This window comes from Schistocerca americana, chromosome 3 (assembly GCF_021461395.2).
Source record: "Schistocerca americana isolate TAMUIC-IGC-003095 chromosome 3, iqSchAmer2.1, whole genome shotgun sequence".
Lineage (NCBI taxonomy): Eukaryota > Metazoa > Arthropoda > Insecta > Orthoptera > Acrididae > Schistocerca > Schistocerca americana.
This window is the reverse complement of record NC_060121.1, coordinates 863,470,515-864,047,230: the sequence shown is the minus strand read 5'-3', so window position 1 is coordinate 864,047,230 and position 576,716 is coordinate 863,470,515. Positions and strand designations below refer to the sequence as shown.

Sequence of the window (576,716 nt, the reverse complement as noted above, 5' to 3'; positions counted from 1 at the left end):
ATCCAAACGCAACGCTCTGTCTCTGCAAATCTCTATGCACATCACGTCTGGACAGACAGATAGTTGGTGCAGACAAGAAATTTGCGTAGATACCAGATGTAATCAAATCTAGAAATTTGGATTGGAGGTTTGAGCAAAGAAGCTCAAATCATTGAGCACCAACCACTTTTGGGCAGACAAATCGTATTGTGTGGACAGGGGATCGCCGCAGATCTGGTGTGCGAAACATGCTGGAGTCAGCTTTTTATTCAATCTACTGTTTCTTGTATGTGTGTCCAAAGTGAATTTCAAAATAGTAGATAGACGTCAGCTCTCTAAAGTCTATTCGCCGAGAGCTGGGACGAAACATAAACAGTGTCACGTGAGCGACTACGCTCGTTTCCATAGAAATCATTCGGCGTTCACGTGATACGTAGGGGGGTGGAAAATCCTTGGCGCACGCTTTGTAGCTGGCGGCGTTCGGCTGGCTGCCGAGCTGTCGCAGAGGACCGTGAGAAACCTGGGCAACAATGTACGAAATAAATTTAACAATAATATTAAAATAATGTTAAACTGAGTTCATTCTGTCGAAGCAGATTTATTTTCATTCAGGTTGCTAACAAAACGCTCCATTCAAACACAATTAATTGTTAATTTTAATAACATTACCAGTAATAATAATGACAAAGGACGAAACAAGGTTCACTCTGTTGAACTTGAACTGTTTTCATTGAGGTTTATAACAAACCGCTACTCTCTCTCCTTTATAATGCAGTCTGATTTCCACATTTGAGTTTCCACTTTTTCTTCGACATGGAGGACGCACTTTTACTGCGACATGGAGGACGCACTTGTTCCAATCCTCTGCAGTCACTGTTCTTATTCTGAGAACAGTTTTCCCTGCATTCTTCGCCATTACATCTATTGTGTATTCGTTGTGCGCTGTTCTGTGATTTTTAACTATATCTAAAAGTTCTTTCTTCAACATACCGTCTTCGAAATCGATGTTTTTAGATTTTAGCCACTTTGATATTTCGTGCTAATTGGAATTCGCATTGGGAACTTTTCCTTTTCTGCGAGAATGGTACGGCGCGTTATAAAGAACAATAACTGCATTTCCCTGAAGCCGAGGAAGAACATCTTGAAATCACTTCTCGAAGGTTTCGGCGCACATCTCCCTTACCTGATGGGCCCTTGCTTTCGGTGGATAATCCAGACAGAAACGCTTCTGTTGAGGAATTTATAGTGTCATCTACCCAGACGTAACTTCGGGTATGTCCTGCGTTCATCCACGTCTCGTCCAAATAGTAAATGGGTCTGCCTTCATCTCTCAACCGTTTAATGGTTCGAAGATAACACCGCCTCCATAAAATGATGTCATCCCTGTCTATTAGCATGCTATCGCGCCCACGCTGGACATATTTGAAATTCATGTCTCTCAATAACTTATAAAATGCAGTTCTCGGAAAATTGCCCAGATCTGCATCTTCGTTCACGACTGTAAGCACTTTGTCAATTGTTGGCAATTCGTTACGAAATAAAAAATTCGTGTACTTTCCTTTGTATCGCATTTCTATCGAAGTCATCAACACAAGTTTCTGTCATAATTTTCTTTTCTTGGGACGCCGTTGAGCGCCCATAAGCCCCAACACACACCTTTCTTGGGAGACTTCAAAGAGTGTGTGGCCTTGTACTCACTTATCACACGATACACTGAAGAACGTCCAAAACCTGTAGCTGCAGCTGTTTTCGAAACAATATCACTCATCGACTGCTCTGGATGTAACAGTTCCGTTTTATACACATTAAGCACCATGTTATTCTCAGAAGAACTTAATGATTTCTTCTTTGCTCGCTTATTTGGTGGACTCAGAACTGACAAGTCGACCTCGCTCGCTGAATCCGTGGATGACTTAATGAGGACAGCCGTATGTGATGCTAATGAAATAAGTGAATATATAAAATAAGAAACCATGCGATGCTATTGGATGCGCACATAAACAGTGAATGCTCAGCGTGACTACAAACACATATACTTACTTTAATAATCAACAACTAGTCTTTCAAGCGTCTTTACAGATGAACTTAAGATATCCTGAAATCGCCGCTGTACAACACCCACCAACGAGCTCACACCTGCAACTGAGGCGGCCACACTGACAGCGCCGCGCCTGCAAACCGCACAATGCATCGCTCATAAAGGACAAACGGTTGCACCCATCGCATTCGAACAAACTACAAAATTAAATTCAAACATTTCTGAAACTTTTCTCGCTTAGACTCCCACAAAAAAATTTAAAGGGGAAATGTTTGTCGCTTAACATATTTCGGATGATGATTTGGTAAAAGTTCTGCACCAGACGTGAGATTTTAATTTATTACTTCACTATTACTGACTCTGTTGGGCAGAAAATTTGCAGACGCAATCAACATATAGTACTGAAGGCAATTATAAAATTATTTTGCTGTGCGACACACAGTTTAGGAGATATGGCGTGATAAATATACAGTAACGCAAAAAACAACTTTTCCTGAAAGCTTAAATATTTCTAGAATATTTCGCTTTTTCAGTGACAATAAATTTTAATGCAATGTAAAAAAAGGTGTCGGAAGGTAGTTCTCGGATCACTTTATCATGTTCAGGTGCCAAATTATAAAAAACACGCCCCTGCCTTGTACACCACGCGACGGCAGTGCTGTGGTCACGCGCCTTGCCGTGTTTACAGTACGTCTCTTGTTTCGGTGAATGAAGTATAGAACGTTCCGTTGCTGAATTTATCGAAACGTATAGGCGTCACACCCATTTGCTGAAAATTAAGAGCAAGGAATACACGGACCGAGATAAGCAGGAACTGCTTGTAATTCCTTAACAGAGAAGTAACGACCCGTTGGCCGTATAGAAAACCGGGAAATGATAGTAATAAAATTAAATCGCTGCGAACTGTATACTGTAAAGAGCTAAGAAACATAGCGAAATCCATACGTTCATTCCATCAAAAGTGACACTAGCATGTGGATGAAGTAACCGAAATTCTGAGTTCTGCTTGCTTTACTCTTGGAAATCTCGCTCATTATGTTGACCTGCAAACCAGACTGCTAGTATGCTTTTCCTATGCTCTAATCTTATTTGACAATATAGCAAAAACAAGTAGATCCTATTTATTCTAAAGAAGAATACAGTCAGAATATTGTTTTAACTCTAACGATACCAGCGGATTATCCACAACGCTCATTACCAAGTGCGGGGGGAATCGAACAAAATTCGATATTTGTTGTTGACTTAACATTAACAACATATTTTTAAATGCAATGATGAGCGAGTAAGGTCTAAAACCTAAGAATATCTTTTAGCACACTCTTAACAATATCAGTACAGTTTCACTAACGTTAATTTCGTTAACTGTTACTGACTTTTACTCACAACATACTTTCATAGGGATAGTGATGTGTGAGTAACGTCCTGAACACAAAATATTGAATATGACATTCAGTGGAAAGTGACATCTGCTCTCAAAACTTAAAGTTTTAAGTTTCATTTACATGAAATCTGATAGAAAAATTATTTAAAAACAATAAACATTTTTTTCCAAGTTTTCAAATATAAAATTATTGACTACATTACAATACTTTTAAAATCTCCTCCTGATACTGTGGGGGGGTGGGGATTTGAACGTGGCAGATCTTGCAACAGTGCCTTCAGGAACAGTTTGTTTTGCACTTGTTTTACTTCCTAATACACTGTAAGACAAAGAAAGATGCCCACGAAAGAATTATGTGCATTTGATGGATATCGGTAGATGTAATGTACAGACAAATATATCATTACAATTTAAGAAAACTTGAATGATTTATTAAAGAGAAAGAGCTTCACAAACTGAGCAAGTCAGTAACATGTTGATCCACCTCTGGCCCTTATGCAAGCAGTTATTCGGCTTGATATAATTGTTGGATGTCATCCTGAGGGATATCGTACCAAATTCTGTCGAACTGCAGAGTTAGATTGTCAAAATCCAGAGCCAGATGGGAGCCCTGCCAAACACTCTCAATTGGGGAGAGATCTAATGACCTTGTTGGCCAAGGTAGAGTTTAGCAAGCACAAGACAAGCAATAGCAAGTTTGGCCGTGCGCAGATGGGCATTATCTTGCTGACATGTAAACCCAGAGTGGCTTAACATTTAGTGCATCAGAATAGGGGAAGAATATCTTCGACGTGCCGCTGTGCCAAGGACGACAACCAAAGGGGTCCCGCTAGAAAATAAAATGACACCCAAGGCCATCACTCCAGGTTGTCCGGCCATGTGGCGGGCGGCAATTAGGTTCGTATTTCACCACTGCCTCGGGCGTCTCCAGGCTCATCTTTGCTGGTCATTGGGGCGCAGTTCGAAGTAGGACTCATCATTGAAAATAGTTTTACTCCAGTCAATTATTTTCCAGGCTGAAGACGCGTCTGGAGACGTTCTGGACAGTGGTGGAATACCAACTTGATTGTCTCTTGCCATATGGCCTGACAATCAAGAATGATGGTCTGGGGTGGTATTAGATTTCTTAGCAGGACTCCTTTGGTCGTCATCCGTGGCATCTTTACAGCACAGCGTATGTCGGCGATATTCTATGCCCCATTTCGTTGCCCTTCATGGTAAGCTATTCTGAGGTTACATTTCAGCAAGATAATGCCCGCCCACAAATGGCGAGAGTTTCTGCTGCTTGCCTTCGGGCTTACCAAGCCCTATCTTGGCCAGCAATGTCACCGTATCTCTCCACTACTGAAAACGTTTGTAGCACTATGGGCAGGGCTCTCCAACCAGTCCGAGATTTTGACAATCTAACTCTCCAATAGGACAGATTTTACACGATTTCCCTAAGAAGGACATCCTACATCTCGCGTTATTGACTTACTAAATTCATGAAGTTCTTTCTCTTGAGTAAATCAGCCAATTTTGCCCAAATTGTTATCATTTGTTAGTCTGTACATGTACAGAGCATCTACCGATTTCCGTCCCATTCGTATGATGCTTTCGAGGTGAGTCCTTTTTTTGTGGTTACAACAAGAATGAATCAGATGTGAATGGTAAAATTCACTACCTCAATACTACATGTAATACTTTCCATATAGAATATGAACCCCTTTTGTTCCAAAAGTCTATAACATATTGGTGGTAGAGCTCAGGAAGGAAATTGAAAATCCGGACTCAGAAACAAAGAAAAATATAGCTCACAGGCCACGACTTTAATTGCTAAGAATATATTGTGGTGTTTCGGATATGTCTAAAACTGTGGAAATATTATCGTGACATGTCAGGATTAATATATTATAGAATTGAAACATTATATTTGTCTTCATTAAATCCTCACACAGAACAGCGTAAATAGCTTCGCATATGTTGCGTAAGATTTCACTTAATGTTTGTTTTCAAACTGCAGCAGAAAATTCTAGGTCCTTGTAGTTTCTTCCTGTTGCCAAGAATCATAACGTCACCGTCAGCCGCTCGTATAGAGAAACTGCTCTCATCATGCAAGTATTTTTCAGTACCGGTAATATAAGAGAAGCTGTGAATTCATTTGATAATTATATGTTTCCAGATGAATCCCGCCTGTTGTCAGGTTCTCCCTGCAATTCGCGAAGTAAACTCATGCGCGAAAACTGCCATCGCTTGAATAGCCACTGTTGATCAGTCTTTCTGGTTTCCTTTACTTTACTTTACTTTTCTTTTAAAAAAGTTGCGAACAAAACCCATAATAGAATTTCTTCCATTTCTGAATAAATAAAACAGTTAAGCTCTTTAGGTAACGAGAACATAGTTGCCTGCCACTGAAATTTATTTTCTAGACCGGCAGATGGAGGGAGAGCAATACACACACCACATTGGCAGCGATTTTTTTGGATGCATAGGCATTTGCGCAGGTATCTGCGCAGATAGTTCGTTACGTGTGGAGGGCCTTTATTACAACGAAAATTTTCAAACCAGTAAGAACCAGTTAGGAAAATCTCAGGCTTAGTACTGAGTATTTTGCTTCGCTCTATTAATATAAGCCTATTGTTTCTGCGTCAACGCTTATCATACATAAATCTCCACTGCTGAGGAACGTACCACGCTACCTCCTCAGTCAACTGCTTCGTTGTTACTGCTTGTCATATGATTCATTATCACAGTGCCTTCTGAAGCAATTTTCTGTTATTTTTGTAATTATAATATATAGTAAAATTCAGAGTATTCAGCTGCTCAAAATGTTCCTTAAGTATAATATGTGGTGCTGACTGACAATCATCCCACAGATAACATACCTCTTTTGTATGACACATTTCTACCACAGTTTCACACCATAAATGGACAATTTCTCTTACAATGATTTGTTGTAAAACAAAAACTCAGCACTGCACGAAAGTAATAATAATGTCAGTGATTATACCGTTGAAAGAACGTACTGGTATTCTACTCTGAAACAGAGTTCGTTTAAAACGCATGAAGCATGTTGCCATTGATAAGAACATACCTTTGCAAAAAATGGTTCAAATGGCTCTGAGCACTATGGGACTTACCTTCTGAGGTCATCAGTCCCCTAGAACTTAGAATTACTTAAACCTAACTAACCTAAGGACATCACACACATCCATGCCCGAGGCAGGATTCGAACCGGTGGTCACACGGTTTCAGACTGTAGCGCCTAGAACCGCTCGGCCACCTCGGCCGGCGTATCTTTGCAATATGTGCAAATGAGATATACTACCTACAATCAGTTTGCAAGTACTCGTTTCGTATGGAGACGAAAAAGAGGTTTGATTTCAAATAGCACCTGCCTGTTTCCTGTTTGAGATCGTTAGAAAAGAAACTATCTTGCTGTTCACGAATATGAGTAAAAACATATTCTGTACTGTTGCACAACACAATATTGCCCTCATTTCACAATTAGTTGGTTCATTCTGAAGATAAGAATGATGAAGCACAAGCTGTTATTGGGACAAGTTGGGAAAGGAAATCGGCTGTACCCTTTCAAATAGACTACTTCGGGATCCACCTTAAGTTGTTTAGATCGTCCTGATCCAAGAACAGATATATCGATGCCCGTATCAAACTCATCACTTTCTTGTTCGAAAGTCACTGAGACTGCACAAGCTGCATTGTAAGTGATAAAAAGTAAATTGGCAGTGTCTTACGTATCACATGTGCAGTTTTCGAGTGATGTAGGTGAAACATATATTGAAAGTTCGGTTAGATAGTAACGTTGAACGTTCTATCACAAAATCTACATAAATTTCACACGTTTCTCTAATTTTGGAGTTCATGCTTTCTCAATTGCAAAACAATGCACGCATCACAAATATGTTGTACATGGAAAGTGGTGACTACTAAACAATTATGTTACAAACTGCAAATATAATAAGTTTGAAATTGACTATGGCACAGTTAATGGTTACGACAATAGCTTGAATACAGCCTAAAGTTCACCATTCCGATATTTAGGTCAACAATGCAGCAACACAAGTAGGCCTACAGGAGAGTGTTAGTTTACTAACAAGGACATGAAACTTCAGGGCCTGGATTTTTGTGACATTCATCACCTGCAAAATTACCACTAAAATGACCTGAAAATAATGTTAAAAGTGAAATAAAAGTATGTAAAATGAGTTATAAAATGATTTTAAAGTCATGAAAAACTTAAATTAGAAAAAGGATAATTACTTTTAAATCATTACGTTATTCTCCAAGAAAGCTCATACTTTGAAGACGTACGAAAATTGTTCTGAAACCATCTTACAGCTGTTACACTGCATGACAGTTAGCATATAGGGGTTCTCAAAAGTGAGGGGAGAAAAAATGGTTCAAATGGCTCTGAGCACTATGGGACTTAACAGCTGTGGTCATCAGTCCCCTAGAACTTTGAACTACTTAAACCTAACTAACCTATCACACACATCCATGCCCGAGGCAGGATTCGAACCTGCGACCGTAGCAGTCGCGCGGTTCCGGACTGCGCGCCTAGAACCGCGAGACCACCGCGGTCGGCAAAGTGAGGGAACATCTGTTGTTGGGCAACATGTTAGTAGTTATTTTCCTTTAGTTTCAAATACGAGTCTAAAAAATCGGCACATAATTATTGATGTCTCGTAAACGGTACAAAATATACTTTTGTTTCAGTGGCTATGCCTGAGACAAGTTAAAAGTGACACAACAGTGAAAAAAAAACATATGAATTTTACCATGGGGAAAGGATAAAGCGAACGACTAATAATGGTATGGTTGCAGATAAAATACGCTTAATTATTACAGCGGTATAACCAGATACCCATTTGTTCAGGCTTAAAGCTCAGAGCACATGAGTGCGCTGCTACTTTGTACATGCAGTGAAGTGGAGGGAGTGTTGACATCAGCATGTGGGGAAATGGTAGTTGGCGATCATGATGTTCTTGGGGGCCTTAATGGTCAGAAAATCCTCAGTCAGAAAACCGGTCATAATCACTGCTGAATCAGTAGGAAGTTTGTAACTTTGAGTGAAATGTCTGGTGATAAAGCCATTGTTGACTTCACATTCCACACGCTTCCCTTCAGCCATGGGGAAGTTGTCAAAAGGCTTGACTGGGATGTTGTCCCACAGGAACTGCTGTACGTCGACTTTTACCACGAATGTTCCGTTGGTGTTCAGAGTGGGCGATGCGCCATCAGTTTCTGCAATGATGTTCTTGTTGGTGTCGATCTGCACGACCTCCAAGTCATTGGTATGAGTGGCCATTGCACAAGATCCATGTAGCTTTTTTAATACCGTTGTCAGCCACGGTGGTATGCTTCCCATGGAACAACCTATCAAAGATACTGGAATCCAATTTGATGACTTTTTGTGGCGCTTGCAGTGCAGGTCAGATGGCATCATTCTGTATGTAACATGAAGAAGTCACTGTCTGACAGTGCTTTATGAACAAAAACTTTTTTGCGGGCCGTGCGCCTGTTGTGGTGGCATTCTGAGCCATGTAATGTGCTTTTAACTCGTTTTACAGGAATAGAGGGCTCCATGGTCTCAAGTGGTTATATGGGTATCGCCTAATTTGTGGTCAGGGTGTGTGGCTCACATTATAGAACCTAAGCTAGGGAGGCACGGAGCACTTTTTTTGTAAGTGTAGCGTACACTTAGCAGCACCCAACGTAATGACTTCGTCCAGTGACTAGTGACCAATGAGCGCAGCCTTAAGTGTAAGGTTCCAGCGCTTCACTAATCCATTGCTTTGTGGGTGATAATCCATTATGTGATAACACCGTATGTCACAAGGGCTACACAGTTCCTTAAACACTACTGATTCGATCTTTCAGATATCAGGAAGCTGAAGTGTGACATCCATGCATCAAAAGCTACTCTTGCCGTCATTTCCACTGTTATGTCCTTCAGCGGCATAGCTTCCACCCAGCATGTCACATGACTGATGACGGACAGTATGTTATGAAAGCCCTCAAACTCTGAAAGTGGTCCTACCAGATCGAGAGGGATGTGTTGAAGCTGACCTTTTAGAATCTCGTAGAGGTCGAGTGGTAGCTGTGCATGTCGACGTCCACGAACTGAACGTCATTTTATACGTAAGCTAGTTGTGCTGTAAATGAGGTCCGTAATTTGTTCTTCATGCAGCTGTGCCTCTGCTAATTTGTCATAGTGGAAATGCACGGAAAGAGCATTTATTCATGATAGATAGTCTGCTACAATTTTGTCCACTAAACTGAAGTGTCTGACAACTATTGTAAAGTGTGCTGTGTAGTCCAGATAGCAGAACCATCAGGGGCAGGCATTTTTGATGTGTTGCATACAGAGCCTGCCCAAGGCCAGTAGTCTTTGTAAGTGATGAGAAGGAGGAAGGAGATTAGTGTTTAACGTCTCGTCGACAACGAGGTCATTAGAGACGGAGCACATGCTCGGATTAGGGAAGGATGGAGAAGGTTATCAGCAGTGCCCTTTCAAAGGAACCATCCTGGTATTTGCCTGAAGCGATTTAGGGAAATCACGGAAAACCTAAATCAGGATGGCCGGACGTGGGTTTGAACCGTCGACCTCCTGAATGCGAGTCCAGTGTGCTAACCACTGCGCCACCTCTCTCGGTGTAAGTGATGAGAGGTCAGACCTCAACGTCATCTTTACATTGATGGACCATCTCATTTACCACCAACAACTCTATCAAACACTGACTATATGCGTTGAGAACCTGTCAGTTTGAGAGAAAAGAATCACAGGAGTTGTTGTATGCCCGCCATTTCCTGCTGCAGCACTGCTTCGATACCATAGTCGCCCAGTCGTGACCGTCAGTTGTGTGTAAAATAGTGGGTGGGTTAATGTCATAGCATGTGCGAGACAGTCCTTAATTTTGTCGAAAATGTGCTAGACTCGTGAAGTCCACTCCATCTTATGTTTTCCAGTTGTGTTCTTTTTGTTAGTACTTCAGTCAGTGATGCCAGTATGGTGGCTGCATTAGGAATATGTCAACAGAAGAAGTTAATCATGCTGAGAAAACATGGAAGCCCTGATACCGAGGTAGTTGCTAAAGAAACTCACAGGTCTGATCGTTGTGTCATAGGTCTAATGCCTGCGGTATTAACTAAGTAGCTGAAGTACACTATTTCAGGTTGGCGAAGCTGGCACTTACCTTCATAGTTGATGACAATGGAGTCCTTAAGAGTATCAAGAACTTGTTTGAGATGTTCTTCGTGCTCTTCCAGTGAAGCAGAGAAAATTACAATGTCATTCAAACACGCATAGCAGAAGAGAAATTTAAATAGAGTACCATCTATGAATCGTTGCCATGTCTGAGTCACGTTTGTGAGGCCATAAGGCATGTACAGAATTTCGTATAGCCCAGAGGGTGTCACAATGATTGTCTTTTGAATGTCCTCCAGATTCATTGGAATCTGCAGGTATGCTCTTTTGAGGTACAACACGCTGAACACTGGAGCACCTGTTAAATTGAGCGTGAAATCTTACATGTTAGGAATCGATTAACTATCAAGGATCGTGCGGGAGTTTAAGGGCCAGTAGTCATCACATAACCTAACTATACCGTCTTTCATGAGTGCTAGTTTTGACAGGCGAATTCCGTAGACTATCAAAAAGGTCTCACAATGCCAGTGTTTAATAGTTTGTCAATGTCTCTTTTGGCCGTGTGAAATTCATCCAGGACTAGCTTCCACGTCCTGTATTGAGTGGGTGGCTTGGGGTGGTGGTTGTCGTCTAGACAGTACTGTTTCGTATAACACTCTGAGGAAGTTCCATTTGTGGATACATGGCAGGAGGGACAACACACTCAGTTAATGCAGATGGAACATGGACAAGGTGCACCATACTAACCTGGGTTGCATGTGGTACTGGTGTTTCCATGCATACTGTCATCATAGGTGCCCCACAGGACGACACTCTGAAAGCATTGCCTCACTGCAGTCGTCGAATCAGGAAGTTGGTGTTCTTCTGTCATAATGTTATCCAAGTTTGTCCATCACCACACGATTTTTTTGTCTTTTAATGCCGTTTTCCTCACATAGGCGTAAAATCTCTAATCTTATGTCAAGGTAGTGCTGATTGAGCTTTTATTGTTCTGACACCAAGTCTTTCAGATATCACTGGCACTGTTAACGTGAGTCGTTATGTTAATTGGTTTTTGAGAAGGTGTTTGGTTGGTTGGTTGGTGGTTTTAAAAGAGGGGGGTGGGGGGGGGGGGGACGGACCAAACTGATAGGTCATCGGTCCCTTGTTCCGAATAAAACAATGTCACAAGGATGAGAATAAAACAAGCGAGACTGACAACACAAAACGGAGAGAAAGGAAAAACCACAAGAACAACGACGGAAGGGCAACAAACACATAAATGGAAAAAAAAAGGAGAGAAGAAAACCACAGAAACGCAAGAAACACGTAGAAGAGATTAAAACGACAAAACAAATTACCATGGCTGGCTGACCATGAGAATAAAAGGAGAACCCAGCCACTATGCAACACATTAAAACGTCCACCATAAAAGCACTAGGGCGGAGGACACAGAGGGACAAAGGACATACGCTAAAACTTAGATCAAATGATAAAACCCACCCTCGATAATAAAACGTAAAACTAAATCAGCCGATGAGGCATTGTCAGAAAAAATTTGCGGCAACAAGTCCGGTAACCGAAGATTTTGTCACAGGGCGGTCAACGTGGGACAGTGCACCAGAATATGGACCACCGTCAATTGGGCGCCTTACCGACACTGAGGCGGGTCTTCACAGCACAGGAGGTAGCCGTGGGTCACCCAAGTGTGGCCAATGCAGAGCGAGCAGAGAACCACAGAGTCCCTGCGAGAGGCCCGCATGAAGGGCTGCCACACATTCATAGTCTCCTTAATGGCATACAGTTTGTTGTGGTTACTGAGACCATGCCATTCCGTCTCCCAAAGCCGAAAAATCTGGCAGCGTAAAAACGAACGAAGATAAGTTATTGGAATGCCGATCTCCGAAAGCAGTTTTCGTGTAGCCTATCTGGCCAGCCTGTCAGCAAGTTCGTTGCCTGGGATTCAGAGGTGTCCGGGATCCACACAAACACCACTAAACCACTGGACCGTTCCAGGGCATAGATGGATTCCTGGATGGTCGCTACCAAAGGATGACGAGGATAGAACTGCTCGATAGCTTGTAGGCTGCTCAAGGAGTCAGTACACAGAAGAAACGACTCCCCAGAGCATGAACGGATGTGCTCAAGAGCACGAGATATAGCCACCAGCTCTGCAGTGAAAACATTGCAGCCATCAGGCAAGGAATGCTGTTAAATATGTCCTCCATGGACATACGCGAAGCCGATCTGATCATTAGCCATCGAGCCGTCGGTGTAAACCACTCCATGGCCTTGGTACATGTCAAGAAACGAGAGCAAGTGACAGGGGAGAGCCGCAGGGTGAACTGAGTCCTTTGGACCATGTGAAACGTCCAGGAGAAGCTGCAGCTTAGGTGTACACCATAGAGGAGTATGCGAAGGGACCTCGAGTATAGGTGGTACAGGTAAGGACTCTAGTCTAGATATAAGAGATCGGATGTGAACTGCAATCGTAAGCCCTGACCTGGGACGCTGATGCGGGAGATGAACCGCCGTGGGTGGGAAAAGGAGACGGTAATTGAGATGCGCAGGAGAACTACGAACGTGTGCAACGTAACTGGCGAGCAGTTGTGCACGCCTGATCTGCAATGGAGGGACTCCAGCCTCCGTCAGGACGCTGATCACTGGACTCGTCCTAAAGCTCCCATCACTAGTCGAACGCCACAGTGGTGCACTGGGTCGAGTAAACGCAACGCTGAGGGCGCCACCAAACCATAAACCAGACTCCCATAGTCAAGGTAGGATTGAACAAGGACCCTGTAGAGCTGCAGCAGCGTAGAGCGATCTGCACCCCTGATGGTGTTGCTCAGCAATGGAGGGCATTGAGGTGCTTCCTGACGAAGGTGAGGAAGCAAAATCAATCGGGCGTCTACATCTACATCTACGTGATTACTCTCCTATTCACAATAAAGTGCCTGGGAGAGGGTTCAATGAACCATCTTCAAGCTGTCTCTCTATTATTATTATTATTATTATTATTATTATTACTACCGTTCCACTCTCGAACGGCACGCGAGAAAAACGAGCACTTAAATTTTTCTGTGCGAGCCCTGATTTCTCTTATTTTATCGTGATGATCATTTCTCTCTATGTAGGTGGGTGCCAACAGAATGTTTTCTCAATCGGAGGAGAAAACTGGTGATTGAAATTTCGTGAGAAGATACCGTCGCAACGAAAAACGCTTTTGTTTTAATGATTGCCTCTCCAATTCACGTATCATGTCTGTGACACTATCTCCCCCATTTCGCGATAATGCAAAACGAGCTGCCCTTCTTTGTAGTTTTTCGATGTCATCCGTCAGTCCCACCTGACGCGGATCCCACACCGCACAGCAATACTCCAGAATAGGGCAGATAAGCGTGGTGTAAGCAATCTCTTTAGTAAACCTGTTGCACCTTCTAAGTGTTCTGCCAATGAATAGCAGTCTTTGGTTTGCTCTACCCACAATATTATCTATGTGATCGTTCCAGTTTAGGTTATTTCTAATTGTAATCCCTAAGTATTTAGTTGAACTTACAGCCTTCAGATTTGTGTGACTTACCACGTAATCGAAATTTAGCTGATTTCTTTTAGTACTCATGTGAATAACTTCACACTTTTCCTTGTTCAAGATCAATTGCCACTTTTCACACCATACAGATATCTTATCTAAATCATTTCGCAAGTCGTTCTGATCATCTGATGACTTTACAAGACGGTAAATGATAGCATTATCTGCAAACAATCTAAGACGCCTACTCAGATTGTCTCCTATGTCGTTAATATAGATAGGAACAATAGAGGGCCTATAACACGTCCTTGGGGAACGCCGGATATTACTTCTATTTTATTGGATGACTTTCCGTCTATTACTACGAACTGTGACCTTTCTGACAGGAAATCACGAATCCAGTCGCACAACTGAGGCGATACTCCGTAGGCACGCAATTTGGTTAGAAGACGCTTGTGATGAACGGTGTCGAAAGCCTTCCGGAAATCTAAAAATATAGTATCAATTTGACATCCCCTGTCGATACCACTTATTACTTCATGAGTATAAAGAGCTAGTTGTGTTTCGCAAGAACGATATTTTCTGAAACCGTGCTGACTATGTGTCAATAAATCGTTTTCTTCGAGATACTTCATAATGTTCGAATACAGTATATGTTCCAAAAGCCTACTGCAAATCGACGTTAGTGATATAGGCCTGTAATTCAGCGGAATAGCAGTCCTAAAAATCGATATGTCTCCACTACAGGGAGGGGATCGTCATTAAGGTAAAGTTCTGGTTCCGGATGTATGGTACGCCGCCGACAAAAGTGCATAACACACGACTTTGTGGCCGAAAACTGTAAGCCATGGGCTAGAGCCCATGACTACGCCTTGTGGATGGCTCCCTTTAGGCGCCGCTCAGCAACATCAGTAATGGTGGTGCAGTACGAAATGTAGAAGTCGCCTGCATATAGAGAGGGTGAGACGCACGGCTCCACAGCTGCTGCTAGACTGTTAATGGCCGCTAAAAATAGAGATATACTCAATACTCAATACAGAGGGGGGGGGGGGGGGGGGGGGGACTATTGGAGGCATCAACTTGGACACGAAAAGAACGAAGTGACAGGAAATTCTGGATAAAAGTCGGGATCGGGCTTCGGAGACCCCACTAGTATAATGTGTCAAGGATATGATGTCGCCACGTGGTGTCGTACGCTTTTCGTTAATCAAAAAAGACAGCAACAAGGTGTTGGCGTCTCGAAAAGGCTGTTGGGATGGCAGACTCGAGAGACACAAGATTATCAGTGATAGAGCGACCCAGGCGGAAATCGCCCTGGCACAGAGCCAGTATGCCACGTGATTCCAGGACCCAGCCGAACTGCCGATACACCGTATGTTCCAACAGCTTACAAAGAACGTTGGTGAGGTTATGGGCCGATAGCTATCCACATAAAGCGGGTTTTTGCCAGGTTTGAGCACTTGTATGATGGTGCTCTCCCGCCATTGCGACGGAAAGACGCCATCGTACCAGATGCAGTTGAAGATCACAAGGAGATGTGGCTTGTAGTCAGAAGAGAGATGTTTAATCATCTGACTGTGGATCCGATCTGGCCCAGGAGCTGTGTCGGGGCAATGTTCAAGTGCACTGAGGAGCTCTCACTCTATAAATGGGGCGTTATAGGGTTCACTGTGGCGTGTAATGAACGAGAGGACTTTCCCTTCCATCCGCCGTTTGAGAGTGCGAAAGGCTGGGTGGTAATTCTCTGACACAGAAGCGCGAGCATAGTGCTCAGCAAAGCGCTCGGCAATCGCGTTTGCGTCGGCAGATAACACGCCATTTATTTTAACACCGGGAACACCAGCTGGGGTGTGGAACCCAAAGACTCGTTTGATCTTTACCCAGACTTGGGAAGGTGACATATGGCACCCAATGGTCGAGACATATCTCTCCCAACACTCCTGTTTCCGTCGTTTGATAAGCTGGCAAATGTGGGCACAGAGCCGTTTAAAGGCTATGAGGTGCTCCAGGGAAGGGTGCCGCTTAAGCCGCCGTAGCGCTCGCTGAAGCTCCTTAATTGCCTCGGCAGCTTCCAGCGGCCACCAAGGCAGTCTTTTCCCGGGGACACCCCAAAGAACGAGGGATCGTTTTAGTTACCTTCTCAACCACTACTTCGATGTTACCATGTGGGGGAGATTCAACCGTGACAGCAGAGGTGAAGGCTTCCCAGTCTGCCTTTTTTAAAGCCCATCTGGTCAGGCGTCTGTGGGCCTGACGCTGGGGCAGTGACAGGAAGATGTGGAAGTAGTCACTACCACACAGGTCGTCATGAACTCTCCAGTGGATAGATGGGAGAAGGTCAGGACCGCAAACCGAGAGATCAATGGCCGAATATGTGCATTGTGCCACACCAAAATGCTTGGGGGGCACCTGTATTTAAGAGGCAGAGGTCGAGTTGTAGAGATGTTACGGTAAATTTTCGAAATCTCTGCCTCGGCCAGTAAGCATGGTGCCACCCCACAAGGGGTTATGAGTGTTAAAATCTCCCAAAAGTAGGAAAGGTTTAGGGAGTTCATCAATCAGTGCAGCCAAGGCGTTCAGGGGTACTGCACCATCTGGAGGAAGATATACGTTGCAGACAGTTATTTACTGTGTCGTCCTTATCCTCACAGCCACAGCTTCAACATGGGTTTGAAGGGGCACAAGTTCACTGCATACTGAGTTCGGGACATAGACACAAACTCCACCTGACACTCTATTATAGTCACTATGGTTCATGTAATATCCCCTATAGTTGTTGAGGGCAGGAGCCTGCAGTTCCAGGAACCACGTTTCCTGAAGGGCAGTGCAGAAAGCAGGCGTAAAGCTTAATAGTTGCCGTAGCTCAGCCAGGTGGTGGAAAAAACCGCCACCATTCCACTGGAGGATGACGTTATCGTGCGGTTGGGAAGGCATGAAGCGCTCAAGGAGACAGGTTATGCCTCAGGGTCACCTGCTGCCACCGATTGAGTATTTGTAGCCATATCTATGGTGGATGAGGCATCAGTGAGAGCCAGGTCTGCAGGGGACGCTAAGATCTCCACCGCATCCTCAGATGCAGAACTGATAGGGGGTGGTGGTGTTGTGGCTATCAGAGGGTCCTATTTCTTGGCAGACTCCTTCTTAGTTTGCTTGCTCTCTCGCTTCTCTTTAAGCGTTTGCTACGAAGATTTCTCCAAAGCAGCTTCGGCCACAGAGGAAGGCCGTGAAGCTCTTTGTGCAGCAGTTTTTGGCTCCTTGAGCCACTGACAAGTGTCCGCCATGGCATTAGTGGAGGCCTGGGAGAGAGGGCGAGAGGGCTCCAAAGGGACCCCTTCCACATCAGAGGGGCTGGAGGAGGCCATTGCTTCTCTGGCATGGGGGAGGGGACCGATGTCCCCTGCACTTGGGGGGGGGGGCTTGCTCCTGAAGTAGGTGCTTTGGGAGCAACAGAAGAAAATTTGCCCCCTACCACCAAGGGGCGGATGTATTCTGGTAGCCTGGAAGGCCCACTGTTCGTGGCACAGAGTGAGAAACCACTAGTACCTGGGACTGCAATGGTGATGTAGCTGCAGCATATGTTAAGGTCAACTGAATGGGGTGCAATCTTTTAAATTTACGTTTAGCCTCTGTGTAAGTCAACTGGTCTAGGGTCTTGTACTCTATGATTTTCCGCTCCTTTTGGTGTACTGGGCTGTCTGATGAGCAGGGGGAGTGGTGCTCTCCACAGCTGATACAAGTGGGAGGTGGCGCACATGGAGTATCTGGTTGCAGTGGACGTCTGCAGTCTCGACATGTGGCGCTGGAAGTGCAGCAGGAATATATGAGCTCGAACTTCCAGCACTTAAGGCACCGCAGAGGAGGAGGGGCGTATGGTTTAACGCCACAGCAGTAAACCATCACCTTGACCTTTTCAGGCAGTGAATCACCCTCAAAGGCCAAGATAAAGGCACCAGTAGCAACCCTGGTGTCTTTGGGTCCCCGGTAAACGCGCTGGATGAAATGAATACCCCGCCATTCTAAACTGGCGCGTATCTCGTCATCAGACTGCAAGAGGTGATCGCGATTGAAAATGATCTCCTGGACCATGTTGAGGCTTTAATGGGGTATGATGGAAACAGAGATTTCACCCAGCTTGTCACAGGCGAGTAACGCTCGGGATTGTCTGAATCAAGACTGCGCCGTTTCACATCTTGGACAGTGCTGTCACTTCTCCAAACTTATCCTCAACGTGTTCAACGAAAATCTGAGGCTTAGTAGGTAGATAGGAGTCCCTATCAGTTCTGCTACAGATTAAAAACAGGCGAATATGGCTCTCTCCATTCTGTAGCCCTACATTCCTCCCATGGCGAAGCGAAGGAGGGAAACGATTTAGGGTCATATCTCTCGACATTATATTCTTAGAGACTGCTGGTGCCGTACGGTCACCAGCAAGAGATGACTTAGTGCACTTGATTGTGGGTCATCCGCCCTGATGCCACTCACTCCGATCAGGGGCTCTTCCCACGGGTGCCACCCAGCCACAGCAAAGGCCAATTGGCATTGCCGGGAGCTCTGATGCCCCAGGAAGACAGGCATCTACCCCTTGGCATACGTGGGGAGTTGGCAGCTCAGACAACAGCAGTGTGATCCCTGTGTGGTCAGAGGGCTACCACAAAATGGTTGCATGACGGCCCCACCACAAAGGAATGGCTACCAAGCGGTATATTGGGAGCCGAGAAATACTGTCGTGCGGCGAAAGAGGACAGGAGACAACGAAAGAAGATGCCATACCCCAGAAAGTGTCCTCGCCCAAATAGTTGAATCGCAGGTGGAGATGCAAAGCCATGACAAGAGGTTCAGGAGATCGAATCTGAGGGCACTATGTATAACTCGTGCACCACGTCCTTCACCATATGGACTGCACTTCTGTAGAATTTTGAAAGTGGCAGGTCAAACCATAAAATGGGACTTGAACTTATAGGGCCGAAAAGCGAGAGACTCTTTTTAGTCGCCTCTTACGACAGGCAGGAATACCTCAGGACTATCTAACCCCCCCCCCCCCCCCCCCCCCCCCGAGTTTCTAGAAGACTACCATGACGGAGGCACAAAGCTAATGACGCTGGGAGCAGAGCACTCACTGTCCTGATGCTGGAGCGTACCACCTAATATATCCTAAGAGAGGTATAAGTAGTGGAGAAAATCAACCCCAAGCACCAGTGTTCTGAAGTCTATGATGAAGAATTTCCACAAAATCTAAGGTGTAGCTGAATATTTGATATGTTACTTATTTGAATAATTAATAGAATATGGCCCAATTTTTAATTAAGGCTGAAATAATTAAGAATTTATTTTTTCTGTGTAAATAAATCTGTAAAGCAAACAAAAAAGTCAGGATTTAATGTAAGGAATGTATTTTTTATTGCTGTTCTGCTAACGAATGTTCCAGAGAAACGTTTATCTATCGAAACTGTGAAGTAAGTTGAAGGCAGTCGCCGTAATTTGTTTTTGGATTATATAAAAGCAGGAGCTGTGAGCTCTCTCTCTCGTTTGTTTTCGGTGGCTGTTTCGCAAATTTAAGTGTCACTCCTTAACGTTTGGCAAATAATTACGCTAATTTAATTTCAAAAGCCATGGTTTATTTAACACCGTTCTTTCCTTTTTCATTAATTCCACATATCAAATTATTATGCTACATTTTAGAAATTTTTCAGGCTGCAGCGAAGGGGAGTTGCCTACGAGTTGTTTGGTGGCCACAGGCGAAAGTTACTAGTCTTCAAACCTCAATAACGTTATCAAACTTTTATTTCAGCGTCCCTGAGATATCTTTTACCAATCTTTTCTATCAGTATCCGGGCAAAGTAATTAAGCAAACTGCGTAATTTTTAGATCGGTCACTGGCCTCTAAACAGTGCCATCGGTCAACGTTCTCGTCGGTCTGATGGGATTTGATGCTGGTTGGCGGAATATATAATTTCATCATCCACAAGTAAAAATTTTCTATGCACCATTATATCATTTTAGAAGCTTGTCGCCAGTAAAAGCAATAAATTTAATATTACATTTTTTTTAATAACAGTAATATTAAATGTTCCTAGACAGGAATATTGGACTCATTTGGCACCTGGATATGAATGGCAAGTATGTTTATAATCGATGGTAAGTGTTCGGGAGGTGAGGTACTCACTTCTGAATCCGTATAAGTGAGGACATATTGGTTTCGAATATTGTCAGGGAAGTAGGGTCTGCCACTCCAAGGATATGGGGCATGCAGGATGTTTTGCTGACAGGTCTTGGAGCTAAGCGCCTTGAACTGCTGTTATAGTCTGGTGCGCCTATTGTGGACTGTGCTTCCCATGTTCATGGCTGCAACCTGGCCTACAGTTTGGCACTGTGTCGCCAAACTGTACGTGAAATCAGCAGGGCCATGGTCTTGATTTGATTTTGACAGGGAAGCTAAAACAGCTTAGGTGTAACCCACCACTACCCACACCAAAACCGAGTTTATTGTGCGGTATCGCTCCCTGTATATATACAAAGCCAACCAATGGCCTTAAATAGCGCAAGGAGTCCCTTTACCAGTGTTTTGATAGACACAATTTCTTTAGATCTAGTTGACTCGAAGATTCTGTATCTTTTGCACTCCAATGCCATGTATTCGAAGATTAGGTGTGATACAGTTTCTTCACCTCATCACAGATCCTACATTTAGGGTCTTCATCCGTTATATTCATTTTGTGTAGGTGTTTTTTGAAATTCCCATGGCCATTCATCAGTCCAATCATGAGTTTGATCTCTTTTCTGTTCAGTCCCAGGATTACAGAGCTTCTTTTAAAACATGGCTTGGGAATTACCGTACCATGTTTTTGTTTATGGACCACGGTCCAATATTCTACATGCTATTTCCTAAGCCAGTTCTGTAGTTCTAGTTTGGTCATAGCCTTGGTGATTGTCAGTACAGGTTCCAGTCCAATAAATGGAGTCGTTGCCCCCATTCTGGCCAATCTGTCGGCTTGTTCATTGCCACAGATCCCTGAGTGGCCAGGGACCCACACTAGGTTTACCCTATTGCTTCCCTCAAGCTCCACCAGAGCACAGTGGCATTCTGCAACAATCTTAGATCTCATTGCAGGAGCTGCCAGTGATTTCATGGCTGCCTGGCTGTCTGAGTAGATGTAGATGCTATGGTTCTTGTAGCACACATGCCCTGATTGCAGTAATTTCAGCTTGGAATACTGAGGCCAGTTTTCCTAGAGAGATGATGCCCTCCAGTCTTGGCTGAACCCTGTACACCCCTGCCCCAACGCCTTGGTCTGATTTCGACCCATTGGTGAACCAAACAATGTCCACTGTATGGTGTCGAACTGTTTTTTCCCACTGCTCCCTGCTTCCAATTATTATATTGTAAGGCTCGTTGAAGCAGTTGGGAATTATTATATAGTTGGCCGGCATTTCCCCACCCATTCCTATATTTACCTCAGTCACTTTCTTAGTGTGTGATTCTGGATGTCCTGATGAGATCCAGTTTTTACCAGTTTTAAGTCTGTATGCCCCAGCTGCTGCCTCGATCTTAACCCAAAGGTGTAGTGGAAGCATGTCCGGCACGGCTTCCATCCCAGTGGTTGGTGTGCAGCTAATTCCGCCTGTTATGGCTAAGCAGGCCAGTCTATGCACCTTAACAAGCTCCTTAGCTGTAACCCACTGTTCTACCTTCTTCCATCACACTACGGCCCCATAGGAAATCCTAGGTCTAACCACCATAGTGCATATCCAGACCCCAGTTTTTACCACAAGCCCTTCTGGTACTCTCTACTTTTCGCCTTGGAGCAGATGCTCTTAAGGCGAGGGGTCCGTGTTAGTTTTTCATCCAAGGTTATCCCTAGATATTTCACTATTCCCTTCACAAGTAGAGCTTCATCGAAGAGGTTTAGATTCCAACATGAGTGTTGTAATGCCTCTTTGTGAATGGCACCACGCCAGTCTTTCTAGAATTAACCCTTAGATCCTGTTTAATGCACCAGTCTTGCACAATGTCCAATCCTTGTGCCATATTTCTAACTGTGTTAGTAACTTTGCCGAGAATTACTATGACAAGGTCATCTGTGCATCTTTGGCAAAAGCATTGCTTGGAATTTAGTTCCTCAATGAGTTCATTCACCACTAGATTCCACAGTAAAGGGGACAGAACTCCTTGTGGATGGTGTTAATTACCATCTTTTCATTCATCATGGTAGCCTCTACCTTCCTTCCACTAAGCATGGCCCTCGTCCACTTACATATAGTGGCCTGCCCTTACCATGGAATCGAAGGTCGTTCGTTATCCAGGAAGATGCAGAGGACTATTTCTTGGATGTGAAATGCTTTCTCCACCCTCCCAACTTGTTGATGGAGAGCTGTCTCACATGATTTACCTGGTCGATATGCGTGTTGGATTGACTGTAAAGGGGCCCTAATTAGTCTCCTCTCCCCAACGTATGCATTAACCTGTTTTTCCAATGTTTTGAGAATGAAGGAAGGCAGACTGATTGGACTCATATCCTTGGCCTTGGTATGATCAATTCTCCCTGTCTTTGGAATGAAGACAACCTCCACTGCCCTCCAAGCATTGGGAATGATTCCTGCTGCTAGACTAACCCTGAGTAACCTGCATAGGAGTCTTATGAGACTCTCTCCTGCTTGTTGCATGAGTGCTGGGTTCCTTATCGAGGTTTTAATTTCTGATAAGCTTAAGTTAAAGTCCTTCCTATATGTCGCCCAGTCTGTTTTCCTGGGATTCCTATAGGTCACAGTTTGTCTGATTCCCATTTCAACCTTGAATTTAATGCACAAGTGGCGCAATGACGATGGCTCTAACGCCACATGCCATTGTTTGACATAGCTCCCCATCATCATGGAACCAAAAGTTATATCAAGTACTTCTTTCCTTATGCTATTACTGAATGTAGGTTCATTGTCCCTATTCAGGACCTCCAAGTTATTAGCTACAGTAGAAGAAATTCAAGAAGGTACTGATCTCTACTGTTGGTGACCCCGCTGCCCCACACTAGGTTATGGGCATTGGCGTCACATCCCCCCAACAGTTGGTCACCTTGCCATTGGCAAGCTTCTACCAGTCTTCTCACCTCCAAAGGAGGAGGAGAACTATCTTCGTAAGGAAGGTATGCTGAGGCTAAAACAATTTCCCTCATGATACCTTCCTCACATTGCTACATTCTGATGGTCACTAGGTCCCTAGAGCATGAATCCATCATTGGCATGAAATAAATTCCATTTCTTACATAGATGCATGTTCTAGAGTTTCTTAGCTTACCTCCAGTGCCACCGAGGCCTGATACACTCCCTTTATATAAGTAGGGTTCTTGTATCACAGCCACGTCCACTTCCTGCCTCCCCAGGCAGTGGCTCAGGGCAGCAGAGGCCCCTTTACTGTACTGCAGATTAATCTGCTGCACCTCCAGTCTCCATCTGGCTACCATCATTGTCTTTGAGGTCTTTGATAACATGCAAGAACCCTAAAAACAAAGTCAGGCCTTGCTCTCATATAGTCTTCAGGGACTTCTCTCCGACCTCCACCATCAGGATTCGTCCTTCTGATACAACCTTCTGGTTGATCAGTCTTCTGTCGAGACTTTTGGGTTCTGGACCCCTATTTTCACGAATAATGTCTTAGGGGAGACACCTGTAAGCATCTTTGGTACCCATATTGATACCTTTGCTGTCTTAAGAAGCTCTGCTGCCATCTTGACCAGCAGCTTAACGTCTTCCCATAGGGATATCATGGGCACCTTGTCCTTAAGCCATTCCACCATTTGCACCCCCTCACAGACAAAAATGAGGGCATCACGATCTAGATAGACCCTCCTGAAGTTGGGTCCTGCACCAGCGTCCCCCACCAACCAGTCTTTTCAAAGAGGGCCATCTGTACAAGTTCCTCCTGCTGTGAGGTAATGGCTACCAGTGGATAGCTTTTCTGGGTAACTGCCATCTTAAAAACCGAGACTGCAGTACTATAGGTCTGTTTCCCTATTTCTTGCCTCGGTTTTTTCTGGGCTCACTTATCCTCTTGCTGCCTGTCTTCGACGTGGGGGTCTGCATATCCCCTTCAACCTGAGACAGTTTTTTCTTGGGGGTCTTAGGTTCAAGCCCTTTTAATTTCCTCCACTTGTCTTTAGGAAGCCATTCTTTCCCTTCCCTGAGTAGCTTCCTTCTCTGGACCACAGACAAGGCTTCAATCTTGATCTGGTCCAGCTTCTCTGTTACAGTTCCCACTTCTGGCTCAAGTCTAGACCCTGATTCAGTAATGGGAATGACTTCCACTGCTCCTGACCCCAACGTTTCGGTGTCGGAGATCTCAGTTTGCCACTCAGTTTGTTTCAATTTATTTTCTTTAGTCGTGTCAATCGTAGTCCCACGAGATCTGGGAATCTACCTGGTCCACGTGGAAAATAAGGAACGATCGGTAGCGACATGGAAAATACTGTGAAAATCTGATGAAGCTTTGCACAGATGCGTTGGGCACTTTCTCTAGTACGCCTATCGATCGCATCATGTCGCTCTTTTCAGTTCTGAGCTCACAGTGAGAATGTAAAGATGGCTAGAAATTAGCGTCTCCTGCCAAATATGAGAGCCTGGATAAAGGTTTCTCCTGAAGCTATGCAATCCACATAACATAATTGTCATGCAGTTCGTTCTACACGACAATTATCTGCTGCACTCTGTAGGGGCAATGAAGATGTTCCTGCAGCGTTTTCGGTGGGAAGTGTTTGATCACCCACAATACAACCTGTAATTGGCTACCCCTGAGGTTCATCTCTGCTCAAATGAACCGCTGGCTATGAGGACAATATTTTGACACAGACAACGAGCTGCAATCCAGAGCAGAAAATTGTCAAAAAACACTGGCGGCTGTCTTCTATAACGAGGGAATTGAAAAGTTGGAACAACGCTGCAACAGATGTCTAAGTCTGGGCTGCGACTGTGTAGAGAAGAAGCTGGAAGGTGTAGCTAACAGTTGCAAACTAAACAGTTTTGATTTTCATTGTGGTTTCCATTTAGCGACATATCGTTCCTTAATTTCCGAATAGCCCTCGTAAGTTTGGAAACGAGGCAGCTGCAAGGTGTTTCATATGACACCCTTTCTGTTATAATGTTGCTCCCACAGCTGTTTGGCTTGCATCCACTGTAAGTGCCAAGGATGCATTCAATCTTGGGTTCCCAGAATCTTGTCTGTGCTAGACATCTCTTGAGGTTCTAGAAAGCTACTTTGGTGCCCATAGTCAACGGCACCTTACGATTCCCTGTAGTGTTCTTGCTAGTGAATAATGTTGTGAGCAGTTGCTGGATGGAGGCTAAGTGAGGCAGGTGTCATCAATAGTAGTTCAGCATGTCTAAGAGTCAGCAGAGACCATTGAAAGCTTTGGGAAGAGGCACCTGTCATACTGCTTTGACATGCTCTGGCAATACTGACAATCCTGCTGGGGAGACCAAGTACCCCATGAATTTAACCTTGCATTTTCCCAATACGCACCTTGCTACATTAATAATTATTCCACATTCTTGTAGGTGGCTGAAAAGCTGTCACAGGTGTAATGTGTGTTGTTCTATTGTATCTGAAAATACGAGGATTTCATCCATGTAGCAAATAACAGAATATATTCTCTGACAGCTTCGTCCATGAACCACTGCCAGGTTTGTGTGGCCTTCCTGAGACCAAATGTCATCCAATGGTACTCATACAAGCCGAATGGTGTTGTTACTGCTGCTTTCTTGATTTCAGCTGGCGCCATGGGAATTTGTGAATGTGCTTTGGTGCTGTCTATTGCACTAAATATTTTTGCATTACTAATAGTGCTGTTAAAATCCCTTATATTGAGTACAGAACAGCATACTGGAATTGTGCATCTGTTAAGAACTGTAGTTTTGGTTCATGAAGATTTTTCTCTGCATCTGTTTTCCTTTGGTTTGCTGCTAGCAGCATCTACATGCTGATGGGGTCCAAACGATTAATAGTTGCGATATTTCACCTTTGGGCATCAACAATGCACACCGCTACCTGCAACGATTACACGACAATGTCTACGAAGATTACGAAAAGGTCCAACGACATCTGGCATTTAACTCAAGAAGTATTACAAAACATAAGCGCAGTGTGGAGCGGGGGTCGGGGGAAAGGCGGGCATGGATTACGTTTATAGACACTATCAGCACAGTTAAGGGATAAAAATGCACTTTAGAGACCAGTAGGAGAAAATGGCGAGCAGATAACAATGACCCCAAAACTTCTAAATCACGTTTGGGGAAAATGTTTTGCACCTATGACATGAAAACATGCGGGAGCCCTTGCAATAACATAATTAAAAATTATGGATTCATGAACAACGTATAAGCTTAATAAGGCGAAAAGGATTTCTTGGACATTACTCACGAGAACTTTTCTTTGTAATTTAATGCACTCTGCGTATTTCTTGGGTGAAATGTGGTCACATCGTTTTCAAATGGGGTGCTCTTCACGGCGCAGTTGTTTTAGTGTTATTCTTGTCATATCTCTGAGAAGTTTAAATATCATGTACATGAGAAACTCACGACAAGGGCACACTGTTTCGGTTTGTGTAGTGATATGCGCTACAGGTGTAGACCTCCGAAAATACACATTCTTACATCCTATGTTGCAACATAATTCGGAACAAGTGACTAATTCCCTCACTCTCATGTGAAATATGTTTCGGAACCTGTGTTTGACTGTGCGCGGGACTCGTTCTTTTGCGGTCAGTAGATTTAGTTTTTGGTTCTTTTTTTCTGTTTTGGAACATGAACTTGCTGATTCAAAACGTGATACGATACATCAAGACTAATTTCTGAATTCTTCATTTCTAGCTATTTAGCCGTGTTCAAAATGGAAACAACCCCGGCAAAAGCACTGACTTGGAAAACAGATTAAAAGAGATTTTACGACAGCAGTTTCCAAAGGCGAAAAGTATTGATGTAGTTGATATTTCGGGTATGGTAACTACTAGCTTCCACAGCCTTCACGATTAAGTATTAATGTACTTTGTGGAGTAAATATTGGTACTTTTGTCTAAGCATGTGCACGTTTTATACAAACCTAAATATTGCTGCAGTACCACGCGTTTACTCTAGAAATCAAGCCTGATTCAACAGTTTTACAATTAATGTTACATTTAGATTTGACAGTGTTTAGTTGGAATAATCTGTAAAATATTTCAGTTACGTAAGGACCCGACATGGTTTCCATTATTGATGTGACTCAGTCCCTGTAGAAGAAGATTTCTGCATCATATATTTAAAGTCAAATCCGCGGTAAACATTATATGTTTGAAGATGCCTCTCATTGTGTAGACTACGTAGTATGTATCTTTTGCATATATATAAAAAAACAGTAACTAACACCAAAATCCACTAAACATTTGTGCAGTACATTCATTTGCACACATGTTACGTAGAGCACACACATTCTGGCAGCACTGATGCTGATGATTCTGTCACAATACTGTGGGGATTCTGCATACTATCCCACAAATGACTGTTACAAAAGTCGAAGATACCACTGTGCTTAAAGGTGGCCTCACCTGTGAATAGAACGGATGACACAAATCCCAGAATCTTGGTTGCCCAATGAAGAAACCAGTGACAAAACTGCTCCTGATGTGGAAAGTCTGTTGCTAACAAGTCCTGCACACGAAAGTGATAAGGGTAGTAACAATCGCCATGGAGAATATTCCCCGCGGTCGTCTGGCTTACCCTGTACTGGCAGGCAAACTGTGTTACTGACATGGCAGTCACTTTCCACAATGTTAATCACATTTTCCTCCAAGATTCGTGTCCGAACATTTCGGGTATGTCCTTAATGATTTCCTGCTTTCTGAAAACCCTGTCTCAGACAAATGGCAAAACACTATTGCAAACATTGAATGCTGTGGTTGTTGACGCCAGGGATAGGCCTCCTGATACAACCTTGCTGCTCATTGCCATTTGCTTTTCCGTAAGTAAACATCATGTCGGCAAGCACTCGATTAGAATACGAAACCATTGTGTACAATACTGTATCAAATCCACTACAAGGTGAGTCAGCAAGAGTAGTGAATCGGACACAACATTACCAATTACTATGGCAGGAGAGGGTGCTAGGGCATGACATATGAAGAACAGTGCCACCCTCTAGGAGGAAATCACTCATACTGTAACTGTGGCTGCATGGTGCAGCATATATTAGACTGCAGTCTCTATAGCAAAGTATGACTGAATGAATGATCCGTACCACAGAAACCATGCATTTCCAGACACAAGTTCATTAGACGTTTTTTATTCTCTAAACTCTCATTAATCAATTCTGAAAGTTTTTACATGTTGGTAAAAATTGCCCTGTATATAGTCTGTTGTTAATTTATTATATATTCTCATATGAAATATGGGTCATTTGTCACATACTTGAGGATCTCTTGAGCAGAGCAAATTACTTCACTTTTCATCATTCTCAAAACACTACTTTTAAATTTATTTACTGCTGCTATGTAGGCATTTTCAGATAATTTGTTGAAGCAGACAAGACCAAGATATTTGTAATTCTTATGGGTCTTTGACAGTCTAGTATATGGCATATTAATAATATGTTCCCTTCTTGTGTTATAGCCATGGATTGTCCCCCTTAGGTCAAACTTACTTAGATTCTCTTCATAATAGACAAGGCAGTTGTAGACATATAGGCTAGACACTGTCATTATCCACATCTATACTCTGCAAACCACTGTGAAGTGCAGCCTGTACATACGATCAGAATTTCTTTGGGTTGTGTGAAAGATCATTTGACAATATTCTGCTACAGTAGTCACTGAAGGCATCACATAGTGCACACTTGACATCCAAAATTGTTTCATTCAGCATCTCTATCTATAGCCCTATGGTTTTACATCTATTATGCAGCAGTCTCTGTTTCTTTTAAAAGTTTCTTTGCAGTGACTGTATACCATGAAGGTTCCCTCCTGTTATGAACACTCTGTTGGGTACATATCTATAAGATATATGGTAAACTATTCCTTTACACTTGAGCCATAGCTCCTCTGCATGCTCCTGTCCTGTGCTGAAAGTTTGTTTCCTCCTTGAGATATGACACTGCTGATTTTGTATCTAGTTTATTACACATGTGTATATTTCTGCTTGTTTAAGTTACCCTTTGAACTTTGGTAATGAGTTACTGACACCAGTTTGAATGTGAACATCCTCAAAGAGGTCAGGTCTATTTGTGCCATTAGATCCAATATATTTCCATCATGAGTGGGGTTCCTATCTCTGTTCTAGGTGGTGGTTTTGTGGTGGTTGTTGTTGTTGTTGTTGTTGTTGTTGTTTCAGTTGCCTGAGACTGCAATCGCGCGTGTCTGTGTGTGTGTGTGTGTGTGTGTGTGTGTGTGAGAGAGAGAGAGAGAGAGAGAGAGAGAGAGAGAGAGAGAGAGAGAGAGTGTGTGTGTGTGCGCGTGTAAGTGTCTATTGCTGATGAAGGCCTTAATGGCTGAAAGCTTTAATTGTGAGTCTTTTTGTTGTGCCTATCTGTGACTCAGCATCTCCACTATATGGTGAGTAGCAACTTTTCTTCTCATATATTGTTACATTCCATCCTGGATTTTCCATTGTTTGTTCCAGGTAGTTTTCATAGAAGGCATTTAGTAATGTTTCACAGTATGTCTTATTACACTCACTATTAACAAAATTGTAATTTCTCATTTCTTGTTGGATGATAAGTCTCCACCGATCATTACAGTATAATTGGAAACTTGCGTACATATGAACTGAGATTTTCTCTAAAGGTTTTGGCTACAACAGGTGAGTCTAGTGCACAATAGAAGGATCCAGTTATCATTTTATTCCTATCCCTGATACTTAAGTCTTGCACAAACGATCTCAGGTGTGGTTCAGTTTGTCTCTCAGTGGATTTGAGTGTTTTCTCCACTGCAGCAAATACACCATCTACATTTCCCATTTGTGTAGCCATTCAAAACACATGTAAATTTTCCCCATAAATCTCATTGATATCAATTTCAGGTTTCAGCAAGCTTTCTGTACCGAGTATTATGTGAGCTTCACTGCTTTTCAGGAGCACTTTAGACTGTGGCACTTTATTGTGACTGCTTTGGCAGTTAACCATTAGGATTTTAATACTCTCACCTCTGGTAGCCATTTCTGCCGATCATACACTGACACTTTTAGGGTTCCTGCAGGTATCGTTACGTGGATTGGATGGAGAGTCATGTAATCTAACAAACCCTTGTGTGCATCCCACACATAGTAAGGCTCAGATGTGTAGTGCACACCTGACCCATTTAGGGGAACCCTACAGTTCTGACACCTATGGCACAAGTCCAGGAAGTCACAGTCTGACTTGTTACAGAACCTTTGAAGCTTCTGGTTCAGTCCTTCCACTCAACTCAGAACCAAGGGGCCACGATCAGTTTTGGGGACAAGGCTGCAAACTGTGAGCTTCGTTGAAACTCAACGCGCATGGCTGGTCTTCTCAGTCTGATCTGCCAGTCATTGGAATGACCCAAGAATGACCTTAGAGCCCAGACAACAGGTATCATCTGTTCCAACGTGTGCCACAATTTGAAATTGTGTGCACCATGTTCCCTCAGTGGCTGCTGGCATAGCCTCTTTAACATGTTACATTAGACCCCCAGGCATACACATTGAGTGCATCTAGTGTCCATTCCTATCCCTTGCTGCCATTTCCCTAAGGGGTACCATCATTTGCCTAACATTTTGCATTTGCCTCCTCTTATTTTTCTGTTAAAATAATCTTGACATGATTCACATGGGCTAACTCCTGCAATGTACCTTACAGTTTTCTTATGCCATTTCAACACAGAATATCCCCATAATAGTATCCCATAACTCTGGTGGGAATGGAAGAATGCAAGATATGCATATAATAGTTCTTTACTGACACTGCCTCTCAGTTTGTGCAGCAGATAGATGATAGATGCTAGTCTGCCACATAATTTTCCTGTGTGGGTACTCAGCTGAGCTTCTGGTCCACATGAAATCGTTATAATTTGACTGTTTTGTTATTATGACTGAGAGCATTCAGACTGAATAAAATGTTTTCGGTTTTAATGTCATTCTTCTGCAGTATGTTTGCCTCACACCAAGTAGTGCATCTCTGCATTGCTACTGCCATGCTGTGTTTTGGACTTTCAAAATTGGTATCACACAGGATGAGATTTGTGTCATCTGCATGTAGCAGAGCAGATCCCCCAGGTATAGCCTTTACAATTGGAAGACATTCTGACTTTTGGTTATTTGGTTTAACTAACCATTTTCTATTGTCTAAGCAAGACTGCATTAAGTATAGAGCATTCTCTCTCAGTCCATATTGGTAGAGTTTTTTATGAGAATATTGTGGGAGACCATGTCGAAAGGTTTTCTGAGCTGCAATAGTGTTGCACTGATAATATACTATGCTCAAAACAATTGTATATTTTTGCTACTATGCTCTATAGTGCTTTGACTGTAGAAAGCCTGGACCTGAAATCATACTATGAGGTGATAAGTATATCGTTAGAGTCAAACATTGACTCGTCTGTTTATCCATGAAATATTTTATTACTTTTTATATTATGGGTCTAAGTGATATACGTTTAGCAAAAAACAAACAATGGAAAATCCAGGATGGAATGTAACAATACCAGAGAAGGAAAGTTGCTACTCACCATATAGCGGAGTACACACACACACACACACACACGCAAACGTAACTTGCACACACGTCTGCAGTCTCAGAGAGCTGAAACCACCAGTGTGGCTAATATATTAAATATATTAAATTTCTTAGAAAGTTTAGGCCTATATTGCGGAGATGCTATATCTCCTTTCTTACATGTCGGTTTAACTACTGATATTTTTGAACATTCAAGATAAATACCTTCATTTACAATTTTTGTCCTAGAGCAAGCTTGATCCTCCATTTGCAGAGCCCTTCCAACTCATACTTCAAGCTAACATCTCTTTCTACCTTGGACTCCCAGTCTCCACAGGCCTTCCATCCTGTCTAGTCTCATTCCCATACCCCTAAAGTGGTTTTCTGTTTTGAAGCTGAACTACAATCTCCAACACTTTGTTCATGTGTGCATCTGGTGCTCATTGCTTATTTTACATGGTACGTAATGGTCTTTCTTCATCGTACTATGAAGACAGTTAATCATAACTCCTAATATATCAGACAGAATATTTGGAAGATCAAGATGTGCCAGGATCCTGCAGGTGCACATTCATGTTCAGTTTCCTTACTCCTTGTGAAAATGTATGGCACACTGTATGTGTTACATGGCTAGATTCAGAAGACTGAAAATTCATGTTAACAGCATATATTTATTGTAAATAGGCCTCACTGCTTTCACTCTGTTAATAAATTTTATTCTTTGACAAATAAAATCGTAGTCAGTTAAATACTATGCAAATAATATTATATAAACAGCAACTACATAGTACAACTGAGGAAACAATAGCTCATTCTTCAAAGAAGCAGCTGTTTTGCTGTAGCCAGAGTTTCCACAAAGTAGCGTGTAGCTGTTTAGTGTGCAGAATTCATTTCTAACACATGGTTCTCAGTATTAATGTGTGCCTTGGCTCATTCCACATCAGTGCTTTCTTATGATCGGATCTACAGTACGAGTTGGCATAAAATGATCCCTGACAGCTAGCAGTGCTGTTACCAGCTTTTAGCTCTGTACTGCCAAACAAGAACAATTGTTTTCTGTCTGGCGATGTCAGAACTATAGTTTTGCCATACAGAAATTTACAAAACTGCATTACATGATTGGTTGAGGTTGGCACATGAAGTTGCCATGCCCAGCCCAGTGCAATCTGAGACGTCTTCTTATGCTGACACTTGACTGTACAGAATATAATGAATGAATGAAATTGTATTCTTGTGTAGATTTTCAGTTCATGAAACAGGTAACCAAAGATCAGAGATGTTTAATACAATGATCAGATAGTTGGTTTATGGTACAAAGTAAATTTGTAATGAGTGAGAACCCTAAGAAAAAAAAGAAATAAAACAATAGCAATGTATAGCTTTTGTGTTATCTATGTTTTAGGTGGTTGTGGAGCAATGTTTGAAATTTCTGTGGAGGCTCCAGAGTTTAAAGGTCTTAATACAGTCAAACAGCATCGCTTAGTAAACAATGTAAGTTTACAAGTACATAGACTCTCTACATGATAGCATCTGAATACAGGATTGGTATTAATGTACTTTTATGTTTTCTAGGCCCTCAAGGAACAAATTAAGGAAATGCATGGATTGAGAATTCATACATCAGTCCCATCTTAGTGAGTGCAAAGCAAATATATGAGAAATGTGACTGCAATATTTTGACTGCAGAGGATGTTTTATCTGTGATTTTTTTGTTGTTGACAGGTTGTGTGATTGGATGTTTTATCCTAACATTGTTATGTAAATAAACTTATTGTCACACTTTTTAGTTATTTGTCTTATATTATTGTGTTCTGTTAGATTAGAAATTCATCATCTGAATCATGTCTGGTCTTATTACTAGTTGAAATGCAATGCTGAATCCATCTGTAATTAATACATATTACAGACTTTCCTTCTTGCAGAGTTTCATTGCTAAAAACAAAATAATTCCTTTTAAAGGTTAAACCCTGGTTGCCTCATTGCTGAAAAGTTTGTCAAAAATTAAAATTTGTGGACATGTCAGAGTTGGCCAGTTTGCCTTAGAGGCTATTTTGAAGTAATTCTTTCCTTGTCATCCTGTCTGGTAAAGTGCCCCCTGACCTGGGGTTCATGGTGACTTTAGTGTAACTCTCCCCATTTCCTAAACATAGACAGTCCTTTCCCTTCATCCTTCCCCATCAACCTTTCAGCCAGAAGGAGGAGCTACTGGCTCCAAAAGCTTGCACATTTCCATAAAATTTAGATTTGTTTTCTCCTAGAGAGATAAAACAAAAGTACTCATCAAACGGTTGCAGAGAAATATAATTATATTCAATTATATAATTGGATATGTAAAAATACTTACGCACCAAGTAGTAACAGGAGAAATACAGAGTGATAATAATTGAAGTTAAACTTTCAAACCGCTGTAGAAATAACACCACTGGTCAGAATGGCGTCAAATTGTAGCAGAATATTATTGGAGAAGGGAGGAAACATATGGCAGAAGAAAAATAAATAGTTACAAACTGTAGCAATAGATGGTGCTGCAAGCACCATGATTTAATAGTGGTCAACCACAAATGACAAATGAACCATAAAACAATGTCTAAGGTGTATGTTTGACATTAAACAAACCATACTACTCAGTGTGCATGGGTGTACAGGTGTGGTACTGTTAGTTACATGAGCCCATCCACCACAGCAAGGTCGTATCACATTGGATGGGAAAAGTTGGTTTTTAATTGTCCTAAGGCCAAAAACCGCATATAAAGCATCACTCGCATCAGTTTTTAACTGTCCTGAGGCAAAAAACTGCATAAAAAGCATCAATCAAAATCAAATTGGGTTATTAATTTCCACGTGACTGGCACAAAACATGTTCAATATGCTGTCCACCATTTTTTGCAACAAGTTGAAATTGAGAAACAGCATGTTCCACAACTGATCGATGTGTTTCCAGGGTCACATTCAGAATGAGTTCGGCAATGCTTGCCTTCAGTGTAGCTAAGTTTGCAATCAGAACACTGAACACATCTTTCAGATAGCCCCACAGCCAGAAGTCAGACTGATTAAGATCAGGTGATCAGGACGGCCAGGCTGTGGGGAACTGGCAGGTGATAATTCTAACAGTTCCAAAATGGCGCTTCAGCAGCTGCTTAAGTGGATTTGCAATGTGCGGTGGTGAGCAGTCTTGCATAAAAATGATCCCATCCACGCTGTTGGAGAGCTGGAATGACGTGGTTGTGAAAAACACACTCGTAGCACTTACCAGTGACGGTACAGGTAACAGGACTGGAAGCACCTGTCTCTTCGAAAAAATATGGCCCTATGATAAATGATGCTGTAAACCCGCACCACACAGTGACCTTTTCAGGATGAAATGGTACTGGTTGATTTGCGTGTGAATTTTTCATAGCCCATATTCGACAGATCTGCATATTGAAATATCCTGTCAGATGGAAGTGGGCTTCATCTGTCCACAAAATCTTCCATGGCCAATCATTGTCCACTTTCATGCGAGCAAGAAATTCTGAAGCAAAGGTGCCGGCAGGTCAACAGGAAGCAACTGGTGTAAATGGGTAATTATGAATGGATAGCAAAGAAGGATGTTTTGTAGGATTTTACGCACCGTTCTCACAGGTAGGTCCAATGTTCGGGCAATTTCCCGTTCACTACACATTTGCACACCACCACTTATCTCCTCCTGCATTGCTGTGACCACTGCTTCCACTGATGTCGAATCAATTTGTTTCCTCCCTCTATCAGGTTGCACACCAAAAGAACCTGTCTTTTCGAATTTCCGAATCATTTTCTTCAGACCCATGGCAGTCATCAGACCAACGCCTTTTTTCAAACCCTTCAGTGTCCAGAACTTCTGCAGAGCGATGTGTGCACGGTCATCATTCTTGTATTACATCTTTACAAGCAGAGCGCAATCCTGCATTGAGACAGTCTTGACGAATGTCGCACACACGGAAGGAGGAAAAACCATGTACTCACCATGTACCCTACTTCAATGGGTCGTGCGCATGACAGGTGTTTTTGTTTACGTATTCTGACACATACAGCACCATCTATTGATCAATTTTCACCCTATTTTTTATCTTCTGCCATACGTTTTCCCCCTTCTCCAATAATATTCCATTGCAATTTGACGTTATTCTGACCAGTGGTGATATTTCAACAGTGTTCTGAAAGATTAACGTTAATTATAATCACCCTGTATAATTGGATAGAGGGGGAAAAAGATCTGCTTACCAAGAGGTGGCAGGAGAAAACACACAGTGAGGTGAAGGAAATGTGCAAGTATTGGAGCCGTTGGTACCTTTTTCTGGCAGAAGGGTTGTAGTGGAAGGAAGAGGGATGAAACAAAAGGACTTGTGAGGAAATGAGAGTTACAGGAAGTCATCCCAACCCCTAAGTCAGGGAAGACTTACCAGACAGAATGAGAAGGAAAGACTTCCTAAAATCATGCTGTGAAATGAGGTTCATTCTGTCTGACGGAATGGCACCACATCCCCTACCCCAGTCTCTGCAGTATCCTTGTCAGACCCTGTGCTCCTTGTGCATCCATTTCCCTACCCTATGGCTCCTACCCCTGTGACCATTCCCACTGAAAGACTTGCTCTATGTATCGTAGTACCATCACTGGCATAACATATATTACCAGAGGCAGAGCCACCTGTGAAATGGCAAATGTCTTGTACCAGCCTTTTGCATTGGTATGACTACCACCTAGTTATCAGTTAGGATGAGTGGGTGTAGACAGAGGTTGTTTACTGGCTACACACAGTATCTTGTCACAGAGTATTCTCTAAAATGTGACAGTCATAACCTCTGTGCCCATTTCACCACACGTGCCATCTGGATTCTCCTCTCGGACACCGGTTTCTCAGTACTAAGCAAGTGGAAACTGTCGTTCTCACCACCGATCAGGCCTTAATTCATTTTAATTTCTTTCTTCTCAACCTTTACTTTTAATAACTATCCCCTTCTTTGGTTCCTTTTAGTTTTTTATAATTTTTATTTATAATCTGATCTATTTATTTTTTCCCCACCCTCAACCTCACACACCTGCCACATACGGGGTGTTCAAGAAGTCTCTCCGCAGTGCCGTGTGATTGTTAGCTGCACATGCTGTATGATTGTTCGCCTGCCTGGGTTACTTCCCTTCAAGTGGACTCTCCCCACATTCCACTATTTCATTTATCTCAGTAAAAATGAATAGGTATTCAGTAAATTAATAACTTGTATTTCACCGAGTTTCATTTTTATATATTCACTGCAGCATACGGCATGTGCGGCTGACAATCATACGGCACTGCGGAGAGACTTTTTGAGCACCCTGTATAATGCAATTAGCTTACATGACGTTATGTCATTAATCTCTCTCTATTTCTTATTATTTTTCACCTTTAAGCTCTCTGGTTTTCAAATCTCATCTGGTGCAGTCCCTAACATCAGTGTTTCCTTCTCATCCCATCCAGTCAGTCTCCCTTGACTTGGGGGTTCTGGGTGACTTTTCCATAACTCCCCATTTCCACAACCACACCAGTCCTTTTCCTTCATCCCCCATTCCTAACCCTTCAACCTTTCTGCCAGAAGAAGGAGCTACTGGCTCCAAAAACTTGCACATTGGTTTTTTTGTGCTGCCATTTGGTGAATAGATTTTGTTTATCTATCCAGTTATATTTACAAAAATTGATTATTTTGTTCAGTTATAATATATGATGCAATTGTGCTATTTAGTCAAGTCAGCTACAGAACTGATGACTGGATAATGACAAGAGGTCTGTCATACATATGATTTCAAAGTATTCAAGACGTGTGTGTACTTTATTTTTCTTGCTTACTTAATTTTAAATAAAGTTCATATTTTATAAAAGCAAAGAAATCACACCAATAAAATATTACGTGATTGAAATTCAGTACTGTAATATTTAGCAGTTGTACACATGATGCTGATCAGCCAGAACATCATGACCACCAACCTACTATCAATATAAACCCATGCAGGTGATAACAGCACCACATGACGAGGAATGACTGCCAGTCAGACACACCCATAGTGCATTATCCATGTGGAGAATGGTGAAGGTACGTGATCTGAGTTTCACCTACCAAGGCCTCATTGCTTCCATGCCAAGGCACACTGTGGCTATTATTCGTGCCAAAGGTGGACATAAAGGCTGTTAGGTAGATGGTCATATAATGTTCTGGCTGATCAGTGTACAATGATCGGGTTTAGATCGGGCAGGTTGTGGGGCTAGCATATCAATTGGAACGTAGATTGTGATTGGCCTGAGGCTTGAGACAAGCATTTCGGAAATTTGCATGACTTGTGGGTGTCTGAGTAGTGCTGTGGTGAGTGTTTTCAACATATGGCAAAACCAAGGTGAAAGTATGTCCAGACGTCATGGGGTTGGGTGGCCATCACTCATCGGCTGGGCAAACTGGTAAAACAGGACAGGTGGTGAACTACGGTGGAACTGGCATCAGACTTTAATGCTGGGCAGAATACAAGTGTGTCTGAACACACAGTGTACCAAACACACCAAATAGTAGCCTCTGCAACCGGCCCATGCAAGTGTCAATGTTAACACCATGAATTGGCAACTACAGCTGAACTGGGCATGTGACCATCGGCACTGGACATTGGCACAGTGTTAGTGTTGCATAGTCTGATGAATACCAATACCTTCTTTATCATGGCGATGGGGAGGACACAAATCTGTCCTCTTCCAGGGGAACAGCTCCTTGTCACCTATACCACAGGACAGAAAAGCTGGTGGCGGCTCCATTGTGCATCCATGGGGCCAGTGGAGCTTGTGCAAGGAACTATGATGGCCAAGGTGTCTTGCACACAGGTAGCAGACCATGTAACACCCCTTCATGACTCCCATGTTTCCAGACAGCTGTGGCATTTTTTAACAAGATAATGCACCATGTCACAAGGCCAGGAGTGGTTAGATAAATGCAGTGGTGAGTTCCAATTGATGTGCTGGCTTCACGACATCTGAACCCGATCGAACACATCTTGGATTTGACAGAATGTGGTGTCAGAGCAAATTTGCCCACTCCCCAGAATTAGGTGACTTGTGTGCGCAGAAGTGGTGCCATCTCTTTGCAGCAACCTACCAAGGCCTCATTGCTTCAATGCCATGATGCACCGTGGCTGTTATCCTTGCCAAATGTTGGACATATTGGCTGTTAGGTAGGTGGTCATATAATGTTCTGGTCGATCAGTGTACAATGATTCAAGTTAGTAGCAAGGGATCCGCAATATCCTTTCTTTCAGGAGTGCTAATTCTGCAAGGTTCGCAGGAGAGCTTCTGTAAAGTTTGGAAGGTAGGAGACAAGGTACTGGCGGAATTAAAGCTGTGAGGATGGGGCGTGAGTCGTGCTTGGGTAGCTCAGTCGGTAGAGCACTTGCCCGCGAAAGGCAAAGGTCCCCGAGTTCGATTCTCGGTCCGGCACACAGTTTTAATCTGCCAGGAAGTTTCATTATCTCAGCTGTTTAACTGAATGAACTTCATATGATTTTGTATATGATGTGTTATGTTTCAGGCTAAAATATATAAAAGGAAATCAATTTCTTAATACTCTGTACGTACAGTTAAAATTACTCTTCTTTTAGAAATATTTGAAATTAGAAATTCTGGCATATTTAAAATTCATATTATTAATTGCACAATCTAACACTAATTATTAAATTTATTTCTGGATTCTTTTCCAAAAAATGATATATTTTAGTGAAAATTCTTCTTTGGTCAAGAAAGTTTGTAAACTCTTTGGAATATTGTGTATACCGTAGAACGTTAGGGAGTATTGGGCATGCCTCTGATGGAAGTAGATGAATTTCTAATCTTGTCAACAACAATGTGAATTTGTTCTGAAAGTGGAGCATGTGAAGTCAGTGTGATATAGAAGAATGGGATAAAATAAAAGCAATATACAGGCAAATCTTCATTAGTTATTCAGTCATCAGGAACCTACAACGTTAAATCAAAATTACAGCCACCAGAATGTACCACTAGACACAAAAATTGGAGCCAATAACACAAACAACAGCGAGATAATGAAGATGCTTTTGAAAATAATGAAGAGACTAAGACAGAGAATTTTAATAGTGAAGTGCAGGAGGGTAAGATTACAATGCGTAATGTGTAAAAGAGAAATGAGGAAGTCAGGTAAGTAATGTGAGTACTTTATTACTAAACAAAACAGCCAAATAAGTGATTGCAGCCAGCTAGATGATGTATTTAATAATCACTTTCTAGAAGCAGCTTAGAAGATTGGCATGAACAGTATTAGGAATAAAGCAATAGAGTACCTGCTAGAAGCAATACCACGTACATACAGGCAAACTGCAATTGCCCCATGCTCTGTTTAATAAATTAAGAATGTAATTAATTTCCCAAAACAAAGAAAGACTCATACAGTTGATAAAATCTCAAGTTACGTATCAGATTCAGTCAAATATGCAATTCATCACTACCACTAAGGGACATTTTCATACAGACTAAAATATGCTATCATCAAACCACTTTCCAAGAAAGGAAGTAAGACTGATATTAACAATTATAGGCCAGTGTCACTAATTAGTAGATTCTGAAAGCTAGTGGAAAGAATTACATGTACATGAAACAGACACATCACTCTCAAATTAAGATACTTACTCAATCTGGATTTCAAAAGGTTCTCTCCAGAGAATATGCTATTTTTTACATCACAAATCAGATTATATCAAATTTAAATGAGCAAATATTGCCAATTGGTGTTTTCTGAGGCTTGTTAAAAACATTTACTTGTGCGGTTCACAGTTTTCTGCTAGAGAAGCTCAAATATTGTGGTACCATATGTCTAACTAAAAGGATGCAGAGTGGGGACTTGGCCTGTACATAGTAAACAGAAATCTTTTGCAGACTGGAACTATGCAAAATGCTGTCACTGAAGCTACTATCATCACAGATCCAGCAGCAGGAGAGGTCTCTCATACCGTGTATACCAAATGATTCAAGAAACTTCACTCCCAGTCAAAGTTTCATTGGCTATAACAATAAACAAGATTCAAGTTTTCAAAAGCGGCGGGGTGGGGAGGGGAGTGAGGAATGAACATAGAGAGGGGGCAGAAGGAGAGCGACAGAGAGCAGGGAGGAGATCAGGACTTATATCCAATTCCCATACATATTTAGCAATTGCAAAGCATTGTGAGGTTCACTAGGGCTGTATGTAAATGACTTGCACATGTCCTGTATCAAAGAAATCACAAATAGTTCTGCAACGGCTCCGGTATAGCTGTGGAGAAACAAGGGTGAAACATAACAGTGCATATTGGGGGTTTGTAGATGGTTTGAGAGATGTGTGACATGGGGAAGCTGCAGACAAATCATTGATAAATATAAAACAGTTCTTTATTATTTTATTCAGCTTGGATAGTCATTCAGATACACTTTCATCTCTGGCACAGTTTGGCATAATATTCTGGCATTGTAGCTGGAGGCAAGATAGATGTGGTGTGTCGTTAACACCAGGTGCTGGAAATGTGGCTCACTCTACTTGGGATGCCGGGGTCAAGAGCAGTGGCAACACATTACGTGTGGCCCTTTGTGGCATGAGCAGTTGCCAGTGTCAGCAGGCATTGTACTAGGCTGCAGTATTGCTCAGAGTCTAAATCTGAACTGATAGCTAGAGGTCAGCGGTGATGCCAAGTAATCCCGTAGAGGCGACAGCAGAGTTTTGAATACCAGGTCAGTCAGGCAAAGGTCCATGGATCACGGCCCATCAGTGCCAGAGGCAGTGGTGACATATTTATAGTGCAGACTTCAAGGCCACCGTTGACACAGACTGGACATGGACACAGCTACATTGCACAGCTGATCAAATGATGACAAGCTGGTTCAGGTAGGTTTAAATACACCTGACATTATGATAGTGGCTGCGTTTTTATGTCGTATCAAACAATTTGGAACAGGGTGATGACTAGTGGGGATGTCGCTACCAGCAGTAAGTTGAACTGTAGTAATTTCCTGAAGACTAGCCCAGTCATCAGCAGGTGGAAGTCTGATGAGATGGAGGCAGTTGCTTCTGATCATCATACAGTTCAGCGACCAGCATCAGCACCAGTTGGCCGTGGCCATGGTCGAGGCCAATTATAATTATGGGCTCTGTCCTCTGCTCCAAATACTTTCTCAGTTTTATTCCCTTACAGCTCTTCTCCAACAATGCTTGTACTGTTATCAAGACTAATGAAGAAATTTCAGCACTTGAAAAGGTAAGTAATATTTTCTTTAATACTAATAACTGTTTCTTTGTAAATGAACTGTCGCTGAATTTATATAAAACGCAGTACATTTTAATTCAGTACTGCATGAAGCCTGATGGCACCATCATAAATAATACATGAGGGTAAATCCATAAGTGAAACTAGAATATTCTTAAGTCTCAGGTATATAAGTCCCCCCATGAACCATGCACCTTGCCGTTGGCGGGGAGGCTTGTGTGCCTCAGCGATACAGATAGCCGTACCGTAGGTGCAACCACAAGGAAGGGTATCTGTTGAGAGGCCCGACAAACGTGTGGTTCCTGAAGAGGGGCAACAGCCTTTTCAGTAGTTGCAGGGGCAACAGTCTGGATGATTGACTGATCTGGCCTTGTAACACTAACCAAAACGGCCTTGCTGTGCTGGTACTGCGAACGGCTGAAAGCAAGGGAAACTACAGCTGTAATTTTTCCCGAGGGCATGCAGCTTTACTTTATGGTTAAATGATGATGGCGTCCTCTTGAGTAAAATAGTCCCCCATTCGGATCTCCGGGTGGGGACTACTCAAGAGGACGTCATTATCAGGAGAAAGAAAACTGGCGTTCTACAGATCGGAATGTGGAATGTCAGATCCCTTAATCGGGCAGGTAGGTTAGAAAATTTAAAAAGTGAAATGGATAGGTTAAAGTTAGATATAGTAGGAATTATTGAAGTTCGGTGGCAGGAGGAACAAGACTTCTGGTCAGGTGAATACACGGTTATAAATACAAAATCAAATAGGGGTAATGCAGGAGTAGGTTTAACAACGAATAAAAAAAAAATAGGAGTGCGGGTAAGCTACTACAAACAGCATAGTGAACGTATTATTGTGGCCAAGATAGACACAAAGCCCACGCCTACTACAGTAGTACAAGTTTATATGCAACTAGCTCTGCAGATGATGAAGAAATTGAAGAAATGTATGATGAGATAAAAGAAATTATTCAGGTAGTGAAGGGAGACGAAAATTTAATAGTCATGTGTGACTGGAATTCGAGAGTAGGAAAAGTGAGAGAAGGAAACATAGTAGGTGAATATGGATTGGGGGTAAGAAATGAAAGAGGAAGCAGACTGGTAGAATTTTGCACAGTGCATAACTTAATCATAGCTAACACTTGATTCAAGAATCATAAAAGAAGGTTATATATATGGAAGAATCCTGGAGGTACTAGAAGGTTATCAGATAGATTATATAATGGTAAGACAGAGATATAGGAACCAGGTTTTAAATTGCAAGACATTTCCAGGGGCAGATGTGGACTCTGACCACAATCTATTGGTTATGAACTGTAGATTAAAACTGAAGAAATTGAGGTGGGAATTTAAGGAGATGGGACCTGGATAAACTGACTAAATGAGAGGTTGTACAGAGTTTCAGGGACAGCATAAGGGAACAATTGACAGGAATGGGGGAAAGAAATACAGTAGAAGAAGAATGGGTAGCTCTGAGGGATGAAGTAGTGAAGGCAGCAGAGGATCAAGTAGGTAAAAAGACAAGGGCTAGTAGAAATCCTTGGGTAACAGAAGAAATATTGAATTTAATTGATGAAAGGAGAAAATATAAAAACACAGTAAATGAAGCAGGCAAAAAGGAATACAAACGTCTCAAAAATGAGGTTGACAGGAAGTGCAAAATGGCTAAGCAAGCATGGCTAGAGGACAAACGTAAGGATGTAGAGGCTTATCTCACTAGGGGTAATATAGATACTGCCTACAGGAAAATTAAAGAGACCTTTGGAAAAAAGTCACTAGACATGGCCTGCACCTCAACAGGTATGGGAAGGGGAGGTTAGCAAAGCTTATAGGTGACAGCATAGGTGGGGTTGGTGGGATCACTTCCTGCAGTAGTGGGTGTTAGAGCTGCATCTTTTTTAGATTGAAGTCAGCTTATAGGTATTCCTGCTTAAGGGAAGTCTCTCTAACAGAGGAACCACTTTTGACAAAGCTTAGGTATCCAAGTAATGAGGGAATTAGTATATTTAATCAAAATATACAAGGTATTAGAGATAAAGTTAGTGAATTGCTTATAGATTTTGACTCTTCAATTATTGGTATATCTGAACACTTCTTAAATAAGGAGATAATTCAGAGGCTTCCTTTACCTGGATACAGGTTGGCTGGCAGCTTTTCAAGGAGCTCTTTGCAGTGTGGGGGAGTAGCCATGTATGTGAAAAACGGCATCCCATTTGAGTCAATTGATGTTTCAAAGTACTGCACTGAAAAGGTGTTTGAATGTTGTGCAGGTGTGGTTAAATTTAATGGAGCTAAACTTCTAACTGTTGTTATTTATAGATCCCCAGACTCCAATTTCACAACATTTTTGCTAAAGCTAGAGGAGGTTCTTGGTTCACTTTATAGGAAATCCAAAAAGTTAGTTATATGTGGTGACTTCAATATTAATTGTATAAGAGATTGTGCAACGAAGAGGATGCTGGTAGACCTCCTTAATTCATGTAATCTTATGCAAACTGTATTCTTTCCAATGAGAGTGCAAGGGAACAGTAGAACAACCATAGACAACATTTTTGTTCATTCCTCATTACTAGAAGGGCATTCCGTTAGCAAAAAGGTGAATGGCCTTTCAGATCATGATGCACAAATTTTACCTCTAAAAGATTTTTATGCTGCAACTGTTTAGGAAAGCTGACCCAGTTGCTGTAGAGACCTTTGTAAACCTTATCAAGGAACAAGAGTGGAAAGATGTTTATAGTGCTGATACAGTAGACGATAAATATAATGCTTTCCTCAAGACATTTCTCGTGCTCTTTGAAAGTTGCTTTCCGTTAGAATGTTCAAAACAAGGTACTAGCACAAACAGGCAGCCTGGGTGGCTGACTAGAGGGGTAAGAATATCTTGTAGAACAAAGTGGCAATTATATCAAAACGTTAGAAACAGTCAGAATCTAAATGCAGCAGCCCATTACAAACAGTATTGTAAGGTGCTTAAAAATGTTATTAGGAAGGCAAAAAGTATGTGGTATGCAGATAGAATAGCTAAGTCTCAGGATAAAATTAAAACCATATGGTCAGTCGTAAAGGAAGTGGCTGGTCTGCAGAGACAGGTCGAGGATATAGAATCAGTGCGGAGTAGGAATGACCGTGTTACTGATAAGTCGCATATACATACAGTATTTAATAATCACTTTCTGAATATAGCAGGTGAACTAAATAGAAACCTAGTCCCAACATGGAATCATATAGCGCTCTTAGAAAAAAGTGTTCCGAGACTGTTACCTGAAATGCTCCTCCATGATACTGACAAGAGGGAGATTGAGTTAATAATTAAATCACTAAAGACCAAGAGCTCTCATGGATATAACGGGGTATCTAGCAGAATACTGAAGTATTGTTCTATGTATGTTAGCCCAGTACTTAACCATATCTGTAACTTTTCCTTTAGAAGTGGTCGGTTTCCTGACCGATTAAAGTACTCTGTAGTGAAGCCACTTTATAAAAAGGGAGACAGGGATAATATTGACAATTATAGACCTATTCCTATGCCATCGGTGTTTGCTAAAGTTATCGAGAAGGTTGTATATACAAGGTTACTGGAGCATTTAAATTCACATAATTTGCTGTCAAATGTTCAGTTTGGTTTTAGAAATGGTTTAACAACTGAAAATGCTATATTCTCTTTTCTCTGTGAGGTTTTGGACAGATTAAATAAAAGGTTGTGAACGCTAGGTGTTGTCTTTGATTTAACAAAGGCTTTTGACTGTATTGGCCACAAAATATTACTGCAGAAGTTGGACCATTATGGAGTAAGGGGAGTAGCTTACAATTGGTTCGCCTCTTACTTTAAGAACAGAAAGCAGAAGGTAATTCTCCGCAATATTGAGAGTGGTAGTGATGTTCAGTCCCAATGGGGCACTGTTAAGTGGGGCGTTCCCCAAGGGTCGGTGCTGGGGCTACTGCTCCAACCAGTGTGCTGCATTCTATGTGAGCATGACAACCAACAACCTGTCTGTCTGTACGATGGCCTTCGAAAAACTGTGGCCAAGAAACAACTGGACCACCCTGTTGCTGAGCACGCTGCCAAATATGACATTCTTCATTTCAATGACTGCTTCATAGCCTGTGCTGTATGGATCCTTACCCCCAACACCAACTTTTCTGCACTGCGCAAGTGCGATCTTTCCCTGCAATATATCTTATGTTCACATAACCCTCCTGGCCTCAGCCTTCATTAGCCTTTATCCTCATCCATCCAGCTTTCCTGTTCCCATTCCAGCACTATATAGACCTCATTCCACCATCACACCCAGTCTTTTCACTTCTCTCCTTTTCCACTACCCCCCCCCCCCTTTCCCCATCTCTGCCTTGCTTTCCGTCTAACCTCCCGACAGAAAATAGCTTCCCTACACTCTCTCCACCCCTACCCTGCTACCCCTTTCCCTCCCCACCTCAGCTTCCTCCTTACCCCCACCCAGTCACCACTCCCATCACGCACTGGTGCTGCTGCTCGCAGTGTGGCTACAGTTGCCTGAGACTGCAGTCATGTGTGTGTGAGTTGCGTTTATGTTAGTGTGTGTACGTGTGTGTCTGTCGCCTATTTTTTATGATGGCCTTATGGGCCGAAAGCTTTATTTGTGACAGTCTTTTTGTTGTGCCTATCTGTGACTCAGCATCTCCTCTGTATGGTGAGTGGCAACTTTCGTTTTCATGATATTGTTTGAACACTTACCGTTTGATATAACAAATTTAATAAATATTGAAATTAGCTTGAGACACAAACTCAAGTCATATCTCTTTGATAACTCATCATACTCCACAAAAGAATTTCTGAATGTAAAATAATACATTTGTGAGTGTGTGTGCGTGGGGAGAGGGGGGGGGGGGGCTGCTTCATACCTGTTACTTCACACACTTCCTTCTCCCAACTGACTTTTCTGCCACATCCCCTATACCATAGGCATCATCCTGATGTACTGTTTATCTTCCTCTTATGCTCTGTTTTTATGAGTAAAGTTTTCAGTATTTTGGATTCCTGGAAAACTGACAAGATTGGTGAAAATTGCAGAAATAGCTTTCATGTGCTTGAGATAAACTGATTTTGAATAATTCCTCTCCAACTTGAGTGACTGTACGTAAAAATAATGGGTGTCCATGGTTGCATAGTTTTTGTGGAACACATACTATCCTCACATCTTTAAAAAAGGACATCATTATGTCTGCAAAATAATTTATAGAATGAAGTACTAAGCATCCTTTACAAACATATTTGATGTCAATTTCATTTTGAAGTTCAGAGTCTGTCTACATAAATGAAAATATAACTGCACATTTTCATATAACCCAAACAACTGAAGCAAATAACATAAAAATAGCATAAGATAATAATAACATAAAAAATCTTTTTATTGAGCACTCTAATTCCCCTATTTTGCAAAACAGATTTACAGACAAATTTTTCTGTTGTTGCCACTGAATTTGAGAAAGTTATGCTAAAATTTTTATTGCCTGGAAAATGAAATATTGTGCAGTGATTGGTTTTTATGTTATTCAAATATACCGTTTAAATTGTGCCCTCCTCCCCCCACTCCCAGTTGACATGCTCAGTACATTTGACAAAAAACAGTGGTGGGAAGCAAGTTGTAGTACATCTGAGTGGAAAGGTGTGAGTTTCCAGTTTATTACTGCCATAAAATACTTTTAAATACTTGAGATGGAATGCAATTGTGTGTGTATGTGCACCCATGCACAATGTTAGAGATACAACACTGTTAATGGTGTACAGGTCAGTTATAAGAGATTATCACATATTTATTGCTTTTGTCATCTTTATTGAAAAAAAATCATGAAACTTTACAGCATTTGTTTCATTGTTCATCCTAACCAACCATTGTAACTGCCATAATTAATATAACCAGGCCATCCTCCATATGTTCCATAACCATTATAGCCACCAAAACCTCCCCAGCCTCCGAGTCCACCATAGCTGTCTAAACCTCCGGTTCCACTATTGGAACCCCATCCTCCTCCATAGGAACCCCAATTCCCGAGGCCGCTACTACTCCAACCATAGCCTCGTCTGGAGAAGAGGGATGGGTGGATGTAACCGTTCCAGCCCCTGAAGCCAATATAATGTGTTTCTGCTGGTGTGAGCTCCTTTCCTTTGTCATTTGTGTCAGGGGCCACTACAGTTGTTGCAGTAGGAACAGGGGCCGAAAGTGCAGCTTTTAAGATCATGGTACAGAACACAAACAGCTGAAACACATAAAACAAGTTTTTTTAAACGTCGGTGTATACACCTGTTGCACAAAATAACAACAAAGGTGAAAAAAATTTGCAAATTTAATAGTTTTTGTCACTGATTTTATAATAAGTAGAAAAGGAGAACAATAGTAAAATCTATATAATTGGGAAGATAAAAATTAAGATTAGTAGGTACACAGGTGTTCTTCATGCCATGTTCTGTGACGGAAAAAAAAAAAAAAAAAAAAAATTTAAAAGCTAAAACAGATGCACATACTGTAGTACTTAAATTACTGTCTGACAGTGAAACAATTACCATTCTTAAAATGTAATGAGTGACATCAATGATAGAGTGGCTTCATTTCATATTGCAATACAAGTTTTTGTAATCAGTGATGATGTCTGAGTGACAAACCCGTTTTTTCTCTAATTACTATGAAGTTCAGGTATACAGAAATGTGGCATACACAATGGCGCAGTGACTTGTATTTTTTCTCGCTTGGCTCCTGAAAACTAGGGGAAGGTAAACTGGCTGAAAAATCAGGCATTTTTTAAAAAAATCAGGCATTAAATATGAGGGTTGTACCAAAAGTAAGTTCCCATATTTTTCACAAATAGAAGACATTGGTTGTTGTTATTAATTTATACATAGTTGAAAAGCTTACACTTTTATCTATTTTCCAACTAGTCTCCATTTGTTTCGACAAGCGTTTGAAGGTGGTGCTCCAGATTTTGTATTCCTAAGTCAAGGAAGTCTCCTACCAACCTGATGAGGAAGAATGTGACCTCTTATTGGACTTCATCGTCACTCTTGAAGTGTTTGCCACCTAAGCGTTCCTTTAGCTGGGGGAAGAGATGATAACTGCAGGGGGCTCAGTCCAGGCTGTATAGGGGATGGGGCATAACAGTCCATTCAAATTTCTTCAAAAGCTCCTGTGTTTGATGAGCGACGTGGGGTCGAGCATTGTCGTGAAGAAGCACTACTCCCTGTGTCAGTTGTCGTCTCCAGCGATTCTGGGTTGCTCACCAGAGTTTGGTCAATGTTGAGTTTATTGTCATCCTAGGTTGCATGAAATCGATGAGGAGTACCCCCTTCTGATCCCAAAACACACTTGCCATAACCTTTCCTGCCAACTGCTTTTATTTTAATTTCTTTAGTGGCAGTGAACTGGAGTGATGTCGCTGACGAGTTGTTTGTTTCCGAGTGTGTAATGAAACCAGAGTGACGCCACTGACGAGTTGTTTGTTTTGGGGGGTGTAAAGAAACACCCACGTTTCATCTCCCATGATGACAGAGTCGAACAACTTCTCCTTGTTGCCTCCCCCCTCACGTTGTTGAAGAAACTTGCGAGCACAATGAAGGCGTTGCTCCTTGTGCCCGTGAGTCGGCATCCAGGGGACCCAGCGAGCACATACCTTGTGATAATCCAACGTTTCTGTTAAAAGTTTTTTTCCATTGTGCCATGGGAAGCTTCAGGAATGCATTCAACAAGTTCACGGACAATGACCCTCCAATCTTTGAGCAGCTCACTGTTGATCTTCTGGACAATTGCATCTGAAACTGGCGGTCTTCCACTCTGTTCTTCATTGTGAACTTCCATGCTACCCTCACCAAAAGCCCTGCACCATTTGCGGACATGCTGAATGGACATGCACTCTTCACCATAAACCTCAGTCAGTTGCTGATGAATCTCCATGGACAGTAACTTCCTTGCCTGGAGAAACCGGAGTACTGTTCGAACCTCACCCTTGGCGGGAGCAGCGATCAATACTTCCATCTCTGAGGGCTGCCAAGCCAACACTGAGCACATAGCAAATCGTGGATGGCGAAATTATGCTAGAAGTGGAGCAATTTCTTTCGCATAATCTTTATAGAATCTTATAGGTATATCACCTGATCCTGGCGCCTTTCGACTACTAAGCGATTGTAGCTGCTTTTCAGTTACGCGATCTGTTATCTCAATATCTGCCATTTCGACGTTCGCACGACGGTTGAAATGAGGGACAGTGTTACGATCTTCCACGGCGAAACAACTTCGGAAGACCGAACTCAGTATTTCGGCTTTCTCTCTGTTATATTCCGTTTCGGTGCCAGTGTGGTCGCTGAGAGAATGAATAGATGATTTTGACCCACTTACTGATTTTACATACGACCAAAATCTCTTAGTGTTTTTACTCAGGTCGGTTGACAACGTCTTACTTTCGAAATCATTGAACGCTTCTCTCATTGTTCTCCTTACGCTCATTTTCGCTTCGTTCAGCTTTTGTTTGTCAGCTAGGTTTGTACTTCTCTTGAATCTGATATGAAGTGTTCTTTGTTTTCGTAGCGCTTTTCTAACACGACTGTTAAACAATGGTTGATCTTTCCCATCCATTAAAACCTTACTCGCAACATACTTGTCCAGGGTATATTGAACAATGCCTTTGAATTTTTTCCATTTCTTCTCCACATCAATATTTGATTTGACGCTGACTGCTGAGATATTATGAAATTTGGATCCTGTTACCCTTGCTGAGCAAATATATCTCCCTACCTTTCTTAAAATTCCTTGCAGGATCCGTCGTCATATATGCTGACACAGCCTTATGATCACTGATACCTTCCTTTTCGTTAACTGATTCGATAAGTTCAGATCTGTTTGTTGCCAGAAGGTCTAAGATGTCACCCTCATGAGTTGGTTCTCTAACTGTCTGTTCAAGGTAATTTTCGGATAAGACATCCAGAACAATGCCACACAAATCCCCGTCTCTGGCACCATTTTTGATGGTATAACACTCCCAGTCTATACCTGGCAGGTCACCTCCAATTACAAAGGCATGATCAGGAGAATTACTAATGATATTCTGCAAGTTCTGTCTGAAGCGCCCTACAACTACAGATTCTGACCCAGGTGGTCTATAAAAGCATCCGATCACCACTTTTGACCGTTCTTTGATACTCAATTTCACTCAGATTAATTCACATTCGGAATCCGTGATAGCCTCGCTAGATTTTATAGATTTTTTTTACTGCAATAAACACGCCTACACCATTGGCAACCAACCTATCCTTACGATAAATATTCGAATCAGAACTTAGTATTTCGTTGTCATTGACGTCTGGTTTCAACCAGCTTTCTGTTCGCAATACTATCTGTGCATTATAACCTTCAGTGAGCGATACTAATTTTGGGACCTGTCCTTGGATGCTCTTGTAGTTTACTAAAATCATATTAATATTTTGTGTCTCTGATCTGCGAGGACCAACATCCTCTGAGGTCGCTGTGGCTGATTTAACAGACAAATCGTCTTTGATCCCGAGAGATGAGTTCTCTAACCTAAAAAAGCCCGATGTGCACGCCACACGTACTCCGCTCCCCTATTAGCCGCTTCTTGCGTGTAGTGCACGCTAGACCTACTAAGCCTTAGTAACTAAGGGGAACCCTGCAATTCTGCACCCTATAGCGGATGTCGAAAAATTCGCATCCGATACCGTCGCAGAGTCGTCTGAGCCTCTGGTTTAGACCTTCCACTGTGCTCCAAACCAGAGCAACGCGATCAACTCTGGGTATGATGCTACAAATAGACAGCTTAGCCTGTACCCCAATACGTTGCTAGTTGCCTTCAACAAATCAGCCAGCCACCGAAAGGAGCCGAGGATGGCCTCAGAACCCAAGTGGCAGGCATCATTCGTGCCGACATGTGCCACTACATGCAGCCAGTTGCACCCAGTGTACTCGATAGCCGCCGGCAGGGCCTCCTCCACATCATGGATGAGACCTCCCAGCAAACATACCGAATGCACACTGGAATTCTTTCCCACCTTGCTGCTATCTCCCTGAGGGGCTCCATCACCCGCCTAACATTGGAGCTCCAAATGACAAGCATACCCACCCTCTCTACTTCTCCGGACTGGACAGGAAAATCGACCACTGGCCCAACAGGAGAGGCATCCCGTGCTGGCTCAGAGTTATCATCAACGCAGAGGAGAACCTCGTACATGTTGCTAAGACGTAGGGAGCCAGCCGCGCGGCCTGCTCCCTCTTTCGCCTTCTGCCCCATGACACGCGAACCCACCACTCTCTGCCACCCACTCTGGAGAATGAAGCTGTTCCTGAGCGCCATTGACGCTAATATATGTTTCGCTCACATTTTCAATGGTAGGAGAATTAAGTTGGGGCAGTATTCTTGGGTTTTGCTTTGTAAAGAATGTTTGAAAAGACAGTTAAGCATTTCTGCTTCTGTTTTGCTACTCTCAATTTCAGTTCCTGTTTCGTCCTTGAGTGGCTGGTCACTAACTTTGGTGCCAGCCTTTACATACAATCAGAATGTCTTCGTGTTTTGCGATAGATCTTTCGACAGTACTCGTCTACGGTAGTCGTTGAAGGTAGCACACATTGCTCTCTTGACAGCCAAACGCATTTTATTCGTCATATCGCTATCTGTAGCCCTACGCTTTGTTTTATGACCACTATGCAGCAGTCTATCTTTCTTTAAAACTTTCTTTACAGGGCCTATACCATGGAGGATCCCTCCCATCATGATCTGTTCTACTGTGTAAATATCTATCCAGGGCATGGACAACTGTTCTTTCAAACTCGAGTTCGTCTGCATGCCCCTGTTCTGATTTAAAGGTTTCAAATTCCTCGTCGGCATATGACACTGCTGCTTTTTTGTCTGGTTTGCTGAACATATAGATCTTTCTTCTTATTTTAGCTGCCCTTCGTACTGTACAACCGCGGGAGGGAGAGGTTGTAGCGTCACGCTTCTGACGTCTGTGTTAAGGTGGCCCAGCATTAGTGTACGTTTACACCGCCTGCGATGCGATGCGACGCGACGCGACGCGATGCGAAGCATAATGGCCAAAGCAATGCAATACGATGGAGCGTTCACATTGCACACGATACAGCGCGCGCGCGCGCGATCTGGCCAGCAATTGAGCAGTCTCGGCACGATGTCGTGTTTCCTCGACCCAGTAAATTCTTTTTTATTAGAAAACAGTGCTCTGAGAATTCAACGCAGTCGTGAATGGGTGCATGAAATCAACAAGGAGAGGAGGGCTTTAGGAGAATTTCATCATTTGTACAGTGACTTGAGAAAAGATGAGGATAAATTTTGGAGTTATCCAGAATGAGTACAGAGACATTTGATTATATAGTGCCGTCTGTTTCAAATAGATTACAGAAGCAAAACACAAATTTCAGAATGGCTATTACCCCTGAAAAAGTTATGATCACCATTAGGTAAGTACAATATTAAGTTTACAGCAATCATTTTATTATGAAAAATTTACAAATTGTGATAGATTCAAACTTTCTTTTAATAAATTTTGACATAGTTGACAATGAGAAGTAAAATACATCACAGTTCACTCACTTAAGTATCAAAGTTTTCAGAATTTTGGTGGCTTGAAATAACAATGTCATCAGGTTCATTTTCAGAAATGACTATTTCATTCTGCGGATTTCCAGCAATTACGATTTCAACTGGATTGTCAGGTGCATAGGGTGACATCAACGAATGTGCAGTGGAAGTGGTTGATTGTTCCAATGCTTCCAAAAGAACCTGCTGAATTTTTATCCTGGCTCTCAACTGAGCTGCTGGTGATAGTTTTCGCATTGCTGGCAGCAAACTCACTACAAAATGATAGTTGTCATCTTGCGTTTCTGATTTCGACATTTGTTGCTCAATTAGCTTCAACTCTTGCTTCTCTATATTTAGAAACTCAGAATTTGTCGATTTCGTGGATCTCTTGATTTGGTTTGTGTGTAGGGTGGGTGAGGGAGGAGGCATCGAAACGCTACCCTCTGAACTTACAGACAGTCTTGAAGACCTGGCTTGGTTGGTTTCATCAGGTGAAACACTCTGTTTCTCTGTAAGAGCTGGTGAAAATGGTACGTCGTCGTGTGCGTCGTCGTGTTGCGATGCTGTTCTTTTACTGTGATGAACATCAGTCTTGGTCTTCCGTGGCGTCATTATGTCAGTCAGGAATGTCATTAGCTCGTACAACGGCCACTTGGATTGGAAATGCGGCATGCCACCTTCGCCTGAAAATATAGACGTGAAATTCCAAAGTGACAGAGCAAACAGTAGTGCTTCAAGAAGAGCGGGAGTGTCAGAGAGGCCTTCAAAAACTACAGGGTGTTTCAAAAATGACCGGTATATTTGAAACGGCGATAAAAACTCAACGAGCAGCGATAGAAATACACCGTTTGTTGCAATATGCTTGGGACAACAGTACATTTTCAGGCAGACAAACTTTCGAAATTACAGTAGTTACAATTTTCAACAACAGATGGCGCTGCGGTCTGGGAAACTCTATAGTACGATATTTTCCACATATCCACCATGCGTAGCAATAATATGGCGTAGTCTCTGAATGAAATTACCCGAAACCTTTGACAACGTGTCTGGCGGAATGGCTTCACATGCAGATGAGATGTACTGCTTCAGCTGTTCAATTGTTTCTGGATTCTGGCGGTACACCTGGTCTTTCAAGTGTCCCCACAGAAAGAAGTCACAGGGGTTCATGTCTGGCGAATAGGGAGGCCAATCCACGCCGCCTCCTGTATGTTTCGGATAGCCCAAAGCAATCACACGATCATCGAAATATTCATTCAGGAAATTAAAGACGTCGGCCGTGCGATGTGGCCGGGCACCATCTTGCATAAACCACGAGGTGTTCGCAGTGTCGTCTAAGGCAGTTTGTACCGCCACAAATTCACGAAGACTGTCCAGATAGCGTGATGCAGTAATCGTTTCGAATCTGAAAAATGGGCCAATGATTCCTTTGGAAGAAATGGCGGCCCAGACCAGTACTTTTTGAGGATGCAGGGACGATGGGACTGCAACATGGGGCTTTTCGGTTCCCCATATGCGCCAGTTCTGTTTATTGACGAAGCCGTCCAGGTAAAAATAAGATTCGTCAGTAAACCAAATGCTGCCCACATGCATATCGCCATCATCAATGCTGTGCACTATATCGTTAGCGAATGTCTCTCGTGCAGCAATGGTAGCGGCGCTGAGGGGTTGCCGCGTTTGAATTTTGTATGGATAGAGGTGTAAACTCTGGCGCATGAGACGATACGTGGACGTTGGCGTCATTTGGACCGCAGCTGCAACACGGCGAACGGAAACCCGAGGCCGCTGTTGGATCACCTGCTGCACTAACTGCGCGTTGCCGCCATACGCGGTCGCCCTACCTTTCCAGCACGTTCATCCGTCACGTTCCCAGTCCGTTGAAATTTTTCAAACAGATCCTTTATTGTATCGCTTTTCGGTCCTTTGGTTACATTGAACCTCCGTTGAAAACTTCGTCTTGTTGCAACAACACTGTGTTCTAGGCGGTGGAATTCCAACACCAGAAAAATCCTCTGTTCTAAGGAATAAACCATGTTGTCTACAGCACACTTGCACGTTGTGAACAGCACACGCTTACAGCAGAAAGACGACGTACAGAATGGCGCACCCACAGACTGCGTTGTCTTCTATATCTTTCACATCACTTGCAGCGCCATCTGTTGTTGAAAATTGTAACTACTGTAATTTCGAAAGTTTGTCCGCCTGAAAATGTACTGTTGTCCCAAGCATATTGCAACAAACGGTGTATTTCTATCGCTGCTCGTTTAGTTTTTATTGCCGTTTCAAATATACCGGTCATTTTTGAAACACCCTGTATGTCAACAATCATTAACGCAATTATATTTCATGTCGAAATTATCAAATACTGTAACTATTGTGAACGTCATTTCATTATCAAAATACTGTAATAGTATCTATACACAATTAAAATTAGAAAATAAACGAAGTTGTTTGTGTTACTTATTTCTTGGAGTCTTGTAGCTATTTATTTTCCTTTTTTGTACTTACTGTCTATTCCACAATCTTCAGCTATTTCCTTCCATGCTTGTCGAACAAAATCCCTATTGTGGTAATATTTATTTTTCTGCTCCCACAACACGGAGCGTTCACGCACACTGTTAATTAGTCTTTCGATGTCCATTGCAAGCAAGCAATTACTTCAGACGCAAGCGCAAACAAGCAATCGCTCCAAACACTCGCGCGAAACGCAAACTCGGTTGCGACTACAGCGGAGTCATCGCATCGCACCGCATCACATCGCTCGGCCCAGCCTGCAGTCTAAACGGGAACCGCTCTGTTGCCACTGTTAAACCAAGCCTGCCCATTGTCACGCGATTTCAGCGCTTCATCGCTCCGCTCGGCTCGGCATCGCATCGCGGGCAGTGTAAATTTAGCCTTAAGGAATTATCAGGTGGGCGTCCAGGGCTGATGTTGTATGAGAGAGCAGGAGACTGCATCAAATAAAGATAATACATTTCAGTGTAGAGGACGCAAGGGCGCGCCTAAGGTGGAAGTTACCAGGTGTCGGCCCGTCTAGTATGTCGAACAAACTAAATGAAGTGGGCCACAGGAGGGGAGGCGGTTTATGTTAAGTTCTGTTGGTGGCCGGTCATGGGACGCAGAGCCACACGCATAATCTGCCTCCCACACATGCTATTGCCAAACACCGATGGCGTGAATTTGCTAGCAGACTTCAGCAGAAGGCTCAGGGCATCTCTAACCAGCAGCAACTGGACGGAACTGCCTCAGTTCTGAAAGGCAGGCAACTTGTGTCACATAGGCAGAGCCGAAGTTACTCTGGGAGAAAACTTGTAAAGATTTTACTGTGGCTTTTGAAATAAAATTTTTACACCAATACTTTAAAATATTCCTTGAGTGGCTGCCACCTTGTACATTACTTCGGTATCCATTGTTGCTGTAACTGCCTCGTGGCCACTGAGACCAGTTTCGATGTGGACATTTTCAAAGGGGTCAGGTCAGTAAGGTTTATAAATTGTGATAAATGTGAAATATATCATTTTAAACCTTATAGTACTACAGCCACAGTTCTCAAAATGTCAGCTTTCGACAGCATAGCGATGTGCGGTAAATTTGTTTGACATTAGATGTAATATATTCCCATCATGAGTGGGGTTCCGAACTATCTGAGCTAGGTAGTTTTCAGAGAAGGCATTTAGTAATGTTCCACAGCATGTCTCGTCACGCTCACCACCAACAAAACTGTAATCGTCCCAGAAGTCTCCTCTGATAATTAGAATATAATTAAGGAATGTACGTACAAGCGAACTGAAATTTTTTCTAAATTTTTCGGTTACATCAGGAGGTGGGTCCGGTGGTCGATAGAAAGATCCAGTTATAATTTTATTCCCACCCTTGATACTGAGTCTTGCCCAAACAAACTCGCAAGCAGCTTCAGTTCCTATATCTGAGTTTCTTGTCTACTGTAATAAATGCATCACCTCCGTTTCCCATTAGCCAGTCCTTTCGGTATACACTTAAATCTTCACCAAAAATCTCGCCACTATCAATTTCGATTTTAACGAGCTTTCTGTCGGTCTCCGGTAGCTGAGTGGTCAGGGCGACAGAATGTCAATCCCAAAGGCCCGGGTTGGATTCCCGGCTGGGTCGGAGATTTTCTCCGCTCAGGGACTGGGTGTTGTGTTGTCCTAATCATCATCATTTCATCCCCATCGAAGCGCAAGTCGCCTAAGTGGCGTCAAATCGAAAGACTTGCACCCAGCGAACGGTCTACCCGACGGGAGGCCCTAGTCAGACAACATTTATTCATTCATTCACCAGCTTTTTGTATTTACTATTAGTATTTTTGAGCCTCATTGCTTTTTAGGAGCGCTTCAGTTCTGGCACTTTGTTGCGAATGCTTCGGCAGTTGCCATTAGCATATTGTCTCATCTGTGGGCGGTGTTTCTTTGGATATTACACTGATAATTCAAGGCTTTCTATAGCTATTGTTATCTGGATTGGATGGATAGTCTGTTATCTGTAACTGCTTTGCTTTTGAGAGCTGACATTTAGAATCGGAAAATTAAACAGAATCACGTCCTTCATAATCCAACTCAAAGTGCATTTAACAACGTTTTATTGCACTATAAAATGATTTTTTAGTGGTAATTTACTTCGTACCTTCATCTTGTATGATCGTAGGTCTGGTCCGGAATTTTTTAGGGAGTAGTCTACTGTGGGTAAGAAACGTAAAAAATAACAATATTTAATTTTATGTAACATAAAGTTAAAAATCAAGTTGAAGTTTGTCACATACTGAGGTCTATGGTTCTAACAAACATAAGTTTCTAAATCAATGCAGTCAAAAGATAAGGCATGTTTTTGACACTCGCAAACACACTCATCAAAACCTTTAGGGTATTTCCCCTTGCCGTAGAATCATGAAATTTGCCAAGAAAAAAGGTTTCACAGTACAAGTAAAGGGAAAATCTGAAATTGTTAATCTGAAAAAAAGGATTTCTTCTGCCATCTTCACCAAAAATCTCGCCACTATCAATTTCGATTTTAACGAGCTTTCTGTGGGTCTCCGGTAGCTGAGTGGTCAGGGCGACAGAATGTCAATCCTAAAATTAAAAATTCTCGAATGTCTTGGATCCATGACCGATATCTTGTCAGTATCAATGTCGATAACAGGCAAAAATCATCGAGATTCTCGATTCCCAGGATGGATGAACTGTCAGTATACGTAGTTCAATTTGTATGAAACTCTCGGTGCGCGAATCCTACTCGCTCCTGGCCAGGCTAATCTGATTGTTCAATGTTAAAAATTCCTATGGGTTTTCAGAAGGCACACACATTCATTCATGTACAAGCTAGGAAATGTCATTATTTTAAATTCTTTAAATATTTCCCCGCGTGGCTCTATGCAGAATTCCTTTCATTTTTCTGTCATCCCTCCTTTGAAGTTTGAAAGTTTGTTTTGCCATACCTATATTTCCTCAGAATATCACATCATATCTGAACGAGTTGTTCATACAAGCGAAATAGGCACACAACAATGATTCAGCACTGCAACAGCTCTGAAGCATTCTTAGCACATAGCATTTACATAGTTTTTTATTCAAACTTCTCCCAGCTCAGCTGTTCAGTGACCCAATGTCCAGAAATTTTGTGTATGAAGCTTGTGCAACAACATAGTTCCGTAACTCAGCATTTATGCTGCTTCAAGCTTTACTTCTATTATTATGGAAATTCATCCGTACCGTTTTTTCCTTATTCATGACCAAAGCGTTATTCCTAAAATTTTCGTGCCTCATTTATTGTCTGACATGCTTTCTGCTGTAGATCATCTTAAGTGCATTCTTTTATAAAAATGCTTTTGTCGTCGGCAAACATCACTGTGTGTGCGCCCTTCAGATGGTTTGGGAAATCATTTCTATGTACCAGGAACAACAGTACGCCTAACACGAATTATTAGACACCGTTGATTTATATCGCCTTGTAAGCTGTTGTAAACACTGCATGCTGCCTTTTGGTAGTCTGTGAACATAACTGTATAATAAAGAAATTTTGTCAGCGACTCTTTTTTTTTCACATTTTTACAAGCTGTGGGGCACCTTCTTAAAGTATTAAGTTGAGAAATGGAATGAAAACTATACTAGCTGCAAAGGCTATTTTTGTTACTGTATATTCTGTATACAAGGGCGAAGGAAAACAACCTGCTCATATCATCTGAGCCGGCTAAGGGATGCTGAATAGAGCAAACGTTTTCAGGTAACCGTTAGGTCGGAAATCTACCCTTGGGGAACTATGGCCATAAAGCGACAATCAATCAGCTACGAGCACATGTACATGCGTGCGTTTAAACTGACATGACCCGACTGATATCTGTTATGCTGATGAGCGCAGTTACTAGTTAAATTAGCGAAGATAATGGTTTCAGCTGAACAGTCAAACCTAGGCGAACTTTGAATTCCTATTCGTGACTGGTTACGTTTGACAAGAATTTTCTGTGATGTTAAATCAATTAGCTAAAAGTATCGTAATGCTGCTAATGTGTTAAGTTATTAAGTTGTACGACAGGAACAGCCTGGAGTAAGATAGCCGACATACGGTAATGAAAGGTGTAATGTTTTCAATAATGAAATCTAAAGACCACGAATGAACTTTTATTTTAACAAGTACAGCAAATCCATAACTTTCAACTATGAAAAAGAAAACGGAAATTCAATTTTAAACGCTCTATTTTCTCAAGTCATATTTTTAACAGCAAATGCTCAAAATTCTTGTCTCCACCATTGCTACAAAGCTGAAATCGTCGAAGAAATGACTGGTGCATCCTGTAAAAAAATTCATGACAGGTATGTACCCAGTAGAACAGTTCATGACGGGAGAGATCCTCCGTGGTATATAGTGACTGTAAAGAGAAACTATCGAAACAAGAATACTGCGAACACGTATCAAACAAAGCATAGGCTATGCATAGAGAGATGCTGAATGAAACACGTTTGGTAGTCAAGAGAGCAATGCATGAAGCCTTCAATCACTACATATTGTCGAAAAATCTTTCACAAAACCCAAAGAAATTCTGGTCGTATGTGGCACTAAAGTTAGTGTCACTCATGGACAAGACAAGAACTGAAATTGAGAGTGGCAAAGCAAAAGCAGAAATGATTAAATATGTTCTCAACTGTTCATTTACAAAGGAAAACCCAGGAGTATTTCCCCAATTTAATCGTCGTACCACTGGATAGATGACAGAAATGCAGTGGTATTGAGAAACAGTTGAAATCCTTAAAACTGAACAAAGCCCAGGGCCCGATTTAATCCTATTGGACTGTACACCCAATTTGTAGCTGAGGTAGCCCTTCGAACAAAAACACGTGCCCAGTAGCTAGAAGAAAGCACGTGTCACTCATGTCTACAAGGAGGATAGCAGAAGCGATCCACAGAACTGCCATCCAATATCCCTGACTTCCAATTGTTGTAGAATCTTAGAACATAGTCTGAGATCAAACATAATGAGGCATCTCGAGCAAAAAGACCTCCTCATGCCAACAAGCAAGGATTTCGAAAATATACATCATGTGAAGCCCACTCACATTTTTCTTTCATGACATACCGAAAGCCATGGATCATGTTGGTCAGATAGATGCAGTATTTCTCAGTTTCCGAGAAGCGTTCGACGCTGTACCACACCTACGCTTATTATCAAAAGTACGATCAGACGAAATTTGTGATTGGGCTGAGTATCTCTTGGTTGGGAGGACGCAGCATGTCATCTTGGATGGAAAGTCGTCAAAAGGTGTACTAGGAACTTCGGGTGTGCCACAGTAAAGTGTAGTGGGTCCCTTGCTGTTCACCTTGTATACCAATGACCTTGCGAACAACATTAATAGAAACCTCAGACTTTTTGCAGACGACACAGTTGCCTACCATTCAGTTCAGTCTGAACGATGCTCCAAAAATATTCAGACCTTGATAAGATTTTAAAGATTGGCAACAAATTGTGCACTTCGCAATACGAAAAAACCTAAGATCCTATGAACACAATATCAGTGAGCCACAGTTGGAATAGGTAACCCCATACAAAAACCATGGAGTATCAAATGGTAGGGATACGAAATGGAACGATCACATAGGCTCAGTTGTGAGTAAAGCAGGTTGTAGACTTCCGTTTATTGGCAGAATACTAGGGAAATGCGGTTAATTTACAAAGGCGATTGCTTATAGATCACTGTCATAGAATGTCGCCCACGTTTGTGAGATCGTACCAAATAGAACTAACGGGGGATGTTGAACATATACTGAGAAGGGCAGCACGAATGGTCACAGATTTGTATGATTCGCAGGGGAGTGAAGAAAGAACAGAGGATGTAAACTGTTCTGAGATAGTTTTTGTTGTGTCCATCCTTGTGGCTGGAGGTCTGGGGGACTGCGACTGTACACTACTGAAAGAAAATGAAACGCCTACAGTCGTCCTTAAGATGTTATTTATTGTGTTGCTACCAGTTTCGGTGCTTCAATGCACCATCTTCAGGCCTTAGTTGATGCTAAAGGGGTTGTCACGTTCCATATCTAAGATGCATCAATGGCCAACATAACCGGTTAACGCTGACAACATGTAACTATGATGTCGTCTCCACAATCATCAACTGTCAAGTCCTGAGAAAGTTCACTAAGAAAGTTTCGAGAACCCGCTTTAAATGCTGAGTCTAGGAATATACTATAACCATCTAGGTATGGCTCGCATAGGGGTGTGAGGACAAAATTAGATTATCAGACTAATTACAGCACGCCAAGAGGCATTTATACAACCATCCTTCCTGCTCTCCTTTTGTGAATGGAACGGCAAAAAGCACTAATAACTGGCATAATGTAACGTACCCTCTGCCATGTCCCTCACAGTGGTTCGAGAGTGTAGATGATTTTCGCGGCCTCAAACACATTCATTTACCAGACAAACTTTTGGGCGCTCGTCGTTTTCTTGCTGCTGTTTTACTGCCGTGGGTCAGCAGCAATGCATTTTCGAGCTGTGGTTACCGGGTATCTGGAAAATTATGCTTGATTCGACGTTCATGTACTGCCATTACTTTATTATGAGGTTGTTTTGATGCGAAAACGTCTATTCACTCATCGATCAAGCATTGTTGTGTGCCAAAATACCGCTAGGATTGAATCGCTACTGGACTAACAATGCCTAAACAGTGTTTCACACTCCCCCTGCCCGCAACGAATAAATCATTCTGTACGTATTTGTCACGCACTACTTGTTTTGCCCGTTCCGTCATCGCACCAATGCAGGCGCATGAGCGCAATTCTTACTAATTAGCCTCTTGTAAAGTTGTAAACTGATGGAGTGTGAAAACATTTTCACCCAAGACATCGATTCAAGTCTCATTGTGAAGAGTTTTCGGAGGCGTACTAGGACCCAAAGCGATATAATAAAAATATACGCCGAAATATAAGTGAATATCGATATTAAATTGAAAATTACGAAATAATGTAAAATGTCTTCTCTCGTAGCTCGTAATATCTTAAGAATTATTGAAAAATTAAAAAAAAAACCAAGTTACAGGAAAGCGTGCTTCGAAAGGAATCCAAAAGGCTAAGACGTCCAGCGACGAGGGAACGCGAGAGCTATGTTAGTGTCGAAAATGGAATGCAAAAAACGTCGCAAAGCAATTACGTAGCTGGACATACAACGGCTAGCGACTGTCTAAACTTGTAGTTTATCTTTTCTGTAACCAATATAGTAGACTGTGTAATCATTCTATTAATGAGGTGGACGATTTAATTAGATGATTTCATCCCGAGGTTTTCACGAAAAATCTACGCTGTTGACCCGAACTGCACTCACAGAAATTTTTTCTCTACCTTGTATGCCACCGGACTGTGTACCACACGACAAAATTTCGCTCTGGCGTCTGCAAATATTCGAAAAGGAGCTTACATTTCGTATCACACAGTAGGAAGCCGTTACGTTTTACAGAGAACTGATGTGTAAGTGTGCTTGTTACTCACTGTGACGTCCATGCTTGCTGTTGAATTTGTCCGGGACCGCTGGACTTATGCGTAGGTCGCCGACCTCCGTGCACTTATATACACCCGACGACCGCAGCGAGTTCAACCACCTCCAGCCTGGAAGGTCAAGGCCGAAGAGAGAGTGGACAAGACTTCATTCCGGAAGCCGCCCGATGCTTACGAGTGGCCCTCCTTGGTCCCTCCATCACTTAAATTCTCGTTTATCTCCTTTCGACATTAACATATATTACAGTTACGCCTCAGCTCTCTACGCAACGAAGCATGATCTGCTGTCACTCTTAACACTTAAAGTTGGAAGTGTGAGGACAGTTAGGCTGGATGCATATGCAGCGGATTTTCTTCTGCCGCAGAGAATTGACTGTCACTGCTCACGGAAATCTAGCGTTTACACACGTAGCGGTAAAATCTCTGTCGCCTTTGTACAAGTCAGCCAATTATTGACAGTGTACTTTCACCATCAAACGAGTTCTCATAATTTAACTTTGTTATTTAAATTATTTATTGCTTTTAAGCGTCCAGTGTTGTTTGAAATGAACAAAGAGCAAATTCAAGGTTTATTGGTATTACGTCGGCGAATGAAAAGGAAAAGAAAAAAAAATCGACTAGTTTCGGTGCAACCAATTAATAAATAAGAGGACAGGCAAGAGCATTCTACACTCTGTTTGATGGATTGGGACAGGATGACACGAAATTCTTCAATTACTTCAGACTGTTGGCGATTTCCTTTGAGAGACTCCATGGGCGGTTGGAACATACCATTCAGCATGAAAATAGCAAAATGAGGGATATTACTCAGTCTGTAGAAATACTGGCACTAACGCTGAGCTAAACACGACAATATTTTCAGACTAGTTTTAAAGGTAAATGTATCTACAGTTAGTGCAGAGTCTGTATTTGACAGTGTCTGTATAGTTGGATGCAATGAAATGTGCATCAGACGTGCATCTGTATAGTTGGATGCAAATATGCTTCAGACGTGCATATCTGAAGCACATTTGCACCCAACTATAGAGACACTGTCAAATAAAGACACTGCACTAATTGTATTTCATGTCAAAGTAAGCCAAACTGACGAGACAAGCATTCTCCCCCAAAGGCGGGAATCACACGAATGGTACGAGAGTACTATTGGACGTAAACACTATGACATACGGAAGTCTGGATGGGTCCGGGAGATGTGTACGGATAGCTGAACTGCCGGCACGGTAGCTCAGCGTGTTAGGTCAGAGGGCTGCGTGCTCTCTGTAATAGAAAAACTGAGTCAAGGCGTCAACGATCAACTTGAACGGATGTCTTGTGACGTCCGTCCAGACCAAACGCAACAAACTATATCGAACAAATTGAAGAAAAAAAAAAGTGGTTAAGATGACCGCACGCGATAAGCGGTAAATCCGGGTTCGAGTCCCAGTCCAGTTCAAATTTTTATGAGACTATAATAAACTATTCAGCTGATGATATATCGTATTCGCAGCTTGCGAATACATTTCATTCGTAACAGTGTTTATTGATACAGTTCTGCAAAAACAGAAAATACCAATATTACTGTATCTTTATGTACGAGGATAAGTCAATTATTATTCGCAAAGTAGTTATAAAATTTTATTGTAATCAAATAGGAAACTTACAAGAACATCATTTTTCGACTTAGTCTCCTTGCGTTTCAACGCACTTGGTCCATCGTACAAAGCTTCCTGATGCCCTCGTAAAAGACGGTTCTCGGTTGAGCTGCGAACCAGGAATGCACCGCTTCTTTCACTGCTTTGTCTGAGGCAAATCGACGGCCCCTTAATGCCTGTTTGAGTGCACCAAACAAGTGATAGAAGGGGTAATATCAGAACTACATGGATGATAATTCAGTACTTCAAATTTGGGTTTATGGAGCGTTTCATCAGTGTGGGCAGCAGTATGCGGACGGGCATTGTCGTGCAACACCTTTTGACAGCTATCGTCGGTGTTTGCTTCGAATTGCAGGCTTTAGCCTGGCAGTAAGCATTTCACTGTAACGTACACTGTTTATTGTTGTGCCCCTTTCCCCATAATGTTCCAGTACTGGACCTTGAGCGTCCCAAAAAACCATAAGCATCAGTTTTCCTGTGGACGGTTCGGTCTTGAACTTTTTCTTGCACGGCGAATTTGGATGTTTCCATTCCATACTCTGCCGTTTACTCTCCGGCTCGTAATGATGGAGCCATGTTTCGTCACCAGTAATGATCCTGTCTAAGAAGTTGTCCCCTTCGTTACCATAGCGAACCAAATGTTTTTTGCAGATGTCCAAGCGCGTTCGTTTATGCAACTGTGTGAGTTGTTTTGGGACCCATCTTGCACAAACTTTATGAAACCCAAGTCTGTTGTGGTTGATTTATAGGCAGAAGTAATTTGCAGACGATGTGTCACTTCGTCAATAGTTAATCGTATGTTCAAGAGAATCATTTCACGTGAACGCTTGGAATTTTTCAATCCATTCCTAGAGACTCCGTTGTGGCAAAACACTGTTCCCGTACTGTACCGAACGTCTTCGATGAATTTCGGCCCCTGATACGCCTCCCGACCACAAAAAAACGGATCACTGAACGTTGCTCTTCTTTGGTGCAAATAGACAGTGGAGCAACCATGATTAACAGCACGGCGAAACTAACCTAGCAGCTTGAAAATTGCAAAGATACAACAATAAACAAAGCATGCGTCATCAACGTAAAACGACAGTACTATCACAATAAACAAAAATATAACTAAATTGCGTGTAGTAATTGACTTACCCTCGTACACAATGTAAATTATAAACTGACGTTCATTGTGATAAATGAACTGTAAGAATTTCCTGAAGCACTTCTTTCACAGCCTTCCTTGTCTACATACTCAGCAAAATGTTTTTTAGTATCCAGATGTTGTAGCTTTTTTTTCATTCAGTCCTTTATGTGTTCAAAGAGTGAACCGCCAGTTCGCTTAGGGCAAAAACTGGGTGAGTCGTAAAGTGGGGGATGCGGAGGCTGTGAGGGATGTAAATTTAGAATGTTGAATGTTGGACGAGTTTGTCTTTGTTGGGATGCGCGAGTAAACAGTGCATTTTGAGCTGGGACTGAGGGAGTCGTCCATAGGGGAGGACAGCTTACGTCAGTTGAAGTCATCCGATTCTCCCCGAAAGTAACTGCGTACTACCTTCTACGGGCTACAGCAGGGCTGGCCAAACGCCACTCATAACGTAAAAGAATTTGTGAAGAGTGCAAAGCAACAGACCTCATTTTATTCGAAAGTAGCGGATGCCCTGACCAATAACAGGTAATGTTGGTGTAGTTGGAATTATTAGTCTGGAATATATTTAATTTTTCTTTGCCTATGACGCTAAATGGTCTGTGAGGCTGACGAGCGGTTTGAAATGCAATCGTCAATTAAAATTGCGCGATGGCGGTGTGTCTAAGAAGACGACATCTCCGACACAGTCATGGGCACGCAAAAGAAGTAGTAAGTGTCTAATTTGTTTCATGTTTGATGTTGGTCACATGTTGACTAGAACTGAGTGAGAACAGGAAAGCCGGATTGATTTGTCTGTAATCCATTGATTGGAGATCTATCTGCACAAAAATTACATTAATGGAAATATATTATTAAGCTTGAGAGCACCAAACTTATACAGGACTTGGATTTTATGATAAGCCAGCTTCACAGTTCACGTCGTGATAAAGAAGGATAAGAATTGCAGAGCATTTTTCTACATCGTCACAAATTACTGTGAAGTGCATGGCAAATATAATTTTCCATTGACCCACATGTTAAGAATTTCTTTTAGTTTCACGCTTTGAGCCCGCATCTCGTGGTCGTGCGGTAGCGTTCTCGCTTCCCACGCCCGGGTTCCCGGGTTCGATTCCCGGCGGGGTCAGGGATTTTCTCTGCCTCGTGATGGCTGGGTGTTGTGTGATGTCCTTAGGTTAGTTAGGTTTAAGTAGTTCTAAGTTCTAGGGGACTGATGACCTTAGATGTTAAGTCCCACAGTGCTCAGAGCCCATTTCACGCTTTGGTGGAGCGCTGGAATAGTGACTGCTTAAATACATTTATGTGCATCGTAATTAAGGTATGTCCACATGATGCCTCTTTCGTCGTGAGCAATCGCAGACGCACGGGATAACGGGCCAAGCACAAAAATTTGTGGAAAAAACGCATGTACGCAAGGGCATTCTCGTGTCCACACGTTGCCTCCCTCCGCAAGCAGTCTGCTAAGGATCCCCTTATTTGTTTCGAAATTTGTGCTCCGATTATTGTGACGAAATGGCGACGGAGAAAGAAAACACATAAACAACAGTAGGTACAAAGTACCTAAATAAAGAAGGTAAGAGAAATATAAGGCGAAACGTTTGTCTGCAAATTTCAGGAGGAGGTCATAGCGAGATTTTAGATTTAGACTTTCTACATGGGAAACTGCAGCGATAAGTCTGACAATAACATTTCGTTAGCTACGAACCGGCGGCTTCTATGCCATTTTGAACTATTTATTTGGCATTTCAGAACAAACCATTTCAGTGATTATTCCTGAAAATGAGAAATACTTAAAGGAGGTTCGTAGTAATTATGTGCAGTTTAATTAACTTCCAATGCATCATTTGTATTTTATGCGAAAGTTGTTTACAAAACTTTAATCATGAAGGATATATGTAGATTAGGCCTAAACTCTTCGGATTCGACAAAGGTGTGAATCTCATAGACGCCAAAATCCACAAGAATGGAACTAATGTCCTTCATTCGCCATAGCATGAATATTCGTCCACAGTTTTCATCCTGTTGTTATTGTTGTCGCTATGGTCTTCAGTCCAAGTTTGATACGGCTTTCCATGCTATTCTATCTGTGCGAGCCTGTTCATCTCCGAGTTGCTACTGCAACCTACGAGGATCGTTCAAAAAAGTAATGCCCCACATAAAAAAAAAAAGCCATTAATATACATAGACAAACGTCCTTGTTGGTGCTTCACATTTGATGTTTGTTCTGGGCCCCGGTGAAGTTTCGAACCGTTCTGGCAGATGGCAGAACCGTAATATAGCGTCAAAATGGCGTCTACTGCAGTCTGGAACCGCAAGACCGCTACGGTCGCAGGTTCGAATCCTGCCTCGGGCATGGATGTTTGTGATGTCCTTAGGTTAGTTAGGATTAACTAGTTCTAAGTTCTAGGGGACTAATGACCTCAGCAGTTGAGTCCCATAGTGCTCAGAGCCATTTTTTTTTTGGCGTCTACCAACGGCTCACGTTGCAAGCAGCGTGCTGTTATTGAATCCTTGTGTGCAGAAAAAGTACCGTTGTGAACATCCATAAACGTTTGTGTGCAGTGTATGGCGATGCTGCAATTGATAGGAGTGCAGTTGGGGGATGGGTAAGGAAAGTTACGGCCTCAGCAAAAGCAGAAACAGAGCTCCATGATCACCATGCTTGGGACGTCCTGTCACAGCCACTGCTCCAGACATGCTGAATCGTGCGGATGCCATTATTCGTGCCGACTGGTGCATCCCAACTCGAGAATAATGATTGGCTCTACAGTTGTCAGTCAGCATTGGAAGTGTGTCTGCAGTGTTCGAGACTCTCGGATATTCAAAGAGGTGTTCACGATCGGTTCGGCGAATGCTCACAGCGGACCACAAGATTCAAAGAAAGGACATTTCATCTGAATTGTTGGAGCTTAAAGATTCTCTATGGAGAACACACTTTGAAGATAGTGAGAGTGCCAGTCATGCAGTGAAAACATGTCTACGCCTACAGGACAAGAGCTTTTACCAACAGGAAATACAAGCTCTTCCACAACCCTGGCGTATGGTCATAGAATGTGATGGAGACTATGTAGAAAAATAGGACATGGACAAGACATGTTGATATATGATGTCACCAAATTCTGGCTCTTAACAATAAATATGTTATGAGAAAAAAATGTGGGGAATTACCTACTGATTACTGTATTCATCTTTTGGTCTCCCTCTACGACTTTAACCCACCACACTTCCCTCCAGTACCTACTGGTGATCCCCCTCAGAACGTGTCCTACCAACTGATGCCTTCTTCTAGTCAAGTTGTGCCACAAATTCCTCTTCTCCTCAATTCTATTCAGTACCTCCTCATTGGTTATGTGATCTACCCATCTAATCTTCATCATTCTTCTGTAGCACCACATTTCGAAAGCTTCTATTCTCTTCTTGTCCAAACTATTTATAGTCCACGTTTCACTTCCATACATGGCTACACTCCACACAAATACTTTCAGAAACGACTTCCTGACACTTGAATCTATACGCAATGTTAACAAATTTCTCTTCTTCAGAAACACTTTTCTTGCCTTCGCCAGTCTTCATTTTATATCCTCTTTAGCTCGACCATCATCAGTTATTTTGCTGCCCAAGTAGCTAAACTCATCTACAACTTTAAGTGTCTCATTCTAATTCCCACTGCATCACCTGATTTAATTCGACTACATTCCATTATCCTAGTCTTGCTTTTGTTGATGTTCATCTTATATCCTCGTTTCAAGACACTGTCCATTCCGTTCACCTGCTCTTCCCTGTCCTTCGCTGTCTCTGATAGAATTACAATGTTGGGCGCTGATGACCACGCTGTTTAGCGCCCGAAAACCTCAAACCACACACACACACACACACACACACACACACACACACACAGAATTACAATGTCATCGGCAAACCTCAAAATTTTTATTTCTTCTCCCTGGACTTTAATTCCTACTCCAAATTTTTCTTTGTTTCCTTTACTGCTTGCTCGACATACAGATACAATAACAATCGGGGATAGGATACAACTCTGTCTCTCTCCCTTCTCAACCTGTACTTCCATTTCCTGCCCTTCGAGTCTTATAACTGTCATCTGGTTTCCGTACAAATTGTAACTAGCCTTTCGCACCCTTTTTTTGACCCCTGCCAACTTTAGAATTTGAAAGAGAATACTCCAGTCAACACTGTCAAAAGCTTTCTCTTAGTCTACAAATGCTGTAAACGTTGATTTGCCTTTGCTGAACCTATCTTCTATTGGAAGTCTTAGGGCCAGTATTGCCTCTCATGTTCCTACATTTCTCTGGAATTCAAACCGATCTTCCCCGAGATCGGATTCTACCAGTTTTTCCATTCGTCTGTAAAGAAGTTGTGTTAGTATTTTGCAATCGTAACTTCTTAAACTAATAGTTCGGTAATTTGCACACCTGTCAGCACTTGCTACCTTTGGAATTGGTGTTATTATTTTCTTCTTGAAGTCCAAGGTTATTCCACCTGTCTCATACATCTTGCTCTTCATCTACGTCATCTTCCATTTCCATAACATTCTCCTCTAGAACATCTTCCTTGTATAGACCTTCTACGAGGATTGGAACTTACATAGTGGCTACTATTTATTCACAACTGATACAAAAGAGTTACTTGTTTGCACCTATTACTCCCCTTCAAAGTAGTCACCAGCGTTGTGTAGAACCTATTGCCAGCGATGTGCCAGCTGAAGTGGCCGTGCGGTTAAAGGCGCTGCAGTCTGGAACCGCAAGACCGCTACGGTCGCAGGTTTGAATCCTGCCTCGGGCATGGATGTTTGTGATGTCCTTAGGTTAGTTAGGTTTAACTAGTTCTAAGTTCTATGGGACTAATGACCTCAGCAGTTGAGTCCCATAGTGCTCAGAGCCATTTGAACCATTTTTGCCAGCGATGTGAAAGGCGTAGTATACTGTTAGCAGAGCCTGTTGTGTTGATGATGTGAATGGAGCGATCTACTGCCTGTCGAATATCTGGAACAGTTCTGAAGCGAATGCCACGAAGTGGTTCCTTCATCTTCGGAATCAAATCAAAGTCACAATGACTTAAGTATGGGGAGTATGATGGATGGTACAGTACTTCCCAGTCCCATTGACCAAACAGCGCAGCCACAGCTTGCGCTGTATGCGCCCGCGCATTGTTGAGCACAATGATGGGTGGGTTGTGCAGAAAGTGTTGCCACTTCTTTCATGAAGTTGGTCGCAGGTGATGCTCCAAAAACGAACATTAATGCTGTGCATTGACAGTCTGCTGTGGAGGAACGTAATGCGTTAGTATAACACCATCACAGTCATACACGAGAATCAGCATAACTTTCACCATACTGGGGCTCTGACGCACTTTTGACTTTCGCGGCGACCCACAATGACGCCATTCGTTGGATTGGCGTTTCAGTTTTGACTCATACGATGTGGCCCATGTCTCATCTAGTGTTACGATACGCCATAAGAAAGCCTCTCCTTCGTGCTCATAGCGCTCCAAGTGCATCTGAGCAGCGTCGTAATGCATCCATTTCTGTATTTCCATCAAGTCATGCGGAACCCATCGTGCAGCAATTTTTCGCATGCCCAGGCGTTCCTTCAGGATGCGAAGCACAGTTGTATGCGCTAATCCGATTTCGTGGGTGAGCTCACGAATCATATGGCGTAAATCACTGTCCACTAATGCGGCAACAGCATGCACTTCTTCTTCAGAGATGCTAGGACGACCTACGTTGAAGGTTTTTACCCAACGTGCCACTGTTTTGCAAGACAAAGCCGATTCCCTGCATGCCTCTTGAAGACCTTGATGACACTGTCGTGCTGTACGACCTCTGGCACATTCAATCTTTATCCGTTGTTCCTGTTTCGAAAACATAGTGACACCGTTACGTTAGACCGCTCGCTCACAAGTGACTGTTTCCTTCAATTGTGCGCACGCCGGTGACGCCGGACGGGCGAGTCCATTTGCTCGGAGGTAAGGTAGGTACGTCAACTACGTGTGCTTTCAGCGACAATAGCAGATTCCATTGCATAGTGCCTCCACAGTAGTGTTGCCACTATTTAAGTTCCAACCTACGTATATACTCCTTCCACCTTTCTGCTTTCCATTCTTTGGTTAGGACTGGTTTTCCATCTGAGCTCATACAGGTGGTTCCCTTTTCTCCAAAGGAGTCTTTAATTTTCCTGAAGGCGGTATGTATGATATATGCTTCTACATCCGTACATTTGTTCTCTAGGTATTCCTGCTTAGCCATTTTCCACTTTCTGTCGATCTCATTTTGTAGACATTTGTATTCCCTTTTGGCTGCTTCATTTACTGCAATTTTATACGTTCTCTTTTCATAAATTAAATTCAATAACTTTTGTGTTACCGAAGGATTTCTACTACACCTCGTCTTTTTATCTACTTTATCTTCTGTTGCCTTCAGTATTTCATCTCTCAAAGCTACCCATTCTTCTTCAACTGTGTTCCTTTCCGCTGTTCTTGTCAATTGTTCCCTAATGCACCCTCTGAAACTCTTTTCAACCTCTGGTTCCTTCAGTTTATCCAGGTACCATCTTCTTAAATTCCTACCTTTTTGAAGTTTCATCAGTTTTAATCTATAGTTCATAAGCAATAAATTGTGGCCAGAGTCTACATCTGCCCCTGGTAAAGTCTTACAATTTAAAATCTGGTCCCTAAATCTCTGTCTAACCATTATATAATCAATCTAAAACCTTCTGGTGTCTCCAGGTCTCTTCCACGTACACTATCTTCTTTCATGATTCTTAAACCAAGTGTTAGTTATGTTTAAATTATGCTCTGTGAGAATTCTACCAGGCCGCTTCCTCTTTCATTCCTTTCTCCCAGTCCATACTCAATTACTCACCTACTATTTTTCTTTCTCTTCATTTTCCTACTATGGAATTCCAGTCCTCCATGACTATTCAATTTTCGTCTCCCTTAACTATCTGAATAATTTATTTTATCTCATCATACATTTCTTCAATTTCTTCATCAGCTACAGAGCTAGCTGGCTTACAAACTCGTAATACTGTGGTGGGTGTGGGCTTCATGTTTGTCAAATTCTTCATCCTGTACACTTCGTGAAACGAAAAACTGTAGTAACCTGTGACTACAGTGTAAATGGGTCACAACTGAAGTCAGTCTGCTCATACAAATTCCCTTGTGTAACAATCATCCTACACTTTTCATAAAATTCTGGCTTATTCTTCTCTGTTTCCCTACTTCGAAACTCAAGGTATCTTATTCTTTGCAGCAGGCCTAATATGTTCGGAGGCATTTCATCTATTACTTGACGCTCAGGGCATCACGCCTCAAATTTTTGTTCAAATAATCTTTAGAAGTGCCATTCCAATCGTCTTGTCTTTGTAATTATCTATAAATTTAAGCGCGCATTATTGCACATAAATCGCTTCACAGTATAACCTCAAAATACTACACAATGAAACACACAGGGGCCCCAACTATCTGTCCTGCTAAAAATCGCAAAAGATTCATGCCGAATGTGGAAAGTAATGCGCTTAACGCATGACTTGCGTTTCCAGGAAAGCACGCATCCACAACGCGCATGCGTAGTTGCGCTGTTGGAAATTTACGCTCATGCACTTAGAAAGATATCATGTGGACGCACGTTAGTCTAATCTTGCCTTTGCAATCGCTTAACACTGGATTCGTCACTTACCACTGTTTCTTAAAACATTGCAAGTCGGCTCTCACGAATAGCGACTATCTATCAGTTTAGGTTATTCAGCAATCCCACGATGCTCTGTAGTAAGTCAAACAGACCAGTCACGCTTCTCTCCTTTGTGTACTTTCAGTATGTTAGTCATATGTGGTAGGGTTCTCGCGCACTCGAACAATGAATGTTCTAGGATGGGATCACTAGTGTTTTGAAAGTATTCTTCTGTGTAGACTGCGTTGATGCCGTGTGATCATTCCACTTCTATACTCACAAATTGTTACATCAGGGAATTTGTATGAGCAGACCGACTTCAGCTGTGACCCACTGACATTGTAGCCACAGGTTACCGGTACTACAGTTTTTCGTTGCGCGAAAAGCACAATCTTATTTGTGAACTTTAAAAACAATTTGTAAGTCCTAGCACCACTTTAAATTCTTATCAAGACCTGACTGGATATTTGTGCAGTTTTTTTCAGGTAGTATTTCACTGTCAGCAACTCTGCAAGAAGTCTGAAACGTTGTCTGTCAGGTCATTAATACAAAACAAGAACAGTAAGGGTCTCAACACATTTCTCTGGGGCACACCTGAAGTTGTTTCTACGTCTGTTGATGGCTCTCCAGTATAACATTCTATGTCCTCGCTACTAACAAGGGAACCTCCCCATCGCACCCCCCTCAGATTTACTTATAAGTTGGCACAGTGGATAGGCCTTGAAAAACTGAACACAGATCAATCGAGAAAACAGGAAGAAGTTGTGTGGAACTATGAAAAAAAATAAGCAAAATATACAAACTGAGTAGTCCATGCGCAAGATAGGCAACAAAAAGGATAGTGTGAGCTCAGGAGCGCCATGGTCCCGTGGTTAGAGTGAGCAGCTGTGGAACAAGAGGTCCTTGCTTCAAGTCTTCCCTCGAGTGAAAAGTTTGCGTTCTATATTTTCGCAAAGATATGATCTGTCCGTTCGTTCATTGACATCTCTGTTCACTGTAATAAGTTTAGTGTCTGTGTTTTGAGACCGCACCGCAAAACCATGCGATTAGTAGACGAAAGCACGTGCCTCTCCAAAGGGAACAGAAACCTTTGGTCGAAAGGTCATAGGTCAACCGATTCCTCCACAGGAAATACGACACTGGTGACGGCTTGTGCGTCACGTGACAGGAATATGTTGTCGGCCCACCTAGCTTGTACACTTGGCGAATGGGTAAAAAGATTCTTCTGCCTTGCCCGATTTAGGTTTTCTTGTGGATGTGATAATCACTCCCAAAAAAGTGATGAAAACATAAGAGTTTCTCACATAAACTGCAACAAATGAATGCAACAGTTTCACAGTCGCACAGTTTTCCCTGTGCTCTGTTAAAACATATGTTTTTTAACGTTTTCAAATTTTTCCATGTGTAGACCGTCAAATCTGAACCAAGCAAATCTGAACATGTCCTGGAATTTTGGAGGGCAAAGTTGATTATGTGTGAGTGCCTGAACTTTGATAATTGTCTGAAAATAATAAATTAAACTTTTCTCTAGAGAGAGGACTTGAAGCAAGGACCTCTCCTTCCGCAGCTGCTCACGCTAACCACGAGACCACGGCACTCTTGGGCTCACATTATCCTTAATGTGCGTATGTTCCACATGGACTACTCAGTTTATATATTTTGCTTATTTTTTTCATAGTTCCACACAATTTCTTCCTGTTTTCTCGATTGATCTGTGTTCAGTTTTTCAAGGCCTATCCACTGTGCCAACTTATAACTAAATCTGAGGGGGGTGCGATGGGGAGGTTCCCTTGTAAGAAATCCTCAGCTGAGCCACAAATTTCGTATGCCATGTCATATGATTGTTATTCTGCTAAAAAGCGTTAGTGAGCCAGATCGTTTACGAAAGTCAAGAACTGCCTCATTCGCCTGATTCACTTGATCCATCCATAGCATTAAGGATGTCACGTAAGAAAAAAAATGTAAGTTTCTTTTCTCATGTGTTCACAATCAATACTGGATGCCATGAATGATGTTATTCCCACAGTAATCATTTAAGGTTTCACGCAATTGCCTTTCTGAAGGCTAAATGCGTTGCACCTTGGTGTTGTAGTCGCTGTTTCTTCAGAAGTTTCTTTACAGAGACGGCATACTATGGTGGGCAACTCTCACCATGAACTGTTCCGCTAGGTACGTATCTATCTAGTGTTTCGTAAACTACTCACGTCAGTTAAACGTGAGTCACAGGCCCACTATATGCTCCTACCCAGAGATATATGTACCGAATTCCTTCTTGAGATACGCCATTACTACAAAGTAAATCATGTACTGAACACATAAATCTTCTAAATCTTCCAAGTTTTTTGGTTGCCTTTTTTTATGTTTTTGAGTCATCAGTATTCTGAATGGTTTGGTGCAACGCACCACGAATTCCTCTCCTCATCTCAGAGTATTACTTGCAACATATGTTCTCAATTGTTTGCTGAAAGTACTCCAGTCTCTGTTTACCTCTACAATTTTTACCCTCTACAGCTGCCTCTAGTACTAAGGAAGTCATTCCCTGATGTCTTAACAGATGACCTGTCGCCCTGTACCTGTCAGTGTTTTCCACATATGCCTTTCCTCACCATTTCTGCTTAGAACCTCCTCGTTCCTTACCTTGTCAACATTAGTGTGTAGCACCACATCTCAAATGCTTCGATTCTCTTCTGGTCTGGTTTTCCCACAGTGCATGTTTCACCAGCGTACAAGATGTGCACCAAATGTACATGTTAGCAGCATGTGTGAGTAAGCCAACTCCAAGTAACAGAAGACTTCACAAGGCAAGTTCACAAACAGATGTACAATTGCAGAATAATTTAGACCTACCATCATGTAACAATTAATCCCTTTTATTCATGCATATAAATATCTTGTCTTTAAGAAATAAAATTGATGACTTGAGTATTCTCTTAGGAAAGAACAAAACCACCATACTATGTGTTAATGAACATAAGCTAAGTGGAGGACAGTTGGACTTGTATGTACCACCGGGCTTTGATTTAGTTACAGGATTCTGTAGAAAAACACAACAGTGTGGTGGAGTTTCAATTTATATTATTAGTGATCTAGATTTGCAATATAGTGTCTTTAACATTGCTGAATACTGTATAGAGAATGTGCTTCAAGCTGCTGCAATGCTACTTCCAACACTAAAACTCATAATAGTGTCAGTATACCATACTCCAGATAGTGACAGTGAATTATTTACAAAGGTCTCAGAAAAAATCTTACACTTTGAAACGTTAAGCAAATATAGAATATTAATATTTGGAGACATGTTGTTGTTGTGGTCTTCAGTCCTGAGACTGAATTGATGCAGTTCTCCATGCTACTCTATCCTGTGCAAGCTTCTTCATCCCCCAGTACATACTGCAGCCTACATCATTCTGAATCTGCTTAGTGTACTCATCGCTTGGTCTCCATCTACGATTTTTACCCTCCACGCTGCTTCCAGTACTAAACCGATGATCCCTTGATGCCTCAGAACATGTCCTACCAACCGATCCCTTCTTCTAGTCAAGTTGTGCCACAAACTCCTCTTCTCCCCAATTCTATTCAATACCTCCTCATTAGTTATGTGATCTACCCATCTAATCTTCAGCATTCTTCTGTAGCACCACATTTTGAAAGCTTCTATTCTCTTTTTGTCTAAATTATTTATCGTCCACGTTTCACTTCCATACATGGCCACACTCCATACAAATACTAACAGAAACGAGTTCCTAACACTTAAATCAATACTCGATGTTAACAAATTTATCTTCTTCAGAAACGCTTTCCTTGCGATTGCCAGACTACATTTTATATCCTCTCTTCTTCGACCATCATCAATTATTTTGCTCCCCAAATAGCAAAACTCCTTTACTACTTTAAGTATCTCATTTCCTAATCTAATTCCCTCAGCATCACCCGACTTAATTTGACTCCATTCCATTATCATTGTTTTGCTTTTGTTGATGTTCATCTTATACCCTCCTTTCAAGACACTGTCCAATCCATTCAACTGCTCTTCCAAGTCCTTTGCTGTTTCTGACAGAATTACAATGTCATCGGCGAACCTCAAAGTTTTTATTTCTTCTCCATGGATTTTAATACCTACTCCGAACTTTTCTTATGTTTCCTTTACTGCTTGCTCAATATACAGATTGAATAGCTTCAGGGAGAGGCTACAACCCTGTCTCACTCCCTTCCCAACCACTGCTTCCCTTTCATGTCCCTCGACTCTTATAACTGCCATCTGGTTTCTATACAAATTGTAAATAGCCTTTCGCTCCCTGTATTTCACCCCTGCCGCCTTCAGAATTTCAAAGAGAGTATTCCAGTCAACATTGTCAAAAGCTTTCTCTAAGTCTACAAATGCTAGAAACGTAGGTTTGCCTTTCCTTAATCTAGCTTCTAAGATAAGTCGTAGGGTCAGTATTGCCTCACATGTTTCGATATTTCTGTGGAATCCAAACTGATCTTCCCCGAGGTTGGCTTCTACTAGTTTTTCCATTCGTCTGTAAAGATTTCACATTAGTGTTTTGCAGCTGTGACTTATTAAACTGATAGTTCGGTAATTTTCACATCTGTCAACACCTGCTTTCTGTGGGTTTGGAATTATTATGTTCTTCTGGAAGGCTGAGGGTATTTCACCTGTCTCATACATCTTGCTCACCGGATGGTAGAGTTTTGTCAGGACTGGCTCTCCTAAGGCTGTCAGTAGTTCTAATGGTGTGTTGTCTACTCCTGTGGCCTTGTTTCGAATCAGGTCTTTCAGTGCTCTGTCAAACTCTTCACACAGTATCGTATCTCCCATTTCATCTTCATCTACATCCTCTTCCATTTCCATAATATTGTCCTGAAGTACATCGCCCTTGTATAGACCCTCTAAATACTCCTTCCACCTTTCTGTTTTCCCTTCTTTGCTTAGAACTGGGTTTCCATTTGAGCTCTTGATATTCATACAAGTGGTTCTCTTTTCTCCAAAGGTCTCTTTAATTTTCCTGTAGGCAGTATCTATCTTACCCCTAGTGAGATAAGCCTCTATATCCTTACATTTGTCCTCTAGCCATCCTTGCTTAGCCATTTTGCACTTCCTGTCAATCTCATTTTTGAGACATTTGTATTCCTCTTTGCCTGCTTCATTTACTGTGTTTTTATATTTTTTCCTTTCATCAATTAAATTCAATATTTCTTCTGTTACCCAAGGATTTCTACTAGCCCTCGTCTTTTTACCTACTTGATCCTCTACTGCCTTCACTACTTCATCCCTCAAAGTTACCCATTCTTCTTGTACAGTATTTCTTTCCCCCATTCCTGTCAATTGTTCCCTTATGCTCTCCCTGAAACTCTGTACAACCTCTGGTTTAGTCAGTTTATCCTGGTCCCTTATCCTTAAATTCCCACCTTTTTGCAGTTTCTTCAGTTTTAATCTACAGTTCATAACCAATAGATTGTGGTCAGAGTCCACATCTGCCCCTGGAAATGTCTTAAATTTAAAAACTGGTTCGAAAATCTCTGTCTTACCATTATATAATCTATCTGATACCTTCTAGTAACTCCAGGATTCTTCCATGTATATAAACTCCTTTTATGATTCTTGAACCAAGTGTTAACTATGATTAAGGTATGCTCTGTGCAAAATTCTACCAGGCGGCTTCCTCTTTCATTTCTTTTTCCCAATCCATATTCACCTACTACATTTCCTTCTCTCCCTGTTCCTACTGCCGAATTCCAGTCACCCATGACTACTAAATTTTCGTCTCCCTTCACTATCTGAATAATTTATTTTATTTCATCATACATTTCTTCAATTTCTTTGTCATCTGCAGAGCTAGTAGGCATATAAACTTGTACAACTGTAGTAGGCGTGGGCTTCGTGTCTATCTTGGCCACAATAATGCATTCACTATGCTGTTTGTCGTAGCTTACCCGAACTCCTATTTGTTATTCATTATTAAACTGACTCCTGCGTTACCCCTATTTGATTTTGTATTTATAACCCTGTATTCCCCAGACCGAAAGTCTTGTTCCTCCTGCCACCGAACTTCACTAATTCCCACTATATCTAACTTTAACCTATCCATTTCCCTTTTTAAATTTTCTAACCTACCTGCCTGATTAAGGGATGTGACATTCCACGCTCCGATGCATAGAATGCCAATTTTCTTTCTCCTGATAATGACGTCCTCCTGAGTAGTCCCCGACCGGAGATCCGAATGGGGGACTATTTTACCTCTGGAATATTTTACCCAAGAGGACGCCATCATCATTTAATCATACGGTAAAGCTGCATGCCCTCGGGAAAAATTACGGCCGTAGTTTCCCCTTGCTTTCAGCCGTTCACAGTACCAACACAGCAAGGCCGTTTTGGTTAGTGTTACAAGACCAGATCAGCCAATCATCCAGACTGTTGCCCCTGTAACTACTGAAAAGGCTGCTGCCCCTCTTCAGGAAGCACATGTTTGTCTGGCCTCTCAACAGATACCCCTCCATTGTGGTTGCACCTATGGTACGGCTATCTGTGTCGTTGAGGCACGCAAGCCTCCCCACCAACGGCAAGGTCCATGGTTCGTGGGGGGTTGGAGACATAAACCATCAAAGCAGCTTTATCTACAGAGTGTGTTAACATCACACCAACGGCAAGGTCCATGGTTCGTGGGGGGTTGGAGACATAAACCATCAAAGCAGCTTTATCTACAGAGTGTGTTAACATCACATGATCTATATTGCATTAATAACAATCCAACAAGGCAGTTATCCTGTCTTGATAATGTTATCACCAATGTTGCAAAAGATCTGTATGAGCTAGGGTTGTTCAGTACTTATTTTCTTTCAGACCATGAGGGGACATGGTTAAAATTAAAAATCAATAAACATATATCTAACTGCCCCATAGCAAAGCATATCAGGCTACTGTATGATCAAAATATTGACAACTGCAGGACACAGCTGCAGATGGTTAGATGGAATGACATCCTACTTGATAGTGAAAGTGTCAAGGATGCATTTACAGTTTTTATCAATATACTCGCAGACATTTTTAAGACCTGTTCTGAAAAGAAATACAGCAACAACCAGAAAACATGACTCTACACCCAAGTGGTTCACACCCACTCTGCAGAGGTTTAGAGCATTATGATGATAAATATAAAAATCATGATGCAGACAAAGCTAGTTATATGAAGTTAAAGAGTAAATACAGATCAGAAATCAGGTTAGCAAAGTGTGAGGCAAATGACAATTACATTAAAAATTCTGACAACAAATGTAAAGCTGCATGGAATGTTGTAAAGACTGAACTGGGGAGAAGTAAGATTTGTAAAAGTGATGACTGTAATGTGAATGTCACACCAGATGAATTCAATGCCTGTTTCGTTAATGTTTGTGACATAAGGTCCTCTGCTGCAGCTGAGTCAAGTAATAAACGTCAACAGGACCTAAAGGCAAAGTACTATCTCTGATTACATCTTATCTGAGTGAGAGAAAACAAATAGTACATTTTAACAAAAACAAATCAAACACACTGGGTGTAACACGAGGTGTGCCACAAGGGTCCATGCTTGGACCCTTGCTTTTCATAATTTGTGTAAATGATTTGTCCAATATGATGCCTTGTAAGTCCATACTATAAGCAGACGACACCACCTTTGTCACAGTAGATAGGGCCTTGGACATACTCAAGCACAAAAGTGCAGAACAACTCAGAATATCCAGTGTATGGTTCGGAGCAAATGAATTACAAATTAACCACTCTAAAACTGTAAACATTCTATTCAACCTATGTAACAATGACAACTGTAGTTCCTCAGTTAAGCTTCTTGGCATTCATCTGGACCCAAAATTAATCTGGGAAACTCACACCTAATGCAAAAAGTTATCCCGAGTCACCTATCTGCTAACTAAGCTCAGGAATTGTGTGACGGACGAGCTACTACTAAATGCCTATTATGCCTTTTTTCATAGCCACCTCCCGTATGCAGTGCTGTTATAGGGCAACGCCTCTGGGGCAAAAAGAATTTTTCTTTGGTAGAAAAAGGCCATTAGGTGTATTGCTGAAGTGAGAAACCATGTATCATGTACGGACTATTTCAAAGAGTTAAAAATACTGACACTTATGTCACTGTTTATTCTCAGTTGCTTAGTGCACATAAAGGAAAACCAAGAAAGCTACAAACTGCGCGAGTCTGTACATGGTCATGACACACGCCAAAGGCAGATGATGGACATCCCAGTTACTAGGCTTAAAAAACCCAAAACAGATACACATACACATGGATACAATTATTTAACATGCTACCACGTACACCACACAGTGTATCACTGAATGTCTTCAAAAATATTACAAAAAGGTGGCTTGGATGAAAAGCATTCTATACAATAGAAGAATTTAAAGTATGTAATAAAAATGATCTAATCTATTAAAATTGCTGTTGACATGACCACCATATTACATGAGCACTTCCGAAAATGTTATTGTATCATGTGGTTGTGCTTTATTTACAGAATGTATCTTTACTCAATAGTTAACTGCTGTATGACTTGATCACCCAATTACATAAGTTCTTCTGAAAATGTTATTGTACCATGCTATTGTGCTTTATTTACATAGTGCATTTTTTCCCAATGGTTAACATGTATTAAGCCTGTCTCATTTATATTTGTTAAAATGTTTTTCTTAGCATGTGTATTGTGTTACACAGACAGTATCTCCTTTTGTCATTCTGCATGACACATTTATGTTTAATGACTACTAAACATGTGCAGTATAAAACATATTTACTCATTCAGAATGTTAAAAATATATGACTTATTTTGTAATTATATAATGTATGTAAAATGACGACATCAATTGCATGAAAAATGCTTAAAGATGGATCAATAAATCAATCAATCTCAGAAATTTCTTCCTCAAATTAAGACCTGTGTTTGATACTAGCAAATTTCTCTTGGCCTGGAATTCCCTTTTTGCCAGTAGTAGTCTGCTTTTGATGTCCTCCTTGCTCCGTCTATCATTGGTTAATTTGGTGCCCGCGTACAAGATTTCCTTAACTTTATCTACTTCGTGACCATCAGTCCTGATGTTAAGTTCCTCGCTGTTCTCATTATACTGTTCATTCTATACAGCAGATCATGTAATTCTTCTTCACTTTCACCGAGGATAGCAATGTCATCAGCGAATCGTATCATTGACATCCTTTCACCTTGAATTTTATTTAATTCCATTCCTGAACCTTTCTTTCATTTCCAACATTGCTTCTTCGATGTACAGTTTGAACAGAGGGACGAAAGGCTACATCCCTGTTTACACATATCGTAATCCGAGCACTGTGTTCTTCGTCTTCCACTCTTATTATCCCCTCTTGTACATGTTGTATATTACGCGTTTCTCCTTATAGCTTACATCTATTTTCCTCAGAGTTTCGAACACCTTGCACCATTTTACATTGTCGAGCGCTTTTTCCATGTCGACAAATCCTATGAATGTGTCTTGATTTTTCTTTAGTCTCGCTTCGATTATCAACTGCTACGTCAGAATTACCTTTCCTAAAGCCAAACTGATCGTCATCTAACACATCCTCAAGTTTCTTTTCCACTCTTCTGTATATTATTCTTGTCAGCAAATTAGATGCATGAGCTGTTAAGCCGACTGTGCGATAATTCTCGCACTTGTCAACTCTTGCAGTCTTCCGAATTATGTGGATGATATTTTTACCAAGGTCGGGTGATATGCCGCCAGACTCATACATTCTACACGCTAACGTGAATAGTCTTTTTGTAGGTACCTCCTCCAATGATTTTAGCAATTTTGATGGAATAGTATCTGCCTTATTTGATCTTAAGTCTTCCGAAACTCTTTTAAATTCTGACTTTAATATTGGATAACTTTCATCGAAAGTTGTTTTGACTTTTCTATGTGCCGAATCAGTTCTTCCAACAATTCCTTTTTAAATTTCTTCACATTTTTTATGCAGCCATTTCGTCTTAGCTTCCCTGCAGTTCCGTTTCTTTCATTCCTCAGCGAATTGTATTTCTGTATTCCTGAATTTCCCCGAAATTTTTGTACCTCCTTCTTTCATCTATCTAAGTATTTCTTCCATTACCTATAGTTTCTTCGCAGTTACCTTCTTTGTACCTATGTTTTTCTTTCCAACTTCTGTGATTGCTTTTTTTTTTTTTAGAAATATCCATTTCTCTTCAACTGTACTGCACTGCCTACTAAGCTATTCCTTCTTGCAGTATCTATAGCCTTAGAGAATTTCAAGCGTATCTCTTCATTCCTTAGTACTTCCGTATCCCACTCCCTTGTGTATTGATTCTTCCTGACTAATCTCTTAAACTTCAGCCTACTCTTGCTCACTACTACATTGTGAGATGAGTCTGTGTATCTGCTCCAGGGTATGCCTTACAATCCAGTATCTGATTTGGGTATCTCTGTCTGATAGCTCTGTCTAAAAGCTTCCAGTATCTCCCGGCTTTTTTCAAGTATACTACTTCCTGTTGTGATTCTTGAACAGAGCATTTGCTATTACTACCCGAAATGTATTACAGTACTCAATCAGTCTTCCTCCTCTCATGTCTAGTACCAAGCCGATATTCTTTCGTAATCTTTTCTTCTACTCCTTCCCCCACAACTGCATTCCAATCCCCCATGACTATTAAGATTTTCAGCTCCCTTTACATGCTGCATATCCTCACATACTATCTCTACCTCTTCAGCTTGCGACGTCTGCATGTATACCTGAACTAAAGTTGTCGGTGTTAGTTTGCTGTCGATCCTGATGGGAACAACCTTATCATTGAACTGTTCACAGTAACACACTCTCTGCCCTACGTTCCTATTCATGATGAATCCTACTCCCGTTATATTATTTTCTGCTGCTGTTGATATTACGCTACACTCACCTGACCAGAAATCCTTGTCTTCTTTCCATTTCACTTCACTGACCCCCCCCCCCCCCCCCCCCCCACTGTATCTACGAGGGTTGCCCAGAATGTAATGCACCGCATTTATTTCTCAGCTGAAAACAATGCTACGAATGTGAAACATTACATATGTATTATTTGAAGTTTCCTGAATGAGCGCGCCAAGTTTCTGTCACTTTCGACAGAAAGTGTAGCTGCAGGACAGTTTCAGAGTGGTGCCTGTAAGTGAAGTACGTTACAAGCAACGTGTCGTCATTGATTTTCTCACTGCAGAGAAAGAAACTGTAGTGAATATTCACAAACCCTTGTGCAAAGTCTATGGAGCATCTGCTGTCGACAGAAGTACAGTTAGTCGCTGGGCGCGGAGGGTGAGGTCATCAGAAGGCGGTTCGGCTGAGCTCCACGATTTGCAGCGATCTCAGAGACCATCCACGGCTGTCACAGCTGACATGTAGCAGCGAGCTGATATTGTCATTCGTGAGGACAGATTAAAGGATGCCATTCGTGGAAGATATTTTCAGGACGATGAGGAGGTGACACACACAGTGAAGCACTGTCTCAGTCACTAGGACAAGGATTGTACCGGCAAGGCATACACGCCCTTGGTTCACACTGGAGGAAGTCCATACAACGGGATGGAGATTACGTGAAAAATAGGGTGTGTAGATAAAATACCATTCTTTCGTATGTGCAATTTTCATGTTCAACAAAGAATTGTTGAAGAAAGTGAATGCAGTGCATTACTTTCTGGGCAACCCTCGTAGATTGAGCCTTTGCATTTCCATTTTCAGATTTTCCAACTTCGCTGCCACATTCAAGCCTCTGATATCCGACATCCCCATTGGTAGAATGTTATCCTTTCATTGGTTATTCAATCTTTTTCTCATGGTGACCTCCCCCTAGACAGTCTCCTTCCAGAGATCCAAATGGCTGACTATTCTGGAATCTTTCGCCAATGGAGAGATTATCATGACACTTTTTTCAATTACAGGTCACATGTTTTCTGAATACACATTATGTGTTTTTAATGTAGTGGTTTCCATTGCCTTCTGCATCCTCATGCCGTTGATCATTACTGATTCTTCCACCTTTAGAGACTGTTTGCCGCAGCAAGAGCAAGCGAGTGCCCTAAACCTCTGTCTGCTCTTCTGTCCTTTTTGACAAGGCTTTTGACAAATGAGGGCAACTTCTTCTACCAGAAGTCTTCGGCCGCCAATGCTGATTATTATTCAAAATTTAAGTGGTGGCGGGTTCGAACCTGGGACCGAGGACGTTTTTATTACTAAACAAAGATACTGCCCATGTTTAGGGGTTTATGGAGCTATCTCTTTATCTAACTAAGCTGAAATCCCAAAATTATGGAGCTATCTCTTTATCTAACTAAGCTGAAATCCCAATAAAAAGAAACGAAAATCAAATCTACTACTACCTGGTGACACCACTTCAACCGTACCTCAAAAAAAGAAAAGAAAACGAAATGAACTATCTCTCTTTAGGCACTGCCCCTACCTTTCCCAAGAAATTCTCCCAAGGTGATAGGCTACACATGTCTATAATTTTTTTATTTACATGATTATAATTAGTAACTGAGTACAAATGAAAATGCTATAAAACAGAATATTACAATAAAAATATGATTCAAAACATAAACTAAAATAGTTATGTATACTGCTTGTTTAACGCGAATTCTTTACAGACGAATGGAAAAACTGGTAGAAGCTGACTTCGGGGAAGATCAGTTTGGATTCCGTAGAAATGTTGGAACACATGAGGTAATACTGACCTTACGACTTATCTTAGAAGAAAGATTAAGGAAAGGCAAACCTACGTTTCTAGCATTTGTAGATTTAGAGAAAGATTTTTGACAATGTTGACTGGAATATTCTCTTTCAAATTCTAAAGGTGGCAGGGGTAAAATACAGGGAGCGAAAGGCTATTTACAATTTGTACAGAAACCAGGTGGCAGTTATAAGAGTCGAGGGACATGAAAGGGAAGCAGCGGTGGGGAAGGGAGTGAGACAGGGTTGTAGCCTCTCCCCGATGCTATTCAATCTGTATATTGAGCAAGCAGTAAAGGAAACAAAAGAAAAGTTCGGAGTAGGTATTAAAATCCATGGAGAAGAAATAAAAACTTTGAGGTTTGCCGATGACATTGTAATTCTGTCAGAAACAGCAAAGGACTTGGAAGAGCAGTTGAATGGAATGGACAGTGTCTTGAAAGGAGAACATCAACAAAAGCAAAACAAGGATAATGGAATGTAGTCGAATTAAGTCAGGTGATGCTGAGGGAATTAGATTAGGAAACAAGACACTTAAAGTAGTAAAGGAGTTTTGCTATTTGGGGAGAAAAATAACTGATGATGGTCGAAGTAGAGAGGATATAAAATGTAGACTGGCAATCGCAAGGAAAGCGTTTCTGAAGAAGATAAATTTGTTAACATTGAGTATTGATTTAAGTGTTAGGATGTCGTTTCCGTAAGTATTTGTATGGAGTGTGGCCATATATGGAAGTGAAACGTAGATGATAAATAATTTAGACAAAAAGAGAATATAAGCTTTCGAAATGTGGTGTTACAGAAGAATGCTGAAGATTAGATGGGTAGATCACATAACTAATGAGGAGGTATTGAATAGAATTGGGGAGAAGAGGAGTTTGTGGCACAACTTGACTAGAAGAAGGGATCAGTTGGTAGGACATGTTCTGAGGCATCAAGGGATCACCAATTTAGTACTGGAAGCAGCGTGGAGGGTAAAAATCGTAGAGGGAGACCAAGAGATGAGTACACTAAACAGATTCAGAATGATGTAGGTTGCAGTATGTACTGGGAGATGAAGAAGCTTGCACAGCGTAGAGTAGCATGGAGAGCTGCATCAAACCAGTCTCAGGACTGAAGACCACACGTGCGGTAGCGTTCTCGCTTCCCGCGCCCGGGTTCCCGGGTTCGATTCCCGGCGGGGTCAGGGATTTTCTCTGCCTCGTGATGACTGGGTGTTGTGTGATGTCCTTAGGTTAGTTAGGTTTAAGTAGTTCTCAGTTCTAAGGGACTGATGACCATAGATGTTAAGTCCCATAGTGCTCAGAAGCATTTGAACCATTTTGAAGACCACAGCAACAACAACATACTGCTTGTGCGACTTCAGCTAAAAGGAATCTTTCTGCATGAAATGGTGCAAGTGGAGTTTTCTTGTCCACTGCCACTGGCTTTTTCTGTTTCCAATAGTGCTGTCTAAAATATTAACAACAGACTATTGCTGCACTGCTAATGCCTCAATGAATGCAGCATTCCTTGTATCAGCCAATCGCTTTCCTTTCACACTATTTTCAATTCATGTCATTCTGTCTCTGATGTGATGTTGCGCGATACAGTACATTCAGTCTATCAGTTCCCATCTACTGAAGGGGGGAGGGGTTTCGAAAACACTGCATAAATAATTCGCAAAGAGCATATGGTTCCTCGGTGTGCGTTCTAGAGCATTGTGAACGTTTTGCGGGTAGCACCACTGATCGAGCTCCACTTTCTCCCCTTCACCAAAGATTTGGTCGATTGCCATTCCCTTGAACCATGTAAGTGCATGATATTTGGGCGAGGGGAAAGTAATAGTCATCTGTACACAGAAAGGACTGAGGGTCAATCACGTTGGGTGGGACATGGAGGTAACAAGTTGAGATGTTCTGTGTCAGTCGCCGGACGACACGCACATGAAGTGACGTTCATCGGCGTTCGGAGGTGACAGTCGGCGCAAAGTGGGGAGTCCGTTAATCTGATAGCATGGAGCCAATGTCTCGTTGCATGTTTGTTGTTGGTGACTTGATGCCACGTCGCGCACATGGTGGTCGGCAGAAAGTGGTGATGTTTTTCACACTTCTGGCCAATCGACAGTTGAGTAGTTGGTTTCTACCTTGTTACTCAGAACTGCCCACAGAAGGGTGGTGTAAAAATCTTTCACCTGCAGCGGGCGCGTTGTGGGGAGATCCTAGATCACATAGCTGTATTCCAGACTGCATGTCCATACATGGGAGAGTTGTGTCGCGATGTGCACCATCAACACTGGCGGGACATGAGAGATCAGCATCAGGACCTCCAGTAGACGAGCTGTGAGGGAGGCATGTTAACTGGTCCACCGTTTCCACATACTGCTCATATAAAGGGCAGCTACCTGTGCTCAGGCGTTAACCAGTCCCAGCCCTCCATTTTGTAAGGGGAAGGTAAGAGTGTCATAATGTACTTTAAATTTGTGTCCTGTGTATAGAAAATAACCGAAGACCGCTTGTATTCTGCGACCAATAGCGACTGGTAGGGGAAGGACCTGTGCCACGTGACTGCATTTTGAAGCCATGTAGAGGTTCAGGTATTTCACACGTTGCAACTGGTTCAAGTCACGGAGAAAGGTCTGGCACAACATCACGGATACAACATATAGTATCCGTCAATAGTTTTTCGGGACCATTCCACACACATCCTTGATAAACATGATTCCCAAATATCTGATTCCTGTAACCGGCGGGAGGAGGGCACCCCTCGACCACGGATACCCTTTATAATTTGGTAATAGCCTTAGAGAATTTCAACTGCTACAACTGCTACAACTGCCGCTCAGTTACTCATACCAGTTCCAGTGTGGACACCCTCAATGGGATCAGGACTGTTTATTAACACTACGTCTAATATTATATTTCCGCTGCACGAGAGCTACCGAACTATCCATCATAAAAAGTTTTCAGACAAAGCATTTAGTATTGCTTCTCGCGATATCTCGTCATATCCAAGATTTAGATAACTGCAGTTGTCCGAAACATTGTTCAATGATTAACATGTCATTCTCTCAAGCATTTAAAAATGGAAGTAACATGTTCCATACTTACACTCCAAGACAAACAAAATGACGCACCACGAAGGAATATTCGAATGGATAGAAATCAGTAGGTGTGCTGTACAGACAAACAAATGATTACAATTTCAGACAAATCAGATGATTTATTCAAGAGAAGAGCTTCATAAATGGAACAAGTCAATCATGTGTTGATCCACCTCTGGCCCTTATTCAAGCAGCTTTTGGGTCTGGCGTTAATTGGTAGAGTTGTTGGATGTCTTTCTGAGGGATATCGTGCCAAATTCTGTCCAGTTGGCGTGTTAGATCGTCAAAATCCTAAGCTGGCTGACGGGGGGGAGTACTCATAATGCTCGAAACATTCTCAACTGGGGAGAGATCCAGCGACCTTACCGGAAAATATAGGATTTGGCAAGCACAAAGACAAGTAGTAAAAACTCTCGCCGTGTGCAGACGGACAGTATCTTGCTGAAGTGTAAGCCCAGGATGACTTCTCATGAATGGCAACAAAATGAGGCTTAGAATATCAGTGAGGTACTGCTGTACAGTAAAGGTGCCACAGATGATAACCAAGGGGGTCCTGCTATGAAAATAAATGGCACTGCACACGATTACTCTTGGTTGTCAGGTTATATGGCGGGTGATGGTCAAGTTGGTATTCCACCTCTGTCAAGAGTGTTTCCAGACACGTCTTCGTTCGTCATCGGAGCTCAAACATCACTGAAGACAGTTCTACTCCAATAAATGAGGTTGAAGGCCAAAGACCTGACTGGAGGCGCCCTGTATGGCGGTAGGACACCAGCTTGAGTGTCACCCATCATACACCTGCAACAAGGATGAGTATGGGGTGCCATTTCTTTTCATAACAAGGTTCCCTTGGTTGTTAAAATGTTCAAATGTGTGTGGAATCTTATGGGACTTAACTGCTAGGGTCATCAGTCCCTAAGCTTACACACTACTTAACCTAAATTATCCTAAGGACAAATACACACACCCATGCCCGAGGGAGGACTCGAACCTCCGCCGGGACCAGCCGCACAGTCAATGACTGCAGCGCCTAAGACCGCTTGGCTAATCCCGCGCGGCTCCCTTGGTTGTAATCAGTGACACTCTTCCAGCAGAGTGGTACATCAATGATATTCCACGCCCCGTTTTGTTGCCTTTTATGGCAATCCAGCCTGGGCTTACGTACCAATAAGATAATCCCCACCCATACATGACGAGAGTTTCTACTGCTTGTTTTCGTGCTTGCCAAACCTACCTTGGGCAGCAAGGTCGCCGGATCTCTCCAGAACTGAGAACATTTGGAGCTTTAGGGGCAGGGCCCTCCAACCAGCTCGAGATTTTGACGATCTAACTCGCCAATTTGACTGAATTTGGCGTGATATCCCTTAGGAGGACTTCCAGCAACTCTATCAATCAACAGCAAGCTGAATAACTGCTTGAATAAGGGCCAGAGGTTTTCTCTTGAATAAAGCATCCAATTTTTCTGAAATTGTAATCATTTGTTTACTTGTACATATACATCACATCTACTGATCTTCGTCCCATTAGGATGATTCCTTCGGGCTGCGCCGCTTTTTGTCTTAAGAGTGTATAATGAGCACAGCCAGATGTATTAGTGAAGACAGAGGATTCACAGTTGTGAGGCTTGCACAAAACTCAATGGAATCCATGAAGTGCAGTCGCATGGAGCAGTTGCTGTAATAGGTGTAGTGTAAGATGGCTGAAGTGTTAGTGTGTAATAACTCGGAACAGAACGGAAAGTTCTGCTGGTACGATTGTTGCGTGTCACCAATGTGGTAGTGAATACTAATTAGCACCGGGAAAAGTACCATGAATATAGACAATGTGATGCTGAATGATACATTATTACGACAGAGCACACTGCAGGCATTCAGCCTATTGGAACATGGAGAGCTGTGCGCTGGGAGAGGTGGCTTTTTTTGAGCGTAAAAAGTCCCAAGATGTGGTGACGAGTTGTGTGGCATAGAAGCATGGTATATTCCAAGTCCGGCGAGAGGTAGAAGTGTCAGATGAAGTTAGTCCACACCACTGGTTTTCAGATGTTGGTGACGCAGAGCTGTGCGACATCATGTAATGTCCCATTCTAGGAGATTGGAGAATTGTTCGCATCACCGAGTTGTACCCCCGCTGTGTTAGTGAGAAGTGTGGACATGTCTTTCAGAACTGAGCTTGCACCTGGTCCTGTATCTTTGAGGAAATATGCACACAAGTTGAGTTTGAGAACATCCATCTGCTTGTCCAACACAAAAGATGTGGATCATGTGTGGTATGTGTGAAGGTGACTTGACATCTCAGCATGGGCCAATGTGCCTGCATTGGCCCACGTTTGAAGTTTGGGGATGCACAGGGAGAATGATAGTGCACAGCATAGCCAGACTCGGCACAGCACCAGCAGGGCTGTAACCTTGAGGCAGTGGGGGCACCTGGCAAGTGTCGTCAACAGTGGGAGTGGTGCTGGTCAGTGCCTGGACTGGAAGTGGTGACATCATCGTCGGTTGTTGTCAGATGTGCTCAGCCTGTTCCAGAATGTGAGACAGGTGGAGGAGATCCAACATTCACCAAGGGGGCAGCGTCCTCATAATTTGTGCACTGCCTATGTCGCAGGATGGTGAACATCCTATCTGTGAGGCTGAGCTTCTTGTCGAATGGTTCTGCTTCATGTGCACTCATAGCAAGCTGTAGCCAAGGCAGCAGTCTGACAATTCAAACCATCCATAGTGTGGTATCCGACATCAGATTCATGTGCAATAAAGTTCAAAGCTGGCACCATAACTGACATGGCGTTTTATTTGATAGCTGTTTATCGTAGATGGCTTGTTGGAGGTATTGTTCTGGGCTGCAACTCAGGCATTGAAGCAGTGCAGATCTGGCTGTTCCACATTTTTTGTGTGCCGTTGGCGTGAGTGTGATATCACTGATGATGTTGGCATGCTCTGCAAGGTGGCAGATCGACATCACAAACTTGATGCTGTCATCCAAAATTGCAAGCCATGCAAACACACATCCTGCTGATGCAAATCACAGGGCTGATTGTTCCGGATGAAACAGTGTTACTTTGGATTGGGGGTGAGTCTGCTAAGTAATATACTGGTCATGCGTGGTGGTGGTGGTACAGGAGCATTGGCAAACAGTACGATGGAGGCAGTATCCTAAATCAAATGGAATGCAGTTGTCGAACCCGTAATGGCATCCAGTAAGTACAGAGGCTGGTGTGTTGTGTCGTGCATAGCTGTCAAATTGTTGAACAGTGGTCGTGATGCATCTGGCGCAGTTGTTGCAGTTGCCACAGAATCTTTAGAAGTAGATATTAGCTGAGAACTGGGACACTGGAGTGAGGTACAGGGATCTGGATCTTGCACCAGGTCCAGTAACAGGTCAGTCGATGGCGACCATTGTTGTCGTGTGTCCGAAGATATGATTTTGTGTGAGGAAACCTGCATGGTTCAGATTTTAGCACTGTTTGTTGATTAAAGCAGTGATAACATTGACAATGAGATTTGTTATAGACTCAATAGAAAACTTTGTCTTTCGTCAGAACTTCGTTGTGAACATAGCATCAGAAACAAAAGGACGAAGGTGAAGGAGATGTAGCAGAGTGCGGTGGCAACGACCGTGTTACAGATCTGCCGGCGAAGTGTTGTTAGCATAGGCTTAATGCTACCGGTGCTCAGAAACTACAATAAAGCATTCTCCCTGGAGTGCGAACATCTGAGCCTTGAAAGAATGAACGGAACGTTTGGCTTCACCGTTCGACTGAGAAGAGAATGGTGCTGTTCGGATATACTGAATTTCATTTTGTTGGCAAAATTGTTGTATTTCCAATGAAGACAATTTACCAAAATAAATGCTTGTGGCAAACATTCTAAGCAAGAGACGAAAGCGACTCCTTTGATAGTGATAGCGCTACTACTGGAATGACAACAAAAAATTTGCCGCACACAGCAACGCTAAAGAGCCATCCTGTATTCCAGATAGGATCAGTAAAATCAATACGTTGCGAAGGATCATTAGGTTGAGGTCAGCTGAAAAATTCCTGACGCAGTAGGGCCTGGTTATCTGCTCATGGTCAGCAACAGGCAGCCATATCTTCTATTCATTTATCAAGCCTGAGCCACGAAAAATGCTGGCTCGCTAGCTGCTTATTTCTCATTGATTTTCCAGTGCCCTCTATGTGATAGTTCCAACGAATGTTGCTGCAAAGATGTGAGAATCAGGACTTGCGTTTGCACATTAGGAGAATGCAATAAAATTACACCATACTGAATAGAAAGGCTGTTGCGTTGCGGTCAGTATTTCTGAACAACTGCATCTGATATTGTTTGATTATGAACTCAACCTATCCGAATATACTACTTGAGCAATCGTAGTGACTGATCCAGTTCGGTAGCCTGTGCGATCCCCTGAGAATCAATGTGAAAAGCTTAAAGTGCTTGGGTATAAGAATGATTAATTTGAAAACAAGAAGCTTTGGATGCATGAAAATATGGATCATTTCCCATACGTAAGGGAGACAGAGTGTCTTCAATTGCATGCTGTGCCGAAGGGTGATAAATAATTTCTTATTGATGATTGGAAAAAAGTAGAGACCAACGTTGCAGCTTATGTGCTTTAAGATCAGGTGCATCTATCGCCAGATGAAAGATAGCATTCAGCAGTTTATGATCAGTCACAAGAAAACATTTTATACTAAGCAGATAATGATGAAACTTTATGATATCGTCTATTATGCCTAAAGCTTCCTTTCCCACCTCTATGTGGCTGACTTGGGACTTGTTCGACATCTTAGATGCAAATGCTACAGGACGTTCAATGTTTACAAGCTTGCGAGATAAAACTGCCCCTATTCTACGTGACAATAATAATGAGCGTATGGCATTGGTGACCGGGAGACCCCTCGCGGGGCGATTCGGCCGCCGCTCCACAAGTTCTTTAACGTCACTACGGCGACTTGCGAGTGAATGAGGATGAAATGATGATGAAAGACACACAACACCCAGTCATCTCGAGGCAGAGAAAATCCCCGACCCCGCCGGGAATGGACTCCGCACGTGGGAAGCGAGAAAGCTACCGCAAGACCACGAGCCGCGGACTTCTACGTGATGATGCGTCAACTACAAGCATTTCAGGTTTCTGCAGATTGAAATGTACAAGAGATAGATGAATAAACAACGGACGTTTTAGTTTCTGAAAAGATTGATCGCATTCTCCAGTCCAATTAAACGACAGAGGAGGGGCTATTTGCTCTTTCTTCAGAACGAGTTTGATGTAATATTTCATTTTGCAAAGATTCGTGGGAGAGGGTAACCTTCGTATGGTACAGGGCATCAATGACACGTCCCAAATATAAGAGCTTTGCAACAACTGCTCGAAAGCAACGTGTTCCTAAAATAGCGTGAACATCTCGGATTTATTTTATGAGCATAACGTGATGTCATAGGAGCAACAACGCACATGTTTATTTATTTGTTTGACATAACTACTACTACAGAATCATCCATTAAATACTTGAAAATAGCCTAAGACCGAAATTGTACAATCGTACATGAAATAAAGAGAATGGCAGCTGAAGGCTTCAAGAAATCTTTCAAAAATTCAGTTTCATTATTGAAAAACGAACATTTATGTAAATTACATTGAGCCCTGTATCAGTTAAAAGTTGAAAAAAGAATCTCCAAATTTTTGAATCGCTGTTTCGATGTTTGGACACAATGACATCATCTAAATAATTTGAAGAGGACGAAGCTTTCGGCGTCACTTGTTCAAGAAAGCGTTAAAATAACACTGGAGCAGAGGCGCTTCCGAAGGGAAGGCGTAGGTATTTGTTCAAGCTGGCGTGTGTTAACCACCATAAATTTTTGTTTCCTCATTCAAGAGAAATTGCAGGCAGACAAGCATCGGCTAAATTAATTTTTGAAAAGAAGCGTCCAGCTGCTAGGCGATCCATAAGCTCGTCAGTATGTGGAAGCGGGAGATAACCAGTTTGAGCGTTAAGTGTAAGATTAAAGTCGGCACAAAGTCTCATCTTCCCGTTCGCTTTTCTTGTGATCACAAGCGGAGATGCCCTTTGATTTACAGAAACAAGTTTCAAAATTCCAATTTGTTCTAACCTGCTGAGTTCAGAAGCAACTAATGTGCGAGTAAAAATCTTGCGCATGTCTCAGTGTACCGTCAAACAAATGTCTTCATTTTTCACACAGCTGATGAATACTAACATGGAACAACTGTGTGTCAGTAGCATGCACATTGTCCTGAATATCTATACAAAACAAATAAAAATAATCGGTGCCAAAAATATTGGGACTAGAACCGTGAAAGTTATATGTCTGCAGTTTGCTTGCAAAGGTAACGTTACAAGAACATAGATGCTTTCGTAGTTGTAGTTCTTGAGGTGCAAGCATAATTTTCGTAGTAGAGGGTGTCCGAGTTGCTCATGAGTATTTTAATTAATATGTGAGTCACACTGTGTGACTGAAGCATCAGTATCTAACTGAAATTGTACAGATAGACGGAAAATCTGGAGAGAGATGAACAGATTGCGGTAGGCCGTCTGAATGTGACCGTCTGTTTTGATTTAAGGAAAATTGTATTGTGACTGACGCAGTCTTTATATCTATTAGCAGAGAGTTCCTTAGAGGCAAGTTATGCACTGTGCATTTCAATTGTACGAATTTGTCACTTTCGTCTACAATTCCTGCGTGGATTTCCAGGAGGAATGGGTACAGACTCAGAATGAGAGGCGATATTTATTTCCATTTTCTCGAGTAGAGATTTATGTGGAACATAATTTACCTTACATTTCCTCTGCATGCACATTTGCTGTGTCTGTCCTGATTTATGGCAATGCCGGCATTCCGCGTGGTGAAGAACGCAGTTTTTTGCGGTCATGCATAACAAAACATTCAACACAAGACTTCAGAAGATTTAAATTCGCCGAGGAAGCGGTTGGGCACCTAGCGCTGTAATTACACTGAGGTAACAGAAATTATGGGATAGATCCTAATATCACGTGGGACCCCGTTTGCCTAGAGCAATGCAACAACTCGGTGTGGCATTAACTCAACCAGTCGCTGGAAGTTCCCTGCAGAATTGCTGAGACATGTTGCCTCTATAGCCGTCCATAATTGCGAAAGTGTTGCCAGTGCAGTATTTTGTGCACGAACTGACTTCTCGATTATGTCTCATAAGTGTTCAATGGGATTCATGCCGGGCGATCTGGGTGACCAAACCATTTGCTTCAATTGTCCGTAACATTCTTCAGACAAATCGTGAACAACTTTGGCCTAGTGGAATGGCAGTACATAAAAATTTAATTGTTGTTTGGGAACATGAAGTCCATGAATGGCTGCAAATGGTCTCCAATTAGCTGAACATAACCATTTGCGATCAATGATCAGTTCAGTTTGACCAGAGGACCCAGTCCATTCTATGTAAACACAGCCCGCACCATTATGGAGCCACTTCCAGCTTGCACAGTGCCTTGGTGATAATTTGAGTCTTGAATCCATGGCTTCATGGGGTCCGCGTAATTCATCTCTTACCAACTGATATCAGGACTCTTCTGACCAGGCTGAGGCTTTCCAGTCATCTAAGGTCCAACCAGCATGGTTACTAGTCTGGGAGAGGTGCTGCAAGTGATGTCATGCTGTTAGCAAAGACGCTTGCGTTGGTCGTCTGCTGCCACGTGCCATAAGCACCAAATTTCACCACATTGTCCTAATGGATACGTTTGTCGTATGTCCCACACTGATTTCTGCAGTTATTTCACACATTGTTGCTTGTCTTTTAGGACTTGATTTGATTTGATTTATTATTGGTCCTGTTGATCATACAATTTGTACAGCAAAGCACATCATGGTACAGGACAAGTCAATTTGAGAAATTATGTTAAGATGGTATATGACAAGAGATGACAGTAGTGGCACATAACCCACACAGCAGAATACATATAGGATATATAGACAAAATATAAAAAAGGCGGTGTGTGGTGAGAGATGACGGTGGTGCATACTGTATATAGCAGAATACATATAAGAGATACAGAAAGAATATGAGTAACAAACAATAATTAAATTACCTGACTAAGTAGAAATATCTACAAGTGAATATACAGCTTATTACAAGTAATTAAAATATTGTGGTACATAGTTCACATAGCAGAATACATATATGAGATACAGGCAGAATATAGATAAGATACAATAATTAAATTATCTTACTAAGTAGAAACATCTACAACTGAATCAACAGCTTATTGCAAGTAATTAAAATTTTGTTTGAAGAAATTCATGTACGGAATAGAAACAGTGATTTAGGAGCAATTCCTTTAATTTAATTCTCATTATTTTTGGGTTTTTGCTTGTTTTTATGTCTGCTGGGAGGTGGTTGTATATTTTAATGCCCGTACATTTAACCCCATTCGCATGTAATTTTGTGTTGTGGGCTTCAATTTGTAACTGTGTTTTGTTTCTGGTGTCATGTGTGTGATGGTCTGAATTTTTGTCGAGGGCGTCCAAGTTCTGTACTGTAAAACAAGCTAGTTCCAATATATACAGGCATGGAAGTGGCAGGATTTTTAGTTGTTGAAATAGTGGTTTACAGTGTTCAGTTCTTTTTTTACATTTCATTATTCTTACTACTTTTATTTATTTATTTAGCATCCAATAGATCACACATGTGATATAGGATTTGTCATTTGATTACACGTAACACACAACAATACATACACATAATAACTGGATGAACATATACAAACAGCAAAACAAATTACATACACATAGTACATTAGTAGTATACAAGAACTTATTACACAAAAGCATTGTGAGAGAATCAGAGCTCTTTCCCCAGAAGATTAGGCCATAGCTCAAGACAGACTCAAACAGGGCATGGTACACCAGCTTCAAGGTATCTACACTGGCTGTGTCTTTTAATGATCATAATAGATAGCAGGTTTTACTAAGTATTTGTGACAATGCTTCAATATGTGGTTTCCAATTTAGTGTGTTACTGATGGTACGTCCAAGAAATTTGGTGTCCTGCCTGTTCGTAATGTCATCTTTGCTAATAACTCTAACTGCATTGAAGGGGGTTAGATTTTGTCTAGTATGGAAGTTCATACTTACAGTTTTTTGAGTATTTATGAGTAGTCTATTTGCTTCAAACCACGATTATAAATGACAAGTAGTTTCATTAACTGCATCTTGCAATGTGTCACCTCTACTGGTTATCAGGATATTTGTGTCATCTGCATACAGAAAGGAGCTGGCATTTGGTATGTGTTCTGGGAGATCATTTATGAACAATATGAAAAGAACAGGGCCAAGGACAGATCCCTGAGGGACGCCATTTGTTGTATGTAGTATATCTGACCTGCAGTGCCTGAATGTCTCTGATTTTCTTATTTCTACATATTGCTTTCTTTGACTAAGGTAGCTATGGAACCAAGTGTGGGCTACACCTCTAATCCCATACTTATGGAGTTTCATAAGCAGTAGGTTGTGGTCGACCATGTCAAAGGCCTTGGACTGATCAAGAAATATACCGACAGCAGGTTGTTTATGGTCAACGAAACTTGAGCACTTTTCTAGAAATGCATACAGAGCATGTGTGGTGGACCTATTTTTCCAAAATCCATATTGGGAAGATGTGATTATGTTGTTAGAATTTAAACATATTTCTAATCTAGTTAACATAAAGTATTCAAATATTTTTGAGAAGGCAGATAATATAGCTATTGGCCAATAGTTTGTCATGTCCGTTTTCTCTCCCTTCTTGTAGAGAGGTATAATTTAATCAAGTTTTAGTTGGTTTGGAAATGTTCCTTCTAGAAATGAGGTATTTATGATATTTGACAGGGGTCCACTGATGTAATGTGAACACTTATGAAGTAAGAAGCAGGGTATCAGATCATACCCTGCAGAATAAATCTTTTTGACTCTATCCTCTATCCTTAACTTTCTACCAGTTTGTTCATTTACTATACCCCAGATAGTCTTACATTTGTTGGAAGAGCACCTAATTGTTTTATCATTATGAGGACTGACAGCTCTATGCAAACACTGCTGCTCACAGTCACTAAGTGAAGCCTGTCGACCATTATGTTGTCTTTTGTGAGAGATAATACCTGAAATATGGTATTCTCAGCACACTCTTGACAATGTGAATCACGGAACTTTGAATTCCCTAACCATTCCAAAATGCAATGCCCCATGTGCCTACCTCCAAATACCATTCCACGTTCAAAGTCTGTTAATTCCTGTCGTATGGCCACAATCACATCGGAAACCTTTTCAAATGAATCACCTGAGTACAAATAACAGCTCCGCCAATGCACCGTCCATTTATACCTTACGCCCGTGATGCTACCGCCGTCTGTATATGCGCATCTCACTGTCCCATGACTTTTTTCACATTACTGTATGCTGTTGCCCGTGGCGGAAGTTGTCCCGCACCATGCGAAACTGGTGCTACTGCAAGCTCTCTGAGGTCAGTGTTGCAACAATAGGCACATTAAGGTCAAGTTTAGCAAAGTCTTGAATTTCCTGAGCTTCAGTTACTTTAAGCACATACTTGAGACAAAGGCTTCGATTTTTTAGAATCTCCACCCATATTCCGTTATCAGCAAGGTTTTCAATGGTGGCACATGAACCATTTTCTCTTGGAATGAGGCTCCAGGAGAACAGATAAATTTAGAGTTCCTTTTCATGTTCTTGAGTTAAGCAATACATTTCTTGGAAGATTGCTTATTATGAGATGTATATGAAAAGATTTGAAATGAGCAGCAGCTATATGAATCTCAGCATCAAAGAAGTCATCCAGCTTGCTAACAATGTCTTCATAGGACAGAGTTTGTGGCTCTGACGGAACAACTTCCTTCACAATTTAAAAATATACACTGCTATCCATGAAGATAAGAAAGAGTGTTGTGATTCGCCTGGTATGTTGTATGCTGTGGAAGGCCACTAAGCTTGTGCTATTCTGCACTTTCCCCTTGTTTTGCATCAAAAGAGAAAGAAGAGAGGAGGCAGCATGTGACCCCTGGCAGTTTGTGATCCAGTCATTGTAGTTTACTGGAAGTTACCACTGCATACACAAATTAGAAATGGTAAAATATATTCCACATAAAAATTATGAAGTTTTCCGAATTTAGGACAGCTGCTACACATAAGCACCAGACCCATCACCATTGGATGTCTAATGGGTCGGTAGTTTGAGGTAGCCAGTAAAGACAATCAGGCATTTGGAAAAAGATAACACATTCATAAGTTCATCCACAAATAGCTGAGTGCCTGGTGTTGTCCAGTTATGAAGTTATTCCAATTTTCTATTAGTCCATCTCCTCCTTCCCCCTCTCTCTGTCCACATCCTACATCTACATCTACATACATACTCCACAAGCCATCATGTGGTGTGTTGTACAATTACTAGTCATTTCCTTTCCTATTCCACTCGCATTCCTCTCTATCCTTCTTTTTCGGCCCCCCCTCTGCCCCCCCCCCCCTCTGCCCACCTGTTCCTTTCCATTCTGTTAATCTGGTTTATCCCCCTCTGTCTATCTCTTTCTCCTTCCTCTCTCTGTTAATCTCCTCTTCTTTCCCTTCTCTGTTCATCTCCCACTCTCCTCTCTGTGCATCCCCTCTTCCCTCCCTTGTGTCTATTTCCCCCTCCCCCTTTGTGTGTCCATCTCCTTCTCCTCCTATGTCCATCCCCTCCTTCCCTCTCTCTGTCTGTCCATCTCCTCCTACCCCCTTCCCTCACCATTTTATCATCCTTACCCCAATAGGAGATTGCTGGTTCTTATCCCCATAGTATTTCTTCTCAGGTAGTAAGTAATATATGTGCCAAGTTTGATAGAAATTGATGTAGCGATTTAGGAGGAGCTATTTTGCCCTTGCGTACTGCAAATATCACATATATTTAAAATAATTGACACATATTTCTATGCATAGCTCACCCGTATCTCTAGCGAATTTCGCCTGCAGTTTTGTTTGTACACAGCTCAATGTTTATGATGTAATATCTCCTAAACTACACTGAGCAGCAGAAAATTACGACCACTGACATACTATCGATATTCACCTGGCAAGGAATGACTGCCAGTCAGACACACGCATGGTACATGTAGTATCAGTGAGCATGCTGTCCGTGTGTAGAATGGGGAAGGTACGTGATCTATCTTAGTTTGACCAAGGGCAGATTGTGATGGCTCAGAGGTACGGCACGAGCATTTCAGAAACTACACAACTTGTCAGCAGTGCTGCGGCGAGTGACTTCAACATGTGGTGAAAGCAAGGTGAAACCACATCCAGATGTGGGGTTGGGTGGCCACCCATCACTGCAGATGTTGGACATTGTAGGCTGGGCAGACTGGTAAAACCTGACAGGCAGTGAACCGTGGCAGAACTAATATTAGATATTAATGCTGGGCAGAATACGTGTGTCTGCACACACAGTACACTGAACACTCCTAACAATGGGCCTCTGCAGCCGATGACCAATGCATGGGCCAATGTTAACATCAAGACATCAGCAACAATGACAAATGAGCAAGTGACTATCACCACTGGATGTTGTCACAGTGGCAGGGCATTTCATGGCCTAATGAATCCCGATACTTCTTCATCATGACGATGGGAAGGCGCGAATCAGTTGTCTTCCAGGAGAGCAGCTCCTTGACACCTGTACTGTGGGATGGAAACAAGCTGGCAGCAGCTCCAGCTCGGGGGAACATTCACAAGGGCATACATGGGTCCAGTGGAGCTCATGCAAGGCGCCATGACAGCCAAGCAGTATTGTAGACTCACTGGAGCAATCATGTTTCCCAGCAGCAATGGCATTTTTCAGCAAGATAATGTGCTATGTCACAAGGCAAGGAGTATGATGGAGTAGTTCGAGGAACACAGTGGCGGGTTCCAACTGATGTGCTGACTCCCCAACTCATCAGATCTGAACCCCACCGAACACATCTTAAACGTGATTGAACGTGGCGACAGAGCTCATTGCCTCCCACCCCAGAATTTACAGGAATTAGGTGACTTGTGTGTGCAGATGTGGTGCTAAATCACTTCAGTGACCTATCAAGGCATCATTGCTTCCATGACACAATGTGTCACCACTGTTATCCATGCCAAAGGTGGACAAACCAGCTAATAGGTAGGTGGTCTTAATGTTCTGGCTGATCAGTGTATGTGTCATACAATAATATAATTTTGTGAGTACATTCAGCAACAGAGCATGGATACTGTCTGTGAAATGTGTTGTGAATAGAGTTAGTAGCAAAGAAGTAATAACGTAAATGTCGTGCATAACACAGCAATTTTGCACACATCTCAGTGTTTATGACATCATATCACCTGAACAGCATGTTGTATAATGATATAATTTTGCAGGTACCTTCAGTGGTATATGAGAATACTGCATTAATGTTTGGATACAGTATTACTAGTGTCCAGCTTGACACATTCAAGTCATTTAAATGTTTGGATGTAATGTTGTAGGGAAGGCAAATGGTCGACTTCAGTACAATGGGAGAATTTTAGGAAAGAGTCGTTCACTGTAAAGGAGAAACACTGGTGCGAGTACCAGTATTTTGAGTACTGCTCGAGTGTTTGGGATCTGTATCAGGTCGGATTGAAGGAAGACATCGAAGCAATTCAGAGGAGGGCTGCTAGATTTGTTACCAGTAGCTTTGAACAAAACATAAGTGTTATGAAGATGCTTTAGGAACTCAAATGGGAATCCCTCAAGGGGAGGTGGTGTTCTTTTTGGGGAAAAATTATTGAGTAAATTTAGAGAATTGGCATTTGAAGCTGACTGCCTAACCATTCTGCTGCTACCAACATACATTGTGTGTAAGGACCATGAAGATAAGATATGAGAAATTAGGGTTTATACGGAAGTGAACAGACAGAGTTGTTTTTCCCTCACTCTGTTTGCGAGTGGAAGAGGAGGGGAAATGACAAGTAGTGGTACAGGGTACCCTTCACCTTGCACATTATGGTGGCTTGTGGAGTATCTATGAAGATGTGCATGTAGATGAAGTTGAGTCCAAGCCATTTCTATAGAACTTAAGAATGATGTATTTTTGGTGGGGATGGCCTTCAGCTAATGGAGAAGCAGTCAGTGGTGAAACACTGCTGGAATCAAGTGGAGACAGACCCTTTTTGGATGGTGTGCTCAAGGGAACAATTCAGGGCACTTTGAAGTTTGTGCTTGAAGAAGGTAGACGTTTCTGTGGTAGTGAGGGTTATTCGGTCGTATGAGTGATAGATTCTGGGCAGTAAATGGCCTGTACTGTACTTTAACTTTTGAAATTAAAGTGCAGAAGTTTTTTGAGGGGTCTGAATGTGCTTTAGTGTAGAACTCTGACTTTTTTTGTTTGTATTACAGGATTGACAATAGACAAAGTGTGAGTTACTGATCTTTGTATTTCATGTGTTTTGTAAATTGTAATGCTAAACTCTCAGTTATCTGAGCTGGAGAATATTTCGTATATTGTGAGTATGAGATTGTCTTAGTCTTTGTGAGTCTTTGATGACTATTTAGCTTGGAGATTCTGCTAACATTCTCGTAATGCTCTCAATGCAACTTTACTGCATTTGATAAGATTATCCCTGTCTGTATTATGCTTTGTCATAGTAGAACCACTTCCCAATTATTTCAGTTTTACATTCTTTAATAAACATTATTCACCATAATTCTTTGTTAGCTACATTAGTTGCAGATGTTAGAATACAACCATTTTTTATTAATTTATCTTTATCTAATAAGTCCATTTATTTTATTATTTCGCAAATCTAGCCAAAGCTGAGAATATTTGATGGCAGGATCACAGCTACAAGTTGTTATTTGCAGTGAGTTAATTGCTGGGCCTGAAAGCAGATGTAGGCAACTCAACCCTGTAACATTATTGAACTATTCTTTTTAAAAAGAGCCGTGCATAGCCCAGTTACTGAAGGTATGAGCAACATCAGGTAAAGCCACAACTAGCTTGTTCCTATGGAATGCAGGTTAGAGAGAAAGTTCTCAGCTGAATATCCATTGGGTAGTGTTGCAGCGACCACTTGCTGCATGACGTCATCCTCTATAATGATGATGTTGTCGTCAATGATCATGCTGCTCGTGTATGTCATCTAAGACTATGACATCTTCATTATTTCCCTGTATCATTTGACGGAGCTTTGGCCTACCACCACTCAGCAGTAGCTTATGTTATGTTGAAAATTAGGCATAGAACACTAGTTTGTAAAACAAATATTAAATTGTTTTAGGCATACCTTACACGATGCTAGCTATGGTATCAAGGCATCTTTGTTGACCACTACTGACATGCCCTGTGCTGCTCACAGCTATGTGGGAGACTGCAAGTTTAAATATCCCTCCAGTATGCTGCTGCGTGAGCTCACTCTTCCATCACTGACGCTAGACGTATACACCACCATAGGATGTGAAATTCACACACCCTCACTGCATGTGATTCTGATGGGTCTTCACATCTTTTTAAGCAGTGGCACACTGAGCTTCACCCAGACTCCATATCAACCTTAGTGGGAAAACTACATCAACATAAAACAATGCCACTGAGCATTTCTATAAGACAGTCTCTTACAGGATCGTATGAGCATTCAAGACTGTTTCTATCAAGAACATTACTCTCATTGTGAATAACCCAGCACCATGGAATGCCCTTACTGCACTACAACATTATGAATGTCGTAGTTGTTAAGTGTAGATATGCACACACATTACAAAAATGTGTGTATGTTTGTACGTAAGTATGTATGTTCCACATCTCCTTCTAAACCACTGGATTGACCTTAATGAAACTTGGTACACATATCACTTATTGTCTGTTAAGAATCGCTGTGGAAGTAAGAACCATCTACCTGTTAGAGGGTTGCGGATGAAAAAGAAGTGTAATCCATGATGTGTGCATACCCAGACTTGGCTCATTCACTATTTGAGAATGAGAGCAGCTAGTGACTCTCAACAAACTTTGCACTTAATTTCAAATCTTTACACAACTTTTTCTCACTGAAAATACCTACAAAATAATGAAAGGAAAAAAAAAGTTTATCGCTTCATACATTTTTGCTTTTCATGCAGTACTACTATCACATCAGGCATGATGTTTTTATTACCTCTTTACTACTAACTGTATTCAAAACACACTTTGCATTAAATTACTTTTTCCACATTCAGCACTAGCTGCCATTTATCACACCAACTGGAAATTTTGTCTAAGTCATCTCGTATCTTCCTACAGTCGTTAAAATTCTGCACCTTAACATACATCATGGCATCATCAGCAAACAACAGCGGACTACTGCCCACTCTGTCCATCAAATCATTTATGTATATAGTCTTACCACAATTCCCTGGGGCACTCCTGATGATAACCTTGTCTCCGATGAACACTCGCCAACAAGGACAACAGTCTGGGTTCTATTATTTAAGAAGTCTTTGAGCCAGACACATACCTGTGAACATATTCCATATGCTCATAGCTTCATTAACAGCCTGCAATGGGACATCGTGTCAAAAGCTTTCCAGAAATATAAAAATATGGAATCTGCTTGTTGCCCTACCTCCATAGTTCTCAGTATATCACGTGAGAATAGGACAAGCTGAGTTTTGCACAAGCGATGCTTTCTAAAGCCATGCTCATTCATGGACATAAGCTTCTTAGCCTCAAGGAAGTTTATTATATTTGAATTAGGAATGTGTTCAAGGATTCTGCAGCAAACAGAAGTTGGGGATATTTATCTGTAATTTTGTGCGTCCATTATTTTAGCTTTGTTACATACTGGAGTCACCTATGTTTTTTTTTCCAGTCATTTGGAACTTTGTGCTGAGCAAGAGATACACGATAAATGCAAGTTAGGTAAGGAGTCAATGCCCTAGAGTAATCTTTGTAAAATTGAACAGGGATTCAATCTGGACCTGATGATCTATTTGTCTTCAAATCTTTAAGTTGCTTCTCTATGAGAGGTAAGCTTATTTCCATGTCGTTCATGTGGGAGTCTGTCTGATGGTCAAATGACGGTATGTTTGTATGGTCCTCCTGCATGACCAATGTCTTGAATGGGAAATTTAAAACTTCTGTCTTCATTTTGTTATCTTCAACTGCCACACCAGACTGGACAGCAAGAATTTTCTCAGGTTCTCTGCCAGATCTTTTGCGAAGATGTGACAGTGGGAGTTGTTGTATGCTTCGCGCATAGATCTTTACACAGACACACGAATCTCTTCTAACTTTCGCTTGTCGTCATTTGTGCATCCCCTTTCGAACCTAGAGTGCAACAGCCTCTTCTTCCTCAGCATCTTATGACCATGGTCGGTCTTTTCCATCCTTTATCCACTTACTAGGCATATAGCTGTCCAGACCATTATTTACAATCTGCTTAAACTTTGCCCGTAATTCCTCTACATCCGTCTTAATGGTACTAAGTAATGCCAGGTCACTCTTTACATAAGATGTTAATAACTGCTTATCTGGTCTATTTAGCAGAAACACTCTCCTAGCCTTCTTGATTGATTTATTAACTTTGACAATCATAGTTGCTGTAATGATATCATGATCACTAATCCCCATTTATACTGACATTGTCGGTAAGGTCCAGCGTATTTGTAGCTATAAGATCTAAGATACACTGAAGCACCACAGAAAGTGGTGTAGACATGCCTGTTCAAATACAGAGATCTGTAAACAGGCAGTATACTGCACTGCAGTCGGCAATGTCTATAAGACAACAAGTTTCTGGCTCAGTTGTTAGATCGTTCACTGGAGTTACAATGGCAGGTTATTATGATTTAAGTGAATTTGAATGTGGTGTTATAGTTGGTGCACGAATGATGGGACGCAGCATCTCCAAGGTAGATATGAAATGGGTATTTTTCTGTTTGACTATTTCACGAGAGCATCGTGAATATCAGGAATCCAGTAAGACGTCATATCTCCGACATCGCTGCGGCCGGAAAAAAATTCCTGCAAGAATGGGACAAACGATGACTGAAGAGAATCACTCAATGTGACAGAAGTGCAAGCCTTCCACAAATTGCTGCAGATTTCAATGTTGGCCATCAACAAGTGTCAGCATGCGAACCATTCCATGGAACATCATTGATATGGGCTTTTGGAGCTGAAGGACCACTCTTGTACCCTTGATGACTGCATGACACAAATATTTATGCCTCCCCTTGGCCTGTCAGTACTGATATTGGATTGTTGATGACTAGGAACATGTTGCCTGGTCAGATGAGCCTCGTTTCAAATTTTATTGAGAGGATGGACTTGTACAGGTATGGAGACAACCTCATGAATCCATGAACCCTGCATGTCAGCAGGGGACTGTTCAAGCTGGTGGAGGCTCTGTAATGGTGTGGAGCGCTTGCAGTTGGAGTTATATGGGACCCCTGATTTGTCTAGATACGAGTCTGTACCTAAGAATCCTGTCTGATCACCTGCATCCATTCATTTCCATTGTGCATTCCAATGGACTTGGGCAATTCCAGCAGGACAATACAACACCCCACGCGTCCAGAATTGCTACAGAATGGCTCCAGAAACACTCTTCTGAGTTTAAACACTTCTGCTGGCCACCAAACTCCTTAGACATGAACATTTTTGAGTATATCTGAGATGCCTTGCAAAGCACTGTCCAGAAGGGACCTCCACGTCCTCATACTCTCATGAATTTATAGACAGTCCTGCAGGATTCATGGTGTCAGTTCCCTCCAGCACAACTTCATACGTTAGTCCAGTCCATGCCACGTCATTGTACCACTTCTGTGTGATCATGGGGGGCCCTATACGATATTAGATAGGTGCACCAGTTTTTTTGGCTCTTCAATGTATTTCCATTGTGTGTGGGCTGCCGAGCTAGTGCTCAAGACAATTTTCAGAAAATGTGTTCAAAAGTATTTCGCATGACTTTATGTCTGTACCCGCTGCAAAGAATCCAAGGACATCCCAGTCTATACTTGGGAGGTTAAAGTCACCTCCAACTTGTATCGCATGATCTGAGTATTTACATGCTATTGATTGTAGACTTTCTTCGAATGACTCTAGAACTGCCACAGCAGAATCGGGTGGCTGGTAAAAACATCCAACAATTAAGTTAAGTTTTACGTATACCTGTTATATGTGAGCAGACAACTTCACAGTCACACTCAACTTCGACCTCAATAGAGACAATATTTTGTCAACTGCATTGAAAACTCTGTGTCCTATGGCCTCTAATCTCTCTTTCCGATACGTTTCATGACTCATTAAATATCTTGCTAAATAGACCACTTTCCACACTAAAATAATCTATTACAACAATATTTACATAAAGAAATATTATAAACATTTGGTCACATGCAGAGCATTTACAATAACAGTTTGTTCGCACATAAATATGGTAGTATTCTTGTGCAAGTGCACTCATGTTAAATGGCAACAGACTGTTGATACATATTTTTTAAACAATTATTTATGTCTGCTTGACAGAAGCATCCTTTGGCATTCTTTTCAATAGTGGTGTCAGCTAACACATGTGACTGACCACTTTTAAATTATGTTGATTTTTTCAAACTGGGTATAATTATATTTAAATAAAGTTGTTGGCAATAACAGTAACCTATTCCTTAATTAACTATGCAAGTATGACAACATGTGAGGTATTCATGCTGCATTCATTTGCTGTGAAATTGTGGAATACACAATGTTCTGAACGATAATTACCTAATGAAGTAATACATCAATAAATAAAACAGGTACAGATATGAGACCTTTGGGAATGATAGCTATAGTGCAATGCTATCATCTGAGATACCATTTGTTAAAATACCATGAAGCATTTAAAAGATTTTAATTCTAAGATTCATTGTGAAAACATTTGCTCACTCTAAATATTAACTTATGTGGTTTTTTTATTTGATACTGAAAATATTATTGTTTCATTGGATGCACCTAATTTGAGATAGCTAATGTATTCAGATTTGCTTAATTATGTAACTGTGAATTATTACAGAATTTCTAAGAGCTGTAAGTAACCATATTTTAGATTGCTTTCATCTCTATAATTTCTGACGAATTTTCTGCACAATAGCTAAGCAAGCAACTGTTGTCCACATACTCTGGGGTTTACCCATTTCTGGAGAAGTGCTCCTCACCTTTGTATTTGCCTGACTGGACCAACAACGGTCTCAGCACCTGGGCCAGTTGCAGCACTTTGGCAGAGCCAGCCATACTGCTCCTGTCCTGGGACAGCTAGTGTTCGGCTGCACAAGCAAATTCATTTCCTACCAATTCTAGGTGGCCTAATAACTTGCCTACATATGCATAGTGATATATCAAACACAATGATAATGTCATCATCAATCACATGCAGTAGAAAGTGATTATCATCTTGTGTGTGTGTGTGTGTGTGTGTGTGTGTGTGTGTGTGTGTGTGTGTGTGTTTGTGTGTGTGTCAAGATATAAAAGACTGCATATTTATACCATTGTGCTGTTTTTTAGATTATGTTCAGGATCTATCGCATCCCTTAACATCGCGTTGGGTGGATAGTAGCTTAGAGCTTTCATCACTAATTTCCAAATAATACACGCATAAGTATCAGTCCATATTCCACACACATACATTACTTTCTTTTTTGTGTACTTTAAAAAATAATTCACTTTTGCTACTTATGTTTCATTTATTTTTCCAGAAATGGTAGATGAGGAGCTTATGTCATAGACTCTGCATCCTGCCCACGTCCTGGAGACAACTATATCTTCAACAGCATCATTGCATCAATCATCAATGCGTATGGAAGCACTCAACTCAAGTTAATGTGAGCTCAGGACCCTGTTTGATTCCACGAGACATCTGTATCTTCAACAGCAGCACTGCATCCATCATTGCACAATATTTGCCTATGAGGACTTATTTTTTCAGTTAACGATGTACAAAAAATTGCATCAAAATATGTGTAATAAAATGACATTTACGAGTTGCAACATGTTTTATTCCGCCATACATATCTCCTATGAGAAAAGAGATCATTAGACTTTAACAGCTCAGTTGTTGCCATATCAAGGAGAACATATGTGACTGATAATTATGAAACTTAGCAGTAAATTTGGCTTACATGATGTGCAGCAGGAAAACAAAACTAACTAATGTTCCACAGAGATGTTAGCAACAGAATAGCAAGATGTTTGAATGACAGTCATTTTATTTATGTTTTTACTTTAATTTCCTTATTTACAGTACTGTCTACACTACTCTATGTCTATCAAAAAACAAAGATGATGTGACTTACCAAACGAAAGCACTGGCAGGTCGAAAGACACACAAACAAACACAAACATACACACAAAATTCAAGCTTTCGCAACAAACTGTTGCCTCATCAGGAAAGAGGGAAGGAGAGGGAAAGACGAAAGGATGTGGGTTTTAAGGGAGAGGGTAAGGAGTCATTCCAATCCCAGGAGCGGAAAGACTTACCTTAGGGGGAAAAAGGACGGGTATACGCTCGCACACACACACATATCCATCCACACATATACAGACACAAGCAGACATATTTAAAGACAATGTCTATATCTACATGATTACTCTGCAATTCGCAATTAAGTGCCTGCCAAAGGGATCATCAAAACACCTACAAGCTATTTCTCTGCCGTTCCAGTCTCGAATGATGCACAGGTGAAATGAGACCTGAAATCTTTCTGCACGAACTCTGATTTTTCTCATTTTATCATGATGATCATTTCTCCCTAGATAGGTGGGTGCCAACAGAATATTTTCACAATAAGATGAGAAAGTTTGTAACTGAAATTTCATAAGAAGATACTGCTGCAATGAAAAACACCTATAGTTTTAATGATTGCCACCCCAATTCAAGTGTCATATCTGTGGCACTCTCTCCCCTGTTTTGCAATAATACAAAACAAGCTGCCCTTCTTTGAACTTTTTTCATGTCTTCCATCAATCCCATCTGATACTGATCCCACACCACACAGCAATACTCCAGAAGAGGGCAGACAAGTGTGGTGTGGGCAGTCTCTTTAGTAGACATGTTGCACTTTCTAAGTGTTCTGCCAGTAAATTGCAGTCTTTGGTTTGCTTTAGCCACATTATCTATGTAATTGTTCCAATTTAAGTTATTCATAATTGTAATCCCTAAGTATTTAGTTGAATTTACAGCTTTTATATTTGTGTGATTTATCATGTAACTGAAATTTAGAGGATTATTTTAGTACTCATTTGGATGACTTCACACTTTTCATTATGTAGAGCCAATTGCCATTTTTCGCATCATACAGATATCTTGTCTAAGTAATTTTGCAATTAGTTTTCATCATCTGATGACTTTACAAAATGGTAAATGACTGCATCATCTGCAAACAATCTAAGTGGGCTGTTCAGATTGTCTCCTACGTCGTTAGTGTAGATCAGGAACAGGAGAAGACCTATAACACTTCCTTGGGGAATGCCAGATATTACTTCTGTTTTACTAGATGACTTTGCATCAGTTACTACAAACTGTGACTTTTCTCATAGGAAAATCATGAATCCAGAAACACAACTGAGGCAATACTCCACAGGCACGCAATTAGATTAGAAGACACTTGTGAGGAATGGTGTTGAAAGCCTTCTGGAAATCTAATGATATGGAATTAGTTCGACATAACCTGTCAATAGCACTCACTACTTCATGAGAATAAAGAGCTAGTTGTGTTTCAGAAGGGCAATATTTTCAGATTCCATGCTGATTATTCATGAATCCTAGCTGACCACTCGTCAACAAATCATTTACATTGTTTTGAATTCCATCTGAGTTAATGTAATTTTATCACTATGACACAAAGCTGTGACAATATTTTATGGCAATGATTTTAAATAAATCAGTTTCAAATTAACTTCCTGAAATAACTTCAACCAATGGTGAATATTTCCCCAAACAGGCCACGAATACTATCTTCCACCACTCTTCTGTAATGCTTCATCTCTAACAAACCCAAATCAATGGAACATCCTTCTCAAGTGGATATACACACAAAGCAAATGCATTGTGTTGGTTGTTAAGTGACCATAAGCAGTGACAAAGGAGTGTATAGCCTGATATACATGGAGCCTTATGTAACAAGACAACTGCATTACACCAACTTAGGATACTAAAACATTCTTCCAGAACTGTGTGTTAGACTTTGTTTATATCTAGAAATTAAACCATTTTTAAAATGAAGCATGAATCTCCTAGACTCCTTATCTACAATCTCCACCATCAACACAGGTGGTGACACTTTCTAGTGCTTTGAGAATTTCCGCGTAAATTCTAGGACCACTCATCCTTCTACCATCTCAAACACATGATATTTTAAATATAAGTGGGAGAGTGGAAACATATCTACTGCACCACCTGTTTCTGTGTGCAGGTTGGAAATTTGTTACGAGAAGACTGTAATCATGGCAGTCGAATGATCCCGACAAGTGTTTGCTGCTAGCACCACAGAAGCCGTGATGAAAGAACAAGAAGCAATCATGTAGTATTCTTTGCTGTTTTAGTGACTGTGATTATTGTTAAGGAAAAATGAACAATTTGTTATAGACTTTTAAGTACTTCACATATTGGACTCGCTAGAGGCAAGACGGGTTTGTAAATTATGTGGTTGTTAAGCCAACTTTATTGCAGATGTATTTTATCAAGCCTAATGCAAGACAAATCGGTTGACTTGTAAACATTCGAATATTGATGTGAGAAATGGTGAATATGGAAGTTGAAATATACCAAGACTGAACTAAAAGTATTCTTCGAGTACTAAATTATTTCAAAAGTAGAGAGTGAGTCTTATAACTTCCTCATAAACAGCATTATTCTTCAGAGAAGAAGGTTTTGGAGATCATCAGAGCCAGCAATCCAGGGAAGAAGATCAGCTGTGCAGATCAAGTAAGTCAACCGATGTGACAGAGGTGTGAATTTTGCTTGCAATCCAGCGTCACGCTGCTTCTTATCATCACACATCGTTAGAACGGGGCGAGCGTGACAGGACTCAAAAAAATGTGAATTTTGAGATGAAAACGAAGCAGAAGATATGATGTGTTGCCATAGCAACCAAGTATAACAAGACAAGAGAACTTTTTCGTGTAATTGGATTAAGTCCAAAATGAAATAAAAAATTTGTGAATGCAACGCAGTGAAGTACATGAAGTCCAATCACATATTTATTGACTGTACTATCCCATACAATTGTAGAAAACTTATGTTGAAAAGACTAACATATCACTGCTTTTAGTTATTCATCATCACATTCTTGTTGTTGAACGTAATCTCTCTTGTAAACATGGTCTCATCTGTAAACAATATGAAAACAGGAAAATTGTGGTTTCCTTCATGTTGCTGTATGAAACAAGTTGCAGTCTCCAATTGACATGGGAAGTACATTGGCTGGAGTGATAGTACATTCTGTGGATGATTGGTGTCAGGATTGTCACCAATTGTGTACAACACATTCTCTTCCAGATCAGGTGTTTTGGGATGCCTTGCCTGGCCACTAACATGAAAGGACTGGGTTTCTCATAGGTGTCTATGTACAGATACAAAAGTACTGTGATGTGGTTGTTGTCACTGCGGAATCAGCTGAGCATAGCATCAGTGTGATGCTCTTCTGTTGCATTTACTGAACCCATACACAAGACCAAAATCAAACAATGGAAAATCCAGGATGGAATGTAACAATACCAGAGAAGGAAAGCTGCTACTCACTATAGGCACAGTAAAAAGATTCACACAATCAAAGCTTTCGGCCATTAAGGCCTTTGTCAGCAGTAGACACACACACACACACACACACACACACACACACACACACACACACACACACAACTTGCACACATGTCTGCAGTCTCAGAGAGCTGAAATTACAGCTCTCCGAGACTGCAGACGTGTGGGCAAATTGCGTTTTTGAGTGTGTGTGTGCGTGTGTGTATGTGTGTCTACTGCTGACAAAGGCCTTAATGGCCGAAAGCTTTGATTGTGTGAATCTTTTTACTGTGCCTATCGTGACTCAGCATCTCCACTATATGCTGAGTAGCAGCTTTCCTTCTCTGGTTTTGTTACATACAAAAGGCCAGTTCTTCAAGAATAAACCTGTCCATACTGCTGTGTGTCACTGTTAACATACCATTGACACTACCAGAGAAACAAACCCAAGGTAGAACAGAGCACTATCGAATGCAAGATTGAGAGTCAAGAGTGAAGTTGGCACTACTGTTGTTGATAGTGGGTACTATGAGTGAATGGGACAAGTTTGTGCCCATGGAACTGTGAGGATGGTTTCTCAAACAAAACAAAACAAAGCCTACTTTCGTTCATTCACAGTCATCCTGTGGGGCTACTGCTCCATCTTCAAAGGCCTAACATCAACAGTGCACTAAACTCAAACTTTTCTTTTACCTTGCAGCAAAGAAATCAATCTTCTATTTTATAGCAGTTTCAAAATATAGGAAATCAGTCTTTGTATTGTACAACTATAGTATTTTGAACACCTAAAAAGGCTGTAGGTAGTTTTAACTGATTCTGTGACAGCAATTAGCAGAGCTTGCTGCAGTACAAATAGCCAAAATTCATTACCTGGCAACTGTTGCAGAATGTCTTTTTTAACTATATTAGGAGAAAGATAGATTGCTACTCAACATAAAGACTACATGTTGAGTTGTAGAGAGGCACAACAAAAAGACTGTTACACATCTTTTGACCAAAGGCTTCTTCAGGAAAGAACACACACACACACACACACACACACACACACACACACACATGCAAGCACACTGCCTGACATTTCCTTTGTTGATATTCCAACCTGGAGTTTCCATTGTTTGGGAATATCTTTTTTGTATGATACTGTTTGATCAGACTCAGACTCTTTGAATAAAAGAAGCTTTCATCTAGAGGTTGCAGAAAGGATGCCAATTCAAAAGACTTACACCTCTGAGTGTTAATCAACATTTATTTCCACAAAATATTTACCCTCTTACAGAAATGTAAAACCACAGCCATAAAAAATTACACAAAATAAAGAAAGGCAACCACTCCCCTGTAGCTAACTTATATGTGTTGCATAGAAACACTTGTGGCGCTGATGAAATTGACACCAACATCAATATGCATTCATCTTTGAACTCTAAGCTTTATCTTTGGCTGTTCTGCCATGTTTAGTTCAGTTATTTGTGATCCTTGTATGTGATAAGGTTAATAAATGAACTACTGCTAAAAGGGTGTAATTACTGGTGCAACCAACCCGGTAATCCTCCTCACTGGTGACCCCGAGTTGTAACGTCTTCCATTTTCGCTGTTTTACTGTGTCTGCGACCTCCACGTCAGTTATTTTCGCATGTATTACATTGACACAGCATTCGAACAATGACTTCAGCCCAGCACCTAACGCTGGATTTTGTGATCGACATGCATCGTGTTGTGGGCGATGTACACCCACCAGGACTGCAACACGATGCCTCTCACTCGATGATTACGCCGATTCGCCGGACATTTCCGAGCCTGCAACAATAAGTGAGGTTAGGAGTGTGCATGACTTCGGCTATCAAATGCCTTTGTTCCCACCACATGTGACCTCCCTCATCAACTGTGCAGTTACCTCTTACGGATCCCCGTGCAGTGCAGGACCAATGCCGATTTCTGCAAATGCTTCGTTGAACAACCTACTACCGCCAGGACAACGATTTGCCACACGGCAATCCGTGCAGTACCACACGGATACCTGCCACATAGCTGAAACTGCTTCATTCACAGGTCTACCTCCTCAGCATCTGACCACGCCCGTGCCTGCCTCGGTTAAGCATCAGCACATGCCTTTCTACTTCGATACCTCGGCCTGCAACAGGCACAATAAATTGTTATCTGTGCCTGACCTCCACCTCCGTCCCACTGCTACGCCTCAGTGTTTTGTGCCACGATATTCACCTTATCTGCACACCATTTTGAGTGGAGTGACTATGAACAGTGAACATTCACACATTCCGCCCAACGTTTGACATCATTTTCCTCACTGTGCTTCTGGACAGCTCGCACCTCCGCAGCCTCCCTGCAACACAGGTGGCCCTGGCTCTGATCATATGTCAAGCTTTCTGTGGACTAACACGCGTTCTCAAACTTTGAACTTTTTCTCACCTGTTGCCCATGCGCCGGCTCCAGTTGAGATTCCGCTACCGTTCTCGGCACATCTCGGTGCCTCATCCGCGTCGGTCTTCCGCAACGTATCAATTCGAACACACCCGTAATGTGTTGAGCTTCCACAATCACAATCGACACATTATGGTGTCTCACCCATGTCGGCCTTCCGTGTTGCAACGGATTGCGCTCAACCAAAACGTGTCACCTTCACGCTGCCACCCGAACAGCCATCATTGCCACATCCCCTGGAGGCACACTTTCCTGGAATACTACAGCAACAACAGCTCGATTCAGGCAGTGCCCTGATGAACTCAACTCAACTTGTTCTTCCGAACATTCTACAATGCTTACCGATGCTGCCGCCGTTTAATCCCGACAGAGCAACAACCTGGTTCAAAACTGTGGACGAAGTGTTCGACCATTACAAACTCGACAAGTCAACCAGGTTTCTGTGCCTCATCACCCACCTGCACGACCAGGAGGACTTGATTGCTGATCTAGTCGATGCCTCGGACTCATCTACCCGGTACACTCTAGCCAAAAAGACTTTTCTATGTCAGCTTGCACACTCAACTGAGGCAGCAATATGGCAAGTGCTCTACATCAAGCAACTAGGCAACGACAAACCTTCCCAGCTCTGGAGACGGCTACATGCCCTGGTCAGTGCCGATCTATTCTCTGACACAGCTCTCCTCGCCATCTCCTCACATCCACCTTGCACTGGCTCAAAGGTCTCCCGAACCTGTTGAGCAAAGAATGACAATTGCTGACAAGCTACATGATGCATCACTGCCCTATTTTGCCAGCCACTGCCTACTTGACAAGTCTCAGGTTCAGGCTCATCATCCTGCACCCAGACGCGGCTGGGGCCATACTGTGCCAACCATTCCGCTTGCTCCGGGAAGCAGTAAACAAGCAACTGGGACGTCACCGGCTCCACCCACGGTCACGCCCCCTCCTGCAACCGAACCTGCAGCAGCTACCAAACCTCGGCCACCACCACTGGCAACAAACGTTCCACAGGAAATGCAACCACACTACCTGTACTGGTACTTCCACACACAGTTTGGTGAGGCGGCACGGAACTGCAGACCACCCTGCTACTCCCCAAACGTCAATCGCAGGTAGGTCCGGGTACCACCTCCTGCGCACAACATGCCAGGCACCTCTCAGCACTCCATTCTGTTCGGGAACGACCGGATAATTGTGGACGACTTTACATTAAAGACATTTCGTCGGGATACCTTTTCCTAGTGGACACAGGCGCCGATGTTCCGCTGCTGCCTACATCCTTAGTGTCGTTGAACATCCGCCCTCATCATACTTCACTGCAAGCCATGAATTCAACTAAACTACAATGCTCGGGTTCAACTTCCCATGTCGTCTCACTCTCCGAAAACTGCAAACTTGAGTGGACTTTTTAGTGTGCGAAATTGCCAAACCTATACAAGGCATTGACTTCTTGCGATACCACAAACTTTCACCAGACCTAGTGCAAGACACCGTGTTTCGTCATCTGTCCAAGACTCACTTCCCCTGTGGCTCCGTCGAGCAAACCCCCCCGTGACACATTGGTCTGCACTCATCTCATCTGTACATGCTCATCTCTGTTGATGATGTTACAAGAAACCACGCACAAGAGCCTTGTCGAGCTTGAACACGTCATTCGCCTACACAAGGAAAACTTCGAGCTCTCCCTCTGGCACGAAACACAGCTCCAGCTCTCCGATGCAAATTACAGACACTACAGCAAGGACAAAGCAAGGTCAGTAAGTGCGCCGAATCTGCTTGCAGTACCAGCAATTGAGCCTCCGTGTGTTTACCTCCCACAACCCCTCGCAATTGTGCTATAAAGACTGCCATAACATGCACTGACAGTTCCACAGAGCCACACCCTCCTAACATGGCAGTGTTTGACACTCGGCCGGGCACAAGTGCGCATGCGCAACGAGCGTCACATGTTCCCGAACTGATGGCAACTACCCGGCCCCTCGTGGACAGCACCTCAAACTTTGCAACTTCAGCTCCTGCATGCCGCCGTCCGATCACCACTGACAACACAAACACTGCACTCACAGCAGCGACCGTGCTGCCACAGGCCGTGCCCTCGGACAATGGACTCATGAGCTCTACTAGGCTCACCCAAACATGGTGCCACTGCTTTGGGCCGGCGGCCATCTTGTCGCGTTGACTCCTGGGACACCTTGCCGCCTTGGCTCCCTTCGGATCCGCCGAGTGGCTCCGAACACCACAACCACGCCTCGCCTGCCCCTCACACCACACATTGTAAACAAACCGCCTCCCGTGCCGCCGGCAACATTTCCGTCATCACCAATGGCACGGTTCACAATCTTTGCCTCACGCCAGGTGCCCCAATCTCCAGTAAACCATGTCGACTTTGTCCCGAGCACCTCTCCAACCTTAAAAATAAGATTTCTGAGCTACTAAGCACCGGCATCATTGAACCCTCTGCCAGTAGCTGGTCTACACCCATACATATGACACCCAAGAAAGACAGGTCCTGGCGCATGTGCGGAGACTACCGTCGACTGAACGCACGAACAATTAAGGACACCTACCCCATACCCAACATTGCCGACTTAACCTATTCCCTCGCAGGTGCGACCACGTTCTCTGTCATTGATTGCAAACGGGCCTACCACCAGATCCCCATGGCACCTGAAGACATCGAGAAGACAGCAATCACCATCCCGGTCGGGTTATTTCAGTTTTGATTCATGCCCTTCGGTCTGAAAAACGCAACCGAGACCTGGCAACGCTTCATCAACGAAGTGCTATTCGACCTAAAATTCTGCATTGCATATCTTGATGACATTCTTGTGTTCAACTCCTCCACTGAGGACAACATTCGACACGTGCAAACTGTTACGAACACTCTCGCGGCAGCAGGCAGCAAGACCAACCAGGACAAATTGCAGCTACATCAACCCACAGTCACTTTTCTTGGTTTTCAGGCCTCTGCTGACGGCATTTCACCGCCCCCTGAGGAAGTACGAACAATACTAAACCTACCCAGACCTTCATCATTCAAAGAGCTCCAGCACTTTCTGGGGACCGTTAATTATTATCACCAAATTCTACCTCGGACTGAGGAGATTCAGGCTCCACTGATGGATGCCTTGGCAGGCACCAACACTTCTGGATCTCGACCCGTTCCATGGGCCCCTGCTATGACTGACTCTTTCACTGCCAAAGCTGCAAAGTACACAAGCACACTTCACCCCCCCTCAGTGCCTTTTCGATCCCTCCTGGGCGTTTCCAGCATATTCATATTGACATTGTCGGCCCTCTCTCCCACTCTAATGGCTTTGGTTATATTCTCTTGTCTATCGACCAAATAACTCGCTGGGTCGAGGCTGTCCCCATCCCCAATATTATGGCAGAAACTGTTGCTTGAGCTTTCGTCGAGTCATGGGTATCGTGTTTCGGATTGTTTCGGATGTCCAGCTATCATCACGACTGACTAGGGCAGACAATTTGAGTCGGCCCTGTTCAACAGGATTTGTAACAATTGCGGCATCTGGCGCATCCATACCACAGCATATCACCCACAAAGTAACGGGCTAGTCGAGCGCTGGCACTGCAATTTCCAGGCGGCTCTTTGATGCCACAACTCTCTAAGGGTGGAGGCCCTTCCCCTTGTGCTACTCAGTATTCATGCAATCTATAAGGAAGACCTCAAAGGCACAATAGCCGAGTTCGTATATGGCCAGAACATTGTTCTCCCTGGCGAACTTGTGAGCCCTTCCACTTCTGTCCCTCAGTCTGACTTACCTTCCTTTGTGGACCGCGTCAGACGCCACTTCATCAACCTCCATATCCCTCCGCCCACCAGCCATTCCTGCCCTAATGTTCACGTCCTGAAATCTCTGGACAATTGCGAGTACGTCATGCTCCGAGATGACACTGTCCGTGCTCCCCTCCAACCTCCATATACCGGCCTGTATCGAGTCCTCCGCCACTCAGCCAACACCTAAGGACATCCAGATGAAAGATTCAAAAGATTCAGCTGTTACAGTCTCTCTCAACGGACTTAAGCCTGCTCATGTTGAGCCTTCTTCTACCCCCCTTCAGGCCACAACCACACCACACACTGTTGTGGCTCACCACACTCCGACCACTCCCTCCACGTCGGACTTACACACTCAATCAAGTGACTTCTAGCTCCAATCATCAAGCTCTCCTCTGACCTCGCCCTCTACGCCGGTCTCACACACTCCGTCGAGTGGCTTCCAGCTCCAATCTTCGAGCTCTCCTCCGATTTCGCCGTCTACTCCGGTCTCACGCACTCCATCGAGTGACCACATGCTCCCCACATCGAGCTTACCTACAATCACGCCCTTGCCGCCAGCCCCTTCACTGGTCCCTTCGGCCTCTCCACTGTTGCCTGCCTCACCCTGTCGAGGTTTCTCATGCCCCCTCATCTTGAACGTGCCCTCACTCGAGGTTTTTGTGCCTGTCCCCCTGGACATAATCCACGACATCTCAATATTACTGCGTGATCATACACTGTTCATCATGTGTTTCTCTTCATCCAGTTTTCATGACACAACCTCTGCCATTCCCTGCCACCTGGTGAAATGCGTTCCCCTCGTCGACCTAGACATGCTTCGTGTGTTCGCCATGCCCTCCGGAGACATCGTTGTCGTCGTTCCGTTGCACCCGCAAACTGCCGGCCTAACTCTTGCCGCACGACCAGAACGTCCAGTATGACACCCGGATTGCTTCAACAACTCCCAGATTCAGTGGCTGAACCTTCCTTCACGACATCTACCCACACAGCTCCCAAACGACGCTGTTGAGCTGACCATGGTCTGGCTCCCACGGACCACCCCTACCGACGCCATAGTCACCTCCCCCCCCCCCTCCTCCCCGGCCTCTCAAGAGTACTCCATACTGTGTGGCTACGGGGAGGGGGGTGGGGGTGGGGGGGTGCTATGTGGCGCTGATGAAATCGACACCAACATTGATATGCATTCATCTTTGGACTCTAAGCTTTATCTGTGGCTGTTCCGTCATGTTTAGTTCAATTCTTTGTGATCCTTGTATGTGTTAAGGTTATAAATGAACTACTGCTAAAGGGGTGTAATTACTGGTGCAACCAACCCGGTAATCCTCCTCACACTCAACAAAATACAGTATTTACACTAGCTTTCAAGCTCTTGCTCTTTCTGTAGTAATATTACACACATTTGCATACACACACAACCAGACACACAGATGCTCACAACCACAGTGACAGCAAGAGTGAGATGTGTTTGTAGTCTATCCCTGACATAAATCAGTCTGTATTTTGAGCACATTGTGAAGGAAACCAAGGAGATATTTGGGAAGTGAATTGAAGTTCATAGAGAATATATAAAAGCTTTGCAGTTTGATGATGAATTTGTAATTCTGTCAGAGATGGCTAAGGGCTTCGAAGAGCAGCAAAATGTAGCTGACAGTGTTTAGAAAAGAGATTATACAATGAATATCAATAACAAAGCAACAAGGGTAATAAAATGTAGTTGAATTAAATTAGGCAATGCTGAGGGTATTAGCTCAGGCACTGAGACAGTAAATGTAATAGATGAGTTTTGCTTTTTTGGCAGTAAAATAACCGGTGAAGACAAAAGTAGAGAAGATATAAAATGCAGTCTGGCAATACCAAGAAAAGCCTTTCTGAAAAATATGAATCTATTAACAGGTAATACAAATTTAAGTGTTAGGAAATCAAAAATGGTTCAAATGGCTCTGAGCACTATGGGACTCAACTGCTGAGGTCATTAGTCCCCTAGAACTTAGAACTAGTTAAATCTAACTAACCTAAGGACATCACAAACATCCATGCCCGAGGCAGGATTCGAACCTGCGACCGTAGCGGTCTTGCGGTTCCAGACTGCAGCGCCTTTAACCGCATGGCCACTTCGGCCGGCCGTTAGGAAATCATTTCTAAAGATATTTGCCTGGATGATAGCCTTGTGTGGAAGTGAAACATGGACAGTAGGCAATTTGGAACAAAAAGAATAGAAGCTTTTGAAATTTGGCACTACAGAAGAAGGCTGCAGTTTAGATGGATAGATCAAATAACAAATTAGAAATTTCTGAATCAAATTACCAAAAAAAAAAGTTGTGGCATTGCATTGCTTGACTAAAAGGACTGGTTGAGAGGACATATCCTGAGGCTTCAAGGTGATGGAAGTAAGGAAGAGACAGAGAGAGAGAGAGAGAGAGAGAGAGAGAGAGAGAGAGAGTGTGTGTATGTGTATGTAAGTCGGGGGGGGGGGGGGGGGGGGGGGGAATAAACACTTTAGTGTGAGACCAAGATTCAGATGGTTGCAGGTTGTGGTAGTTATGCAGGGATGAAGATGCTTGCACAGGATAGACTATCGTGGATAGCTGCATCAAACCAATCTTTCGTCTCAAGACAGCAACAACAACAACAACAACAACAACAGTCCCTAATTTTCCATTTTACAGTGTGAGTGATGATGACAATTAATCACCATCAACTAAAAAAGTCTACTCATCTATAAACTCACTACTAAATCATATTATTGGCCAACTTTCTTGTAGGTAGAATTTATTTATGATGCAAAGTTAGATCTTGCATATGTCATAGCTAACTGACCATAATAAAATATCTATGCATTGAAATTGTCATTCTTTCAGTTTTTTTCCTCATTCCAGTTCTACATAAGTAAGAATGAACTCAACACACAAATATGTGAACACAATGAGTAAGGCAGCTTTCAGTTGGCAAACAGAAAATAATACATTTATTTTCCAAAATTTACACTGGAATAACTTACATGGAACATGCGTATGATAATCAGTAGAATGACAGCAATGTGCTTGAAGAAGTTAATGTAAGTAGTCATTAGCAACAACTGATTACTGACAAAGTTACATGTGGCATACAGCTACTTGAATTCTGCAATATTTTTTGTCATCTTGAGTTTTTTTTAAAAAAAATAGAACTTAAAGCTAATCACTTGTAACAGTTAAGTTTTTGTAAATAATATCTCAAAATAACTGAAGAATCACACTCATTGGCAACACAAACTATAGTAGAATGAAGCAGCTAATAATATGTATTGTTCACCAGAAATTAAATAGTTTTTCTTTTTTATTTAAGGTGTGGGTGGGAAAGACACTTTGAACTGCAACAGAAAAAATATCTATATTAATTATTTGATTTCCTACATTTTTGGGTTCCAGATGCTTGTTACTGCATCTTTGTAGCACGGGTCCAGAGAAACATATGCTTGCAAGAGGCAATGAGAAGGCAAACAACAAAATTAGTGTATTAGAAACAAAGTCACAATATGTCAGGTAAACTGTAGTACATTTTACAAGTGTTATCTGATCTAAGGTAGTGAGTTGCTCTGCTACACCTTATTTCCTTTTTACACATTTAACTTTCCACCAGTTTCCATGTTTTCTTCGTAAGGAACCTTTAGTTCCAAAGGTTCAGGATTTATCACTGGCCTCATTTGGCAGATGGATATCTTGTACCCAGTCCCACATCAAATATGTATTTCTTCTCTGACTTATTCAGTACCATTTGTGGCTTGATTTCTAGATTTATAAAGTAACATCCCATCATTTGTTTCTATTTGCAGCACATCTGTTTACATAATTTTAACAAAGCTAAAGCTTTCACACAGCTAATATCTATGCTGTTCATACCAATAGGCATATTATTAGTCCTGACAAATAAATGAAGAGTAATAGATTACACATACATGTAATAAAGATGTAAATGAGCTGATGCAACTAAAACTGTTAAATTTTGAAATAGCTGTTTCTAAGAATATCAGAATTCTGCCGAGAACACATTGTGATAGCTAATACATGGGACGCTGGTACTAAATAAAACCATTTCCCCTTTACAAGCATTCTGTCTGAAAATTATATGGAAACTTTCTTTTCACTGCCCATCATCATCCTGCATCTCAGAATTTTAGAAGGAATAGTTTTGTTTCATTCATTTTAAGATAGTTCTTACTTTAGTGATGGCACAAGAAAAAAGACAGGGTAGTAGACCTACTTATTGTCAGACAAGCATTTAACCACCTCCAAGTTTCAGTTAAGTGAATTATTGACAAAGAAATTATCTAACTGCTAGGAAAAGTTCATAAATGTAGTATTGTAACTTTCCTTTCTCTTAATTGACTTCCATTCTTCTTTAATAGTCATGCTTACATTTCTCTTCACTTTGAAGTCCTTGCTCTCCTCTGGCTCTGTATAAGCTTTTTCCAATGTACCATGTTACTTCTTCCTTATCCCATGCTGCACTAACACTCACAGATTAATAATCACATATAATTCCTGGTTTCCTCATTTCTCTTTAGTCTGATTCATGGAAGTCATCTGAGTAGTAATACTTGGGAATTTTTTAGATTTATTTCTTTTCCTTCTTCTTCTCCTCTTTTTTTTTTAAGGAAAAATAAGAACATGGCACACAACATTTTCTTTCACATCATCTCATCATCAAGAGTAGTGCCAGTATGATCCATACATATATACATTAGTACTTACGGCAGCTCACCAGGAAATGTTGGAATATACACTGTTACAGCAGATGGTGACACACGTTTGACATTCATGGAAATAACACAGTGCCACATGTCAGTGCTTGGATTATATTTCTCTACTGTATTGAGTTCATGCACACTATCACTGCCACCCACACAATAAATTCGATTGTGGAAAACTGTTATTCCAAAATACGCTCGGGGTATTTGCATTGGCTTCAGGACACACCATGTGTCTGTTGATGTGTCATACCTGAAATCATAAAATACTTAACATCAAAATAATATTGTAAATGCATCTTATTGACTACAAAAAATTTATGGAATGAAGGTAATAAATCACCAAAGAGTCAAGGGGTTAAGTTCCAATTGACCTATAAACGAGACTGAGAACTTTGGTAGCTTTTTGGATGAATCTTCTTTCAGAGCTACATGCACACACATTTGTACGCCTTATTGCAACACTATTCTGGCTAACTGCATTTTGCTGGCACTGCAGTTTGTTGGGCCAGGGTAGTCACACTGGTGTGTGTATGGGGGAGAGAGGAGCAGGGGGGAGGGAGAGAGGGGGGGAGGGAGAGAGGGGGGAGGGAGAGAGGGGGGGAGGGAGAGAGGGGGGGAGGGAGAGAGGGGGGAGGGAGAGAGGGGGGGTGAGAGAGGGGGGGGGAGGTAGAGAGACTGAAATACTGAAACGAAGAGAGTAGTAAAAAGGATAGGATGACTGGAGATAATAATAAGGCAGTTAACGGATCATGCCCATGTTGTAGCACCATCTGTTTTATATTCGGACACATAGTGAGCTTATGGTTTTTAGGTGTATATGATGCCAAACTTGATGTTTGGGTCAAAGAACTTGTAATAGTGATGCTGAAAGTGAAATTACAGTGAAACATGGTTCAACAGCGCATTTTGCATTGCGGAGGTATATGTTTCTATGTAGCATTTAATTCATCACAATCCTAAAAAGGTACAGAAAATGATTACTGATGCCTTTTCATGTGAATATATATGTGTGGTTATTAAATATATCTAAATACCTTTTGTTAAATAAAATCTGACAGGCTTAAAATGAATGTAAGGACAATCTGAGACACATTCAGTGAACTTTAAAGTAAAATACTATCAACTGATTTTAAAAAATGTATGATTTTTTTGTTATTATCTAAAGTCAATAAACTGATCAAAATCAGCTGTACTGTCACTCACTGATCATACTGGCACCAAAATGGAGTAGGACACACAGATGGTGAAAATCCTAATTCTTTTTTCCTGAAATTATTCCCTTGTCGAAGAGCATACTATGGTTCCTCCTTTCAATCATCACATGAATGTTGAAATGACAGACACTGAGTTGACCAATATTATGAAATGGATAGATTGCTACTCAACATAGAGACGACACATTGAGTTGCAGGCAGGCACAATGAAATGATGTTACATATAAGCTTTTGGCCACGCATCTTTCAGAAAAGAGAAATGCACACACATTCATGCAAGGAAGCACATGTCACACACACAAGGCCACTACCTCCAGCCACTTAGCCAGACTGCAACAAAAACACACTGAATGAAGTACCAGTCCAGAGCAGGACAGGGGAAGGAGTAGGATTGCAGGGTATGGGTGGAGAAAGAGGAACCAGCACTGCCTGGCAAAGCATGCAGGAACAAGGGGTGGTAGGATACGGCTGACAGGCACGGCATCAGGAGGCTATGGGGGGAGGGCGAGGAGGGGAAAAAGCAGGGAGTGGAGAGCAGAGTAGCAGTGAATGGGAAAAGACCAGTGGATGAGCTGGCAGAGAGCAGCACTCAATGAGGATGAGTAGAGGAAAATATGAGGAGTTGACAGGACAGAGGGGGCAGAAAGAGTTGGGTGGAGGAAGTGGGGATAGTAGGTTACCATAGGTTGAGGTTGGAGTGATTTCAGAAGCGGAGAATGTGTTGTAAGGATAAGTACCATCTGCACAGTTTAGAAAAGCTGATGGTCGAGGGGGGGGGATCATCCAGATGGCCCGAGTTGTGAAGCAGCCATTTAAGTCAAGTATGTTATGTACAGCTGCATGTTGTGCCACAGGGTGGCCCACTATCATCATACCCTGAAATTAGGGACATTCTACCCCAAGATCATATTCCTGTGGAAGACCCAGGTGCAAGACCTGCCCAATCCACTCAATCATATTCCTGTGGAAGACCGAGGTGCAAGACCTGCCCAGTCCACTCAGGACTTCCTACTCCAGTCCTGTTACTGGCTTATCCTGCTGCATCAGAGGCTGAACTACCTGTGAAAGCAGCAATGTTATACACCGGCTCTGCTGCAGTCATTGTTCAGATTTTTATATTGGTATGACTACAAATCAGCTGCCCAACAGGATGAATGGTCATCACCAAACTATGGCCAAGAGCAAAGTGGATCACCCTGTGCCTTAACATGCAGCTGTAAATAACATACTTGATTTGAAGGGCTGCTTCAGAACCCGGGCCATCTGCATCTCCTCTGCCACCAGCTTCTCTGAACTTAGCAGATGGGAGTTATTCTTAAAACACATTCTCCAGTCCCAAAAAGATCCTGGCCTCAACCTACAGTAACCTACTGTCCTCACATCCTCTACCCAGTTGTTTCTGCCCCATGTTCCTGTCGTCTCCTCACTATTCACCTCTCATACCCTCATTACCTGCTGCTCCCAGCCAGCACAGCCACTGGTCTTTTCCCCTTCTTTGCTCTTCTCCTTTCCTCTCCCTGTTTTTCCCCCTCCTATCTCTCTCCCCAACAGCCTCCTGAGGCTGTATTGTCAGCCCTATCTTGTCACCTCTAGTCCCTGTATATTGTACTAGATAGTGCTGGTTTCTCTTCCCTCGCCCATATCCTGTTGTCCCTCCCTCTTTCTCACCCGCTCTGGATGGTTGCTCCCATTCAAAGCCTTTCTATTGCAGTTTCAAAGCATTTCTATTGCAGTCTGGTCAGATTGGCCAGAGGTAGTGACCACATGTTGTGAGATGTGCTTGCTTGGGTGAATGTGTGCCCATTTCTCTTTTCTGAAGAAGGCTTGGTTGAAAGCTTATATGTAACATTCTTTTTATCACGCCTGTCTGCAACTCATCTTTATGGTGCATTGGAAAGTATCCTTTAAATAATATTGTTGATATTCCAATATGTACTTTCCATTGTTAGATATTGATATGAGAGAAGGTAGAATAGAAAATCAGTTAGAATCACCATAAAGAGGAAAGTTACTTTATTTGAAGGGGTACTTAAATTACTATGTAGAGATTAGGTGCAAAATTTGCTCCTCTAGTAACAGAAGCTTATCGTAGGTCACAGGAGAAATGGCACATACTCAAGGAGATTCACTGATCAAATGCGAATGTGTTCAAGTATAGACCTAAATCAAGCGACACCAACGTGTTGTTTAAAAATGGAACACACACTATTCTTACATATTATAACCTTTCTGGAGACAGCAAGTCCCCTTTGTAGGACACGACATGGAATCCACAAGCAGGAACATTTAGAAACTAAGATTATTTTGCTTATCTATGAGAGCCACAAAGCAATAAACAACGGTAAAAAGTGCATTATGTTATTAGCAGATGGATATGATGTATCTAGGAAAGTTTTAGTGGAAAGCAACACATGCAGAGACTCAACACTTGGTGCAAGGACTGCAAGTTTACCCTTTACTGTTTGACTACACCATTGAGACCAATCACTGAAATCAATGACAACAATAAAATATATTCAGAATACACATCCAGAGCAGTTTAAAGTTTTATGTTTTTAGGTTATCACTTTTTTGACTAATTGATCAGTATAGCATGGACAGTTAAGCAGTGATTAAAATCAACTTCATTATGATGAAAAGGAATTACTGACACTGGATGAAGGTGGGAATTGACTGAAATCAATGTGGAAAGCTGAAAATTTGTGATCAACCAGAATTCGAATCCAGTCTCGCATTGGGACTTTCACAAAGATAAGACCCACGGGACAGACGTCTGAGAGCAAAAGTGATATAGGGATGAACAAAAATATGGCTTAGGTTTATTGTCAATGGAACAAAATTGTAAGAGGAGTGGTAAAGATGGCAGGGAGGATATTCTTCATTTCAGGTGACATATGAACATCACATCTGCATTGAAGAGTGGTTCTCTTTTTGCAATGGACTGAAAACCTCTCCGAGGCCTGTGCAGACTGTCTACCATGCCTTACCTCACACAATAGCCTGCCACAAAGTAGGAACCCCCTTGTCACTCTCATTAATGAAAAGAGGAACACCTGAACCTTGTTCTCCACCAATTCTTTGACTACGCACCTCTCATCATGTTCCTTGCTTTCAGTGTCGAATATTGTGAGAAGTGGTAGTACCCTTCAAAATAAGAGTCTAGTAAACATGGGCTCTAAAATGCATAACTTAAGAGCTATGAGCACTTCTTCATCTTCAACACCACGTAACATGTCTCTTCTACTGCAAATATTTTTCTTTCCATATTTTGGGAGGAGGTAGTATGGACCAAAACAAGGAAAAAATATCCAATGAACATAGGCTCTAAATGTATACCTTGAGAGCTATGAACACTTGTTCAATAGAAAAGATGTTTTTCACAGGAGCAAAGGTCGACATATGTTCATAGTTCTTAATGTATGCACATTAGAGCCCATGTATACTACTTATTCCCAAAATATTGAAAGGAAAGAGCTTGCAGTAGAAGAGATTTGTTTCACAGTTTCCAAGATGAAAAAGTGTTCATAGCTCTTAAGGTATGCATTTTAGAGTCCATAATTATTGGACCTTTTTTCTTTTTTTGGTGGATATTACCATCTCAAAATATTGAACACATTTTAAACACCCTGTTTACATTGTAAATCAGACGAAAAGACAAAGAAATCACTATTTTAATAGCATTGGGTTTTTCAAAATTAATATCAGGGTTTTGAGGCTTTGTACCATTTATTACATCCAACTTGTAATTATACTGAGTATTACATCAAATGGAAGAGTAAGTCGAACAGTTTTTCATAAAAGTGCTCAATGTGAGTATCATCCATCACATGGGACACACTGAGCCAATAAGCAAGTTCTTCCAAACCTTCATCAGTGTGTTTGTAATAATTATTGCAAAAACTGCTTTAATCCCGCGTCTTAAGTCAGATAGATCAGCTGTTAGCAGAGGCACATACACAGGATCCTTTATGAACCCCGAAAGGTAAAAATAGTACAGCATCAGATCAGGTGAACATGAGGGCCACATGAAATGAGTTCTGTCCACCGGGCCATTGTGGCCAAGCCAGTGGTCAGGTACATTGTCATTTAACAAGCGGCATACTGAGTTATGCCAGTGAGACAGCACACCATCTTCCTGTAAAATAAAGTTCTGTGGTTCAGATTCTCCAAGTCAAGGAAAGAGATGTAGCCCTAGCACATCAAGGTAAGAAACACCAGTTACTGTTGCGTCACCAAAAAAGATAGGCTCATAAACTTCCCGCCAGGATACAGCACAAAAACATCCAATTTAGGAGTTCTCATTGCAATTGTACCAACTTGTGGCAATTTTGCTGACCTCCAGAAAGAAATGTAAATGTGAGTTCACATTTCCACTTAGGTTATGATGATTCATCACTGAAGATGACAAGATCCAAAAAAATCTTCATTGTCATGCAGCTATATTTTGTTTGTAAAGTTGGCATGCAAACCACAGTATGTATGCTTTAGAGCTTGTAACAAGTACAAATGGTAAGGACATAGTTGTAAGCATCTCCTTAAAAATCTCGATACTGATGTCACTGGAATTTCTAATTCACAACTAGCCTTCCAAACTGATGTCTTGGGGCTATGCGTTAAAGACTCTCACTCATTCAACATGTTCTTCAGTCACTCTAGGTCATCTCACACTTTTTATTTATTTATTTATTTATTTATCTCTTGTTCCGGTGATCCATGTTGTGACAGTATCACAGGATATGGAACGTGTCAATTTTACAAGCTTTTGGCCAGAATTTATGGTAATACATAAAACAAAACAAAAACAGTAAACAGTAACTTAGGTACCACAAAAAAAAAAAAAATACATTTTAGAAATAGATAGAGATTACAAGACAAAAAACAGTAACAGTAACTTAGGTCCCACTACAAAAATACATTTTAGAGAGAGATAAAGATTACAAAATAATAAGTGTTACAGAGAAATAAATATTGCAAAATATATGTTTACAATAAAAATATTTGGTATTACAAATACAAATTTAGGCATACATTTGCAATTTACAATACAAGAGACGTTAAACAATGTAGTTCAGGAACTCTTCTATTGTATAAAATGATCCTTGCAATAGGAACTGCCTTAAGGTTTTTTTAAACAAGAGATCATCATCTACCAAACACTTAATTCTTGAAGGGAGGGCATTAAAAATCTTACAGCCACTGAAATGGACTCCTTTCTGCACCATACTTAGATTTGGCTGTTCATAGTGGATATCATGTTTCCTTCTAGTATTGTAACTGATATGCACTATTCAGCTTAAAGATGGATTTTTCTTTCCTTATGAAGCACATCAATGAGAATATATATTGCGCAGTGGATGTAAGTATTTCAAGTTTCTTAAAAAGATTCCTGCATGTGGCTCTAGGATGGACTCCACACATGATCCTTATGGCTCTTTTTTGTACACACAGTACTTTTTTAGCCAGTGGCTGATTTTCCCAAAATATAATTCCAAATGCCATAATTGCATGAAAGTAACCATAATACGCTGACTTCATGGTTTCCATATTTCTATAAGAAGAAACAATGCGCAATGCATATGTTGCTGAACTTAGTCTTTTGCACAGATCCACGATGTGGTTGGACCAATTCAGTTTGCTATCAATATGCAAGCCTAGGTATTTTGAGGAATCTACCCTGGCTACTGTCTGCTCACCTACCTTTACAAATATTTCCTCATCTTTGGATGTTTTGTGGAACTGAATGTAGTTTGTTTTACAGTAATTTAAAATAAGACCATTAATGTTGAACCAGTTCACCGTTTCATTTAAAACCTTATTTGCCGTTACCTCAAGCTTATCTTCTGAATTATCAATAAGTAGTGTAGTGTCATCCGGGAAAATGGTGAATCTACAATATTCCGCAGAGAGAGGAAGATCATTTATAAATATAATAAAAAGTAGGGGGCCCAGAACTGAGCCCTGTGGTACTCCACATGTAATGGTACCCCATTCTGAAGATATTGGGACACCATCTTGACTATCTACTACAACTTTTTGTTTTCTGTTTGACAGATATGAGTCGAGCTATTTCCCTGCTGCACCACTTATACCGAGATGTGCAGCTTTTTGTAAAAGAATTTGGTGATTTACACAGTCAAATGCTTTTGTTAGGTCACAAAATATGCCAATCACTTTCAGTTTTTTGTTGATAGATTCCAAGAGTTTGCCAGTAAATGCAAATATTGCATCTTCTGTTGACAAACCTTTCTGAAATCCAAACTGGCTTTTGCTGAAGCTATTGTGTTCACTGAGATGCTTAACTATCCTGGCATGCATTAGTTTCTCTAAAACGTTTGAAAAGCTTGTCAGTAGTGATATTGGCCTATAGTTAGAGGTATCCGTCTTATCCCCCTTCTTATACAGCGGTTTTACAACTGCATACTTAAGCCTCTCAGGAACTATTCCTTGCTTAAGTGACGCATCAAAAATGTGGCAAAGGACTTTACTTACATGGCTGGAGCAGTATTTTAATAATTTGTTAGAAATGTTGTCAATTCCAGCAGAGTTTTTACTTTTCAGGGATTTAATAACTCTTTCAATTTCTTGAACAGTGACTATTTTTACCTTCATGTGTTGCACTAAACCAGGTACTCTAGCTTTCAAAAGATTGATGGCTTGCTTCATGGACCCTTGTAAACCTATTTTTTCTGTTACTGTTAAAAAATTGTAGTTGAATGTGTCTGCAACTGTTTTTGGATCGCTAACAAGATTACCCTCACTTTTGATTTGAAGTTTGTTTTCTGTTGCGTGTAGGACGGGCAATAGTTACCGCTGAATATGTTGTTTTAGCTGTTGGTTCCGCCACTGACAATTCTGCTGCTTTTGAGGATGCTTCTTTTTCTTTTGCTGAGACTGGTCCCATACCGGTACATGGAATTTTTCTGTTCCCTCTCTCTCTGTTTGCAATGATTTCTTTTATCATTTTACATACAAAGTTTTTTCCTTCATAATTTAGATGCATTCCGTGTTTGGTATGCTGGCATCTGTCCAATTTGCCTATATCAAGGACACTACATTTTCCAAACAAAGAACACATCTGTTTTATTTTAATGTTAGTTTTACGAATTTCTTTATTTACACATGAGTGATACATTAGATCATATCTGTGTGGTAATGTTGCAACTATCGTATTTTTTTGTTTACTGCGTTCCAGGAATTTCTTTAGTTCAGTGAGACAGTTATTTGCTTCGTTTTTCGCAACATCATTTGCACCCGCTATACATATGACATAGTCATTTTTTCCCGACATTTTGTCTTGTAAATCAACACCAATAATGTTTTTTGCTGTTGCTCCTGGCTTCACAAAACCTGTTGCATTGTATTTCGTGTTTTCTTTGAATAGTCTCGTCATTTTTCTGCCGTGACTGTCCGTTAAAAATAATACACTCTTCCCTTTACAAAGGCAGACAGTGTCTTCAAATTGATGATATCATCTACGGGTGTTAATGTCACTTGGACAATTACAATGGAACTTAAAATCTAATGCATGTTCTGCTGTAACAGCATATTCAGGCCTTGCTAACTGTAAAACACAAAAAGGTAGCTGTTCACTGGTCACCATCTTTGCTACTAGCATGTTTTAATGAAAGATACAGGAAAAATGTATGTGCGTGTGCACAGGTACACAAAAAAATTGTTTAAGTTGCTCTTTTATTTGATGTATTATTTATAATTGCAATTTGAATGTAATAAATAGTACACAGCCTTAAAATCCCCATGCTAATTTTACCTGTAGCAATCTTACAAAACCCTCATCAGCTAACAAAACGTTGCCTGATGTCAGCTTTGCAAACTTACGTACAAAATAAACAAATAACAGTGGAATATTTTTAGTTTTGTGTCCTTAAATATGAAACTCTTCTACCAATAAATAACAGCACCATAAAGTGAAAGGCTGTACAGCCTTTAATCACAATGATGATAAAAATATAAAAAAATAAAACTATTCCTGATAATGTAAAAGCAAGTATTAAATACTATCATTCATATTTCTTGTATCAGAAATTTGGTAATTTAGGAGCCAGCTGTTTATTAACACACAAAAATTTTCTTTCTAACCTATTTTTGGACTTAATACAAAGTCTTCATACCTTTCAATGCTTCTGAGGTATATCTCATCAGAAGTGCCTCCAGCAACATAAATGGACTGACCACTTGCCACACAACCAAAGTGAGCACGTGCCTGCACCATGGGAGCCACAAAGTACCATGCAGTTTGTGAAATGTCAAGTCTCTCAACTTTTGATATACATCCTTCTGCGGTTGGGGAATCTCCACCTGAAGCAATGAGCTACTTTACTTGCACATGCATGACACAAAAACCATTGGCATTTTATTCAAGAACTCCATTGGAGGAAAGAAAAAGATACTGTAATATCTAACATTTATGAATATTGCTACACCAAGGATTATATAGATGTGACATATGTGGTTTTTTACAACTGATTAGGTGCATAACAATACACAGATGATTAGGATTACTGAAACTTGAGTTATCAATGATTTCCAAAGATTCGTATTGACCAAACAACTGACCAACCACATCCCTGACATGTTTAATAGACGACGTGACAATAAAATGTAAAATTATAAAAATTTTAAAAACTTTCTATAAAACTTTTTAAAACTTTCAAAATTTTCTATATATTGTCTCAGTCACATTTGTGATTGAGATAATATACAGAAACTTTCGAAAGCTTTAAAAGTTTTTAAATTTTTTATAATTTTACATTTGATTATCTGCTTACAATCACTTTCTCCTATTCTAACAATGTCAGATATATTTGATAACATGGCAGATGAACACAAAAAAACAAAGCAGGGCAACCTGCTGTTCCTTGCACAACATGTGTGCATTTCTCACCATATATGACCACGTGTAATCATTTGAAAAATGGGATACAGAGTTGCCTACGAAAGGAACTGAACTTGGATCAAAACCTTCTTGATGTGGTTGCCGCCCAAGCTCTGCTCAGTACGTAGCAGTCAAGATTGCACGGTGTATCAGAAGGTGCCCTAAGGCATCACAATTGGTGTGTGTCCATTATTCCATTCACTGATGTGGACTGCAGTTGCCATCACAGTTTCCAACATGTAAGTAGCCATCACAGCAAAGAAGCTATACGGGGTTTCAAGCAAATACTTCAAATCTTGGCATTCAGCATACCAGTGACGGTGTTTAAGAGCCCATTACAGTCTGAAATGCTTTTAGTTTTTGAACAATGGAGCTCAGTGCAATGGAATGCATGCCTCTATTTTAGACTACATAAATAATGCCACACTGTTGTTACACTTACATTTCTCCAGTTCTGAGCTGCCATTATGGACAATAATAATAATAATAATGTTGTATGGCTCAACAGCCTGGTGCAAGTCTTTCAATTGGTCACCACTTCGGCAAGTTGTGTGTCTCTGAGTCAACGGCACTCAGTGTACCCGTTCAAGTACTAATTGAGCCTCATGTTTCTTAACTTGAGTGATCGGATGAGAACCAGTGTATCCAGTGTGACAAGGCCATTGGCAACTTTACGAATTAAACTGTGTAGTCTGTTACAGCCTTGTAAACAAGATGGCAGATGTAGAGGTAATTTCGGGAGTACCGCAGGGAAGCGTGATAGGACCTTTGTTGTTTACAATATACATAAATGACTTAGTTGACAACATCGGTAGCTCCGTGAGGCTATTTGCAGATGACACGGTTGTCTACAAGAAAGTAGCAACATCAGAAGACTCGTACGTACTCCAGGAGGACCTGCAGAGGATTAATGCATGGTGCGACAGCTGGCAGCTTTCCCTAAACGTAGATAAATGTAATATAATGCGCATACATAGGGGCAGAAATCCATTCCAGTACGATTATGCCATAGGTGGTAAATCATTGGAAGCGGTAACGACCGTAAAATACTTAGGAGTTACTATCTGGAGCGATCTGAAGTGGAATGATCACATAAAACAAATAGTGGGAAAAGCAGGCGCCAGGTTGAGATTCATAGGAAGAATTCTAAGAAAATGTGACTCATCGACGAAAGAAGTAGCTTACAAAACGCTTGTTCGTCTGATTCTTGAGTATTGCTCATCAGTATGGGACCCTTACCAGGTTGGATTAATAGAAGAGATGGACATGATCCAGCGAAAAGCAGCGCGATTCGTCATGGGGACATTTAGTCAGTGCGAGAGCGTTACGGAGATGCTGAACAAGCTCCAGTGGCGGACACTTCAAGAAAGGCGTTACGCAATACGGAGAGGTTTATTATCGAAATTACGAGAGAGCACATTCCGGGAAGAGATGGGCAACATATTACTACCGCCCACATATATCTCGCGTAACGATCGCAATGAAAAGATCCGAGAAATTAGAGCAAATACGGAGACTTACAAGCAGTCGTTCTTCCCACGCACAATTCGTGAATGGAACAGGGAAGGGGGGATCAGATAGTGGTACAATAAGTACCCTCCGCCACAGACCGTAAGGTGGCTCGCGGAGTATAGATGTAGATGTAGATAATTCTGCCATATTTGCATGTTTCAGTAGCTGGACATTGCTGTTTATACTCTCTTCCAACCATTAGTTCTGTACATGCAACACTGCCACAATGCCGTAGTTACATTCCAGTTTCCATGTATGAGCCAAATTTTCATAGTATCTCCATACCACATCCCCAAAACTAATCATTTTCCCTTGTGTGAACAAACAAACATACAAGTGTTTCATCTTTTGATATTAAGTGGGAATACTTGTACTTGCTGCCTTATTTCCACTTCATTTGATGGCCTTTTGTCCACTGAGCTGTATTTAGCACTTCTCTCACCATTCACACAAGAGTACAATGCTTGGCAAAAAATACACTCTCTCTCTACAATTTTAATTAATTACTGCTGTTACACTGCTCTACAATCTCATTTCAAAAGTTTGGATTCAGTTTGACTATTTTTTCTCAGTGTTATAATATTTTCAAAGGTTTGTGTAGTGCTGATTTCACGATCCTTTTACGTTACATTAAAGATAAAACCAACACTTACCAATGCCTCCTAAAGCATATACCATGCCCCCTACACAAACACAGGAGTGAAAGCCACGGCGAATTTTCATTGATTCAAGTTGCTGCCATTTATTCACAGTATTGTCAAAGACCTGCAAATAGCAAAGTAAAAATACCTCAGTACAAAATGAGAAGCTTCTCTTTGTGGCTGTCTGCCTATGAGATTACATAATACTTATTTAGTCTTAAATTACAGGCAAAGTATTGCTTAACATTGGATGTAAGTTGGTAACTTGAAAAGACATTTATTACATTTTTTATTTTATGAAATATGTATCAGAGTCATAATTAATCACCCCATAATTTTTACATATTTGTGAAAAAAAGGTTCAGATAAAAGCTAGACAGATATTGTTTGAAAAGTCAGGCTTTAGGTTTTGGTTTGGATTGCACACTGACATCTGTACTCTTCAAATGATTGTAAGATGGGTGATTATGTTTCAAGCTATGACTGCTTGTACTGCTCTGAAAACAACAGCCTCAGTTAGAATCTGGTTATGTACATGTTTAAGTCATATAGTAATGTGTAGTTACAAACTTATCAAGTCTCCTGGACTCAGTTTAAATGCTCTGAGGATAGCTATTCAATAGCTGAAATCTAGATCTACAATAAAATACAGATTGGATTTGCAACTGATTGCTGACTTGCTTTTCCTTTTTGAAGTATATCGCAGTCACTGTTGAATTGAACTGAATTTTATTTGATCCTGTAAGATTACATTGTGTACAGTAAATGTACGTGTAATATAGGACATGTCAAAGTATTAACATTCTTTATCACTTATTTTTCTACACCTTTAGCTTACATTTTTACATCACTGATAATGAATAACAATATATACAAATTTAATGGCATAAGTATTCTGCAACACTGTAAAACTCTTTTTCAGTGAGATAGTCTTTAAGTTTCTTTGGAAAGTCATTGTGAAGTACACTATCTTGCAGGTTTTTGGGCAGACTTCTTAGTAGTCTGATACCAGAGTACTGGGGTCCTTTTTCTAGCATTGCCAGTCGGTGGGGTATGCTCCATACTTCATTCTTCTTTCTTGTATTGTGGGTGTGTACACTAGCATTTGTAATGCAGTCCTCACTACCTTTTGTGATGCACATTATTGTTTCGTATATATACAACGATGAAAAAGTTAAGATACCTAAATTCTTGAAACAGTTTCTGCATGTTTCAGACGTCTTTCTTCTTAAAATGGTCCTAATTGCTTTTTTTTTTTTTTTGTAATGTGAACACTCGTTTTGTCTTTTGTTTGTTTGCGTTTCCCCACACAGTCACTCCATACTGTAAGTATGGTTCGAAAAGTCCATGATACACTGTAGACAGAAGGTTCTTGTCTGAATACTGAGATAGCTGCATCATTAAGAATATGACAGAGCTCAGTTTCTTACAGACATTATTAATATGTTTTTTCCATTTCAGTTCATTATCCACAAGAATACCTAAGAATTTAGCAGATTCTACTTCTTCCAGCCTTGTTCCATCAACCTCTAAATCCATGTCTACAGCCTTTTCCTTGTTTTTAAACACTGCATACATAGTCTTTTTTAGATTTATAACCAGTTCATTTTCCAACAGCTGTTCCAGAGGAATCAAACTTGAGTGCAGGACTAGTTATGAATAGGAGGGTAGGACATAGAGTGTTACAGTGGACTGTTCGGTGATAGGATTGTTTCTATAAGAACTGATAGCCGACCAATGCTAACAACAATAATTTAGATATAAGTGCCAATGCCTCAAGCAGATTAAGACATAGGGAAAATTGGTAATGGTATTGCGCAATGAATTCAGAATGTAATGCGAGATGATAATCTAATAATAATGGGGGACTGGGATGTAGTGGTACGGGAAGGAACAGAAGAATATAGCTTTTATTATTCAACAATCATAAAAGAAGGATGTATGCTTGGAAAAGACCTGGATATTATAAGGGCACAGATACAGTGGTTAATATTTAGGGGTCTTGCGAAACATCTGTATCCTTAGCGGTTAGCATACTTGAGTAATCATTCACAACTGGCATTTGGCTAAGTTTATGCAACATTGCTTTAGTTAGTGAAGGTATTGAGGCAATCCTGGATGTATTGGGGTTGGATTTTTATGTTTCAGGTGCTCCTGGGGTGTTGTGCAGCAGCGAAAGACAACCTTTTGATGATTTTTAGTCAATGCAAGTAGTCACTCAGAGTCTGCAGTGCTGTGCTCTCAAGCCATGGAGCTCCTTCTTGGCAAAGTTCCATAGTTTTTGTCAACACAGACCTAAGAATGTACAACAAAGAAAAGAGAAGAGTCTGACGAGATGTTCTTGTGAAATGACTAAGCTGTAATCCGAGTTGTAAATCGAGTTTGAGTTGTAGTCTGGCCAATAAACCAGATTGTGTCTGGAGTAGATAGCCCGTTCTTCTTCATAGTAAAAGTAGCTTTTTGGGAAGAATAGCTGGAAGAAGTGGAGGTTCTGTCTGGTATAAGGTAAAAGCATACTTCAAGATGGGGGAAACCATCACAATACAAAGGAAGACTGCAGATGGATTACATCATGGTCATACAGAGATTCCAGAATGATATATTGGATTTTAAGGCATACCCAGAAGCAGACAGGATCTCGGATCATGAAGAGTGCATTGAAGTTTAAGAGAATCATCCAAAAGAACCATTGTCGAAAGAATTTGGACACTGAATTAGTGGGGAACAATGAGATGTATTTGAAATTCTCTAAGCTTGTAGATACTGCAGTACTCAATGAACAGCAGGCACTTTAGTTGAAGAGGAATGGACATCTCTAAAAAGTGCAGTCACAAAAGTTGAACAGACAAACATAGGCACAAGAAAGATAGCAAAGAAACTTTGGCTAACAGAAGAAATACTTCAACTGATTGATGAAACAAGCCAGTACAAGACTGTTTAGAGGAAGACAAGAATATAGCAATATACACCACTTAGGAAAGAAATAAATACGAAGTGCAGGGAAGGCATGGTGAAATGGCTGCACAAAAAAAGTGATGAAATCTAAAAACAAACCACTATCAGAAGGACTGTTTCAACATACAGAAAGGTCAAGGAAACTATCAGTGATATTAAAAGCAATGGTGGCAGCAATGAGAGTACAAAGGGCAGAGAGAGAGAGAGAGAGAGAGAGAGAGAGAGAGAGAGAGAGAGAGAGAGAGCAAAAATGGATGTTGACATGAAAGACATAGGGGATCCAGTATGACAGTCAGAGTTTAATGAAGTTTTAGAAGACCTGTGATCAAATAAGGCAGAAGAGAGGGATAATATTCCTTCAGAATTTCTAAAATCTACTGGAGACATACCATCAGACTTTTGGAAATATATCAGCAACAAAATTCCAATGATAGAAAGGGTAAAGAAATTTGAGAACTATTGCACAATAAGCTTTATGCTTCATGTATCCAAGTTAGTGATAAGTATATTACACAGAAGAATGGAAAAGAATATAGAGGATATGTTAGATTTCATTCAGCTTGGGTTTAGGAAAATTAAAGGCACCAGAGAGGCAGTTCTGAAATTGTCCTTGATAACAGAAGCAAGAGTTAAGAAAAATCAAGACATGTTAATAAGATTTGTCAACCTAGAAAAGTACTCAACAATGTAAAAAGATGCAAAATGTCTGAGATTCTAAGAAATGTACTAGCAAGCTATAGGAGAAGATGGGTACAGTGGAACTTTGCATAGCAAGTGTAATTTGTTCCAGAATGTTACTCATTGAGTGAAACACTTGTTAAGTGAAGCCATTTATCACATACAAATTAATGTAAAATACGATAATGCATTCCATGCAGAAAAAGTACAAAAAGTTTAATCTTAATCATGTTATTTATTCAAAGAAAGTTAAACATGTAGTATTATGTACCTTATCATTCATGATACATAACTAATTCTTTTTTCACTAGCAAGCTATCTATAGTCACGTGTCTCTGCCGATGCTTCAACACTTGGCGAAAATGCAACACAGCATTTTCAAATAAATTTGTAGCGTGTGTACCCACTGCTTTATTGGGGTGATGACTTTCAATGTATGATGCAACTGATTCCCATGCTTACAGCATTTCTCGTATTGTGCCAGAAGATGGCTGCTTTGCTGTTACTGCCTCCTCCTCCTCCTCCTCCTCCTCCTCCTCATCCTCTGAGGAACTCCTCTTCACAGCTTCCCACTGTGAAACATACTGAAACTCCATAGCTCTTCAGTGGTCATTTCCTGGCTGTGATCTTCCATAAGCTCATTGATATCATTATTATCCACTTCCAGTCCCATGCTCATGGTCAAAGACACAATGTCATTGGCTACAGGCATCACAGGTACTGACTCAAAGTGCCTCAGAGTCACATCTGATTATGTACTCCAGCCAAATCTTCTTCCAAGCAGAAGTGAGAGTTCTGTTAGTAACCCTTTCCCATCATCTTGATACAGACTATGATGTTGAAGTGATATTTCTAAAACTGTCTGAGAGTGAGACTGGTAGCTTCAGTCAACTCAAGACAATGCTCAAAGAGCACTTTAGTGTAGAGTTTCTTAAAATTAGAAATAATCTGCTAGTCCATAGGCTGGAGTAATGGAGTGGTGTTGGGTGGCAGGAATTGGATCTTGATGAATTGGTCATGTAGGGCTGGAGAATGGGCGGGAGCATTGAGTGGCAGATTCATCTCAAGCAAATAGTTTTTCCACCATAGGACCAAATACTTCATTGATCCAGTCACAAAAAAGATCACGTGTCACCCAAGCCTTATTGTTGGACCTTCACATCACATTGAACTTGCTCTTCCTGACTTTACACTTCTTGAAGGCTCATAAAGTTTCTGAATTGTAAACAAGCAGTGGTTTAATTTTCAAATTGCCACTTGCATTGGCACAGAATAACAGTGTGAGATAATCTTTTATTGGCTTGTGACTGGCAATGCATTCTCCTCTGCTGCTATAAAGGTACACTTTGGCATCTTTTTCCAGAATAGACCCATCTCATCACAATTAAAAACCTGTTGTGACAGATAAGCCTCAGAATCTATGAGCATCTTGAAGTTGCTGATGAAGTTCTCTGCTGCCTTTGTGTTGGAGCTGGTTGATTTGCTGCCTCTCACAATGCTGTCGATGCCGGTTCTTCTCTTTAACTTCTCAAATCAACCATGGCTTCCCTTAGAAACTTCTATGGCCGCTATTGTTCTTGTTAATAGTTTCATCTTGGAGTTGCTTTTCATTTATCCATGTAGTGAGCAACCTTTTGACATCGACCAGAATATGAAACCATTGTTTAGGCACCCTTGTCACTCCCTTCAAAGCACCTATCTCCTAAATCTTATTCTTGTTCTTGAGGATAGTGCAAACAGTTGATGTACACTGATCATATGTGCTTGCTAAATCAGTAACACTCACACCATGTTCACATTTTTCAATGATTTTACATTTCATTTCTAAGGTCATTTCTTTCTCTTTTTTTTTCATCTTCTTGTGAGTTTATCTATATGGACATTTCTATGAATATTATTAAAATTTGCGCACAAAAAATACTGTGTGAACACAAGTTTAGAAAAATGTGTGATCACAAGCTGCACTAAGATGGTAAAAGAAGGAGTGCTAAACCCAGACTGCAGTATGTACTAAAGACATCGTTCGTATGCTGCTGCTGACAATGAAAGATGTTCATTTGTTGAATGTTTCCCCGCTACATGCAAATGGCTGGTGAAGTTGCACTAGCTGCTGTCACTCTTTATGTGAAACATTGCTGGTTAAGCAAGTCATTTTTTTACAATTTTGTTTTGCTTTTTAAGCGAATTGCATGTTATGGAAGGTCTCCTTAAGAAGGTTCCACTGTAATATATGAAATGTACAAGAACCAAGAAGGACCAATAAGAATGGAAGAGCAAGAATGAATTACTTGGATTGAAAAGAGTGTATGACAGGAATGCAGCCTTTCATCCGTGTTGTTCAATATATACACTGAAGAAGCAATAGCAGGAAATAAATAAAAGGTTCAAGACTGGGATTAAAATTCAAGGCAGAAGAATACTCATGACAATATCTGCTAATGACATTCCCATCCTCAGTGAAAGTGAGGAAGAATTAGTGGCCCTGTTGAATGGAATAAACAGTCTACTAAGTGCACACTACAGACTGAGAGTAAACTGGAGAAAGACGAAAGAAATGAGGAGTAACAGAAGTAAGATCGGCAATAAACTTAAAATCAAAAATAGGAAAGAACACAGAAAAGCAAAATAATATTAAATAAAATGAAAAAAAAAGTACTAAAGTGATTTTGTGTGTGTGTGTGTGTGTGTGTGTGTGTGTGAGAGAGAGAGAGAGAGAGAGAGAGAGAGAGAGAGAGAGAGAGGGAGGGAGGTGGGGAGGGAGGGAGGGAGGGAGGGAGGGAGGGAGGGAGGGAGTGTGAGTGTGTGTGTGTGTGTGGGTGGGTGGGTGTGTGAGAGAGAGAGAGAGAGAGAGAGAGAGAGAGAGAGAGAGAGAGAGAGAGAGAAAGAAGAAAAAATAACAAATACATATTTGAAATATCATAAGAAAATTCAGTTAAAGTCTATAGAAAGATACAGATAGGCAAAGCAAATGAAGCAGCTGAAGGAAGGAAAACAGTGGAAGCCATTTAAGTCAAAGGAAATGATACAAATTAGTGTAAATTATGAACATGTGGATGGTGAATGCAGAATTATTCTTAGAAATCCATTTTCCATCTGGATGGTGAATGCAGAATTATTCTTAGAAACCCATTTTCCATCTAGATCTTAAAATCAGTGGTGTTGAGAGATGGATATGTTGAAATATACTAATTAACAGAATGTGTCAATAGAGAACAATGAACATTATGTGCATATCATCAGACAGAATAGTATTTTCGAATCTATTAGTAAAATTTATAGCAGTATTACTCCTATTTTACAACAGAGGCAAAGAAAACTGTGCTCTTAGCATAGAACATAATTAATCAATTCCAGTCTTGGATAACACTTTATAAGATAAGAAAGTCTTATCTTGTTTTGGAGAAGTGCCAGTTAGGTTAGGTTGACAGGATGTAACTTGGGGTATACACAGTCATTCATTCAGATATCATCCACAATGAAAGAGAGAGATGTGAGAGACAGATGGGCATTTACTTGCCCACCTACTAAAGTCAGGACAAGAGAGGCCTGGTTAATAAACACAGAAATTTAAAAACGGAGTTGCATCTTGAGCTTTTGCACCGTTCTATTAAAATTTCTCTATCAGGCTAAAAAAAAAGGGGGGGTGGGGGGGGGGGGGGGAGAGTATCTGTACAAGAGTTGGAGTAGTAGGAAATCCACCTCAAACCGTGGACCAGAAAGGAGGAATATATTGGAAGAAGCAATGGGCAGAAACTCAAGATACAAATAGCAGAGTATTCTTAGAAATGGCTGTTGACTACTGAAAAATTAAAGATGATGGATAAACTCAGAGACAAACAACATGTAACATTTTTTTAAAAAAAAAGACACTTATTGTACTGTGGATGTCTCCAATTTTTGCCATGCACTGATGACATTGTGGCACTACCAGAAATTGAGAAAAGAAAAGATCTCGTATTTGTATTATTTACTGGAAGTGTTAGGCTCAGTTCACACAGAAACTGGTGACGAGTCAGGAATGTGGCACAGGCAGGGTGTGAGCAGTGCAAGCTAAAGTGGTGATGCCAGAGAGATGCAGGATGATCGTGCTATGAATTGATCAGAATCTCTTGTGTTCCTCAGACAAGGATAGTGATACACAGGATTTTTTACAACTCATAAATGTTTAGCATCAAAGAAGATATTTGCTACACTTGTTATCACTGAAAAATGGGGAGAAATGTGGCACATTTGATTTAATGAAAGAACTCAATATGTATCCTGACCATTTTCAGAATGTTCCAAAAATGTTTCTGTATTGTGTTAGACAAAGTGAAAGACAGCATTCAGAGGAAAGCGATGAAACTTGAAAGTTTCATTTATAATTCATATTTTTCATGTGATTTTCGTTTGAACATAAGCCTAAACATTACAGATTTTGTGAGAGGTGTTCAAAATATCAGAACATTTTCCAAAATATGATCATCCATAAATATTTCACTTCTGTAGACCAGAAATTCCTTGTTACAGGGCATTACTACTTACCAAGTGACAGATATTTTGCCATTATAGAGAGGGACAAAATATCCTTTCATGCAGACAACTGGATTCCAGTCATTGCCAATGCTGACAACAAATTTCTGCTCTGCAAGATGTAACCAGAGAACTTCAGGGGTCTTAGTGCACAAGATCAAGAGTTGCACAGAGGCGCATTCCAAATAACTGATTATATTTGGTTACACATTTCATCTGACAGCCCTACTACACTAAGAAGAAGAAAAATTCATAACATAAAGTAACTGTTAATTTGTCAAAGTATTGCAAAGAAGCTGAGAGGTACTGGGAAAAGAAATTTGCCACTACACACCATTTCAGTTTTTCCTATTTTGTATAGTAAACTTCTGCCAGTAAAAAGTGCCAAGAAGAAAGATTTACTTGACATGTGACTGTACATTCCAGCTGAAAAATGGAATTTCTATGAGCAAGTACCAAGTGAATAGCGGATATGCATGTCTGTCTGGCAAAATAATTGACTGAAAATAGAAAATGTAATGCTGACTGTACATATTTAGTGAACTGCAACAGGAATAGTGTTAAATTTTTCCATATCTTTCACTGCTGCTGCTTGTGCAAGTTTCTATTGCAATAAACATTATGTGTTTTGGCTCATAATGTATAGTGGCAAAGTAAGCTTTCTATTTCTACAGCAAGTAACACAGAAAAACCAGAGTGTTTCAGCAGTGCAATTTTGTAACTGTAGAGATTCAATGTTGTCTGTCCAGGAAAATTAAAAAAATAGTGATAATTTTCAAAGTTAACATAAATAGCTGTGCAGTGATTGTTGTGTTTCACATTTTTTACACTGCTGGCACCAAGAAAGCCAAAACTGGTAAGAAATAAGCATAAAACAAGCAGAACAGTATAAACATTAGTTACATCTGTAGCAAAATCTCATTTCACAATCATTGCTCACTGGAACACATGCTATTTGTCAGAGAATATGTGAAAAAGAACAGTTATTAAATGTTTCATGGATGAAACTGTTAGTGTAGACAAGAAAAATTGACTTATGGAGTATATAGCTAACCTTGCTGCTGGATTTGGGGATTGGCTACCTCTAGTTTTAAAATGAAAAATACCTCATAATGCAATGTTAACTTAAAATGTGATTGTAACTGATTTCATAAACCACATAAAGAAGAGAAACATGAACCACTAATCTGCATAACACTCAACCCTAACGTTGAGTATGGAGTGCCGTAGCTCATCACAGCCAAACATCAAAATGTACTACGTATTTGCTCATTACTGGAAAGAGATATCACTCTCCTTCCACGATTAAAAATAATTTAGACATGTTCGCTATATTTCATATGCAGCAGTCTATGACCTAAAACCCACCACACATAAACTTGTCAGTGAGTACATTCTTTGCTGCAAACTTTTGTAAATATACCCAGCGGTTTACATATTCATGAAGTATCACAACAACTATGGGCAATAACAAAAATGAAACCAGTTCACCATCAAGCTGCAATCTCAGACTATAAGATGGGGAAAAATTAATTTTTTTTACGACATAGTTTCCTCAAAATCAAATGAGAAAGACTACATAGTGGAGAATACGGTGAATAGCAAAACAAAGGTTTATAATTTTCTGATGCCAAAAAAAAGTTTTTCTGAGAAACTATCCACAGAGATGGATGTAGCTTTGCTTCATCTATATAAAAAATTGTGTAGGCTTATTGGATGACTTCAAATGAATGAAAACAGCAGTGCGCCACTTGAACATCTCAGTCTCATGTCACTTTGGTGTGCCACTGGTAGCTACAAATGGACCATCTCTGTGTTAACATGTAGGTTGATTGAAACAGTCCGACATCCCTGCAAAATATCTGTGGTGTGCCATTTCTGTATGAATTGGGCCTTAGATGACTGTTATTTGCTCGGGAGTGCATTCAGCTAAATAAAAAACTAGATGAGTGAACACAACATGCAGTTATACACTATGAACAAATATACACTAGATGAGTGAACAACATACAATAATACACTATGAAAAATACACAAAACATTTCACACACATGAGGAGAGATGATGGGAAGAAAAGTGTCAATGGCTAGGAAAGGAAATGGAAGAGGTCAGAAAACTATAACAATGTACAGGATGGGTTTGAGCCCTTCTGTGCATGAAGGTACAGGAAAGGGAGATCTAGGTAATTGAGAGTGTGGAGGTCCGAGACGGAATATGATTAAATGGTATACTTGACTGCTGACACTATATTCAAAATGTAATGGCTATTTACTAATAAGGCACAATATGTGGTTCAGTTTTTACTGTCCAGAATGATATTTTGAAATGATGGGGGTACTGTTTCATGGTATGCTGGTTTGAATATGAGAGGAACCGGCATGAGAGAGCTATTTGTTGATGAGATTTGGGAAATAATGTTTTTGCAAGGCTTTTAGCGCAGAAGGTATTCATCACAGCACATTTGTCATCAGAGGATGGAAAGGCTGTATGAGAGTGACATTTTAGTGTTTAAGAGGTGGCAGCTGTTGAAGTGGAGGTTTTGTTGTTGTTGTTGTTGTTGTTGTTGTGGTCTTCAGTCCTGAGACTGGTTTGATGCAGCTCTCCATGCTAATCTATCCTGTGCAAGTTCCTTCATCTCCCAGTACCTACTGCAACCTACATCCTTCTGAATCTGTTTAGTGTATTCATCTCTTGGTCTCCCTCTACGATTTTTACCCTCCATGCTGCCCTCCAATGCTAAATTTGTGATCCCTCAATGCCTCAGAACATGTCCTACCAACCAATCCCTTCTTCTAGTCAAGTTGTGCCACAAACTTCTCTTCTCCCCAATCCTATTCAACACCTCCTCATTAGTTACATGATCTACCCACCTAATCTTCAACATTCTTCTGTAGCACCACATTTCGAAAGCTTCTATTATCTTCTTGTCCAAACTATTTATTGTCCATGTTTCACTTCCATACATGGCTACACTCCATACAAATACTTTCAGAAACGACTTCCTGACACTTAAATCTATACTCGATGTTAACAAATTTCTCTTCTTCAGAAACGCTTTCCTTGTCATTGCCAGTCTACATTTTATATCCTCTCTACTTCGACCATCATCAGTTATTTTGCTCCCCAAATAGCAAAACTCTTTTACTACTTTAAGTGTCTCATTTCCTAATCTAATTCCCGCAGCATCACCCGACTTAATTCGACTACATTCCATTATCCTCGTTTTACTTTTGTTGATGTTCATCTTATATCCTCCTTTCAAGACACTGTCCATTCCGTTCAACTGCTCTTCCAAGTCCTTTGCTGTCTCTGACAGAATTACAATGTCATCAGCGAACCTCAAAGTTTTTATTTCTTCTCCCTGGATTTTAATACCTACTCCAAATTTTTCTTTTGTTTCCTTTACTGCTTGCTCAATATACAGATTGAATAACATCGGAGAGAGGCTAAAACCCTGTCTCACTCCTTTCCCAACCACTGCTTCCCTTTCATGCCCCTCGACTCTTATTACTGCCATCTGGTTTCTGTACAAATTGTAAATAGCCTTTCGCTCCCTGTATTTCACCCCTGCCACCTTCAGAATTTGAAAGAGAGTATTCCAGTTAACGTTGTCAAAAGCTTTCTCTAAGTCTACAAATGCTAGAAATGTAGGTTTGCCTTTCCTTAATCTTTCTTCTAAGATAAGTCGTAAGGTCAGTATTGCCTAACGTGTTCCAACATTTCTACGGAATCCAAACTGATCTTCCCCGAGGTCGACTTCTACCAGTTTTTCCATTCGTCTGTAAATAATTCGCGTTTTTTTTTTTTGTTTTGTTAGTGGTGTTAATCTGGATAGTTGCTTTATTGAGCAATTAGAGAGGTTGGGTCTGTTTTCTAAGGAAATTGCTTGCTGAGCTAAGGAAGACTAACCAAACTGGACTGATTACAAGTTGTTGAAGTTGTGGAGAAAGAACAGAATGTCTTACCCCATAGTTCAGATCATGAAGCAATAATCAGTGACTCTGACCTTGATGACAGGTTTAGTAGAAGGAAGGATGGAATTTTCTGGATGACCATGAACAAACTGATGCATGGTACATGCAAATGCTGAAGTGTATGTAGATTTCCACACAAAGCAGAAGTATAGTTTTCAGCAAACTCATGAGCGACTGGCCTATAGGTGCACCAACAATCAGGTGCTCATTTCCTGCCTAGCAGTATAGTGGATGTGGTGATTCATGCAGGTTCTCATAGTGTGATATTAGTTACCATCATCACTCAATTTGTGTTGTATATTTAGCTATTCAGAAGCATAAGTGCACTACAATGCAAGAAAATGTGATAGTAGAGATATTTGTGGGATAAAAAGCATTTGGTTCCCTGTAATATAATTACATCACGTATTCCACCCTGGGGACTATCACCTTGATGATGGTGGGGTGGCTCAGTACCTAATGAGCCAGAAGGCCGATAAGGAAAGCTAGTTCACTAGCTTGCAGGTTGGTCAGAGGCGAGGGGAAACTAAGAATAGTTCACAATGAAGAAGAGGGCATCCTCTAAAAGACGTCCTCCAGCTCCAAGGGTGGAGTAGGAGTTGTGGGAAGCTCCCAACAGCCAAGGAGGCGACAAATGGTCCCAGCTCAGGGTTATGAATGAAGACCTCAACGGAATCTGCAGCGGAGAAGATGGACATCAAAATGGTGGAGATTATGGACGAGGTAGGCCAATACTCAGGGAAGGCACTAGGCATCAGCAGCATCTGTTCTCCAGCTGCAAGGGCGTCTGTTCCCCGTCTAAGGGGCGGCCTAAATAATTGCTGGCAGTAGCTCTAAAATGCTTTTGGGAGTAGTGACCCCATTGTAATCAAAGCTCCTGAATAAGATTCGGAGTAGCCAATCCCGGAGGCTTTCAGCCTTCACCCCTAGTAAATCCCTTTACTAGTTCACATATGACGTTAGACAACAATGCAGATGTCACTACCCCAGGGAGTATTCAATCTCCTGTCACCAATGGTGGCAAGTTCAGACCTTCAGATTCTGGGGAGACTGACCTCATCATGTGGGAAAAGTCGGAGTTCCCTAAAACCACCAACCAATTGAGTCCCAAAACTATTACACACTTTGGAACTATCAATATTCAAACCCTCTGTAAGACAGGAAAACTCAAGCAATTGACTGATTTCCTGAATAAACGGAAAATTTCAATAATTGCTGTCCAAGAAACCAGATTCACTGATGATATGGCTTTTGAGTCAGAAGGTTATAGAGTAATTAAAGGGAAGCCAGTGTCTAAGAACACAAATGGCTCTAGCATTTTTGGAACAGCCTTCTTAATAAGACGTGATATGATGGATTCTGTCATCGGAATCACATCAGCTAGCAAACAAATTTCTGTGTTATCCTTAAGATGTGGCAACAAGGGAGACACTATTGTAAAAGCACATGCTCCAGTTAGTGATGACAACAAGAAGAATCCTGAAAAGATCCAAAGCTTCTGGCAGATGCTAAAAGACAAGATCAGTAAGATCCTTGATCGCCACATAAAACTACTGGTAGGTGACTTCAGTGCTCAACTAGGGAAAGAACGACAGTACCAAGACATACTGGGACCTTACACAGCACAAAGATGAACAAATGCTAACAGAACTGCTTAACTGAACTGTGTAGGTTGTATCAGTTTAAGATCATGTCCACAGTATTACCAAGAAAGGCAAGATACCAGACCACTTGGCAGACACCAAACACTGCTATTGGATCATTTCAAATCGATCATGTTGTAATCTGTGTAGAGAGTAGGAAAGAGAACAAGAATGTCAGCTTATGTGAAGGTTGGAATGTTGATCCTGACCATTTCTTCACACAAGTAAAGACCAGACTACTACCTAATCAAACGGTACCTCCTACCACAATTCCACCAAGGATTGATCTCCAATTGTTTACAGAGAATAAAGAATGCTTTAAAACTGACATAATGCAAAAAGAAATGAAAGACTGGAACCAACTGAGGTCCACTGTAAGCAAGGCGACCAATAACCTCAAACAACCTCGAAGGAAGCGATGTCATAGATGGTGGAGTTCTGAATGTGACCTTGCAGCTGATGGGCATGCCACAGCCTGGAGAAAGTGGACCTTGACTAGATGAAAAGAAGACTGGGAGAATTTCACAATGGTGTGGAAACTGACAAGCAAGATCATCAGGCATGTGAAGAGATTACAATCGATCAAGACTGGAAAAGTTGGATGAAGAATTTAAAATGTACAACACCAGAAACTTTTCCCAGGCCTTCAAAGAGGAACTCTCAGGGTATAAAACACAATGCCTTTACTTTAAGAATATGGCCATGGAGCCGGTCACTAATAACCATGAGAATGTGGAACTTTTGGCAAACTATTTTGAGCAATTGCTGAATTGTGAAGAGCCCACAGAAAGACTGCCTGTGTACACATCGCCCTTTGCTCTCATAATTGATTATTCTACTTGAATTATTTTAAGGTAGCTTCAAGATCCTCAAGAGATACACCTACCATCTAACCCACCAACTATACAGCAAGTTGCTAATGCCATCAACCATGTTAAGAACTGAAAGGCACCCAGGCAAGATGGCAACATTGCAGAAGCTCTAAAGCAGGTGGATGATCACAAAGACCCTGCACTGGATCTTGGTCGACTGTTGGGAGACTGGCAGGATCCATGATGAATGCAAATCAGCTATCATGCACCCTTTACATAAGAAAGGTGATCGCAGTGATGTCAACAACTACCTGGTGATTTCTCTCTTGCCAATAGGATACAAAGTGCTCTTCAAGATTTTACTCGACAATGTAGAGAGTCAATGTGATCAAACAACTGGTGAATATCAAGGAGGATTTCGACATGGAAGGTCATGTACCAAGCAGATCTTCAATCTGAAAACCATTCTCCAACTAAAACAAAAAAGGAGTATGAACATCACCATGGTTTTCATCAACTTTACAAAAGCTTATGATTCCATCAACTGCCAAACACTCTTCTTAGTACTCCAAGAACAAGGTGTGGATTACAACACACACACCCTCATCAAACAGACTCTCACGGATACAACTTCTAAGGTGAAGTTCAGAGGAGAACTATCTTGGAGTTTCAACATCAAAATGGGAGTACGATAGGGTGATGGTCTAATACCCATTGTATTTAATCTGGTGCTTGATAAAGTCATCAAAATCTGGCAATGTATGCTGAGGAATCTAGGAATTGGAGCCAGGACCTGAACAATCAAGATAAGGTGCCTTGCTTTCACAGATGACATTGCAATCTTAACCAACAACTCTCAGGATGCTGTCATTGTTGTCCAAGCCCTGCATGAGATAGCAGTGAAGTCAGGGTTACAAATATATGACAAGACCAAATACTTTGAGAACTGGCACTCCAGTAACACCCCTTTGACGACTATACATGGAATGATTGGGAGGGTCAATCACTTTCGTTACCTTGGTGAATGGGTCCACCCGAATGGTAGAGATGGCATCTCCATCTTAGAAAGGCATAACAAACTCAACACAGCATACCATATGTCCCACAATCTGTACAAGAAGTGCATTTCAGAGAATGCTAAGGTCTGTCATTACAGAACTGCTGTCAGACTACAGTTTCTGTATGCTGCAGAGACCCTTTTGATGAGCAGAAAAGCCACGATGGATGACCTGGAGAAAGCTGAAAGACGTATTCTCAGAAAAATTCATGTCCCGAGATTGCTCTCAGATGGACCCTACCAATTGAAGTCAGCCAACACCAGTATGCGATGTAGGTGGCTCAAGTTCTATGGGCACCTACAACGAATGAACAACAATAGGCTCACCAGGAAGATCTTCTCATGGGTTAAAAGCTACAAGACTGGAAGCCTGCGGCTTAATGAAGTACTAAAGGACTTGGATTCAGCTGGGATCTCTGATCTTGAGGTAGAAGATCATTCCAAATATTGTGCTATGGTAGAGTCTTGGACCCCACCAACTAGAGTCCCTAAACATCGGAAGCACCTTTCACACGAGAGGAAGGAGAAATTATCAGCAGGGCTCAAGAGATATTGGGAATAGAAGAGAGCATTGAAGAAGAACTAGTCATAAGCACTCCTTAGTGGGCTTAAGTTAATAATAATACAGCATGTATTGACGAGCTGACAAAAAAGAACTGTTGGCCAATATTACCAGTCCCAATCAGCCTTGCCACAATAGGTTGCATCAGGAAGAAAAGCTAAAATAAGCTCTAAGATTGGAAACACGGAGAAAGTGTGCTAAGAATTTTGGGAGGAAACCCACTGTTATAGATTGCTTTATAAAATCAATAATTGATAAATGACTGAGAATTTACATTACGCAAATTACCTATTGCTATAAAACAAAGCAGTCAGTTCCTTGGCAGATACATGTTTTGCAAAAGACACCACATGAACTGGGACTTATATATAACAGATCTATAAGTAAAAGGAAGATTTTTGGTAGAAAGAACTGATGTAATTGACTGGCAGTGCAAATGGTTGATACATGTATGGATATAAAGAGTGTGAGGCATAAATTTATTTCATATTGATGATACTTGGGTGGACAACAACAATAGGCTTACCAAAAAGAGCTTCTCATTGGTTAAAAGCTACAAGACTAGAAGCCTGTGGCTTAATGAAGTACTAAGCGACTTGGATTCAGCTGGGATCTCTGATTTTGAGGTAGATTATTCCAAATTTTGTGCTATGGTAGTCTAGGACCCCACCATCTAGAGTCCCTAAATGTCAGAAGCATCTTTCACACACGAGGAAGGAGAAATTATCAGCAGGGCTCAAGAGATATTAGGAATGGAAGAGAGCATCAAAACGTTGTCAGGGTCTCAACGTTGATGGCATCATGGACAATGTTGGTGAAAGCAGCAGGATTATTGTGGTGAATATTAGATGTAATGCTGAGTTTTTACCCAATGCACAGTTTATTTACAAACTGGGTTGTGCAAAAGCTTTTTGACAGATGTCACTAAATGTCTGATTTGGTTAACATTGAACATAAACTTTTCAGACATGTTTACCAACACAATGACAAAAATTTAACTCAATTCTCACTAATAAAACATGCAAAATAACAAATTCCCTGTTACATTTTGAACATTTCTCATATACTAAGAATTGTTGCATTTCAACGCAGCCCATCAAAGAAAACGTCTACCCCTTAGTGGAAATATAACATAAGAATATGCCTTAAATTCTACAGAATAATTTCATTATACTTTGTTGAATATTCTATCACAATATATTGATTGGTTTAGGGAGACATGGTAGATGGACATGCATCCAGATGAACAAGAATTCTGTTCCATATTTGCAGCTGATATATGAATCCTGACTTAATGACTCCATTCCTATGTTAATGAAATTTACTCTATAACGTTGTGTTTTGGAAGAAGGCAATCATTTTCTGTAATCCGTATAGTGTTAACTCATTTATTTAAAAATAAACGCTGCTCAGATGTATCTGTACAAAGCATTGCCACAGATTTAAAGCACATGCCAAGGAAGAGCCTCCTGTAGAAGCAGCTTGTGACGTAGCTGGGTAGGCAGAAAGAGGATTCGCCTGCTTGCTAATGAGTTTACTGCAGACTATAGCTATGAAAGAATTAATGGCTGTCCTTATGTGTTGTACTGAGATGAACCAGAGAGACAAAATTTCTAGCTGGTGTTATGAATGGTGGCTTGCTTTAAAAGTAAAAAAAAATGTAAGTTAATGCAGATGAATAGGAGAAATAATCCCATAATGTTCGAATACAGCATAGATAGTGTGCCACTCAAAACAGTCACATCAATTAAATCTCTAGGAATAGCGTAGCATAGTAGTATGAAATGGAAATGAGAATATATGGGCACTAATAGGATAGGTGAATGGTGGACTTCAGTTTACTGAGAGAATTTTAGGAAACTGTAACTCATCTATAAAGGAGACCACATACAGAACACTACTGCAACCGATTCTTGAGTACTGCTCAAGTGTTTGGGATCCCCACCAGGTCAGATTAAAAGAAGACATTGAAGCAATTCACAGGTGAGCCACTGGAATTTTTACCAGCAAGTTCAATCAACATGTGAGTATTACATAGATGCTTCATGAACTCAAATGGGAATCACAGGTGGGAAGACAATGTTCTTTTCACTAAACACTATTGAGAAAATTTAGAGAAGCAGTGTTTGAAACTGACTGCAGAATGATTCTACTGCCACTAATGCACATTTTGCATAAGGACCATGAAGGTAAGATAAGAGTAAGTAGACCTGTACAGAGGCACTGCTCTATTTGGGGTTGGAACAGGAAAGGAAGTGACTTGTAGGGGTACAAATCACTCTCTGCCATACACCACATGATACATATGCAGATGTAGACATAGATGAGGTGATGGAGAAATTGGTTCATGTCCTTAAGGTTGGACGTTAGGCTTTAGGAAACTTCAGGTAACTAGAATCAGAGCTCGTATAATGGGAAAACAGGAACTAGCCAACTTAGAGCACCTGTGATAGCTGAAAACTTACTACTTAGTCACCATTAGTGCACAAACATACGATTTTAGAATATCCATAATTTCTACTCTAGTGTCATCAATGTACATTTCTGATATTTGTTAATAACTTCAGCTGACATTTTGCACATAACCAGCCCGAAAAGATGTTTTGCCACTGGATATCTGTGAATATATGAGGGCTTTGATTAAAGAGGAGTAGGAGAAAGTAAAAATAAGCCTTATCAAACTGAAAAGTTACTTTACAGTGAAGCAAAAACAAAGCAATTACCAAAATGAGGAGAGTCTATTTGAAACCATATATCTGTAAAATCAAACTCAGCTGCTGGGTGTTTGTTCAGCACTGTGTTGCTCCACCCTGTGCATTGTAACAAGTGGGGATCCTCCTTGGAGTGCTGTCCACAAGGTCACTGAGACTTTGCTGCTTGAGCCTGTCCAACTATTTGACAGTGGTTCTCCTGAGGTCATCCTGTGTGACACAAAAGTCACTTTTATGACACACTTAAAGTTTCAGCTGGTTCCAAGTGTGCTAAATTGGGCTTATGTCAGCAGACACCACAGGCTACTGTCTTTGATTCCTGCCTCCTAGAGAATAGTGTTCACAAAGCTGGCACAGTGTGCCCACAGAACTGTGTGACAGTGAAGTGCACTGGTACCCGTTCACCTCCAGGCTCTTCTGCAAGGATCATCAGGCACTGTACAAGTCCCACTCTCATTGGAGGAGAAAATCTAACAGTGAACCATTTTCCGTTTCAAGTGTTCCCTCTCCTACCTTTTTCACGCACCGTACTGCTGTGAAGTGAGGGGTCACTGTAATGTGGCAGACCAAGGGACACTATATTGAAGTAATTGATATCATATTCAGTAAACCACCTGATCCACATTCTGATTCATTATGCAAAAATTCAAACTCATTAATTTTTCTAATTATTTATATTAATTAAGTGTAAATTTGTAACCACTGATTGTAATCTGATTCAGTTCCTTTGTCAGACATGTGGAAGTTCAATTAGCCTATTCAATTACATTAATTAACTGCAAATTTGTCACCTCTGACTGTAATCTAAGTCAATTCCTTTGTCAGATATGTAAAACATCAATCACACATGTAAATATTACAGCATTTACTGAACACATGTAAGTTTTGATGAATATAAACACAACATTCAAAATACGAGGGCAGTTCAATAAGTAATGCAACACATTTTTTTTCTGAAACAGGGGTTGTTTTATTCAGCATTGAAATACACCAGGTTATTCCCCAATCTTTTAGCTACACAACACTATTTTTCAACGTAATCTCCATTCAATGCTACGGCCTTACGCCACCTTGAAATGAGGGCCTGTATGCCTGCACGGTACCATTCCACTGGTCGATGTCAGAGCCAACGTCGTACTGCATCAATAACTTCTTCATCATCCGCGTAGTGCCTCCCACGGATTGCGTCCTTCATTGGGCCAAACATATGGAAATCCGACGGTGCGAGATCGGGGCTGTAGGGTGCATGAGGAAGAACAGTCCACTGAAGTTTTGTGAGCTCCTCTCGGGTGCGAAGCCTTGCGTGAGGTCTTGCGTTGTCATGAAGAAGGAGAAGTTCGTTCAGATTTTTGTGCCTACGAACACGCTGAAGTCGTTTCTTCAATTTCTGAAGAGTAGCACAATACACTTCAGAGTTGATCGTTTGACCATGGGGAAGGACATCGAACCGAATAACCCCTTCAGTCTCCCAGAAGACTGTAACCATGACTTTACCGGCTGAGGGTATGGCTTTAAACTTTTTCTTGGTAGGGGAGTGGGTGTGGCGCCACTCCATTGATTGCCGTTTTGTTTCAGGTTCGAAGTGATGAACCCATGTTTCATCGCCTGTAACAATCTTTGACAAGAAATTGTCACCCTCAGCCACATGACGAGCAAGCAATTCCGCACAGATGGTTCTCCTTTGCTCTTTATGGTGTTCGGTTAGACAACGAGGGACCCAGCGGGAACAAACCTTTGAATATCCCAACTGGTGAACAATTGTGACAACACTACCAACAGAGATGTCAAGTTGAGCACTGAGTTGTTTGATGGTGATCCGTCGATCATCTCGAACGAGTGTGTTCGCACGCTCCGCCATTGCAGGAGTCACAGCTGTGCACGGCCGGCCCGCACGCGGGAGATCAGACAGTCTTGCTTGACCTTGCGGCGATGATGACACACGCTTTGCCCAACAACTCACCGTGCTTTTGTCCACTGCCAGATCATCGTAGACATTCTGCAAGCGCCTTTGAATATCTGAGATGCCCTGGTTTTCCGCCAAAAGAAACTCGATCACTGCCCGTTGTTTGCAACGCACATCCGTTACAGACGCCATTTTAACAGCTCCGTACAGCGCTGCCACCTGTCGGAAGTCAATGAAACTATACGAGATGAAGCGGGAATGTTTGAAAATATTCCACAAGAAATTTCCGGTTTTTTCAACCAAAATTGGCCGAGAAAAAAAATGTGTTGCATTACTTATTGAACTGCCCTCGTATACTATGTTGTAAATGTTAGTAAACCTGGAAATATAGAGTTGCTACGATTAAACATTCACTGCTTGAGAGGGCCTACATGAAAAACAGGTGATCATAGGACAAAGAAGCTTTGAGGAAACATTTGCACAAACATGCGGAAGAATAATAACAACAAAGCATCAAAAGAAACACATTTCAATTTCCACATAAGATGGTAGCATTTGTTAATTGCATACCATGTTCATGTTCCACGTTACAAACTTAGCTCAATGTATCAACCATCTGTTTCAACTGATTGCTCTGCTGCTGCCTGAAACATGTCAGGTGGATCATGGAATGTTCAGCTGTCATGACACAGCTTGTGCACAGTTTAAGGATTGCACACTATGTCCAGCATTCTCAGCCATGGCACCATAGTAACTTCTTCAAAAATCTGTGGTGCAATTGACCATCAGCATCTACCACGAGCAATTCCCAAACTGCCAATTTAATTTGAACTTCCAAATCACTTTCTTCAATCCTGGCATGGAAAGTGGACCTCTCTATATTGCTTTAACACATCAATACTCGCAAAGAGCAGTGGCACTATTGCCACTGTCTTAATAAAACAGCTTTACAAGTAATGCTCTGCTCACCTTGTACAGACCCATATTGACTGTCTGCAACTGTAATGTATACTGCTGCTTGTGTTTCAACACTGTGTCACTGTACCAGCACCAGCACGTAACACAAGTCATGACACTAACCCTACTAACAACGCAAATCCTACAACACACAGTCTGCACATCATTTCTGTGAAGCTGGGTACCCATATAGTAAATAGTTTTAAGACATGGTCACCATCTCTGGCTGCCGAAGCCAGATGTGAGCAACTGCACATGGTGGGAAAATCAAATCAATCTGGGTAGTGGGGGTAAGGAGAATGTTGAGGGGTGGGGGGGGGGGGGGGGGGGGACAGATAGCAGGGTAGGGGTGGCAGATGGTATAAAGTGCTGCCTGTGGAAGCATACAAGAATGAGGTGTAGAGAGGGTAGGGTACAGCTAGGTGCAGGTGGGAGGTTAGACAGATGGGGAGGGGGGGAGGGGGGGGCGCGGAAGGAGTGAAGGAGTAAAGACTGTGGGTGTGTTTGTGGAATAGAGGATTGTGTAATGCTGGAATGGGAACTGCAACAAAGCTTGAGGCAAGGAGGGTTATGGGAACATAGGATATATTGCAGGGAGAGTTCTCACTTGCATGACAACAAAAAGCTGGTGTTGGCAGGAAGGATCCAGTTGGCATAGGCTGGCCTTCATTTCAATGACTGCTTCATAGACTGTGCCATATGGGTCCTTCCTACCAACACCAGATTTTCTGAACTGTGTAGGTGGGAACTCTCCACACAGTATATCCTACATTCTGGTAACCCTCATGGCCTCAACCTTTGTCAGTCATTGTCCTTCATCCACCTAGCCCCTTCCCTCGTGTTCCTACTCGACAGCCTTCTATTCCACAAGTGCACCCACAATCTGTTTGCTCCTCTCCTATCCGCTTCTAACCCCCCCCCCTTCCCCCCTCCCTGCCCTCCGTCTATCCTCCTGCCCTACCCTCTCTCCACTTCGTCCCTCTTTGCTCCCACAAGCAGCACTTTAGCAGTACTTTATTGTCACCCACACCTACCCTGCTATCCCTCCACCTCCCTGCCCCAGCCTCCTTCTCACACCCATCACACAGATTGATTCTCCCATAATGTGCTGCTGCTTGCATTCTGGCCTTGGCAGCCAGAGACTGTGGTTTGATAGTATTTTTGTTGTACCTACCTCAGTATTTCCACTATATGGGGAGCAGCAAGCTATCTTTTTATAATATTGTCAGTCTACCCTATTCATAATATTACAATTAACTTTTATGATTGTTTAAAAAGCATTGTCATTCAAGCCACAGACGGGCCAATCAGGTCTGACTGACCACCATGCCATCCTCTGTCAGTGGCATCACTGTACGCAGAACAGATGGGTGGGAGTCAGCACATCACTCCCCCATCCTTTGCTGTTTTAGTACACCTTGTGCCGCATCCATTTGGTCAAGTAGCTCCTCAACTGGCATCATGAGGCTGACACCCAAACTTCCAGATGTCAGACACTCAGATTGGTACCAAACATTGTATGTCGATTGAGTATCAACCAAAGCTCTGATTTCGTTCATACTATAAGCTGTTGTCTACCAGAATGGGTGTAAACATTAATTAAAAGTAACAGCAAAACTACAGAGCACAGGAAAAGCATAACGGTGAGTATTTTACGTCTATGGTTTCCATGGAGAAATTGGTAGAGCATTAGATCGTTGTACCAGGTGTCCTGAGTTCATACCCCAATAATTGAATTTCTTTCTTTCTTTCTTTTAACTGTATTATGCATGATTGTATTGTATAGGACTATTAATACTTCTGCACATGTAACACAATTGTTTCTGCATTCTACTGTTATGACTGTTTATGTTTATTCTGCAGAACTACAAATGCACTAGCTGCTTCATCATGAGTGACATCTGTTCTGTCACACATGTGCAACAGAACACCACACCTATCTATAGAAATATACTCTATAGGTTTGCTACTTTTAATTAATGAAGCGAAAGCAGACTACCAAAAGAACATTGCTACAAACTCTGAAAAGTCCTTTTACATGTCAGGAAAATGTTCTCACATTTAACAGTTTCACTCGTAAACAGTCGAAACAGATTGTCATCAGTGAGGTTTCAACACAGCTGGCCTCATGCTCTACAAAGTCACTCACACAAGATCTACAAAACTATCACTCACAGATACACCTTTCCTACACTCCATGATTCTGATCTTACCGTTAATTAGCATTTACACATGTTCCACTGGATGACAGCATACAGAACAAACTACATTTGTGTTTTGGTTCATTGTCTATCTACATACAATGTCTGGTACTGATCTGAGTGTCAGACATCTGGAGGTTTGGCTGTGAATACACCCCATTCAAGTCCTCCCGCTGACAAAAAATCTGTGCCAGGACCAGAGATCAAACATGGGTTCCCCGGATTACAGACAGCCCTGGTGTGGCCACTTGGCTACAGAGGCAGACTTTGTGGTTTTAAATTTGTTAAAGTTGTAATTTCAACTATGACGGTATTTATTTTGAGTCTCAAGAATGAATAAATAGTTAGGTGTCTAAGCCCACAGAGTTAGTGCCAGAAAGTCTGTTTTCAGACCAAGTGAGCTTCTGTCGTCGTCGTCGTCGTCGTCATCGTCGTCGTCCATCATCATCATCATCATCAGCAGCAGCAGCAGCAGCAGCAGCAGCAGCAGCAGCACCACCACCACCACCACCACCACCACCACCAGCACCACCATATCCAATTTTGGCTTAGGCATCCTTATCTATTCCAATTTCAAGTAGACTGCAGCTGATCTTTCTATCTCTTCTCAGGACAACCAACATTCCTTTTCCCTTGAAGTATATGTCTGTATATCATTTTAGGTATACATTCATCTGGCATCCCTTGAATGTGTTTATGGTATTTCTTTCTGTAACCCTCTATTTTTATGAAGTACATTTTTGACATCCAGTTCATTCCCTAGTTCACTATTTTTTACCCAATCTATGAGTCTCATCTCTACTGACTCACTCCTCCTCTTTTGACTGGCAGTTAGAGTCCAAGTCTCTGACCCACATATTACACCTGGCACTGCCCTCACATTATAAAATTTTAGTACTGTCTCTTTTCTAACTTTTTTGAGGAGAGTGTGATTTATGGTACCTAAAAAATGCTGGAATTTTTGCAGTTTGTATTCTTGATCATTGTGTGTGATGTATGAGACCTCACAACCCAAGTATTTAAAAGTATTTATTTTCTCTACCAGCTTACCATCAATTATTATTTTTGCTCTTAAATGCTCCTTACCATGGACTGCCATTATTAGCTTTACTTTTAAATATTGTCATATTAGAACCATTTGGCACCTTGTGCAACAACCGAATTGCTCTCTGTAATTTATTTTCTGAGTCCGTTTAGATTATTTGATCATGTGCAAACAAGAGTAGACTTATAACTTTATTATTATGCTTACAATGGTGCACTACTTTATTCTGCCATGTCTCTGTGGCATCATCTATGTACATATTAAATACAGTTGGTAACAAAGGACGCCCTTGTCTCATTCCTTGATAGATGTTTCTCATCAACAGACTTCCTTTTCATACTTTGATTTTGTTGTGTATATATGTAGTTTGAATTACACTAGTGACATACTGGGGTACATAATTCTCTTCCAAAATTTCCCATACTTAAACTCTATTAACTTTATCAAAAGCTTTTCTCTGTATAAAATTGTTAAGGCTTTCGTGGCCACTTGTTGACAAACTGCCTATTGGCTTCTGTCTCGGGTTCTTCGGCCGACGTTCATCTAATGATTTTTCTGACGTTTCGCCAGCACGAGTGGCTGGCATTGTCAAAGCTTCACCCTCCATTGCCGGTGGTGAACTGGAGCCGTGCTCGCGGGCGCAGACTATATGTACCTGGCGTGCCAACGTCCGAGGGCTTCTCCGCGGTCATTTCCAGTGCGGTTCTCCTCTTGCTACCTGCGATGGTTGTTCGCTGCAGTACGGGAAGCCAGGATCCGTTGACCTTAAGGCTTTCCTCTTTCTTGTTCAAACTGTTCGCATGTTTTTGTATTTCCGCAGCTTCTCTGAACAAGCGCGTGTGATAATGCTTCTCTACAGCCAGAACTTCCGTGTCAGCGAATTTTATTACGTGGTCGGTCTCATTCAGTGCGTGCTCTGCCATGGCCGATTTCTCCACCTGCCCCAACCTGCAATGTCGCTTATGCTCTATGATCCTGGTGTTGATGGATCGTCCAGTCATTCCGACATAAACTTTTCCGCATGTGCATGGTATACGGTATATTCCCGACATTGCAAGTGGGTCTCTTTTCTCCTTCGCCGATCTAAGAAACTCTTTGATCTTCCTTGTCGGTTTGAAAGTCGTCTTTACGCCATGTTTGCGCAATATACGGCCGATTCTGTCCGTCACTCTGGGAATGTATGGCAGAAAGGCCGTACCCGACATTTCTTTTTCTGGTTCCTTACTTCGCCGAGTGTTTGGCTCTGTTACACTTCTAATATAATTTGTGGAGTACCCATTGCTCCTCAGGACAGTTTCCAGGTGTTGCATTTCTTGTTTGAGGTGTTGCGGCTCACATATTCGTCCTGCTCTTGTTACGAGCATACTAATCATGCCTCTTTTCTGGCTTGGGTGGTGGTTTGACAGTTTGTGCAGGTATCGGTCCGTGTGTGTCGGTTTTCGATACACGCTGTGTCCCAGGGTTTCGCCGTCCCTTGTGACCAGCAGGACATCAGAAAGCTCTTCCATGCATGTCTCACCGCGAGCTATTTCACGTGGAATGGCGATTTCTACAAACACCTGGAAGGCGTCGCCATGGGTAGTCCTGTCAGTCCAGTGGTGGCCAACTTCTTCATGGAACAATTCAAAGCACATGCACTGGACTCGGTGACTTGCAAACCTAAGGTGTGGTACAGGTACGTCGATGATACTTTCGTGGTGTGGAGCCGTGGTGAAGAACAGCTCGGTGACTTCCTAAGACACTTGAACAGCCTCCATGCCAACATAACATTTACCATGGAAGTAGAAAAGGACAAGAAACTGCCATTTCTAGATGTGCTGGTCACAAGGGACGGCAAAACCCTGGGACACAGCGTGTATCGAAAACCGACACACATGGACCGATATGCAACACCTGGAAACTGTCCTGAGGAGCAATGGGTACTCCACAAATTATATTAGAAGTGTAACAGAGCCAAACACTCGGCGAAGTAAGGAACCAGAAAAAGAAATGTCGGGTACGGCCTTTCTGCCATACATTCCCAGAGTGGCGGACAGAATCGGCCGTATATTGCGCAAACATGGCGTAAAGACGACTTTCAAACTGACAAGGAAGATCAAAGAGTGTCTTAGATCGGCGAAGGAGAAAAGAGACCCACTTGCAATGTCGGGAATATACCGTATACCACGCACATGCGGAAAAGTTTATGTCGGAATGACTGGACGATCCATCAACACCAGGATCAAAGAGCATAAGCAACATTGCAGGTTGGGGCAGGTGGAGAAATCGGCCATGGCAGAGCAAGCACTGAATGAGACCGGCCATGTAATAAAATTCGCCGACACGGAAGTTCTGGCTGTAGAGAAGCATTATCACATGCGCTTGTTCAGAGAAGCTGTGGAAATACAAAAACACGCGAACAGTTTGAACAAGAAAGAGGAAAGCCTTAAGGTCAACGGATCCTGGCTTCCCGTACTGCAGCGAACGACTGTCGCAGGTAGCAAGAGGAGAACCGCACCGGAAATGACTGTGGAGAAGCCCTCAGACGTTGGCACGCCATGTACATATAGTCTGCGCCTGCGAGCACGGCTCCAGCTCACCACCGGCAATGGATGGTGAAGCTTTGACAATGCCAGCCACTCGTGCTGGCAAAATGTCAGAAAAATCATTAGATGAACGTCGGCCGAAGAACCCGAGACAGAAGCCAATAGGCATTTTCTCTGTATGTTTTATATTTGGAAAAATTACTAAATATTTATTAAAATACAGTTAAATGTTAAATTACTGTGTTTTTTAATTTGTTGTAAAAATATCTCACACAACATAAACCTTGGAAAATGTTAGTCTGCAGTGAAAAGTCACTCATCCCATTTGCAACATAAAAAAATATATAAAAGTTATGGAAATATGCAAGCTTTCATAGTCAGTGGTTCCTTCTTCTGGCAGAAGGGCTGAACAGAAAGAAAGAGGGATGAAGGAACAGGACTGGCAAGATTTAGGAATTTGGGAGAGCTACAGAAAAGTCATCCAGAATCCAGGGTCATGGGAGAATTACATAGAGTTCAGGGAGACTTTTCTGTAACTCTCTCCATTTCCTAAATCTGCCCAGTCCTTTTCCTTCATTTGTTGTACCAGAAGAAGGAGACAGTGGCTTTGAAAGCTTGCTTATTTCCATAACTTTTATATGTTTTTTTTTCTCCTACCACCACTTGGTGGGTAAATTTTTTTTCTATCCAATTATATTAGAGTTATAATCTTGTATTTTATAAATGAACTGGTAACAAGTAAAAAAGCCACAATACCTAGAGGCCAAACTGATCATGTGTTGATATGGTTGTGACTATCTTGGTTGACAAAGTCTACCACACTGTTTCCAAAAAGGCCTTGTACCGTCCTTTTGCATACTCCACAGTGTATCACAAGGCCATAATTTGTAGGTAGTGGTTATCAGCTCGTGTTGTTGACAACTGATGACCACAATGAAGCAGATCTTCAATATTATGTGTCTCACGACAGCAGCTGTTTGTTTGAATGATGCTGCTGTGGTGTATGTTCATTTGGTGGTGAACTTCCACATGCAGACAGCACTCACTGCCATAGAGCAAAAGTACGTGCACAGTCTAAGCTTGAATCAGCCTCTCAAGGCCATTGACAGACTGGACAGACATTTTATACAGGCAGAAATGTCCTGGTAATGGTTTGAGGCACAGTGCACTCCACTGAGCTGCACTGACAATGCTGGATTACTTGTAAGCCGTCGGCACACGGACCATGCTGTTGAACATCTTGAACATCAGCGTTGAGCATGCTGAGTTCAACAGGCTCAGAAATGAAGCAACTTGTGCATTTGGCACGTGTGCCTCAATGTAGTATATGTGATGGCACTGCCTTCCAGCAGAGTTGGCTGTATCTGGCTCACAAATTGCACTGTTTAGGAAATGAGTATTAATTGTATTAAAATGTACATTTGCTCCATTGTCCATATCCTTGTCACATTGTTTTGTCTGTAGTATACATAAACAAAAACTTCAATATCCATGGACATTTTATAAACCAAAAGGAAAAGTACTATGTCCAATCAATAACGACATCAGCTTATAAAATTTCAAATAGTGCCATACAAATTATTACTCGATCAATATTTCTGTTCAGCAGCAGAATCTTTACAACACGTGAAATACAACACTTATAACAAGAAAATGCAAAATATCTTGTTGCAAGTAGTACAAGCTGTCTTGCAGATTAAGCCAAATGAACAAACTCACTCCTCAGAAAGAGCACACTTATATTTACATAACATCAACTATCATATAATACATTTTAATGAAACTAATAAGAAAGTATCAGAACCTATTAGAAAACATGAAGGCTAATAATAATAATTTTTTGATCTAGTGATGCACGAACCACCAACCTATCAACCATTAACTTACCATTCTGCAACCCTACTCATTAAAGTAAATCACCAACAAGCGATGACTGACCGAACTTTGCATCTTATCATGTACTGAAAGCCTTAATCTTAGATATGTTACTAACTGTCATTTAATTATAACAAATTGTATCAACAACATTGCCTTTCTTAAGGTTCCTCAGTGTGCCATTGGGTTAAAATAGTATAGTTTTATAACACACAAGTTACAATAATTCTTAATCACCAATATGACATTTCCTATCATTTTATTACAACAAATCATACAATTGGTGATGGGTTTTTGAGAGTTCTTCAAACTTCTGATGCTTAGAAAGGGCATATATACATATGGGCTGCAAATGAAAGCCAATATGGCATCTCATGACTCTGTACTGAAGAGAGATGGCACGCATGTGATGTAAGTGGCATTTTTCCATCTCATTGGTCATTGTTCAAACCCATGTTTAGAATATCTGTCTTGCTAGATGTTGCTCTGCAAGTTCGGAACGACTCCCCAACATGCTTTTTCCATGCTATGATGTCAGAAACTCTAGACACTCAACATTAGAATGCGTGGTCCATGTGCCGATGGCTTTAGTTCTGTTACCAGATGGCTGTATGTAGCAATTTCCTGTGCTCCAGAGAGTACTGAGGAAAATACGTATTCTGTCAAAAAATACAAGCTGTGCAAATCATGTGGACAGCGCAAACCTGCCAGCCTGGATATGGTTTTTGAGTTGTTTCCTACTTCAGCATTTTATTATAACCCAATACATCATTTGATACAAGAATAAAAATGTTCTATTTGAAGCAATTTAATGGGATATTGATTCTGTGCAAGTAATGTGTATTTCTTGTTTGTAACAGTAATTACTCGTTTTTATGACTATCAGTAATATGTGCTATGAGTTTCACATTGTTTACCTGAAGATTCATTCATAGTGTGGCAATTTCCAGGGAAATAGTGAATTATATCTTTCTTAACCTGCCGGGAGAGCAGTGCGTGTTAAAAGTGCCACTGCCAGGATGGGGAGCTGTGCCAGTCCAGGATCGATTCCACCCAGCACATTAACGGCAAGGGTCAATGTTCCTGTCAGCCTGGATGTTGTTTTTGAGTGGGTTCCTATATCTCACAAGGTGAATATTGGGCAGGCATCCAAGTCTCTGTTCTTAATTACATAATTCACAAACATTTTGAAAACTTCACTCACTTTACATGAAACAGTTGGGGTACACGTATTCTGTCTCAGGACGTAATGGAGTGGTGACAGAAAGAACATTCAGCCTCCTCTTAAACCAGGAATCCCTGAACTGTGTTCTGTGGGAGTGAATAAGTGCTCCCCAAAGACATTAACAACATGGCTTTTTTACAACATTTTCTCTTATTTTTAGAAAATTTTATTATGATTTCTGTGTTATCAGTTATGATTTAAAATTGAAATAACCACTGAACAAAAGTGGTTTCTCATTAATTAAAATATTTTTAAAAATTTTATTATCCTTGAAAATAAACCAGGCGTTCCATCAGAATACCAGAATTCTCAAAGTGTTCCACCGAAAGAAAAGTGACCCATGGCCTTAAACTAACCATGTCAAACCAATTAATAACCATGCTGACTCTGTGCCAGTGTGAGGCATAGGCAGAAAAAACAAAAGAAGAAGAAGAAGAAGAAGAAGAAGAAGAAGAAGAAGAAGAAAAAGAGAATTATATCTTCCTTAAAATCAATACATACATTCAGGAATGGAGTACTTTATTAGACAACCTTAAAAATTGAAATTTCTTTTGTACATGTGTAAGATTCAAAACATGCAATTATCAGGCAAATTTTGTGGTTGTTATTCCAGCTGATATGGTCCATGTGTCATGTTGTACCACACCAGAAGTACTAGTCATGTCCATAACTGGTCCAGTATCATTTGAGAAATGAGTAGTAGGACTACTTTATGTATGATAAAACTTGATGCAGATGATACATTGACTAGAATAAAGACAGCAAAAGAGGTCTGACAATGAATTTATTAGGTTGTAACCTTTTATATGTATACAATAAGAAGTGATCCGGACTGTCTTCTAAAAAGGATATTTCATCACCGCCAACTCTGTATGTTCCATGACATCTAACATTATGTTCCAGAATATCTTACCTGCACTATAGTTTATGAACTCCAGCTTGTTCACAAAACTGTGATTTTTTTGGTTTGCACATGAATTATACAAATAATTTGCTCGCGACAGTAGAACATTTAGTTTGGGGCTGTTAAAAGCTGAGAGAAGGAAATATTATTTTCGACTTACAGTTGAAGCTTTATTCAATTAACTGATTTTTAATCATGTTACTGATTCTGAAAGAAGGAATAATGTGTGCACTTTTCTACAGTATTGTGTATTACTATTCTGTTATTTAATGTAAAAAAAAAGACCGGTGTACAGTATATTTAAACAAAGCTAGTATGTACATCATCTTTGTCTACTTTAAGTAAGGCAACATCTTAAGTATCAACATTTATATTTCTTTCTTGAGTTTCACCTATTTTATAAATATCTAAAAATTCAAAGTACAGGATGGAATAACAACAATATTATTAAAAGGAAAAGACAGAGTGTTACTTACCATAAAGAAAGCATGTTAAGTTGCAGACAGGCGCAATTAAAAGACACTTACATAAAACTTCTGGTCAAAACCTTCAACAAAAAAAGAGAAACATACACCATTCATTCATACATACAAGCAAGCATAAATCACGTACACATGACTGCCACCACTGGCAGTACGGGCCGGAATGTGGGATTCCGGCCCAAGCTGCCAGTGTTGGCGGTCATGTGGGCATGAGGTGTGCGTGCTTCTGTGTATGAATAGTGTGTATTTCTGTGTTGTTGATGAAGGCTGTGGCTGGAAACTTGATAGAAGTGTCTTTTAATTGTGCCTGTCTGCAAACTCAATGTGCCTTCTTTACAGTAAGCAGCAATATGTCTTTCCTTACATTGTTGATATTCCTACCTGGAGTTTCTATTGTTTAGTATTATGTAAAGGATAGATTGCTACTCACCATATAGAGAAGATGTTGAGTCACAGACAGGCAATAAATAAATAAATAAATAAATATCTAAAATGTTGAAGTTAGCTGGCTGTTTCAACTAACCCATGTAGAAGATTCATAACAAGTCATTGATCGACCTCCTGTTACAATAAGTTTTCCATTTGCAATAACAGCAGCTGCACCCTCTACTGCTTTAGGAATATTTTGTAACAAATTCCATGTGTTGCATTTCACATGATAATGTTCAAATGTGTCCAGTAGACCAGACTCACCTTTCCCTCCTGAAAACACAAAAAAATTGTGTCATATCAAAGAAGCACAAGAAAATAAAATTTAAAACAATAATGCTTGTTTCTCACATTGCATTCATAGGCTATGAGCATATGTCAATGTCTTGTGCATGGATTCAAAATTGTGGAAAACGTTCTGAGAATCTTAGCATTGGCACTTACACATAATGTGGCTGACAACTTCTAATTTCAGGTTACACTTAAGTAATCAAAGTAGAAATACAAGGATAAACACAAAAGGTAACACAGAACAGTAGCTACATAAATCATATCAAAGATGATGATAATATGAGAGCACTCAAAACACGACACTGAAAAATTAAAATAACTGCTGCTAGCACAAGTATCAAGCAAAAATATTTATCCTTCTTGCTGTGTGTTAAATTTTAGTCCTAATCAACAGAAGACCATTCACAGCTGATATTGCTATCTTTTTAATTTCTCATTTCACAGATGATAAACAGCTGTTTCATCCTCGATTTATCCATATCTTCTGTATGCATCTTCAGTTCATGGTATGATGCTTATTTAGACCTTGCATTATCTACTTGATGTTTTGAAACCTTTGTCTTCCTTATGTAATTTTTTTGTGAAGGTTATTATATAAGAGTGATACCCTACATGTATACAGTCTGCTTATACTGAAAGGCCTCAAACAAAATTGACATCTAGGCTACAGCATCTGTACAATAGGTCTAAAGGTGCTCTGAATAAGGATGTGACTTATCCACCTAGAGTTCCATATTGAGAAACTTCCCTCGTAACCTTTGTCCTCACAGTTCACAGCAAAATATTCAGTTTTAATCTCACAAAGATTCATATTATTTCAAACAAGTACTATGGAGCAGCTGGTAGTAATAATAGACACTAATGATCTCACATTAAATAAAGCACTATGCATAAAACATGTTAGGCTCCAGCTAGATAAATTAAGCTGAAGTCATTACACAGACGAACAAATGAAGAAGTTCACTGCAGCATATTTTGCATTCTGAAGTATCTTCTCTCATGTTGATTAGAAAGTTAAGGATGCCAGCTGAATTTTTCGTACTTCCATTTCCTTAAAGACAGATCACATTATATTCAGGAATAATACAGGCAATGTAAATAAAGTATTCATTCAGAAACAGTAATTGATAAGAATATTGTCTAAAGTGGAAATTTGTACATCCTACAGAGGCCTCTTCAATGATACTGGGATTATTCTACTCATTTCTCTGTGTATTTATTCCTTTGTAACATTTGTTGCCAGTAGTAAACTTTTGGATGAAGTGTGATTTACATCTGCTCAGTACAGAACACAGAAATCATCAATATGTGGGCATTATCTCCTTGTCTAGGTTCCAGAGAGATAATCTGACCAATCAAAATCAAAATCAGTTATGGCACTGTGAAAAGCTCATGTTATTGTGTCATGCAAAATAAAAGAACCATACTTTTATTTTCAGTTTTCCTTTCCTTATGTCTGTCTTATCAATGGCCCTCTTTGCCACTCCAATTTCTCACTTAAAATTTCTTGCTTTGCTAGTTACTCCCACTTGTTATTTCCTGCTGGACCTCCCTTCACCTATGGCCCTGGGGAACTTTTCTAATGAATCCCTTATCAGTTTTTTTTTGCATCCCTTTTGTCTTGTGAAGGAACATCCGGTTCTGAAAGTAATAATTTTTATACTTTTTCCTGCTGCTACTTGGAAAGTGAATCTTTTTTTCTGTCCATTCTTGATTGTAGTGGTTGAGTTAATGCTTCCAAATTCAAAAAAGCATACACTGTCAAAGGGAGAGCCACCAGTGAAACAACATGTGTTGTGCACCAGCTGTTATGTAAAAACAGTTTGGCCTTTTACATTCGCTTGACTATCACTAAGTTACCAGTTAGACGAATTTCAATAAACATTTCACAATTCTGTTATTTTCTGAATATTACAAAATTTACTTGCTAGTTGAAAGTTGAATCATCACACATGACATTCAAGTCAGTGACATGTTAGTTGTTTATGCAAACACTGCAAGCAAGTGATGAAACAAAAATTGCTGTGCAGAAAATAAAGCTTTAACATTCTGGCACAAAGTAACTGAACATTGTGTTATTGACAAATAGACCAGTGATATGTTGAGAGGAAAGTGTTACCCAAAAGCTGCTATTGATTTTGAAATTTCTACCAGTGTACTGTAAATTATAGGAGAATGAAAATAAAATGAGAATTCATCAGAAGGTAAAGGCTATACATACCAATGACATACACATCATACTCTTTGGCAGCTGTAGCAAATGAAGATCGTGCATGGCGCATACTCTTTATGCATATTTTGTGTCCAGGAAGATGATAACTCCATTGACTGAATCCAGGAGTAAAACATTCTACACTTGCATGAGTGGTTGTATCATCCATTTTTCCACCTATGACTAACATCACCTGCAATATAATTACAGTATTCTCTGCAGACCTACCATTATGAACACAGTTCCTGAAATAATAGGATGAAAATGCTACATTTCAGTACGCTCTGCTCCTAGAGTTTTATAATAAACTACCAGTAATTAACTATAAGCTAATAAAGATTAAACAAATAAAAATTGAATTCTGTCTGAGCCTGTCTTTCTGTGATTCCTCAAACCCACTGACTATGCTAATGCTCATAAAAACTAGTTTTCTCCATAAAAGTTCAGTTTATTTCATTTGATGAAAGACCCACAGTATCAAAAATTACTGGATTTGGCATAAGTATCTATATTTCAGTCAGTTGCTGTTGTGTGTTTTTCTGTTTTACTTTGTCATATTTTCATTTTGGAACCTTCCCCTCTTTTATTCACAAATGACATAATTCATTGTATAATGTAGCTTGGAACCAGATAAAAACTACTGAAGCAACTTTCAAAGCCACTGCAAAGAGGGGTTTGTGTATGCAAACAACTGTGATACTAGACAAAGGAGAGGACAATCATTAAGGATGGTGGCTAAAGAGCTGATGATTATACTTGTGTTCTTTAAATCATCAAAGTATGTCAACAAGAAGTTCAAAGGTTATAGTCACACTATAACTCACTTCTTCATGTGCACAATAAAAGATTCAAATTCAAACAAGTCTCTCATACAACTCCTCTTCCTGTCCTGTCACTGGCATTTCTTATCTGAACAGAGGCAGGCCACCCATAAAAGAAGCTGTGTCATCTATAAACATGCTTCTCAGTGTAATGTAATTGACTTTAATGACTACTTCACAGCCTATGTAATCTGGGTCTTAGCTTTCTCTAACACCAGCTTTTCTTAATTTCACAGGAAAGAACTCCCCCTACACATATCCTGCATTTCCACAGCCTCCTTCGACTTATTGCCCTTATCACTACCATCTGACTTCTCACCCATTGTTCTTGCTTCCACACATTCTGCTCTGTTACTCCCATACCAGACTCTCAATCTATGTGGCACTCTTCCACATCACTCTAGCTGATCCATGTCTTCCTTTTCTGCACTCTTTTTCTCAATCCATATCTTTCATATCCCCCTTGAATTAGTTTATTATTCTTGTAATTAGTTTATTACTCTTGTAAGAACGAGTCCCTACCCTATCTCCTTGTGTAGGTGCCAACCACCTCCAATCAATGTGTCTAGCCCCTTTCCTTGCAGTACTTCCATTTTCTTACCACACACATCTCTTAGGCCCTGTTCCACAACTAGGTTCCGAGTTTCTCTCTCTCTCTCTCTCTCTCTCTCTCTCTCTCTCTCTCTCTCTCTCTCTCTCTCTCTGTGTGTGTGTGTGTGTGTGTGTGTGTGTGTGAGAGAGAGAGAGAGAGAGAGAGAGACGGGGGGGGGGGGGGGGGGGGGGGGGCGGAAAACACACACTTGTTTGTGTTACTTAGTTCTCCGAGGAAAGATTTTGCCCAGAACCTCGGCTATAAATAATTATTTTCTAAATAGTTATCTGCTGTTTAATATTTTTTTCAACAAAAATAATCAATTTTTGAAAATATAATGTAACTGGATGGATAAAAAAATCTACTCACCAAGCAGTGGAAGGAGAAAACACATATAAAGGCACTGAAATGTGCTAGCTTCCAGACGCAGTGGCTGCTTTTTTTTGGCAGAAGGGTTGAAGGGGAAGGAGAAGGGGTGAAGAAAAAGGACGGGTGATGTTTACGAAATGGGAAGAGTTCAGAAAATTCACCCAGAATTTTGGGTCAGGTGATGCTTATAAATTGGGATGAGGAGGAACGACTGATTGTTGGGCACTGCACTGGATAAGATTTGAAAACCTGAGAGCTTAAACATGGAAGACAGAGTAACACACATGACAGAGACTACTGACAAAAACATTGTGCACAAGTTACTAAGAGCAGAAAGCTAAGTGCATTGTAGGTGGTAGAGATGGGGGCACAGAAAAATAGACAGGTCACAAAATAAAAGACACAGAAAACTGCAAGGAAGTGAAGAAAGAAATAGTTACTGAGAAGAAATTAATGTAAATTAAGGCCTGATGGGTGTCAAGAACCAAGGATATGTTGTAACAAAATGTCCACCTGTGGAGTTCTGAGAAATTGGTGTCTGGGGGAAAAATCCAGATAGCACATGTGGTGAAACAGACACTGAGGTCATGATCGTCATGTTGTAGAGCATACTCTGCAACAGGATATTGTGTGTTGTCAGTATACACCCTGTACCTATTCCAAGTCATCTAACTTATGACTTTGTGGTAGTCATGCCAATGTAAAAGGCCAAACAGTTTTTACATAACAGCTGGTGCACAACACATGTTGTTTCATTGGTGGTGACACTATATGCTTTTCCAGTTACAGGGCTGGTATAAGTGGTGGCAGAAGGATGAGTAGGGCAATTCTGACAGTGGGGACAGTCACAGGGGCAAGAGCCATAGGGTAGGGGAAATGGGTGCAAAAGGACCATAGGGTCTGACAAGGATATTGTGGAGGTTGGTAGAGTGACAAAAAGCTGTTCTAGGTTTGATGAGCAAAATGTCAATTAGAATGGACATCATTGTAAGGCATGATTTTAGGAAGTCACAGCCTTGTTGAAGTAACTGATTAATACACTCAAGACCAGGATAAAATACTGAGTGACAAGAGGTGTACTCCTTAGTTGTTTTTTGGAGGGATCAGCAGTACCAGGATTGAATATGATGACCTTTGAAGGTCTCAGGTTTTCAAATTTCATCTGATGCAGTGTTAATCAATTAGCCTTTCATCCCAATCCCATGAGGTATGGTCCCCTGATCCAGGGTTTTGGATGAGCTTTCCAAACCTAAACCTCACCAGTCCTTTTTCTTCTTTCCCCTTCAACCCTTCTGCCAGAAGAAGGAGCTACTAAAGGCAAAAGCTTGCAAATTTCAATATCTTTATATGTGAAACTTCCTAGCAGATTAAAACTGTGTGCCCGACCGAGACTCGAACTCGGGACCTTTGCCTTTCGCGGGCAAGTGCTCTACCAAGTTGGTAGAGCACTTGCCCGTGAAAGGCAAAGGTCCCGAGTTCGAGTCTCGGTCGGGCACACAGTTTTAATCTGCCAGGAAGTTTCATATCAGCGCACACTCCGCTGCAGAGTGAAAATCTCATTCTGGGATCTTTATATGTGATTTTTCCTGGTGAGTAGATTTTTTTAATCTATCCAGTTCAATATATTTTTTCTATTGATGAGTAGTACCCCAGGAGGTGATAATAAAATGGGGGAAGGAGGAGGGAGAATGGGAGAGGAAAGAAGTAGAGAAGGGAAAAGGACTTGGAGGTGCATTGGTGAGATGTAAGGCTTGTGTAGTACTGGAGTGGGAACAGAGAAAGGAATACGTAGGTGGAAGACAGGGTTTAGGACTAGGGGTTACGGGAATAAAGGATATAATGTACAGGGAGTTCCAGCCTGCGCAATTCATAAAAGCTGGTGTAGATAGGAAAATCCATATGGTACAGGCTGTGAAGCACATCATGTTGGGTGGCATGTTCAGCAACTGGGTAGTTCAGATATCTTTTGGCCACAGTTTGGTAGTGGCCATTCACGGCGATAGATAGCTTGTTAGTTGTCATGCCCACTTAAAAAGCAGCACAGGGCTTGCAGCTTAGTTGGTGGATCACATGGCTGCTTTCACAGGTGGCCCTGGCTTTGATGTGGCAGGAGAGACCTGTGACAGGAATATATGAGCCACGAGGCAAGCATTTGGAAGAGTGGTGGAGTAGTGACCGACAAAAATATTGCGCATGTTTAGGGATCAGTAGAATATAAGGGGCACTCAAATGGAAACAAGGCTGATGGAAAAAATAAGTAAATTGTTTATTATTTCAGAAGTAATCACTATAACTGTAAATATATTTATCCCACTGTGAGACAAGATGGTCAACGCCTTCACATTAAAACATTTACAGTTGCCTACAGAGCCATTACTGTACCCAGGCATGTGCCTCTTCATCCGAAGCAAATCAACGGCCACTTACATCTTTATTCAGGGCTCCAAAAATATGGAAATCACATAGGGAGAAATTGGTACTGTATGGAGGATATGTAAGGGCTTTCCAACAAAACTTCTGCAGCATACTCGAAACAACCTCAGCAACATGTGGCAGCTGCTCTAGTCCTGGGTGGTACTGTCTCATGAGAGGAGTGCTGCTTTGTGGCAGGACAGTGGGTATATGGGAGGAGGTAGGTCACTGGAGAGACAAGGCACAGGAGATCTGTTTTCTGGACAAGGTTGGGAGGTTAATTTTGGTCTGTAAAAGGCATTCATGAGATCCTTGGCATATTTGGAGAGGGACTAATCAGTACAGGCATGATGATCCTGGGTAGCTATGCTGTATGGAAGGTACTTATTTGAATGGAATAGGTGGCAGCAGTTGAGTTGAAGATATTGATGGTGGTTAATAGGTTTGGTGTGGACACAGGTACTGACATAGCCATCCCTGAGGTGGAGATCAACATCAAGGAAAGTGGCTTGTGGAGTTGATGAAGATCAGGTGAAGTGAATGGAGGAGGAAGTGTTGATTAGATTAGATTAGATTAGATTTACTTTCATTCCAATTGATCCGTAGTGAGGAGGTCCTCCAGGATGTGGAACATGTCAGAAAAATAACAATACATAAAAAAATTTACAACTAAAACAAATAAGCTAATGTACCATTCCACAGGTCTCAAGTGGAATGACTGCCATTTTTTAATGAACACTGTACGAAAGAGTCATTTTACAAATACTAATGCACTGAATTTAAAATAAAAAAGTTTTTTATTTATTTATAAGGTAATAAACATGTAATACAACTACTACAATACTTATTTATAATGAACACATTACTGCAATGAAATGGTGCAGAAGTTAGATTGTACTTACACACACACACACATTTACAATGAACACATTTACAATGAACACATTACTGCACTGAAATTGTGCAGAAGTTATATTGTACTTATATATATACACAAATCAGTTGGTTTTACTGAGAAATTCATCAATGGAGTAGAAGGAGTTGGCCACCAATAAATCCTTTAGGCTTCTCTTAAACTGAATTTCATTGGTTGTTAAGCTTTTTATGGCTGCTGGCAAGTTATTGAAAATGTGTGTTCCTGAATAATGCACACCTTTTTGTACAAGACTAAGTGACTTTAAATCCTTGTGAAGATTATTCTTATTTCTAGTATTGATTCCATGAATTGAGCTGTTGGTTTGAAAAAGTGATATATTTTTAATGACAAATTTCATTAAGGAATAAATATATTGGGAAGCAGCAGTTAGTATCCCTAGTTCCCTAAACAGGCTTCTGCAGGATGTTCTTGAGTTCACACCACATATAACTCTTACTGCACGTTTTTGTGCCCGGAAAACTTTAGCTTGGCTTGATGAATTACCCCAAAAAATAATCCGATATGACATTATGGATTGAAAGTAAGCATAGTATGCCAGCTTTTTCATTTTTATATCCCCTATGTCTGACAAAATTCGCATTGCAAACAGAGATTTGTTAAGACGCTTCAGCAGTTCTGTGGTGTGCTCCTCCCAGTTGAATTTATTATCAAGCTGTAATCCCAAGAATTTAACACTGTCCATTTCTTCTATCTTCTTGTCATCGTATGTTAGACATATACTCGTGGGACACCCCTTACAAGTTCTGAACTGCATGTAGTGTGTTTATTCAAAGTTTAGTGACAAAGAATTGGCTGGGAACCAGTGATTAATGTCCACAAATATTTTATTAGCTGATCTTTCTAAGACTACACTTGATTTGCTATTTATTGCAATGTTTGTATCATCGGCAAACAAAACGAACTTGGCATCTGGTAATGTTACTGATGAAAGGTCATTGATATACACAAGAAAAAGTAAGGGCCCCAAAATGGAACCTTGTGAGACCCCACATTTAATTAGTTTCCAGTTGGATGATGCCTGATAGCTTGTTACATGTCTCTTTCCTAATAACACCCTTTATTTCCTGCCAGAGATATAAGATTTGAACCATTTTGCAGCATTTCCTGTTACACTATAATATTCTAATTTACTTAAAACGATATTGTGATTTACACAGTCAAATGCATTTGACAGATCACAAAATATACCAGTTGCCTGCAATTTTTTGTCTAATGAATTAAGCACATTTTCACTGTTATAGATAGCCTTCTCAATATCAGAACCTTTTAGAAATCCAAATTGTGACTTTGACAGTATGTTATTTGAGATAAGATGGTTACAAAGCCGACTTTTTCAAAAATCTTTGAGAATGCTGGCAACAGTGACATTGGACGGAAATTTGATGTTATTTCTTTATCTCCCTTCTTAAACAGTGGCTTAACTTCAGCAAATTTCAGCCTTCAGGAAATATTCCACTGATAAACGACTGGTTACACAGATAGCTTAATATGTTACTTAGGTCAGAATCACATTCTTTAATTAACTTTGTTGATATTTCATCGTACCCACTAGATGTTTTTGATTTTAAAGATTTTATGATGGACATTATTTCTGTTGGGGTAGTGAGGGTCAAATTCATATTATGGAAGTTACTTGAAATGTCTGGTCTGAGGTATTCCATAGCAGCATCTACCAAACCTGATAACCCCATCTTATCAGTAACAGTTATAAAATGTTTGTTAAAAAGTTCTGCAACACTATACACATCTGTCACCAATGTATCATTTACTCTTATTGCTATTTGTTCCTTTTCATGTCTGGTTCTACCGGTCTCCTCCTTCACTATATCCCATATTGTCTTTATTTTGTTATCTGATATGACTATCTTTTCCTTGTAATATATTTGCTTTGACATCCGTATTACAGTCTTTAATATTTTGCAGTATTTCTTGTAATGTGCTACAGCATCAACATTGGAAATGTTTCGGATTGACAGATACAGTTTTCTTTTTGTTTTACAAGATACCCCTATTCCTCGAGTAATCCATGGCTTCTTTGTAGACATTGCTCTAACCTTGGTAAGTTTTGGGGGAAAGCAGTGTTCAAATAAGGTAAGCACTTTATTAGCAAAAATGTTATATTTTTCATTCATGCCATGAGCACTGTAAACATCAGTCCAGTGAATGTCTCTGAGGAGTGTCCTAAAATAATCAATTTTTGGCTTATTGGTTACCCTCTTGAGCTCAGATTTAACAGATTTTATATCCTGTTCAGTATTAACATTTAACAGAAGGAACTGCATGTCATGGTCTGAGAGGCCATTGACTATTGGTTTTGTAATATAATTTTGTTCATTGGACTTTTCTATAAAGATACTATCAATGGCTGTTTGTGAGCAAGTGGCTACCCTAGTGGGGAACTTTACAGTGGGAATTAAGTTGAATGATAGTGTTACTAACTCAAATCAGTTCTTATTGGGATAGTCTTTAAGGAAATCTACATTGAAATCACCAGCAACCACTATTTCTTTGTTTTTGGTTGTTAAATGGGCCAGTACAGCTTCAAGGTGGTTTACAAACAGATTAAAGTTACCTGCAGGTGCTCAATATACACTTAATATTATGAAGGATTTTTTGTGAAATTCTAATTCTGTTGCACATGCTTCCATATGCTGTTCTAGGCAAAATTTATGAATGTCTATGTTCTTAAATTTATGACAGTTCCTGATGAATGTGGCAGCTCCTCCTTTCTCCATTTCTGATCTACAAAAGTGAGATGCTAACCTAAACCCTGTAACACTTAAAAGTTCTATACCAGTGGTCACATGATGTTCAGAGAGGCAGATTATGTCAGCTGGGTTTGAAGACTCTAATTCATCTATGCAGATAGTTAATTCATTAATTTTATTTCTCAGTCCTCGAATATTTTGATGCAATAAAGATAGCTGACATTTCACATTGACACAGTTAAAATTGGGTAGAGTTAAAATATCTGCTGACTGTTGAAAATTCTTAACCAATAGCTGTTTATGCTGATGTAATAAGCTGGAATTATGTTTTCTGATTTCTTTCTCAAACTGAAGGTTTGTCTCAGGTCTAACCTCTCTTAAAATTTGCTTTCTTTCTGTCCTCCCTACCCTAAAAAAGGGTTCTGGATGTATGTGGATAAAGTTTCTCACCCTCAGATCAGAATACGAAGATGTGATCAATGAATAGGAACCAGATTATAACAGTCTGGGAGTCTGGGTGGGTAGGAATAACTCCTCTAGGTGGCTCATGAATAGGGTAGCATGGGATGGTGTGATGCAAGTGTACACTGCTGTACCACAGATTTCTTTGTAGGTGATGCCTTCAAAGGAGAAGTAATTGATGGTGAAGTTATGGTTCGTCGTGGTCACCAGGAAGAAGGCAGTAGGTTTGGAGTTGGTTGGGCAATGGGAAATGTGGTATTCAATAGTGGTAAGGCCATAGGCATAGGGGATGTTACCCTATCGTTGACAGGGATGAGCAGGGTGCTGGGTGGTAAAGGAATAGGAGCTGTGGAGAGTTGGTGGGGAATACGGTTGCTGTCTTCTATATGGGAGAGTAGGTTGCATGTAATAATCTGTTGGTGTTAGTCCAGGAGAGTACAGATTCTTTCTGAAGGAACAAAGTAACCAGCGACAATGAGGCATCCTGGATGCTTGGGTTTATGAGCTTTAGAAACCATGTAGAAGGTAGGAGTGTGGGGAGTTGCAGCGGTGAGGAGAGAGATAGACTCAAGGATTTGGTTCTGGGATGAACCTAAGGAACTGAGGACAGACTGGAGATCCCCCCTGAATATTTGGAATAATGTTGCTGTGGTAGGGTTTGTATGTAGATGTATCTGACAGCTAGCGGAGTCTCTCTACCAGGTAATACTTACAGCTCATAACCGTATCAGTAGAATCTTTGTCAGCAGGTAGGATTATAATGTCAGGGTCAGGTTTTAGGTGGTGGACTGTGATTTTTTCTGCAGAAGTACAGTTGGTTTCCATGTTGAGGGATTTGGAGAATGATGATAAGGGAAAGTTCAAAGTTTGGAAATTACGTAAAGTTAACAGGGGTGATTTGGGAGCAGTGGGGGTGGATGGAGAAGTAAACCGAGACAAGTAGGATTCATTGTTGGTTTTGGATTGAGCCTGATGGGTAAGGTTGATGGCAAAAAGTATTCTACTACAGGGATTGGGAGCAGGAGAAGGAGAGAAGAACTTTAACAAGTCCAGAATGAACGAATTTGGGAGAGGGGCAAAAGGTAATGCCTTTGGAAAAAGCCTGATACTTCTATGGGACTAAGGCTTCTCATGACTATATTGTATGTCTCTTTAGTTTCTGAGGGTTTGGTAAATGTAGCAGGTCTGCAATGCAAGGTTTGGCAGCTATGAGGGGAGGCATGGGAGGTTTCATGAAGGCTCCTGTAGAGGATGTGGATAGTGGTAGTCCAAGGCAGGAGTATGAGCTGAACAGGTTGAAGAGCTTTTTAAGATGGCATTGAGCATGCTGCTCTATTTTCTGGAGTGTAAGAGTTTGTGCCTGAAAGACAGAATGCAGAAGTTTTGGATTGCACAGCAAGAGAATTTCACGGATGGAGAGGAGGTACTGCAAGCAAGGTTTTGTCTAATTGATATGATTTTGTGAGATAAGATTGTAAAGGATTGTGGTCTGGTAGAATTTGGACAGATAGAGGTCACTGTGGAAGGAGTGGCTGCAGCTGGGGGTAATTTGATGGTCAAGCCATTCTGGGGGACTCCATGAACTAGGCAACAATGCAGAGGAACAGTATGTGGGACTGGGTTCTGGCTTGGATAGGGAAAATTTTCTGTAATGGCACAGACAGAAGGAGCAAAGATGCATATGAATGATAAAATGCATATCAGTACATGGGGAAAACCACAAAAGGGACAAAATGGAATGAGCATAGTAGAAAAGGTGAATGAGTGAGTAGAGTCTATAATGAAGGCAACAGGTGTAGTTCATATGACACAGGAAGGTACACAAAAACACATGAAAGTACATAAGGCTGGATGGAGGTAGTGTGATAGTGTGATATGTTCGAAGGTACAGGAATAATTATATCGGTGAGAAGAAAGTGGGACACCAGGCACTGCACTTACAATCTGCTCAGTCACAAAGCCATTTGCTGCATGTGGACAAGACCATTGATCCAGGGTGCCTTGGAAGATGGAATGCATACAGTTTGGAAGCTGACATTAAAACACTGAAAAGAAGAGGGGGGAAAAAGTTTGGATACTCAGTAAAGTAAAGCCATACAGCTTAACTACAAGTAGTCATTGGATCTGTAGTTATAACAGTCCCCCTACAAATATGCAAAGGGTCTCATGGATACCTTCACAGACCAAAATTACCCTCCAAAACTTGTCCATAAATAGATCTCTTGTACCTCATCTCTTCAGACACATATTACCTTTCACATTCCCACTGTCCATCCACAAAGGAGCATTCCTCTTATGACTCAGTACCACCCAGGTCTGAAACAACTGAATCAAATTCTCTGCCAGGATTTTGACTACCTGTCACTGTGCCCTGAAATGATGAAAATCCTGTCCTCATTCTCCACACCCCTCCCATACTGATATTCCGCTGTCCACCATAACTATGCAATATCCTTGGCATTCCAACTCCACCCCTGCCACCAACCCCTTGGGTCATGGCTCCTATTCCTGCAACAGACCTAGATGCAAGCTACGTTCCATACCTCATCCCACTACCATCTGCTCCAGTCCTGTCATTGGCATCTCCTACGCCATCTAAGGCAGGGTTACCTGTGAAAGCAGCCGTGTGATCTGCCAACTAACCTGTACCCCCATGCTGCTTCCTATGTGGGCATCCCAACTAACAAGCTGTCTGTTCATATGAATGGCCACTGCCGAACTGTGGCCAGGAAACCATTGGAACACCCAGATGCTGAACATGCTGCCTAATATTATGTACTTCACTTTAATGACTGCTTTACAGCCCGTGCCATCTTGATTCTTCCTACTAACATCAGGTGTTCTGACGTGCAAGTGAGAACTCTCCCTACAGCATATACTTCACTGTCGTTCACCCTCTGGCCTAAACATTTACTAGTCCCTGTCTTCCACCTACCTATTCCCTTCTCTGTTTCCATTCCAGTACTGCACACACCTTGCACTCCATAAATGCACCTACAAGTCTGTTTCCCCTCTCTACTTCTTTTCCTCCCTCTCCCCCCTCCATGTCTTAACACAGTCTCCCAACACTGCACCTAGCAATCCTATTCTGTCTCCACCATTTCCCTGCAGTTCTGACAGACAATACTAGCATCCTCCCTCTTCACCACGACCCTGCTACTCCCCCCCCCCCCCCTTCCCCTGGTTCCACCTCACCTCACACATCCTGCTTACACCCACCACCCCTCCCCAAAGATTGCTGCTCACATCAGATATACAGTCACAGTCAGGCATCAGTGCCCAGAGACAATGGCCATTTGTGTGTGAGTTGTGCTTTGTGAATGTTTGTGTATTTTCTACTTCGGAAGAAGGACTTCATCTTAAGATGTATTTTTTATTGTGCTTTTCTGTGACTCAACACAACCTTTGCATGGTGAGTAGCAATCTACCCTTCCTATATTATTGTTAGTAGCATCTTACACATAAAATGACTACATCTGATTCACAATAAACAGTATTTATGGCCACCTACTTTACACAGTAAGGTCAGCCCATTACAGTGTAAAGTAATTTTGACTGAATATTATGAAAAGGGCAGTTGTTATTCACCATACAACAGAGATGCTGAGTCACAGATAGACACAATGAAAAGACTGTCAGAAAGTGAGCTTTCGGCCAACAAGGCATTCATCAAAAATACACAAAACACACACACACACACACACACACACACACACACACACACACACACATACACATACACACATGCAAATGCAACTCACACACACATGACCACAGTATCCGGCTGTTGAAGCTTCAATAAGCAGCAACGATGGTCATGTGAGTGTGAACTGCATTTTGTGTGTGTGTGTGTGTGTGTGTGTGTGTGTGTGTGTGTCTGTGTGTGTGTTTTGTCTGTTTTTGACAAAGGTGTTGTTGACTGTAAGCTCACTTTCCGACAATCTTTTTGTTGTGCCTATCTGTGCCTCAGCATCTCCACTTTATGGTGAGTAGCAACTATCCTTTTCATAATATTGTTACATTTCAGTCTGGATTTCCCGTTGTTTGGTATTTTGACTGCTGTTTTTAAATTCTTATGTTAGACACTATCATCTGTCAGTGGTAATATTATCCTATCACATATCCCTCCACAACTGGAGCATCATGTACACCTGAGAGCTGTATGTTGCTTAGAAATATTATATCTCTGCAGGAGTTAATCCTTAACGTCATATCATGTTGTTCACCATATTTCTCTACTGCAATCAACCATTATCATCAACAATAAATGTGTGTTTTTTTATATCTAACATTATTTTTTCCCACTTGTCTTACACCAACATTTAATTCAATATTATTTTTTATCACGGCCAGTACATTAAATATTCTGAAGACTAAAAACCACAAATTAAAAGTGAAGGCAGAACTACTGTAAATAAGTATTCACCAACATGCAAGTTCAACACATGTGCACCCTGAACCATCACAAATCCAAGCAAGGCACTAAGATATAACTATTTATTGAAGCAACCTGCATATGAAACTTCCTGCCAGATTAAAACTGTGTGCCACATTGGAAGTCAAATCTGGGACTTATGCCTTTCATGGGCAAGTGCTCTATCAAATGTTCTATCCTTGCACAACTCATGACCCATAGGACAACTTCTTTGAAGTTTGGAAGGTAGAAGGTGAGGTAATGACAGAGGGTAAAGCTGTGATGGTGGGTCATGAGTCACGCAATGAAGCTAAGTCAAATTACTTGCCCATGAAAGGCAAAGGTCTGAGTTTCGAATCCCAGACTGACACACAGTTTTAATCTGCCAGGAAGTATCAAATCAGCGCATACTCTGCTGAAGAGTGAAAACTCATTCTGGAACATAAATATGCTTAAAAAAACTGTGATTGTTTATTTCATTCTCTGTACATTTATCGTTAACTCTTTAAATATTTTATTCGCTAACATTACTCCTTATTCTTATTGTACTGAATATTTATTAGTCCATCTTTACTTTACCGTACAGGTTGTCCAAGTGCTACTGAACAAGTTAAAATAACATAATGCAACATACAGTGTAAACAAAAACAGGAAATATATAAACACTTTCATACTTGAAGTTTAGCTATTTGATCTCTATTTGAATAAAATTATTGTTTTTGCTTATTTAAAAGCTCCTGTGCTTCCACATTCCTCAATACTACTTCTTTAAGCATCTGTAACACTTTTGTCATTATTCTTCATGTAAAAGAGAGAGAGGGAGAGAGAGAGAGAGAGAGAGAGAGAGAGAGAGAGAGAGATTCAATGACCAATGACTGCTATAGATGTCGCACAAAACCCAAAGAAATTTTGATCATATGTTCAGGCTGCTAGCGACACCAAAGGTAGTGTCCACACACTCATGGATGACACAGAAATTACAATTGACAGCAGCCATAAGAAAACTCTGTTGCAAATTGTTCGTTTACAAACAAAGATCTAAGAGTAATTAATGTATGTAATACATTAATACATGTATTAGTGTCAACAGTATTGAGAAACAGCTGAAAATGGTAAAATTGAACAAGGCCCTTGGGCCCTGTAGAATCTCTGTCATATCCCATACAGGCCCTCTCTCTGTTAAGTATAATTTACTGTAGCTCAATGAACAAAAAACTATGCCCAGTGGGTTTGAAGAAAAGACAGCTCACATACGTCGAACAGATGTAGCAGAAATCATCCCCCCCCCAAAAAAAGCTGCCCTCCAATATCAAAATATCATTGACATCCATCAGTTGTAGAATCTTAGCATACATCCTCAGCGCAAACATAATGAGATACCTCAAAAGCAGTGATTTTCTCCATGCCAACCAGCATGGATTCAGAGAACACTAGTCATGTGAAACACAACTTGTGCTGTTCTCACATGACATCCTGAATACCATGGATCAAGGCAGTCAGGGGGATGCAGGACTTTTCGACTTTCAAAAAACTCACCTATTAAACAAAAACATAAGCTTATGGGGCATAAACAAAATTTGTGACTGATTTGAGAATTTCTTGGTAGGGAGGATGCAGTATATTTTATCTGACAGAGAATCATCAGCAGATGCAGAAGTAACTACAGGTGAGTTCCTGTAACAGTGTGTTATGATCCTTAGTGGTTTCGATAACGGTGTCCTGCATGAAGAAAGTTTGCAAATATACAGTCAGGTTTTGATTACATTTCAAGCTTGTGATTCACATATCACTTTAAACGATCAGAAATGTGAAACTGCATACTTTACAAAATGCAAAAATATAGTATTCTATGATTAAAATATCAGTGCATTACAAGCGGAGTCAGTCAACTCATATAAACACCATGGTATGAAATGGAATGATCACATAGGCTCAGTTGTGGATAAGGAAAATAGCAGATTTCAGTTTACTGGGAGGAAACTGGAAAATTTCAGTCAACATTGATGCAAGGCATCCTAAGATATTGTTCAAACCTGTTGAACACATATAAAACAGGACTAATGGTGAATATTCAACACATACAAAGAACATCAGCAATGAATGATCACAGGTTTGGTTTATTCAAGGACATGCCACAAAAATGTTGAAAAACATGAGCTTGCAGTTACTGGAAGATATATGCCAACTATCTTGCAAAAGCCTACTTACAAAATTTCAAGACAAGTGTTAAGCAAGGAATCTAGGAACATGCAATGGCCCCTGTATCTCGTTCCCATAGGCACAACAAAGACAGAATTAGACTAATTACATTGCACAAATATGCATTTAAGTAATCATTCTTTCCACATCCCTTAAGCCATTGGAACAGGAAAAATGCTAATATGTGGTGCAATGGAAAGTACCCATTTCCATGCATTTTAATTTGGTTTGCAGAGTGCAGGTACAGATGCAGAACTATCAAGTCACAATAAATGTCTCTATATGCCAAAAAGTATTTGGTTTGCTTTATGATTCATTCTTCATGACAACAACCCAGTCTTAAATCATACAAAGCACTAATAAGATGGAAGAAAAGTATTTATCCTTACCAATTACTGAGAGACAAAAATCCATGTAGGACTCATTGAAATGCTACACATTTAACATGGATTTTAAGCTACTGCAATGAAGACTTCCTTCATGGGAAGAAAAAGACAAAAGTGAGAAGATAGAAAAAGTACAAAAAAGGAGTGCATATGATGGAGGGAGGAGACATTTACACAGAACATAGTCAAATGTGGCAAACAAACTAAATAAATCTATGGAATAAAGTTATTTTTATTGCTTATCTCACATGCCTCCCCTAATCAGTTCTTTAATGACTCTCTGCCTCCAATATTTCTTACATTCTCTAAAGCATTTGTCTTTTAATTTCACAAGTTTGAAGTTCTGTGGTCACTGATAATGATCACCGAAACTACTGGCTCAATGTCTATTAGTTTTCTCTTCATACTGGCCCTGTCCAGTTGTTATAATTTCAATTTCAAGCAAGTGAACTCTTTTATATTTTCACTTCCGTATTGTGAATTTAATAAACAATAATAATCTGATACTTACCTGTTGCTCAGCATGGTATCGAAAAAATTTGCAGGGTCTCTTTTCATTCAGTATAAGGTCGTTTTGTTCTGGATCATCATATCTTACAGTCAAAATTTTATCAATACATTTATCCATTATAGAACGAAGCTCAGTCTTGAACATAACTGAATCAATTTTTACTGAGATAAGCTTTTCCATTGGTACTGCATCCAAACAAATCATTTTTGGAATCAAAGGAATGTGTTGTGCACGCTTCTCTAGATCAACTTTTATCCAACGAATAAATATCTGCATAGAAATAACAATGTTTATGTAAAATTTAATAATTAACAAAACAACAATTTTCAAAGTTTTTAATCATTTATATACTTACAAAAGTAAAAATAGCATGATGGTAGTAAGTTACAACATTGTATCATCACTGTCACTGGCATTTTTGTTGGAAGCTGTATCTCAACTTCTTGGAAGGAAGGAAGATTTAGGGTCATTAGAGACAGATGCAAGCTTTGATTAGAGGAAGTTTAGAAAAGAAAATCAACTGTTATTTCTGCACTGGAACTATCTGGCATTTGCCTTAAGCAGTTTAGGGAAACCATGAAAACATAAATCTAAATGCTCAGGTTGGAGTCTGAACCACTGTCCTCTTGAATGTGAGCCAAGTGTCTTACCACAGTACCATCTCGCTCAGTAATTTCTTAGATGTTAACTCAGAGAATGTATACCAGCAGAAAACTGAATGAAAAATAACAGTTTATGAAAGATGACAAGCAGGAAATGCGGAGGAGCCATTACATTGTGGTTCAAACGTCCTAGTCTAAGCTATAAACAGGAATGGGACAAGGACACAGATAATATATAGCAGTCTTGTGAACACTATAAAAGACTGCACGTCAATGAGGAGGCAGCAGCACTGAACAAAACACACATTATCAGTGAAATGAAATAAGGGAGATTCAAAGTTTTGACAAATTAGAACAGGGGCTTCTCAGAGAGAAAATCTGGGAATAAACTATCAGGAAAGGACATATTTGAAACAACAACATACTGCTTGACAGAGAGAGAAAAGTACAACACCACAAAGAAACCAACAGAAATTCATCTAAGTTACATCACACATGAGTAATGCCAACACAAAGAAACAAATCTTTTGTCACATTAATAAAATGACAATACTGCCCCAGTTTATGAACCCGCCCAAAACAGGCAATAAAATCTTTACTAGACAATATCAACTCTAGTGCACTTTACATATTTAGGAGACATTAACTGCAATGTGTCTTTGAGTCCATAATTCACTAGTCATACCATCTACAAGACCCGTTTACATCATTTCCCATGTTGTTTCTAGTCATCAACTTGTTAGTCCGATACAAGCCAGTGACAGAGCATGTGATGTACAGTGAGGATGACTAAAATCTTCAGGCACTTTAACTTCATGTTGTCAAAAGTGTCCTGACACTCCATTTACATGATTTAAGGCTATATGGAAAAACAGAAGATTAATGTTTAACACACTGTTAACATAAAGGTAATTAGGAATAGGTCACAAGCTCTCACTGGAAAAGACATTGTGTGGAGATGCACCTTAATTGATTTAGAGAAAACACAGAAAACCTTAATCAGTATAACAGGAAGGATATTTGAATCTTAGTTCCTTTAAATACAAGTCTACTGTTTAACTATGCATATAAGAGGACTGAACACATTTTCTGTTTGATCTCCATGGCCCATATAACTGTTCCGTGCACAGCATGTCATTCTGTTATCAAAAGATATGTACCAGATCCAAAAGATCAGGTGCAGGAGATAAGACTTTTTGCCACAGCGTATAAAAGTGTTAAAAGGCCTGTGTCTATAAATATATATTTTATGGTTAAGTAATTAACACCACAATAAAATCAACTAACACTCTAGTTATAATATATAAGAATGCTTTTTATACGAGCCAAATACATAACGGAACAGGGAACAAGGGAAAGTGCCTCAAATTCCTTTATAATGGTGAATATGGAACAAGATATTTTGGGGATAGATTCAGATTGTAAAGATTTCCTATCAAGAATTCCACTATTTAAAATAAATGAATTCCCATAAATTTAAAACAATGAAGGTTATTAGTTGTCAATGTCAGTTACTTGAACATGCTAATCAATTTTACATTTCTATAACTGAAAAACACAATTTTATGAAATTTAAAGAAATTATAGAAATACAAAAATTCTGTATAGAAAACATTATCACAAAAACAGGAAAGCTTTTACTGCTCACATCATGCAGTAACATGAGTGTCTATAATTTCAGTGTATTAAACATACAGGAAAATAGTACAAATACTGAATCCATGAATTAAATTACTAACCTCAAGTAGCCTACTTTCATCATCAATGTTTATGTAATCTGAATAAAGAATATCTGACAACAGTTCAATAGTTACATCCAAGAATTCAGGCTGTTCACAGACCGATGAGAAATTACGAAGTATGCAGCGCAAAGCTTCATGGGCAAGATCATTGTAACCACTATCTATAGCAGTCTGGTACACTGATAGGCAGTTGTCTACACAGAGACTTGTCTGTAGATACTGGCAGCAGGGGTGGCTTAAAGCTGGAATCTGTAGGAAATCTGCCATACTGATCACAGAATAAATATTTTCCTCAGAAATCTGAAAAATACATAAATTCTGATGAAAAACTGTAACCTTCTACACACAATTACCAACGTATTTATTTACACATGATATACACACTCCTCACAAAAAATATGTAAAGATATAACAATATTTCTTAAGTACACCCACAGACTCCCAAAATTACAAAATTGAAATGATTTCAAATGGAAACTGAATATAGCGATGTAGTATAATGCTCAGTCACCTCTGCTAGATAGGTGTTAGATGCTCCCCAACTTTTTCATGTGACAACTTGTTACCTTGACTCACATCTGACTGTGATCTAAATCATGTATTCTTTCCATATGCATGGTATCATAATCAACAAGTAACTTATTGTAAGAGACTAAGCAAACAGAAACATCAATTTCCTACTAATACACCATAATCCTTGCATCAGAAAGTGTAACAACTTTTAAAATAATCACAGACTTTTGGAAAAACTGTAACTTGCACTTATAAATGACTTCTATTCCTGTGTAGAACTTCTATAACATATTACACACTGTCTGTCAGATGATACTGCTAACAATGTGCATCACTCACCTTTTGGAAGCAATCATAAAACCAAAAGATAACACTGCAACATCACTTCAGAAAAAGTTAATATATATGTACTGTTATTTACTTTTCCCCTTAATAATTAAAAGAAATGTACCTGTTGTTTTATAGGAATCTGTTATCAGTTACTATAACATTATATTACCACTGATTTTTTATTGTTATCAGCTGCTGTGTGTTTTATAAATACTTATTTAAATTTGTTTTAATCATTAGATTTCCCCCTTTTGTCATATGATGCTGGCTGCAAAATATGTACACCATATACAATTTTAAATAAAAATAAGGAAAGATCAGTACATAGATGACACTATTTCTCATTGGTTATGTACCAGACTGTGGGTACTGAGGCCCCCAGTTCAATCTTCAGTCAGTTCCAGAATTTTTATCTGTCACTTATCACTTCTTTTGCCTCTGCCATGTTTGTTAACGCAAAAAATGTTGAGTTGCACTGTGGTTCGCAGACCATGTCAAACTGTAGTGGCTGGGTAAGCCAGGTCAAAAGTTGGATGAAGGCAATGGCATACCACCTCCAATAGAACCATCCCCTAGAAAAGAACTGTAGGTTCCAAACCAACTTTCAGGTTGATGAAAGCCTTACCACTTACACAGACCTTTCATTATTGAACAGTTTCAATATGAGTAATGACATACCTGAGGTCCCCTTGTGAGTTTCTTCATATTTTGGGCCCTGGTTATTTGCATTTGTAGAAGCCAGGGACAGTCCAATATTCAGGAATGAAAATGCTACTTTTTCTGTATCAAATATTAATTACATGCACTCACCTTTAATGTAATAAATGCTAGGGGAAGTCTAAGAATCATTAGAGCTTCTTTACTGTTATCAAATTATCAGTAAATTAATTGGAATAAGAAATGAATTATGGTGGAGACACTACTGACACAGTACAAATCATTCCAAAGTCATGCAAAGTTTGCTAGTGATTCTTGTTGGGTGCCAAGTCAGTCAGTGAGTGTTAGCAAGTATTTCTTGTAAGAATTCCATGTCAGTTATACTCTCAATTTTCAGTAGTTTATGGAGTTATGTGTATCAGACTGAGAAATTGTCTATTATTTTACAGTATTTATTAGTAAACACACCATAATGGCACCTCTAACTATTATTTAACACAGATCTGCTACATGTATGTACAACTAAAGCCACACAAGTAGAATTTTTTTCATACCAGAAGTTTCTGAGAGGTGCTATTTTATCTGCTGTGAGTGTCAACATGAACGGGAAGACTACACAGAGCAGGTAGGAGGATGCCTTGAACATCGATTTGCAAGGTTTATCTGAGAACAGGTTATCTTTTCTTTGTAGGTTAACAGCTAAGCTCAATTTAGCTGTATAACTCCTATGTCACTCTCTACGGATTTGTGGTTAATCTGAGAAAGCCACATTGAGGTCAAGTCATGAGGGGTTCTTGCACTTGATAGTATCCGTTTCAATATCATGTGCCAGTTTAATGTAATTACATCTTCCGTGGCAAGTATATAAATAAGTAACAATCATGGGGAATAGAACAGTTCATCATAATGTAATTATATGTGAAGGATTGTTTGAACATCACCTCTAGTGAAGATAATGGCATCAATTAAGCAAGCACGTGGGTTCACAAGTTTCTTCTGGTATGCCAGATGCAGATGGGCTTCTAAACTGTGCAGATGTTTATTGATATGTTTCACTATGCTCCAAAAAAGTCTCACTTGTTTTCTATAGAATTAAGGTTTTGTGAATTAGTGGGATAGTTAAGATGCAATAGAGGCCTGAGTGTTCATCAAACCAGGAACATATGTCTTTAGTTCTGTGAAGATTGCTGTTATAATCTTGGAGGACAAGAATCCTCTCAGTATATTCATCATGACGATGTAGAAGAAAGAGCAACTGGTCACAGAGAATGCTGAAATAAACATTCTGGTTCATGTTCACAGTAGCCTGAATGGGTGGTCAAGTTATGGTATGAAGACACCTCCATTGTTATAACGTCAAGTTTAACACATATATTTCAGAAAGACACAACACATATAAGTCACAGACTAAGTTGACAAGCAAGACATCTGTACATGTTAGCATTCGAATGAGCACTGAGTCCCAGTCTAGCGGCCGCTGCTCGGCTGGCCGCTTAGGTGGCGCAGCTGCTGCATGGCTGGCAGACAGCGCCGCACGTAGAGGACGCGTGTAATTGCACGGCGGCACTTTGAACGATCGGCGAGTCACAACACTTTTCCCCCCTTTGAAATTTTTGCACTGTTCTTGATGGAGGTGTCCTGGAGATGGCTAACATCCATAGGCGTTGTTTGACTCGACGTAAAGTCTCGAGGAGGAGGCTTCCCATACGGATGGAAGTGTCCCCGATGATAACGGGTCGAGATGACAGGAGACGTAGGGGTCGAATCTGCTGGGGCCCCATGCACCAATCTGCCCATTGCGGCAAGTCCAGTTGATATGACAGGAGACATGGGCGATGTGTCGGCATCCATTGGAGGAGGAGGCAAGTAGATTTGCTCTGACAGAGGATGGTCATCCGGTTCCTGCATGGGCATGTCTCCTGGTGGCGTCCGTTCTTGTGCTGGCATCGCGATGACGTTGAGAGGGCTGCATTGTGAGTATTGAGAGATGCCAAGATCCCGAGCGTCAGGTAGAGCCAAAGGTGGTGTAGTGGCATTCGAAACAGGCGTTGCTGGCACACGAAGCCGAAGCTGGTCCGAATGATGCACTGCAACACCCGTGTCCATCAGGATTTCATACAGGCGTCTGCCATGGTGTCTTAAGATGCGGCCCGGGCTCCATTTTGGCCGCCTGCCATATCCCCGTACCCAGCCGAGGTCGTCAGCGGTGAACCAGCCAACTGAAGGCACACGCGGCCGTGAGGTGGAAGGCCACAGAAGATGAAGTAGCGTGCGGGGCTGTCGGCCATGTCAGAGCTCAGCCGGGCTGTGGTTGCCCATGGGGGTGAAACGGTAAGACGCCAGAAACTGGAGAAGCACATCATCTGCAGCAGAAGAAGTCAGAAGTTTCCACATGTGAACCTTAAATGTGTGGACCAGTCGTTCAGCCTCACCGTTGGATAGTGGATGGAACGGTGGGGCCGTGACATGCATAACGCCGTGATGAGCACAAAAATCCGCAAATTTGGAAGAGGCAAATTGCAGACCATTATTAGTAACAAGAATAGAGGGAAGGCCTTCCAAAGAAAAAATGCAGGCGAGAGCACTGGTGGTTGCTGCGGTGGTAGGCGACGTGCAACGAACAATGAAAGGAAAGTTAGAGTAGGCGTCAATTACGAGGAGCCAATAAATATCTAAAAAGGGTCCCACAAAGTCAGCATGAATGCGCTCCCAGAGCTTCTCAGGAGAAGGCCACGGTGACAAAGATAACTTCGGGGCAGCAGCCTGTGACGCACAAGGGCCACAGGCAGCGACCATGTATGCGATTTCAGAGTCGATGCCAGGCCAGTACACATGACGGCGCACCAGAGATTTTGTGCGAGACACACCCCAGTGCCCCTGGTGAAGGAGGCGCAAGACCGAAGCACGCAAAAACGCAGGTACCACAACACGCGGTGAAGCATTGTCAATGGAGAGGAGGATAACACCATCCCTAGCCGTGAGGCGCTAGCGCAAAGCGTAGTAGTTGCGCAACGGATCAGAAGTCTTAGTGGATGGGCGATCTGGCCAACCCTTCTGAAGACAACGTAAAACCCGGGAGAGGGTAGGGTCAGAACCCGTAGCAGCCGCCAGCCTGTCCCCAGTGATGGGGAACCCGTCCACAACCCGCTGCTCGGCAACATCCAGGTGGAAACACAAAAGTTCGTCCCTATTGAATGCCTGATCAGGACCCATGGGAAGGTGAGACAGAGCATTAGCATTTGCATGTTGAGCCGTTGGCCGGAAATGAATCTCATAATTGAAACGAGACAAGTAAAGAGCCCAACGCTGGAGGCGGTGTGCAGCCTTGTCAGGAAGTGACATTAATGGATGAAACAAGGAAACAAGTGGTTTGTGATCCGTAACAAGATGAAATTTTGAGCCATAGAGAAAAACACCAAACTTATGAAGAGCATAAATAATGGCCAAAGCTTCTTTCTCGATTTGAGAATACTTTTGTTGGGCATCCGTGAGCGTTTTGGAGGCATAAGCAATGAATGGGTTGTTCCGAACCGTCAGAAAAACGGTGCGCAAGGACTGCACCGACCCAGTATTGAAAGGCGTTGGTGGCAAGAACAAGATGTTGGCCAGGTCGATAAGTAGCCAGGCACGGGGCCTGTTTCAGCATAGTCTTCAATTTTTGGAAAGCCGCTTCGCATGACGGGGACCAGTGAAAAGGCACGTTTTTATGCAACAGGCGATGCAACGGCTGAGCCACCGAAGCCGCAGACGGTAAAAACTTGTGATAGTATGCTATTTTCCTCAAGAAGGCCTGCAGTTCCTTAACAGATGTAGGGCGAGGAAGGGCATCGATCGCAGCAACAGTTTGCTGAAGCAGATGAATACCATCCCGAGAGAGTTGAAACCCCAAGTACGTGATAGATGCCTGAAAAAATTGTGATTTCTGAAGATTACACTTAAGACCGGCAGTCTGTAAGACATGAAAAAGTGTGCAGAGATTTTGAAGATGTTCTTCAGTGGTGGAGCCAGTGACAACAATGTCGTCCATGTAATTGATACACCGAGGGACAGGGAGAAATAATTGTTTCAAGAATCGCTGAAAGAGAGCAGGGGTGCTAGCAACCCCGAATGGCAAGCGTTGGTATTGATAGAGGCCGAAAGGCGTGTTAAGGACCAGAAAAGGCTGGGAAGCAGCGTCGAGAGGAAGTTGATGATAAGCTTCTGACAGGTCAATTTTAGAAAAATACTGGCCTCCAGCAAGTTTAGTGAACAGTTCTCCAGGACGGGGCATAGTGTAAGTGTCGATGAGGCATTGAGCATTTACAGTGGCTTTGAAATCGCCACAGAGACAAATATCACCATTTGGCTTAGCAACGAAAACGACAGGAGAGGACCACTCACTGGAAGTGACAGGAAGCAAGACCCCTGAAGTAGTGAGACGATCCAACTCCCGTTTTACCCGATCACGAAGGGCCACAGGAATGGGCCGAGCCCGAAAAAACTTAGGCCGAGCAGTGGGTTTGAGCGTGATATGAGCTTCAAAGTCGTTTGCACGGCCTAACCCAGGAGAAAAAAGGGACGAAAATGTCATCGACAAGGAATCCAGTTGAGCATAAGGAATAGCATCAGAGACAATATTGACAGAGTCATCTATGGAGAACCCAAAAACGCGAAAGGCATCAAAACCAAAAAGATTTTCTGTGTTGCTCTGGTCGACCACAAATATGGGAACAATGCGAATGCCGGATTTGTAAGATACCTCAGCATTAAACTGTCCCAAGAGAGAAATCTTCTGTTTATTGTACGTCCATAATTGCCGAGTGATAGGTGACAGGAGTGGAGAACCCAACTGAAGATACGTCTGAGAATTAATTATATTGGCAGCAGAACCGTTATCCACTTGCATGCGAACATCTCAACCAAGGATTTGGACAGTGAGGAATATCTTCCCTGAAAGGGAAGAAGTGCAATTGACAGACAACACAGAATCAGAATCAGCGTCATGTTCATGAACATCATGTATGCGGTGGGATTTGCAAACGGAAGACACATGACCTTTCTTTTTGCAACTGTGACACACAGCCCAACGTTGGGGACAATCCTTGCATGAATGTTTCGTAAAACACCGCAGACATGAAGGAAGTTGCCGTGGGTTTTGCTGCAGTTTCTTAGCGGGTTGTTTACGGCTAGGCCGAGGCTGCGCGTGGGAGCGCACTGCGGCCACGTCGGCCGGCGGGTATGCGCCGCACACGTCGTCAACAGCGCACAGAGGTTGTATTTCCCCGACATCACCCCACGCCTCTATTTGCACCCCAGTGGCGCGAGAAATTTCAAAAGACTGTGCAATGGAGAGAACTTCATCTAGAGTCAGATTCGCTAATTGAAGGGCACGTTGCTGAACCTCTTTGTCGGGCGCCGACTGGATAATAGCATCCCGGACCATGGAATCGGCATAGGATTCTTTGTGAACGTCAGTAACAAATTGACACTATCGACTGAGGCCGTGAATTTCAGCAGCCCAAGCGCGATAGGATTGATGTGGCTGTTTTTGACAACAATAAAAGGCAACACGAGAGGCTACCACATGCATTTGCTTTTGAAAATAGACAGACAGAAGTGAGCACATTTCAGCAAAGAACAAAGACGCACGATCCTTCAAAGGAGCCAATTGCGACAACAACCGATACATTTGAGGTGAAATCCAGGAAAGGAACAGAGACTTACATGGTTGTTCGTCCGTGACATGAAATGCCAAGAAGTGCTGTCGAAGATGTTTTTCATAATCAGACCAGTCTTCCGCTGTCTCGTCGTAAGGAGGAAAAGGAGGTATAGCCAACGACGAGAAACGCCCCGCATTTGACGCCGCAATGAAATCGCGAATCGCCGCTGTTAGAAGCGTTTGCTGTTCAAGGAGATTTTGCAATAGTTGCTCGACAGTAGCCATGGAACCCTGTGGGTCAACGGTGAAAAGGAAAAATCCACTACCTCGTCGCCAATTCTTATAACGTCAAGTTTAACACATATATTTCAGAACGACACAACACATATAAGTCACAGAGTAAGTTGACAAGCAAGACATGTGTACACATTAGCATTTGAACGAGCACTGAGTCCCAGTCTAGCGGCCGCTGCTTGGCTGGCCGCTTAGGTGGCGCAGCTGCTGCATGGCTGGCAGACAGTGCCGCACGTAGAGGACGCGCATAATTGCACGGCGGCACTTTGAATGCTCGGCGAGTCACAACATCCATAATGTCACAGAACCATCTCCATCCTGAACTACACATTCCATACAGCTGCTGGGTTACATACCTCACTGGGCCGTTGATGTACTTGATGCCTTGCATCATCTGAAGAGAGGCAAAATGTCAAACCATGCTACACACCTCTAGTCAGTTATTGTCCAGTTTCTGTGTTCTTTGGCCCATAAAAGCCATGCAGTTTTAAGAGCCAGTTTGAGTAATGGTCTTTTCATTCATGGTGTGGTCATTCACACATTGAAACATGCATTATTGTTCAAGCATCCATTTCTCAAGGAGTCTTCATGTTTTTGTCCAACACCTGTATATTAGCAGTGGAGGGTCATAGGACTGCATGACAACAGTTCTACAGCACTCCAGAAGTGACCAATTTGCTCATTTAAATGGATGACTAATATTTTTTTAAGTAAACTTATACAAGTAATTCCCATAACTATTGGTATAAGTGTTATCAACACTGTCATAAATTGTTGGTAGTATACTTTACAAAAGTAGGCAGTAGTGGTTACTTTTGTCTGCTAATGTATGGCTTGATTCTTTCCACGTCTCTAAAGACTCTCATTCGTGACATGATTTACAGAACGGGATTAGTGATTGAATGAATTAATAGAGAAAAAACAGAGTATAAGCAGTGTAGGTCCATAAAGAGGAATATATTGCCACTGGTGGACAAATGCTTGACAAGTCCAAGTGTCTTAGTAACTTTCTGGGGCAAAGGGGGTGGCTGTGAGGAAATAGTCTATCAAGGCAAAGTTCAGATTAATGATAGGAGTGCTTGCATCAAAAGACCCTCTCAAAGTTAAAGAGTTGAATGAAGAATTTAAAAGAAAGTGGACCAAATGAAAACAAGGTCACATCAAATATGATGAAGGATGTTGATAAGGTGTTAATGGAACTGAGATGAAAATGTTGGAGGTATTCTGGCCAATAGGAGAAGAAATCAAGATATCAGATAGCCAGATATCAAACAGGATTTGAAGACTGCAGGCACAATTGACAAAGTGATGGAGAAATTCTTCAATTAGTAGGGGGCACATGCGGAAGTGAAATAGTTGTCTCCTACTGAAAAGAATAAGTAACACCTTCATACACATCCTCAGCAGCCAGACAAGCAAGCATGTAACTAATCTGGGACAAGTCTTGCAAACATGAGATTCCAACATGTTCAAACCAGTTATCAGCTGTGAATTTACTACTACTCAAGTGCTCATTCATTGTCTTGAGAGAGGGAAATCTGCACCGACATTATCGTGGCACTGTTTGTGAAAGGTATAACCTACAGCCCTGTACAGGATATGCCTAAACAATCAAGATTATCTACAAAAGTTCTTCTTACTTCATTTTTTGAATTATCACAATATGCCAGACTAGGTAAGTGAGATAAAACAAATCAGATGATGTGAAACTGTGCCTCACATATTACCATAATATAAAGTATAAATAAATCAAAGTTGCAGGAAACATATTCTTTTGCCGAGGGAATGTCACTAAGAAGGCAATATGATTTAATTGTCTTACAGTCTGATCAAATCAAATTTAAGAATAAAATACCAGTAAAACATAAGAGTCCTCAAAAGAATAATTATATGTTAATCATACAAACCTTTATTTGACCTGTGTACATAAAATGTATGATTTCTTGAAAGGTAGGTAGTTCAATGTCATGGAGAACTATTTTTTCTTGGTGGCTTTCCATTAAACTTCCACAAAACATAGTCCTAAAATAAAAACAAAAACACTTATTGAGACTGCAGTCCTCTCCAATTTTCTTTCTCTCTCTCTCCTCCCTCCATCCTTACCTTTCCCTCTCTTCCAAATAAAATAAAGTAAAAATAGTTGTAGAAAATAACATGAGTGGGGAAAATAAAAATAAAATGAAAATAAAGTTGAGTTTAACAGCATCAACATCAGGTCAGATATTTCATTTGGAGAATGGAGGAAGGATCAACTGCTTTCTGTATACAGATCAATGCCTCTACTTGCCTTAAACGACCTATGAAAACCACAAAACATACAGCAGGTTGAGCAGATGGGAAAGTGAATCAAACTACTTCTAAATGTGAGTTCCATGTATTAACTACTCTGCTATTTTAAAATGAAATAGATAATGAAAACTTCTGGGTCAGGAAACTGGATCTGAATGGTGTTTTAAAAGCTCTAATAACATCTTATTGCTCTAAACTACCAACCGTTGATTTGCGTTGAAGTGTACTCCAACATTAATCAAAACAACGGAATAACCGGAACAAGGGCAAAATGCTGTTTTGTGCATGTGAAAAAAAATGTAAAGTGGAGAAGTAAAAGCCAATTGGTTTAAAATGAAATGTAATCTGGAAACAGCTTCCTAAATGAAATTCATGGCGCACTGAATTCGAAACAGAACGAAACAGAAATAATATTTGTAAGACCTAAAGATGCTGCATAGTAAATCTGACTGCAGAAAAATATCTTTTCAATATATTATTTTTTCCCTTATGTTAAGGACATTTGTCTTGTTAACAACAAACACAGTTACTGAATTTTAAACCTGTCTGTTGCGGTAGTGCACTTTCAGTACCTATAGAGTTCTATGAATTGTCTCTCAACAGGCTCCCTAGAATTATTTGGAAACAATGATATCTCACCTTCCAAGTTCAACACCATATGATTTCTAAACAATTCTAGAAGATGGCAAAGGAATTGAAGGCATCTTGAACTGAGGTTATATACATCAACAAAAGTAAAATGAGGGTAAGGGAATGTAACACATGAAATCAGGTGATGTTAAGGGAATTAGATTAGCAAATGAGATACTTAAAGGAGTACATGAGTTACGCTATTTGGGCAGAAAAAAAGTTCAAAGTAGAGAGGTATGAAATGTAGACTGGCAAGCTTTTGCATTTCTGAAAAAGAGGAATTCGTTAACATCCAATATGCAATGAAATATTAGAAAGTCTTTTCTAAAGGTATTTTTCTGGAGTATAGTGTTGAATGGAAGTGAGACATGGATGATAAGCAGTTCAGACCAGAAGAGAATAGAAGCTTTTGATATGTGGTGTGACAAGAGAATGGTGAAGTTTAAACAGGTAATCAGATAAGTAATGAGGAGTTACTAAGTCAAACTGAGGAAAAAATAAATTTATGGCACAAATTGACTAAAAAAAGAGATCAGTTGATAGAGTTCATCCTGAGGCATCAATCATTAATTTGTTAATGGAGAGAGAGCAGAATTTGGGGGGGGGGGGGAGGAAGGGGGGGGGGGGCAAGATTTGACTATACTAAGCAGGTAGACCACTATAGAAAGCAGCAAAAAACAAATCTTTGCACTGAAAACAACATGGGGTCTATCTATTTAAATACTACACTGATATAAAACAGTTTCTAAAGCCTGATGGCTACAGAATTATCCCATTATCAGCTTAACAGTTCATGCATCAAAGTTGCTGATAGGAATAATAAACAGAAGAATGGAAAAGAAAATTGTGGATGTGTTAGATGACGATCAGTTTAGCTTTAGGAAAGGTAATTCTGATGTTGCAGTTGATAATGGAAGCAAGACTAAAGAAAAATTAAGACACATTCGTAGGATTTGTCGACATGGAAAAAGTGTTCGACAATGTAAAATGGTGCAAGATGTTCAAAATTCTGAGAAAAATATGGGAAAGCTATAGGGAGACAGAGATAATATACCATATGTACAGGAGCCAAGAGGGAATAATAAGAGTGAACGACCAAGAATGAAGTGCACAGATTAAAAAGAGGGTAAGACAGTGATGTAGTATTTCATCCCTATTGTTCAATTTGACTGAAGAAGCAATGATGGAAATAAAAGAAATGTTCAGGAATGGGTTTAAAAATCAAGGTGAAAGAATATCAATGATTTGATTTGCTGATGACATTGCTATCCTGAGTGAAAGTGAAGAAGAATTACAGGGTCTGCTGAATGGAATAGTCAGTCTAATGAGTGCAGAATACGGACTAAGTAAATCGAAGAAAGATGAAAGTAAAGAGAAGCAGCAGAAATGAGAACAGTGAGGAACTTAACATCAGGGTTGATGGTCACAAAGTAGATGAAGTTAAAGAATTCTGCTACCTTGGCAGCAAAATAACTAATGATGGACAGAGCAAGGAGGACATCAAAAGCAGACTCGCACTGGCAAAAAGGGCATTCATGACCAAGAGAAGTCTGCTAGTATGAAACATAGGCCTCAATTTGAGGAAGAAATTTCTGAGAATGTATGTTTAGAGCACAGAATTGTATTTTAGTGAAACATAGACTGTGGAAAAACCGGAACAGAAGAGAATTGAAGCATTTCAGATGTGGTGCTACACACAAATGTTGAAAGTTAGGTGAACTGATAAGGTAAAGAATGAGGAGGTTCTGTGCAGAATTGGAGAGGAAAGGAGTATGTGGAAAACACTGACAAGGCGGAGGCACAGGATGACAGGACATCTGTTAAGACATCAGGGAGTGACTTCCATGGTAGTAGAGGTAGCTGTAGAGGGAAAAAACTGTAGAGGAAGACAGAGATTGGAATACATCCAGCAAATAATTGTAATTGAGGATGTAGGTTGCAAGTGCTACACAGAGATGAAGCGATTGGCAAAGGAGAGGAATTCATGGTGGGTGGACCACATCCAAGCAGTCAGAAGACTGATGACCAAAAAAAAAATCTCTCCAGTTGAGAATGGTTGGAGCATCATGGGCAGAGCCCTCCCACCAGCTTCGGATTTTGATTATCAAATGCACCAGCTGGACAGAATTTGGTAGAGTATCCCTCAGCAGGACATCCAACATTTCTATCACTCAGTGCCAAACCGCCAAACCGAATAACTGCTTACATAAGGATAAGAGGTGGACCAACATGTTACTGGCCTCAGGAAAACTAATACTTTAAAAATTTGTATTTGTTCCTCCATTATAATAAACAGCTGTTATTTAAATGATGTTGCTAGCTTAGTGCCCATAATGACATTTATCATGGAATAAGTTATCTGTGTGCCATAAAATAGAGGCAGTTATTTCTCATGCATTAGTGTTCTGATATTTATGTTCATTACATTGTATATTGGAGACATTACTTTATATTTTCTTGTTTACTTTACAACCAACATTATTTTATTATTACCACTGGCAGTCTATAATGAAGGACAGGGCATTCTGTAAGGTGAGATATAGGAAAAAGGAGAAAATTACTAAAACTCAAATTAACTCAAAACCAAACACACGTGTCTTGAAACTTGAACATTGAGATAGACCTACCTAGCAATCTACAATCGTAAAAACTAAATTGAGCAGGTTTTCTGGATTAATGATATTCCACATACAAATGGTAAGCAAAGGACATAGGAAGATCAGGTGGGCAACAACAAATTATTTTAAACGAAAACTGGTACTTTTTATGATAGGAAATTATGCTGATTGGGATAAGGATCAAGAGCAATGAATCTTCCAACATAAGAAGGGAATTGTAGTGATAATTACTGATAATTTAATGCTTTACCATGTTAACAGACATAAGTTTTACCTAAAATATAGAGATGAAGCTGCTAAAACAATTTTATGAGCTCTTATCTCCTCATTCTCTACAATGAGTGTGATGTCACATAACTCCTTTGAATGTTGAAATAGGGCCACATTCTGGAGAACTATGTTAGCGTGCAATTTGTCATGATGGTACAGTACATGGCCCATCTGAAAGAAATAAAATCAAAATTAGATGTTAAGCTGTATAAATATAAATAAAAATAGGCACTGGTTCGTAAAAATGTCTCTGCATGTGGCATTCACTGTATTAAGGTAATATCATGCTCATTGTCTCAGGGCAGTATCTCTCTTTCTTCTTATTTGTTGCTAAAAAATTGTTTACATGCACAACCAGGACTTTTTGTGCATCCTAAAGCATAGAATGAAGCTACTGTAAACAGATTGTGATACTTCTGTGCCTGTATATTGTTTGTCTCTTAGAATGATTCACCACAACATTTAATCAATGTTTGAGATGTGCAGGAATGAGCTAGCTACACACATCTAGAAACTAAACAGCAATGCAAGCCAATGCCTCCCCCCCCCCCCCCCCCCCTCACATGCACGCACCCACCCTGTCACTTTATGATGTGATTAAGAGCTGTAATTCTATTAACACAAGTATCATAAAACTCCGTAATTTACTCTAAAAAAATAAATAAAATATTGTGCAGGAAAGAGACACAAATAACTGGCAGAAACCTAATTAATTGACATGACAACACCTCGCTGTGAAAGCTTAGAGAATTACAAAATAAAAATAATAAATATGTTTTTAAAGTGAACTGTATGCATTCTATACAAGAAATTAGACACTGTAGGGAAGATTAGAAACAATTAGGATCTTTACCAAACAAGAAACTAATAAAATCAGTTTGGTGACACAATTATATATGTGCAGAGCAGCACTAACTGGGTCTTCTTGTATGGTTTTCCAGTGTGTTGTTCACATCACTGTACTGTGTGCCTTGTTATGTGGGGATCCACGTGAGTCTGTTTTCTGTTATTGTTGAGTGCTTCTTGAATAAAGCCATATTTGTGTTACTTGGACTGGTCTCATGTATTACACAGTTACTACACAATTGTCAACAAGTTTGGAACGGTTTCCGCATGTGCAATCTTTGTGCAACGTTTCATCAGGTCTATTCAAAGTAGACACTGTGCTACAGGCCCTCACTGATCAGCTTACTTTGGTTGTGACCACTCTGTCAGCTTCCATTAACCAACAGGGTACTGTACCACCAGTCCATGCAACCATGTTCCCTCCACTTTATGATTCAGTTGAGGATTTGGATGCTAATGAAAAAATACTCAGACAGCATTTTTTGGCTTTTGGTGTGACAGACTCGAATTTGTGCAAAGCCTTCTTCATCTCATGGATTCCACCTAAGGTATATCATTTACTGTCAGCTTGTCCCTTTACAAGAACAGGCAGTTTATTGTCCCACTACTACCGCAAACAATTGCATGTCATAGCAGCGCAAATTGAACTCTAGTGATGCCGCAAGGAACTAAACCAGTCATACAGGGCCAGGGCAGCTAAACTTCACAGCTTTAGCCGTAAGTGTGACTTCATTACTGATGCCCATAATGACTCTTATGCAGGCACTATGGTTTGCAACACAATTATCTGTTTAGCTCTGGACAAGGAAGTGCGCCAGAAGGCTTTACTCTGTGAGAATCCCTCATTGGCAGGAGTTTTGCAAATAGCACAATATTTTGAAGTTTCTCGGGCAGTGGGTGACCAAATTGAAGCATGGGGTGACTTGGCAGTAGTGTCACATGTGCCCACTAGGACAACAGATAGCTTGCACAAGGAAGTGGCAATGGTGGCGGTAACCATGAGGGACCATGCCAAGCTGACCAAGGCCAGGCCAAGCAGCCGCAACGGCCACAGTGCCAGTGTCAGTGTCAACGTTCTCTGTTTCCATCTTATCCTTTCTGTTTTGTCGAGCATGCTGTCAGTGCTGAGCTACTTGTTATGTTTGCCAGAAGAAAAGTCATATCAACTCTATGCGTCATTCACCAAAAGTCGCTCAGGATATGGGCCTGGGCGTAAACTGTGTGACTGCAATACTTGTGACTTCTTCCAAGTTGTTTCATGAGTTGAGTGTTTTTTGACAAATGATGCGGCTACAGGTAAACACAGCGGCTGCATTGAATTACTGAAATCTCAAACCTTTGTGAGTTAAGGATTGCTGCTGCTGACACCAGTCACACAGATGCTGGTCAGTTATAACAGGCAGATCATTGCACTGTTGGGACAATTTATGGGACCTGCCTCTTACAAGTCCGTGGTTTGCTCCATTACGTTTTTGGTGGTTGGTAACATCAGTGTTGAGAACTTGTTCAGGACGAACGCATTTCAGGAATTTGGATTTTCTATCACTGATGCAATTCACCTTGTGTCCAAACAGGTATCGTATTCTCACTTGGTAACACTGTATGAGGAGTTTCTGGACTGTTTTCGGAAGGTGTAGGGTGTGCGATGAATTTTTCTGCTCATATTTCTTTGATGTCCAAGGCTCAGCTTCATTTTTGTCACACGCGTCCTATTCCTCTCACTCTAAAGGACCAAATGAAAGCAGAATTGTACAGACTTCAATCTCAAAGAATGGTGTAACCTGTTATGCCAGCAAATAGTCATCTGCGGTACTTGTAGTTTGGAAACCAGGGAGGAAACTTCGCTCTGTGGTGACTTTAGTACTACTGTCAACACACAGTTGATTGTACCCTCTCCCAGAGCTAGGAGGAACAGTTGGCAAAAATATCAGGTGGCCAGTACTCTTCTAAAATTGATTTGTCTGAAGCATATCTGCAGGTTCCTGTAGACAAAGCCTCAATGAGTTCTGGTTTTGAATGTTCCTTTTGGTCTCTATAAATATTTGCGCCTTCCTTTTCGTGTGGCTAGCACCCTTTCTATTTTCCAACAATTTTTACAGCAACTGACTATGCCTGTTGCAGGTTGCATTAATGATCTGGATGATGATGTCACAGGCTCCTTCAGAGCAGATCACTTGCAAAATTTGCGCACTTTGTTTTCTGTCCTACAGTCCACAGGGTTATGGTGTAACCTCATAAAATCTCCGTTTTTTTCAATCTTCTGTTGTTTATTTGGGGTTCAAGGTCTTTTGGGATGGGATTCGCCCTCTTCTGGACCACACCTCTGCTGTTATGTCTGTGCCTCGCCTCTCGTCCACAAAGGAGCTTTAGGCCTTCCTCGGAAAGATAGCCTACTACCACAAATTCCTGCCAGGGAAGCCAATTTGGCCCACCCATTGCATGCCCTGTTACACAAGAATGTACCTTCTTGCTGGAGCATGGATTGTGAACGTGCTTTTCAAATGCTGAATTCCAAACTCATCTCGGCCCCTAATTTAGTTATGTTATCCCTGGACCAGCACACATTTTAGGCAACTGACACCTCAAAGTATGGCCTCAGCATAGCCCTACTGCACCAATATGCTGATGAATGACCTGTTGTCTTCACCTCTAAATCTCTCACTCTGGCCCAGCAGTGTTACTCTCAGGTACAAAAAGAGGCTCTTGCAATTGTCTATGTTCTCACGAAATTTCATGTTTTTTTGAATGGCTCCAAGTTTCATCTCATTACTGATGATAAACCTTTGGTTTCTTTGTTTATCCCTCACACTTCCTTGCCTGACATGGCAGCACAGGTCTTCCAGTGTTGGGTACTGTTCTTCTCTTGATACAATTACAAAATCCATTTTCGACTAACATCTAAACATGCCAATGCAGACACCTTGTCCCACCTTCCTGTGTGTCCTGATCTCAGCTTTGATCTTGACCACCTTGATAGTGAAATGCAGACTGCGGTCGAGGGTTTCTCACTTATGAGCTCACATGTAGCAGATGATGTTGCCACTGACCCAGTTCTCCATCAGGTGGTTCAGTTTGTTCAACAGGGCTGGCAAGATAAACTGCCAGGTCAGGCTTTGGACGTCCTGCACAACTATTTTTCCTTATGGTATCACCTCTCTGTTTTTTAAAGTGTTTTGCTGTTGTCTACAGAAGACCTCTCTCCCAGTGTAGTCATTATTGCCGTGTTACAGTGCAAGGTTCTACATCTTCTCCATCAAGGCCATTAGGGAGTTTTGTGCACTAAACTGTTAGCTATGAGAATGTTTTTGGCCATGGATGGCGAAATCGTCCTTCTTACTGCAGCTTGTGAGCAGTGCGCCCAACAACAGGCGCCTCCCAAGGTGTCTCTGGCCCCCAGGCCCACTCCATGCCAGCCCCGTGAATTCCTATTGGCTCTTGGTTGCGGCTACATTTTCCCTGTTTTCTAACATTCTCCGGTGTGCATCAACATCGTCTGAGGTTACAATTCATAAGCTTTTGAAAGTTTTTTTCTAGTTTCCAATAAAGGCCCCAGTTCATTTCTCATGTCTTTCAATTCTTTTGTTCCCATCACGGCATTGATCACGTTATGGCTCTGCCATTCCACTCTCAGTCACATGGTGAGGTGGATAACCAGTGCGTATGTTCAAGTCTCAAATGAAAAAGTTTGTTGTGGGTTCTGAGTTGCTCCATAGCTGGCATCCATGCAGCTCCTCCAACTTCTGTGGTCAGTGTTGCAACTACCACAGTTGGCTGCATCCGCCTGCTTCATGCTGGGATTGCCTTTGGGGTGCGATGGTTTGATTGCTGGCAAAAGTGGATTACAGCCACTGTTGTTCATTTCTGGGGACACCGCCTGTGTGATATCTTATGGCCAATGGGCTCCACTTTTATCAGTTGGGCCCCTGCTTGCCACTGGAAGATGCCGGTTGGCAAGTGCAGCCTCCATCGCCGCAGCCCAACCCACCACCCTCTGCCTAAAGCCTGTTGTCGCTTGCTGTGGAGGTGCCCCCATCCCATTGGCTGGCTCCTCCACATGCAGGGGCCTGGGGTTCCAGCTTTCCAGAGCCAGCCGCCAGTCCTGGGTCCATTGCCGCAGCCTGCTGTTCCATTCAGGTCGCCTCCACAGGCCCCCTTCCACAACTGCATCAGCTATTGTTGACAGTGGGTCCAGTCCCACCACCTCTGCAGTGGGACAAGCCTACTGATGATGACAACGTGAAGGTCATGGCACCCTCCTTTTCAATGCTGTTGTCGGGCACCATGTGGGCCTACCACCCTTGGGCCTGCTTATGTCCCCGTGCGTTCCACCCCTGTGCGCAGGTATCTATCTGGCACATCGTTCTGCGCTCTACATCAGCACCATCTGCCGCTGCTCCGCATCCGATAGATGTGTCTCTCGTTGGGTCGCCAGCATCTCCTCCGTCATCTGGCTGGCCATTTTGCATGAGTGAGAGGGGTGTTATACCCTGTGTCTAGTGTGTTGAATGTGAGTGTGCCAAGTTCATGTTTTAACTGGTCACCAATGGTATTAGTGCAGGCCAGCTGCCTGTGGGAGGTGTTCACATGGCAAGGACTCCACAGTGCTGTCTGCCGGTGAGTCACACATTTATATGTGTGGAGCAGCATTAACTGGGTCTTCTTGTATGTCCTTCCAGTGTGCCGTTCACATCAGTGTACTGTATCTTATTACATAGGGATCCGTGAGAGTCTGTTTTTTGTTATTGTTAAGTGCTTCATGAATAAAGCCATATTTGTGTTACTTGGACCAATCTCTTGTATTATATTGTTACTACAACATCCCCCTGGCAAAGATGGAGTATTAACTTTGGAATAGAAAACATAAGGTTACATTGGCAAACTGCTTCATAAGAATAGGGAACCTTAAAATATGAGAACCCATAGAAATCAGTACTTGGTCCTCTCTTGTTCTTGCCTTACATAAGTAACTTTAAAGGACTGTTCATAAACTGTAATTTTGACTGACAGCAGAAGCATACTGCTCAAGGTTCCAACACAGATTAGACGATAGCTGAATACGCCTACAAATGGTTCACCTCAAAAGGCAATCTAACAATTCATATTTCACATTTTCAAACAAGCACAAATAACCTTGTAGGAGAGATAGACATTAATAGTCATACAATAAGAGAAACATAGTGTGATATGTTAAAATAGTGTCAACACATAAATATGGTAATCAAATGGCTTAGTATGTATCAATTTTTTATCTTAAGACAACAGTGTTAGTTTATATTGCCATGTAGTATCATGTAATTACCATCTGGGTCACACAGCTAAAGTATTTACCTTCACAAAAAGTTAGGAGTATGAATATTATGTAAAATTAATAACTGCACATGTTGCACAGATCTTGAGCCAAACCTATTTTTTATTTTTATTTTACAGGTCTAGTTCCACAGGGCCAAACTGAGAAGCAAATTTTCATGGTCATGGAATGTGCCAGTACATGAAACTACAACACAAAAGTAATAACAGATAACATAAAATGTTTATGAATCCTAAAAAGACATCAAGCTATAAGTTTTTGTAAATGCAATCAACAATATAACTCTTGAATCAGCTTAATTTTTCAAGGAATTCCTCGACAGAATAGGAGTAGTGACCCCTGAGAAAGCTCTTCAGTTTAGATTTGAAAGTGCATCGATTATTGCTAAAATTTCTGCATTCTTGTGGTTGTTGTTGTTGTGGTCTTCAGTCCTGAGACTGGTTTGATGCAGCTCTCCATGCTACTCTATCCTGTGCAAGTTTCTTCATCTCCCAGTACTTACTGCAACCTACATCCTTCTGAATCTGCTTAGTGTATTCATCTCTTGGTCTCCCTCTGCGATTTTTACCCTCCACACTGCCCTCCAATGCTAAATTTGTGATTCCTTGATGCCTCGAAACATGTCCTACCAAACGATCCCTTCTTCTAGTCAAGTTGTGCCAAAAACTTCTCTTCTCCCCAATCCTATTCAATACCTCCTCATTAGTCAGGTGATCTACCCACATTATCTTCAGCATTCTTCTGTAGCACCACATTTCGAAAGCTTCTATTCTCTTCTTGTCCAAAATAGTGATCGTCCATGTTTCACTTCCATACATGGCTACACTCCATACAAATACTTTCAGAAACGACTTCCTGACACTTAAATCTATACTCGATGTTAAAAAATTTTTCTTCTTCAGAAACGATTTCCTTGCCATTGCCAGTCTACATTTTATATGCTCTCTACTTCGACCATCATCAGTTATTTTACTCCCTAAATAGCAAAACTCCTTTACTACTTTAAGTGTCTCATTTCCTAATCTAATTCCCTCAGCATCACCCGATTTAATTTGACTACATTCCATTATCCTCGTTTTGCTTTTGTTGATGTTCATCTTATATCCTCCTTTCAAGACACTGTCCATTCCGTTCAACAGCTCTTCCAAGTCCTTTGCTGTCTCTGACAGAATTACAATGTCATCGGTGAACCTCAAAGTTTTTACTTCTTCTCCATTAATTTTAATACCTACTCCGAATTTTTCTTTTGTTTCCTTTACTGCTTGCTCAATATACAGATTGAATAACATCGGGGAGAGGCTACAACCCTGTCTCACTCCTTTCCCAACCACTGCTTCCCTTTCATGCCCCTCGACTCTTATAACTGCCATCTGGTTTCTGTACAAATTGTAAATAGCCTTTCGCTCCCTGTATTTTACCCCTGCCACCTTCAGAATTTGAAAGAGAGTATTCCAGTTAACATTGTCAAAAGCTTTCTCTAAGTCTACAAATGCTAGAAACATAGGTTTCCCTTTTCTTAATCTTTCTTCTAAAATAAGTCGTAAGGTTAGTATTGCCTCACATGTTCCAACATTTCCACAGAATCCAAACTGACCTTCCCCGAGGTCGGCTTCTACCAGTTTTTCCATTCGTCTGTAAAGAATTCGCATTAGTATTTTGCAGCTGTGACTTATTAAACTGATAGTTCTGTAATTTTCACATCTGTCAACACCAGCTTTCTTTGGAATTGGAATTATTATATTCTTCTTGAAGTCTGAGGGTATTTCGCCTGTCTCATGCATCTTACTCACCAGATGGTAGAGTTTTGTCATGACTGGCTCTCCCAAGGCCATCAGTAGTTCTAATGGAATGTTGTCTACTCATGGTGCCTTGTTTTGACTCAGGTCTTTCAGTGCTCTGTCAAACTCTTCACGCAGTATCTTATCTCCCATTTCGTCTTCATCTACATCCTCTTCCATTTCCATAATATTGTCCTCAAGCACATTGCCCTTGTATAAACCCTCTATATACTCCTTCCACCTTTCTGCCTTCCCTTCTTTGCTTAGAACTGGGTTGCCATCTGAGCTCTTGATATTCATACAAGTGGTTCTCTTCTCTCCAAAGGTCTCTTTAATTTTCCTGTAGGCAGTATCTATCTTACCCCTAGTGAGATAAGCCTCTACAGCCTTACATTTGTCCTCTAGCCATCCCTGCTTAGCCATTTTGCACTTCCTGTCGATCTCATTTTTGAGACGTTTGTATTTGTTTTTGCTTGCTTCATTTACTGCATTTTTATATTTTCTCCTTTCATCAATTAAATTCAATATTTCTTCTGTTACCCAAGGATTTCTATTAGCCCTCGTCTTTTTACCTACTTGATCGTCTGCTGCCTTCACTACTTCATCCCTCAGAGCTACCCATTCTTCTTCTACTGTATTTCTTTCCCCCATTCCTGTCAATTGTTCCCTTATGCTCTCCCTGAAACTCTCTACAACCTCTGGTACTTTCAGTTTATCCAGGTCCCATCTCCTTAAATTCCCATCTTTTTGCAATTTCTTCAATTTCAATCTGCAGTTCACAACCAATAGATTGTGGTCAGAATCCACATCTGCCCCTGGAAATGTTTTACAATTTAAAACCTGGTTCCTAAATCTCTGTCTTACCATTATATAATCTATCTGATACCTTTTAGTATCTCCAGGATTCTTCCAGGTATACAACCTTCTTTTATGATTCTTGAACCAAGTGTTAGTTATGATTAAGTTATGCTCTGTTCAAAATTCTACAAGGCGGCTTCCTCTTTCATTTCTTCCCCCGAATCCATATTCCCCTACTATGTTTCCTTCTCTCCCTTTTCCTACTGACGAATTCCAGTCACCCATGACCATTAAATTTACGTCTCCCTTCACTACCTGAATAATGTCTTTTATCTCGTCATACATTTCATCTATTTCTTCATCATCTGCAGAGCTAGTTGGCATATAAACGTGTACTACTGTAGTGGGTGTGGGCTTCGTGTCTATCTTGGCCACAATAATGCGTTCACTATGCTGTTTGTAGTAGCTAACTCGGACTCCTATTTTTTATTCATTATTAAACCAACTCCTGCATTACCCCTATTTGATTTTGTATTTATAACCCTGTATTCACCTGACCAAAAGTCTTGTTCCTCCTGCCACCGAACTTCACTAATTCCCACTATATCTAACTTTAACCTATCCATTTCCCTTTTTAAATTTTCTAACCTACCTGCCCGATTAAGGGATCTGACATTCCACACTCCGATCCGTAGAACACCAGTTTTCTTTCTCCTGATAACGACGTCCTCCTGAGTAGCCCCGCATGGAGATCCGAATGGGGGACTATTTTACCTCCGGAATATTTTACCCAAGAGGACGCCATCATCATTTAATCATACAGTAAAGCTGCATGTCCTCGGGAAAAATTACGGCTGTAGTTTCCCCTTGCTTTCAGCCGTTCGCAGTACCAGCACAGCAAGGCCGTTTTGGTTAATGTTACAAGCCCAGATCAGTCAATCATCCAGACTGTTGCCCCTGCAACTACTGAAAAGGCTGCTGCCCCTCTTCAGGAACCACATGTTTGTCTGGCCTCTCAACAGATACCCCCCCCCCCCCCCCCGTTGTGGTTGCACCTACGGTACGGCCATCTGTATCGCTGAGGCACGCAAGCCTCCCCACCAACAGCAAGGTCCATGGTTCATGGGGGGGATTAGCTTATTGAAAATGGATGCAGCAGAATACTGCAGACCTTTCTGCACAAGAGTCAAGGAAGCGTGATCCAAATGCAGATTGAATTTCTGCCTCATATTAACTGAGTGAAAGCTGCTAATTCTTGGGAATAAGCTGACTTTTTTAAGAAGAAACAACACATATACTGAGAGGCCAGTGTAAGAATACCCAGACTAATGAACAGGGGTCTACAAGAAGTTCATGAACTTACACCACTTACTGCTTGAACTACCTAATTCTGAGCCAAAAATACCCTGTGAGAATGGGAAGAGTCACACCAAAATATAATACCACACATCATAAGTGAATGAAAATAATGAAAGTAAACTACTTTTCAGGTCAAACTATCACTTACTCCAGATACTGTTCTAACAGTAAAAATGAAACATATGACTCTATGTTACATACCCTATCATCCACACTGGAGTTTTTATGGAAGATTTTTTGAATTTTTAGGATTCATTTTACTTCTAATGAGATTATTTACCATAAAACTGTAACACTATCAGGAGAATGATTTGCTGGCCAAATCTTACTGTCTCCAGGAAGTGAAATTTCAAGCACTCCCAACAGAAATACTTCAAAGAAGTAAAAACTTTACCTAGCTTTTCGAACTTCCATGTACTTTCCTTAGGAATGAAAGGGGAGGTTAGAAGGGAAGAGCAGTCACTCAGACTTTAGGTTGTGAGAGGCCCTCATGTACTAAGAACAAGGGGAGACAAAAATAATGAGAGAAGGATAGAAGGTAGTAGGAAACTGACAGATGGATTAAGATGTATTATTCTTTCTCACTGATGAAATCCCCTTCAATTTTCTCAGTTTCTTTTTGATACAATTATAAATGTATGAGGACGTTTGTAATCTTTTTCCATGATGAGAAACAGTTTTGTGTACATCATTTATGCAATGTATTAACAGTCTGGGTGTCATAGTGCAGTACAGCAAAGTAAGCTGAGTGAAAGGAGGGCCATGATGGCCACACTCCAAGGTAAATGTTTAACACACTGGAGCCTTTTTCCAGGACATACAGGTCGAGAGATATTGGCTGGATGGATAGTTACTGCTTACTTTCTTCACCAGGAGAAGGACAAGACCACCTTCTGTTCGAAAACAGTACTGTCAATTTAGTCAAACTGCCACATTTATTTACTTTATGTGTCCAGGATTTGAAATTATTACAATTTTGTTAGAGCATTCATAACATAGAGAGATTAACTACATGAAAAGTATCAATTTCAGAGATAATTCAGTAAAATAAAGACAGAAACCAATAACAATAAAAATACAACAGTTCATATGCACAACAAGAATTTATAAAATACAGATAGGAAGATAGAGAAAAACAAACTAATAGCAAGATAATTCTCCTCATATTCCATGGAGAGCCCAGTCAGCAGTTTTGACTGTTGTTTTGTTATGTTATGTGATCAAAAGTATCTGGACATCCCCAAAACCATATGTTTTTCATATTAGGTGCATTGTGCTGCCACCTACTGCCAGGTCCTCCATATCAGCAATTTCAGTAGTCACTAGACATAGTGAGAGAGCAGAATGCGGCACTCTGCGGATCTCACAGACTTTGAACGTGGTCAGGCGATTGGGTGTCACTTGTGTCACATCTGTACGCGAGATTTCCACTCTCCTAAACATTTATGCAATGTTCCTGTTGCGATGTTTCTGATGTGATAGTGAAGTGGAAATGTGAAGGGACACACACAGCACAGTAGTGTACAGGTCAACCTCTTCTGTTGAATGGCAGAGTCAGCCGACAGTTGAAGAGCATCGTAATGTTTAATAGGCAGACATCTACACAGACCATCACACAGGAATTCCAAACTGCATCACGATCCATTGAAAGTACTATGACAGTTAGGCGGGAGGTGAGAAAACTTGGATTTCATGGTCGAGCGGCTGCTCATAAGCCACACATCACGCCGGTAAATGCCAAATGACGCCTGACTTGGTGTATGAAGCATAACCATTGGATGACTGAACAGTGGAAAAATGTTGTGTGGAGTGATGAATCATGGTACACAATGTGGCGATCCAATGGCAGGGTGTGGGTATGGCGAATGCCCGATGAACATCATCTGCCAGCATGTGTAGTGTCAACAGTAAAATTTGGAGGTGGTGATGAGAGCAATTTGTGGATGGTGACTGCATCTTTCAACATGATCTAGCAGCTGTTCATAATGCAAGGCCTGTGTCGGAGTGATTACATGACAATAACATCCCTGTAATGGACTGGCCTGCACAGATTCCTGGCCTGAATCCTATAGAACACCTTTCGGATGTTTTGGAACACTGACTTCATGCTAGGCTTCACTGACCGACATCGATACCTCTCCTCAGTGCAGCACTCTGTGAAGAATGGGCTGCCATTCCCCAAGAAACCTTCCAGCACCTGATTGAACATATGCCTGTGAGAGTGGAAGCTGCAATCAAGGCTAATGGTGGACCAACACCATTACCGATGGAGGGTGCAACGAACTTGCAAGTCATTTTCACCCAGGCGTCCGGATACTTTTGATCACATAGTGTAGCTGCAGCAAGATCACCAATAGAACATGAATCTGGCCATTTCCTGCAGACTATCAAATGTTGTTGGTCCTGCATGTCACCACATCGGCAAATTACATCACAACCACTGGTGCTCCATTTCCTGAAGTTGACTTTGCACCATGAACCTCAGTTCTGAGCCTGTTCGGATCTTTCATGTCCCATATGGCAGCTGTGAGCCTCTGGCTGGTTCTTATCAGACATTCGCTTGGTTGCCTCAGGAAAAGAATCTCACCAAAGTTCCCTTCAGTGGGTTCCAGGGGATGAGGTAAGTGCTGTAGTTTTCTGCATGAAGCTCTTTCTTGATCTGAGTGTTGGTCATTGAGACATGTCTGGGAACAGTTTGCTGCTGTTTCTTCTTCTCCACTTTTGCAGTAGCTTTCCTCTGAACTCCTGGTGGTGCTACACCCATAGTTTGGTACAGTTTACTGACAGGAATTTGTCATAGACAGCCTGTCACAATATGTTCAGTCTCAAGTAAAGCTGTGTCAATTTGGCGAAGAGTTCTCGAGCTTCCAGCCGGGTGGAAGCCCGAGAACTCTTCACTAGCTGTATACGCCGGGAAAGCATACATTCACATCTGTGTCAATTTGTCTGGCATGTACAGACTTCGCCAGCCTGGAGCGCAATATTCCACTGTGGAGAATCATAGAGCCTGGGCAGTTGTTGAAAGCACTTTTGGTTGAGCATCCCAGGTGATTCCTGTATGGTTATGGATGATGTTCCATTCAGATACTTTGAGCTCCACTTCTTCATAGCATGCTCCGAATATAAGGGACTGGTCCATCTTCACTCCAAGGAATTTGGGAGAGTCGCAAGTCAGTAGTTGTTCTCCTCTCCAAGTGATGTTCACTTAATTTTCTTTTAGCTTCCCTATTTTATAAACAGAATGCACAAACTTGTATCTTTCCATGATTTAGCTTCAGATGGTTAGCATCACAATACTAGCCCAAAGGTTTTGCCCTGGGCAGTAATTGCTGTATTGTCAGCATAAATAAATGCTCTAGTTCCAAGGCTGATTGGTTGGTCGTTAGTGTAGATATCCTACAACAGCAGAGACAAGACACTTCCCAGAGATAGACCACTTTTCTGAATTCTCCATAGATTTTTATTATTTTGCAATGTGACAAAGCATCTCCAATTTTGCAGCAAGCATTGGGTGAACTGTGTTAAGCAATAGTCCTTTGTGACTGAATACACTTTTCTAACAACTTTTTATGGTTGACTGTATCATAAGCTGCTGTGAGGTCAATAAATGTCATCTCTGTGACTTGACCTCTTTCATAACCATTAAGGATCTGCCCACAACAAGACTTTCCTCAGTGAAAGCCTGACTTCTCTTCTATGAGGCTTCTGTCAACATGCTCTGATATCCCATTTAGAATCAGCCTTTTCAGTCTAGAGATGTAAAACTGGACTAAAGTTTTTGGTTCTATTGGCTTTCTCCCATGCTTTATAAGTGCTAATACTTTGGCTCTGCACCAAATCTCGGGTATTCACAGTTTTGAAACACAGGTGTTCATAAAATTTAACACCCACTATTCTGCAACAGGTCCAAACATTTTAATTTGTTCTGTTCCTAGTTCGAATAGTCCTGCAGCTTTATTGTTCTTCATAGACTTGAATACTATAACCAATTTGTTTAAAGAGAAAGTAGTACCAAGGTAATCTTTCTCATCAGCATATCTTAGGGAGTTTGGAGTTTTCAGATCTTCCTTTTATCTTACCATTCAGAAGCAACTGATGGGCTTTTTGGTCAGGAGTTATCTTCAAGATATCACAAGTGGCTGGGTCATTGTTAAGGGTCTTCAATAATTTCCATGCTTTCCAGCTGTTCTGTTTCATATCTAGATTTGATATTACATCACCAACTTTTGTTTTACTTCTGGAAGTTGATATGGTATGCAGGAGGACTCGACCTGTTTGGATTTTTTTGTCAGAAAATGGGTCATTGTAAAATAGTTGTTCATATCTCTCAAACTGTGAGAGATGACTCGAACAGATTTAACAAATCCGCCATATGTCTTCAGAGATGGGTTGAGTTAATGACTTCTATGTCACGTTCTTGTGTGAATTTCTCCCATTGTGTTTCATTACAGTTAAATTATCTTTTGAGATGGACAACCTCTGGTTTCACAACTGCTTCAACAGAACAAATAATAGGTCAATGCTGTGTTCATGGGATTGGCTAACCAACATTATACTTTACTTGCTGGCAAGATGTTCACTGACAAAAAATTTATCTGTATTATATCCCAGATCTGGCGCTGTTGAAGGATAGTGGCATCTTTGGGTCATGGAATAACAGCAATACCATCTATTCAATCCAGTCTTCCTATTTTCCTCCATTTTTATTGGTTTCTCTGTAGCCCTATGATGTACAGTGCCAGTTAAAGTCATCAATTACTAGTTCAGTTGACTATGAGTGGAAGTTAGATTGTTTCTTGAAGCTGAAGTTAGTTTTAGGTGTTTTATATACAGATCTCAATACACATGACTGGATATCAATCATCAGGACCTCTATGTCATTATCTTACGTAACCTGATGTTTAGGCCACGATGTGCTATCACTGCACTAACATACACTGTATTTGGTCTTTCAGCGATGAGATTCATTCCATTTATTTTTGGTCTTCAATCATTTGGACATCTGTAGGTCTCTTGTATTAAGAGAAAATCACAGGCTGTTTGTTTACATATGTTTAACAATAAAACTTCTTGATCAGATGAAATCATTCAATATTAACTGCTGTACAATCTAGTTGTAAAACAAAATATTGCTTGAACAATAAAAATTTGCCTGAACTAGAACTATATTCTAAATACATCAATAGCTGTATTAAATTACACAAGAGGAACTGTGGACTCAATAAAGCCTCAAGGAAATTGTATATGGAACCATAGAAAGAAGACAGAAGGTGAAAGTTGAGTGAACAGGTCACCCATGTGATGATGCCCTATTAAATTGTTGCTGTCCAGAGCTGCACCTTAATCTGAGGTGAAAACTACATATGAGGTCTGTTCAGAAAATTCCAGGACTTTGTCCACAAAATTTTTCTATGTTTACCTTTTACTTATTGTGCATGGTCGCCTTTGAAATACACTCCTCCTCAATTGATACACTGCTACCAAAGCTGTTTTCACTTCCAGAAGCAGTCTTGGTACACCTCTTTCTGGATCGTGCATAGTGCCACCTGCTAATTTTCTTTTACCTCATCTGTTGTTGCAAATCTTCATCCTTTCAATCAAGTTTTCAACTGCGGAAATAATAATAAAAAAAAAAAGTCTGCGGGGGCCAGGTCTGGAGAGTACAGAGGATGGGGCAGCACAGTGATTTAATTTTTTGTGCAATAGTCATGCACCAAGAGGGATGAATGTGCAGATGCATTATGGTGATGCAAGAGCCATGAAGTGTCTTGCCTCATTCCAGGCCATTTCCTTCCCACATTTTCTCACAGAGAGGGTACCTCAGTCTCAACATCATAGCCTTACACCCACATCTCATGACCAGTTATGATTCCCTTAAGGAACATCTTGTTCTCATTTGTGCAATCCACAAAATCTTCACAGATTGTGAGGCGAAAGTCTTTCTAGTCTTGACTCATGGGCCGTAGGATGATGAACTTGGTGCCAACATGATGCATTTCAAGCTGCTGTGTCAGGATTTAATTACATGATCCAATTGAAATGTAACATTCTTCTGCAATCTCTCGGACAGTCAGTCTTCGATTGGCATGCACAATTCTGTTGACATTCCTAACATGAGTATCATCAGCATACATTGAAGAACATCCTGAATGAGGGTGAATTTTAACTTCTGTCAGGCAATTTTTAAACTGTGCGAACCATTCATAACACCAAGTATGGCTTAAACACTCATCACCGTAGGCTTCCTGCATCATTTAGTGTGTCTCTGTAAAAGTTTCCTTGAGTTTGATGCAGACACATTGCTCCTCTAACTCTGCCATCTTGAAATTCGCTAACTGTGTGACACAACATTCTACTCAACACAGCATTGAACAATAAGTAGCAGACATACAACGACATTTCTGGTAGTTAAAAATTAAACACAGGCATGTGCAGGGATGCCAGCCACATTCTACTCCAGCACATCTTTGGTGAGAAATTATGAATGTTCCAGAATTTTTTGAACAGACCTCATACAACTGAAGTGTATCACAGCTTCAGCCTTCAGTTCTAAAGTGTGATTTTTTTCAATGTGTGTTAGTTGCATGTTATGCTTTCCCTAGTATCTCAGTACATCAGTGGATGGGGTGGGTCCCAAAATTTTTATGTAATTTGGTGGTCTTTAACGACTTTTTCTTTATTTTCATTTTCATGCAAATCTGCACAGCAGCAACTTAATTAGAGACAAAATTTATGTGCAAATGAATGCAAGTGAATGGACTCTTTCTTGTTCTGACTCATACCAGCAGGAGACTCTTCTGAATAATCTTTTTACCGGTAGTTAACAGTTCATAGTCCACTGGAACAGTTTTTGGTCATACCCTATAAAAAGGTCAGTGTGTGAAGCACACAACTTTCACCACCATAGCTTGCCAAAAGATCTTGGTAAGAATTTGAGAACATTCTGGTCCTACGTAAAATCACTAAGTGGGTCAAAGGTTTCTATCCAGTCCCTCGTCAACCAGTCTGGTGAGGCAATAGACGTTAGTAAAGGGAAAGCTGAAGTTTTGAATTTCACATTTAAGAAAATATTCACCCAATACAGTCATATAGAACTACTGTCACACAGACTCCCATATGGAGGACGTAGTAATAGGCATCCCTGGTGTAGAGAAGGAACTGAAAGAGTTGAAAACAAATAAGTCGTCAGGTCCAGATGGAATCCCAATTCAGTTTTACAATGAGCACTCTATGGCATTGGCCCCTTTACAAAGCTTGCGTTTATCACGACACTCTTGCACAGTGCAAAGTCTCAAGTGATTGGAAAAAAGTGTAGGTGACTCCAGTACATAAGAAGTATAAAAATATATTTACCATTGGTTTGCTACAGAATTCTTCAGCACACTCTAAGTTCGAGTATAAGAAATCTCCTTGAGACAGAAAAGCTTCTGTCTTCAAATCAGGACAGATTTAGAAAGCACTGCTTGTGCAAAACTCAGCTTGCCCTTTTCTCATGTAATATGCTGCGAACTATGGATGATGCTTTGGTGTACGGGAAGGGGCCATCGTTGAGTGACTGTAGAAGGATACAAGATAACTTAGACAAAATTTCCAGTTGGTCTGATGAATGGTAACTTGCTCTAAATGTAGAAAAAATTAGGTTAATACATGTGAGTAAGGAAAGCAGTACTGTAATATTCACTTACAGTGTTCACAGTGTGCTGCTTGACACAGTCATGACAAGAAGCTCTTGTGGACTCTGGAGCATCATATTCAGTCATTTTGAGAAGTACCGTCACCAGTTGCAGAAAACTGTATTTGTCAACAGCAAAACATCTCTGTTGAAGGTGGCTAATGGGAAATATGTAAAACCTACAGGAGGATGTACCATTAGTGTGGGTATAAGTGGCCATACACAGCACTTAGAATTCATCATCTTTCAAGAGTGTACTCATGATGTCATTCTCGGATGGGACTTTTTGAAAGCTTCTCAGGCAATTATAGATTGTGGTCACTCAAAGTTTATGCTAGACGAGATGAGATACTGTGGACAGGAAGATGCGCATCTGGAGACTGTGGAGACAATGTGTGCTGGTTGAAGTGATCATTCCTGCAGTCAGTGCTAGAAAGGTAACTGTAACATGTCATGCCATGCATCAACCCATTGATCTTGTAGTGGAATGTAAGAGAAGCATACCACTGAAGAACAACTTGGTCATCCCAGCCTCTGTTGTCTCGTTTAAGAATGGATTTGGTGAATTGTGGATAGTTAACTGTCACCAAGAACCACAGATCCTTCCAAGACATATGTGCATAACAAACACTGAGCCATTAATTGAAGAACAGCTGAGCATCATAGAAACCTCCCATGCCGAGTCTGTGGGCGAAATTAGCACTACCACTACGAGACAAGATCTTCTAGCTTGACTATCACCAGATCTCACTAAGGAACAACAGAAGAAGCTACTTGCCTTTCTTCAAGAGTACTCTGAATGTTTCAATCCACAGGAGAAGAGCAAATTAGACAAATCAATGGTGAAGCACCGGATTAGCACTAGAGACCATCAACCAATAAGCCAGAGAGCATATTGTATGTCAGCAATGGAATGCCAAATAATTCGCGACAAGGTAGAGAAAATGATGAATGACATCATTCAGCCTTCACAGAGCCTATGGTCATCACCAGTGGTCCTTGTCAGGAAGAAGGATGGCAGTTGGCACTTCTGTGTTGATTACAGGAAGCTTAATAAGATACCTAAAAGGACATTTACCCTCTTCCACAAATTGACAATACACTAGATTGTTTGAAGGGGGCAAAGTTTTTCTCAACGATGGATATGTACTTGGGATACTGGCAAATCGAAGTAGATGAGGCTGCTCACGAGAAAACTGCATTCACCACCCCCTAGGGCCTGTATGAGTTTAAGGTAATGCCGTTTGGTTTGTGCAATGCACCAGCAACTCTTGAATGGATGATGGATAATCTTCTACGTCCCCTGAAGTGGAGGATGTGTCTTTGTTATTTAGATGCCATTATAGTGTTCTCGGAGACATTTGATGAACATATAAAAAGACTGAGGGCCGTTCTTAAGTGTCTCCAACAAGGCGGACTGAAACTTAATCCAAGAAAGTGTCTCTTTGCAGCAAAAGACATCAAAATACTTGGGCACATTGTGTCAAATGAAGGTGTGTGGCTAGACCCAGAAAATCTTAATGGAATTTCCTATTCCTAAAAGTATTAGAGATGTGAGAAGCTTCCTCAGATTATGTTCTTATTACCGTCATTTTATCAAAGACTTCTGTATCAAAGCCAGGCCACTCCAACAGCTGTTAAAAGCTGATGCAAAATTTATCTGGGGTGGTGCTCAACAAGAATCTTTTGATGTGCTGTGAAAAGCTCTGATGACTGACCCTGTGCTTTGTCTGTATGATGAGAGAGCACCTACAGAACTACACACAGATGCCAGTGGGTATGGGATCAGTGCTGTTCTGATGCAAATTTCCGATGTTTCTAGGATACTTACAAAAACCGAGAAAAACTACTCAACTACAGAAAGAGAATGTCTTGCTGTGATATAGGTCATGTGCAAATTACGACAGTATCTCTATGGAAGGCCATTCACAGTTGTTACAGACCATCATTCATTTTGTTGGCTGACAGGTCTTAAGGATCCAACAGGACGACTCGCCAGGTGGGCACTACGTCTTCAAGAGTATGACATTACCACAGTGTACAAAAGTGGAAGAAAACACCAAGGTGCCGACTGTCTCTCAAGAAACCCTGTGCAAGACCATAAAGACTTTGAAGAAGATAGTGATTGTCTCACTGCACTCCACGGTCTCTCTGCTGAGCAGAAGAAGGATGCCAAGATATCTTAAATTATGCCTGCTTAAATCGGTCAGAGGATGTGAAAGGACAATTTAAGGTAATTAATGGATGACTTTGCAAGAATATCTTTGATCTGTTGGGAAAGAGGTGGCTACCAGTGGTTCCTAAACACATGCACTTAGCTGTTCTACAGGAATTCCATGACACATCTGAGACCAGACATTTAGGATTTATTAAGACATATGATAGAATCCGCAAGAGATTTTTCTGGTCAGGTATTTGGGAATGTCTGTCACTATGTGTCGCACTGTCAAGAGTGCCATAGAAGGAAAGGAAGTTCCTCAGAAACCACCTGGCTGACTTATACCAATTCCACCAGCCAAAACGACTTTCCAGCGAGATTGGGATTGACCTCCTCGGACGATTCCCAACATCTGCTAGTGGCAATAGATGGGTTATTGTTTGCACTGATTATCTGACACGCTATACCATTACAAAAGTCGTGATAACAGCCAAACTATCCAAGGTAGCCAAATTCATTGTGGAAGACCTTGTATTAAAACACAGTGCCCCTAGGTCATTAATTACTGATCAAGGGAAAGTTTTTCAATTGAATCTTGTGAAAGAGATAACTGTCAGTGCAACATTACTCATCACATGACGACTGCCTACCATCCACAAACTAAAGGGCTTACTGAACGCCTTAATAAGACCTTGGCCTACATGCTATCAATGTTCCTCAATGTCGAGCAGCCAAACAAGACACCACAGGATTTATGCCCTTTTTCTTGGTGCATGGGCATGAGGCGACTACGGCAATGGACACTGTGTTTCCGTTACATCCTGATGACATGGACGATGACTACATTGGCCAGGTGTTAACTAGAGCTGAGGAAGCTCAGCAGTTAGCTCGACTCTGCATGCTGTAGGCTCGAGAAAATGGTCGCTGAAGGTATGTCAAGAGCCACTGCCCTGTTGTCTACCAGCCTGGTGACCTCGTCTGGACCTTCACTCCTGTTCGGAAGATACGTCTCAGGAACTACTTTGGATCTTATAAGGTTGTAAGACAGTTGTCTGATGTTACTTATGAAGTTGAAGATTTCGAACCCAACTCAAGATGACGAAAGATCAGAGATACGATCCACGTCCTTTGAATGAAGCCCTACAAGGGTCCTTCAACCCAGGGTAAATTCGAAGCTCCAGTGACCGGCAACAAGCGGAAAGGTGACAAAGAGTGTAGTGGCAAAAGAAGTTCTAAGAAGGTCACTGCCAGGGCAAGAATCAGTCATCAGGAGTCGGAGTATGCAGGGGCGATGACTCGTTCCCGGAGTAGGAGGACGTAACACCGAGACGCTGTTATGGTGGGAGCAATGTTGCAGAAGAAGCTGAGTAGGACCATGGTGTCATGGTTATGAACTGTTGCATGGAGGGTCGTGAGTTCAAAAGTCACCTGACTATACAGTTTTAATTTCTATATTCAGTTCAAATACATTCTAGAAGTATCCAAAAATGTCAAGAATCATTGTACTGGAATGTTCTGTAGCTGTATATATACTGTATGTGTTCTGGCAGAAGGCAGTTCGCTCCGTGCTCTTGTATGTGCAAGTGCTGAATAAATCTTCGTTAAGTAAAGTTAGCATTCGTCATTCATCTAATTACATCTTCCTCTACATGACAATATGAAATGGAAGGAGCACATAAACATGGTAGTAGGGAAGGCAAATGGTCTACTTCAGTTTACTGGGAGAAAGTACAGTTCATCTATAAAGGAGACTGTGTATAGAATATTACTGTGACCAATTCCTGAGTACTGCTGCAGTGCTGGGACCAAGCCAGACTAAAGGAATATGTTGAAGTAACTCAGAGGCACGCTACTAGATTTGTTACCAGTATGTTTCATCAGCACACAAATATTGCGGAGATGCATCTTGAACTGAGATGGGAATAACTGGAGGAAAGACAACATTACTTTCACAAAATATTATTGAGGAAATTTAGAGAACTGGCATTTGCAGCTGATTGCAAAACAATTCTACCACCACACATGCATTATTCGTGTAAGGACTACAAAGAAAGGACAAGAGAAATTACGGATTGAGGTAGGCATATAGACAATCACTTTTCCCTTGCTCCATTTGTGAGTGGACCAGGAAAGGAAATGAGCAGAAGTGGTACAAGGTACCCTCTGTCATGCATCATATGGGGTGGTTTACAGAGTATGTATGTAGAGGTAGATGTGAGGTTTTTCTGAGTTTGAATATTTGGCTGAAAGATGGAGATAGTATAATGGCAGCTATGGTGCATGGTTGGTTGGTTGGTTGGTTGTTTTGGGGAAGGAGACCAGACAGCGTGGTCATCGGTCTCATCGGATTAGGGAAGGATGGGGAAGGAAGTCGGCCGTGCCCTTTCAGAGGAATCATCCCGGCATTTGCCTGGAATGATTTAGGGAAATCACGGAAAACCTAAATCAGGATGGCCGGACGCGGGATTGAACCGTCGTCCTCCCGAATGCGAGTCCAGTGTCTAACCACTGCGCCACCTCGCTCGGTATGGTGCATGAAATGATGAATATTATATTTTCAACAAAAATTCATTACAGATGATACAAAAATGTGAGCAGAAAAAACAAGTACACTGCAAAAGTTGTGGTGATGGAACCAGCTTATAGCAGCTGCAAGCATAATTCTATGATAAATATGAAGAAAGTTAGAATTGTTTTAATTAAGGTAGGTTTTAAATTATTAACAGCTGAACCACTGGAACTATTCAATCATATGAAGTGCAAAATAAAAACTGATGATGTCAATAAACATATAAAAAGCTGCTTTTCAAATCATGCATGTGTATAAAGAATTACAGATGAATTTATTAAAAGTTTATATGAAACTATGTCAATACAATAAATCTTCCATAGTTGCAAATAATATGAAGGTGTCATGAGTTTCGCACATCTTTACCTAATCTTGCTAGTGGATGAGTACCAACAATTTAGTATTTCACAGGTATTTATATAGTTTTACATACTTTTGTGACACTGAAAAACCAGGTGCAGGCACACTTCAAAAACTTTGTTCCTTGTTCAGTACAGTGTTGCTATTGGTGAATTATACTGCCACTAAAGTCTTTGGTCACTTACCAAATAGTATCAAAACTCTGACAGATAACCAACAAGTATTTAAGAAGAAATTAAAATAATTTCTGAATGACAACTCCTTCTACTCCATAGAGGAATTTTTAGACATAAAATAAGAAAAAAAGAAAAAAAATATAAAAAAACTAAAAAAAGCTGTTATATTAACTTAATTATGTTGTTAAATTAACTTAATTATGTCATGTATAGGAAAATTTGACTCGTTCCACATCATTACAGAATATCGTATTCATGATCCATGGAACTAGTATTAATCTAATCTAATCTAAAAAAGGTCACAAAATCCACAATAATTTCTCTGTTTTCCAGCATCTTATATGTATGTGTAACAAGCTTTAGATAGGAATGGTCAACATTATTTAAGTGTCTAACTTGGATTCAGTAGTGTGTTACAGGTATTACAGTATTAAAAGGTAGGCACACGGGGTCTTTTGTCTGTGATCTTTGGGTGCTGGTTGGTCACTGTTAAATTTGTCTGCAAGTGTCTGTGTGGCTGAGAAGCTGCATGAGCTCTTGTACTGTAACTTATCGTTGGACCTGGAATAATTTTGTAAGTGCGAGTAAACATTAAGTTTTTATTTGAGATGATTATTTGACAGTGTTTTTGGTGACTGTTTTTGCACAACTATATGAACATTAACTTTGTTTACAGGATTTGAGGCAGCTATGAACTGACTCAAATCCTGTATAAAAAGTGTGCTATGAACTGTACTCCCCCCATGAACCATGGACCTTGCCGTTGGTGGGGAGGCTTGTGTGCCTCAGTGATACAGATGGCTGTACCGTAGGTGCAACCACAACAGAGGGGTATCTGTTGAGAGGCCAGACAAGCGTGTGGTCCCTGAAGAGGGGCAGCAGCCTTTTCAGTAGTTGCAGGGGCAACAGTCTGGATGATTGACTGATCTGGCCTTGTAACAATAACCAAAACAGCCTTGCTGTGCTGGTACTGCAAACGGCTGAAAGCAAGGGGAAACTACAGCCGTAATTTTTCCCGAGGGCATGCAGCTTTACTGTATGGTTAATTGATGATGGCGTCCTCTTGGGTAAAATATTCTGGAGATAAAATAGTCCCCCATTCGGATCTCTGGGTGGGGACTACTCATGAGGATGTCGTTAACAGGAGAAAGAAAACTGGCATTCTAGGATTGGAGTGTGGAATGTCAGATCCCTTAATCGGGCAGGTAGGTTAGAAAATTTAAAAAGGGAAATGGATAGGTTAAAGTTAGATATAGTGGGAATGCAGCTTTACTGTATGGTTAAATGATGATGGCGTCCTCTTGGGTAAAATATTCCGGAGGTAAAATAGTCCCCCATTCGGATCTCCAGGCGGGGACTACTCAAGAGGACGTCGTTATCAGGAGAAAGAAAACTGGCATTCTACGGATCGGAGTGTGGAATGTCAGATCCCTTAATCGGGCAAGTAGATTAGAAAACTTAAAAAGGGAAATGGATAGGTTAAAGTTAGATATAGTGGGAATTAGTGAAGTTCGGTGGTAGGAGGAACAAGACTTTTGGTCAGGTGAATACAGGGTTATAAATACAAAATCAAATAGGGGTAATGCAGGAGTAGGTTTAATAATGAATAAAAAAAATAGGAGTGCGGGTAAGCTGCTACAAACAGCATAGTCAACACATTATTGTGGCCAAGATAGACATGAAGCCCATGCCTACTACATTAGTACAAGTTTATATGCCAACTAGCTCTGCAGATGATGAAGGAATTGATGAGATGTATGATGAGATAAAAGACATTATTCAGGTAGTGAAGGAAGATGAAAATTTAATAGTCATGGGTGACTGGAATTCGAGAGTAGGAAAAGGGAGAGAAGGAAACATAGTAGGTGAATATGGATTGGGGGTAAGAAATGAAAGAGGAAGCCGTCTGGTAGAATTTTGCACGTAGCATATCTTAATCATAGCTAACACTTGGTTCAAGAATCATAAAAGGAGGTTGTATACATGGAAGAATCCTGGAGATACTAGAAGGTATCAGATAGATTATATAATGGTAAGACAGAGATTTAGGAACCAGGTTTTAAATTGTAAAACATTTCCAGGGGCAGATGTGGATTCTGACCACAATCTATTGGTTGTGAACTGCAGATTGAAATTGAAGAAATTGCAAAAAGATGGGAATTTAAGGAGATGGGACCTGGATAAACTGAAAGTACCAGAGGTTGTAGAGAGTTTCAGGGAGAGCATAAGGGAACAATTGACAGGAATGGGGGAAAGAAATACAGTAGAAGAAGAATGGGTAGCTTTGAGGGATGAAGTAGTGAAGGCAGTAGAGGATCAAGTAGGTAAAAAGACGAGGGCTAGTAGAAATCCTTGGGTAACAGAAGAAATAATGAATTTAATTGATGAAAGGAGAAAATGAAGCAGGAAAAAAGGAATACAAATGTCTCAAAAATGAGATCAACAGGAAGTGCAAAATGGCTAAGCAGGGATGGCTAGAGGGCAAATGTAAGGATGTAGAGGCATATCTCACTAGGGGTAAGATAGATACTGCCTACAGGAAAATTAAAGAGACCTTTGGAGAAAAGAGAGCCACTTGTATGAATATCAAGAGCTCAGATGGAAACCCAGTTCTAAGCAAAGAAGGGAAAGCAGAAAGGTGGAAGGAGTATATAGAGTGTCTATACAAAGGCGATGTACTTGAGGACAATATTATGGAAATGGAAGAGGATGTAGGTGAGGATGAAATGGGAGATACGATACTGTGTGAAGAGTTTGACAGAGCACTGAAACACCTAAGTCGAAACAAGGCACCATGAGTAGACAACATTCCATTGGAACTACTGACAGCCTTGGGAGAGCTAGTCCTGACAAAACTCTACCATCTGGTGAGCAAGATGTATGAAACAGGCGAAATACCCTCAGACTTCAAGAAGAATATAATAATTCCAATCTCAAAGAAAGCAGGTGTTGACAGATGTGAAAATTACAGAACTATCAGTTTAATAAGTCACAGCTGCAAAATACTAACGTGAATTCTTTACAGACGAACGGAAAAAATGGTAGAAGCCAACCTCGGGGAAGATCAGCTTGGATTCCGTAGAAATATTGGAACATGTGAGGCAATACTGACCCTACGACTTATCTTAGAAGCTAGATTAAGAAAAGGCAAACCTACATTCCTACCATTTGTAGACTTAGAGAAAGCTTTTGACAATGTTGACTGGAATACTCTCTTTCAAATTCTGAAGGTGACAGGGGTAAAATACAGGGAGCAAAAGGCTATTTACAATTTGTACAGAAACCAGATGGCAGTTATAAGAGTCCAGGGGCACGAAAGGGAAGCAGTGGTTGGGAAGGGAGTGAGACAGGGTTGTAGCCTCTCCCCGATGTTATTCAATCTGTATATTGAGCAAGCAGTGAAGGAAATAAAAAAAAAAAATTTGGAGTAGGTATTAAATTCCATGGAGAAGAAATAAAAACTTTGAGGTTAGCCGATGACATTGTAATTCTGTCGGAGACAGCAAAGGACTTGGAAGAGCAGTTTAACACAATGGACAGTGTCATGAAAGGAGGGTATAAGATGAACATCAACAAAAGCATAACGAGTATAATGGAATGTAGTCAAATTAAGTCGGGTGATGCTGAGGGAATTAGATTAGGAAATGAGACACTTAAAGTAGTAAAGGAGTTTTGTTATTTGGGGAGCAAAATAACTGATGATGGTCGAAGTAGAGAGGATACAAAATGTAGACTGGCAATGGCAAGGAAAGTGTTTCTGAAGAAGAGAAATTTGTTAACATCGAGTATTGATTTAAGTGTCAGGAAGTCGTTTCTGAAAGTATTTGTTTGGAGCGTAGCCATGTGTGGAAGTGAAACATGGACGATAACTAGTTTGGACAAGAAGAGAATAGAAGCTTTCGAAATGTGGTGCTACAGAAGAATGCTGAAGATTAGATGGGTAAATCATATAACTAATGAGGAGGTATTGAATAGGATTGGGGAGAAGAGAAGTTTGTGGCACAACTTAACTAGCAGAAGGGATCGGTTGGTAGGACATGTTCTGAGGCATCAAGGGATCACAAATTTAGCATTGGAGGGCAGCGTGGAGGGTAAAAATCGTAGAGGGAGACCAAGAGATGAATACACTAAACAGATTCAGAAGGATGTAGGTTGCAGTAGGTACTGGGAGATTAAGAAGCTTGCACAGGATAGAGTAGCATGGAAAGCTGCATCAAACCAGTCTCAGGACTGAAGACCACAACAACAACAACGACATGCTTGCGCATTAGTGAAGGTGACAACTAAAAGGTATGCGTCGATCCCAGCATCACTGTCTGCCTTAGTAAAGCATAACAATATTATGAGAAGGATAGTTGCTACTTGCCATATAGCGGAGATGCTGAGTTGCAGATAGGAACAACAAAAAGACTGTCAGGCAGTAAGCTTTCAGGCAACAAGGTCTTCATTGGAAATAGACAACAAACACACACACATTCACGCAAACGCAACTCCCACATACATGACCACAGTCTCTGGCTGCTTAGGCCAGCCTCACCAGCCAGAGACTTTTAGATTAGATTAGGTTCAGTTTTCATTCCACAGACCCAAAAAATGAGATGATTCTCATTTTTATTTATGCTGGTCCCTGTTAAGATATTTATCTATAGAGTAGAAGGCGTTGTCTACCAAAAAGTCTTTCAAACTCCGTTTAAACTGTTTTTTATCTGAAACCAAGTTTTTAATGGTTGCTGGCAATTTATTGAAAATGTGTGTTTTTGGACCAAGGTAAATGATTTAGGTCTTTTTGTAGATTGTTCTTATTCGTAGTATTGATACTATGTATTATGCTGTTGGTTGGAAATAGAGATATATTACTTGCAACAAAGTTCATTAAGGAATAAATATACTGAGAAGCAGTGGTTAGAATACAAAGTTCCTTGAACAGGTTTATACATGATGTTCTTCAATTTACACCACAAATGATTCATATCACACACTTTTGCACCCCAAAAACTTTTGCTCAGTTTGTCAAGTTACCCTAGATTATGATACCATATGACATAATAGAATGAAAGTAAGAAAAGTATGCAAGTTTTTTTTATATTTATATCTCCTACATCAGACATCGTTCTCACTGCAAATACAGGCTTGTTTAGGTGCTTGTGAAATTCTGTGGTATGCCCTTCCCAACGGAATTTATTATCGAGTTGTAATCCCAGAAATTTAACACTTTCAACCTCTTCGATCTGCATGTCTTCATATGTTATACACATGCCAAAAGGAAATCTCTTACAGGTTGTGAACAGCATATAGTGTGTCTTTTAAAAGTTTAATGATGGTGAATTAGCTTTAAACCATTTAAGAATGTCAGTGAAAATTTGATTAGCAGCCATTTCTAAATCTGTTCTTACCTTGCTACATATTGCAATGTTTGTATCATCTGCAAACAAAACAAATTTAGCATCTGGCAATGTAACAGACAAGAAGTCATTAACGTACACAAGCAAAAGCACTGGACCCAAGATGGAACCTTGAGGAACACCACATTAATTAATTCCCAATCAGATGAAGACTGACTGCTTACTGCACAGGTATTTTGGGATGACACCCTTTGTTTCCATTAGATAGATAAGACTCAAACCATTTTGCAGCATTGCCGGTGATACCATAATATTCGAATTTAATTAATAGAATGGTGTGGTTCACAAAGTCAAAGGCTTTTGACAGGTCACAGAAAATGCAGTAGCCTCTAATTTATTATGTAATGAATTAAGTAAATTCTCACTGTAAATGTAAATAGCTTACTTAAACCCTTAAGAAATCCAAACTGTGACTTGGACAATATATTATTTGCAGTCAGATGCTTAAGGAGACACTTGAACACAACCTCTTCAGATATTTTTGAGAAAGCCAGTCTGGAAATGTTCCACTAATAAGAGGTTGATTACACAAATAACTTAAGACAGAACTCAACTCACATGAGCACTCTTTGATTAACTTCGTTGATATGTTATCATACCCATTAGAATATTTAGATTTTACGATGGATGCTACTTCTTTGGAAGACATGAGAGTCATTTCCATTTTACTGAAGTTATTTTTAAAGACTGGTCTCAGATACTCCATTGTACCGCTAATCGAATCTGATAACCCCAAACTGTCAGTAATAGAAATGAAGTGCTTGTTTAAGAGGTTTGCAAACTAGATGCACTTGTTACCAAAGTCTCATATATTTTTGGAGTTATCTATTCCTCTTCCTTTTTAGCCCCACTTGTCTCTGTCTTCACTAGATACCAAACAGTCCTTATTTTGTTGCCTGATGTAATTATCTTTTTCTCATAATAAACCTGCTTCAATTTCTGGATTACTTGCTTCAATATTTTGCAGTATTTTTTGTAATGCATTACAATGCTAAGATCAGAGCTGCTCCTAGATAGTAGATACAGTCTCCTTTTTTCCCATGTGATATCTTTATTTCTTGTGTAATCTACTATTTATTTTTTTACTTCTGTGTGATTTGAGTTACCTTTAAGAGAAAACAATTTTAAGAAGTGGAGGTAGAAGTGGAGGTAACTTTATTAATGAATGCTTTGTATTTTCCATTTGAGTCAGAAGTATTGTAAACATCTATCCACTTCATATCTTTGAGCAGTTTCCTGAATTTCTCAATTTTTGACTTATTTATTACCATCCTGCACTCAGATTTAATAGATTTGTTTATCCTGACAAGTTTCAACATTTAACACAAGATGCTGCATGTCATGCATGATCAGATAGTCCATTTACTATTGGTCTTGTGATATGATGTTTTTCCCCAATATTTGTCTACAAAGATATTGTCGATAGCAGCATTTACATATCCTAGTTGCAAAGTTCACAGTAGGAACTAAATTGCATCCACATTAAAATCAACAGCAACCACTATTTCATGGTTTTTTTACCATGAGATGGGACGACAGAGCTTCCAGTTCTTTTATGAGGAGGTTAAAATTTCCTGAAGGTGATCTGTTTGTACCTACTATTATAAAGGACTTATAAAATACTACTTCTGTTGCACAAGCTTCTAAGTGCTGCTCTGAGAAAAATTTATTAATGTCAATATTCTTGAAATCAAAACAGTTTCTGACAAATGTGGCAACTCCTCCTTTCTCCATATTTTCTCTACGGAGGTAAGAAGCTAACTTGAAACCTGTAACATTAACATATCTACACCAGTGGTCACACGAGGTTCAACTGATTTGTTCAACTCTAATTCTTCAACACAAATAAGAAACTCATTAAACTTACCCCTTAGTCCTCGGATATTCTGATGCAATAAGGATAACTGATTTTGTGCACTGGCTGAATTACAACTGGATGAACCTAATTTTCCTGTTAATTATGGGTATCTCTAGTTTCAATCAGAGGCTATCTGCATGGATTTTGTACATTAAAATTTGCTTTCTGGCTGCCTGTTTTATCAATGTGAATGTCATTTTCAGTCTGTCTCTGGACATCTTTTGTTTCTGCTCTCCCTACTCTAAAAAAGACTGCTGGTCTGTCACTTGTAACCACTGATACTTCATGACTTGTGACAGTCCCCCTCTTCAGTTGTTTGCAATTAGCCCAGACACATCTGTATGTGTGGATGGATATGTGCGTGTGTGCGAGTGTATACCTGTCCTTTTTTCCCCCTAAGGTAAGTCTTTCCGCTCCCGGGATTGGAATGACTCCTTACCCTCTCCCTTAAAACTCACTTCCTTTCGTCTTCCCCTCTCCTTCCCTCTTTCCTGATGAGGCAACAGTTTGTTGCGAAAGCTTGAATTTTGTGTGTATGTTTGTGTTTGTTTGTGTGTCTATCGACCTGCCAGCGCTTTCGTTCGGTAAGTCACCTCATCTTTGTTTTTATATATAATTTTTCCCACGGGGAATGTTTCCTTCTATTATATTATTATGTAAGAGGATTTATTAAGGAGCAAGTCTTGTTTCATATGTTTATTTTTTTGTCTGAGGTATTCCGCATGAGCACAGCATGTCCCCCATTAAAGCTGTACTTGGCATCATGACATGCAAAGTAATCGGAGGTAGCAAAGAATCTTCTGCTCCGACTGTGGGGTCAAGGCATACCACGACCAGAAGATTATAATAATAATGTAAATACTGGTGCACTAATATTCTTGTTTTTATTCAGAAGTTTGGAGTTTGTTAAAAATGAAATGTACCCAGATGGTTAACCTCTAATCACATTTTGTAATTCAAGGCATAAAAAAGCCCCCCTATAAAACAGAGGTGGTGAGTTCCATAAAAACACGGGAGAACTGCCGGATATCAGTAACATCCTGCCACGATATTTCGGCGCAGAGTCTTCTGGCCATCTTCAGGTGAGTGCCACTGTAGTAGTACTGGCGAGTACGCGCTGAGCTCCGTTATTTAAAGCCGTATTGAGGTGACATTGAGCATGCGCTGCTCAGCGTGCGCGTTCATAATGGCTCTGTGCGCTGCACCTCGCACCCTCCACTGTGAAAGCCTGGCGTATCGGTATCAGGTCGATTTCCATCTTTATGCAGATAACTACGTCGACTACAAAGTATCTCTATAACAGGAATCCAAGCAGAGTTTAGCTGATAACCGTTATCTCGATTGATGAGAGTCTCATTGTCAGACAATCTTATTTCCACAGATTCATTGATAATCGAGCTCCAAAAAGTTGGATGTATGGGCCAAAATTTTTGTGTCATTGTAATTCATGGAATGGTCTGTGGAAATACAATGTTCGGCGATTGCGGATTTGGTGGGTTGGAGAAGGCGAGTATGCCGTTGGTGTTCCACAATGCGTTCCTGCACACTTTGTGTTGTTTGCCCTATATATGATTTGCTGCATTCACATGGAATTTTGTAAACACTTGGTTTATGCAGGCCCAGGTCGTCTTTAACAAATCCCACCAGTGATGAAATTTTGGAAGGAGGGCGAAAGATGACTCTCACTTGATACTTTCTCAATATTCTGCCTATCTGTGAAGAAATATTCCCAATAAATGGTAGATAAACAGTCGACCTGAAGGCCTCTTCCTTGTTCCGTTTTTTGTAAGTCTTCATCACTCTGTTCACTTGCCTAGGTGAAAAGCCATTCTTCAAAAATACTTTTTGCAGGTTTTCCAGTTCTGCTTGAAGACTGTCGGCGTCAGAGATAGTATGGGCACAGTGGATCAAGATTTTGAGAATGCCCATTGTTTGTGCTGGATGGTAGCAACATCACAGAGGTGGTGAGTCCTGCTCCCGGGATTGGAATGACTCCTTACCCTCTCCCTTAAAACCCACATCCTTTCGTCTTTCCCTCTCCTTCCCTCTTTCCTGATGAGGCAACAGTTTGTTGCGAAAGCTTGAATTTTGTGTGTATGTTTGTGTTTGTTTGTGTGTCTGTCGAGCTGCCAGCACTTTCATTTGGTAAGTCACTACATCTTTGTTTTTTTTTTTATATATATATATATGAATTTTGTGTGTATATTTGTGTTTGTTTGTGTGTCTGTCGACCTGCCAGCACTTTCATTTGGTAAGTCACATCATCTTTGTTTTTTTTTATATATATCATCTTTGTTTTCACATATATATATATATATATATATATATATATATATATATATATATATATATATATATATATATATATATATATGAAAACAAAGATGATATATATAAAAAAAAACAAAGATGATGTGACTTACCAAATGAAAGTGCTGGCAGGTCGACAGACACACAAACAAACACAAATATACACACAAAATTCAAGCTTTCGCAACAAACTGTTGCCTCATCAGGAAAGAGGGAAGGAGAGGGAAAGACGAAAGGATGTGGGTTTTAAGGGAGAGGGTAAGGAGTCATTCCAATCCCGGGAGCGGAAAGACTTACCTTAGGGGGGAAAAAAGGAAAAAAGGATGGGTATACACTCGCACACACACACATATACATCCACACATATACAGACACAAGCAGACATTTTGAAAGACAAAGAGTTTGGGCTGTATTAGAAGGTGGAAAGTGTAACATGAGGTTGAAATGAAAATGAAAGATAAAAATATATGGGGAGAGATAAGGGTGAACTAGAAAGTAACTGGAGATCTGGTATGAAAAAAGGTGAAAAAGTGTTGGTTAAGTTGATCCTGTGGTGAACTTGGGTTGGTAGACAGCGATGTGCATGAAGGTTAGGTGGTTGTGTTGCCGCTAAAACACGTTAAAGGACGGAGAAATTCGGGAAAATTTCGAAAAAACGTGTAAATGTATTAAAAGGAGTGGTGTTGTGGTGGAAGATTACGAAAATGGGGCTAAAAATTGTCTGACGAAGAAATAATGACGTTAAAACCTGTTATCTTTCATTTTCATTTCAACCTCATGTTACACTTTCCACCTTCTAATACAGCCCAAACTCTTTGTCTTTCAAAACGTCTGCTTGTGACTGTATATGTGTGGATGGATATGTGTGTGTTTGCGAGTGTATACCCGTCCTTTTTTCCTTTTTCTCCCCCTTAGGTGCGTATATATATATATATATATATATATATATATATATATATATATATATATATATATATATATATATATATATATATATATATAAGATACAGTCGCCGTGCAAGACAGACTATATATAAAACAATTGAAGACGTTGAAATGACCACATCTGCCGCCGACAAGAAAAAGAATACGATCAAATCTGTCGCTGCACACGCTCTTCTGGACGGACCTGCAGTCTTTTGTGGATGCAGACTGAACTTCAGCATCGACATCAATGATTCGATATATATATATATATATATATAAGGTATGAGCGGCGGCAAATTGAAATTAGAAATTAGCGGAAATTCAGGCCTGGTGGATAACTAGAAGAGAGGATATACTGAAGGGCAAGTTCCAATCTCCGGAGTTCTGACAGGTTGTGTTGGGAAGTATCCAGATAACCCGGACGGTGTAACACTGTGCCAAGATGTGCTGGCCGTGCACCAAGGCATGTTTAGCCACAGGCTGATCCTCATTACCAACAAACACTGTCTGCCTGTGTCCATTCATGTGAATGGACAGTTTGTTGCTGGTCATTCCCACATAGAAAGCTTCACAGTGTAGGCAGGTCAGTTGGTAAATCATGTGGGTGCTTTCACACGTGACTCTGCCTTTCATCGTGTACACCTTCCGGGTTACAGGACTGGAGTAGGTGGTGGTGGGAGGGTGCATGGGACAGGTTTTACACCGGGGTCGGTTACAAGGGTAGGAGCCAGAGGGTAGGGAAGGTGGTTTGGGGATTTCATAGGGATAAACTAAGAGGTTACGAAGGTTACGTGGACGGCGGAAAGACACTCTTGGTGGAGTGGGGAGGATTTCATGAAGGATGGATCTCATTTCAGGGCAGGATTTGAGGAAGTCGTATCCCTGCTGGAGAGCCACATTCAGAGTCTGATCTAGTCCCGGAAAGTGGGGCACTTTTAGGGTTCTTCTGTGGGAGGTTCTGCGTTTGAGGAGATGAAGAAGTGGCTCTGGTTATTTGCTTCTGTGCCAGGTCGGGAGGGTAGTTGTGGGATGCGAAAGCTGTTTTCAGGTTGTTAGTGTAAATGGTTCAGGGATTCTGGACTGGAGCAGATTTGTTTGCCACGAAGACTTAGGCTGTAGGGAAGAGACCGTTTGATGTGGAATGGGTGGCAGCTGTCATAATGGAGGTACTGTTGCTTGTTGGTGGGTTTGATGTGGACGGACGAGTGAAGCTGGCCATTGGACAGGTGGGGGTCAATGTCAAGGAAAGTGGCATGGGATTTGGAGTAGGACCAGGTGAATCTGATGGAACCAAAGGAGTTGAGGTTGGAGAGGAAATTCTGGAGTTCTTCTTCACTGTGAGTCCATATCATGAAAATGTCATCAATAAATCTGTACCAAACTTTGGGTTGGCAGGCCTGGGTAACCAAGAAGGCTTCCTCTAAGCGACCCATGAATAGGTTGGCGTACGAGGGGGCCATCCTGGTACCCAGGGCTGTTCCCTTTAATTGTTGGTATGTCTGGCCTTCGAAAGTGAAGAAGTTGTGGGTCAGGATGAAGCTGGCTAAGGTAATGAGGAAAGAGGTTTTAGGTAGGGTGGCAGGTGATCGCCGTGAAAGGAAGTGCTCCATCGCAGCGAGGCCCTGGACGTGTGGAATATTTGTGTATAAGGAAGTGGCATCAATGGTTACAAGGATGGTTTCCGGGGGTAACAGATTGGGTAAGGATTCCAGGTGTTCGAGAAAGTGGTTGGTGTCTTTGATGAAGGATGGGAGACTGCATGTAATGGGTTGAAGGTGTTGATCTACGTAGGCAGAGATACATTCTGTGGGGGCTTGGTAACCAGCTACAATGGGACGGCCGGGATGATTGGGTTTGTGAATTTTAGGAAGAAGGTAGAAGGTAGGGGTGTGGGGTGTTGGTGGGGTCAGGAGGTTGATGGAGTCAGGTGAAAGGTTTTGTAGGGGGCCTAAGGTTCTGAGGATTCCTTGAAGCTCTGCATGGACATCAGGAATGGGATTACCTTGCCAAACTTTGTAAGTAGTGTTGTCTGAAAGCTGACACAGTCCCTCAGTCACATACTCCCGACGATCAAGTACCACAGTCGTGGAACCCTTGTTCAAAAAATGGTTCCAATGGCCCTGAGTACTATGGGACAACTGCTATGGTCATCAGTACCCTAGAACTTAGAACTACTTAAACCTAACTAACCTAAGAACATCACACACACCCATGCCCAAGGCAGTATTCGAACCTGCGACCGTAGCAGCAGCGCGGTTCCGGACTGGAGCGCCTAGAACCAGACGGCCACCGCGGCCGGCAGGAACCCTTGTCCACCGGAAGAATGACGATGGATCGGTCAGCCTTCAGATCACGGATAGCCTGGGCTTCAGCAGTGGTGATGTTGGGAGTAGGATTAAGGCTTTTTAAGAAGGATTGAGAGGCAAGGCTGGAAGTCAGAAATTCCTGGAAAGTTTGGAGAGGGTGATTTTGAGGAAGAGGAGGTGGGTCCCGCTGAGACAGAGGACGGAACTGTTCCAGGCAGGGTTCAATTTGGATAGTGTCTTGGGGAGTTGGGTCATTAGGAGCAGGATTAGGATCATTTTTCTTCACATATACAGACACAAGCAGACATAAATAACTGGTAAGAATTTAGGAAACTACTGATTTCAGTTCAATAGCCTGAAACGGATTCTATTGATGGTGGTACTTGAATTCCTTCAATGACAGCAGATCGATATTGTAATTAATTTTATGTATTAATTTTACTGATGATGTGTTGTAATGAGTTATTGTGTTTCTAGTTATATAAGGCACATGTCAGTCTGTTGTAGATACCCACTATTCCTGGGATTTTCTCGTGCCCATTCGTGACCATTGCTGCTCCTGTCTAGGGTTATTTGGTAATAACAATCACTGTTGTAATGAAAAAGGACATTAGTTAAAAATTTTAGTAAATTGTTCTTTAGCTTGATTACAATTCAGAGTATATAAAATTTAGCTCATTTCAGAAAATGTGTAATAGGCCATAATTGCCACATTTGTATGAATGTTTAAAATTGAAGCAATTTGTTTTCACCTGAATGGTAATTTTCAAGATGTGTGGTACTTTTAAACAGGTGATGGTTTTATTTGTCAAATTCTCTTTTTTAAAGTTACCAAATAAAATGTTCAGTGCAACTGTCGATTGCCTGATGTGTTACTTTGGTTCAGTCCTGCCACCCTACAGCCTATTGTGCTGAGTTTGTGTCATTGTGAAAAAGGTGGAATTCCGTGTTGTCTCAACACTTCATGGGTAGAGCGTGGTTCTGTTACTGGGCCCCTGGGTCAGGCATCACCATCCATTGTTGAATCTTGTGATAAATTAGGTTTTTTATCTTAACTTGTAGTTTCCTTTGTGTGAAGAATCTCTGTTGGCTGTATTATGTTACAAGACAACGAAGCCAGTCACCCGCAGCCATGGGTGTGTCCGGGATTGAGCCCGTTGAGTGGAGAGCAGCTAGTTTATGAGCTTAAGATATGTGGGGCACTGACTGGTGGGACAGTGACGGATCTGAGCGCATGATTGCGCGGAGTTGTTGACCATCCAGTATGCCTTGCTGGGGAAGGCATTGGTAAGGTAGTTTCGGTGTTGTCCATGTGTGCTGCATCACTTTCCGGTGTGCGGGAGAATCTTGAGTTTATGAGGGATAGTAACCCTTCCTGTACACAGATCAGCAGGGTTCAATCCCAGCTTATTCACTGGATTAATAGATTGAGAGACTTGTAACATCTGAAGATTACACCTGAACAGAAGGACAATATTGGCAAGCTGCATCAGAGAGCTATGGCATTGCAGGGGGAAGAGAGCATAGGAGGAGGTACATTGGTACAAGAACCAGTGAATGAATTGGAGCTGGCAGGGAAATTAACGAAAGTTGGGCAGCCATTGTTTGAGCCATTTGCTAAGTTACCCAATCCTATACTTCTTTTCATTCAGGGATTGAGCGTTTTGGTGGTAGATGAGTTGCCGCGTGTTGTTGAGGTTCTGTGGTTATTGGTACGTTTGGAAACACATGACAATGCACTAGGTATTGACCACCAGCTTATTCTTCAACTCATTTATCCTTTGGCGAAGGGGTTATTGAGTATTGTTATTGGTGAAGTATTGAGGGACTCTCCAGGCAACAAGACATTGGGTCGACCTCGTACAAGGTGGAAAGATGACAGAGAAGGACATCGCAGCATTAGGAATTTCCGCAGGGTGGAGAGAGACTGCGAGAGATAGAAGGTGGTGGAAGCAGATAGTTGATGCAGCATGTGGTCTACAGGGCCTGTGATTGCTGAGGAGAAGGAGAAGGAGAATTGAGAGTTAAGGGTAGCCTTTCCGATTTGCGGCAGAAGATCATTGAACATAAATTCATTCCACGCATTAAACATGATTTGGCAGGCCAATATTTTTATCGTGTCCAGTGTCAAACCGAGACCCTCAAACAGTATATTGATGAAATATGTGTCACCATTACAGTGCTGGATTTAAGTATAACTGAGAGGGAGGCTGTAGAGACTTTACTGCAGGGCATCAGACGGGATGGTAGGTCGAGTGTTATGTTTGCCCCTAAGCCAACTACCTTCAGGGAACTTGAGACTTTGGCTTATCAGATCGAGGGGCTTTGTTTTGCTGATAGTAAGAGAGCCTGGGAGCGAGAGGCATATCCTATAACTACCTGGGTACAACATGATCGTATTGAAGAAAAGATAAATGATGTTGGAAATAGGAGCTGTTTTTGGTATGGCAGTTTCGAGCATTTGGTGTGTGCTTGTCCAGAGAGACGGAAACTGCGCCCAAGTAGCTGACGGTTAAGGAATATGGACACTTTTAGTCAGGAGCATCCAATGAAGCGATGTAATCATATAAGAACAGTTGGTAGCCAGTTACTGCCATTCATGTGCGGCGCGTTGAACCATGAACCAGTCTGCATGTTAGTAGATTCTGGGAGTAGTGCGTCCTTGTTAGACCATCAATGGAACCAGAAGTATCATTCGATATGTAAGCTACCCCCCTTGCAACCGGCCTCAGAGGGATGTAGTGCGGTTAATGGGCAAGGGTTGCCACTCATGAGCTGTTGCCGGGGAAGCGTATTGATACAGGAGTTATCATGGCCGATTCATTTGTTAGTGGAGAAAAACCTGTCCATTAATTTGTTATTGGGCTGTGATTCGATACAACAGATAGATTTGGTGTTAGATTACGCAAGTTGGATGTTTTATTTTCGGTTTGCACCTGCGAAGAAGTTTAGTTTGTGTTCATGCCAGGGGCAGATTGAGGTAAACAATATATTTGTTTAGGATTCTGAATTTGAGCTCAGTCATTTACCAGGTAGTCAGGCAGAGCAATTATTGGCATTTCTGAGTTGTTTTCCTGATGTGGTGATTACTAAGCTCGGTGTGATGGATAAAATTCGTTACCATATACGCTTGACCAATGATGTGCCAGTTCGACAACCACCGTACAGATTGTCACCACAGAAGATGGAGGCGTTATGCCAGTTAGTTGATAAGATGTTGAAGGAAGGAGTGATCAGGAAGTCAACCTCTCCTTATGCTTCTCCGATGTTTTTGGTGCCTAAGGCAGAGGCTGGGTATCGCCCGGTAGTGGACTATAGACTATTAAACCACAGGGTTGTTTTTTGGAATTGGTGCCGTTGCCGGACTTGCACCATTGTTTTACCTGGTTTGTGGGGGCAAGAGTCTATACCATCCTGGACCTCAACCAGGCTTACTACCAGATTATGTTATCCGAAGAGTCTAAACCAGTCACTGCGTTTAGCATAAACTGGAACCTTTATGAGTTTAATTGGGTGCCATTCGGGTTGTCCATGGACACAGCAGTCCAATCTCGACTGCTAGAGAGCATCTTGGGGAATGTCAAGTACAAGTTTGTTTATAATTACCTGGACGATGTGGTAGTATATAGTCCTATGTTTGAGGAGCACTTTCAACATTTGGAGCAAATTCTACTCTGCTTGCGGGAAGCTGGGCTCAAGAGTCAAGCCTTCTAAGATGAGTTTGGCACGCAATGAGATTTCGTTTTTGGGTCAATTGGTCTCAGCAGGGGGCGTGAGGACTGACCAGGGGAGAACGCAGGATCTACATAAGTTTCTGCCTCCTAAGACAAAGAAGGGAGTTGCCCGATTTATAGGGATGGCAAATTTTTTTCATAAATTTGTGCCCTATTTCACGCAATTAGCTGCTCCCCTAAACCAACTTTGGAAGAAGAATGTGGATTTTCAGTGGGGCAAATCCCAGCAACCTGAATTTGATGCCATTAAGGAGGCCTTAGGCAACCCACCAGTGTTGGCTGTACCAGATTTCAGTAAGCGTTATGTTGTTCACATGTAAGCATCTACTTCTGGGGTGGCAGCACTGCTACTCCAGGAGGGTAAAGGTGAACATCGTCTGATAGCTTATGCATCCAGGACACTCTCACCAGCCGAAGCGTTGGCAGTATTCTTCGCTTTAGAAAGGTTTCGTTTCTACCTAGAACATAGACATTTCGACTTGGAGACTGACAACCAGCTGGGTACTGGCCCACCCAAGGAAAACTGGACATATTGCCCGGTGGGCAGTCCATATATCAGCCTTCAGATTCAGTGTTAAACATGTAAGGGGAAAGAAAAATTCTATAGCGGATGCTCTGAGTCTGATGTTTGAGGAGGGACAGGGAAGAGACCAGGATACAACTGGCGTAGGGAATGCAAGTTTGGTTATGGGTGTTCTAACTGAAGTTCCGGAGTTGTTTGGCAGTTTGAGATAAAAGCAAGGCATGGATCCTACCTTGAGTTCTAAAAAACAGCAGCTCGTAGAAGGGAAGCAGGAGCCGGGCTATAGCATAGAAAAGGGCATCATACGCTACCAAACTAAGAGCAATGGAAGGGTTAAGATTTGTCTGCCGGGTGAACTAGTCCCAGCGATTTTCCATTACTTCCATAAGTCTGTGGTGGGAGGCCATTTGGGAGTCACCAAGACTATTGCTACGATTCGGGAGCACCTAACCTGGGTGACATTGTATAAGGACATTCATACATTAGTAGAACACTGTCACATTTGTAAGGAGTCCAAGCTCAACTCTAATGCAAGGAGAGGATTACTGCAATCTACGAGGGAGAATTCACCACTGGACAAGGTGTTCATTGATTATTTTGGACCATTATTGAGAATGTGGAATGGCAATAAGTATATATTGGTAGTGGTGAATGCATTCACACTCTTTGTATGGCTCATCCCTAGCAGTGGAATAACAGCAGGTTGAACTATTCACCATCTGACTAACATTTTTTCGGTATTTGACCCACCAAGGTCGTTTGTTAGTGATAACACTCCTGCTTTTGTGTTGTGCCAGTTTAAGAGATTTTGTTTCGAAAGTGCTATATATCATGTTACTACTATTTCCTACTACCCGCAACCTTCATTTGTGGAGAGAGTGAATCACAATCTTAAGACTGCTCTCACAGCATTCCACCAGAAGTCGTAGCGAAGATGGGACGAGATGATCCCTTGGTTGGACTTAGCCTTCAACTCTGTCTGCCACGAAGTGAGTAAGGCTGCCCCTTTCTCTGATGCTTAGTTATCCTGTGAACTCCCTACTCGCCAATTAGTGGTCCAGCAATGATTTACTGGCCAAGGCGGTTACCAGTGAGCTCATTCAGCAGAATTGGAAACATGCCAGGAAAAACATCAAGCTGGCACACCAGAAATTAGCTCAGTGCTACAATGACGGGCGCCGCCCATTTAAGGTCCAGACAGGGGTGACAGTTTTTATTCAAAATTTTTCAGTAGGGGGACAAGGCAAAGACAAAATCTTGAGCAAGTTATCACCACATTTTGTGGGACCCTGTCAGGTGTTACATGTCTTGAACCCAGTCAGTTTGCTGGTTCAGAAGAGTCGGATGGGGAAAACCTCACGGGTCCACATCCCTCAGGTCAAGGGAGGGGGGGGGGGGGATGGTTCCATTTTCAGAGGGGGAGGATGAGCCATGTGGCTTGATCGGCGATATTCCCGCTGCCGTTGGGGGTCATCTTTCTGGCGGTGAGCGCAGAGCGCGCGTTGGCGCCACCTACCAGGCCAATCAGGAGAGAGAGGAAAAGCTGAGGAAGAGGGAATGATTTTGCTTTGGGACACCAAGCAGTAACGGCGTTTTGGAAACTATGGCCAACAGCGAAGGTCTGGTGACAGCCAGCAACCAGGGCATGTCTAAAAGGGGCTGTTTACCCGGGTGACACTGCCGTGACAAATATCGCTGGTGTGGAATGAGGTGTTACTGCGAAGCCATTGGTGTTTTTTCTGCTTGCTTCATTTCTCCTGGCATCGGGATCTGTGGCGGCTGGCTTCGTCAAACGAGCAAGAGGGTAAGGGCCTTGCTTGTCTTGTAAATTCTGGAAGGAATCCACTACTGGGTTGAGTGTGATTGACTGTATTTTCTTGGGCGCCCGTTGCTACTTCTACTGAGTCTGGCCTTCAATGTGTTGATTTGAATTGGTTTAATACGTAGTGTTTTAAGGTGTATGTGGTGTGATTATTAATATTTATGAGGGGCTGGAGTGCTGAGACATTCTGTTGTAGGGCTGGAGTGCTGAGACTTTCTGTTGTAGGTCCTTACTGTCAAGGTTTAACCATCATTGAAAGCAGTTTGCTGGTTCTTGTTTAGGTACCGCCTGGTTATTGTATTTATATTGTGAGGCGTCCGCAGTTTTCGGACCTTACATGAGCTTCATAATTACAATAAGAATAAAATCCCCAGAAAAGAACTCTATATTATTAACAGGAAGCAATTGTAATAATCTCATGTACTGAATAACAAAACAATATCTACCCTTACAACGACAGGGGCATGTGTAAATGAGATAAAGTGAACACAGTTTGGAGGCAGACTCTGCACGTGGCTAATGGCATTGGGAAACTCCTATTAACATTAACAAAAGAAGGCCCAACTGCAGTGCAGAAAGAAATAATGCGAGAACAATACAACACCTTTTAAATAAACTCAGCCAAGACCATGGGTAAGTGGCTAGACAGCATTAACAAGGATAGCGGCAACCCGGCAAGAAAAATAAAAATACACATATAACGAGGAAGCGGTTGGCTGAAGTCATACTGTGTGATGTAGAAGAGACATGGCAGGGAGAGTCACATCATACAAAAGCATTTTTGAGAACTAAATTAACAGAGCTCTCTCGTCTCGCAGCGGCCGACACCTATGTGTGGAGAGATAGCAAAGACATTGAGACCTTTACGTCTGTGAAGTCAGGGCGGTACGCTTCACATAACGTGGCGACAGATGCAAAGCCATAGTTCATATTCCTGTGGGAATTTTTGTGGGCAGAGCACTGTGCATGTCGCTCGATTCCTTAGTACCGAGCGAGGTGGCGCAGTGGTTAGCACACTGGACTCGCATTCGGGAGGACGACGGTTCAATCCCGTCTCCAGCCATCCTGATTTAGGTTTTCCATGATTTCCCTAAATCGCTTCAGGCAAATGCCGGGATGGTTCCTTTGACAGGGCACGGCCGATTTCCTTCCCCAAACTTCCCTCCCCCGAGCTTGCGCTCCGTCTCTCATGACCTCGTTGTCGATGGGACGTTAAACACTAATCTCCTCCTCCTCTCCTCCCCTCCTCCTCGATTCCTTAGCAAGTGTGCAATAGCCATTATTTCGACTAGGGAAAATTTAATGTTCTATGAAATGCAGGAAAGTTGAGACTGAGTGATTCTGTCAAGGCCAGAGTAGGGAATTAGCGTTCCAGATCCAGCATGGAGACAATGCCACCACAGTTACAACACGCATTAGGCGACATTAAATGTTGAGTCGAGAGTCTGATCACTCCAACCTGCGTACGCTTTGAATAAAGAATTTCAAGAGTTGAAAACTAACATACCCTCCACTGAGTACATGAAAGTTTGATTAGTTTAAAAGATCAAATTTCATTCTCCACCAGCTTAGTCCACAACGTAGATCAAATTTCATTCTCCACCAGCTTAGTCCACAACGTAGATGTAAATGCCACTGATAAAGATTTAATTGTTTTGCTAGTTATAACATTCTCATATATAGAGATAAAGATTTAATAATAACATATTCAATGTCTAAAAGTTAATTATTTTGTTGAGAGTTGAAAGTAATTGAACTTGCTTGTTACATATCTCTTGAACCCTGAAAGCAGTGATAAATTAAATGTAGAATGAAAAGGGAGAGGTTGTGTTGTCATTTTAGAAAAAATCCCAAACTCTTATTTATATCAATTTGTGCATTCTTGTTATGTCACAGCACAATTTCTAATTAATTTGAGATGATCCACACCTAACATTCGCAGTATTACAGGGCAAAATTAATAGCTATGTAGAATGTCGGTTTACCACCATGGGCTTGAGAAGACGTTAAGATACATTATCCACTTGCGTGGGATCACAAAATAGCTCTACCCACCAGCACTTTACACAAAATAACTACACGTTACAATATCACACCATGGAGTTAAGATGGCCAGTTGATATATACATAACAGCCCTCGTCAAAGATTTAATGTCATATATATACACAGCTACATTTCTGTTTGAACTCGTAGTGTGTCTGAGAAACACGTGTATAATTTTGAAATCAATAGTTTCCTAAATTCTCACCAGTTATTGAGAGACCAGTTGTTATTGTGTGTTTAATAGCCTGAAACGGATTCTATTGATGGTGGTACCTGAATTCCTTCAATGACAGCAGATCGATATTGTAATTAATTTCATGTATTAATTTTATGGATGATGTGTTGTAATGAGTTATTGTGTTTCTAGTTATTTAAGGCAGATGACAGTCTGTTGTAGATACCCACTAGTTCTGGGATTTTCTCATGCCCATTCATGACCATTGTTGTTCCTGTCTGGGGGTCCATGTCGAGCTTGTATTGGAAACAGCTGAGTGGCCGGGTGTCAGTTTTCTGAGTGTAGTTGTTGAATCTCACGAGCTTGTTTGCTCACACGAGATTCTATATTTTATATGCTAAATTGTGTGACACCTACCATTTAAGTAACCTGTTGTGTGCCATGGTATCTGATTGTTGCCTGAACTCTGAATTATTTTGGTAATAACAATTACTGTCATAATGAAAGAGCATATTAATTAAATTTTAGTAAATTGTTCTTCAGCTTGATTACAATTTAGAGTATATAAAATTTAATACATTTCAGTAAATGTGTAATAGGCCATAAGTGCCACATTTTTATGAATGTTTAAAACTGAAGTAATTTATTTTCACCTGAATGGTAATTTTCAAGATGTGTGGTAGTGTGATGGTTTTATTTGTCAAGTTCTCTTGTTTACAGGTACCAAATTTAATGTTCGGTGCAACTGTTGATGGTGATTGCCTGATGTGTTACTTTGGTTCAGTCCTACCACCCTACAGCCTATTGTGCTGAGTTTGTGTCATTGCATAAAAGGTGGAAGTACATGTCGTCTCGACACTTCAGTGATGGCAACTACCTAGCTGTTTACCACACGAATGAGCTAACTGCTTACCTACACATACAGTTGCTGGACACTGTAATATCAATGACTACAACAGTGGCTTCAGTAACCCAACCATTTGGACACTTGTCTCCAGAATCAGATCCTCTGAACTATGCAGATTTTCCTCTATGGATTCATTGCAGGGGGTACAGACAAACAGTCACGCGAAGTATTTTTGAATACTTTTTCTGAAAACCATCTTGAGCAGCTAGTTTGGCAGTCCACACACAATGGAAATATCTTAGACCTCGTAGCTACAAAATAGGCCAGACCTTAACGACAATGTCAGTATAGAAATGGGGACTCGCAATCATGATATCATTATAGCAACTATGATTATGAAAGTTAATAAATCAATTAAGAAGGCTAGGAGAGTGTTTCTGGCAAGAAGAGCAGGTAAGCAGTTGTTAGTATCTCACTTAGAGAGTGAAGTGACATTTCTCAGTTCCACTAAGATGGACGTAGAGGAATTATGGGCAAAGTTTAAGCAGACTGTAAATTGTGGTCTGAAGGATTATGTGCCTAGCAAGTGGATTAAGGACAGAAAATACCCATCATGGTTTAATAACAAGATTTTGAAACTGCTGAGGAAGCAGAGGCTGTTGCACTGTCAGTTCAAAAGAGAACACACAAATGATGGCAACCAAAGGTTAGTAGTGATCCATGCATCTGTGAGAAGATCTGTGTGCAAAGCATACAACAACTACCAATGTCATACCTTAGCAAAAGATCTGACAGAGAACCCAAGAAAATTCTTGTCCTATGTAAAATCGCTAAATGGGTATAACGCTTCCATCCAGTCGCTTGTTGACCAGTATGGGGTGGCAGCTGAAGATGGCAAAACAAATTTCACATTCAAGAAGTTGTTGACACAGGAGAATTATAGAAACATACTGTCATTTGACCATCGAACAAATTCCCATATCGATGACATAGTAATAAGCGTCCCTGGCATATAGAAACAACTGAAGAAGTTGGATACAAATACATCACCAGGTCCTGATGGAATCCCAGTTTGGTTTTTCAAAGAGTACTCTGCTGCATTGGCCCTTAACTTGGCTTGCATTTATCATGAATCTCTCACCCAGTGCAAAGTCCCAAGCAACTGGAAAGAAGCGCACTTGACTCCTGTGTATAAGAACAGCATAAGAACGGATCCACAAAATTACAGACCAATATCACTAACATCAGTTTGCTGCAGAATCCTTGAACATATTCTGAGTTTGAATACAATAATTTTTCTTGAGACTGAGAGGCTTATGTCCATGAATCAGCACGGTTTTAGAAAGCATAGCTCATGTGAAATTCAGCTTACCCTATTTTCATATGGTATAGTGCAAACTAAGGATGATGGGCAACAGGCAGATTCAATATTTCTAGATTTCTGGAAAGTGTTGGACACGGTGCCCCATTGCAGGATTTTAAAGATGGTACGAACATATGGAATAGGTTCACAGATATGTGAGTGGCTCATAGACTACTGAAGTTATAGAACCCGGTATGTTGTGCTCGATGGTGAGCGTTCACCAGAGACAAGGGTATCATCAGGAGTGCCCCAGAGAAGAGTGATAGGGCCACTGTTATTCTCTATGTAACAGGCTCTCAGGCTATTTCGATCCTCTTTTCGTAATCACTTTCGTACGTCCTGGATCATCTGCTAAGTTTGTTTCATCGAAATTCACAATGTTACTTGGGGGAACATCTTTAATTTTTTTCTCTAAATCATCAAAATGTTCCCGCAGGACAGCTCTCGACACAGAAGCATGTGCTCTTTTTATGTTCTGGCAGTCTTAGACTCAATTTTTCTTTGTGCCTCTTCAAAAAGCTAACAGTGAAGTCCTTTGACAAACAACTGCAGAGTCAACTGGTCAAAGGGATAGCCCCACTCGGCACAAGTAGCAAGCCTGTCCACAATCAATGCATCTTCATTTGCGGAGAGTGCAGTTTGTCCCCCTTGGGGGTGCACATTATTATTCTTCAACTGTTGATGGAGAACTGTGTATGGAATGCTGAAATTTCTGGCAGCATGCCTAATGCTGCTCCCTCCTTTAACAGCAGCACTGGCTTGGGCTAATTCATCCTCGCTTCTCTTTGTGTAGGATTTCCCACGAGGATCAGGAATGTAATTTCTGGGGATTTTAATCAGTCTGGAAATTAAGTAGAATGAACATTCAAAACACAAGCAGGTAGTATTCCATAACCAAATGTAAGTCCGTTAATAGTGTTATTTTATACCGATCCTATTCACCCCATTTTTTTAAAAAAAAGTGTGTTTGTTCGAGCAAAATAATATGAAATCTAAAAATATATTTAATACTCACTAAAAACAAAGGAGGACCTGAATTTGGAACACAATTCCCGGTAGAAGCACTGATTTTGATGATACACAACTCCCGACCACACACCACTGTATACCAAGTTTTCGGAACATACATAAACATGGGAATCCCTACCCACATGTTTACAGTGCTCTAGAAGCCAGGGTAGCCATTATTGAAACACAAAATGTTCGGGAATGTGTTCCTCAAGGGCAATACTGCCGATTGATGCACAGGTTTCCATATTTTATTGCGATCCTGTGTACTTTCTATTGTTTTAAAGTTTTCCCGTCAGAATTGATCCTATTCACCCCTGTGATCCTCTTCACCCCGTTTTATGGTAGTCTGTAAAATCCCTTACAGGATATGAATGGGCCATTGGCCAATAAAATGACATGGCATTTAAAAATAAACCTGTTAAATGTACACTGAACAGAAAGAAGACAGTTACAACAGAATTTGCAAGACTGGATAAACTTAAATATCATGCACTTACGTCTTATACAGGACACACATATAATATTAACACAGACAGTAAGCAAAATGAACTTAGTGAAGTTTCAGAATAATTCTTTCACAACAAACAACAATAATAGAACATTACACCACAGACTTTTCAATCCAGTATAACTTATTAAGAAGGTTGAAGTTTCAATGTTCAGTATTTTATTCTGGAGTTTGGGGCTAACTGAACTGTGAGGTTAACTGGACCATCACATTAATTAACAATTCAAGAGGTAAAATAATTTTTCAGTACCATAAAGTTGTTCCATTAAGTTGGATGTACTACTTGACTGTATATGGCTGTATATTAGCTAAATTTGCTGATATATATAAAAATGTGAATTCCTCTGGTAAGAGCAATGTTTTCTCACATCAAACAAATTCTCCTACAATTTTAATTACTAATATTACACAATTTTGTTTTAATGAAATTCAGTGTTTATTGCTTTATGATACTCCATGAAATATAAACTGTGCATTTTCTCCCTATTTTGAAGATTTCTGATAAAATGAAGGTGCAGTTAACTGGACCATAAAGTATGTGGTTAGGTGGAGCAGCTCAGTTAACCCCTGTAAGTTGCTCACGAGTGAATATAATGAATAACTTTGCAGGAACACCTGCCAGTGTCCCCAGAATTACCACATAAAACATTACAACCTTGTAGGGATAGCATGTCCTTTGGCTTTTACTGTTCACACCATCTTGAAAGATTCTAGCATAAGTGGTGCTTTAACATATTTACCAACCAAATTTATTTGTCATTTTATGTAACAGACTCATTGAAGTCAGTGAGACAAATACAGTTGTAGCATGTATTTATCGCTCCCCAGATGGAAATTATACACATTTCTAAATACACTTGAATATGTACTACACAGGCTTCATCTAGACAAAAAATCAATAGTGCATTGTGGGAACTTCAACACTGATTTTCTTGGAAGCAGCAAAAGAAAAGAACTATTGCTCAACCTCACAGACTTTCAACTTAAAACAGACTATAACAATCCCAACAAGAATCACAAAAATTACTGCTACTACCTTGGATCAGATATTTGTGAATATAATTTGAACTGCAAAATGTATAAGTACAAGCCTTAGTGATCACAAAGCTCAAGTTGTCACCATCCAAAGCCACTTACTGCCCAACCAGAACTATAAAATAACTATAACAGCAAGACAGTTTAAAACATACACTATAGAAACATTCAACTCTCTGTTATCAGGAGAAAGGTGGGAGGAAGTTTCGGAAATAGATGAAACCAACAAAAAGTTTGAGAAATTCTCTGGCATCTTCATTGATTATTTTGAAATAGCATTCCCTCTCAAAACACAAGAACTAAGAGGCACAACTAAAAGAGCAAAGTTAGGGATAACAACAGGGATCAAAATATCAAGTGCGATGAAAAGAGAATTACTCAAATACAGGAAAAGCAATACCATATCCCCTCTTCTAAACAGTTACATACATGAATATATTCAAAACTACAGAAAATTGATACGGAAAAAGGGGGGGGGGGGATGGAGAGAGAAGAAGAAGAAGAAGAAGAAAATGGCAATGATAAGTTCATAACAGAATCAGCCAACAAAAGCCAAGCAGTATGGAAAGTCATAAAGAAGGAAGCAAATAAAGTATCCCATAAAATGGGAAATATCACTCTAAACCAAGAGAACAAGAGTATAACTGATCCCCAACACATTGCAAATCTTTTTAAATGTTACTTTGCAGAGATCACAAATAATTTACTAGTCAGTGACAAAACAGAAAGAAACAGAAAAACAAAGTGCACTCATGTTCCTCTTCAATCTACATTGACGGAACAACCCCAGATGAAATCATCAGCATCGCATCAGCTCATAGGAAAATGTCATCAGGGATTGATGGTATTCCTGATTATCATAAAGCAATGTATTAAAACCATTTCACTTCCTCTTGCAGATATAGTAAATTCATCTTTACTGAGAGGGACATTTCCAGACAGTTTAAAAATTGCTAAAGTGGTCCCTATCTATAAGAAAGGAGACAAAACAAATATAGAAAACTACAGACCAGTTTCATTATTATCAGGCTTTAGTAAAATCATACAAAAAATAATGTATAATAGGTTAATGAAATTCTGAGAGAAAAACAAAATTTTCAAATGATTCTTAGCATGGATTCATGAAAAATAAATCAACAACCAGTGCAATCTATGATTTTATAGAAAATGCCCTGCAAGCAATAGATAAAAAAAAGCCATTGGCTTTTTTTAGACTTAAATAAAGCCTTTGACATACTGGAGCCCAACATACTGTTGAAAAAGCTCCAAGTATATGGCATTAGAGGCACTGCATTACAATGGTTCACTTCGAACTTGACGAACAGGAAACAAAAAACATCCATGCTTGGGCTAATCCTCTTTCTCTTGTATATAAATGGGCTAAACCTGAACATTGAGTTACAAAGAAACACGTTTTTGCAGATGACACAAGCATCCTAATTACAGGAAATACCCCAAGTCAGCTTCAATCAGCTGTTAATAAGACTACAGAACGGCTAAATAGATGGTTTGAGGGGAATAAACTTATAATAAACACCAAAAAAACAACATTCCTAAATTTCCGTTTAAAAGGTGATGCATGCTGCCTGCATCAGTGTGACAATAAACTCCAACAAAACTTCATCTTCTCCGGAAACAAAGTTTTTAGGCATATGGCGTCAAAATAACTTCAAATGGCACACACATATAAACAAAATTAATGGAACACTAAATAAAATATGTTACAGTCTGCATTTACTCTCTGTCAAAGCACTGTCCGAACTGCCTACTTTGCACAATTCCACAGCATCCTACTGTACGGAATTATATTCTGGGTAATACACCACCTAGTTCAGTCATCTTCCTAACTCAAGAAAGAACTATAACAGCAATGCAACATGCTCGACAAACAGATTCTTGCCAACCCCTCTTTCAAAAGTCATCAGTTCTCCCTCTTCCCTGTCTGCAAGGGTGGTCCATTAATAGCGACCGGGCTAAATATCTCACGAAATAAGCATCAAACGAAAAAACTACAAAGAACGAAACTCATCTAGCTGGAAGGGGGAAACCAGATAGCGCTATGGTTGGCCCGCTAGATGGCGCTGCCATAGGTCAAACGGATATCAACTGTGCTTTTTTAAATAGGAACCCCCATTTTTTATTTTCGTGTAGTATGTAAAGAAATATGAATGTTTTAGTTGGACCACTTTTTTCGCTTTGTGACAGTTGGCGCTGTAATAGTCACAAATGTATAAGTACATGGTATCACGTAACATTCCGCCAGTGCGGATGGTATTTGCTTCATGATACATTACCCGTGTTAAAATAAATGGACCATTTACCAATTGCAGAAAAGGTCAATATCGTGTTGATGTATGGCTATTCTGATGAAAATGCCCTAAGAGTGTGTGCTATGTATGCTGCTCGGTATCCTGGATGACATCATTCAAGTATCCGAACCATTCGCTGGATAGTTATATTATTTAAGGAAATAGGAAGTGTTCAGACACATGTGAAACGTCAACCATGGCCTGCAACAAATGATAATGCCCAATTAGGTGTTTTAGCAGCTGTTGCGGCTAATCTGCACATCAGTAGCAGACAAACTGCGCGAGAATCAGGAATCTCAAAAATGTCGGTGTTGAGAATGCTACATCAACATCGATTGCACCCATACCATATTTCTATGCACCAGAAATTGCATGGCGATGACTTTGAACGTCATGTACAGTTCTGTCACTGGGCACAAGAGAAATTACGGGACGATGACAGATTTTTTGCACGCATTCTATTTAGCGAATAAAATTGAAGTGATATCAGGTATTCCCCAGGGAAGCGTTCCTGATCTATATAAATGACCTGGGTGACAATCTGAGCAGTTCTCTTAGGTTGTTCGCAGATGATGCTGTAATTTACCGTCTAGTAAGGTCATCCGAAGACCAGTATCAGTCGCAAAGCGATTTAGAAAAGATTGCTGTATGGTGTGGCAGATGGCAGTTGACGCTAAATAACGAAAAATGTGAGGTGATCCACATGAGTTCCAAAAGAAATCCGTTGGAATTCAATTACTTGCTAAATAGTACAATTCTCAAGGCTGTCAATTCAACTAAGTACCTGGGTGTTAAAATTACAAACAACTTCAGTTGGAAAGATCACATAGATAATATTGTGGGGAAGGCAAGCCAAATGTTGCATTTCATTGGCAGGACACTTAGAAGATGCAACAAGTCCACTAAAGAGGCAGCTTACACTACACTCGTTCGTCCTCTGTTAGAATATTGCTGCGCGGTGTGGGATCTTTACCAGGTGGGATTGACGAAGGACAACGAAAGGGTGCAAAGAAGGGCAGCTCAGTTTGTACGAGGGCAGTTATATAAGCAATGCAACACATTTTTTTTCCGAAACAGGGGTTGTTTTATTCAGCATTGAAATACACCAGGTTATTCCCCAATCTTTTAGCTACACAACACTATTTTTCAACGTAATCTCCATTCGATGCTACGGCCTTACGCCACCTTGAAATGAGGGCCTGTATGCCTGCACGGTACCATTCCACTGGTCGATGTCGGAGCCAACGTCGTACTGCATCAATAACTTCTTCATCATCCGCGTAGTGCCTCCCACGGATTGCGTCCTTCATTGGGCCAAACATATCGAAATCCAACGGTGCGAGATCGGGGCTGTAGGGTGCATGAGGAAGAACAGTCCACTGAAGTTTTGTGAGCTCCTCTCGGGTGCGAAGACTTGCGTGAGGTCTTGCGTTGTCATGAAGAAGGAGAAGTTCGTTCAGATTTTTGTGCCTACGAACACGCTGAAGTCGTTTCTTCAATTTCTGAAGAGTAGCACAATACACTTCAGAGTTGATCGTTTGACCATGGGGAAGGACATCGAACAGAATAACCCCTTCAGCGTCCCAGAAGACTGTAACCATGACTTTACCGGCTGAGGGTATGGCTTTAAACTTTTTCTTGGTAGGGGAGTGGGTGTGGCGCCACTCCATTGATTGCCGTTTTGTTTCAGGTTCGAAGTGATGAACCCATGTTTCATCGCCTGTAACAATCTTTGACAAGAAATTGTCACCCTCAGCCACATGACGAGCAAGCAATTCCGCACAGATGGTTCTCCTTTGCTCTTTATGGTGTTCGGTTAGACAACGAGGGACCCAGCGGGAACAAACCTTTGAATGTCCCAACTGGTGAACAATTGTGACAACACTACCAACAGAGATGTCTAGTTGAGCACTGAGTTGTTTGATGGTGATCCGTCGATCCTCTCGAACGAGTGTGTTCGCACACTCCGCCATTGCAGGAGTCACAGCTGTGCACGGCCGGCCCGCACGCGGGAGATCAGACAGTCTTGCTTGACCTTGCGGCGATGATGACACACGCTTTGCCCAACAACTCACCGTGCTTTTGTCCACTGCCAGATCACCGTAGACATTCTGCAAGCGCCTATGAATATCTGAGATGCCCTGGTTTTCCGCCAAAAGAAACTCGATCACTGCCCGTTGTTTGCAATGCACATCCGTTACAGACGCCATTTTAACAGCTCCGTACAGCGCTGCCACCTGTCAGACGTCAATGAAACTATACGAGACGAAGCGGGAATGTTTGAAAATATTCCACAAGAAATTTCCGGTTTTTTCAACCAAAATTGGCCGAGAAAAAAAAAGTGTTGCATTACTTATTGAACTGCCCTCGTATTATCACGTAATAGGGGAGAGAGTGTGGCAGACATGATACGTGAGTTGGGATGGAAGTCATTAAAGCAAAGACGTTTTTTGTTGCGGCGAGATCTATTTACGAAATTTCAGGCACCAACTTTCTCTTCCGAATGTGAAAATATTTTGTTGAGCACAACCTACATAGGTAGGAATTATGGTCAAAATAAAATAAGAGGAATCAGAGCTTGAACAGAAAGGTTTAAGTGTTCATTTTTTCCACACGCTGTTCGGTAGTGGAATGGTAGAGAGATAGTCTGATTGTGGTTCGATGAACCCTCTGCCAAGCACTTAAATGTAGATGTAGATGTAGATGAAGCGTCATTCACCAATAGTGGTAACGTAAACCAGCATAATACGCACTATTGGGCAACGGAAAATCCATGATGGCTGTGACAAGTGGAACATCAGCGACCTCGGCGGGTTAATGTATGGTGTAGCATTATGGGAGGAAGGACAACTGGCCCCCATTTTATCGATGGCAATCTAAATGGTGCAATGTATGCTGATTTCCTACGTAATGTACCACCAATGTTACTACAAGATGTTTCAATGCATGACAGAATGGCGATGTACTTCCAACATGATGGATGTCCGGCACATAGCTCATGTGCGGTTGAAGCAGTATTGAATAGCATATTTCATGACAGGCGGATTGGTCGTTGAAGCACCATACCATGGCCTGCACGTTCACCAGATCTGACGTCCCCAGATTTCTTTCTGTGGGGAAAGTTGAAGGATATTTGCTATTGTGATCCATCGACAACGCCTGACAACATGTGTCAGCACATTGTCAATGCATGTGCGAACATTATGGAAAGCGAACTACTTGCAAATGCATTTTGGTTGACGGACATCATTTTGAGCATTGATTGCATTAATGTGGTATTTACAGGTAATCATGCTGTAACAGCATGTGTTCTCAGAAATGGTAAGTTCACAAAGGTACATGTATCACATTGGAACAACCGAGATAAAATGTTCAAACATACCTACGTTCTGTATTTTCATTTAAAAAACCTACCTGTTACCAACTGTTCATCTAAACTTGTGAGCCATATGTTTGTGAATATTACAGTGCCATCTTTCACAAAGTGAAAAAAGTGGTCCAACTAAAACATTCATATTTCTTTACTTACTACACGAATAGGTAATAAAAAATGGGGGTTCCTATTTTAAAAAAGTGCAGTTGATATCCGTTTGACCTATGGCAGTGCCATCTAGCGGGCCAACCATACCGCCATATGGTTTCCCCCTTCAAGCTAGACATGTTTCATTCTTTGTAGTTTTTTCTTTTGACACTTATTTCATGAGATATTTGGCCCGGTCATGATCAATGGACCACCCTGTATGCGTGTGTGCGCGCACGCGCACACACACACACACACACACACACACACACCACACACACACACACACACACACACACACACTGATGAAGCAACTGTGGGTTGCAAAAGCTTGAATTTTGTGTGTAAGGTTTTTTTTTTTTTTTTTTGTGTGTGTGTGTGTGTGTGTGTGTGTGTGTGTGTGTGTGTGTGTCTCTCTATCAACATACCAATGCTTTCGTTTGGTAAATCATCTTTGTTTTTAGATATATTTCAGCAGCACACAGCAGATGAATCACTGCTAGAAGATAAAAGGAAACCTGCATATGACAATATGGAGACATCAGAAAAGATCATCAAACAGAAATTACACATTCTGTATAAGTTTGGTCATATTCTGCGAGTGGTGTAAGGAAGACAACAGGTAGAAAGAAAGGAAAATCAGCTGTCCTTACCAGTACAACAGTAAGACACAGCAGCAGAAAGCAGAAGATCAAATCAGTTGCCAAAAAAGCATGCATTCAGTGAACTGAAGCCTTCAGTCAAATGCCAAATATTGGAAGAGAGCAGCAGCAACTCTGAAGATGCTGACCATGTCCAGTACATTGATTCCTATGATGGTGATCTGTACACGGGTAAAAAAAAATTGAAATAGTGAAGAAGGGGAATTCATCTGGTCAAAGAAGAAGGGAAAACTGCCGCGAGTACTCGCTATTATGTTGCTCATGTCATTAAGTTGTACAATGATGCCTGGGAAGTAAAATTTTTTTACACAGTTGTTTCCACTACAAAATTTGAAGCTACATAACAAAATAATTCATTTGTTTCTTCAAGTGCAATAACTGCCAAATTACCCAGCCCAATAAATGGCACTAGGGTTGCTATGAAAACATGATTTGGTTATAGATAGATGTCATTGGATTGATTTTGCAGTAGTCTTGTTATTTCCCTGAATTTTTCATTAAATCATTTAATCATAATGGTATGCTTAGCGTTATTACTAATGTTGTTGCAATGAATTTTTATATATAGAGTCCTGTAATTCATTTATTTAACAGAGGGGTCCTGATAACCCAGTCAATGGGGTTACGTGGTCCAAAAGTAAGGTTGAAGTTATTTTCCATTCCTCTAAAATCTGTGTCAGATTCTGCAAAAATGAAAGTGCCTGTAGTTTTCATATCTGTTTTCCTCCAGTTTCGTGAGTAAGATTTTTAAAAAAATATTTAAGTATAATTTCAAGGGAAGAAAAATTGGTCCAGTTAAACCCAACAATCTTACTACGGGTAGTTATCAAATTACGTACAAAATTTTCATCAAGACTTAAGTTAAGAAAGTGCTAAAATACAATCAAGTAAATAAGTCGCCTAAATGAGCGTGCGCTACCACAGCGTTCGCAACTCATTGCTGGATCAGGAATCAATCCAAAGCTACTTTCGCTGATGAGTGTCATCTGATACTAAAACGTACTGAAAAAAAAGGAAGAAAATTCAGTCTACGAAGAAACTGTATATTTTGTTAAATATATACGTAATTCTGTCATTCAACGCCAGGTGTACATTAATAAAACTCGTTTTATCCTTTTTACGTCCCAAAAACTCTATCTGATCTTATGACAACCTAGCAGTTTATCACCCAAAGGTGGATGAGCCCATAGAATAATTTTGATACTAAAAGATGCAAACCCAGTTCAAGATGGCTTTGGATTTATTTGTTTTTATAACCTGGTAGGAATTTATCTAAACTGTAATAATTTCCAAGAGTCATTAAATATTCTTCAAGCTGCCGTCACAAAAAATGCTTGACGTTTCGAAATTTGACAGTATACAACTAGTTGCTAGAACGTTATTTACAAGTTTATATAAAGTCGTGAACATTTACTGCAGTGTGCTACTCATATTATTTGGTGGTTCAATTTGGCTCCTAGCGACTGAAAAACTGTGTATATTTATGTTTACTGTTTCGTTCTACGTACACCTGCTGACAGTTCCGCGAGACGCCTCGAACAAAACACTAACTCAGCCGGATATGCAGTGTCAGTCAGACGATTCTCGCGTAGTAACGTCCATATAATAGTAAGAATGATAGTTATTGTGCCATCGTAGTACATGATCTACGTTCTTCTTCCGTTTTTGTGTACTTCACTACTAATTTTGTTGTATTGTTATTTTATGCGGGGAGCATAATGCGAATTTTGCATGTTTAGAGAACCTGGTCTCCTTCGCGCTTTAAATTTGACTTTGTTTTGTTTTCTTTTACGTAATGTATAATGTTGTCACTCTGGAATTTAGTTCAAATAGTCTGTGTTTGTAATGTGTGAAGCACAAAGCGAAGGTCGTATGTGTAACAAAGTTGTTTTGTGGGTTCGTGTGTCGACAGTGTTAAACAAATGGCTTTAAAGGTACTAATCGTCGGTTCCGGAATAACAAGTGCAATTACTTGTAATTATTTACGAGAAAGATGTAGGAGCAGTTGTCGAGTGATAGTTTGGGATAAAGCGAGAGGTGTGGGCGGCCGAATGAGTACAAGTAGAAGCCCAACCATGGACTCCTGCACAGCGGATCTGGGAGCGCAGTATATAACCACGGTGCCCGAAAATATTGAAGCTAGTAAAGTTGTATACAGTACGTGTTTCACGAAAGGACTGTTGCACCCTTTGCAGAGTTTGATAGAAGGGATGCACACTTTTCCAAAAAATACAGTTCATTATGTGGCACCAAGAGGAATGAATTCATTGGTGAAAGAGTTCTTGACAGCAGACGAAGTGCAGTTTAACAGATTAGTCACATCTGTTACACAAAACGGCAACAAGCTTGATGTTGAAACGAAAGATGGTTATAAAGATACATTTGATGTTGTCGTTCTGACAATGCCAGTCCCTCAAATTTTACAGCTGTCTGGTTGTGTAGAGAGTGTTCTCTCCGATGACAAGGAAAAGAGAGAAGCACTCTCTGCTGTGAAGTACAGTTCCCGGTTTGCAGTAGCTTATTTCTATGACAAAACACTTGAATTTGATGTCCCCTGGTCTGCCAAATATGTCGTTGATGATGAATTATTACGATATATTGCAATAGACAACAAAAAACGCAATAGCTCAGCTACGTCTGCAGTTGTTTTTCACACCACAGTGAAATTCGGAGAAGAAAATATTGAACGAGATGTTGCAGATGTGCAGAGAGACATTGAGAAACATATAAACACTTTATTTCCAACTTGGCCCAAACCAGTTTCCGTGAAATGCCAAAAATGGAGATATTCACAAGCAACTGCAGTGTATGAAGGAAGTCCTGGTTGTATCACATTAATTCAAGAGCCACTGCTCATAGCTGGTGGGGATGGCTTTACTAAATCAACATTTGATGGCTGCATAACTTCAGCCAAAGCAATCGTAAATGTAGTAGAAAAATATATTACAAAGGAACTTGCCGTAGAAGGCAACAGATAGTTATAATAAAGACTTCTTTGTTACTCGAGACATTGCGCAGGAAACTGAACTGCAGTGATTACAAAAGATGGTTGTATAGTGTTAATGTGGCAACATTCCAGATGTTGAGATTTTTATATCAAACTTTTATGTGGACTAGAGATATATTACATATCTAATGCTTATTATAATAGTACCATATTTACTAAGGTAACCTTGTCAAAGTGAACATTGTGTATATGGGGACTTCTGTGTAAAGGGGAAAAATATATTTATTTTTGTGCATATTATCCACTTTCAGCTGAAAAATGCTTGTATCATCTCACATCTCACTTGTTGGCATGTAAAAAAAGGGTGAAAAAATATAGACTGCAATGTCTGTCATTTTCACCAAATTGTTATACATATGACTTACTGTCTATAAAGTCCATAATCTATAGTGTTCAGTGTTTTTAGGCTGATTGGTGACAGTTCTGATAACATTTCACACCAACAAATTTCAATTTGAAGGGGGGTGACTTGTAGAACATAATTTCAATCAAACTTGATACAGATCTCTCAAAAAACTGGCGTCAGGTGTGGGGGGGAGGGGGGGGGGTATGTGTTACCACTTGGCTAGCCTTCCTGCATGTGGTAGAGGTTAGGAAGGTGGTGACTTGGAAAACAATCAAAAATCATATTAGTGTCACAGCCAGAAGTCTTCGGTGTTGTAAGCTGACTGATGACAGAGTGATAACATTGGATCACTACTGGCAGGGTAGGGTTGAGAATAGAGCGACAAAAATAAGTAAAACACTCTCTCTCTCTCTCTCTCTCTCTCTCTCTCTCTCTCTCTCTCTCTCTCTCTCTATATATATATATATATATATATATATATATATATATATATATATATACCGAAGACTTCTGGCTGTGACACTAATATGATTTTTGATTGTTTTCCAAGTCACCACCTTCCTACCCTCTACCACATGCAGGAAGGCTAGCCAAGTGGTAACACCTACCCCCCCCCCCCCCCCCCACACACACACCTGACGCCAGTTTTTTGAGAGATCTGTATCAAGTTTGATTGAAATTATATATATATATAAAAAAATGACCAATGGAACATTTGGTGTGGCGGCGTACTGTGGGTGACGGGACAGAGCAAGGGGAAACTGTTGGGTAGAGGACATGGGAGCGAAGGATGTGGTGCAAGGATAACTCCCATTTGTGTAGTTCAGAAAAGCTGGTGCAACTGCCAAAATGTTGAATGCAAGCATGAGCATGTACAAGTGCATGCATTGTGTTATAAAGGTGCTGGATGTCAGTTTGTGGGATGGTTCAAATGGCTCTGAGCACTATGGGACTTAAGAGCTGAGGTCATCAGTCCCCTAGAACTTAGAACTACTTAATCCTAACTAACCTAAGGACATCACACACATCCATGCCCAAGGCAGGATTCGAACCTGCGACCGTAGCGGTCGCGCGGTTCCAGACTGAAGCGCCTAGAACCGCTGGCTACCCCGACCGGCTGTGGGATGGAGTTCCGTGCCTGTTGCACTTGGTCAGTCAATATAGGGACTGCTAATGCTGCTTGTGGATGATGCTAAAGTTGTTGTCCAATGATGTCCCATATATGCTTGATTGGAGACAGGTCTGGTGATTGAACAGGCCAAGGCAACACACTGGGACTCTGCAGAGCATATTGGGATTTCAATAGTGGTATATGGGTGAGTGTTATCCATTTTGGAAAACACCCTATGGAATGCTCCTCATGAATGGCAGCATAAGAGGTCAAATCATCACATTGATACACAAATATGCAGTCAGGATACATGGGATAACCATGAGAAAGCTGCCGTCATATGAAATTGCACCACAGACCATATCTCCATGTGTAGGTCCAGTGTGTCTAGCCCACAGACTGGTTGGTTGCTAGCCCTCAACACACAGCCATCACTGCCATTGAGGCAGAACCAGCTTTCATCAAAAAGCACAACAGACCTAAGCTCTGCCCTCCAATGAGCTCTCACTTGACACCACTGAAGTCGCAAGTGGCAGTGGATTGGGGTCAGCGGAATGTATGTTACAGAGCATCTGGCTCAGAGCTGTCCTTGAAGTAAGTGATTTTGAACAGGTCATTGTGGTGCCAACTGCTACTGCATATGCAGTATGATCTACCAGAGCCATAAGCCGAACACAATACAGGTAGTCTTTCCTCTTGGTAATGCCATGTGACCATCTGTAGCATAGTCCTCTTGCAACCATACATTCTCTTGACAACGGCTACCAGAAATTGTACATAGTGGCTTGCCAACTCTTTCTGCAAGATTGCAGAAGGAATATCCAGCTTCTCATAGCTCTATTACATGACTTAGTTCAAACTCAGTGAGGCACCTTTGTCACCTAAAAGGCATTCTTGACTAACATCAACTCACCACATCCAATCTCGATGGTAACTAACACTAATGACTGTTACAACATGTATTTAAAGTAAACCTGGTTTTCATCCTCATAGTGGTACTATTAGTGCCACTCTTACGCGACTGGTGCAAAATTTGAATAGACGTCATCTGTCAGATGTAGTAACATGCCTACCAAATTTCATTCTTGTTGCATAACGCCTTCTGAGAGTAGTGATTTCCCCCCCCCCCCCCCCCCCCCCCCCCCTATCAGTGTATATACCAATTTGAAATTAAGATGGCATTGGTATTCACTTCTGTTTTCAACCAAATTTTTGTTCCTTTAACAATCACTACTAACTTAGGACCTTATCATAGATTTTCCTGCAGTTTACTAATACCATATGAATTTGTTCTATTGCCAATCTGTGAGGATGAATCTTCTTTGATCAATCTTTGATTTTGGCACAGACCCCAAGGATAGGTTCTTGTAACCCAGTGTTTGATTTTTTCCAGTACTGTAACATATCCTTTTTTCTGACATCTTAAAATGTTATTTTAATATATTTTCTTCATCATACGTACTGTTACAGTGTACTGGTGTGGTGCTGTCAAAGTTAAAGCTCTGCTGCAACCTAAAAAATCCCTATGTGTGCAGTGTATTCTGCTGCCTGAGTATCTGCTTTGTTCGTGTAATGCCCATCTGATATATTGAGAGGGGCCTACAGTTCTCGACCTGATAGTGAAGGTCACAAAATTTTCATCCAGTGTCATCTGAGCCTATGTTTGGACTTTCCACTCTGTTCACAACTTGAGGGACACAACCAATCCTGAGTACAATGCTGCAGACGATGAACTGACCTTGTTCTCGTGCAATGCTAACTCCCTTCACCAGTTCAGCCAACACCTAAAGAAACTGAGTATGGCCTCAGAACCCAATTGGCAAGGATCATTTGTGTAGACATGAGCTTTGATTTGCAGCCAGTTGCACCCAGTGCGTTCAATAGTTGCTGGCAGAGCCACCTCCACATCTTGGATGAGGCCTCTTGGCAAACATATTGAGTGCCCACTGACTTCCTTTCCTGATCTGCCTACTATTTCTGTTTCGATGAGGAGCCCCATCACCCACATAATGTTGGAGCTCCCAGTGACCCACATACCCACCCTCTGCACTTGTCAGGACTTTGCAGGAAAATTGTCCTCTTACTCAACATATGGGGGTAGCGTAAGAATAACTTAATTCTTTGAAGCACCACCCACTTTTCAGAATTTTATTACAGTTAAAATACGCAACTCTTTAGAAAACTGGAAATAGACATTGGATGACCGAAAGTGAAATATCTGAAGGAGAGACTTTAGACAAGATTTTTCTCCCATTCACTGTAATGTTAGGCTTACAAATTACTGCATTGTATTCTGTGCCATCAGTTTACATACATCGTTTCATTTAGAGCCAACTATAAGAGGAAGGAAGAGGAGTGGTATGGGGGAAGAGGAGAGGTATGAGAAATCATGTGGGGTACACAAAGTACCCCTGTCATATACCTTAAGCTGGCATGTGTAGAAGTTTTCTGAATGAGCAAACAAATTTAAAAATGGAAGAAAGAAAGCTATGAAACAGCTTCTTTGTTTGTTTGTGTGTGTGTGTGTGTGTGTGTGTGTGTGTGTGTGTGTGTGTGTAGAATATATTGATTTTGTATATTTTCCAAAAATTGCAAACTGTAATAAAAAAATACTGGAAGTTGTAGAGGATTAACATTTTATGTAGGAACTGGCAGTTGAGCCTCAATAAAATGGAATGTATTATCTATAAATAGATGAATAGAGCCACTATACGATGATTACATGATTGCATAACAATCCATAAAATATCTAAGAGAATGTGTACAGAGGAATTTAAAGTTGTTAAGTGCAGGTAAGGCAGATGCCAGACAGATTCATTGGAGAATTCTCAGGAAGTGTAGTCCAGTCACAAAGGAGACAGCTTTGAAAAACCTCATTCACCCAATTTGAATACTGCTCGTCTGTCTGGAAATTGTAACAGATAAGACTGACAGCGGAAACAGAAGACCCAAAGAAGAGCACCACATTTTATTAGAGGTTCAAGCGGGAAAGCATCACTGAGATGTTTAGCATCTCCTGAGGCAGATGCTGCGTGAGAGGTACACTGTGTCATGGTTTGGTTTACTGTTAAAATTTTGAGTGTGTACATTTCTAGATAAACCAACCAATATGTTGCTTCCTCAGATGTATATCTTGCAAAAGACCACAAATGTAAAATTACACACATTGGAGCATCACACACACATTTACCAACAGTTGTCCTTCCCGTGAATGTCACAGCTGGAACAGGAAAAGGGGGGGGGGGGGTTGGTCAAGTTGCTTGCTCGTATTACGGCATATCTGCTGCAGTGGTTGCCAATCAGTCTAGACCCAACAGTCATCAGAAAGGATTTGAATGGCATTACTCTCTTTTATGAGACACAAATATGCTGTTGCAATCAGTAATTTGTTTTAGAAGTTAACTCTAAACAGGACCTACATTTCATTGTTACTGAATGTTGGAGGTTCAGAGTAACTGAATGTTGGTGTGCAAAGTGGCTAAGTGCTTTCTTTCATTGCTGCTATGAGGGGCAGTCAAAAAGTTTTAACTTTCCTCTCACAAAATAATATACTATAATGAATTTCTTTGCTTGTTTTCAGATACATTTCTGTAGCTATGGTGTACAGTGTAATTCCTTGGGTCACTGCCAAAACAAAGTACCACAGCCCATCTCCACTTAATCAAGGGGTCTGCCATTTTGATTTGCTTATCTAGTGTTACAGGGGCTCCACAGTGTACCAGGTCTGCAGATGAAAGTTAAATTATAAATTTATTTTTCGGTGATAGTTAAAACTTTGTTTTAAAAATGTGTAACAACTGTGCTGTCTGTAACAATGTTATTTTATTTTGCTACCAGTTTTGGTTCTGAACCAATGACGACAGGAAAATTATCACAGATGTATCACATGTTGTACGTGCTTTGACATAAGTTACTGCAGAAAATCATAATTGTCAAGAAAAATAAATTGTGACAACAATAAAAAAGGATGGCAAACTTTATGACTTCTCCTATGTGCCAAATAGATAATTTTAGCTGGTAGAATAATATCACTGGAAAGAGCTTGCAGCAGTCAGTAAGTAGTTCCTCAATGCGACGAATTGAATGCAGATACTTACTATGTTTTCAAACCTATGCTAACAAATATCAGTGTATACTAAGAGCGAAAGATTATAGCTTGACAATAGTAAGAGCTGGATAGATTGCTATTATTCACCATATAGTGGGGATGTTGAATCACAGAGAGGCGCAACAAAACGGACTACTTAAAAAGTAAGCTTTCGGCTAAAAAGTGTTCTTCTGAAGTAGCCAACACACACATTCAAGCAAACACAGTCCACACACAAACCACTGTCCCTGGCCACCGAGGCCAGACTGTGAGCAACTGCGCATGATGGGAGAAGCAATCTGGGTGGTGGGGTGAGGAGGAGGCTGGATTGGGGAAGGGGAAGGATAGCAGGGTAGGGATGGCAGATGGTAAAGTGCTACTTGAGGGAGCATACTGGGATGTGGTGCAGAGGGTGGGGAGGGGGTGGAAAAGGAGAAGAGGAAAAAGACTGTGGGATTCGTGGAATAGAAGGCTGTGCAGTGCTGTAATGGGAACTGGGAAGGAGACGGGAGAGGAGGACGGCAATTAATGAACATTGAGCCCAGAGGGATTATGGAAATGTATGATATATTGCAAGGAAAGTTCCCACCTGCACAATTCAGAAAAGCTGGTATTGGTAAGAAGGATCCAGATGGCACAGGCTTTGGACAATGTGCTCAGCAACTGGATGGACAGTTGTTTCTTGGCCACGGTTTGTCAGTAGCCACTCATGTGGACAGACTGGATTGTCGGTTACTATGACCACATAGATTGCAGCACAGTGGTTGTAGGTTAGCTTGTAGATCACATGACTGCTTTCACAGGTAGCCCTGTCTTTGATGGGATAGGTGATGCTTGTAAGTGGACTGGAGTAGGTGGTGAGGAGGATATATGGGACAAGTCTTGCATTCTAGTTCTGCTAGAAGGATATCAGCTGTGAGGCAAGGGGTTAGGAGTAGGGGTAGAGTAGTGATGGGCAATGATATTGTGGCAGTTTGGCGGGTGGCAGAAAAGCATTATGGGGGGAGGGGGTATAGTGGGGGAGATATTCCTTACTTCAGAGCACAGTGAGACCCTTGGTATATTTCAAGAGGGACTGCTTGTGACTATAGATTGCGATGGGCATGGGTGGCTTGGGGTATGGAAGGGACATCGTGGTATGAAATGGATCGCAGCTGTCGCGCTGGAGGTATTGGTGGCTGGCAGGATTGAGGTGGACAGAAATACTGATGCAGCCATCCTTGCGGTGGAGGTCAACACTGGGGAAGGTGGCTTGTTGGGTTGAGGCGGACCAGGTGAAGCGAATGGGAGAGAAGGTGTTGAGATTCTGGAGGAATGTGGGTATGGGTCATCACCCTTGATCCAGATCGTGAAGATGTCATCATTGAATCTGAATCAGGTAAAAGGTTTGGGATTCTGGTTACAAAAGATTCCTTTAGATGGCCCATGAATAGGTTGGCATAGGATTGTGCCATGTGGGTGCTCATTGCTGTACCTGGATTTGTTTGTAGGTGATGCCTTGAAAGGAGAATTAATTGTGGTTGAGGATATAGTTGGTCATGGTGACTGGGAAGGAGGTTGTAGATTTGAAATCCATTGGGCATTGGGAAAGGAAGTGTACAACAGAAGCAAGGCCATGGACATTAGGGATGTTTGTGTAAAGGGAGGTGGCATCAAGAGTGACAAAAAATGGTTCGAATGGCTCTGAGCACTATGGGACTCAACTGCTGTGGTCATAAGTCCCCTAGAACTTAGAACTACTTAAACCTAACTAACCTAAGGACAGCACACAGCACACAACACCCAGCCAAGAGTGACACACAGGGCACTTCATGGTAAAGGAACAGGGACTGTGGAGAGTCAGTGGAGGAAATGGTTGGTGTCTTCTACATAGGAGGGCAGGTTGTGAGTAACAGGCTGAAGGTGTTGGTCTATGAGAGTAAAGATTCTCCAGTGGGAGCACAGTAACTGGCCACAATGGGTGTCCTAGTCGGTAGGGTTTATAGACATTAGGAAGCATGTAGAAGGTAGGAGGGAGCAGTTTTTAGGTGGTGGATTGCAGTTCTTTCTGTGAATGTAAGATTAGCTTGCATGTTGAGGGATTCGAGGAATGATGGGGAGACAATGTTCGAGATTAAGAAATTCTGGAAAGTTAACAGTGCGTGATTTGGGGGAAGTGGGGGGGGGGATTGCAATTGGCTGGGGGAGTGAACTGAGTTGGGCAGTTTTCAACATTGGTTTTGGGTTAAGTCTGACTGACAGTGTTGGTGGCAAAAACATGTTTACACCATAGGGACCAGGAGAAGGTCTTTAACAAGTCCAGCAGGATTGAATTTGGGAGCGAGCCAAATGGCAAGGCCTTTGGAAAGGACTGATGCTTCTGTGGGACAAGGCTTTTTGAGGAAAGGTTCACGACAGTGTTTCATGTCAGTTTAAGTTCTGGATTATGTATTGTGGAGGTGGGAAGTTTTTGAGAGTCTAGTAAATGTTGTAGGTCTGTGAAGCACAGTTTCTCAACTATGAGTGGATGGGGGAAGGGGGGGCGAGGGGTAGGATTGGAGGCTGTTGCAGAGGTGGTGGATAGTTGTAGTCAAGGTGAGAGTGGAGGTGAACAGGTTGGGGAGCTTTTTTGAGGTGGCATTGTGCATACTGCTCTAGTTCCTGGAGGGCAAGAGTTTCAATATGAGAGATGGGATACAGAAATTTGGGACTGCAGAGCAGCTTTGCAAGGAGGTTTTGGCCTGGTTTAAATGGTTTTGCTTGAGTAGGTGGTGAGGGCTGAAGAGTGGCAGAATCTGAATAGATGGAGGTCATTATGGAAAGAGGGGTTGCAGCCAGAGATGGGTAGTTTGATGGTAAGGCCATTTGGAGGGATTCCATGAGCCGGGCAGCAACAAGGAACAACATTTGAGACTAGGTTCTGACTAGGGATAAGGAAACTTTTCTGTGTTGGTGCAGATAGAGTGAGCAAAGGCCAGCAGTAGAAGATGGATAGAAATACATAAATAACTTAGAAAACGTGTGAAAAAATTGCTATAATACATGGAAAAAATCACAAAAAGGACAGAATGGATGAAGTACGGGCAAACAGGATAAAACTTGAGAGAGTGTGACTGACAGAGATCTAAAGATAAAAATAAATAAAAATACTATACTATGGGTTGCAGTTCAGAGGGCAGATATGTTTGAAGAATGGGGATAACAGATGTGACTAGATTAGATGAGTTTAGTATGTGCATCCTGGAATAAAGGTGGGTGGGGGGGGGGGGCTGGTAGGACGAAGTAAAAAGTTTGTGCGGCACCAGAAAGTACAGAAAACAACAGGCGAAAATATGCAAGAGTTATACAGGAAGAGAGATCAATTTGAAGGTCTGGGATTAATGGTATTGGGGGTATTAATGTGGGACATGAGATGCTGCACCAACAACCAGCACGGTTGATACAGTGTAGCATGTACATCGGAGTGTATGGTGCGGTTTGGAAGGTGACATGTAAAACACAAGAAAGAGATGTGTTGCAGAGAGAGAGAGAGAGAGAGAGAGAGAGAGAGAGAGAGAGAGAGAGAGAGAGAGACGGTGAGTGGTGGAGCTTATGGGCATTCAACACAAAGGCTATCGGTGCCCTTACACATACTAAAAGAAATGAATGTGTATAATAATGTGTCTAAAATTGTTGTCACATAGTTTGGAGGAAACCTTTAAAATGGCACTTACTCACTCCCACCTCAATCACATGGACCCACACATTCACTCTACATCACTGGCCTGTATACAACAGAGAAGGGTGAAAGGTCCTATACATGGGATTAAAACAGAAGTAAAATTATGTAAGAGCTAAAATAAAGGCACATGGAAGTGTGACTGGCTGACTGCCTATGAAAAACGTGGGTGAGCCAGTCACCCTGTTAACACATTAAGAACATCTCCCTGCAGTTTTAGAAAACAAGTTGGACACATCACAATACCGTAAAACTCTATCCACACTAATTTCAGCATCACTTACAATAAAGGGCACATCTGCTTGAAAATCTGCAGCTACCCTCTGGTCTGAAAATAAAACACAGTTGAGTAATATGCAGCACACAGCGATCTGTATGCAACAGGCACCACACAATGGAGGGTCCTCTCGTCAGAACAAGAAGCCATGCATCATAGAGCTGTGGACTATGTGAGGACAAGTAAGGAGGATCTAACCCTGTCTTCGTGGCTGAGTGGAAGTACGCCATGGCTGCTTTGTGGGCATTCTGAGAGACAGCTTATCATCAGTCACTTCCAGCCACTCGTCTTTCCATTGACACGACTCTGCACCTCAACAGGTGATAACAACTACATGCCTCCTTGGCTGCTACATCTGTCCTTTCGTTCTGTGCAATACCCATGTGCCCTGGTACCCAGCAGAAAGACGTCTCCTTCCCTAATTGTCATAGTTGGACGAGGGTTTCTGGATATTCTGGACTACTTTATTTGCCAAGTGTAAACATTGCAGAGAGTTATGGGCACTCAGTGAGTCTGAACAGCCAAGGAATTTAGCACTCTTAAGAATGCCTCATCTGCTCCAGTGCCATCAAATACAGTAAAGTCTCGAGACAGTCAGATCTTGATGACACAATCAAGGAAAACAAGAGAACATCCAATGGAGTACCCTCTGTTTCGACCTATCCATAAAGACAGCTGTAGAATTGTGGTGTACAATTAAAATGGCAGAAAATAAAATATAAAAATATATGCAGATGTGCAATCTCTTCTGTACTGCACTAAATTTAAAATCACCCAGGGCCTCTGCAGTAAACATGGTGGCAGGTGGTTAAAAACCTGGATTTGTAACACTACATGCTCCACATCTAGTGACTGGCACACACTGCAAGCGGATCCCAAATGGCACTGTTGCTCGTGGACAATTGCAGAAAAGGGGTCCCAGAGGTGGATGCGCACAGGTGATGTTGGAGCTGCAAGAAAATTGTATGCCTAATGTGCCACGAGGAGCTGCTGCCAGATGGTGAGTGGCAGTTCCTCAATGTCGGCACAAACTGGGTACGGGGCTGGCCCTATAAGCATCTGTGGCTAGCCTAATCCCCTCATAGTGGATAGCGTCAATAATCTGCAGGTAAGACGGCCTCGCTGACTGTAAACTGTGCAGCCGTAGTCTAACCGTAAAGCCCGATAAAACAAGCAGAAGCACCCTGTCTGCTCCTCCAGACCTTTGACTAAGGTACTTCATGATATTCAGTGCTTTTGGGTTTGTGGTTTTCAGGTGTCTCAGGTGTGGTAACTATGGCAGTTGAAGAATAGTGTCTCACATATGCAAGTCAGCTAAATTAAAAATATGATGAGAACACACATGCACTCATGAGACCACTGGCCTGAGGCCAGACTGCGAGCAACTGCGTGTGATGTGAGAAGCAATCTGGGCAATGGGAAAGGGGTGGGATAGCAGAATGGAGAGGGGGAGGACGACCACACAGATTGCTTCTCCGATCATGTGCATTTGCTCACAACCTGGTCTTGGCATCCAGAGACAATGGTCTAGCTTTTCAGAGCATTCACATAAGGTTGGCGCTGGTGGGGACACCTACAACATGCTGACATGAGGAAAGTTTCCTACCGATTTCTCATACACAAACAGCAGTTGACAGGTGTTGCCTGGTGAAACGTTGTTGTGATGCTTTGTGTAAGGAGGAGAAATGCGTACCATCACGTTTCCGACTTTGATAAAGGTCGGATTGTAGCCTATAACAATTGCGGTGTATCATATCGCGACATTGCTGCTCACGTTGGTCGAGATCCAATGACTGTTAGCAGAATATGGAATCGGCGCGTTCAGGAGGGTAATACGGAACGCCGTGCTGGATCCAACGGCCACGTATCACTAGCAGTCGACATGCAGGCATCTTATTCACATGGCTGTAATGGATCGTGCAGCCACGTCTCGATCCCTGAGTCAACAGATGGGGATGTTTGCATGATAACAACCATCCGCACGAACAGTTCGATGACGTTTGCAGCAGCAGCATGGACTATCAGCTCGGAGACCACGGCTGCGGTTACCCTTGATGCTGCATCAAAGACAGGAGCGCCTGCGATGGTGTACTCAACGATGAACCTGGGTGCACGAATGGCAAAACGTAATTTTTTCAGATGAGTCCAGGTTCTGTTTACAGCATCATGATGGTCGCATCCGTGTTTGGCAACATCACAGTGAACGCACATTGGAAGCATGTATTCGTCATCGCCATACTGGTGTATCAACCGGTGTGATGATATGGGGTGCCATTTGTTACACGTCTCGGTCACCTCTTGTACGCACTGACGGCACTTTGAACAGTGGACGTTACATTTCAGATGTGTTATGACCCGTGGCTCTACCCTTCATTCAATCCCTGTGAAACCCTACATTTCAGCAGGAAAATGCACGACCGCATGTTGCAGGTCCTGTACGGGCCTTTCTGGATACAGAAAATGTTCGACTGCTGCCCTGGCCAGCACATTCTCCAGATCTCTCACCAATTGAAAACGTCTGGTCAATGGTGGTCGAGCAACTGGCTCGTCACAATACGCCAGTCACTACTCTTGATGAACTGTGGTATCGTGTTGAAGCTGCATGGCCAGCTGTACCTGTAGACGCCATCCAAGCTCTGTTTGACTCAATGCCCAGGCGTATCAAGGCCGTTATTACGGCCAGAGGTGGTTGTTCTCGGTACTGATTTCTCTGGATCTGTGCACCCAAATTGCGTGAAAATGTAATCACATGTCAGTTCTAGTATAATATATTAGTCCAATAAATACCCGTTTAATGTCTGCATTTATTCCTGGTGTAGCAATTTTAATGGCCAGTAGTGTAAATTTCTACCCAGTGTACAATGCCTCCCTAGTTGTCTAAACACCCATGTCAAGACAAATTCTGGCCCCTGTAACGTTTACAAAAGATAAATGTTTGAACAGAATTGTAATCCTAGTAATTGCTTACACAGTAGAAGGGGGTGATGCTTTTAGCAGGGGGGAGGGGTAGTTCTTGGGTGAAATAAAGTGAATATACTCTAATTTGAATAGTTTGCAATAAAATATTACTGCATGCACAACCCTACAGTCAATTACATGAAAACGGGGTGTGGCAAACAAAAGTGGACCAGATGAGTGGATGTATTTTGAAACCATTTGTGGCAGCATTTAAGACTTACAGTTACATCCAACAGGATGGAGCAACTGCCCTTATAGCCGGCCGAACCTTGAAGCACATTTACACAACCTTCACGCCTGACAAGTGTTTTTGGCAGAGGTCAGTATGGTTGTGGCCCTAGCTGGCCAACCAGCTCACCTGATCTATCAGTGTGCGATTACTTTGTGTGGGAAGCCCTCATGTCAAAGGTGTATCACAACAGCTCCCATAGTCTTCAAGAGCTGCAGCAGAGCATTTCGGATGAGACTGCAGCAATTCCAGCTTCAATCTGGCTTTAGCTACTTGCTGACCAGGACCTCTGCTGTGTTTCTTTGTACCTTGGAACCCTGTTCCCTGAGCCACATATTTGTCCCATCCTATAGAAATTATTAAATTCTAATAACAATTAACAGTTTTAGAAAATTGTTCAGTACTCAAATTATTTTGTGGCATATTTGTCATCACACTAAATACTTGTAGCATCCTGGGGAAAAATGTTTCAATTTTTTGCTAATAAGAGTAATCTACTGGTAGTATTTATGCCCCAACACTAAAGTCTGTCAGAACCCAAAAGCTTTACTTCAGTTTCTCGTGAAACAGAGTTGATTCTGAGTTTCATCATCTGTAGTTGCATAGCTATATATTTGGAAAATTGATAAGTGCAGCAGAAAACACCCGTTACATGCAACCACATGCAGCAGCAGGGTTTTAATGCACAAATCAGTCACCAAGTGTCGCACAGGTGCCTTCACACTCGGTTCAGAACTATTTATTCTAACCCTTCACATTTGATTACCCAGTGCAGCCACCTAACACTAGCTTACTGTTCCTCCTCAACAATTAATTTCTGCTGAATTACTCCAGACTTCACACTGCTATTGTACCTTTAATGCTCTACAAGTAAAGTTCGCCTGGTCTGAGCTGCTGGAGATGGCGGTCCTGTGCGCATGTGTGCTTGCTTGTGTGAATGAATGTGTGTACGTTTTCTTTTCTGCAGAAGGCCTTGGCTGAAAGCTAAGTCGAAGCCTGTCTGCATCTCAAAGTCTCATCTTTATGGTGAGTAGCAATCTATCCTTTTCCTTGCATTGTCAGCATGAGCGATAGTAACATGACAAATTTCTTAAAACAGAAAACATCAATCTGCTGATTTCCTAAGCTTAAAAATAACTTTTTTGCTATGGATAAAGGCAGCTAAGAGATACAAGAAGAATCAAGGGCCATGATACATGAGAGGTAACAGATCAATTCATGTGGAGAACTACGGGGATGCATCTGCAGGCAATGGGCTGATGCATATGAAATTTATCATCTTGAGGGTGTCCTTCCAGCAAGCAGGATCAGATGTTGTCAAGCAATTTGTCTACTTCTCTTTCCGCTGTGATAGATTTCCTCCCTCACCAAAGCATCCTTTCGTGGTCTTATTTAATCAGGTCCCATCACCTCTCTCTTTGATGTCCAACTGGTCTTTATCCTCAGAAGTTTATTTCCAATTACTGTCATACAGACCTGGGTTTCTCCTGGCGTATGCAATTCTCAAACAACTTAGAGGAATTCAGCCAGGTAAAATTTACAGTGACTGCTGATATTTAGGCAGGAGTACAGGCAAATTGGAGTAATTCAGGAAAGATAAAAAACACACACGCTGAACTCTAGTGCCACCAAAGATGACCAAAATCAGAGATACCAATAGTGAGACTATGAAGTAGCAGGTGAGGTAACATTGACTGTGTCCCTCTGTTGTTTGACAAGGGAGAGAGCAGGATTCCAAGCAGAGTTTAAACAAAAAACTCCATCACTGTTTACAAGATTGCTCACTAATTTAATCTCAACTGTCTTCTTAATAACACTGTCCTAATATCTGGACGGGCATGCCAATATCTCAGCATTGTCATATAACATAGGGTGACCAGCACCCAAGCAATGTTTGGCAATAACAGATCTACTTCGCTGCTGTAATCGTGTGTGCCATTTATACTAAGTACATCAGTCTTCCATGGTCATGATAGTCTGACCAATATATGCCATGCCATAGCTACAAGGAATGCGATACACACCCACCTTACACAAATCAAGATCATCCTTAACAGAACCCAAAAGCACTCCAATTTTAGATGGAGGTCAGAAAAAACATTTCACATCGTATTTCCGTAAAGGGAAGGTAACCATCCTCTTCCACCTCCATCGTAAAATGAATGTTCGGGTGGATCGAGTTCAGATGTTCTAAAAAGCCATTCAAATTCTCCATACCATGAGGCCAAACAACAAAAGTAACATCAACATATCTGAAGAAAAAGACGGGTTTCAAAGGTGTCAACTCCAAAGCGTGTTCCTCGAAGTCTTCCATAAAGAAATTTGTGATCACAGGAGACAACAGAATACCCATCGTAACTCCATCTGTCTGCTCATGATACTGGTCACTGAATAAAAAGTAAGTGGATGTCAACACATGCCGAAAGAGATTATTTAATTCAGCACCAAACCCAACCTCAATTAACCACAAAGAATCAGGCACAGAAACACGAGTGGAGAGAGACTACATCAAAAGTTACTAAAATATCAGAGTCATTCAACCGCAATCCCTCCAAACGACATAAGAAATCAGCTGAGTTCCTGATATGATGTTCACACCGACCAACTTGTGGACTCAACAGAGAAGCAAGATTTTTGCTACACGTTATGTCGCAGCACCGATATTACTCGCTATAGGATGGAAAGGATCCCCTTCCTTGTGTACCTACGGAAGGCCATATAACCTAGGGGGAACAGCACTATAGGTGTTGAGACTCTTGATAGTGTCCTGTGACAAACCACTTTTCTTCAGGAGGCTGTTGGTCTTTCTCTCAACACTTTTTGTGGGCTCAGCATCGATTCTGCAATATGCTGAGTCAGATAATAAATCTTCTGTACATAATCTTGTTTGTTTAAAACGACGGCCGCATTGTACTTGCCCGCAGAATCAATACTGATCCCACACAGTGTTGAGAGAAAAACCAACAGCCTCCTGAAGAACAGTGGTTTGTCGCAGGACATTATCAAAGAGTCTTAACACCTATAGTGCAATTACCCCTAGGTTATATGGTCTTTCGAAGATACACAAGGAAGTGTTTCCTTTCCGTCCTATAGTGAGGAATATCGGCACTCCGTCATATCGTGTAGCCAGCACCTTGCTTCTCTGTTGAGTCTAGAAGTTGGTCGGTGTGTACATCATATCAGAAACTCAGCCGATTTTGCGTCGTCTGGAGGGACTGCAGTTGAGTGACTCTGATATTTTAGTAAGTTTTGATGTGGTCTCTCTCTTCACTCGTGTTCCTCTCTCTGAGTCATTGCGATTAACTGAGGTTAGGTTTGGCGCTGAATTAACTAATCTCTTTCGGCACGTGTTGACATCCATTTACTTTTTATTCAATAACCAATATTACAAGCAGATAGATGTAGTTGCCTCCTGTGATTGCAAATTTCTTTATGGCAGACTTCGAGAAAAGTGTAGTGGAGTCGGCACCTTTCAAACCCGCCTGTTTCTTCAGATAAGTTGAAGGTACCTTTGTTGTTTGGCCTCGTGGTAGGGAGAATTTGTGCCTTTTTAGAACATCTGAACTCGATCCAACTCAGCATTCGTTTTACGATGGAGGTGGAAGAGGATGGTTACCTTCCCTTTCTTGACATTTTGGTTAGGAGGAAGGATGATGGATCATTGGGACATGCTGTTTACAGGAAACATACTCACATCAACTTGTATTTGCAGGCTAATAGTTGTCACCATCTGGCTCAGCGTGAAGGGTTCGTCAAAATGGTTATAGTGAAAGACAGACTGAATGTGCATTGCGCTATCAACCAACTGTGCATTGGGTGATTGGTAATAATACTGAGTTGACACCTAAGTCTACTGCCTTTTGCCTTACATAGGAAGCACTTCCAACACGATTTGTCGTATTTTACAGAAATACAACATGAAATGTGTTGTCCGACCATCTAAAATTAGAGTGCTTTTAGGTTCTGTTACGGACGATCTTGATTTGTGTAAGACAGGTGTATATTGCATTCCTTGTAGCTATGGCATGGCATATATTGGCCAGACTATCATGACCGTGGAGGACTGATGTACTGAGCATAAACAGCACACATGATTACAGCAGCCAAGTAGATCTGCTATTGCCAAACATTTGGATACTGGTCACCCTATGTTACGAGGGTCACTCCAAAAGAAATGCACACTATTTTTGTAAAAATACAGTTTTCATTCTGCATGTGTGAAAGTTTTACAGTGTGTAGATACATCCTTCCCACTGGTTTTCAAACTTAGTTCAACCTGTTCCCCTGAGTGGTGCCGTCACAGCATGTCTTCAAGATGGCTGCTACACTTGACATTTGTCAGAAGCAACGTGCTGTCATAGAAGTCCTGTGCTGTGATAACGAGACATTGGGAAACATCCACAAGAGGAGATGCTGCTGTCGATCGCAGTATAGTTAGTCGGTGGGCAAGCAGGTTACATGTTGAAAGCGGGCACGGCAATATTGAGGATTGTCCTCGCAGCAGCAGGCCTCGTATTGCACACATTCCAGACAATGTGCAGAGTTAACGAACTGGTGACTGCTGACAGATGCATCACAGTGAACGAATTGTCACGCTACATTGGGATAGGGGAAGGAAGTGTTTGCAGAATACTGAAAGTGTTGACGTTAAAAAAAGGTTTGTCCCAGGTGGGTTCCCAGGATGCTGACAGTGGACCACAAAGAAACAAGAAAAATGTATATATGGTTCTCGGGCGAGACATCGGATGTCATAGTGAGAACTCCAAGTCTCGCCCAAGAACCATATATACAACATGTCCGTCGGGAAAGCCTCAAGCAACACAACAAGAAAAATGTTTTGCAGCGAACTTTTGGAACAGTAAAAGAATGGTGGAGATTAATTTCTTGGAAGAACTGTGACAGGTGATGAAACGTGGCTCCACCATTTTTCACCTGAGACGAAGAGGCAATCAATGGAGTGGCATCATGCAAATTCACCCAAGGAAAAATAAATTCAAAACCACACCTTCTGCTGGAAAAGTTATGGCTACGGTGTTTTTTGATTCCAAAGGAATCTTGCTAGTGGAACCACCATAAATTCTGATGCATATGTGATGACACTGAAGAAACTTCAAGCTCGACTGAGTCGTGTTCAACCACATCGGCAAAAGCAAGATGTTTTGCTGTTGCACAACAATGCACGGCCACATGTTAGTCAAAAAACCATGGAAGCGATCACAAAACTCAGATGGACAACACTGAAACACCCGCCTTACAGTCCTGACCTGGCTCCGTGTGACTATCATCTCTTTGGGAAACTGAAAGACTCTCTTCGTGGAACAAGGTTTGAAGATGATGATTCTCTTGTGCATGCTGCCAAACAGTGGCTCCAACTGGTTGGTCCAGAATTTTACCGTGCGGGTATACAGGCACTGGTTCAAAGTGGTGTAAGGCAGTTGAGAGGGATGGAAATTATGTGGAGAAATGAAAATATTGTTCCTAAAGGATGTATCTACACACTGTAAAACTTTCAAACATGTAGAATAAAAGATAGATATAAAAAAAAAAATAGTGTGCATTTCTTTTGGAGTGACACTCGTATATAACAATGCCAAGATATTGGAATGCACATCCAGATATTGGGACAGTGTTATTAAGGAGACAGTTGAGATTAAATTAGTGAGCAACCTTGTAAACAGTGATGGAGGTTTTTGTTTAATCTCTGCTTGGTATCCTGCTCTCTCCCTTGTCAAAAAACCGAGGGACAGAATCAATGTTACCTCATCTGCTAGTTCGTAGTCTCACTATTGATATCTCTGACTCTAGTTGTCTTTGGTGGCACTAGTGTTCAGCAGTGTTCAGTGTGTGTGTGTGTGTGTGTGTGTGTGTGTGTGTGTGTGTGTGTGTTTTATCTTCCCTGAATTACTCCAAGAACCGATGTTTTAAATTTGCCTGTACATCGCCTGTCCGTTGCAGATTGTGCCTCAAAAACGGCGGGGTGTACTCCCGCCAAAATATCGGCAGTCGCTGTAAATTTTACCTAGCTGAATTCCTGTAAGTTGTTTGTGTACTGTCATAGAAGTTGATTAGGCTACACACATTTCTCACGACTACACCACTTCAACCTTGCTACACTAATCCTTTCTTCCATGGTCACGTCCACTTGCTAGGAATGAATGGTTTTCCCTTCACCCTAAGCCCCAATAGTCACTGTTTCTCATTTGTGCTTTCTGACTATTGACTGATCAGATATAATAAACAGGAAAAGAACCATCTAAATATACAGTAAGCATTGTGCAGAACTCAAATGCCACATCAAATACAGAGACTTGGAAAATAGCAGATACCAAGCACTGTCTCAGACACATATACAAAATTGTATTTGACAAGGCAAGAGAGTAACTCCATGCTTAAAACTAACGCAATTTTGTCTTCAGTGAGGGCACTGAGATCAAATTATGCAACAGCAGGTTCAACCAAGCTGCATCTATATCCTTAGCAACAAAACGGCATGGCAATATAATTCCTGTGCATATTTCCCCTCCTCTCTTAACAGATGACTAAGTACAAGGGCAAATATATCTAGCTTTTTTAATATAATTTTTTAAATATTAACACTTGACCTGGGAGAAGCTGTAAAGGCATGCAGTTAAAATATTCAGGGTAACAATACAAGAACATACAACATATGTGATGCAAAGAACTCTTTTTATATTTAAGCTTCAATCATCTGTCAGTTCTCAGTCACAGAAAAAGATAATCCAGTACTTAGCACCCACAGGATCATAGTTGTACTCAGTGTGCGCTGCCATTGAAAACCTACATAAAACAGTCTATAGTTGTATAAAAGTATAAAACTTAATAATCTGTAAATGCAAATAAATTTCAGTGCAAATTGAAAAGAATATTCTTAGCAGTCACATAACATTATACATCAGTACTAATAAGAAACCACTGCTTTAATAAACATTATATACATCTTTGTTTTCAACAGTAACTTATACAAGTATGATACAATAACGTCATTTACATCAGGCATGCTAATAAATAAATATAAATATTATTATACAGTCAATGAGCAACAATATATATATATATACAAAAATTTTGACTCACCCAAATTCTTGAAGGAATATAATAAAATTAAAGACTATGAAAAGTAGAAGTTTTGGTACAATTTACAGTATTACGCCAGATTTTTAAAATAAAATCTAGACACTTAAAGCATTATTTCCTCTTTGAGTAGTTGCCTACTGACATCACAATTTATGTATATACATCAAATTCCAAATTACACTGACGATAAATTTTACACGTTGTGAAATATACCTCCATAAAAAAAGCATACTATAGTATCATTATAATTTTAAGTAGAATACTGTAAATCACAAATAAATGTCATCCAAAGTTTAAACAAAAGATTTCTGAATTGTTACAACAGTTCTGAACTCACATGTCATGTTTAACAAATACGATGTGATAAATTCAAAAACTGTTAACTTCTTAGTCCTTTATAGAAACAGGAACCAAATCAAAAAGTTTTATTATAAAATTTCCATTTTCATTACATGCAGAATCAATAGTGGTAACAGAATTACTTCAATGAGGTATAGAAGGCCTTCTGTAAAAACGGCTAAAAGTGAAAAGTTGTATGGAGGCAACATTGTCTTTTTCAAGAACAGTCAGGTTCTTGTGGAGAAGCTGATGGAGTGCTACAGGCTCTCGTCACTATCAATTACACGAGGAGTTTCAAATTCTACTCCCTCCTGCGAAGAAGACTCGTGGACAGGAGCTGAGCTACCTTCGCTAGGAAAATCCTCACCAACTGAAACAATTTAAGCACACTTTAGAAAAAGCACTAGCTCTTGTCTAGCCCATTAAAAATTACTTTGTGAGCATTTACTAGGCAATATCTTACTTGCCTCATTCTTGAAAGTAAAGGTAAGTTTTTTGTAAGCTTGCAAGTACAATGGACTAATAAATTATCAGTCCATTTTTATTTCTTTTAACTGTCTCAGCACTAGTCACATGCAAAACAAAATCCATCATAACTCAAATATCAGTGATTGACACTTTTACAATGCTGTTGACAGTGAGATCTATTTTCTATTTCATGTACTACTGAAGGATACAAGAATCTGCACTAGGTCAAAAGCAAGTAGATTAAAAAAAAATTAAGAAAATGATAGACAAATTTTTAATGTAAGGATGCAGTGATCTCCCTTAGAACGGCAATGAACACAGATTTTCATGAGCCATGTCCCATAATAATAATTGTTGTTGTTGTGGTCTTCAGTCCTGAGACTGGTTTGATGCAGCTCTCCATGCTATTCTATCTTGTGCAAGCTGCTTCATCTCCCAGTACCTACTGCAACCTACATCCTTCTGAATCTGCTTAGTGTATTCATCTCTTGGTCTCCCTCTACGATTTTTACCCTCCACGCTGCCCTCCAATGCTAAATTTGTGATCCCTTGGCGCCTCAAAACATGTCCTACCAACCGATCCCTTCTTCTAGTCAAGTTGTGCCACAAACTTCTCTTCTCCCCAATCCTATTCAATACCTCCTCATTAGTTACATGATCTAACCACCTTATCTTCAGCATTCTTCTGTAGCACCACATTTCGAAAGCTTCTATTCTCTTCCTGTCCAAACTGGTTATCGTCCATGTTTCACTTCCATACATGGCTACACTCCATACAAATACTTTCAGAAACGACTTCCTGACACTTAAATCTATACCCGATGTTAACAAATTTCTCTTCTTCAGAAACAATTTCCTTGCCATTGCCAGTCTACATTTTATATCCTCTCTACTTCGACCATCATCAGTTATTTTACTCCCTAAATAGCAAAAGTCCTTTACTCCTTTAAGTGTCTCATTTCCTAATCTAATCCCCTCAGCATCACCCGATTTAATTTGACTACATACCATTATCCTCGTTTTGCTTTTGTTGATGTTCATCTTATATCCCCCTTTCAAGACACTGTCCATTCCGTTCAACTGCTCTTCCAAGTCCTTTGCTGTCTCTGACAGAATTACAATGTCATCAGCGAACCTCAAAGTTTTTATTTCTTCTCCACGGATTATAATACCTACTCCGAATTTTTCTTTTGTTTCCTTTACTGCTTGCTCAATATACAGATTGAATAACATCGGGGAGAGGCTACAACCCTGTCTCACTCCTTTCCCAACCACTGCTTCCCTTTCATGCCCCTCGACTCTTATAACTGCCATCTGGTATCTGTACAAATTGTAAATAGCCTTTCGCTCCCTGTATTTTACCCCTGCCACCTTCAGAATTTGAAGAGAGTATTCCAGTTAACGTTGTCAAAAGCTCTCTCTACGTCTACAAATGCTAGAAACTTAGGTTTGCCTTTTCTTAATCTTTCTTCTAAGATAAGTCGTAAGGTTAGTATTGCCTCACGTGTTCCAACATTTCTACGGAATCCAAACTGATCTTCCCCGAGGTCCGCTTCTACCAGTTTTTCCATTCGTCTGTAAAAAATTCGCGTTAGTATTTTGCAGCTGTGACTTATTAAACTGATAGTTCGTTAATTTTCACATCTGTCAACACCTACTTTCTTTGGGATTGGAATTATTATATTCTTCTTGAAGTCTGTGGGTATTTCGCCTGTCTCATACATGTAGCTCACCAGATGGTAGAGTTTTGTCATGACTGGCTCTCCCAAGGCCATCAGTAGTTCTAATGGAATGTTGTCTATTCCCAGGGCCTTGTTTCGACTCAGGTCTTTCAGTGCTCTGTCAAACTCTTCACGCAGTATCTTATCTCCCATTTCATCTTCATCTACATCCTCTTCCATTTCCATAATATTGCCCTCAAGTACATCGCCCTTGTATAAACCCTCTATATACTCCTTCCACCTTTCTGCCTTTCCTTCTTTGCTTAGAACTGGGTTGCCATCTGAGCTCTTGATATTCACACAAGTGGTTCTCTTCTCTCCAAAGGTCTCTTTAATTTTCCTGTAGGCAGTATCTATCTTACCCCCAGTGAGACAAGCCTCTACATCCTTACATTTGTCCTCTAGCCATCCCTGCTTAGCAATTTTGCACTTCCTGTTGATCTCATTTTTGAGATGCTTGTATTCCTTTTTGCCTGCTTCATTTACTGCATTTTTATATTTTCTCCTTTCATCAATTAAATTCAATATTTCTTCTGTTACCCAAGGATTTCTATTAGCCCTCGTCTTTTTACCTACTTGATTGTCTGCTGCCTTCACTACTTCATCCCTCAGAGCTACCCATTCTTCTTCTACTGTATTTCTTTCCCCCATTCCTGTCAATTGTTCCCTTATGCTTTCCCTGAAACTCTGTACAACCTCTGGTTCTTTCAGTTTATCCAGGTCCCATCTCCTTAAATTCCCGCCTTTTTGCAGTTTCTTCAGTTTCAATCTGCAGTTCATAACCAATATATTGTGGTCAGAATCCACATCTGCCCCTGGAAATGTCTTACAATTTAAAACCTGGTTCCTAAATCTCTGTCTTACCATTATGTAATCTATCTGATACCTTTTAGTATCTCCAGGATTCTTCCAGGTATACAACCTTCTTTCATGATTCTTGAACCAAGTGTTAGCTATGATTAAGTTATGCTCTGTGCAAAATTCTACCAGGCGGCTTCCTCTTTCATTTCTTCCCCCCAATCCATATTCACCTACTATGTTTCCTTCTCTCCCTTTTCCGACTGTCGAATTCCAGTCACCCATGACTATTAAATTTTCGTCTCCCTTCACTACCTGAAGAATTTCTTTTATCTCGTCATACATTTCATCAATTTCTTCATCATCTGCAGAGCTAGTTGGCATATAAACTTGTACTACTGTAGTAGGCATGGGCTTTGTGTCTATCTTGGCCACAATAATGCGTTCACTATGCTGTTTGTAGTAGCTAACCCGCACTCCTATTTTTTTATTCATTATTAAACCTACTCCTGCATTACCCCTATTTGATTTTGTATTTATAACCCTGTAATCACCTGACCAAAAGTCTTGTTCCTCCTGCCACCGAACTTCACTAATTCCCACTATATCTAACTGTAACCTATCCATTTCCCTTTTTAAATTTTCTAACCTACCTGCCCGATTAAGGGATCTGACATTCCACGCTCCGATCCGTAGAATGCCAGTTTTCTTTCTCCTGATAACGACACCCTCCTGAGTAGTCCCCGCCCGGAGATCCGAATGGGGGACTATTTTACCTCCGGAATATTTTACCCAAGAGGACGCCATCATCATTTAATCATACAGTAAAGCTGCATGTCCTCGGGAAAAATTACGGCTGTAGTTTCCCCTTGCTTTCAGCCGTTCGCAGTACCAGCACAGCAAGGCCGTTTTGGTTAATGTTACAAGGCCAGATCAGTCAATCATCCAGACTGTTGCCCCTGCAACTACTGAAAAGGCTGCTGCCCCTCTTCAGGAACCACATGTTTGTCTGGCCTCTCAACAGATATCCCTCCGTTGTGGTTGCACCTACGGTACGGCCATCTGTATCGCTGAGGCACGCAAGCCTCCCCACCAACGGCAAGGTCCATGGTTCATGGGGGGAGGATAATAATAATAATAATAATAATAAAACCAACAACAACAACAACTACTCTGTGGATTCATTAATAATATACAGTCAACAGACTGCAAATGCTTTTTATATTAAAAAAAGACCACCTTATATTACTCTATAAACAATTTTCACTTTTCTATGCATTGTTTATTGTCCCTTGTTTGCACATGCTCTTCATCTGTACAAAATTATTATTGTGCCTTCATCTGAATTTTTGCTTTTCACAATTTTGAGACAAAATCATGGTTACAGGTGGGGTGATTAAGATCTTTCAAGTCTGCTGCAAGTAAATGGACTACATTTCTTTAGTGATGTACTGGAGTGTTGATGTCATGAAAGTACAGATTGTTGATGCTTTTGAACAATTGGTTTTAAACACCCATGCACTGGTGCCACACATTGTTCTACATACCATTTCAAAGTTTTCTGAAGTTTTCCCGCCAGACTGAATACTACTATCATTTTTTGGGTGAGCACTCAGGATATTTTTAATTCACATTTCAATATTTCAGTTGACAATCTTTTAGCCATTCTCAAGCCTGGTCACTTGAAAGTCTTCTAATCGCTTCATACACTGTAGATTAAATGTGATAATTATGGATGGATGAAGACTTAGAATGCATCAATGTATGGTCTACAGCTTTTCTATTGTATGTGCGAAATCTCTCTTCCAAAATAACACGAATAATGAAGAAACAAAGTGGATGTGAATTTCCTTCCACCAACCAAGACGACAGTTCTTCTGGGACCTGCGGAGGGCGATCCGCTTTTACAAGAGGCGAATGAATACAAAATTCATTTTAAGTATGGTACAAGTTACATAGGACAAACAATATGCACTTCGAAAGAGTGTTGAACTGAACACCAGCAATACATTCGCCTTCTTCAGCAACTTTGCAGTCACACCACTAAAGGTTCCTACGGAGGACATTATAACGAATGTGGAGGCAGGAATCCGTTTGTTATCATTGCATTCCGCGGATGAAATCAGGACTGAAACAGCCAGAATATTAAGCAGAGCGAAACCACCTACCAGCAATTTGTCTCAACTGGAAAGGAGGGCACAAGAGCATTATTGTACTTGCAGCTGATAAAGGAAATGCTACAGCTTTGCTGAACACCGAAGATTATCACAAGGATATTAGTGACCTTTTGGATCCCACTACGTATAAAAAGCTTCAGAAGGATCCTACAACCAAAATTTTGAGAAATATCAATCAACTGGTAAAACAATCTTCTCTTTCTTTGGATGATAAAATACAACTCTGCAAAACGGAAGCTTATCCACCCAGACTATATGGACTCCCAAAGGTACATAAACCATAGGTCCCGTTGAGACCGATTGTGACTGCCATAGGATCTCTAACACAAGAGGTGGCCAGATATCTCGCCTGCTTGCTGCAACCATACACTGGCAGAACAGACAGTTACATTAAAAACACAGCACATTTTATTGAAAAAATGAGGGAGATTAACGTCAGCCTAACTGATATTCTTGTGAGCTTTGATGTAGTGTCATTGTTTACCATGATGCTTGTAAACGAAGCTATTTCATATATAGCAGATATTTTTCCGACTGACATAGTGGCTTTATTTAAACACTGCCTGACGACAACTTATTTCCTGTACAACAACAAGTTTTACGAACAGATCGATGGGAAGCCCTCTCAGCCCAGCTGTTGCCAATTTATTTATGGAGATCTTCGAACAGCGAGTGCTGCAGACTGCCAGTAAAATGGTACCGCTATGTTGCTGACACATTTGTAGTGTGGACTCACGGTGAAAAGGAGCTGGATGTCTCCTTGGTGCATCTGAACAGTATTAACCTGAAGATACAGTTTACGTTGGAGAAAAAGAGCAATGGTCAACTCAATTTCCTGGATGTGTCGGTAATTAAACGGGTGAATGGGACGCTGGGCCACAAGGTATATAGAAAGAACACTCACACGGATCGATACCTCCACAAGGAATCAAATCATCATCCGGGGGGTGGGGTGGGGGGGGTGTCATGGACGGTATCGGGAAAGTTCTGGCCAAGTATGGGATAGAAACAATCTTCAGGCCCCCCAAGAAGATTAAGGAATATTTAAGGACTGCAAAAGATGCCCGACACCCCCTAGCAACACCTAGGGTATACAAAATTCCATGCAGCTGTGGACAAGTATATATTGGAACAATGAAAAGAAGTGTAAACACCCGCTTAGCTGAATATAAAAGAAACTGCCACTTAGGACACATCAAAAAACTGGCCGTAGCTGAGCATGTTTTTCAAGATGGGAACCACGAAATTAAATTTAATGATACAAGCGTTGTAGCACGAACATCCCATTATCATGCTTGCATGTATAGAAAAGCAATAGAGATTCACGAACACCATAACAATTTTAATAGAAAAGTAAAGTTAGACAAAATTTGGATGTCAACGTTGTGCCAGCAGAAAGACAATCGATTACTCTTAATCAAGAATGACGATGCCTTCCAAAGATAGGCATACCGTCGGCATCACGTGACGAATGGTGGTGCCCTGTATGCGCTCTATAAATGCGAGGGTACCTGGAGCCTCAGTGGCAGCAGCCGGATGATCTCAGAAGCTGTCTCCCGCAGATGGAGACGAAACGTTAGGTGGAAACTTTATACATCAACCACAGCCTCTCAGCCAGGAAGTTTTAATTGAAGACAACACCAGCCGTGAAAGCCTACATTTTTTGATAATGGGACAGTTAAGATACTGGCTACAGCCTCATCTCACTGGGATTCAGTGGTCAAGGAAGATGTGGAAATAAAATTAGCAGACAACCTGCTGAAGCGAGATGAAGGTTTTCCAGCTCAACAAATCCTGGAAATCCCTCATTTCATGTCTACACTCTCAAAGGAAATTTTCTAAGTCTTCTGCCATCCATAATAATTACACTTCATATGCACTGTGGATTCACTGATTCTGTGCTCATTTTACTTTACTCTTAGACACATTAAATTTGATCTATGACTGATGCTCTTGCTACCAATAGTGTTATTTCTGACACATGTGCGTACACTCCACAGGGGAAAAATATATCTAAAAACAAAGATGATGTGACTTACCAAACAAAAGCACTGGCAGGTCGATAGACACACAAACAAACACAAACATACACACAAAATTCAAGCTTTCCCGACAAACTGTTGCCTCATCAGGAAAGAGGGAAGGAGAGGGAAAGACGAAAGGATGTGGGTTTTAAGGGAGAGGGTAAGGAGTCATTCCAATCCCGGGAGCGGAAAGACTTACCTTGGGGGAAAAAAGGACGGGTATACACTCGCACACACACATATCCATCCACACATATACAGACACAAGCAGACATATTTAAAGACAAAGAGTTTGGGCAGACATGTCAGTCGAGGCGGAAGTACAGAGGCAAAGATGTTGTTGAATGACAGGTGAGGTATGAGTGGCGGCAACTTGAAATTAGCGGAGACTGAGGCCTGGTGGGTAACAGGAAGAGAGGATATATTGAAGAGCAAGTTCCCATCTCCAGAGTTCGGATAGGTTGGTGTTGGTGGGAAGTATCCAGATAACCCGGACGGTATAACACTGTGCCAAGATGTGCTGGCCGTGCACCAAGGCATGTTTAGCCACAGGGTGATCCTCATTACCAACAAACACTGTCTGCCTGTGTCCATTCATGCGAATGGACAGTTTGTTGCTGGTCATTCCCACATAGAATGCATCACAGTGTTGGCAGGTCAGTTGGTAAATCACGTGGGTGCTTTCACACGTGGCTCTGCCTTTGATCGTGTACACCTTCCGGGTTACAGGACTGGCGTAGGTGGTGGTGGGAGGGTGCATGGGACAGGTTTTACACCGGGGGCGGTTACAAGGATAGGAGCCAAAGGGTAGGGAAGGTGGTTTGGGGATTTCATAGGGATGAACTAACAGGTTACGAAGGTTAGGTGGATGGCGGAAAGACACTCTTGGTGGAGTGGGGAGGATTTCATGAAGGATGGATCTCATTTCAGGGCAGGATTTGAAGAAGTCGTATCCCTGCTGGAGAGCCACATTCAGAGTCTGGTCCAGTCCCGGAAAGTATCCTGTCACAAGTGGGGCACTTTTGTGGTTCCTCTGCGGGAGGTTCTGGGTTTGAGGGGATGAGGAAGTGGCTCTAGTTATTTGCTTCTGTACCAGGTCGGGAGGGTAGTTGCGGGATGCGAAAGCTGTTGTCAGGTTGTTGGTGTAATGGTTCAGGGATTCCGGACTGGAGCAGATTCATTTGCCACGAAGACCTAGGCTGTAGGGAAGGGACCGTTTGATGTGGAATGGGTGGCAGCTGTCATAATGCAGGTACTGTTGCTTGTTGGTGGGTTTGATATGGACGGACGTGTGAAGCTGGCCATTGGACAGATGGAGGTCAACGTCAAGGAAAGTGGCATGGGATTTGGAGTAGGACCAGGTGAATCTGATGGAACCAAAGGAGTTGAGGTTGGAGAGGTTCTTCTTCAGTGTGAGTCCAGATCATGAAGATGTCATCAATAAATCTGTACCAAACTTTGGGTTGGCAAGCCTGGGTAACCAAGAAGGCTTCCTCTAGGCGACCCATGAATAGGTTGGCGTACGAGGGGGCCATCCTGGTACCCATGGCTGTTCCCTTTAATTGTTGGTATGTCTGGCCTTCAAAAGTGAAGAAGTTGTGGGTCAGGATGAAGCTGGCTAAGGTAATGAGGAAAGAGGTTTTAGGTAGGGTGGCAGGTGATCGGCGTGAAAGGAAATGCTCCATCGCAGCGAGGCCCTGGACGTGCGGAATATTTGTGTATACGGAAGTGGCATCAATGGTTACAAGGATGGTTTCCGGGGGTAACGAATTGGGTAAGGATTCCAGGCGTTCGAGAAAGTGGTTGGTGTCTTTGATGAAGGATGGGAGACTGCATGTAATGGGTTGAAGATGTTGATCTACATTCTGTGGGGGCTTGGTAACCAGCTACAAAGTTGCATCATCTTTGGCACATGCAGTTGAGAGTTGTTGAGGTGCATATGTCAGGATATGTCTCAGTGCTTCTGCAAGCTGTGAAATGGATAACACAAAGAAGCAACAGATTTGCATCTAATTCTATTTCAAGTAGAAGAAAAGTGCAGCTGAAACCCACCATGTGCTGACAGAGACATTTAGTGAGAGTGAACTGAGTCAAGAAAGAGCATTTGGGTGGTTCAAGGAGGGCCGAGAATCTGTAGATGATGACAGATGTTGTGGTTGACCTTCAATATGCACAACACCGAAAATGATCATGAAACTGTGTGACTTGATTCATAATGACTGAAGGCAGACAATTTACGGTTTTTGTAACAGACCTGGCCGGTCGTATGGTACGTGTCAACAAATTCTAGCTGATGAACTGAACACGAGGCGAATTGCAAAAATGTTTGCCCCTTGCTTACTTAGCATCGACCAATGAAACCTCAGGATTCAGACTTACACTGAGCTGCAACAAAGAGTTTGAGTGTGTCCAAAATTCAGAGTCAAAACAAGTGATGATATTTGGATCTACAGTTATAACAATGAAACAAGGCAGCATTCATCACAATGGAAAATGCCATCTTCCCCAGGCCGAACATAGCTCGAGAAGTTTAAGTGATGTGAAATTGATGCATAATGAGTTTGTTCCACCTGGTCAGACTGTCAAAGGCACAAACGGCTAGAGTTTTGGGAAAAGAAAGACTGGTTTGTGCGCCATAACAGTACACCCATCACTTGTTGTGAAGGAATTCCTGGCCAGAAACAACATGACAACAGTCCCACAGCCTCCATACTCACCAGATCTAGTTCCGTGTGACTTCAACCTGTTCCTGAAGATGAAAATTGCACTGAAAGGGCGACATTTTGACTCAATTGAGGACATCCAAGGGGAATCACAACGGGTCCTAAAGACCATTCACCCCCAGGACTTCCTGGAGTGCTTCTAAAAATGGTAAGAATGCTGGGATCATTATCTACATGACCTAGGAACAGATTGCCGGGATAAACATTTATCGAGAGTCTCTTGTGCAGCAAACTGTTTCCTGTGATGAGAAAAGAGTGCAATTCTCTACTATTTACAGGAAGGGTAAAAGATTAGAGACACAGAACTGCTGACCGATATTGTTGATGTATGTATACTGCAGGACCCTAGAGCATATTCTAGGCTCAAACATTCTGATGTTCCTGGAGGCAAACAAGCTTCTCTGAAAGAATCAGCAAGGATTCATGGAAAAAAAACTTCCCATGTGAGACAGCTAGATTTACTCACACATACCTTGCAATCAACAGATGAAGGTGAAGAGATAGAGTCAATCTTCTTAGATTTATGACAGACTGTATTGCAATGCCAATTATTAATCAAGATATGATTGTACAGAGTACCTTCACAATTATGGTGTTTGCTTGATGCCCTGCTAGAATCATTGCAGGTTAGTATAGCCCATACTAAAGTATAACAGAAATGCTAAGGTAACATAAATGAGAACCTTTGGAAGAAAGACGACAGTTCTTGTGTAACCCTGTTTGGTAAATTTACAGAATCTGTATTCGAAGACTGGGCAATTGTTGTGCTGCAACCAACATATATCTCATGCAGTGATCACATGATTACGAGAGAGAGAGAGAGAGAGAGAGAGAGAGAGAGAGAGAGAGAGAGAGATTATAGCGTGTTGAGCAGCACATATGCACATGTAATAGAAAAGAAAATCAGTAACATTATTATGATGTATCCTCAACCGTGTACTGTGGAGTTGCTTGCTCAGTATATTTATAGATATATATAGAGACTATACATTAAAAAATCACTAATTGGAAGCCATGTTTCACATCACACAATGCCCCTCAGTTCTTGACAAACCAACATTTTCAGACTGCAGAACTTGCACCTTAACGTTCAACCAAACGTTTCACTTTTTAATGTTGTATGAATAATATTTGTAACAATCTAATAAGGAAGCCAACACTTGTAACTCTTAAGAGAATTATTCACACTGTGAGGTAAAGCACTACATTAAAGACAATATGTCATTTATTCCCCTATGAAGGAATGTTGGACCCAGAACGACACAGCATTCTTACCTTAATGTTCTTTAAGGGGACCGCACTAAAAGAAATAATCAGTTTTCGGTTTTCATCATATTTCGATACACTAAGGTTTTATTTAAGTACTCTGAAAAGGATTTTGCTGAAAAAAATTCTTTTGAGCATCTAAAGAGCATTTTCCTACCACGTGTGTTTATGTGCCACGCCCACTTTTCTGCATATACTTTAGATCTTTACATCCCCTACATTGCACATTAGGGATTTTTTTTTTTTTTTTTTTTTTTTTTACTCCCGAGTGTGTTGGCTATGCTTGGAATGCAACAGTTGGTATTCTTTTGTTTCTGTTGTTTGTAAACAATATGCTTTCACACACACGGTTAGTTTTGTTCAAGTGTGATTGCGAATAGTTGTTATACTTACATTTGCAGTGCTTGTTTACGTGTGTTTTGTTGTGTTTATTGAAGATGACAAAACGTAAAGGCATTTTCAAGAAACGACAATTTAGAGGAAACAAGTTTAGAAAGCTTTCTGTACAAGAGGTTATGTCGCCTGGCAACAATGTTTCTAATCATAATTCTTCATCAAGTGCATCATCAAAGAAGCTCTCACCATTTCACGAGAGTTACAACAAATTTACTGTAAGTGACAAAGGGTGCAGTAACATTATTATAAATTTGAGAATATTATCAGATGTAATTTCTAAATTTGTACAATGTAGACAGTGTGGTGAGTCACAGAGTGTGAAAATTTGTGAGAGTGCCAGTGGGAGAAAAGGCCTAGTAATTGCTTTGGATTTAATTTGCACTAAATGCTCAGCTGTGATTTCATTTACGAGTTCTTCAAAACCAGATCCAAGTGGCCCTTATCAAATCAATACTAGATTAGTTTATGCCTTACGATCCATTGGCAAGGGCATGGCTGCAGGGAGAACATTTCGTTCAGTGATGAACTTACATCAACCACCAAATAAATTTGAAAAACTGACTGCAATATTAAAGAAAGCTGTATGTGAGGTCAGTGAGGAAAGCATGAAATTGGCTGCTAGGGAAGCAGTAGAAGAAAATGATGGTTGTTTGGATATTGCACTTGATGGAAGTTAGCAGAAAAGAGGAGATACTTCTCTGAATGGAATAGTGACTGCCACAAGTGTAGACACCGGTATAGTGTCAGATGTAGAGATAATGTCTAAATATTGTAAATGTTGTAAAGGCAATGAAAATAAATAACACAACTGTGTGGCTAATTTTAGAGGAACAAGTGGTGGTATGGAAGTTTATGGAGTACAACAAATATTTCATCGCTCCGTAGAAACAAGAGGTGTACGGTACACCAAATATTTGGGCGATGGTGACAGTAAGGCATGTAACAATGTGGTGAACTCTAAGCCATATGGAGATGCCATTATTAGCAAAATAGAATGTGTAGGCCATGTTCGAAACATTTGGGAACAAGGCTGAGAAAACTAACTGTTTATATGAGGAAAAAAATTAGAAGATGGCAAATTGTTGACTGGACAGGGTCGGTTAACTAAAACTGAAATAGAAAACATGCAGGTATACTATGGGCAGGCAATTAGGAGAAATAAGAAAATCTGGAGGCAATGAAGAGAGATGTTTGGGCCATATTCTTCCGTAAGTCCTCTACTGATGATAAGCTATGTCGTGGATTGTGTCCATCAGAAGAAAATTCGTGGTGCAAATACAATAGGGTTCAGGCAACTGGAGAATCTTATTCCCACCAGCATTCTCTTCCTGCAATTAAACCTATTTTCAGAGACTTGGCTCATCCTGATCTTCTAAGGAAATGTCTGCATGGGCAGATGCAGAACCCAAATGAATGTTTCAACAGCATATTTTGGAACCGCCATCCTAAAACTGTATTTGTAGGCATGAACACAATGAAACTAAGAGTTCATGATGCTGTTATTACATTCAATTTTGGTAATATTGGAAAGTGTTGGGTACTGAAAGAGCTGGGAATTAATCCTGGTGAAAATATGACCACTGGGCTGCAACATTGCGATAAAATGAGGATAGCTGATGCAGACAGGTCTGCATCTAATACGGCCAAGAAAGCAAGACAAACATCCAGGAAGGTGAAAAAGAAGGAGGAAGACCTGCTAGAGGCCCAAGAATGGTCATCATATGCAGCAGGACAGTTTTAATTAACTGTAAGTAACAAATTTCGAAAGTTCTTTTTCTTTAAAGTCAGATTTCCCACAAACTAAAATTTTCAGTACATATGCCCCATTATATCAGAAACTATCACAGATAAATAAATGAAATTTTCAGAGACTCTGTGTGACATAAAAAGCCACCCCTGGTACTACATTCATTAATATTCCCCCATCAGGAAGCCCACAAAAAAATATTTTCTGAAGAAAAAACTTGATATTTTTTGTTAATAAATTTAAAAAAGTATTTCTTAAAAACTATAAAATGGATAAAGTAGATTTTAGTGCAGTTGACTCTATTAGCACCAGGTAACATACAGTAAAAATATTAAGGTCCTGCATCAAATAGTTTTTTTTTTTTTTTTTTTTTTCAGAAATTGGTCAAATCCTTGCCTAAATGAACATGGGTTAGATAGGCAGGTTGGGGTCCTCTTAAATTGCATCTGCAGTTAAAGTTAAGGATTAATGGATTTCAAGCTACATAACAGTAATCAGTCTTGTTCCCTTTTATAACAACAATCTCTTCTTTGGTTAATGGTAGAAATTAATTTTATTGAGCATTTCCTTGAAATTGAAGTTACCTGTCTCTCAATATCTACACCATCTGAATACACAATAACCTTGTTGAGAACATTTGATGTTTAACACATTACTATGCAAATATGTAGTCAACTTTAAGGATAATTCCACTTAGTATTTAATCAATGCCACAACACTTCTATCATATTGTAGGTTAGCAGAGGAAATAGACTATCACTGACATGGATAGACAAGATGCCAAAACCTTGGGGGGGGGGGGGGGGGGGGGGGCACTGAAACTCATGAAGTACCTCTTTTTTAGGCCAAAGATTTGACATTGAATGAAATTGAGCTTAATGATAAGCACAGACAGGCAGGTACTACAGATATTAAAATATCACAAGATTCTCATCAAAGCACAGCGAAAAGTAATGTTAAGATACACTGAAGTACCAATGAAACTGGTATAGGTATGTGTATTCAAATACAGAGATATAAAAATCAGACAGAACATGGCACTGCAGTCAGCAACACCTATATAAGACAATAAGTGTCTGGCACAGTTGTTAGAATAGTTACTGCTGCCACAATGGCAGGTTTTCAAGATTTAACTGAGTTTGAACATGGTGTTATAGTCAGCGCAAGAGTGATGGGACAGCATCTCCAACATAGTGATGGAATGGGGATTTTCCCATACGACCATTTCACGAGTGAACCGTGAATATATCAGGAATTCGGTAAAACACCAATCTTCGACATCGCTGCAGCCGGAAAAAGATCCTGCAAGAACAGGACCAATGATGATGCAAGAGAATTGTTCAATGTGAAAAAGTGCGACCCTTTTGCAAACTGCTGCAGATTTCAATGTTGGGTCCTCAACAAGTGTCAGTGTGCAAACCATTCAATGAAACAAAATCGATATGGGCTTTCGGAACCAAAGGCCCACTCGTGAATCCTTGTTGACTGCATGACACAAAGTTTTACGCCTCGCCTGGGCCCGTTAACACTGACATTGGGCTGTTGATGACCGGAAACATGTTGCCTCGTCGGACGAGTCTCGTTTCACATTGTAACAAGCAGATGGACATGTACAAGTACGGAGACAACCTCATGAATCCATGGGCCCCGCATCTCAGCAAGGGACTGTTTAAGCTGGTGGAGGCTTTGTAAATGGTGTTGGGCATGTGCAATTGGAGTGATATGGGACTCTGACAGGTGACACATATGTAAGCATCCTGTCTGATGACCTGCATCCATTGTCCATTCTGATGGACTTGTGCAATTCCAGCAGGAGAATGCGACACCCCACACATCCAAAATTGCTACAGTGGCTCCAGGAACACTCTTCTGAGTTTAAACACTTCTGCTGGCAAGACTCCCAAGACACGAACATTACTGAGTAAATTTGGAATGTCTTGCAACATGCTGATCAGAAGAGATCTCCATGCCCTCATTCTCTTACAGATTTACGGACAGCCCTGCAGGATTCATGGCATCAGTTCCCTCCAGCATTACTTCAGAAATTAATCGAGTCCATGCCACGTCATGTTGCGGCACTTTTGCATCCGCACAGGGGCCCTACACAATATTAAGCAGGTGTACCAGTTTCTTTGGCTCTTCAGTGTATTGCATGAGAACATTAGGGGATTAAAAAACAAATGAGCTTCCTGTTTGTTTAGAAGATTTAGAAACTGAGGGTGGAATAGATGTACCATGCCTCTCTGAACATGCTATAGTTACAAATGTATAAAAGGTAAATGTAGGTGGATATAAGCTTTCAGCACACGGAAGTGAAGACACAATGGAGAGGAGGAGGAGTTGCCATTATATGTCAAAATCTATTATATTGTGAAAACTTCAGAAACTAAAATAATTTGTGTATAGCAACATATAGAAGCATGTGCATGTGAGCTTAAACTAAGTAATGGTACTTTAATAATTGTAGCTGTGTATAGGTCCCCATTGGGAAATTTTCAGCAGTCTTTTAAAACTCGGATTCTTTGCTGTGCTATTTGTCAGATAAGAGGGAAGCAAATTATTGTTTGTAGGGATGTCAATGTAGATTTTCTGAAATAGTCCAATAGAAAGCTTATCTTTAAGTACTACTTGGTTCTTTCAATTCGATGCCAGTTATTGGTTTTTCTACTCAGGTAGTACAGTAAAGCAGCACACTGATAGAAAATGTTTCTATACGAAGATAACTTTCATCAAATGAAAGCTTTTCCTATTAAGAACAGTCTTTCTGATCACGATGCACAGCTGGTTACAGTATCTGACATAATTCCATACAGTAATGCAAACCAGTCCTCCAAAATAGTGAATTTAATTGGCGATTTAACAACTGCAAAGTTAAGGGAAAGCTTGCAACAGTTGGACTGGGATGATACGTACAGGGAACCTGATGCTAATTTAAAATGATACCTTTGTGAGTATATCTGAAAACAGTTTCCCAAAGAAAACAGTGAAAAACAATTGTAAGAAACCATCTAAAAACCCATGGCTTACTAAAGGGATAAAAATGTCTTGTAAACAGAAAGGGAAATGTATCTTCTAGCTAGAAGTAATGATCCAGAAATAGTCAAATATTATAAAAGCTCCTGCACTGTATTAAAAAAAGTTATTAAAAGACCAGAAGTATGTGCATTATGTCTGAGTTAGCATATCTGATAATAAAATTAAAACAACTTGGAATATTGTTAAGAGGGAAACAGGGCAACCGAGAGTACAGGAAGAATGTATTTCTATCAAACTCAATGAAAAGTTGAACAAAAAGTTATAACCAGAAAATATTTTTAATAATCATTTTTTGAGTGTTGTAGAGAAAATAGGATCCAGCTATTCATTAGAAAATAAAAGGCTGTATATGGAAGAGGCAATACCTATGCAGTTTGATAAAACCGAAATTCAACCTACGACTCCTACTGATATTAGGAAAATAATAAATTCACTCAAAAGTAAAAGCTCATGTGGAATTGATGGCATTTCCAACCCAGTACTAAAAGCTTGTTCCCAACAGGTAAGTAGGATTCTCAGCCACATATGCAGCAGCTCACTGAAACGGCCATTTTCAGATACACTGGAATATGCTACTGTTAGACCATTGAAAGAGAAAAAATGAAGACAACTCTGACGCTAACAACTACTGCCCAATCTAACTTCTGACAGCTTTATCCAAAATTTCTGAAAAGGTGGAAATTTTAATTTGCCAGATATAGACTGGAAGATGCAAAAGTTCATAACAGGTGGCAGGGACAAAGAATCCAGTGAAATTTTTTTAAGTGCTTTATCTGAAAACTACCTTGAGCAGCTAAGCAGAGAACCGACTCGTGGCGATAACATATTAGACCTTCTGGTGACAAACTGACCCGAACTATTTGAAACAGTTAACGCAGAACAGGGAATCAGCGATCATAAAGCGGTTACTGCATCGATGATTTCAGCCGTAAATATAAATATTAAAAAAGGTAGGAAGATTTTTCTGTTTAGCAAAAGTAACAAAAAGCAGATTTCAGAGTACCTGACGGCTCAACACAAACGTTTTGTCTCAAGTACAGATAGTGTTGAGGATCAGTGGACAAAGTTCAAAACCATCGTACAATAAGCGTTAGACGAGTATGTGCCAAGCAAGATCGTAAGAGATGGAAAAGAGCCACTGTGGTACAACAACCGAGTTAGAAAACTGCTACAGAAGGAAAGGGAACTTCACAGCAAACATAAACATAGCCAAAGCCTTGCGGACAAACTAAAATTACGCGAAGTGAAATGTAGTGTGAGGAGGGCTATGCAAGAGGCGTTCAATGAATTCGAAAGTAAAGTTCTATGTACTGACTTGGGAGAAAATCCTAAGAAATTTTGGTCTTATATCAAAGCGGTAGGTGGATCAAAACAAAATGTCCAGACACTCTGTGACCAAAATGGTAATGAAACAGAAAATGACAGACTAAAGGCCGAAATACTAAAGGTCTTTTTCCAAAGCTGTTTCACAGAGGAAGACTGCAATGTAGTTCCTTCTCTAGATTGTCGCACAGATGACAAAATGGTAGATATCGAAATAGACGACAGAGGGATAGAGAAACAATTAAAATCGCTCAAAAGAGGAAGGGCCGCTGGACCTGATGGGATACCAGTTAGATTTTACACAGAGTACGCGAAGGGACTTACCCCCATACTTGCCGCGGTGTACCGTAGGTCTCTAGAAGAGCGTAGCGATCCAAAGGATTGGAAAAGGGCACAGGTCATCCCCGTTTTCAAGAAGGGACATCTAACAGATGTGCAGAACTACAGACCCATATCTCTAACATCGATCAGTTGTAGAATTTTGGAACACGTATTATGTTCGAGTATAATGACTTTTCTGGAGACTAGAAATCTACTCTGTAGGAATCAGCATGGGTTTTGAAAAAGACGATCATGTCAAACCCAGCTCGCGCTTTTCGTCCACGAGACTCACAGGGCCATAGACACGGGTTCCCAGGTAGATGCCGTGTTTCTTGACTTCCGCAAGGTGTTCGATACAGTCCCCCACAGTCGTTTAATGATCAAAGTAAGAGCATATGGACTATCAGACCAATTGTGTGATTGGATTGAAGATTTCCTAGATAACAGTACGTAGCATGTCATTCTCAATGGAGATAAGTCTTCCAAAGTAAGAGTGATTTCAGGTGTCCCGCAGGGGAGTGTTGTAGGACCATTGCTATTCACAATATACATAAATGACCTTGTGGATGACATCGGAAGTTCACTGAGGCTTTTTGCGGATGATGCTGTGGTATATCGAGAGGTTGTAACAATGGAAAATTGTACTGAAATGCAGGGAGGATCTGCAGCGAATTGACGCATGGTGCAGGGAATGGCAATTGAATCTCAATGTAGACAAGTGTAATGTGCTGCGAATACAAAGAAAGAAAGATCCCTGATCATTTAGCTACAATATAGCAGGTCAGCAACTGGAAGCAGTTAATTCCATAAATTATCTGGGAGTAGGCATTAGGAGTGATTTAAAATGGAATGATCATATAAAGTTGATCGTCGGTAAAGCAGATGCCAGACTGAGATTCATTGGAAGAATCCTAAGGAAATGCAATCCGAAAACAAAGGAAGTAGGTTACAGTACGCTTGTTCGCCCACTGCTTGAATATTGCTCAGCAGTGTGGGATCCGTACCAGATAGGGTTGATAGAAGAGATAGAGAAGATCCAACGGAGAGCAGCGCGCTTCGTTACAGGATCATTTAGTAATCGCGATAGCGTTACGGAGATGATAGATAAACTCCAGTGGAAGATCCTGCAGGTGAGACGCTCAGTAGCTCGGTACGGGCTTTTGTTAAAGTTTCGAGAACATACCTTCATTGATGAGTCAAGCAGTATATTGCTCCCTCCTACGTATATCTCGCGAAGAGACCATGATGATAAAATCAGAGAGATTAGAGCCCACACAGAGGCATACCGACAATCCTCCTTTCCACAAACAATACGAGACTGGAATAGAAGGAAGAACCGATAGAGGTACTCAAGGTACCCTCCGCCACACATCGTCAGGTGGCTTGCAGAGTATGGATGTAGATGTATTAAAGAGTACTTTCACATATTTGTAAAACTAAAGTACTAACAAAATGCCAGTTTGGTCTCTAGAAAAGCTTTTCAGCAGAAAATGCTATTTATGCTTTAAATAATCAAATATTAAATGCTCTGAATAATCTAACATTATCCATTGGGATACTTTGTGATCCGTCAAAGACTTTTGACAGTGGGAATCGTGAAAGTCTTCTAGACAAGATAAAGTGTTATGATACAAGGGGGGCAGTGCGCAAATGGTTTAATTCATATTTAACGGGAATAATGGTGAAGGTTAAAATTAAGAGTACAGATAGTCTGCAAAAATCTGCTGAGGTATCAAGAATGGTATCCCACAGGGTTCAGTTTTGGGTCCCTTATTGTTCTTAGGTAGATTTAGGGAAGAGGACCAAACAGCGAAGTCATCGGTTCCATTGGATTAGGAAAGGGTGGGGAAGGATTTTGGTCATGCCCTTTCAAAGGAACCATCACAGCATTTGCCTGTAGCAATTTAGGGAAATCACGGAAAACCTATATCATGATAGCCAGATAGGGGTTTGAACCTTCGTCCTCCCAAATTGGAGTCCAGTGTGCTAAGCACTGCGCCACCTCGTTCAATATTTTTCTTCTGCCACTTTATATTCATGAACACCCAAAGCTACTTTTTTTTTTTTTTTTTTTTTTTTTTTTTTTTTTTTTTTTTTTTTTTTGCTGATGATATAAGTATAGTAATCACAAGCTGTAATCTGCAAATGGACTTGCACTAAATTTTGAGAAAACACAGTATATACAATTCTGTACAGTAAATGGCATTATACCATTGATAAATACAAACTTTGAACGGAAGTTTGTTGCAAAGGCAGAATATTAAAAATTTCTGAGTGTTTGCACTGATGAGAAGCTGAATTGGAAGAAACACATTGATGATCTGCGGGAACGATTAGGTTCAGTTGCTAATAGTATTAGAGTTATTGCAAATTTTGGAGATAAACAAATGGGTAAATTAGCCTAATAAGCCTATTTCATCCCTGCTTTCATAAGGCATCATATTCATCATTAAGATAAAAAGTATTCATTGCACTAAAGTGTGTATCAGAAATAGATGGAGCCCACCCATGATCACCTTGCAGACATTCATTTAAGGCACTCGAGATATTCACAGTACTTTTTCAATACATATATTCATTTAAAGTTTTGTTAATAAGCCATCCCAAGTCAGAAAAATAGCTAAGTGCATCGCTACAACAGAAGAAAAGATGATGTTCACAATTCTGGGTTAAATCTGACTTTGGCACAGAAAGGGGAAAATTATACTGCCACAAAAATCTTTGATCATTTGCCAATTAGCATTGAAAGTCTGACAGACAGCCAACCAAAATTTAAAAACAAATTAAAAGAATTTCTGGACGATGACTCCTACTCAACAGATGAATTTTTAGATACGAAATACGAAGTAGGAAGTAGTAACTGGGGGGAATTGAAAACTTACGTTAAACTGACACAATCCTCATCATTACAAAATAATGTAATGCAATGAAATACAATGAGGCTGTTCTCTGTATACCATTAGTTATGATTCGGTATGCCTGTGCTCACAGTGTGGCTTTAGTTGCCACAGACCGCACTCGTGCGGGTTGTCTTTGCGTGCTTTTGCGTGTGTGTGTGTTTGCCTGCACTTGTCTTTTAATGTTCTCAAGGTATTGTGTTGCCTCCATAGGGCAGAAAATCTCTCTCTCTCTCTCTCACTCTCTCTCTCTCTCTCTCTCTCTCTCCCCCTCACACACACACACACACACACACACACACAGTGAATGATGTTTTGCCAGTGTGTGAATTAAATCCTGTGTAATTCTTAATTTCTGTCATTGTTGTTCGACTCTTTAAGGTAAGGTTTTTTGTTTGCTGCCAGGGTCTAATCACACTTTCTACTGTCTTTGTCTGAACCTAGTTTTTTTTAGACAAAGGCCTTTTCAAATATTTACCCATGTGATGAAACTACATCCATGAAAACTGCAACAAACTCACATTATGTGCTACAGTTAACAATGGTTTACAAATTTTACTGTTAAATGACCACAACAATGTAATTTGTAAACCATCATGAATAAGTTTGCTGCAAATTTCATGTGTATAGTTCTTTGCTATGGGTACACACTCAAAAATGAAAAGCCAAAACTAATGCACAAACCAACAAGGAGAGATCTCCAACGCTGGAATTGGCCTTTTGAGGCCATCTATCTATAGCGTCATGTAGGTTAAGGTCAAAGGTATCACAACCTGTAGCCAATCATCCTGGTGGCCCCTCGTTTGCAAGTGAATGATGAAAAACACTTTTTTTTTTTCCAACTGCACTGTTCTGTAGAGTAAAGGTTATCATGCAGTCTTCACATTCAAAAGGTTGTGGGTCCGTATCTCGTTCGGTGCTTTGAAACCTTTTATTTTTAAATCTTTATCAAAACGACTGATCATTATTTTTGTTCAGTTGAATGGTTTAAATGTGTTTTTTATTTTTTTTAATTTCCATTCCTTTGTTATAACATTTTAATAAGCATATTTAAGTCTCTTAATTGCTCTAATTTTTTTCTTCCTCTCATTCCTTTCCCATGCAGAATCTTTGTGCATGATAATTTATTATTATTAGTTCTTTCCTTTCTTAGACGTCACGTCTGGTTAAAAAAGGAAAGTGACGCGGACCTTTATCAAGCGTGACTTCCTTTTACCTGTACGGTACATGTTATATTGCATTTAGGAACTTTCGGATAATTGAACATTACAGATTTATGTAGTTGTATATATACATTTGCATGTAGCTGTATTGCGTTGATGTACTGGTGGATATTATGTGGTCTGACTCCTGTAGTTGATGGTATAATGTCAAATTTATCCTGATGCCACAAGTGCCTCAGCCAGTTGGATGTATTTTTCAATTTTTGCTCCTGTTTTCTTCTGTATATTTATTGTATTGGGTATGGATATTTCAATTAGTTGTGTTAATTTCTTCTTTTTATTGGTGAGTATGATGTCAGGTTTGTTATGTGGTGTTGTTTTATCTGCTATAATGGTTCTGTTCCAGTATAATCCGTATTCATCATTCTCCAGTACATTTTGTGGTGCATACTTGTATGTATGCACCACATGCATGCAGCTTTACTGTATGATTACATGATGATGGCGTCCTCTTGGGTAAAATATTCCGGAGGTAAAATAGTCCCCCATTCGGATCTCCGGGCGGGGACTACTCAAGAGGATGTCGTTATCAGGAGAAAGAAAACTGGCGTTCTACGGATCGGAGCGTGGAATGTCAGATCCCTTAATCGGGCAGGTAGGTTAGAAAATTTAAAAAGGGAAATGGATAGGTTGAAGTTAGACATAATGGGAATTAGTGAAGTTCGGTGGCAGGAGGAACAAGACTTCTGGTCAGGTGACTACAGGGTTATAAACACAAAATCAAATCGGGGTAATGCAGGAGTAGGTTTAATAATGAATAGGAAAATAGGAATGCGGGGTAGCTACTACAAACAGCATAGTGAACGCATTATTGTGGCCAAGATAGATACGAAGCCCACACCTACTACAGTAGTACAAGTTTATATGCCAACTAGCTCTGCAGATGACGAAGAAATTGAAGAAATGTATGATGAAATAAAAGAAATTATTCAGATTGTGAAGGGAGACGAAAATTTAATAATCATGGGTGACTGGAATTCGAGTGTAGGAAAAGGGAGAGAAGGAAACATAGTAGGTGAATATGGATTGGGGGACAGAAATGAAAGAGGAAGCCGCCTGGTAGAATTTTGCACAGAGCACAACATAATCATAACTAACACTTGGTTTAAGAATCATGAAAGAAGGTTGTATACATGGAAGAACCCTGGAGATACTAAAAGGTATCAGATAGATTATATAATGGTAAGACAGAGATTTAGGAACCAGGTTTTAAATTGTAAGACATTTCCAGGGGCAGATGTGGACTCTGACCACAATCTATTGGTTATGACCTGTAGATTAAAACTGAAGAAACTGCAAAAAGGTGGGAATTTAAGGAGATGGGACCTGGATAAACTGAAAGAACCAGAGGTTGTACAGAGTTTCAGGGAGAGCATAAGGGAGCAATTGACAGGAACGGGGGAAAGAAATACGGTAGAAGAAGAATGGGTAGCTTTGAGGGATGAAGTAGTGAAGGCAGCAGAGGATCAAGTAGGTAAAAAGACGAGGGCTAGTAGAAATCCTTGGGTAACAGAAGAAATATTGAATTTAATTGATGAAAGGAGAAAATATAAAAATGCAGTAAGTGAAACAGGCAAAAAGGAATACAAACGTCTCAAAAATGAGATCGACAGGAAGTGCAAAATGGCTAAGCAGGGATGGCTAGAGGACAAATGTAAGGATGTAGAGGCCTATCTCACTAGGGGTAAGATAGATACCGCCTACAGGAAAATTAAAGAGACTTTTGGAGATAAGAGAACGACTTGTATGAATATCAAGAGCTCAGATGGAAACCCAGTTCTAAGCAAAGAAGGGAAAGCAGAAAGGTGGAAGGAGTATATAGAGGGTCTATACAAGGGCGATGTACTTGAGGACAATATTATGGAAATGGAAGAGGATGTAGATGAAGATGAAATGGGAGATATGATACTGCGTGAAGAGTTTGACAGAGCACTGAAAGACCTGAGTCGAAACAAGGCCCCCGGAGTAGACAATATTCCATTGGAACTACTGACGGCCGTGGGAGAGCCAGTCCTGACAAAACTCTACCATCTGGTGAGCAAGATGTATGAAACAGGCGAAATACCCTCAGACTTCAAGAAGAATATAATAATTCCAATCCCAAAGAAAGCAGGTGTTGACAGATGTGAAAATTACCGAACTATCAGCTTAATAAGTCACAGCTGCAAAATACTAACACGAATTCTTTACAGACGAATGGAAAAACTAGTAGAAGCCAACCTCGGGGAAGATCAGTTTGGATTCCGTAGAAACACTGGAACACGTGAGGCAATACTGACCTTACGACTTATCTTAGAAGAAAGATTAAGGAAAGGCAAACCTACGTTTCTAGCATTTGTAGACTTAGAGAAAGCTTTTGACAACGTTGACTGGAGTACTCTCTTTCAAATTCTAAAGGTGGCAGGGGTAAAATACAGGGAGCGAAAGGCTATTTACAATTTGTATAGAAAGCAGATGGCAGTTATAAGAGTCGAGGGACATGAAAGGGAAGCAGTGGTTGGGAAGGGAGTAAGACAGGGTTGTAGCCTCTCCCCGATGTTGTTCAATCTGTATATTGAGCAAGCAGTAAAGGAAACAAAAGAAAAATTCGGAGTAGGTATTAAAATTCATGGAGGAGAAATAAAAACTTTGAGGTTCGCCGATGACATTGTAATTCTGTCAGAGACAGCAAAGGACTTGGAAGAGCAGTTGAATGGAATGGACAGTGTCTTGAAAGGAGGATATAAGATGAACATCAACAAAAGCAAAACAAGGATAATGGAATGTAGTCTAATTAAATCGGGTGATGCTGAGGGAATTAGATTAGGAAATGAGGCACTTAAAGTAGTAAAGGAGTTTTGCTATTTGGGGAGCAAAATAACTGATGATGGTCGAAGTAGAGAGGACATAAAATGTAGGCTGGCAATGGCAAGGAAAGCGTTTCTGAAGAAGAGAAATTTGTTAACATCCAGTATTGATTTAAGTGTCAGGAAGTCATTTCTGAAAGTATTCGTATGGAGTGTAGCCATGTATGGAAGTGAAACATGGACGATAAATAGTTTGGACAAGAAGAGAATAGAAGCTTTCGAAATGTGGTGCTACAGAAGAATGCTGAAGATTAGATGGGTAGATCACATAACTGATGAGGAAGTATTGAATAGGATTGGGGAGAAGAGAAGTTTGTGGCACAACTTGACCAGAAGAAGGGATCGGTTGGTAGGACATGTTCTGAGGCATCAAGGGATCACCAATTTAGTATTGGAGGGCAGCGTGGAGGGTAAAAATCGTAGAGGGAGACCAAGAGATGAATACACTAAGCAGATTCAGAAGGATGTAGGTTGCAGTAGGTACTGGGAGATGAAAAAGCTTGCACAGGATAGAGTAGCATGGAGAGCTGCATCAAACCAGTCTCAGGACTGAAGACCACAACAACAACAACAACAACAACAACAACTTGTATGTGGGAATGTGTTGTTTTATAAGTTTATGTTGTAAGGCAAGCTGTTGATGTATTATTTTTGCTACATTGTCATGTCTTCTGCGGTATTCTGTATTTGCTAGTATTGTACATCCACTTGTGATGTGATCTACTGTTTCTATTTGTTGTTTGCAAAGTCTGCATTTATCTGTTGTGGTATTGGGATCTTTAATAATATGCTTGCTGTAATATCTGGTGTTTATTGTTTGATCCAGTATTGCAATCATGAATCCTTCCGTCTCACTGTATATATTGCCTTTTCTTAGCCATGTGTTGGATGCGTCTTGATCGATGTATGGCTGTGTTAAATGATACGGGTGCTTGCCATGTAGTGTTTTCTATTTCCAATTTACTTTCTTCGTATCTGTTGATGTTATGTGATCTAAAGGGTTGTAGAAGTGGTTATGAAATTGCAGTGGTGTAGCCGATGTATTTATGTGAGTGATTGCTTTGTGTATTTTGCTAGTTTCTGCTCGTTCTAGAAAGAATTTTCTTAAATTGTCTACCTGTCCATAATGTAGGTTTTTTATGTCGATAAATCCCCTTCCTCCTTCCTTTCTGCTTAATGTGAATATTTCAGTTGCTGAATGTATGTGATGTATTCTATATTTGTGGCATTGTGATCGTGTAAGTGTATTGAGTGCTTCTAGGTCTGTGTTACTCCATTCCACTACTCCAAATGAGTAGGTCAATATTGGTATAGCATAAGTATTTATAGCTTTTGTATTGTTTCTTGCTGTCAATTCTGTTTTCAGTATTTTTGTTAGTCTTTGTCTATATTTTTCTTTTAGTTCTTCTTTAATATTTGTATTATCTATTCCTATTTTTTGTCTGTATCCTAGATATTTATAGGCACCTGTTTTTTCCATCGCTTCTATGCAGTCGCTTTGGTTATCCAATATGTAATCTTCTTGTTTAGTGTGTTTTCCCTTGACTATGCTATTTTTCTTACATTTGCCTGTTCCAAAAGCCATATTTATATCATTGCTGAATACTTCTGTTATCTTTAGTAATTGGTTGAGTTGTTGATTTGTTACTGCCAGTAGTTTTAGATCATCCATGTATAGCAGATGTGTGATTTTGTGTGGGTATGTTCCAGTAATATTGTATCCATAATTTGTATTATTTAGCATGTTGGATAGTGGGTTCAGAGCAAGGCAGAACCAGAAAGGACTTAATGAGTCTCCTTGGTATATTCCACGCTTAATCTGTATTGGGTGTGATGTGATATTGTTTGAATTTGTTTGGATATTAAGTGTGGTTTTCCAATTTTTCATTACTATGTTTACGAAGTGTATCAATTTAGGATCTACTTTGTATATTTCCAATATTTGTAGTAACCATGAGTGGGGTACACTATCAAAAGCTTTTTGGTAATCAATGTATGCATAGTGTAGCGACCTTGGTTTAGTTTTAGCTTGATATGTCACCTCTGCATCTATTATCAGTTGCTCTTTACATCCTCGTGCTCCTTTGCAACAGCCTTTTTGTTCTTCATTTATAATTTTGTTCTGTGTTGTATGTGTCATTTATTTATGTGTAATGACTGAAGTTAATATTTTGTATATTGTTGGTAGGCATGTTATGGGGTGATATTTAGCTGGGTTTGCTGTGTCTGCTTGATCTTTAGGTTTCAGATAAGTTATTCCATGTGTAAGTGTATCAGGGAATGTGTATGGGTCTGCAATGTAACTGTTAAATAATTTAGTTAGATGTGAATGTGTTGAGGTGAATTTCTTTAGCCAGAAATTTGCTATTTTATCTTTCCCAGGGGCTTTCCAATTGTGAGTAGAATTAATTGCTTGGGCGACTTCATGTTGCAAAATTATCACTTCAGGCATTTGTGGTATCATCTTGTATGCATCTGTTTCTGCTTGTATCCACCGTGCATGCCTGTTATGTTGTACCGGGTTTGACCATATGTTGCTCCAGAAGTGTTCCATGTCTGTTATGTTTGGTGGATTGTCTATTTTAATGTGTGTGTTATCTATTGTCTGGTAAAATTTCTTTTGGTTTGTGTTGAACGTTTGGTTATTATTATTATTATTATTTACTGATTCTGATTTAATTTCTTCCTTTTTATCATCTTATATTTTCACTAATGTTATTGCATCCTTATTTTTATTTTTCATTTTGGAGGAATTTTGTTTACATCTTCATCTGTGATTTTTTGTGCATAGTGCAATAAGAATTTATGTTTTAATGTTTATATGAAGATTGCCATCCAAAAAAATGTATGTCTTGTAACGAATAATACAGTTTTGACATCACTGCTTAGTCATTACGAATATATTATTTTCTCTTTTGTTTTGTAACTGATAAATTGGTATTCTCAAATGTCCAAATATTGTGATAGATAAATAAAAATAATGAAATTCACATGCACAAACAATCCAAGTGAAAAAAGAATGACAGAAAGAGGACATGAGAGCACCTGAAACAGTTAATATGCTGATTAAAATGACATGACAAAGGCATAGAAATTAAAAAAAAAAATACATTTAAAGCAGTTAACTGAAAAATAAAAATAAAAAATGATCGAAGTCATTTCGATAAAAGTTTAAAAATAAAAAATTCCAAAGCACCAAACAAGATATGAACCCGCAACCTTTTGGATGCGAGGACCGCATGAGAACTGCTACACTACTCCAACAATCTGATTAACTTTACTATTATTAAAGCTGTACGGCATCACATCAAATTCTGATCCTCCCCTGCCCCGTCTATTACTTGCAAATGAGGACCCACCAGAGTGAATGGCTGCAGGGTGTGATACCTTGGACCTTAACCTACATCACCGTGTAGATGGTTTCAAAAAGTTGATACCACTGTTGGAGACCTCTACTTTTAAGAAATCTTATTAAAATATATGGCCTAAGTGAAAAATGTCACCATTGTTCAACAAATTTATGACTGTGGTACCCACTGTGAAGAAAGTGTCTTGCATATCTCTATGTAAGACCCACTTATCTACCTAGTGACTGATGACAGAAAACTTTTTATCAACTTCCTGAATAAGAGGACGGAAAAGAGCAAGTTTCTTTGGAGCATCCATGTACTACTATTGATAGGCCATAACCTTTTCATCGCTGCGAAGAATATAAACAACAGTATACAGAGAGGTGTTTTTTTTTTTTTTTGTTTTTTTTTTTTTTTGTTTTTTGCTGTAGACAAGTGTATAAGTAAAATTTGAACAATGTAGCTACGCTTTTGTACTTGAGCTATTCATAGTGCACATGCAAATGAACATCTGAGTGTATTCGTGCATATGTGTGCATTCATGAGATTATATCTATTACAAAAACCAAGTTGTACAGAAACTTCAGAGCGAAAATTTATTCTGGTAACAAGTTATAGTGTCCAAATTCGTATTTATGGGCTTGTCTACTCAACCTACCATGCTGATGTGCGACTTACCATATTCTGACTCATTCAACTGAAACTGAAGATAATTATAAAATAAAAAATTGTGAAGAGAAGCATAAATCTTATGAAACCTACCCATGTGCCTAGTAGCCTCAAATTCTTCTTCCAAGTTTCGATAAACAGGTGGATCTATGCTTTCCTTAATTTGGCTATTAGCACCTTTCGGGTCCAGGTCCGTGGCCCAACTGAAGTGCATTAAAGCTAAATGTGTATTACCCAGTTTTTTGTGCACCTGAAAAAAAGATTTTCAAAAGATGATAAAGTGAACGCAACAACACAAACTGGTTACTGTGAACTGAAAGAATACTGTTAACAAACAAGCAACAATTGGAGAACTATTCCTGCAGTATACACGAAATAAAACACAAATCTGAAAGAATTTGACCAAAACTGAAGCCAAATGAACTCTTTACTCCACTTCTGAACAAGAGTGGTAATATTAATGGTCATATGAATTCAATATTCTAGCAAAACTACTAAAATAATTCTTAATACTAACAGGGTATAATAATTTTAAAGGCAGCAATGAGAGATTTTAATTTGTATCACTGTTTTCGTTTATTTCTTCCATGTAGTATTCTTAGTCTTACATGAGGACTAAGAGAATTGACATCGTAAGATTTATCTCCTTTCTAACAAAACAGTCTTTGTAATCTGTTTATCTGCAATATAATACTTAAAGTAACCATTGGTACAAATCATATTTTACCACAATCCCCTGTTAAAAGGTGAACAACAAATTAATGACAATTGTTACAATAAGAAATTTAACACCTCAAACTTATGTGCAGTCCTGTCGGCAGGTACATTGGACGTTACGAAAGGTCTAACTTTTATTAACTTTTCATAAGCTTTTGATCTCACGAACCCTGTGCTGACTTGGGGAAGCTGGAAAACTGCAAAATTTTGACGCACTAATTTTTTCACTCTAAACTTTTTCCCCTCGTGTCCATGACAAAATTCACTCAGACCTTCCTTGGAGAGATAAAATATTCTACAATTTCAACTAGTCAAATGAACGTTTGCATCACATACTTGTCTAAATACAGAGCTTCTAAGGAACTGTAAAATTCTCGAATTATTAACAAAAATAGCAGTGTAATTTTCACTGTACATTTTTTTGGAAGAATACAGTAGGTGCTTATAATACTCAATGCTAAACATCACCAAGAACCACCACCCGCTGCCCTTCCATCAATGGGCTGCTCATTTCTATTAAGGCCACGTAACAGTGGCAAGATCACAGGTTTCTAACTGGTAGGTGCTTCTGAATTGTCAAAGTTTAACAACTGCAAGAATACCTCCTTTGTAATACAATGTCATTTCTTACCAGTCAAATGTATATTTAAAAAATGAATATTACTATGAATTAATAAATGTATAACACAATACATAATCACATAAAAAACTCGCCGGCTTGACCACTTTGGTCCATACGGCAAGTCAAACTGGGTATCAGCTTCTTCCTGTTCAGCAAAGATATTGTCATTTATGGTTTCTGCATTGTTGTAATCCCTCCTAGCCTCTTCCTTATTGAGGTCTAGCATGAGTGAATTCTAACATTCATGACCACAACAATGTTTGCAAATGGCAGAGCGTTGGAGACTGCTTTTTTTGAAGCTGCAGCCCCCTATGCTACTCCCTTTTGTACATTTGCAAGAAATAATACTCAGTAAGGAGCCTGGAGCCGTATTTTTTGTTGTTGTTATGTGAACAGGGATAAAACTCATACAAGATACATCAACACAAACTTACATTGCTCAAAAAGTGCATGAAGGGACAATTTGACTTCTCAAGAACTACCTCTATAACTGCTATAGTTCTTAAAACTCTAAAGCCCAGGAAGGCACCAGGAGGCAACAGAAACCAGAATTTCTTCTGCATAATGGGAAATATGCAAAAAGATGGCTGCCAGATTTCTTCTCCCATATTATGAAGTCTGGCTCAGTCCCACAAAAAATGAAGCAATCAAAAATCATAACAATACTCACGCCCGACAAGGCACCAGATCAGCCTAAGAACTACCGCCCAGTCACATTGTTGAGCACTATTTATAAGTTCCTTGAAATAATTCAATACAATCGCATTAGTCCACTAATCTTTCAGAGCCTTCCTCTTGAGCAAGGTGTATTCCATCCAGGACACAGCTGCACTGATCAAGTCTTATCTTTAACAACATTTATTGAAGCAGGATCCCAAATGAAGCAGAAAACATCAGTTGCTTCTGCAATCCAAGTGTAGCATAAGATACAGTTTGGAGTCATGGACTGCTTTGTAAATTATTGCATCTTGTCCCATGCAAATGGGCAACTAAACTAACTGATAACATGTTAACTGGAAGGACAGTTACCGTAACAACAGAATGTAAAGGATGAGCCAGACAATAGGGGATTTTACTTTATTATATGAGCCTCAAACCGTTAACTTCATTTTTCCATTACGGCCAAGCCACGGCCGGCAGTGTTAGCTGCCTGTAAATTTTTTCGTCCCACGGTCTAGCAACAGGAAGTCAGCACCGACGAAGGGCACCTTGATCACGCGCCTCTCTCGTGTGCTTACGAAGTAACGCCGCCCCAGGCGTCACTTGGCAGGCAACGCTCTGGGAAGTTCCATGCCACCCACACGGTTTGCTCGGTCCTGACCAATCAGGGCGGAGGAAGCCGCGTGGTGCGTCGAATATACCCGGCCGCCCGTCGCCGGGCCCGCTTCTTCTTGTATTCTTGCTCACCCGCGAGTCGGATGCGCGCCCTGTAGCATTGAACATCTCCCGCTTCTCCCGGTTCTCCCGGTTCTGCGGCACTGTGGACTTAGTTTTGGCAGACAACAACTTTCGGTAGCTTCGCGAACAATGTTCGCCAAATTGTAAGCTCTGGTTCACCCTCACCTCCCTAGGCCTATGTAGCCCCGTTCAACATGCTTTAGCCAATAAATGGCCTTTCTCTAAAAATTACCCTATTAATCCATGACGCCCACCGCCTGCCCATACGCCCATCCTGTACAAGAAAAAGACACTAGCTGCCCAAAAGTATTGAATAACAGTTTGCCACAGGGATCTGTCCTTACTCCTCTCTTGTTTAATCTACACACACACACACACACACACACACACACACACACACACACACACACACCTCCACCAAAGTCCAGAAAGTTTGGCTATGTAGACAACTGGGCAATAGCTACCCAACACAAAACTCACACACACACACCTCCACCAAAGTCCAGAAAGTTTGGCTATGTAGACAACTGGGCAATAGCTACCCAACACAAAACTTTTGAAAGAACTGAAGAAAAGAAATCCTAACTTCTGATCTACACATCTTAAGCCACTATTCCCGCAAATGGAGGTTACAACCAAACTCAAATAATACAGAAGTTTTATTTTGTCATCTCTCCAAAAGACTGGCACACAGAGCCCTAGATGACTATTTTGAAGGAGACAATCTTCATCATAATATGCATCCACAATACCTTGGGATCACATTAGATAGGACACTTTAAGAGCTCTTGACATGAACATCTGTTAGGCTCCAAACCAGAAACAACATTCGCCATAAACTCTGTGGCTCTCGTTGGGGTTCGTCAGCGGACACACTCCGAGTATCAGCTCTTGGTTTGGTATACTCAGCAGCAGAGTACTGTGCGCCTGTCTGGATTATAGTCCACATGTAAAAAAGAAGTACAACTTAACAAGGTCATGAACATTGTTAGTGGGTCAATACGATCTACTGCCACATACTGGCTACCTAACTTCAGCCACATTCCACCTCCTGATATCAGACGGAAGAGTGTGCCACTGCGTGAAGACCAGAAGATTGCTAATAACACCAACCTTCCAACAGTGGGCGACTTATTCCCTGTGAATCGAAAAAGACTAAGATCAAGACATCCCACTCTCTTCACAGCCAGGACTCTCATGGAAACTGAATTCAATCCCAATGATGGCAACAAAACGGTTCCCCACAATGCCTGAAGCTGCTCTACATCCAGAAGAAACCTCTGGATTCGATTAGCCTCACGCAATTTAGACCACCTTGAACCGGATCCGATGTGCAGACACACTCTACAAGCGAGGCAAATCTTCATCCCCATCCTGTGACTGTGGTGGGGAACAACAGACAGTTGCTCATGTTGTATCGACATGTCCTGCACATGCCTACAAGGGTCCTTTCACAGTGATGGGTGATGTTGCAACATCACAAGAAACCATTCTCCTAGTTCAGAAATGTGGCGCGTTATGTTTGGCCATTAAAAAATCCAAGGGTTTTTCCCATATACGATTCTCACATTCTTCTTCCTTTGTCCATGGGGATGGAAGTAGTGGCACTCTCACTCGCAGTGTGAAGAGAAAGAATATCCTGTCGACTGAATTTGCATGATTCTGACGAGTATAGAATGCTGGGAGAATTATCACTCCCATTCTTCTGGAAATAGATGTTATTTTGGGAAGAGGCTAACGTTGTCCGCAATCCAAAGATATCTAAATATTCATCTGTGATGGTAACACTTTTTGAATCTTCATCTGTGATAACAACAGTATCATAGTCAGCAGCTGTTGATAGAGTCATGTTCATTATCGCCATTTCAGACAATAGCATTGAAATGAAGTGCCTTTTGTTGGTGTCTTTTGATTATTAAAAATTCTTATGATTCTGTAATGGCAGTTGTTATGGAGAATAGTAATTCTGTTTGCTTATGGGTGTTCTGTTCCGACTATGGAGCAAGAATGTGAAGTTTGCTTGCTTGGTGTAACTGTGTGGTTCGGTAGATTGTGAATTGCGATGTTTCCTGGAGATTGTGAAGCTATTGGTGTTGTTTGTTTATCGTATGGTGAGGTCCAGAAAATTTAGTGTGTTGTCTGTTCCTGTTTCTAATGTGAAGTGAATTTTTTGGTGCAAGTTGTTCATTTCATTGTGTAGCTGAAGAGTGTGTGTGTGTGTGGGCGCGCGCGCGCGCGCGCGCAGGCGCGTATGTTATATCATTGATGTAACAGCACCAGTATATAACTTAGTATTTTTTTGTTTTGTTTTATTATGTGTGAAGATCCTGTCCCCTAAAATGTTCATGAATATGTTGGCTAGACTGATGAAGCGCGCGCGCCCACACACACACACACACACACACACACACACACACACACACACACACAGAACAGCTACACAATGAAATAAACAACTTACACCCAAAAATTCACTTCACATTAAAAACAGAAATAGATACAACTCTAAATTTTCTCAAAGATTTACAAACAAAAACCTGTAATCAAACAGAATTATTTACAGGAGCTAAGCAGAGGAAAATGGTTACAAGCCTCATATGATAGAGAAATTAATGCAACAAATTTGTAAACAGAAAAGGAACAAACACACAGCACATACACAAAACCTTACACCACACAGAACAACAAGACTTACAAACAATGACCACATGCAAGACACAACAATACAACAAAACGCACACAAAACAAAATGGCACGTACTCACCTACAATAACAAAATTGTCCACAGTATAGGCAACTTACTGAAGAAACAGGGACTTCAAATACAAGACAGGACAGACAACACAACACAAACGAACTCAGAACACAGGAGACTCCCACAGATAGCACATTTGCTGATTACTTAACAGCCCATAACCAACACCTAACTTCAATAGCAACAGACTTTGATACTGAAATCCAGCCACAGCTTATGCCACAAACTGACAACAGAAAGAATTTCTATGTACAGAAGGAAAACAAGTTTTAAATGCAAACACTACGCTCTGTAAAGGAACATTATTTAACATACTAAAGAAACTTTACAGAAAGGACAACACAAACACCTAAGGAGCTTAAACACACACACACACACACACACACACACACACACACACACACACAGAGAGAGAGAGAGAGAGACAGAGACAGAGACAGAGACAGAGAGAGAGAGAGAGACAGAGACAGAGAGAGAGAGAGAGAGAGGGGGGGGGGGGGGGGGGGGGCTGTAAACAAAATCTGAATTCGGTGCCAAACTCTCAGGAACAAATGAATGTCAAGGGGGTTAGGACACGCAACAATATTTTGCGAAGTGCAAAGGCGTTTGCAAAAGCAGAATTACACAAAGTACATTGTGTGTGTGTTCAGTTCCCTCAAAACGCAAAAGGAGGAGGATCAGTCAAAACAAAACGTGAGTAATAACAAATATATACGCAAAACATTTTACCATTCATTTAAAAAAAAAAAAATCAAGGGATATATTAACTTGCTGACAAAATTCACATTTACATCGTTTGGTTTGCATATAACAAGCTATCGCTGCAGGATGCCATACAGATGGTCCTGCAAAAGCATATAATGTAACATCATAGTAAGAACAAAAACAAACAAAAACAATCTTTAGTCCTCAGTTTGTTAAATCAGTAACAACTTAAAATAAATGTTCACTTTTTATGGTATTCAATAAACAAAACCCACTGATAGTGGCACAAAGAGGACAAAACATCAGAATAAGATTTTCACTCTGCAGCAGAGTGTGCGCTGATATGAAACTTCCTGGCAGATTAAAACTGTGTGCCGGACCGAGACTCGAACTCGGGACCTTTGCCTTTCGCGGGCAAGTGCTCTACCAACTGAGCTACCCAAGCACAACTCACGCCCTGTCCTCACAGCTTTACTTCTGCCAGTATCTCGTCTCCCACCTTCCAAACTTAACAGAAGCTCTCCTGTGAACCTTGCAGAACTAGCACTCCTGAAAGAGCACTTGCCCACGAAAGGCAAAGCTCCCGAGTTCGAGTCTCGGTCTGGCACACAGTTTTAATCTGCCAGGAAGTTTCAGGACAAAACATGTTTGTGTAACAATAAAAAACAGTGTTTTTGCAAAAAAGGTGGAACCTATATCCAATAATAAACAAAAAATTACATTAATAATAGGTACATAATGTTCCACTAAAGAAACGAAAGCAAACTGCCAAAATAATATTGTTACAAATTCCAAAAAGTCCTTTTACATGTCAGAAAAATGTTCTCCCATTTAACAGTTTCACGAGTAAACAGTTGAACAAAAATTTATCAGTGGGGTTTGAACGTGGGACCTCTGGTATGATGACCACACGCTCTACCAACTCACCCACATGAGAGTCACAAAACACTTCACTTCATAGGTATGTGCTTCCTGTGCTCCTTAGTTATGGTGTTACTTCTAATTACCGTTTACACATGTTCTGCTGGGTGACAGTATATATCATTAATTAAATAAATGTTTTAGTTGATACTCTATCGACATACAATGTTTGGTACTGATCTGAGTGGCTTACATCTGGAGGTTTGGGTGTCAGTGAACATCTCTATTTGTTTACAAAACTGGGGAAGGCATATCATACCCAAAGTCTACTGCCACAGCAGTTATCTACCATGTGTCAGCCATCCATAAACCTTCATCACTGTCATTAGGATCTGCTCTATGGTCATGCCTGATCATATGCCTAGACAGAATTCAACAGTACAGCGAATACTGAAGTACCCTGAGCTGTGAATCTGTGAAATTCCTGAGAATCCACTTTGCCTTTTAGACTCATCATGTCCTTTTAGTCAGATGTGCACTCTAACATAGTTCTCGTGATCTGTTGCACGAGAGTGAGCATCATTTGTTTGGAGCATCTAACATGCATATTCCAACTTGTTCTGCTTTAATGGTGTTTTTCATTATGGTAAACAAAAACTGAATCCATACCACAGCAGTGGGACCACAACAACAGCTCAGACAGCAGGGTGGAGAGCACCAACTGCTCTGGGTCACCAGAGGACACCTCCCCAACCATCCACCCAACTCTCCAACCCAAGTGGAAATTGGAAATGAACACTACATTGATAACAGATGAAGTAGTCCCCCCTCCTCCTTTTTTAAATTGAAGATATCAGGCTGAAAGGTGCACTTTTTGCAAATTTTTGATAATTTCAGGAATCTTCCATTCTCTGAAGTACAGAAACTTAGTATCAGATGTAAAAAGATGTTTAACCAGTGAATACAGTAGGAAATTTAACACTCTACAAGAAAGGTGTGCAAGTGCTTTTTGTTATAGCATGCAAGGGGAAAACGTTAGTGAAAAAACTGAAACGAGAGAGAGAGAGAGAGAGAGAGAGAGAGAGAGAGAGAATGAAACATACAAACACACACTCTATGAAAGACTGATGCAGGAGATCAATCTGACTTCCCATTTCTGGACTAAGAATGTTACTGGTGAGTGCAGTGCCCTAAAATAAAACAGTGTAATGAAAGTAGGCAAGCCTGTGTGTTTCAAATGCCAGAGACAGTAGAGATCATTTTTATAGTGAAGACAGGACCATTCAGTTTCTGCATAGCACTTTCACAGTGATATTTCCACCCTCAAAGCCCAAATAATTTAAGATGGTTGACTTCACTGACTATTTGACTACTTTTGGACAATAAAATTTTGTATTTACAAAAGTTCTGTACAAGAAACAATGCTCATTGTGTTTCATTACAGTTAAGCTGGTCACCCTATTAGCTATAGCATTTATATTACATTCCACATCTTTCACAACAACACTTGGGTCACCTACAAAGTGAACAATTTTTTTGTGTCATGTTTAGAGGCACATCACTGATATATATCACAGAAAGCAATAGGCCCAAAACAGAATCCTGAGGCACTCCCCACTTCACATGACCCCAGTCAGATTCAAACCTCTTCCCTGTTTGAAACTTCCTGGCAGATTAAAACTGTGCGCCGCACCGAGACTCGGACTCGGGACCTTTGCCTTTTGCGGGCAAGTGCTGTTTGTTGACACTGGAATGCAAACTCATATTTCTATTAACTGTGTTGACAATAAATCTAGTCCTGAAAGTACTGAACTAGTACTTAGTAGGTTACCAACGTAAAATGTCATTATACAATTTATGGGAGCAAACCTGAACACACGACAGCTCCTAATCTGATTCATTTTATGTAGCCTGCATCAAAAATAGCACCTTCATTTATGAATCTTATAGTAACATTCTAATGTGCCAGGTATTTCTGTACTGAAAAGTAATCTACTGTGATTTAGGATTTGTGTAAACCCACGTATAACATTATTGTTCACACGCTAATTTTGAATTATCCATGTCAAAATCTGTGAACAACTGTGTAGTATCATTGAAACAACAAAATAGAATAGATTCCTATACATGATGGATAACACTGTTGGACAAGAAAGTGACTTACACATAATAGCACAGCAACTCAGTAGGGGGTATGGTACCTACTACCACCACATGTGACCAGTCAAATACTCAAATTGTGATTACAAAAACTGTGGCCATGTGGGATCACATATTATGCAGCAGTTAAACAAACCATATCCTTATGAAGTCCTTTTAGAAATTGTGTATATGTAGTTCGCTATGCTCTTTTCCTGTATCACGCATACTAAAATGTTCTGATCTTTCAGAAACCTTGCATTAATATATCTCAGGTATGGCAACTAAGAGAGTGGGGGAGAGGGAGAGAGAGAGAGAGGGGGGGGGGGAGGCAGAGAGAGAGAGAGAGAGAGAGAGAGAGAGAGAGAGAGAGAGAGAGAGAGAGAGGGGGGGGGGGGGGGCAGTGGCACTGTCACAAGAGCTCAAGTAATGCCACACACACACACACACACACACACACACACACACACACACACAATATTTTTCTAATTTTAATTTTTGTTGTATTCACATGTTATTTGCTGGAAATACATTGAATAGGCTTTAACTTTGCTCATATTAAGTCTGAGCCAGAAAAGTAACATGTACAAATTATAGTGCTATATTCTCAACATACTTTCCCTGTTAAATAGTAGACTAGAGATTCTTTAGGAACAAGTTCTTTCAGTTCTTCAAGCTCCTTCAGAGCCTCTGTATTCCTCCCTGCAGCAAAGTAGATAGATGCTCTGTGGAACTTACAAAGTGGATTCATTGGATCATTTTGAATAGCTGCATTCAACGTTTGCAGAGCTTTTTCTGTCTTAAGAAGTGCATGTTGGGCCTGCAAAAAAAAAAGAAAAAAAGAAAGAAAAAAATCATAAAATGAAAATGCAATGCTTGTTAAATTCAGAACAACAAAAAGTTAAATGTTGGCAGTACATGAAAGAATATAGAACACTGGAATATACAAATGCTTTGCTTATAGTATGAAATAATTAATCACACATGAAATGTAATAGTCACACCTACAAGTTATAACACAAGCCATTATATAATCATTGCAACTTCCTTGACCACCTTTTGACATACTGTCTGAAGAGAATGAACAGAATTCTTCTACCAATTGCTGTTTGATTAATAATTTGACATTCACCAACACGTGTTTTTATAGAATTATCCTCCACTGTTCGTGCACTGGTGACAAACTTGCAGACAGAGGTTAAGTGCACTCATTGCAGTATTTTTGGAGGATCTTTCTGTAGTGTTAATTGTAAGACAGGAATCCAACATCCACTTTCCTCTTCCTTGTTGAGGTTATAATACTTTTAGATTTTAGTGGCTTTTTGGAATGATTAGGTAAGGCAATTTTTTCCACAGTCAAAAGCTGAGTTTCAGCATATTTTCTACAATGTTCCACTTCACTCAGCACAGACTCATCCATGGCAAAATTCTCTGTCTGTCCCAGCCTCCAATTTTGTTTCTTGTCCTCTGACCCACCTAAGACACTCTATTAGTGTATATACTGTCTTTAATCCATGTTTTATGAGTACAGGGCTCAATCTGTCAGACACACTAGAGATCTGTGGCAGAAAGGCCATAACAAAATTATTTAAAGATGTCCTTTCAGCATATGGTGGGCTTTGTCATAGTTTGTAAGCCCTTCATGAGAAATACACTGCTCCATAGGAAGCAATTCCAAATGTTTTTGAGTCTGAGAGGCTAGAACTCATATAATCATCTTACATGTGTTACAAGGGTGATGAATATGATCCTCACTTGGATAATTATTCAAAAGCTTATGTAAATAACGATTTTGTGCATAGGTTTCTGATACACGTTTTGTACACCAAATTCAGGACATTTTCAAAACAGCTCACAGCACTTCAGGACAAGTCAGTAAAAATCAGGATACAATAGAATTACCAACAATATAAGGTTAATAATAGGTTATTTTCAAATTATCTGCCATACTACCACAACAGGTCAACATATTATTACATTTACAACATGGATGTAAATATAAACACAAATTTCACACTTTTTGCATCGAAGATGATGGTACAGACTCATTGTTTCCTGAACATTACTTTTAATGGTGTGTGTATTCACTCTAGAAGTTTATTTTCACACTGCAGAAGCCTCTAGAAGGGAGGCTATTGTTCTCAGAGCTTCTACTGTTTCTCACTTCAGTTTTTTTTCCAATCTGTTCACAAAGCTTTAATTACCTGAAAACCCACTTTCAATACATGTATTAGAATCTAGAACAGCTAGTGAAAATTCAACCAAGCTTCTGACGGAGGACATCGAAAGGTTGAAAGAAGAGCAGCTTATTTTGTACCACCACAAAATAGGGAGTATGTGTCACAGATATGATAAGCAAGTTTGGATGGTAATTATCAAAACAAACTCTTTTTCATTTTGGTAAGATCTTTTAATGAAATTTCAATTACCAACTTTCTCCTCTGAATGTAACAATACATTACCGACAACAACCTACATAGGGAGAAATGATCATTGTAATAAAATAAATCAGAGGTCACTCATTTTTCCACTATGCTTTTGACAGAGGAATGATAGAGAAATAGCCTGAAGGTGCTCTACTGTAAACTCTGCCAGGCACTTAACTGTGAATTGCAGAACAGTCACATAGATGTAATATATTTTACACAGATACAGTCATTGTGATAATGATTAAACCTTTTTGCTATTTTTCACTGACAACAACATTTGATTTCACATTCTAGTCCAGCAGAGTACCACTGCAATATTTACTTGCATAACAGCACTTGTTAAACAGTTCTATATTATCCACAGTGAAGTTCACGATTTTACAAAACTATACAATTCCCGGACATTAATTCAGTTGATGGTTTTATTCAGTGCAATCCGCTCTGTTATCTGAAGAAGTTCCAGAAATGGTTTACATTATTCACTAATATATCACGAATAAGTGTCATAGAAAGCTGTGGTGATATCGTTAAACTGATCAAGTGCCACTAAGTCTCTCATTTTCCAGCTCGCGTAACTGCTGTTGTATTGCAGATGCCAAAAATCTTTTCTCATTTGTTGAACAACATATTAATTTTATCCATAAGTACAAATATAGTTACATTTTCTTTTTCAATGATTGGGGCAAAAAATATTTAACTAGCTTGAAAGAAAGCGAAGAGTGACAAAGGAAAGTGGATTTTCGAAAAAAATCTCCACGATTATACATTACTTCTCAAGGAATAGGAAGCAGGATTTTAATGCTCAGAAATCATCGACTGTTTCCGCACCTGGTAGAAGAGAGAACTGTCTAGTTTCACAATAATCTAAGAGTTTCTAGTGTCCCACTTCTGTCACCTCACAGAATGGTTTTACTTTTTCAACGTGTGGAGCACAAATACGGAAAAACTGGTCCGTTTTACAAATGATGATCTGCACATCAATGGGTAAGCTGTCTGCAACAGTTTGGACAGTTTTCTGCACAATAGAAGCAAGACATCTCACACCTATTCAATTACTACCTTTTTCAGTAAAGTTCCAGGACAGGTTTATTGTTTTTATTTTTTATTTATTTTTTTATTTTTATTTCTGAGTTTGTAACACTAAACAGGAACACATTTTGTTTCTGTATTATCTGGTAGTGTGCATCCTTGAAATGACCTCTGCCATGTTTCTGCACAAACTCACTAGGTGGCAGAGCTGTGCCTAGCAACACACTGTTTCGTTTCTTGGCATATTAGTTACAGTGACACAATACATGCAGATTGTGAGCAAAGAGTGAACATTAAATTCTGCATAAATCTGGGGAAAAGCCCTTGTGAACCATGGACAATGATTAAGTATGCATATGCAGGTGAGGCACTTTCAAGAAGCCGTGTTTTTGAGTGGCACAAAAGGTTTTGCGAAGGCAGAGATTCAGAGCAATACGATCCCAGAGCTGGTCGCTCATCTACAGCACATACTGCGTGTAATGTAGTTATTGCAAGGAGACCTTCATGTAACCGTGTGTGCGATATCAGAAAACTTAAGTTTAATCATGATGTGTGTCATATGATTTAATGCAAAGATTTATGGATTGCTGGGAATGAAGGTTGTTGCTACCAGTATGACACACACACACACACACACACACACACACACACACACACACACGAAGTGTCGAAGTGCTGAATGGTAGAGCATTGGATCACCAGCCTTGAAAAGTCAAATGACAACCTTCAAGAACAAAAACTATGTTGAAAGCATTCTTCGACAGTAAAGGATTAGATCATCATGATTAAGTTCCTGCTGGTCAAACAGTGAACCAAACTCTAATACACTGAAGTTTTGAAATGTTTGTGATAAGCAATTTCATGTCGCTGCCCAGATTTTTGGCATTCTCAGGAATGGTTCTTACTGCATGACAATGCAAGATGCTATACTGCTTTTCTGTTACAGAGTATCTGGCCAGACATTCTGTTACTACCATCCCATATCTGATTTGCCTGACCCTTTGCCTAGTGATTTTTTATTGTTTCTGCGAATAAAAGGAAAGCTTCATCAAGCTATAACAGACATTGAACAGGCTGTGACAAATGAGCTTACCAGCATCACAGTTGAAAATTTCTTTGATTGCTTCCAAAACCTTCAGAACCAACAACTGTGCATATGTAGGCAAGGGGACTACTTTGATAGAAGCTAGGATGATTACTGATGTGCAATTTTCTATTAAAAAAACAAAAAACAAAAAACTACCACCATGGAACTCTTATGACAATGGGAGTATTTTCACTTTTTTCTTTCAACTTAAATAAGTTAAAAATCAAACAGCTTTTTACCTCCTTCCCTCCATAACTAGAATTTGTGTTGTCAGACAAAATTGCTACAGTATTTTTCTTAAGATATAATTTTTCCAAAGCCTTTAAGGTGTGGTTCACACTGAGCTGATACGATACATAATGCAAAATGCAATACGGCTCAGAAACAAAGCACATCGGAAGAGTGAATAGAAGCCAATTTGAAGCAACTTTACTTGTTCACTCTGGGACGGTAGCAATATGACACTGACACATACCTCTGTCGTATCACCTAGCACAACACGGAGTGCTGGCTGCTCCATGCAACTTGTGTTGTATGATACATGGGGAGATAAATTTCAAGTCATTCAATGAATCTCAAAAAACTGTTTTATGTAGATGATGCAAAGCATCTCTATTATTAGTTTCTCAGTAAAACTTTTTTTCATGTAAAAAATTAAAAACCACTGTTTTGAAATCACGCGCTCTCTCCATTACGCAGTCTGACAGTCCTGCTCGTTTGACTTTGAGGAAACTATTTAACTATTTGGGGGGGAGGGGTGACTGTTTTTTTCCCACATTATTGCCCACAGTTATTGCAATACAATGCAAATAAGTAAACCACTAGACATACTGAAAAGTTTGCAGTGAAGAATGTAGTCGCGGGCCAGTATACGTCATACATTGCTGCGCGTGAAATATAGCTAATATATCAAAATTGTTTTTAATGGTGGAAGGACAGCAATGCTTCTTTCCATTCATGGGAAAATACACGAGATGTATTGTAGGTTGTCCACAACAAGGCTGGCAGCTACGTGCCACACATGACGCTATTGCCATCTGCTAGGGTTTGCTACGCAGAGTGCAGAGATGCCTCACGTTTTTCTTTTTCATCAAAGCTGCATATGAAAAACTTAGTGAAATGGAAAGACACCTTGAGTCATCAGATGATGATGCTTTCTCAGTCTGTAGTCCCTCCTTTCAGAAAATCTTGTGACAGGCAGAAAGAAGCCTGAAAGCTAAAGTCCCATTACATTTGAATGCGCAGCTGCATTAAGCTGGGAAGGACTGTTGGGATTTTTCTTATCATCACGACTTACTTCCATTTTTTAAAACACATTGTCTACACCTAAGCACTGCTACACTACTGGTCATGACATATCTACATCTACACCTAAATATACATCTTCACCAACATCCATATCTGCATCTACATTTTCATCTATACTCTGTAAACCTCTGTGACGTGTATGGTAAAGAGTACGTCCCATTGTACCAGCTATCAGGATTCTTCCTGTTCCATTCACAAATGGAGTGCAGGAAGAATGATTGTTTGAATGCATCTGTGCATGCAGTAATTATTCTAATTTTATTCTCATGATCCCTATGCGAGTGATTTGAGGGTTGTAGTATATCCCTAGAGTAATCATTTAAAGCTGGTTCTTGAAAGTTTGTTAATACACTTTCTCAGGATAATTTACGTCTGTCTTCAAGAGTCTGCCAGTTCAATTCCTTCAGTATCTTTGTGACACTCTCCCACTTATTAAACAAACCTGTGACCATTCATGCTGCCCTTTTCTGTATACATGCAATATTCCCTGTCAGTCCTATCTGGCATGGATCCCAATATTCTAGAACCAGTTGCACAAGTGATTTGTAAGCAATCTCTTTTGTAGACTGATTGCACTTCCCCAGTATTCTACCAATAAACAGAACTCTACCACCTACTCTACCGACGACTGAACCTATATGATCATTCCATTTCATATCTCTGAAAACTGTTACACCCAGATATTTGTACGAGTTTGCCGATTCCAACAGTGATTCATTGATATTATATTCATAGGATACTGTTTTCTTCATTTCATAAAGTGCATAATTTTACATTTCTGAACATTTAGAGCAAGTTGCCAATCTCTGCACCACATTGAAATCTTATCAAGATCTGACAATATTTATGCAGCTTCTCTCAGACAGTACCTCAAAAAGCCTGAGTTTATTACTAATATTGTCTGCAAGGCCACTGGTATGCAACATGAACAGCAAGGATCCCAACACACCTCCGTGGGCACACCCGACGTTACTTCTACATCTGACATGACTCTCCACCCAAGATAACATGTTGTATCTTCCCTACCAAAAAGTTCTCAATCCAGTCACAAATTTAAATTGATACCCCATATGATTGTACTTTCAACAATAAGCGTAAGGTTGGTACTGTATCATATGCTTTCTGGAAATCAAGAAACACTGTATCTATCTGGTTGCCTTGATCCAAAGCTTTCAGTATATCATGGGAGAAAAGTGCAAGTTGGCTTTCAGGTATCACTGTTTTTGAAATCCATGGTAGTTGGCACTGAGCAGGTCATTCTGTTCAAGATAGCTCATTATCTCACTTCAAATCCAGCAAAATTTCTTGCTACTACTCCTCAAGCTGAATCATATACTACTTAACAAAACTGAGCAGTTGCAGGAATACAATCACAGGTTTATTAATTTGTAACCATTATTCATATATTTACTACATTGTTTGGCCGGTTGGTTTAAAAGAGTTGCTACTACTCCTCAAGCTGAATCATATACTACTTAACAAAACTGAGCAGTTGCAGGAATACAATCACAGGTTTATTAATTTGTAACCATTATTCATATATTTACTACATTGTTTGGCCGGTTGGTTTAAAAGAGGGGGTGAGGGACCAAACTGCTAGGTCATTGCTCTCTTTCTGATTAAAATAATTCCACAAGGGTGGGAGTAAAATAGTCGAGACATACAAAACACAGCTGGAAGGAAGGAGAAAACCACAAAAATGACAGAAGGGCAACAAACACCAAAATGGACAAAATCAGACAAGAAAACCACAGAGACACGCAAGAAACATGTAGAAGAGATCAAAACAAGAGAGAAGATTACCGTGGCTGGCTGACCATGAGAATAAAAAGGAGAAGACAACCACTCTGCAAATCATTAAAACCTCCACTCTAAAAACACTAGGGTGGAGTACACAGAAGGGCAAAGGGCACGGAAAATACGGAGGCACTGACTTGGGACACGGAAAATACGGAGAGACAGGAAGTTTTGGATTAAACTCGGGAACAGGCCCCAGAGACCCCACTCATACAATGTGGCAAGGCTATGATGTCACCAGGTCGTGTTGTATGCTTTACATGTCAAAAAAGATGGCAACCAGAAGTTGGCATCTGGAAAAGGCTGTTCGGATGGCAGACTCGAGGGACACAAGATTATCAGTGGTAGAGCGACCCTGGCGGAAGCTGTCCTGACATGTAGGCAGTAGGCCACGTGACTCCAGGACGCAACCCAACTGCCGACTCACCATATGTTCCAGCAGCTTACAAAGAAAGTTGGTGAGACTAATGGGCTGGTAGGTATACACATCAAGCCGGTTTTGACCGGGTTTGAGCACCGGAATGATGGTGCTCTCCCGCTATTGTGATGGAAGGACGCCATCATACCAGATCTGGTTGAAAATGACGAGGAGATGTCGCTTGTAGTCAGACGAGAGATGCTTAATCATCTGATTGTGGATCCAATCTGGTCCAGGAGCTGTGTCGGAGCAATGTGCAAGGGCACTGAGGAGCTCCCACTCTGTAAATGGGGCGTTATAGGGTTCACTGTGGCAGCTAATGAACGAGAGGACTTTCCTTTCCATCCACCGTTTAAGGGTGCGAATGGCTGGGGGGTAATTCTCCGACGCAGAGGCTCGAGCGTAGTGCTCAGCAAAGTGCTTGGCAATCACGTTTGCATCGGCAGATAACAAGCAATTGATGTTAGTACCACGGACACCTGTTAGGGTCTGGTACCCAAAAAGATGTCTGATCTTTGTTCAGACTTGGGAAGGTGACATATGGCACCCAATGGTCGACACGTACCACTCCCAACAGTCTTGTTTCTGTGGTTTTATAAGTAGGCGAACGCAGGCACAGGGCCGCTTAAAGGCTATTAGGTGCTCTAGGGAAGGGTGCTGCTCATGTCACTGTAGAGCTCGCCGATGGTCTTTAATTGCCTCAGCGACTTCAAGCGATCACCAAGGGACCATCTTTTGCTGGGGGCATCCTAAAGAACGAGGGATTGCATTTTCCGCTGCAGAAACGATCGTTGTAGTGATTTGCTCAACGACATCATCGATGGCACCATGTAGAGGAGATTCAGCGGTGACAGCAGAGGTGAAGGCTTCCCAGTCTGCCTTGGCTAAAGCCCATCTGGGTAGATGTCTGTTGGCTTGATGCCAGGGGAGTGACACGAGGATGGGGAAGTGGTTACTACCACACATGTCATCATGTGCTCTCCGGTGGATAGATGGGAGAAGGCCAGAACTGCAAACCGAGAAATCAATGGCAGAATATGTGCCATATGCCACACTGAAATGTGTGGGGGCACCTGGATTTAAGAGACAGAGGTAAAGTTGAGACTAAATTTTCTACCTCCCTATCTCAGCCAGTAAGCATGGTGTCACCCCACAAGGGATTATGCGCATTAAAATCAAAGTAAGAAAGGTTTAGGGAGTTGATCAATCAGTGCAGCCAATACATTCACCACCTGGAGGTAAATATACGTTACAGACAGTTATTTCCTGCATTGTCCTTATCCTGACAGCCACAGCTCCAAGAGGGGTTTGAAGGGGCACAGGTTCACTACATACTGAGTTCAGCATGTAGACACAAACTCCACCTGACACACTATTACAGTCACTATGGTTCCTGTAATATCCCTTATTGTGTTTCCTGGATGGCAATGCAGAAAGCAGGTGTACAGCTTGACAGTTTCCGTAGCTCAGCCAAATGGTGGAAAAAACCACCACAATTCCACAGGATTACATGATCGTGAGACTGGGACGGCACACTCAATGAGGCAGTCTACGCCTCAGGATCACTTGCTGCCACCAGATGAGTAACTGGGCGATCTACATCCATTGTGACCGAGGGCCCAGTGAGATCTAGGTCCTCGGCGGTCGCCAAAATCTCCATCTCAACCTCAGACACAGAGCTTGTAGGTAGTGGTGGTGTGGGTGCCACCGCACTGCTTTGGTTCTTGGGGCTCTTTTTCTTTTTAGGTTTCTCTCGCTGGTCCTTTGGTTTGTCCGGCTGGGAGGGTTTCACTGATTCAGTCTCGAAGACTGAGGAGGACCGTGAAGCTCTACGACCAGCTACTTGTGGTTGCTTCAGCCATTGGAGGTGTGTCAGCTTTGCCACTGGTAGGAACCTGGGAAAGGAGTGACCCAAGGAATCCCTTCCTGGTGAGAGGAGCCAAAGAAGATTTACACTTCTCCGGCTGAGAAGTGGGGACTGACATCTCTGATGGTTTGGTGTGGGGGAGGGGAGGTGCTCAAAGTAGGTTGTGCAGGAGCAACAGGGAGGGAAGTGCCGCCCACCATCAAGTGGGCAGGTGGAGTCTGACAGTTTGAGAGCCAACTGTACACGGTGAAACGGAAGATGGCAGAACCACTGTCATAGCGGCGGCGTAGGTTGTCGTCATAAGCACAAGATGTAGCCTTTCATATTTTCTCCTAGGCTCAGTGTAGGTCAGTTGGTCCAGGGTCTTGTATTCGATTATTTTTCTTTCTTTCTGGAGAATCCTGCAGTCTGACAAGCAAGGCGAATGGCGCTCTCCGCAGTTGACACATTAAAGCACCACATCAAGGGAGGGATATACGGCTTTACGTCACAGCGGTAGACCATCACCTTGACCTTCTCGGGTAATGTGCCACCCTTGAAGGCCAAGATGAAGGCACCGGCGGCAATCTGATTTGAGATAATATTTCTTAGCATTGAAGTTAGACCTTGACCGCTTAGAGACTGCTGGTGTTTGACCACCAGTAAGAGATGACATACTACGCTTCATGGTGTGTCATCCACCCTGATGCCACCCCCTTCGAGCAGGGGCCTCCCCACGGGTGCCACCCAGCCGCAGCAAAGGCCACCTGGCAGGATGGCCATTGCCTGGAGTCCCGATGCCCCAGGGTGACAGGCATCTACTCCTTGGCATAAGTGGGGAGTTAACGGCGCAGGCATAAGGCCTGTGTGGTCAGGGGGCTACAACTAACAGGGTGCTTAGCAGCCCCACCAAAATGGACTGGCTAACGTGCTGGACATCAGGCGCAAACGAGCTAAGAAGTCCATTATCGTCGATAGGGCAGAAAGTGATACTGCACAGAGGATGGAGGAAAATGCACCCAGGAGAGTGACCTTGCCCAACAGCTGCAGAATGAGCGGAAGTGCAGATCCACCTTGATGAAGGATGTGAGGGGTCTTAGCGCATGATGGACACTATGCACCATGTAAGGCGGCCTTCCCCAATTGGCTCGCTCTTCGGGAAAATTTTGAAAAATGGAGGTCAAAACCTACAGAGGATCATCACACAAAGGCTGAAATGTGAGAGACTCCTTTTAGTCGCCTCTTACAACAGGCAGCAATACCTCTGGCCTATTCTAACCTCCGGATCCACAGGGGGGTTACCCATTGAATAAAGTACCATAAAAGAGGGTATTACCAAAAAAACTTTACACCATGGCATTTTTAATGTCATTCATAAGCTTTCAAATGTTACCTTATTTCAATAAGTAGCTTCTGAGAAGGAGAAATAGCAAGTCGAAAATTTGTGTCCTGATTTGTTAGAGTAGCTGATCCTAGTTTTTCCTATCAGTGGGAACAGTCTGGACTTATCCTAGGGTATTTCTCATGCTTAAAAATCTATCAAGAAACTGCTGTCAAACTCTGTTCGATATTTATTGCACTGTACAGGTGCACTCAGTACTTCCATTTTCTTCTTCAGTTTTTTGAGCTTCAAATAACAATAAACCAGAGTAATAGCCTTTTCAGAGAAGCTAACGACTTCAAATGAAACTGAAACAGAAATGTATGGAAAGTTCTGGCTGAGAATGGCGAATTATTTAGGAATAGAGAGACATCACACCGAAAGGCAGAAGTTTTGAACTGTTGACAGATACAAAAACTGAAGGCACAGAGCTTTGCTTTGCTAGCTTTCGGAATGAAATTCCTTTCTTAGGCTGTAGGCAAAACATGCAACACACACACACACACACACACACACACACACACACACACACACTGTTGGGTGGGGGCTGGGGGGACAGTGAGTTACCTTAGGTTTAATCCAGGGAGGTTATGGGAGTGAAGGATGTGCTGTAAGCATAGCTCCCACCTGCGCAGCTCAGAAAAGCTGGTGCTGGTGGTGGTGGTGGTGGTGGTGGGGAGGAGGATCCAGATGGCATGGGTTGTGAAGCAACCACTTAAATCTCACACACTGTTATCTGCTGCATGTGTGCCACTGGATGGTTCAACTTGTTTATGGCAACAGTTTGACAGTGGCCATTCATTCTGGTTGACAGCTGGTTGGTTGTCGTACCAATGTAAAATGCTGTGGAGTGGTTGCAGCAGAGCTGGTACATAACATGGCTGCTTTCACAGGTGGCACAGCCTCTGATGGCCTGTTTGGGACTGGAGTAGGAGGTACTGGGTGGGTGAATAGGGCAGGTCTTGCATCTGAGTCTTCCACAAGGGTATGCTCCCTGTAGCAGGGGATGGGGGTGGGAGTGGCACAAGGATGGACTAGGATGTTGTGGAAGTTGGGTGGATGGCAGAACACCACTTTGGCAGGGAATGGAGGTATCTTGGGTAGGATGTCTCTCATTTCAGGGAACGATGATAGATAATCAAAGCTCTGACGAAGGACATGGTTCAGTCGTTCCAGTCCTGGGTGGTATTGGGTGACAAGGGGATGCTTCTTCATGGTTGGCTCTTGGGATGGATGTGAGGATCAGGGGAGTGTGGGAATATGGCAGAGACATCTGTTTGTGTATTACGTCTGGGGCATATTGCCTGTCTGCAAAGGCCTTTGCGAGGCCTTCAGTATTCTGGGTGAGGGAGTTCTCATCACTGTAGATGTCGCTACAATGGGTGGCCAAGGCATATGGGAGGGATTTTTTGGTGTGGAAGGGGTGGCAGCTGTCGAAGTACAGGTACTGTTGGTGATTAATGTGTACAGAGGTGTGGATGGAGCCATCTGAGAGGAGGATATCGACATGTAGGAAAGTGGCATGGTGGGCGGAGGAGGAGCAGGTGAAGTGGATGAGAGAGAAGGTGTTGAGATTGTGGAGGAATGAGGATAAGGTGTCCTGGCCTTGGGTCCAGATTATAAAGATGTCATCAATAAACCTGAATCAGAACAGGGGTTTGGAGTTTTGAGAGGGTAGAAATGTTTCCTCTAGGTGGCCCACGAAGAGATTGACATAGGAAGGTGCTATTTGGGTGGCCTTGGCTGTGCCACGATTTTTTTTTTTTTTTTGTATACTTTCCCTTCAAAGTTGAAGCAGTTATGGATTAGGATGCAGTTGGTTAGGTGTATGGGAAATGAAGTGGTGGGTTTGAAATCTGCTGGGCATTGGGAAAGGTAGTGTTCAATTGTGGCAAGGCCATGGGCATGAGGGATGTTGGTATACAGGGAGGTTGCGTCTACAGTTACGAGTAGGGACCTGGGAAGTAAGGGTGTGAGGATGATGAAGGACCAGTGCAAGAAATAGTTGGTATCTTTAATGCGGAAGGCTAGGTTTTGTACAATTGCTTGCAGATGTTGATTCAACAAGGACTGAGATTCTTTTGGTGGGGGCACTATAACCAGCACAATGGGGCACCCAGGATTGTTAGGTTTGTGGATTTTGGGGAGCATGTGGAAGGTAGGTGTGCAGGCTGCTGTTGTGGTGAGCAGGGAAATGGATCCAGGGGAGATATACTGGGTGTCTGCCCTTACCTCTCGGGTCCATACTCATCGCTACAGATGAAACCTCTTTATACACCAACATCCCTCATGCCCATGGTCTTGCCGCAATTTAACACTAACTTTCCCAACGCCCTGCAGATTCCAAACCCACCACATCATTCCTCATACACCTAACCAACTACATCTTATCCCATACCTACTTCACCCTTGAAGGGAAAGTATACAAGCAAATTCGTGGTACGGCCATGGGACCTGCATGGCACCCTCCTAGCCAACCGCTTCATGGGCCACGTAGAGGAACCATTCCTAGCCTCCCAAAGCCCAAAACCCTTGGTCTGGTTCAGGTTTATTGATGACATCTTTATAATATGGACACCAGGAAAGGACCCCTTATCCTCATTCTGCCAAAATCTCAACACCCTCTCTCTCATCCACTTCACCTGGTCAGCCACCACCCACCATGCCATCTTCCTAGATGTCAATCTCCTCCTTTCAGATGGCTCCATCCATAACTCTGTACACACCAACCCACCAATCACCAACAGTGCCTGCACTTTGACAGCCACCCTTGCCACACCAAAAAATCCCTTCCATATAGCCTGGCCACCTGTGGGAGATGCATCTCCAGTGATGAGAACTTCCTTGCCTAGAATACTGAAGGCCTCACAAAAGTCTTCACAGACAGGAAAGGCTCCCAGGGGCCTAATACACAAACAGATCTCCCATGCCACATCCCCACACTCACCTGATCCTCACATCCACCCTATGAATAAACTGCAAAGAAGTGCTCCCACTGTCAGCCAATACCACCTGGGACTGGAACGACTGAACAATGTCCTTCGTCAGGGCTTTGATTATCTATCATTGTGCCCTGAAATTAGACACATCCCACCCAAGATACTTCCATCCCTTCCCAAAGTGGTGTTCAGCTATCCACCCTACCTCCAGAACATGCTAGACCATCCCTATGCCACTCCCACCCCCAGTCCCCTGCCACAGAGATCATACGCTTCTGGAAGAACCACATGCAAGACCTGTCCTATCCACCCATGCAGCACCTCCTACTACAGTCGCATCACAGGCTTATCCTACCCCATCAGAGGCTGGGCCACACATGAAAGCAGCCAGCTCTGCTGCAACCTCTGGACAGCATTTTACATTGGTATGACAAACAACCAGCTGTCAACCAGAATGAATGGCCACCATCAAACTGTCGCCAAAAACAAGGTGGACCATCCAGTGACACAACATGCAGCAGAGCAAAACAAGCAAGATTTCAACACACACACACACACACACACACACACACACACACACAACCAGCACTTTCCCATTACCCCCACCCAAAACGTGCCATCTCACACACTAACCTGAGAAATCGTGTGTTCAGCTGTCTGTCACCTGCCCCCTCCACCTGCACCCATAGCTGGCCCACGTATGGCTCCCTACTCTCCTACAAGCCACTAGACTCTTCCCCCCACCCCCATCCCCCCAAATTGCTCCTTGCCTTCCATCTCTCCCCATCCCTCACCCCACCCTACCCTGAGACCCCATCTCATCCCAGTAGTCACTGAGGGCCAGGAAAGGGCTGGCAGTCGAATGACCCCAACGTAGGGTGTGTGTGTGTGTGTGTGTGTGTGTGTGTGTGTGTGTGTGTGTGTGTGTGTGTGTGTGTGTGTGTTTCTCCTGCAGTTTGAGAAAGCAAAGCTCTGTACCTATTGTTCGTGTATCTGTCGATGGTGCAGTGCTTCTGCCTTTCGGTGAGTCACTTCTTTATTCCTCCATAATTTGAAACAGAAATGTGATTCATGCCGTCTTGTTGCTTATTGTATGGTGAGTTGCACTGTGTACTGTATTGTATTTCAAATCATACCATCCCAGTGGGCACATGGGCATCACACTGATAAACACCAGGTACTTTGATCTTCACTGCAACGTGTTTTATCACATGTCGTATTGTCTCAGTGTGAACCCATACCTAAGACATACTAAGTCAAATGCTCTGCACTTGCAATAACAAAATTCAACAACACCGTTATCTGATTGGTAAAATCTAACTGCTAAGGAAACTAGCTTTAAATCCCCAGGGGTGGAAAAATCCATAATCACTGAACTAAACTGTGCTTCTTTTAGTACCTTCATTACTCGTTCCATGACAAATGGTGCAATCACATTTGTGATCACTGTTTAGTTTTCAGCTGCATGTGCAGTGGATTGTGCATCACTGAGTGGTATGCAAATGTGACTTCTTCAGCCAAAAGTCGTTTATCCACACTGAAATTACCTTCACTGATAAGTAGTTATCAATTTTTTATCTTTAATTGCTAACTTTGAAATGTAGTTCCATGCCTGTTGGAGTTAATGTGCGTTATATGTTGGAGCACCCTCCATGCCCAACGCGGAATTTCGCACAACAGACTGTGCATACAACATTCTCACTGTATCCTTTAAAAATGGGAATTCTTACAGCATTTTACTGTTTAGTTTGCACTTGCATTTTCCCACAATTAACACAGGTAATATTAAGATAAAACTTATCAAATTAACTGTCAGAAGCACTGGAAACATTAAACTACCATAGAACACATCAAAGTTAGAACACATGCAATTATTTGCACGATTTTGGAACTATCAAGTTTATATTAAACTTTGCAACCAATATGTTTTAGTTTTTGTGTGTGAATGAAGTGTGATGCCACAGATACAGAGCTTTGGGTGAACAAGCATTGTATCAGGACAGGTTATTAGTTTTCTTATTAAAAAGTCAGACCAAAATCCCAAAGATCGTTTGAGGGCACTGGAACATTTTGTCAAAAATCATTACTGTCCCTGAAAAATCTGAATGAATGGGAATCCTATGGGTATGGCTCAGGCTTGTGCCATTCCTTGTGAACACATCAAGAAAGGATAGTTGTTTATTCTTCTGTAATTCCACAGTACACTTAATATTGGCATGCATACACTTTATTGAGACATTTCAGGAAGACAAAAAGTTATTTGTTGCCAAGACTCATAACAAAGGTGTCATCCATGTACCTATATCACACTGCAAGTTTTCAAGAAGCTGAGTTGAACACCTGCTTTTTGAACGGTTCCATCACAAAATAGGCAATAACAGTGCTTAGTGTACTTCAGACTGCTGTTTATTTAAATTTTCATTCTAGTCGAAGTAACTTCCATTACAGCCCTCTACTGGCACTGTATGTGATAACTGTGGGAACATTTTGTGAAATGGCAGACATTGTGGGAGTAGCCTAGTTCTTCCCAAACCATATCAGAATTCCATTGTAATGAAGATAAGATCCACAAAAATGCTTCTCTCTTGGCAGTGGTGGAGTTGCCATATATATCATCAGAAAGCAGTCACATGGGATAAAACCAGGATTTCTCTGAGACCATGGAAGCATACAGTTTGTGCTATTACAATGTAGCCAGTGATGAAGAAAAACTTCATTAATCCATTCTCAAACTTTCCATATTAAATATGATAAAGCACTGCCTTCTTGAAAGGTGACATTCTTTAATCCATTCAGTAAGTGAAGAAGGGACCAAGACTGTAGGGCTATACAGTGCGCATGCCTCGAAACCTCAGTCAACATGTTGAAGAGGTTATTCCAGCACTCACTGAAGGAACAACATTCAACCAACAGCAGATTTTGGTGCATGGTGGAAGGAACAATGGCAGTCATCTGAGGTTTGAGCTCACACTTGGACCATTTCAACAACTGGCAGAGATGTTTCAGAAGAGGAGTTTCGCTCATGGAGATTCAGTGAAACTCTCAATTTGCAGCATTGTCTTCATAAATAAACGGTTACCTCTGGTTCCGAGCTAAGTAGAAGGCTTGAAGCACATAATTGGAATGTTCTGTGATAAGAAAGGCTGTGGCTTCCTGGTTTTATGCCACAGGGTTGAGAACTGTACGGTCGTCCTAAATGGGTCAACAGTGCACTACACGTTAGAGGCTGCTACACAAGTGGTTCACTGTGGATGAAGTGCACATAAACGGGAGTGTACTGTCCAACAAGATTGGAAAAATGTACAGGCTCTTTAGTTTTTTGAGTTGCGTTGGAAGCTCAAAGCATAGATCAACAGAAACATATCAGTTGCATGATTTTGTTGTTGAAATACAGAACATTTGTTGTTTTTGATGACTTATTTGGAGGCTGGAAAACCCCTATACAAGGTTCAACACATACCCTATAAATTTAGATCATTATACAAGGTGATTCAAAAAGAATACCACAACTTTAGGAATTTAAAACTCTGCAACGACAAAAGGCAGAGCTAAGCACTATCTGTCGGCAAATTAAGGGAGCTATAAAGTTTCATTTAGTTGTACATTTGTTCGCCATTTCAGCCAATAAAGTTTTTGGTCCCTTTTTCTTCGAAGGTGCTACTGTAACTGGACTACAGTATCTGGAGATGTTAGAGAATTGGCTGTTCCCTCAGCTCGAACAAGAAGCACAACAATTCATATTTCAGCAGGATGGAGCGCCACCACATTGGCACTTATCTGTCCGTAACTACCTGAACGTTAACTACCCGAGGCGATGGATCGGCAGCCAGGCAGCCCGTGACAGAGCACTTCATCACTGGCCTCCAAGAAGCCCTGATCTTACCCCCTGCGATTTTTTCTTATGGGGGTATGTTAAGGATATGGTGTTTCGGCCACCTCTCCCAGCCACCATTGATGATTTGAAACGAGAAATAAAAGCAGCTACCCAAACTGTTACGCCTGATATGCTACAGAGAGTGTGGAACGAGTTGGAGTATCGGGTTGATATTGCTCGTGTGTCTGGAGGGGGCAATATTGAACATCTCTGAACTTGTTTTTGAGTGAAAAAAAACCTTTTTAAATACTCTTTGTAATGATGTATAACAGAAGGTTATATTATGTTTCTTTCATTAAATACACATTTTTAAAGTTGTGGTATTCTTTTTGAATCACCCTGTATATAAGAACCCAAGTCTATGTACTGCTTCATTTATAGAAAACACTGGATATAATTAGCACTATCACCTTGTAAACAAAATATGCACTCACAAATGCTAGATTGGGTGTGCAAGGTAATTTACGTCTTTTCAGTAAAGAGCCTGTCTGTTGTTTAAAGGGAACCACTTTCAGAAACAAAACTAGTGTATGACATTTCATCCACTAGGAAACAAGAATTAGGGACAACACCCCATCAACAAAGAGTTCATTACAGGCAGCACAAGCTCAGTTTGAGAAAGAAAATTGGCTGTGTACTTTTCAAGTGAACCCTCCTGCCCTCTGCCTTAAGGAGTTTAGAGAAAGCACAAAAAACCTAAATCTACATGGACAGAAAAGATTTAACCCACATTCCACCCAAATGTCAGTGAGGTGTCATAACACTTGATGAAATGGGAATGGGCCACTAATATTAACAACATACAGTATACATGGTGAGCCATATTTTAGGAAAAGTATTCCCAGAGCTGCATATAGCTTTGTACACGAGTTAAACAAGATATTTTACTCTTTCCCCTTTTTGCACTTCCTGTTTAAAAAATACTAAAAAGGGTAAATCACTTAATGAGACATTCAATAATCTCAAGATTTAGGTTGCGAAGCTTCCATGATGCCATGCACGACACACGTTTCACAGACGTATGGAGCAAGATTCAACTTAATGTAGTGTATGAGAAGCAGTATAACAACTTTTAACACCACACTACCAACAGGTATAATATACAGCACAAGTCATTAACTATTGCCACGTAGAATAACTCCGAAAGTATGATAGTAGCTGAAAAGTTTGTGGGACAAATCTTGCGTGGGACAATGGGGGCCATAATGTGAGGTTGGTCTTTTGTTGCTAGGTGGGGTCGCATCAAGAGATATTAAGGTCAACTTTGTTTTTTTAAATGGGATGCTATAGTTTGGTACTTATTTTCTGATAACGGCTATCAAGATGAATCCAATGATGTGTGACAGTAAGGTCTTTGAAGGTCAACGAAGGTCAAAAAGTTGGCATGAACGTTCATTTACAGAAGGTGTTCGAAGTCATGACCATTGGTACCAATGCAGTGCTGCAATATTCTTCTCACGAACTGAGTGGTACTCCTTATCACATTGGCACTTATCGATGAACATGGTCTCTCGTGTATCGTGCAAATAGTAAATATTCGCCGAATACGGTGTATCCATCGAATGTGCCATTGACATGTAAACACCTTTTGACGGTTCTGCAATACAACACTCATAGGAATGGTACGACTAGTATCATCGAAACAAGCGAATGTGAATGACGTATTCCTTCAAAGAACAAGTCGATATGCTTCTCATTTATGGAGAATGCCAATGAAATTTAGCAAGCTGCAAGATATCCTCAACGTACTCACCCTACATGTTGTACATTTAAATATGTGTATGATAAATTGAGAACAAATGGATCTTTAACACATCGGAAACACATCCGGCAAAGGTAAGTTACTTACGAGGAAACGGAAATTGGTACTCTCATCACTGTGGTTCGAGATCCTGGTGTTAGTTCGTGTCAAATTGCAAGGGAATCTGGCATGAGCCAGAGTAGTGTTGTTCGTGTTCTGCATCGCCGTAAATACCATCCTTACCATATCAGTCTCCACCATGAATCAACTGGTACAGATGGTATGCGTTGCATCGAATTCTGCCGATGGGCTCAACTTCAGATTCTGAGGGATGACACATTTATTTATTTTATTTTATTTACTGGCGAGGCTACATTCACGAATCATGGAAATGTTAATTTGCATAACATGCATGAAAATCCATGTTGGCTGTGGCAAGTTACACACCACAAACCGTTGTCGATAAATGATGGTGTGGGATCCTGGAAGACAGAATTATAAGCCTCTATTTCATCAAAGGAAATCTTAATGGTAGGAAAAGCACCACATTCCTGTGAGAAACACTAGGTCTGTTATTGGACGAAATACCATTAGAAACAGGAAAGGAATTTGGTATCAACACAATGGGTATCCAGCACATTTTTCGCTGATGGCTAGAAATAAGTTGCAGAGAGAATTCGCAAATCGTTAGATTGGAAACTAAAGAGTGGTGTTGTGGCCGGCTCGTTCGCCAGACTTGACGCCTCTGGATTTTTTCTTGTGGGGATTCTTAAGACATTGTTTATAGAGACATCCCAACTATGCGAGAGATAATTGTCAGAGCATGTGCTTCGATAAGTGCCAATGCGATAAGGTTCAAATGGCTCAGAGCACTATGGGACTTAACTTCTAAGGTCATCATTCCCCTAGAACTTAGAACTACTTAAACCTAACTAACCTAAGGACATCACACACATCCATGCCTGAGGCAGAAGTCGAACCTGCGACCGTAGCAGTCGCGCGGTTCCAGACTGTAGCGCCTAGAACCACTCGGCCACCCCGGCAGGCCAATGCGATAAGGAATACCACTCAATCCATGATAAGAAGATTGCAGCACTTCATTGATACCAATGGTCATCACTTCGAACACCTTCCGTAAATGAACATTCATGCCACATTTTTGACGTTCGTTGATCTTCGAAGACCCTACTCTTACACATCATTGGATTCGTCTCGATAGCCACTATCATAAAATAAGTACCAACTTATAGCATCAAAAAAGTTTCATATTATGGTCCCAGTTGTCCCACACAACATTTGTCCCACAAACTTTTCAGCTACTATCATACTTTCGGAGTTATTCTTGGTGGCAATAGCTAGTGACTCACCCTGTGTATAGTCACATATTAGGTGAAGTTTGAGCTATCAAAGGAGAGAAGGAATGATAGTTCTAAGAACAAAATAAGCATTTACGTATTGTATACAACAGCATTTTGCAATGTGTTAAAACTGAGGGGATCGGAACAACAGCCACAAGCAACACTTCACAATGTTATTTCTTTAACCTCGAGCAGGCGTGCCGTTTTTCTTAACACGAGCGGGCGCGCGGCGCACTTTGTACACATGTATAGAATAGCTTCATTTCTGTTGATAAGGTGAGTCATGTATGATCAAAATCACAGTTTAATCTTAGTTTATTTAAACAACCAGAAAATTAACTTACATAATATGCGCTACACCACTGTGCCACTGTGTTATTAAACAATAATGAAATAAATTTTCAGTACAACACCCTGTTGCCAAGGGCAGGTGTTATAGAGAGAGAGTAATGACCCATTCAAAGCATTAAGTAGTGCAGTGGCACCAGATCTCATCCAGTTGCTTTTAGATCACTAATTACCTCATAGCCAATTGCCTGAATGTGGCATTAAGCTGCTAGCTCATGATCAGGGTCCCTTTTTTGGCCGTATGACACACTAATTACCATTGTGTTACCTGAAGCAATAATGAAGGAATAGGTATAGATCTGCAATTGTAAAACAAAAATGGAATCGTGCAAAATCATTTTATATTTTGTTGGCGCACTTTATACACAGGCTTGATGTTTAAACTTTCAAATGGAATTACACGTACCCATCTTGCAAACAGAAGAGCAGAAGTTACAAGACTAACATATTACGAAAGATTTTCCTAACAGACACCTTTTATCTCATTATTTTACTCAGAGTATAACTGTCTGAAAGAAAATGTTGCATTTGTGGCACTTCTACCATTTTTGAAACAGAGATGGTGATTAGTATATCGTTTGGACAAGGAGAATTTATTGCAAACAGTTGTGAGGAATAAGCACTACATCTCAGCACTGTACTCAGAATGAATCAAATGAATTATGCAGAAAAATAATTTCCATCACTGTTGCATGTATAAGGAGCAAGCATAACTGCTATGAGACTGAAAACATGAGTCTGAATTGCGCTACATCGCCATAAGTCAATAGATAAAAGATCAGAATTTTTTAAGACAGCATCCCTTTTCATCAATTCTAATTTCCTTGGATTGTCAGGCATTGCTCTTAGTTAAAGTATCTGAATAATGGACTACAAAATTTAATTATATGGATGCATTTCGAATATTTCCCATACAAATTCATTTAATGACAGTCAACGTTTTTGGAGCTGCCAATATCGACTGTTGTTTTTCAAACAGACAGTAATTAAAGCTGCCGTTGGAATGCCGGTAAGGCTCTATGTAGTAAAGGCTTTGGGGGAGGGGGGCATCATGGTTTCTACAGAGTAGAGGTCTTGTGGGTCTCTTATAGGCTGTCACTTCAGCCTAGCTGTCCTACATGTCAACGTCATATATACAAGTTGTGATTAAAATGTAACAGGAACTTTTGTTTTTCTTAAAAGAACTTTATTCATTCATGAACATCAATTTTGTACCCTTCAAAGCAACCCCCTCACGCTAGTGCTTTTTCTTGTCTTGGAAGCAGTTCTGGAACACACTGTTTGTTATGGTGTTCAGCTCCTTTAGTGATTTTGTTTTTACCTCAACAATGGTGGCAAAATGACGTCCTTCTGTGATTATCTCCAGCCTTAAGAACAGAAAGAAGTCTCAGGAGGCCATGTTTGGTGAACACGGTGGCTAAGGCAACATAATAGTTAGGTTTTTTGCCAAAAAAAAAAAAAAAAAAAAAAAAAAAAAAAATCATCAAGGTTTGAGCGGGTGCATCTTCTGACAGCTTCACGCAAACGCCGTGTAACTTCCAAGTAGAATTCCTTACTGACTACACGACCTTATAGCATGGTGCGCTATCCAACTACAATTGAAGAAAACAATGAGAAGAACCTTCACATGTGATCAAACTTGACGAATTTTTTTCGGTCTTTGCTCTTCAAGCAGTTTATATTGGGACTATTGGGTCTTGATTTCAACGTCATCCCTGTATATCCATGTTTCATCTCCTGTTATTACCATCTTTAGAAGTTCTGGATTGTTGTTGACTTCATTCATTCAGTAGTTGCTGAGCGATGTCTATGTGAGGTCATTCTTGGTTGAAATTCACAATTTCGGAACAAACTTTGCTGCTACACATTTCATGCCCAAAACATCTGAAAAAATTGTTAGGGACGAGCCAAGAAATATGCTGACATACTCATTGGTTTTTGATCAAACCTCTGGAGACGCCCCATTGGGTTTTGCTGAAGCCCATATTTCCTGGGTTTTGTGCATAGTTTATCATATAAATTACATTCTATAAATAATACTGTTTCAAAGCACTAGCACACTGATGGTCTCTCGAAAATACATCATTATTGGTACAATTTGTTGTAAGAAATTGATGAGAAATGTCCTATTGTTTTTTATATTTTCATATTATCACTTCCATTAAAAAATTAAATTTCTTTTATGCAACTGGTTGCTGATTATCTTGATAAATCCAACTACCACTGCAGGAGTTACGTAAGATACTAAATGTCAGTTACTTATACTTACACTGGAGATTACAGCATCATACATTCTAAGACAGCGAAGCTCACAATATAATATTAGTGTAGTGTATATAGCGGCAGACTGTGGAGTTATTAAGTTGAAGTTCATGGTTTCACATCCTGCTGTCTTCAATTTTTTTTAATTCATTGCCACAAAACACTGTAACTTAATTTACAGAAATTGCTTGACCTGTGCATAGACATCAGAGCCACATACCTTTGGAAACCAATCAAGGCCTTGTTAAATCTAAGTCAAGCAGAATTGCTCTTGTATTGCATTCCAAAAGTGGACCAACAAGCTATTAAACAGGTTACGGTAATGTTTTGGCTAACTCGTGGAAAAACTGAACAAACGCAGTGTGTAGCAGAAAATTTTATTTCCTTTGAGCTGGTGGTTAGTTCCAGAAATGAAATCCATATTAGTCTTTTCTTCCTTATCATTTAATAAATGTCTGAAGCTCCAACACATCATTCCTTATGCTTCGTAAATAAATATTAAAAAACACTTTTTTAAAAAAATTTCTAATGTAGTAGTTAGTAACACACTGACTTCTGCGAGGCCTCCTGTGGACACAGCAGAGGTTCAGGCTTGATGCTGTATGCCCATGCATTCCACTCTATTTAGTACTGTATATCTTTTGATGGTGTGTAAAGTTGCAAAAAACAAAGCTCAAAACTTTGAACAAGATATTGTACCGAATTTCCTGTACATTGGCATCAATTCAATCATGAAATACAACGTAATGTACTGTATTTACCTGACCACTTACGTTTAACATATTTTGACTAATCAAAATTACAAACACTTTTAATGGCAAAGTATCTGCTAAAAAGTTAACATTATACCTATCCTAAATTTATGCCATTTACTGATTGTCTACATTTTGATAATATGAGGACAAATAAAATAAACAAAAATAAATGGTTTACATTAATTGGCGGACCATTTTCTTTTCCACGTATTTCACTTACTAAACCTATCATCTGTGGTATCACTGTTTTTGATCACCATCCTAACAGCACAACTGAAGAAATTATATCTTCATTGTCACAGATATTTGGCTGTTCATTCCAAATATTTTGTGATTTCTGAGGTTGTGGTTACTGTGGAACCTGAGAACACAATTGATTTTATCTGAATACATACAGGATTTCACTTCTATATTGACATGAGAATGTTACAATGTCTCTTACTCACAAACACGTCATCTAAAGTGTGCTCTTTTGTTGGCTATGCATAACCAGCAGCTGACTCACCCCCTTTCGTTCCCATCGTACATCACAGTGAGTGTCAACAACATTACAGCACCACTGACGACTATAGAGACGTTTACTGTCTCCTGCAAAAATGAATACTGTTGTTGAGTATTTGAAAATCAGTTCAATTCAGACTACACTTATTCAGGGACACTGCAGTTTAAACATGGGAGATGTTCCTAAAAACCCTGGTTGGCAACATGACATAATTTGCTACCCACTCACTACTCTTCTCCCTACACTCATATAGTTGTCAGCCAAGCTTGTATCACTGTTCCACCTCCAACCCTTCTGTACTGCTGTGCTCGAGCAACAATGAAACACGAACTGCAATATCTTCTCTGGTGCAATATTAAATGGAAACACTGAGTAAACAGTGCAGAAATCCCAAAAATTTTCAAATCTTTTTGGACTATAAGTGTGAAGAAGAACCATTTTGCAAACTGCATGTGTCTTATAGGGGAAACTGTCACAAAAATTTTCTTGTGTGTTACACTCAAGAGACCTCTAGATATGAGAGCATACATTCCATGGTTTAGAAGCCACTGTGAGAGCTGCAAGAGGAAGGAAATGAGAGTAATTTCAAAAGAAACTTGAATGAAAACAAGATAGGCACTGACTGTCCAGTCCATAGTGTACGTAACAGCTCACAGCTTGGAACTGGTATCTTCTCATTGGGTATGAAAACATATCACATGTACACAATACAGACATAGGCCCTAAAAGATCTCTACGAGTTTGTTGATACAAACTACCAACAACTCCTGTGTCATATTCAGACCAGATGGTTAACCTGCACATAACAATGGCAACTCTGCACAATGTTCCTAGTTTTTGACGATTTACTTCCAATCCATGAACAGAAAATTAGTGCTGCCCTTGAACATAAGTTATCTGTACCTTGTCTTATCTTCCTTTCCTCAATTGTGCATGTAGGAGGCCTGTTCAAAAAATGCCAGACCATTCATAATTCTGAAAAGCATTAGACATGGTACCCCACTGTAGGCTGTTAACGAAGGTACGAGCAAACGGAATATGCTCCCAGACATGTGAATGGCTCGGAGACTTCTTAAGTAATAGAACCCAGTATGTTTCCCTCAACAGCGAGTGTTCAGCGGAGACAGAGGTAACATCAGGGGTGCCCCAGAGAAGTGTGATAGGACTGTTGCTGTTTTACATGTACATAAATGATCAGGCATACAGCGTGGGCAGCTATCCCACAGCCGTTCACTGATAATGCTGTGGTCTACAGGAAGGTGTTGAAGATCAGTGACTGTAGGATCATACAAGATGACATGACAATATTTCAAGTTGGTGTGATGAATTGCAGCTGGCTCTAAATGTAGAAAAATGTTAGTTAATGTGGATGAGTAGGAAAAACAAACCCACAATATTCAGATACAGCATTAGTAGTGTCCTGCTTGACACAGCTGCGCAGTTTAAATATCTGAGGGTAATATAGAGAAGAAGAGAAATGGAATGAGCATGTGAGGATTGTGGCAGGGAAGGCGAAAGGTCAACTTCAGTTTATTGGGAGAACTTTAGGAAAGTCTGATTCACCTGTAAAAGGAGACCGCATATAGGATTCTAGCGCAACCTATTCTTAAGTACTGCTTGAGTGTGTGGCATCCACACCAGGACAGATTGAAAGAAGACATCGAAGCAGTTCAAAGGAGAGCTGCTACATTTGTTACTGGTAGGTTTGATAAGCACGAAGTGTTACGGATATGCTTCAGGAACTCAAGTGAGAATCCCTGGAGGGAAGAATACATTTATTTTGGAGAATACTACTGTGTAAGTTTAGAGAATTAGAATTTGAAGCTGACTGCTGAACAGTCCTACTGCTATCAAGAAACATTTTGCTTAGGGATCACGAAGATAAGATACGAGAAATTAGGGCTCATATGGAGGCATATATATAGTCATTTTTCCCTCACGCTGTCTGCGAATGGAATAGGAAAGGAAATGACTAGTAGTGGTACAATGCACCCTCTGCCATGCACCAAGTGATGGCTTGCGGAGTACGGATGTAGATGTTATTTCATTCCAGTGGTTTGTTGGAGCAAAATACAGTTGGCAACCCTCCATATGCCTGTTTTTATTGTGTAGCTGGAAGTTTCATTGTTGTACATCTGTTTGTCACTGTTCAGCGCTGTATTGAGTAGAACACTGTGTTGCTCGGTTTGTGAATTTCGATACGACAGAGTCAGAAGAGTGACGCGTCTGCATTAAATTTTGTGTGAAACTCAAGAAAACATTTACACGGACATGCCAAATGAGCTCTTAAGCTGTACTTGGTGTTATGAATGGTTCACATGGTTTAACAAATGGCCAGACAGAAGTTAAAAGAGGACCCTCATTCAGGATGCCCTTTGGCATCTACCAATGATGCTTATGCCAGGAGCAACAATAAAACTGTGCATGCCAATCGAAGCGACTGTCAAAGAGATTGCAAAAGAATGTAACATGAAATCCTGGCAGAGAAGCTTGAAATGCATCGTGTTGCCGCCACGTTCATCGCACAGCTCATGAGTCAAGACTGGAATGACCTCTGCCTCGCAATGCGTAAAGAGCTTTTGGATCGTGCAAATAAAAACGAGATGTTCCTCAAGACAATCATAACTGGTGATGGGACATAAGTCTATGGTTCTGATGTTGAAACCAAGGTTCAATCTTCACAATGGGTCAGGGAAGGTTCTCCAAGATCAAAAAAAGCTCGTCTGGCCAGGTCAAATGTCCAGGCCATGCTGATAGTTTTCTTTGACTTTGAAGGATTAGTTCATAACGAATTCGTTCCACAGAGATAAACTGTTAATCGATGGTACTATCTGGATGTGTTGCGAAGCCTGCGAGAAAATGTGAGAAGGAAATGGCCAGAAATGTGGCGAGACAATTCATGGCTCCTGCATCATGATAACATACCTGCAGATTCATCCCTGTTGGTGTGTAACAAGTGCACAAAACCCGAAATCACTGTACTGCCTCATGCTACATACTCCCCAGACGTGGCCCCTGAGGACTTTTTTTCTTTTTTTTCCTAACCTGAAAACCCCATTGAAAGGATGAATATTTGCAATCATAGACAAGTTAAAAGAAAATTCAGGAACTGTTATTCGGGCAATCCAGTAACGTGTATGTCAAGACTGCTTCCAAAAGTGGAAACAGCGTTGGAAGCAGCATATCAATTGTGACGAAGAGTATTTCGAAGGAGACCATGCACAATAAGTAAACTGTAAGTGCAGAAAACATTAGTGGAAAAAGTTCCATAATTTTTTGAACAGACCTCGCATTCACTTTTAATTTTAAAAGAAAAAATTTTTGTTGCTAAGTGCAAAAAATGCTTAATTGCTCTCGCTTCATAGAAAGTGAGACTGGAAAATAAATTTATTTCGCAGAAAGTTAAATTAGCTCTAAATGTACTTTCAGCTATTGATTATCACAAGAAACTTATTATGGAAAGTATGCTGTACTTTAATGAAAATTGTGCACAGTGTTTGGAGAAACTGATGGGCCAAATGGAAAAAAATTAAATGTTTCCAATGGTCAAATTTTGAGAAGGAAACTAGGATGTGTACAATATTTATATTCTAATAATTGCTGTCAACTAATTGATTAATTCTTAAATCTTAATGCTATGTGAAAGGCTGTGCCAATAATACATCTAGTACCGATGAACATCCTCATTAGATAAGCTACGGTCAAACATTCTTTCAAAGCTGCTCGAATATTGGTAATTTACAAAGGGTTGTAACTGATCAACTCTCTCAAATTCTCTTCATACTTCTAGTATTTGAAGGTCAGATTCCAGACTTGCATTATGATACAACTCTCATACAAAATCTAACAAGCACCTTTGATGGACAGAGGGTTTCCTAGTGCTGGTAATTAGAAAACTGCAATTTTTTAACGAATTCGTCAATACATCACTGCATAGCATATTTGGATGCGATTGTAATGCCATAAGTTTTAATCTCGCAAGTAGAGTCCTTTTTCAAATTCTATATTCACTAATGAATGGAAATGTTAATATTATCAAAAAATGTTAAATCATAATTTTTAATTAAAGTAACATGTAAACTTTTTCAATTACTATTTGCACGAAAATTCTAGCACTCACAAAAATTTAAATTTGGTAAAAAAATGCGAAATGTCAAATACACAATAAAATACTGTTTTTCATTTCTAGACACTAAACACCATTATTAATGTATAAAACTTTTTTCATTTATCAGTAAGGCATTTTATTTTTATTTTAATACAACCAGTTAACTAAAAGTAATATGTTATTTTTATTAAAAAATAGCTATTCCCAGCTACTCATTGCTGTGGCTCAGTCTGGTTAAATTGAAAAGAGAAAGCACATGTCCCTAATGGGAATTCAACACACATGGTAATATTTTTTAAACTTCTGTCTCTGTCTGTCTCCACCTCCCCTCTCTTTGTCCAGCTCCTCCTCCTTCCCCGTCTTTCCATCCATTGCCTCTTCCCCTCTGTCTATCTCCTCCTATATCTTGCAAATGTTCATTAGAGTACTGTCTAAAAATATGAAGTAAATCAGTCAAGATCTTTTGAGATTTTTTGTAATAACATTTCCCCCTTATATATATTACATTTTAATTTATATATTACATTATTTTTAAAAAGTAAGTATATATATTTGAATGCAACATTGAGTCAAAGTTTGCCGGCCGGTGTGGCTGAGCGGTTCTAGGCACTTCAGTCTGGAACTGCGCAACCGCTATGGTTGCAGGTTCGAATCCTGCCCCAGGCATGGATGTGTGTGTGTCCTTAGGTTAGTTAGGTTTAAGTAGTTCTAAGTTCTAGGGGACTCTTGACAGATGTTAAGTCCCATGGTGCTCAGAGCCATTTGAACCATTTTGAGTCAAAGTTTCAAAGCAATCGATGAAGAACTTTCGGAATTTTATGATTTTGAACAAATGAACAATTACATATTTATATAAATTAGCAATATATCCTTTTTCATATTATAATTCAATATTTGTTAGTTAATATTGTATTGTTAATGCATTTGGAATTAAAATAGAAACACAGCAACTGGTGAGATTCGAAACAGTGATTATAGGATTACAGAATAAGTAGACCATTACGCTATACACTTATTTTTTCCTTCATATTCTTTTTATTTAATCTTTTTTATTCTTTCATTTTTTAACACTTCACAATTTTGTATCGCATATATGTGCAAGGCCCATGCTAATATTCTCGGTATGATTCCAATTTTAGTTCACATACCAACAAAGTGACTACAAGCACTTAGCTACTGACGACTATGTCTTTCCTTACAAATGTTTGTACTTAACAGCAGTCAGAAATTTTCTTATCTTCAAAAACAAATTTTCTGAGTGTTTCAGAGTTGTGTCATACTGCTTTAGGAAGTTTTGTCCAGGTACTGACCTAACTTTCATTATTTCATTTAAACAGTTTTATTTTACTTAATTAATACTCCTTTTATGCTGTATACATGATTCACAATTAAGATATACACCACGCCAAATAGTACTAAATTTTTTCACTACATAGTATAGCATCTGTCATTGTATTAAAAAGTCAGACAATTTTCCCCTTCTTTCTCTATCTTAAAATATCTAAATATCTTCCCTAATGACATATCCCACCACACAGATCTTGGCATGACAAAATATTAAAAAAGAATTTAATCTGAAGGTGATGTAGACAGAAAACAATAGGTAACCCCACAACAAGCTTTCTTCTTGATTATTCTTCTGTCAAAAACACCCGCCCTATCTTTTAAGTGTAGTTGCATACTGCAAGGAAATCATACTGCCAGGTCTTTCTCAAATGTAGAAGTTAAGTACAGTACCAGAAAAAAAACCTAACTGATATGGGTTTCAAATTGAGATCACAGATTAAAATGATGCTTAAGGGTCAAAACAAGTTCATTCCTAGAATTATTTCTACTGCACAAAACTTAATAAATTATTGTTTAATCTTTACAGAACATTCAATACAGTGAAAAGTTAAGTTGAAAATTAAGCTGTGTTTTAACAATAGGAAGATAAATGTGTGAAACAACATACATACCACTCCTATATGACACAGCAGAACAGAGCTCTGATGGTGAATAGCAAGAGCTCTTTTGAAATGAAGTTCCGCAAGCAAAAATCGCTCCTGCTTTAAAAATATAGTTCCAATTCCATACCTTTGAAAAACAGAAAGCAAGTAATGTTTTAGACACACATAGTTCACATGTGTCTCCAATTAGATGTTAACAATAGAAATCTTAAGAAAATGTTTGTGCTTCTATTGCAAGCCCTTTTATTTTTCGTGTCACAAAATGACAGCAACATCAAATACAAATTAAAATATTCTTGTTTCATGGCACACAATTTAAGAAATGAATATCTTGAAGATTTCAACTATGAGTCATAAAAACTTCTTGTTACAGCATCACCAGATAAATACAATACCTTGGAACTCAAAACAGTAATGGTGCCTGACAAGATACATGCTTTGGGCAGTTTTGAAGATTCTATCACTAGTGTAGCACTTATCAGTTCCTCTCCCTCGGCTGAAGGAACGAATGAAGAGTGGTGCATAGACACACTTAAAAGATAAGAGAACGTATCAACATTTGAGATCTGTCTCGGAAGACCAAAGATAAGTCCAGTGTATCACTCTCAGGGGCTTGTGCAAGAGAAGCTCTTTATTCAATGCCTCCTACTGGACTGATTTACCAAGTATGGAGTGATATGACCTGAATGCAGACCTAAAGGTGGCTTCCATGACTTCTGGTTTCAAGGACCCATGAAAACTGTGGTTGGTCATTTATTCCACGCAAATGTATAAGTGAATGCATCATCTCTACTTGGATAAGGATTTTAGAAAACTCACTGTAATAGCTTCTTCTCGCAACTCTGGTTGCAAAATGTTTATAACATACTGAAATAGATTTAGTGTAGCAACTGAATCAGACAATGTTCAGTCCAGGTCACACTCACTAGGCAAACCACACGAGTATGAAAGGGAATAGAAAGGAACAAATTATTATGTCGAAAAGCTTAGAATTATCTTTCATGGTCGCTACCATGGCTATTCTTGACAGAACCAAGACATTGAAATAAATGGGAAATTAAAAACATATTCTGTCTACTGTCCTTATAAGTATCATTTTGTTATGACAATATACACTTCAAAGTCACTGTATTTCTTTTGTATATGGCATCCCAATGCATCTCCCACAGGTTCAACAAAACATCACAATTAAAAGTTCTTACACAACAGAAAGCCCTGATGATGAAGCTGTGACATTGAAACATACACTGGCATAAGCTGTGACACTGAAACATACATTGGCATAATAAAAACAAGTCTTGCTATGGCCATCGGAGAGAGAGAGAGAGAGAGAGAGAGAGAGCTAGTGCTTGAAAGCTAGTCTAAGTGCTGTTTTCTGTTTCTGTGCTCCAAGCACCAACTTGCTATAAGTGAGTGATGCTTTTCCCTTATTTTATTTAACAATTATGAAGACAGCAGACTGCATTCATTATTAAGCTTTTCCATTAGAATCACCTGCATCAAAAATTCAATATACTTGCAGAATTGATATAATATAATGTTAAACAAAGCTTTCAAAATGTGGCATGGAGTTGCTCAGCTTCTTGTTCTTTGGCATATTTACCATTGCAGATCCCCTTGACGATAATGGCAATCCACATTAGCTAGTTCATATCAGTTTCCTTTGTTTGTATCTGGACTGATCTTGTTGCTCATGGGAAACTTGTCAAAAGCTCCAATCACACTAACAGTAATATTAGCTGTTTCGCTGTACCTGAATTTGTATTTCTACTGAGTGATTAGAAACTGTCACTAGATTAAAAGTGATGCTTCCCAACCGCAATGCAAATGCCAGTTATAGTGGTAGTAAGCACTCACTGCCAGTCTACAGCCTAGGTAATGTACCACAGCTAAGAATGTTGTGCCACAAACCACACATCAGTAGCCAGTGTGGTTATCATCTTAGGAGTACATGACACTGTAACAAGCAGAACCTTTTCTAAGTACATGTTTGCTGCTTAAGCAATTGTTTATGTTCAATACATTAAGAAATCTAGTTTTCAGATTTCTTGAAGTATTATATGTTTGCAGCTGAAATAAGCCTCAAGAATTTTTCTTGTAAGTTCTTTCCTATGCAGTTGGTTAAAGTGACACTAATACTGCCTGACACCGTGTTTCACGCACTGCTGACATAGTGGATATAATTATGGGTTGATGACAAGCACAACATCAGTTCGTTTTCCACCATCTACAATTATTTCTTTATGGAACATTGAAATTTGCTTGAACATTTTATGTATGTATATATACAAGTACACTTCATAGAGGCTGGCAGCTCTGCTCTGCATGTGATGAAAAAAATTTTCAATGTGATGTGTTCATATTTTTTATGACCCTGCTCTTTTAACTATTGCTCAAGTTCAGATTCTATATGATAAAAGAGTTAGATTAAGACATCAGGTATCTCTGACATTGACATCACCCTGGCTCCAGTATGACTGCACTAAAGTCTTCACTTTTTCAGGTTGGAATCCAAGTACAGTCTGCATAATCCAGATACCAACATACAAGAGAGCATCTATGAATCAGATGCACATCAGGCATCTGACAGTGTTTTTAGGAGACAATGAGAAAGAGCACAGGACCTGGGAAAAACGTCTGCCAGAAATTAAATACTTGTTGACAACCGGCAGCAAGTCCTCATAGCCGAAAAACTGAAGAAAAGAGCCCAACAATAAGGGCAAACAACAAAGGTGTCCATGAAATGTGGTTTTGCACTGTGTAACACAGCAAATTCAAATATGACAGAAGCTGACAGTTTCACCTCTAATGAAGGATGTGACAGATGGCGTGTTTCAAGTGAGCCTTTTGAAGGATGTCACCCTAGCAGAGAACATTGAACAGTATTAGCATACCAAGGCAACACTTCACTTCAGTAAATGAATACACAGAAGGACCTTCAAGGGGCTTCCAAATGTCGTACTGATGGCAGTGCTGGAACACTATTAAGACCTCGTATTACTGATACCACAACAATAAGAGTAGAAAGATGAGAATTTATTATGTCTGTTAAATGTTGAACCCAGATGGTCAGAAGCAGCTGTGTTGAATGTCTATTACAACCAGGATGATGCTGCGTAACTAATTCAGGAATAAGTTCATCAATCACTGGCACAAATCACTACATGGCAGACCAACATTGAAGAATGAAGTTTGAAACCCCTGACTTGTGCTGCAACTCTCAGATTATAGCCAATATTCTTGATGGCAAAGTCACAACTAGATTCACCAAGACATTTCAAGAATGGAGGACAATACTCTGCTATGTTCTCACTGTAAATGCCCTGAGCATGCCGGAAATTATTGCAAAGAGAGAAGAAGAGTGTTCAATGACTGTTACACCATAAGACGTCAAACAACTTGGAAATTTTATCCACACCAAACAACTAAAGACAACTAAACCTGAACTGTGAGAATAAGTCCACTATCGTAAACTGTTCGACATTACTCTCCAATTTGTCAGAGTCATGCCACACTGCCATATAGAGTTTCTGCTGCTATCCTACCTCCAAAAATCTGGAAAACTGAGGTTAGCATTAATGGAGCTGAGGCCACCGCAGATGAAAATCCTGCATGGATGACAGTTGCCAAGATGTTACCGACAAGGAGGACACTGAGATGATGCTGAGGACAACATTCAGTAATCAGAATGTCTTTGGTCCTCCCTTGTGAAGGATGATGGCATATAGAATTTCTGTGTCAATTATCAGCAGCTGAAAGAAAATAACCAAAATAGGTGTATACCCACCGCCATGATTTGATGATATCAAAGAGGCAGAAGGAAGCAAAATACTCCACTATGGATATGCAGACTGGCTACAGGCAGATCAAGGTTGATTGTGAAGAAACTGATTTCATAACATGTGGTGGCCTTTACAAATTCAATACTCTGCCCTTTAGTAACCATAATGCTCCAGCATTGAAGTGCAAAGTTTTTAGAGTGCAATGAGACTCATTTGTGGTGTAAATTCAAGAACATCGTGTCGAAACTGCTCAAGGAACTGGGTATTCTATACACTGCCTTCTCAGTATATTTACTCCTTAATGAAATTTGTTGCAAATAATGTGTGTGTATTTCAAACCGATAGTTCAATACATAGTATGAATACTAGGAATAAGAACAATCTACATAAAGACCTAAAATCACTTACCTTGGTAGAAAAAGGGGTCCAATATTCAGAACACATGGTTTCAATAAATTGCCAGCAACCACTAGAAACTTGGTTTCTGATAAAGCATAGTGTAAACTGAGTCTGAAAGACTTTTTGACGGGCAACTCCTCCTACTCTATAGACGAATATCTTAAGAGGGACCGTCAGACCAACTTAAATAAAAATGTCTTGACAGATTTCAGTTTTGACAGCACTTGGTCACAACAGTCAAAATTAGGTATTTTGTGCATGATAAATTTATTAAAGTGCATAACTAAGTTTCATTCTGATAGTGTATTAATTCAGTAAATATTAGCAGTTCCAGTTTACCGTAATGTAGTCACATATTTAGACAATGATCAGGGTAGTGAGTATTATATTCAAATGTTTTACATTATACTTTCTGGCTTGTTCCAAACCCATGAGAATAGTCTCATTTTTGGGTCTATGGAACAAAAAGCTAAATTTAATCTAACCTCCAAACTATTAAATCCAAGATCTTAAATAGATGACATGTCTTCGCTGCCCTGATGATGTCATCCTTTTCTCGGAGTCACTGGAAGTGCATCTAAGTGCCAAGGTATCTACAGGATGCTGGTCTGCACCTGAATCTTGGAAAGTATCTCTCGAATTTGAGGGAAACAAATCTTGGGGCACCTAGTTAACAGAAATGGAAGCTGTCCCGAGCCAGAAAAAGTTTTACTTTTCTCCAACTTCTCATACATTCGTGAAGTTTCCTTGTAATGTGCTCCTATTACAGATAACTTTTAAGTCACCTGCAAAAAATGCAAGACTTCTTAACCAATTTCAGTTGTAACACGCGGCCACCACAGCAACACCTGCATCAATCTTCCTGGGAATGAGGAGCAAGAAATATCTTTCTGTACCCTTAAGGTGCTGACATCTTCATTGGTCCTGGCACTTTTTTTTAATAAGAATGCCGAGATGGAACTAGACACTGATACCAGTCTGTCTGCAGTATTAATGCAAAGCTAGGAAGGCAATGGAAGAGTAATTTCTTACACCTGCAGAGTACTCTTGAAGCCTCAGAAGAATACTCTACAGCTGATAAAGAGAGTTTAGCAGTTGTTTGGGCAATCACTAAATTCCAACCGTATTTATATGGCAGACAATTCACTGTCATTTGTGATCATCAATTTTTATGCTGGCTGATGATGATGGAGGATAGTCAAACAAATTTTGGGCTTGAAGCCAGTTGTCATTTAATTCATGGCATGATTTTTCAATTGGGCACCTGCCAGTCATCGTCATGTGAGCCACTGAGGACTGTCTTTCATGGCTCACCGTAAGATGGCTGGCAGGTACCCTGTCGATATATTGTGCAATTAATTAAATGATGACTGGTCGAAAGTACAAAATTTGTTTGAAGATTCAATTTTTAAAACTCAACCACGGCTGAAGGATTCCACAGGGTGACTGGAAAATACAAATCCATTAGCTGCATTATTTTATGGCTAATCTAGTGCGCAGTCCCATTGCTGATTGCTTGCTTACTGACTTCCAGGGCAACAAAAATTTGATAAACTGACAGAATTTAAAAATTTAAAATGCTGTCACAATCTATTCATTAAGAGGTTAAATCTCATGTTAAAATTTTAACATAGTAAAACAAGTATTACAGATAGAAACTGTGTGCCTTGAGGCAGTATAACCTATGGCATGCAAATAACCCAGACTATATTAATTCAGTATTTTAGAAGAGAGCACTTAGCGACTATCAACAAAGTTTCCATGTAATTTCAAATCTTTGCAAAACTTTTTTTCTTGCTGGCATCCCCCACAAAAGATGAAAAAGGTTTTAACACGTACATTTCTGCTGTTCATGCACTAAAACTTCAGCATTAGGCATGACATTTTAATTTATAACTTCCTCACTACCAATTCTATTTGCAATGCATTTTGCAGACAGTATCTGCATATATCACTGTAAGTACCTGCAAAATTACACCACTGTATGATACACAGTTCCAGAAGATACAATATTATAAACACTGAGATGTGGGAAAAACTAGCTCTTGTTTAAAGTGGACTGCAAATTACCCTGATTATTCTTTTCCAGAGTCAGATAATGAGAGCACTTGGCAACTTCCAACAACTTTAAATATACTTTTGAACATCTTCTAAACTTTTCCTCACTTACGTGCTTAATACCAAATATTTAACACATTAACTCACAACATTTAACCTGTTGTACACATGGGAGTTCGATTCTTCATAAAATGGGGAGCTTACTGTCTTAAATGTAAAGTCATCACTCAATTTATTAACCACTGAGATCCAATGTTCATTTGTGTTTCCATATATATCCTCACCCCCCAGAAATACTTTATTGTTGTACTCTAATTAAAACAGAATGTATGTTTTGAACACTCCAGATCAGCTTCGCCAAACCAATTTATGAAATTAACATTGAAACACCATACAATTAAACACATAAAAAATCAGTTCTAAGGAAGGGGTGGCAATAAAAACCAGTGTAATGCTACAGTATACCAACCAACAAATCATTAGTTTATAGACAAGATTTCCCACATAGAGTCTCTGGCTGCCAAGAATACTCTGTGATGTGAAATCTCGATGTTAGTAAAGCACGAGATAGCATGCCCTGAGTCTGCGGAATGTGGTTCTGGAGGAGAACTTCCAACAACTAGCTGGACTGACGACAGTAAAACATATGAGATGGTTCTAAAGGAAATAGGAGGGAATACAGAACTAGTGGAAGTTATAGGCCAATAGGCCAACGCAAACCAAAACTTTTTGGACACTTAATTAGACATGCTATTCTTCTACAAAATATTTCTGAAGGCAAGATCATAGTGAAGAAAATGAGGGAACAATTGAGAACATCCTACTTAAAAACATATGATTAGTGAGATGGAATGTTTTTCACACAGAGAGTTGAAGAGGACTGCTGAAGAAAGGAAGCTGTTGCTGCAGACACAAGGCTCAGCCTGTTGAAAGAAGTAGAACTCCATCTACACACAACAATGGTTACCAACATGTAATACTGGACATGTATTCAAATGAAAAGAAAGCAGAAGCTGACGAAGAAGAAGACGGATGAGGAGGAGGAGGAGGAGGAGGAGGAGGAGAAATGAAATCTTAGTTTGAGAGGTTTAATGTTCTCACAGGTACCAAATGTTGATAAGACTACACTATTTAAACAGAACAGTGAGTGATTATTCATACAATCACCTGGAATTTAACCAACTGTTGCTGTCTGTATAACTGGTGTTACCTGGAGAAATCAAAATACTTTAGTAGCACTTATTGGTGCTAAATGGACTTTATAATGCTTCATCAGAAATGATCAAGAAAATTGTTAAACCACCTCATCAAATTATATTCAACTCACAAGTATTATTATTATTATTATTATTATTATTATTACTACAACCAAGTCTGATCTTGAAAACATAAACCAACAATATGAAACTTGTATATACAAAAGTAAATCGCTCCAACTGCTGATATAGCAAACAATATCAGCAGTTGTGTTATATTACATAGAACAGCTATCTAAGAACAAACCACAAATAGTCTAATTACTTACCATGCATTGTAATGTCGTTGGTCTAACCTAATGGCTGTTCGAAAGCAACTCATTGCCTTGTCAAGTTCTTCAGTTGTAACATACTCGTGTCCCAGGAGAGTATATGCATATACAAAGGAAGGATCAACCTGTCAATTGTAATTAAGTAATACATTAGGCCATGTTCAAACTACACATACAAATGAATTTCAAAAGTAAAAATTAACTATACCTCTTTTAAATCATTAAAAGAATATGTTTGTCGATATTCTCTACCAGTGGGGTTACAACAGACTGTACAACAGTAAAGGAAATGCTCAGTAGAAATGCTGTGAAATGTATTCCTTCCGTAACACACCCTAGAAATTACTGTTTGGTAGCCTTTTCTAGCAATGTCTCATCAACAGTATCAGACCTGATCACACTACTCCTTAATGACATTTTAATGCTGCTGGCCACTCTTGACCAGACAGATTTGTGTCAACTGTCAATTTTTTTTTTACATACATGTCAAAGAAGTGTGTGTATACAAAATTATACAGCTACATGCATGCTTCTTCTCTCAAGATAACTTCCAACATCCTTAATCAGTAGAGTATTTCTGTGTAGAATGTACACAGTATGACACAGGTTGTACCACATTTCTTCCTTGAAGAAGCCAGTTCAACTCCGATTACAAAAAACATTTCAACTGTTTGTATGATTTCTGAGTTGCCAAAGACATAATCAAAGGAGTAAACAAATAATTTCTCTTCTTGAAAGACGACATTAAATGTCCCCTTCTTGCACTACTACTCTCATAGGCCTATTTTGTGGTGAAAATGAGGTTTTCTCAAGAAGGTGAGATGGATAGATTACAGAAGACTGAAAAGTGAGAACATGTCAATCAGGTCCAAGGATGAGAAGGACTCATGTGTTATGAGGACAAAGGGAGACAAAAGTTTGTGATTTTTGATATGCGATTATTATCAGTACTAAATTTTTTGTTTCCTCAAGGAAACTACTGGGCAACAATTCTGTGTCAACATTTCATAGTTCTCTTGAGTGTCTTTCTTTTGCTACAAAACTATGACAATGACACATTCCAGATAATGGAAGACTTAGTACTTCACTTCTGATTTGCATTTCTGGGCAACGGTTCACCAATAAAAGCCTCAGAGTGACTGATGCCCATGTTGCAAAGAACAACACAGTAATATCAATTTACACAAATGAAAACTGCTAAGAAGTTGAGAGAGGTGTCACTGTGCATCAGTTACATAAAATGTCCAATTAGGATTAAATCAACTTCATCAGGATGCGAGGGTTTATAAATTATTTCCTACATTAACATGTTTTGAATCATTTCCCTTATTTGCCAGCTACAATAAAGAGAAGATTCTGTAGAGCTGAAACACGTAAACTACGCAAAGTACTCTTTGTTACACAAGTTATACAGTTTTCACTAAGTACTTCAATAACATGGATTTTCAACTTCTAGTCTTCAAAACAGAAACAAACTGCACAATATCATTGCACAAGATCCGCGCAGAATAAAATTCTTCCCACTATGGTGATCACACGCTTACACTCAACGTTACAGTACAGCGTAACATGCATCACTAACCTCATTGTCCTATCATATTTTAGAACCTGAAGTTCCTACAAAACTTCTCAAGTAAGCCCATCTGGCATCAGTCAGATTATCATTCTAACAGCACAGTTACCACCCTCACAAACTAGAAATTTCTTCTTGAGCTTATTCATTGCAATAAAATATCTACCTTCCTCATCAGTAATAACAGTTTTTCTTGTATGGCCTCTTCAATTATTTGTAGTGTCACAATCTTTCCATGTTCAAATGGCTCTGAGCACTATGGGACTTAACTTCTAAGGTCATCAGTCCCCTAGAACTTAGAACTACTTAAACCTAACTAACCTAAGGACATCGCACACATCCATGCCCAAGGCAGGATTCGAACCTGCGACCTTAGCAGTCGCGCGGTTCCAGACTGTAGCGCCTAGAACCGCTCGGCCACTCTGGCCGGCTCTTTCCATGTTTCAATATATCATATCTAAGGGAAAATTATTGCGTAATGCAGTCAAAAGATGACTGATGATATGTGAAAAACATGTGTACACATAAAACAAAATATGGATGTTTCACCTTTTTGAAATTGCACAATAGAATTATACAATAGCATCTGCAGGCAACACATTAAAAAAGCTGCAGAAATACGAAGAGTACTTAAGACAGAAGAAGAATATGCATTAATAAAATCAAAATATCTACGAGGAAATGGAACTTGTAATGAACACGGTCAGGATAAAATGCATTTGTTCTTTGGAAACATTATTATGACACCAGAAAATAGAATAATCAGAGGACTAATAGAGAAAATATGGAACAGTAAGAGCAACTTACATGGATTATGGAAATCAAGGAAACTATGACTGCACTGCAAATTACAGTAGAAGAGTTAAAAACAAAACAAAAATCAAGAAATTAAGAAATTAAATTATGGGACAGAATTGTAGGCCACTATATACCTTCAGGAAGCAAAATGTGTAGTTCTGATACTACACACATAGAAAACTGATACATTTCCTAGGTTTTAGAATACTTAGTTCTTTCCCTGAGAAGCAGAGAGGGATAGTAGGAACATCCTTACTAAGATGGGTCCCTCTCATCCTGTGGGCTGAATGACCTGCCTTCCTTCCACAACCTATCACTTTCTTCACTCGGAAGAAGGGACTACTGTTTCAATAGATAGGAAGTGAGTGTCACTTTCTCTTTTCCATGTGACTACTGGCAGCACAACACACTACTTCTCCTGAAAGTAGGTACTGGCTAGCAGTTCTGCCCCATAACTTATTAGTTTTTTAAGAGAATTTTCCTTTGATAAAACTGAGAAGCTGAAAGACAACAGACCAACATCAACAAACAAACTATATGAAGGGTGATTTCAGAAAAAAAAGGAGAAAGTTGAGATCAGGAGAGTGAAAAAGTATTGGACAAACAGAAACTGAAAAACTATTTTTTAAAAACTGAGTAAAGTGGTCCAAATGAAGGCCATACAATAAAAACTAAAAGCTCTACCTAAGATATGTACACTAAGAAAACTTCAAAAATTTTCCAAAGCATTTTAACACAGTGCATAATTAGCTTACTAAATACTTAACAATGAATGAGCTATTTGAGAATCTGACCTTATTTGAAATTTATCTAGCATCATGTAGTTGTACATATTATTTGTCGAACTTTTCTTAATCCCTAGGCTCCCTAACTTTGAACTCAAGAAGTCTGTAAAGCCATTGGGACACTAGCATTTCATGTCTGAGCACTGTAAATATATTAACCTTAAAAAAAAAAAAAACAACTGTGTATAGTACTGCAGTTGTCACATGATAGTGAATGCCATGCACTGTCTATCTGTTTTAAAATGAGTGGCAAAACTACAGTGGACCCATTGCAAGTGCCACATACAACTCTCCAATAAAGGATTAGGCCTAGTCCACACCAATTCTGGCAGGGGTTACACTCATAGCCTCCGATGTCTAAGTGTGTACTGAACGAATATTGAACTTTTATTGGTAACTTTGGAAGAACTACTTGAAGCCATGGACACTGAGCACCTTACCTGGACAACAAAGTTGTTAATCGTATACAATATTGAGTCAGATATCTATTTGTTTCATGAATATGGTGACTGCTCTGGAAACAGCGGATTCTCCTTACAAACACCTGGTCTTGAAAATGAAATGTAACAGATGACTCCTGATGCTACACATGCAACATAGGAAGAGCATGAACTCATTAACAAAATCGTTGCAGTTGACACTTTCTTTGATAAACTTGAAAAAATGGACAGTGAAAGCAACAATACATCAGTATCTGAATAAACTGCAATAATAATAATAATAAAACGGCAGCACTGTAGAAGTGAAAGTATGGGATGGATGGACACTGAACAACTGTTTTATTTTATGGACAAACACTTCAGTTACTGTTCACTGTTTCAAATGGTTCACAGTGATTCTGCTGAGAACTTGCCCATGACTCTTTCACAGTAAGTACAAGGGTGTCACTGGAAACATAACTAAGTTATTGCAGAAGTGAAATTTTCAAAACAAGACCACAAAATGTTGCAGTTATAAGAAATGACAGAGCATGACACAGCATATGAGCTGCTGGCAATACACAACATTTTTCAACAGCCACTCTTACAAGCAGAAAATATCATCCTTTTTTCTGATGGTGCCCTTAAGTCAATTCAAGAATTGCTACCTCAGGTTTGAATTCACAAAGTTTCTTGTGTCAGTGGCATGAGTAAACAGTGTTACTAATCACAGGAAGAGGCCGTGTGATCATGAGGTGGCTTTAAGACTGGTCCAAACAAATTACCTTAGTGAAAGGAATATAAAAGACTCGTGGCTGGACTCAAAGTAATGTGCGAACTTCTATTGGATGAACTCTAAAGGGGCAAGAACAAAGATATTGCATGAATCTCATCAGCTCTTACAAAAAACAGAATATTCATAATCACATCCCACCAAGAAGGATGTTTGGAGCCTGTATACAAGGTGGTCCATTGATCGTGACCGGGCCAAATATCTCACGAAATAAGCATCAAACAAAAAAACTACAAAGAACGAAACTTGTCTAGCTTAAAGGGGGAAACCAGATGGCACTGCCATAGGTCAAATGGATATCAACTGCGTTTTTTTTAAATAGGAACCCCCATTTTTTATTACATATTCGTGTAGTACGTAAAGAAATATGAGTGTTTTAGTTGGACCACTTTTTTCACTTTGCAATAGATGGTGCTGTAATAGTCACAAACATATGGCTCACAATTTTAGATGAACAGTTGGTAACGGGTAGGTTTTTTAAATTAAAATGCAGAACGTAGATACGTTCGAACATTTCATTTCGGTTGTTCCAATGTGATACATGTACCTTTGTGAACTTATTTCTGAGAACTCATGCTGTTACAGGGTGATTACCTGTAAATACAACATTAAGGCTTAAATGCTCAAAATGATGTCCGTCAACCTAAATGCATTTGGTAATACGTGTAACGACATTCCTCTCAACAGCGAGTAGTTCGCCTTCTGTAATGTTTGCACATGCATTGACAATGCGCTGACACTTGTTGTCAGGCATTGTCGGTGGATCACGATAGCAAATATCCTTCAACTTTCCCCACAGAAAGAAATCCGGGGACGTCAGATCAGGTGAACGTGCGGGCCATGGTACAGTACTTCGACAACCAATCCGCCTGTCATGAAATATGCTATCCAATACCACTTCAAACGCACACAAGCTATGTGCCAGACATCCATCATGTTGGAAGTACATCACCATTCTGTCATGCAGCGAAACATCTTGTAGTAACATCGGTAGAACATTACGTAGGAAATCAGCATACATTGCACCATTTAGATTGCCATCGACAAAATGGGGGCCAATTATTCTTCCTCCCATAATGGCGCACCATACATTAACCCGTTAAGGTCGCTGATATTGCATGTGTCGCAGCCATCATGGATTTTCCGTTGCCCAATAGTGCATATTATGCTGGTTTACGTTACCGCTGTTGGTGAATGATGCTTTGTCGATAATAGAACCCATGCAAAAAATCTGTCATTGTCCCATAATTTCTCTTGTGCCCAGTGGCAGAACTGTACATGACGTTCAAAGTCATCGCCATGCAATTCCTGATGCATAGAAATGAGGTGCGGGTGCGATCGATGTTGATGTAGCATTCTCAACACCGACGTTTTTGAGATTCCAATTCTCGCGCATTTTGTCTGCTACTGATGTGCGGATTAGCCGCGACAGCAGCTAAAATACCTACTTGGGCATCCTCAGTTGTTGGAGGTCGTGGTTGACGTTTCACATGTGACTGTACACTTCCCGTTTCCTTAAGTAACGCAACTATCCAGCGAACAGTCCGGACTCTCGGATGATGTCGTCCAGGATACCGAACAGCATACATAGCACACGCCCGTTGGGCATTTTGATCACAATAGCCATACATCAACACAGTATCGACCTTTTCCACAAGTGGTAAACTGTCCATTTTAACACGGGTAATGTATCACGAAGCAAATACCATCCGCACAGGTGGAATGTTACGTGATACCACGTACCTATATGTTTGTGACTATTACAGCACCATCTGTCACAAAGCGAAAAAAGTGGTCCAACTAAAACATTCATATTTCTTTACGTACTACACGAATATGTAATAAAAAATGGGGGTTCCTATTTTTAAAAAATTTAGTTGATATCCGTTTGAAGTATGGCAGCGCCATCTAGCGGGCCAACCATAGCGCCATCTGGTTTCCCCCTTCGAGCTAGACAAGTTTCGTTCGTTGCAGTTTTTTCGTTTGACGCTTATTTCATGAGATATCTGGCCTCATCACTATCAATGGCCCACCCTGTATATGACTGTTGCAGAGGTAACATTTATTTTGAGTTAAATTAAATCCCTGTGAACTTTCCCACATGCCTTAGATGTTGGATATAGATTTCCAGGTGTAATGTAACAACATTACCACAACTGATCATTTCCAATTTGCATTGGCTTGAAAACTTGAGTAACCCAGTTACTACTGGTTCAACAGGAAGGCATTACTAAATATCAAGGGAAGATAATTAACTCATCTGAATTCATGTTTACATAAATAAATTGCTAATTTCAATGGAGTACCTCCATTCTGCCAGGTTACTGTGGCCACACAGAGAGACTCTATTCCCATGTGGTCTAAATCCTTCAGCCTGTTACCAGTAACCTACCCTTCTATATACGAGGGCTATCCACAAAGTACATTACGTTTTGGAATAAAAAATAAATAAAGTATTGGAATTTTTTTTATTATATACAGATGAAAGCCACACTTAAATACTACATTTCTACGTAGTTGCCATTTAAATTAAGGCACTTATCATAGCGATGGACGAGCTTGGAAATTCCTTTGTCGTAAAATTCGGCCGCCTGCGCCTTCAACCACGTGGTTACCTCTTCTTTTGGGACAGAAAAGGTGTGATATTTTGTGGATTTCCTGGAAAGAGGCACTACAATAAACTCTCAAAGGTGTTGCAAAACTCTGCACAACCTCAGAAGAGCAATACAAAACAAGCGCAGGGAAAAATTGGGCTCAAAGATCTTGCTAATTCACGACAATGCCCGGGGCCCACATGGCAAATGCCACTCGTGAAGTTCTTGAATCTTTTAAGTGGGAGTTGTTTCCTCACCCGCCGTACAGTCCCGACCTGGCACCAAGCGACTTCCACTTATTCCCAGCAATGAAGAAGTGGTTGGCTATGCAGCGTTTTGGTGACGACGCACAGCTTCAAGAAGAGGTAACCACGTGGTTGAAGGCGCAGGCGGCCGAATTTTACGACGAAGGAATTTCCAAGCTCATCCATCGCTACGATAAGTGCCTTAATTTAAATGGCAACTATGTAGAAAAGTAGTATTTAAGTGTGGCTTTCATCTGTATATAATAAAAAAATTTCCAATACTTTATTTATTTTTAATTCCAAAACGTAATGTACTTTGTGGATAGCCCTTGCAAAAGAGACCAACCATTTACTCCACTTACTCTCCACAGTTCGTATTCCTTTACCAACAGGTGTTCAGCTCGTCACTGTTGATCCCACCTCTCTCTACAATAACATCCTTAATGCCCATGCCCTTCTCGCTACCTTTCCCAATGTACGGCTGACTCAAAACCTACAATCTCCTCCCTGGCCTTCAAGACCAACTATATCCTAATCCACAATTAGTTTTCCTTTGAAGACATCATTTACAAATACCTCTATGGTAGAGTAATGAGCACCTGTATGGCATCTTATGCCGACCTATTCATAAGCCACATACAGGAAACCTTTTTAGCCAGCCAGCATCCCCAACCCCTCAAATGGTTCAGATTCATTGATGACACCCTACCCATATTCCTCCAGAATACCAACACTTACTCTCCCACGACCTCTTAGGTTTCTTGGTAATGATGTGGTTCCATGTGTTCTGTAGTGTTGTTGTTTCGATTTCACATACAATATTTTGACAACTGCCTCAATCATCTCCTTCAGGTGCTGTGACTTTCATTGTTACAGGTATTCGGCAAAACAACCAGAAGCACAATGTTAACTTTCTCCACTATTCACTTCACTTGGTTGTCCTCAATCTCACAAACCACTTCCTCGATGTTGACCCCACCTCAAGGATAGCTACATCAGTACCTCTGTCCCCATGAAACCCACCAACCACAAAAAACACCCCACACCACAGCTGCCACCCATTCCACACCAAGAAGTCCCTTCTGTGCAGCCCAGCCACCCGTAGCTGACACAACTGTATTGATGAGCAGTCTCTCTCCAAATATGTCAATGATCTCACAACCTGAAATTACCCTCTCCGCCATGTCCAGAAACATCTCTCTTGTGCCTCATGTCCCCAATCACCATTGTCCCTTATATCCACTGTCCAGCCCCAAAGGAGCACACCCGTCATGACTCGGTACCACCCAGCATGAAAGCAACTGCATCACATTGTCCATCAGTGTTTCATCTACCCTTCGTGGTGAGTGAGAAATATTCTCTCTATTTCTCCCAAGGTGGTATTATGCCATCCACTTCACCCATGCAATATCCTTGTTCATTCCTATTCCACTTCTGCTCCCAACCCCTTGCCCCATGGATCACATTCCTGAACAGATCTCGATGCAAGACCTGTCCCATACACCCAACCACTACCATCTATTTCAGTCCTGTCACAGGAATCCCCTACTCTGTAAAAGGCAAGGCCACCTGCAAAAGCAGCCATGTAATCTAACAACTAAGCTTTGACCAGTGCCCTACTTCTTACATGTGCATGACAACTAACAATCCATCTGTCCACATGAATGGCCATCAGCAAACAGGCCAAGAGGCAGCTGTTGACCCATTTACTGAAAATGTCACCCAAAACAATGTGTTTGACTTTTATGACTGCTTTATAGCCTGTGCCATCACAATTCTTCTGACAAACACCAGTTTTTCTGAACTGTGCAGATGGAAACACTCCCTGCAGCATATTCCAAGTTCCTGCAACCTCTGACCTCAGCATGCCACCACAACAAGTAATAGAGAGAGAGAGAGAGAGAGAGTGTGTGTGTGTGTGTGTGTGTGTGTGTGTGTGTGTGTGTGTGTTTTGATTATGTCTGATGAAGGATACAGTCCAATAGCTAATTAATATCAGCAGATTTTTCCCAAGGTGCCTGTCTACCAGTCAATGCCTCCACTATGCAGCAAGTAGCAGTCTATCATTTTCATAGTTTTTTATGGTAGCTTTTAGCATAGTTGAAAGTTGCGCCAATTAGATACCTTATGAGACCAATATGTGATAATAGTATGTGATAATAGGGTAATGTGAATGAACAAATTTTAATGTTTTTTTTAAAATTGTCAAGTGGAAGTGTCCCATTACAGGATGTGAAGGAACTGACATATCAAAACACTATTTTTGAATTCTAACAGGACACAGTAAAGGAACTTGGACACACATTTCCAAAGCGGGGAGATCATTTTAACAAGAAAATTATAATCTTAAAAGAAGAAAAACACCTTGAATTGTTAAAGACAGAGAGCATTTCAATACTTTATGCACGAGACGAATGTTATCCGAGGTACCAATTTTTGTAGTCTGTATTTCAGGCTAGCAATTTGTTTGGGGGGAAAAAATAAAAAATGGATTTATTACTTTGTCCTGAATCTTAGAACCTGTCAAATTTAATTACATCTGAGACTATGAAAGTCAGATTTCTTCTTTGCCTGACTGAACTGATAAGGACTATGTCATTAGCTACATCATTATGCCACTACTTTAGTTGTGATGCTCAGTAGGAAGGGATAGCTTGGTAACTTTATATCACTCCTCTACTAGGACACTTTTTGTTCTGGTTGGATCTTCCTTCCTCCGTTTCCTGTGTATCATTTGTTAGCATTCAAGAAAAGATTGACAAATGGAAAATATTGTATTAACTACGGATAATGATACAAATTATCATGAAATACTCATGGAAACATGAAGATTGTGCCTTACCTGAACTGCTCTATGAAAGAATTTTATTGCACTGTCATGTTCCTTCTGCAAGCTGAAGCAGTTCCCAGTAGCACACCATGCTTCTGGTGCACACCTATCCTGAGACATGAGGTCCTGAGCCAGTGCTGAGAGGGCCACTTCCTTCTGTAGGTGCCACAAGGCAGTGCTGTACACTTCTGTCATCTGCATTCTATATGGCTCCAGCTCTCTCATCTCACTGAAATATCTGAAACATATGAAGAAGTGCACATATTTCAAAACTGTAAAGGTTACTATTCAGAAAATAATTATCATTTAGCTGCATGTACTAAACCGATATAGATATGGAAGTTTCACTACATGCATGGAAATCTACAATTAACTAATATTTTTCTATGAAACACCTGTTTTCAGTTTAAAGGAGACAACTCACTGAAATGTATAAATGTTGTGTCATCTATAGACACCCACTAAAGCAAAGAAAACTTGCTAGCGTTTGGAGTAATTGTCTAGCTTTTTTGTACTCTGACAGAAGCATTTTTACACTGGTATAATTATTAACTGAATTTAAAAAGCATTTTTACACTGGTATAATTATTAACTGAATTTAAAAAGTCATCATAATCTACTACTTAGGAGGTATATCATATGTTAAAGATTTACCACAATAAGTCAAGATTTCTGTGTATGTGTTGATTACACAACATTGCCACAAGCAAAATCAATGCAATTGAAAATATATACATGCCAGAAAGGGACAGTCTATCAGTTGCACAAAAAGCAAAGAGAAGATGCAGAGAGCCATACAGGAATTAGTCTGATTGACAAACATCTAGAGAATGATGGTCCTTCCTAAGGGACTAAATTTTATGCCTGCTCGCAAACTGCAGATCACATTAACTTCATGGAGTATGTTGCTGCTCTATTCCCTCCGGAAGCAGCAGAAGAATTTCACCGTAAAACCTGCATAGTGCCAATGTTAATAGCCAACGTCCCAAAGAAAGAAGAAGTAGCTCCAAGAAATCTGCAGGAGGACAAAGAAACCGAGTGATATTGCTTTCCGACAAGCTCAGTAGCTATGGTCCTAATCTCATGTGCGGACTAGGCCCATAACAAGTGGATTTTTTATCTTTTTAGTTACAATGACTATATGGCCTTCCTAAGGTACACAAGGGAGATATAGCCTTCCTAAGGTACACAAGGGAGACATTCCTCTAAGACCCAACATTAGTTGTATTGGCATACCTTCATACCAGCTGGAAAATAAATGGAACACTTCCTCAGCTAATATGTAGGGAAATGGGAACACCACATTCACAACTTCACTTACTTTGTACAATACCTCAGTCAACTGCAGTCCTGGGATACACAGATATTACAGTGAGATTCGGTGGTCCAACAGCTTCACTGAAGTTTTTTGGCACATTCTGAGGGGCAGCGGTGGGGGTGGGGGTAGGGGGAGTGAGCAAACTGATGCACGACAATGAGTAGTCCATATTCAAGGAGCACTTTGACGCAAAGACTCTAGAATCCACAAAGTTCAGACCAATGTTTTTCTAATGATACGTGGGGGACACGTTTGTGGCATGGCCAGACGGTGCAAAGAAGCTTGAGAGTTCCCTGAATATTTAAACTCTGTCCATCCTAATGTAAAATTCATAATGGAACTTGAAAAAGAGAGAAAACTGCCTTTCCTTGGTATGTTAGTTGGGGGAAAACCGGACAGATCCCTAGGTCACAATGTATATACACTGTGATGACAAAAGTTTAGGGATACCTCCTAATATCATGCTGGACCTCCTTTTCCCCGGCATAGAGCAGCAACTTGATGAGGCCTGGACTCAACAAGTTGTTGGAGAACCCCTGCAGAAATACTGAGCCATACTGTCTCTATAGCCACTCATAATTGCGAAAGTGTTGTCAGTGCAGGATTTTGTGCACGAACTGACCTCTCGATTATGTCCCGTAAATGTGGGATGGAATTCATGTTCCGTGATCTGGATGAGCCAATTATTCACTCGAACTGTCCTGAATGTTCACCAAACCAATGATGAACAATTATGGGCCAGTGACATGGCTCATTGTCATCCATAAAAATTCCATTGTTGCCTGGAACATGAAGTACATGTATGGCTGTAAATGGTCTCCGAGTAGCTGAACATAATCATTTCCAGCCAATGATTGGTTCAGTTGGACCACAGGACCCAGTCCATTCCGTGTAAACACAGCCGACACCATTATGGAGTCACCAGCAATTTGCACAGTGCCTTTATGACAACTTGGGTCCATGGCATCGGGGTGTCTGCACCACACTTGAACCCTACAATCAGCTCTTACCAACTGAAATTGGGACTCATCTGAACAGGCAGCAGTATTACAGTCATCCAAGGTCAAAGAGATATGGTCACGAGTGCAGGAGAGGTGCTGCAGGCGATGTCATGCTGTTAGCAAAGGCACTCACGTCAGTCGTCGGCTGCCATAGACCATTAATGCCAAATTTTGCCACAGTGTTCTAAGAAATACATCTGTTGTACGTCCCAAATTGATTTCTGTGGTTATTTCACACAGTGATGCTTGTCCGTTAGCACTGACAACTCCACACAAATGATGCTGCTCTCAGTCATTAACTGAAGGCCGTCGGACAAAGCATTGTTCGTGGTGACAAGTAATGCCTGAAGCACGGCATTCTCGGTGTACACTTGACACAGTGGATGTCAGAATATTGAATTGCCTAACGATTTCTGAAATGGAATGTCCCATACGTCTAGCTGCAACTATAATTTCATGTTCGAAGTCTGTCAACCCTCATTGTGCAGATACTATTATGTTGGAAACCTTTTCACATGAATCATTTGGGCACAAATGACAGCTCTGCCTTGCACTGCCCTTTTACACCATATGTAAGTGATACTGCTGCCAGGAGTGTATGTGCATATCTGCATCTCCACACCTCAGGCCATCACTATCTGTCACAAAGAAATTCAATGTTTAAGACTCTGATCCACAGAGCTCCAACATTATCAGACAAAGAGAGCCTCACCACAGAAATACAATACGTATGAATAATGTTTCAGACTATTCAGAATGCCAAATTAGTGGTACTGCAATCGAAGTCAAGTACACCTGAGAAAGATGTTGAGACTGACACACAGATAGAGAAACCAAGAATTACTTATCTACCTTATGCTAGCCCAATGTCCGGAAAGATCTGTAGAATCCTACAGAAACATGATGTGCAGTGTATTTCACTCCAGTCAACAAAGATAAAAGTCTTCTTTGTAATGTTCAAGGTGATGTAAGACTCCAAAATACAGGTATGAACTGTATTCCTTGCAAACGTTACATTTTTTACTTGGAGCAAACAATCTGAACAGTTGATGAGAGATGCAACAAACATCAGTGACACATCATCCTAGAACAACCAAGCATATCAGCTGCCACAAAACACTGCCTCAGATATATTCGTGAAATAGAATATGAAAAGATCAATATTCCATGACAGCGTAGTTATGAAGTCCATCAAAATAAAGATGTCAGAAAACCTAATAAACTGGGACAGAGGTTTTCAATTTAAACTAGGGCTGGAGTCCCGCACTCAACTTATTAAAATCTCACTGGCCGTCATATCCACCGTAGCTGCAAAGACACTAAGACAGTGGTTCCCGGGGGAAGGGGGGGGGGTTAATACCCAGAGAGGTAAAATTAAATTTTCTATGGGGAGGGGGTAAAAACAATGTGTGTTCAATTACATCTCATTCACGAAACTAAATTGTTTCAAAAAGTCAATATCGGTGTCTAATTATACTAATAATTTTTAGATAGGTAACTGATTCCAAAATTGTTGAATATGAACCTTAATGCACGACACAATGTGGCAGAGGTCACAGTGAGTGTATTAACTACTTTATTTAATATGCATGCACAATCAGCAATGACAACTAGCCACAGCCGGACCTTGCTTCTACTGGTGCAGCACATTTGATATTGGCTCTACCGAGTTATTGGCTTGCTCATTGCTGTTCTTTCATTATGTAGTTGTTCACTCACCAACCAGGTTGATTAATACAAGAAGTGAATGCATTGTCAGTGCCTCTGATTTTACTAGCTACTCTATCTATTTTGGATTGTGAGATGAGAAATAAAAACATATAAGTGAATTTTTTACTGGGTATGAAATTGCTAATGTACAGCACTGCTTTTCGTTTACTGTTAGATAAATAGCAGAGTTGTAATTATGTTCATATGCAAGAAGTTTCTTTCTTACTTGTAGTTGTGGTGCCACAACCATAGAAAAGGTCACCATAAATTATGTACATAGTGACAATCTAAATATAACTTCACAGTAAGGAAAGACTGAATTCCACGAGTACTTCAAGCTCGCTTTTTCATTGCAGAATAAGTCCGCCCCGGTAGCTGAGTGGTCAGCGTGACAGACTGTCAATCCTAAGGGCCCGGGTTCGATTCCCGGCTGGGTCGGAAATTTTCTCCGCTCAGGGACTGGGTGTTGTGTTGTCCTAATCATCATCATTTCATCCCCATCGACACGCAGGTCGCCGAAGTGGCGTCAAATCGAAAGACCTGCACCAGGCGAACGGTCTACTCGACGGGAGGCCCTAGCCACACGACATTTCCATTTTTTTACTGCAGAATAAAAGTTTCACAGAAATGTCTATGTTCGAAACAGGGGCTTAATTGTCATTGCATGCTTGTGAAGTCGAGGAAATTTTCGATGAAGAAAATCCTATGACTCTTATTTTGTTACCATAATGTCATTAACATAAAAAGAGCAAATATTCACTATTATTACAGTGCAGTGAGTGGCTTTGATTTAGATCAAGGCTACAACAGATTAACATATGGTCATGCCTCAAAAAACAAGAGCATAATTTGTGCTTCATAGTGCTGTCTGCCCCATTTTATCACAATTCTTTGATACAGACTATGTGGTGGACTTCCTCACTCTGCCATGTGAAGAACTGTTTCTGCATCTAGGTATGATTCAAGGAAAGTACAAAGCTGAAAGCTGAGTCATCTTCTGTGTAGCTGAAAAAAATCTCTTTATGCAAACGAAGCAAATTCTGAAGTAGTTTTTAGAAACACTTTACTTTGTGCATAAAAAATTAAAAACCACATCTTTTGGATTCTCAAATGATTGAACAGAAACTATTACGTAAAAATACATACTTCTTTTGCATTTTATGGTACCACACACAGCTTCATAATGAAGTGGCTATCTTTTTGTTATTAGCTTTATTTATTACGATACTTTGAAGTCACATAACATACTGCCCATTGTTCAAAGAATCTGCAATGAATTATGAGAGCAAAGTGTGGGGAAGCAAAATTGGCAGTCTGAAATTGTTGTCTTTTCAAAATAGATCACCCAAACATCTCTATGAGTCTTTCGAGATCTCCCACAGTGAATCCCATTTCGTCGTCCTTTTCTAAGGTGTCAGTCATGTCTATGGCTTTGGGTTGTACACTGCTGAGTTTGAAATGTAGCCAACATATTGAAACAATTTTTTTACAATCGTAAAATACAAACACGTCCCCCCCCCCCCCCTCTCTCCTCTCTCTCTCTCTCTCTCTCTCTCTCTCTCTCTCTCTCTCTCTCTCTCTCTAGTGAAGATTTGTTTACCAGGCTTATGTACAATTTCATAATGTCCACACAAATAATACCTGTTGTCAGTACATCAATGGAAGTGGATTGTTCAAGTGCTGAGTTTGGATAGGGTTGCACCGCACATGGTGGTTCCAGCTGGAGTACACACTGGGTCGCACTTTGAAAGAGTCGAGATTGCAACCGTTGCATTTACTGTGCTGTAGTGTCATCAATAAAAGAGGAAAACTAGTCATTAGTGAGTAATACCTGTTTTAAATAATGGGGCAATGTACAGCAGGAATAACCTTTTTAGTGAACTTCTTGCTGACAAAAGTTGGACAGTTCGAAAATTTTTGTAAACCATTGTTCAAAGACTTGGAACATCTGTTGTATCTAAACCACAAATAATGAAAACAAATTCCAGAAATATAATATCTCACAATGAGTATCTCACAATAACACCGCGCTTTCTGGTGACCGGAAATTCCCTTACGAGCCTGATGTATCTATTCAAGATACCCGAAGTCAATGTTGTTGAAGTTGGCATATCATTCTTTGCTTCATTGATTTCACAGAAAAATATATATTCGATTCAGCCAGTTGCAAATAGATGAACTCCAAACTTATCGATGTAGTATATATAAGTGGCATTATATTCTTAACTAATAATGTCACATTTTAGTGACTTTTTTTTCATCATCGTGGTGTGCTTCTTGATCTAAAATATTATTACTTTAGACAATTTTCTCTCTTTTCAGGATACATGCAGTGTCAGTGTGTGTGTGTGTGTGTGTGTGTGTGTGTGTGTGTGTGTTTGTTTTGTGAGGAGGGGTGGGGTGGGGAGTGAAGCAGATTTTCTGCAATGGGGTTTCACCATGGTGGTTGATAAAGCTAATATAAAGCCCCAATGTGCTCTATGCAGCACAATGCTAACAGCAGAGTATATATGAAACCAAGCAAATCAAAAGATCATGTAGGAAGAAGTAATATAGAGTTCAAAAGAAAAGACATTGAATTCTTCAAACACAATGATGCTGAACTAAAAAGTTCCTGCATGGATCCATCAGACATTTTTCTCACTCTACAGAAGGTGATCTTTAAGCTTTATACTGAATCTCTCTTTGAACTGCTGAAACCCATAAACCTATGAAGTAGGAGTATTGCTTACTAGATGCATTAAAGCTAGTTCTAGAAGAGTATTCCTTTCCGACAACACAATCTGACGTCGATCAACAACATTCGTTTGGATATTTTGGATACTCACCATACAATGGAGATGCTGAGTCGCAGATAGGCACAACAAAAGACTGCCACAATATAAGCTTTCAGCCAACAGGACCTCTGTCGAAACACACACACACACACACACACACACACAACTGCAGCCATGAGTGTGGTTTCAGCTGCCAGAAGCTGCAGTCATGGGTGTGTGCATGGGTTGTTTACTTTCGACAAAGGCTTGTTAGCCGAAAGCTTATATTGTGACAGTCTTTTTATTGTGCCTATCTCCAACTCAACATCTCCACTATATGGTGAGTAGCAACTTTCCTTTTTATAATATTGTTAATTCCATCCTGGATTTTCCATTGTTTGACATTTTGGATACAGTAGTCAATGAAATAAGATGGTCACTTAATTTGCAATACCTCAGTTGAATCAACTGACATTGTACGAGGGTTATTCCAAAAGTAAGGTCCGATTGATTGCCAAATTGAAACCACAGTGAACATCAGAAATGTTTTACTTGTAACAATTAGCTACACCTTTCAGCTACTTCTCTACGTAGTCGCCGTTCTGACTTAGACTTTTGTCATAGCGTTGTACCAACTTTTCAATAGCCTCATCATAGAAGGCAGCCGCCAGTGCTTTCCGCCAATTCTCCACGCTGGCCTACACCTCGTTGTCTGTGTCAAAATGTTGTCTTCAAAGACAGCGGTTCATGTGACCAGAGATGAAACTCAGGGGGAGACAATTGCGGACTGTATTGTGGGTAATCTCACATTTCCATTTGAAAACGATGCAGGAGCATCTTCATTGCCCCTGCAGAATGCGACTGAGAATTGTCGTGAAGACGAAACAGCACGACAGTTATGTAATGTTGGCTGCATAGCTTCAGGCGAAATTTCTCACCAGGCCCTCGTACTTGGCGGCAGACACTATTTTCTAGACATCTTTACGCACTCACTGCGAGCTCAGAAATGAGAAGAGCGACGTGATGCTAACTGGGGTTATACTAGAGACACTACCCAGCACATCTGTGCAAAGCTTTATCGGATTTTCATAGTCGTTTCCATTTCGCGACCGATCGGACCTTACTTTTGGAATAACCCTCGTATCTTGTTCCCAAATGCTTGTCTATTGCACCTGTCCATCCTTTCCCCTTCCCTGCTCCCCTCCATTTCTGCTACCCCCCCCCCCCCCCCCCCCACGCCTCTCGATGCTGAGCCTAGTAGTCTCATCAGGTTGCCATCTAGTCCCTGCACACCCCTCCAGACAGTCCCCCCCCCCCCCTCCCTCCCGGTACTCTGCTATCATTCCCTCTTCCTCACGCCACTCCATATTGATTTGATATTCACATGATAGTCGCATTCTGCTTGAAGCTGCCAGTGGGAGCAATCATTTATGCATGACGTGCTTGCTTATGTGAATTTGTGTGTTTTCTTTGTTGAAGAAGGCTTTGGCAGAAAGCTGTAATGTGTAACAGTCTCTCGATTGTGTCTCAATGGGCCATCTTTACAGTGAGTTGCAATCTATTCTTTTCCTAATACTGTTGATTTCCAACTTGGAGTTTCCATTGTTGCATTCTTTTTAGCACAATATTGTTTGCTCTATCAATCAACTAGAGTAGGACAAATCAGAATCAGGCTACAATAAAGCCACATTACATAAGCTCAGCTATTAACTCAATAAAACAACTTTTTGTAGACGAAATATCAAAAATTAACCATTAATACAAGTAGAGTCAATTCAAACTCAACAATCGCAGAAATCTGAGGTCATCATCAGAGATTTGAAGTATTCCACACTGCAGTTCTTTGGACTCCTCCAGTGTGGATAGTGTCCGTTAAGGTACCTCGTTGGCATCATAAATCACAGAGCTTAGATACAGATCACTTTAACACATTTTCTTTTTCGGAAATTTAACTGACATTTTTCTTTGCACATTTAGATGTAACAGCTGCATAATATACTAATGCAGCAGTCTCTGGTGTTGCATGTCTTACAATAACCCTTGTATCACACACTAAGTGAGCATCGCCTACTGGCTGTTGCATATCAGTGCCTTGTTGAGCGAGATGTGTGGAATCTGCTGACAAAAATGGGAATCTTATGTCTTCATTAGTACATTTCCTTAAGATGTCAACAGTGAGATGGGAAGACAAATTGTCTCCATCATTAACTTAGCTTTTTGCAGGCCTTGCAGACATGGAAACAGCACTGTGTGAAAGTAGTATTGGAATGTTGTGCTGTCAAACCATCTTTCAATAGTGCAACTATCTCATACCAATAGGACCGCCCTGAGTCCACATGTCCCAAAGTTGTTCTGCTTTGTACATGACATAAATGTGCAACAGTTTACCACTCGTAGTAGCAGAAAACAACAATGAAATTCCACCTTGTGAAAAGTTTCACACTATTCAAAGATACTTCGGACCTCATCTCACAGTTCCCAGTTTTCTACAAGGCTCATCACAGGTTAGTCTCATCATAATTAATAATATTTTCTGGTGGAACACCTGCCAGTGTTGTTTTGAGTTCATCAAAATAAGATACAGTATCATTTCTGCCCACTTCAGCATGGCACCTTTTGATGTTTAAGCAGGTATGTTTTTGTAGGTGAATCTTGTTTCTTATTAAAATAATCGGACCCAGTCCCTTCCAGCTGGCCTAATTTTTTTAACCTAACCTCTCCATGGAAACTTAAGGTATAATCCTGCAACCATTTTTATATCATTTAAATCTAGAGGCTGTCCCCAGTCACTATAAATCATTATTGCCTCTACCATTCCATTTTCTTCAGTATCTCTGAAAATGAACTGAACCCATGAAAATGGTTTTCACAGAGATGCCAAATTTTTTTCTTCTGCATTTCGGAGCAACATTCCCTTCACGCTAAGTTCTGTGTAATATAATCGCAACATTTTCTTGCCCCTGGACTCGCTTCATAAACTACCCCCAACAGTGATATCTGCATATTTGACTTTACAAATAGTCCATTATTACAAGTAACTGGAGATTTTGTTCAGCACAACTAAAAATCTGATGTACTTAACGTATTATATACATCATAATTTCTTCCCTTCTCTTTGTAATATGAAAGTATAGAGTGATTTTCCAAATTAGAAATTTAAACTTTTTTTTTTTTTTTTTGCAGCATGCTAGAGTCAGTTGTTTAAGGTTTGTCACCTTAAAAAGTGATGTTGCTTTTATACTTTGATTTGTGCTATCAATTGTGTCACTACCAACATTAAAATATTTTAAATTTTAGTGTGGGTTAGTTTTGAATTCAGCAACGTACTTTGTGTACAGCAGCCCTACCAATGCAATTTCATCTCAGTTGACGATGCGTTTCTTTATGTAGCTTTAACCATAATCTCTCCTAAGTTAATACAGGCAAATCTTCTGTGTCATTTTCTCTTCTCCTGCAGGATCAAGGATTTCGTCTAAATATTTGAAGAATGGCTCTCAGTCATTTTGTCCATATTTTGTGATCAATTTTTTTGTGATCAATTCTGAGTAGGGTGTTTTGAACCAATGTACTTTATTTTCACGAACGATATTTGGAGCCTATTCTTTCCGTGCATTGCTTGAAAGTTTCTTTATTATTGTTGATGTCTCTTTATTTTCTAGTATTACCGTATCGTATGTGACATGCAGACAAGAAATTTGGATGTCATTTTTAGGTCTTCAAAGTCATATGGGTTTCCAACAGCTTTGGTTTCTAGGTTCTCTTTCCACTCTCTGATGATTTCGTCCAAAACCAGATTACAGGAGACAGACTGCCACCCTTCAAACACTTAGAGTTTACAAGCTGAGTGATAAAGAGGGATTGATTTTTGATTGAGTTGTATGCCTTCTTAAAGTCTGCAAAGGAACAAACGATTGGGCTCTTACTGTGTGCTTTGTATTTTAACATTCTTTTTAAATTGATTATTTGTTGTAAGTAATTCCGACCAGTCAGAAAGGCAGCTTGATATTCATTAATTCTGTGATCTAGTTGCCCCTTAATTAGTTGAAGGAGCCATGTTGACAGAATTTTGTATGTACCTTGAAGGAAGATTCCTCAGTAGTTATTTTAATGTGCTTTGTCACCTTTTTGTGCAGTGTGTGAATGAGGGCACATTTGCTGTATCTGGGAAGTTTTTCCGTATGTCAAATCTCTGACACAATTTGTGCAAGTTCTTTGAGGGAATTTGGTTCAAGAGTTTTCAACAGCTCTGCAGTGATACCATTCTCCTTGAAGCCTTTATTTTTGAGTTTGAGGGTGTGCCCTTGAATCTCTTTTTGTGAGGTGGTGCACATACAGTGTGGGTATAAGTGAAGATTTACTTCGGGAATCTTGAGGACAGTTTGTGGCAGCTGAAGAAAAATATCTTGCCAGTTCCTGACATTTTCCAGTTTGGTCTAGGAAAACCTTCCGTTGGATTTTTTGAAACAAATTTTGAAGGGGATATCCCTGGATTATTCCTGCTGAAGTCCTATAGAAATCTCATGTGCTGCAATTGTAAAAATGTTCTTTGAAGGTGCTCAGTTGTTCCTCTTTTATCTGACTGATAGTTTCCATCACTTGTTTCCTGTTTTAATAAAAGTATTGTTAATTATTGTGAGTTTTCTTGCTGTTATAATAGCATCAACATTTTAAATACCTTTCATTACCCTGTTTTGTTCCTAGCATACAATGAATTAGCTGTCACTTGTAAAATCTTGACATTTATACTTTTATTTTCCCTTTTTCCATGATCGGGGTTATCTCACGTTTTCTTTTCAGGTCAAATAAATGACCAACGATAATGTAAAAGAAGACTAAAAATTTACGATAAGACAAGACTAGGGTCTTATTTCTTGGCAGGCTCTTACGTAGGCTGACCAACCCTCCTGTATTTCCCCGAGATCTCCCGTATTTGAACATATTTTTTCATAACCTCCTGTATTTTCAGGCTCATTGGGCGTTTTACTCCAGTATATATATTCTTTATGTATGTACAAAAGTTTTTTAAGTATTTAAATTTTGCGTGCATGATCAGAATTCGTTGAAATGTTGGAATCTTGAGAGACTACTGATTTTATATTGACTTTACATCTACTGATTACCTTAGAAGTGGTCAACTGAAATTTGGTCGTTAGACATGACTGTTTCAGTGCCAATACTTATTGTGAATCGCCGTTCAAGATTTTGTGATGAGCAGCAAGGACAAGGCCAAAACACCACCAACAAAAGAAAACAAAGTATATGTGTGCATATCTTTCGAAGTGGGAAGCTTTATATTCCTGGATTTGACCAGCGTGATCAAGTGCTTATAAAGCTTGTCAATCTGCTAACATGAGCATAGAATCACACATGGCAGCAGAAACAATTGTGTACAGCACCTAAATACTTCAGGTAATAAATTATTACTATGTATTCTAAAAAAACATATTTACTGTTGACCACATAGTAATTAGTAATTGGCAATTTTCTGAGTTAACTTCTTGTATTTGCTTGTAGAACACAAAAGCAAAGCAAATGATGATGTCACTACTTCATCCAAGATAACTACTTTCTTCAGCTCTCCTCACCTGAGCAAAGGTCTAACAAACGATGAGCTGAAAACCATTGACGGTGAACTTTCATTACTCTACCACACAGCACAACACAATCTATGCTATAGGAGCTTGGACTGTCTAATCAAACTTTCAAAAAACGTGTTCAGTGAATCTAATGTGTCAAAGAAAATATCTTGCAGGCAAACCACAGCTGAAATGATCATAATGGATGCATTGGCCCCAAGAAGTGTAAACGATTTTTTGGAATTTTCAAGTGACCCGCAAAACATGTACCATGTTCATGTTCTTTTCTCTAGCAACAGATGTCTTCAATCGCCTAAAAAGGAAAATGTTTCCAGTTGTAATTTGATATTGTGACCCCTTTGGTGGAATTCAAAACAAATTGTTGGATTTCATAGAACAGGTAGATGAAACTGCAAGGGATGTCCACAGTTCATTACAAGTTCACTTAAGTCAAATAATTTGAGTGTCAGTAACATATCATCATATTGTGCTGACAGTGCCAATATAAATTATGGCAAGCAGCATTCAATCAAAACTATTAAATAAAGAGAATGAAAAAATCCTCAGAGCCAGTTGTTTTTAACCGTATCCTTCATAGTGCCACAAAACGTGTATGCAATTGTTTACAATATTTTAATGTAGAAATGTCAGTGTTGAAATAACAGGGTGAGTCAGGAGGAAAGGTACATCCTTTGAGGGGAGATAGTATTAGTGATTCTGAACAAAAAAACTTCATGTGGACGTATGCTCTATTCTGAATGGTTTCCGAGATAGAACACATTTAATATCACTTTTCATACGTTTTCTTGAGTAACTCTTAACTCCACTTTCCAGTGCAATTGTGTTGCAGTACAAAATTAAACTATATTAAATTTCCTACAGAAAAGTCATATTCATTTTTTTCTAGAACTAACAGTTTGTGCAAAGGGAGTGTGAGAATGTTGAAAAACTCACTCGACGCACATGCGCTGTAGCTTACATAGTTTTTGTAGACCAAGTTGAGGTAGCATATTGAGCAAGTTCAGACAAACAGTTTGATACAGGACACTTGTGGTCTATCAAGTCGGGAAACTACCTCAAATTGGCCTACAAAAACTACGTAAGCTACAACGCATGTGCATCGAGTGGGTTTTCCAACATTCTTGCGCTCTCTTCACACAAACCATTAGCTCTAGAGAAAAATGAATAGAACATTTTTTGTAGGAAAATTAATACAGTTTAATTTTGTACTGTGACACATTTTCACTGGAGGGTGTGGTTTTCGAATTATTCAAGAAAAACATACAAAAGTGATATTAAATGTGTCCTGTCTCGGAAACCATTCAGAATAGGGCATACGTCCATATTAAGTTATTTGTTAAGAATCACTATTACTATCACCCCTCAAAGCATGTACCTTTCCTCCTGACTCACCCTGTATTTTCAACACTAACATTTCTACATTAAAATATTGTAAACAATTGCATACACGTTTCACGGCATCATGAAGGATACAATTAAAAATTTTGTTCAATGGCCTGAAATACTACGACATGTAAATACTAGACGGTTATCTTTCACACCTGCTGTAGAAAGGCTTTTGGAAAATTGGGAGGCTATAAAAAGCTATTTAAAAGCACAGATGATTCAGACTCCCTAAAGTTTTGAAAAACTATTTTTGCAGTAAAAATACAGAAGTAGACACAATTGTTCAGGTTTATATCAGTTTGTTTGTGAATATTGGAAGTGGTTTCATTCAAAAAGAAAAGTATCTGGAAATTTCCCATCTTAGAATTATGGAATCTCATGAAGCTGTACAGTTACTAATTAGTGAAGATAGACATACACCACCGGCCATTAAAATTGCTACGCCAAGAAGAAATGCAGATGATAAAACGGGTATTCATTGGACAAATATATTATACTAGAACTGACATGTGATTACATTTTCACGCAATTTGGGTGCATAGATCCTGAGAAATCAGTACCTTGAACAACCACCTCTGGCAGTAATAACGGCCTTGATATGCCTTGGCATTGAGTCAAACAGAGCTTGGATGGGGTGTACAGGTACAGCTGCCCATGCAGCTTCAACACAATACCACAGTTCATCAAGAGTAGTGACTGGCGAATTGTAACGAGCCAGTTGCTCGGCCACCATTGACCAGACGTTTTCAATTTGTGAGAGATCTGGAGAATGTGCTGGACAGAGCAGCAGTAAACATTTTCTGTATCCATAAAGGCCCGTACAGGACCGGCAACATGCGGTTGTGCATTATCCTGCTGAAATGTAGGGTTTTGCAGGGATCGAATGAAGGGTAGAGCCACGGGTCGTAACACATCTGCAATGTAATGTCCACTGTTCAAAGTGCCGTCAATGCGAACAAGAGGTGACCGAGACGTGTAACCAACGGCACCCCATACCATCACGCCGGTTGATACGCTAGTATGGCGACGACGAATACATGCTTCCAATGTGCGTTCACCGCAATGTCACCAAACACTGATGCGACCATCATGATGCTGTAAACAGATCCTGGATTCATCCAGAAAAATGACGTTTTGCCGCTCGTGCACCCAGGTTCATTGTTGAGTACACCATCGCAGGCACTCCTGTCTGTGATGCAGCGTCAAGGGTAACCGCAGCCATGGTCTCCGAGCAGATAGTCCATGCTGCTGCAACCGTTGTCGAACTGTTCGTGCAGATGGTTGTTGTCTTGCAAACGTCCCCATCTGTTGACTCAGGGATCGAGACGTGGCTGCGCGATCCATTACAGCCATGCGGATAAGATGCCTGTCATCTTGACTGCTAGTGATACGAGGCCGTTGGGATCCAGCACAGCGTTCCGTATTACCCTCGTGAACCCACAGATTCCATATTCTGTTAACAGTCATTGGATCTTGACCAACGCGAGCAGCAATGTCCCAATCTGATAAACCGCAATCGCGATAGGCTACAATCCAACCTTTATCAAAATCGAAAATGTGATGATACGCATTTCTCCTCCTTACACGAGACATCAACAACATTTCACCAGGCAACGCCGGTCAACTGCTGTTTGTGTATGAGAAATTGGTTGGAAAATTTCCTCATGTCAGCACGTTGCAGGCGTCGCCACTGCCGCCACCTTATGTGAATGCTCTGAAAAGCTAATTATTTGCATATCACAGCATCATCTTCCTGTCGGCTAAATTTCGCATCTGTAGCATGCCATCTTTGTGGTGTAGCAATTTTAATGGCCAGTAGTGTAGAAAGGAAGGTAGATTTTTTGTTAGTGGTTCTAAAACTGTTAGCCACTGTTGTTGATTCAAATTTGGAATCTACTAGCAAGAACACCTTCACTGAATTCTATGATTCTTTATATTCTTACTTAGTTAATAAATTTGATGATAGTTTGGAGTGTTTAATCCCACTATGGCTAAAAAGGGAATTAACATTCAATGACATGCATGAAGTTGTATGTGCCCAGCTGGATTGCGTGACTGGCAACGAATTATATGAGGAATTTTTGTAGTTCTAATGATGTAATTGAATGTGCTGCCTCTTTAGAGGGTAGTGTTAACCAGAAATGGACAAAAGTTCTAACAACTTTAAAATAAAATAATGTGAATTTTGAAGACTTGGGTAAGCGGTAGTTATGTTACGAGTTTACCAGGAAGTAATGCTCACACAGAGTATTTTCACTTTGCAGTGAATTCTTTGAATTTGCTAAAAATGTTTTAAACTATTGACTGAGGCAAAATCTGTAGCAAACTATGTGTAAGAATTTGCGATGTGTAATTAAATAGTCATCTTTTGCAAATACTGCAACGATTTTTGTTGAAATTTTGCCATGCTCTTAATCTTCCTTATTTTTTGTCAAAGATATAAGTATCCCCCTTATTTTCTATTAAAAAAGTTCGTCAGCCTACTCTCACAGCAAATAAAATATTTGTCCATTCTGTAATCAAACAATGGAAACTCCAGGAGGAATGTACATTCTTTATAAATTCTTCTGGAAAACTTATGAGCTAATTATCCAAGAAACTAATCAACTTTTAAAAATATAATAAAATTGGGTAGATAAAAGTGAGTACATTTTTTATCTGCCCAATTATATTATGAACTAATTAAATTAAAATCTGCATCATATTTTAATTAAATATGATACTGTACCTGACTGCTGTTTGATAGTCACCCAGTTCATAGTGGGCTTTTCCCATGAGTGCTAGCACCCATCCAGTGTTGTAATGCTGAGGAGCGAGGTTACTAAAACATTCTATAGCTTTACGACAGTTATATTGTGCAAGATGTAAGTATGCTGTGCCAATATCCCGTAATAAAGACATCAGGCCCTCTGCAAAAGATTGGAAAAGGGTATATTATGAATCAAAATCAATAACATATGTTGTTTTTAATATATGGAGATAGGTACTAGGTCAAATAAAATCTACAGGCCCTCCATTTCTGTTAAACAAAAACACTACATAAATTGGCAGCCCAAAGTAACTATGTCTGAAAGGAGACGTGCATCCTCTGGAGTGCACAGTAAGCACAAGTTTTAAGGCAACTAGACATAACCCGAAACAAAAAACTTTGTCCCGATAAATTAAATAGTTTTTTACTGTATCAACCGCTGTTGCATACAATTATTTGATATTTGTAGAACTTTGTAGCAGTTTTCTTCTTAAAATTGTGTTTTTCATGAAAAGTTATTAAAATTATACTGAATTATAAATGTGGCCATGTAAAGAACTATGTTATGAAAGAGAGAGAATTTCAGCATCATATTTCCATTTTCATATGGTATTTAAATGAGTCCGACTTATAATGCTGATGGAAGGCAAATTCAGCATTCGATTTCAAACAATGGAATCAGAAACATATTCACGACAACTCCTTCAACAGATAGATTTCTTTCAATGAAAACACTTTTCAAATGCAAGCAGCAGTGCAGTGGGTAAACCCATATTAAGAACACCAGTAATAGTATTAAAGTTGATAACCTTATTATTAACTGTTCCTAATTCAACACACACACACACACACACACACACACACACACACACACACACACACACACACACAAACAAACAAACAAACAAACAAAAAACTTTTGATACCTATACCCAGTGTATACCCTGACATGTTCATGTGTGTCCGAATTTGATATTGCAACATATTATCAAAAATCATTAAAACTATTACAAAATTGGTGCTATAGCAATGGAAAGAATAATGAGTGGCCATATTCTTTTTCTAATTTGATTTTTTCAATTCAAATTAACACTTTCAAGACAAAATTTGAAACCAAAATGACAAAAGTATAAACGGTAATTCCAAACAAATGTACAGCTTCAAAACATAAGCAATTTCTTCAAATGAAAAATATATGCGATTAAAATAAAATTTCAAAGCAAAACAGTTTCTTTAATCTGTTTCATCTAGATTAAAGACAGTGGACTTGGTAAACTGAATTATAAATATGATGTCTGAATTAGAGGTGGGTTATCTGTGAACAAATGTGCATCTAGAGGAACAGTTCACTACAGTGAACATTAAGACTGAGGAACTCTAAGGAACTGTTCACTTCAGTCATGGTCAGTCGTTCCCAGGAATGATCATTAACAGTACACCTCACACAGTCTCAATCCTCAGTTCAATTCCTCCATTCCTCATTCCTGGCTGCCTTACTCAGCCGGTTTCATTCTTTTTTTCTGTGGTCACCCTTTCCAGTTCATCTTTTTTATAATTATACAGGGTGAGTCACTAACTATTGCCACCTAGAGTAACTCTGAAAGTATGACAGGAGCTAAAAAATTTGGGGGACAAATTCTGCATGGGACAACGGGGGCCACAATATGACATTGGTTTTTTGTTGCTTTTTTGTTGCTATGTGGGGTCACTTCAGAGATATGAAAGTCAACTCTTTTTTAAAAAAACAGGATGCTATAGTTTGGTACCTATTTTCTGATAGCGACTATCGAGACGGATGCAACGATGTGTAACAGTAAGGTCTTTGAAGGTCAGCGAAGGTCACAAAGGTGGCATGAACGGCCATTTACAGAACGTGTTCGAAGTGATGACCATTGGTATCAATGCAGTGCTGCAATCTTATCATGGATTGCGTGGCATTCCTTATCACTTTAGCACTTATCGAAACACATGCTCTAACAGTTCTCTCTCGCATATCTTCAGGTGTTGTGGAACGTCTTTATACTCAATGTCTTTTACAAAAAAAAAAAAAAATCCAGAGGCATCAAGTCTGGCGAACGAACCGGCCACAACACATCTCCTCAGTTTCCAATCTAACGATTTGCGAATTCTCTCTGCAACTCATTTCTAGCCATCAGCGAAAAATGTGCCGGACACCCATTGTGTTGATACCACATTCTGTTCCTTGTTCCTAAAGGTTTTTCTTCCAATAACAGACCTAATGTTTCTTGCAGGAATGTGGTGTACTTCCTACCATTAAGCTTTCCTTCAGTGAAACAACGGCTTATAATTCAGTCATCAAGAATCCCACACCATACATTCACTGACCACGGTTTCTGGTGTGAAACTTGCCACAGACAATATGAATTTGCAGTTGCCGAATAATGCATGTTATGCAAATTAACATTTTCATGGTTCGTGAATGTAGCCTCGTCAGTAAATAAAATAAAATTAATACATGTTTCATCCCTCTGAATCTGAAGTTGAGCCCATCGGCAGAATTCAGTGCGACGCATACCATCCGTACCAGTTAATTCTTGGTGGAGACTGATATGGTAAGGATGATATTTATGGCGGTGCAGAACATCAACAACACTACTCTGGCTCATGCCAGATTCCCTTGCTATTTGACCCAAACACAAGGATCTGAAACCACAGTGGCAAGAATACCAACTTCATTTCCTCATTAGTAACTTCCCCTTGCTGGATGTGTTTCTGATGCGTTAAAGATCCAGTTGGTCTCAATTTATCATACACCCATTTAAATGTACAATGTGTAGGGTGAGTACATTGAGGATATCTTTCAGCTTAAGTCTCTAGCTCTCACTGAATTTCATTGGCATTCTCCATAAATGAGAAGCATATTGACTTGTTCTTCCAAGGAATACATCATTCACATTCGCTTGATTTGATGATACTAGTATTACCGTTCGTATTAGTGTTGTAATGCAAAACCGTTAAATGGTGTTTACATGTCAATGGCATATTCGATGGATACGCCATATTCGGCGAATATTTACTATTTAAACAATACATGAGAGAGAAATGTCAGAGCATGTGCTTCAATAAGTGTCAATGTGATAAGGAATACCACTCAATCCATGATAAGAAGATTGCAGCACTGCACTGATACCAATGGTCATCACTTCGAATACCTTCTGCAAATGGACGTTCGTGCCACCTTTTTGACCTTCGTTGACCTTCAAAGACCTTACTCTTACACGTCATTGGATTCGTATCGATAGCCGCTATCAAAAAATATATACCAAATTATAGCATCCCATTTTAAAAAACGAAGTTGACCTTCATACTTTTGACGTGACCCAAACTAGCAACAAAAACCCAACGTCTTATTATGGCCCCCGTTGTCCCATGCAACATTTGTCCCACAAACTTTTCACCTACTATCATACTTTCGGAGTTATTCTAGGTTGCAATAGTTGGTGACTCACCCTGTATAAACTATACAAAAATTACGTTGTATATAATAAACACACATTTTTTCAGGCAACTATGAGAGAAATCTGTTACTCTCTCTATCATTTCGACCAACTGTAGAACACTTTTATCACAAGGCAAGTAGTTTTTTGTTTGACCAATTAAATGAGCAGCCACTGCTTTTTTAAATTCATATGTTAATTTTCATCTCCTTGATAAAACAACTAGTTTTTACAATAACTTTTGATAATTTTTTTTTTTAATTACCGATTACGAAGGTTTACATAAAGCTTGTGATTTTTGCATTTCTTACAGAAATAAAACATGACGCTCTGTGAGGCTCTTATTTTTCAAGTTTGGTTTTTTCTTTGTGGTACCCACTAATTTGGTTTCTTTAAAAAAAAATATTATAGAACGGTATAAAATAAAAAAATAAATATTATCTCAAAAATATTCTTCAGAAGTAGCTTTTTAAGGAAATACTTTTTTACTTAGAATTTAATTATTAATACATACTACTGCTTTAACTTTATTAATACAACCTATAACCTAACTATTTACTAACCATGTGAGGCAAATATGGCGAGAGAATCACATTTTATTTTAAGCATATTTATTCTTCACTTAAATGTTGTTTTATGCCCTGGTACCTTGAAGGATTTCTCAGACACGACCTGAAATATATATCTATATTTTAGGTGCCTCATTTCCTGTTCCTGCCTGAGCTAGATATTTTGCAACCTTCAGTTTAGCAACTAGGCGAAGAGCCCTGATGACATCTTCATTTTCATGCCAAGGTGGGGTATCTATCCTCAGGAACTTGTCACTCAAATCAAATCTGTTTAAAATATACTTTTGTTTTACAGAACTGTTCAGTCACATTAGTCATAATTTTTGGGATTTGGTCGACTCCTCCTTGAATCCCTATATATTTTCATCTGTTGGTTCTACTTAGTGATGGTTTTCATTTTTGATTCAGAAGACTAAGGTGACAGAACAGTAGACAGGAAATATAAAAGATTTTTCAGTTTTTCTAGAGCTACACATCTGACACAGCTCTGAAAGAATTCTGAAATCCGAATATGGTGCTTTGGCTTCAGAGGCAGCTCAAGATCTTGCTTTGATTTACATCTGAAATTCAATTTCATCACAGAACAGACTGTGTGGCTATAAAATATGGGGAACTGATGATGTCACAGAGTAAGTACACATGAACATGGATGGACACCAAATAGCTGTGAAGCTCTGGTGTCTGCAGACAAATCTGTGTGGCTGTGGCCTTCATTTTTGTAGGAGCAACAAATTGTTGTCCAGTTTTAGATGAAACTTGTAAAATCTGTTTCTAAAACCTACCTTTTACTAAAAAAAAGTGCATGGCAAAGACTGCAAATCCTGTACACGAATTTTCAGTGGTTCAAACATTTCCAAGATGGCCAAGAAGACACTGAAAATGACTAACACCCTGAATGTCCTTAGACAACAAAAACAGATAAAATATCGAAAAAGTACATAATCTCATTGAGTATGACTATAAGGCAAATTTTACCTAACCAACATAACATGAAAAAATTGTATAAGAAACTGGTGCCAAAAATTCCCACGATCGAACAAAAAGCAACATGTGAAAATGTTTGTACTGATGCTTTGATGCCACTGAGAATGATCCTAATTTCTTGGAAATAGTGATAACATGACGAATCGTAGTTTCTCACTTACGATCCATCTACTACATGCATTGGAAGGGCCAAACATCACAGAGAGTGAAAAAAGCACGAATGAGCAAAGCAAGATTCAAAGCAATGATGACTGTTTTTTCGGTATTCACAGAGTTGTGATCTTCACTGGGTTCCTGAATGTCAAACTATTAATCAACATTACCACCATGAGAAAGGAAAAGAGATCCGAAATGTGGAAGAACAAGTCATGGGTTCTGGATCAAGACAACACACCGGCTCATATGTCATTGCCTGTGTGTAATTTTCTATTGTTATAGAATAATTTTATACTTTTTGTGAGATGTAAGATAAATGGGAGGGTTTGTATCATTTTGGAAAGGGTGGGTAGTGTAGGTACAAACATAACTAACACTACACACACACACACACACACACACACACACACACACACCCCTTTCAGACAACCCTCACAGACAAGTGTAACTGATTCTTCACGATTTGCCGCTCCATAGGAGTTGATAAGATTTTTCTTCGGGGACTTCAAAGGTGAAGGTGAGAATGTCCATTCTGTAGAAGACGTTTAACATCATACCTCCTCCTCCGGCTTTTCACACAAGTACCGGTGAAGTAGGGATCCTGGGGAAGGGGGGGTGGGAAGGGTTTCCTGTCTTTGGGGCTAATCTTCTTTCACTTCTTTGATTTTAGCAACTGTTTCTATTTGTTCCTTTCTTACTTCTCATCTGAGTACCAGTCTATCGTTCCCTCTTTCCATATGCACACACTTCTACCGCTGAAGTCCTTCATACTCTCCGTGGTTTCCTATAACCTTCAACTCATTTCAAACAAGTAGGCCGAAAAATCAGGATACACGAACACACATCTACACACACACAACGATATACTTAAGCAAAACCAGAAGGACTACGAATTAGGAACCTGAAGTGATGCCAGAACCGCCACGGGATGTAGGGGAATATAGATACATGTAAATCTCAATTGATGCACATATTACATTGTTGATATGTGATTGTTCTGCATCGTTATTTTTGTTGCTCTAATATATATCTACATGTGCCGTGCTACTCCTTGGAGAAAAGTTGATAGTAAAAGTAAGAAATGAAAGAGGTCTCTAGGGTGTAAGATGAAGTATTAGAAAGTGGAATATGAGTGTAAATGAGATTTGTTTATAATTTTACCAGAGTATTTAAGAATAGTATACATAAAGATGCATGGTAGGACAATAAACCAGGAGGCCTACTCAGGAAGGTGGAGGAGGGTGCACCCAGCATTTACTGGATGAAAAGGGCAGACAGGCAGACCCAAGAGAGGCTGACCTATGCTGTGCCGACAGGGGCACCAAGAGGGGGATCGACCTGTACCATAGATCAGGAAGTTAAAAGGGGCATAGCTACGAAAACGGAAGGATAAAGGGTACTCCTAGGATCAACCCATGTAAGATATAGGTACTGTTCCTAAAGCGAAAAAGTGCAGTATCGCGACAGAAGTCACACGTTTGGAGGGATGAGTCTGGTAAGTTTGAATTCTATGCATAAATAGACTCACTAAGTTCAGGTATACAAATGTCCAAGAAGGGAACACTTTTATTCTACCCAGAGTTCCTCCAGATTACCATAAGTAATGATTAAGTACATAATTAGAAAAGATAGTAGGGGAAGTAAGAACAAAGCAGCAGAATATTCATGAGTTATGTGCACCTGGAATTTACAACTGGAAGGGGAACACAAAATAGAGATAACTCCAACACAGATTGAAAGGTTCACAGTTTGTAATTGTGGTAAAATATGCATAGTACTGTTAAAAGATAGAGAATTATTATCTCGTGTAATTGTACATAATGAATATGTATAAAATATTGCGTGTTCGAGCTAAGGGGAGGGATATGTAGTGCTTCGAGAATTTCGGGGTAAGTTCTAGAAACACTTGGCTCTTCACCGTCTCGAACACCCAATATTTTAATGACAAGGGTGAGAGAGCCTTTTTACTGTGTCACACATGTCTGTACGTGCAGGAAGGACAGCTGTCACGAGGAGCCAGGAGCTGTGTTAGACGAGTGGCCCCGACAAGTGGTAACATGCAGTGCCCTAGAAGTTATATCAAAAAGTCAAATAGTATCTCTATAATGGTCCATGGTGTGTGGTGTCATGAGTATTGTTACAGAGACAGATGAAGCGTGTGTTATATAGAGACTTTTACTTTATGTCTTGTCTCTGCATGAGGCAGAATGTACGTAATTGTATGAGTGTTTAGTCAATTCTGACATTTATCTTGGAACCAGTTGGCTTGCTGGAGTTTGTACAGAATAACTGTTACTTTGGGATGAGAGTTGAAAATATATTATTGTTGAATTAACAAGAATCTACAAGTACATGATTTATTTCAAGAATAGAGAGTTGGTTAATAATATTCCCTTTAACCCAATACTGTCTTCGGAGAAGAATTAAATGGTGAGAGCGACATAGCTTATGACCCAAAGAAGAGGATCGGCTCATGCACAACACATAAGTCAACTGGAAGAGACGTGTGAATCGTGCAACCCAACACCGCACTGTCTCTTGTTGTCCAAGAAAGCATTAGAATATCCTCCCACCACCACTTATTCCAGTCTGGTCACAAACCTCACCTACCCCAACGAAGGCAGGGCTACCTGTGAAACTAGTCATATGATCTACAACCAAAGCTGCAACCACTGTACTGCATTCTACGTGGGCTTGACAACCAACAAGCTGTCTGTCCGCGAGGAATGGCCACCAATAAACTGTGGCCAAGAAACAGCTGGACTACCCAGTTGCTGAGCATGCTGCCCAACACAACACTCTTCATTTTAATGACTGCTCCACGGCATGTGCCACCTGGATCCTTCCTACCAACACCAGCTTTTCTGAACTGTGCAGGTGGGAACTCTCCCTGCAATATATCCTAGGTTCCCACAACCCTCCTGGCCTCAACGTTCATCAGTCACAGTCCTTCACCTATCTATCCCCTCTCTGTTCCCATTCCAGCACTACGGTATTTACTCGAATCTAAGCCGCACTCGAATATAAGCCGCACCTGAAAAATGAGACTCGAAATCAAGGAAAAAAAATTTTCCCGGATCTAAGCCGCACCTGAAATTTGAGACTCGAAATTCAAGGGGAGAGAAAAGTTTTAGGCCGCACCTCCAAATCGAAACAAAGTTGGTCTATTGTAATATGAGACAATTTAGGTAGAATAAATGACGATACAGCTACAGTAGTTTGGTTCGAGTCGTAAGCTTAGCAGTTAAGCTTTACCGGGTAGCCATTGCTATGCGTCAGGCGTGCTTCGTCTGGTTTGAATCGGTTGCTTATTTTTCTTTGATCTGATAAGTGCCGTTCTCTTTGTTATAGGTGTTTACGTAACTCTAGGCTGAAAATGCATTATTATACTGTGTCATGCATTGTTTGTCGCATTCTGATAATAAGTGTTTACGACCTGTCGCTGCTTGCGGCATGGCTTGCTTTTGTGCGCGCTACTGTCGCTTACAATAAAAAAAAAAAAAAAAAAGAGGAATTGTCTCATTAGCGAAACAATGGCAAGAGACCTCTATTTGTTGTTACTTACACTGCTGCTTTCTTTGATAATGATCAACAAGAATCAAATAATAAACTGCGTATGATAGATGTTCTGAACGAGAGTTTAGCTAAAATTTTTCTCCATTTGAAAATCTTTGCAGACCCCTCTTTTGTACATTACATTCTGCACAGAAATTAGAGTCATCTTAGATTTAAAAATCTAGTCAATTGCCGTGCTTCATTTCTGATTGTATCACTACTAGGCATAAGAATAATACGAATAAAAGTTCCTATTAGCAACCATCTCTTCTCACAGGTAGGAAAAAATTCAGAACATAGAGTTGGCCATATTGACAAACATCCCAAATAGTCTTGCCAGTCGGATTTTCATAGTACATTGAAATGCTGCTACATTTGAAGATGAACAACTCGGAATTTGTATTTACTTTGTTGGATAATGTATGAAAATGCAGTGGTCGAAACTCGGGGTGGAGAAAAAAGCTCGACTTACACATTTTTTTTTTAATTTATTTACTAACGCAGAGGTTTTGGCCCCAGTATTTATCTTTGTGCCTGCAAAGCATGCCTGTGTAGCGCCACATATATTCGACGGCAGAAGTTAGTTGCGGCGGCACCTACCAACATTTTTCAGAACTTCTGCTTACTTTGCACTCGATTCTAAGCCGTAGGCAGTTTTTTGGATTACAAAAACCGGAAAAAAAGTGCGGCTTCAATTCGAGTAAATATGGTACACAGCCCTCTATTCCACTAACAGACCCATTGACTTTTTCCTTCTCTCTTCCTCCGCTGGTCCACCAACCCCTCTCCCCTCAGCCCTCTGTCTAACCTCCCGACTGCACCTAACTGCCCTACCCTCTCTCCGCCTCGTCCCTGTATGCTCCCACAACTGGGACTGTTCTGTCCCCCGTCCCTACCCTTCTATTCCTCCTCCTTCTCACCCCAGCCTACTCCTTAGACCCACCACCAAGACTGCTTCTCCCATCATGCGCTGTTATTCAAGCCTGCCTCGGCAGCCAGACTGTCTGTGTGTGTGTGTGTGTGTGTGTGTGTGTGTGTGTGTGTGTGTGTGTGTGTGTGTGTTGTCTAATTTGAATACAGGCCTTTTTAGCTGAAAGCTTACTTGTTTGACAGTCTTTTTGTTTTGTCTATCTGCAACTCAACATCTCTGCTATATGGTGAGTACAACTCTATCCTTTTCATAATATTGGCATTATTGCATCCTAGATTTCCACTGTTTGATGATTTACTCCATGCATGAATCTCGGCACCCCTTTCAACTGATGGCTGACCAAAAACTGGTTATTTTTTGCAAATGTAAAGACTTTCAAAGGTATGATGTGTACTATGTTGGGAAGATGTTGGAGAAAAAAGAAAATATTTTCTTTTCACTTATGAAGTATAGATGCTCTCAGATCACAATGATGTAGTTGCCCCCACTGCTGATACAAAGCTCCTAAATTTAGTATGCAATTACACTGCTCCTGTGTAGGAAATCCTATTTTTTCCAAATTAATCTTCATTTTGCACACAGACCGTATGGTACTTTGATGTGTGGTTAATTTACACACTGACATATTGTAAAAGAAAACTATTAATGTTGGACTGCCAGATGACAGTTTGCTTTAAGTTATTTTATGCTAGTAAAGCAGATACAATTACATATTATTCTCTGGGGGAATAATGAAGACACTGTACTTGATACAAAGTGAATGACAGATGTGGTGGTCCATGGCAGGTCATAAACACGTTCCATAATCTGTACTTCCAATCAGCCTGCTCTAGCTACACAAAACTTGGCTTGTGGTCACTGGCCCATCATGTCAGCCAACTAATGTCATACTTTCTAAGAATAAATTCAGCAAAGAAAACTGAAATAAACAAAGTGTCTATGTAAGGCAATCAATGAATTTATCATGCTGAAGTAATACTTATGCATACTTGATATTTTTTATCTAAAATCTATGTAGCATGCACAATTACATACAAAAAAAGGAATGGTGAATGCAGAAAATAAAGGCGAAACGCGTATGGCACTAAAATTGTGTTTTATTCAGTTGCTGTCAGACGGTCCACAAGTAAAAAATATCAATATACCGTAAAAATGAACCGTTACCATAAAGGAACAATCACCAGTGAACTAGTTCCCAAAGATGAATGAATTTGCCCATATCTAATATGAATGTCTAACTGGTAAAGGTGAACAAAAGCACTACTTTTTTTGAAATGTCAAAAGGATATCCAAATCAAATTAGCTGCTCATATAGGTCAGTCAATAGCTACCACACAAGCAACATAAAAACTGGATATCAGAGAAGTTGCTGACTGGTAAGTCTTTGGTGTCTTGTCTTGAGGCTGCTTATCTAAATAAATTGTTACATATTTTGATAAATTTTTAAAGCGTTTTCGAACCATCCTGTACTTTACTTCTTACACATGCCATCTACGACTAACAATAACTGATTGGCAGTATAAATTGAAAAGTGCTCTCTACCATGCACTGAATAGTGTATTTCAGAGGAAAGTAGCTCTTTTGTATTTGAAACTATATATCCACATGTTTCAGAAAATCTGTGAAGACATTCAAAAGTTATTGTAGAGCTCAAAATAAACACACAACATTAATTATTAAATGTAGCAGAACATTAAAATATATGACGCAGTCATAACAAAACAATCCTAATCTATTATTACATACATGACACACAAATGAGTTTGTCATGTGCAAATAAAACAAAGGTACAGGAAATAATTTATCGTGTAATGTCTTACATTTGTACAACTTTTGCTTTGTGTATATGCCACTCCTATCTCTTCATTATTTAACGCAACACTCATTATCACAATACATATTATTAATGTAAGGAATATCCTTATTTTCTAAGTTGATAACATAGAAAGGGGTTTTTCTGGCGTTTTGTGAAAAGCACTAAAATCGTACTATAAGCGTGAAAATCACCCACATTTTTCACCTCAAATGTCTAAAAATAATTTATTTTTACCATCAACTCACTTCACTGTGATATTGTCCTCAAGTATTGACTATGCCCAACGAGAAACTGCGGCAGATATCAACTGAACCAGGTAACTGAAAGCTCATAGCATAGAGAGAGAGAGAGAGAGAGAGAGGGGGGGGGGGGGGCAGATTTTCAGCACTATGGCGGAGTAAATTATAGTAGCTGCAGCTCATAATACTTTAATAGACTCTTAACACTGGCTGAAGACCATATGCTCTTGGCAACATAGCACCGTAATGTAATAATTTCTTGTTAACCAACTAAAGACTTTTTATGAATGTTTTGATCTTAACAACAATGAATTGTACAATTCAAAGACACATGGTCTGGAGAAGACCCAATTTACAGGAGAATTTCGAGTTGGACTTGCAACCAAGCTAATCTGAACTTTAAAGGCACAAAAATAAGAACAATTTACTTATTTGATACAATTTACATTACTTTATCACTGAAAATATGTATAAATTACTCAGTTTAACTTATGAAAGAAGCATTAGCATTACCACATCAGCTCTTTTCTTAATATGTAATAAATACTTTTACTTCTGTGGTATGTTCCACATCATTGATGATAGTATCACTATAGACCTATTGAGCACACTGTCACTGTAATATGTCATAATCATTTAGCACTACTAAACATCACCTCCTCCTCCTCCTCCTCCTCCTCCTCCTCCACCCCCCCCTTTTCTGCAAAAAGGAGGTTTCCTAGGGGAACCCTGAGATGAAAACAGCGCTTTCCAGTGTGCAACATAAGAAAGGATATCTACATACTGGAGAATTAGCTTACTAAAGAACATTCAAAAACTTAGTCTGAAACTCATCTTCAATTTACTGGAAGTTTCACAACTAGACATACAAAATTGTACACTTACATTAAAAAAAACATTTTAAGTAGAATATGAAAGCACATATAATATTATGCCTCTGCCCTTGCACTACCCCCAGTTGTGTCTATAGTTAAAATAAAATCTCCGCAATTGTGCCCGCAGGACTGCCACTGTGCCATTCTCTGTCACATGACAGCATCTGGAAGTGGCCCGGAAGAGCACAGGGTCATTATCCCCCGCTCCTCGCCACTGTTACCATCTGGGCATTGAAGCTGCTACTTCTAATTTAAATAGTTTCCAATCTGTATCACTAAGCAGAGAGGAGCCAGTCTTTTCACCAAAGAAAAATCCCTAGCAATACCAGGAACTGAACATGAGTCCTCCGCATGGCAGTTTGACATGCTGATCACTGCAATATGAGTCTATACGACTGCATTTAACAGGAATCTAGGACTGTTCACACAATTTACAAAGCCGTTAAGTATAACTTAAAACCTCCAAATCTTCCAGTGGAAGTAAGTAGTCGGTGATACAATTCGTCATCAAATTTAAGAATGACCTGGATTAATAAGACACGCAGGCTACATGTAATCACAACAGAAACAGAGTTTCCAGAAGCATTAAGAAAATACTTGGGATTGTTAGTTTATGCTAGTGGAGATTATTAATAGATGCATAAGTACTTGTAAATTGCTACACAAATTTGAATAACTCACCATGAAAGGGTGGTAAGACTACCTGTGTACAACATGACTCTGATGTTACGAGTAGACTAACAAGCATTCAATTATGTCAAATTAAAACTTATAAACCAACAGTAAAACAAAAGATGTTTGCCATGTTTTAGCAAGTTGCATGTCTCCAGGTTTTACCTATGTAATAGAATTATTTTGTTTTACTTGTATCACTTTCACGAACTAACGTATTGAAGTAAGAAAATTCTACTGTAACAATTAAGAAAGAAAAATGGACAAGAGAGTAACCAGCAATACTGGTACTTATTAGTATGTTCCTCCCATAACAAAATATACTACATTTCGCAGACACGAGGCACCACCACAATCATTTAAAATTATAGATAAGATCAAACTACCTGCTAGTTAAGATCGCAACATAGTGGTTCTTTGTCTTTGTAACATATTTACATTTTAGTTTTTCCAAATAACCTTACAGTTACGCGACTTAACATTTGAAAAAAATTTCTGTATATATATTTCAGTCATTTGATGGATTCTGTATTCCAAAATTACAACAAACCAAATCTCCATTGCATTTTACAGTAGTGGTTACACATTTCTGCATTCTCAGCCCTGCCCTGTTAGTATAGTACACTGCAACCAATAGAAAAACACTTGGATAACAAGGTTTTCACATTGATTCAATGCTCCCTACTAATTTAAATATCACCACTACCTGAAAGTAGTTTACTGCTTATCATGATCCTGAAGGGGCATCAATAGAGTTTGACATAACACATTGAACAAACCCCTCACATGAAATATATAGAATTTTGTAACAATGCATTTATAAGGAATGTTGTGCCTGGAATTAAACAGTGACTTTGACACTTTTGCATTCTGAAACTCTCAAGCTACTTAGTTTAAAAACTTGCAGATGAAACATTTATGCTATTTTCCTGCAATATCTACAACATAGCGTATTTGTAGTTAAGAGGCTCACTATGAGTTACATACTGAAAAATCTGATTTGATATCAGTTTACTATGCAGCATTTAAAAAGTGATGTCCTGGTAGCTACATTCCAGTTAGTGACATGATTTTATCGATCAGTTACTGAAATATTTTGTTGATATCAGGTCAAGTGACATTCCTATTAAACAGGTTCAGTATTTAAAAAAAAGGAAATTTAAAGCATTTACATACAGAATGATTTCACCGGGGCAAGATAAACAGACACTGAATAATGCTGTTTACTAGCCAAGACATTGATAACTACAAACTGAAATACTGAGAAAATGTGGTACAAGAACAGGTTGTTGTTGCTGCTACTGCTGCTGCTGCTTAAAGCTTTGGAGACCAGGCTCAGGCCACAGCTTTGTGTTAAGACGACTGTGCCTGAGTATTGATCAGACCACGATTTTCTTGACACACCAGCCACATATTTCGTTTGAGAACAATATATGGACATCTCGTGACCTGCCCCTCGACTGGTGCTGCCTTCCGCTGCAAATTTATAGAATTATTTCAAAAGAAAAATTAGTGAACATAACAGTGACTATCGTCAATGGCTGGGCCAATATGATTCTATTAATGTAATTTTGTGAGCACACTTGTGTTTCACAGTTTGCTGTAATTCTGCTACAAACAGTTCAAGTTTACTGAGTGTGCAATGAATTTTGGAAGCTCGAGAGCAAGAAACTGTTCAGTAACTCAACTTGCATTTTTTTTCTTGGGAAGATAATTATACTTTTTGTCATCTGCCATTGTTGTGGTCTTCAGTCCTGAGACTGGTTTGATGCAGCTCTCCATGCTACTCTATACTGTGCAAGCTTCTTCATCTCCCAGTACCTACTGCAACCTACATCCTTCTGAATCTGCTTAGTGTATTCATCTCTTGGTCTACCTCTACGATTTTTACCCTCCACGCTGCCCTCCAATGATAAATTTGTGATCCCTTGATGCCTCAAAACATGTCCTACCAACCGATCCCTTCTTCTAGTCAAGTTGTGCCACAAACTTCTCTTCTCCCCAATCCTATTCAATACCTCCTCATTAGTCAGGTGATCTACCCACATTATCTTCAGCATTCTTCTGTAGCACCACATTTCGAAAGCTTCTATTCTCTTCTTGTCCAAAATAGTGATCGTCCATGTTTCACTTCCATACATGGCTACACTCCATACAAATACTTTCACAAACGACTTCTTGACACTTAAATCTATACTCGATGTTAACAAATTTCTCTTCTTCAGAAACGATTTCCTTGCCATTGCCAGTCTACATTTTATATCCTCTCTACTTCGACCATCATCAGTTATGTTACTCCCCAAATAGCAAAACTCCTTTACTACTTTAAGTGACTCATTTCCTAATCTAATTCCCTCAGCATCACCCGATTTAATTTGACTACATTCCATTATCCTCGTTTTGCTTTTGTTGATGTTCATCTTATATCCCCCTTTCAAGACACTGTCCATTCCGTTCAACTGCTCTTCCAAGTCCTTTGCTGTCTCCGACAGAATTACAATGTCATCGGCGAACCTCAAAGTTTTTACTTCTTCTCCATGAATTTTAATACCTACTCCGAATTTTTCTTTTGTTTCCTTTACTGCTTGCTCAATATACAGATTGAATAACATTGGGGAGAGGCTACAACCCTGTCTCACTCCTTTCCCAACCACTGCTTCCCTTTCATGCCCCTCGACTCTTATAACTGCCATCTGGTTTCTGTACAAATTGTAAATAGCCTTTTGTTCCATGTATTTTACCCCTGCCACCTTCAGAATTTGAAAGAGAGTATTCCAGTCAACATTGTCAAAAGCTTTCTCTAAGTCTACAAATGCTAGAAACGTAGGTTTGCCTTTTCTTAATCTTTCTTCTAAGATAAGTCGTAAGGTTAGTATTGCCTCACGTGTTCCAACATTCCTACGGAATCCAAACTGATCTTCCCCGAGGTCCGCTTCTACCAGTTTTTCCATTCGTCTGTAAAGAATTCGCGTTAGTACTTTGCAGCTGTGACTTATTAAACTGATAGTTCGGTAATTTTCACATCTGTCAACACCTGCTTTCTTTGGGATTGGAATTATCATATTCTTCTTGAAGTCTGTGGGTATTTCGCCTGTCTCATACATCTTGCTCACCAGATGGTAGAGTTTTGTCATGACTGGCTCTCCCAAGGCCATTAGTAGTTCTAATGGAATGTTGTCTACTCCCGGGGCCTTGTTTCGACTCAGGTCTTTCAGTGCTCTGTCAAACTCTTCACGCAGTATCTTATCTCCCATTTCTTCTTCATCTACATCCTCTTCCACTTCCATAATATTGTCCTCAAGTACATCGCCCTTGTATAAACCCTCTATATACTACTTCCACCTTTCTGCCTTCCCTTCTTTGCTTAGAACTGGTTTGCCATCTGAGCTCTTGATATTCATACAAGTGGTTCTCTTCTCTCCAAAGGTCTCTCTAATTTTCCTGTAGGCAGTATCTATCTTACCCCTAGTGAGATAAGCCTCTACATCCTTGCATTTGTCCTCTAGCCATCCCTGCTTAGCCATTTTGCACTTCCTGTCGATCTCATTTTTGAGACGTTTGTATTCCTTTTTGCCTGCTTCATTTACTGCATTTTTATTTTTTCTCCTTTCGTCAATTAAATTCAATATTTCTTCTGTTACCCAAGGATTTCTATTAGCCCTCGTCTTTTTACCTACTTGATCGTCTGCTGCCTTCACTACTTCATCTGTCAGAGCTACCCATTCTTCTTCTACTGTATTTCTTTCCCCCATTCCTGTCAATTGTTCCCTTATGCTCTCCCTGAAACTCTCTACAACCTCTGGTTCTTTCAGTTTATCCAGGTCCCATCTCCTTAAATTCCCGCCTTTTTGCAGTTTCTTCAGTTTCAATCTGCAGTTCATAACCAACAGATTGTGGTCAGAATCCACATCTGCCCCTGGAAATGTCTTACAATTTAAAACCCGGTTCCTAAATTTCTGTCTTACCATTATATAATCTATCTGATACCTTTTAGTATCTCCAGGATTCTTCCATGTATACAACTTCTTTTATGATTATTGAACCAAGTGTTAGCTATGATTAAGCTATGCTCTGTGCAAAATTCTACAAGGCGGCTTCCTCTTTCGTTTCTTCCCCCCAATCCATATTCACCTACTATGTTTCCTTCTCTCCCTTTTTCTACTGACGAATTCCAGTCACCCATGACTATTAAATTTTCGTCTCCCTTCACTACCTGAAGAATTTCTTTTATCTCGTCATACATTTCATCAATTTCTTCATCATCTGCAGAGCTAGTTGGCATATAAACTTGTACTACTCTAGTAGGCATGGGCTTTGTGTCTATCTTGGCCACAATAATGCGTTCACTATGCTGTTTGTAGTAGCTAACCCGCACTCCTATTTTTTTATTCATTATTAAACCTACTCCTGCATTACCCCTATTTGATTTTGTATTTATAACCCTGTAATCACCTGACCAAAAGTCTTGTTCCTCCTGCCACCGAACTTCACTAATTCCCACTATATCTAACTTTAACCTATCCATTTCCCTTTTTAAATTTTCTAACCTACCTGCCCGATTAAGTGATCTGACATTCCACGCTCCGATCCGTAGAATGCCAATTTTCTTTCTCCTGATAACGACATCCTCTTGAGTAGTCCCCGCCCGGAGATCCGAATGGGGGACTATTTTACCTCCGGAATATTTTACCCAAGAGGACGCCATCATCATTTAATCATACAGTAAAGCTGCATGTCCTCGGGAAAAATTACGACTGTAGTTTCCCCTTGCTTTCAGCCGTTCGCAGTACCAGCACAGCAAGGCCGTTTTGGTTAATGTTACAAGCCCAGATCAGTCAATCATCCAGACTGTTACCCCTGCAACTACTGAAAAGGCTGCTGCCCCTCTTCAGGAACCACATGTTTGTCTGGCCTCTCAACAGATACCCCTCCGTTGTGGTTGCAAATTTATAGAATTATTTCAAAAGAAAAATTAGTGAACATAACAGTGACTATTGTCAATGGCTGGGCCAATATGATTGTATTAATGTAATTTTGTGAGCACACTTGTGTTTCACAGTTTGCTGTAATTCTGCTACAAATAGTTCAAGTTTACTGAGTGTGCAATGAATTTTGGAAGCTCGAGAGCAAGAAACTGTTCAGTAACTCAACTTGCATTTTTTTTCTTGGGAAGATAATTATACTTTTTGTCATCTGCCATGTAATCTATCAAAGAACTAAAGTAAATGTGTAAAATAATCTTGGAGCTTGGCCCTTTCAGTGTGTATTACTTTTAAGACACATCAATTTCAAATGTGCTGGTAACACACACACACACACACACACACACACACACACAGAGAGAGAGAGAGAGAGAGAGAGAGAGAGAGAGAGAGAGAGATATTAAGTGGCCAGTTTCCTCAGTCCAATAATCTTCTAAGTGGCCTATCTCCGAAGTGTTATTCACACAGCACAGTTTCACACAGATTAATGAAAATTTATTATATAAACCATCATTGGATACCAAAATCTGAAAGGAAAAACCATGCACTTGCCTGCAGATTGCTTTTGAAGCTGGAAGACTTGCTGAGTAGAATTATATCCATATATACTATTACTAATTAATTTATTATCAGACGATGTAATTGTTTCTTGCCTCTCCTTTTCACTGCGATTTCGTTCATTCATGTCACTAAAACTAGTTTTGTTTAGATTTGCCTTTGCTATTCGAGACTTTGTTTTCCTCGAGGGTGATTTCGGCGTTACAAATTTTGTTCTATTAGGACTCTTGTTATTCTCCTAAAAATAAAATTGCACGTTATGAGAAAAAGAACATTCCACAGACAAATCTGCAAAATAATTAAAGGTTAACATATTAAACTCCTTATAAGAACATTGCATTATTCTAACTTACAGCAAATTTATACTAATACTTGGCATCTTTGCCAAATAGTACAACACACAATGTTATCACCAAAAAGGTGACATATTTTGATACCAAAAATTATAAGTCGTGAACAAGAAATTTACGTATACTTTCAAATAATGTGTGTGTTCTGTATTTTCAGAATGACCTCAATTTCTTTCTTCAGGTGATTAATTTACTGGAAGAAGGATAAATTAATTTAGAGATGTTGACAGACTTAAAAGGAAAATTCATCACTAAAGAGTGAATGAATGAAATATTCTAACAGCACAGCTGTAATATGCCACATCATAATTAAACAGTTCTGATCACAAACTGACTTCTCAAAGCTACAATACCAGGAATTAGTCACCTCTCATCTAAACTTTTTATAGGTTAAAGGGGGGGAGGTAAAGGGGCCAGAAGTTGTAAGGGGGCGGACAGAGCGGTGGGGGGGGGGGCGAGGAGGGTGGGGGCGGGGGGTGGGGGGAGGCAGGCAGGCAGGCAGAGTGGGGGGAGGCAGGCAGGCAGGCAGGCAGAGTGGGGGGAGGCAGGCAGGCAGGCAGGCAGAGTGGGGGGAGGCAGGCAGGCAGGCAGGCAGGCAGAGTGGGGGGAGGCAGGCAGGCAGGCAGGCAGAGTGGGGGGAGGCAGGCAGGCAGGCAGGCAGAGTGGGGGGAGGCAGGCAGGCAGGCAGGCAGAGTGGGGGGAGGCAGGCAGGCAGGCAGGCAGAGTGGGGGGAGGCAGGCAGGCAGGCAGGCAGAGTGGGGGGAGGCAGGCAGGCAGGCAGGCAGAGTGGGGGGAGGCAGGCAGGCAGGCAGGCAGAGTGGGGGGAGGCAGGCAGGCAGGCAGGCAGAGTGGGGGGAGGCAGGCAGGCAGGCAGGCAGAGTGGGGGGAGGCAGGCAGGCAGGCAGGCAGAGTGGGGGGAGGCAGGCAGGCAGGCAGGCAGAGTGGGGGGAGGCAGGCAGGCAGGCAGGCAGAGTGGGGGGAGGCAGGCAGGCAGGCAGGCAGAGTGGGGGGAGGCAGGCAGGCAGGCAGGCAGAGTGGGGGGAGGCAGGCAGGCAGGCAGGCAGAGTGGGGGGAGGCAGGCAGGCAGGCAGGCAGAGTGGGGGGAGGCAGGCAGGCAGGCAGAGTGGGGGGAGGCAGGCAGGCAGAGTGGGGGGAGGCAGACAGGCAGAGTGGGGGGAGGCAGACAGGCAGAGTGGGGGGGGAGACAGAGTGGGGGGGGGGAGACAGGCAGGCAGAGTGGGGGGAGGCAGACAGGCAGAGTGGGGGGAGGCAGACAGGCAGAGTGGGGGGGGAGACAGGCAGAGTGGGGGGGAGACAGGCAGAGTGGGGGGGAGACAGGCAGAGTGGGGGGGGAGACAGGCAGAGTGGGGGGGAGACAGGCAGAGTGGGGGGGGGAGACAGGCAGAGTGGGGGGGGAGACAGGCAGAGTGGGGGGGGAGACAGGCAGAGTGGGGGGGGAGACAGGCAGAGTGGGGGTGGGAGACAGGCAGAGGGGGGTGGGAGACAGGCAGAGGGGGGTGGGAGACAGGCAGAGGGGGGGGGGGAGACAGGAAGAGGGGGGGAGACAGGAAGAGGGGGGGAGACAGGCAGAGTGGGGGGGAGACAGGCAGAGTGGGGGGGAGACAGGCAGAGTGGGGGGGAGACAGGCAGAGTGGGGGGGAGACAGGCAGAGTGGGGGGGGGGAGACAGGAAGAGGGGGGGGAGACAGGAAGAGGGGGGGGGAGACAGGCAGAGTGGGGGGGAGACAGGCAGAGTGGGGGGGAGACAGGCAGAGTGGGGGGGGGAGACAGGCAGAGTGGGGGGGGAGACAGGCAGAGTGGGGGGGGGAGACAGGCAGAGTGGGGGGGGAGACAGGCAGAGTGGGGGGGGAGACAGGCAGAGTGGGGGGGGGAGACAGGCAGAGTGGGGGGGAGACAGAGGGGGGGAGACAGACAGAGGGGGGGAGACAGACAGAGGGGGGGGAGACAGACAGAGGGGGGGGGAGACAGACAGAGGGGGGGAGACAGACAGAGGGGGGGGAGACAGACAGAGGGGGGGGGAGACAGACAGAGGGGGGGGAGACAGACAGAGGGGGGAGACAGACAGAGGGGGGAGACAGGCAGAGTGGGGGGGGGGAGACAGGCAGAGTGGGCGGGAGACAGGCAGAGTGGGGGGAGAAGACAGGCAGAGTGGGGGGGAGACAGAGGGGGGGAGACAGGCAGAGTGGGGGGGAGACAGAGGGGGGGAGACAGACAGAGGGGGGGAGACAGACAGAGGGGGGGGAGACAGACAGAGGGGGGGAGACAGACAGAGGGGGGGGGAGACAGACAGAGGGGGGGGGAGACAGACAGAGGGGGGAGACAGACAGCGGGGGGAGACAGACAGAGGGGGGAGACAGACAGAGGGGGGAGACAGACAGAGGGGGGAGACAGACAGAGGGGGGAGACAGACAGAGGGGGGAGACAGACAGAGGGGGGAGACTGAATGAAAGTGGTGTGTCATTAAGGGTTGAAAGACGAATGTTCCGAATGTTCATCATGACAGAAGTGGCCATCCATCTGGCAATACTCAGTCACACACTACCCTACAAACCTAAGAATTATTCCATGGTTCTTCAGTTTCTCTCAGCATATTTGTTGAGCGAACAGTCCACAAGTGTACAGCCATTTCATAGTGTCCAACACATTACCACACACGGCACTCACCATTTCAGATGCAGAGTGTCTGCACAAAGAACTCTAACACTCACAACTTTATTCCAAAGAAGAATGGTACCCAGAATGGCAAATCAAGCGTGCTCTCCACCCCACCACAACCGTACAATGTGTGGAGATGTAAGAAGTCATAGAGGAGGGGCAAGCCCTGCCTTTATACTGTACACTGGTGCACTACTGGGAAAAATCTGACATACTGAGTAAAAACTGTCTTTTGCCTGTCCAATAAAACACAAGCATTACTGGGAAGCATCAAAGACGATCTTGGTTTGCGTAAGACAAACGTATACCTAGTGTTGGGGACAACTGAATGAAAACAATCGATTCAGTCGTTGTTGGAAAACAATCAACTCATTCAATTGTAGCTTTACATATTGGTTGAATTATTCATTCATTCTTTTGAATGAAACCAGTCTATGTATGTGAGCAACTACAAGGATAACAAGTAAATCAGTCAGTAGCAACTTTACGTATCAGTTACATTATTATACGTTCATTTCTTTTTAGGTAAATTGGTCGCGGGGGCAACCAAATAAAACAGTTGGCACAATCCGTTGGTGTTTTGTGTACTGACTGAGTTTCAAGTGAAAAATGCCTCTGAGCATTCCGAATGCTCCACATCAGCGTCTTACTGCTGCCATGGCCAGGGTTGGCAGCCAGGGCGAGGAGGTGGCGCGGAGGCCAGTCACCACTAGCACAGGTCCCGGCAATGCTGCGCTGTGCTGTACTCGCCGCAGCCACAGTGGCAGCTTCTCGTGTCTACTGCAACCCTGACTCTAGCAGCAGCATGAAGACTGAAAAAACTGAGTGACGGAAAAAACAATCAACTGACCACTCGGTTATTGAAAACAGTTGGTTGTCCCCATCACTACATATACCAGATTCCATGTCAATGTGGGAAGACATGTACTGCACAGAGTGCGCACACCGTCGAAGATCGTTTCTGAGAATATCAGAGGCACATTCAACTGCTGTATCCCAACCAGTCAGTGGTCGCAGGGTGCTGTTTGTCTGAGAATCACATGATGAAGTACAAATGTGAGTACAAACGTACCAGGATCTTGACACTTTCTTCAAAATACTGGTACAGTGTCTTTAGAGGGGCCTTGAAATTTGCACCAGAGATGATCTCATCAACAGATATTGCATCTATAATCTTAGCAAAGCATGGGAACCAGCACTGAGCTTAATTAAGAAGAATCTCAGGAAACAAAACACTCTGGTGATTGGGATGAACAAAGAACTTGGATCAACACTAGCGTCTCTATGACCGCAGGCATGTGACCACGGACAGAGCAGCTCACAGTCGCAGGGGTTTTACTTGGCTGCGTGCACTCAGGAGCTGAGTTTGTCAGCGCACCTGACAGTGGTGACATGTCTGATCACCGAAATATTTTGCCCGTTAGACACTATGAACTGGCAGTACACTCATGCACTGTTTGACCTAAGAATTATTGTAAGAAGTTCAAGACAGATGTTTCTGAACATCTTCCCTGGAATTCATGCTTGGATTCAAGTAATGTTCATGTCTCCATGCACATGAAGAACTTGGTTCCAACTTTAAGATGCTACAATGTCAAGCAGCAGAATTTTAAGAAGAGTGATTAGTCAACTTATCAACAAAAATTAGATAATGGTTAAGGCTGAACAGTGGTAACATGGAGAGGTAGTAACTAATGTGTATGGAGTAATAACTTAAGTGTACTTTTCTTGACAAACAGTTCAACTATTCCAGTATTTCAGTCATAACATTTCATTTTGAAATCACTGACGAATCCGATACATCTCCACTATATGTTACTAAAAGAAAAAATTTGTGAAATATAAATGGTGTTGAGGGGCAAGGGGAGCACACAGACACTGCAGTTATCGGAGGCAGGTGCATGTTCATGCAGGTAGGTTGGTGGACGGGAATGGAGTGGTGGCAAGAGAGTGCACATCTGATGTAGGTGTAAGAGAGCAGGTAGGACAAGGAAGCACAAGAGTGGAAGACTGAGGGGTTGTGCAAGAGTGCACCTGAATGACTGAGTACAGAGGAGTGTGCAGTTTGCAATGGTGTTTGCAGGTGAGTGAGGGAGTGCAGGTGTTGTAGTGTGCTGCAATTGAATGCTCATGTCTGAGAGGTGTGAGGGAGCACACGTGTGGAGGGGAGTGTGCGAGAGAGTGCATGTATGAGCGGGGTGTACATGTGTGGGATGGGGTATAAGAGTATGTGTGTTGGGGGTACAGGAGTGCATATGCAGGAGGGAGACGGAAAGAGAGTGCTAGTGTGGGATAGACATAAAAGAAGCAGATTGGGAAGAGTGATAGGACAGTGCAGGTGGGGGGGAATGGGAGCATGTGTGCAGGAAGGGGAAACAGGTTGGTAAGTTACAGGACACACTGCACCGATTATCCATGCCACTTTTTTCCTGCATTAATTATGCTTCTTTTTGTACAGTTAGTTTCATGAGATGAGTCCTATTCAGGTCACAAGGGATGGTTATTCCAAGGTATTTCACTGTTATTACTGCTTCCTATTATCAGCAAAAATATAAACAAACAGTACTTGGTCTTTTCATCTATTTATGTGCATTGTTTTACATTTATAGCTGCAATCACTTCACAGTGTTACATGATACTGCACTAAGTTGTTCTATTACATCATTGCACTTTAAATACTGGATAGATTCAACTGAAACACAGCAGTTTTCTTTAGGTGAATCACTCTTCTAGAAGCATAACAACAAATGTACCCAAGTGCTAAAATGAATATGACATGCACTTCTTTCAATCAGAAACAAAAATGCTATCCTACATCGTAAGCTTTATCAGAATTCTCATGCTGAAACCATTATGTTAGAACAGTACAGTGTGCAAATGTTTTCAATTCTACAGCAATTATCATGGCACTCATGTATTTGCTAAGCAATCAATAAGGTTAAATAATTTCTACTTAAAGTTTTGTGGAAGTGCATAATTTTCAAAATTATCTAATTGGTTAATTACCTTTACAGAGTAGCTATTACTAAATAGTCTGGAACTCCTTCGCACATTCTGACCCGGTTGAAGGGCAGATGCAACAGTTGGACTCGTTGCTGCGACAATGTTTGACGCATTGCTTGTATTCCCAGACTGACTGAAGACTGGTTTACTTTGCTGGAGAGGTGTCTCCTTCCGACTAATCAATTGCTGAAACAAATATAACTTATAATGAATACAAAAACTTTCATGTTCTTCCTAAAATTTAGAAAACAGGGAATAGAACAATGTATTCTAGAACTTTAATTTTTTAACTTGCAAAAATTAGAAACAATACTAATAAAGGACATAAAGTAAATTCAATAAAAACTGGTTATGTTTAAATACATTCAGCACATATAGTCTTCTTGGCTAGTAATTTCTTCTGTTCTTGTACAAAGAACACACATATCACACGTTTCCAACAAATTGCTGCAGATACAATTACACACTGTATCTCATTTATTGCCAATAGGTTAAAAGTTTACACGTAATATATAAAAGTCATTCTGCAATCACAGCCAGAGAACCACACGATGCCAACTGCTCGCTTATCATCCTATACCGTTGGGCATCATTTGAACGTGGTGTGAAGGCACCATTCCAGTTGCCATCATATTTCCTGACCTTGGAATAGTTACTTCTCATTCTAGTTGTTCAGCAATTTGTCTCATGAGTCAAGAGCGAACCCTGTTTCAACCCACACACGAAGAGAGAGAGAGAGAGAGAGAGAGAGAGAGAGAGAGTGTGTGTGTGTGTGTGTGTGTGTGCGCGCGCGCGCGCGAGTGTGGGGTCCTTTTAAAAAAAAAAAAAAAAAAGGGCTTGTTGGCTGAAAGCTCATTTTGTGACAGTCTTTTTGTTGTGCCTATTTGCGACTCGGCATCTACCCTATCCCTCTTTTTCATACTATTGTTATATTCCACACTGGATTTTCCATTGTTTGATATAGGATGTCTTCTTCAAAGCTGACAGTATGGCGTATTCCATGAGCACCACAGTACAGCCTCCTACCTGCATAAGTTTTAGTTTCTCACAGACGTTGTATTCAGACAAAAATTGTATATGAAGGACTGAGGGTACTGCAAACGTCATCAATACAAGTGTTGTGAACCTCTCCCATTTGTCCAGCTTTACTGTAAATGATCAACACCTCTGGCTCATTTCATTTAAAATCACCCAAAATAAAGAAATCTCGTTGAAAGCATGTCACAGATATTTGTAAAAATTTGGTGTAAGAAAGTACATAAATAGAAAGTGATAAAATAATTTTTTTTCGGATTTTTTAGATCAAAACTGTAGAAAGGGGGCTGTTTTGAAATGTCTAGCATTTTCTCCATCTGACGTCAGCGCGAAAGGTAGGTTGAAAGTTTTTAACTACTATAACTCCCTTATTTATAAATCAATTTTATTCAATTTGGTGTCATTAGAAAGGTAAAAGGACCAACTATATCACTCAACTATAAAAATGCACCATTTTAAATTTTGTATCAAAGAATTCCTATTGTCATACATTTCAACATCAATAAATCAGAAGGGTATTTGTTTTGTTTAATTATTTAAAACAGAAGAACAAAAATAATAATATACACATTTCATTTTGTGACTCTTACCTAGTGGTCACAAATGATGATCAGTTCTTATAAAACACATTCATACAATTCTAAAAAGCATTGATTCTGTCGAACAAGTTTTCAATGGACAATATTATGTCTGATTCAAAAGTATATAAACGACCAGTACTTGTGCTTGCACTAGGAGCAGTCAAAGTCATTAAAATGTTTTCATAAGGTATCCAGCAAACATCAGTGTGAAGTGGCCACGAATAACTTGAGGAAGGGCCACTTGGAGTCATGAACTTGACTTTTGCATCTCTCTGTTCTTCACTTATCTCTAGAATTTTTCTAAGCCACCACTGGTTATCGGAGATAGCTGCGACAAATGTTTCTTCTTTAATTGTGTTAGAGGCAGTGTTTAGAATTCCATGAGGAACTTGAATGAATTTAGTAGATAACAAAACACTCTTCATCAACAACTTGTTTTCATTAAGTGGTTTGGAAAAGTGATTCACTCTTGTCCCAGGAATGGTAGAACCAGCCTCATGTTGTTTTTGTAACATGTTTGTGAACTTTGTTATCTCCTCTGTTGTAACATAAAAGGTTTCTATTCCTGGAACGTAAGTTTTGGCAAATATAAACAGATCTTTTGGACTTAAAATGTGACTGTCATATCGACGCTGTAAACTTGCTCTTGTTGCTAAACGTTTAATAGTACCACCAACTCCCTATCACATGCATTTTTGCCATGACTAGTGGCAAAAAAATTCCATTCTGCAGTTACTCCATAATCTTGCTGTGATGGCACAAATTTAAAAAGTTCTTAAAGTTTTTATATTGTGCAGAACTGCCATCATTGAAGTGGTGGATGTGTGGTAATTGTTCCAATACATAAGTGAGAGCAGTTTTCTGGAAAACATAGAATGTGTTTGTATCATGCTGCACACAGTCACTTATACAACGCCATGACATTGACCTAATGCAATCGTCTGTTTTAAAGTACACCACAAAAGGATGAAGGGTGACTTGAATGTTCTACCAGTGACATCCTTGTGCAGCATCCCGAAGGAAACATATAGTTCTCTGCAAAATCCAATATGGTGATGCTTGTAGTAGCAGAGAGGGTTTCTTTGCTTGATTTGAAGTAGTGACTCTTGAGATTTTGATACATAATGATGTTGTGTTAAGTTTTGAAGTTTTTGCACGAGATACTCAACAAATTCATCGATCGTCTTCATTACTGTCTCCAGTGTAGGTCGATCAGTTTGCATCCATTGTTTGAATACAATATTTTCACAACCTTGTACGGACTCCAGCTCCATTAAAAAATTGCGCAGTTCATATTCATCAGGACACGAAGAACAGCGATGCAGCATGCCCTCCTCATTTTCCAGATTGCAAACAAGTTTCTGTACAAGTTCAGTGCACAGTTCTTTCACATTTGCAGCATGCATTAACAGTTTTACATTTTGGTGATACACGCATACAATATGCTATGTATTCCACGACTGTTTACAGCAACACATTCTTTTGGCCTAAGTTCACAAAATTTATTAAAACCAATTTTATCTTCAGTGTATATTTCTCTGAAAGCTACATATACATCTTTCAGATTATGTAAAATTAGTCTTTTTGTCTTATACACTCTTCTGCCATTTTCTGAAGGGACAGACAGACAGTCTTTTTTATTAGCAGAAATGCAACTTATATCATCTTCGCAGTAAAAAATTCTGGACACGTATTTCCACATTCTTACCTATTCCGTTTCCCACTTTATAACTTCCTTTTGACAAAATAGCATCATCTTTTAGCAATACCCTCGATTTCTTTACCATGTATTCGGTAGTGTTAAAAAAATTTGTATTTTTTCTTTACTCCATGAAGCTGGTGCTAAGGTAAGTATTTGTAATTTCTCTTTAACATAACTTCTGCTGAATTTCTCTTTAAGTTTTTGCATTAAAATATTACAGTCTGTACATTCAGCACTACCAGTTTCTTCAGACACACGACGCAGAAAAGAGCTGGATGGTTTGAAACTTTTTCTTGTTCTCTAATTACCAGACAGAATGGCTGCTTATGTAAGAACAAAATCAAGACGAAAAAAGTCCTTCAGATACATAAAGTGCACAGACACACGAAAACCTAACACACACAACCTGTGTTTGTATTGTTGATTAGCTATTTGAAGCAATTAATTATTACAGCATTATTGAAAAAGTATATGATCTAACAACAGAGGACAAACACCCTTTTGATTATTTTTTTATGTTGAAAAGTATGGCAGTAGGAATTATTTGAAACAAAAATTCAGAAGCTGAAACTTGTGATTCTGCTGAAAAAAAATTCCTGAAATTTGCAAAAAATGGTGAGAAATTACATTAATTACAAATTTTCAAACATTTATTGCTCAGACAAAGCACTTTAATAATTGTTTTTTATTATAGCTCTATTCTTTTACTTTCCATTGACACCAAATTCAATAAAATTGATTCTTGGTAAAAGGGGCCCCCATTTCAAAATGGTCTCCTAATTACAATTTTGGTCAAAAAATTCCAGAAAAAATATTTTAACCATAACTCATTATGTACATTCTTACACCACATTTTCAGAAAAATGTGTGACATAAGGGCAACAGCCACTGGGTGAATTCACATGTGTACTCTTCAACGTGCATTCATCCATCTTGGTCTTTCTTACTTCTCAATAATGAACTCATGTGAGCAGAATGCTGATGCAGTGACTGTAAACAGAGGGTACATTATGTCTACGGACTGATGACAGCACCTTCTTCAAAGTTTGTGCACATACCATGGAGTAGGTAATTTTTTGAGTGATCAGATCTTCAAGCTTATTTTATATCCAAACGGTACACTCCTGGACATAGGTTCCTTATCAAAACTTTATTACCAAGTTCCACCACAACCTCTAGAAGCCTTTAATAGGAATTGTGAAACACCCTGTACATGAAGCTGTCATATCATTATCAATTAAATACAGAAATAATAAGACTACATTTTCCTAATAAAGCAGCTGTCTCATTCTTATTTTTAAAGTAAACAGGGAGGAACCAATTTCATTTTTTGGACACAGCATTTTATTTGCAACCACAGCAGCTTCAAAGTTAAACTTTATAAATACAAAAATTTACATAAATATTGAGACCTGCAGGTCACTTACTGAATCTTACCACACACCATGTTGCACAAATGAAACTCTACCAACAATACTCTCCAGCTGTACAGTATTTAATATCCTCTGTGCTGCAGTTACATAATAAGTAATTAATATGATAAACATACCCCTACATGGGCACGCAGGTTGCTCACGCGTTTGGCAAGGCTCTTCTGATCATTCGCTTCAGTAAGAGTTGTTGCAGGGAGCAACGATGGTGAGAAGTAAGACATCTGATACGTATCATTATTTGCTGACTCAAACGACAGAGTGCCAAAACTGAAACAATAAAGCAAGATGTACAGTCCAGAATCTTTTTCAGAGACTTGAATAATCATAATTAATTCTTGTTTTATTTTCAAAAAAACTCAAAGAAACTGTACTGTTATTTTCGTAAGACAAGAGCAAGGAATTTCTATAACCTACTGTGAATTGTCTAAAATGTCCAACTATACATGTGAATATCTTAATACCAAACCTTTTTTGAAACATGTTAGAAGACCTAACAAAGGAGGCAATGCGCAGTAGACAGGCACATAGAAAACATCAATCAGTTTCCAAGACGTGTGTGTGTGTGTGTGTGTGTGTGTGTGTGTGTGTGTGTGTGTGTGTGTGTGTGTTTTCTCTATTCCCTAAGAAGGACTTTTTTTATCAAAAAGCTTAAATGTTTAGCAGTCTTTTCATTGTGCCTGTCTGCAACTCAGTACCTCCTCTGTGTGATGATAAGCCATCTATCCTTTTCATAATTGTTACTCCATCCCAGACTTTCCAGTGAGATGATACAGATATTTATATTTCTTTCCAGATTTAGCATCACATTTTTAGTTACAGATTTAGTATTCTTAGTTTAATTCCACTGCTCCCTGAATGAAGGAGGAAGTTACAAACAACAACATAAACGCAAATATATATTATTTCATTTTATGAAAACACACCTTTAGTGTCACCAAAATGCACACATTACTACAGACAACACTTCCCAAAATATTCTCTTACAGGAGGATGAACAGTTATTTTACAGTGGTTTGGTGAAAAGAATGCATTAAAAAGAAATATTCTATTTTCATTGTCATCGTCAATTTCCTTGGAAGACAGACAAAATATGGATTATATTGGTCACAAAGGCACATTGAAATGTTTTTATCCTGGCAGAAAACAGCTGATTTTGAGATCAATATTAGAGAAGGAAAGTTGCTACTCACCATATAACAGAGATGCGGAAAGATTCTCACAATTACAGCTTTCAGCCATTAAGGTCTTTGTCAACAATGTGCGCACACACACACACACACACACACACACACACACACACACAAACTGCAACCTTGGACAGCTGAAACCACAGTCATGTATGCGAGCTACGTGAGTTTGTGTGTGTTGGTGTATGTGTGTCTATTGTCAGCATCTCCACTACACGGTGAGCAGCAACTTTCCTTCTCTAATATTGTTACATTCCTTCCTGGATTTTCCATCATTTGATTTTGAGATCAATGCACTTTGGTGTTTTCTCAATTAGTAGTTTCAAATCATGACGGGCAATTCTGTAAGGTCAGTAAAATGTTCACACACAGCTCTTATGACCTCTTCATCTGACACTTTTTTTCTTCATTCACAAATATCTTTGGCCTTAATAAGGAAAGTCAGAGGGAATCTAGTCAGGTGACTGGAGGTCAACTTTGAACAATTCATACTTCAAAGCAGTTTTCCACATTGCAAAAGCATATTTTCCACACACAAGTATTTTTCTGACGAAAGAGGCTTTTTCTTTTGCACTCCACAGTTTTTCCCTCATTATTTATTAGCCACTTATTCCAGAAAAATTTGGGCTGTATTTGTAAGTTACTGTTTTAAACATTGCAAAATATTGAATAAGGTAAATCCATTCACATCTGAGAAAACGCTGGCCTTTCTATCGGGCACACAAATTACACTTCACCTTTTTTTCGTGAACAAGCACTGCCTTCTACTCACTACTGTTGCCATTTCATTAATAGCATGAAGAAGAGGGTGCATCTCTCATCCATATCAGCATAAATCAATTATTTTCTTTTTAGAAAAACTGATATTCACAATTTCAGATGCAGTACTCATCTTGCACATACTGTATTTACCTGCATATACCATATTTACCTGAGAACAAGATGATCCTGATTATAAGATGACCCCACCCCCCCCCCTTTTTTCCCCCTCCAAGAGGCTTCTTGAGAAAAATTTATTTTTAACATATTTTGACTCATCAAACTTACAAACACTTTTATTGACACACAACATCTGCCTAAAAAGTTAACATTGTGCCTATTCTAAATATACGACATTTACTTTTTATATTTTGATAATGCAAGGAGAAATAAAACAAACGAGAAGAATCAGTTTGCATTAATTTGTGTACTGTTTCTTTTTCTACATTTTTCATTTACTAATCCTGTCATTTATGGTATCACTATTTTTAATCATCATCCTAATAGCACAGTTGTGAAGTTTATATCTTCATTGTCATAAATATTTGGCCGTTTATTCTGAATATGGTTGGATTTGTGTGGTTGCACTACTGTGGAATCTTGAAAACACAGCTGTTTTTATCCAAATACATATCAAATTCCACTTTTATACTAATGTGAGAATGTTACAATGTCTCTTGCTTCCAAACATATCATCTGCCCACCACTCTTTCATTGGCTGCATAGGACCAACAGTTCGCATACCCCCTTTTGATCCTGTCATGTCCCAGTGAACATCAACAACACTATAGCATGAAACATGGAAGTATGCCATTTGCCCCCATCTACAACTTTATGGCCTCCTGCAGAAATGAATACTATTGCTGAGTATTTGTCCAATTTTAAAGTCATTTCAACTACATATGGATTCAGTCAGGCAAACTGCAGTTTCAAAGTGGTAGATGTTCCTAAAAATCCTAAGTATACGGTATAGGTTCCCATGGTTGGCAACATGATGTGATTTGCTGCCCGCTCACTACTCCCCTCCCTCACTCATCTAGGTCTCAGTTAAATTGGTATCACCTGTCACCCCTCCAACCCTTCCGTTGTGCTATGCTTATATGTAATATATATGTAAAATATATGTAATAAAGGCAACTATTCTCGAACTTTGCTCATCTCTCCATCTAATGATGTCTGTTTGTACTACCTCCACAAAGGGTCTTGTCACTAATATATTCTCACAATTATAGCTTAATACAATTTATTTTGTTTGTTAGAAATTTCATTCGGGATTAATTTTCCTTCTTGTTTTATCTGAATGTCACCATCATGTTCTAAAGCTGAATAAAAGCTGGTAACATTTTTATCTGGTATTCTAATAAGTGAAAATAGCCAAATTTCTTTTTTGCAGCCCACTTAGTAAATCTTTACAGTCTATCATAATCAAATAAAATAGTGATCCAAGTTCAGAATCAGGTACTGTTTTTTGAAGCACAACCTTTTTTCACTTTTGACTGTTACTTTTACTTACCAGCAGCATTAATGTAAGTTTTCACACAGTATCCGTACATGTATGAGAATTTTTATTGCAAATCTGTTCAAATACAACAAGATTTTGTAAAATGGCAAAATTTGGTGCTATTTCCTCCTGTGTCACACAAAATTGTCAAATTTTAATCATAGAAATAGATAGTCATAATGCTAGTCCATAGTTTCTTGCATATCCATTGCACCCATGCTGCACAGGTCAAATGTCGTATGGCTGTTTGAGCAACATCTACACAGTGTCAAGCATTTCAGTGTATTGAGGAAATCATGAGCCTGTTCAAAAGCAAGTACCGTTTGCCCAGGCCCAACTTTCCAAATTCTTCAAAATAAATCTGCATGTGATCTGAATAGCCAAAGCTTCATCTATCAATGAAAAGACGACCCCTACTTTCTCTATTAAACACCTTAAAAATTTTAACCTCAGCAGCAATAGTTTATGTTTCAAATGAAGAATTTGGGAAAAAACCTCATCTCGTAATCGGCTAAATACATAGTTTTCTCATAGTTAGTTCTTGATATGAAATTCATCATGCTCTTTGATACACCTATGATGTCACCTGTTTTCATATACCTTAAGCATCAATCATCCAATACCCTATTGTGCATTTTTTCCACATTTTGTCTTCATTAGTTTATCAAATAGTCGAGGTTTCGCGTAGTCTATGGCATAATTAAAGTGATTGTGGCAATTTCTGTTGCACAATTAGTTCAACATTATTCTGGTTAAAAAACTTTCTGTTTTACTTTACTAATGAAATTAAGTGCTGTTCTTTTACTGTACCATGGGGAAGCACTGAAGCTTTTTCCCATAAAAATACGGTTTGTGAGTTCGGCACTATCCACGAGTTACACTGCATTCATCATCACTGTTACCAACTGTCAGAGAATGCAAGATGAAACAGATTAATTTCATGTGTCCAATGTGTACATATAATTATTATGCACTTGGGCTGTTGTGTGATAAGATTTTTGAATCACACAGCTTCTTTGTTGCCTGCACGATGTAAAGTAAATATTTCTTCACATAAAATATTTAATGAGTTTTTACCCATTATGATTCAGAAATAATTACAAATTATTTTTAAGTTTCAAGTTGAATATAACTGTAGCTGTAGTTGTAAAACAAAGCTAAATGACATGAAAACTGTATAAATTCAACATCTGTAATAACCAAATGCATATGAAAATTTGTACCAAAATGATGTTTGCCTTGTAGCAAGTAAACATTACACTGATCACAAGGGCAACAAATCTCTCAACTGTCAAAGTTCGCCACACGGGATTAGCCGAGCGGTCTCAGGCGCTGCAGTCATGGACTGTGTGGCTGGTCCCAGCGGAGGTTCGAGCCCTCCCTCAGGCATGGGTGTGTGTGTTTGTCCTTAGGATAATTTAGGTTAAGTAGTGTGTAAGCTTAGGGACTGATGACCTTAGCAGTTAAGTCCCATAATATTTCACACACATTTAAGCATTTGTCAAAGTTCATTTGTTTACTGAACTTTTAATATGGGAAGATCTAATGAATAAAACACAGTGTTTCAAAATACCAGAAAATTTATTAGAGAGAGAGAGAGAGAGAGAGAGAGAGAGAGAGAGAGAGAGAGAGAGAGAGAATATATGATTGCAAATAATAAATTAATGAAAATCAGATGCGGAACAAAATCTCAAGCATCAAGAAACAAAGAGAAAAGCTAAAGAAACGAGATAAACAACTAATTAAGAGATGACATTTGACATTGTAATGCGAACTGGAACAATATTGTGATGCTAATTATAAATATTCCCAGGCAGAACTTGCAAATACAGGGGAAATACATAATTTACTTATCCAGCTAAATGACCCATTAAGTGGATGGTATACAAGCACATTATCATGTAACAGCAAGGTTTATCACAGCAAGAATGGTAAGCAGTGCTTATTATTCAATGTATCTATTGTTTGGTGTTAACATACTCCTATGCTATAGCAAAAGGTTTATTGTCTCAATACATTGTGTATGCATAATTTCTTATGACAACATGGTATATGTACAGTCTTAGACATAAAAACTGACCGCCGGCCGGCCACCACAGAGACTAAGTCCGAGTCGTTCACTTAAGAAGGCCAATAAAACTGACCGCCCCTGACAACTCTTTAAGTCCGGCCATCTGCACAATCTGGGAACACTGTAAGATGGGAAAGTGTTAGGAGGAAGTGTTGCCTACTTCTGAGCTGATACGGAGGGACTGAGCTCGTGGTCTTGCAGTAACCGTCGTGCATTCTAAACTTAGAGTCGCACGTTCGCGTCCAACTGTTTTTATTTTTATTTTATTTTATTTATTTATTTTTTTTTTTACCACATTTCGGTCTAAAGTTATGAGTCTGATTGAACATTGAAGACAATTCGCTTAACATTCTACCCACCGGCAATAACAAGTATTCCAGAAACAATTCCGCAGGACGGCTCGTGGCTGCGTCACGATCATAACAGCTTACGCTCGAGCGTTTCCTCGCGCTGCAGCGGCTACCGGCCACCGGCCAGACGCCACCCGCCGCCTGAAATCCGGTGCTGCCCATGTGAAGGCGGCGCCACGCTGTCAGTGTGTGTATCAATGCCATTTTCGAATTTGAAGTTCTAGTTATCATCTTGCAGCTAAGCATTGGATTTTGCATACTTGAAAATCGTGAACCACAGTCAAGCATTGTAAAATTGAGTCGCAAGTGGAAAAAGGTGTAACATCTGCAACACAACATTTACTTTGTTATAACAGAGGGGTGAATGTAGAGGAGGCAGCTAGAAAGATTTGAACTGTGTGTGGAGTGAGTGCTTTTGGGAAAAATACGCCAGAAAAAGATATTCTTGTTTCAATAAAGATCGTTCTGGAATGAATGATTTTCCACATTAAGGAAGTCTCGACTACTGATATATGTGACAGATTACCATTTTACCATCATGCGACTTTTGCATTCAACAGGAGAAGTTCAGACGTCTGGTGTAGGAGTACTGCATGCTCTAATTCGAAACAACAAAAATCTACGGAGTGCTATTATTGAACGTCATCAGGTCACTCATTGAGCATTCCTATGCAGTACTGTTACTGGTGACGAGTTATGATGCCTTTATCGTTAACTTCATAAGAAGAAATGAAAGGCTGAGCCCCACCAAAAGACGTAGACTAGAGTAAAGTGTAGTGAGAACATAATATTTTACATCTGATAGCTCCAGAAGTGCGTTTTGGGCTACGAATTCTGCCCCAAGGGGTGTGTGCAACACAGCTGGAATTTGTTGTCAACAACTGAGACACCTTTCGGTCCCAGTGTAAGAAAGTCGAGCAACTGCATGACAACTCACACTGTTGATTTGAGAAACAAAACTATCCAGAAGATTGATAAGAAAGTCGTCTCTCAGGCACTTGTATTGATAGGGAAATCCTCTCTCAAGAACCTGTCCCTCTCGTCATATATTCGTAAAATTTTACCTTTCCCGCTCTTGATCGATCAACCGTCAAGGCAATTCATTTCTAGACGAAAATACTCTTAAAACTACACTGGTTTAATGACATCGTATGAAACTGTGTGTTTCTACAGGCGTAGAATTTGCAAACAACATTAGCATAGTCAGATTGTTGTAGATATCGTGAAAGAAAATTCAGCTGCTGATTAATTTATCTTTGATGATTAATGTTGCGATTAGTAAATTAATGGAAAATGCAATTAAAATATTCACTGTACTAATACAAATTAAATTTAGCTTACTACAGAAATATCACGATGGCAATCTATCTACATAAAGCATTATGTCGTCTGTAAGACGATTGAGCCTATTTTAACACGAATTAGTAGAATATTACAGACTTTTAACTTCGAAAAGAACTGTATTTACTTCATTTCCTGTAACATTCGCAAGTATTATGAAAATGTCGCATTTCATAGATAAAATTACGTATTCACAACAACAAAAAATACGTCGGAAGAAAACAAAAGTGGCATTATGAAACTGGCAGTAAAGTAAGGTTTCCGCTCTGACACTAAAGGTTATTGTAAGTAGCAAGCCGAATTTTGCTCAAGCGTTACCTTACGATTCCCTTACTGAGTTTGTATCTGCCTGCTTGTAGTTCTACTAGAAAAGAACAAAAAATCTGGCTTTCAGCGAGTCTAGAAAGGCGAACGAGAGCAGCTTGCACCTGGTAGCCAAGCATGTTACCTGGGAACTGCCTTTTTCTAAAGTGGGAAGACATCCTTTTGTAGTTGAATTGTTGGCAAATGTCTGTCAGACGTGTGCCGTTGGTCTAAGCGTTTCGGTACGTTGAATTTGTACCAATGATTTTTCTACAGGTTTTTTCTGTTCCAAATAGAGACTTGAAGTCTCCCATTAGTATTTTCACGTCATCTTGGTGAATTCTGCTCATAGTATTTTCGAGTGTGTTCCAGAATTTTTCGACATTTTTGGTTTTTTTCTTATTTTTGATGTTGGTGGGGGAAAGTGCATTGATGAGTGTACATTTTTTACTGGGGCTCTGAATGAGCATAGTCTTAAGTCGATTGTTGACGAGTGTGATTTCTTTGACAGAGTTGATGATAGATCTGTGTTCGAGAAAAGCAATGCCGAAGATTGGTACGCCTTTCGCTACCTTTTGTTGTATTTTGCTCTTGAAGATGCAATGGTTTCCGCAATGCAAGGTTTCACTGTCAGTGAGTCATGGTTCATGAAGAGCAAGGATGATAATTTTTTGTTGATCTATTTCTTTTGTGAGATTATTTAGTTTTCGTGCTTGGATCAACGTACCGATGTTTAGTTTTCAAATGAATGTTTTCTGCTTGTAGGGACATTTACCAGAGATCTTCAATATTCTCTACCGTGCTAACCTGACCTCCCCAGAATCCGAAATTCCAACTGCCACCTTTCGACAGTTTGCACAGTCCATGTTTTCTTGTATTTCATTGGTTTGGCTTGGGTGATTCCAGGACCGTACAGGACCAGAGGGTGTTGAAGCCTTTAGAAGCAAATATTTTCAGCCGAGCTCATTGAGCTAACAGACGGTGACCAGAGTAGCTGTGGTTTTCACTTAGACGTGCGTGGATTTTGAGTTCAATGGATTTAGCAGTCGTTGAGGACTGTGTTAGTATTGGGTTCACCCCAAGTATTTGATTTCCTCGGTACCACCCATATGTGGGAGGGTTTCCCCTATCGGTCCCACAGGATTATTATTATTAGTATTATTATCGTCATTATGTCATCAGAAAATCCGATATGGTGCACCTTCCCACCAATGAAATAGATGTGCATTGTTCGAATCAGTATTTCCATCACATAAATATGGGTTATAATTACGTTACATTGCTGCTAGTAGACATATTTCTCACTTTTTCTTGGGCAGTTGTTACCTGTTACTCCATCATAGGAATTTATGTGCGCAGCATTGCTGCAATACAGATATTCAAATTATCCGATTTCTGTAATTTCATTTCGATACCAGATCGTTCTAATCGGATTAAGCCTGTCAGACTTAATGTGGATATCCGAATACGACTTTCATCATTTGATGGACTGGGTAAACCACATTCTTAATCGGACAGTTGAATCTAGATCACTTATTTATGACAGGGCCTGAATTCTTAAACACTGTGAAAAATAATAATGCAATGTGCTTATTACTAATATTTTATTTAAATATAAATACATGAACAAACGAAATAACAGTTTATTTACAGGAGCAGAGCCCCGTCCGTCATAGCAGAGCAGTGCCAGATTGCTTTCAGGGCCAAGAGAGGGTAAAACTGTTGCCGTTTGTTCCACGATCACTGAACATCAACCAGATAGAGAATATGTGGGCATAGGTGACAAGGTCATTGCCATGTGGACCTAAAAATGCAAGCAATCTTTGGACGAATATAGAAAACGTGTGGTGGGAAGTAAACCATCACGCTACAATGTCGACGACTTAATGAAAACAATGCCCCTACGCCTTCGAGAAATCTTATTTAATGATCGTGGGTGGGTTGGTTACTAAAAGTATACTTGTCCACAAACCCATGTGGACAATTATCTGATAGTCGGTCAAGCTTTGCTTTGTCGCAGCTCTTTAGATACAAGTCCATTAACTTTCAGTCTCCTCCTTACAATTCTTGCAATGCAAGGTAATTGAAAAATCTCATCCACTCGACGCCAACTGAGGAATTGACTGGTGCATGTGTTGTTCAACACACAGTAGTTGTCACTCTCACTGGAATCAATGGCTTTGTGTGTGTGTGTGTGTGTGTGTGTGTGTGTGTTTTCGTGTTCACGCACAACCTGAATCAATACTATTAACATTAGAGAGACAACCCACAATAAATGTTGCATCAAATATGACTGTAAAGTATTTTAATGCGATGGGAAGTTACAAACCGAATTTTTACCCAACCCACGACCTGCATATTACGTTACGTTAAGTAAGATGTATTAACGCCATAGTATCATTAGCAGAGACAGTGCGCTCTTGTTGTAGAGGCTCACGACAAGTGCAGCCATTAGCAGTGCCCAATGCCGCCACGATTTGTTTATGTTGGCTGAGCATGGACACTGCAGCAGACGCTTCGCCATAGACAGAAAGAAATCACCTTGGCTCTGACTGCAGTGAGCGGATATCACTGCCTGCGTGTTCTTATAGTAACCAACGTGAGACTCTACTCACAGGTGCCATGGAGCAATTGCAACGGGTATCATGTCATTAGTCATCAGAATATTAACCACTGATGAAATGTCCACTCTATTTGAATCCCAAGAAAATAGGAACCTTCTCACAAAGGAATGTGAGGTGATATCAAAATTTATCCAACATACAAAAATTAACTGCAGGGCTTTCATGTATGCAGTAGTAGTACACAAGGAAATATTATGTCTTGGAAGCATATATTTCATGTCCTCTTCTCATATTAACGCCCCCCTTGTTTTAGTATGAAGTGAGAAAAAAACATGAAAAACTAAGGTTCCTGAGAAGCATATCATTCATTTCCTCTTCTCATGTCATAACTTTTATTTTAGTATGAAGTAAAAAAACAAACAGTTTAAGTTTGTGAAGCATAATATGACACAAGATTCTTATCGTAGACGCTACCTGAAACACAAAAAGCAGGGAGCTGTCCATTCTTTTGTCCAACAGTCTGTCTCCTTTCATGCATTACTCCCGCTGGGAGATTCTTATTTAAGGACTTGTGGGCATCAAGTTCTTCAGCAGAACAATTACGGTATGGAAAAAAATGCAACAAAGACGATTTCCCCTAAAGCAGTGGGGATATTTGCAAATGTCTGTATTCAGCAATGACTGCCAGCTGCCATAACACTTCACAGAATCCATGCGGCAGGCAACACAACTGTGCATGCACTTCAGACTTCATTCAGTAAGACGTCAGGAGATGGATGGAAACGTCAGATTAACGTCGCTTTCCGAGTTGTATTCAATCCAGAATGAGGTGTTATTAAGGTAGTTGAGTGTTCTAGCAATTACACTTTTATAATTCCTATACGAGTACTCCGATAGCCAAAAGAACCCGTTAGTGTGTAACTATCGGGAACTGCATCAATATCAAACTGAAAGAACTTGAGACAATACGTGGCCTCTTCTCTTCGCTGGGTGACCTATTACTGTTATTTAGGATTCTCTTCGTCCTAGGCGTAATGCAAATGGAACTTCAGACGCGCTTTCCGCTATTCTTGACAAACATTGGCAACTTGTAATCACTGCGAATTACAACTGCGTGAGAATATGGCTCAGGTTGTCAGTAGTTGTGGTGGTGTTATGCTGTCAACCGGCTTACAGTAACGTTAATGGTGGCACACATAATTTAGCGCTGACTACCTTCTTAAGTAAAGATAGTGTTGTGGCGTCGTCGCTTCTCTTTATTTGGTCTCAGCTTGAGTAATCCGATTTAACGAACATAGTACTCCATTCGCGGGCTGCTAATGATACAGTATGACTACAGAGATCATCGTGCGGGTATTACATTAATTCTGCAATGAATTGCTTAACAAATATAACCCTCAGCTATGCAGCTGGAATGACTCATTACACATGTACTCTGTGTTGCACTTGGTTAAGGGATCAGTTCGCTGCTATCCTGCTTCTACTGTTCATAAATACTTGTATACTTCATAAATGGTCCAAATGGCTCTGAGCACTATGGGGCTTAACTTCTGAGGTCATCAGTCCACTAGAACTTAGAACTACTTAAACCTAACTAACCTAATGACATCAGACACATCCATGCCCGAGACAGGATTCAAACCTGCGACCATAGCAGTCGCGCGGTTCCAGACTGTAGCGCCTAGAACCGCTTGGCCACCCCGTCCCGCATACCTGTATACTGACCATTCGTTATTTGACTAAATATGAACTACAATCTGATTCGCATATTATGACATGGGTTAGCGCGGGCACAAAGCAATGACTAAGGGTTGGATGCCGTTGAAGTCCCGTTACACTGATGGCAACACAAATGTTTGCAAATCACCTATATTGCAATGGCATCTTAAATATCGAAGGACCGACGTCCACACTGTCACAGCGCGTTGAAATACAGCTAAGACGGCAGATGAATATTTGTGACTGACTGGGCTTCGAACCTGAACCTCCTGCTTACTAGACAGACATGTTGATCACTGCACTATTACTTTTTTAAAAAAAATTTGAGTAGACTTTCAGCACCAGGTAGGCGAAGGCAAAGAGGGCAGGGGTCGAAGATCCGAGGCCTGGCCTCAATGCTTCCCCCATACCTGTCACTGAGCAGCTGCATTATTCCCATGTATTCTATGTTTGCACCCACATCTACCTTTAAATTGTGGAAAAAAATTGAAGTAGTAATTAAGGTAGAATAAATTACAGATTGCTGCCTCCAATGGCGTGCGTTCCTTGTAGAACATAACTTATAACAGTGAAAAAGGGTGACGGAAAAATACATTACAAACATTCATTCAGAAATATATTCACAATTTAAGTTATTATGATCTTAACCACAATCCGAGTTGGAGTCTCTCTTCAGTTACAGCTAACCAGTGCGCACGTATTGCACTATTGTAAGAACCGAGATGCAGTATTTTGGATTTAAAATTTTGTAAATTCGTTGCAAGAACCTATGAGACCAAGCTGCTTAGGTCATCGGTCCCTAAGCTTACACACTACTTAATCTAACTTCAACTTACGCTATGGACAACACACACACCCATGCCGGAGGGAGGACTCGAACCTCCGACGGTAGGCATTGTTGGGACGCCGCAGCCAACCTCTTTTCAGCACCTATCTACACACGCTCCTCGTCAGACGTGAATTCCCATCTTTGCCGCATACCACATGCGCGGCTCTTTCAGAAATGTCCGAAAGGGAAGACACTACAAATCCGGGTTCGATTCTGATCAGGCACAAATTTTCATCTGACGCCGTTGTTCTATTTTAATGCGCTAGACAGCCTGGACATCTGCCTTTCAATCTTTAATTGATTAACAAGGCTGTCTATTTCGATTCGTAGTGTCTGTTCTTTCGGAACACACACACACACACACACACACACACACACACACATTTTTATCTTAAGTGCTATTCGGAAAATGTTTGGCAATTCAGTGATAGTGCTGGACTGGAGCTGCATCAACCTACTCATTTCACTAGATATAGTTGTAATTTTCAGAACAATTCCTGTTTAATAAGTGACAGCGACAGTGTCTCTCATCGTTTACTTTGTTGGAAATGCTTCTCTCTGCCTTAGCCTATACTATAGCAATGAGTGATTGCTCACATTCTTGATACCTCACTGGACGTGCTACTGCAACTGTAGCCAAAGATTCAAATCCCGCTGGAAAAGTATGTTTCAAGTCAGATGGTTTTGCTCCTCCCATACTGTCATTGAAAACGATCACAACTAAATTAAGTATAGGTATCCTATGAAACCCTTGAGTTCATTTTGTGGTGCTGTGAAGATGAAAAAAGTAGTTTTTCACAATTATCAGATGACAGATGGAATTTGTCAGATTCCACTAATTATGATTGCATTATTAACTGCTGATTCACAGGTGCTTTTCTGCCACTTATTGTAACTGTTATTTGAATGTTAGAGCTGGAAGAGTAGAAACATCAAAGTTTTGGCATATGGAATGTTCGAATTCACCCTAAGTCTTCACGTTTCGAACAAAGGCGGAATATCCATCAGGAAAGCTGACAACAATAAGCCAGGCCATGTCTGTCTTCTGGTGGATGTGCCAATGACAGTGATCTCAATAACAATATTGCACAGCAAATAAACATTGCCAACTCACCACCGGAAAAGTTCCAAAACTGTGAATCACGTCTGGTGAATACGTTTTCAAGGTTTCTGTCAGATTAAGTCAGTAAAACACAAATAATTGCCGTAGTTATTAATTTATGACATTTAGTTTACATTCAGTGCATCGATGTATTACAAGTAATTGCACTCTAGCCCCTAAACCTAGTTACAGAAATGCGAATAAGGCTCATTGACATATAATGAGGATCTTGCGGCCCTTGCCACCCGCAACTTTGAAATGAAGCTATAGTCACTTCCGAGGTCACTCACAGAACACATCAGCTGGTATCCTTCCTGGCGGTATAACTGAAACTTGGCAACAGCGCAGAATATGTTTGGCAACTTTGTGACCGACGAGTTACTTCCTTGATGGCACAGAACTATCCTGCTAAATTCACTTGATATTATCATGTCATTTCAACTTAATACTGAGTGATTTTCGCTTGAGACATGACATAAGGATATTAGTTAATCCGTTTGAGTCCACGAAAGTCGTTCCACATGGGAAATACAACTACTGTCGCCTCTTATGTTGCAGTTTATCTGCCATAGCGCTTACAGGGTCAATAAGTAAGTGTCTCACACCGCGCCTGTTCGCTAGCTCGTAGGTAACGCGCTTGCCTGTCAGGTGCATGCTGCCTCTGTTCGCCTCTCGAGCCTTGCCGAAAGCTAGATTTTTAATTGCTTTGTAGCAGAGCTACAAGCAGGCAGATACAAATTCAATGAGGGAATCGTAAGACAGCGCTCTAGCAAAATAAGTCTTGCTTCTTTTAGTAACGCTTAGTGTCAAAGCAAAAACCTTTAGGTACTGCTAAATTCATAATGCCACGTTTTTGTTTTCTGCCGACATATTTTTTGTTGTTGTGAATACATAATTTTATCTATGAACTGCCACATTTTCATAATACTTGCGAAGCAAATCATGTGAAGTAACACTTCACCGACTTGTTGGGAAGGTGGATAAAGCTCTACACTTTCTGGATGCTCTCTGCCTCTTCCTGGATGTCGAGTAATACGACCTTCGAGGAAATGGTTAGAGACGAAGAACCTAGTGGTGAATGAACTCATATATGCGCTGAATGCGGGGGACTACTCTTGAAAAGAATAAGTAGACGATCTATTCACAGTAAGACTTAGAAAATTTGCTAGTACTGTTAAACCTATGTGCACTGAACATTGTGAAAAAGTATTTAAAGATGAGCCCCACGAAAACTGGTGTAGTATTATTTATGGGGAAACATGTCCAAAATACATACTGAAAAATTATGTTTCTCGATGACACTTTAGAGAGGGTTGTAGTGTATCTAGAGGTAGCCCTGGATGGAAAACTATTATGAACACCTCACATAAAGAATATTTTCCACTGTGAAAGATAATCTTACAAGCACTAGAAGCTGCTGTAGGGTAAACTGGGGTCTAAACCCAGTACGTACTGGATATACGAGGGCCGTTCAGAAAGTAACCTCCGGTTGATTTAAAAAAATACACCAAGTTAAATAAAAATATTTTAATATATACATCTTACAACTACATCTTTGCACTATTTTTCTACATAGTCTCCATAGCGATTGAGGCACTTATCGTATCTCTTCACAAGCTTTGAAATTCCTTCTGCATAAAAATCACCCGCTTGTGCCTGGAGCCAGCCTGTGACCGCATCTTTGAGCTCTTCGTCGTCATCAAACCGCTGTGACCCGAGCCATTTCTTCAAATGCATGAAGAGGTGATAATCACTTGGCGCCAGGTCTGGGCTGTAAGGTGGATGGTTGATAACGTCCCACTTGAAGGACTCAAGAAGGGCCGTTGTTCTGCGAGCAGAGTGAGGACGGGCGTTATCGTGCAAAAAAACGATACCGGAAGTCAGCATACCACGGCGTTTGTTCTGTATAGCCCGTCGTAACTTTTTTATTGTTTCACAGTACACGTTTTGATTAATGGTCGTACCACGTTCCATGAATTCAACCAACAACACCCCTTTGGCATCCCAAAACACCGTTGCCATCAGTTTTCTGGCAGAAAAATCTTGCGAGGCTTTTCTTGGTTTGGTAGGCGAATTTGAATGTGCCCACATCTTTGATTGTTCTTTTGTCTCAGGGTTCACGTACTTAATCCAGGTTTCGTCACCGGTCACGATTCTGTTTAACAATGGTTCTCCTTCGTCCTCATAACGTGACAGAAAGTCTAATGCAGAGGCCATTCTTTGAGTTTTGTGGTGGTCGGTAAGAATTTTGGGCACCCATCGTGCACAGAACTTACAGTAACCCAATCTTGCTGTCACTATCTCGTACAAGAGAGTCTTAGAAATCTGTGGAAAACCAGTAGACAACTCCGACATTGAGAAACGTCGATTTTCACGAACTTTTGCATCAACTATCTGAACGAGTTCGTCAGTCACGAATGGTGGCCTACCACTCCTCTCTTCATCATGAACGTTTTCTCGTCCACTTTTAAATAAACATACCCATTCACGGACAACTCCTTCACTCATAACTCTTGGTCCGTACACGGCACAAAGCTCACGATGAATAGCTGCTGCAGAATATCCTTTGGCTGTAAAAAACCTTGTGACAGCACGCACTTCACATTTGGCGGGGTTTTCTATTGCAGCACACATTTCAAACTGCCACAAAAACTAAACTAGCACAGGTATGACGTTCACTCGACCACGGCTTGATGCTGACTGACCTGTTGAGTGCGTGAACGCACAGATGGCATCGCTACTCCCCCCACAACCCGCACTCTGACCAATCGGAGGTTACTTTCTGAACCGCCCTCGTACATCGCTGCAAAAAGACCAATTATAATTTATTGGCCTATAATATGAACAAAGTCTAACAGAAGGTGGCTGCTAGGGAGTCTGTCAAAGTGCAGAGACTGGCCTGCTTTCAGATGGAATTAACAGGATATCCACTCTTGCAATGGATATTATACTAGACATGCCCGCCTTACACCAGTGGCTTAAAATGGAGGCAGCGGCAGGGTCATAAAGGCTAAAAATTGGAAATAACTGGATATACTTAGAATATACGGAATTCCAAATCAGTAAGGCGATGGCTGGGGAAATGCCGACTAACCATACAATAACTTCTAGCTGTTTCAATAAACTTTGCCATGTAACAGTTGGAAGCAGGGAGCAGTGGAAAAACGAACCACAACACCGTGCAGGAGACATAATATAGTGGTTTACTGACAGGTCGAATACAGATGAAAGTACCAGGTCTGGTGTACTGCCTAGAATCTCTTTAAGGAAGATGGCCACAGTATTACACTTGTTTTTTCTGTCAGCTTGTGCATGGAGGAAAATTAGAGTAGACCGTACAAAAATTGTAGCATCTACTTTTATTCAGACAGCCAAGCAGCTCTGAAATCTGTATCAGCCCCTGCAACTAGATCGAAGGTCGTTGCAGAATACCATGAAGCATTTTCTTTCAGACATGTCCGAAAGAACAGACACCACACATATATCCATATAAAAGGTGTTTCCGGAGAAATAGTACATATTTTAGCAGGTGGTAGTACAGACAAAAAAAATTCCATATAAATGCGACCACTTTCTATTGAGTACAGAGATACAGCTGTTAGTACGTAACGCTAACAAACTCAAAGCAAAGGCAAATGAGGACATTCAAAGTTGAATTTCTAAAATTCATCAACCAACTTCAATGCACATTTGACTTCCCTTGATAACACCACGTGTAGCCTTACTGAGGTCGTCTTTGCGTTCTTTTATGAGGGTTGCACTATTCATAACCCGAACGATCAAATCGGCTCTTGGGTTTACTTTTTATTTGTAGACTTCGCCTTTAACCATCCCCGCAGGCAAAAATCCAAAGAGATAAGGTCCGAGGACCTCTAAGGCCAAGGAAAGTGCCCATATCTAATGATCCACCTTCCGGGAAATGTCAGGTTCGGATAATGTGTCACCTGACGACTAGAATGTGCAGCAGCCCCGTCATGCTGGAGGAACGTACGCATTCTTGTAGCCAAATGAACCTGCATCTCGGTTCTTACAATAGTGCAACAGGTGCGCACTGGTTAGATGTAACTGAAGAGAGACTCCAACTCAGCTTGAGGTTAAGGGCGAATTCAAAGCGCGTGGCCACGAACAATTGGGAGCGGAAACTTAATGTCATCGGAACCTTGTTGAAGGACCATGACATGCGATTGTTAGACCGGCTGCAGAAAATTCACTTAATAAATACATACATACTTAGCAAAATATATCATGTCGCAGCAGTCTTACCGATACTGCAGGTCACTGCAAATAAAATATTAGCTGTAGCCTCTTGGTATGTGTGGAAACAAAATATCTTCAAAGTATCCCTCTACACAGCAACTTTGCAGAGGCAAAATGGAGGACTTGGAATTAAAGACGTGCTTTTAAACTAATACATGCCACTAAGACAAGCATCACAAAACTTCTGTTCCTCTCGTTAGCTCCTGTTAATGTAGCATGCCAGCCTAGATTACATCCGAAAGCACTATGGCGATTGGAGCTGTATAAGACTTCCACCAGCACAAACAAACACTAGAACCGTCTACGATTATATTACCACACATCGTCTTCACAAACCAATTCTGGTAAATTAACCTACAAAAAACTGGAGGAACATGTGGAAAAATATCAACAATAAAATTCTACCAACTAGAGTCAGTGCCATATGGTGCCACGTTGTAAACGAAACCATACCCTCAGCGGAACGATTATGGAAAATCAAATTGAGACCATCTCCATACTGCGACAAATGTCAGCTCGTAGAAACTGTAGAGCACATCATCTTATATGAAAATAGAATCAGAATTTGGAACTAGACTAGGAAGAAATTAGCACTATCCTCAGAACCGCAGAAAGTCATATACCGATAACTGAAATTTTACAACTCGACTGGAAATGTTACCCGTCCGCAAAGAATAACAGTTATTCGTGGCTTCTGGGACAGTTTGTGTTTTACGTCATAACAAACAAAACTTAGAACTTAGTAGAGTACGTGTTCTATATTACAGTAGAACATTTTAAGCTGAAGAAGAATAACAAATATAAGGAATGGTTTTAAATTTTTTTTATCTATTGCTTTATGTGGGCTACGAAGAGGTGGACAATCTTTTTAATTAGAAGCAGAATACTATTCTCTCACTTTTTTTTAATTCCTGGAATATTCTTTTACGTTGGTTCTAAAATCAGAACTGTTCTAATTTGGCAAAACCCCTCCGGCTACGAAATTTTTTTCATTTGTGGAAAAATATAAGGCTTCCTTACAAACCTCATATGCATCCAGTGCAAAATAACTTGAATCGTGAATATGTTTTTGAATGACTGTATGTTATGTATTTTTCTGTCACCCTTTTCACTGTTATAAGTTACATTCTACAAGGAACGTACGCTATTGGAGGCGGCAATCTGTAATTTACTTTACCTTAATTACTACTTCAATTTTTTCCCACAATTTAAAGGTAGATATGGGTGCAAACATAGAATACATGGGAATAATGCAGCTGCTCAGTGACAAGTATGGGGGAGGCATTGAGGCCAGGCCTCGGATCTTCGACCCCTGCCCTCCTTGCCTCCGCCTACCTGGTGCTGAAAGTCTTCTCATTTTTTTTATTTTATTTTTTTAAACAATAGTGCAGTGATCAGCATGTCTGTCTAGTGAGCAGGAGGTTCAGGTTCGAAGCCCAGTCGGTCACAAATATTCATCTGCCGTCTTAGCTGTATTTCAACGCGCTGTGACAGTGTGGACGTCGGTCCTTCGTTATTTAAGATGCCATTGTTTTTTGAGGCAATATAGGTGATTTGCAAACATTTGTGTTGCCATCAGTGTAATGGGACTTCAACGGCATCCAACCCTTAGTCATTGCTTTGTGCCCGCGCTAACCCATGTCATAATATGCGAATCAGATTGTAGTTCATATTTAGTCAAATAACGAATGGTCAGTATACAAGTATGACGGACGGGGTGGCCGAGCGGTTCTAGGCGCTACAGTCTGGAACCGCGCGACCGCTACGGTTGCAGGTTCGAATCCTGTCTCGGGCATAGATGTGTCTGATGTCATTAGGTTAGTTAGGTTTAAGTAGTTCTAAGTTCTAGTGGACTGATGACCTCAGAAGTTAAGTCCCATAGTGCTCAGAGCCATTTGGACCATTTATGAAGTATACAAGTATTTATGAACAGTAGAAGCAGGATAGCAGCGAACTGATCCCTTAACCAAGTGCAACACAGAGTACATGTGTAATGAGTCATTCCAGCTGCATAGCTGAGGGTTATATTTGTTAAGCAATTCATTGCAGAATTAATGTAATACCCGCATGATGATCTCTGTAGTCATACTGTATCATTAGCAGCCCGCGAATGGAGTACTATGTTTGTTAAATTGGATTACTCAAGCTGAGGCCAAATAAAGAGAAGCGACGACGCCACAACACTATCTTTACTTAAGAAGGTAGTCAGCGCTAAATTGTGTGTGCCACCATTAACGTTACTGTAAGCAGATTGACAGCCTAACACCACCACAACTACTGACAACCTGAGCCATATCATCACGCAGTTGTAATTCGCATTGATTACAAGTTGCCAATGTTTGTCAAGAATAGCAGAAAGCACGTCTGAAGTTCCATTTGCATTACGCCTAGGACGGAGAGAATCCTAAATAACAGTAATAGGTTACCCAGCGAAGAGAAGAGGCCACGTATTGTCTCAAGTTCTTTCAGTTTGATATTGATGCAGTTCCCGATAGTTACACACTAACGGGTTCTTTTGGCTATCGGAATACTCGTATGGTAATTTTAAAAGTGTAATTGCTAGAACGCTCAACTACCTTAATAACACCTCATTCTGGATTGAATACAACTCGGAAAGCGACGTTAATCTGATGTTTCCATCCATCTCCTGACGTCTTACTGAATGAAGTCTGAAGCGCATGCACAGTTGTGTAGCCTGCCGCATGGATTCTGTGAAGTGTTATGGCAACTGGCAGTCATTGCTGAATACAGACATTTGCAAATATCCCCACTGCTTTAGGGGAAATCGTCTTTGTTGCATTTTTTTCCATACCGTAATTGTTCTGCTGAAGAACTTGATGCCCACAAGTCCTTAAATAAGGATCTCCCAGTGGGAGTAATGCATGAAAGGAGACAGACTGTTGGACAAAAGAATGGACAGCTCCCTGCTTTTTACGTTTCAGATAGGGTCTACGGTAAGAATCATGTGTCATATTATGCTTCACAAACTTAAACTGTTTGTTTTTTTACTTCATACTAAAATAAAAGTTATGACATGAGAAGAGGAAATGAATGATATGCTTCTCAGGAACCTTAGTTTGTCATGGTTTTTTCTCACTTCATACTAAAACAAGGGGGGCGTCAATATGAGAACAGGACATGAAATATACGGTTTCCTTGTGTGCTACTACTGCATACATGAAAGCCCTGCAGTTAATTTTTGTATGTTGGATAAATTTTGATATCACCTCACATTCCTTTGTGAGAAGGTTCCTATTTTCTTGGGATTCAAATAGAGTGGACATTTCATCAGTGGTTAATATTCTGATGACTAATGACATGATACCCATTGCAATTGCTCCATGGCACCTGTGAGTAGAGTCTCACGTTGGTTGCTATAAAAACACGCAGGCAGTGATATCCGCTCACTGCAGTCAGAGCCAAGGTGATTTCTTTCTGTTTACGGTGAAGCGTCTGCTGCAGTGTCCATGCTCAGCCAACATAAACAAATCGCGGCGGCATTAGGCACTGCTAATCGCTGCACTTGTTGCGAGCCTCGACAACAAGAGCACACTGTCTCTGCTAATGATACTATGGAGTTAATACATCTTACTTAACGTAACGTAATATGCAGGTCGTGGGTTGGGTAAAAATTCGGTTTGTAACTTCCCATCGCATTAAAATACCTTACAGTCATATTTGATGCAACATTTATTGTGGGTTGTCTCTCTAATGTTAATAGTATTGATTCAGGTTGTGCGTGAACACGAAAACACACACACACACACACACACACACACACACACACACACACACAAAGCCATTGATTCCAGTGAGAGTGACAACTACTGTGTGTTGAACAACACATGCACCAGTCAATTCCTCAGTTGGCGTCGAGTGGATGAGATTTTTCAATTACCTTGCATTGCAAGAATTGTAAGGAGGAGACTGAAAGTTAATGGACTTGTATCAAAAGAGCTACGACAAAGCAAAGCTTCACCGACTATCAGATAATTGTCCACATGGGTTTTGTGGATGAGTATACTTTTAGTAACCAACCCACCCACGATCATTAAATAAGATTTCTCGAAGGCGTAGGGGCATTGTTTTCATTAAGTCATCGACATTGTAGCGTGATGGTTTACTTCCCACCACACGTTTTCTATATTTGTCCAAAGATTGCTTGCATTTGTAGGTCCACATGGCAATGACCTTGTTACCTCTGCCCACATATTCTCTATCTGGTTGATGTTCGGTGATCGTGGAACAAACGGCAACAGCTTTACCCTCTCTTGGCCCTGAAACCGATCTGGCACTGCTCTGCAAGGACGGATGGGGCTCTGCTCCCGTAAATAAACTGTTATCTCGTTTGTTCATATATTTATATTTAAATAAAATATTAGTAATAAGCACATTGCATTATTAATTTTCACAGTGTTTAAGAATTCAGGCCCTGTCATAAATAAGTGATCCAGATCCAACTGTCCGATTAAGAATGTGGTTTACCCAGTCTATCAAATGATGAGAGTCGTATTCGCATATCCACATTAAGTCTGACAGGCTTAATCCGATTAGAACGATCTGGTATCAAAATGAAATTACAGAAATCGGATAATTTGAATATCTGTATTGCAACAATGCTGCGCACATAAATTCCTATGATGGAGTAACAGGTAACAACTGCCCAAGAAAAAGTGAGAAATATGTCTACTAGCAGCAATGTAACGTAATTATAACCCATATTTATGTGATGGAAATAATGATTCGAACAATGCACATCTATTTCAGTGGTGGGAAGGTGCACCATATCGGATTTTCTGATGACATAATGACGATAATAATACTAATAATAATAATAATCCTGTGGGGCCGATAGGGGAAACCCTCCCCCATATGGGTGGTACCGAGGAAAATAAATACTTGGGGTGAACCCAATACTAACACAATCCTCAACGACTACTAAATCCGTTGAACTCAAAATCCACGCACATCTGAGTGAAAACCACAGCTACTCTGGTTACCGTCTGTTAGCTCAATGAGCTCAGCTGAAAATATTTGCTTCCAAAGGCTTCAACACCCTCTGGTCCTGTACGGGCCTGGAATCACCCAAGCCAAACCAATGAAACACAAGAAAACATGAACTGTGCAGACTGTCGAAAGGCGGCAGTTGGAATTTCGGATTCTGGGGAGGCCAGATTAGCACGGTAGAGAATATTGAAGATCTCTTGTAAATTTCCCTACAGGCAGAAACCACGCATTTGAAAACTACACGCCGTGCGGGATTAGCCGAGCGGTCGTGGTCGCATGGACTGTTCGGCTGGTCCCGGCGGAGGTTCGAGTCCTCCCTCGGGCTTGGGTGTGTGTGTGTGTGTGTGTGTGTGTGTGTGTGTGTGTGTGTGTGTTTGTCCTTAGGATAATTTAGGTTAAGTAGTGTGTAAGCTTAGGGACTGATGACCTTAAGCAGCTAAGTCCCATAAAATTTCACATACGTAAGACCCTTTTTTTATGTAACAAAATATCGATACATTGATCCAAATAACGAAAACTAAGTAATCTAACATAATAAATCGACCGACAAAAAATTCTCATCCTTGCTCTTCAAGAACCACGACTAACTGACAGTGAAACCTTGCATTATGGAAACCATTCCATCTTCAAGAGCAAAATACAACAAAAGGTAGCGAAAGGCGTACCAATCTTCGGCACTGCTTTTCTCGAACACAGATCTATCATCAACTCCGTCAATGAAATCACACTCGTCAACAATCGACTTAAGACTATGCTCATTCAGAGCCCCAGTAAAAAATATACACTCATCAATGCACTTTCCCCCACCAACATAAAAAATTAGAAAAAAACCAAAAATGTTGAAAAATTCTGGAACACACTCGAAAATACTATGAGCAAAATTCACCAAGATGACGTGAAAATACTAATGGGAGACTTCAAGTCTCTATTTGGAACAGAAAAAACCTGTAGAAAAATCATTGGTACAAATTCAACATACCGAAACGCTTAGACCAACGGCACACATCTGACTGACATTTGCCAACAATTCAACTACAAAAGGATGTCTTCCCACTTTAGAAAAAAAGAGTTCCCAGATAACATGCTTGGCTACCAGGTGCAAGCTGCTTTCATTCGCCTTTCTAGACTCGCCGAAAGCCAGATTTTTTGTTCTTTTCTAGTAGAACTACAAGCAGGCAGATACAAACTCAATAATGGAATCTTAAGATAACGCTCGAACAAAATTCGGCTTGCTACTTACAATAACCTTTAGTGTCAAGAGCGGAAACCTTACGGTACTGCCGGTTTCATAATGCCACTTTTGTTTTCTTCCGACGTATTTTTTGTTGTTGTGAATACATAATTTTATCTATGGAATGTCACATTTTCATAATACTTGAGAATGATATAGGAAATAAAGTAAATACAGATCTTTTCGAAGTCAAAAGTCGGTAATATCCTACTAACTCGTGTTAAAGTAGGATCACTCGTCTTACAGACACTTAATGCTTCACTACAGTCTGGAACCACGCGACCACTATGGAGGCAGGTTCGAATACTGCCTCGGGCATGGATGTGTGTGATGTCTTTAGGTTAGCTAGATTGAACTAGTTCTAAGTTCTAGGGGACTGATGACCTCAGAAGTTAAGTCCCATAGTGCTCAGAGACCTTTGAACCATTTTTGAACTTATTGCTTTATTAAGACAGACTGCTGTCGTGATGTTTCTGTAGTAAGCTGAATTTAATTTGTATTAGCAAAGTGAATATTTTATTTGCATTTGCCATTAGTTTACTAAACCCAACAGTAATCATCAAAGAGAAATTAATCAACAGCTGAATTTTCTTTCACGGTATCTACAACAATCTGACAATGCAACCGTTGTTTACAAATTCTACGCCCGTAGAAACCTACTTGTTTTAACGATGTCATTAAACCATAGTAGTTTTAAGAGTATTCTCGTCTAGAAATGAATTGCCTTGACGGTTGATCGATCAAGAGCGGGAAAGGTAATATTTTACGAATATATGACGAGAGGGACAAGGGCATGAGAGAGAACTTCCCTATCAATACAAGTGTCTGAGACACGACTTTCCTATCAATCTCCTGGATAGTTTTGTTTCTCAAATCAACAGAGTGAGTTATCATGCAGTAGCATAGGTGATGTAGTTTTGTTGCTCGACTTTCTTACCCTGCGACCGAAAGGTGTCACACCCCTTGGGGCAGAATTCGTAGTCCAAAACACACTTATGGAGCTATCAAATGTAAAATATTAAGTTCACACTACACTTTACTCTAGTCTACGTCTTTTGGTGGGGCTCAGCCTTTCATTTCTTCTTAGGAAGTTAACGATAAAGGCATCATAACTCGTCACCAGTAACAGTACTGCATAGGAATGCCCAATGAGCGACCTGATGACGTTCAATGATAAGTCACTCCGTTGATTTTTGTTGTTTCGAATTAGAGCATGCAGTACTCCTACACCAGACTTCTGAACTTCGCCTGTTGAATGCAAATGTCGCATGATGGTAAAATGGTAATCTGTTACATATATCAGTAGTCGAGACTTCCTTAATGTGGAAAATCATTCATTCCAGAACGATCTTTGTTGAAACAAGAATATCTTTTTCTGGCGTATTTTTCCCAAAAGCACTCGCTCCATGCACAGTTCAAATCTTTCTAGCTGCCTCCTCTACATTCACCCCTCTGTTATAGCAAAAGTAAACGTTGTGTTGCAGATGTTACTCCCTTTTACACTTGTGACTCAATTTTACAATGCTTAACTGTAGTTCACGATTTTCAAGTATGCAAAATCCAATGCTTAACTGCAAGATGATAACTAGAACTTCAAATTCGAAAATGGCATTGATACACACACTGACAGCGTGGCGCCGCCTTCACATGGGCAGCACCGGATTTCAGGCGGCGGGTGGCGTCTGGCCGGTGGCCGGTAGCCGCTGCAGCGCAAGGAAACGCTCGAGCGTAAGCAGTTATGAACACGACGCAGCCACGAGCCGTCCTGCGGAATTGTTTCTGGAATACTTGTTATTACGGGTGGGTAGAATGTTAAGCGAATTGTCTTCGATGTTCAATCAGACTCATAACTTTAGACTGAAATGTGGTAAAAAAAAAAAAAATAAATAAAATAAAATAAAAATAAAAACAGTTGGACGCGAACGTGCGACTAAGTTTAGAATGCACGACGGTTACTGCAAGACCACGAGCTCAGTCCCTCCATATCAACTCGGAAGTAGGCAACACTTCCTCCTAACACTTCCCCATATTACAGCGTTGCCAGATTGTACAGATGGCCGGACTTAAGAGTTGTCAGGGGCGGTCAGTTTTATTGGCCATCTTAAGTGAACGACTCGGACTTAGTCTCTGTGGCGGCCGGCCGGCGGTCAGTTTTTATGTCTAAGACTGTACATACTGGTTAATAAATAAGAATGCACTTGTTAGTAACAATATCTTGGATAAATCATACGTAGAAAGTGAGAAAGGTAGACTATAAAAACATTTATAATGAGGACTCTTACCACAATTATTATTGGTTATGCAATGCAGATTAAAACTGAAGAAACTGCAAAATAGTAGGAAATTAAGGAGATGGGACCAGGATAAACTGGAAGAACCACAGGTTGTTACAGAGTTTCAGAGGGAGCATTAAGGAATGAATGACAAGAACAGGGAGACTGAATACAGTAGAAGAAGAATGGGTAGCTTTGAGAGACGAAATAGTGAAGGCAACAATGGATCAAGTAGGTAAAAAGACGTGGGCTAGTAGGAATCCTTGGGTAACACAGGAGGTTTAATTGATGAAAGGAGAAAATACAAAAATGTGGTAAATTAAGCAGGCAAAAGGAATACAAACGTCTAAAAAATGAGACTGACAGGAAGTGCAAAATGGATAAGCAGGGGTGACTTGAGGACAAATGTAAGGACTTAAAAGCATATATCACTAGAGTAAAGCTAAATAACGCCAACAGGAAAATTAGAGAGACTTTTGGAAAAAAAGAGAGCCACCTGTATGGATATCAAAAGCTCAGATGGAAAACCAGTCTTAAGCAATGAAGGGTAAGCTGGGGGAAGGGGGGAGGGGGGGAGGGGGGGACGGGGAATGTTCAAATGTGTGTGAAATCTTATGGGGCTTAACTGCTAAGGTAAACAGTCCCTAAAAGCTTGCACACTACTTTAACCTACATTATCCTAAGGACAAACACACACACACACACACACACACACACACACACACACACACACACACACACACACACGCCCGAGGGAGGACTCGAACCTCCACCCGGATCAGCCGCACAGTTCATGACTGCAGCGCCTTAGACCGCTCGGCTAATCCCTCGCGGCGGTAAGCTCAAGTTGGAAGGGGTATATAGGGGGTCTGTACAAGGAAGATGTACTTGAGGGCAATTTGTAGAGGGGGAAGAGAATGTAGATGAAGATAAGATTGTAGATAATGATCCTGTGTGAAGAATTTGACAGAACACTGAAACAACTAAGTCGAAACAAGATCTCGGTAGTAGACAACATTCCATTAGAACAATTGATAGCTTGGGAGAATGGGCCATGACAAAACATTTCCATCTGGTGTGCAAGATGTACGAGACAGACGAAATACCCTCAGACTTCAAGAAGAGTATAATAATTCCAATTCGAAAGAAAGCATGTGCTGACAGGTGTGAATATTACCGAATCATCAATTTAGTAAGTCACGGCTGCAAAATACTAACAAGAATTCTTTACAGAAGAATGGAGAAACTGGTAGAAGCCGAACTCGGGAAGATCAGTTTGGATTCAGGAGAAATGTAGGAAGATGCGAGGCAATACTGATGCTATTACTTTTCTTAGAAGATTGATTGAGGAATGGCAAACCTGAGTTTATAGCATTTGTGGACTTAGAGAAAGCTTTTGACAATGTTGACTGGAATACTGTCCAAATTCTGAATGTGGCAGGGGTAAAATGCAGGGAGCAAAAGGCTATTTACAACTTGTACAGAAACTAGATGGCTGTTTTAAGAGTCGGGAGGAAGGCAGGGCGGGCGGGCGGGCGGGGGGGCACAAAAGGGATGCAGTGGTTGAGAAAGGAATGAGGCAGGGTTGTAGACTTCCTCCCACGTTATTCAGTGTGTACATTGAGCAAGCAGTACAGGAAACAAAAGAAAAATTTGGAGTAGGAATCAAAGTCCAGGGAGAAGAAATAAAAACTTTGAGGTTTGCCAATGACATTGTAATTCTGTCAGACAGCAAAGGACCTGGAAGAGCAGCTGAACGGAATGGACAGTGTCTTGAAACGAGAAGATAAAATTAACATCAACAAAAGCAATACAAGAATAATGGAATGTAGTCAAATTAAATCAGGTGTTGCCGAGGAATTAGATTAAGAAATAAGATACTTAAAAAGTAGTAAATGAGTCTTGTTATTTGGCCAGCAGCAAAATAACTGACGACTTAAGTAGAGAGGATATAAACTGTGGACTGGTAATGGCAAGGAAGGCATTTCTGAAACAGAGAAATTTGCTAATATCAAGTAAAGATTTAAAAATCAGGAAGTCCTTTCAACAGTACCGTATTTACTCGAATCTAAGCCGCACTTTTTTTCCGGTTTTTGTAATCCAAAAAACCGCCTGCGGCTTTGAATCGAGTGCAAAGCAAGCGGAAGTTCTGAAGAATGTTGATAGGTGCCGCCACAACTAACTTCTGCCGTCGAATATATGTAGCGCTACACAAGTATGCTTTGTGGGCACAAAGATAAATACTGGCGCCAAAACCTCTGCATCAGTAAATAAATTTTAAAAAAGGTAGAAGACGAGCTTTATTTTTTCTCCGCCCCCAAGTTTCGACCACTGCATTTTCATACATTATCAAACGAAGTAAATACAAATTCCGTATTGTTCATCTTAGAATGTAGCAGAATTTCAATGCACTACGAAAATCCGACTGGCAAGACTGTTAGGGATGTTTGTCAATATGGCCAACTCTACGTTCCGAGTTTTATTCCTACCTGTGAGAAGAGATGGTTAGATGGTTGCTAATAGGAAGGAACCTGATGAAACGTGAATCACATGCAGTATTCTCTTCACCATAAGAATAATACGAATATAAACATTTTGCCATGTATTCTTTCGTGTTTGCTGCTATCATTTAAATCCTGTCTGCCTAATAAACTACGAAACTAGAGTGAGACAACAGCAAATGCGGAAGAATATACGTATCGTGTCATGTTTATATTCGTATTATTCTTATGCCTAATAGTGATACAGTCAGAAATGAAGCACGGCAACTGACTAGATTTTAAATGTAAGATGACTAATTTCTGTGCAGAATTTGATGTACTAAAGAAGCGGCCGCAAAGATTTTCAAACGGAGAAAAATTTTCGCTAAACACTCGTTCAGAACATGTTCTATCATACGCAGTCTATTATTTGGTTCTTGTTGATCATTATCAATGAAAGCAGCAGCAGTGTAAGTAACAACAAATAGCAGTCTCTTGCCATTGTTTCGCTAATGAGACGATTCCTCTTTTTTTTTAAGCGGCGGTAGCGGGCACAAAAGCAAGTCATGCCGCGAGCGGCGACAGGCCGTAAACACGCACTATCAAAATGCGACAAACAATGCATGACACAGTACAGTAATGCATTTTCAGCTTAGAGTAACGTAAACACCTATAACAAAGAAAACGGCACTTATCAGATCAAAGCAAAATAAGCAATCGATTCAAACCAGACGAAGCACGTGAAAAAGGAAGGGTACCCATATAAATACGGACGGAGCGCCTGACGCATAGCAATGGCTACCTGGTAAAGCTTAACTGCTAAGCTTACGACTCGAACCAAACTACTGTAGCTGTATCGTCTTTCATTCGACCTAAATTATGTCTCATATTACAATGGACCAACTTTGTTTCGATTTGGAGGTGCGGCCTAAAACTTTTCTCTCGCCTTGAATTTCGAGTCTCAAATTTCAGGTGCGGCTTAGATTCGGGAATTTTTTTTTCCTTTATTTCGAGTCTCATTTTTCAGGTGCGGCTTAGATTCGAGTGCGGCTTAGATTCGAGTAAATACGGTATTTGTATGGAGTGTAACCACATATGCAAGTGAAATATGGACGATAAACAATTTAGACATGAAGAGAAGAGAAGAGAAGCTTTTGAAATGTGGTGCTACAGAAGAATGCTGAAGATTAGATGAGCAGATCACGTAACTAACGAGGAAGTACTGAACAGAATTGGGAAGACTAGAAATTTGAGGTACAACTTGACCAAAAGGAAGAATCTGTTGTTAGGACACATTCTGAGACATCAAAGGTTCACCAATTTAGTATTGAATGGGAAGAGTGTGTGTGCATCAAACCAGCCTTCAAACTGAAGACCATGACAACATAATGTACTTTTAATAGTTTACATCCTATAAGCTTTGTAGAAATGTACTACATGACAGATTTTCATGCTACTGTTGAAACACCAGGTTTACCTCGGCCATAAAGAGATTAGAGATTTTAACAGTCCAATCGATGTCTATAACTGGCCATGCATAACACATATGTGTGTGTGTGTGTGTGTGTGTGTGTGTGTGTGTTGGGGGGGGGGGGGGGGTAAAAATTGTAGACAGATACCAAAAGATGATTCAGAAAAATGTTGGATGCAGTAGTTATTCAGAGATGAAAAGGCTCACAGAGGATAGAGTGGCATGGAGAACTGCATCAAACCAGCCTTCAAACTGAAGACCATGACAACATAATGTACTTTTAATAGTTTACATCCTATAAGCTTTGTAGAAATGTACTACATGACAGATTTTCATGCTACTGTTGAAACACCAGGTTTACCTCGGCCATAAAGAGATTAGAGATTTTAACAGTCCAATCGATGTCTATAACTGGCCATGCATAACACATATCTGAAGGACAGTCTTAACATTACAAGAAGCACAAAATGAAACATGTCAGAGTGGATTAATAGGTCTTTAATATTTCAGTTAAACAACAGTGAGTTTAAGTGGTGTGATGGTCATTCTGTTCTTTAGAGCAGTACTGTTAGAATTTTCAAACAGATGCAACAGCTTGTTGATTTTTGGCTGCTGTCTTAAGCAACTGATGTCATGTTTTGTAGCAATACGCAAGAGATTAGTGACCAAAGTTTTTACTAATCTCTGATAGGGGATCATGACACAGGGCTGAAGGAAGTCTAAGCACATTTGTACTAAGACTCAAAGCAAAATTTTGTACATGGCAGCATGTTCAGAGACCGTGAATAATTACAACTGAAAGAAAACAGCCCACGGTCATTATTTTTAACAAATTAACCGGATTTCAACGCTGCTAGGAGTGTCTTCCTCAGAATTTAAATCAAAGAATGGTCTATAACATGGTCACAGAATTATGACTAAAACGTATGATACAGAGTGTAAGTACAGAATCATTGTGAAAGACTGGCAGTGCTTATATGTCATTTATAAAATAATAAATATGCCAAAAGGGCATTAGTCACAAAAATATTTAAGATAAAAAATTGTGATGGCGAGCCACTAAGGGCTGCTCGTAACTTAAGTGGTTACAGGTTGCAAACGGACTGAGGTGCCCGCGTTAACAAATGCGGCCAGGTGAACGTGGCACTGCAACGAGCGTGCCATCTAATAGCCGTAGATACAATTAGGTTGTTTCACATTGAAATATAGGCAGAAATGATTATAAATAAATAGTATTTGGTACATAATGGAAAGCAACGTTTGTTTGATAGTAGCATACAACATAACATTTTGTCTACATCGAAGCTTATAACAGTAAGATAAAACATCATTATGAAAATGTAGATAGGACTGAATGACAACTTGTAGAAAGCAATATTGACATGAAATACAGCCAAGAAACATTTGATAATTAAAAAACATAGGACTATCTTAGAAGGAAAAGAACATTTAGGCAATGTTTTCTAATTATCAAATGTTTCTTGGCTGTATTTCATGTCAATATTGCTTTCTACAATTGTCATTCAGTCCTATCTACATTTTCATAATGATGTTTTCATGTTTTATCTTACTGTTATAAGCTTCGATGTAGACACAATGTTATGTTGTACGCTACTATCAAGCAAACATTGCTTTCCATTATGTACCAAATACTATTCATTTATAATCATTTCTGCCTATATTTCAATGTGAAGTAGCCTAATTGTATCTATGGCTACTAGATGGCACGCTCGTTGCAGTGCCATGTTCACCTGGCCGCATTTGTTAACGCGGGCACCTCAGTCCGTTTGCAACCTGTAACCACGTAAGTAACGTGCAGCCCTTGGTGGCTCGCCATCACAATTTTTTTATCTTAAATATCTTTGTGACTAATGCCCTTTTGGCATATTTATTATTTTATAAATGACATATAAGTACTGCCAGTCTTTCACAATGATTCTGTACTTACACTCTGTGTCATACGTATTTAGTCATAATTCTGTGACCATGCTATAGACCATTCTTTGATTTAAATTCTGAGGAAGACACTCCTAGCAGCGCTGAAACCCGATTAATTGGTTAAAAATAATGACCGAGGGTTGTTTTCTTTCAATTGTACACTCAAAGCCCTTTATTACAGTGTAAATGAATTTATAAACATGGACAAATCAATATTGCAAATATGGCTTACTGCAGAAGTCCAACTGAGGTTTCTTACAAAGAAATAGCTGATAAAAAAACTGTATCTAAGTAGAGGACTATTACATTAAAATGTGCAGAAGTGATATTTTTATGAGGATTAAGAGGCTATTAAGTATTTGATATCATTAGGAGTACTACAATGAGAAATGAATTTGGTCGTACAAGTGTAAATGAACACATAAGGGAGTATAGAAATAAATGAGAGATCATGTTACAAGAATGAATGAAAACAGAAAACCTACAATAGTAATGGTTATCGACCAATAGGGAAAAGATCAGTATGCAGACCAAGAAAGAGGTTGGGATCTCAAATAGTCACTAAGCACCAATAATAGATGCACTGAACAAGAGGACGTAACAGGCAAATGCCTAATACTTGGAGGAGGAGGAGGAGGAGGAGGAGGAGGAGGAGGAGGAAGTGCATTACAGTGTAGGGAGGGCCATAGCTAGATGTGACCAGTGGCATATCTTGCAGTGAGAAGTTTCATAAAGGAACTTTTGTATATTCAGCAGACTGTAGCGGGACTTTGAATTTCGCCGCGCTACACTCGTTCCCTCAGATAAAAATATCCCGTCGCAGCGGTATGAGCGCTTGACGGCAGAGAAAATACCAAAATTGTAACCTTTTTTGTTTTCTATCCGTTTTCAATTGTCTCTTGATAGCTGTAGCTTAAGGCAGGCGTGATCGGATGCTGACGTAAAAACTTAATGGCTAATCTTGATCTGATTGTAATGTGTAGACATTGTGGAAGTTATTAAGAAATTCGGTGGATGGAAGTAGCAAAGTGAATTAAATTGCATACAGTATCAAGATGATTTTAATTGGTATAAATTAGTGATCCCTGGACTATTGCAAGATTTCGGAGCAGATTTTTTCACGCTGAAATGAAAGAGATTTTTGAAGACGTGGACGCCGCCCGAAAGAAGATAAGTTAATCTGGTAAAGGATGATCTCTCGTCTACGCCACTTCCCCCCGTCAGTTACATTCTGTTATTCTCTGTTTATTTTCAATAACTTTTGTAGTGAAAATTGGTTTAACTTTTGCTCAAAAACGCCACACGGACCACCCCAACAATAGCTTTTCTGAATAACGAAGTCCGATAGCTTTTCTGTAATACAAAGTCCGATTTGCTTTTCATTCTTTCCCTTTTTCACGGTCTCTCTTCTCCCATTTTTTTTTATTAACCACTACAACTGGCTCCCGCGACTGGACGCAATTTTCGGATGTGTCGTTTTTGAGTAAATTTGAAACTTTAATTTGTATTTTTTTTCCCAACAGAGAATATCCAAAAATCCTGAACTTTAAAGGGTAACGAAAACACCAACTTTATTGTACCTAAGCAAATGATACCACAATATTGTAAAGAATTTTTGTAACTAATTCAATCTGTTTTTCTTTTCATGGCATATATTGATGCAAAACTGTTATTTTGAGACCTTTTGGTGATTATCCGATGGAGATGTATTAAGAAAATCCATATTTTGACAAATACGAATTACGCAGAAGTGATTGACCAGCCGCTGCAGGACAGAAAATTTAATGGTGAGTCACACAATTATGTTTCATTCAAGCATTCAATACCCAACTGCAGAATCCATTTTTCCTTTTCCACACATCCTGTAGTTTTCTTCTAGATTTTTACAAAATTATCTATCTCTATTGTAGTTTGTGGTAATTATAGTATTGTTGTAGCATATGAAGATCGTGAATTTGACCGCCAAACAGTCATTTGTTACGAAAAATTTTGTCCGCCCTGCTGCATCTTTCTCAACCATTGTTTGCAATAGAGCAATCATTTACATTGACGGGAAAATATTTCAACCTAAATTTGAGTCAAATCTTTATTAATCAGACTTATATTATTCCCTTTTTGACTTACGATTATACATCCTATTACAATGGAACGCGGTAAGGTAGAGATAGTTTCGGCAGATGAGTTAAGTGAAGTAGATTCATCGTTGAACCAACAAGAAAGTCCGTGTTTCCCTCCATGGACGAGTTCACAGATCAATGCAATGATTTTGCCTCAAACTCGCAACATTTGTGATAATACACAGATGGCGACTTTAAATGACGAAATGTGGAATGGACGCGAGACTAGACCGTCAGCGCCATTGTTAACATCAATGTCAGAACCGAATATGAGACAAATTCAGCAATGTGACACAAATCGGACACAGGAAACTGACAAACTGGACCGACTGTTAGAGTTATTTGCAAACATGAAACGAGACGTTAGTCAGAAAATTGGCATATTAAACCATACTACGACCGAAAATTTTGAACGGACGACAAAACAGATGACAGAATTAAATAACACCACTCAACAGCTCAGCCAGCGATTTGAGACATTGTCCGATCGAGTCACTAAACAGGAAGAAACTTTGGTTACATTCACACACGAAACAAAAAACAATATCACCCGATGTGAGAATCAGTTAACTCAAATAGTTAATGTGCAGCAGGAAGTGAACACTCGTGTGGAAGAGTTAGCTCAGGCCCACACTTCAGCTAGCTCCACCCAAGAAAAGCTGACTGAAGAAGTGGGAAATATTACCCAACAACTCACAATGGTAGTTCTTGAACAGACCCACCTCAAAGAAAAGATAGAAAAATTAGAAGACCGAGCGGACCTCGCGTCACTAAACAACGACACCAACATGGCCGAAAGAATTGTACATGAATGTAAATTGTGTGACGACTATCTGGACAAAAAACTTGAAACAATTACACAGGACATACTTTCAAAAGCAAAGACACATGTTAAAGACGAGACAAAACACACAGAAGACGAAGTGACAAAATTACGAGACAATGTTGTGCCGTGTTTGGCGATTGGTGCAAAAGCATCGCTAGGAAACGACAAAACAGCTAAAACCATGGCTAATGACACAGACAGAACACCACCTATTGTGGAATCACCTATTTCCAATCAAAATTACAATGTGCCGCTTTCTTTTCCACCGAACGATCAATATTACGGTACCACACCTAGAGTAGCAAGTGACCTAAATCACATCAATACAGTTATGCCAACCGGCATGGCCGATGACACGTTTGTAAGACATGGGTATTTCCAGACATTTTCCAGTGAGGACAAGCACAAAGTCCACCCTATTGTGTTTATTAGATCATTTGACGGTGTTTTTCCACGTAGTTGGTCAGAAGTCGATAAAATCAGATACGTCACCAATCTCATGAGAGGACGAGCAGCTAAGTGGGGTGCCGCTATGAAGCGGCGGTGCCTTACGTTTCAACAGTTCGAACAAGCCTTCTTGGACGAATTCTGGTCCGAGAATGAGCAACAGAGTCTAAGGAGAGAAGTGTGCAACCCCGAGACCTATGACCCTAAAAAAGAGACATTAAGACAATACTTTGAGAGGTACCTAGACAAGACACTGTACTGGTCCAAACCAGCCGACTTGCCAGCGATAATTGACACTTTAAAGAGCCACTTACCCTTTCCATACTGAGACAGATTAATAGGAGTACCGGAGAATGACGTTAAGACTTTCTTAAACTTCTTAGATCAAATGGACGTAGTTTACAGAGGCGATTCACGCCATTCAAATTTTACGCATGTTAGTAAACAAAATCAGTACCCACCCCAAAGGAACCGTAGTGACGGTGGTTGGTGGAACCATCCGTCCGCGCCGCGACACAATACGACGCCTGCGCGCGAAACATATTCAAATGGAAACGTGTATGACAGTAGGAACAACCACAGAAATTCGTGGAATAATAATAATAATAATAATAACAATAATTATCACCCTTGGTGGCTCGCCATCACAATTTTTTAATCTTAAATATCTTTGTGACTAATGCCCTTTTGGCATATTCATTATTTTATAAATGACATATAAGTACTGCCAGTCTTTCACAATGATTCTGTACTTACACTCTGTATCATACGTATTTAGTCATAATTCTGTGACCATGCTATAGACCATTCTTTGATTTAAATTCTGAGGAAGACACTCCTAGCAGCGCTGAAACCCGATTAATTGGTTAAAAATAATGACCGAGGGTTGTTTTCTTTCAATTGTACACTCAAAGCCCTTTATTACAGTGTAAATGAATTTATAAACATGGACAAATCAATATTGCAAATATGGCTTACTGCAGAAGTCCAACTGAGGTTTCTTACAAAGAAATAGCTGATAAAAAAACTGTATCTAAGTAGAGGACTATTACATTAAAATGTGCAGAAGTGATATTTTTAAGAGGATTAAGAGGCTATTAAGTATTTGATATCATTAGGAGTACTACAATGAGAAATGAATTTGGTCGTACAAGTGTAAATGAACACATCAGGGAGTATAGAAATAAATGAGAGATCATGTTACAAGAATGAATGAAAACAGAAAACCTACAATAGTAATGGTTATCGACCAATAGGGAAAAGATCAGTATGCAGACCAAGAAAGAGGTTGGGATCTCAAATAGTCACTAAGCACCAATAATAGATGCACTGAACAAGAGGACGTAACAGGCAAATGCCTAATACTTGGAGGAGGAGGAGGAGGAGGAGGAGGAGGAAGAGGAAGTGCATTACAGTGTAGGGAGGGCCATACCTAGAGGTGACCAGTGGCATATCTTGCAGTGAGAAGTTTCATAAAGGAACTTCTGTATATTCAGCAGAAATTTCCATTTAAAGGATATCTGATACTATATAAATGTAGCACGATAATGCCACCCCGATCAAAAATCTGCATGTTGGCATACATTAATGTGTACCACAAAGAAAAAGCAATGTTGTCAGTAAAAGTAACAACTGTTTAAGACACTCAGGCTTAATCATGAAAGATAATCTGCAAAAGAACCAAATAGTAACTGGTTCTTATTTTGCAACTTTATAAGAGTAGAAGAAGCCACCAAGTTTAATGTTCTTGAACTAGAAGAAGTTGACATCAGACAATGTGAGCACCAAAAAAATTTTTCAACTTAGAACTGCATGATGCTGAATGTAAATCAATGTTGTGGTGAGATTTACAGTGACATTTTGCAATCACCAACAATGCTCACTCTTAAACTTCTTGGCAGATGAAAACTGCTGGTAGAGCACTTGCCCGCATAAGGTGAGTCTCGGTCCAGCACACAGTTTTAATCTGTCAATAAGTTTCATATCAGCACACACTCCGCTGCAGAGTGACAACTCATTCTGGAATTCTCACTCTGTTACAGGTACAGGCATACTTTCCTTTTACAATCTTACTCTCAGTGTGCAGAATTCCCATGCCATGGCACACACTACTTTCATGATGACTTGCCAGGTCAGTCATAGGAATCACAGGGCCATTGCTGCTCACTTCTTAAACGAGTTAAGAGAAAAAGACAAACAATGTGTAATGATACAACACTTTTGATTTAAAAAACAAAATCATACAAAATAGTATAGGGAATTTCATCAATACAATGAAACAACACCCAAGATGATTTACTACAGGAAAATACATCGAAATGAGGCACAAGAGCAATATACATACGACATGCTCTGTATGTCTAGTAGATACTTATTAAAGCAATTACAAGGACACCATTTTAAGACTTGTGTTATTTCAAAGATACATGCATCATAATAAAACAAATGGGTACATAATAACTGAAAGTTCTGCATCTGATGACTCTGTGATAGTGGCAGCAGATAAAACACTGAAGAAATGTGTTCAAAAGGCCAAGTTAGGAAAAGCTGATGTACAGTCTAAAGGACTTTTTCTGTAGTCATAACTGTATATGGAGCTTGAATCTTTTATTACACCCTCAAGACAAAACAACAGTTATGCATAAGTAAAAAAAGGGCACAAATCATTCCAATGGTTGAAAAAGTTATACTGACTGACTGACGAAGCAAGTTGGGATCTCTTTACTTCCTCTCTTGTTTCTCCCTCTGCCTCCTTAAATTCATTTTATTTTCATTTTTGCCTCATTACCATTAACATACATGAGTATAATCTGCATTTCCATAAAAGAGAAAAGTTGGCCCTCAGTTTTAAAGAATATAGCACCAGATCTCAAAAATGGTTCATATGGCTCTGAGCACTATGGGACTTAACTTCTTAGGTCATCAGTCCCCTAGAACTCAGAACTACTTAAACCTAACTAGCCTAAGGACATCACACACATCCAAGCCCGAGGCAGGATTCGAACCTGCGACCATAGTAGTCCCATGGTTCCGGACTGCAGTGCCCAGAACCGCACGGCCACCGCGGCCGGCAGCACCAGATCTAATTTTGTGCTTAGTTTTGTATGTGTCATCAATTTCCTAATTTATTTTGACCATTTCTAGTTAATATCTCTTGTTATAGGATGAAATCAGTAATTGTTTCGTGACCTAAATTCTATTGTTGACTTATAAACAAATATAAATTCTGTAATAATTCTAAACAATTGGAAGAAGGACTGCTAGGATTCTTAAAGTATTTATTTGGCTCCATTCATAAAATATTAGTAAAACCAGCCCTTATTTAATTCCAATTATTTATTTGGTTAGATAAACAACAATGCATCAACTTAACCATGAAATAAGTGTAACATCAAAAGGCTGTGTGTTAAAACAATGACAGTGTCTGTTCAATTTATTTGAAAGACTGTGAACTGTGTGGTTAGGTTTTTACTGCTCATAGATGTTCAACAGTTAACTGTTGTAACAGTATGCTGACCCCCCCCCCCCCCCCCAATTTTTCAGCAAGTACAACAACAAAGTACATCAACACCGAGGACTATCAATGAAGAAATAAAGCAGGCGACTGTCACAACTTTTTCTGGGAATTAAAGGATAAAACAGTACTTGCTCTTATTAAATTGTATTATTTGTCTATTTGCATAGTTACTTGAAGCTGTAAAAATCAAGATTAATGTGTAAATGGGTGCTCTTCCACCACAACACTATCCTATTTCACTAACTAGTAGTTGCAATGGCAAAAGAGCATTAACCAGAATTCAAAAAGGTTCCCTATCTCCCATACGTGTTTCAAAAATTTCCACATGTAACATTTTCCTGTTTCCCAATATACACGGTGAATCACCTAAAACTTGCACTGCAGATATTGCGGAAATGGGAAGTGCTATTGATGTGTGGTTTCCACAGAATGGATTGATAGTCAGGGCTCTTACTGTTAGCCAATGAACAGATTCTGCCTATCATTACCAAGTGTATTTTTTGAGCAAACATACACTTTTTTAAATGGCACAATACCTACTGACATTAACAAACTTAAAATAGGGTAAATAACAATATCAGTGGCATCTGTTGCAAGATTCTATTGTGAGTTGCCTACAAAATAAGTGTATTTTGAAAAGTTTCCACATTGACACTTGTTTGTGCCGTTCAAACTGCTAAGTTGCTAGGTAATATGATGATATGTTTGCTTAGAGTGTGCTTGTGTGTTCCTTGAGTGCACTGTGACTTGCTAGTCAGTGTGAAACAGACCAAGCAGTAGGTTGAGAGTGGACAATGGGATCTACCAGCGCAGAAAAAGCCAACATGCTCAAAGTGTATGGAGTGTGTCGGTACCCCAACATACATCAATCATCTTGCCAATTATTTATTAATCTCTTCAACCAGTTACATAAAAGTTGTAGTATAGCACCTAGACCATGTACCCGAAGGAAACAAGTGATGACAGAAGAGGAGGAAATTAATGTTCTTGCTGCTGTTGCAGCCAATCGACATGTAAGCTCCCATGCAATCACCCGAGGAAGTGGCACAAATCAGGCAAGTGTCCTAAGTATTCTCCATCAACAAAGGTTCCATCGCTGGCACATCTCTCTCTTATCAAGAGCTGCATGGAAACTATTACAAGAATTGTGTTAACTTCTGTACCTGGACATTATAACAGGATACTCCTGATGTCTCACGTATCTTGTTTAGTAATGAAGCCACATTTAGCAATCATGGACATGTAACCGCTAAAACACACACTACAGGACTGCTGACAAATCCTGTTGGCTTTATCAGATGGACCGTCAGTGTCCACGGAGTGTAAATGTGCGGTATGGGATAGTGAACCATCAGTTCATAGAACTGCTTTTCATACACGGAGAACTGAATGCAAGCATGTCTTCCTCTGCAGACTAGAACAAACCTGTGGTACCAATGTTATGGCTGTCCACCCCGTAGTGCACAAAGTACTACAGCATGTTTTCATGAATTGTTTCCAAATCGTTGTATCAGACGCAGAGGATCTATATCTTGGCCAGCCCGTTTCCTGGATTTGATGCCTGTAGACTTTTCTCTGTGGCGAAAGCTGAAAGATGCTGTCTACAAGGACGTATCAATTACAGCCAATGATATACAATGATGCATTATTGCAGTCTGCTCAGACATCTCTGCTGAAATGCTAGCACAAGTGCAGTAGTCATTCCATACCAAACTCTGAGCGCGTATTGCTACTTCCGGTGGTCATTTTGAACTTAACCTGTGATGGTCAATTGTCTCGTTACTGGTCAGAATCCATATAACTAGTGTATGCACTAGTGTTGTTAGTTAGTGTTTGCTACCGCATATACTGTACAAGTGTCAGTGTGGAAACTTTTCAAAATACAGTATCTCGTAAACAGCTCACACTAGAATCCTGCAACAAACACCACTGACATTCTAATTTACACTACTTTTTGTTTGTAACTGTCAAAAGACATTGTTCCATTAGAAAAAAAAACCCTTATGTCTGCACAAAAAATACACTTTCTAAGTATTATTACAATCTACCGACTGGCTAACAATATAAGCCATTGACTACCAATTTATTCTGTGAAAACCACACATCAATAGCACTTTTCATTTCCGCAATATCTGCGGTGCAAACTTGAAGTGTTCACCCTGTATCTAATGTTTGTAGTGAACAAACTTCTTTTCTGAGAGCAGAGAAAATGGAATTTGATTGTATAAATGCTTTGAGATCAATTTTCACATAAATTTATTTATCTGCAAAAAATTATTTCTTAATAGACTTTGTAGTCTGTTATCATAAGACTTTTCTTTCTCTTCTTTGAAACTGAAGTTATAGTGACTGATGTGTCAAATAACATGCTAGCAGAAGAATAGATATACAACAACACACAAAAACTTGAAGGCCTGCTGTTCTTTCAATTAAGTAACAGTAAAACACAAGGAAGAGAGATGCCATGTACTGTTCGTTGCTCTACCGCATGGCAGAGCAGACAATGTGGACCACTGATCCTTTTATAACGATACTAAGAGAAGATGGATGGTCGGTTGGTTGGTTTGGGGTATACAGGGACCAGACTACAGGATAATCAGTCCCTTTTTCCTGACGCAAGAGAGGCTCAAGGTACAAAACACTCAACACCACACCTAAAAAGAAAACGAACTGAATGAACAAAAAATGTGGAAAACATACACCACAAGGAAAAGTAGAAAAGGTATTAAAACCATAGAGCAGATGGTCTGGGCTGGCTGATCACAATAATAAAAGAGGATCAGCCAGCCACTCTGCAACACATTAAAATGTCCACCCCAAAAAGACAAGGCGAGATGAACGCATGTAGGGAAAAGACGACAACCAAGACAAACAAATGCAAAGAAAGTGTGACAGATTTAAAATGGAGGGAGGGTGGCGACCTGAGAAGGTTAAGTGTTCACCATTAAATGGTACGATAAAAAAAAAATAAAACAAAAAAAATAATAAAAAAAACACTCATGATTAAAACATAAAACTAAATCTGCTGTTGAGACATTGTCGCCCAACACCGAAGGTAGGATGTTGGGAAGGTTAAAAGTCTGCCACCAAGTGGCTAAAAGTGGGCAGTCCGACAAAATGTGGACGAAAGTCATATGAGAGCCACAGTGACCCCAAGGTGGGTCCTCGTGACAGAGGAGGTAGCCATGTGTTAGCCACGTGTGGCCAATGGGGAGCCGGCAGAGAACCACAGAGTCCTGCGAGAGGCCCGCATGGATGTCTTCCACACATTCACTGTCTCCTTAAGGGCATGCAGTTTGTTGTGCGTACTGAGATTATGCCATTACATCTCCCAAAGCTGAAAAACCTTGTGGCATACTAACGATCACAGGTCAGTTACAGGGATGTTGATCTCCAGAAGCGGTTTCCGTGTAGCCTGTTTGGCCAGCCTGTCGGCAAGGTCATTTCCTGGGATTCCGATGTGGCCTGCGGTACACACAAACACCATTGAACGACTGGATTGTTCCAGGGCATAGATGGAGTCCTGGATGGTCGCTACCAAAGGTTGGCAGGGGTACCACTGGTCGATAGCTTGTAGGCTGCTCAAGGAGTCAGTACAGAAAAGAAACAACTCACCAGGCCACGAGCAGATGCGCTCAAGAGCACGAGAAATGGCCGCCAGCTCTTCAGTGAAAACACTGCAGCCATCTGGCCAGGAGTCCTGTTCAATATGTCCTCCATGAACATATGCGAAGCCAACGTGACCATCAGACATCGAGCCGTCAGTGTAAACCACTTCATGGTCCCGGTACATGTCAAGAAGCCCTGACCTGGGCCTCTGATGCGTTAGATGAACTGCCGTGGATGGGGAAAGGAGATGGTAATTCAGAAGTGCAGGAGAACTATGAACATGTGCAATGTAACTGGCGAGCAGTTGTGCACGCCTAACCTTCAATGGAGGGACTCCGCCCTCCACCAGGATGCTGGTCACAGGAGTTGTCCCAAAAGCTCCTGTTGCCAGTCAAATGCCACAATAGTACACTGGGTCGAGTAAACGAATGCTGAGGACGCCACCGAACCATAAACCAGACTCCCATAGTCAAGGTGGGATTGAACAAGGGCTCTGTAGAGCTGCAGCAGCGTAGACCAATCTGCACCCTAGTAGTTGCTGCCAGTACTTCACCTTCAGCCGATGAATATGAGGAAGCTATGTCAATCGGGCATCCACCTAGATTATATGGACTCCCTAAGGTCCATAAAGAGACTGTCCCGTTGAGGCCTATAGTTTCTAATATTGGTGCTACGACGTATCGTGTAGCTAAACATCTTGCTAGTTTGTTGAGCCCACTAGTAGGTAGGTGTGAACACCACATTAAGAACTCTGCAGATTTCTTACATCGATTGCAGGGATTGCATTTGAATGATTCTGATATTATAGTCAGTTTTGATGTGGTTTCTCTTTTCACTCTCGTTCCTCTCTCTGATTCGTTGCAGCTAATTGAGGTTAAGTTTGGTGTCAAGTTAACAAATTTGTTTCAACATGTGCTGACTTCCACTTTCTTTTTATTCAATGGTCAGTACTACAAACAGACTGATGGAGTTGCTATGGGAAGCCCGTTGTCACCTATTGTGGCCAATTTGTTTATGGAGGACTTTGAGGAAGGCGCATTGGAGTCAGCAGCCTTGAAACCTGCGTGTTTTTTTAGATATGTAGACTATACTCCTGTCGAAATATCGGCGCTGGTCGACGACGTCACACGGCAGCAAACCCCATAAGTTATTTGAACATTCTATACGCAGTCTCCTTCACACATCAGCTACACTTTCCCACAATTATCCCCATAAACCAAAGTCAATTATTCATCTTTCCTACAAACAACCTTATGTGCTTGTTTCATTTCATATCACTGTGCAAGGTACAAAGCTACGCCCAGATATGTAGTTGATGTGACTGTGTCAAGCAGCACACCACTAAAATTGTATCTGAACATTACAGGATTGTTTAAATTGACAGCAAGCTGACATTTTCCCTGGGGCACTCCTTGTCTCTGATGAACGCCTGCCGTACAGGACAATGACCGAGTTCAATTACTTAAGGAATCTTCAAGCCACTTACATGTATGGGAACTCATTCAGTGAGCTCCAATCTATGTCAACAGTCTGCAGCGAGGAATTTGGAATCTACCAGTTGCCCTTCCTTCTTGGTTTGCTGGATATCTTGTGAGGAAAAGACAAGCTGAGTTCTGCATGAGTGATTCTTTTTAAATCCATGCTGATTTGTGGGCAGAAGCTTTTTTTGTCTCCAGAAAATTTATCGGACTGGCTTGAGCTGGCGGAGATGGTGGTCATATTTGCATGAGGTATGCTTGTTTCTGCGACTGTGTCTGTGTGTGTGTGTGTGTGTGTGTGTGTGTGTGTGTGTGTGTGTGTGTGTGTGTGTGTGTGTGTGTGCGTGCGCGCGCTTCCCCCCCCCCCCCCCCCCCCCTCCTTCTGAAAACAGCTTTGGCCAAAAGCTAAATTTGTAACAGTGCTTTCAATGTGCCTGCCCAAAATTCAACACATCATCTTTACTGTTAGTAGTTATCTATCCCTTTCATAATATTGTTGATATTCCTATCTAGTTTTTCCATTTTTTGAAAATGTATTATATCTGAATCTAAAATAAGCCCAAGGATTCTGCATGAAGCCAATGTTGAGAATAGTCGTATGTAATTTTGCGTGTCCATCCTTTTACTCTTCTTATATGCAGGAGTAATCTACGCTTTTTCCAGTCACTTCGAACTTCGTGCTAGACCAAATGCCAATGCAAGAGAGTACACTCTGTAAAAGCAAAGTGAGATTCCATCCAGACCTGGTGACTTTTCTTTGAACTCTTTCAGTTACTTCTCAATGCCAAGGATACCTCTTTCCACGTCCTTCATATGGAAGTCTGTGCATCAGTCAAACTATAGTATGTCTGTATGATCCTCTTGTGTGAATGGTTTTTTTTAAGTGAAATTTGAAACTTCGCTTTTCCTTTCACTGTCTTCTACTGCCACAACAGAGCGGTCAGCAAGTGACTGTATAGAAGCCTTTGGCCTGCTTAGTGATTTTTATAGGACCATAATTTTCTCAGATTCTTGGCAAGATCTTTTGCTATGGTAAAATAGTGAAAACTTTTGTAATCTTTTAACAGACACACAAATTTTTACTAACTTTTGCCTGTCAACAAAGAACCAACAGTGCAACAATATCTGCTTTCTCAGTATTTTGTGAATTTTCTTGTTAAACTTCAATACCTATGTGCCTCCTCTCTCCAATAAAAGGCTTCTCTGAAGTCACTGAAAACAGCGGAAGTCATTCCTGTGCACAAGAAGGGAGGACGGGGATGGGATATGACAAGAACAACTGTAGGCCAACTGCCATTTCATCTAGCACATCAAAAGTTCTGGAGAAAATGATGTACAAAAAACTGATTTCATTTATAGAAAAGAATGATATATTATTTGCATCTCAGCATGGATTCGGGAGGGCAAAATTAGCAAAGACAGCAAGGTCTGAATGTTTTAATAGTACATTAACTCTTTGGATAATGTACGATTAACAACACTGATATTTTTAGATTTGTCAAAAGCTTTTGACATGGTCAAGCTTGAAAAATTGCTTACTAATATTGAACATTATGGCACATGAGTCCTTTCAGACATATGGATTATTCCTGGACAATCATAAACAAGTGATCTCACCAAGGTGCAGTGATCATAAGTGCAAAGCAGTCACTGAAGCACTGAGAAATATGCTACAATCAAATATGCTGTACCTTAGGGCTTCATTGTGGGGAAACCTGCTCTTTCTACTCTATACTAATGACCTGAATGTAAATACTGATGCATACAAAACAGTCTTATTTGCTAATGATATGACAGTTCTACTAAAATGCGAGAACAGCAAGGAATGGAATCAGTCGATAAATTGTCCCATAAAGCATTTTTGATGTTGGGCAGACCATAATCAGTTAATTTTTGGAACCAATAAGACTGCCACAATGAACTTTCATACCAAACAAAATAAGAATCAACATAAACAAAATGTCTTATTTAAGGATGGTCAAGTGTAAGGTAGCACTGTAACAAAATTCCTCAGTGTTTCACTGCAAGACAATTTGAAATGGATTAAACATACGGAGGTCACTAACTGTGAGCCAAGTCAAAGGCGTTATCATCTAAAAGCATAAAAGTCATGCACCAATATGGAAACTTCGTGCTTACTTTGTTTATATCCAGTCACACCTCAACCTTGGAGTAACATTCTGGGAAACACTCCTCCAGCACTCAATACATTTAAATTTCAGAGGAAGGCCATTAGAATACGAATTGGAAGTACAATAAGTAAATCATGTGAACCCTTATATAAGAGAAACTACTTTATACAAAAATGTCAGAAGTGCCCACTCCATGTGGCAATGGAAATTTGTGGCAAATGCAATTTGAAAATAAAAGCTATCCAGGGCACAAAGTTCTTTAAACGATCCTTACAGACGTATTTACGGGATACTTTCCATTAAGTGAATGAATACATGTGTTTATAAATTGCTCAACATCACACAGTTACTTGTTTTTCACGTGTACTAACTAAGTTTATCTAATGTATACAACTTTGGCTTCAAAATTACATACAATTCAATTTGTGCACAAAAACAATATACATGGCTATTCCAGTACTTGTAACAAAACATGCTACCATAGGTAGAAGAGCAAATAAATAAGCAAACTAAGAGCCATAGCCCAAATAAAGAAATGTGTACATACGCTTTCATATCATAATCTACAAATGTGTTGTTATATACTGTTTATACTAATGTAGCCACTGTGTTTTATGGCACTTTTATGTTTCACAGCTGCTGACTGACATGTTTTGGCACAATATCTGTGCAGAATTTGATGCATATTTTCATTTATTAACTGTTTAAGGCAAACATTTTTTGAAACTTCCTGGCAGATTACAACTCTGTGGTGGACTGGGACACCTGTGTCTTTCGCAAGCTAGTGTTCTACCAGCTGAGAAACCCAAGTACAACTCGCAACCCATTCTCAGAGCTTCACTTCCAACAGTACCTCATCTTGCACCTTCCAAAATTCACAGAAGTTCTCCAGAGAAACTCGCAGGAAGTTTTATATCAGTGCACACTCCACTGCAAAGTGAAAAATTCATTCTGGAAGCAACCCCTGGCTGTTGCTACACCATGTCTCCACAATATCCAGGAATGCTTGACCAGCAAGTTCCACAGGAGAACTTTTGTAAAGTCTGAAATGTATAATATGAGGTACTGGTGGAAGTAAAACTGTGAGAAAGGGTAATGAGTCGTGCATAGGTAGCTAAGTTGGTAGAGCACCTTACTGCAAATGACAAAGGTCCTGTGTTCGAGTCTTTGTCTAGCACACACTGTTGCAGAATGAAAACTTCATTCTATTAACATTTTTTGTCATTTCAAGTAACCGATCTTCAGGTAAAAAAAATCCTGTGCAAATAACATTTTGTTGTCATCAGTCCATATCTTTGTTGAAACACATTAAAACATTTATGGATTTCAATAAATCAGCAGACAAATGGTACAAAGTACATCCTGAAGCTCAGTAAATGAACCTTCACATTACATGATTTCAGGGAGTGGGGAGGAGGGGGGGAAGGAGGGGGGGGGGGGAGATGGCACATGAAGTTATCTACAATAACAAAGATTCTCATAATCCCCATTTAAGAGAAGTAGCAATATCAAATGAACCTTCCATTCACATTTACCCCAATCCCAAAGCCACAAACTGAAACACACACTTCAGAACACAGCAATAAACTGAATTAAATATACACTAACTACAATAAATAGAGTACAGCATCATTCACAAACTAAGTTTAATGCATGAAGTTTACGACAGAACATACCTTGGTGTCAGAGGGCTAACATTATTGCACAGAATACTGCCTCTAAACCGTGACTGCTTCCCTCTTGAGTTTGAAAGTGCTCCTATACCAGACAGAGCTGAGCACAAAGTGTTATGTACCAACGGACTGTCATCTGGTGTAAATACCTTAACACTCGTCAACGCAGTATTAAAGCAGTTGGAATTTTGTACAGGAGTGCTAAAATATTAAATTTTAAATTACCAGACTAATAAACTTATCACTGCATTTTGTTCTAAATATTAAAGAAACATTAAGAAAAAAAACATACAAAACAATGGTAAAAATAAAATCTGACAGGTGCCACAATGAATTTCTCAGGGAAAAATATGAAATACATAGGATACAAGGCAATTATTATGACACAACCTGTTTTATTTTACTTTACTTACAAAATATTTTCGGTTGTGAGCTCTGCAACATCCATGTACTAATTTATACTTACGTGACAAACCCTATTTTTAGGGCTATATTTTAATTTTGACAAATGGATCTATGCAGACATTTGTAAAAACAGCGATGATACGTCAGTCCATACTAATGTAAAATTGCCACCTTCTGAAGAAGACAAATTCAAATTTGTTGAAACCTAGGTAAAGAATTCTTTATCCATTGCAACTGGTCGGCTGTTTATAATTTTATTACGTGGAACCGTTGCTGTTGTGCAGCTATGTTTAAAATACTAAAATATTTTCTATTACACTCTACAGCTTTCAAAAATGCACAGAACACAATTTTCACCCTAGTTTTTTGGGACATTGTTTAAGCTTTCATCCAATAAACATCTGCTATTCTTTTTTTCATTTTTGGGAGCAAAGCCAAGTCAACAGGCGACACCATAACTGCAGGGAGTGAGCTGCTTACTGCATCTAGAATGTTGTTACTATTAGATAATTATCTAAGGGTTTTTACCACAGTCCAGTGAGTTTAAACACTTTGCAATCTGAGGCAGCAAGTACTGTCCCACACACTATTCATGACTGTTCTTCGAGTTTCCACTTCTGACCGATAAAAGCAGTCACTATTTTCTCATTGACATACTCTGATTTCATGTAGTGAGAAACAATAGTTCTTGAACTTATTATAAGCACTTCTTTGCACTTAAAGGTGCTATGCAGTACCTGCTCTACTGTCAAGCTGTACTATACCCACAAAGAAAAATCCTTTGTCACTTTAATTTATACTGTAACATGGTGTAACTGCAGGGAAAAGGGGGAAGGGGGGGGGGGGGGGAGGAGGAAACAGGTACAGGATCTCATACAAATAGTGGAATAACCTCACGTATCCATTCTACAGTAGGTTTTGTACTGTAGAAATATTCTTTTCCCACACTGGTGGAGATCAGGAGTGTACTTGATGATTAAATTATCCCTTTGAAACTGAACCACCTGAACATTCAAGATTGATGTGTAGAATCTTCTTTGAATATTAGCATTTTTTAAACCATTAACATTAAGCTCCAAGTCACCTAGTTTTTATTGTTTTGAAAGAAATTTTTAATCCCGAGTATACTTGGGCAACTAAAAACAGACTTTGAAAAAGTAAAACCTCACTTATATCCATTTCAGCACTGATAGTTAAGTGTCTGCCACTCAAAAGCATCCATACTTAAATTTGTAGCATTGCTATTGTGTTTTAGTTTGGTGGTTGGCACTAAATATTGTCTTTACTGTGTGTAGTTTTGGATACTTGACGATGAAATACACATTTTCAGACTCTGTCCTGTATATAATTCAGACAATGCTTCCAAAAGTGGGTGTCTATAATGATCCTGAGTTTGACATTGAATTTAGAGGCTAAGAAAGTGAAGAAGAAAGTGATGTTACTTCAATGGGGACTGAAAGTCATGCAAGTTCGTCAGATGACTGGCAAGTGCTTCCCAGTGCTACTGGATGAGTATGTCTACTGTGCTCCAGCCAGATCCTCCAACATTTCTGTTGAAGAAATCACTGATGTATATTGTTTCACTTCATATCTACACAAAAAATTCTTTACTCAAACACCACTGCACGATTAACTCGGGATTTTATTAAAGATGATCTTCAAATGTTTGTAACTCATTATTTTGAGCTTTTAAAACTATCTTTATATGCCTATATGTAATTTCATTCATTAAGGGACATTAACCAAAAAATACTAATTTTTAGAACACTATTTGTAAAAAAAAGTTTTATGAATAAGTTAAGGGATTAAGTAGTGACCTCAGTCCAAGGAAAACCACACTACAGGACTACACACTGTTCCTCTTTCCACCGAGGCAATTTCTCTCAAGACTAAATGATATAAAACTATGAAAAAGTCTGGTAAGAACATGACTGATGGCTACAGTGTCAGTCTGAACATATGCATAATCACTTCATGTTTTGTCCATTTGAAGACTCATTCAGAGAACTTCAACATCATCTGCACAGGAGAAACTAACAGAATCATAACATAATTAGGAAAGGTGGTGAAGAGAGGAATAATGATTAATTACAAGACAAGCAAAAATACACACAAAAATTGGATAAGTATATGTGCAAACTTTTCGTAAAATAAAACTCTGCGGCTAAATGCATTTATTTATGATGTAAGAAGGCAAAGACGAGATGAACTCAAAGTTAGCAGAGAGACATCCCTGACAATTTCTTTTTTCAAGCAGTTTTCTTTAATACATCTATAAGCTGTGCACCTTACATGAAGAAGCTCGACACCAATTTGTTTCCCTTACAATTTTAATGGGCATCTGCTATAGGTTCACATCTTTTCATAATGATGCACTAAACTGCCAAATTCTCCATCCATAGAAATTGTGTGCTTGCTACCTATACAAGTTTCAGAATGTGTACCATTAGTTTGCTTTTCAAGTTTGTTAATTTACAAAATTTGCCCCTGAAAATATCTTCCTACTTAGCATGTAGAAAAATACATCATCTTGCAAGTAGTAATTGTTTAACTTTTGGAATTTGTGGGTACCCTATATCTGTTAAGATGAAAACTAGATACACAAGTTAACCAGGATTCCACCAGCATGATGAAAACAGCAGAGGGGATGAAATGGAGAGCAAGTGCCACGTTATGTAAGTATTACTGCACAGGAGGCAACACTGATGTACTATATTAGGAAGATTAAAAAAAAAAAGAACTGTCAAATTTATATCCGTCAATTTCTAACAACATTCAATAATAAGTTGGCAAAATTCAAAAATGTGGAATGGAACATGGCTATTAACTACCAGTTCATTGAGATAAGATGTATACCACTGTAGAGTGGATCGGCAGATCAGAAGCAAAACACAAAATTAAAAGCGAGAATACTGAAAAACTTCCCTAGGCACTTTTTTTACTTTTTTATTTTTTTACTTACTTACACACACACACACACACACACACACACAGTGTAATTTGTTTATTTTACCATGTACGCTGTCTCAACTTTCAAGAGTTACTACATGATGCAATTATTAATATAAATGAGAATTTTAAGGTAGCCATTTTATACCCAGGAAAGTTGGTCACTGGGATGTTTTGAGAACTGGGTTTTAGTCCATTACAACACTCCTCAGAAAAGTCACTCTTTAGAAGTTTTCAAAATAACATATTAGTACACATTTCAACAGTGTGACACACTTTACGGTAAGGAGCTCACCACACGTCAGTCGCTCTTGTCCTGACGTCTGGGTAACATGCCGTTCTGTTTTAGCCTTTCCAAACTTAGCCATGTCTCCTTTTAATGGAGGAATTAATAGTTTTGAATCTACAAACAGTCATTTACTTTTATAACTTTCTATTAACAGCACTCTTTATTTCACCTACTGGTACTGGCCAGCAGTTCAGTTCCGTAACTTAATTACATAGTAATTTATGAATACATAAGCCATGAAATGTTAAAACTGTAATTTTACAACATGAAAATTATTGACATTTATGTTAATCTTTATGGAAGATGTTAAATTCCACAATGGGAAACTATATAAGTTATATAAGTTAACATAAAATCAAACACTGGACAATATAAATAAGTCACAATTATAGTTACCTGTTTACTGTATTTTGTTGCACCTCATTTGGGGTGGTGTTGGAATTATTAGAGGAAAGAGTGTTTCCACCAAATGATGTACCAAAGCCATATTCACAAGTGGTACGATGGCTACTGCCAGTACACATAATAAAACTGTCCAGATTTGAAACCTGAAATGTTCTTAGGGGATCTGGTTTCTCCCCACAATTACACAGTTCCTCAAAAGAATGCCAAAGGAATGGATTGAGTTTTAGAGCCCGTCGCAAAGCCTCTGCAGCTTTGGAGCCTCGTTCTGTTTGCAAACATATTTTTGCAAGGATCTGGAGAGCAAAACAAGAGTGTTCCCCAAATTCTGATATTATTTCTTCCAGATTTCTGGATCTAGATGGATCTCCGCCTGTTAGAATAGATTCTGCTTCAGACAGCCTATGGAGAGAAAACACAAAACACATTCAACTATTCTTATCATAGAATATATAACAGTAATAAATATACCACACACAAAAACAAACAAAAAAAAATTACTACGATAAACACTGGAATAAATAGGCAACCACTCGCCATACAGGAACTGTTCTTGGTGCTTAGGTACCAAGAACACCTAAGCACCAGGAACAGTTCCTGGTGCTTAGGTACAGCAGAAAGGTTATGAACTTGCATTTCAGTAATACCACTATTTGTATTACAATAATAACAGTTATCATATGGGTCTTATAAAGAGATTTACTTTATAGTTAAGTCTGAGGAACCTTTAATGGATACACGTATTGCAACTATACTGTGATAATCACAGCTAAAAAAAAAAAAAAAAACATACTTACTTTATCTAAGATTAAACCAGCAGAGCCTTTATTGGTGCCTGCATGTATCAAATATGATCATAACTTTTGTGTGTGTGTGTGTGTGTGTGTGTGTGTGTGTGTGTGTGTGTGTGTGTGTGTGTGTGTGTGTGTGAGAGAGAGAGAGAGTCTTATTGTATGACATCAGAAGCCTTTAATTATGATTCAATTAAACAACTTTTCTTAACATTTTAGACTGCCTTGAAAACCAAACTAAGCAACTGATAAGGACCTTTTCACACAGGAGATGATGCTTCTTGATACAGTTAGCCACTTCCTGTGGCCAGTCTTCAGTGCACAGACCCAAAGTCCCAATCATAGATGAACTGTCACCTGTCTGTTATGTTACAGAACTATTCAGTAACAAAATGTTTCCCTTTGAAAAAATAGTTGTGGACACTGCAGATGTCATTATGAAGAAATGCAAAAAAGTGCTCAACTGCTGCCTGTCTAGAGTAAGATGCCTTACAGAATTTACATTTGACTTATTGTCGAGTAAGGTAGGCTATTCCAGTTTGGGTGCCTGCTCATGGGCAGCCAGCTGCCCATCGACACAGATGGACTGGGATATACCCAAGCAGCTGATGCAGGGACAGTCAGGCAGCCAGGCCATAGTCTATGCAATCATACTCTACTGGGGAATGCCCATGGACAGGGGTGGTCAAGTGGCTTGCACAAGTGCGGGACGCGCGCAATGGGGCTGCCTCACAGACAGCCTGCACCCGCTCCCAAGCGAGCCAAGGGGTGCCTTTGCCCCATGAGGAAGGACTGGAACAGCCTGCAATAAGGGCTGGATTTTTCACAGACCTATCAACATATCACTCCTGTTTGCAGAAGACTTAATATGGTGGGCTGTGCTTCAAAATGATGTTTTCACTCAAGACTGAATAAAATTTAAGACATACTGCAGAGCAGATGCAAAATCTGTCTCTGTTACAAATTGCAGCTCGAATGGGAAGAAAACTATTAGTAAGACTTTACTGGCATTTTTTATCAACCCATTTTGTCATCACCTACAACAGAAAGATCTGCAGTACAATGCACAAGTCATACATGTTTGTACAGTATGCATCTTGCTAAAGATTAATAAAAATTATTACAAGTCAGTACCAAATAAGGTTTTTTTTCCCCCCCTGTGGTGGGAAGATGTCCAAACCATGTTATAAACTCTACATATTTCATTCCAAGCTTCAGCCTATTTTCATTTTTTGACACTGTAAGGTACAGAGCTCTCCCACAGTACTGACCTACTTCACTTCTGTAATGAAACTTTCTGTGTTGAATAAAGTCGCTGTTTTCTATACTGTCAAGAAACGTACAGAAAACCTTTACTGTGCACTACTGAGAAACAGCAGGCAAAGTTGCTTGCTGACTTGACATTGTGAACTGAAACTGTGTGTGAAGAATGTACCATTGGCAGGAAGTGGCTCGCAGCCTGAAGGCTTGTATTTTAATTTGAGCAGCAGAAATTTACCTGACAAGCTACACAACAGCTACAGTGAGCTGCAACCCTTGTGCGAAAGTACGCATAAGGATAAGGTTCAATGTAAAGCAAACTGATTCAGTTTTCTGCATCTAGATACATGGCCTCTTAACTAAATCGACACCCAATACAGTCACTTCATTTCTAATTTTTTTTACATTATATTCATATTTTCGCATTTGTAATTAATGCACCTGAAATGCACTTATATGTTCACAATCTTGTGGTGCTGCCACTCAATCGTCTAGTAATACCAAGTATCTGACATAACTGTTAAAATTTTTGTCTCTTCTCAGTTATAACAACACACCAGTGGTAGCGACAGTGCAGTATTTTAGGTAACCTTGTACACTTATTTACTTGTCTCTTTCATATGTACAATAAAGCAGCACCCCACCCCCTCTAATTCCCCGAAAAACCAAACTTCTTTACATAAAACAGCTTCCAATGTGTAATTACAAGCAAGTTTGTGTGTTCAATAATTGATGTTGAGAGTGTAAAATCTATATGCTTGATGCTGAAATTTTGCTGCAGTTGGATGTCAGTAAGTGCTCTCATTCTCTAATACTGGGAGAATATAGGCTGGGTAGTTTGTGCACTACAAGTTACACTGCCTCAAGAGACACACAGTTTCTTCTAAGTTTCATTCTCGATCTATGTGTTAAACCTTTAATATAAGATCATAACTCGTACTGAGGAGATTATGACAGCATTTTAAATTTGGTCAATAATTACATGAAATACTGAAAATTAAATTTTTATTTTTCCTGGAAGCTATGAGGAAGGCAACCTGCAACTGGGACTGGGTGAACATTTTAGCTGTTAAGTAATATAAATAGCTTAGATGAGAGGAAATAACTAATGTTTTCATTTCTCTTTATTCCAGCTGTAAATCTGCAGATGGCCCAATTCAGCTGACCCCAGTCATAAGTCACAGAGAACAGAATGTCAACCACAGGACTTCTTCACAAGTGTACATTTTATAAAATACACTGACACATTTGTATACTGTTGGCTGGCTGATTGATTAGTTGGTTGGAAGTTTAAGGATCCAAACAGTAGATAAAAACATATAAGTCAGGTTGGAGAGCAGGTGAGGGCTCCCCAGAACTTGTCTATGAGAGGCACCTCCCTCACATCTGGTACCTGCCAACACAAAGCAGGGATAGGTCAGCAACAGAATAAATAGGTCCTTCTAGATAGCTGTAGAGGTGGTCTGTAATAGTAAAAGTCAAAAGATTAAAAAATAGTGAACATCAGTGGACTGAAAATTGTAAATTCAGATGAGAGAAATAACCAGGTTGGTAGGTGGCTGCATAAGTGTTCCCAGGGGCACAGAGTGCAACAGGTGGTGCTCCTCCCACAACTGTTCACTCTTGCTCATTGGAGTGCTATACGAAAAAAGTAGTGTGCTGCAGAGAAAAGTACTAACTAAATCTAACAGCAATTAAAAATACAGTAAAAGAGGGATGACTGGATGGCTGATGGAGGATGCACGATTGAGTGAACCCACCCCCCTGACCCCACAAGCGATGAATAATGACAACCTTTTTTTCCTCCCAACGGAGAGACAGTTCTTGGGAAGCATTCAAATCTGTACAAAAAGATGGCCAGAGCCTCACAGCCACTGGCTTACAACTTTGGGTTTTTCGCTGTGAAAAACATCCACTGTGGGATTGAGGGCACTTCCCATAGGCAGCATACAGCCAAAACTGTAGTCACCTGGTTTGATGGCTACTGTCAGTGGTCCCAGTGCCCCCAAAGGAGCAGGCACCTACTCATTACAATATGCAGGCAGGTAACTGCTCAGGCATGAACAGAGTGACCCTTTCATAGTCGGAGGACTACCGCAGAGTGGGCACCTGATGATCCCCCACACGGTCTGACTACCTTGTTAGTTATTGGGAGACCTCAAGCATACGGGTCGCACTTCTGTAACAATTTTCCAACAATTGGAAGCCATACCTGGACACGAAGAACAAATATGAGTCAACCAAAATATGTTTCGGAAAATAAAGCTTGGGAAAAACCAGCAGGAAGAGCCATGATCTATGTCCTATAAACAAGCAAGGCCGAATTATGAATCTGCCCTAGAGACAAAGTCTATGGAAAAATACAGTCAGTGAGTAAGACTGCAGCAGAGGAAAGGAAGAAGTACCGCAACAGCTCAAGGCCAATAGTTGTCATGCATCTACTCACAGGAGAGAGGAAGGTGTGCCAGGGCATGGGAGGGAGGCAAGGGAGTGCAGGAGTGTGGTGCGTGGGCAGAGAGGAGTGCAACCACGGAAGGGGGTGCTAAGATCTGGGTGGGGTATTCACATTGGTGGAGAGATGCGTGCAGGTATGGGGCAGCGAGTAGCGAGTCAGAGAAATGGAGACGGGTCATGAATGGCACAGAGCGAGATGGTGGCCATAGCTGGCACACAGAGGGAAAGGGACAGAGTGAGGTGAGGGCAGCAGCAGTTGCGGTGGGCGACTGCAGAGCTGTGAGGGTGGGGGGTGTGCACGATGGTGGGGAGGATTGGTCGGTTGGTTGATTCAGGAGAGTGGACGAAACAGTGAGGTTACTGGTCCCAAGAGATTTGAGAAGCATGGAGAGGGAAGTTGACCACACCCTTCATCAGGAACCATCCAGGCATTTACATGAAGTGATTTAGGGAAATCACAAAAAACATAAATGAGGATGGCCAGACGTGGGTTTGAACCGTTATCTTCCCAAATGCAAGTTCAGTCCGTTTACCACTGCGTCACCTGGCTCGATGGTGGGGGACCGACACACACGGGTGATTGGCGCACAAACTGGTAGGTGGGGTGGCAGGTGCAAATGGGTGGGGGGAGAAGTCAGATGCAGAGGTAAATGGATGGGGGAGGGGGTCAGACAAAAATGGGTGGATGAGGTGGGGGGGGGGGGCAGATGCAGACCTGTGGGTGGGGTGTCGCTGACTGGTGAGGGAACAGAGTGCAGACTGGTGGGGGTTGGGCTCAGAGTGGTGGGTGGCAGACAAACAAGGACTGGTAGGATTGGTGTGGGGGAGGCAAAAACTGGTGAACGGGACAGACACACACTTGCTGGGGCGGGGACAGGCACTGATTGATTGAGGGGGGCGAATGCAGACTGGTGGCACTGGTAGGGGGACAGATGTAGACACAGCAAGCTGTTGGGAGCAGTTTGCTGGCAGATGGGAAGGAGCTGGGGGGGGGGGGGGGGGGGGAACACTGCTAGGGTGGTGCAGACAGCTGGAGGGGAACAAAGACTGCCAGCAGGGCAAAGCTGCTGGGGGGGGTGGGGGGGGGGGGTGAGCAGCAAAAGGGTGTGCGGGGGTAGGAGCCGGCACAGACAAGCAGGCGGTGGGACTGGCGCAGACAGGCAGGGAAGGGGACAGGCGAAAACTGGCGGAGGTGGGAGGGCCGACTGCAGACTGGTGATGGGAGGGTGCAGACTGGTGGGGGTTTGGATGGGTGTAGCTTGGCAGGGAGTGAGGTGAGGGCGGGTGAAGATTGGCAATAGAGTGGGTAGAGGGAGACGAGTTTGGATACAGACTGATGGGGGGCAAGGGGCTGGCGCAGATTGGCGGGCGGTGGTGGAAAGTTGCAGGCTGGCAGGCAGCAGGTGCAGACTGGAGGGAGACTGAGTGTAAGTGCAGCCTAGTGGGGAGGTGGGTGGGGGGGGGTGCAGACTGATTGGGGGGGTGAGGAGTGGGTGCAGACTGATTGGGGGGGATGAGGAGTGGGTGCACACTGGGATAATGGGTTGGGGGCTGGCCACACATTGGGGGCAGTGGACATAGACTTCCAGACGTTTTGCGGGTGCAGGTTGGAGGCCGAGGGGCAGAGGAGGTGAGGTGCCAGAGGGGCCAGGGGGTCGGAGAGGTTGAGGCGACGAGGGGCGAGGGGGTCGGAGAGGGTGAGGCGACGAGGGGCGATGGGGTCAGAGGGGGTGAGGCACCGAGGGGCGATGGGGTCAGAGGGGGTGAGGCACCGAGGGGCGATGGGGTCGGAGGGGGTGAGGCACCGAGGGGCGATGGGGTCGGAGGGGGTGACGCGTCGAGGGGCGAGTAAGGCGCCGGGGGCCGGGGAGTGGGTGATGCGTCGAGGGGCGAGGAGGGGTGAGGGTGGCGAGGAGGGGTGTGGGTGGCGCGGAGTGGGACGGGTGTGTGGGGGGAGGGGCGTGGCAGAGGAGCTGAGGGGGGGCGTGGCAGAGGAGCTGAGGGGGGGCGGAGGAGGGAGCGCGGCGCCGGGGGGGAGGGAGCGCGGCGCCGGGAGGGAGGGAGCGCGGCGCCGTGCGGGGGGGGGGGGGGGGGGGCGGAACGCGGACCGGGGGGGGGGGGGCGGAACGCGGACCGGGGGGGGGGGGAGCGCGGCGCCGGGGGGGGAGGGAGCGCGGCGCCAATCGGGGGGGGGGGGGGGGGGGGGGAGCGCGGCGCCAGTGCAGGCAGGGAGTGCGGCGCCAGTGGGGGCAGGGAGCGCGGCGCCAGTGGGGGCAGGGAGCGCGGCGCCAGTGGGGGCAGGGAGCGCGGCGCCAGTGGGGGGCGGGAGCGCGGCGCCAACGGGGGGCGGGAGCGCGGCGGCAACGGGGGCAGGGGGGAGGCGCCAACGGGGCAGGGGGGGAGGCGCCAACGGGGCAGGGGGGGAGGCCCAACGGGGGCAGGGGGGGAGGCGCCAACGGGGGCAGGGGGGAGGCGCCAACGGGGCAGGGGGGAGGCGCCAACGGGGCAGGGGGGGAGGCGCCAACGGGGGCAGGGGGGGAGGCGCCAACGGTGGCAGGGGGGGAGGCGCCAACGGGGGCAGGGGGGGAGGCGCCAACGGGGGCAGGGGGGGAGGCGCCAACGGGGGCAGGGGGGGAGGCGCCAACGGGGGCAGGGGGGGAGGCGCCAACGGGGGCAGGGGGGGAGGCGCCAACGGGGGCAGGGGGGGAGGCGCCAACGGGGGCAGGGGGGGAGGCGCCAACGGGGGCAGGGGGGAGGCGCCAACGGGGGCAGGGGGGGAGGCGCCAACGGGGGCAGGGGGGGAGGCGCCAACGGGGGCAGGGGGGGAGGCGCCAACGGGGGCAGGGGGGGAGGCGCCAACGGGGGCAGGGGGGAGGCGCCAACGGGGGCAGGGGGGGTGGCGCCAACGGGGGCAGGGGGGGTGGCGCCAACGGGGGCAGGGGGGGAGGCGCCAACGGGGGCAGGGGGGGAGGCGCCAACGGGGGCAGGGGGGGAGGCGCCAACGGGGGCAGGGGGGGAGGCGCCAACGGGGGCAGGGGGGGAGGCGCCAACGGGGGCAGGGGGGGAGGCGCCTACTGGGGCAGGGGGGAGGCGCCTACTGGGGCAGGGGGGAGGCGCCTACTGGGGCAGGGGGGAGGCGCCAACTGGGGGAGGGGGAGGCGCCAACTGGGGGAGGGGGAGGCGCCAACTGGGGGAGGGGGAGGCGCCAACTGGGGGAGGGGGAGGCGCCAACTGGGGGAGGGGGAGGCGCCAACTGGGGGAGGGGGAGGCGCCAACTGGGGGAGGGGGAGGCGCCAACTGGGGGAGGGGGAGGCGCCAACTGGGGGAGGGGGAGGCGCCAACTGGGGGCGGGGGAAGGCGCCAAGAGGGCAGAGGGGAAGGTGCCAAGAGGGGAGAGGGGAAGGCGCCAAGAGGGGAGAGGGGAAGGCGCTAAGAGGGGGGAGGGGAAGGCGCTAAGAGGAGAGGGAGGAAGGCGCTAAGAGAGGAGAGGGGAAGGCGCTAAGAGGATAGGGGGAAGGCTTTAAGATGGGTGGGGAGGGGGGAAGGCTTTAAGAGGGGAGGGGAGAGATTGAAGAGGGTTGGGGAGACACACATTAGTTAACTTCAGCTGACAACTAGAGTTCACTTCTACCTGTTATGCAATTAAAATTTGTTAATAATAAAATAAACTTCCACTAATACTTTAATTGATAGTAAACACATCTACTCTGTGGTGCAATAAATGGAGAAAAGACATGTAACATCTTTTACATATTCTAAGCATGTCACAACAGGTTACAGTAACAAATATTTCATATACAAGCAAGGAAAAATATACATAAAAATGAAGGAAACGAGATTAGAATTTAACAATAAGGATTTTATAGAGAGAGCACAGTATAAGATTGCACAAGGCTGGAAAAATAATTGACGAGGTCTTTTTCAAAGGGGCCACCACGCCATTTAAATTTGCACAATTTAGGGGAACCCCAAGAAGCCTTCACCTGTGTGCCTGGACAAGTTCTTTAATTCCAGTCCTAATGAGAGTACCACAACAACAGTTTTAACAACATACTCTTCAACAGAGTGTTTACACACATGGCAGTCTAAACATAATACCGGAAGGAAGATCTCAACAGTATCAAAAAATAAGCCAAATCTGTCATTCTCAAGAATTCACAGACGGCTTTCAATTCTTTCTTGTAAGCTTTCCATAATACGAGGTGCATTCAGGTTCTAAGGCCTACAATTTTTTTTTCTCCGGACTGGAAAGAGATAGAAACATGCGCATTGTTTTAAAATGAGGCCGCGTTCATTGTCAATACGTCCCAGAGATGGCAGCACCGTACGGCAGATGGAATTTTACCGCCAGCGGCGAGAATGGGAACTGTTTTAAATACTTAAAATGGCGACGTTTTCCTTACTTGAACAGCGTGCAATCATTCGTTTTCTGAATTTGCATCGTGTGAAACCAATTGAAATTCATCAACAGTTGAAGGAGACATGTGGTGATGGAGTTACGGATGTGTCGAAAGTGCGTTCATGGGTGCGACAGTTTAATGAAGGCAGAACATCGTGTGACAACAAACCGAAAAAACCTCGGGCTCACACAAGCCGGTCTGACGACATGATCGAGTAAGTGGAGAGAATTGTTTTGGGGGATCGCAGAATGACTGTTGAACAGATCGCCTCCAGAGTTGGCATTTCTGTGGGTTCTGTGCACACAATCCTGCATGACGACTTGAAAATGCGAAAAGTGTCATCCAGGTGGGTGCCACGAATGCTGACGGACGACCACATGGCTGCCCGTGTGGCATGTTGCCAAGCAATGTTGACGCGCAACGACAGCATGAATGGGACTTTCTTTTCGTCGGTTGTGACAATGGATGAGATGTGGATGCCATTTTTCAATCCAGAAACAAAGCGCCAGTCAGCTCAATGGAAGCACACAGATTCACCGCCACCAAAAAAATGTCGGGTAACCGCCAGTGCTGAAAAAATGATGGTGTCCATGTTCTGGGACAGTGAGGGTGTAATCCTTACCCATTGCGTTCCAAAGGGCACTACGGTAACAGGTGCATCCTACAAAAATGTTTTGAAGAACAAATTCCTTCCTGCACTGCAACAAAAACTTCCGAGAAGGGCTGCGCGTTTGCTGTTTCACCAAGACAACGCACCGGCACATCGAGCTAACGTTACGCAACAGTTTCTTTGTGATAACAACTCTGAAGTGATTCCTCATGCTCCCTACTCACCTGACCTAGTGACTTTTGGCTTTTTCCAACAACGAAAGACACACTCCGTGGCCGCACATTCACCAGCCGTGCTGCTATTGCCTCAGCTATTTTCCAGTGGTCAAAACAGACTCCTAAAGAAGCCTTCGCCGCTGCCATGGAATCATGGCGTCAGCGTTGTGAAAAATGTGTACGTCTGCAGGGCGATTATGTCGAAAAGTAACGCTAGTTTCATCGATTTCGGGTGAGTAGTTAATTAGAAAAAAAAATCGGAGGCCTTAGAACTTGAATGCACCTCGTGTTTATGATGATTTACTGGAGCTGCGTGAGTCCAGATATCTTTGGCACATCTTAAATGAAATGCACAAATCCATCTGACTTATTAATTACCTTCCACCATACAATTCACATTAATCTGTAGAACTGTGAGGAGTCACAGGTAACCTATCGACACACAACAAATTTCAATATGTAACTACAAAGAGCTGCTAACATTAAGAAAATATATCAACCACTCTTTCATGTTTATTTTATTCAATTCAAACAAAAAATTTATTTCTGTGGTTCAAAGCTATAGACATTCCAATGAGACATTTTACTCCCCTAAAGTAATACATCAAGCAGTTTAACATTCTTTCCAAAATTCAGAATCCTGAGTGTCTATTTACTTACTTTTGAAGATCAAGGCAGCATTTTGCCATAAGGAATTTACATTTTGCAGAAGTTGGTCCTTTCCTCCTTAACACTGAATATGCTTGACCAGTTTTCCCTGAGCGATAATAGCATGTTGCTAGCAGGAACAGTGCTTCATCTGAATCCACTGTAAAACAACACATATTATGGGGGCTTTCTTAAAACATTAAGGCTACATATATTTCATGACATAAAATTACAGAATGTGAAGAAAAAAATGGTATAATATCAGTTGATGGAGTCACTATCACTTTGCATCCTTAAGTTAAGTGTTCTTACTTTTAATTCTTGTTTCATTGGTCAACCCATTTATTAAGGGACTGTGTGGATTTTTTAATACAACACCTGGAGATAGACACATTTTCCAAATGAGACTTAATGCATCATAAATAAGTTATCAGTGAGAAGATGAAATATATATGTGCTTCCAATATAATTACTAGTCATGGTAGTTTTTAAAAAATAATGGGTGAACTTTATTGACGGTGCAGTGTATATGAAGAATAAGATCTAAAGAAGTAATTAAATACACAATATCAATGGTGAAATTTTCAAAATTTATTACTGTGAAAAATAAAATGAAGAAAATTATAAATATATACTGCACATGTAAACAGCATGAGAAAATTGATTTGTAATGATTTCGAGATGCTCAGCTTGCTGTTATCCTTGTCCTTTTTTTGAATACATTCCAATGAATCTGACACATGCACAAAGTTTTGTTTCTCAATCTGCTGTGAAAGTCTTCCATCACTAAGTCTTTATGCAGTATTGATAGCTAGAAGGCACAGAGAACTCTACGAGAAGTCGTGGACTTACAGGCTGCCACTGACAAAATGTCTGTATCAGGAAACACTCCTCCCAGGATATGGGGAATTATTGGAAGATAATCAGAAATATGGGTCACTTCCAAAGAAAGGAATCTCATTTGTCCTAGACAGAAAGAGAGCTTTCAAAATTCAACAATTTCCGAGACAGACATTTAATCATTACAAGATTGTTTACTACAGTGCTTAGAAGTGATGTGTAGTGCCCAGAATTTTATGTAATTATACATTATTTCCCTTCAAATGGAAAGTGTAAATCTTTAGCAATTACCAAACAATGGAAACTCCAGATAGGAATATCAACAATGTAGGAAAAGACATATTATTGTTTTCGACAAGTTGTGTCTTAGCCATTCAATGAAAAGAGGTGTTAGACTATGGCCAATGCGCTATTTCTATGGAATACAGGATGATGATGGAATAAATGCTTTTGTACCTCCATCAGCTCAATAACAACACAGTGAACAAGTGAGCCGATCCAACTTTTTGAAATAATTGCATTAGTGAAGTACTTCCTGGAACTGAGGCCATCCTCAACAAAAGGCTAACCACGAATCTAATCTACGAACAGAAGTAAGAGCAGTTCTGGGGATTCCACAGCCTGCTAATGCTGAAAACCCCCCCCCTCCACACACACAAACCGGTACACGAATGACGTAAATGTAAGTCCTCAGAGACCTGCAAATTGCTTATTTGTGGGTAACACATGAAAATGAAATGTATGTGCTTTCAATGTCAACCAGAATAAAGTATTACCTTCCTTGCCTAATCTAGTTGTAACTTGCCATTCACCTATGTTGATTGGTTATCTTATTCCTTTTGAATTTTATAAGAATTTAATCATCATTTCAAAATAAGTTACAAGGTAGTTTTGAAAAAATGTCAAAAAATAGTTTTATTGAATATTTTTAGCATTTATTTTGTAACAATTGGACTTTAATTTTTCCTAAATTGTTAATACAGGGTGTATACGCGGACAAGGAGAGAAAATTCCCGGATTTTTCCTGGATCTCCCAGTTAAATATACATTTTCTCCCAGGTGAAAATACGCTATTGCCATGTTAAGTGACAGTATACTTTCCCTCGGAACTGTAAAACTTATCCCTTGATAGGATATGATTTTATACAGAATAGTAGAATTTCCCGGCACTTTGGAAAACGATAGTCAGGGGGAAAAAAAGATCTTTCATATGCAGCAACATGTACGCTGACACTGCATATTTTCGTATTACTAAAGTATAAATATGAATTCCATCAACAGGAAAAGTTAATGGTTTAAATTAATATACATAGTGTTGCTACAAGAAAAGCAAAGCTTTCGCATATATTTGTCTCGAAGATTAATAAACTACAAGAGAAGCTAAGTTTTCACTTATAGGCCCATAATGTTGATCCGTTTAGCGCATATTACACTTTAATATACACCACACAAATACGCCAGCAAAATTTTTAATACCAACATAAATCTCTGATCTTCTGGGCTCAAAATTCTTCTAAATAGCTCGTCATCAAAGATTTGATTTTTAAAAAAGAGACCAAACACTCAGTGATTTAAGAAATCCATCGTACATTCTCGCACATAGTTCATCTTGCGTAAAAGGAAATTTACTTTGAAAATAACGCTTTTCTAACAACAACTCGCAATATTTTCCCGTGATCTGTTAGATTCATTTCAGCAGCTGTCAGAGAGCGCCGGGTAAGAGACGTCACCGCGCTTGCGCAGCTACGGTGATGTAGGAAGCCCATTATGTTCGTACGTGTAAAACATTAAAAGAGCTTACATTATGTCATAAAAGAAACAAGACATCAGAGGATACTCCAAGAGCGTGAGAATTTCGTGAACCACACTAAAATGCATAGTTCGTCTTACAGTGCACATTTGTATGTCCAGATTCTCAATGACGTAGGCCTCGACCAGATATGAAGCATTTCAGTGTGGTTTTTGGGACGTAAATTTTCTTGGAGTACCTGTACTGTATTATTTCATGTTTGGTTCTTTATTATGGCATAATGCCATACGTGCTAGAAGATGAAAACGTGCACCTGCAATGCAGCGAACAGTTGAAACTAGCCAATAGTGTGGAATAAATTGACTGCCTCAGCAGGAAAGCTTAATAAAAGCCAAATTTATTTATCAAACCGACAAAAATAACTTCATTGTTCTGCAAGGCGATTAATGCTTGACTGTCAGAAAGGTGGAAATAAAATAAAATCTGAAACTAGTACATAGTTTATACTTCCGTAATTATGTGAATGTATTTTAATTCACTTGATAGCTCCCAGCCTCAGAAATCAGTCTTGTTTTCATATGATGTGAGAGTAGTAAACAAAAAAGAAACAGAAAAATCAATAAATGTAAAAACGAGTCGCGTGGAGACTACCCGCCCCCCCCCAAACTATAACTCAGACTGCTCTGCACATCAGAACGTCAAAAATTAAGAAAAATTACTTTTCAAAAATAAGTTCATTTTGTACTGTACATCTTTCCGAAGAGTCTGATACATAAAAGATATATCTTCGAGGATATGTAGGACAGGTTATTTGGTCTTAAGTGTGCAGTGAGGTGCCACGCATCTTCAAACAACATTGTTATATCGTACGTCACTATGTTTTGCTCTGTGGAACTCAAACGTGTATGTCCTGTAGCGCCTCTCCTGCTCCCAATCGGCCGGTTTGACATCCTGCCCAATCCCCCCCCCCCCCCTTTTTTTTTTGTAAAAAAAACCCCTCACAATTAATACTGGATAGGATTATTTGTAACCAGGAGAACAAGAACTCTTCAGAAAAACTGGACTCTCTATTGCCTATTAGCTAATAACTTGCTCTTCTGTGTGACATAAAAACTAAATAAATCCTTAGGTCCTGGCGAATTTTCTGTCTAATCTTGCTACAGCTTTATATGGCGTGCTTTCCTTTCTGCGAAAGGACTATTACCTTATCAAAGTTCATCAAACGTTTTGCTACATGAAAAATTAAAAGGTCGTTGTCTAATACAGAAAAAGCTGTTAATACAAATAGTACCCAAGACTGGTGTGGTTTCTCGATCTGATTACATATATGTTGTCACTGTGTGCTGGAGAAAACAAAATAGGCCTTTCTAATATTTCAGAAATTGTAACACACACCAAATAAGCGAGATTGTTTTGGCAATAATGATCATTTTTATAATATGTCAGAATATAATTCACGAAGTACTAATACGAAATACTTATTTGGCCTACTACAAGCAAAAAGCTTTATGTTAGGAAATAGTTTCACATTCACAAGACCAAAAACTAGTAGAACGAAATTTTAGTATAAATTAGGAATCGTCATATTCTTCCATAATTTGTGTGATGTCCCCGCTTCTTCTCCTTCCTCGTTGGTAACAAACAGTCTTGTCATCACTAATTCTGTAACTATTCCTACCACTGTCAAAACTCATTCTCCATTCACTAACCCTGCCACAATCACTGGTTTAGTTATCCAGCGATTATTCTCCGGTTAGGCGTTATTACGTGTTCGTACAACGCGTTTTCCGCGCTACTCTCAGAATGGAACTTTAGTGGCTGCTAGCCAGGGACTACAACTGGCCCTGTAGCGATCTGGTCAAAAGATTTCTGTCACAACTTCACTTTCTTGGATACACCGAGAAGATAATATGTAATCTTTCTTACCTGTTAGTCATTAATTTCCACTCTGGTAGTCTGAATCTATGGATTTCGTTAGTAATTATAACAAGGCTGAACATTCGCAAACCGAATCAACCACATGAACAAGCAGCACTTGGCATTCACCGGTTCGGCTTTATTTCGCTCAGCTCGTATAGCCCCGTCCCGTTTTGTCTGCAGGAAAGTTTATTTCTAGATGTGACGAGGATTCCCCTGGCAGAGACATCAAGTACACTATGCATGCATTCAAAAATCAACTTAGAATGTGTTCAAAAACCAGCAGGGGTTCGTTTCAAAATGATATGAATAATCGATAGAACGACGTGCGCTGGATGCTGGGTGCTTTATGAAACACTCCCCCCCCCCCTCAAGAATATGAATTTGCCTCTGCCCCCGAAATTGCCGCCTGGTTCAGATACCCCAGTTTGCCCTCACTCCCCACTAGATCCGGGCCTGCTGCACATGCATGCATCTAACAGCTTGGGTGCACCAGTAAAATTTTTCCGGGTATCATGTGGCTGGTTGCTGCTACTGCTGCTTACACAGCCAACAGCCACATTGCTGTAGCCAGAAGCAGGAGAAGACACTACTCGTATGCGACTCAACTGCGCGTGTGCACAAGCCCACTCGTAACTGATTAAATGAGTCTAATGTAAACAGTTGTGACGTCATGCTCATCAAAGGCAATTTGTTGTTATGAAGCATTGCATAGTCTTCCAAAAGCCTTTGACATACTTTGCTGTTGGCACACGCTTGTACAAGCACTGTGTTATTTTATATGGCGCATTTTCTTTGCAATTTAAGTTTTATTTTTGTTTTTTTTTCTCTCGTTCATGTTTTAATGCTGTAGTATTATTCTGCAGTAAAGGGATACAGTAATATCCTTTGTTAGAGTAACAGTTCTTACCACTGAAAATTACAAAAATTTAACTGAAAACTAAAACAATTAAAAATTCCCGGAATTCTAAAAAATTCCCGGATTTTTCTCGGTTTTCTCCCAGGTGAAAATATTCCCAGGTTTTCCCCGGATCTCCCAGGTCGTATACACCATGTAATAAAAGTGTATATTTTAAACAATTGTACTTCACTGTTTCCTAAAATATTGAAAAAAATAAACACTGTACTTACAAAATGAGTTGGGGCAAAAAGATCTGACATTGCAGGTTGTTGACTGAAGGTTAAGAAATTGTCGCTTGTTATCACAAGAGTATATGCTTCTTAGTAACAGAATCCTTACAAATAAAAGCCAATGGGTTTTATCTGTTATTAGAAGCTCAGTTCTTCCACAACATTTTTGAATCTATTAACTTTACCTTGCAATATGGAAGCCATTTACTATCATTTACTATGTGTCCTCTCTAACACTTTTCTATCCATTATAGTTTACTATTTAGATGCTAACAAGGAGGAAGAGAACACATTCTTTTGTTAAGATTTAAATTTCCACATCAGACTTTCCACCATGTGAAGCTGTCGGTACTGAATCATCTAATAGTGTCATGTCTTATTTTCTTCCCTTTGTTGTTGCTCTACCTTTCTTTCTCCTTGATGAGGGTCATGTTTTTGTGACTGGAAGGTTTGTTTTTGTTTTCCTCTGAAGCAATCACTAATTAATATGTTTAAATTTATACTTCTCTTCAGCAGTTCAGGTCTAACAGTAAGCATTTTTTCTGCTTTCATTTGTTTATTTACACTGCCCTTTGTAATACCCACACAATCTTTTTGGTTTGGGTGTTAGTTTACACCTACTGACCACACAATTCCTTGGAAGTTCGTTGTATCCTTCCAACCCCAGAGCCTCACTAACCAGCCCATTCTTTTGTTGACTACCCCCAAACTCTCCTTTTCTGCTCCCTGATGAAGGAATTATCATTACTTTCAAAGGTTAGGATAGTGTGTATACTTTTATATGTGTGTATGGGCAGTACTGAAATTTCACCTCCTGGAAGTGAACACAGGCCAGGGAATTTCTGTTTCAAAGTTTTATGGTTTGGTGAATTTTCCTTTTGATAAAATGTTCCAATGTAATCAGTAAAGCATATCCAGATAATATGGATTGCAGCACTGATTAGCCTGCTTGTCAACTCTGGATTTACCACAGTCCCATAAGGCAATCATTGTCCGACCTTCCTGGAGAGTTTACTAAAAATGTCTGCTTTGCAACTTTATGTTTGTTTCTGTTTTCCTTTTTTGATGATGATTAGTTATTGGATTGTATGATATTGGATTTGATTGATCAGTTAAAGGGAGCAAACTACATGGTCAGTCCCTCCGTCTGCATTTCTGACTCCCATCCTGAGTCACTGGTGTGGGAGTTGGATCTCCTTACCAAGAAAAAGGACACAGTAGTTTGGATGTCCAGTGGAAGGGTGAATGTGTATCAGCACTGCAGTTCTTGGAACCTGATCTGTAGTGGAGGGACCCCATCCTCTGCAGGTAGTCTGTCCACAAGGCCAGTTTGAAAAGCAACTGCCGCAAGACAGACCACAAATGGTATATCAGGTTCAGCACCCGCAATCCTGAAGACAATGCTGAGCCATATGTCAGACTCCCATAATCAGGATGAATAGGGCCACAGCTTCATCAAATCGTAAAATTGTAGAGTGGTCTGCACCCCAACTGGTATGACTGAGGTAGCTGAGAGTATTAAGATGTGACCCGCACTTTCGCAGCAAAGTTGGCAAAGATGGGGAAGCCACATCAATCGGGCATCGACGACCAGTCCCAGAAAGCGATAAGACTCCACCAAATTATGCAACTGGTTGTAGAAAAGGATTTCTGGATGTGGATGGACAGTGCGATGACGACAGAAGGTTTGAAGAACATCTTTCCAACTGACAAAACGGACACTACGCGTGAGAGCCCAGGACTGCACCTTTCGTATGGCACTGTGCAGTCGGTGTTCAGCAACACCCACAATGGAGGAGCAACAGTAAATACAAAAACTGTCAACATATAGGGAGGGTGACACTGTAGACGTCACTGCTGCAGCTAGACCATTGACAGCCACTAGAAAAAGAAGTACTCTCAACAGAGAGCCCTGCAGGATCCCACTGTCTCGTATATGGGGTGGTACTGTGGGAAGCACCAACCTGAATCTGGAAAGTACAGTGTGACAAAAAGTTCCAAACAAAAATCAGGAGCAGGTCCTGGAGATCACACTCAAGTACGGTAACAAGGATGTGACAATGCCATGTGGTGTTGTAAGCCTTTAGTAAGTCACAGAGCACAGGAATAAGGTGTTGATGGCAGGCGAGAGCTTGTCAGATAGCAGGTTCCAAGCAGACCAAATTGTCAGCAGTAGAATGCCCTTCATAAAAAATACCCTGGGATAGAACCAAAAGACCACGAGATTCAAGGTACCATCACATCTGCCAGTTCACTATATGTTCAAGCAACTCGCAGAGAACATTAGTGAGACTAAATGGGCAATAGCTGTTCATCTCTATGTGGTATTTACCTGGTCCCAGTGTGATCACTCTTTCTTGACACTGAGATGGGAACTCAACCCCACTCCAAATATGGTTGGAAATGGCAAGTGCGTGACATTGGCATTCCACTGACAGGTGTTTGAGCATTTTGCTGTGGGTGCAGTCTGGCCCTGGAGCTGTGTCAGGGCACAAAGCTAGGCCACTGAAGAATTTCCACTTACTGAAGCATTATCTGGCTCCAGATGCCATACCGTGAAAGTTAAGAACATTTGCTCCACCCGCTGTTTGAGGACAGGAAAAGTCAGCAGGTAATTTTCAGACACTGAGGCTCGAGAATGATGCAGAGCAAAATGTTCGGCGACAGCTCGGGGGTCAATGCAACCAACAGCATTCACGGAGACATCAGGTTCACTTGTGGTGACTGGTGTCCATAGAGGCACTGAACCTTTCCCAAAAACATGCTAACGGGAGGGGGGGGGGGGGGTGTTCACGGTCCAAAGGTAGCGACCTACCGTCCCTAGCATTCTTGTTTCTGTCATTTCATTAGGTAGCGGGCTCAGGCATGGAGCCATTTAATAGTAACGAGGTGCTCCATTGATGGATGTCGTTCTTAGCAGTGGAGAGCCCATCTGCAATCTCTAATGGCCACTGCAATTTCTGAAATCCACCAATGTAGGGCGCAAAACTGCAAAGGTCATTAGCGCCAGTATCACAACATAAGAAAAAACAAATACTAAAAAAAAACTGAAGGGAAAAAGGCAAAAACCCAATCAAGCAACTTTGAAAGAGTAGCAGCTAAGGACAAGGTTGACCTTAGGGAAAATTTCTCAAAACACCGTTGAGTTGGCAGATGTCCACGTGAGGGGGCTGAGAGGGTGAAGTGAGGGGTGGGGGGGATCAAATTTCCTTCGACATGCTGCTGCGGCAAATAAAAAGCAAGACGCGATCGACTGAAAGCATATCATCTGCTAAAAATCTGACAAAATAGAGGCAAACACAGACATAATTGTTAACAGTCAAAAAATGGGCGACAGATCAGAAAGTGGCACAATGTCAAAGGATGAGAGTAGTATGCACAGAGGGGGGAACGGTTGCCACTTAATAAATGGTGGTGACTCGTGACTAAACCAACAGTTTCCTATACACACTCAGAATAAAATAACCCCCCTCGCAGCGTGAGGGCCAAGAGTAAGTTGATCACATTATTGGGAGATGTTTAATGTCCCGGGAGTTTGTTATCCTGGAGAAAAGATCATTGTGTACTCCAAAGAGATACTACATGCTGACAGAGAGCAACACAAACATCAACCAATGGAATGGAATAACTAGCAGGCTGAGGGAAGAGAGCTGCAGCCTTTGCAGCAGCATTAGCAGCCTCATTCTCTGGCATGCCAATGTTACCAGGTACCCACTGCAACATCATGTTGGCTCACCCCACAGTAAGCGAATGGAAGCATTCTTGAATCTGTTTTACTATAGGAAGGACTGAGTACAGTGTACAAAGGCTCTAAAGAGCACTGAGAGAATCTGAACAGATGATACAGTTTGAAGGCCATTTCGCCGGCTGTACTGGGGGCCAGATAAAGTGTAAAGAGCTCTGCAGTAAAAATCGAGCACTGGTCAAGAAGCCAAAATTGAAAAGGATCATCACCAAGCACAGAAGCACATGCAACACCATGATCAATCTTGGAACTGTCAGTGTAGACAAAGACGATGTCCCCAAGCCATGTGTGAAGTGCAAGAAACTCACTGCGACACATCAGGCCAGTAGTGTCCTTAGGAAGCGAAGAGTACAAAATGAACATGTATCTCAGCATGAAACCTGGGTGTTGAAGAGCTTGCATCCATGAGGAACGTGGCAGAGAGCGTAAAGCAAAGCTGTCAAAGCAGTAAATGAACGCGAACTCCAGGAAGCAACAGAGAAGACACGTGCAGCCCATACTGGTGCCCAAGGGAATTGTCAAAGAATGGGCCGTAGTACAGGTGACCGGGTGTAGAAGACAGATGGCTTGCATAATAACCAAAGGGAAAATCCCGCCGGTATGACAACGGTAAGTCAGCAACATCAGCATAAAGATTCTCATCAGGAACAGTAGAGAGGGCATCAGTGGCTAAACATATCCCGTAATGGTGAATTGTGTTAAGATGACGTAAGGCAGACAGATGGGATGAATATACGATACATCCACAATCCAGTTTTGAACGGACAAGGGGCCTGCATAAACAGATTAGGATGGTCCGATCCACTTCCAACGAGGCACCGCATAAAACATGTAAAATACTGAGGGAGCAAGTACAATGAGCTGCCAGGTAGGACACTTGGGAAGACCAACTGAGTTTACTATCAAACATGAGTCCCAAGAATTTCATTTTGTTGACAAATGGAAGAAGGAATGGGCCGAGATGTAGGGACAGGGGAAGAAACTCCCAGCACCGCCAGAAGTTCAGACACACAGTCTTGTCAGAGGAAAAGCGGAAGCCGTTATTGATGCTCCATGGGTAAAGATGACCAAGACATCACTGAAGACAGATTTGTTGAGAGCTACAGTAGATTCAAGGACATCAATGAAAAGAGAGCCTGACATACCTGGTAAGAGACAATCCATAATATGGGCTGTGGCAAATAAGACGACGTAGCACAGAACCTTGAGGTACCTAGTTCTCTTGCACAAAAGTGTTCGACAGAGTGCACATGTATCTCAAAAACACAGTGTTTTAAAAATTCCTGGATAAAACGGGGGCAAGTGACCCTGGAAGCCCCACTTGTACATGATACGAAGGATAACCATCCTCCAGCAGGTGTCATGTGCCTTCTCCAAATCAAAAACCACAGAAACAGTTTGGCGCTTTCGCAAAAAATTGTTATGATATGAGTTGACAAGGTGATGAGACGATCAACTGCAGAGTGATGTCTACAGAATCCACATTGGCCGTTAGTGAGGAGATGCCGAGACTTGAGCCACCATACCAGCCAACCATTAATCGTACATTCCATCACCTTGCAGATGCTACTGGTGAGGGAAACTGGGCAGTGGCTGGAAGGAAAGTATTTGTCATTACCAGGCTTAAGTATGGGAATGACTATGGCCTAACGCTAGCGACCAGGGAATGGGCCATCTGTCCGAATGTGGTTGTATGTCTGGAGGAGAAAGTGTAAGCCCTCAGGAGATAGGCGTTGCAACATCAGAATGTGAATGCCGTCCAGTCCTGGAGCGAATGACCAAGATGAAGAGAGTGCATATTTGATTTGTTTGTTGTGTTTTAGGGTGCAAAAAACAGCTGGGGTCATATGCACCCAAGTCAAAACTATAGAACACAAACACAGAGATGAGGGAAATGACTGTGTCAGTCCCAATGAACAGAATAGGAGACAGCTAAAAAAAGGCACATGGAGAAAGGGCTAAAAAACACCACACAAAAATAAGAGCTCCAAAAATTAAATGGCCTTCACCATATGGCTTCGGTGGATAAAAAATAAAACGCAGTCGACAGCCCGCATGTCATTCGCTAAAACAGCTGATAAATCAGCTGGAACATAAATTGGTAAAAAAAAAGGGCATTCCAGCAGGAAATGGCGGACAGTTAAAAGTTGGGGGCAATGCGTACAAAGTGGCGTGGGAGCGCCACTGAGCAAATGACGATGGCCAAAAAGGTCCTATACACAGCCGAGTAAAATTAATCTCCTCCCGGCGAGAGGGCCGAGAGGAGGTCATCCAATGTGCCGGGAGAGGCTTAACCAGCCGAAGCTTATTCCCATGAAGGGAGGACCATTGGTGATGCCAAAGGGACACCACCTCCTGACAGGCGGCAATGCAGAGATCATTGGAGGGAAGAGAGGTACTCGCAGGCTGAGCTACAAGGACTGCAGCCTTGGCAGCAGCATCAGCAGCCTTGTTTCCTGGTGGACTGACATGACCAGGGACCCACAGAAACATGACATTGGCTCCACCAAGGGTGAGCACGTGACAGTTTTCCTGGACCTGTGTACAGTGCAAAGAGACTTTGGAAGGTGCTGAGTGAGTCTGAGCAGAGGACACAATTGGGAAGGCTGTGTCGCCGGATGTACTCTGTGGCCTGATACAAGGCAAAAAGCTCAGCTGTAAATACTGAAGAGTGTGCCAGAAGCCGATATCAAAAGACACGGGTGCCAACGACAAAGGCACAGCCGACCTCACGGTCAGTCTGAGAGTCATCAGTGTACACAAAGGTACTATCGCTAAGTTCCACGCGAAGATCTTGAAACTGAAGGCGATAGACCGAGAATGGAGTAGTGTCCTTAGGAAGCGAATGAGCCGCATCACGAAGCCAAGGTGGTGAAGGGTTCACACCCACTGGGAAAGTTGCAGGTAACGTGAAGTTAAACCGCCATAGCAAGTGGCAAAAGCGGACTCCAGGAGAACAGAGAAGGGACGAGTCCCATACTGATGATCTAAGGAATCATCAAGGAAGGGGGCATAGGAAGTGTGGCCACGCATGGCAGACAAAGGGCATGCATACCTGTTGAGTAGAAAGTCACGGTGATAGGACAGTGATAGTTCAGACTCTCAACCGGACTGGTGTAAAAGGCGTTCTCCCAGCCATGATGATGGATAGTGTGAGACGGTGTAAAAGGGGTGGGCATGCAGATGCATAAACAAAGCACCCATAGTCGAGTTTCGAATGGACAAGGGAACTGTACAAACATAAGAGGGTGGTTCAATCAGCACCCCAAGAAGTAGTATTGAGGACACGTACGACATTAAGGGACTGCATACAGCGGGCTGCCAGGTAAAACACATGGGAAGACCAAGAGTGTTTCCTATCGAGCATGAGCCCCAGGAATTTCGTAATGTCAACGAACGGAAGGGTAACAGGCCCAAGATGTAGAGATGGTGGGAGAAACCATTTGCACCGCCAGAAATTCATACAGACAGTTTTGTCAGTGGAAAAGCAAAAGCCATTGGCAATGCTCCAGGAGTGAAGACGATCAAGACAGTGCTGAAGACGCCGCTCAGTGAGACAGGTCCGTGGAGAACTGCAATAGATGGTAAAACCATCAACAAAAAGGGAGCCGGAGACGCCTGGCGGGAGACAGGCCATTATAGGGTTAATGGTAATAGCAAAGAGGACAATGATCAGGATGGAACCCTGAGGCACACCATTTTCCTGGATAAAGGTGCCCGACAAAGCAGAACCCACACACACACCTTGAAAACTCGGTCTTGTAAAAATGCCCGAAGAAAACATGGCATGCACCCATGGAAGCCCCACATGTAGAGAGTACAGAGAATACCAGTTCTCCAGCAGTTGTCATAGGCCTTCTCCAAATCGGAAAACATGGCCACAGTCTGGTATTTCTGTAGAAAACCATTCATGACATGGGTGGACAAAGTAATGAGGTGGTCAACTGCAGAACGCCGCGCTCGAAATCCACACTGTGCATTTGTGAGTAAATGGTGAGACTTGAGCCACCACACCAGCTGGGCAACAATCATACGTTCCACCACCTTGCAAATGCAGCTGGCGAGAGAGATGGGGCGATAGCTAGAAGGAAGGTTTTTGTCCTTACCGGCCTTAGGTATCGGTATGACGGTTGCTTCACGCCAGCGTCCAGGAAATGGGCCCTCAGCCCAGATGCAGTTGTATGTGTTAATCAAAAAGTGCTTGCCCACAAGAGAGAGGTTCTGCAATGTCTGAATGTGGATAGCGTCTGGTCCTGGGGCAGAGGACCAGGACAAACTAAGAGCACAATCTAGCTCCGTCATAGTGAAGGCGGCATTGTAGCACTCATGATTCGGAGAAGAGAAGGGTATCACCCGAGCCTCCTCCACTCGTTTCCAATGGATGAAGGCAGGGTGATAGTGGGAAGAGCTCGAAACTTCCGCAAAATGGCAGCCCAAGGTGTTGGAGATAGCAACAAGATCCACGATGACATCAGCACCTACTGTCAGACCAGAAATGGGGGAATGGATCTTGGTTCCAGAGAGCCATCGGAGGTTAGCCCACATGACAGAGGAAGGTGTGGAACTGTTAAAAGAACTAATGAATGAAACCCAACTAGCTCTTTTGCTACCCTGAAGAACTCAACGACACTTTGCATGCATCTGTTTGTAATGAATGCAGTTTTCCAGCATAGGGTGGCAGTTAAAAACGCAGAGAGCATGTGTCCGTGCACGAATTGCGTCGCAGCATGCCTCAGTCCACAGAAGGGACTGGAACACGACGTGGTAAAGAGGAAGTGCGAGGAACGGAACGTTCTGCAGCAGTAAGGATAACATTGGTGAAATAGTACACCTGGTCATCACAATTGGGGAAATCTTGTTCTTCGAAGGTCACCAAGGAGGAGTAAAGCTGCCAGTCAGCCTTAGCAAGATGCCATTGGGCATGCATGTTGATGGGGTAGGAGTCAGGAGACGGAGAGCATATGGGAAATGGTCATTCGAGTAGGTGCCAGAAAGAATGGACCACTCAAGACGATGGGCAAGCTGGATAGTGCAAAAGGATAGGTCCAAATGGGAATAGGTGTGCGAGGAGTCAGAAAGGAAAGTGGGTGTTCCAGTGTTAAGGCAGACGAGATGAAGTTGGTTAAGAAGGTCAGCCATGAGGGCACCACTCTGGCAGGTCCTGGGAGAACCCCAAAGGAGATGATGCGCATTAAAGTCACCGAGTAGCAAAAACGAGGGAGGCAGCTGCCCGATAAGCTGAAGTAAGTCTGCTCTGGGGACATCGAAGGATGGAGGTACATAAATGTTACAGAGGGAGAAAGTCAGGTGGGGAAGGAAAAAACGAATGGCAACAGCTTGAAGACGCGTAGTCAGGGAGATGGGTTGGCTATGAAGGTAATCCCGTACGAGCAGCATGACGCCCCCATGAGATGGGATGCCGACCTCAGGGGGAAGGTCAAAACGAATCGGGAAGTAATGTGAAACCTCAAAGTGGTCTTGAGGGTGCAATTTCGTTTCCTGAAGGCAGAGTACAAGGGGATGCTGCGATGCTAGAAGCAGCCACAAATCCTCTTCGTGGGACCGAAGGACGTGAACATTCCGTTGGAGGTCAGTCATGAGGAGGAAGAGATGTAGGGGGCCGCCGAGTGACAGCCGGTAGAGAGTCACTGCTACAGGGCAGGATCCTGTTCCATGGGGTCCACAGAAGCATCGACGTGCTTGTGTGGTCAGTCTGTGGAGTCTGACGCTGAAAAACGGTTGGTGGTGCGCACTGGTGAGACAGAGGCCCGCCGGGCCAAGTGACCACGTGGCAACACAGTCGAGCAGGATCTTCGAGTCGGTGAAGGAGAAGACCGTTTGTCTGTAGCGGGCTTCTTCAAGCCCTTCTGGTTAGAGGAAGACTTGGGTATTGTTCGGCTGGAGGGATGGAGGAAGTCTTCTCGGGAGTACTCCTCCTGTCCTTTCCTGCCTGCCGGTTGTGTAGTGGGTAGCTTCGCCCCTTGAGGTGAAAGTTTGACAATTTGGTGCACAGCGGGACGGGGGGACGGCGATTTTACCTTGACACTGGGCGACTTCACAACCCCAGAGCCAAATTTGAGGTCACATGTCTGCGTGGCCATGTCCTTCATGGAGCGGTGCATGTTTGAGCTCCCTCATAGTAAGCAGTATTGTAACACACACTATTCTGGGAGGGGGAAGATATTGTCCTTGTCTCCACGGCCCATGCCAGAACGAGGAAGGCAGGATGGTAGTAGGTGGAACTCACAATGTCTGCAAAATATCGGTCCAAAGTGTTGGAGATATCAAGAGGGTCTACAATAACATTGTTCACTGTGGTCAGACCAGGAAACGGAAAGAACCGCTCTACCTGAAAGACAACAGAAATTACCCCAAACAACAAAAGAGCTCTGAAGAAAAACTAGCTTCCCTGTACCTGAAAATGTGGCAAAACTGTGAACGTAGCTGTTTATAATGGATACTGTTTGCCATTGTGGGATGGCGTTTAAAAATTCGAAGAGTTCAACTCCACATGCAGACTGCCTGGGATGCCTCAGTTCAGGGGGCATGTCGTTGCAAGGAAGAGGTGTGAGCTATGGAACACTCTGCGACAGTTAAGATAGCGTTTGTAAGGTATTCTACCTGGTCATTAATGCAGGGGAAACGGTGTTCATCAAAAGTGGCCAGGTTTCCAAAGTTGACTGGCAGCTCTACTACTTAGTAGAGCTGCCAGTCAACTTTGGAAACCTGTCGGTTGGAAGCACAGATGGGACAGGCATTACCAAATGAATGACACAAGGTTGTGTTGGAGGGAACGAACCACCTGTGATGACGAGCACGTTGGTCGGTTGGTTTGGAAAGTAATGCGAATAAACTACAAGGTTATCAGCCTCTTTTTCCAGATTAAAATCATATCCCAAAATAATCCTATCACCGGAAACCTGGAGAAGGAACAAAATGCCTCAAACTGTGTGTAACCAAACTGAAATAAAAAACAAAAGTAGCAAGCCAAAATTGAAAACATTAACTCAAAGGGAAAAGCAGTAGATGGTGTTAATAATAGTGGACGGCCTGGGCTGGCTGATCCTGAGAATAAAAAAGGATGAGCCAGCCACTCTGCAACACACTAGAAACTCCAGCCTAAACACGCAAGAAAAGAGAAATACAGACGGTGAAAAGACAAACACCAAGTCCCACAGAAGGCGTAGGGAAGAGTTGAAATGAAGATAGAAAGAGGGCCTGGGAGATAAGGCCAGGCGCCCACCCTTAGAATGAGTGATTAAAACCCCTCCCTCTTGAATAAAGCTTCAAACTAGATCAGCTGTGGAGGCATTGTCACCAAACACCATGGGTAGTGTGCCAGGGTGGTTAAAAGACCGCCTCAGGATGGCTAGACAGGGACAGCCCTGAGCCAGCTAAGGACTACTGAACTTAATTTTCTGGGGGTGGTATGGTTGTGCCATTCGGTATTCCAGATCTTGAAAACTTTATGGCGTAATACCAATCGGAGAACAGTTCCAATCGGAGAACAGTTTCCGGTGTACCGATGTCCAGAGTCAGTTTAACGGTAGCCCGTTTAGCCACCCTGTTAGCAAGTTCATCTCCCGGGATTCCGACATGACTTGAGGTCCAGATGAAGGCCACCAAATGTCCAAGTTGTTCAGGGGCATAAATGGACTCCTGGAGAGTCATTACGAAAGGATGGCATGGGTAGTGCTAGTAGGCTGTTTAAGAAGTCACTACAGAAGAGGAAGGACTCACCAGCACAAGAGAGGATATGCTCAAGAGTGTGAGAGATGGCTACTAACTTTGCAGTGAAAACACTGCAGCCATCTGGCAGGAGTGCTGTTCAGTATGTCCACCATGTGCATCAGCGAAGACTGCAGGACTATTTACCATCAAGCCATCAGTGCAGACTACTTCTGAGGCCTGGAATGCGCCAAGAATACAGAAGAATTGGCAGTGGAGGGCTTCAGGATGAACTGAGTCTTTTGGGCCTTGTGATAGGTCCAGACGAAGCTGTGGCCGAGGTATGGACCATGGAGGTGTGCGTGAGTGGACCTGGAGGAGAGGTGGTAGAAGGAAAGATTCGAGCTCAGTGAGAAAGAGAGAGACATGGACTGCAACTGACGACAAGAAAGCTGAGCAGTATAGATTGAAAAGTCCAAGAGGGAAAAGGAGAATGAGGAACAGGAAAGAAATGGGGGTGCACCTGTGTTCAAACAGATTAGATTGATCTGCTTGAAGATATCTGCTAGGAGAGAGCCTCTCTGACAGGGGCATGGAGAGCCCAAAGGGGATGGTGGACATTGAAGATGTCGAGCAGCAAAAAGGGAGTAGGAAATTCAGCAATAAGTTTCCAAATGTCTGCCCTGGTGGCAGCAGAAAACGAGTGTGCATAGACGTTGCAAAGATAGAACGTGAAACCAGGAAGGGAAAGATGGACAGCAACAGCTTGAAGCTGGGTGAGGAAGGAAATGATGTGACTATAGACATCGTCTCGAGTGAACAACACGATTCCCCCATGAACTGGCATCAAAATAGACTGAAGCGAAGTGTGGGACGTGAAAGCGATCGTGAGGGCATTATTGTTTCCTGGTGGCAAAAAACAACTGGACACTATGATTACTAGAGGAGCTGCATGTAATTCAACCTTAGTCAATCCAACGTCGCAAATGTTCCAGTGGAGAATAACTGTATCTGATGAGATACAGTAGATGGGTGCCAGAATTCGAATGTGTACAACGACCAGGTTCAGAGGCTGGAGGATCCTGATCTATTCGCCTTCGGTTGGCCAGCGGACTGGTTGATGGCGATGCATCCCGGTGACGCAAAGGTCGGCCAGGTGAGGGGATTGCATGGTGACACCATTGAAGAATAATACGAAGGTGAAGAAGGGAAAGATCATTTGCCTTTATATGACTGCTAAGAACTTTGGCGTTTGTCAGGCACAGACCCAGACGTTGGCTGGCTAGATGTCCACAATCATCACAAGAATACTCCATTTTGGATTTCCGTGCTTCTGTTTGCAAGGCATGTGATTTCGATGGTGCAGGCGACGGTTTGTTGGCATGTTGTGCATCAATAGCAGGTGAAGAGGAGAGTGTGATCTTGGAGCTGGACAATTTCACACATGTGGTACTAAACTGGAAGTCACAAGTCTGCGTAGCCATGTCCTTTGTAGGTCAGGTTGTAGCAAGAATTGTAATATAATTGCCAGAGACTGATGTACAAGGTTTGCAACTATCCCAACATTTTCCAAGCAGTGTGCATAGGACCCTTTTCCTTCACCTTCACCTTCACGACTCTCTCAAGAGGTAGATTGGACAGTAACGGGAGGTAGCACCATGATCACCCTTGCACCTGATACAGTGAGGGGAAGGAGGTGGACACACACCCTCATGAGCGTCCCTGCTGCAGGTTATCCATTTGGTTGCATTTTTACAATATTCACAGGTGTGGTTGTAGAGCTAACATTCATAGTAACGCGTGGGATTCGAGATATGTGGTCCGACAATAATAGCTTCATAGCCAGATTTAATTTTTGATGGAAGTACTACATCATCAAATGTGAGGAACAGAGTGCAGGTTGACACTGATTCTTTATCAATGTGGTGAACTGCAGTCACTCCCTTGTCAGACAGCTTGTTTTCTCAGCCTTGGACACACCATCAAGCTGCCGGCAGTACAGGACTCCACTGGAGGAATTCAGTGTTCAAAATGGCTCTGAGCACTATGGGACTTAACATCTGAGGTCATCAGTCCCCTAGAACTTAGAACGACTTAAACCTAACTAACCTAAGGACATCACACACATCCATGCCCGAGGCAGGATTCGAACCTGCAACCGTAGCGGTCTCGCGGTTCCAGACTGACGTGCCTAGAACCGCTCGGCCACACCGGCCGGCCAAGGAATTCAGTGTGTTGTGATTCTACTTTAACAGGACAGCTGTGGAGAAGTGTTGCATTAAGCAGTTTCTGTGCTTGGAAAGCACTATCTATCTCCAAAATCAAGGTCCCATTACACAACTGAGAGCTGGACTTCACTGGACCAGCAATAAAATCTACACACTTCTGAATAACAAATCAATTAACTGTCATGAAATTGTGACTTTCTTCCATGCATGGACACCACAAGGTATCAGGGTCTAACTGGGCGAGGTGTCAATTCTTTCATCTCAACCTATTTACACTTTTGAGATGAGGAACTCATCGTGGAGAAATCCCCCACGATTGCCAATGTCTTCGATGGTGTGCTCCTTCCTGCTCTTCCTCTCAAGAGGGGACTCACCCGCCTTAAGTGATGATCCACACCTCCTGGACTCCACACAGAGGGATCAACTGGCATAGGCGAAGGTACCTGCTCGAGCAATCATATCTCCTTGGGTCTGGCATTTACCAGGGGGTACGTATGAGCCATACTTGTTGACCTGGGACAGAGATTATGCATTACCCAGCCACTTTTCAAGCACCAAACGCACGAGCCGGCCTTCAGGAATGCACATGGAGGAAGAAGAAGGAAAAGACAAAAAGAGAGCGTCAAACACCAAAGCAGAGGAAGGGTAAGAAAAGGTAGGACAGGGAAAGGAAGATGGATGGACAGGACAAATCCATACACAGCTTTACCAAGAACTTTGGTTTCCAGAAGAAGGCATACAACATGGTCCCCAAGGGAGAGGAAAAGAATAGCAAGGAGATAGATATGCAGCATAGAAAGGGAAATAGCACTGCAAAGGCTGGTGCCCCATGGTAGCCAAGCAAGCACTCACCAGAGTGGTGAGCTCCATAGGGGGAGGGGGGGGGGGGGGGTCCCGTAATTGCTAAGTCTGCTGCCAAAAGAATGGCAGTAGTTGTGCTTTGGATGGGGACGCAATGAAATCTCCACATGGCGGGCTGTGAAGGTCGACGGCAGAGGCGAAGGCATCCCAGTCAGCATTGTTGGAGAGCCCACCTGGGTGGAGGAAGAGACAGGTCAATGTAAAATCATCACTGTCACAGAGGTCATCATGGACTCACCATTCAATGGAGGGGAGGAGACCAAGGCTGCAAATGGAAAGATCAATGACCAAATAAGATCCATATGCCACACTGAAGTGTGTGGGGACACTGGTCTTCAAGAGACAAAGACCAAGTTTGCAGGCAAAGTTTCAATGGCTTCACCGCAGTCAGTTCCACCACACGATGGGCTGCTGGCATCAAAGTCATCCAAATTGAGGAAGGATGGGGGTAGCTGGAAAATCGGTGCAGGCCACACTTTCTGAGGCACTTAAGCATCGAGAGGGAGATTTATACTACAGACTGTAAAATCCACATAAGTCCTCACATAAACAGCCACAGCTTCCAAAGTCACACCAAGTGACATGTTTGCTGCAGACAGAGTCCAGAACGTACACACAAAATCTGCCCTATGCTGTCATAGATAGCTTGAGTCTTAAAATATCCTGATATGTGCCAAAGGTAGGAGTTCGCTATGCTGGGAACCAATTTTCCTGGGCAGCAATGCAGAAAGCAAGAGAAAAGCATAAGAGCCATTGTAGCTCAGCCAGATGGTGGAAAAACTGCTACAATTCCACTGGAGTATCACTTTATCAGTATCCTGTGGAGGCACGAAGCTACCAAGGAGGCAGCTCATGCCCCATGGTTGCCTAACAGAACTGGTTCTGAGGATATAGCATCAATACACATTGGTTCTGAAGCAGGTTGTTTGGGGGGGTTACAGATGGCGCAGGGCCATCAGGACCTCCACCTCAGGTACAGTTGATACTTGGGATCTGTGGCCTGGGACCATATGGCCTCCTCCTTTGAGGTCTTCTTTATGTCCCTGTTCTCCTTGGGTGCTTTTGATGTTCGCGAGAGCTCACCCGCCCTAGCCTAACGGGCAGGAGGAGGAATGCGAAGCCCTACGACCAGCAGCCTGTGAGTTCTTCTGCCACTGGCTGTTGCCCAGTTGCAGAGCAGCAGAATCCTGGGAGATGAGCTCCCCGAACGTCTCCTCCTAGCGAGACACAATGGAGGAGGGTGTACTTTCTCCAGCTGGGGCTTGGCTGGCTGGCTGGCTGGTTTAAAGGCGTGAGAAGGGACCAAACTACAAGGTCATCCGTCCCTTGTTCCTAATAAAACAATGCCACAAGTGTGAGAATAAAACGGACGAAACATATAACACAAAACAGAAAGAAAGGAAAAGCCATAGAAATGAAGGGAAGGCAACGAATACGGAAAGGAACAAAAGAGGGCAAGAAAATAACAGAGAGATGCTAGAAACAGAAGGGAGTAAAACATGAAAGCGGATTACAGTGGATGGCCAACCAAGAGAATAAAAAGGCGAAGCCAGCCACTCTGCAACACATTAAAACCTCCACCCTAAAAGCACTAGGGTGCAGGACACGGAGGGACAAAGGCCATGCACTAAAACCTACATAGAAGTATAAAACCCATTCTCACGGATGAATAGTAAAACTAAAGCTGCTGTGAAGGCATTGTCACCGAACACCGAAGGCAGGGTGCTGGGAAAGTGAAAAGTCTGCCGCAGAGTGGCTAAAAGTGGGCAGTCCAGCATGAGGTAGACGATTGTCATTTGGGAGCCACAGAGACACTGTGGTGGATCCTCGCGACGGTGTAGGTAATCATGCGTTAGCCACATATGGCCAATGTGGAGCTGGCAGATGACAACTGATTCCCTGCGAGAGGCCTGCATGGAAGACTTCCACACATTCATAGTCTCCTTAATGACACACAGTTTGTTGTGCATGCTGTTATGCCATTCCGTTTTCCAAAGCCAGAAAACCCTGCGGTGTAAGACAGAACGCAGGTCAGCTTCAGAGATGCCTATCTCCAGAAGCAGTTTCCGCATCGCCTGCTTGGCCACCCTGACGGCAAGTTCATTGCCGGGGATTCCTACGTGTCCTGGGGTCCACACAAACACCACGCAACAGTGGGACTGTTCCAGGACATAGATGGACTCCTGAATGGACGCTACCAGAGGGTGGCGAGGGTAGCACTGGTCAATAGCTTGCACGCTGCTTAATGAGTCAGTACACAGGAGAAATGACTCGCCAGAGAGCGAGCACGAGATATGGCCGCTAGCTCTGCAGTGAAAACACAGCAGCCAACTAGCAAGGAGTGCTGCTCAACACGTCCTCCATGAACATACGCGAAGCCTATGTGACCATCAACCATCGAGCCGTCTGCGTAAACCACTTCAGAGCCCCAGAACACGTCAAGAATTGAGAGGAAGTGACAGTGGAGAGCGGCGGGGTTAACGGAGTCCTTTGGGCCATGCAAAAGGTCCAGACTAAGCTGCAGCCGTGACGTACACCATGGTGGCATATGTGAATGGACCGCAAGTAGAGATGGTAAAGGGAAGGACTCCAGTTCGGAGAGAAGGGACTGCACACAAACTGCAATCGTTAGCCCCAATCTGGGCCGCCGATGCGGGAGATGGACTGCCGCAGGCAGGAAAAGGAGACGGTAATTCAAATGCTCAGGGGAACTATGAATGTGTGCTGCGTAACTAGTGAGCAGTTGCACACGTCTGATCTGCAGAGGAGAGACACCAGCCTCTACCAGTACCGGACTCATCCTAAAAGCTCCTGTAGCTAATCGAACCCCACAGTGGTGCACAGGGTCGAGTAAATGCAATGCTCAAGGCGCTGCCAAACCATAAACCACACTCCCATAGTCAATTCGGGATTGGACATAGGTTCTGTAGAGCTGCAGCAGTGTACAGCGATCTGCATCCCAACTGATGTTGCTCAGGCAACAGAGGGCATTTAAGTGCTGCCAGCACTTCTGCTTAAGCTGATGAAGATGATGGAGCCAAGTCAATCGAGCATCGGAAACCATTCCTAGGAATTGATACAGCTGAAAACTGGAAGCCGTGGGCTAGAGCCCATGACTGCGCCTTGTGGATGGCTCCCTGGAGGTGCCGCTCAGCAACCACAGTACTGGAGCAGCAGTACAAAATGCAGAAGTTGTCTGCATACAGAGAAGGTGAGACGGAGAGCCCAACTGCTGCTGCTAGACCATTAATGGCCACTAAAAATAGACACACACTCAATACAGAGCCCTGAGGGACTCCATTCTCCTGGATATGGATGGAACTATGGGAGTCACTAACTTGGACACGGAAAGTATCAAGCGACAGGAAGTTTTGGATAAAAATCGGGAGTGGTCGTCGGAGACCCCACTCATCCAATGTGGCAAGGATATGACAACGTAAAGTCGTGTCGTATGATTTACGTAAGTCAAAAAAGACAGTAATCGGGTGCTGCCATCTGGAAAAGGCTGTTTGGATGGCAGACTCAATGGACACAAGATTATCAGTGGTAGAGCGACCCTGGCAGAAGCTGCCCTGACATGGAGCCAGCAAGCCACGTGACTCCAGGACCCAACCCAACCGCCGACACACCATATGTTCCAGCAGCTTACAAAGAATGTTGGTGAGGCTGATAGTTATCCACATCAAGTGGGTTTTTACCGGGTTTGAGCACCGGAATGATGGTGCTCTCCCACCATTGCAATGGAAAGGCGCCACCGCACCAGATCCGGTTGAAGATGACGAGAAGATGTCGCTTGTTGTCAGATGTGAGATGTTTAATCATCTGGCTGTGGATGCAATCAGGCCTAGGAGCTGTGTCGGGGCAATGTGCAAGGGCACTGAGGAGCTCCCACTCTGTAAATGAGGCGTTATAGGATTCACTGTAGCGTGAACTGAATGAGAGGGCGTTCCCTTCCAGCCACCGTTTGAGAGTGCGAAAGGCTGGGGAGTAATTCTCCGATGCAGAGGCTCGAGCAAAGTGCTCGGCAATCGCTTTTGTGTCGGTACATAACTCGCCATTTATGGTAACACCGGGGGCATCTGTTGCAGCCTGGTACCTGAAAAGAAATTTGATCTTTGCTCAGACTTGGGAAGGTGACGTGTGGCACCCAAAGGTGGAGACGTATTTCTCCCAACACTCCTCCTTTCGTTGTTTGATAAGATAGCGAACACGGGCACGGAGCCGTTTAAAGGCTATGAGGTGCTCCAGGGAAGGGTGCCACTTATGCCGCTGTAGAGCTCACTGACACTCCTTAATTGCTTCAGCAACTTCCGGCGACCACCAAGGGACTGCCTTACGCCTCGGGCACCCTAAAGAGCAAGCGATCGCATTTCTGCCACAGAAACAATTGTGCTAGTCACCTGTGCAACCATCACATCGATGTTACCGTATGGGGGGGGATTCAGCGGTGACAGCAGAGGTGAAAGTTCCCCAGTCCGCCTTGTTCAAAGCCCATCTAGGCAGGTGTCCGAGTGCCTGACACTGGGGCAGTGACAGGAAGATGGGAAAGTGGTCACTACACCACAAGTCGTCATGTGCTCTCTAGTGGATAGATGGGAGAAGTCCTGGGCTGCAAATTGATAAATCAATGGCCGAGTAACTATGTGTGGCGGCCCCAGTATTTAAGAGGCAGAGGTCGAACTGCGACAGTAAGGTTTCAACATCTCTGCATCGGCCAGTAAGCATGGTACCACCTCACAAGGGGTTATGGGCATTAAAATCTCCCAGAAGTAGGAAAGGTTTAGGGAGTTGATCAATCAGTGCAGCTAATACATCCAGGGGTACTGCAGCATCTGGAGGAAGATATACATTGCAGACAGTTATTTCCTGCGTCATCCTTATTCTGACAGCCACAGCTTCATGAAGGGTTTGAAGGGACATATGTTCACTACAGACTGAGTTTAGGACATAAACGCAAACTCCATCTCACACTTGATTGTAGTCTCTACGATTTCTGTAATATCCCTTATAGCCGCGAAGGGCAGGGGGTCCGCATTGCTGGGAACCAGGTTTCCTGGAGGGCAATGCAGATAACAGCTTTACAGTTGCCGTAGCTCAGCCAGGTGGTGGAAAAAACCGCCTCAATTCCACTGGAGGATGACATCGAAGACTGGGGAGGCATGGAACATTCAATGAGGCAGTTTACACCTCAGAGTCACCTGCTGCCACCGATTTATTGCCTGAGCAGTCTATATCCATTGTGTCTGAGGGTCTGGTGAGATCGAGGTCCGCAGCGGACTCATCTTCTCCACCCTATCCTCACTCGCAGAGCTTGTAGGTAGCGGTGGTGTGGGTGTCACCGCTATTTCCTTGGTCTTAGGGGTTTTAATTTTGGATTTCTCTTACTGCTCCCTGGGTTTCCCTGGCTGGGAGGACTTCACTGGCTCAGTCTCTGGGACTGAGGATGGGTGTGAAGCCGTACAACCAGCTGTTTTTGGGCTCTTCAGCCATTGGTGGGTGTCGTCTTTCCCACATGAAGAAACCTGCTAGCGAGAGAAGCCGAAGAAGACTTATGCTTCTCCAGCTTAGAATTGGGGACGGATGTCCCCAATGGTTGGGGAGGGATTGGCGGGGGGAGGGGGGGGGGGGGGGGGGGGGTTGCTCATGAAGTAGGTGGTGCAGGAGCAACAGGGAGGGAAATGCCCCCCACCATCAAGGGGGCAGGTGTAGTCTCCCGGCTCTGAGAGGTGACCTGGGTTGGCAGAGCTGATGGTGCCAGAACTGTTGTAGCGGTGGCATAAGACAATGTCATACGCACAGGATGTAGACGTTCAAATTTTCTCTTAGCCTCAGTGTATGTCAGTCTGTCCAGGGTCTTGTACTCCACCATTTTCCTTTCTTTCTGCGATAGATACACTGGGGATACACTATCACCTTGACATTTTCAGGCTCAGAGCCCCCTTCTAATGCCAAGGTTAAGGCTCCACCATCAACAGTATCATACTTTGCTCCCTGCTGGACATGACAGACAAATGCACACCCTGTCGTTCCAAATTGGAATGTAACCCAGAGCTGGTTCTGGGTTGGGGTTGGGTTGATTTGGGGAGGAGACCAAACTGCGAGGTCATTGGTCTCATTAGATTAGGGAAGGATAGGGAAGGAAGTCGGCCGTGCCCTTTCAAAAGAACCATCCTGGCATTTGCCTGAAGCGATTTATGGAAATCATGGAAAACCTAAATCAGGATGGCCGGACGTGGGATTGAACCGTCGTCCTGCCAAATGTGAGTCCACTGTGCTAACCACTGCGCGCACCTCACTAGATAGGACCGTAACCCATCATTAGTCTGCAAAAGGAGGTCATGGTGGAAGGTAATACCCTGTACCATATTGAGTCTGTTATAGGGGGTGATAGTTAACAGTAATGTCACCCAGCTTGTCACAGATGAATAGAGCCTTCAACAGAGCAGGAGATGCTGTTTTAATCAGAACTGAACCACTCTTCATTTTCAAAATCACTGCTACTAACCCAGATCTGTCCTCAAGGCGTTCAACAAAGAATAATGGCTTTGTGGGCAAAAAGGAATCCGCATTGGTCCTAGAACATACCAGCTATTGTGGGCAGTATGCCTAACCTTGTTTATTGGCCCTACATTCCTCCCAAACCATAGCCAGGGAAGGAAACATTGTGAGGTCATACCTCTCCACACTTTAGTAATCCAGTCCTTCAGAAGAGACTGTCAAGGCCATGTGGCCACCAATGAAAGGAAGTTTGAGCCATCTCATCTGCAAGTAATCTGCCTTGGGCAGGTTCTCATGGTTCTCATGGGTGCCACCCATACACAGCAATGGCTATGACTATGTGGTCAGTTAACCATTGCCTAGAATCCCCGTGCCCCAGCCACAATGGGTACATATCCTTGGCATCATACGTCCGAAGTACGCAGTGCAGATGCCAACAGTGTGATCCCTGCATGATCAGGGGGCTACTGCCTTGCAGATACTTGACAATCCCCCATCAAAGAGGAGACTACCATATTGGGTTCGGGGTGTATTACTTTTGCAAGAAAGAAAGCGTGCAGAGACAGAAATGCACAAAAGATGAAATGTACACTACGCTGGGCGACCTTCCCCCTGCGATGCGTGCTTCTGTAAAATTTGGAAGACGAAGGGTATGTCAAACCCAACAATGTGGACCATGCAGTGAAGGATGAAAAATTAAATAAAGTTCCGGGACAGAGGGTGGGAGGGAGGGGGGGGGGGGGAGAGAGAGAGAGAGAGAGAGAGAGAGAGAGAGAGAGAGAGAGAGAGAGAGAGAGAGAAACGAACAAGTGTCCAATATCAAACCAAATCCAAGAATGGTTATCATCAAGAAGATCATCCAACAGAAAGGCAGAAGGGAAAGAAAAATAGTCAAAGGAGGGACTTGCAGCTTGGAAAGAGAAGCAACAATGCAAGGGCTGGGGCCATGTTTTGGCCAAGAACATAGTCAGAAAAGAACAGCGACCTCCCTGGGGAGATTGTGTGAGAAATAAGGACCGTATTTATGGCCCACAAGTAATCTGCGTTCAACAGTCACGACTTGCATATGGCTTCCAAGCTGACTGAAATGAGTCTTCACTAGTGACACATCAACAACAGAGCATGAAAGACCATGACAATATATTCTGTTGTATACATGAACAATTCACAACAACGAGTTATGTTTCTTGCAAACTCCCTTCTCTTTCCAAAATTCTTTAATTTGAAAGTCAATCCCTGCCACTTATTCAATGTACTCTGTCAATGTGATACAATATCTTTCTTAACATTAAGTATGTGCTGGAACACACCAGTAGTGGAGTACTACACTACATTCTGCTTCAAAGATTCTGGGGACCTTGTGGGATAATCTCCAACAAGAGGGGTTGGAAATTCAGACGGGAAGGACAGCCAACAGTTTGACATTAACACCACTAGTGGTGGAGTACCAGTTCAGTTGCGTCAGTACAGTGGAGGAAATCTGTCAACCTTGTGAAAAGGACCCCACTGACTTTTTTTATGCAATATAGGAACCACCCCATCTGAATGCAGGTACAAACACACACACACACACACACACACACACACACACACACACACACACACACACTGTGCAGCTATAATGTGCCTGTGCCAGCTGACTACATTGTGTCGACACTGCAGTTCATTGGGGGGGGGGGGGGGGGGAGGTGGAAGGATTAGGGAAGGGTGACAACATTTGGCATTTGGGAGAGAGAGACACAACTGGTACACAGGATAGGGAAATAGCATCAGTGGTTTGTTATGGCAACTGCCAGGCGAAGCTGTGTGCAGTGCACAGTGACATGGAGAAGAAGTGAGAATACAGAGGAAGGGAAAATGCACAGAAGAGTGTGTGGTTTTAGGATGATTGAAGTTAGGATCCTGGGGATGGATGGTAGCAGGTACGGACATGTTGGGAAGAATACAGTTGGCAATGGTCGTGAAGCAGCCATTGAAATCCAACACGTTGCAAGCAGCAGCATCATCTGCTATTGTGTGGCCAATTCTGCTCTTGGCCAGTTTGGCAGTGACCATTCACAGCTGGTTAGTTGTCATGCTTGTATAAAGTGCTGTGCAGAAATTACAACAGAGCTGATATATGATATGACTGATTTAATAGGTGAACATATCTATACACAACCCCAACCCTCCAACCACCACAAAAGAACAAACCCCCTCCATTGCCCAATACCATCCTGAACTGGAACAACACAATCGTATGCTTCACTGTGCCTGGAAATATGAAACACTGGACCCACAACCCTTCTTACTCATTCCACGTGGTATTCCTCTGCTCACTCAATCTATGTATCTTCCTAATCAATTCTATCGCAACACCCACTCCTAACCCCTTGGTACTTGGGTCATGCTCCTATGGAAGATCCAGGTAAAGGTCTGCCTGATGCACCCATCCTGCACATCAAACTCTAGTCCTGTCACAAGTTTATCCTATTCTACAAGAGATGTGATGGCAGAAACATCAAATACCAACTTTGCTGTAATTTCTGTACAGCATTTTAAGTGGGCATGATCAACTATGTCCATCAATTCCTATGCCCCAACCCACAATCACCTCCATCCCTTCACCACGATCCACATCCTGCTTGTTGTCTACTAGCAGCCTTCTCTCGGCAGTCTCCCTTTAACCTCTGTTCTATCTTGCCCTCCGAAACCACTCCTCTATGCCAATGTGTGTTGTGCACAATTCCTTACCTGTGGCCAGAATGAGCCAGTAGTCTACATTCCTGTCCCATGCACCTGCTGCCTGCCTCTCCCTCCCAGCAATCAGTCACTCCTCTGTAAATCTCCCTACCATTCCTGACCTCCTGCCTCCAATCGTACATTCCACTCTATAAATCCCCATTTGAGATGCAGTGTCAGTGTAGTCAGCTAGCACAATGTACTGTCCACACAAACTTAAGTGAACATTCAACACAGTAGTTGATGTGAGTGATCACAAAGGCATTTCCCATTTATGGTCACTCCCACCTATCACTATATGCCGAGTGTGTATCAACTTAGTTTACCGAACAGTAGTTGTACAGAGTGCAGGTGTGTGTGTGTGTGTGTGTGTGTGTGTGTGTGAGAGAGAGAGAGAGAGAGAGAGAGAGAGAGAGAGAGAGAGAGAGAGAGTGCACGCTTGTTTGGGGCTCTCCTTAAACTATACTTTAATGTACCCAAGAGAGCACACTGCCATTATATCTCTCATATTTGGTTGGTTGGTTGGTTTTGGGGTTTGATGGGGGCTAAACATCAACGTCATCAGTCCCCTGTTCCAAACTGATACACTTGCAAAGGGCCTATACAGTAAAAGCATAACCTCTGCACTCAGAGGGAGGGACCACCAAGGGGCACAGAGCAAAAATGAACACCGCAATAACACAAAACACAGGACACTTAAAAGGAGCAGAGCAAATAGTTGACTAGAGTAAAACAGACTACAGTGGTTGATGGATCAGGTAAAAGGTCAACTACAAACAAAGAACCTCCAGCTGGAAAGCGTTGATAGAGGTACCAACACAACTTGTTACCATAAAAGACACTATTTTGGTATCCACGTCACAATTAAAAGTCGCTGGAGTGGGTGTAGCCTGAGAAATCACGCGAGAGTGCCCACACTAGAGCGAGTGATAAAACCCAGCTGCACAGATAAAATGTAAAACTGAGTCAGTTATAGAGGCATCGTCACCTAGAATTAAAGGAAGTGCAGCTGGTAAATTAAAGGACTGCTGCAAGGGGGCAGTCCATCAGAAGATGGACCACTGTCAGCCCTGCATCACAGTGACACCAGGGCGGGTTCTCAAGATGAAGGAGATAGCTGTGGGTCAACCGCGCATGTCCAATTCGGAGACGGCAGAGACCAACGGAGTCCCTACGCGTGCCCCTCAAGGATGAGTTCCATATGGCCGTGGATGACTTGACAATGCGGAGCTTATTTGGCATGTTCAAGAACAGACCATTCAGAGCTCCAAACATCGCGGACCTTGCGATGTAGGGCTGACCGGAGGTCTCTTTCCACGAGGCCAAGCTCCCGGGGTGGCGAAGTGGTGGCCTGTTTGGCCAACCGATCAACACGTTCGTTTCTTGGAAAGCCGATGTGGCTCGGGGTCCACACAGACGTCGCTGAACGACCACACTTGGCGAGAGCAAAAACAGCATCTTTAATACCGTGCACCAAAGGGTCCTGAGAAAAACACTGGTCGAGTGCTTGCAATCTACTCAGGGAGTCACTGCATATGACAAATGACTCCCCAGGGCAGGAGGAAAGGTGAGCGAGTGCACGATAAAGAACAACCAGCTCCGCAGTGAAAATACTGCTCCCACAAGGCAGGGAATGCTGCTCAATGTAGTCACCGTGGATAAAAGCAAACCCAGTGCGTCCATCGACCACAGAACCATCGGTGTAGACTACATCTGCATCGCAAAACGAGGCAAGAAGAGCCAGGAATTGTTGACGAAGACTGGCAGGTGGAACGGAGGACTTGGAGTCGCAGGAAAAATCCAAGCAAAGCCGCAAGCGAGGGAGGGACCAAGGAGGGGTAGAAGAGGAGGGCCGGAAGGATGGAGGAAGGGGAAAGGACTCAAGTGACGAGAGACGGGAACAAATGTGGACTGCGATCGGGAGACCCGACCTAGGCCGCCGTCGTGGGGAGGGGAGTGCAGAAGATGGAAAAAGGAGCCTGCGGTTTGGGTGGTCGGGTGAGGCAATGACGCGGGTGATATATGACACAAGCAACTGTTGTCGGCGGAATCGTAGGGGAGGAATTCCAGCTTCTACAAGAAGGCTAGTCACCGGACTAGTGCGGAAGGCACCTGTCCCCAGTCTGATGCAACAACAGAGAATCGAGTTGAGGATCTGAAACGTTGAAGGTGCTGCTGAGCCGTACACCACGATCCCATAGTCGAGACGGGACTGGACTAAGGCCTTATAGAGCTGTAGGAGGGTTGTTTGTGCAGCCCCCCAAACGGTGTGGCTGAGGCAGTGACGGATGTTGAGGCGAGGTGCCGCCAGCACTGTTGTTTAAGCTCGCGAAGATGCAGTGCCCAAGTGAGCTGAGCATCAAACAGCATGGCAAGGAAGCGATGTGTCTCCTCAATACAAAGGAGTTCATTGGCAAGGTAGAGCTCTGGACTGAGGTGGACCGTTTGACGACGACATAAATGCATCACTTGGGTCTTACAGGCAGAGAACTGAAAACTATGGTTGGACACCCAAAAATGTGCCTTACGGATATCTCCCTGCAGCCGCCATTGAGCGACACTGATGCTTGGGGAACTGTAATAAAGACAAAAGTCATCAGCATATAGAGAGGAACAGACCGATGAGCCCACCAGAGTCACAAGACCGTTAATCGCCACCAAAAAGAGTGGAACACTGAGAACCGAGCCCTGCGGGACACCGTTCTCCTGAATATGAGCAGAGCTAAAATAAATGCCAACTCTAACCCGAAAGGAGCGATTGGAGAGAAAATTCTGTAGAAAAATTGGGAAAGGACCCCGTAAGCCCCATTCGTGAAGCGTAGGAAGGATATGATGGCGCCGGGTGGTACTGTACACCTTCCGAAGATCAAAGAAAACAGCAACTAGATGTTCTCGCCGAGTAAAAGCTGTACAAATAGACGACTCTAGCAAGACTAAACTGTCAATCACTGAGTTGCTCTGACGGAAGCCCCCCTGTTGCTGTGTTCGTTCTTTCCGCGTGTTATATGAGATTGGAATAATAAAGAATTGTGAAGGTGGTTCAATGAACCCTCTGCCAGGCACTTAAATGTGATTTGCAGAGTATCCATGTAGATTTAGATGATCAGTAACACAGTACAGTAACATGGACTGCCGCCATTGATGTGCAGAGCTCGTACCCTCCATGATTCCCTAATGCTCTGCCTCTGGAAATGTCTTCCTAGGCGACGTGGTCTATAGCATGTAAACAACCACACTACTGTGCTTATACACACAAAGCAACCTAACAAATAGTGTCACATTACCATCATACTTTATTTTAATGATTTTTTCCACTCCCTTTATTAGTCTTAACTAACTCTGGCCAAACAATTTGGGTTACTTGATCCAGAATGTGAACCTTACTGAAATGGATGACAGTCATTACCATATAATCCATGTTCTTCAATAACAAAACTATTGGAATTACCATACAATGCATGTTCTTCAACAGCAGAACTATTGGAATGTAGAATTCTGTGCTAAATAATGGTATACCAAACACAAGTGATCATTTAATTAATTACAGTAACACTGAATGTCAGGCTGAACTAGACTACCACAACCACTTACTTAAATATGTTAAGAAAATTTATCAGCCTGCAATAATAAACAGGAAATGTTCAACACTGCTTCCAACTGGATACATGTAATCTTTTAGCTTGTCATGGAAAAAATGCCATTCAGAATATGATTCATAACAAAAATATTGCCTAAATGGGCAATGGGTAGAAGACACTGCCACACCCCATCCATCCCCATCTGCAGCTCTTTGTTTGCAGTAACAGATCCATCTGTAATGAAGTCAATGCTTAAGTTACGCTAGAAAGTAAAAGTCTGGATGTGAGTTGGCAAAGCCAACAAATGGGATTACAAAATAAAGACTGTGCCAACAGATCAATCTGTAGTGCAGTCTGAGCCCTAATTGTATTTTCCTTGATACTGACTCCACAATTGTTTCTAAATTGATAACTTGCAAGGTAAAGTAAAAAATAATGAATTATACATTTCAGACACCCCTGAAGGGATCACTTAATTATGAAAATTACTGAGGGTGTTGCCCATCCGACAACTCTTACTGACGCAGAAATAAGTATTTTACCAATGAAAATTTCATAAAAAAAAATTTTGCAAATATATAAAGGCCATCAACAATGACGTTTGCCAATGTGTGTCAAAACTGCTTGTGGGCAGCTTACACAACATTTTTGTGATCACTGGCACAAAGAACACAGTATCATGCGTAACTCAAAGGAAGAGCAACCCTGCAATGTCAGGTTGGAGAAATACACAAACTGGATCCCATCATTGACAAAACTAATATAACCATTACTTTCAGAGCAATAAATGTCAGTTTGACAAAGAATATGATTCAAGCGAAATTTAGAATGTAGCAAAGAACACCAGATTAACGCAAAAGGTATATAAACCTACTGCAATAGTCCGAGATCAGCAGTTGGATGAATAATGGTATTTTTGCAGCCTTACAGCTGTTGCATCAATGATTCTTGCATAAATTATTGTCCAAATGCAACAACGCAATATTATGCCAGTGTTCCACCCTACATCACTTCTAAAATTAGAAAGTATTACCAATAAAGGGATACAAAAGGAATTTCATCACTGTTACAGGTTCATAACTGCAGTTAATTACTGGGTGGATTAAACTAGCCACAGTACACAATTGTCGAAATTAATGCTTCAAAGCGATTACTCCCGTATTTTATACACGGTGAACAAATTAAATAACCCTCAAGAATGCACTGTCACTGACTCTGCGAGGCATTCGAAACAATATCTTTATACACAAAGATCACTGGGAAACAGTCGACCATCGGATCGTCGGCGTGTATGTGTGCACTAAAAGCATATCACGATGCGTTGCACAAAACAGAACACAAAACACAACAGCATAATCCGCATCTTCCAGGATAGCACAATAATCATTCAGTCGGATCATACCTTCTGCGGAAAGACGTTCCGCAAGAAATGTCGCATCCGCATATGCGTAGTGATCTAGGCAATGCCATATAGCAGCCTGAAACAAAAAAGTAAGATATTAATCTAGATCGCGAAAACAAAAACAACGTAACCCAATTTTCATTATTAGAGAATGAATGTAAAATTCAATGTTTCACTTACGTATCTACCTCGACAGACAACTACTAATAACTATTATTTACATACACATACCGAACGAATAACTATAAATAAAAAAACAAACATATTAAATGCAACTGGTAATCCATGCATCATTTTTGTCTACCTGTACTGGTTCTTGAATGTACATCTCCCGGGATGAAGACTGAATTGGTGCCTTACTTGTATATGGGGTTACGTTTGTTTTATCAAGCAAGACACCTAAGATTATTTAATTGTACATTATTTCCTAATAACGACTTCCATATTAAAGATTTACACAGATGGCACTGCCAGCACAGTTAATACACTAATGGTTTAAAATCTATCGAAACATAGTTATCGACAATCGAACGATACAAGCAAAGTTACTAAACTTTTCAGTCGCAAAGCTTACCACAAAGAAGATTACCTTCCTCCTTGCGAATTATGCAAAGATCTTAAAACCTAAATTGTAAAATGTAAAGGGACCCTCAAACGTTCCATATTATTGTCAAACCGTCAATATATTGACCGTCTGAGGGTGCATATTGACATATTGTCAGTAATAACAGTTCTGCTGGCCGGCCCTCAAAATATTCTCAGTATGTCAATACAAACTCAACATATGAGGTCACGTGTTGACGTTTGCCCAACTTGCTCCATTCACATGTCGCCAGAGTTTCATAAACCAGCCACTCGTCGTTAGTGTCCACTGGTTATCTTTTCAACTCGCCTTCGCGTAGAACATACCTCAGACTCAATTTTTCAAGTAGTCTTTTAACACAAAACAATTTTAATAGGCCTCTACAAGGGTAATAATTATACAGGGAGTTTACACTTCATGTTGCACACTCTTATAGGTTGTAAACGAGACTTAATAGATCAAGTTTTATATAAAAACACATGTCCAGAAACATCAGCCAACGACGTTACAGAGCATCAAAGTTATAGACGTCGGCGCCTGTAAATTTATGTAGTGTGATTCCGTGATGATGCTACAAACTTTCAAGGATGACGGGCACGCATAAATGTATTAATTTAAAGTATGGGTCACTCTACTGGAAACGAACAAGACAGACGAAAGATATAAGGGAAAAAGTTCCGATTCCTCAGACAGTGGAATGCATATTCTCGTACAGTTGTTGCCAAGTTTGCAGGATAAGTAACTATTAGAGTTTGTAGTACGTACCAAAACAAGGAAAAAATGTCCAGTAAATATGGGCTGTAAAATGAATACCTAGGGATCTATGAGCACTTGTTCATCTTCGCTACTGTGAAACACATCTCCACTAAATAAGTACTCATAGCACCTAAGGTGTGAAATTTAGGTCCATGTTTACTAGACTTTTGTCTTGCTTTGGTCGATATTGCCACCTCTGGAAGTTGCCTACCCAAAAATCTTTTCAAAAACAGTACCAGTACATGTATTCCACTGACAGAGGTATCAGAACCGTTTCCACTTACAACTTTCGTCTTGTTCGTTTCCGGTACAAGGACCCTTACCTCAGATTGATACATTTTTAGTTCTACATCATCCTAGGAAGTTTATAACATAATCACGAAATCACCCACATGAGATTTACAAAAGCCAGAACCTATAACTTTGCTGCTCTGTAGCACTGTGGATGTCGTTTCCGGACATGTGTTCATAAGTAAAACTTGATCTACTAAACCCCTTCTACGACCTCTAGAAGTTCGTAGCATGTATTATGAAACACCCTTTATTTAGCACTAAGATAATCAACGGAGGATTCTCTATGACACTGTTTACTTTTTTAATTTGGCAATGTAGTGTGTATTTATGAATTCTATGTCAGTTTAGAAAAAAGCTTCTACTTCCAAATATACATCATAGCCTACACAGATGTGACAAAAATGATGTAATAGCGATATGCACATATACAGAGGGCAGTAGTATCCTGTACACAAGGTATATTAGGGCAGTGCATTGTCAGAGCTGTCATTTGAATTCTCATGATTTATGTGAGAAGGTGTCCAACATAATTTCGGCCGCGAGACGGGTATTAACAGACTTTGAACGCAGAATGGCAGTTGAAGCTAGACACATGAGACATTCCATTTCAAAAATCATTGGGTAATTCACTATTCCGAGATCCTCAATGTCATGAGCGTGCCAAGAATACAAATTTCAGGCATTATCTCTCGCCCATGAACAACGCATTGGCAGACGGCCTTCACCTAACGCCCGAGAGCAACGACATATGTACATAGTTTTCAGTGCTAACAGATAAGCAGCACTGTCTGAAATAACTCCAGAAATCAATGTGCGACATATGACGAACATACTCATTAGGACAGTGGGGCGAAATCTGGTGGTACTGGTCTATGGCAGCAGACAACCAATGCGAGTGCTTTGCTTACAGCACGACATGGCATGCAATGCCTCTTATGGACTCGTGACCACATCGGTTGGAGCCTAGATGACTGAAAAATCTTGGCCTGGTCGGATGAGTTCCGATTTCAGCTGGTAAGAGCTGATTGTGGGTTTCAAGTGTGGCGCGGATCCCACAAAGCCATGGATCCAAGTTGTCAACAAGGCACTGTGCAAGCTGGTGGTGGCTTCATAATGGTGTGGACTGCGTTTGTATGGAATGGACTAAGTCCTCTGGACCATCTAAAACGATCATCGATTGGAAATGATTATGTTCGGCTACTTGGATACCATTTACAGTAATACATGGACTTCATGTTCCCAAACAACAATGGAATTTGTATGGATGACAACGCGTCACCAGGCCATAATTGTTCATCATTGGTTTGAAGAACATTCTGGACAATTTGAGTGAATGGTTGGGGCACCCAGATTGCGTGACATGAATTCCATCGCACATTTATGGGACATAATTGAGAGGTCAGTTCATGCACAAAATCCTGCACTGGCAACGCTTTCGCTGTTATGAGTGGCTATAGAGGCAGGATTGCCCAATATTTCCGCAGGGGACATCCAACGACTTGTTGAGTCAATGCCATATCGACTTGCTACACTACATCTGGCAAATGGAAGTCTGACACAATGTTAGGAGGTATCCCATGACTTGTATCACCTCAATGTATATCTGCAGATACAAGTAAAGGGTCTGAACAATGTATGTCAGTTTCACCAAATTACCACAAAACTGCCAGGCAGACATAAACGCTTCACAGGTTCTCATTATTTTACTAATTGCACTTGCTGATTTCACAGAACTAAACTTCCGAATAACTCGCCTGTGTCCAGAGATCTCAAAGTTACTCCTGGTCTCTATTCGACAGCAACTGATCCTACACACTTTCTTCTCTAATGTATTACATTTCGACAAAAATAATTTGTCGTAAGATGCAGGACTGAACTGGAAATAGTTAGTGTAATCTTTTGGAAACGTGGTTCTGAGTTCAGTCAGTAAATTAACATTCGACAAGTTGCTCCTCTTCAGCCATTTTCTGAGTAATCCCATCTTTCTCGTTACCACCTGATGTTACAGCTAATATGATTACAGCACAGTGTTTACTTTGAGTGTTCAATATCTGAACCTCGTAAACTCGTAACTATTGACAATAATGCTCATGGTGTCTAGGTTTTTCAATATATTGCTAAATGATCTTTCACAAAACCTAAAGAAATTCAGGTCATATGTAAAGATTATTAGTTGCACCAAAGTTCATTTCCAGTCACTCAAGGATGGAACAGGAAATGAAATTGAGAATAGCAACAGAAAAACAGAAATACTGAACTCTGTTTTCAGATGTACCATTGACAAGATGAATGACACAGATATTAGTGTCAGTAGTGTTGAAAAATGGCTTAAATCATTAATGAACAAAACCCCAGGCCCCAATAGAATCCCTGTTGAATTCTATAACCAATGTGGGGCTGTGTTGGTGCCTCTGTTAACTATAATCTATCGATGATCTCTCAAACAAAAAACTGTGCCCAGTAGATGAAAGAAAGTACAGGTCACATTTGTCTACAAGATGGATGGTAGAACTGAACCACAAAACTACCATCCAATATCCTTGACATTCATATGTTGTAAAATCTTAAAACGTATTCTGAGCTTAAACCTAATAAGGTGTGTAACTCTGTTAACTATAATCTATCGATGATCTCTCAAACAAAAAACTGTGCCCGGTAGATGGAAGAAAGTACAGGTCACATTTGTCTACAAGATGGATGGTAGAACTGAACCACAAAACTACCATCCAATATCCTTGACATTCATATGTTGTAAAATCTTAAAACGTATTCTGAGCTTAAACCTAATAAGGTGTGTCGAACAGAATGATCTGGTCCATGCCAACCAGCATGGATTTCGAAAATACAGATCATGTGGAACTCAACTTGCACTTTTCTCACATGACATTCCGAAATCCATGGATCAAGGCAATCATGTGGATGTGGTATTTCTCGATTTCCAAGGAGCATTTGACTCATACCACGTCTAAGTTTATTATCAAAAGTACGACAATATGGGGTATCAGACGAAATACATAACTGGACTGAGAATTTATTGGTAGGGAGGATGCATCATGTTATCTCAGATATCTCAGGTGGAGGGTCATCAACAGATGTAGAAGTAACTTTGGGTGTACCATAGGGAAGTTTGATGGGTCTCTTGTTGTTCACACTGTATATTAATCGTCTTGCAAGCAATATTTAAAATAACCTCAATTTTTTCACAGAAGATGCAGTTATCTACACTCCTGGAAATGGAAAAAAGAACACATTGACACCAGTGTGTCAGACCCACCATACTTGCTCCGGACACTGCGAGAGGGCTATACAAGCAATGATCACACGCACGGCACAGCGGACACACCAGGAACCGCGGTGTCGGCCGTCGAATGGCGCTAGCTGCGCAGCATTTGTGCACCGCCGCCGTCAGTGTCAGCCAGTTTGCCGTGGCATACGGAGCTCCATCGCAGTCTTTAACACTGGTAGCATGCCGCGACAGCGTGGACGTGAACCGTATGTGCAGTTGACGGACTTTGAGCGAGGGCGTATAGTGGGCATGCGGGAGGCCGGGTGGACGTACCGCCGAATTGCTCAACACGTGGGGCGTGAGGTCTCAACAGTACATCGATGTTGTCGCCAGTGGTCGGCGGAAGGTGCACGTGCCCGTCGACCTGGGACCGGACCGCAGCGACGCACGAATGCACGCCAAGACCGTAGGATACTACGCAGTGCCGTAGGGGACCGCACCGCTACTTCCCAGCAAATTAGGGACACTGTTGCTCCTGGGGTATCGGCGAGGACCATTCGCAACCGTCTCCATGAAGCTGGGCTACGGTCCCGCACACCGTTAGGCCGTCTTCCACTCACGCCCCAACATCGTGCAGCCCGCCTCCAGTGGTGTCACGACAGGAGTGAATGGAGGGACGAATGGAGACGTGTCGTCTTCAGCGATGAGAGTCGCCTCTGCCTTGGTGCCAATGATGGTCGTATGCGTGTTTGGCGCCGTGCAGGTGAGCGCCACAATCAGGACTGCATACGACCGAGGCACACAGGGCCAACACCCGGCATCATGGTGTGGGGAGTGATCTCCTACACTGGCCGTACACCACTGGTGATCGTCGAGGGGACACTGAATAGTGCACGGTACATCCAAACCGTCATCGAACCCATCGTTCTACCATTCCTAGACCGGCAAGGGAACTTGCTGTTCCAACAGGACAATGCACGTCCGCATGTATCCCGTGCCACCCAACGTGCTCTAGAAGGTGTACGTCAACTACCCTGGCCAGCAAGATCTCCGGATCTGTCCCCCATTGAGCATGTTTGGGACTGGATGAAGCGGCGTCTCACGCGGTCTGCACGTCCAGCACGAACGCTGGTCCAACTGAGGAGCCAGGTGGAAATGGCATGGCAAGCCGTTCCACAGGACTACATCCAGCATCTCTACGATCGTCTCCATGGGAGAATAGCAGCCTGCATTGCTGCGAAAGGTGGATATACACTGTACTAGTGCCGACATTGTGCATGCTCTGTTGCCTGTGTCTATGTGCCTGTGGTTCTGTCAGTGTGATCATGTGATGTATCTGACCCCAGGAATGTGTCAATAAAGTTTCCCCTTCCTGGGACAATGAATTCACGGTGTTCTTATTTCAATTTCCAGGAGTGTACAACAAAGTACAGTCTGAACTAAGCTGTACAAATATACAGTCAGACTTTGATAAGATTTCAAAGTAGTAAAACCATTGGCAACTTGCTTCATATGTTCAGAACTGTAAAACTGTGCACTCTACAAAACAGAAAAACTTAGTATGCTATGAGTATAATACTGGCGAGTCACAGTTGGAATCTGTATACTCATACAAATACATGGGTGTAAAACTTATCAGGGACATGCATGGAATGATCAGTCATGGGTAAAGTAGGTATCAGGCCTCAGTTTATTTTTAGAATTAGAATACTAGGGAAATGCAATCAGTCTACAAAGAGATAGTTTACAAATCACTCATGCGACCCATTCTAGAGTACTGCTTCAGTGTGTGGAACCTATAGCAAATAGTACTAGCAGGGGATATTGAACATACACACAGAAGGACAGCATGGGTGGTCACAGATTTTTTTGAGCTTCAGTCACTGAGATGTTGGAGTGTCACTGAGATGTGGGAGGAACTGAATTGTCAGAGCCTTGAAGGTAGATGTAAACTACCCCAAGAAAGTCTCCTGACAAAGTTTCAAGAACCAATTTAAAATGACGGCCCTAGAATATACCACCTACATATCACTCCCATAGAGATCATGAGGACAAGACTAGATTAATTACAGCACACACAGCAGCATTTAAACAATAATTTTTTACACTCCATACGTGAATGTAATGGGAAGAATTATTGGTACAGTGGGACATACCATATGCCCTGCACTTAACAGTGGTTCACAGAATATCGATGTAGATGTGTGTCTATATCTGACCAATTAATACTGCCAATAAATATTGAACGTCAGCAGGAACCTTTAAACATCTCCAGCTGCTTAAAAACCAGACAATAAACTGCTGAAATGTTTTGTTACTTACTGAGTGAGTTTCATGTTCCTTGGGTCATTTCCAATACAAATCATAGTGATGTAGAGTGAGTAATTTCACATGCACACCGCAAATTAATTTGTACATATGACTACATACTGAACTTTTATAAGTTCCCATAGTTTCTTTTTCTTCTTCTGTTACAATTATGAGATATACAGTTATGAGACAGTAATTCCAACCCACCCCCTTTCATACTTTACAATAACAGAAATTATTCTGCAGAAAAGAAGGCGTTGTCATGGAGAAACTTTATGCAGTTTGGTTTCAAGTTTTACTTTACTGTTTGTCAAACGCTTTATATCGCTGAGTAGGTCACCCAAAATTTTAGTTGCAGCACTGTCTACCCCTTTTTGTGCTAAAGACAACTTTAATGTAGAGTGATGAATGTCATTTTTCTACTGGCATTGTAATTATGTACATTGTTGTTCCTTTTGAACTGCAGTGGATTATTTACAACAAACTTTATGAGGGAATAAATATATTGTGAAGCAGTAGTCGAAATGCCTAACTCCTTAAGATATCTACAAGATGATTATTGATGAGCACCACATATTATTCTTACAAGACGTTTTTTTAACAATAAAACTTTCTTTCTTAAACATGAATTACCCCACATTATTATTCCATATGACATAACAGAATGAATATATGCAAAATATATCAACTTCCTGATTTTTCTCTCACCTTAGGATCTGCATTGATTCTAAGTGGAAAAATGGCTCATCAACATGGAAACCCCCATACCATCATACTTCAAGAAGAATAAAATAATTCCAGTTCGAAAGAAAGCAGGTGGTGAGAGTTGTGAACATTATCAAACCATCAGTTTAGTAAGTCACAGTTGCAGAATACTAAAACGAATTCACTGGAGAAGAATGGAAAAACTGGTAGAAGTCGGCCTTGGGGGAGATCAGTTTAGAAATCAGAAAACTATAGGAATGTGTGAGGCGTTACTGACCCTATAACTTATCTTAGAGGATAGGTTAACGAAAGGCTAACCTGCATTTATAGCATTTTTACATTTAGAGAAAGGTTTTGACAATACTGACTGGGATATTTTCTCTGAAATTATGGAGGTAGCAGGGGTAAAATACAGGGAGCGAAAGGCTATTTAAAAATTTTACAGAAACCAGATGGCAGGTGTAAGAGGCAAGGGACATGAGAGGGAAGCAGTGATTGGAAGGGAGGGAGAAAGGGTTGTAACCTTTCCCCAGTGTTATTGAATCTGTGTATTGAAAGGAAACCAGAGAAAACTTTGATGTACGAATTTAAGTCCAGGGAGTATAAATAAAAACTTTGAGGTTTGTCAATGACACTGAAATTATGTCAGACAGCAAAGGGCTTAGAGGAGCAGGTGAACAGAATGGTGAGTGTCTTGAAAGGAGGATATAAAATAAACATCAACAAAATCCAAACAAAGATGATGGAATGTAGCCCAATTAAATCGGATGAGGGAATTAGATCAAGAAACGAGACACATAAAGCAGTACATGAGATTTGGTATTTAGGCAGCAGAATTACTGATGATGGCTGAAGTAGATATTATGTCAAATGTATACTGGCAATGGGAAGAAAAACACTTCTGAAGAAGAGAAATTTGTTAACATCAAATATAGATTTAAGTGTTAGGATGCTTTTTCTGAAAGTATTTGTATGGACTGTAGCCAGTAAAGAAGTGAAACATGGACAACAAGCAATTTAGACAAGAAGAGAATAGAAGGTTTTGAAATGTTGTGCTATTGAAGAATGCTGAAAATTAATTGAGTAGATCACATAACTATTGACGAGGTACTAAATAGACCTAAGGTGAAAAGAAATTTGCGGCACAGTCTAAGTATAAGAAGAGATTCGTTGGTAGGACCCATTCTGAGACATCAAGGGAAGAGTGTGTGTATGGGTGGGGGGGGGGGGTTGTAAAAATAGCAGAGGGGGACCAAGAGATGAACACAGTAAGCCGATTCAGAAGGATATAAGTTGCAGTAGCTTTTCGGAGATAAAGAGGCTGCCACTGTACAGAGTAACATGGGGAGATGTGTCAATCCAGTCTTCATACTGGACACCATGACAACAACGTCAATATTGGAATGCCATACATCCTCAAATGTCCAATTGTCTCTCAGGATGACAGCAGCTCAGCTGCTTTCATGAGAGAAGGAAGTAATCCATATAGTTTGGACTATTCTGTCTACTCAATAAATACATTTTGACATAATCTAGGAAGCTTGAACCTATGTTAAAGTTCCTTTCAAGTCAAAGACATCTAAAAAATTTTACGTTTTCATGCTAGTTATTATTTCCTCACCAGATATTACACCTATCATTAGTGTAGTACCTCTCTATGTGCAGAACTGAATACATTGCGTCTTTTTAAAATTGAGACTTCGGCTACTCACAGAAAATCGGTAATGACACTCTAATAACATTGTTTAAGGTTTCTACTGATGCTGTATGTGAGCTGGGATTAGTTACAGTACTAGTTACATGCGCAAAAAGAACTAATTAGTTTTCTTATACATTAGAGGGAAAATCATTTACACACATGAGGAACAATGGCGTAGCTATGTTTGAGCCTTGGAAAACTCGATATGTGATTTTTAACCACTCAGAGGAAATTCCCCTGATCACATTGGTCGAATTACTAAACAAAATTTTCTGTGTTCGTTTCGTTAGATATGATATTATACATTTCTTTGCTATACCATCAATCCCATAAAATCTCAGTTTGTCTAGGATGATATCGTGGTTCACACACTCCAGCGACTGAGATATGTCACAGAAAATACCAAGCAGTGCTATATTGTTATTTAATGCTTATAAAATTTGCTGAGGGAACGTTTAAATGGCATTCTCAGTAGAGGAACTCTTTTGAAATCCAAACTGTGGTTTACTAATGATATTATTGTTGTTGAGGTGGGAGGTTATGCTATAATACACCACCCTCACAAAAAATTTTGGAAAACGGTATCAGTAGTGAAACAGGTCGGTAGTTATTGAGATCTCTCATATAACTTTTCTTGTAGAGAGATTTAACAACGACCTATTTCAAGTTCCCTGCAAAAAAAGCCTTGACTAAGTGACACATTACATATTTGAGATGGGACAGGTATTATTATATGGAAACAAATCTTTTAACTCTGTTGGAAAACTCATCAAATCCAATGGTTTTTTTTAGGGAATACATAATTTTCTTGATTTGAGAGGGAGAAGTTGGTGATACATTCATATGACTGAATTTTATGAGAGTTGCTTTTTCAACATACTGCTGTGCATTATCTCTTGCACTGACTGTTCCTGTGCTGTCTACATTTAAGAAATGATTATTAAACGCATTTGTTAGCTGTGACTCATCATTTATAGCCATTACATCTTAGTCAGTAGTGATATTATCATGTTCTTTAGTTTGTTGTCCTATACTTTGTTTCATTACATTCCATATAGCCTGAAGTCTGTTGTTAGGATTATTAATAACTTTTCCTAGTAATGTTGAGTTGATTTGGCAATGTCTAGCTACTGCAGTGTCTTTACTTGGTCTTGCCAACAACAGAGTTCCCTTTCCTTCACATACCACATTGTGGAAAAATAATTTCAAATTATGAAATATATTTAATAATAAGACCTCATGTAGAAATATTACTTAGAAGTACTACTGTAAATGCCCCCCATGCAGTATTGATAGATATCACCAGTGGGTTACCAGATTGTGCGATCTGTCCTTAGAAGACACATCTGTCCATAGACTAGAGATTGCAGTAGTGAATCGCCGATCGGTCGTCGTTTCCAAGCAATCCGATGAACCAATGATTGTCTGTGTGCTAGCTGTGTGCGACAAATGTGTCTAGCTATAAAATGTGATTGTGTAGTTTTCTTTCCTTTTGCTATAGTCACTTGGAGCACGGACTTTATTATATACTGTATCACTACTCAGGGATCATGAACCATTCTTAAAGCTGAAGCCAAAGGCATTATTCATGAAATAAGTTGATGTGTCGTGAGAAAAATTCTTTTAACATAAACAGGGACATCGCTACTCAAATGTGTATCCGTGTTGTCACTAATGCGAGAATAGAACCATTTTTAAAGTTGTGTGGCAGCTTTTGCTACTGCAGCAGCACATCGGAGGACACTGCTTTCGTTGTGAGTTGACTCGCCTTCTCATAAGAATCGACTTATTTTAAAGGTCCTCCTTTATTTCGTTCATATTTGTTTATTTATCAGGCACAGTTCCGCGTTTATTAGGTGTATAGATATGTTCGCCGACTTTCTGATAGATCTGAATTGTGATTGCTGTGTTCACTTGTGAGGTTAGTTTGTGTCCTTTTGCTCACAGCTCATGGCAGTGTTGGCTTCAGTCACACAGCTTGGAGCTGCTGCCAATGGTCATCACTGTGGGGCTCCAGACGTGGAGATCTGAGGAACGCCAGCATATCCCATGTATTCTCCCATCAATCCACTATTGTGGCTGTCCTGGGTACAGCCTGAGGTTGACTCCTCACCCATAGTCGAATGGGAGGTCATTCCAGGGTGTTTCAGGCAGTGAAAGACTTTCCAAGGGGCCAATCAGAGGGCCACCAATGTTCATCTGATGAGCTGGTTACAAGCGCAATCTGTCTGGCTGACGAAGTGCCTGAGCCAGATACAACTGCTCATCCTGTTCTGGAGGAAGCCTCTCAGCCCGCAAGTGCAAGGTCTAGGCATTCACAGAGGGGAGGATTACCAATAGTTGGGATCTCCAACGTTAGGTGTGTAATGGGGCCTCTTGGGGATATAGTTGCCATGGAGGGAAAGGAATCCAGTGTACAGTCTGTGTGTGTACTGAGAGAAGTCATGTCAGATGTAGAAATGGTGCTTACAGATGCCATGAAGAGCACAGGATACAGCAGATTATGGGTCGTGGCTCATGTCAGCACCAGCAATGTGTATCACTTGGAATCATAAAAGATTCTTTCTGATTCCAGCAGCTAGCCGAAATGGTAAAGACTGCGAGTCTTGCTTGTGAGATGAAGGTAGAACTCGCTATCTGTAGCTTTGTCGACAAAACTGACTCTGGTCCTTCAGTATAGAGGCGAGTGCAGGGTTTGAGTCAGTGGCTCACATGGTTTTGCGACCATGTAGGCTGCAGATTCATCGACTTGCACTGTTGGGTGTTGGGTTTCTGGTTTATGCCTAGTAGGTGAGGAGTCCACTACACACAAGAAGCAGCTGCATGGGTAGCAGGGGCTGTGTGGAGGGGACTGGGTGCTTTTTATAGGTTAGAACGTCTTGGGAAACTACAGAAAGGGTGCCAGTCTAAAAGGGTTCAGGAAAAATACACGACGGTAGACATAGCAACAATCCATATTGTAGTTGTAAATGGTCATAGCAGGTTTGGGGAAACGACCAGACCTCCAAGCATTAATGGAAAGCACTAAACCTCAGACCGTTATAGGCTGAAATGGACATAAATGCAGCAAAGATTTTTACAAAGACTCTAACTGTGTTCTGAAAGGATACATTATATACAGTTGGTGGTGGAGTGTTTATTGCTTTCAGAAATAGTTTACCCTGAAGTGAAATTGAAGTAGATAGTTCCTGTGAGATAGTGTGAGTAGAGGTTATATTTCACAACCAGAATAAATTAGTAATTGGTTCCTTTTACTGATCCCTGACTTGGATGATATAGAGGTTGAACAGTTCAAAGAAAATTTGAGTCTTATTTCACATAGATAATCCACTCACAGATTTGTAGTTGGTGGTGACTTCAATCTACCCTTGATATGTTGGCAAAAATACGTGTTTAAAGCTGGCGGTAGTTATATGACATCGTCTAAAATCGTACTGAATGCTTTCTCAGAAAATGATTTTCAACGATTAGTTCAGGAGCCCACTCGAAGTGTAAATGGTTGCGAAAACATCTTAACATCTCAGCAACAAATAACCCTGAGCAAATAGGGAGTATCATGACAGGCACTGGGATTATAGTGCGTTTAAAATAAGTTGCGACTTTTGATAGTTCAGTATGGAACGAGTGAACGGGAGTGTATTTGCCAGCGAGTGTTGAGCTACGCATGTGCCAGTGAAAAAGCCTGAATGAAATGTTCATAAAGGCCCGTCCACACGCAACGATCTGTCTGCGCAAATGTCTGCGCACATCACATCTGCGCAGACAGATTGTTGCGTGTGGACCGGGCTTAAAACCCTCATTCTCATAACCCGTCTGAGATATCGGAACAAGATTTTGGCAAATGATAGCACTAGCAAAGAGCGAGTATTTTGCCACACAAATAATACGTGGAAGTTCCATATGTACTGCGCTATTCAAACAGCAACAGACTTTTTGCAATGAAATAATTTAATTTCTAAGAGCTATCGATTGCTGGTGAAAGGAGATTTGCTGTTGGTTTTGCAAAAATATAAGTGAAGAAGTTACACCTTGATTTTTATAGGACAATGGGCTTTTTGTGAACTATTGACCTCTCTTGCTGTCTGATGCTGGTTTAATATTATACTGTTTCAGGATTCTGTCGCAATTTCTTTTTCAACTCCTTTAGAATGTTAGTCACACTCTGCTCTATTCTGGCAATAGAAGCAGATTTTAACATGGTAACAAGAGAACTTTGAGGTTCGCCGATGACATTGTAATTCTGTCAGAGACAGCAAAAGACTTGGAAGAGCTGTTGAATGGAATGGACAGTGTCTTGAAAGGAGGATATAAGATGAACATCAACAAAAGCAAAACAAGGATAATGGAATGTAGTCTAATTAAGTCGGGTGATGCTGAGGGAATTAGATTAGGAAATGAGGCACTTAAAGTAGTAAAGGAGTTTTGCTATTTGGGGAGCAAAATAACTGATGATGGTCGAAGTAGAGAGGACATAAAATGTAGGCTGGCAATGGCAAGGAAAGCGTTTCTGAAGAAGAGAAATTTGTTAACATCCAGTATTGATTTAAGTGTCAGGAAGTCATTTCTGAAAGTATTCGTATGGAGTGTAGCCATGTATGGAAGTGAAACATGGACAATTAATAGTTTGGACAAGAAGAGAATAGAAGCTTTCGAAATGTGGTGCTACAGAAGAATGCTGAAGATTAGATGGGTAGATCACATAACTAATGAGGAAGTATTGAATAGGATTGGGGAGAAGAGAAGTTTGTGGCACAACTTGACCAGAAGAAGGGATCGGTTGGTAGGACATGTTCTGAGGCATCAAGGGATTACCAATTTAGTATTGGAGGGCAGCGTGGAGGGTAAAAATCGTAGAGGGAGACCAAGAGATGAATACACTAAGCAGATTCAGAAGGATGTAGGTTGCAGTAGGTACTGGGAGATGAAAAAGCTTGCACAGGATAGAGTAGCATGGAGAGCTGCATCAAACCAGTCTCAGGACTGAAGACCACAACAACAACAACAACAAGAGAAGTTACATATCACTCACAACTTGTCAAGTCCTTCATGAATCTCTCTCCTCAACTACGTTCTTGGTATACCTGACAACTCGAGACCAGTCTTATTGTGTAATATTTGCAATGGCTTTTTCGTTAGCATTTAAGCCACACCGAGTGTAAACTTCTTGTTATTTCTTGCGATATTACGTTTCTTCTAGGCCCATATCCTCTGTTGCATTTAAATGGGTAAGATAAGGAGTAAACCTGATTAAACTAAGCCCTTTAGCGTTGGCCAGTTCGTCGACCTAGTAGCATTCATTATTTAGCTTGTACAGCACTACAAATTCCATTAACTCTGCCTTATACATACCGATACTACATTCAACTTTCCTCAACTGCATTGTTCGAACTTTATCCATCACAAAAGAATGATATGCGTATTGTCCATTACTATTGTCGAATTCGGATGATTATTTTGCAGCAATACATTATCTTCGCAGCCTGTGAGCGTGTTCTTGGACGATAACTTTTAATGGCTTCGGACGTGCTGCACATTTGTTATTAATGCAGCGCCAATACAAAACACTTTTTGACAGAACCTGACGGCTGCAGAACACTTCAACTTCATAAAATACCACTTACAACAACAGCTTACGATCGCAAATATGAATCTAACGCTCGACACCACATGGTAATATTTACACACGGCATGGCAACAGGAGCACTCTACCAATCGAACCACTGGTGGTAGGGAAAGCCAGCTGACCATTGGTGTTACCTGGGCAACGGCATCGCTTCCTCTCCGTTGAGCCAAACGTTAAAAGTCATAACTAGTTTCAAACGCAGTATAGTGACCATAAGGTTGTTGTAGAGAGACTGAACACTGTAACATTCAAATCCCCCAAAAATAAACGCAAAGTACATCTATTTAAAAAAAGCAGATAAAAATTCGGTTGAGAATTCGGTTCAGGCCCTTCTAAGGGACAGCGTCCACTCCTTGCGATCTTACTACGTAAGTGTAGCCAGATGTGGTTTCATTTCAAAGAAATAAATGACGGGAATTAAGAGATTTATACCCAATAAATTAATAAGATATGGTACTGATCCTCCACGGTACACAAAATAGGTCAGAACACTTTTGGAGAAGCAATGAAATAAGAATACCAATTTTAAAAGAACGTGAACTTCTCAAGATTGCAAAAGGCACTGACTGTGTAGCTACTATCATGAAAGGTCACAAGAAACACTGACAGCGAAAGGAGATGCTGTATTAAGCCAAGTGGAATTTATTTCTGCATCTACATCTACATGGATAATCTGCAAATCATACTTAAGTGCCTGGCAGGGGGTTAATCGAACCACATTCACAATAATTCTCTATTATTCCAATCTGGTATGGAAACAACGAACACCTCTATCTTTCAGTAGGAGCTCTGATTTCCCTGATTTTATTACGGCGATCATTTCTCCCAATAGAGGTCGGCGTCAACAAAATATTTTCATATTCAGAGGAGAAAGTTGGTAATTGAAATTTCGTGATAAGATTCTGCCACAAGGAAAAAGTCTTTGTTTCAATGATGTCCACCCCAAATCCTATATAATCTCAGTGAGACTCTCTTCCCTATTTCGTGATAATACGAACCGTGCTGCTCTTCTTTGAACTTTTTCGATATACTCCGTCAGTCCAATGTGGTAAGGATCCCACACCATGCAGCAGATTCTAAAAGAGGACAGACAAGCACATTGTAAGCAGTGTCTTTAGGAGATCTGTTACATTTTCGAAGTGTCCTGCCAATAGAATGCAGTCTTTGGTTATCGTTCCCCACAACATTTTCTATGTATTCCTTCCAATTTGTTTGTAATCGTAATTCTTAGGTATTTAGTTGAATTTATGGTCTTTAGATTTGACACATTTATTGCGTAACCAAAGTTTAATGGATTCCATTTAGCACTCATTTGGATGACCTCACACATTTCGTTATTTAGCGTCAATTGCCAATTTTTGCATCATATAGATATGAAGAAATTGATGAAATGCATGATGAGATAAAAGAAATTATTCAGGTAGTGAAGGCAGACGAAAATTTAATAGTCATGGGTGACTGGAATTCGAAAGTAGAAAAAGGAAGAGAAAGAAACGCAGTAGGTGAATATGGATTGGGGCTAAGAAATGAAAGAGGAAGCCGCCTGGTATAATTTTGCACAGAGCATAACTTAATCATGGTTCTTGGTTCAAGAGTCATGAAAGAAGGTTGTATATATGGAAGAACCTTGGAGATACTAAAAGGTTTCAGGTAGATTATATAATGATAAGACAGAGATTTAGGATCCAGGTTTAAAATTGTAGGACATTTCCAGGGGCAGATGTGGACTCTGACCACAGTCTATTGGTTATGAACTGTAGATTAAAACTGAAGAAACTGCAAACAGGTGGGAATTTAAGGAGATGGGACCTGGATAAACTGAAAGAATCAGAGGTTGTACAGAGTTTCAGGGACAGCATAAGGGAACAATTGACAGGAATGGGGGAAAGAAATACAGTAGAAGAAGAATGGGTAGCTTTGAGTGATGAAATAATGAAGGCAGCAGAGGATCAAGTAGCTAAAAAGACGAGGGCCAGTAGAAATCCTTGGGTAACAGAAGAGATACTGAATTTAATTGATGAAAGGAGAAAATACAAGAATGCAGTAAGTGAAGCAGGCAAAAAAGAATACAAACGTCTCAAAAATGACATCGACAGGAAGTGCAAAATGGCTAAGCAGGGATGGCTAGAGGACAAATGTAAGGATGTAGAGGCTTATCTCACTAGGGGTAAGATATATACAGCCTACAGGAAAATTAAAGAGACCTTTGGAGAAAAGAGAACCACTTGCGTGAATATCAAGAGCTAAGATGGAAACCCAGTTCTAAGGAAAGAAGGGAAAGCAGAAAGGTGGAAGGACTATATAGAGGGTCTATACAGGGGCAATGTTCTTGAGGACAATATCATGGAAATGGAAGAGGATGTAGATGAAAATGAAATGAGAGATATGATACTGCGTGAAGAGTTTGACAGAGCACTGTAAGACCTAAGTCGAAAGAAGGCCCCGGGAGTACACAACATTCCATTAGAACTGCTGACAGCCTTGGGAGAGCCAGCCCTGACAAAACTACCATCTGGTGAGCAAGATGTATGAGACAGGCGAATTACCCTCAGACTTCAAGAAGAATACGATAATTACAATCCCAAAGAAAGCAGGTGTTGACAGATGTGAAAATTACCGAACTATGAGTTTAATAAGTCACAGCTGCAAAATACTACGAATGGAAAAACTGGTAGAAGTCGACCTCAGGGAAGATCAGTTTGGATTCCGTAGAAATGTTGGAACACGTGAGGCAATACTGATCCTACGACTTAATAATTGAAAGAGAAACAGCCCTCGGTCACTATATTTTTAACAAATTAACCTGGTTTCAACACTGCTAGGAGTGTCTTCTTCAGAATTTAAAACAAAGAATAAATTCTGAAGAAGACACTCCTAGCAGTGTTGAAACCAAAAAAAAAATGGTTCAAATGGCTCTGAGCACTATGGGACTAAACTTCTGTGGTCATCAGTCCCCTAGAACTTAGAACTACTTAAACCTAACTAACCTAAGGACATCACACACATCCATGCCCGAGGCAGGATTCGAACCTGCGACCGTAGCAGTCCCGCGGTTCCGGACTGCGCGCCTAGAACCACTAGACCACCGCGGCCGGCAGTGTTGAAACCAGGTTAATTTGTTAAAAATATAGTGATCGAGGGCTGTTTCTCTTTCAATTGTAACTATTCACGGAATCTGAACGTGCAGCCATGTACAAAATTTTTCCTATGACTTATCTTAGAAAATAGATTAAGGAAATGCAAACCTACGTTTCTAGCATTTGTAGAGTTAGAGAAAGCTTTTGACAATGTTGACTGGAATACCCTCTTTCAAATTCTGAGGGTGGCAGGGGTAAAATACATGGAGCGAAAGGCTATTTACAATTTGTGCAGAAACCAGATGGCAGTTATAAGAGTCGAGGGACATGAAAGGGAAGCAGTGGTTGGGAAGGGAGTGAGACAGGGTGGTAGCCTCTCCCCGATGCTATTCAATCTGTATATTGAGCAAGCAGTAAAGGAAACAAAAGAAAAATTTGGAGTAAGAATTAAAGTTCATGGAGAAGAAATAAAAACTTTGAGGTTCGCCGATGACATTGTAATTCTGTCAGAGACAGGAAAAGACCTGGAAGAGCAGTTGAACGGAATGGACATAGTCTTGAAAGGAGGATACAAGATGAATATCAACAATAGCAAAATGAGAATAATGTAATGTCGGATTGAATCGGGTGATGCTGCGGGAATTAGATTATGAAATGAGACGCTTAAAGTAGTAAATGAGTATTGCTATTTGGGGAGCAAAATAACTGATGATGGTCGAAGTAGAGAGGATATAAAATGCAGACTAGCAATGGCAAGGAAAGCATTTCTGAAGAAGAGAAATTTGTTAACATCGAGTATAAATTTCAGTGTCAGGAAGTCGTTTCTGAAAATATTTGTATGGAGTGTAGCCATGTATGGAAGTGAAACATGGACGATAGATAGTTTAGATAAGAAGAGAATAGAAGCTGTCGAAATGTGGTGCTATAGAAGAATGCTGAAGATTAGATGGATAGATAAAAAAAATGGCTCTGAGCACTATGCAACTTAACTTCTGAGGTCATCAGCCGCCTAGAACTTAGAACTAATTGAACCTAACTAACCTAAGGACATCACACACATCCATGCCCGAGGCAGGATTCGAACCTGTGACCGTAGCGGTCACGCGGTTCCAGACTGAAGCGCCTAGAACTGCACGGCCACACCGGCTGGCAGATGGATAGATCACATAACTAATGAGGAGGTATTGAATAGAATTGGAGAGAAGAGAAATTTGTGGCACAACGTGAGTAGATGAAGAAACTGGTTGGTAAGTCATATTCTGAGGCATCAAGGGATCACCAATTTAGTATTGGAGGGCAGTGCGGAGGGTAAAAATCGTAGAGGGAGACCAAGAGATGAATACACTAAACAGATTCAGAAGGATGTAGAGGTTGTAGTAGCCACTGGGAGATGAAGGACCTTGCATAGGATAGAGCAGTACGGAGAGCTGCATCAAATCAGTCTCTGGACTGAAGACCACAACAACAACAACAACAACAACAATATACACATCTTTTCTAAATCGTTTTGCAATTTGTTTTGATCTTTTTATACTTCTTCTGCAAACTTCATCTGCAAACAGCCTAATATGGCTGCTCAGATAATCTCCCAAATCGTTTATATAGATAAGGAACAGCAAAGGGCCTATAACACCACCTTGGGGAACGCCAGAAATCACTTCTGTTTTACTGGATGACTTTCCGTCAATTACTACGAATTGTGACCTCTCTGACAGGAAATCACGAATCCAGTCACTTAACTTAGACAATATTCCATAAGCACACAGTTTCACAACAAGTGAAACGCACTGTAACGCCAAGAATACCCATCAGTTGTAAATATACTACAGGGTGAGTATGACTTGATTCTACAGCGCCGAGCGGCCTGAGTAATTCGGATATTGTTTAGTATTGCCAGGCACCTTCTGTCACGTCTGCACGTAAACGAGGTTTAGTCCCGCGTTCTGCTATCGGCAGTTGTAAAATAAACAGGTAATACGTAATTTGTAAATCCAATGAATGTGCTCTAAGTTATAATAAAAATCACATTCTAATCTTAAATTTTTAAAACTAATATGAATAAATAAACAAATTCACCAGTCAGCAAAATTTGCGTCTGGCTTTGGCGGCAGAAAACTCGTTGATCGTATCTTCGTAGTTCAGACGGTTATCAGTTAGGAGGTCGGCTTCTGTATGAAGAATGGACAAGGCGTTCAATCTCTCCTCGGACAACGTAGAAAGTAGGAACGATTTCAGTCTTTTAAGAGCAGAAAACGAGAGTTCTACTGAACAATTTGTAAGTGCCATACATAGAAATATTCTAAGAGCAATGTCAACCTTCAGAAACACGCATTGTAACCTCTCTTTTCATAAAAATTTACTCATTTTGACTAGTATATCACTAATCGACAGCGTAGGATCTTGATTTAATTATCATTTCAATCTCAAAACATTTCAAAAGTTCCTCAAAATGTACACATTCACTAGGGATGGAAGCCTCTAAATCTGTGTCATATGATGCTTGGAGTTTTGCTGCACGTTCAGCAATATCGTCAGGTGAACAGTTCTTAAGCTTACTGAAAACTATAAGGGAGTCCAACAGTGTTCTATAGCTTTCCTTCCTCCTCACTAATTCGGCTTACAAGTTATCGAGTACTGGGAGAAATGGTTAGACTCTAAATTTTTCCCTTCTTGTCATAAATACTTCTTCAGAGTCCACTTCTTCGTCATCGTGAAGTTGGCGTTTTCGTGATCTTTTACATGTGCAGTCTTAGTCTATATCAGTCACAATCTGCATGGCTTTATTTTGATAATAGTTGAACATGCCACGAATATATGCAATAAATTCTACAAATGATACCTATAATTAATACACTATTTTAGTATCAATATTTACACCTTGCAATTCAGATTTACACTATTAAACTGCAGTTCATCTAGCACATAGACAGGTAGGTTGCAGGTCCTCAACTGGCCTCTCCCTAATCAACATATGGCCGTCACTGACATTGAGGCAGAACCGGCTTTCATCAGAAAACACAACAGACCTCCACGCTACCCTGCAATGAGCTCTCACTTGACATCACAGAAGTTACATACGGCAGCGCTTTGGGGTCAGCGGAAATGTAAGCTGCAGTATGTCTGGCTCAGAGCTGTCCATGAAGAAACCGATTTGTAACAGTTCGTTGTGTCACTGCAGTGCCGACTGTTGCACAGATTGCTGCTGCAGATGTAGTATGATACACCAGAGCCATACATTGAACACGGTTGTCTTCCCTGTTGGTAGTGCCACACGGCCTTTTGGAGCCCAGTCTTCTTGCGACCGTACATTCTCGTGACCACCGCTGCCAGCTATCACGTGCAGTGGCTACATTCCTGCCAAGTCTCTCTGTAGTATTGCAGAAGGGGCACCCAGCTTCTCATTGCCCTACTACATGACCTTGTTCAAACGGAGTGAGGTGTTGATAACGACGTCTTTATCACCCTCGAGGCATTCCTGACTAAGATTAACTCACCACATCCAATCTCAATGGTACTAATGCTCACGACCGTTACAGTGTGTATTTAATGCAAAGCTGATCTGCATCGCCATGGTGACGCTATTAGAGCTACTCTTAAGCTACTGGCGTGGAACTTGAAATCGTATCATCTTTCAGATATAAAAGCTTGCCTATCAACTTAAGTTTCCGTCGCACAGCTCCTTCTTGGTTTTGTGATTTTTTTTTTTCTGTCAGTGTAGTACGTGAGCGCCAGCTTTCTGGGAATTATTATCACTGCTTGCTGACGTTTTTATGCAGGTGGGATGGTGAGCCTGCTGTGTGATGTAGTCTGCAAATTTGGTGTACCATTATGGGTTTCTACTGTTCAGTTCTTTATGTGTTGAGAGTACCTTATTCTAAAACTTGCAATTTCGTAATTTCCTAAGACACTATCATGTACTATGTCTCGTTTCTTTGTCTTCCAAAAACATGGCAGAGCCTTGTTCACTTTGCTTCACTCAGGTCACCATGTTGCCTCTCTTTGGTACTCTAGCTCTTTAGCAGTAACAGAATGAAAGGCAGCATCTGCGAGCTCCTGGAGGTTTGCTGCATACATGCCCCCAGAGAAATGTGCTCCCTTATACAGTATAATGTTTAATCTTCGTCCATGCCAGTTCAGGATCGTTCAGGTCGCGATCGTATGGCGGCAGGCGAAGTACTGTGTGGCCTACGCTCTTAGCGCAAATTGAGACGAGTATAGCACGTGTGACGTGACACGACACTACAGCGCGACACGCACGTGCCGCACAAGTCGCACAGGTCCAGCGCATATTGCGACGCGTACACCATACTTCCCCCCCCCCCCCCCCCCCCCCCCCCCATGAACCATGGACCTTGCCGTTGGTGGGGAGGCTTGCGTGCCTCAACGATACAGATAGCTGTACCGTAGGTGCAACCGCAACGGAGGGGTATCTGTTGAGAAGCCAGACAAACGTGTGGTTCCTGAAGAGGGGCAGCAGTAGTTGCAGGGGCAACAGTCTGGATGATTGACTGATCTGGCCTTGTAACATTAACCAAAACGGCCTTGCTGTTGAGGTACTGCGAACGGCTGAAAGCAAGGGGAAACTACAGCTGTAATTTTTACCGAGGGCATGCAGCTTTACTGTATGGTTAAATGATGATGGCGTCCTCTTGGGTAAAATATTCCGGAGGTAAAATAGTCCCCCAATCGGATCTCCGGGCGGGGACTACTCAGGAGGACGTCGTTATCAGGAGAAAGAAAACGCATTCTACGGATCGGAGCGTGGAATGTCAGATCCCTTAATTGGGCAGGTAGGTTACAAAATTTAAAAAGGGAAATGGATAGGTTAAAGTTAGATATAGTGGGAATTAGTGAAGTTCGGTGGCAGGAGGAACAAGACTTCTGCTCAGGTGAATACAGCGTTATAAATACAAAATCAAATAGGGGTAATGCAGGTGTAGGTTTAATAATGAATAAAAGAAATAGGAGTGCGGGTAAGCCACTACAAACAGCATAGTGAACGTATTATAGTGGCCAAAATAGACACGAAGCCCATGCCTACTACAGTAGTACAAGTTTATATGCCAATTAGCTCTGCAGATGACGAAGAAATTGAAGAAATGTATGATGAGATAAAAGAAATTATTCAGGTAGTGAAGGGAGACGAAAATTGAATAGTCATGGGTGACTGGAATTCGACAGTCGGAAAAGGGAGAGAAGGAAACATAGTAGGTGAATATGGATTGGGGCTAAGAAATGAAAGAGGAAGTCGTCTGGTAGAATTTTGCACAGAGCATAACTTAATCATAGCTAACACTTGGTTCAAGAATCATAAAAGAAGGTTGTACACATGGAAGAATCCTGGAGATACTAAAAGGTATCAGATAGGTTATATAATGATAAGACAGAGATTTAGGAACCAGGTTTTAAATTGTAGGACATTTCCAGGGGCAGATGTGGACTCTGACCACAGTCTATTGGTTATGAACTGTAGATTAAAACTGAAGTAACTGCAAAAAGGTGGGAATTTAAGGAGATGGGACCTGGATAAACTGAAAGAACCAGAGGTTGTACAGAGTTTCAAGGAGAGCGTAAGGGAACAATTGACAGGAATGGGGGAAAGAAATACAGTAGAAGACGAATGGGTAGCTCTGAGGGATGAAGTAGTGAAGGCAGCAGAGGATCAAGTAACTAAAAAGACGAGGGCTAGTAGAAATCCTTGGGTAACAGAAGAAATATTGAATTTAATTGATGAAAGGAGAAGATACAAAAATGCAGTAAATGAAGCAGGCAAAAAGGAATACAAACGTCTCAAAAATGAGATCGACAGGAAGTGCAAAATGGCTAAGCAGGCATGGCTAAAGGACAAATGTAAGGAGTAGAGGCTTATCTCACTAGGGGTAAGATAGATACAGCCTACAGGAAAATTAGAGAGACCTTTAGAGAGAAGAGAACCACTTGTATGAATATCAAGAGCTCAGATGGAAACCCTGTTCTAAGCAAAGAGGGGAAAGCAGAAAGGTGGAAGGAGTATATAGGGGGGCGATGTTCTTGAGGACAATATTATGGAAATGGAAGAGGATGTAGATGAAGATGAAATGGGAGATACGGTACTGCGTGAAGAGTTTGACAGAGCACTAAAAGACCTGAGTCGAAACAAGGTCCCGGGAATAGACAACATTCCATTAGAACTACTGACGGCCTTGGGAGAGCCAGTCCTGACAAAACTCTACCATATGGTGAGCAAGATGTACGAGACAGGCGAATTACCCTCAGACTTAAAGAAGAATATGATAATTACAATCCCAAAAAAAGCAGGTGTTGACAGATGTGAAAATTACCGAACTATCAGTTTAATAAGTCACAGCTGCAAAATACCAACGCGAATTCTTTACAGACGACTGGAAAAACTGGTAGAAGCCGACCTCAGGGAAGATCAGTTTGGATTCCGTAGAAATGTTGGAACACGTGAGGCAATACTGACCTTACGACTTATCTTAGAAGGAAGATTAAGGAAATGCAAACCTACGTTTCTAGCATTTGTAGACTTAGAGAAAGCTTTTGACAATGTTGACTGGAATACTCTCTTTCAAATTCTAAAGATGGCAGGGGTAAAATACAGGGAGCGAAAGGCTATTTACAATTTGTACAGAAACCAGATGGCAGTTATAAGAGTCAAGGGGCATGAAAGGGAAGCAGTGGTTGGGAAGGGAGTGAGACAGGGTTGTAGCCTCTCCCCGATGTTATTCAACCTGTATACTGAGCAAGCAGTAAAGGAAACAAAAGAAAAATTTGGAGTAGGTATTAAAATCCAGGGAGAAGAAGTAAAAACTGTGAGGTTCGCCGATGACATTGTAATTCTGTCAGAGACAGCGAAGGACTTGGAAGAACAGTTGAACGGAATGGACAGTGTCTTGAAAGGAGGATATAAGATGAAAATCAACAAAAGCAAAACGAGGATAATGGAATGTAGTCGAATTAAGGCGGGTGATGCTGAGGGAATTAGATTAGGAAATGAGACACTTAAAGTAGTAAAGGAGTTTTGCTATTTGGGGAGCAAAATAACTGATGATGGTCGAAGTAGAGAGGATGTAAAATGTAGACTGGCAATGGCAAGGAAAGCGTTTCTGAAGAAGAGAAATTTGTTAACATCGAGTATAGATTTAAGTGTCAGGAAGTCGTTTCTGAAAGTATTTGTATGGAGTGTAGCCATGTATGGAAGTGAGACATGGACAATAAATAGTTTGGACAAGAAGAGAATAGAAGCTTTTGAAATGTGGTGCTACAGAGGAATGTTGAAGATTAGGTGGGTAGATCACGTAACTAATGAGGAGGTATTGAATAGGATTGGGGAGAAGAGAAGTTTGTGGCACAACTTGACTAGAAGAAGGGATCGGTTGGTAGGACATGTCCTGAGGCATCAAGGGATCACAAATTTAGCATTGGAGGGCAGTGTGGAGGGTAAAAATCGTAGAGGGAGACCAAGAGATGAATACACTAAGCAGATTCAGAAGCATATAGGTTGCAGTAGGTACTGGGAGATGAAGAAGCTTGCACAGGATAGATTAGCATGGAGAGCTGCATCAAACCAGTCTCAGGACTGAAGACCACAACAACAACACCATACTTCGCACGCACCGGCTGCCGACGCTCTGCGCTGACAGAACCGATGCGCGCGCAACCTGTTATCTTTCTCAAACGATTTTACAGAAACTGTTCACTGAAAATATATGTTTTTTGCCTTACCTGTAGCGTTATATGTCAGCTTCGTGGCGAAGTGCCCATCACCTCGCTAATGACCATTCTTATTGTGATGTACACATTTTAATAAGACACTACGCAAAACTCAAAAAGTTTGCAACGAAAATTAGGGGTCGCTATGATTTTGCGTTTGGTGCGTATTACATCATATGTTGCTGCGTATGAAATTTAGCTAACATGCTGAATTTTTGTTTAGACTTGAGAGGAGGTCTCTAGCTGCCTCCGATATCGAGAAAATGCATCCTATGTAGCGCATTCACTTCCAATCTCACGCCCGTGAGAATGAAATACTCGCAATATCTCTCATATCTCCTAAACCGCTCGACACATCGAAACGAAAGTTTGGTGAATGATAGCACACAAGGAGGAGAGTGTTTTGCAAAATCTTAAACACACGGAACTTTCTTATCTATGGCGATATATCAGTACTTGTACCTCCCTTTTTATTTATTTCACTCCAGTGACTGTAATTTACTAAGAGTTATCGACAGCTAGCGAAACAAGAGCTTCCTCGTATGAAAATAAACATGAATTTTTCTTCTTTTATGTAACTACAAAGCGACACTATGAGGTTTTTCGTAAGCTATTGAGCTCTGTGATTGCCAATTACTTGTTTAATGAGGCACTCCGTTTCGGAATTCTGTCTCAATAGGCGCTGTGAGATGAGTTTGGCAAAATTACACTGTGACAAAGGAAGTACAATTAGACCAGTTACCAAGAGAAATGTGGCCATTACTCACAAACGGTGATGCTTCTTCGAATGAGAAAAGGTTAACAACTCACACAAAAATATATTGCCAATTCTATTGGAATTTTGGTGGAATCCCCGTAACCCAACGTATTTTTAACACTGAGCGACGGGAATGGAAACTTACCAAAGGATTTTATTCCTTCTCTTGATCTGAGCAGTATTAAAATAATGACGAGCGTTCCTTCAGGCGGAATGATAGCCACATGCCAGATACTGGTTACTCACCTACGGCTTGCCAAACTGACAATGTGTGATTGCTAATAAAATAGTTCTTATTGAGAAAAATAAACAATTATCTGTCGCACAACACAATGGTCAGTGTATTGTCAACAATGGAGGATAATGCGCGCGACAGGAATGCACAAGCTATCCATGTGTGCCTTGTGAGTTCGAAAAATATTGTCATGAAAGTAGATCTGCCTTTGTCAGCAGTACATTTTAAAATTTTAAATATATCTAATCATAACACTCTTTTAGGATACTCCTACTTTCGTAATAATACCGACAATTTTCTTTATTTGTGTGGCCTGTTGTATAATTAGTTTATTAGCGCTGGTAATGTGCATGCAACAATTGACATGCTTTTTGTCGTCACGGCGAACCAATTAAAACATTGTTTTTTTTTACTGTTTTTCAACTGTTTCTAGCTTGCAGTGGAAATGCGATGTTCACATGCTTGTAGTACAGTGTGTCGTATTACATTATTACATCCATATCAGAGTAATCACAGTGAGACTTCTATACTTCAGATCTCGGACGCTTTTTACCAGGAGCACAAAGGGATCACGCCTGTGGAGATTATCCCTTTCTAAATTTTGGTAACAGATCGCACAGATACGCCAGCATACTAGGCAGCGAGAAAATAACCTTGTTTTTTACTTTGCTGCCTTGATTCTTAATCACATGATTTTATAATATTCCTTGCTTCCTTATTCACTACCCTCTGTCCCTTCCTGCGATCTGAAAACATCGCGGAGGCGTATGATACAATTTCAGCGGCCAATGGCTCATCAGTTACTGAAGAATGCATTTTCCTTGACAGAAGAAAAACAAAACAAAACTATACAGATACAAATAACAGAAAAGTATAATGTACTAACGAAGAAAGTTGGAGCGTTTAAATGGCGCAAAACGAAACACTACCCAAAGGCAATAAAATTTATTACACAGTAAGGCAAAATTTATCGTGTGGGCAACCACTGCTCATATGCGCCGTTCCGACGTGAGCATATTGTCGGGCTACTTTTCCCCTCCCCGCCTCAAATTTCCCACAGTGCTAGCGAGGCACGCGCGACGTGAGAAACTGTGCCCCAGCCACAACGCCGCGCGACCTGGCGCAGGTTCGTGTCGCGTTCCAGTCGCGTCGCGTCGCAATTTGCGCGGTCCCATTTGAACCTGTGATGTTACAAAAACGCGCGCTGCGCTGCGTCGCGCCACACGCGCTATACGCGTCTCAATTTGCGCCTAGCCAATTTAAGGTATTATTTCGCTGCGACTGCCCGCCGTAGCGGCGGGCAATAACTGCCAGCCGTAACTGCCGACCGTCACTGCCTGTGTATTTCGTTGAGACTGCTGACCGCAGCGGCCACGCCACTCAGTGAGTTACCTCTGTGAAAGGAACACGCACGCGAGTTCGCAACATGGATGCTAATACCATTCTAGGTTTTTTGGTGGATGAGGAAGAAGAAGAGGAAATTATCGCAATACTTACAAGATCTTGTCTCCACAGCGTTTTCCAAACACGGAAAAGAAGGAATTTATGCTAACTTAGTAACCGGTCACTTGCGAAACGATGAAGAGAGGTTCAGAAATTTCTTTAGACTTAACCCATCTCAGTTCGATTTTGTTTTAAGTCTGGTGAAAGAAGGTATAGCAGGAACAGCTACCAGCGCAGTGCAAACTCCAATAGAAGCCGACGAAAAAATTGCAGTGACTTTACGGTAAGTACCTGTATAAAAAAACATACGTATTCATCAACAATGGTTTAAAATGGATAATTTTGTATCTCTATGAAATAACACAAATTTCTATTAAAATAATAGGTTTATTTGGAAACGTCTCTGGGCCTGTACAGCTTGTTGTTTATTTTACATTATCTTTACACTGTGTTTACATTATGATCAGTAATTATTTTCAAAAGTACAGGGTTATTACAAATGATTGAAGCGATTTCACAGCTCTACAATAACTTTATTATTTGAAATATTTTCACAATGCTTTGCACACATATACAAAAACTCACAAAATTTTTTTAGGCATTCACAAATGTTCGATATGTGCCCCTTTAGTGATTCGGCAGACATCAAGCCGATAATCAAGTTCCTCCCACACTCGGCGCAGCATGTCCCCATCAATGAGTTCGAAAGCATCGTTGATGCGAGCTCGCAGTTCTGGCACGTTTCTTGGTAGAGGAGGTTTAAACATTGAATCCTTCACATAACCCCATAGAAAGAAATCGCATGGGGTTAAGTCGGGAGAGCGTGGAGGCCATGACATTAATTGCTGATCATGATCTCCACCACGACCGATCCATCGGTTTTCCAATCTCCTGTTTAAGAAATGCCGAACATCATGATGGAAGTGCGATGGAGCACCATCCTGTTGAAAGATGAAGTCGGCGCTGTTGGTCTCCAGTTGTGGCATGAGCCAATTTTCCAGTATGTCCAGATACACGTGTCCTGTAACGTTTTTTTCGCAGAAGAAAAAGGGGCCGTAAACTTTAAACCGTGAGATTGTACAAAACACGTTAACTTTTGGTGAATTGCGAATTTGCTGCACGAATGCGTGGGGATTCTCTACCGCCCAGATTCGCACATTGTGTCTGTTCACTTCACCATTAAGAAAAAATGTTGCTTCATCACTGAAAACAAGTTTCGCACTGAACGCATCCTCTTCCATGAGCTGTTGCAACTGCGACGAAAATTCAAAGCGTTTGACTTTGTCATCGGTTCAAAAAATGGTTCAAAGGGCTCTGAGCACTATAGGACTCAACTGCTGAGGTCATTAGTCCCCTAGAACTTAGAACTAGTTAAACCTAACTAACCTAAAGACATCACAAACATCCATGCCCGAGGCAGGATTCGAACCTGCGATCGTAGCGGTCTTGCGGTTCCAGACTGCAGCGCCTTTAACCGCACGGCCACTTCGGCCGGCCTTTGTCATCGGGTGTCAGGGCTTGTAGCAATTGTAAACGGTAAGGCTTCTGCTTTAGCCTTTTCCGTAAGATTTTCCAAACCGTCGGCTGTGGTACGTTTAGCTCCCTGCTTGCTTTATTCGTCGACTTCCGCGGGCTACGCGTGAAACTTGCCCGCACGCGTTCAACCGTTTCTTCGCTCACTGCAGGCCGACCCGTTGATTTCCCCTTACAGAGGCATCCAGAAGCTTTACACTGCGCATACCATCGCCGAATGGAGTTAGCAGTTGGTAGATCTTTGTTGAACTTCGTCCTGAAGTATCGTTGCACTGTTATGACTGACTGATGTGAGGGCATTTCAAGCACGACATACGCTTTCTCGGCTCCTGTCGCCATTTTGTCTCACTGCGCTCTCGAGCGCTCTGGCGGCAAAAACCTGAAGTGCGGCTTCAGCCGAACAAAACTTTATGAGTTTTTCTACGTATCTGTAGTATGTCGTGACCATATGTCAATGAATGGAGCTACAGTGGATTTATGAAATCGCTTCAATCATTTGTAATAGCCCTGTAGTATCACCTGCTTGTGGTTCGACGTTTATTAATGGGGTGAAAGTGTACGTATCGTCTCCAACCGATTAAGTTCATTCGGACGGGGATGAAAGGGAAGACGAGTCGGAAGGACTGATGCTGACAGGTAGTGGCACAACAGATGATTCTGAAGAACTGTCAAGTCCCGTAACATAGCTTAAAATGTCAATTTTCGCTATATTAATGAGGTGACGTGGTAATTTCCTAATGGACGCTGCGATGCTTCTCATGAACAGCCCCACGTCATCTTCCGGCTCCTGATTATTAGCCAAGCGCTGCAGCAATTCCAATCGTTGTTGGCCCCTTTGGTAGATTGAATCCCAGTGTGTTTTCCTCGATGTGCGAGCTGAGATGGAAGAGTTGGCAGCAGGTGCGTCACTAGAGGACAAGGAAGCAATGGCTTGTGGAGTGTCAGGCTCTGTTTTATTGTCACTTTGTCCGTCTTCATCAGATGGCAGTCCTTCAACACTTGGCTCCTTTAGCGGAGCACTACAAAAAGACGACCGCTCCTTATCTACATCTCTCAAAAAGCCTAGTCTGTTGAACAACGCCCATTTTGTTGTTGAACTTGGTGCTGCAGATTCTGTTTGCAGTTGTTCTTTTCGAACTGTTTCCCAGTAGTTATCTCTGATTTCTTTCCATCTCTTCTTACACTGGTTACCTAAAACGGAACGATATTTATTTAGCTGTGTAATTAGGACAAGACATATTATTTATGTTTCATGTATTAATAATAATTATGATTTGTGTTACAAGTTTCTAGCTACAGGGGAGAGTTTCGTGTCCCTCGGATATGGTTTCCGGATATCACCAAGCTACGTGAGCATCATAGTTCGTGAAACAGTAGAAGCTATGTGCCAATACTTGGCACCTATCTTCCAGCCTCCTCCATCTCGAGAATCTTTCAGGGAAGGTGCGAAAGAATTCTACACTCTTTGAGGTTTCCCTAACTGCTGTGCTGCGATTGATGGGAGACATATAAGGATACGGTGTCTTGGAAAAAGTGGTTCCCTTTTCTGGAATTATAAAGGGTACTACTCCATAGTACTTTTGGCATTGGTTGATGCGAACTGTAAATTCGCAGCGATAGACGTAGGTTCATATCGGAAGGAAGGAGACAGTGGCATATTTAATAAGTCAGCAATGGGGAAAATGATCATGAAAGGAGACGTGTTTCCAGCAGATGAAGAGCTTCCGTTAACTGACATCAAGATGCCATTTGTTATAGTAGGCGACGAGACATTCCGCTTGCGAAAGCATATTCTCAAGCCTTACACTCGCTCGTCTGCCCAGCAAGATAAATCAAAAGCGACCTTCAACCATAAATTGTCACGAGCGCGCCGATTTTCTGAAAACGCTTTTGGACTTTTGTCAGGTATTTCGACTGTTCTACACAAATCTGAATCTGCAACCTAACACATGTGATAAACTCGTTACAGCTTGTTGCTGTCTACACAATCTCCTCGGGGACGCCTATTTAGAAAAAATATGAACTTGACCATGACGTGAGTTTACCACAGAACATTATTCCCCTGCCCCGAACTTGGGATCCTACCAGGCTGAAGGGATTCAGATACGAGATACATTTAAGAATTACTTCTGTGAACCTACAAATTAATTATTACAACCTGGAAAAGAACTAAGGCTCAAATAAAGGAAATAAATTATTGTTACTACTCATAACGTCTATTGCTGTAATCGTTTGGTGACAGAAAGAATGGAAGCATTGTTCTACAGTTTGTCACAGTAGGAAAAAAAAACAAATAAATGAATGTGTATATGCAAAACACTTACCATCTTTTTTCATTGCTTCTCGTATCTTCTTCTACACCTTATCCTTTGCCATCACATTTCTGAAATCTGTATGCTTATGATCATACAGTGTAGAGTATCTGCTCACATACTCCACTAACTGTTCGTCGTCGTCATCGTGAAACCCTTTCTTCGACATAGCGCGTCATTGATTTCTGCAGTCGTCACACACCGGGCAGTTGCAGCCCAACTGCTTGACTGCTATTGCAGCGGCCGAGACGCGGCAGTCGCGATGACGTCACGACCGCTGACTGCCGAGCAGTTACGAGCTATGTTCTGTTGCTTTGCCTAAGAGCAGTAGTCAACTGCCCGCAGTCACTTCCGACCGCTACGACCGGCAGTTGCAGTGAAATAGTACCTTTAGCCAGTGTGTCGACAACATAAGTCGTTTCATTAAGGTTTTTTGCCTGCAGATGAGCATAAAACCCAGTCTTTGTCATGCTGTCATTGCATTCTACCCTGCTTTTTTTCCAGCCATTCCATCATCCATACCCTTGGGTAACAAAGTGATTGGTATTCTGTTTCAATCTCTGTTACCCCAGGGTGTAGACCACAACCAAATTTTTGAAGTTTGCTGATAAGCAATTAGCAGATTCGAATGTCTAAAAATTCTATATTGAGCAAGAACTTTCAAGTGTCCTGATAAAAACGTGAACTTCACCGAAAACTGTCAATGATAAAGCCTTATCTGGGATGGGCAGCGCCATAAATTATCTCTGGCTGAACAGTCAGATTTTCGTAAACCATAAATATAAATATATAATTTTTTCAATTCGTCACAGCACTTTTTAATCAACACGGTTAGAATACCTTTCTGTTTGACATTGTAAATAATCAACCACTGCATGGTTCTTGAATGATAAATCAAACATCCAATTTTCACTTCTTGTGGACTTTATTACACAAAAATGCGCAACAATTCCTGACAGCAAGACTTTAAAAAGCATATTGATACATATTTTCGTTTCATGTTAGTTAATTAACACAATGATAGTCATTTATTTTTCAATTGCAATATTTGTCGTAAGTAGTTCAGACCAGGACAATCGCTGGCGGGATTTTCTTCTCCGCGCCGGCCATCGGTTAATGCGTGGCAGTGGTCGGCTTATTATTTTTGGCGATAGCGACGAAGATACTGCCATCGGCGCATTGTGGCACTCCTCCTCAAGGCATGAAACAAACTGAACAAGCATTTATGCACAAAAATTATGAGAATAACACATTTAAATAAGAAAAATTAAGCATCCAATAAGTTAATAGCTATCATACCCTAAAACTTAACAGCTATCGTACCATTATCTGATCTTGTCACCTGCACACACTAGGGCGATAAGAATCTTGATATCACTGACGCTAATTTCCATTGCACCAAACTATGAGATCATTCCATTTCACGTTTCTTCTAAGTGTTACACCCAGGTATTTATACGAGTTTATTAATTCCAGCTGTGAGGTACTGATGTTATAGCCATAGGATACTATGTTTGATCATTTTGTGAAGTGCATAATTTTGCACCTATGAACATTTCAAGCAAGTTGCCGATCTTTGCACCGCTTTGAAATCTTATCGAGGTATGACTGCACATCTGTGTGGCTTCATTCGGATTGTCGATAACTACATCAACTAAGATTGCTATTAATATTGTCTGCAAGGTGATTAATATAAAACTTTAACAGCAGGGGTCCCAATACACGTCCTTGGGACACACAGATCTAGATCTACATCTACATACTTACCCCACAAGCTACCATGCGGTGCGTGGCAGAGGGTACCCTGTACCACTGCTAATTATTTCGTTTCCTCTTCCACTCTAAAGTAGAGCAAGGAAAAAATGACCGTCTATATGCCTCCTTATGAGCCCTAATTTCTTGTATCTTATCTTCGCGAACCTTATGCAAAATGTGTGTTGACAGCAGTAAAGTCATTGAGCAATCAACTTCAAATGCTTATTCTCTGAATTTTCTCAGTAGTGTTCCTCGAAAAGAATGTTGTCTTCCCTCCAGGGATTCCCATTCGAGTTTCTGAAACATCTACATAATATGTTTTGCTTGAGGCTTTCCTAATGGACTAGTTGTAAATAAGGTTCTCGGGCGAGACGTCGGATGTCTTTGTGAAAACACAATATTTCGTCGGTGCAGCTGGCTGACATCTTCAAGTGTGGCAAACACACTGCTCAGGTTGTGACCGAAGCCTCCAACGAATGACAGTCAGAGAACAAACCATGCAGGCCTGAAAGCGCTAATTTTGAGTGACCAGTAGCGCAGATATGCAGATCGGTAGCGAGAGAGACAACTACGCCACTTGTCGGACGATGAACGCACGCGCAGAGGCGTGTCAGTCATACTGGACGCTGCCGTCGGCCGCTCCAGAGCCCTCTATCGGGAGCCTGTCTCCCGAAATATGTGTCCACGCTGGCGTGTGCCCGTCCTCGCCGTTGTAATCCAAATATGCATGTCGCCACCTCGTCGTCATCCTTGTGTTCGCTGTGATTTAACATGGCCAGTTCTGGATCCCATGTGTGCTAAGTTGGTATCCTGCATTCCTGTTAAGCAAATTAGTAGAGTTGCGAATTTCCACTGTTTCTTTAATAATGCTGTCCCTCTACAAAGACGTCGAAGACAGAGTTTCAGTATTTTTGTATTCCATACCATAAACTGGGCCACTGGAAATTTCTATGGTTGGTCCAGACATGCGTGTCGTTGATGTTCAACACATGTATCCTCTATGGTGGGACGAGTTTGTGCAATATACATATCCAACAGGTACAGGGGTTCTTACAGACACCATGCCCTATTAAACCAATATCATCTTTCACTGAGCCCAAAAGAGCTCATTCCCGGCGAGGTCAGGGATTTTCTCTGCCTCTTGATGACTGGGTGTTGCTTGATGTCCTTGGGTTAGTTAGGTTTAAGTAGTTCTAAGTTCTAGGTGACTGATGACCATAGATGTTAAGTCCCATAGTGCTCAGAGCCATTTGAACCATTTTGAAGCAAAAGAGCTCTAAGTTTCGATGGCGGACGAAAGATGCATTTAACTTTATGTTCCTCCAATAATCTTCCCATTTTCGAAGAAACAGCGCCGATGAATGGAAAAACGATCATTCCTCTGTTCATCACTTTCTTCCAGCTCCTCACTTTCTCTAATACGCGCTAGGCGTAAGGCACGGCGAATCTCCCACTCAGAATATCCATTCTCTGAAAATACTGTACAGAGGTAGTGTAGCTCATCAGACAAGCTGTCAGAATCCGATATTACTCATGGTCTGTGGGCCAACGTCCTAAGCACGCCACTTCATTGTTCAAGATGGTGACAGCTGGTGGCCTGTAAGTATAAGCCCATGTGTGTAGGTTTATGGCACACAATGTGACCCAAGCTGCCATTCTCTTTTCTCTGTACCAACACGTCCAGGAACGGTAGTTCGCCGTTTCTCTCCACATCTATCTGAATTTGATGTTTGAATGAAAAGAATTTAGGTGCAGCAAAAATGAATCCGGCAATCAGTGCCATGTGGCCAGATGACAAAGGTTTTATCCAGATATCGCCAGAATCACGTCGGTTTCAACTCTGCTTACTAGAGTGCTCTCTCCCCTAAATCTTCCATAAAATATTGGTCACAATGGGTGTCAAAGGACTACCCATTGCGAAACCACCAGTCTCTTGAAAGTATTGATCACTGAATAAAAAGTTTGTTGGGTTGAGCACACTCTTAAACAAATCAACAAATTCTCCTTCTAGCTTCTCGCCAATGAGCATAAGTGATTCCTGCAATGGCACTCGAGTGAAAAGCAACACCACATCGAAACTAACAAGAATATCTGATGGTGCAAGTCGCATGTTCTTAAGCTGATGAGCAAAATCTTCTGAGTTGCAAATGTAGTGCTTACATTTTCCCACTAAAGGGTTCAACTGCAGTGCTAGATGTTTAGCCAGGTTTTATGTGTCGTGGTGTGCGCGCGCGAGGTGGAGGCGGGCGAAGGCGGGCCACGTGAGCACGCACTCGTTCAACGAGGGCCGGCAGGTCGGTAGCGTCCGTTGGAGAAGTGTCCTCGACGAATTCGGCAGGCAGGACGAGCGGTTCACCACATAGGACCTCCTGCAATGAAGCGTTGAGGACCTCCTTGTGCGGGAAGCGGATTCCCAGCAACATCCATGGCAGAGCCTCAGATCAAAGCCTGCCGTGGCACACGAGTGCAGCTTTATCCAGATATCGTCCTGTGCCATCGCTCAACTAGTCCATTGGCCTGCGGATGGTATGCAGTCGTGTGAAATTACGCCATCCGGCACAACTCATTCAGGCGAGCGAAAAGCGACGACTCGAAGTGGCGGCCCTGGTCCGTGGTAAGTGAGAGGGGGCAACCGAATCTAGCCACCCACGCCGAAATGAACGTGTTGTAAGTGTACTGTCATATCGCTGGTTTGGTTGTGGAGTATCTTTGCGGGCAGCCGCGTCTAGAGAGTCGAGCGCGGGACACGGAACTGTTATGTTGTGTAGTGTGTAGCTCTGCATATGATAGGCATTGTTAGTATGGAAGCTGAATTGTTGCTACAAGTGCTATTACAGTAGAGTGATAAAATATGCAAATGCTTCAGAGGAAAATGCATCAAGAAGTAATTTAAAAATGAGGAGTGCTGCTGCGTGTCGTACCGTACAGTATCAGTCATCCGCGCCATGTTCGGTCTCCCAGAATGAACTGATGTGAATCAGTAGGAATTAGTTACCATAAAAGAGTGCAATCAAGTGCTAATGATCTGTAGCGAGCGTGAGAACGTGCGTCCGGTCATCTTGTTTCCCGCATTATCAACAATCAGCCGCGCCGCGACGGTTACGCGCACTGTCGTACAAGTGAGAACTGAGAACTGAACAACTAACTTTACGAACAGTGTGAAATTCATATTACTGGTGTCAAGGAGGACTGGTACCAAATATCTGTGTATGCGTGATGAGCTTAAGAACTTTTGTGCGATCATTCGGCTTCCGCATCATCAACAATCACCCGCGTCGTGTCGGTTACGCGTAAGCTCGTCCGAATGATATTGTGGACTGTTAATCATCCATTAATTGGGGTAACATTTCTGAATTAGAATGTAAACAGTGCAACCTGCTATTTTCCTTTAATCGTCTCAGATTATAGATGTTCATACCAGACATAGAACAGTGTTGTGCTTAACGTTGAGTGGCTCCCCTTACTCGCTTGCATATTTCGATAGATAATTTCAGGCAAGCCAGCAGCAGTGTGGAGCAGAACAGTACGACCGCCGTGGGATTATCAGGTACGTGGTGTGGACAGGGCGCACGATCTAGAGAAGCAGAAGCGACAACCACTTTAAGGTACCCCCACCCATTTGTACTCCCGGGCATGTTACAGTGTGAGCGATTATCTCATCTGTAATGTCCACCATGGGCGCCGCCTCAACCCCACAGGTGACTCAGTCGATCATGGAAAGAATTTTTTTGTATCCCTCGGTAGGGGGGAGAGGACCGACCACGTCAATGTGCATGTGGCGCAGGCGGCCCCTGGGGGTATCGAACTGTCCTAAAGGTGGTTGCACATGTCTGCTCACTTTGCTCCATTGGCAATGAACGCAAGTGCGTGACCACGAGCGTTAATTGTGCCACACGCACGGCCAGACGAAATGTTTGGTTATGAGGCATGTCGTTGCCCACATTCCGGGATGAGCAAGATTATGTAACACGTCGAAAATCCCGCGCCGAAGGGGGGACGGCACCAAGGGGCAGGGCGAAACAGTAGAAACGTTACAGATGATAGGAATTGATGACCCGTGCAAGGTAATAGTTCTGATGATGAGTGAAGAACCGTCGTCCGAGAGCAGATATTGTGTGTCTGTGTCTTCGGCCTCAAGCCGCGCCAATTTCTCGAAGTACAATGGGGCGGAGATCAACGAAATGCGGGAGAGGTAGTCAGCAACTACGTTTTCCGCACTGCGAATGTAACAAGCGTCTGAAGAATGTTAGTAAATGAAGTCCATGTGCCGGAGCAGTGGGGTGGGAGATCTTTCGCCAGGTTGTGGATCTCGTCAACAAGAGGTTTACGATCAGAATAGATGGTGAAAGTGCGTCCTTCGACGTCGCCCCTGAAATGTTGGACTGCCTCATAAACCGTGAGGAGCTCGTGGTTGAAGGCCGACCATTTACACTGACTCTTCGTAATCTTTTGTGAGCAGAAACGCTGTAGCTGTGTTGAGTCTGCAGTGTGCTGTTGAGGATAGCACCTACTGCCAACTCGCTAGCGTTGCTAGAGATAGAAATCCGTGCCTCGGGGTCGGGATGCGTGAGAGTGATAGCCTGTGCGATGGCCGATCTCAAATTGTCGAAAGCGTCCAGCATGTGCCAAGTCCAGTCCAGTTTATGCTTTCCCGTTGTATTTTTACCGGATAGGGCGTCGGTTAGAGCCGACTGGATGGAGGCAGCCTGAGGTATATGTCGCCGATAAGAGTTCACCATCCCTAGGAAACGGTGTAGTTGTGCACAATCCTTAGGGAGAGGCAGAGCGAGGATGATCGTGATTCGTGAGTCAGTAGGGCGGAGGCCGTCAGCTGAGATCATATGGCCAAGGAAAGTAACAGATGTGCAACAGAGCTGCGATTTGTCGTCATTAATACCCACGCCGTTGGCCACAAGAGCCACACGAACTGCGTCAAGGTGAGATTTGTGTTCCTCCTCAGACGAGGAAAAGATAAGTATGTTATCCAAATAGGCAAACGAGACAGTTAGTGGTAGCAAAATCGAACCAATGAAACGTTGCAACGTCTGTGCAGCGTTTTTTAAACCATATGGCATGAAGTAGTATTCGAAAAGGCCGAAAGGCGTAATGATTGCCGTTTTCGGAATGTCCGGCGTGTGCATCGGAATTTGGTGATATGCCTTCACACAGTCCAATACAGAAAAGAACTTCAAGCCATGCAGTAACTGCGTGAAATCCCATATATGAGGAATCGGATAGTTGTCTATAATACTTCTAGCATTATGGGACCTGTAGTTGCCGCACATGCGGAACGAACCGTCTTTCACGGGCACCAGCTGAATGGGGGAGGACCAGTTGCTATCAGGTCAGAACACACCCAAAGCCAGTAAATCCTGAACTATCTCTTTCGCCCGCAAAAATTTTGAAGCATTAAGATGTCGAGCTGTGTGACATATGGGTGCGCTGTCTGTGGTAAGGATTTGGTGGCAGGTGCTGTTGCTGATTCCCAAGACCCGTGAAGGGAGGCATGCATGGTGGGGCGAGAAGGGGTCATGAGCAGCGGCGGTTGACTGACCCTGGAGTGCTGGGATGGTGTATATGAAGTGTCAGCAGTAGGCGATGGCTGAGCACGCAGCATGATAGCCACGGAAAGCGAGCAATCCCACGAAGCGTGGACATGGACATCTGAGCCGTGCCGGAGTGATGTGCATGAGGCCTTGGCGGGAGACGGCGACAGTGGGTGTGGCGCGATGGCCACGCGATACGAAGGGAGGGTGGGTGCATCCTGTAGGTCCAACTGCGTCCGTGCAGATCGGCAGCAGGAAAGATGCAGCTCAACACAGGAATGGGCAGAGCAAAGACACTGTAGGAGAGAGAGGTTGCGTAGACAGGAACGGCTCTGCAGAGAGGCAGCGTAAGGTAATCCATGCATGAAGAAGTTCAGTGGAGGTGGTAGCAATGTGTGAGCGTAATTCCGCGTTATGAGTGCGGACGTCCGATAAATCCGATAGGCGAGAGGTAATATCTTTGAGCAGAGAAGCACATGTGAAAAGCATGGCCAAGGATGCGGAGAGCAAGGATGTGCTGCACCAATTCGAACACGAAATGGTAGAGCCAGACGTGTGGGGTAGTGTAGCAGCCTGTAGGTCTGACTAAAGCTCGTAATGGTGTAGAAAGTCCAACCCAATCACATGTTCTTCCACATTGGCGACGTGAAAGGTGCAAGGAAATGTCGCGCCCGAGGACAAATGGAACGACATATTGATGGAGCTGAGGACCACGATATGAGAGTGATTTGCAGTGACCAGTGTGGGGTTAGCAGGAGAAAGTGTGTTGCCCGCATGCTTAGCCAGGATAACACTGACATCAGCGCCGGTGTCGACGAGAAAGGGCGGCCCGACGACAAGTCTGTTACATAAAGGCGCCGCACCATTGGTGTAAGCAGTGCGGCGCCGGAAGGTAGGCGCCATTCATGATCATGGCGGGACGTGGTGCCTAAACGTGCCCATCGAAGTCGTTTGGACATGCAAAAGGCTGGCAGCAGTTGCGAGCAGCATCCCCATAGGTTGCATGGTACCAGCAAAGCGGGTAAGCTTGGAAGCGAGGCGTTGTGGGGCGAATAGGGGACACAGTTGGCTGCAACAAAACTCGAGAGCGCTCAGGATGTTGCTCGGGTGAGGCAGCTTCTGGCAGATTTCTGAGCTGCTGAGGAGCGCGTGCTGACCTCTGTCAGGGGCGCGTGGAACCGGCGAAGCAGGGGTGCCAACAGAAGGTGAAGGCGAAGTCGTCCTTGACAGTCGGTGTCAGTGACGAATAATTGCATAGGCCCAATCGGCCATTCATAGGCAAACCTCGAGAGGGTCGGCGACATATGACAGCAGGTGAAGCTGTAGATCTGACGGTAGTTTGATCATCCACAGAGTCCACAGTGCGGTGTCGGTTAGTGCTTGGTCATCGGAGCTGCGAAAGCGTGCAGTCGTCGAGATGCTCATCATGGTGATGTGGTGGATGCCCTCGGCTGGAGGGCAAGAAAGGCGTTCAATAAGCAAAGTTTTCGCCGTCGCATACTTTGGCGAGGTGGACGGCGAGAGCAACAGATCACTGATTAGGTCAGGGTGGTTGTGGAGGTGGCTCAACAGGCAGGTGATATCCCGTGGATATCCAGTAGATGGTCCACCATGGCGAACCAAGTCTTAGGGTTGTCCTTTTGCAACGTAGGAAGCTTAGGAAATCTGCTGGATAACACCTGTTGATGTAGCACAGTCAGGCGCGGATCCGTGTCGGCGGTTGAGAGAGCCCCTGACGCCAGGAGTGCAGTAGCGGTGGGCGATGCGTCACCCGAGGTCTGCGTGGGGGAGGGGGGGGGCGGGGCAGCCGCAAGCAGCACATGAAGAGGAGTGCACCAGAGCAACCGATGGCACAATGTGTCCCAACTGCAGTCCCAGAGGCAGGTGCATCGCGGTCGTGACGGCCGGTGTCGGTAAAACAACGGGTGGAAGGCGGTCGCAAAACAGCCAAGAGGGGGCTGACCTCGATACTGGCGGGGAAGAAACGGCCCGTCCCGTTACGGGAGCGGGCGGAAAGCGATCTTGATGTGACAGTGGAGCAATGGTCGCAGCAACCGGCGCGGCTGAGGTGACTGGTGTCGCGGAGACGGCATGCGAGAGGGGGGGGGGGGGGGGGGGCAATGGGTAATGACGTCAGGGGTAAATGTATGAGCTTTTGGAGTACAGCTCTCGAACTGCGTCTGCACATCGATCCAGGTGGAAGGCGACTGCTTATCCAGCGGGTGAAACACAACGTCCTTCACACGATTATCGTTCACTATATCGGTGAGCAACGTGCACTGTCCGGGTAGCAGACCCTGCTGCTTAGTAGCATTTGACAACGGTTAAGTGGCCGCTCGCATGGCCAGGGCCAGGAAATTATTCACTTTTAACCAACTGTACATTAGGAGCACTATTAAAAGCACAAGCACGATTGCTAGGGTGCGACGCATTGCTCAAAACGAGACAGGTAGATACATTGTTTTCAAGGCAATGTGGGCCGACACACAGAGTCCATTAATGGTGAAAATAAACACCAATGGCGTAGCGTGAGGGGAGACTTTGAGACTTAGTCTCCCCTGTATTCGTGCTTAAAAAACATGCAATAGTAATTCATAACAAAAATATGAACAACTTTCTACTAAGAGCACTAAATGTGTGATGACATCAGTTTTGTAGCCTGCGCCGCCACACCCTGAGTATTGGTGTATCTGCCTGCTTGAGACTCGACTGCTTCAGTCTCTGTCTCCCTTCCCATACCTGGCTGTGTCAGTGGCATTCTCGGCTCCCTTTCACTTCACCTCTTCCACGAAGGCCGGTGTGCTGCACTTGCTTGCTGGTATCGAGACTAGTCTCTGCCGCTTCTATGCTGGCTTTCAACACGGAAGTGAACAGTCGTGCGGTTTGTGTTCATAGTCATTCTTGTGTGATTTTAGTGCATATTTTCGTTGTGTCGCCAACATGAGTGAGCCAACAACTGAACACCTTACAGAATTTTTATTAAAAACGGCTTTTTGTACAATAACATACGAAAAAAAATGCGAATTGAAGGACAAACGACCTATGCTCAGTGTAGTTTTAAGTGAAGCCAAACAAAAATGCACTTTTCAGACAGTCTGGTACGAAAAGTATGCTTGGCTGACTGCGAACGCAGTTAATAACAGATTATATTGTTATATATGTCTTCTGTTTGGTGGTGGAAAGGAATGATGCAATGAGGGCATTTGTATAATAAAGAAGTTTGACAGGAAAGCATAAAAGCATCAGATATCAAAACGTCACCTGTAGAACAAAGAATCATTTCACCTCTTCCACGAAGGCCGGTGCGCTGCACTTGCTTGCTGGTATCGAGACTAGTCTCTGCCGCTTCTATGCTGGCTTTCAACACGGAAGTGAACAGTCGTGCGGTTTGTGTTCATAGTCATCCTAAAAATTTGGAATATTCTACCTTAGCTATATGCTTCTGATTAAGGTCTATATTTATTAATGGTGTCATACTATTCACTGTACGGAACTGTATGTACTGTGTCTTATCAAAATTCAGTGAGAGTCCGTTTACAAGGAACCACTTAGTAATTTTCTGAAAGACAGTATTGACAATTTCATCAGACATTTATTTAAGGATCTAGGGATATTCACAGTAGCTTCTCAGTATATATACTCTCTTATGAAGTTTGTTATTAACAACCAAACCCAATTCAAAAGTAATAGCAGTGTGCATAACTACAATACTAGGAGAAAGGACGATCTTCACTATTCAAGATTAAATCTAACTTTGGCACAGAAAGGGGTGAATTATACTGGCACTAAAGTCTTTGGTCACTTACCAAATAGCCGGCCGAAGTGGCCGTGCGGTTAAAGGCGCTGCAGTCTGGAACCGCAAGACCGCTACGGTCGCAGGTTCGAATCCTGCCTCGGGCATGGATGTTTGTGATGTCCTTAGGTTAGTTAGGTTTAACTAGTTCTAAGTTCTAGGGGACTAATGACCTCAGCAGTTGAGTCCCATAGTGCTCAGAGCCATTTGAACTTACCAAATAGTATCAAAAGTCTGACAGATAACCAACAAGTATTTAAGAAGAAATTAAAAGAATTTCTGAATGACAACTCCTTCTACTCCATAGAGGAATTTTTAGATTTAAATTAAGAAAAAAAAATTAAAAAAATAAAAATAAAAAATAAAGAAAAACAAAAAAAGACAAAAAAATAAAGTTGTTATATTAACTTAAGTATGTTGTTAAATTAACCTAATTATGTCATGTATTGGAAAATTCGACTCGTTCCACATCATTACGAAATATCGTATTCATGATCCATGGAACTAGTATTAATCTAATCTAATCTAATCTTTCAGTTATTGGGTAAAAGTAGGATGAGCACGCCCTTTCTGAATCCGCTCGTCTGACAGCAATAAAATACAACAAACAAGTTGCATCCAGCAGGAGAGTATTGGCTCGTCTTATTCAGGCAATTGTATTTCTTTGTAAACAAGAACTAGCCTTTCACGGCCATCGAGAAGACGAATCCTCCACCAACAAAGGTAACTATCTGGAATTGTTGGATTTACTAGCTCAAGGAGATCAGTTAATCCGTGAACATCTGTCATCATCTTCAACCTTTAAAGGAACTGCTCCAGATACACAGAAATGATGTAATAGAAATGATAACTCTAGCAGTTAATGAGAAAATAAAATCTGAAATTCAGAACAGCAATTTCATTTCGATTTAGGCTGATGGAACATTAGAAGTGTCATGCAAGAGTCAAATGAGTCTAATATTCAGGTATTGTATTGCAGAAAATATCGAGGCAAGATTCGTTGGATTTTACGATGTTTCTGGAGATAAAACTGCTGAAGGTTTGTCAAACATTATTCATGCAGTATTGAAAGAATAGAATGTGGAAGGAAAAGTGGTTAGTCAAACATATGATGGCGCTTCAGTAATGGCGGGCAGAGAAAGAGGACTACAACAACTGGTGAAGCAGTTCTGTTCCTATGCGGTGTTTATTCATTGTTACACACACCAACTGAATTTGGTACTGTTCCATGCCCCCAAAATCATACTACAAATACGCATGTTTGTAAGTGAGCTTACTGTATTCCATTCGATTTTCAGCAAGTCGTTAAAACGAACTGCTAACTGAGAAAGGATTTAAACTGCCACATACAAGCAACACTCGCTGGAACTTTCGTTCCAGGGCAGTTTCAACAACATCTAGTCATTTCTCAAAGGCTATATAGTGTGTTTAATTATATATTTGATGATACAGACTCTCAGTGGGACCCAAAATCTTTGAGCTGTGCTGTGGGAATGAAACGATGGATGGATGATCCTACGTTTGTCTACTTGCTTTACTTCTACTGAGGGTACTTTGTTTATGTTGATCATCTCTTTAATATTCTTCAGTCAAAATTTGTCAGTACAACTGCTTGCCACGACGAAATAAGAACTGTTTTGAGAAACTTACGACAATTAAGAACGGAAACATTTGTTGATGAATGCATAAAATGCAGCTTGTGTTTGAATGGCAAAAGACATCTCTCAGGGCACAAACTTACGAGATACTGGATTTGCAAATTGTTCAGATGGAAAGAAGGTTTCAAGACTTTCCCCAAATTCAGTTTGTTGAACTTTGGAACGAAAAGTGTTTCCCGAACTATCAAAAAGAATTCCCAAAGTTGAAACTGCTTCAATTATTAGAACAGTACCCTTTTTTCAAACAGGAACAACTTGAAAATGAACTGTGTAACATATACGCTGATGAGAAAAACACTTATCTCCAAGAATCCTCTTAAAGTACATTGTCAACAATGATTTAGACTCTTTTTATGAAGAAACAATTTAGTTCCTCCGTTTGGCTTTGACCCTACCCACAACTACAGCAAGCAGTGAATGAAGCATGAGTACTCTTAAATGAGTGAAGAATTATTTGAGGAATTCAGTGTCCAACATCCGGCTAGACCGGCTGTCATGTTTGAGCACGTTAGCAATAGAAAAGACACTACTTGGTGAGCAATCCAGTGATCAGATCTTTGTAGACTGAGTTATAGACTTATTCGTGGAAATAAAAGACAGGTGCATTGCACTTGTGCACAAGAAAATATAAGTGCTTCTTCTCTTGCTACTGGAATTCTACAAATTTGTCATCGTTTCTTGAACAAGTTAGTTATTATTATTATTATTATTATTAGTGGTTGAGGTAGTGGTAGTAATAGTACTTGTTGTTGTTTTATTTGATGCGTTTTGTTTCATGTGTTTAAATTATTGTTTATTGTACTATTTTGTCTCTCTATAATAACGGCAGAGTCTCCCCAACCTTTACAACCACGCTACGCCACTGGTAACCACAAAATAATTCCCAAACGCACGATGTTGAAGATGCGGTCACACTGTGTTTATTACATGACATAGAAACATAACAACACAGAGTCAATATGAACATTTATTTCGGCACTGAGCAGCGCGAATACAGAAGACGTCGAACATGGCGAGAGAGGACAAATACAGAATGCAAAGCCAAAGAGCACAATCAAAGAAGTGTCACTACGCCTCAGACATGCCACATGCTCATACTTTTGTTAAAGCTGGGTTCACACTAGCAAGTCACTTGCAGAAGTTATTGCTGCAAGTGCAAGTTATTGTGAGCCGCCTGCAGCTATGTTTACACAGCAGCGCAAGAATTAAGCAAGATTCTTCCGCAAGTTCTTTGACAAGAAACTTGCGTTAACAACTTGCTGATACAAACTACTTACTTTTCTAAAAGTTAACATACATTGCATTAGAAATAAAATTTTAGAATTAGAACATTTATGTAACACTTAGCATGTAAATGTTATATGTGTATCTGAGCACTGGTTAACACAAGAACAAGCAAATATGTTCATTCCCCAAGGTATGTTGTGGGAGACATGATATGTAGAAAACAGAGAAAGAATGTTGGGGCGGGAATTTTTGTCAAAGAAGGAATAATGTTTTCCAGAATTGATGTATCTACATACTCATCAGAGCTAGATGGGGAGTTTAGTTGTGTAAAACTAATGAATGAAAATATAGTGGTAGTTAGTCTATATAGGTCGCCAGATGGTGATGTAAATTTGTTTATTGAAAAATGTGAATTAATAATTAAAAAAATATTGAAGAGTAAAACGAGAATTGCTGTACGTGGTAATTTCAACATAGAAATGGTAAACACACAGAGACCAGTTGCTAGGTCATTTTTGAATATGCTAAGATCATTAGACCTCTATTGTACAAATAACTGTACCACACGTAAGAATGCCTGTCTAGACAATATTATTGTGAATTTCCATAGGGAGGATTTTACAGTTAGACTTGCAGGAAGTGGACTTGCAGATCATAAGGCACTACTCCTTACACTCTGTAAGAGGCAGCCAGATAAAACTGAAGAATCTAAAGTAGTAGTGGTACGAAGACAGAAGGAAGAGTACATAAATATGTTTGTTGATAGATTAGGAAGTGCACTTTGGGACTTTATATATAATTGTCAATCCGGAAAAAGGGAAGCTGAAATTAGCATTGGTAACTTCTTTAAAAAGTACACAGATTTAAGGTATTCTTGCTCACTAGTAAAAAAAATTAGATTCCAAATGAAATGAAAAAGAAAAGTCTGAACTGGTTCACACAAGAGCTAGTAGAAATTATAGGAAACTTGCATATGCTCTACCAGATGCATAAACAAGCCTCTGATCAAGGGGTAGAACAGAGTGTGAACATTCATAGGACATATCTGAAATGCAAAAAATACTATAAAGCTAAACTTCTTCTGGCAAAAAAGCAAGCAGTGGAGAACTATACAGAAAGAGCTCCCAATAAATGCAAGGCCGCCTAGCAAATAATAAAACAAGAGAATACACCGAAATGCACAGAAACAGCTCTGTTTGATCCTGAAGAATTAAATGAGTACTTTTTAAACTCAGTTAAAGAAATAAGTAACAGTATCAAAGCAACAAATTCATCTGCAATGAACCTTGTTGGAACACCACTGCCTGTTAACCTGGCATTTCAATGAAGGGCTGTCACACCTGCTGATGTTTTAAAAGCTGTATCCAAATTTTTAGGTTCTACAAGTATGGACTGTTATTGGTTATTAAATAACATAATAAAAAAGACAATACACTCAATCGCCAAACCATTAGCTTATATTTTTAATAAATGTGTAGAATTTGGAGTTTTTCCGGATGCACTCAAGGTATCAAAAGTTGTCCCAGTTTTTAAAAAAGGAGACAAACATCTCCCCCAAAGCTACAGACCAGTCTCCATTGTTCCAATATTCTCAAAGGTATTTGAGGCGCTGATACACACACAAATAAGCAACTTCTTTGAAAAACACAATATCCTATGTAACAATCAGTTTGGCTTTCGAAAGGGGAAGAACACAACAGGGGCCATCTTGGAAATCATTGACCAAACCTTAACAGCTTTTGAAAATAATGACATGGTATCACTGGTATTATGTGACCTAAGCAAAGCTTCGATTGCATTCCTGTTGAAATACTACTGGGGAAACTAGAGTTTTATGGGGTGAGAGGGAGCACTTTATCTGTGATAAATTCTTATTTAAGTAACCGAAAACAATTCGTTTGTCAGAAATTTAAATTCTTCCATCATGGAAATCAGCACAGGTGTACCACAAGGGTCTATCCTTGGACCCTTCTTCTTCATTGTCGCTATTAATGATTTACCTAAAAATATAGTGCACCCTGGTGTGTCTTATGCTGATGATACAACACTACTTACCACACATCAGAATATTTCAGATCTGAATAACCTAACAAAAGAAACACTAGATAAGGCCCTGGACTGGTTTGCAGCCAATAAGCTCCTATGCAACCCTGACAAAACACAACAACTTCTATGGGAACATCAAATGAAGTAGGCAATAAGTCGGTAAAACTCTTAGGTATTCACATTGATTCAAAACTATATTGGGAGGAACATGTCAATCATGTATGTGAAAAAATATCTCGGGTGGCATACCTTCTCTTGAAACTAAGGGTGGTAGTGAGCTTGGAATACCTCAGGGTGACATACTTTGGGCTATTCCAGTCACATATTTCATATGGTCTGATTATATGGGGGCACTCCCCTCACATCAAAAACGTATTGAAATTACAAAAAAAAGTCATACTTATAATATGTAAAAGAGGTCATAGGGAGCACTGTCATCCTCTTTTTTCCAGACTCAGAATACTTACAATTATAAATCTATACATCTATGTGTCTGTACTCTATATTAAAATAATATTTCAGAATTTATTGCCGGAAGGGAAATACACGAACACAACACCAGGGCTAACGGTAATTTAGACATACCGCGCCACAGATTAGCGAGAACAGGAAATTCCCACAAAGTTAACCCACTCAAAATGTTCAATAAACTGCCAGTTCATGTTCAGTCTATGGATACAAATTCTTTTAAAATTAAGTGGTACAGTTGGCTGTCAGATCATCCATTCTATGACATTAAAGAATTCTTTGAGATGCCTGAGGAGAATATAAGCATTTAAAAGTTGTCTGTAGTTAAACATATTATTTTGGGCTGTGGTTAATCGTGTGTAATTACAAAGTTTATACTATAAACAATAAAATACCATATTATATTAGATTATAAGATAGCTTGTCATGTTAACTTTTAAAAGCTATCCTTTGTAATTTGGTACACTGCCATGCTTCAAATGTATTCTATAATGCATTGACAGAAGTTTATTTTATTATTCTGTATGTACTAGTACATCTTGTATGGCGAAGCCAATATCATTATAAAATGATCTACGGTGAATAAAATTCTTGATTCTTGATAGTGTTTACATATGCTTTCAGTACCACTACGAGCGTCAGCCGAAGTATAAAATAACAAATAGGCAGGTGAGATATGCTGCAGCTCTTGTAATTGTAATGAAAAATATGAAAAAAGAAGTATTTGGGTTAGAGAGTATGTAATGAGAAGATCGCAAAATGGTGCCTATAATAACCTTTTGCAAGAACTTAGTATCAAGAGCATGGATACTTTTGAAAACTTTTGCAGAATGTCCTCAAATGATCTGGAGTAGTTGTTGATGTCAATAGGGCCCATCGTATCAAAACGAGACACAAACTTCTGTACTGCTATTTCAGCAAAGGACCGTTTGCTAGTCACTATACGATTTATAGGCACAGGTGAGCTACGAATAAAATAAGCATTTCATTCACTTATGTGAAACATACAACCAAAAAAAGTTTTAATTTTGAAATCTTTTCGTTGTAGGAGACTCATACAAGTGCCTAATGTACTTGTTTCATATTCCCGTCAGCACGATTTCTCTGATCATACCCAACGTATGCAGAGGCATTTTTGACGTCTTGAAAAGAGAAAATTATTTGAAGGTATGTGAAAACATATCAATTAAATTAAATTTTTATTGAAATAAACTGCATTTTACAGAATGCTATGCTTATAAAAATTTTTTTTTCTAATGCTCATAAAATGGAAAGTAACAAGCTAATTACATAGAAAATGTAATAATTACAAATACCAGTTCGATTTTACACAGAGTACGCGAAGGAACTTGCCCCACTTCTTGTAGCGGTGTACCATAGGTCTCTAAAAGAGGGTAGTGTTCCAAAGGATTGGAAAAGGGCACAGGTCATCCCCGTTTTCAAGAAGGGACGTCGAACAGATGTGCAGAACTATAGACCTATATGTCTTACGTCTATCAGTTGTAGAATTTTGGAACACGTATTATGTTCGACCTCCCCCCATGAACCATGGACCTTGCCGTTGGTGGGGAGGCTTGCGTGCCTCAGCGATACAGATAGCCGTACCGTAGGTGCAACCTCAACGGAGGGGTATCTGTTGAGAGGCCAGACAAACGTGTGGTTCCTGAAGAGGGGCAGCAGCCTTTTCAGTAGTTGCAAGGGCAACAGTCTGGATGATTGACTGATCTGGCCTTGTAACAATAACCAAAACGGCCTTGCTGTGCTGGTACTGCGAACGGCTGAAAGCAAGGGGAAACTACAGCCGTAATTTTTCCCGAGGGCATGCAGCTTTACTGTATGATTACATGATGATGGCGTCCTCTTGGGTAAAATATTCCGGAGGTAAAATAGTCCCCCATTCGGATCTCCGGGCGGGGACTACTCAAGAGGATGTCGTTATCAGGAGAAAGAAAACTGGCGTTCTACGGATCGGAGCGTGGAATGTCAGATCCCTTAATCGGGCAGGTAGGTTAGAAAATTTAAAAAGGGAAATGGATAGGTTGAAGTTAGATATAGTGGGAATTAGTGAAGTTCGGTGGCAGGAGGAACAAGACTTCTGGTCAGGTGACTACAGGGTTATAAACACAAAATCAAATAGGGGTAATGCAGGAGTAGGTTTAATAATGAATAGGAAAATAGGAATGCGGGTAAGCTACTACAAACAGCATAGTGAACGCATTATTGTGGCCAAGATAGATACGAAGCCCACACCTACTACAGTAGTACAAGTTTATATGCCAACTAGCTCTGCAGATGACGAAGAAATTGAAGAAATGTATGATGAAATAAAAGAAATTATTCAGATTGTGAAGGGAGACGAAAATTTAATAGTCATGGGTGACTGGAATTCGAGTGTAGGAAAAGGGAGAGAAGGAAACATAGTAGGTGAATATGGATTGGGGGACAGAAATGAAAGAGGAAGCCGCCTGGTAGAATTTTGCACAGAGCACAACATAATCATAATTAACACTTGGTTTAAGAATCATGAAAGAAGGTTGTATACATGGAAGAACCCTGGAGATACTAAAAGGTATCAGATAGATTATATAATGGTAAGACAGAGATTTAGGAACCAGGTTTTAAATTGTAAGACATTTCCAGGGGCAGATGTGGACTCTGACCACAATCTATTGGTTATGACCTGTAGATTAAAACTGAAGAAACTGCAAAAAGGTGGGAGTTTAAGGAGATGGGACCTGGATAAACTAAAAGAACCAGAGGTTGTACAGAGATTCAGGGAGAGCATAAGGGAGCGATTGACAGGAATGGGGGAAATAAATACAGTAGAAGAAGAATGGGTAGCTTTGAGGGATGAAGTAGTGAAGGCAGCAGAGGATCAAGTAGGTAAAAAGACGAGGGCTAGTAGAAATCCTTGGGTAACAGAAGAAATATTGAATTTACTTGATGAAAGGAGAAAATATAAAAATGCAGTAAGTGAAACAGGCAAAAAGGAATACAAACGTCTCAAAAATGATATCGACAGGAAGTGCAAAATGGCTAAGCAGGGATGGCTAGAGGACAAATGTAAGGATGTAGAGGCTTATCTCACTAGGGGTAAGATAGATAGAGCCTACAGGAAAATTAAAGAGACCTTTGGAGAAAAGAGAACCACTTGTATGAATATCAAGAGCTCAGATGGAAACCCAGTTCTAAGCAAAGAAGGGAAAGCAGAAAGGTGGAAGGAGTATATTGAGGGTCTATACAAGGGCGATGTACTTGAGGACAATGTTATGGAAATGGAAGAGGATGTAGATGAAGATGAAATGGGAGATACGATACTGCGTGAAGAGTTTGACAGAGCACTGAAAGACCTGAGTCGAAACAAGGCCCCCGGAGTAGACAATATTCCATTGGAACTACTGACGGCCGTGGGAGAGCCAGTCCTGACAAAACTCTACCATCTGGTGAGCAAGATGTATGAAACAGGCGAAATACCCTCAGACTTCAAGAAGAATATAATAATTCCAATCCCAAAGAAAGCAGGTGTTGACAGATGTGAAAATTACCGAACTATCAGCTTAATAAGTCACAGCTGCAAAATACTAACACGAATTCTTTACAGACGAATGGAAAAACTAGTAGAAGCCAACCTCGGGGAAGATCAGTTTGGATTCCGTAGAAACACTGGAACACGTGAGGCAATACTTACCTTACGACTTATCTTGGAAGAAAGATTAAGGAAAGGCAAACCTACGTTTCTAGCATTTGTAGACTTAGAGAAAGCTTTTGACAATGTTGACTGGAATACTCTCTTTCAAATTCTAAAGGTGGCAGGGGTAAAATACAGGGAGCGAAAGGCTATTTACAATTTGTACAGAAACCAGATGGCAGTTATAAGAGTCGAGGGACATGAAAGGGAAGCAGTGGTTGGGAAGGGAGTAAGACAGGGTTGTAGCCTGTCCCCGATGTTGTTCAATCTGTATATTGAGCAAGCAGTAAAGGAAACAAAAGAAAAATTCGGAGTAGGTATTAAAATACATGGAGAAGAAATAAAAACTTTGAGGTTCGCCGATGACATTGTAATTCTGTCAGAGACAGCAAAGGACTTGGAAGAGCAGTTGAATGGAATGGACAGTGTCTTGAAAGGAGGATATAAGATGAACATCAACAAAAGCAAAACAAGGATAATGGAATGTAGTCTAATTAAGTCGGGTGATGCTGAGGGAATTAGATTAGGAAATGAGGCACTTAAAGTAGTAAAGGAGTTTTGCTATTTGGGGAGCAAAATAACTGATGATGGTCGAAGTAGAGAGGATATAAAATGTAGGCTGGCAATGGCGAGGAAAGCGTTTCTGAAGAAGAGAAATTTGTTAACATCCAGTATTGATTTAAGTGTCAGGAAGTCATTTCTGAAAGTATTCGTATGGAGTGTAGCCATGTATGGAAGTGAAACATGGACGATAAATAGTTTGGACAAGAAGAGAATAGAAGCTTTCGAAATGTGGTGCTACAGAAGAATGCTGAAGATTAGATTGGTAGATCACATAACTAATGAGGAAGTATTGAATAGGATTGGGGAGAAGAGAAGTTTGTGGCACAACTTGACCAGAAGAAGGGATCGGTTGGTAGGACATGTTCTGAGGCATCAAGGGATCACCAATTTAGTATTGGAGGGCAGCATGGAGGGTAAAAATCGTAGGGGGAGACCAAGAGATGAATACACTAAGCAGATTCAGAAGGATGTAGGTTGCAGTAGGTACTGGGAGATGAAAAAGCTTGCACAGGATAGAGTAGCATGGAGAGCTGCATCAAACCAGTCTCAGGACTGAAGACCACAACAACAACAACATTATGTTCGAGTATAATGACTTTTCTGGAGACTAGAAATCTACTCTGTAGGAATCAGCATGGGTTTCGAAAAAGACGATCGTGTGAAATCCAGCTCGCACTATTCGTCCACGAGACTCAGAGGGCCATAGACACGGGTTCCCAGGTAGATGCCGTATTTCTTGACTTCCGCAAGGCGTTCGATACAGTTCCCCACAGTCGTTTAATGAACAAAGTAATAGCATATGGACTATCAGACCAATTGTGTGATTGGATTGAAGAGTTCCTAGATAACAGAACGCAGCATGTCATTCTCAATTCCGAAATAAGAGTGATTTCAGGTGTGCCGCAGGGGAGTGTCGTAGGACCGTTGCTACTCACAATATACATAAATGACCTTGTGGATGACATCGGAAGTTCACTGAGGCTTTTTGCGGATGACGCTGTGGTATATCGAGAGGTTGTAACAATGGAAAATTGTACTGAAATGCACGAGGATCTGCAGCGAATTGACATATGGTGCAGGGAATGGCAATTGAATCTCAATGTAGACTAGTGTAATGTGCTGCGAATAAATAGAAAGAAAGATGCCTTATCATTTAGCTACAATATAGCAGGTCAGCAACTGGAAGCAGTTAATTCCATAAATTATCTGGGAGTACGCATTAGGAGTGATTTAAAATGAAATGATCATATAAAGTTGATCGTCGGTAAGGCAGATGCCAGACCGAGATGCATTGGAAGAATCCTAAGAAAATGCAATCCGAAAACAAAGGAAGTACGTTACAGTACACTTGTTCGCCCACTGCTTGAATACTGCTCAGCAGTGTGGGATCCGTACCAGATGGGGTTGATGGAGGAGATAGAGAAGATCGAACGGAGAGCAGCGCGCTTCATTACAGGATCATTCAGTAATCGCGAAAGCGTTACGGAGATGATAGATAAACTCCAGTGGAAGACTCTGCAGGAGAGACGCTCAGTAATTCGGTATGGGCTTTTGTTGAAGTTTCGTGAACATACCTTCACCGAGGAGTCAAGCAGTATATTGCTCCCTCCTACGTATATCTCGCGAAGAGACCATGAGGACAAAATCAGAGAGATTAGAGCCCACACAGAGGCATACCGACAATCCTTCTTTCCACGAACAATACGAGACTGGAATAGAAGGGAGAACCGATAGAGGTACTCAAGGTACCCTCCGCCATACACCGTCAGGTGGCTTGCGGAGTATGGATGTGGATGTAGATTGTCTTTTTCTAGACTCCTAAAACCTCAAGCGAGTGGATGCAGGTGGCAAAGGGATTGCGTCTTCAAGTTATGCTACTTTCTCTGTACTTCTTTCACAGATGTGTCGAATATCGACGAGATTTCATTTAATGCGCTCATCTTCTTCACTCTGTCCTTAAAGTCCTGGTTATGCACGTTCCATACTTCGGGGTAGCTCTCCACAGCTTCAGTAAAATGTTCTGTATCCTGTTTCATCCAATCCCGTTTCTCCTCCATTTCTGAAATTTGTTTGCATATAATACGTAAGATGGTTGCATAAAATTAAGTCACCAAATTAAGTAAAATGTTAAATATGAGTGTTATGCAGACAACATACTTACTATAACGTGTGCTTCCTACTTGCAGGAAATAGAAATAAATCCTAAAATCTGCAAGTTACTTGCAGATACTTCTTACGTGGTGTTCACACTGGAAGCAGAAAACGTACAGTAAGTCACTTCCGCAATAAATTGCAACGGTCACAAGTCGACTTGGCAATATGTTTACACTCGCAAATCGAGCGGCAAGTTCCTCCGCCCAAGTAAATTGCTGCAGTAACTTGTTAGTGTAAACCAAGCTTAACAATCTGAAGTGGGGCACCTTGTCAAATGCTTTTCGGAACTCCAAAAACCTGAACTCTGCCTGTTACCCTTCATTCATAGTTCACATTATATCACGTGAGAAAAGTGCAAATTGAGTTTTGCATAAATGATGCTTCCTAAAACTGTGCTGATTCGTGGGCATAAGCTATTCAGTCTCCAGGAAATTTATTATATTCGAATTTAGAAATGTTTTAGATTTCTGCAACAAAACGATAGTGATTTGTAATTATGTGGGTCCATTCTTTTACACACCTTCTATGCAAGAGTCACCTGCACTTTTTACAGTCGGTTGTTACATTGCACTGGGCGAGAGATCCGTGATAAATGCAAACTAAGTAAGGAGCCACTGTCGTAGAGAACTTCGTAAAACCGAACTGGGATTCCATCTAAACCTAGTGGCTGATTTGTTTTCTACTCCATCAGTTTCTTCTCTATGGCAATGATGTTTCTTACTATGTCGTCCATACGGGACTCGGTGCTGTGTCAAAGAATGGTATGTTTGTACGTGTACTTCTGTGTGAATGATTTCTTGAGCACGAAATTTAAAACTTCGGCTTTTGTTTCGCTATCTTCAACTGCCACAACAGGCTGGTCGACGAGTGACTGGATGGAAGCCTTAGACCCGCTTAGCGATTGTACTTAGGAGCAGAATTGTCTTGGGTTCACGGCCAGATTTTTGGCTGAGGTATGACGGTGGTAATTGTTGTATGCTTCACGCATAGATCTTGTCACAGATGCACGAATCTCTATTAACCTTTGACTGTAGTCATTTGCACCTTTGACTGTAGTCATTTGCGCATTCTCATCAGCATTTTCCGAATTTTGTTGTTAAAGCACGGTGGATCTTTTCTGTCCGTAATCCACTTATCAGACATGTACTTGTCCAGAGCTCTATTTACAATCTGTTTAAACTTTGCCCGTAATTCCTCTCTGTACATTGTACTGTAACTGAATGATATCGTTTCATTGTATAAGTAAGATGCTAACAATTGTTTATCTGCCCTTTCTAGTTGAAACACTCTCGTAGCCTTCTTGACTTAGTTCTTAACTTTCAGAACCATAATCGTTCTGATATGATCACTAATCCCCATCTCTATACTGACGGCATCGATAAGGTCTGGCCTGTTCGTAGCTACAAGGTCTACGATATTTTCATTGCATGTGGGCTGCCAAACTAGCTGCTCAAGACAGTTTTCAGAAAACGTGTTCAGAAGCATTTCGCAACACTGTCTGTGTGTACCACCCACAATGAATCCATAGATGTCCTAGTCTATACTCAGTAGGTTAAAGTAGTACTGCATGATCTGGGTATTTACGTGCTACTGACCATAGATATTCTTTCAGTGGCTCAAGAACTGTCACAGCAGAATTGGGTGACTGGTAGAAATATGCAACAATTAACTAGGTTTCACCTAGAGCTATTATATGCGAGCAGATAACTTCACCTTCACACTCAATTTCGACTTCGATAGAGAGAATATTTTTGTCAACTAAAATGAACACACCCACTATATGACATCTAATCTGTCTATTCAGTATATATTCAATGACTCACAATATATCTCAGAGGTTTCTTCTTTGGATTACAGCCAGTTCTCAATCTAAAAATTAATCCAGGAGTGTGAACTTTCCTGGAAAGCAGTAAATTCGGAAACATTGTTACAAATACTTCGATAGTTCACTGATAAAATTTTGGCAGTCAAAGAGTCTTTAATCTGAACGTGGTCTGAGATCACTATTTGTGTATCGGCTGGTGAGTGTTCAGCTGAGTACCTCAAACTACTGTTTAGCCTAAAAAGTACCTCATGTGTACCCCACAAGTACTCTGCTACCTGATTTTCAGCTTTCTTTGTGTAGTGCTCCCCGGACCTATCAAGCAGAGACCTGCAATTCCCCACCCGAACATGCAGGTCTGGAAATCTGGAGCCAAGACCATCACAGAGTCGACAAAGCCTTTGGTTGAGACCCTCCACTTGGATCCAACCCAAAAAATCCCATTCACCTGTGGACCAATGCTGCAAATTACGAGCTCTAATCACAGCCCACATGCGAGGTCAGCCACCTGTATGAACTCAGGATAGCCTTAGAACCCATGTGTCAGATGTTGTTGGGACCGAAATCAGCCACAATTTACAGACCACTGCAATCTGTACGATCAATAGCTGCAAGCAAGGCTACCTCCACATCTCGAAGACATACCCAAGGCACAATGGCTCCCTCTCCAGCCCTGAACACTATCTTCCTATGGGGCTCCATAACGCACCTAATACTGGAGCTCCCGATAACAAGCACACCCTTGCCCACATGTACCTGCTTGGACCCTGCTGAAGGAAGAGTCACCCATTCACTCACAAGACGAATAGGCAAGGGCAGATGATCAGCCGCTACATTGGCCCTCCATCTCGAACTATGTGACTGTGTTACCACCTGCCACTCACTCTGCTGTAAGGGTGGATCCTCGACATTGAGTAAACTAGGAGATGCCTTGGCAGCAGAGTCTGTTGGCGAAACAAGAGAGACATGAGATGTCCCATGTGACATGCCGGATTCACTGCCACTGCAACACCCCAAGGCAGCAGCCAGAAGGCGGCTTAGCTCAGGCAAAAGCACATTCAACTGTTCAGGAACTGTGGTCAGCTCCTTCTGCGTCTGCACACAAGATGCACACATTCTACCCATGCTAGGAAGATTAACAGAAGACGTACATCATAAAAGCAGACAGAGACCTAGATATGCAACTTGATACCCTCCTGATGAGCCAAAAATGGACCCTGGTGCCTTAATGAACTGTGTAGCTGGCTGTTCAGAAGAAATGAAAAGTGAGCTATAGACTGGCTGAACCTTCACTTACAGTTACAAAACTCGAGATTAATCCTCTTAAATAGAAAATATGAATGAAATTTAAAAAATACTACTATTTAAGCACAGGAAAGGGAGACATGCTGCATCCTCCTACCAAGAAATCTTCAATCTAGTCACAAATTTCTCCTGACACCCTATACGATCACTCTTTTGTTAAAAAGCGTTGGTGTGGTCGCAAGAAAATGCTTTTTGAAATTCAAGGAATACTGTATCACCTGACTGCCTTGATCCATGGCTCTCAGGATGTCATATGAGAAAAGTGAGGATTTGGTTTCTCATGATCTATGATATCTAAATCCATGCTAGTTGGCATGGAGGAGGCCTTTCTGTTTCAGATAACTCATTATGTTTGAGCTGAGAATAAGTTGTAACACTTTACAACAAATAGATGTCAAATATATTGGATGATAGTTTTGTGTATCACGTCATCTACATTTTATGTCGACAGGTGTGAGCTGTACATTCTTCGAGCTACTGGGCACAGTTTTTTGTTCGAAATATACTCTGATAGATTGTAGCGAATTGGCTACAGAATCCATTGGGTCCTGAGACTTCATTCAATTTGAACATTTTCAGCTGTTTCTCAAAGCCACTGACGCTATCTATTTCACCCAACTTTTCAGTGGTACAATGACTAATTTGGGGAAATGCTGGTGACTTTTCCTTTGTAAAGGAACATGTAGTGGTTAATAAAAAAAATGGGAGAAGAGAGACCGTGAAAAAGGGAAAGAATGAAAGAAATGCAGATCGGACTTTGTATTACAGAAAAGCTATCGGACTTCGTTATTCGGAAAAGCTATTGTTGGGGTGGTCCTTGTGGCGTTTTTGAGCAAAAGTTAAACCAATTTTCACTACAAAAGTTATTGAAAAGAAACAGAGAATAACAGAATGTAACTGACAGGGGGAAGTGGCGTAGCTTAGAGTTCATTCTTTACCAGGTTAACATGTCTTCTTTCGGGCGGCGTCCACGTCTTCAAAAATCTCCTTCATTTCAGCGTGAAAAAATCTGCTCCGAAATCTTGTAATAGTCCAGGGATCACTAATTTATACCAATTAAAATCATCTTGACACTGTATGCGATTTAATTCACTTTGCTACTCCCATCCACCGAATTTCTTAATAACTTCCACAATATCTACACATTACAATCAGATCAAGATTAGCCATTAAGTTTTTACGTCAGCATCCGATCACGCCTGCCTTAAGCTACCGCTATCAAGAGACAATTGAAACGGAAAAAAAAACAAAAAAGTTAACAATTTTAGTAGTTTCTCTGCCGTCGAGCGCTCATACCGCTGCGACGTGACATTTTTTATCTGAGGGAACGAGTGTAGCGCGGCGAAATTCAAAGCCCCGCTACATCGCCCCCTCGACTGTCACGCTAAAACATTTAGCGTGGCAGGCTAGCAAACAATAGAATAGATATACCTAAATGTCTATTATACATATTTTCCCAGGAAACGCCACGTGCATACTTACAGGATTATCTTTGCCAATACTTGGTTTCTAAATCTATATACTACATACACTTGTTACAGTTTTGATTCTTTTTAGACAATTAATATATATATGTTTACATAGTGTGTGTTTGAGCAAGCTGCTCACCAGCGCAGTTAATGTTGTGCGCTTCCAGTTTTGGTTTCCCAATTCACCTCTGGCAGCACGTAGTCTTTGCGCATGCGCAGTAGCATCACTGAATTTCGCGTGCGGCAGTTTCAAAATCGCTGTGTTATGACAGTCTTCAACAGTATTCGCTCTCACATAGTGTCCATTACAAGTTGTTATTCCAGCATAAATGGCGTGTTAAGTTCGGTGACACCATAAGATTGAGCGTGTGCGTGATCTGAAGCAACGTCCATGTCTTCTGTTACGACACAACACTCCAGGTCCTTGTGCGTATTCATGACTATTGTTCCCGGGGCATATATGGTCGATGTAGTTTTTAGCCTCCACATCGCCTACGACAGGTGCTGAGTTTATTGTCTCCAAGCATCTGAAGGCCGGCCAGGAACAACGGCGTCGATGTTCGCAAAGGTAGGTGTTTCACCACATTGTTTACACTTGCCAACAAACGTTCATTTGCAGTGTGAAAATCCTCATTATCGTCGAAGTAAATTGCAGTTTATATCGATTTACAAACAGTTATTTGGTTCATGCAACATAAGTTTCACAAACAACACAAAAATCGTCGTTTATAACGTTCACAGTTTAACACAGTTTGCAACACTTTTTGCCACATTTACATTTTAACAGTTCACTTTGTCCAAGCATGTTTACATCGTTAATTATGAAAGCTTACATTTCGTGGTCACGTTTCAAAATATGTTGACAATATGCAAATTTTTAACACATATACAAATACATATAAATTTACAAGAATATACACGTGAAATATTTACACTAAAAAAAATTATACTAAGTCCCATTGGCTTTCTTTTATTGGGGTTTATGGTCATTTTGATTTTCTTTATTAAGGTTTTGACGTGCCAAGGGATATAAGACTTAATGTTTAAAGCACGGGCTTTCCTTCATTTATTATTTCTCTTTTTTTTTTTTATTCCATATCTTGGCTAGTGGTTGACCAGGCTTGTAATGCCATACTCAGTTTTCTTCATGTCTTTTTATTCATACCTGAAAGTTTACTGTCACACAATATATTCTTACATTCCATAAACAAACAATACCCAGCTGCAGGAGGTGGTAGGATAATGGAGAAGGAAAGAAAGATAGACTGGAAGAAACTATTCACTACCTAAAAACTACCTAATCCTACAGCTAATACATTAAAAAGAGTACACAATACGTTATAATGTTTGCATCACCTTCAAGCGGTGTGTGAAAGGGGGTGCTTACAATTTGCCAAATCATGGGTAAATGTAAGTGTCCTTACGTCAAGTCTGTGTAGTGTAACCTCATGACAGATTCTCTGTTTGTGTTCTGACTGTTCATATGACTTAGTGTATTATACCTTAACAAATCCTTGCATGAGTAAATCACATATCTGCTCAGTACATCCTCAATATCTCCACTTCTTGTGGATACCGTCTATACAAATGGAAAATGTATGTCAGAGATTGTCTCTCTCATAATGTGTATTACATGATAACATATCAAATTTCCTCTCAAGAGTTCAACCATGAACTTTCTTCTACTTTAATGAAGGTTAAACATTATGTACGTTGTGTGTATATACATCATTTCTATCTATAAATCATAAATAAAGAACATATTATTATAATTGACAGTAAAATGTCTCTTTCTCACTGTCCGTTGCTCGACGTCGGTTGCACGGGTGGTCACTGCTCCTTTGCACTTACCTTGCATTACCTGAAAAGTCAATGTTGTCTTTAACGTAGGTGTAATTTTGTCATCTGTTCGCTTAAGTGGAGGTGTTGTACGAGTCGCAAAACAGCCTTAATAACTCTCCTATCTTTTGCTTCCTCAGGGTTTTCTGTCATGTGTAAGTAGAATAAAGGCTAACGTGGCACTAAATTTCACTTTCGTAAAAAAAATTTTTTTTTTGTACAAATGCATTCACATGAGGGCTGTGTAAAAACTATATTTCAACTTAAGTTCCTTAAAATATCATTCTCCTGTCTGAACACGAACTATAAATGTTTTCTTCCACACAATGGCGTAACAAAACTTAACGAAAGGTTACTAAGTTACACTTCTGAAATAAATTAAAGCTAATGTGTTTCCAAGTTACATTCTTATTACACTTCTTTCCACAGCTGTAATCATCGTTATGTTCACTCTGCTTTTCTTCCATTCGTTCATTTTCAAGGGCACTGTAAATAGATTCACCTTTAACGCCTTGTACTCACGTGTTTTAACTCATCACAAATGTTTTCTTTCAAACTGAAATCCTTATGTAATCTTAAAGATGTAGACTATTTACTCACTTCTCTATGTAGCACAATATTACTAAAACATTCTCACTCATTCCTTACTCACATATTCATCATAATATATATATATATCCTTATACATTAAACATATTCCTCATCAAACATTAATATATCACATACATGGGGCCATTTGGCACGTCCTTTCTCATAAAACTCCAATAATATTTTCCTCAAATAATCTGTCTCCATCAACTACTTCACAGTAACTTATCTTCTTATATTAACTTAAATATTAACTCATTCATACTGATCATTCATTCTTACATCCTCATTCATTCTGCTACATACCTATGTCATTACTGATGTCAATAGCTATTATTTCCTCTCATTATAGTGCCTTGAAATAACTAACTATTTGTTGATTCACCTTATAATTTATCTTTAACAACCAATGTAACCTGCGTAGACCTCATTCCTATATGAATATCTTTTCTCATTCAGTAAGTGTACTCACCTGGGTTTACCTTCTCTTCATAATTATGTGTGCAAGTGTAACTGCAGTATATAATTTCCATAAATGAATGTTTGTGTTCTTAGGCTGTATAACTTAATGTTCGTGTATTCAATACAAATATTTATGATCTCGTTTTCACAGCAACTTGCTCATGTTCAACTTAGTTATCATTATATTATGTTGTTTTAGTGCACAAAGGGTTTCAAATGCCTGTGGGGATGCAGCCCCCTCGGCTTGTGAGATAACGGGTATTCTAGGGAGTAACAACCTGTGTGAGGTATGCTTGCTATTCTGAAAGGACCTGAATATAATAGCTGTCATTTTGTCGTCGTACCTGAGGAAACAAACCGTCTCAGCCGTTGCGCTCTTACAACACCTCACGACCGAAGCACGAGCGCTTAGCTCGGTCGTCGACTGTTTCCGTCGTCTGCTGTGTTTGACCGGGTTCATTGACCAGCTCCACTATGTTTACATTCCGGCCGGTTGGCGCCCACGCGTCAGCTGATGGCGCGCCGCAATTGTTATTGCTACTTCGTGGCGGGGAGTGCATAACTGTACCGGGGAACAGCGGCGGATTCCGTGGAGGGTTATGATTTGTCATGCGTGAATTTTGTGTGTTCCACATATTCTGTCGGTGATTGTTGGGATTGTTATTGTTTTGGTGGTAATTATGTCTGTTATATGTCATGTTCCTGTCAAAGTAGCCCGGGTTGTACCGGTTCTTCCCACGTCTCCTATTGTTGTTGTTGTTGTACTGTCTGTAATTTTCATTTTGCTTGTAGTTACCATTTTGATATGGGTGATACTTATTGTTATTATTCCACGAATTTCTGCGGTTGTTCCTACCGTCATACACGTTTCCATTTGAGTACGTTTCGCGCGCAGGCACCGTATTGTGTCGCGGCGCGGACGGATGGTTCCACCAACCACCGTCACTACGGTTCCTTTGGGGTGGGTGCTGGTTTTGGTTACTAATATGAATAAAATTTGAATGGCGTGAATCGCCTCTGTAAACTACGTCCATTTGATCTAAGAAGTTTAAGAAAGTCTTAACGTCATTCTCCGGTACTCCTATTAATCTGTCTCGGTATGGAAAGGGTAAGTGGCTCTTTAAAGTGTCAATTATCGCTGACAAGTCGGCTGGTTTGGACCAGTACAGTGTCTTGTCTAAGTACCTCTCAAAGTATTGTCTTAATGTCTCTTTTTTAGGGTCATAGGCCTCGGGGTTGCACACTCCTCTCCTTAGACTCTGTTGCTCATTCTCGGACCAGAATTCGTCCAAGAAGGCTTGTTCGAACTG

At 41.1% G+C, this 576,716-nt stretch overlaps 5 protein-coding genes and 1 non-coding gene across 9 annotated transcripts; 2 read left to right on the top strand and 4 right to left on the bottom strand.

The window, feature by feature from the left end:
- Nucleotides 1-8,343: 8,343 nt before the first annotated feature.
- Nucleotides 8,344-8,706, bottom strand: LOC124606442 (protein lethal(2)essential for life-like). Its single transcript, XM_047138424.1, has one exon. It carries the CDS (start codon nt 8,704-8,706, stop codon nt 8,344-8,346), a length of 363 nt encoding a protein of 120 aa, XP_046994380.1.
- A 17,870-nt stretch (nt 8,707-26,576) lies between these two features.
- Nucleotides 26,577-33,516, top strand: LOC124606643 (bolA-like protein 3). The gene is made up of 4 exons (XM_047138642.1): nt 26,577-26,793; nt 26,903-27,026; nt 33,133-33,221; nt 33,303-33,516. The coding sequence occupies exons 1-4, from the start codon at nt 26,746-26,748 to the stop codon at nt 33,363-33,365; spliced, it is 324 nt and encodes a 107-aa protein (XP_046994598.1). The 5' UTR covers nt 26,577-26,745; the 3' UTR covers nt 33,366-33,516.
- An 82,275-nt stretch (nt 33,517-115,791) lies between these two features.
- On the bottom strand, nt 115,792-261,029 carry LOC124605352 (kelch-like protein 28). Of its 4 annotated transcripts, none has more exons than XM_047136976.1 (11): nt 260,967-261,029; nt 204,083-204,249; nt 200,179-200,293; nt 190,837-191,139; nt 188,496-188,765; nt 172,694-172,877; nt 170,276-170,454; nt 137,744-137,855; nt 134,815-135,001; nt 125,473-125,721; nt 115,792-116,295 (listed from the first exon to the last, which is right to left on the bottom strand). In XM_047136976.1, exons 2-11 carry the CDS (start codon nt 204,247-204,249, stop codon nt 116,256-116,258), a joined length of 1,806 nt encoding a protein of 601 aa, XP_046992932.1. In that variant the 5' UTR covers nt 260,967-261,029; the 3' UTR covers nt 115,792-116,255. The 4 variants fall into 4 exon arrangements, with proteins under 4 accessions (XP_046992932.1, XP_046992933.1, XP_046992930.1 ...); XM_047136977.1 differs by lacking the exon at nt 260,967-261,029 and adding an exon at nt 260,873-260,891; XM_047136974.1 differs by lacking the exon at nt 260,967-261,029 and adding an exon at nt 260,845-260,883.
- A 51-nt stretch (nt 261,030-261,080) lies between these two features.
- LOC124605354 (renalase-like) lies at nt 261,081-262,805 on the top strand. The gene has a single exon (XM_047136978.1). The coding sequence runs from the start codon at nt 261,381-261,383 to the stop codon at nt 262,434-262,436; it is 1,056 nt and encodes a 351-aa protein (XP_046992934.1). The 5' UTR covers nt 261,081-261,380; the 3' UTR covers nt 262,437-262,805.
- Nucleotides 262,806-281,838: 19,033 nt separating this feature from the next.
- LOC124605334 (cell division cycle protein 27 homolog) lies at nt 281,839-513,265 on the bottom strand. Its single transcript, XM_047136940.1, has 15 exons — nt 513,061-513,265; nt 512,757-512,832; nt 478,430-478,577; nt 468,034-468,441; nt 463,998-464,195; nt 415,929-416,079; nt 411,065-411,247; nt 405,028-405,271; nt 386,218-386,398; nt 369,734-369,959; nt 359,682-359,809; nt 351,927-352,044; nt 321,403-321,606; nt 311,683-311,839; nt 281,839-282,974 (listed from the first exon to the last, which is right to left on the bottom strand). The coding sequence occupies exons 1-15, from the start codon at nt 513,082-513,084 to the stop codon at nt 282,862-282,864; spliced, it is 2,559 nt and encodes an 852-aa protein (XP_046992896.1). The 5' UTR covers nt 513,085-513,265; the 3' UTR covers nt 281,839-282,861.
- LOC124608735 lies at nt 351,025-351,128 on the bottom strand. The gene has a single exon (XR_006979322.1). It is a non-coding gene; the product is annotated as a U6 spliceosomal RNA (small nuclear RNA).
- Nucleotides 513,266-576,716: the final 63,451 nt, after the last annotated feature.

Bases quoted from the DNA above. Each gene is read 5' to 3' on its own strand.
- LOC124605334 (XM_047136940.1), bottom strand. From the start codon at position 513,084: ATGTACATTCAAGAACCAGTACAG. The intron at 464,196-468,033 runs GTAACTATAATT...TTAATATTTTAG, and splicing joins CAACAAAATACAGTAAACAG to CACTCCTGTACAAAATTCCA. The intron at 352,045-359,681 runs GTAAGTAATTAG...TGTTTTTCAAAG, and splicing joins CAACGACATTACAATGCATG to GTATGGAATTGGAACTATAT.
- LOC124606442 (XM_047138424.1), bottom strand. From the start codon at position 8,706: ATGGCCACTCATACCAATGACTTGGAGGTCGTGCAGATCGACACCAAC.
- LOC124605352 (XM_047136974.1), bottom strand. From the start codon at position 260,868: ATGTTCACGACTTTATATAAACTT. The intron at 200,294-204,082 runs GTAAAACTTATG...TTTTTATTTTAG, and splicing joins GCTTCATCTCTATATTTTAG to GACTATGTTTTGTGGAAGTT. The intron at 172,878-188,495 runs GTAAGTATCAGA...ATTATATTGCAG, and splicing joins GATACCATGCTGAGCAACAG to GTGATGTTAGTCATAGGTGG.
- LOC124605354 (XM_047136978.1), top strand. From the start codon at position 261,381: ATGGCTTTAAAGGTACTAATCGTCGGTTCCGGAATAACAAGTGCAATT.
- LOC124606643 (XM_047138642.1), top strand. From the start codon at position 26,746: ATGTTTCGGAACCTGTGTTTGACTGTGCGCGGGACTCGTTCTTTTGCG. The intron at 26,794-26,902 runs GTCAGTAGATTT...CTTCATTTCTAG, and splicing joins GCGGGACTCGTTCTTTTGCG to CTATTTAGCCGTGTTCAAAA. The intron at 27,027-33,132 runs GTATGGTAACTA...TCTATGTTTTAG, and splicing joins TGATGTAGTTGATATTTCGG to GTGGTTGTGGAGCAATGTTT.